The sequence below is a fragment of the Pezoporus flaviventris genome, unplaced genomic scaffold, assembly GCF_033815535.1.
Source record: "Pezoporus flaviventris isolate CSIRO_AGI_PZ_B2104156 unplaced genomic scaffold, CSIRO_AGI_Pfla_v1 ptg000013l, whole genome shotgun sequence".
Classification (NCBI taxonomy): domain Eukaryota; kingdom Metazoa; phylum Chordata; class Aves; order Psittaciformes; family Psittacidae; genus Pezoporus; species Pezoporus flaviventris.
This window is the reverse complement of record NW_026892561.1, coordinates 22,997,548-23,574,263: the sequence shown is the minus strand read 5'-3', so window position 1 is coordinate 23,574,263 and position 576,716 is coordinate 22,997,548. Positions and strand designations below refer to the sequence as shown.

The 576,716-nt window shown below is 43.9% G+C and overlaps 1 protein-coding gene and 5 long non-coding RNA genes across 20 annotated transcripts; 4 read left to right on the top strand and 2 right to left on the bottom strand.

Annotated features, from left to right (window-relative positions):
- Window positions 1-117,990: 117,990 nt before the first annotated feature.
- Window positions 117,991-129,818, top strand: LOC133268194 (uncharacterized). Its single transcript, XR_009742985.1, has 3 exons — window positions 117,991-118,184; window positions 126,513-126,674; window positions 129,565-129,818. It is a non-coding gene; the product is annotated as an uncharacterized LOC133268194 (long non-coding RNA).
- Window positions 129,819-130,887: 1,069 nt separating this feature from the next.
- On the top strand, window positions 130,888-469,456 carry LPP (LIM domain containing preferred translocation partner in lipoma). 14 transcript variants are annotated; one of them, XM_061452168.1, is made up of 14 exons: window positions 130,888-131,022; window positions 156,377-156,484; window positions 202,226-202,323; window positions 230,149-230,254; window positions 234,541-234,604; window positions 260,323-260,524; window positions 289,997-290,109; window positions 309,665-309,787; window positions 349,154-349,828; window positions 395,737-395,860; window positions 423,583-423,752; window positions 464,509-464,687; window positions 467,296-467,416; window positions 469,214-469,456. In XM_061452168.1, the coding sequence occupies exons 6-14, from the start codon at window positions 260,332-260,334 to the stop codon at window positions 469,340-469,342; spliced, it is 1,827 nt and encodes a 608-aa protein (XP_061308152.1). In that variant the 5' UTR covers window positions 130,888-131,022; window positions 156,377-156,484; window positions 202,226-202,323; window positions 230,149-230,254; window positions 234,541-234,604; window positions 260,323-260,331; the 3' UTR covers window positions 469,343-469,456. The 14 variants fall into 14 exon arrangements, with proteins under 14 accessions (XP_061308152.1, XP_061308159.1, XP_061308162.1 ...); XM_061452178.1 differs by lacking the exons at window positions 130,888-131,022; window positions 156,377-156,484 and adding an exon at window positions 157,768-160,302 and having other exon boundaries at window positions 202,224-202,323; window positions 349,154-349,396; window positions 349,613-349,828; XM_061452174.1 differs by lacking the exons at window positions 130,888-131,022; window positions 156,377-156,484 and adding exons at window positions 157,768-160,302; window positions 252,078-252,746 and having other exon boundaries at window positions 202,224-202,323.
- LOC133268696 (uncharacterized) lies at window positions 267,006-272,470 on the bottom strand. The gene is made up of 3 exons (XR_009743143.1): window positions 272,377-272,470; window positions 271,661-271,807; window positions 267,006-267,136 (listed from the first exon to the last, which is right to left on the bottom strand). It is a non-coding gene; the product is annotated as an uncharacterized LOC133268696 (long non-coding RNA).
- Window positions 340,373-349,805, bottom strand: LOC133268697 (uncharacterized). 2 transcript variants are annotated; one of them, XR_009743145.1, is made up of 3 exons: window positions 349,676-349,805; window positions 341,550-341,718; window positions 340,373-340,575 (listed from the first exon to the last, which is right to left on the bottom strand). It is a non-coding gene; the product is annotated as an uncharacterized LOC133268697 (long non-coding RNA). The 2 variants fall into 2 exon arrangements; XR_009743144.1 differs by lacking the exon at window positions 349,676-349,805 and adding an exon at window positions 345,986-346,112.
- A 55,627-nt stretch (window positions 469,457-525,083) lies between the features above and the next one.
- On the top strand, window positions 525,084-528,506 carry LOC133268193 (uncharacterized). The gene is made up of 3 exons (XR_009742984.1): window positions 525,084-525,217; window positions 525,478-525,640; window positions 526,329-528,506. It is a non-coding gene; the product is annotated as an uncharacterized LOC133268193 (long non-coding RNA).
- Window positions 528,507-543,287: 14,781 nt separating this feature from the next.
- Window positions 543,288-575,591, top strand: LOC133268192 (uncharacterized). The gene is made up of 3 exons (XR_009742983.1): window positions 543,288-543,387; window positions 564,519-564,723; window positions 575,377-575,591. It is a non-coding gene; the product is annotated as an uncharacterized LOC133268192 (long non-coding RNA).
- The last annotated feature ends 1,125 nt before the right edge of the window (window positions 575,592-576,716 follow it).

The window sequence follows — 576,716 nt, the reverse complement described above, 5'->3', positions numbered from 1 at the left end:
GATACCCACCATGTCCATGTGCTTTACAACTGTTTCCCAGGGGCCTGGGTCTGTTCTGGAAAAGTGCACATTTTCTCAGTGCTTGGGTTTGACCTGAAGTTTGTTTCTACAGTGTCCCTTCAGAAAATTTCCATCTGGAGACCGCACAGTGACTGGAAGACAACCTTGTCTTTGTGCACTGTGGGATATCACTGAATGGTGCAGCTACACCTAGGCTCCAGGCAAGATGGGGCATATTCCTGGTTGTATTGGCCTTTGCAGCAGTTGCACCAGCACTTTGCTTCAGCTCCAGCCACCTGCACGTGGCAATGAGAGCAGCTCCATTCACTTGAATAAACACACCACGCCTGTGCAACACTACCAAACAGCTGCCTTGTGCATGGCAGGAGTGTGACATAAATCATGGTGCAAAGCAGCTTTGTCCAGTGTTCCCTGTGATGGATCTCTTACGACGTTGCCCCTCCCTGATACTGATCAAAAAAGAAAAGCTATCCAGGAAGCTCAGAGATTGAATAGTGAGACCCATGGGGGATGTGTCCATGTTATGAGCAAGTCTGGGAACAGCTGCCTGTGCACCATGCTCCATCTACATGGGGCTGTCATGAGCTTAACTCTAGCAGCTCAAAACTGCAGCTTAGCCACATGAGAGGCATCCTCTGCTTAGGAAAGGCTGGCTATGGGTTGCCCACCTGTGGATGGAGTTGTATCATGCTCCAGTATGCATGTCCCTCCATAAACAAGAGCTTGGCTAACATTATGAACCCAAATAGGTTCAAGTTGTTTAAGAAATAGAGCTCCCAGACTTGAGTGGAGCCAGTGTCCTGCTTGGGTCCTGCAAGGATTTACTATGCGAACTGTACAGTGAGCAGAGTCTGTGATTGTGTAATGGACAAGGCATACACATCTGGAGAGGCTGTTTGGGGCAGCGCTCAATAAGGGACAGAGATCTTCTAATTGCACCTGTGAACCCTCCGACACAGAGGTGTGAGCTTGTAGAGCTGGACTATGGACATGGACTGCAATGGGGTTTATTTACCCATACATGGATGTCACTTTCAGGTGTGTCTGCTGTGTGCTCCTGCGAACGACTGAGACTCAATGGGCAACCTCATGTGGACAGATCCCCTTTGAGCACCGGAGGAGAGCAGGACAGCTCTTGGCAATGGGAGGCGAAAGACCTCAGTTCAAAGGCTTGAAATCCTCAGTTCAAACACATCTTAACACTTCATAGTTACTTTTTCCATGCTGTGCTCTCTGCCCCTTAGCTTTCATACAATTGTCCCACTACATCCATATTAAACCTACTGTATAGAATATAACTTTCTATTTGTTACTTACTGAATGTATCAATAGTCAGCTTTGTCCTAAAGTGTAAGACAGTCCCAGCAAATGATTGCCTGCCTAAGCTAATACAAAATGTTGAGTAACTGTTCAATTTGCAATTCACTAAGCATTCCTGAAATACTGAGGCAACAATAATAATAAACTTTTTGCTTTCATTTCTTCTCTTATTGAAGATCTCAAAGTGTGTTACAGAAGGTAATCAATAAGGTTTCACAGCAAGAGGGCATTGGTTTGATAAAAGCATTATTTGTTTGAAAAAAATTGGAAAACAGATTTGGAAAAGCTTTGAAAACTTCCCTAGATATCTTTGCAGGATCTGCTTCCTTACAGAAGTTGTCTCTCCACAAAATATTACTGTCCCCTTCCCACAAAGCCCCATTAGGATTTTGAGGGATGTCCAGGGGCCTGGACGCCACTGTGCTGACCCAGCAGGCCTGGCTGTAACTGTTCCTGTGAGACACAGATGAGCTCTGTCCCACTCCATCCTGAGGTTTTGTTGGGCTTATCAGCCCTGCAGAATGCCCCTCTTCGTTTGCACTCAGCACTGAGGTCCATACCAGGAGCGAGAACAGATGGTCTTCAGATAGACAGAAGGATGCTGCAAGGGAAAATGGGGGAGACATGTTCTCCACATTTACTAAGACTCAGCTGCAAGCTATGGGCTTTCATTCCAGCAGGGCAGGAGCTAATTCAGAGACAAAGAAGCAGCCAGGTGAGAAGTGTCCTGCAAGTCATTGCCTGGGAGAGGTAACAAATCTGTGTCAGGAGGTATCCAAGGAAAAGTTAGACAGTGCCTTCTCCAATGGGCTCAGGTAAGGTCCTTCTCAAGATGGCCATGGGATGCTCTGATTTGGCAACCCGGGCTGTTTGCTGCCCAGCTTTGCATGCAGGAGCACTGCTCATCCAGTGTTATTTATGGTGAATGGCTGAGGGCCCAACCATCTGGAGCACAGCCCCAATAATCATGTCCTCTGCCAAAATAAATTGAACCTAATTGGTTGGAAAAGGAGGAGGGGGAGAAGCAACAACAGCAGAATCAACAACAACAACAAATACCCAACTCACCCCAACCCAATATTGAAAACAAATCATTAAGTATCATTTAAAGTCAAAGTGTACCAACTGTCTGACTGAGGCTTGTCCAAGTTTGGCCTAATCAGCATTCAGCACTGCTGCCCTGGGATGCATGAGAAAACACAGAACACCGCTAAACAGTGAGCCAGCGAGAGAGGGCACATGGACTTGTTCACTCCAAGGCCCTTTATAGTTATGGCTCTTATCTTCTGGAAGATAGAAAAATATATATCTATCTTAGAAACAGGTCTATTGATTATTCTTTGCTTCTCTGGCTAGAATATGTCTCTCTCATTTCTGCTTTTCGCAGGTAGCACAGGAGCTAACACCTCCTGGCATTGGGGCAGGCGTAGTGCTCAAGGCTGCCTGGCTGCAGGTTGGCTCTTGTGTTTGCTGCAGCTCTCTGAGAAAAAGCCACCCTGCAGTCCTCCTTCTGACCCACCCCTTCCTCCATGGAGAAGGTCAGGGCTATCACTTAGAGTCCACCTTGACATCAGGAGATCCACAGGCACTTCCCCACCTTGGAGTGATGCCAAGGGAGATGTGCCTGCACTTTGGGGACCTCTCTGCCTTGGTGGTCTTCTTCTGCCTCAGAGGTCTCCAGCTGCCTCTTGCTCTGGTGGGTTCTCACAGAACCTTATCACCATGGGATCCGATCTTCCTCCAGCGTTAGGCGTGGTGACACGGTTCACATCTGCTGCTTGTTTTTTCTTTCAACCTTTTCCCAGGGGAGGATGGTGCGCAATGCACTGTTCTGTTTTGTTTTCTCTCTCTCTCTGTGTATACATATTTTTATATATGCATATGTGGAAACACAGATATAGTTAGAGGCATGGATCTCCTGGCTTTTTCCTTCCCTCCCACTCATAGATTAATACCTGTAGTCAAGCAGCTTTCTCCCAAGGAATAAGAGGGAGATTGTTTTGCTGCATAGTCTCCCATCCCCAGTGTATCCTGGTCTGCTTTTTTAAAGAATGGAAGCATGGAAAAATATGTCAATGTGTCTTACACCTACTAGGTGGGGGACTTGGTCTGGGATAGGACACACGAACTCTTTCCCTTCCTAGACAGAATATGGTTTCCAAAATGTTATGGTTTACCCTAGAAAATTTTTCCACCAGGGGACCTCCTCTAAGCCACGAAGGAGATGGTACCATTAAGCCAAAGGAGACGTGCTGCCACCTATGACCCCTCTCCTGTATGTGGTGCATTTCCTGAAGCAGAAGTTTTTATTTCCCATTTCTGAGCTATGGCTCAGTTGTTATAATAAGGTTGGGTGCAGAGGGGTGTGTGCCCACACTTGTCTGTCTCCCACTGGAAAGTCTTTCTGCTCCCCCATGCACAAGACTCTCCCTGATCCATGGGTTTATTCTCTGCAGTTTTTTATGCTTGTAACTACTTGGGTACAGAGAGGAAAGTCCCAGCTGAAAGCCATCAGACATTATTTTCCCCTAATCTTCCAGCAGTGTCTCAGAGGTATTAGAAATCCTCTGGACTCACCTAGGTGGAACATCTCTTGGGATCTATCTAGATGTTTCAAACTGTATAATGAGAAAACAGAAATATTTTGGATGTTGTGATTTTTACTTTTTTTCCTGCCTACAAGCCAGCACTGCCTTCCTGGCAGGTGGTGCATGGGTAAAGACAGGCTGCCTAACCAGAGAAGCAACTCCCCAGACATGGTTGACAAGGTGAGAGATGTTTCACACATGCTTCCAAATGCTTTTGTCCTCTTTTTTCCCTTTTTACTGGGGCTTTTTCATTTCCCACATGGAAATGCTTTCTCTTCTGCTCTCTGTGAGCCTCCTTCACAGAGCTCAGTTCCAGTTTTGCTTTTCTATTTTCTCCGCCATTTTCTTTGTCCTTATTCCAACTATAAAGGACTTCCCTGTCCCCTGCTCATCCAATGTTTTATGTTCCCCCCCAAAAAATGACTCAAGCTTCATTCTCAAACTGGTGCTGTCCCTTGGAGCCCTGGCTCCTTACAGGTAGCTGTTGCCATACTCCATACTGGTTATGAGCCTCTTTCTAATTTTTATCCCTAAGGCTTTCGTAAGTAATTGATCTCATATTTGTTCTCATGCCAACAGGATCTTTTAGCTTGGATAGCTCTTCTCCCACTCCAATGTTCATGCCTCTGGTGTATTTACAGACAGCAAAGCTATGCTCTCTCCTCCTTAGTTTTGCTAGACTAAACAAGCCAAACTCTCTTGAATGTGGGTGAGAAAAACATTCCAGAGACCTGCTGAACCTGGGACACTGACAGGAACAGCTGCTGGGGTTTCCCTTGGGGCCCTGCAATGCTGTTACTCTAAGTTGCTGGGAGCAGGGTGCCTGTTTGACTGCCAGAACAGTTTAAATTCCTCCCTCCCCATCCCTGGACAATTTCTCTGCTGTCTCCTGCTGGACAGTTCCCCCACTCCTGCCGTGCTTGTCCTCCTCCAGCTCTGGGCTTACTCTCGGACTTCTGCCTGCTGAGAATGTTGCATCGGCTTAACCTCCTGCACTGCATTTTTGTACGGCAAAGCTGTTCATGGGCATAGAAGCTGAATTTCTGTCTAGTTCAGTATCACATGGGCATGCAGGCTGCAGAGCTGCCTCACCTTCCTTCCTCCCTCCTTTCCTTCCTTACTCTTCCCATCTTCCAGTTGCTGTGGCGTTGGTAAAGCCTGGCGCAGTTTGTGTTTCATCCTTTTGGCTCTCTGAAGGAAAAGAGCTCCATCATCAGTGGTGCTGGCCATTCCCTTGCACTTAGGAATTTATTTAACCAGCAGAGAGCAAACGCTTGTTGTCTGGGGAATGGTTGCGCTGCTCTCACATTTGATAAGGGCATATTGAGCTGTGGCTGAGTTTATCTCAATTCAATCCCTTCCAGAGTTGAAAGAGTTTTTATTTAAGCATTTTGAAAGGATAAAGTCAAGGGCAAGAGAAGAAAACAGATGTACACTATAGGTGTCTTTTCCTGGGCTCAGAATAGCAGGGCAGATGAAAGGTCTAATTTTCCTTTTGCTCAGCCTGGTCAAGTCACTTGCCTAGCGGGTTTTGCTTTTCAAAAGGCACTTTCCAGCTCTCACAAAGGAGCATGGATCTGGCTGTCTGGGTTTGCAGCAGGGTGAGTGTGTGGTGAACGTTTCAGTGCATTGGGGTTTTAACCAGTGAAAGGATTGCCATCAGATTTTGAGCTGAAATACACCTCACTTGGGGGACCCCTGGACTCTGAGTAAAGACAAGGTTTTGGTCAGCTGCAGCTGCAGTGCTGTGGGCTGGGGTGCAGAGACCTGCCCAGGCGATGGCTGTCAGGACCACAGAGGAGCAGCTGTGGTCAGCTTTCTCTTTTTGTGATTTCCATTTTCTCGTTATGACTTCTTGCCCAGGCTGCATCCCAGACCTGCAAGGCTCCTGCAGCAGCCTGCGGGCAGCAGCACACAGAGCAACACATTCATATCACGAAACCATACGGAGTGCTGCAATGTAACAGCCTTCCTGAGGGCTCTGAGTGTGTGTGTGTGTGTCTCTGTGCATATACATATGCTGGTGTTTCAAAAAGCGATTTAAGAGCAGAATGAGAAGGGTTCGGTGGGGAATAGAGAACGGGAAAGTAACAGTACAAATATAATGAATTTCAAATCTAGGACCACCTTAAGTCATTTAAAGAAAGCCTTGTGATCAGTGTATTCCAGCTGCAGCTTCATATATATTTGCCGAAGAGTTATACTTAATTTCATATACCGCATTGTTCCTACAGAGCACCAAAAGCACTCTACAGAAAGACAGCAGGCTATTGAATCAGATTTGAAGTCTGCAGCCGTATCCTTGAGACACTCTTTTTGGAGACAATCTTGGCCTAGGCTATTTTAAAGTAGCATGAAACTGGGATTGGTAATTTCTCTTCCCTAGCACAAAAGAGCTCTCTACAATAAAAGTTGATCTGTACCTGAGAGAGACAAAGCTCTGCCAGGCAGCTGTTTAACAGCTGTAGGATCCCTCAGACTGTGATCCTTCCCCTGAAATCAAGAACTGGACAATGAGTCTAAGGCTGCCCCAAGCGAGTTCTTTCCCACAGCCCAGGAGTAATGAATACAAAGCCATAAATGACTGATATTTGTTGCCCAAGTGAAAAGCACAGGAATAACATGATGAACAGGCTGGTGTGAGAGCCCAGGAGAGAATTTGACTCCCTACACTTTTACACATGGTGGGGACTGGCATCCCTGTTGGTCATCCAGCAGCTGGAATCCAGGTTTCATTTGTGAATCAGGCAGCTTTTAGCAGATTATGAAGAAGACTGTTTTGCTCACAAGATCTTCAGAGCTGGAAGCCAGAGTCCTTTGCTGCAATGGATTCTTCAATGTAAACTCAATGGGTTTCTGACACTTACATCGTGCAAAACATGGCAGTTTCAGTTCACAGTGGCTTGGGCAATCACTTTCCATTGCCTTGCCTTTATGCCTTCTTTGAGTTTTGCTTTCAGTTTAGGGTTCAGGCTCACCCAAATCTTTGAGGTGAAATGAGCTCAATAGAAAGTAGCGTGAAAGAGGACACTACCCGGATTTCCTCCAGCCTGGGCCTAGGTTCTCTAGAAATGCACATGAAACTTTGAAATTGGAGGTTGGTTCATGTTTTTATAACATTGTAAACAAAAATATGAATCAAAATATTTGCTACCTTCCAACCCATGATACAGGAACTGGTTGAATGCATCCCTGCAAATCTTTAAAGCATTTTGTCTCCTTCACTCTAAAGCTCCCTCTGAATACTCTGCATGGGCAGTATTACTGCTGTAACTTTTCCTCCTGAGCTGGAGTTGTTTCCCAATTTCTGCTTTCAGTTTTCAGTGTACCAGCAAATCATCTCTTCCAGTTGGAACCAGATATCACTCTAATAGCCTGGGGGGTGAAGTCTAAATTGAAGTCATAATTCAGCTGCTGTGTGATTTCCTTTTCTTCAGTTAGTTTTGAGTAGTCCTGCAAACTTCAGATTTTCTTGCAGGCTTTCCACCTGTTATCTGCTGCAGAAAACTTTGGAGATCTAGCTTGGTAAATTTATATCCTTGCCCTTCACATTTTTTCCCCAGCCTCCCAGCCGCTTCTGACCTGCTGTTGCCTGTATGCTTCTTCATGGAGTCCAGGCTGGAGTTCCAGGCAGGAACTCATGTGACCCAACAATGTTGTGTACCCAGCTTTAGCAATACTGCTTCTTGACACATTCTGCTTTCTAGAAGCATGTTCATACCCTGCGATTGTTACATATATCCCTGTATCACAACAATGGGTGCCTAGAGTGATACAGTGGATGGGTGACCTGCTGTGCTGACTCTACGATTTTAAATGGTCTTTAGTAACTTTCAAGATAATTAAAATCCCTTCTGTGCAACCTTTCCATGTTCTGGGTCATAGAGATTAAAACAGAAGCCCACGCACACCCGGGGCAGATTTCTTGTTTTAATACCTTCTCAGCCCAGTGAGACAGTTCTGTACTGACTCAGAAGGAAAAGCACACTCTATTGAATCAGCACCACCACTTCCTTCCTTTGCAGTTCTACCATTCACACACTTACCCTGCTCTTCGTGAGAGAACCAGCGAGAGAGGAAGAAAGGCTAAAGGAGAGGTGCAGTGAAAATGTAACAAAAGAGATAAAGGGTAAAACACACTGGAGGGGGAAGGCAACCTTAATCCTCTGCAGCTGGTATCTGATTACCACGCTCTTTATTAAACAATGTAGCTTGGCTGGAATGGGTGTCGCTGAGCTTAGCATCCTCCCAGGAGCTGATGAAATGCACCATGTCACATTGCCAGGGCATGAACAGCGGCTGTGGGGGCTGCTGTGGAGGAAGGGTCTTCAACCCAAGTGAAGGGGAGCAGCTGCTCTTACCAGGCTATGCCATCTGATGACTCTTGCACCAAACACAGCCACTTCAGGATGTTTGTCATGGCTGGTCACAACACCACTATCATGAATAACTGATTTCCCTTCCATGTTGCAAGACCCCTGGGCAGCAAGACCCATCCACCAGCTCAGGTCTGCTCCCAGGATAACTGAAAAGTTCCTTTTTTTTAAGGCCCACCATATTGTGACACTCATAGGATCATTCATGTTTGGCTCTGCTGGCTGAGGGAGAAGTACAATCCCACATGCCAAGGTAGCGTACAGGAGTGACAGCAGGGCTGATCTCCCCACCACAGAATGGTTGTGCATTTTGGTGGTCAAGGGTCCAACTCTGTTGCCTCCCACTGCTTGCAGCTGGGAAAAGTGCATGGCCTCAGCTGCGCTGGGAAATGGGGATCTGTAGTTCCAGATGTTCTTAGCCATGGTTGGTACAGGTCATGACTCCATGTCCCGGGTGCAGTCATTCAATGCTGGATTTCATGCAGCCCAGTGGAGAATGGACAAGAAAACATCAGATATGTCTCCAAAGTTTCACAAGTCCTTGTTGGGATGTTGCACCTTTCCAGGGACTGTTACGGAAGAAGATGGGTTCACAGCTGTAGGAATGACTCGAGCAAATATCACCTGACTGTCTTCACTCAGCCACAAACTGATGGTGCAGGCACACATGCAGAGTGTCTGTTATTAACATCACTGGCCAGGAAATATGTCAAAGGAGACATGGAAAGAAATCATCTACCCATTTCCCAGGCTAATATCAGTGGTTGGGATTAAGAGTGGTTGCCACAGCTGGATTTCAAGCAGTCACTGTGGGCCAGTCCTCGAGCAAGTCAGCTCTCTGCTCACTGAAGGGTCATGCTGTTTTGAGTCCATGCATGACATGAATGCAAAAGTAGACGTGAGGAGGAATGTTTCCTTTCAAGCTAGAGGCATGGTAACAGGATTTGATTTTTAGTTTCCTAATTATTTACTATTTTGGCACCATTATGATTTTGTTTTTATTTTTCCCCCCTTTTTGACAAGACTTCACAGGATCGTGTGAACCAGGGAGCACAAAAGCTGAGTGAAATTTTTGCCGCGGGCTCTCAACATGTAAGATGTGTTCTTGTGTGTGAGTATACATGTCTTCATATGCACAGATGAGTCATTCTTACACTTGCTCGTGCTGTTTCCGGGAGGGGGAAGCGAGGTGGCTTAATCCAAGGTAGGGGAATGCAACACACAGACCTCCTGGCATGGAGGAGTGGCATTCATGTAGGGGTTTCTGGCTCGGAGGAGGTGGCTGGAGGAGGAACCTCATGCTGTTTTCCTAGTGGAAGGGTGGGCAAAGCAGGCCTGTGCCCCCAGTGCCTCAGCTGGTCACAAAGCGGCAGGCATATCTCATCTCTGTTCCTTCACTTTCTGTATGTCACTGTGGGCAGAGGCAAGACTCAGAGAGGAAACCACAAGAGGTCTGGGCTGCTGGGTCTCAGCAACAGCAGAATGGGCTCCAGGTGCAGCCTGTTTTCTTTCCAAAGAACCTGCTGCATTGCTATCTGTCCCTCTCCTGGGAAAACATTGCCTCTTGCATGTTTGCTGGGACATGCTGCCTTCCTCCCCTTCTCCTTCCACCACCTTCTTGAGTAGAGACTGACCTTTTTATGTCTCCTTGTTGTCCCTTTGTATTAAACTTATTCAATGGCTGGCAGTTTTAGGGCTGACAAAAAGGTGCATGCCCAATAAAAACTGACCCAGATTGTCACCCATGATTTGTACTGAACTCAAATGGGACCATTCCCGAGGCTCTCAGTTGTTTAATTCAGCATAAGATGAATTATTTTTAATCATCTCGCTCCTCCTGGATCCTGGCTAGAGAGAGTACTGTCTATATTATCATATATTAAAATGGGACTGGGGTTGAAAATATACATCAGCAAAGCAAACTGTTCCCGGGATAATTTATGGCTTAACCTATAGCAGAGAACAGTGAAAATCCTCCCAGAAGGTGTATCCTGCGGAGAAGGTGAGCCTGAGTCTGAAAGATCAGAGTGCAGATAGGATTTGGATAAACTTTTTAGGACAAGATCCATTGGTGCAAGCACTGTGGGAATCAGAGGGGGGAAATCAGGCCAGGATCTGGCTCAGACCTTTGGTTGTCATCCACCTCCCATGGCTGGAAGGCAGAAGAGTGGTCCTGCCAGCAGAGCTGGAGGTGGTGTGCCCCACTTCCAGGCACCCACGTTGCACCCCTGGTTTTGTCACACAAGCTCTCTCTGTGTGATGGGTGCCTCTGTGCTTTCTGCCTGCACATAGGTTTTATGTCCCCATGTTAAGTGTCACCAGTGGAGGCTACCCTGGCTCCCCGGCTGCACTCCTCTTGCCCCAGAGCATCACCATCGTTACGACACAAGTTGCATTCGGAAATGTTTGCTCAGTGTTCAGGGTGGATGTACATCTTCTGTGGCATCTTTTGGGATTTCTGCCTTCTGTGATGCCTTCCACAAGAAGACAACGCACAGGTCCCCTTGGCCCTTCACACTGCCCTCCTTGCTCCTGTGGTTCAGGATTTTGCAAAAGCCATTGGCAGTTGAATTTTCCTGCATGTTGCTGGGTGTCTGTTCAGAAATATAGCAAGCAGAGACATTTCCAAACAGCTTTCAGGCATCAGGAAGAAAGCAAAGTCAGTAAACAGCTGTACTGGACTCTGAATGATATTTAGTGCAACCTTCCTTCTTCCCTCTCCAGGAAGATGAGATTTTTTTTTTGTAGGCAGCTAGTGTTTGTTTCCACCTGCTGGGAAGAGGGAGCAGGCTGAAGCTTCCTCTGGGCATCATTATAAGAAGCATCAATCAGGTGTGTAGTACAAAACTCATTTGTTGAGGTTGTAGCAGGCACCTCAGTCTGAGGACAGACACCCCGGTTGCATCCCCTGCTGCAGTAGTGGGAAGCACTGGGAACCTAATGGTGAAACCTAGGAGTGCCCAGTGCTGCTTCAGTCAGGTGGGGACTCTGCAGGCCTATGACTAAGAGACCAAACACAGTCTGGGGCATCCCTCCTACATCCTTTTCCAGAGCCAGTGTATCTCTGGAGCACTGTCTGGATGCCTTACCAGTAGCACTGGGAGCTGCAGCCTGGGGTAACTAGCTGTGGTGGGACTTGTGGAGAGGTACCCAAAATGTAGGAAAGCCATTGCTGTGCCAGATTTGCTGCATGCTATGGTGTGCTTGCCAGAGAGGGTGATGTTTAACCTGAGTTGTAGAGGCTTGGCAGATCACAGGGGGAGGTGCAGAAGCTTTGGTGCAGGATGAGCTGGGAAGGCACATAAGGTCAGAACTTCTAAGTAGTTCTGGATTTTTATTTTTTTTCCAGTGACACACTGAAGATTTTCTTTAGTGTGCATGTGGACATTAATGGCTTTGCAGTTTTTTCTGTCATTCTGGAAAGTCCAGTTTACTTTCCCTTAACTAGTGGAGGCTTTTCCAGGCACACAACACTGATAGGACAAAGGAATTATTTTCACTGAGTTATTTCCACAAAGCATTGGAATGTGCCTTCAGAAGATAGAGGAGATGGAGGACCTCGACATGGTTGCTTGATGGTGATCAGAGATGTCTTGCTAATGTAGTAAGCCATGGCTGTGACTTTTCTGGTCTTTGTGAGGGTTAAAGGGAGGTTAATGCACATGCATGTGATAAGGACACTTGTGGTAGATGTTCTGAACAGCCTGAGAGCTTGGGCTGATGCAACTGCACAAAAGCAGGTAGTTGTGGATGCATAGTGTTCCTGCTCTGAGCCTAGGGCCATGGTAAGAAATGCATATGCCTGTGCATAAAGCCTTTATTAAAATGACCTCACCCATATGTATACATTTTAATCATGTTAGTGAATGCTGATGTGTTTATTTTTAATACAGCTCTTGTTTTGATGTTACAATTGTGATGATGTGGATCTAATAGTGGTGACTCTTCATCTTAGGCCTCAAATCCAGAGCTGAAAGTGAAAAGACACTTTGCATTACTTTAAAATACAAAAGAGAATGTCCCTGGGCAAATTAGTCCTTCATTTCCATTCTAGACTGTAGTCAGCTGTCTGATGCCTGGAGTCCACAGTGCACAGGTTGTTCGGGAGGTCACTTGGGGTCCCTTCTCCTGCTGCCTCCTGCAGCCGACCGATAGGTGACGGAAAGGCAAACAGACCTTTGGGGGAAGGTTCACTTATACCCTGAACTTCAGTTTCACCTCGAGGTAAAACACAGTCTTTGCCAGCTCTGACTTTCATCTGAGGTACTATTAATTCTCTCTTTCTTGCATTAAATAGCTCAAAAAAATCCCCAAGAGGAAGGTATATACCCTAATACCCAGGTACAGCAGGGTTTTCTATCAGAAGTCGGTGTTCTCTATTACGGTATCAGTACCCACCAGCTTTTCATGGAGGAAAGGTGTAAAGAAAAAAGGTGTAAACTGAAAAAAGATTAGCAGAGTCATTGGCAGCCAGTTTGTGTGATGGAGTCTTAGGGAGACCAGGGATGTCTGACTTCAGCCTTGCCTTCTCTCCTTAAATTGCAGCATTGTTGCTGGGGCTGCAGAGATCTTGCAGTTTTGCAATGCATGACATGTGCTGGTGGTAGACAGGCAAGCCAACGAGCAGAAGGCAAACTGCCAGCCTTCACTTCACTTTGAACGCCCTTGGCCGTCCCCAGACTCGTTCCAAAACATTTAAATTGCTTAAGTGTGCAACGATGTGTTTTAATTAATGCAGAAGAAGGGGCAGTAAAATACAGGTCCCTTCAGTGCTAATTTGGCCTTGTGGTTGAAGCACAGGTGCTAGAAAGCCAGGAGTGCCTGGATCTGCCTCTGCCTCATTGCAGCATGAGCAGTGCCACAGTTTCCCCAGCCTCAGTGAGGCTGACAGTGCTGACCTACCCTCACCAGGTGCCTGGGACACAGGGTACAGCAGGAAAGGTGAGTGTAGCACACAGGTATTCGTGATATCTTGGTGCTCTGTCTAGGAAATGAGCTCCACAAAGTAAACAGCAGGTTTATCATTAAACAGCAGGACCTGGAGACTGGAGCCTTCCTGTGGCATGCTTTGTGGAAAGTTTAATGAATGGCAGTTTCCTCCAAAGTCCTCTCTCCAGTTCAGGGCAAGCGATAGCATCCTACGAAGAGGCTGCTGCTTCCATTGTGCAGGTGGGGAGCACAACTGTCACACAGCTTTGTGACTTGCCCAGGAAATGTGGCACAGAATTAGGGCTTCACACGCACTGCCTGGAGGCTCACACTTGTGATTTACCCCAAGACCATCTTTCACCAAAAAACCTCCCCCCAAAACAAACTTCCCCCCTATACCTAGTCCTGGAGAAGGGATATTTCTGGTTCATTTTTTTCCCTGTGAGCACAATTTGGAAAAGCAAAGTGAAAATCTTTCTGGTTCATAATTAATGTAAAAGAGATCAGATTTTTTTTTTTAAATTTTCAATGACACCTGGATTATTTGGGATTATGTGTTCATTTAAGTGTTCCAGCTTCAAGATCTACATCCTAACCATGACTCTTCAACAGAGGGGGGATATCTTGTCTTGACCATGTGAATATACTGTCCACTGCAATGCCAGTGACTCTTCCTTCTGAGAGACACTGATATTTTAAACAACGGATGAGCCTGCAAACTGGTCAGAAGATCTCATATTCAGTGATCTGGCCAGACTGTGGTTGGAAATAGAAGGTCAAATTTTCAGACAGGCTCTGGGGGACTAGGACATTTTCGTCAGAGATTTTCCTTTAGAAAGCCACCCTAACTGGATTTTCTAAGTTCCTCAGATACCCAGAATTTGAATGACAGCTATGAATGTCTTTGATTTTGTAGAAGTTTTATTGGGGAAATTTAACCAACACCTGCAATTAGTCAGCATGAGTCTTACCAGAATGGTCAGTTCCTTAATTTAATGAGCATTAGAAAAGTGATTCATTTCAAAGTGGAACTTCATTATATTGCTGCTGAAAGAAGAAATGACAGAGAGGAGCAAAGAGAATGAGGAAATAGTTGTTTTAGGCTGCAAACAGAGCAATATGTTCCTGGAAGTACACTTTCAGCCCCTATGCAGGCTCCTGTCAAGCCGAGGGAGGAATCTCTGCAAACAGTTGGCTGGTCTTTTCTTAATGAGGTTGGCTTGGCCTCATCATTCTGGGCCAAAGCTCTGCAAGGCTGCAGGTACTGCATAACACCACATGCCAAGCTGCTCTGTACTCGAGAGCCACGCAAGGAGCATTTTCTATGCATTTCCTTGTTCCGTGAAAGCACTAACAGGTTAAATGCTAGCATAGAAATGTAATAATAATGATTAATGCATTCCTGCCTAGGTTCTGGACATTCTTCTGGCCTAATCCGTCCTTCTTCAAGACTGTGTATCCTTTGCTCATGCTGATGGGTGTTCAGTCCTGCAATATGAATGAAGACAGCAGGAGATGAAAGTATTGCACCTCTTGCAAGATGAAATTGCATTCTTGACCAAGAATATGCCTTCCAGAGTAATAAAAGCAGTGTAACAACTAAGCCTGTACAAGGAGATGAAGCAGAGAAATGAGAAAGCATTCATTGCCTGGGAAAAAGACCTGGCAAAGCTTATGGTGGTGAAACCAAATGGAAATGTTGCAAACTTTCACCTAGAATAAACAATCCGAATCAGCTGGAAGTGCTTTCCATTGCACTGGTTCCCAGGAAAGTCATTGCATCATTTTCTTAACGTAAGGCTGCCAAAATCTGTAGCGACATACTAGAATCCTGCTGATTAGCCAAGCTCTTGGCACACTTTTATGGCCAGAGATTCTTATTTATTGTTGTTTTCTGGTAAGAACTGCTGGTAGATTAAAAATGGGAGGCAGGCAACACAAATACATATTTATTTGGGTGGAGGAGACTTTGGCTTTAGGGTAGAATAATGTGTTGTGTTACGTGGCAGCTTTCTGTCAGAGGACCTCAGACATGAAATACCATTATTAACCTCCCAGCATTGTCTGTGGCAAATGAGACATGCTCCATTTCTCAGATGGTCAAAAGCTGGCCAGAGATATTAGGCGCCGAATGCTCTCAGATCCCCTTGAGTCAAGCCTGACTTGCTTCTCCATGGTTCTGAGGACCCCACTCCATGTTTTAATATTAGCTTTTGAAAGCTGCCTGTGGCAGGTGCGATTAGTAGCACTCTGGTCGAGGAGTTAGTGCCACACTAGGGTCAGAGCTCAGGAGCTCTGGCTTCCTTGCTTTGCTACTTATCAGGTTATGTTTGGAAGCAGGCACACCATCCTTTGGTGTTTGCACTTCAGAATTATCCTACTGTAAGAAAGTCCTCTTTTTCTTTTCTTCACAAATGTCATCTTTTATTTCACGTCTGTTCTTCAAGCACTGCCTAACCCATCTGTTTTGATGTCTGTCTAGCTCTTGCTGCTTGCTGCTCTTGGTGCACACAAACCAGGCGCTGGTGCACCTCTTTCGCCCACCTCATCTTTACTAGTTCTCCCACAGTGCCTACTTCTTCTTTTCACCCTTCGCTGCCTGAGCCAGCATCCTCCTCTTTTTCAAGGCAGCCTTTGTACACACTTCCTTTTTCTCCGAAATTCTAGCAACAAAAGAAGAATGAGCCTAGAAAAAATTAAATAGCAATGGCAAGGTTTTTGTCTCTCTCAGCCATTTCTTCAGTGTGGCTTCCTTTGGGAATCCTGTTCATGATTTCTTGCCATTTGTGACAGTATCCCAGGAACCAAGCTGCAACGCAGTACATCTGGGACTAAGTTTGAACAGAAAGCCAGATGCAAACAGACATACTGGAGTGGAGGGGAAGGAAACTGGGAAAGTTCAGACATAACTGGACATCCAGCAAGGCCTTGCAAGGCCAACTGGCAGCCCTGTCTTCCAGTGGGCTGTCTGAAAGCAGAGATTTGTCTGAATCAGAAACTTCCATCCAAACACAATGAACTTTGAGAAGGGTCAGTTCCAGATTGGTTCCAGCTGGACTCCAGACCCTGATAAGAGAGTTCCTCCCCTGGGCCTTGAGAGCATCTGTATACCCGGGTGGCTCATAGACTGACCTCTCCCTTCCAGGGTCTCCACGATTTTTTACCCAGTTACTAGGTCATGAGCTTGCAGGAGGAGACCAACCCACTTGGGATTGTTTGTTTTGCTGTCCAGGGACATTTTTCTTTCTTCAGGGAGCTCTGCAAAGCAATTTTTCAGGAGGGGAGGAGATTCAGCATGACTCAATGGTGTTTAAGGAACAAGGGAGACAAGTGAGGAGATCCTAGAGGTACTTCCTTTCTAAATAGCTCAGAGATTAGTAATGCTTTGCCATACCTGTAAATAGTTCACGCACAGACATGAATGCCAACAAATGCTCTGGAAAGCTGCACCTCACTACCCCTTGTTTTCAAAGTGCGTTTATGATTTTTCAGCAACCACCTACTGAAGCCAAGAGAAAATAAAAAGATCCCTGACCTTTCACTGCTCTGATTTCCTAATAATTTAGACACCTTTAATCCTTGCCTCAATCTGCAGGGCATGGTTGTGTAACACAGCCACAGTCCAGGAAGGGTCTGGCACCACAGAAATGCTGGACCTGGAACATCCTCCATGTGCAAAAAAAGCAGGAGGGGTGCGAAGAGGAAAGTATGTGCTGGTGCTCACACCAGCATTCACTGTACTTCTATGGTGTTGGGGAATCAGAATGCGCGGAGGGTTTTTGCTTGTCGCCAAAATGGCCACGCAGAGTGGTCAGACAAGTTGGGCAGTGAACGCATGCACATTAATATTTGCTGTCACTGAGGTTGCAAAACAAAAGCAGACAGATCATTTCAGGACTTGGCCTCCTTATCTCCACCTACCACAGCCTATAAAGTTGCATAAGAAAACAGGACTTAATAGGAAGAAATCTGAGGTGGAAATCTGAAGATAAATGAAGCAGATGCAACAACATTGAATGGCAAAGCTCCTCCAGAATGGGATTTTGTGGTAATAGCAAAATAGTTCTGAACTTGTCTCAAACCCTGACTGCAGGTCCTACCCAACTTAGGCCAAAAGAAGTTAAAATTAAGGAAGCTTCTTTTGTGGTTTGTTGTATACTCTGTGATTATGGACATTCAAAAAGCTCATTCTACCAAAAGACTCAAGGATGTGCACCCTCCTGGAAAACTTCCTTGTTTAACGCATGTAATTCCAGTATGCAAAAACTTAATGACTGAGAAAAAGAGGAAGATGTTCCTGTTGTGGTTTAGTGGTGACAAAAGGGTTAATCATCTCCCAACGCTCCTGACAGAGTCTCACTAAAGGCCATGTAAGTCCCAGTCTTCTCCTAGGCTGCAAGAGCAGTGGGGACAATCCCTGCAGAAACAGGATTGCTGTAGAAACCCAGTGTGCAGCAGCAGGGACTAAGTGGCTCCAAAGTGGTTTTGATCTTTTTGAAACCCTGACATAATTAAAAAAAGAAAGAAAGAAAAAAAAAAGATTTTATTTTTGTTTGGGACACATGAGCACCTGTTTAGTGACTTCTTGGTGCAGGGGACAAGCAACTCACTGGTGTCTTGCCAGATAAGCAGCAAACAACATTAGGTCGTTGCAAACAGTTCTCCTTGGGCTCCATCTGTAGATAAGGACTGGATCACTGGCAAGATGTTTGTAGTGACAAACTCTCCTTTAGTTAATAAAAGCCAATGCGAAGCTTGCTAAGGAGAAAACCTGAGATACTCTCTCTAGACCAGCAGCAGCTGATTTGCTGCCATCAGTTAATCTCTCATTAGCTCAGGTCAAAATGAGCTGCGTGAAGAAGAAATGTCTCTGTCACAACATGTCAGACCCATGGAGCCAACTGCGTCCCAAATGCAGAATCTGCTGGGGCCACAGGGGTGGTTCTAGCTCTGAATTACCCACAGCTGATTATGTGTGAGTGACTGCATGCTGTCCAGGCGTGCTCTGCAGCCTTCTCTGGGCTCAGCCTGCAGGAGACAAGCATGTGTGACAGTCTCACCTTCACCGGCTTTGGAGCAGGCCCTACTTAGTGGCCATTCAAATACGGTGCTGTCAAGGAAGAAGTGCTGCACCTAATGGTGGTGTAGATTAAGATGAGATTAAAAGAAAAGCTGTGGTTCAGAGGAATGACGCCATGGAAAACATCAAGGAAGATGAGATGGAATGTGCAGCCATTAGCAAATTGCTTTATGGCTATTGAACACTGTTGTTTTGCCAAATCTTGAATGTATTGGGTGCTGTGCATTTCTTCATTAAAATAATATTACTGAATTGTTATTTGTTGCACTTTTCAGTGCCTGTCTCCTTAGCTATTTTTACTTTAGCTCTGTGTATGATCCTGTAAAAACAGACCAGTCTGTGGGGGGAAAGCATGTTTCTACTCATGCTATTCAAATAACACAGCTGATTTTCTCTGAGTTCATCCTCTTCTCCATTTTGCTTTTGTGCCTCACCTTGCAGGCTGCACAGCAGTGGCTATAAACCCTTTCCATCCCAGTTATTAATGTTAAGCTGACAAGCTTTAAGCAAGGATTTTCAGGTATCTTTACAAAGCTCGTGTTGGCTGCTAGGTGTTCCCAGGAGGCTGCAGATCCTGGAATCTTCCACCCTGGCAATGTGCCCAGCCCATTGCAACTGTGACCTAACCAAAATCTCAGTACTGGGATTTTGCAGCTGTTCAGAGGTTTCCAGACATCACAGCAAATGGTTTCTGCTCTCCAAGTCAGCCAGTTGCTACTCTAGATGACATACACCCCAACCCTTTCAAGGTTTTCCCACTGTTGCTTAACAGAGCCACCTTCAGAGTTGGTATCCTTGAAATGGAGATGGAGCAATGAGTGGAGGTTGGCAACTGAGTCACTTTATAGTTTGCTAAATCTAAGGTTTTTGGCAGCTTGTCTTCAAGGAAGGCACATGGAGATGGCAGGATAGGGGAGAACTGAGATCTCCAGAGCTGATGATCAGATCAGCAACCAGGTCTGCACATTGGCTGTATTATACAGAGATCACATCAGCCCTCTTCTCTCACAGTAATGAAACCAGTTATGGGATGCTGTGTGGATCCTAATCGTATTCAAGTAGTTCTATGCTTCACAGGCTGCTGGATCCCTGTGACAGCTGTGCAAAGCTGACAGTGGCTACAGAAGGACAGAAGAAGCACACCCCTGAGCCCTGCTCCCTCAAACACTGCTCCCCTCTGATGCACTTTTGTGTGCTGGAGCACTCTAGAGCAACCCTAGAACTCAAACTCTAGCTTCTCCAGTTGTATCAAGTCATCAAGATTTACAGGGTTTCTCTCTCTCCTGACCAGACATGATCATAGTAAGAACACCAGTCCTCCCTAAAGCAAGGGAGGACATTGCTTTTCAGTGACATGTCCATCATCAATCCCTACAGGAAGATTTTTCAGCTTTGAAGCTCACAAGTACATCACATAAGGTACAAGTCTGTGTTGCTGTTTTGCATAACACTTGCCAGCCTGTTTGAATGTAGCCCTGGGCTCTTTCAGTTCTCCTTCAGGTCTCTTTGGCCTGGGGACAAATCTCTTCTGAGAACTGCAGTATCAGCCTCCTGTGTTGCTCAGTTAAAGCAAGCAACAGCAGGCTGGCTACAGTGAGGTTCATTAGTGGGTTTCACATATTGCATAAAGCAAGACCAAGAGGTTTGCATTTGCTTGCTTTTCTTCCCCCCCCTGCATTGTCCTCCCCTGTGATTTAGAGCACTCAGGGAGTAATGTGGCTGTCAAAGCAAGCTGGAACAGGCAGCACTTGGGACAATCAGGGCAGGGGGGAGTGCTGCTAAACCTCAGCAGTTATGACATTGCCCTGACACCATCCCACATGCATCCATTTGTAGTCCTTTCTTTTGCTCCAGGACCTCATGAAATGAAAAGCACAAGGGTAGAGAAGGCTCTGTGGTGAAACCTCCCTTGTGCTCACCTCTCCTGCAGGGTTTAGTGGCTGTGTGGGGGCAGCAGATTGTGTGGAGGCACTGGATGAGCACTCACCATGAGTGAGTGGCAACTCACAGCTGCTGAGGTCCAGGGTGGAGGATGCTGAAAGGCCCGTCCTTTGTATTTTGATGCGCCCTTCCTTCATCTTTCTCTGAGCAAAGGACTCTTACCAGGAGCTGCTCCCCACAGTAGTGGAATCTAAATAATCCCTCTAATTATCTTTCTGACTAAATCAGGTTAGTGGCTTCCCTCCCAACACACACACACACCCTGGAGGGTTGGGTGCAGAGGTTTCAGGGGAAGATAAGATGCTGCTCTGTCAATCACAAACACTGTGAATAGCTTTCACTCTGCTTTTGTGGGGCTGTTCTATGTCCCTTCCCGTGACTCTTCACCAGACCTTTCTAAGGATGGAAGGCACCTGGCTGATGGCTCTCTAGACTGCCATCCACAGACCAGGAGAAGCATATGCACACACCTGCCTTCAGCCCGATGAAAATTAGGCAGGTCCTCTACTGCCAAGAAGGTTTCTTCAGTACCACAATAACTAATATTTCCTTAAGATATGCAGGAGTGCTTCCAGATTGCAAAATGAAAATTACTGCCTGGAATCACTGCATTCAAATTAGGGAAATATCCCTTTAAAAAAAACTACTGGCAATATAACTAAAGGCCCTAAGGCCAAGCTGATCTTCAACATAACTTTACTGAGTCAAGAGAAATACACCATGGATTAAGTTGGGCCTGACAGCGAAAACCACAGGCAAGTGAGAAAGATTCACAGGATCAAGCTGACCTGAAAAATGTAGTAGGATTTTGCCCATAAAGGAATAATTTTCTTTATAATAACAGATACAATGAAATGCTTGTCTGAATTATTACAAGCATATGGATGAGACAATCAACATTGTATGAATTATTTCCTTACACAGCTATATTTTTGTCTCCTTCTTTAGCTGTTCTTTAATTCCAAAGCTTGTAATCTTCCTGCTAGCTTTTCTAGATTTACTACCTGTCCTTGGCTTGCTAGATCCATGTTTTTGGTGCTAATCCCAGGTTTGCCACTGAGTTTCTTTGGGATTTTGATGAGGTTTTTCAGCCCAGTATCATCCAACTCCATCTCTGCCAGTACATCAATACATGAACTGACCACCAGGCAATGTTAAGGGTAAAATACCTGTTGTTATCTTTCTGGATTGAACCCTTGGTCTTCAGCTTAATGGCTTGCAAGCATTAGCAAACAAGGATGACAGTTAGCATGAAGAAAAGACTTTCTCAGAAGCAGTGCCTGCATATGGGCTTGCTTCCCGAGAGAGGAGAATGAATGACCAGAGAATTAATCTCTTAAAAAGGCTCTGTCTAAAACTCATTTGTTGTGTTTAACTTGTTCTCAGCAAGTCCTAAACACACACTTGGAAACAAAGAGTGGAAAACCCAACTGTAGTTGTTCACAAAAAACAAACAAAACCAAAACAGGATCAACTTGCCGGTGTGCTACAAAGATCACTACCAACAAACCTCTATAAAATAATCAAGTAATTTCACTCATAGTATCAAGATGACAAAGAAGAGAAAGGATAGAGGCTTTTCTTTTTGGTTGTTTATCAGTTTGGGAGTGGTTACCAAGAGCTACCAGAGTTTTTCATTTGCTTTCTCACCCTGTCGCACCTTCCAAGAGACAACAGGCCTTTTAAATTATGTTTTTATTCCTCAGCTTTGTAGTTTGAGAATTCATGGCTGCAAGGGAGGGTTGGAGAATCCCTCCTGAGCCCCAGCACTTCAGGGATCCCCGATTATCACTCCCTCACCTCTGTATTTAACTTGTGTTTGGCAAAGCACAACTTGATCTCAATCAGACCTCCTAGGAGCCAGGCTGGATTTGACAGCATCAGGAAATGTGGATCCAATCCTGCCCCTGGAATTCATCCCAAAGGCTAAGCATCTGCACTGATAAAATACATACTACTTTCTTACTTGAAATTACGGGCTGTAGTGTGCTTATTGTGGGCCTTTCCTGGGGTTAAAGACTTCTTTCCATCACCATTTCTTCCTGAAGGTGCTTACACATTATAATGACACCATTCCTTGGTTAATTTCTGGATGAATTTAGCAGGTTAAATTCTTCAGGTCTCTCAACTGCTTTCTTAAAATTCAGAGACCAGCACAGGGGAAAATACTTGTCTGGTTAGGACAATCTGTGGAATGAGAACTGGTCCATAATTCATTCTACATGTTATCTCTTCATCCATCCAGAGCCCCTATGAGGCCCTTTAGCTACAATATTACACTGCAATATTACACTGCCCGACACACTCAGGTCAGGCTGCTTGTCTGTTCTGACCTCAGCGCCCATTCCTGACTCCCTTCTTTGCTTTCTAGGACAGGGGTTCTCCCTTTGTACCAGTATACTTCAGCCCTGGATCCTGAGCCTGCATGAGCCCAGTGACCTGGATCTCTCCACACCGCTGCCCCAACCTCTTCATCAGCAACTTTCTACCTGCCTGGTGTCATCTGCAGGTTTGGCAGCAGTTGTTGTGCATCACCTTCCAGATGGTTGATAAAAGCATTGAAAAACAGTGGATGTCCTGTCTGTCCCTGTCCCTGAGACTCTCCTCTGGCAACATGCCTGAGTGACACCTCAGAGACTGCTCATGTGGAAGAGCTTTAATCTCACTGTTCCCTAAGACACGTACAAAGCCTGCTATTGATATCATATATTCTTATTTATTCTTATTTGATTAGAGAATGTGCTAGGTCAACCACCTCGGCAAAATCTATACCATCCACAGAGCTTTTCCCAACCAAACTTTTAACCTCTCCAAAGAACATAATAAGATTCATCTGAAAGGTCTGGTTTTCATTTGAAGAGGCTGAGCTGACTGCTGCAAATAATAGTTGCAGCTTTTAACTCCACATAGTTCAGTTCCCCAAGAGCCTTTCCATTATGCTGTTCACAACTGGTTTCACCCTACTGTTTTTCATTAAAACCTTGTCATACCTTTGTGATTTTGAAGATGCTGTACCGTGCTGGGATGTCTAGCATGGGATGTGCAGTGTCTTCAGGAGACAAGAGCTTCTTCAGAAGGTCTCATGGTAGAGTCTGCTCTCTGATCATCTGTAAGTGGGTCATGTATTGGTCTGAAACTGGTAGAAGGGCTCTAGCACAATGCAGCTACTGTTTACATGCAGAGGTGGGGGAGTCTGTGCTAGGAATAGCATGGGAATTTTTCTTACCCCTCCTCAAGTGCTTTCAGGCCTAGCCTCAACCTTGATTTATTTTTTAATGTCCATTTTTAGCCACTGTCCCTTAAAGGAACAAAAAGAAAAAAAAGAGTCTACTGAGCTTATTTTTAAAGAAGAAACCACACACTTGAGCACCCTGTCACAGGTTTTCGCTTCTCGATATCCCACAGGATCCTCCCCACGTTGATACCTCTCACCTACAGTTGTATAACAGCACAAGGATGGTGGCTCTTCTGCTTTCTAGGCTGGAGCACAAAGAGTGAAAATCTCACAAAATGACCAGAGTCAGGAGCAGACCACTCTGGAGTAACCCACCTGAACCTGCAAGCTGTTGCACTGTTTGGTTATCTGGTTTTTGTGTTCACAGTGAGTGTAATGAAGGCTAGAGAAAAGTATTTTAAGCAGGTATTTGTCAGTGTTCAAACAGACAGACTTTCCCCCTGGCTCTGAATTGATTCTTGCTGCTAATTTTCTTTTCCAGCTGTCCCAACAATGACAGACTTGGAACTACCAGCCCCTCTTGAATTTCTAAGCATTTACTGAGCAGGGTTTAGTTAAGGGACCAGATAGAAACGTACATCAAAGATGTTGGGATATGGTGAGTCTGTGGCTCTGAATCAGGAAATGATCAGAGTCAACTTTGTGAGATAGGTCCAACCCACAAAGCTTGGTTCTGCATGTGGTCCTGCACTGAGCTCTAACTGCCCTGAAGTTAGGCTGAAGTCTGCGGCTGCTGTGTAGTGATCACCTTGTCTTTCCTTGGATTTCCACAAAACAAGTGCATATCAGAAGCATTACCAGGTGTGTCAGATTGCAAAGTGGGTTCAATGTAAAATTAACCAGCCAAATAGCTTCCCGACAGTGAAACAGTTTGGACCTCACAGACATCACCTGGCTTGAACGTGTGATGAGAACTTCCTCAGCTTGTCTCCTGAGAGGTGCTGTGCACACCTAGCCTTAGGTTTTCCCTGAGCTGGAAGGCAGTGGCCACAGAGCTGATGGTATCCCTCTTCCCTGAACTACCCACGTGCATCAAACCAGAACTATCCATGAGGAACAATAACAAATTCTGTCTCCATTGAACAGCACCACAAAAGATGTGCAGTATCTGATTCCCAAGTGGCAATGTTAAAAACAGAAGGCAACACGTCTGGGAAAGTACCTGAGGCATACCTGAACAATAGAAATAATAGAGATGTAAGAAGAAGATAGATCATTTCTTTTTATTTCTGACGTATGCGTGCCTTGTGATCACTCAACAAACAAACAAACACCTTTTTTTTTAGTCAGGCAGGAAACAGCCTGGCACAGTCAGAGTGCTAGAGTGAAGTAGCTGAAATAGGTGAAGGGTTGGTAGCCCAAGCATTGTGCCAGGCTTGTCTGCTCCTGATGTCTGTGCTGTGCGTCACGTGAGCTTGTAAATCCTTGGAATCCCTCAACATTTATTCGGATACCAGCAGACTGAGTGCATATTTACCTTGCCAGTTACTTGGAGGATTATTCTTAAGGGCCAGGGTCCCCTACATATTCTGCTTGCAGGCACAGGAACATGAGGCTTGGGATAGGTTTTTATGCATGCATTTTATTTTAGGCCCTCTTAGGACAAGGTTTAAAAGGCCAACATGAGGAAGAAGTAGTTGCTTTGTCTCACATGTTCCAGGAGCTAAACATGCTACAGAAACCACAGGCGGGGAATGTTTTCTGAGATACCTGTCTGAACATCAGTGAGATGGAGATACCACCCTGATGAGCAGCAGGCAGCTTCTTGCAAGCACACTGGCTTCTGTCTCTTCAGTCTTGCCCCACCTGCATTTGTTCCTTCTTTGCCTGATGGCACATCTCCCCCACACAATGGCATGTAAAATCTAATCTCTACTGAAAGCTCTGCAGGGCAGGAACTCACACATTCAGATCCAAATAGGCTACTCATGCCTTTTTAATTTCACTGGATCAGAATAACAACAGCAAGGAAATAAAGTAACTGCCAAAGAATCAAAACAGCGCAGTGAAACAGGTCCCTTCCCTGTTTTACAAGTTACATCTACACCACCCTAATGGTAGGGGGAAGTCTTCTAGTCACAATTGGCAAATCTTTTCTAGTTAGGCAGCCGAAAAAGCTCTTAACGACCAAGAAGTGCCTGGTGATGTCTGCTATGCCTACAGCCATGTGGACTAGACCATCCCTGTGAAGCATCGCAGGGCTCAGATGTGGCCAAACACCCCTCTGTGCCAGCTGAGGGTCTGGGAAGGGCAAGCACTCCTGCATGCATCTGCACCGCAGGCTGGCACTGTGCTGATCTCTGCAGCCATCAATCTTGCTGCCATCTGGATGACAGCTCTTGCACAAGACCCATGCCATTACACAAGGCTGAGGCTGTTTACAACTTCCCGACCAGCGCACACCCGCCGTGTGTTGATCAGGATGGTTCACAGTCAGTTCTGTAGTAAACAAATGCAACTTCACCAGAAAATATGGGAGCCACACCTCTTTATTCCAGGTGTGAATTTTGGCCCACTACCTGTTTCTCCATAGTGATTAGTGACTGGTATTTAAGACAATTTCTTAACAAGAGATGGGATCAGTGGTTTATCTCCTCATTAGCTTGGTAATATCATTAATTAAGGTTATGTCAACGGACATGATGCTACCGAAGATGAGTGTTATCAGTGGCAACAACCTTCCAGGGTTTGGGCTTACAGTCTACCTGCTGCGATGCACCAATTAGTGTCCTGCCCAAAGTGGGGACCTGCCTTTTCCCCTCTCTGCTGACAGCCAGGCCCACAGCAAATGCGTTTTGAGGCAGGCTCCAGAAATCCCCTCAAAAGTCCCTGTTCTCTCACAGATCCCTGTATCCCAGCTGATGAACCAGTTCAGAGTGAGGAACGAGGAACAAACGTGGAGAGGACAAAGAAGGAGCATGAGGGCTGTATCCTCTGCTATGCCCACCCTAAGAGCAGTGGTCACTATGATGTATGTTAGATCCCCACCTAGCACTGCTCTCATTCAGCTGACTCTGCATTTTTATCTCAGAAAATTATCATGTTACTGAGAGATGTGGTGGATGCTGTGCCATGGCATTAACAGCAGGATGGATAGTTGAGACCAAACAGGCTGGCAGGGTTAGAAAGAATTGAATGATCATGATGCTCTCCCTGAATTTAAACCATGCACACCACTGAGATCCATAAGCCTGTGAATTTTGAGGCTTCAGAAGAGAAGAGCCAGTACTTTTAGCCTGTCTCACTCACATGATGCACTTTGATGTAGTAGAAAAGTGTGAAGACCTTTTAAAAACTTTCTTCTTTCTCCCCTTCTCCTCCAGGAGATGTACAGTTAAGTCGAACATACCCTTGGGTCAAGTCCTTCCCTGGCTCTGTGCAGAAGTCCCAATATATCCCAAAGACCCAGTGCACTTTAAATATATGTCAACAGTAGCATGTGTTGGCCAGAAAAGATTTTAAAAGCGGTCCTTCAAATGAATACAGTTTTAGTTGTTTTCCTCGGTTGTTTGAGGTCACTGTTCCCCTCCCTTGTTAACAGAGATGGGATTAATGACTTTTGGCAAAGCTGCTGCCTGAAAGAGCCAATGCTTTAGGAAAAGCAAAACCAGTTTGCAGGTATTTTCTTTAAGGTTCATCTCAGAAACACACAAATACATTTCAAAGCATTTACAAAACATACCGACACCCTCTTTTCCAGTCTCCACCCGCTGCAGACACATCATCATTCATAGACTGCATAATTATGTTCCATCTACCTGGAAGAAAGTTCTCGCTGTGCTTTCAGCTGGAAAGGTACCCCTTCTGCACCATATATGGCGTGTGAAGCACGGGTGCCAGTGCAGAGCACTTATCACGGGACTTCCCAGCGTGGCTGTGTTGCAGTAATGGCTTCATGATTACTCTCCGCAGACTGAGCAGTACCCAAAAGTGAGGCTCCCGAGTTCCTCTTTAAATAAATTACAGTGATAGGGGAAAAAATAAAAATAAAAATAAAATATATAAAAGAACATAAATTGTTTTTTCTGGCAGTGCTGGGCTCATGTTCTGCAGGGAAACTTGGAAATCCTGGTGGTTAAAAGCAAGGTGGCAGAAGCTGAGATTCTCACAGCCAGGCGCAGGGTGACACAGCAGGGCTTTGGGGAAAAGCATCAAAAATCAGGGTGTTTATGAGAGTGCAGTAGCAAATATATACTTAAGCAGCGCTGCCTCTGCTGAGAGCCCGCTTCTCCCAGGCAGGCCCTGTTTTTCACAACAACTTGATGTGGCTCAGCTTTCTGAATCAGAAGTTTTAAGTCTTCATGTTGTTGGGCTTAGCCCACACCATGGGGGCTTGCACTGCTTTTGAGTGCGCCAGGAATTATGTCTGACAGAGGGTAAATCTTGCCTGGGGATGGGGTAACGATAGGGATAGACATGGGGATAGGGATTCTAATACCTATGCAGATGCTGATACTGAAGCAGATGCAGATGCAAGTGCACTGAGCCAGCAATACTGCCTGAAGGTTCATATCTGGGGTACCAAATCCACACTGAAGACCAAAGCAGAGGTGTTCATGTCTCAGCCCAGTAGTCATCCATGCTGACCCTCATCATGCTGGTGCTGAGCTCTTAGGCTGGGCCAGATTTTGCTCTCAGCCTCAATGGCAGCTGGATGGAGAGCTGGGAATGGCTTTTAGGAGCTTCAGTCCAGGGACAGGCACATCATGTGCCTCACACTGTGCTCCATGGGGCTGCTTTTGCAAGGGGACAGTTGTGAAGCTTTGCATGGGGAAGAGGTGTCCACGTTGTGAAATGTGCTGCTCCCCTGGCACACAGTACTTGGCAGATTTGGTGTTTTTCCAGCTGCAGGAGACTGTACTGGGGAGATCCAGCTTGGATGAACCTCTGACATTTTATAATCCAGTGGAAAGAAAGGAGTGAGGGCTCCAGTGTGAGCTTGTCTCCAAAGCTGAAGCAAATCCCTTAAATTAGGAAGGCTAAGAGCTCATAAAGAAATTCCCACGACTGTGTGCTTTCCCTGCAGGCATCAAGGTGGCTTAAAGCACCACTAAAACTCCAGGCAAGCAAGAGATGTTTTCTGTGTGTGCCTGCCACTGGGTTTCTAGACTGGCCCACTCCAAGCAGACAGTGAATTAGCAGCACATAAAATAAGATTCCAGTCCAAGTGCTGAAGTTTCCCCCAAATTACTGTGGGTGTCTAATTATAACCTGTGTCCTGCCTCCTCCCTGTTCTGCGAGTAAGAAGGAGCTGAGCTTTCTTGTTACTCTAGCTGCCTGCCCCGTTACCAGGTCAAGATTGCTGGTGGGATAAAGCCTTTCCATTTGTTTGTAGTACTGATGTCCTACTTGGCAGCACGTGCCTCATTCCTTTAACCCTACAAATGGAAGAGCCCCGAGCAAAGCAGGTTTGCAGCTGGCTTAGCAACAAGGCTGCTCTGCATTCCTGTAAATTTCCAAGTTCAAGTGCAGTTTGCTTTTCTTTGTTGCCAAGCCAAGTGGACATCTTGGTCCCCCTCATCCCACTGCTGAGCCTCTGGGAAGGCTGATGAGACCTGAGAGAAGCAGTAGCTCTGGAGGCAGGCATGGGGCCACAGCAAGACAAGTGGTTCAGTGATGCAGATGAAGGCAACCAAGAGCTGCACCATCCACCCACCTCCAGGCTTCCAAAGCAAAAGGAAAGCTAGTTCTTGAGGTCTGAGGTGAAGAGCTAAGTATAAGTATAGTTCCAAGTCCCCGGGGCTAGTCGAATTTATTTGGCAGTCCAGCAGTCGATACTTTCAACCTTGGATGTGACAACTCCTTTCTTTTTAGCATGTGGCTCATTCTTGGGTTCCCATTACTTTATTCCATGTGGGGTTGATGTTTCTTCATTGTTTTCTCCTGTGCACGACTGACATGAGCAGGAAGGAAATGTGGAAACTATAGAAACTGTTCTCTCTGCTGAGGGAAGGTGCCTCATATTCTTCTGAACCTGACCCATTGTTTGCTGCTGCACCCGCAGGCACGTTCTCTGCTGTGCACTGGAAGGACCAGGGCATCCTCACCCAGATTCAGCAACAGTCACCAAGCTAGAGTAAAGGGCTGGTCCCATTCCCTCTTGAGTCTGTAAGAGTTTCACCCATGATTTAGCTGGGGAAGGAATCAGGCCCCAAGTTACATTATGTAAGTTGAAGGATTTGATTTCAGGCAGGTGGATATCAAGTTGTTCTGATTTTTTCCCCGGATTTCATTAGTGAGGTGATTTGTGTTACAAGGAAAACTTGTTCTGAAGCTGTCATTATTTACCTGAAATGCATCTGCACTTTGAAGTATTCTCTGGAAACACAAGCAGAATGAAATTGCCTGTAAAGCAGAGGTGGAGTGGCTTTTTCTGAGGTTTGAAACCGTTGAGTTCCCTCTACACTAGAATGCAAAATTAATGCCCTAAATTTAAACACTCACTAGGTTTTTTTTTTTTTTTGCATTCATGACTTGAGAATGAATTCAGTCGTAAAAAGAAATGCAACTGACACATCTGGCATGCAAAACAGCCATTGTTTTTGCCAGGGGGGTTCATGTGCATGTGTGTATGTGTTTATCTGTCAAACAACTTAAGAGCCTTTATCAAAGACTTGCATGGTGGAAACATTGACTTTAGCTGCCCAGGAGAAGTTACCATCTACTTGTTGTCCTCAGCCCTGTTATGGATTATCATGCCCTAAAGATCCACCTGATTGTATCTGGTTACAAAGACTTAACAACATACAAGAAAATCGCAGTCCCAAAACATTAAAAGAAATAAGTTAACAGCTAAATAATTTTCAGTCTGGTAACATGTGAGCTCAGACACAATGAGCAGTTTTGTGCATGCACCTTGTTTTGCTCCACTGCTTTCTTCCCAAATGAATGGTGTGATAAAAGTAGCAGCAGCAGCTTAGTGCAGAGTGCCTAAAAAAAGGTGTTTGTTTCCATCATAGCTCTTACCTCATTGTTCCTGCTACTCGTCCTGTTGACTGCCTGCTCAGGAAGGCCAAGTTCCTGGAAGCCAGGAGCTCCTGCCTGCTCCCTGCTGCTCTGCCACCAGGTTCCTAAATTCACACTTTTTATGTCCAGTTCCCCCTTCTCCCGCTTTGTTGAAAGAGGTGGTATTTCACTTCTTTCACTGGGATGTCGTGGGGACTCTTAAAACCTTTGAAAGCTGCTGGTAGTTCCTCAGATGGCAACAGAGAAATGCACACTGGTATAACTGGCAGGAGAAACAGGGATGCTGACTTGCCAGCTCTCACAAATAGGTTTTCTTGAGCTATGCAACAAATTACACCACCCTACATCTTCTGACCAGTGGAGGGTTAACTGAAATTCCCTTGTATGCTGTACTTGAATGAAAATGCCAGCAAGCTCTGGTATGATAATATTTATATCTGAATGGCTTGGGACAGTCTTGGGATGAATGGGATGTCGCAGAGATGGATGTTTGCTTACAACTTCACTATTTTTCCTTTGTGCTGCTCTTTTCCCCAGAGAAGCAACATACTGGAGGAAACCTCTCCGAGCCCTGGGTGCTGCCAGCTCTCCCAGCAGGGTCCCTCTATACCTCTTCTGTCTGCTGTGGTCGGAGGGCATGGGCTCATAGCAAAGGGCAAGAGATGAGTCAGCCTCCATGCTTGGCTTCTGTTCTGTGTGGCTTCATGCAAGCAAGCACTGAATTGCACAGCCTAATTTATTTATTTATTCATTTTTAATTTTACCCACCAGGTCTGGAACTGAAACCATCAATTCCTTTCACTGAAGACCTCGTTCTCTACTGAAATCAGTAATAACTCCTTAGCACCAGGTTTCTACCCACTTAATCAGCTGTCCTGGCTCCTGTGGGAATGAAGGTACTTGTTTTGCGTTGTGGGAGAGCTTTTTTCTTAATTCAGAAAACAAAGTGAGAAGCTTTCACTACACATCTTTATAGCTCTTCTCGGAGACACATTAACTGCGCAATCATGTACTGAGGTGGAAAAGGGGAGGACCGACAGTGGGAAACATGGGGAAATCCACCCAAACTTGAGATTTCCCATGCTGAGCGAGAACATCTGATCAGCAAATGACTCCCATAGTCTCCAACCACCAACTCAACCTCTGGAAGTGCAAGAAAACCCTTAGGCAAAAATAAGTTGTTGAATATAGATTAATCCCAGCCACATTAAGAGCTCACTTGCTCACATACCTGCAAAGCTCTTAAAAAGAGCAGTTCTGATGGATATTCCTTTTCTATCCACAAGGATGTTCCCTCTGATATTTTTTCAATTTTGGGATGATTTTTTCTCTCCCTGATTTAAATTGCAACCCACTTGGAACAAGGAATCTTGCCTCTTTTCCCTAAATGCACTAAATGTACCCGGGCTCTGTAAAAATCATAGTGTCATAGAGCCATGAATTTGTTTATCTTTTCCTTGCAGGGGACAGCTGAAGGGTAGCTGTTGAAGTTGTCTTTGGTCACTCCATGCTGGATATCACCGAGGTTTTATCAAAAAGCCAGGGTTTCAGTCTGTCTGTACAGGAGGACCATCCAAAGTCCATCCACAAGTTCTTCATGCCAGCTGTAAGCAACTACACACTTGGTACTGATCTCAGGCAATTTCCCATGCCTTTATGAGGAGAGAAGTCCAAACTCTCCCTGCTGATGGGGCAGTGTAGGGTGATGGCTCACTCCTTTACAGCCCAGTTTACCAGGAGCTCCAGGAGCTTTTCTGGGTGCTTTTAGCCACATCTAACTCCCAGTGGCGTGGATAAAATGTGGAGCATGGGAGGAACCATAAGCTCCAGCCTCATCTCTGCCTGGCTTTGCAGGGGTACCTTGAGGGGCTGTACTCAGAGGGAGGTTGTAAAAAGCCGAGTGCATCAGCTGGGACCAAACAAGGCTGGGTGCAAAACGAAGGGAGACCACAGTTTGCTTTCTCCTAGCAGAAGGAGGGCTCTGTTTCACTTTCCCACAGGCCTCACAGTTTCACCGCCTACATGGCTGTTTCACGACAGCCTCCCCAACCTATCTGAGTCTCAGAAAGGGCAATTAAAATGAAGCTCTTGTTTCCCACTGCAGCAGCTCCAGGCTTAGGACAACACTGAGCTCATTGCTGCTGAAAGGCTTCTCTATTGCTAGCACATATAGACTGGTAAAATCAACCTCCCTGTGTTTCCTTAGCTTGAGCATGCATTTATGGCTGGCTTCAGACATGAGGTATCTGGTACATGGTTAAAGTTAGGTGCGTGCTCCAGTTCCCAATCAAGAAACAGATATTCACCATGTGAGCCGTGGTGCTAATCAGTTGAAACACCTCAAAATAAAACTGCTGTCTACTAACAGTGAGAGGGATTAGGTTGATATAAATTACTTGGCAAATAATCCCACACCTCAGGTACATTTTAGAAAATCGTGACCTATTTCTGGATGACTTATCACTCCCACATGTGGCAGGATTCCTCCAATAAATCGTGATGAATGATTTCAATGTTGCTATTATTATTATTTATTATTATTATTATTATGACAACCTGCTTTTGCCACCTTAAGTGTTCTGAGACAAGATGAAAGTACTGAAACTTCTAATGCCTCTCTGCAGAGTTGCTATTGTAGGAATGAAAAAGAGAAGAATGGATCAGTTTTTAGTAAAACCCATGGTTTATGTAAAGTGTCTGATTCAAAATCTATTTTCTATGTAGCCTTTTCTTGTGGACTGAAATAGTAGGCTGCATTCAAACTAGACTTTGAGCTCAGTGAAAAGGAAACGCTGATGAAAATCATGACTCAAACACCCTTGCATCATTTAATTCTATTTGTTTTATTGGTGAGATACAACCCCTGCCCCATTCCACCACTGTAGAGAGAAATATGGTAGAGGGCAGAAGGCCAGCCTTAGGCTGAGACAGTCACTGGACCCCAGTCCAGCTCAATGGGTGGAATCTGGACCAGACCGAAGTCCATGAGGACTTTCCATTAGTGTACACAGGGCCAGATCTTACCTTAATGTCCACTTCAAGTGCAGCCCTGCAGAAGGAAATTAATTTCTATTCCTAAAACAGGCATCTGTTGCAGATTTCAAGTTGTCCCAAGGAGAGCCCCTGTTTCCTCATTGTATCTACCCCAAGTGATGGAAAGAAGACATGCACTAGGTTTTGGGCAAAATCCATGCCCACTTCTCTGCACATGGATGGTGGGGTTCCCCTCTCTTCAAACCCCCTATGCAGAATTCATGACAGCTTTCCTGGCTGCTCCAGGGGTTTGTGTTTCACTAACCTGACTTTTGGGTCTTGGTATCTCTGCAGCAACTGCAGTTTCTGAAAAACGTTTCAAACATTCCTGCCCAGGAGGCTTTTGTTTAACAGGCCATCATCCTTTGGGAGAAATGAAGCTACGAGGCAAACTCTACGTGCAGCAACTGCATATGTGTGCTTGTGCGCACAGAGCTGCAGTGGCACAAGCAGACATCGCTGCAGAAATCACTGTCCCGCTCTCATTTTTACGATCTCTAAATAGCTTCCCATTTTCTATATATGAAAAATTATTTATAGGTATTGGAGAAGTGGTGACACAAACTCAACCTAAAATACCTTGCAGAAGAAAAGAGACAAGGTTCCTTGTTGCAGCTGCTGGACCAACCCCATTATTTGATCTGGCTCTGTTCCTCGCATGAGCAGTGTCATGGTACTGGAGTCACTCAGTTAAACGGAAGGCTGTCACCATGCTACACCATGGAGCAGTGGCATTGAGATATTGCATCTTAGGAGAAAGAAGCCTGGCACTAAGCATTCACAGCAAAAAGATATCTCTGAAAAAAAACTGAAGCCAACACCTGAGAAGCTACACAATAGTCATAAAAGATGCTCAGCCTTTTAATGCCTGATGAAATATGGATCTATGTAATTGTTTCTTTGCTGCTGAAGTATATAAAAAAAGCAACGCAGAGACTCTATGCATTGTATTACCACTGCACACTTCAGTGGCTACAGCTAACAGATTATCTTTATTTCCATTCTGACAGCACCAAGCAAGCTGATGTATTTTCTATGCCGTCTTAAATATCAGAGAAGATATGCATAACCTAGAGTCTGTGGCATGGGATACAGCAGATGAGCTAAATGCACGCTTAACCAAAGCCTTCTATTGATTCACTTTGACTTACCTGAGTGTTTGCTAAATGAAGCTCTTCAGAGCATTTGTGTGCCAGCATCCACCAAGGGTCTTTGCATGTGGTGGCAGTGATTTGTTGATGTGGCTAATATAAGCCACAACTGCACTGATCTTTTCCTACTCCCTTTTCTTGAACTCTTTTGTCATACACTTAACAAATACTGCTCCCAATCAAGAAATGTGTGTGATTAGCAGATTTAGATAGAAGATTGGTTTCATATTATTTGCCTTTTGGTTCCAAAGCTCTGTGGAGGACATGTTTTCGAGCTTTCTCTTTAAACGCAAGATTTAAATTATATTTTTTTTTAATTAAAAAGAAAAAATATAATGCAATCACCTGCTTCCAGCAGCTGGGGCTTAAAATACAGGGCCAAATATGGTGTGAAGTAGAAACAATGAATGATCAGCTTTTCCCACATGAGTAGTCCCTTTGAAGGCTAAATGCCTATACTCATGAGCAAAGCTACATGTGTATTTGAGATTTTCAGAACCAGTACATGAAAAAAATATATGAAACTTGACTTACTCTTGAATTACAAACCCTGTATAACTTCTTATTTCATAGCTGGGGGAAATACCCCTTTTTGCTAAACTAAACTTATTTTGAATCTTCTCCTTTCCTTTGTAAAAATGCCTACTTGGATAGAGATGTCCTGTAAGCCCTACTGTTTTAAGACTTTCCTTAAATATTTCTGTAAATATTAAGAAAGCTTAGGCAATAACAGAGGTTTATGACTTTTTAAAAGAGCTTGTTCCTTTTCCTCCCACATTATATTGTTTTTTCTTTTTAAAAAAGTCACATAACCTACATCTTTATCTGCTCCAGTCTGAAGGTTTCTATTTATAGTTTTTGGTTATGAATGTTTTTTCCTACGAAAAGGTCAGACCTCGCACATATACAATGGCGGAAAGCCCTGCTTATTAAAAAGCAGGCAGATGGATTTGTTAAAGAGAAGTCGTTTCATAATGCAGCTGCTGTGAAAGGCAGCTGCTTTATGAGAAAAACAGGTAAAGGAGATCTGTTTTGTGGCTAAGTAATTTTTCCTTTCCCAGCCTTCATCCTCACATACAAGGCACGTTCTTTACCTGTATTTGCGTGCTTTGTCCTACACCCACACAGACACACACATATGCACCACCATACGCATACACACTCACACTCATTTGCCCCAATTTTCCCATCACTGTTGCCCTGGAGAGGCTGAAGGAGATGACAGTACAATTTCAGCATATCCTGCATGGACCGGCTGCCTCCAGACTGCTACCCAGGGCTCACCAGACACCAGTCACTCTCAGCTTCTCCTGACCAAAGTGGATTGCAAGTACCTTAGGTCACTGGAGATTTGGGGTAGCTTGGGATGTGGATGCTGGCCCTGGTGCTGGGGTCTTCAGGCCGGGACCCCACTTGGCTGAGGCAGCTTCTGCTTAGGGTGACCTGGGAAGGAATGGGTGTTGACTGACAGATGTCTTTCACGAGAACCCAGAGGAGGTGCATTGCCCAGCACAGGGTGCTGCTCTGGAGGATGGGGTCAGCCAGGGTGTCAGACCTTGACAACAGGAAAACAGTTACCCGCAAACTCCTGCATGACAAATAACCAACAGAGACCTCTTATTTGATGATGGTAAAAGGATATCTTAGCTGCTTTCTTCTAGCCCTGAGTGAGGAGCTTTGATTAGCTGAACGAAGACCACTTCATCCCAAAAGCTTTTTTCTCCCTCCTTCCTTTCTGAAGCATCCTAAGCACACTCCACACCTGCAACACCCTGGGGTTCTGGAAACTGTGCACATAGAGTCACATTTCCTAAACACCTGTGTTATGGAAGCCCTGTCCTGTGTTTTATGAAATCATATGCAAACTCCCCAACTCTTTAAAATTAAATTTTGAAAGTAGCCACTTATCTCTAATTTCTGGCTACTTTGTACAAAATAAACCTCAGGCTCTGACCAGTCTCTTCTGCTTTGAAGGAGCAGCCTGTGCAGGAGGGGATGGGGTCACTGCTGAATGCATAGCATGTTCTCCTCCAGCCTCCAAGGGCACATCCCACTCAGGCTTTAATTTCCAGGGGACCACTGCAGCATGTTCACCCTGAAAGCCTTTGTCCGCACAGCTCCTGCTCAGCAGCATCCCCAGATAAGTTGTCCCTGGGGTTTTAAACTCAGGGGTTCACCTGTGCAAAAAATAATTTGCCCTGTTAGCATTTCCACCGCTGCTACTGTCATGTCACTCCTGTGAGGAAAAAAGAGGATGGATTCACTGAAAACCTTCTCTATAGTGGGCTTGTCGCGGCACCTCTGGACTTACTTATCAGTTGCTTCTGCTACCATGAAGTAATGCTCTGGGTGCCTCCTCCACAATGCCCTCCCATGGGATGCCAGCCCTGCTCTCAGTCTCACTAGCTGCAAGTGAATTACAGTGTCAGATTGGCCAGGACTTCCCTGACAGGACCAGCCAGGTAGTCAATTGGTCTCATCAGCCCTGGTCAGCACCACTGAACTCCCTGGGGATGGTCACATGTGGAGGCAGCCCCATCCACCCTTCACTTCACATCTGTTCCTGAATTAATCTCTGAGAATGGTTCCATACTCCAGGTTTAGATGTTCCTCCATACGCTCATCCCAGATACCTTGGTGGGGGGAATGGGCCACAGCAGAGCTGATCTCCAGGGCTTGCATACTAAATTCAGCAAAGCTCTTATTGTTACATGAAAGCAGAGCTAAGCAAACCTACTGGTTGAATGCCATCCCACCTAAGCTTTCAGAAGCAGAACCCAACAATCTTACCCAATGCCAGTCAAGTTCTTGATGGAGAGATATGGCAGCTTCCACTTACCTGAAGCACAGTATTAATATCAGCAGATTATCACCTGCCAGCTTGCCATCTGCTTGCACCAACAGGGAGAAAACACAAATCTTCTGTAGCAACAAAACTCATGGGATTCAGAGCTTAGGTGGTGGTGGATGTTTTGCCCCAGGTTAATCTCACCCATTTTGAAATCTTATCCAACACGAGATGGGATCCAGTAACAATCATCAGTATAGCTGTTCAGAATGTCACTGGAGATTGACAGAATATGCACAAGGAAAGTTGATCTAGTTCAAGAGTCAAAGTGAACCTGGAATTTGGAAATATGGAATGAAGCACGGGCGTTCGTGACAGACCATGTAGGTGTTCTGTTCATTTCTTTATCTGCAGTGAAATCAAAAAAAAGGTTAAGTAAGACACGAGTGGAAAAACAAGAAGAAACAGTCTTTCCAGCTGACCTGCTGTGCCACTCTCTTGACAGTTGTTTCAGAGATGAGGTTCTGATAGCAAATTCAACCCAGTGCAGCCTGGCTTTATCTTACCTCACATGCCCTGTCCCACTCCCAACTCCCAGGCTACTGCGGAAATATTAATTACTGTCTTTGCAAAAGAGAGCATCTAATTGCACCACAGGGCTTGATGCACGTGAAAGGGGATACATCAAATTACAAGCCACTCTTCCGCTAAGCTGCAATGTCTGTATGTGCACTAGGCTACAAGTTACTCTGGCAAGAAAAGTCGTGTTACAGATTTGTAAAGTACTGGGCACAGCAGTCAACATGGCGATTAAAACCAATATTACAGTTGTGGAGGCAGACATTAAAATGTTCATATCTTTTACAGTAACCATATTAATCTGTGAGGAAGTCAATTTACGATGAACATGATAGTGGCCAGGACTGAGATTGTCAAACTCTCCCTCTCTGCAACACCAAATAAGGCAGTTTTGGAGCCCAGCTCTGCTGTGCCTGGCAAGAAGGGTTCCAAATCTTCCCTTGCTCTGAGCATCCCTGGGGACCTGATCCTCACCTGATGTCCTTCACCATCATTCACATTACCCTGGTGTGGTGTTCCCAGATCTCTCTGAGGATTAAGATGCTGTGACCCACTGAGATGCTGGGGAAAAGTGCCCAGGTCTGTTGGAGAAAGGACCATGCACTGGGGAGGCTGGGAGATGCCAGAAGGTGTGCAGTCCGGCAGTGCCATACATCTGCCTGCCCAGCTGAGAGTTTGCAAGCCAGGGGAAAGTGAAATAGCTGTGCCCACACTGCTGTGCCACAGGGGGCTGGGGAGCGAGGAGGGCTTAGTAATACCGAGAACAAAGAAGTCTGCCTTAGTCATATATTTTTAATGATCGCTCCCCACACAGCGCAGGAAGTGAAACCAAGGTCCCAGTCAAGCTTCCCCCCGCCACTCCCCTTTGGCAGGTCCCACTGTGCCAGTGCGTGGCAGCAGGCAAGATGTTGTGCTTTCAGTTGGCAAGGTTGGGATGTTGTGAGCTGGGCGTCCTGGCACCCTGGCACCCACCATCCAGACACCCTGACACCCTGGCATCCTGGCACCCTGGCACCTGCCATCCTTCTTAGCCCCGCATGGCCCCTTCTGCTCCCATCCACTTGTGCTGCCTCTGATGGGGCTGTCTCGGTAAGGCCATTATGGTTATGGGACAAGGACCAAGATTATATTTTTGACCTGCCATCATATAATCCAAGATGATCCATTCCTGACCCTGTTTCCAGCCCAAATGTCCAGATCCTTAAGGGACTGTGTGGCCAAGCTGGTCCTTGGCAATTGCAGTTCCTTGAGAATCTAGGGTGGCACTGGTTTTATTGCTGCCATACTGAGGTCTGTCCCTCCTTTGTTGTTCTAATACTGAATAGCATGTGGAAAGCAGGTTAGAGGGTCATCATCCAACCCCTGTGTGAATGCAATCCTTTCTAAAGCAGAGTACAGGTGCAGTGTGATGTTGCGCTGCAAGGACCCCAAGCAGCTCGGAGCAGATACTGAAAGGAAAGGAGGGTGGAAAACAGGAAATATTTGCTGCCTGCCAAGGCTCCTCCGTGGCAAAGCAGTCCCAGTGCTCAAGCTTTTCCCAGAAGAATTCCAGATCTGCAGTTTCTTTGAGAAAAAACTGTTGTTCTGACCACTGGGATAGAGCACCGGCTTCATCCAGCCCTGTTCTGTGATTCAGCTTGCAGTTGCTCAGGGTTGGTGTCCCAGAAGCTGCATAAAGAGGTTGTGGCTTTGTCACATTGCGTGCTCTGGAGGGGAGGTTTCTGCAAGAAACCTGTGAGTAGTGACATCCCAGTGTGGGAAAGCCCAACTTATGTGACTGAGATGAGCCAAAAAGAAAGATGTGAAAATACGGACGCTTTGAGTATCTATGAGTGAAGACTATGGGACAGATCCTGACCTTGGATTCCCAGGAAGCCCCTGAAAAAGTGAAATCACTAGAGTGTGACTAGGGCAAGGAGGATGTTCCATTGCAAGCTCTTCTCCAGCTGCTTCTTTTTCCCATGGCAATTGTAGGAAGGGAACGTCTTCACCTCCCATCCCTGTGCTGGGCCCTCAGACAGATGTCCCCAGCCTCCCAGGTGAGGCTGTGCAGGATGCCACTGCCACTTTTTTTTTCAAGGCACCCTCGGCAAATGGTTCAGTGCTGCTGTTCCTGGGTGGTTTTGGGTGGTCAGAGTACACTTCTACTGTGTACAAAGTGCCTGGGCAGAAGAGAGAGCTGGCAAGCAGATTAGGACCTTGGGTAAGTTCCCTCTAACAAGGACAACTCAAGGGAAGTGACCGAACAGCAGTGCAGTCCTTCCTCCTGTTAGCCTGATCTGCATGGCTTGGTCAAAGGTCTTTTCATTATTGTTCTCTACTCCAAAACATCCTACTCATTGTGCTTGGCAGACTCCCAACAGCATCCAGAACTAGAGCCTGTTAACAGGATACAATTGCCTAGGTTTAGGGCTTGAAGTAAGCCAGAAAGATCGGGAGCATTTGCCAGCTGCAGTGTGCTAAGTCAAGTCCTATGGTCTGCCCTTTTTAATTTTGGCTGTTAATTGCTCTGCAGAAGCACCCACAGGTCCCAGGTAAGAACTAGAAGCCAGTGGTCAAAAATGCACATGCCTGGAGCAATGGGAAGTCAAGCTTCAGAGAGCTTCATTGTCCACTTGCACTTGGAGTGTCCCCAGGACCAAGGAAGGGTGGCAGAGGCAGGGTGGTGGCCTGTGCCAGTGGACTTCTGTCAAGCCAGCATGGTGGGCTAAAGGACATAGTGCCCTCCTACCAGACAAACCTTGCTCAGTGTTACCTAAAGCCTGCTGGGTATTTCACGCACTCTGGCAGGATTGTTTGGGATGACTGGGAATTCAGTCCTTGCAGGAGCTGTTTGTGATACATCAGCTATTTTCCAAAGATAACCCCATCCCTTACCTGCCTCGGAGAGCAGTGCTTTGCAGAAGGACTTTCACCAGCAGCAAAGCAACTGAGCAACATTTCTCTGGGGTGCAAAGGAGGAATTAGAAATAAACAAAGGATGCAGTTGTCTCATACACTAAGGAACTGCGTCTGAAGTGATGGAAAGAGATCTGTGTTCATGAGTCCCTAAATGACAATTCAAGCTCAATAATATCCAGAAAAGAGATGTTTCAGAGCCTCTATGGAAGGGGAGAAGGAGAGGGGTCACAGTCCGATTCCCACATTAACTGGCTTATGGGGAAAGCATTCACCATAGGGTCAAGGACCCCTTTGTCAGGTCTTGGGCAGGATCATGACCCATTTGCTAAGTGAAGTCCTGGCTAAGGAGATGGAGGCGGGCTGCAATATGTTGCTGGAAATGTGAGCAGTGCCGTGGGAGAATAAGAGATCGGGTGAGCAAGGGGTGCTCTACAAAGCTCTGCTCCTGATGGATCAGCACTGGCTTGCAGCAATGCAAGGGATGGAGAGCAAAAGAAACAAGCAGAGTGAAATGACCAGCCTGATTTCCTTACGCAAGCTGAAAGAAATACAAAGAGTGAACCAGCCCATGATGAAAATGAAGAATGATCCATGTCAGTCTGGAGGCTGTGGGATCCAGCAATTTTTATTTCCAGCTCAGCTGTAATGGCAAGCAAGTTTGACTTTTACAACCCATTCACTTTTAATGACCTATGGCTGTCATTAACGACTGAGCTAAGGACACATCTTTTAGGTAGAAAATCTTTATGTTGACAGGGGGTCTTTGTAATTGCTTCCTGGTACTGTTTGTTTTTGGATACGTTTATTTCATTTCCGAACATACACATTTTCCCTACTGTTTCTGACACCTGTCAGCAAAAAGCACAGCCTTGTGTGTCTCCTGCCATCCCTGACCAATGTACAGGGAAATGGCCCTACGTGCCATGTGGGAACTGTGCCAGCAATTCCAAAGATCAAGCAGGGAAAATAGATAATGCAAATAAATCATAGGCACAATGGAGGACTCTCCCTTCAGGGACTGGTGGCCTTAACCTCATCCAGACCAACAAGAGTCAAAGGTTAACACAGGTGTCACTTGAAAGGTAATTTTCTATTGATCTGCAAGTAGGTCCCTGACCTACTGACCTTTGTACTACAGGAAACAGGAGTTCCCCTGGAGCAACATGTATGCAGGTGAACATATTGTTTACTTTGGTAGTCCCTCTAGAATTTATAGGCCCATTCAGGACCAATATAGATAACCTAAAGAATGTGGTAGCCCTTCTAAAGATTTGCCTCAAGCTTAAATATTTGGGCAGCAAAATAGCAACCTTGATCATAATTTGACAGAAGAAAACCACAAGGGAGCCGTCCAATTTCTACATCCTCTTACAGACAGTAAAAACCACCTATAAATAATTTTCACACAGTGCCTCAGGAGCTTCTTGCAAGGGTCAGCTCAAGACTCACTGGACGTGATTCATGTTGTGCAGGGGTGTAAATAGTCACTTTTGCAGAGGTGTTTTTGGTGTGCACAGCAGGAGGGGCTGGGTGAACTGGATTCAGGAGCATGAAGCAGCATGGTGCTGCTGGTGGGGGCCACATTTTAGGATAGCCTCATGAAGCACCTCCAGAAGCTCAGCTGTGAGGACCAGACCCTGGCTAGACAGGTTCTTGAGTCTTTGCCAGGAAGCAACAGAAAATCTTCTGTGGCTTGGCCACGGATTGGGAACTGTGTGTTTGGAAACTTTCCTCTTGTTTCTTCAGTAGGAAATTAAGGATTTTTTTAATGAACAACTGAAAACCTCAAAAGGCTGAGCACAGAGAGGTGGATGCAGTGCTCCCCGGGGATTGTAATTACATCTCACTCTCCCTCTGCTTGTGCATCATGTATATGTCCATGATTTGCAGCTGACCAGAGAGGAGATAGCATACACATGGAGCCCCGCTCCCAGGAAGCGTGAAAGGCTGTAGGGCTTTCAATCTATACAAGAAAAGAGCTGGCAGCAGATTTCCCAACTCAGAGAAATTTACAATTACAAATAAAAAGTGAGCGTTTTACGTGGCTGGAAGGACAAGAAGGAAAGTGATGGAGAAACAAGGAATGCACCATTCTTTTGGCCACATGCAGCAAAAACACAAGTATCATCTGCACATCCTGAGCTCACCTCTCTTACCTCCAGCCAGGCAAGGCAATTAAGCATGTTGGGGTCTACTACACTTCTCAGAGCTATGCTCAGCACCCCTTCCACTCCAAACCCTGGTGCACCCACATTGCCATGGGTACTCCATGTGCTTGTCTAGGCTGTCCCTTCCCCTAGTGCCCCATGCAATGGAAGGGGCCACCATACAGGAACTGGATTTGGGGTTGTACGTGGTGAATGGTAATAGAAGTGGGGCTTCTCTTCTACAGGTTTTCATAGCAGCCAGGAGGTGTCGAAGCTTGCAGAGCTATTGCTGTCATTCCTCAGCTCCTCTGGGTGCTGCTGAGAGCAAGGCTCAGGGGTGGGGATGCTGCAGAAGCCTCCATGGCCCGCCGGGATGCATCTGGATCAGGGCTCAATGGGTCTGCCAGGTCCAGAAGAATCCAGTTCTCATCCTCCCACAGGAAGACTCTCAGACATTTCGTTTCGGCTCTGCTTCCCACACCCCACCCCAGCCCAATTCTCATTCATTCTTCTCCTTTTCCTTCCCACTCCCAGGGCCTTGATCTCCCTGCCAAACCAGGTCTCCTCCAGCAGGCTGCTAGTTGTCATCTTCTACCCAACACAGCCTCCTGCCAGTGATGCATCCAGGCCTGCCTGCCTCAAAATTTGGGGCACAGAACCTGGCAATTGCACCTTGACCCACCCAAGATGGGAGTCTATTGCAGCCTGGGGACACCTTGCCCAGGTATGACTCAAGCTGTTCCTTGCCTGCCAGGGCTGCCAGGCAGGCAGGGCATTATATACCTTGTGTTCTGGGCTGGCTTCCCAGGAGACCCAATTTCACACAAGGATTTTGGGGACGGTCTTGGCACATCCTGGTGGTGGTTGCAGCTTCAATCCAGCCAGGCCTTTCCCTACCCACTGGGAAAGCCAAACATAGCAGCCTGGTGTTCCCGTCTCCCTTTTGCAATATACTGCTTTCCTCCCACCACCGCGCACACCTCTGCTCTGCAGAGCAAGTCTTCTTTTGATCTTCCTTTTGGTAGAAAGCAGGCCACAGCTGAAGGCACCTTCGTGCTCACTTGCATTGCAATGGTGTCATCCCAAAGACGTCAAGCTATGTCGATGGTGCTAGAAGATGGATCTCCAGTGGAGCAAGAGAGACAGGCTTTCAGTGGCTGTGTGACCCAGCAAAACTGGTTTTGATGGGTTCCCCCTTTTTGCCTCCCATCCAGGGACGTGGGTTATGCAGCAGCCCACCTGCCAGCCACTGCTGCTCACCTGGCACAAAACCCAGCTTTAAACAGCCTGTGAACCACAGGCAGCCCACAAGCCACAAATTGCCCAGCCTTGGAGGTGTTATCCAATCTGCAATCCTGAAATGCTACAGCACTAGATCTGAGGAGCCAGGGAACCTGCAAGAACGCTGTTGAGGGAATGCTGTGCTCCCTGACACCTTCCCCATTCCCATTCCAACTGTGGCTGCCAGGATCCTTTCTCCACTTGTTCAGAAGCTCCTATGACTTGCCTATTTCTCTGACTCATAGGTCATGAGGGAAACTGCTCAGTATTCAGTCCTTGGTCATCCTCGTGTCAGCAGGAATAGCGGAGCCAGTTGTTGGGGGAGAAAAGGGACAATGAAACTCCTGTGTGGGGCTGAGGCAGCCAGGACCAAGGACCACAGCCAGGCTGCAATGTTGTCTGCAACCCTGTGGTAGGATTCCCCACCCTTCTGCCAAGAAGTACAGGTATAGCACAAACTTGATTTTGCAGAGTAAGAAACAGAGATGGGGGATTTAGCTATACCCTGCTTTTCCAGAGCTGCCCAGCCCCTGCAGACAACCAAAGTGAATCCAGGTGTGAGCAGCTTTGGTCTCTGTTGAGCTTTTCTCCTCTAGATGTTCAGCACCTGATCCATATGCTGCTGCTGTTCCTTGGTTGGAAATGATATTTGCTCCCTGAAAGAAATCTCTGGTTAAAGCTGTTTTTGGATTACAAGGCAGGAAAAGAAAGCCTACAGAATAAGCAAGTTTAAACAAAGCTGTCACCAAAGGTGCCTCTGCCTCTGTCAGCCACAGCTGGTCAGTGCCACTGCAGAGAGAGTGGCACGGCTAAAGCCAATGGTTGAAAGAAGTGCAAAAATGCATTGGGAAGGCAGTGGTCATTGCCACCAGCAGTCTTGCTGGTCTGCTACAGCCGGACCCTGCCACACTCTGCATCAGGGGAAGGTATTGACTGGTCTCAAACTGTGGTCTCCACTTGTATTTACAGGGCCAGTCTTCCCAGACTTCCTTTTGCAATGCTGTCACCTTTCCACTGATACAGAGGGCACTTGTGTCTGCTTCTCTACAAAGGGCAAATGAGGTTTCAAGTGCAAAACCAGGGCATCAACAGATGGGTAAGGTAGGAGAAAATTCACAGTATAGCCCTCCCTGAGATAAACCCTTTAAAAAAAAATTAGCTAGCAGCCTTTGACCCCTTTTATATGCACAAACCCAGGATATGAATGAGAGGGATGTTGCTGGGTGGTGTTTGAGATTGATGGCTGCTTCTCCCTATACAAACTCCCCAAGATGCTGCCGAGGAATGGAGAAGCAGTTGGTTATTATTTTTAGGCCCCCGTTCATGTGGTCTTAGGCTCAGATGCACATTCCCAGATGCTCATTCCACAAATGCCGAGATTCCTCCAGCCCTCACTGCGTGGATGCACAGAGTTGGCACACCACATTGTAGTCCTGGGGGTAACAGCAGGGGCTGGCAATGCAGCTCCTGCCCATCCTGCAGACCCACATGTAGACGTGCATGTACACGCCACCTGCTTCATTCAGGAAGTCTCCAGTGAAAAAGGCTTTCTAGGAAGCTCTAATAAATAGGCAGGAAGAAGTCAAACTGAATCAATCCATCAGGGCACATGGGCTGCTGAGCAGCCTGCATCTGCTGAGGACACAGGCTCCCTGGTAAGGTGAAGGGCTGTGTTTCCAGGGGAGAAGCCAGGCAGAGGCAGGGAGAGCAGGAGGCAGCGCTTGCCTGCAGGAGGAGCAGGGTGTTAGGACGGGGATGCAGGACAGCAGGAGCTCCCCTCACTGCCTGGCATCCAAAATGTCAAACAAAAGTCTGAAGCCCTCACCTTCCACTCAGACAACATTCTGGGTAGAGGAAAAAGATGCCCAGGTCTGCGGAAGTCCTGCTGGTAGGTGATGTGGTACAGGAGCTGAATAATACCAGTCCTGCCAAGCTATGGGAGGTAAAACAAGATCCAGCGGCCACAGTCTGAAGACAGACAAGTGCAGATTAGGCATAAGGTGTGTTTCTATCAGGAGGCTTAATTAAACACTGGCACAGCCTTGGAGGGCTGTGATGGATTCTCTGTTACTGGCAAGGGTCCTGTTTGCTTTTGGATGCCTCTATAAGCACATGGTTCTTGCTCAAGCGCAGATATCGATCTAGCGGCAGAACTGATAGGGGAAGGGCCTGAGGCCCGGGCTCCCCAGGAAATCACTACCAGTGGAGCATTCACCAAAACCAGTGTCAGTTTTGACAGAGGTAAAGATTTGGGCTGGCACCAAAACCAAGAAGAGACAAAGCCTTGCAGAGAAGACCCAGGATACCAAAACACGTCTGGCCTCAGTGGTGGACGTCAAGTGAAAGTCATGCTGAGGTGCAAGACCCATGGGGACTTGATGAAGACAGGTCCCTGCTCTGCTGCAGGGCTGCTCCTGTAAAGCCTCTGCTCATTTGCTCATGGTGGCACTGTGGACAGCAAGGGATGTCTTGGGTGTCCAAGGCCAGGGGCAAGCATGCCTTCCCCTGCTTGAGAACTGCAAGCAGTCTCCAAACCATCCCATCCACCTCTTCTCTTTTGCAGGAAGATTGCACAGCCATGCCCTCTGGGAGAGGCTTGGGGTGCGTGTGGGCTCAGGAGGACTGAGCAAGCTACTGGGGTTGCCCCTGGCTTGGATGCCCGAAGAAAGCTGGTTACCTAGCTTAGGGAAAACTGTTTTATTTCAAGGACTTTTTTCCTGGCTTCTGTCCCTCAGATGTATTTATGACTGGTAGAGAGCTATGGAATGAGACACTTTTCTTCATGCCTCAGTTTCCCTAACTGCAAACTAGCTGACAGGCTGAGTCTGTTCACATTCATTCAGTCATAGTGCCCGTGAGGGAGGAGGAGAGGAGCTCTCAGAAGCAAACCCAGAGCTCTAATGCCCACAACTTCTGAGTGTTAAAGCCTCACATCTCTTGATACCACACTTAAAACCAGCACAGTTACCTTGAGAGAGTTGTTGTGATACCCAGAGAGGCTTCTAGCCCATGGTCACCCAGCAGCTGTGACCACAGCATGCTACTTCATGCTGTACATCTGCCTCAAGCTCTGCTTCTTCCCAGGGTGCTCCATGCATCTGACCCCCAGTGCTCACTGGAGCAATCGCCTTTGGGGCACAGTCCCAGGAGTGCTGAGCATACTTCAGCAGCTCTGCATATCCATGCTTGAAGAGAAAGGGGAAGAAAGGAAAAAGAGCTGACCTTCAAGTTTCTGGCACCCCAGATTGTCTCTGGGAAGCAGGCAAACCTCTCCAGATGCAGCAGGATCTCTGCATGTATAGGTGATCCTGTAATAACCCTCTTCAGGGCATGGCAGTCTTCCAATATCAAAAATTGAGCATACTCAGATCAGTAAGCAGAGGAAATATTTGCTGCTTTTATGAATAATCTTAAGAGATCTGTGCCTTCTGTTCTTTAGCAGTAAACTGTCAGCCCCACATGGAGAATTTGTTAATGATCCCTCCACTTTCCACAAGGCCCGTTTAAAATATGCAGAATCATTTGTATTCCCTTTTCTGTTCTGCTTAAGATCAGTGATTTGTGAATTACTGCAGCACTCCAGCCATGGGCTCTCCCCATCTGCAGGTCTGGAGCACTGTCCTCTGCTAAAAAGGATGAAGAGGGGATCAGGACTTTCTGACTAATGTCCTGCACAGCAAACAAAACCTACAAATATTGTGAAATAATCTCAGGAAAAAAAATCCGGTTACTGTTCCAGCCCTTACAAAGCATTTTCCTGTGTCCACTTCTGCCCTTTAAACTCCAACCAGCTGAAGCAGGACCTCCTTTCCTAGCTGACCATACAATTGATTTCTTCTTTGTTTGTTATTGTGTCTGGTATCCCTCTGTCTGTAAAACCTGTGTAACCACAGACAAATGCACAAACACATACCCATACATAGAGATCTGTCCATGTCAGATCCCTTTCTCTTCTAGGGGAAGCATGGTCAGTGACTGTTATGTTAGCCTGCGGATGGGACGGCTGGCTTTGAGCCTGGACTCTGTCCCAGAACTGTGGCTTGCATCTCTTCAATACTCTATGCCTCAGTTTCTGTGACTTGAACTGAGAAGGAGTGATTCTGAGATCCTGAGAAGGAGTGCCTTTACAAGGCGCTTTCAGATCTAGAGACAAGAAGAGCTGCGTTGTGACCGTGATATCAGAGCCTCCCAGTCCCGTCATTATTTCGTATTACTTTGATGCCCTTGAAATCAAAATATCACACAGTGATTTCATTAGTTTTCAGAGAGGGTATCAGCAATCTTTCTCAAGTGTGCGCATACGTCAGGTGAGGGGCTGAGGGTGGTGGTTACCTGAGATGAGTATTAATGACTAACAGCTTCAGGCTCCAACACCAGAAGGGAGAGCATCTAAATCTAGATTGGGCACTTCATTAAACCTTTGTTAAACTTCCTTCAACACATGGGCAAAATTCTCCCTTCCTTTGTGAAGCCATGAATACAAAAGAAAAAAAAAGTGTTGCCCTTTCACACTTAGGAGCATGTTACTTCTACTTTACGCCGGCACGAGTTAGTGTTAAAGGAGCAAGAGTAGGCAGTGTCCAGCTCCTTCTGGCCCCATTTCATTGCTCATGGCAGCAAAATTTAAGCACACAAACAGCGGTGTTTTGGTGTATGAAAGTCCTGATACAATCAGTGCCTTTGCAGGACTAGTGTAGACTGGCCATTGTTGGCTAATCGTTTTAAGGAGATCAGTTTGCTTTGCATTAGTATCAGAACTCCTTCCAGCTCTGATCAAGAAAGGCTGGTCCCTGCTGCCAGCCAAGGTTGAACCCGGCCCAGCCAGGACTTATGTTCCCCAGCATTTTGTCACTGTTACTTTCGTAATAGATATATAAACCTTCATTTGGCATGGCCCAGGCAGCTGGTCCTCTTGTCTTCCTGTTGCCATGGCCCCGTTGCAGGTAACTCACAAAAATAACAATGTTAAAAATCCCTAGCATCATTAAGCAGCTATAATAATTAATCCTTAGTACTTAGCCCTACCTTTTACACTTCCAAGTTACAAGATGACATTCCCTGACTGTGTTCACTCACCCTGCTTCTCCTTGGAGAAAACCATACATCATATGTTCTGTTACAGAGGGAAAAAAGGATAACATGTCCTTGGGCATCCATGCATTTCAGTGCACCAGATGGGAATATGGTATTATGGTTTAAACGGTTTGCTGTCCTTGAGTGACAGTCACAGTGCTCTCTGTTTAACAGGGCTCTGGAAAGCCACCAGAACAGCAGCAAGATTGCAACCAGGTCTTGCCTTTGGGCAGATCAGCCCAAAGGACTCCTCTGGAGATCTAACCATGCTTGGTGTGATTTCTCTATTTATTTTTGTTTTTAATTGTGCTAGGGGTGTAAGACTAGAATATTCTGGACCTGTGGTAGGACAGTGCTCAAACTGTGATGTCTAGACTGTGCTTGGTGCTTCAGGAGAGAACAAACCTCTTCAGAGGCAGGCAGCAGAGCTGGTTGCAATGCTACCAGTCACACTGCTGGGCAGAAACAGAGCTGGGATAAACCTGCAGGACCTAGTCCTGCACCCTGGTGCTGTGTTCACAGCAGTCTGAAATACATGCCTAAAACATCACATGTAAGTCTTTAAGTGTGTGCTCAGCTGTAAGCACAGGAGCAACCTACTGCAAAACAATGGTGACTTCAGGACTCTTATCTTTGCTTAAAGGTCAGAACATGCCTCAGTAGCTCAAGATCTTAGCACTCTCACGGTGGCAAATTGAGAGCAGTTGTCCTTTTTAGCTAAGCAAACCCTGGAGAACTGGATTCTCCTTTCAGTTCTGGCCAGTCCCTTTGCTGATTTAAACAGGACATGGTCTGAATTTATGCTGGGGCAAGTGGAACAGGACCCAAGTGCTTTTCTTCAGACCAGAGGAATAGTTGGGCAAATGGGGCTTGGCCCAACTGGAATACTGCCTGCACCCCCAGCAGGGTCGCTATACCACCCTTGGCCAAGAGATACTGGCAGCATCTTATGCACTCTGATGCTGCAGGGGAGGCACAAAACAATTCTCATCTCCCAAGAGACCACAGCCCCTAGAGACCTGTAGGTCAAAAGCTGGGGAGGCAGGCAGCATGCAGAGGCAACCAGGGGATGGCCAACACTTGCCTGCCACCGCCACCCACAATATGTCCCTTGGCTGCGTCATGTCCACCTCAGACACCCTGTCCTCCTCCCTCCCTGCCCCCAAGAGATATTTTGAGAGCCTGTTTTGATCTCCTTTGCATGTCAGTTATGCTATTTCTGAGCATATTTATTTTTATTGTTTTCCGGTGGTGAGCTTGTCGCCTTGTACTCTCGCCTTGATCTTTTCCACTTCCTCTCACTTTCATGCCTCTTTCTTTCCCTGATGGGCTGACGGGTTGGGTGCTTTTGTCATAGCTGGTGGATGGGTTGCATCCCACCACGATGCAAGATCTGGCCACCCCCAGCTGAGACTGCTCAGGGCAATGGGAATGCAGAGTCAGCCCATGGAACTGGAGGCGTCTGTGTGGGTGCCCTCCTCCCTAGCTGGACGCCTTACCTGTTTCCAACCACAGCCAGCCAGTCGCTGTCACATGGAGAAAGAAGTGTTGACTCATTAATTATCACGATGTAGGTTATGGTTAGGCAGATGAGTAAAACATCTTCCAAATGGTGTGACACCATGGAAACAAAGGGTTTGCCCTTTAATCACCCAGTTCCAGAAATGGTAAAACAATCTGGGCACTGCTGGAAGAGGCCTTTGGGTAATAATGTCAGCTCCCTGCTGAGGAAACCTAGCTTCCACCTGGGAAGCTTAATTCTGTTTAGTTTTGGCTACTCAAAATAGACATTCTTCATCCAAAAATGGGTGGGATTTGGGGGAAACAACAATATTTGGCAGCTGAGAGGAGGGAAAGAGAAGGATGTCTCTTGAACTTTTTCAGAAAAACCTTCCACTCTGCAGCATCGTTTTTGTTTTATTCAAAGTATAATTTCCCTCCACAAATCATAGAATCACAGAATGGTTTAGTTTGGAAGGGATTTTAAATATCATCCAGTTCCAACCCCCCTGCCACAGGCAGGGACACTTCCACTAGATCAGGTTGCTTAAAGCCCCATCCAACCTGGCCTTGAACATTTCCAGTGATGGGCTTCCACAGCTTCTCTGGGCAACCTGTTCCAGTCTCTTTCTGGGCTGTAAGTACACACTGCCAGGTCATTTTGAGCTTTTTATCAACACCTCCAAATCCTTCTTCTCAGGGCTGCTGTCAATCCATTCTCCTCTCATTTGTGTTTGCATTCCTCAGCACCTCACCTGATCCAAGTGCAGGACCTTGCACTTGGCCTTGTTGAACTTCATAAGGTTTACATGGGCCCACCTCCAGCCTGTCGAGGTCACTCTGGCTCCCATCCCTTCCCTCCAGCGTGTCAACTGCACCACACAACTTGGTGTTGCCATCAAACTTGCTGAGGGCGCACTCAATCCCACTGTCCATGTCACAGACAAATACACTAAACAGTGCCTGTCCCAGTGATTTCCTCAGGGACCTGGGGAAACCGCTCCTCCATTTGGACATCGAGCTGTTGACTGTAACTCTCTGCGTGCAGCCATTCAGCCAATTCTTTATCCACCGAGTGGGCCATCCATTGTATCTGTGCCTCTCCAGTTTAGAGACAAGGATATCATGCAGGACAGCATTGAATACTTTGCACAAGTCCCTGTAGATGATGTCAGTCACTTTTCACTTTTCTACCAATGTTGAGGCTCTTTCATAGAAGGCCACTATATTTGTCAGGCTTGATTTGACCCTTAGTGAAGCCATGCTGGCTGTCACCAGTGACTTCCTTATTTTTCATGTGCTTTAGCATAGTTTCGAGGGGAATCTGATCCATAATCTTGTTGGACACCAAGGTGAGGCTGACCTGCCTGTATTTTCCCAGGTCTTCCTTTTTCCCCTTATCAAAAAGAGGGTTATGTTTCCCCTTTTCCAGTGAGTGGAAACTTCACTGGCCTTCCACGACTTTTCAAATCTGTTGGTCAGTGGCTTAGCCACTTCATTCACCAGTTCCCTTGGGACCTGCAGATGCATCTCATCAGGTCACAAGGACTTGTGCATCCTCAGCTTCGTTAGATGTCCTCAAACCTGATCTTCTCTTACAGCTTGCCTTCAACAAGACTTTTTATTTCTTAAACCTGATTTTTAAATACAAAAGACCCTGAATCTAAACAGGTACTGATGTCAGACCTGTTGTAATCTGAGTCTATGTTCAACATTTGTAGAAGAAATAGACAGCTGTAAATCATCACAGCGAGTGGAGCTCTGCTTTAGCAGGGTTTTATTGAAGCAATTCCTGTGGTGAGATATAGGAGAGAATCTGACACATGGACAGGATCAGCATTTGTATTTCTACAGAGATGGGGTAAAAAAACAAGTGAAAAAACCCAAGTGGCATGATTCCAGGGCAAAAAGCCCTGGCCAGCTGAAGTTCAGCAATCAAGCTGTGACCCAGGTGAATGCTGCACACCTCTGGCAGAGCCAGCTTGGATGCATGATAATGAAAGCCTTTGGATTCAGTGCAGCAGAGAGAGTTGCAGTAACAATGATTCATTTATCATTAATATTGTACTATCAGGTGGTTGGTGAGGGTGTTCTCTCCAGATAGGCTCTTGCCTTCCCATGAAGCAGCTGGGATCAGCCATCTGGGGAGATGAACAAGTGGCATGCGTGCCTTGAGTATCTGAGTCAGCCTGTCCAACCTTGGGCTCCTCTGAATAGCCAGCCGCTCCCCACAGGACAGCATTAACACCACCCTTGTATGATCATCCTTGCACTCTCGCTAGCTCAATGCTCTATCTTTCTTCTCTCCTTTTGCATCCTTCCTTCCTCCCTCCCTTCCTCCTGACCTGTATGCACTTAGTGGGCTTGATCACCAGCTGATCTAAGTCAGTGTATGACCAGCAAAATCCCCCTGGGCACATGCTGGGCTGGCCACTCGTCTTTGGCTCTAGCCCAAACACAGGGCAGCTGGCCAGTGAATAGTCAGGTGACAAAGTCCCCAGTCAGTTCAGTTAGGGTCAGTAATCTAAAGGGTCAATTGGGGATCAGCTGTTTATCCTTCCCAAGGCTCAGTTTCTTATTTATAGATGCATGGAAAAGCAAAGACCTGCAGCAGGGAAAAACAATGATAAAAACACAGAAGCATCCCGTGGTGCTTAGACACAATGATAGCGGTAGTCTTTTGAATGCTGATGTTAGACAGCAGTAGGTAAGGGAGTTTTGGATTTACTCAGGAGTAGTTTGGACTGTCTGACCAGCAAATCTCTTACCTTCTTTAAAAAGACTATTAGCTTTAAAAAGAGTATCAGATTATCAGGCTTTCTGGGGACCACTTTTCTCACAGTCTCCTGGGACAGCCTTCTCCCCTACTATCCACGTGCTAATCACCCCCATTCCCTTACTCAGCCTGTGCTAGCTCTGCAGAGTTCATCAGGCTTGAAGCCATATGCCAGGAAGAGCCCATAAGAGGTTTTTTAAAAAAGAAGATGACAATATCTGCTGCAAAGGCAAATCTTGCTCTGTTTCTCAGAGAGCCCGCTCCCCAGGGCTGGGTTTGGCTGTCAGTTTGCAAGTGTGATAAAACAGACAGGAAATTCAGGGTCTGGCTTCAGTGCACAGGCACTGCCCTTCAGAGATACCTAAGATTGCTTCAGCACTGCTGACACACAGCCTGGGAGCAGGACAGCCCCACTCATCTTCTGCATGGCCTGAGTTAACAGTGCTGTGGGGAAACAAGGTCTGTCGCCTAGCAAGGATTGTGCTGTCACAGATGCTCCTCTGCAGGTACCTGAGACAGAGTGCACAGGGTAGATCTGGACAGCATGGTGCAGACTTGCCCATTGGTGGCAAAACAAAGCAATTTCCTTCTCCTCCTCTCACCTGCCTCTATCACCTTTGTTTCACAGCTTGCTCTAGCTTTTCATGTCCAGCTTATGTCCGAAGTTTAGTGATTCATGCCTGGTACAGCCTTTCCGTGATTCCTTCAAACCTCATTACTGTATCAGATAGAAATACCTCCTGTCCCAGGCCCCTTTCTGCTTTTGCCTCCACATCCCTGGCAGCCACTGGCTCAAGAAGAAAGCCTGAGGCCAGGTTTGTGCTCCCTTGCCCAAGCCGGTGCACTATCCAGCCCTGTGGTTTTGGTGCTGTGATTTCTGCTGAATGCAGAAATCCTTCCCACTCACAGACTGTTTGTCCCTTGACCACCTCGTTCTTCTTGATTTTGCTGCTAAAATCCCCCATAATTTCGATAGCTTTACTCCTCTTCCACTGGTGCAACTGCACAGCACAAATTCACTTTTCAGCCCTGACAGCCCTCTTCTCACTATTTTTCCCTCTATGTGCGCTGTCCAGTGCTGCCTCTTCTCCTGAACAGAGCCAGGTACAAACCCTAAACCATGTTCCACCCAGTGTGGTTCCCTGTAGCTCATCCCAACCATGGGCAGGGGAAAGTGTAGAGAGCCCAGGAGTGGTGGGGAAGTGGGGACACACTCCAGAGGGGCTGAGCAGGGGAGCTCATCGCGTTCCCTCCACCCCACGCAAGCTAATCAGCCTCTTGCTTTTTCCAAGTGTGATATTCCCACACGGAGTGAGAGAGGTTTCAGGAAATTTCTGCTCCTCTCAAAATCACTTCTGATTTTTCTAGTAAAAGCGTCTGCCAGCCTCCTGCAGCCAAGTTCCTTTCTCTTTTTTTTAATACATATACGATTCAAGCTGCGTTGGCTCCACTCCTGAAGTCTGGCAGGTGCTCAGTGACATATGTTCTGTGATAAATGTTTATTACATAAGTTCATTCAAGCTAACATGGATTTTGAGATATAGTCAGCTCTCATTATACAGCTTGTCTTCAAAGCTCAGTGTCCAGATTATGCTTTTTCTTGTAGGGATGTCTCCCAGGGTTTGTTTGCTCCATCCCTGATTTAGCCAACTCTTGATTGGTTCATCAAGGTAGTTAACGAAGCGCTCAAACCAACTCAGGGGAGAGGAGGAAAAGGAGCAATTATAACTTCATCTTGTTCCAGTTCATTATTTTAATCACTGTGTATCATATTTGGTGAAAACATCTCTCTACAAACATTAAAACTTTGGAGCTGTCATTGCTCAGAAACAAAGGGTCTGATTTCACTGATCCCCAGGCATTGGTCTTGCCTTAGAGGTGAATTGCATTGGGTTGTTACCACTGTGTCTCACTGAGGAGTTGCTCCTGATTCCTGCAGTTTCAGGAGTACACGTACAACTCACGCTGTCCAACATTTCCAAGTGTGTTCATTTTTATCCAGGCTGTTCTAAAAAACTTCTTATTACTATCTAATCTTGTTTTAATAAATTCCAGTCACTTTCTGGGCTTTTCTTTGATGGATGAAATTACAAGTGCTGCAACATGAAATCCTGAGGGTCCTGTGCAAGTCCAGCAAAACACTGCTATCAAATTCCTCCTTTTAAAGCATCAGGATAAATGCTTCATTGTTTTGGACCAGGGGTTTGGGCATGGCAGAAGCCAGGGCTGCCTTTGGACTACCTCCCATGTCCCCAAGCCTGAGCCTTTCTCTGGGCTTCACAAAGGCGCAAGCTCATTTTCCTCACCAGATTTTGGCAAGGTTCACAGGATACATGCATACATGTGTCCAGGAGCAGCATGATGTGCCATTCTGGGGGGAAAACCTTAGCCCTGGCTGTAAAAAATTTGTGTGGGGCACAGATTTCCATGTTTGCTCTTAGGGATTGGGCTGATCCTGCATGTTATCACTCTCAATGTGACAAATGCTTGTGCAAAGTGGATGATTCACATACATACATTTTGCAAAGGTCTCGTGACTCTGGGCTCTCTGGTGAATCCAACCTTGCTGAGGCAGGGCTGGGTTTTGGAGGCTACAGCAGCAGTGAATGTGAGATTTTCTCATAGGATTCCCTTACTCCCATGAATCGGGGGGCAAAAATGTTGGGACTATCTATATGAAGGTAAAAGAGCAGCGCAATGCAGGATGGATCCTTTACAGGGCTTTCAGAGCTCAGCGAAAGGGAAAGCAGACTATGTGTTTTACACTTGATCAGTTAGGGCCAGCAGTAACAATAATCATTTCCTAGTCAACACATGTGTCTTTTCTGGCAAATTCTGAAGCAAACACACAGCAAGCTGGCTGTTGCTAGTGCCGGCACCTCTCTGGGAATGCAATTCATGCGTTAGCCTCCTATCTTACGTTTGCTGTTTGTTAATCAGAAACAAACCAAACTCTGAAGATGCAGCAGATTTGCAGATGGGAGTGTTTACAGTTAAGGGACATCACTGTGCATAAGATGTGGTTAGAGTTAAAATGTATGCCTGGGTTATCATGGTTGAAGTGGCATGTTTTTTTTAATACAGCTGCATAGATAGCATGTCAAGCCTTCACTGAATGCACCGGTTTAAGCAAGACGTGTGCACATTATTCAAAGAATCTAAGGTTAAACTTGTTGAGCTGTAAATCTCAGTGACTGGTGGTACTGCAATTCCAGGGTGTCCTGAAGCATGCCTGGTAAAAGGAAAAATGTGGAGGATGTCATCCTTAGAGTGCTTGGGATCAGAAATGCAGACTGGCAAAAATCATCTGTGTCTGCTCAAGCTTTGCCTTGGACTGATTGTAATCAGCCCCATGTTTTGGAGGTGTCGAAAGCATAAAATCTGGTAGACAGAAGAAAGAGGATGCAAGAAAGTAAAAAAGGAGCACTTATGGGGAAAGCACTGTCACCAAAGTCCCCACACTGGTCTTAGTTTCCTCTCAAAGCTTGGGGAACGAATTGGGTGTCCTTGCTGCTAAATAATGCATAGTGGAGAGCACACAGGAAACATCTTCTTCACAAAGAGGAGGAACACAACCAGAACAGCAATCAACATGCTTTTTTAATGGGCATAGGTCAAAACTTCCCCTCCGTGTCTCTTGGAGAGAGCATGGCTGCAATGGCCAGTCATCTCAAACAGACATGCTCAAAGCAAGAGGGCAAGAGCTGTGCCCTGCACCCTCCCTTTTAGAGAATTCCCCCAGGAAAGGTTGTGGAAAACAGAATATTTGTCTGGGTTAAGTCCTATCTGGGAGAGACTGGCTGAGCTGTAGGGGCAACTTGGCACAGTCAGTCCCAGAGGCCCTATGGGGCCAGGGTTTCTCTGCTTGGTCTGGGACATTCTGGAAGCAGGGATGGAAGCAGCAGGCAGTGGTGAAGTGGGAAAGGACCCTCTTTGGAGACTGGATGGTTTTGCATAATCTGGGATCAAATAAGAGCACTGAAAGTAATAAATCAGCACCCCAGAAATGGCTGGGTGATGGACCTGTCTCTTCTATAAACTACTTCTGCCAGGTTGCAGCCCTCTTTGCTGTAACTTGTGTCCAGCACGTAGAGAAGTCAAGAAGCACCTGCAGTGGCATTTGCATACACTGCAAGGTTTTTGAGGCAGGGATTGTCCTTTGGTTGCTTCTGCTGGCAACCTTCATAGCCAAGGGTCCTGGCTGGGGCACACCTGCGAGGCAAACCTTGACAAATGGGTGCCCGTCTCAGCCACTTGGAGATGAAGCATCTTGTCTCTGGCTGGGCAGATGACTCAGAACCAGAGCAAATTAGACTTAGCTTGGGTGGAAGTGTGATGTGAGTGTCTAGCCATTAGTTGTGGGGAGGGTAAATCACATTGTTGTAGCTCTATTAAGAATGACGTAGGCATTCTCCACTGCAGAGAATTTGGCCCAGACCTTTATAGTCAGCTACTTTTAGTAATTTGGTTTCCCTCTGCACTAACTACATACATATTACAAGTGCCTTAGATGCCCATGTGACCCATATATAGATGGAGGTGGTGGGCTTGCATGCACTGATATCCAGTCCCTCTGAGCAACATCCCAGTCACCAAGCTTCTTTTGCAGCATCCTTACCTCAAAAAGAGCTGCCACTGTGCTGAAGTTAGAGCTAAGATCACTCTTTCAAGAATCATTTTGCCTGACAACCCTAATCTTCAGGGGGATGACATTAGCATGGTGACTATCATCAGTCAGTCTGTTGCTGAGAACTCCCTGATCTGCAGGTGTTTGACTACTCTCCACCCTGGGATGGGCCACTTAAATCATCTGGGATTCTGGGAAACCTAGTCTAAATTGTTTAGAAGGGACAGTGAAGAATAAGACTCAGAAAGATACCACTGGAGATGGGTGTGTCTTCAGGGATTGCAGAACCACTCACCTACAGAGTGCTTCAGTGCTTCGTGATCTTGGGTTAAGTCACAAACCTTCATGTACTGTAAACGAAACGGTTGGTTTGGTTTTCCAGAGGAGCCAAGGTTCAGGCTTTCTTGTTTAATGGACAGCTATGTTCTCTTTCAGGCATGCAGCAACCCCTTCTGTTGTTTGTCTTACAAACAAGTTCGGTAAATACCTGGTTGAGCTGCACAGCCTCAGGTTAAGCTTTCCAAAGGAACCAACTCTTCGTTGTGCAGCCTCCATTTCTGGGATGCTTGGACAGATCTCACAGGAGCAGCCTCTGCTTTAGGGAGCACTGAGCACCAGATCTCTGACTGCTACATCCTTCAAAGGTCCTTCCAGAAAGATGCCCCAGACACAGAGACTCTAAAAGGTCTGGTCACTCCTGAAAACCATAGGTCCCACCACTGCACTGATGCTGCCTATAAAAACTGCCTGGGGCTTGACCAAAGAAAAAACACCCACCTTGGGAAGATTTGATATGCAGGGAAGTGATTTTGTCAAGAGTTGCTTGCTTAAGCACGTGGAGACAACTGCTCAGGGTCAGCCACGGATAATGAGCCTTGAGATGACAAATGGCAGTCCTTGGCTGTACTATAAGGGGTGTATGTTCCCAGCATCCTCTCTGTGAATTATTGCAATGGCAGCACTCACTTCCCTTCTCTGGGAAAGAAACAAGAGCAAAGCAAGCAAGAACTAGCAGCAGATGGTCCCTCCTGTGCCCAGATTGTTCCAGCCAAAACAAATCTACATCCCCAGCTGAAGGGAAGGGTACAGGAATAGAACAGGAGTGTGACTCAGATCCAGTGACTCAGACAGCAAGGCGAGGGGAGAGAGGGAGGGGGAGAGGCAGAACCTGGCGCAAGAGCTTCTTATGGATGACAGTGATTATTGCTATTATTCCAGTGAGTGCTTGCGGGCACTGACAACTCTCACTCATGCTCCTGTTCCCTTTTTTTGGATTGTTTTTTTTCTTTTTTTTGCCATGTCTCTCTTTCTCCCTCTTTCCTCTCTTGGGGAAGCTATGAGCAATCCCCTCTGCATCCTTATCTGTTCATGAGCTGGTAAATAGCAGGCCAAACACTTGTGTGCCAGATATCAGATAGGCTCAGCTGTTTGCATGCCAGCGGAAAATGCCACATGCCCGTCCTCCCTCTGTTGGGGCAGCAGTGTGTGAGATTCCAGGCATGGCCCTCAGCTTGCCTCTCCCTTCCTATCCCCGTTCCATGGGTCTGTGGCTCTTTTGCCTCATGCTTCCCCACAGCACTTGTTGTGCTGAATGAGGATGATGCTTGCCCAACCTTAACAAGCCAGATTTTGACTAATGAGCTCAAGTGCTGAACTGTTGGTGTTATTCTGTCAGAGCTGTCAGGCAGGTCAAATTAGCTACTGCAACTTACTCATGCCCAAGATGTTTTTGTGGCCCTTTGGTTTGCCACAGGAGGATGGATTCACATCTTGATACCCCTTGGTTGCTATGAAAGGCTTTACAAAGCTCCTGAAAAGCACTATCACTGGAAAAACTAGGCCATTGGGTGAGATCATGCATTAAGCACTAGGGGCTGGCTGAACAATCTGTCCCAGAAACCAGATTAGTGCTGTGCTGTGCTCTGGCCCTTGGCACAAGCACAGGTGGGATGAAAGGCCCAGATCCTGCCTGACCATATCAGAGGAAAATTCTCCTGTGGAGAAAAACATCCTGTCTTGCTGGGTGCCTTGGTCCTGGGCACGGGGTGTCTGGGCAGAAGGCAGAAGATTGTATGGAAACCCAGACTCTGCTGTGCATCAGCAGCAATTCTGTTTCTCAATCTCCATCCCAGGTCATATTCTTAATGTCTTCCCCAACCACCACCACCAGGAAGAACTTGGAGGCTTTTGATTCATGTCAGACCCAAAACTGCTCCACACTAACCCCATCAAATGGCATTTAGCCCATGGCAGTATGCTTCATAAACACTGGCATCGTATGTTGATGACCCTTAGCCAAGGACGCTATTGAGGAACTATGGCTCCTGCATGCAGCTCATGTTGTGCAATCTTGTCAACTGGGACCTTTGGAAAAGCCTGAGTGGCTGGGAAGCATTGGTCTCATTGAATTAGCCAAAGAGGTGTCCTAAACTGGATAGATTGTGACTGTAACAAGTATCACATACGCAGTTTGTGTTTCATGGGTGACAAGCGCCAGAATACCACTATTTTTAGGATGTAGAAGTGTTCGAATATCCCAGTTGCTCTCCTGAAGTGGGTCCCATGACTAGCATAGTGCCTGTGGACCCACAATCGCTAGCTGGGGACTTACAGCTTACTCATCATGAATGCAGACACTAGCACCAGAGAGGTAAACCTAAGGCTCCTAAGGGACAGAGCCAAAGAACAGACATGAGCATGTGGCAGCCTACGCACCGCTTACCAGCCAGTGAGAGGTTCAAGAAAGCCCAATGGTCGCTGGCCCAACCAACACATCTGGGCTGGAGGGGACAAGACCCAAAATTGGAGGGCCCAGTGGGCTTGGAGGATTTTCTTTTTAGGGTAGCAGTAATGGAGGGCAAAGACTGTCAGAGCTTGGATTGTTTGCTGAGGGGCTTCAGACCAAGGTATTTGAAGGGAAGAGATAGGTTGAATTTATATATAAAAATACATAGATGTTGTTGTATAAATTGTATAGCTATCTTTAACTTTGATACCCACTTTGGGTTCAATTTAACTGAACAGGATACAGGAGGTAAAACATTCTTCATGGCTACGTGAACAACTTCCCCCTCTTTTGCATGTGTTGGTGCAGGCTTGCCCCATTATAGACTATAGCAGGGCTATATTTTCAGATGTATAATATGTTGGTTAAAAAAAAAAAAGAAAAGAAAAAGTGATTCAGCAGTAATGCAAACTGCATGCACGTGTGAGTAACTCAAGGGGAACTTTAACGTAAAGCCCCTTCTCCCCAGTTACTCCCCCAGCCCTTCTATGGGTATGAAAATACGGCATGTTTTCTTCCCTTTTAGTTCTTGACCACCCTGTGTAGTGCTGTGCAGAGCAAACTACCTAAATGAGGCAGGAGGAAGGACAGATCGTAGTCCTCAGGGTCAGCCTATCTATCTGCGGCTGTCCATGTTGGGAGAGGAGTGAACCTTCCTTTCCCAGCCCCAGCCGATGCCTCGGAGGCATAACATTTACACGTACATATACTAATGCATGATCTGATGCTGTATCTGCCGCACTGTTGTTATACCTAGAGGCTGTTTCTGAGGGAAAGTTTGCATGACTTAGATACAATCTTGTGGTTCTAGCAGGGAAGATAGTGTCTGAAGTCAAGACATCCAGGTGGGAATCAGGAGTTACTCCTGATTAATCAGGAGCTACTGGCCATGCTTCCTGTATGCATCCACTAAACAGGGGTACTAACTAGGGTGACATAGGACTCTGAGCAGATCAACAAGGCATTTCTACATGCAGAGTGGATTGGTACCAGAGACTGAGAGGATTTAGGTGAGGGGGAACCATTAGACAGTGTAATCTGACCCAGAGAATGCAGACAGATTGCCTTTACCTTGCTACCTCTTACCAGTACTCAGTGGCTTGCACTCACCTAAAGCATCTCTTCCAGAAAGAGATGCTTCTTACCTTCCACAAAGATGTCTAGTCAGGATCTGAAGATATCAAGAGAAGGAGAAGCCACCCCTCCCTTCGGTCATTTGTTCCAGTGGTTAATCACCTCTTTGTTAAACATGTGTGCCTTGCAGCTAATTTGAATTTGCCTGGTTTTAGCTTCTAGCCAGTGGTGGTTTGTGTTTATGCTGTTCTCTACTATATTAAAAAGCCTTGTCTCATTCACTATTTTCCTCTGATGAAATGACTTACATGCTGAACTCAGGACATGCTTTAATTTTCCCCTCTTTCCTTCTTTGGGTGCATGAAACTGATTGAACCATTTCAGTATCTTGCTGTAAGGCATTTTCTCTACTCCTTAATTCATTTCTGGGGCTCTTCCCTGCCTTCACTTTAACCACCTTTTGAATATTAAAATGTGAGCCCCAGGTCTGGTTGTGTTATCTTAATCCACTTTAGTCTCAATGTTTTATATGGAGGAAAATCAACCTCCCTGATCCTTCTTGCTACCTTCCCTGTGTGCTCATTCCCAGGCAGCCTTTGCCCCCATTTGTCAGCATGCCACAGAGGTGTTCACACTGAAACACTCACGTGCAATGACCTCCAGCCCTTGTTCAGAGCAGTGCTATATGAGGCCAGTCCTCCTCCTAAGGGACAGCCCACACCCCTCCTCCCTCCAAGTAGCTCAGAGCATTGGCTTCAGGAATAGTTATCAGATGAGCCCTGCTTACCCAGTGGTCACCACCCCTGGTGTAGCTGCTTCATTAACCACCTTGCCATCAAAGCTGGGTCATCCATGCCCTTCATCAGTGGCCATTTTACTTTATTTTCCAGATCACTGATGAAAAGCATAGGATAAAGCAGGGCTGAGTCCCAACCCTGCTTGGAATGTGTTGTTCTGTGATGAGTCCTCACTGACAACAACATTTTGAGATCTGTCAGTTATCCAGCTCTCAATCTGCCTTACATATCTTATGGTTCATACTATTCTGTGCTATTTTTTAAGCAGGATGTCATGATTTTAGCTCAATCCCCTTGTAGAAAATCTAAGTATAGCATATCTGCGTAGTTACCTTTATCAGGCAACTTTGTAATCTCCTCAAAGAACTAAATCAGGTTTGTTAAGTGCTATTTTCTCTACAACAACACTGAATCACATTCTCAGAAGAAGTGAATGCTAAGATACTATTAAATATATTAATTTATTATTATTGTTATTTTTATTGCCATTTTTGTGGTGGCTGTTACTATACATACAGTCATCTTTTGTCCTCTCCTAATTGGGAAGATTGATCCTATATTTCTGTTCTCTTAGATGTATCTTACCTTCCAGTAGGGTAACCTAGCAAGACCACAAAGTCCCCTAGCTTACCTGAAATGCATGGGATGGCAATGGTTTGAGGAATGCTGTGCACAGCAGTTAGTTAGTTATTTCATTGGAGAATGTGTTCCAAAGAGTTGGGTTGTTACGTAGTACAGGCTAGACTGTGGCTGCTCTTGCAGCGGTACATCCCTTTGGCCATCCTTTGGCCATGTACCACTAACCACGCCTGCCTGAAATACCAGATCCAACACAAAGGGGCAGGAAAGGGCTCTGTCTCTCTCTTCTCCTTTCCTCTTCCAGTCTTACAGTACCTGATAAGGGGGATACCATGACTCTGTTGTGACAAAGGTCTGGAGAAGCAAAGAAGGCATGTTCTCAGGTGTTGAACACTGTCTTTCCTGCAGAGCTGTCTGAGGATAGCTATGCTCAGGTCCCTTGCATCAGCTCAGTTTTGTCATGAAACTTTTGGGTCTATAGTCTCACTTATGGACAAAGCATCCTGCAGGTTTCTAACGTTGCTCCAAGCTGACCTGCTTGGCCAGTTTTCCCCGATGAGTGTTGCAAAAGTTTATCTCTTTCCTGGCTACAAGGGTACATTGCAGGGAGGCACTGGAAGATTGTGCAACACCTGCATGGAGCTAGTCCACTTCTGTGTGGGATGTGGCCGTGTTAGCAGCTGAAGAGCTGAGCTCCTGCTTTTCTTTATGTGCTCTCCTGACTCAGCCAATCCACGTTAGAAGCGCAGCTGCACTCAAGAGAAGAAAATTTTATAAAAAGAGTTCAAACTGGCTTTTCTGCTGTGTTAAGGTTTCAGCTACCATCTCTGAAGCACATGCTTCCTTCCTGATGGCTATGTCAAATGGTTTTTCAAAAGACTTTTGCAAAGTCTTTTAAATGCACTGTGGACAGAAGGCCCAAGTACACGGTGTTTGATAGCCACTTCTTCAGAAATACAGTCCTCATCACTTCCTCTATCTTTGCATGATAATTAACAATAAAACATGTCTGAGGAATGGACAGAATTAATCAATTAGAAGAAAAACACCCCAGCCCATGCTTTCTGAACACCCCAGTATGTTACTGCCCTTGGGGTCATGGGGGACTGGGAAGTCAGGTTCTGGTTTACTTGACCTTTGAGTCTTGCCTCAGAAAGATGGGAGCTCTCATGATTTATGTCACAGTAACCAAGCTCTAAAAAATATGCCATGTTTCCACTGCAATTTTCTTTCTCAGATGTGCCAGCTGCTCTTTTTCACACTTTTGCTGCACATTTACAAGAGTGAGAAGGAATGCACAGACATAGACGCACATACACACAGCTGCAGCCCTAAGACCAGCGTGGCCTTAGCCCACACAGTGCTTTCAAGCCCAGGGATGTATTTAGTTACAGCAGGAGAAAGGAAAAAAAAAAATTAAAATTGTTGCTGTAACTACACCTGGGTTCCAAAACACCTGCACCAGGGTTTCCCAATATTTCTGCAGACATTTTCATCAGAGATAAAACTGCCACAGCACTCACATAGTACCTTAGCCTTCATTTGATCATGATTCTATTCTAATTTCATTTTCTCTAACTTGAAACAGAGTTAAAGTCTCATGTGCACCCAGAGCTGCAATGGTTGAAGTCCATGCTTGTGAAAAGTATCCAAGGCTACTTATACCAGGTTAACATCATTTAGACAAAGGGCTGCAAAAGGCTGTATGTGCTCTGTCAGTTTAGTTTCGTTAGAATACATGAAAAAGAGGCTTAAACCACCCTAGCTCTAATGGATTTTAAATAAGACTGAAAATTTGTGTGCAAAGAAAGCTTAATTTGATGATGATGTAGTTTTTGGAAAGGCAGACCTTCCTTGCTATTTTAAGGGATGAGACAAGTTAATTTGTGGTAGTTTTTATTCCCTTTGCAATATTTCTGTCTTGATGAGTACACTAATTTATCAGATGCTGGGGACTTCAGTAAGATAACCAGGGCCAAATTCCCACCTGATGAAAACAACAAAACAGGATTTTCTCTGGTGTGCTCTTCTGAAGTGTTCAGTCGTCTTCTACTGGCTTTCCTGGGGCATGATAATACACACTTCTGTGAGTATTTCCCTTACTGAAAACTGCCCAGCTATATCACAGATGCCTTAGACAAGTAGTGATGGGAGTGAGAAATGCAAGTCAGGCAGATAGCTCATTCATCTTTCTCAACTTAGAAAAAAGAGAATGGGGACTACCACGCGTTGTTTCTATGCAGTTTCACTCTCTGGTCCTCATAAGGTAGCAAATATCTTCAGATTCTTTAGAGGAAGTCAAGCAAACAATTTCAAGCAGATTTCTTAAAAAAAAAAACAAAATGAAGAAATCCCACAGCAAAACAAAACAACAACATTGAAATATTTCTCTTTATCTTAGAGATTTTGTAAAAGTCCTTTACTTAACTAAACCTGGATTTGGGACCTACACCAACCTGACCATTTCCTTTAATTAAAACCTCATCCACAGCTCAACTTAGAAAAAACCCCATGATGACAACAAAATCAAACTTCAGAAAACAAATGAGATGACATCTGTTCTTCAGGCAAGGCTCCTTTGTCCTGAATTCTAGAGAGCTGGTTATCTAAGGAGAGACTAATGTGAACAAATAAGATTAAACAGAAGCAGCAAAACACCCTGATGTAAGCATGAGGGTGTTGAAATTGCTCTGCTCTTGTCCCCAAAGACATTTCATATCCTATTTCTTGAACACTCTTTATGTCGAAAGCGCTCACATTCTTATTTCCTCTACAGCCAGTTCGCTGCTCTCTGCAGTCTCTAAAAGCATCATCAAGCATTTCCTCATTAGATAATATCATCACACACCCTAATGATTAGGCTCAATGAGTCACCTTCCTTTTTGGAGCACTGTATTCAATCCAAAATTGTGTATCCTCTCTCCCTTGAAGAGAACTCCCTCCACATACAGATGTCTCAGGAGACCAGGCCAGCTGCAGCAATAAGTTAATTAGCCAGCCCATTGTGGCAGCTACTAAAGCCCCTTTGTGTGATACAGGAGACAATAAGATTGGTGTTAGGGTTAGGGGTGTTGTATGCTGGGAGCAGTGAAGACACTTTAGAAAGGGGAGCCCTTGCCTCAGAGAGCTCTCCCCTTTAAAAAGCAAGAAGCCAGCTAAGCATTTAGAGAAAGGCTTCGGGGATCTAAAAGATGATGAGCAATCAGTGTAACTGTGGGGGCTTGGGATGGGTAGGGAGGAGGGACGAAATGCAACAAGCATACGGGGAAGGAGAAGAAAGAAGAAACTGAATGGAGACAATGAAAATTTTGCAGGCAATAAAGCAGAGGCTACTAGAAGAGGAAAAGGGATGGGTCCCTCCTGTTTGATTAAAAAGGCCTTTTCCTGTTATCTTGCTTGCAGAACAGGTTTTGTTATATATCTCCTTTTTTCATTCAGGTGGCATTAGCAGTAATTATAACAATAATGTCATTTCTATTGTCATATGCATTATTTGCATTCCCATAAAGCCTACAAACTGTAGGTGGGGGCCCTGGAGAGGGCCCTTCCCTGGAGGCTGTGGCTAACAGAGGGGACCAACAGGGCAGGGCAGCATCCCGTGGCCCCCTGCACAAGCAGCCAGCTTGGCTGGGACTACAGCCAGGCAGGGAAAACCTGTTGCTCTCATGAAAGTTTCCATCAAAGGGCTTTCCTTCCCATCCCCTCCAGCAGTGCTGCATGGTGGACTCTTCAGGACTTTTGCTGGTTTTGTTTATTTTTATAAACATTGCAAAAAGCAGATACTTCCCCTGGGAGATGGCTGTTTGCATCCCCTCGCTCACTGATATTGTGAGCGATATCCCCTCCCTGCAACATCTGAATGCCTTGTGTTTTTAACTGGATTTATCCTCATATTTATCGCTGCCATGCAGGGAGTTGTGTGCAGGCTCTCAGGGCTGAAAATGAGGCAACCAAGTCTAAAACTTAAATCTAGAAACAGCCTATTCGGGTGCCATTTAACCTTAGCCATGCCTCAGTCCAAAGTTTTTTGATAACTTCCAACTCTCAAGGCACCCACATTTCTGCTTATGCCCCTGCACCAAACACAGCAACTCACTCTTGGTAGCACAGACTACTCCTCCAACATCCAGAAACTAGGAGGAGAAATGCCTTAATTCCCAGCAGGACACTTTCTAGAAGATGTTTTCTGAGCACATGTAAGACTCACACCTAACAAGCTGCTCTACTTTTAGGGATGAGGTTTCCACGTTCCTTCTCACTCACCTAACCGACTTACAGGATGTGCCACCATGTGGGAACACATCCCCACTGCCAAGCTATAGGTTGTCTGGGCTTGACTCCCTGGCTGTCCTACTGAAATGGTGACTTACTTCAGCCTCCTGGTTAACGAACTCATGTGCATCACCTTCCAGTATCAACTAGGGTATTTCTTCTATGCATAGACAAGGATGGAGAAACATTTCCTATCAGTGGCAGTAAACTGTGTCCACTCCTGCTTTCTCCTTCTGTTCAACCACCGTTTGCTTATTCTTCAGGATGACTTATTCTTCAGGATGACATCTGTTTGGATCCCATTTCTGAGACTCCCATCTGTTTCCTAGAAAGTCCCAGCTGCATCCCTGAGCTCCAGGGCCCACTGAATAAGGTACCTCCTCTCCTTTCTACACCTAGTACCCAGAAACCCTCCACCAACAGGGAGTTTTACAGCAGAGGATGGAGATGTTGGACCAGCAGCCATATTCACAAACCAGCCCTCCTCTCTAGAAGCCTGGAGAACAAAGTGGGGTTGGAAAGGCCTCTAAATTGGAAGTCTGAGTGCTGGTCACAGAGAGAAGGGTTCTATACTCTCGATAACTGCTTTACCAGCCACTCAAAGTGTGGTTTGAATGAAGGGTTACTACAACCATTTATTGCAAGCTCTTTCTGAGGATAGCAGTTTGCTTATACTCCTTCTCTGCCTTTCTGCCCCTGTGGCAAAGGGACCTTCTTGAGCTGCCTTCCTCATGCTGCTGAGGACTTCTGGTCCACCTGGCTCTTTGGACCCAAGCTATTTCTCCCTAACAAGGAGATTTCTCTTCCACTCCCCCCTTTCTTAAGCACTGCTTAGGTTTCACTTCTCTCATCATCAAAGAAGGACCTCTTAAATATTGTCCCAGTAAGTCCTGCTCAATAGAGGAGGTTTGGTGCCTCACAAACTGGGGAGAAAGCACAGGTTCTCTGTTTTCTGTCTGTTCTGCCTCAATAATTTGTTGTTCCCAGTCATCCACCTCCTAGGTCTTCTCTGGAGGAGGTACTCTTGTTTCCCTGTCATTGTTTCATAGACACACGCTTAGTGATTTCCCAATGGTAGTATGTGGCAACAATGAATTCCCAGTGCACGGAAATGCACATGAAATTGTATTAGTCACACACAATTAGGCAACGCGCAGTCACCATGCAATCAGGGGAAACCTAGCACAGATTAATGAGGCACAGAGGTTTTTGATGAACCATGTTGTCACCCCAAAAAGCTAATATATGAGAAATTAAGCATTTTCCCTGAATGGGGTTGTACTGGGCAAATTTTTTAATTTGAATTGTATTTTAAAGGTTGGAAATTGTCTTTTTATTATTTCTGAAATGAAAAATTAATTCAAAATTACTTTTGATTTCACAATTTAAGCTAATGAGGTTTTTTCTTACATGGCTGAACACAAAACACCTGAAAGTTATCAAAATGAAGCTTTGTTGATTGCCCCCATTGAGCTTTTTTTCCACACTTTGTAAAAAAGCTCATCATCACCTATATTCGCATTTAAGGAAAACATTTAAACATTGAAAACATTCGCAGGACAGTGCAATGATGAGTTGCTCAGCTTTAACGCAACAGCAATTTCACCACCCCCTTGTTGCAGGATTGTGATAAGCAGTCTTGTCTTCCTGACATCTTCCAGAGGACTATTTCTTTCCATAGGAGAGGTCCCTGGCTATGCAAGTATTTACAAGCTGAAAATCCACACCAGACCTTTCAGAGCACTTGCTAGACCATGAAGGTCTGATGAGATGAAGGGAATTAATGTGGTTTGATTTGGCTGACATGGATGTGGTCTCAGTGGGGCTCAAATGGTATTGACCATGGAAAGGGAGACCTTTGCACGGTTTACAGTCTCCAGCTGAGATTTCCAGCATTGATCTGAGGCTGCAATCAGTATATTACCCATCATTATAATTCCATTATAATTAACTGGAGACATGTTCAGCAGCTCAACATGTTTCCCACATGTGGAATGTTTGCACACACTGTAGGTGCTGCTGGCCAGGATGCTCCCTGAGACATGGGACCTCTCCCATGGGGTGCTGGGAATGCAGCCATACATGCCTGGGAGAGAGCACCCAGATGAATGGCATCTTGCTAACCTCCATCAAGCCCTCTCTTTGGAAAAATTATGGTCAAGGTGCACTCAAACAACTGATTATCACACAAACCAATGTCACCTCCGCGTTCTCTGGACTAGCCCCTTTATCTGCACCCCTTGCCCTTTGTACTGTGGCTACAGTAAGCTCTGGGACATGCAGTCTTTCTGTCCTGTGTTACAGCATCTCACATAGCAAAGATCCTGGCCCAGAAGAGGCATCCTCAGTGCTACAGTAATATAAACACTTTAGTACAAGACATTTCTCTCAAAATACCTACAGCACTGAGAGTTCTACTGGTCAAGAAACATCTGAAATTCTGACTGGTGCCTTATGAAGTGGACTTACAGCGTTCAGCAGCCAGGGAAGCCCCTGCTGCCTGCGTGAATTCTACAAGATTTAACAGGCTGTGTGTTACCCAGCATGTCTGGCTACTGTAGCAAGGCCACCCTGCAGCAGAGCCTGTGACATCTCCTTGGGCACTGCTAGGGGGTCCAGCACCATTGCATTTTGCAGTCCATGGATGTGCTGTGCACTTTCAGGAGCTGTTTTAGTTGGGAGCAGCAGCATTAATTAGAGAGCAGCAAAGGGTAGTAGCTGGGATCACCCTTGTAGGTCTTGCTTGCTTTTGAGCTTCAGCCGGTGAAGAGTACTTTAGAAGACTCAAGGGCTTTGCTGACGGGATGTGTTGGAAACACTGGTGGGTAAACTTTGGTAGAATGTGCCTTTCAGTTACCACAAAACAATGGGCTGTCGAGGGGTGTCTGACCTTCATGTAAGTGGTCAGTGCAAGGCACCAACACAGAACAACTTCTTCAGTCTGGGAACAGATGCCACAGATTCTGGATCCTGGCCTTTGTCCTATTTAATCTGTCAGGTTTTCTCCTTCATTGTACAGAACAATTTATAATCTACCAAGAGATGTTGCGTATGATGCTAACCAGGAGTGTCTATTCAAAAAATCTTGCATGCTACAGGTGAAACCAAACCTACTGTGTTTCCAAACTAAGGTAATCCCAAGTGCAGTGAAGGACTGAAAGACTGTGATTTCCTTAAGACAAATCTTATGTGCCCGGGCTTCACAGGATGGGGGTGATGACCACAAAAGGAGTCTGCAATGTCATAACAGCTATTGAGAATATGACAATAAAAAATTTGGTTTTAATTATCTCACATTCAGTATTTTACAGTAGGAACAACAGAGATCATGAAACAGGAAATGCAGAGTAAAAGCCCACTAACCACAAGCTTTTCCCATCAAGAATAAAAAAAAATTAAAAACCCAACATCATTGAGCTCCAAAATATCCCATACATGTTCTCTTTCAAAATACTCTTGTTCTAAACTCAAGAGGCAGGGCTGCTCACATGCCCAGCTGGCAGCAGCTCTCCTCTGCTGAAGCAAGAGTCGTATCAGTCATCTGATTCCTACCTTAGATGATATACAGCTTTGTGTGGCCATGCCATGACCAGACAGGAAAAAACTTTACCGGAGCTTTGCTGAATGCACTTGTCACACTAATGCCATAATGTTGGTTCACTGCCGTGTCTCCAAAAGGTAAACTTAGTGAAGAGACATGCACACATGCAGAGATACTTGAGCATGGGTGCACGTTTTGGAGAGACCACTCCTTGTACCTTGGCTCAGAGAGATCTCTAGATGGGGCCCAGCTGCTACTGGCATGAAGAACAACCCCCCTAGACAGTCTGGGCAGCTACCATGCCCCAATATCCTTGGTCCTCAGAGGCTGAAGGGCAGGGTCAAGATTCATTCTTGCTATAGATGAAAAGCACAAAAAATGATTGTGGTTTTGGTGTTCCCCAGAGACCTGTACCCTTGCTCAGACAGTCTCCCACGCCACTGCCAAGCCCACAGATTGGTTGGGTTACAGTCTGGTTAACCATAATTCTCCAAGCATTATGGTTAACAAAGCTGACCTTATCAAGATGAAATGAAGGATGAAATGAAGCTGGTCTTTTCTTTTTTCTTTTCTTTTCTTTTCTTTTCTTTTCTTTTCTTTTCTTTTCTTTTCTTTTCTTTTCTTTTCTTTTCTTTTCTTTTCTTTTCTTTTCTTTTCTTTTCTTTTCTTTTCTTTTCTTTTCTCTTTTCTTTTCTTTTCCTTTTCTTTTCCTTTTCTTTTCTTCTTTTCTCTTGTCTTTTCTTTGGTTTTTTTTTCTTTTTCTTTTTCTTTTGTGTAATCATGCATCTATCTTTCTTGTTCTGCCACCACAAAGAAGATGTAGTTGCTGGGTCCTGTGGTTGCCTCCCACCACCCTCTGAAGCAGCTGTAGAGAAACATGCTTAGATAGCATGGAGGAACATGAAGAGTTAAAGCCCAGCCACCATGTGGTCTCACAGGCTTCAGATGCTGGCTCCTCAGCAGTCCTTAAGAACCCTTAAAGTAGGTGTAAGTTTGTGAACCTGCTCTGTTTCCATGTTTGTAAGAGTCCTTGTTTGTCTCTCTTTCAGTGGTTTGCAGTGCACAGCATGAGTGCTAAAGGGAAGAACCATAAGCTCTTTCTAGTGATTTGAAGTTTACTTGTGAAAAAGAAGCAGCTTGCTATTTTGTAGACTCTGCATAGGAGTATCCCACCTCACTCTAGAGATGGTTATTAAATAGGAAAACATTCCTCAAGAGTAAAGAGAAACAGTATTTTCCTACTCCCATTGGCATCAAGAGCTCAAGAAAATCTTTCTCCCAAGAAAAGAGTAAAAGTTGTTTTTTTTTTCCTAAAGCTACCTGTGATGTGCCATCTCTTTTTCTCTCACATATAGACATAAACAGCAGCATCTGTACATGTTCATGTAACCTCAACAAACATATGAGACTCAGGCCAGCATACTTACCTTTCTACCCTAACTCTCAGATGCCTGTCCATATGACAGGAACTAAGCACTTCCCAGGTCCATCAGCCCTGCACAGGCAGAAGGCAGATACTGCTTAACTTCAGGAGTTCTTCTCCTCTCCTTTTTCAAGTGGAGGAGTTTTTACTTTGGAAGGATTTGTATAGGGAAGGTTTGCATGTGAAGGGTTTACATCTCAAGGTTTTTTCTCTCCCTGTGAGCTTTCACTTCTCTTTAAATATGACAAGGAAGCTCTGTAAATTGTCATAGTATGGATAAACCCACTCTCCTGAAAAACTTGTTTTTCCATTGACCTTTTCAATTCATTGAGCTTTTATGTGACTTGGATGCTTTCTTTAGCTAAATATTTATATAGTAAACATTCAGTGGATGGATTGTTGTTAAGACCACAAGCTCTGCAGGAAAGAGGGTGGTTCCCTATTGTGCGCCTTGCACGGCCATAGTTGACACAATGCACAGCTATAGCAGCAACATTCCTATGGGTTTTGAAGGCACAGACTGTGACTGATTTTCCCAGGCACAATGGAGCTGTTATCATCAGTTGTTCTGGGAAAGAAGTTTCTAAATTCACCTTTTCTGCAAAGTCTGAGGAGAATGGAGGGGGTGTTGAATTCTATCATGACAATATTAGAAAGAAGATGAGTCAAATGTGCCACAGGGGTGTCCATCAAAGAGCAGAGATAAAAATAATGAATTCCAGCAGCAAATTGTGCCTGGCAGACATGATGAAATAATGATGCTTGAAGGGAGTGAGGGGAAGTGTCACTGTGCTCAGGGTGGTACAAGTGCTTCTGTGAGCACCACGAGAGTGAAGTTGTCTTCACCGCCACGCTGCAGACTTTCTGTCTGACACTGGGTGAGTCACTGGCGTGTGGCTCATTGCAGAAGTGCGAGTGCCTGACTGCTGTGGAAATCGATGCAGGTCCAGTGCTCAGAAACGTTTAAGGATCTGAGCAACTTCGTTCCTGTGACGTAGAGATGATATTCCCTCTGTTCCTTTTTACGGTAAGGTCTTTGAGGAATGAAGTGGTTTGTGCTCAAGACTGCAGCTTCAAGTACTGAGCTCTGGGGAGACTTTTCACTGTTATTTTGTCACCACAATAACTGGGGCAGGCCAAAATTTGGTCTGCTGTTTATAGGCAAGGGACAGCCTTTTGACATTGCAGCCCCAGCACAAACTCCTCTTGCTTGAGCAGAGCAGCAGGTAAAAGCCCTCATGGGTCTGGACGATGCACAGCAGAATGCAACTTGGCACACTGATGTAGCCCTACTTCTGCATTAGCACTGATGGAAGGGGGCTGTGATACACTTCACTGTATTAAAACTGCAATGCCAAACTCTTAGTGGGGCAGCATTTGGGTTCCCCTGTTGCAGACTGACAGGCAGAACCACACCATCTGGGAAATCCTACCACTGGTGCATTGTCAGTGTCTCCTGGCATGCTATGTGGCCAAGGACTCACCTGCCACCCTGGAAGAAGCTGTCTACGCTGTGAAATGATTTCTTTAACCAAGAAATAAAGCTTCCTTTCCTGTGACCCCAGATTTACGAGGCAGCACTTCACACATCAATAATTTACAGTAAAATACAAGAAAATTTTGTGGGATGGAGGGAAAGCAAAGAGAAGACATTGCCCACAACACTAAGTTAAATGTGTTCCCTTTCTCTGCTTTCCAGGGCTCCAAGAATTTTTCTTTGTTTTGGTACAGTCTTTTGTGTGTAGCAACTCCAGGCCTAGAAATTTATGTTTAACCTCAAGGTCAATGCAAAGCAAACATATTTTACAGCTAGGGAAACTAGGCACAAATAGCTGAAATAACTTGGCTATGTCTTTAATTCCCCATACCAGCTATATCATGATCCTACCCAAAAGCAGCGTGTATGCACTCTCTCCTTAGGAGATGCAGGAATTCAAGTAAGGGTACAAATCCCGTTTGTGCAATAAGCTTAAGGGCTTTCATTTACGCACCCTTTGGTAATGCATGCTCAGCTCTAGACTGTAAATGAAAATTGCTTTGAGTCACAAGGAAAATCCATGCAGCCCACAACCTCAGTGTCTAACAGTGCTGGTGAGTACTGGCTGAAGTCATGGAGGCTAATGTGGCTTTTTCTAAGTGACAAAGTGATTGCTAGATACCTAATGTCTTTTCCAGCCTCATGAGCCATTTGGCTTCTGCAATGATGTTGTGAGGCGGTGACAAAGGATGCAGGAAGTTCTTATAAGGAGGATACTGTGACGAGGAAGCAGACAAAACGAGCTGTTAATGAAAGACAAAAAAAACACTGAAATCACTCAGAATACATGGGGAGTTTTCTGGTGAGTAATACCAGCATTTAAGGAGCAGAAAAATGAGTCATTCCTACTCCACATAAACTCCTCTCATCCTGCTGTGATTTACAAACTAGCAAAGTCCTGTGGAGTCACTTACTGAGGGTTGGATTAGATGTCACTTCTCCTGTAGGGAAGACAAAGTTCCAGCATTTTCCCCAGACACCTGTATCCTAAGACCTCCCAAGGAAGGCCGTGCTGATGGGAAAAGTCATTAGGGTCCTAAGGAAGAATATGAAACACTTGCAGGCGATGCCCAGTGAGAAGACCCGCTATCCTGTGCTTTCACCACCCAGCTGGCATCAATCTGCATTCAAATACACTAGCAGCTAAAAACTATATATGAAGGATTAGGTTGCAAGCGCCTTCTCTTCTCCCTCCAGCCATTAGTTGTACAGGCAGCATTGGGTGCTGTGGGGTAGATAGGAAACCTGCCTGCTTTATCTTGCTTGGAGTGATGTGGCCAGTTAAAGTAAGTAGGGCAGGTGAAAGTCTTTGTTATGATGAGCTGGCCAGTGGCTCTTGCACACACTACCTCACTGGAGGGATGTGAGTGATATCTGTAAACACATTTCATGCAAACATCGTTATCCTTGGCAGCTGCAGTAAAAAAGCTGCAGCTTAAATGAGCGTCTGGTTCCTCAGTCTTTCCTGTACTATGATCTCATGTTACAAAGTGAGCAAACTTCCTATCTGTGAAGAAGGGAAGCAGAGAAGCCTCTGGGGAGCTGAGGTGGATTTTCCCTTCTTCCCATCAGGTGCTACTTTTAGCACAGGATTGTGATATATTGAGGAGCCTGGATTGGGGCTAACTGGGGGCTCTCTGCAGCACTGCTGGTGCGATGCTTCCCAGCTCTTGCTGCATTACCATTGTCTCTCTAGGGTCCTGCTGCCCAATGTGAGACCCTATCCTGCTCCAGCATGGCTGGATGCCCTTGGAGAGCAAGGCATGGGAAGATCCATGGAGCTCCAACCTGGTCTCCAAGAAGCAGGTGGCCATAAATAACAGGGAGCTGGTGCTGCTATGGAGGGGTCATGTCAGGCAAACTGCTTTATTCTTGTTTTCTCCTCCAAGATCTGGGACTTCTATTGTGCTTAGCGACACCCTTACAGCAGTCTGGCTATTCAGGGAGAACAGGGGGATCTTGTGTGGTTCCACACAGCAAGGATCCTGGGGTACCCATGGCATGCCCAATTGGGCATGACAAATGTGTAAGTTTAATACCATTCTGGGTGCAGTGCCAGCCATCTACAGCAAGAGCCACAGGAACTTGTGCAGGTACCTTTGAGATCCAGGTGCTTGTTTTGATAGTGTGGCTGTGTTTGGATTTGTGCTTGTTTTTTAATCTTTTTGGAGGTATAGTGGATTAGTCCTGGCTTGTGCAGTTGCTGCACCATGTTCTGGTTTTCTTGTATGTGCTCAGCAATGGTGTCAGGAGATGTGTTCCTTAAGTGCTCTTACTATTTATCTTCATTGTACAAGTTGCACCAATGAAGTACCAGGCATTTCCAGAAATGTCTATTGATTGGGCAACTGTATTTACAAACCTAATCAATAATGTCCCCCCACTGTATATTTATTTGTGATACAACTGCTCTCTTTATGTGCCTTGTGTGCTTTCCAGAGCTTGTAATTTGTCCAGTGTAAATAGCTGATTTCATTCTTTTCCTGGGGAAAAAATAGCCTTGCTATTATAACACCATGCCTCTTCTGGTTAGGGAGGTGTGTGTGTCTTCCTGCCTTTAGGGTGTGTAATCTCACCCTTCACAGGAAGAAGATGAAGGGATGGGAAAGAGCCTTGTTGTTTCCTGAACACCAGAGTTACTGAAGTCTCCTGTGGATTTTTGTCCTTTGGCCTTTTCATCCTACTTCTATTTCTACCATAATAACCCCAGCTCTTTTCACACTGCTCTTCCTGTGACATTACAGCACAGAAGATAACATAATGCTGTAGCTGGGACAGAACTGTGCAAGCAGTAGTTGGCCAGCCAGGACACACGTGCTGTTTGGCCAGGCGGCTGTTTCCTAAGGGTGGTGTACGATGTGCCTTTCCACAGTGGCGATCTCATCTGGATCTCCATCTCCACTCCTCCATAGGTTCCCCTAAACCCTGTGGGTATTTCTTGCTGCTGAAATTTCTACTGCTCTTTGAAATGCGACCAAATTGAACCAAAAGGTTCAGAAGTTCTTTGAGAAGGATGGCTGGCTGGAGGATCACCTGGGTGTCAGTCCAAAAATAATCATATCTGTCAATGGCTGAATTGCCAAAATATTTAGAGTTCTACTTAGGTTTCAAATTAAGATGACTTGGGATACCTTCTTCTGTCCTCAAATGACTTTTTTTTTTTTAATTATTTCTTTAAATTATTTTTGCTGCCCCTGCAGTCCTGGTTTGTCAATGATGAGAATGAGAAAGCGCACAAAGCTCTTCTTCCAAAGGATTTCCCCACAGACTGGAAGCACCAGAATTTTCCAAGAGCTTCTTCTGTAGCATGGGACTATGACTAAAGAAATGTTGTCTTTTCTTCCTGCACTACAGATGAGAGAGCCCTGTGTGAACTTGGATATGTGAATGCCCCCACCTCTGTTCTCCCTTAAGGAGAAATAGACCCTCACTTAAGTTTCTAAACCAAATGGACCTGATGCTCCTCTCTGGAATTTCCCACTTTGATCTGTACAGTCACCACAATTGGCCCTGTTTTGGGTACGTTTAACTTCTTCCTCGCATTCAGATTTTCTACTAGATCCAGGATGGGCTTAAATCAAGAAGGTTACAGGTTGGCAATATTTTTCTGAGATTTTAAGAGACTTTCTTAGGAACTACTTCTCTGACCACAGTTCTAAACAAGGCCAAAAATGAAGTGGTGCAGAATGTGGTGTGTAAAAATGTTGATCGTTGCCAAAATAGTAATACTGATATCTGTATTGTATTCCTTCAGAAATTTCAGAACCCGTTGACTACTTTTAGCTAATCTAAGCAGAAACCTGAGTATTTTGTTACTGAAAGCTTCTTGAAAAGCAAGGGTCAGGTAAGTGGGTAAAGTATGCAAGACTCTGAATTTTCAAAATTTATAGGTACTGTCTGACCAGCTGGATGACTGTCCAGTTGGAGCACGACTAGCCTGAAACAAGCCACAGAAAATGCTGCTTCCTTCCCAGTTGATAGTTACCAGACATGGGAAGAAGCTGAGTGTATTGGAAAGGGGGATAGTTTTTAGGATGCCATTAGTATTGCACTGGGAAAGGTGTAGGTCATGGTGACTGTAGAGGGGACCTCAGAGCCTTATATGAAGGGAAATGTGGGGGACACCAGGGCAGATGTGCTGGAGGAGTGAAAGGATAAATGGTACAAATTCTGAGATCATGAAAAGAGAAGTGGTGAGGGCTGGAACAGCTTGCATGATAAAATATAGATGTGTGATGGTTTCTCATTCTAAAAGAACTCATATTGCCCATTTTCATCAAGTTTTTAAACAACATAAGGTGGCTTTCTGTGACATTAGGTTCAGTATAATGGTATCTCCTGAAAATGTCAAATTGACCTGCATATAATTAATGCTTCTGCTTAATATACATGAAGGCTAAAGCCAGTGGACCTGAGGTCCTAAAACCTGAACCTCTGTCTTCTGACTTTGCTTGAGATTACTTCAGTTCAAGGCTCTAAACAACTGCAATTAGCTCCTGTTCCTTCCTTCTGCTCTGTATGTTCAGTTGCTTGCCCACACCCTCAGCTTCTTGGATCATTGACTCAGATGTTTAATGGAAAAATACTCAGCACAAGTTTACTGCAGTGAGCACAAGCAAAGAGGGTCTCTGAAAGTATCTTGGTTTTTTTTGTATGCAGCTAGGTTCCTCTTTGTTAACTTGACTTCCCCAGTTACTTTCAAGCCACTAAGGTCATTGCTAGTTAATAGTTGGCTAGAAATCAATAGACAGAGAGATGGTTAAAGATAAGCTTTAATAATGGGTGCAATCAAATTCTAGCAACTTTTATCTCTGCTGCTGCCAGTGGTGGGTGGGTTTTGTGCAGTGGCTCCATTCATCTTTCAGCTGTGCAAACTCCTGGGAGGGTTTTTATCTTTGTAAAATAAAAAGTAAAAGCTATCATAGCTCACCCTGGTTCCTAATGGCTAGTGCGCTGTTGTTGGAGAGCTGAGCCTGAATGCGCTCAATGCCTTCCATCAGTTCCAACAAGGCTTTCATCCCATGTTCACCAGTGCCCTGAGAAAACAAAGCCCCAAGACATGGAGTCAGCCAGAGATGGAGCATTGTCATTTCTTGACTGCTCTCTGAACAGGTGGAACATCTCTAAATCTCAAGGACCATTGTTAGTAAGTTCAGTTAAGTGTCTTCTGCACCTTTAACTGAGTATTATGTTGAAGTATGATGTTGATCTAAGCTACATCATCTTGGAAAAGAAAACACTGTGCTATGATTTATGCCTTAAAGCTTTGGGTTTGTTTGATTTGGAGTGTGTGTAGGGCACTCAAAAACCTAATAGTTATCTCTTGCCAGCTGGACATTACCATACGCAAAAGAAGATCGCTTGCAAATACATCTTGTGTTGAGTGATTGCTTGAACAAGCATGCTCAAGATGTGCTGGAGACAACGGCTGCTGTTGGGCTTTGGATCAGGTGCTGCATGATACTGCTTGTGCTAGAGGTTCCTTGGCTGCCCAGTTTGCCTGGTGATCCCGTGCCTGGCATCAGGCTCTCTTCCTGAGGGTTTTACAGAATGTTATTGGGCTGTGATGCAATGGCATCCCATCCTGCTGCAGGAGATTCACCCAAATAAGTATGGCTGGTGCTTCCACATGTCCTCAAGCAAGTGAAAGTCTTAGACACTCTGCTTAAAGCCCTACCATATGCTTTCACAAAGGCAACTGGCTCAGACCTGGGATGGTCTGAGCTTGGAATTCCTGCCAGGAATTTGATGGATCTGTTCTCAATTCCTTGTTTTGCCCCAGACTTCATCTTCTGCTTCAGGCAAGTTACATCAGTGCTGTGACTCAGTTCGCTAGCGGTACAATGGAAATAGTAACACTGCCCTAACTTGTGGAATTATTGTGATGGTAAACACCTCTAAGACTGCAGGATACTGTGTTCCTATAGTCAGGACAGCCACATCGGCAACTACTGTATAAAAACTGACTTAAGTTCTTGCATCTGCTGAATGCTTCAGGGAATGGTTTGACTTGAGAAAAAGTCTTCAAGAGTGCTGAACCTGTCCCAAGGTGTGAGAAGGGACTATGTAACCATCTGAGTCCTCAGGACCTCCTCCTGTGAAAACATTGGCAAATCCTGAGGTCTTGCTGAACTGGCATGTCACCTGAAAACTTGGACCAGAAGCACCAGATGCCTCTGTCTCCCCTGTTGTAAGAGCTCTGTCCAGGATATGAATCAGGGCTATGAATTCATTCTGTGAGTGAATAAGCTGCAGGGCATAATTAACTAGCCAAAACTACCTGCTTAGGGATTACCTAGAGACTGCAAATGTTTGCAATTTCTTCAGGACACAGACACCTAAACAAAATTAGTGCAAGGGTTACTAGAACTTGAATAAGCTATCACTGGCTTCACTGCCCTCTGAAAGCTTGCAATGCTTTCCTTAAATGCACCACATCTCTGGAGGAGCTTCCCCAACATCTTCAACCTAGCTTCCTTTCTGCAAGAGTTGGTCTGCTAGAAGTAAGAGGTGGCCCCTTGGCCAATGGCACCACTTTTCAATCCACTACAGGCAAAGAATGGTTAGGCTACTTTAGCCAACCAAAGGAACACCTGTTTGGGCAATTGAAGAACAGTAGGACATGTTTTCTAATGATTCAATGGTGGAAGACATGGGGAGTCTTCATTAGAAATCCTGCTTGATATGCATGCTCTGAATGATCCTAGTAGTAACCTCATGAGTTATTAGGTGAAAATGGCACAGGAAAGAATGGTAGAAGGTCTTCGGAGTGGGGGGCAGGGAGGGTTGTTGAGCATCCAGACAGCATATGGAGTCCATTTTCATTATGAGACATAAATGAAAGCAGTTCAGATGTAGAGTATTTTACATTTCTATGTAAATACAGTATACGGTTTCCAAATTAATAGGTGAAAGCTGAGCTACCAGGTTGCTTTAATACAGGTGTGCAGTAACAGAACACCTCAGTGGATTCAAGGTGGTAATGTTTTTATGGGTAGCCTAGAATGCAGCTTGTCTCTGCAGTGGCATTATCTAGCACACCAGCTCATCACCCTGTATAGGAACTATTTCCTTGTTGGTCCTTCCCTTGTAAATAATTTCCAACCCACTTCAGGAGGAAAAATCTCTGCATTAATGCTCTTAATAATATAACAGAAGAAGCAAATATCTTGCCCCAGTTCTAGCTACACCTTTTCTCTATGGATTTTGGCTATAGAGCAGTGAAATCAAAATACAGCTGATATTCTATTCCTGCTTCAGTTGGAAAATCACATATCTTTCAATCAACCTGGTAAACATAAATTAATTCCTCCTAAGCCATCTTCTGGGTCTAGGGGCTGTTTGCTTGTCTGTGAGGATCAGCTGGTGAGAACATGGTTTCCTGGTGCTTGCGATAAAGAAAAGTCTGTAAGCCTATATATGCTTTGTACCTCTTCCTCTGTGCTGTGTGAATGGTGAGTGGCCTGTCATACCTGGCACAGAGCCACACCTGAAACACAAACCTTTGCTGGGCTGATAAGACAAGCCATGTAATTAGAAAGGAACACTACTTTGCTTTTGAACACACTCAAGGACGCACACAGTATCACTCTGTCAAAAGACAGGAAGGATTTGTTTGAGAAGGGGGGGGTGGGAGTGGGGAATAAAAAAGAAAAACCCTTTTTTTTTTTTAATACTGAGCAAACAAAATGAGGTTTTTGGATGTTTGGGGATTAGGACTTGGAACCTGTAAGCATTAGGTGCTCATTTGTTTTGAATAAGGCCAAGGTCACAAATGACCTGAAGTTGTAGTTGCGTTGCTTTGCATGAAGATCTGGCTAGAGTCTGTGAATGAACAGTAAATTAGCCCTGTAACTGCTTCTGTAAGGCCCAGCCTATTTGCTCCTTAATGTCAAATGTGGTTTGAGTTTTCGTCAAGGGATTAATAGTGATGTTGACATCAAATATTCTCCTACAGCTTGCAGACAGCATTTTGACTCCTGTTTCAAAAGGGTATTTTCTATGTGCAGAACTCTGTTTGAAAGTGTGAACAGGAGGAGGGCAAAGTTAAGTAACTCCAACATCAGAATTTTGCTTGTTAAATTAAATGTTTTGAACAGACCCTGAAGTGCATTTCTCGATTATCTTTGTTTTTCTAAAATTGCATGTTTTCCACCTGGTTGTCAAGGGAGTGGAAGAAAGGAAAATCTTCCTTGTAGTCTCAGTTTAAATCAGAGTATCAGATAGGAGATCACATAAAGGTTCTGGGCTCATTACTTTGGGTGCAGCACAGGCAAGCAGCAAAAACAATCTTCCTGATGAACGCCTGAACAGGAATTAGACAGGATGCAACAAGTGGACAAAACGTAAATGGGAGTGTTTGAAGGAGGATAAAATGAGGAGGAAGCTGTGTCTTGCCATGGGAGAGTCTGCTGCCAGCTGGGTGTGAGGGGTAGGCTTGTGGCACAGAGGTGTTTTAAGGAACTATGTGAAAGATGCTGCTCTGCTTGTTGATGTGGATTTTGAAGCCCGCATAGGGGAAAAAAATAAAATAAAATAAATCTGCTGGTTTTGGCATTAATGACTAGCAGTTTCATCAACAAGACCTGAATGTGAATGCTGTCATGGGAGTTTCTGCTTTCTTCACTGTCTCAGATAGGGCTGTAAGTCATGCTCAAAGCTTGTTGACATTGTCTGGGCCCACTGCCAAGGCCCATGCAGGAGCTGTCTGAGGGGCAGGGGGCTTTCTCTCCTGGGCAGTCAACCCAAAGGCTTTTCATCTTCAGGAAATGTCAGCTAACAGATCGAAGATGCTCAAAAATGTCGACTGCTCTTGGTTCCTGTTGTCTGCAAATTGGAGCTGTGGGTGCTTGGGTCATGACTTGAATAAACATCAGAGTAGGATTCCTAGCAGCAGCCAAATGTTCAAGCACTTTGCAACTCAGCGACTCTCAGACACTCACAAAGATATTCTTGTTGATCCTTCAGCAGGTCCTGAACTGGAGACATAGATCTGAAATTCTAACCGGAATACTCGAAGCAGCTCCAGGGAGCTACATGAAAAGTTGACTCCTTCAGAAATGTTCACCCGTGTCTAGCTGAGGCAGAGAACAAGGATGAGACAGGAGGCAGTGCAGCTGCCCCACTGGGCCAACTCAGCTCACGGTTGCTTGAGCAGTTAGGCCATGAGACCTGTGAAGCCTACTCTGTCTTGGCACTAAATCCTGTTCCTGCTCTGAACAGTAGTGGGACCCCTGTAACAAGTGAAACCCCTACCCCCCTCCCCCATAGCCTACTGCATGTAGGTTTTCCAGGTCACTCTGGAAACTACAGCAGAAAGAGCTGCTCTGGGCAGCTGGACATCAAGTAATCGTTCAGAACTTTTTAGGGTAGCCGACAGCTGATCGATAGGTATCAACTAAAACAGCGTAGTCGTGATGCAGCAATTTTACATCTGCCTCTCAAGACTAGAACAAATATAATTTGCTTCTTGTTGCCACACAGGTCTGGAACCTCTTGGAGGGTTACTCTTAAGGAGAGGAGAATAGCTACTGCAGCTAGAAATAAATGTGTTTTGCTAACCATACAGTCTTGGACTGCTAATTAGGAGAAAGTCTCTGACCCTCAGATTTTGAAATTGATTCCCAGTGGGAGCAATGAATGCAAGAAAGTCCTGTCTAAGGATGTAGCTTGACAAACTTCAAAATCGTCACGAGAAGGTTTGCGATAGCATGAGGTTAAGTGTAATAATCTGTGAGTCTTTCCAAGCTCCTGTTCCGTTCCAGTTGTGATCTTGCTGTGACACTAGATTTTGTTTCAAAGCAAACTGGACTAAAACTTCAACTCCTTGGTATCATCTCTAGTCTATTCCCATCCCTAACCAAGCTATTAACTTGCAGAATCAGTTATTAAAGTCACCTGCGACCCCCTACAAACCTCTAGAGACAAATGACTTTCTACTTCTCCTTTCTGATCTGATTTGAGGTCAAGATCTGAATATGCTTCCTCACTCCAGTCCAATTAAAAAATTAATTTTGTGTTAAAAATTTGTTTGGGGGTCTTCAATTCCCTGGCATGGATTCCTCCCCTCCTTGTGAAGTTGCAGTGTTATTGAATGACTTGCCAAAGTAGCCTAGTGGCTTAGCAGGCTTATGTGAAGCTTACTGTACGCAGTAGAGCATGGTGGGACACTCAGCACTGTCTGCCAGGTCAGGAGTTGAATCAGTGCTGTCTTGAGTGATATTATCCAGGATGCCTGGGGACAGAGGAAATTAAAAGTCACTAGCACTTACTGCCCTGAGCCAAGACTCAATTGCAGAAGCACCTGCAGGGTTGGAGGGTTGGCCTGCGCACCTACTCCTTCTCTTTTTCTTCCCTTGGTTGACACTTTAATGTGCTTTTATTTTAAAGACAGGGGATGGCATAAGGCTGGCTCTGGATGTCTGGATGAGGTGGAACAGGATTCTACTGATGTGCAAAAAGGTCTTGGAGACACTGTTGGGAGTGAAGGAGAAAAGAGATGGAAAATGAATAGCTCTTTCCCTTTTGACTTGTGATCTCTAGGGCTATGAAATATAGGTGTGGGTGATGGCCTTAGCAGCATGACTGGATGGGGGGAAGGAAGGCAGAAGGCAGGCTGAGGCTTTTCCAAAATTTTCATAAAAGGGCTTTGTCCAAGGAAAATCTGGGGTTTCAACTGACCACAGTTTCCTCTTTATGGTGAGAAATATCTGCCACTGAATCACAGTAGCTGGAAGCTAAACTTATAGAAGTAATTCTGGATCAACTGAAGCATTCCCTTTTCTTGCAGTTTTTTAAAGAGAATGAAAAGTTTCTTTTAAAGAGATTGGAGAAGAAATGTGAAATATCAAGGTGAGCTGAAAGGTCTGAAAGAATTCTTCAGTTTGACTCAAAATAAAACCTTCAGATTATTCTGAACTGCCAGTGAACCGAAAAATCAGTCATTTGCACTGATGATAAGCAACTGGCAGGTTGTTTTGCCTGTCAAATTCTGTGTCTTGTGGAGTGAGCACATTGTTGTCTGCCGACATGATCTACTGAGCTGTTAAAAAATACAGCTCCTCTCTGCTGGCAATAAGGCTCGTTGACAGGTGCAAGGGGCTTCTTTTCTCCTCCAGTTTGGACCATGTGGATGAGGAACCCCAAACCTGCTTTTTGTTCTCAGAAACTGCCATGGCCTAATAAACATCCACACCTTCCTCTGGGTAGTGATGTTCAGAGACAGTCACAGCTGAGTCTCTGAACACCCCTGAACAGATAATCACTGATTATGGCACTGGCAACTTCAGGCAGCTACTCGTGCCAGGGGCAGGGCATGATATAGTATCACCCTTCCCAACAGGGAAAGCAGAAGATAAGATGTTGGGGGCATAAGGTAGCAACTGTGCTTTCCTCAACCCTCTACTAACGGTCGGTGGTACCCAACACCACAAAGTGTCAATGACAGAAATCATCTGGGCCCTTCATTAAGGTAAAGAAAAATGAGGCAGAAAAAGAATTACACCTGGGTGTCTCCCAGCTCCTCCTCCTATTGAGAGATGGGTGTGTGCATTTGGGAAGCAAACTATGTTCTTCTACAAAGGATATGTTATGTACCCCATATGTCTTGGCACTTGCTTCTTGATGCTTGTACTTAGCCTTCAGTTCTTTTCTGATAACACTGCCAAAACAGAGGGGAATGGGCTACCTAGCAGGTGGGGACCTCTGTTTACTGAGACATGGGCTAAGACTGGTAAGAGAATAAAGACTGCTAGAGAACAAAATCCTACAAAGCTACAGTCACATTGTGGTAAAAGGGAGGACAGGGCTGAAGCAAGTGCTTGCAATTCCTTTGTTTAGAAGCTGTGTTGCACACAGCAGTCTTATTTTTTTATCCTGAATTTAAAAAATTCCAGGTAACAAATGCCTCAAGCCCTTGCTGCCTGTTTGCCCAGACCAGTGAGGTACAAAATCACAGTGCAAATAACACTACCAGTAAATGTCTGATTTCCTTTTTTTACCATCCTGGAAAGAGTAATGAAAGCTGCAGGAGTGGTCCTGCTTCCTGCAAAACCCATATGAAGGGTCGGGAGCTAAATTCAACAGGCAGTGCTGACTGCCAACTCCTGCCTTTGTGTGCTGGTTGCAAACAGCATTTCCTTATTGGGTGGTGGCTCCTGGTGCCAAGTCCTGGCTGCCTTCTTGCACTCTTTCTGCTCTCCTGTCCTTCTCAGCAGCCTTTGCCATGAATGTGACCCATGTCATGTGTTTCTTCTCAGTTCTGACCCTCATCACGGGGAGAAAAGACAGCAAAGTGTTAGCTCTCCATCTTCAGACGTGCTTGGTGTTCAGATCCTCGGTTCTATGCCATGCATGGTAGTTCCCCTGCCCTCTTTACTCCTATCTCAAGAGAGGCCGATTGCTCTTTCCTTTGCTGTGCTTCTATACCATTTGTCCCCATTCCATTTTCTGTTAGAAGGAGTAGTTTCTGGTTTCCAGGTCACACAGGTCATCACAGAACAAAAAAATACATATTTTATGCTTATTTTCTGTTAGTCTCCTAATAAGATCTCATCTCCAAATAACTTTCTAGGCCTGAAGGATCTTACTTGTCTTTCCTACCCCCTACCCTCTCCAAACACAGTCTTCCTGCCAAAACTGGGACTGATGGGACTCTTACTTTCCTTGTGGGGGATTAGAGCTACAGCCAAGTTACAGTAGAAAGTGCCTGCTGTGCTTTGCTGGTCTCTTGGAAATGAAGCTGGAGCAATTTCTCTACCATATTTCTATCTAAAATCAATGCAAAGATCCAGTGTTTAGATGAGGGGTGCATATTAGGTTGTCGTAAATCCCTACCCCAAGTTGAGGTCAAAGCCGTCAAAGGTTTCTGTGAGTTTCCTTAGTTACGTTGAACAGGATAAACACCCATAGAAAATGGGTGCTCCAGGACTGAAATCAGCTACCCCTGACCAGTGTCAGCTGTGGGTACTGTGCGCATCTGAGTGCTTAACACAGGCAGCTTGCACTATCTTAAGAAGCAGCATCTACTGACCATGCAGGACTTGGGCAGCAATATCCAGGAGGGAAAGGAATAAACTATCTGCAGCAGCTAATTAATTCATGACACCCAGGGCAATGTATGTGTTGGGTCAGAAAAACTTGTAGCATCTGTTCTGTGTCTAGTCTCTTCAAATAACAGGCTCTGCCCTGGAAGACAGATTATAGGATGTAATTCAGCATCACCAGGCAGAGGATAAGGCAGGATTACTGGGTCTTTTTCACTTCTTGTAACCTGTGCTCTATTTCTCCAGAAAGAAGGTGAATAGGTCAGTCTGGATGGGGAGATAGCTTTTTCCATAAACCTTACTGAACTTAGAAGAAATTGCCTACACAGCAATGGGAAGGAGTTAAACCCTAGCAGAAAGATGCACAACATCTCTACTGGACCAAAAAAAGAACTCACACACTTTCTTTTTTAGCTTTCCTTTACAGAAAGTCACAGGACTTTGTTTACACTGAAAAATACAAAGACAAACCAAGATCAACATGTCCTTGATTTTGCTTTGCATGTTAAGCACTGCATATTTACCCCTTGCCACCTAATTTGTGAATTTGCCAGGAATAAAACCATCCATTTAAAGTAGCCAAGATGACAGCAAAATATGAGTACAGCAAGATCATTATCTAATGCATGGTTATGATGTACCGAGGGGTGGCTTTGTGAAGTCTGATGAAGTATAAAAATGCAGCTAGACAGAGTAGGTTGAAAAAAAAAATCATCTGCTCCAAAAGCTGATTGTTGGTAGCATTTAAACTGGAACATTTCAGATGAAAAATATTTTCCCTGTGGAAAAGCAGTAGAGGTTTTCAGGGGATCCAAGGCTGGGTGCTGCAGCCTCCTTTGAGGCAGGATCATGGGTGAATCCCAGTCTTTCCTGAAACCCTCTGGCCTCTTCTTTAGGGAAGCAAGGTGCTGCAATGCAACCCTGGGCTGGCTGCACTGTATAGTGGGAAATACAGTCCAGCTGGAAACTGGGGGGAAAAAAAAACAAACAAATTCTTCAAGGTCCATGTAAGCCAAAGGTTTTTCAGGGACAGAGGAGTGAGTGGTCAGCAGGAGTGAATCACAGTTGCAATGATTCATGAGCTATTGTGTGCAGGCTTCAAGGGCTTTTTGATGGATATGGTTGGTCTGATTTGCTTGAGTTGTCTGTCTCAGAGGTAGCACAGCCATATATGAAAGAGGATAGTCTTTCTTGCTCAAGTTGTTCTTTGTTTCACCCCTAGAAACAATTTAGTAACCCATAGCAGTTTCTGAAGTTAAACCCAAGTCCTTATGAGAAATGCTGCAAAAAGTGTTTTTTATACAACTTTAAGTTTTAATGATCTACAGGAGGAAATCCATTGTTCTTTCCATACTTGCACCTTACTGTTGCTAAAAGCATTATGTTCAACATGGAAAAAAAAACATAGAAGGCAGTCTCTTTGCAGATCTCAGACTGTCAGAATTTTGTTCCGTTTTTCCCTTATATCAAACAATGTGCCTACCGGTACATCAGAACACCAAACTCGGAAAAAAATTCGGGTGCCCCTGGTGATCTGTGTGAGTACTGGGATATCTCATAACCATTTGATGCCTTAGTTTCCTCATTTGTAGAACAGAAATTGTTGTGGTTTTCTTGTCTTCCAAACATCTTTGAAAGCTGGAGAGTGATGCCCATGTAATGTTTTACTAAGCAACCAATGAAAATGCATATAAATGAAATAAAATAATACAAAAATGAAGTAAAGGACACTTTTACTTTCTACTTGGTTTTGCAACCTGTCCTCTGAAGGAAGGGGAAATCCTACTACAGCTAAGGTTGCAAATTGAGCTTAGCTGCACTATTAGACACCAGAAAATCCAGCCTAGCAGGAGCTAGTGGAAGCCAGCCTTCCTACATATCACTGTCAGGGAGCTATTGCATTCACTCATGTGTAGTGTTAATGAATTAACTCTCATGCTGTTGGGATTTTTATTTCTGTAGTTTCTCAGAAAAGGGAAGTGCACAGGATTTTCAGGGTTGTTAAGAAAGCAGTGATTGATGTCAATCTGATTCTTGTATTGTTGTCTACTTAATGCAGAATGGAAGTCAATGAGGTTAACTAGAAATATTAATTGTCCTACACTGCTTGAAGTCTGTGTTTGCTCTGGCTCTGGAAAATTCATGCATAGCAGCAGCTGAAATGAAAACTCAGCAAAAAGTGCTTTAACGTAGAGAACAGACAACATTTGGCTGAGTAATATCATAATGCAGGTGGCTGAGAAATCACTCAATTATATGCATGAGGGGGACTCCATTTAAGAGCAACATTTGGAGCTTTATGGGCAACATAAAAGGAGAGAGAATGAGGTTTTTATATCGTTGTACTCAGTTGTAGAAGAAGAGGGAGGTTATTTCCCACCCCTTTGCATATGCTTGGACTGTGCAGGGAAAATGTAAATGTCTGCTCAGATTTGGCATGACACCTAGGAAGGATGGGCTTGGACTTATTCCAGATACCCCCCTGCACACCCCCTGCTACATCCCCTATTATAGAGGTGATTTCATGCGTTCAGGACTGGGCAATGTCAAAACAAAAGCCATACTCTAAAAATAAACACGATCTCCTTTACTAACAATGAACTCTCAAAGTAAAAAGTAGTTTTCAAAAATATGATTATAATTAATTGTTGCTTTTCTTGTCCCTTGGCAGTTGCTAGAGCAAGCGAAATAAGATTATCTCCTTGTACACGCAGCTCCTGACATTTTTATCATGTCTCTTCTGTCTCCTGTAGGGACCCTGCCCCTGAAATACAGGGAGTAAATCCGTTATTAAGGCTTCTTTCTAGTGCTTATGGTGGTTGAGGGAAACAACACAGCTAAGATTACAACACCGTTGATGGGGCAAAGTATTTGCCTTTTATTTTGAATTCTTGTAGTACCTTAACCCATTATTTTTGTGAGGCTAGGGCTGGCAGTACTCTGTCTCTTTCACTGAAGTAGGTATGTCTATCCTTCCCTCCATATATGCCAGCACCTGAGCTCTCTCCATTCCTCCTTTCGACTACCAATTAGAAGAACCAAAACATTTCTTTTCAGCTGGTATGGATAGTCTTTTTAATCTATTTAGAGAGGATCCATCCACTGGTTCAGTGCTCTCTCTGCATTTCTAACAGAAATGCCTATTTTATTTTAGTATCAAACGAAAAACAAACCTACTACAAATACCTTAACTCTTTTTTCTTTTTTTCTTTTCTTGCTGTAAAGCTTGACATCTGGGCCTGTAACAGCTCATCAGTGGATTTGTGAGATGAAGCGAATGACATTTCTATAGAGAACACTGGCTGCTGTAGAAATCAGATGGTGAAATGGGACTGCAAAGAATTTGGTATTGAGTGATGATCTCCATCCAAGGATCTTGCACAACAATCTCCACTTTGCTGACACAGATGATGGGTGACTTACTCCAGCCTGCACTGCAAAACTGGCCTCACAGCAGATTATCTCTGGAGACCTGTAGATAGAGCACAAGAACTCTGTAGCAGGCATCCCATCTTTGAATTTTATACAGCTCTTTGTTATAATAAGTCTTTGATTCTGGTATGAACAAAAGTGCTTCATGAACTAGTTATACATGAAACATTCATCACATCCTTGCTATGCATTCAACCCGCTCAGATGTTTTCTTGCTCCATTCTCTTGGCAGATCTGCTGCTGATTTTCACCTTGCCTGCCTTCACACATGCAGTTGGAGCTGCGTTCTGTATAAACATTGTTTCCGTGTGTTGAAATACAGTGTGGGATTAAGTCAGAATTCTGTTCTGTTCTGACCTCAGCAGCACTGCTCACAAAAAAGGCTGGAGTGCAGTTCCTAGCAGAACTACTGAGACTACAAAGTCAAACCAAACCCCAACAACTAGAGTAGTCCAAGATGAACCTAGCAAACTCCTAGCGTGTGTTCACTTTCTGCAGCAAAAGTGAACTGCGGGCCTCAGCAGCCTGAGTTTCCAGTCCTCTATTTGTCCTGCTGAGAGATGATGGCTGGGTCTCTGCCCCTAGACATGCCTGGTGGAAACCAGGCTGCTTCCTTGCAGCTGCTTCCAGGCTGTGCTTTCCCCTTCCCACTGGTGCTGAATACCTGGCTCTCGCATGGCTTGACTGTTATACCAGCATAGCTCCTTGGCTGGATCAGACAGAATCATCCCTGTGTTAAAAGGGAGTTTTATCCCTGACTGCAATGCCTTTTTCTGCAGGAGGACGGGAAGAAGCTAGGAACCACAGTTCACCTCCTTGTGCTTGTAAGCAAAGATCTCAAAGAGTAATGGCATGCGGCTGTGTTTTTTTCAGCATTCTTCTGTTTAAATTGTTTAGTTCCTCCTCAAGTGCTCAGCAGTGACATTACGCTCTTGCTATTGCCTTTCCCAAAGGATTCACAATGGTAATTTATGGTGTGCCCTTAAGAGTCTGCCCAAGCTCTTTTCCAGTGCACTACTGTGGGGATGTCAGGAAGGTTTGGAGGGATGGGACACACAAGAGTGCATACTCCTTTGCAATGCTAGTGATCATCATATTAAGACACATGAAGATGTTCTGATTATCACCATTTCCAGCACCTGTGTGGTTCTACTGTTCCTGAATGATGCCTGAATCTCAGCCTTCTCCTTACAGTCTTTGGAGTAGCTGGGCACTGTCAGGCAAATTCTGTCCATGATGATGTGGCAGGTAATTACTGTGTTTCAGTGAAGGCTGGCAATCTAGTTGTGTGTTCCGGCTAGCATATTCAATAGCAAAGAAATTCAAACCCAGCTGCACCATCTCAAGCCACATCTGATCAAATTTCTAGAGTCAGCAGCAACAACTTGCTGATTCCTAGAAATCCCATGTCTTATAGAAAGAGGGAGCGGTGGTTGTCTGTTAGCCGTCAGCACTGTGCTGTAGACCCTGGCAGGACATAAGCATGATAAACTAGTGGCCTAAGGGGAGCCTCGGACTCTCATGGCTGTCATGAGCTCTGTGGTATACTCTTTGCTGAAGAAGGAGCATTTGTATCTTCTCTCCTGCTGCCTCATGTTCTGGGGAGTCATACTAGCTTTTTGCACTTCCAGATGAGCCTTTTGTTGGAAAGGACTGAAAAGCTATAAAAATCATATTGTTACTCATTGAGATCTCAGCTTTGCTATTATAGAGGAAAAGGTTCTCCCAACATTCAGGTATCATTATTTTTAATGAAACCTTTCAACTTTGATTGCAACAGCGTGACCTAAAAACGTATGCGTAAATACACATATGTACATATATATACATATATATGTGAGTTATGTTTAGGAATTAAACATAGATGGTTGGAATTTTCTTTCTGGAGGATATCTAGATGTTATTCTTTTCTGATTGGTAATGATATCATTCTGTAGCACTTAAAAGTCTCCCATGGAAGTGAACGTGCCTCTTATACCTACCATAAAGCTCACCTGTGTGTTAAAGAGCTGGACGGGGCTGAAACAGGTTTCTGACTTGAAAAATTACTTTGGAAACTGTTAGGAGCTATGTGTTCATGGAAGCTACCTCAATAGCTGTGACGGTGTTTGCTCACTGTTGGACCCTACTCTGTTCTGTTGAACTGAAAGGGTTTATCTGTATCTCAAGCAGAACACTTGGTGCAAACACAAAGTGGAGTCTGCTTCACCTCAAGCACAGCCACTTGGAAGCAGAAAAAGTAATCTCTGCTCCTGTTCTTGTTGTGTACTTTCCAGTGACTATTGCTTGCTATTTTCTTCCATAAGAGAATCTGCAGGTGAAGACATGTTCAAAGTTTGGTGCTACAGGATCTTTGCAGCAATAAGAGCAAAACCATGATGAACCCAGAAGAAACCAGCGAACATCCACAAGGAGGAGTGAAATGAAGCTGCTCTGAAGAACTTGGGAAGGACAGGAAAAGGCATGTCAACTTTAGTCTATCTGGAGTGGAGCAGAATGATCTGTCAGTAAAAATCTATCTTTATAGAGCTTTCTGTTGAGAGATGTTGTGAGGTGCCCCTGCAATCCAGCATCCAGGCACTCCATGCCTGACAATACCTCATCACTTCCCCAAGAACAAGGGAGATAAGGGAATAAAAGAACGCCAGAAATAGTTTTATCAATTGGAACTCTACGCAGGTTTTTGTTAAAACAGTGGAGAGTGAGGCCAGCAGTTTGTAGCTTTGCTTGATAAAGAGATTTCTACACATACCAAAAGTATTCTCACAAACCCATTACCTTTTATCTCTGTTGTACAATAGCACTAAGTGGATGGTGTTAGTCACTTCTGGAAGAGGGAAAGGAATTTTACATCTTGTTTCTCTTTTTCCAAGATTTTGTCCATCTGTTCCCTTTTCTGAAAACAAACAAACTATTAATACAGTGCTTTGATGGAGCCTTCTGTTCAAGGTTCTTAAAATGCTGTACAGATATTCATCATTTGATTTGCCAAGAAAGATTCTTTAAGAGCTAAAGATTAAATTCCTTGCTTCCTGCAGGGCAGATGCCAGGGGGACTGTGTGTATTTGTGTGTGTACATGTGTGTAGGGCAGACACCACAACTGGTGCCTGACTTTGGACCCTGGAGAACTTGCTTGATTCCTCATTCTATCTCAGCATTCCCATCAGACTGGCCACTAACTGCCTATTTTATGTCTTAGTTCCCCTATTTGTAAACCACAGGTATTTGTTTTCTTCTGCTCTGCCTAGCCCATCTGTGTTCTGTGACCTGACTTCAGCTGATGCACAGGCGTACCATGATCCGCCCTTAGCTGGGGATTTGTGCTGCGTGGCTGTTTCTGCAGCATGGCATAACCGAAGCTTTTAGCAACAAAATGCTTGATGCTGGACTGTCTGGGTTGAGTACAATTATTAGAGTAGCCCCGTAAGCAGGACTTAATTCCAGCTACCCTAATGCTTGCTTAGATTCCTAGGGAGGTTTTCCACCTGCACCAAGGACTTTGCTGTTGCTATTGCGGTGCTGTTGGTCCTGAAGGTAGCTCATAATGGCCTACCAGAGCTGCTGTTGCTCCTCCATCTGCATCACCAGTGAAATCACGTAAATCTAAATCCCCTTGGATGTGAGGTGGTGCAACAACATGGAGCAGCTTGTTGGTATAGCTTGTGAAACAAGGGCCTCTGATCCCAAATCTTACAACTTCTGCAAAGGCTCTAGTGGCACCTGTAAAGCACTGGATTGAGGATCTCCCCTTGAAATTGCTTCCTGAAATCCATCTTATTGACTGAAACAACAAAGCTGGGGGCTGCCAGGCTGGGATAGTAGCCCAGTCATGATGTTCTTTTAGGGGTTTTTGGGGTTGGTTTTTTTTTGGTCCCTTTTGTTGGTGGCTGAGACAAAAGGATAAATTGGATAAAATGCCCCAGGTGGAAAGCTTTTGTTATCAGGGAAGAAGCAAAGGTGTCCAAGAAAGGAAGGAATCAAATGTATCCAGCACTGAAATCTCTTCAGGAACATCCCAGTTGCCTGTTATCATAAGTCAGAACCTCAGAGCCACAAAAAAACCATCTTAAATCCCTTAATAAGAGATCAGCTAATATAAAGCTTAGGCTTTTTAAAATAAAAGCCCTTCTCATTCTGTTTTGAAATAGAGCTCATGACAGTTTTCAAAACATACTCTGCAAGTCTGAGTTGTCTTGAGAGACATTTCTCCTAAAAAACAGACTCACAAATTTGACTTGACCTGAATATAAATGGCTTTCTGGCTTTTTCAGCCTGGAGAAGAGGAGGCTCCAGGGAGATCTTAGAGTAGCCTACTGGTACCTAAAGAGTACCTACAAGAAATCTGGAGAGGGAATTTTTACAAGGGCATTTAGTGACAGTACAAGGCTTTAAGCTGGAAAAGGGGAGATTTAGATTAGATATTAGGAAGAAATTCTTCATTACAAGGGTCGTGAAATATTGGAACAGGTTACCCAGAGAAGCTGCGGCTGCCCCATCCCTGGCAGTGTTCAAGGCCAGGTTGGATGGGGTTTAGAGCAACCAGGTCTAATGGAAGGTGTCCCTGCCCATAGCAGGGGGGATGGAAGTAGAGGATCTTTAAGGTCCCTCCCAACCCAAACCATTCTACAACTCAGCAATGCCAGACAGTCCCTGGGTTCTTCTGTGTTGCAATTATGTTACACCTGGGCATAGGTGACAGCTTTTGCTCAGGAGCTCAGAATGATATTAACAACATGAGTAGGGTTTAGGAGTGTGGTGGGATTGTAGGATGTGGTAAGTGCAACAGACAGGGCTTGGGTCATAAAGAAGAAATAGGCAGGCATTGCATGTAGGCATAAGGAAGAGGCTGCTTGGATGAGCTGAGTAGCCATGGAGAAAAGCTGGATAATCTAGAAGAGGGTTGATATCAAGGTTTCCCCACCAAGGAGCACTACAAGCAGTGGTGAAAGTGCTTATTGTGTGTTTAAATCACAAGGTGCTAACAGCAAAACCTCCTGGACAAAAGGACACTTGTCTGATAGGATCAACTCATCCTTTCATTGTCACAGCAAGAAAATCCTTTGGTTAGTCTTGGGGGAAAGTGCAGTTTCATTGTGTGGTAAATGGGGGCAGCCAAGGCTTCCTACCTCCAGAGGAAATCTCAGCCTGGAGGGCTGGGTTGCCTGCATTGACATTCAGAAGGCTGGGATCTACCTTGGGCTTGGGGTTTTTGGCTCATGAATATGCCATGCATGTAGGCGAAGAGGACTGAGCTGCCTTAAAGAGGGATTATGGGTCTTTTTAAGAGTCTAATATAATTCCAGATTAAAAAGATTCACTGTTGGAGAGTAATGTGAAGGAACTTCTTGGCAGTGTGTCCAAGCCTCTGGAAGGGTTGGAGGAAAGTGAGACCTCAGAGCTCAGCTGTGTTCCTACCTATCTGTTCTCTTACCATCTCCCACCATAGAGCTGTGAAAGCCACTGAGCCTTTGGGCAGAGAAAGTCTCTAAGTTCTCAGGGCTACTTGGTGGCAAGTGACATGGCAAAACAAGATATTTCAGGAGCACAGGTGGGGAACAATAAGAGTTCAGTACAGTGTGTACTGGAGAAATTAGACTGGATATTGTGCAATTTCTAGTCATGACTTGGCATGACCTCCATTATACCCATGAGATCACCTCCAGCAAGTATCAATAGCCTCTTCCCCTATGCCTTAATGTATTTTTAATACCATGTAACTGCCAGAAAATAATATTGTTTCTGGAAGCTTTCATTGCAACATTTAGTTATACATTTATTTTATTGTCTGTGAATTCAGGATCCTTAGTTACCCTGAGCCCAACACCTGCAAAAGGAAAAAGGAGGTTAGAAATATATATATACAATAGTTTTAAAATAACGTTGAAAGCCATTGTCACCTAGCCCGATAGAGTCTGATACAAATTCTGAAAAGCAATTCCTAGCACCTGGAATGGAATATTCTGAATTATTTGAATTTACTGATGAATTAGTCAATTATAAAACTATAAACTATGCATACAAACTTTCACACAGCTTTAGCTCCAGCTTTTTACTGTATTTACCAAATATCACACCTTTTCACAGCACACAGATTCAGTAGGATGTGAGTTATATGCTCTCCATCAGATGCAAGTTCTCTTAGTTAGCTTTGCTAGATCTTAGGTTAGAGAATAGCTTAGGACATAAGGTTGCCCATCTTGAAGCAAAATTGGGTAGGATTTATGAGGCTGTATAAGGGTCTAAAATGTTCCAAGCAGTGAATATGGATTGGTGAGAAAAGCATCCGTGAAATGAATGATGATAAGGATTGTGTCATAAATATGACTAATCATACAACTATTGCCTCTACTTCAGTCAACTACATGACAATAACACTTAATGGTCTTGATCAGAGGATCTCTGATCATTCTGTAAGGACTTCTTGTTCACACTATCCTGGCAGTGAAAATTAGAACCTGGGAGATGTAGTGAACATCTGAGACTTGAACAAGCCATTACATATGACAGAGGAATACACACCTCATTTTCCTACATATCTAGTGCGGTCTACTCATTGGACCATGCTCCTTCCACATTTACATGGCTGGGTGTGGTTATACACACTTGTAAAGCTTCAAAGCAGCACAGAAAAAAAAACACTTCAAAGCTTCAAAGCAGCACAGAAACACATCGGGTACCATGGCCAGTGCCAGATCTTTCTAGCTGTATGACACGTGAGAGGACTAATGGAGAGGAAAGGGGCTCCTTTGAATGGCTTTTTTGGGAAGGGAATGATCTAGCAGATAAATTTGTTAGCTCTCTCTGAGCTAAAATCTTACGAACTTTGGTGTTCTGATCCTATCCTCTCTGCTGGAACAAGAGATAGCAATGTGATATTAGCAGTGGAGCTATGATTTGGGATTCACTTCTGCTTGGGCCTCCTGTGTCCTTCCTTAGTCTTTCCCTGTCTTAGCTCTCTGGGAAAGGACTGATTCCTGATCCCTCCGTACAATTGCTGTGTAACTTGCACCTTATAACTAGCTCAGCTTATCAGTGAGCAGATGCTGAAGAGATGAAAAATTCCCTGCACCAAGCCCTGAAGTGGTTGGCAAAAATAGGTTGATAGTCTGATTCAGCGGTGACAGCACTCCACCCTTCTTCTGTAAATGCCTCATATCTCCTGCTGCCAGTCATGACAGAAATACAGATGTAGCTTTTCTTAGGAAGATCTAAATGTTCTGGTTGCTATTTTGTAAGGGGGTTTTCTCCAATTAATTATTAAGTGGAACTCTGGCTGGAGGAAGGGGCTGCAGAGACAGGGAGTGTTTTAACCTTTATGAAGGTCTCCCACCTTCAGCAGCAGGTTTGCATTGTGGGTCCTGGCCAGTTATTGTTCTATAGTACATTGTCAAGTGTGGCCAGAAGAGAATGGCCTCACGGGGATTCTGCCAACTTCCATGGCTCATGGGCCTGTCTTTTCTCTCTCTCCTTGGCAGCAGAAATATGCTGTAAGAAAACTGGTACCTACTACTCATGGCTTTATCCTGCTCTTATTCTCTTGAGCTGGATGAAGGGTCCTGGCTTCATAGCTGTAGGCACAGGGGAAAGCATACTTGGAAGAGCAGTTGCAGGGAAAGGAAGAGGATTAATCAGCTGAGAAGGATCAATGGCAGGAGTAGCATGGTCTATTGGATATAGCATTAGACTGGAACTCTGGAGACCTGGGCTTTCACTGTCCTAGATTACATGGGCAAAAGAGACTGTACTGATCACCTCATCTCATGCACTGCCCTCATTCCTTGGTGGCTCCATGACAAAGCTGTGGAGCCTCCAGCAAATCACTACATCAACTTATGCTTGCTTCCTCCCATAACTCCTTGACTTGGTCTTCAACAACACACCTCCTGCAGAAGGGATAACTGTTAGCCCCAGCTTCACAGAGAAGTGTCAGGCACTCTCTGCAGCCTGGGACCTGTAGAGCTGCATCTACTGTCAGAAGGCCTGAAGCTCCTTTTCTGGGGCTGAAGTGGGAGAGGTTCATTGTGCTGTCTTTTCCAGGTAGAATTGCTGAGACAGACCCTCCTCTGATATGAACCAGCACAGTCTGTAGAGTGTGAAATATTTACTGTCAGACCAAATGTACAGAAGGATCTTGCCTAGATCCTATGCTCTTCTCTTCAAGTGCCTTAATTGCTCTTGCAAAAAGTACAGAGCAAAATATGTGAGACATCTCATCTCCATTAAAAGCTAGATATCTTCTCAAGCTTGAGAAGAGCTAACACTGCAGGTCCACCAAAGCGCTCACCCAGCACTGTCCACCACTGGGGACCCTGCTATAGTTCAGGTGTGATAAACTTAAAAGTTGTCTAATGTTGTGTGAAGCTGTGCTCTTCTACTCAATAATGCTGCAATCAATAGATATCTTGAAGCTTTTCTGATTTCTGTCTCAGCAGCTGCAAAACAAGAATATACAGTTGCAGTGGTTTGGTTCTGATGTTCTCTGGCACGACGATGAAGATGGTGTGAGAGTTTTCTCACAAGCACAGGGCTAAACTCAACAATCACAAGTCTTAAGTAAAGGAACAAGTAAACCAGGAATGATCTCTAATGCTTCAGAAAAGAGCCTTTCCCAAGGTCCTCTTCAGCTTGCTTTACTGTTACTATTACCAAGTAGAGCCTTTACAAGTGCTGCCAGCCCTGGAAGGTGCAGCTCCTCTCCTTGCTGCGGTCAGTCATCTCACAGCTTAAGCACACAGTCCAGGGGCCAACTACATGTTATGCTTTGGAAGAGCACAGGACAAAAGGACAGTCCTTTCTCCACAAGACTTGCTTGGACTATAAGCGCATGTCGGCCTCTGCTCCTGTTCCACCCTCTCCCTCTTTTTTCATTTCCACATGCAATGCATGATTTCAGGTCCCAGATGCTTTCTGCAGTCTGGTCCCCTGGACTTTGCTCACGACCGCAGTCATCCCACTGGTCTGGCCTGCCCTGTTTCAGGAGATTACTCAAAACACATGAATCAAGCTGTGTCACCAAAGCACATTCATCCACCTTCCTCTTGTCCTTAGACAGTTGCCTGCAGTCAGCTTAAAAGCCAGGGTCTTCAGGGTAAGACTGCTGGCAGCACACTGCAGTGTCTGAGTGAGGAACAGGAGGCTTACGCCTAAGTCAGGCCCTGCCACGCTGCTCATCCTGTCTAACTCGTGTGACTGATTTTTTTTTTCCTTTAGCCTGTCTCTCTGCTCTTTTCTGTGTGATTGCCACAAAAAGTCCCAGGACTGCTTCTGATCCTACACACCCCGGTTTCAGGCTGCAGCCCCATTTACAGGGAAGGCTACCCCAGCACCGTCAGGCTCAGTGTAGCTCTAAGTCCTATTCCTGGACTGTGTCACAGATTTTGGGGATGAGTCCTTTGTGTTTGTGTCCCTTGTTGCTCCACTCTGTGCAGGCTGATGACATCTCCAGTTTCTCAGCAGCATCAGCAGAGACACAGTTTGTTGGGGGTTTCAGAGGATGAAAATCAGCTTGGGGTAGGAAAACGTCCAACCTGACTTTTACCTCTAAGCTGTCAGCAGGATGTGCTGAGGTGTTTAAATATTGATGCAAACATAGAAGAAATAGTTGCCTTCTTCCGGACCAGGCAAGGGATTTACAGTGTAAACCAAACCAGAGCTCTTTGCTAACACTGCAGAGGTCACAGCTGTTCCTCCCTGGTACTAGCACATGGGAACTGTGGTGGTGAAAAACGCTCATCTTCTGCCCACCAAGACCCAGAAAGCTGAAAACAAAGTAAGGCAATACTTTGAGTAGCACAGAGAGATGGCTCACAGAGGAAAAGGCTTTCCTGTGCCTGAGGAGGAATCCTTAGCTTGTAGGTAAAAATCCAACGAAAATGTTGAGAGCTGGAAACTGAAACCCTCCTTTGGATCTGGATGGGAAGGGCTCTCCTGGGAGAGGGGACAGAAAGCTGCTGAGCCAGCACTTCGCTCTCCAGGAGACGAAGTTTCGTTATTCTAGCCTCCCCAACAAAGTCAAGTATTTGCAAATGGAGGGAAACTTTACTCCTGTGGATGTTTGCAGTGGGCTTCCTGCTGAGCTTTCTGACAGCAGCTTGTAAGTCTGAGCCAGAATCACATGGATTAATATTTTGGTCATTTTGTACACCTAAATGTTCAGTCTACCCCACCTGTGCCCAAGAGAGGTGCCGAGGAAGCTTTGACTTGCCTCTCACCATGTTTCCAGAGTTAAATCCAGGCATGTCTGAGCTTCTTCCTCCTGCTGTTTCTCCTAAAACAGATGGGAAAGGGGAACATAGAGGTACTGAAGGGGGTTGAACGTGGGGTGAAGGATGGGTATGAGCAGAGCCAGGAGGATTAAAACCCTTCACCATTTTCCTGGCAGTTTGGACAAAACATCAAACTTCTTTGACAGGACGGAAATGGGAGTCAGGGATTTTTTGCAAACTCCTGGTTAAACCTCTACAGCTCCTGGAGCCAGTACCTGGTTTTGTCACATGTGAGAGTGAGTGCTAACAGCCCTGGCCTGTCTCAGGGACAGACCCCACAAAAGCCTCTCGCGCACCATCACCCACACCCAGCTCAAGGCTTTTCCTAGGCTCAGCTCCCAGCTGGCAGCACTGTGCCACTCTCCAGCTGCAGCTGCTGTACCACATCTGCACAGATAGGGCTCACCACTGGCTTGTCTTTATTTTTCTAATGCCAATTTTTCTAATTATAGACCTTTGGCTACCAGCCAATCAGGTCCATTTCTGAGGCTCATTATTGGACTTCAGATGTCAGGCTGAATTTTTCCTAACTGTCCATAATAACAGTAATAGCTTGACTTCCACCATGAGACAATTAACCTTCTTAAAGTTTAGTGCCTCAGGCTGTGCCTCAGAAAGATTCCCTCTACAAAACAGACAATTACCTTTACTTAATAACCTTTTCTTTTCTAATCTGATATTAGTGCCAAAGTAAATGTAAAGGGCAGTGCTCTATGTCCCCTCTTAAGTACTTTAAATGCCTGTCCATGAGGGCTAATGAGCTGCCATTTTGCTTAATCTAGATTTGCTGTGGATCTAATGATGCTCTGCAGCATCTTCCTTTAAAAAGAATCCTGAATCCAAGGATATAGCTCTGTTCTAATTTGTATTGATACTTTGTATGTGAAAAAATGAAAACTCATCATGCAAAAAGAAACATACTGATATCCAAACTAAGAAAAAAGACAAATCATATTCAGCATTGGTCTGATGCTGGTTTATGGCTGGTTTCAGTGTGAAGTGGTGTCAGTATCTGTAAAGCAGGAATTTGTTGCTGGAGCTTTGTAGGGTTTAGGGCCAGCCTCTCTTATTAACTCCTGAGCAGATATGGGATGGGGAGACAAGGCTGGGCAGTTTTATAGTTTCCTATGCATCTGTATGTCCAGTGCACACATGGTCTGTTGGTCCCTGCCAGCTGGGAGCCCTGATCGCTCCAGTAACGGCTGCAGCAGACCTACAGCAGAAGCACAACTGCTCTGCAGATGTACTTCCTTCATGGACTGCTGCTCACAGTAATTAATATGTACAACATTAGTAACTGTTGAGACATGAAATGCTTTCTCAGCAAAGAAGTTATTGCTCCGCTGACCCTGTAGTTTGTACTTTCAGTGAGAGTTCTCTAATAATATTGAATTTAACCTTTGGGAAAACCACACAAAAAATTCAGAGATAAATGTAAACCTGTAAGCACTTCTCTATCATGTGAGCAAACCGTGTTTCCAATAACGCTAGCTAAAAACAGCAACAAAAGCAGGCTTAAAACCCAGCAAAAGCAGGGCTATGGCTGCTCTTAGTGAAGATGGCCAAGTTCTTTGTGATTCTCAGATCTATATCTTTGGATGCACAGTATTTCTGCACACTGCAGAATGTCATTTTCATTTGTTTTATGACATTTAGAAGTGCCTCTTCTAAGTCCATTGCCTGCTATGGAGCCAACATTTAGTCTCTTCTTGTAAGAGTGCTCTGGTTTCACCATCTCAATATAATGAGGTTTATATCATTTTTTTATTATAATAGAAGCAGCCTCAGGTCCCAATCAAGATATTGGGCTAATTGCTATGGAAACCTAATTAGGCAGACCATGTCTCAAACTCTGTAAATATTTATACATGCACTTAACCATCTGCGTGCAAACCAACCCACTCCAGCCATGGGAATGAAGCTTAGCACATGCTTAACTGTTGATAGGAGTGGGAGTCACCTTTAAGGCAAAGTTTAGCTGTGCCACAACAAGTAGAGAGGCGCATATAGTGGTAATCAGATTGGGATTGTGTATGCTCAGATGAGGATCAGATCAGATAGAGACTGGTTATGGGTCTGAGTTAAGGGCTGAATAGAACTTTTGAGCTGATGCATTTTTTAAATTATCTTATAGAATAATAATTAAAAATATGTGAGTCACTGCACTAGATGCTAACATGAATATAGACATACAAGGACATATGAAGTCTCCCCGACCAGAATAATCTAACAGGTGTCCTGTGCCATTTCTTAGAATAGCATTTTAAACATTATTTAAAAAAGTTTTGTAACTGAATTTTAGAACTTGCTTTGCATGCATGAATCAGTTCAGATTTACGTGTTTATTGCAGCTGAGAGTAAATTCAGTGTTAGCTTCAGTATAAACACTTAAAAGCGAAAAAGGTATTAACTTTTGACTTTAAAGGTATTAACTTTAGAAGCTGAAGATATGGAACTAATCACAAGCCTTTCATAAACAGATTAATGAGGAAACAAAAATGCAAAAGTCCTAGCTGCTAGGCTTTGAACAGTTGCATCTACAGCACCTTTATTTATTTATTTACTTTAACAAGTATTTTAATTGGTTTTGTTACATGTCAGTTGTGGGAACAGTGAGGTGGGGTGAATTTGCCAAGAGCAAAATGCTGTTGGCAGATAGAAATATAAAAATGTAGCCAGAGCTCTCTGCATGAAACCCTCAGGTCCTGGTACTGAGCTCTTATTTCTGTTTTTCTCTCTGTCCTCTGTGTTTGCTGCACCCTCTTGTCTGACCCCTGCTCCCTCATATGCAGCCCTACAATTTTCCATGCAATATTTAGCCTCCAAGGTGGGAACAGAGGTATAAAACAAAGGCATTTAATTTAGCATAACCAGTATGGCAGCATCCAGCCTAGAATAGTACATTCTGTGCCACAAAGGCTGAAGACTTTCTACTTTCTGCCCAAGCTTTCTGCCTAGGTCCATTTAATACCATTGATTGCTAGTAAATAGCCCTGTACACAGAAAGTAGTGAAACAGTCCAAGAAAAAGAATAAAAAAATAAAACTAAAAAAGGCAAAATTGAAATAAAATGAAATCTCATGGCTTGTTTTTAAACCCCATGCTTGAAGCAGAGGAGGGCAGACAGGAGATGGGGCTGCTCAGAACAAACGCTTCCTGTGCTGTCTGAGTCACTGCAAAGTTCAGCAGCACAGTCCTTGCAGACCTGGCAGACCTTGCTCACCATTCAAAACTGTAAATTTCCTTCCTGAGTTTGTTAGCAGCAAACAATGTGTATTAAAAAAAAAAAAACAAAAAAAACAAAAACCAAAACACAAAACCATACACACACAAAAAAAAAACAACCAAAAAAACCCCAAAAACCAACACAACCCCACAACAAAAAAAAAAACCCACCCAAAATCCAACACAAAACCACCAAACCCAACAAACCCACTATAGCTGCTGGTATAAGCATAAACAATCTGCTGTCTTTGGAGGAGCCACCACGGAAAGCAGAACAGCAGCTTTTTCAAACTTGGAGATAAAGAGGGGATCTTAGTGGGCTAGTTGAAAAATTTTCCATTAAACACTTTTAACCCGGCTCTTGAGTAACCTTTATTTTTCCCCCCACCAAAGTTACATCATTTCTGTGCAAAACGTCCACTTCTTACTAAACCAACCAAACGAGAATCTCCTCTCTCTTTGCTAATCTAAATAACTTTGACCCTGGGAAAATGTCACAGGATGTGCCTCAGCAAAATTTTAGCTCAAAGACGTCAGGTCCTCATCAGCCTCCAAGGAACAGGTTTTCCACCTGCTGTCCTGACCCCAGGAAGTGCTCCCAAAAGAAATGGGAATAATGAGCAGGAGCAACCAAGCCTGAGCAGGGCTCTGGGAGAGAATGGGATCAAGCTCCCTGGTGCTCCCACTCCACAGACAGCAACCTTCAATTTCCATTTCCCATCTTTCAGTTTTTCACTGAGATGCCAGTTTTTTTCTTATAGGAAAATTACATTCCAGTCACTGCTGAAGTTAAGCCTTAACCTAAGAAAGTTCCAACTTTTTTTTCTAGCTGAGATGTCTCTCCTAAATTTTGCCCAATGCTTCAAGGAGGAAGAAAGAAGCCATGTGATTTAGAGAAACTTGATATTTCTCATGTTTAAAAGGTGAGCTTGTCTTTATAAAATGAGCTTCTCTTTATACGTCAGAAAGGAGAGTAGCAGAAGTGACAACAAAGCATGCAGCTATTTTTTGATTTGCGGTTCACTGTGAAGGGTTGTTTTCACCCTCTCCCCCTTCTCCCTTTAGCAAGAAGTGTTAAATTAGCAATGAAAACAGAACATTAGCTGACAGGTACTGCAAATAATCTAATCATGAGACAGCATTAAAAAAACCCAATTCAGCATGTTGTAGATGTTGGGTTATTTTCTTAAGCAATTAGACCTTAAGAAAGCTCTCCTTAGATACTTAACGGGTTGCATATAAAGAATTTTTAAAGCACATTTCAGGAGTTGCTGGTAATTGAAAAGGATCAAGTACTTCATACTCGCCACTAAGATTATGGCACATCCCAAGTTAAGGTACTTCAGTAGGGAGCTGGCAGTGCCTAACACCGAATACTGCAAAGGGGAGGTTGTCTAGGCATAAAAGGAGAAGAGATGTTGGAACTAGATGATCTCAAGGTCCTTTCCAACCCTAACTATTCTGTGATTCTATGATGGAATGCAATGTTGTGCATCTTGAGAGAAAAGGCTTATTCAACCAGGGTCCAAAAGTGACTTTTTTTAATGCTTATTTTTAACTAACTGTGAACTTCTGCAATAAGTACAGAGTGCTCCTTGGCTCCTTAAATAGCTGCGATGACGAGCTGATGCTCACTTCTGTTACTGTGTGAATTTATGGAGCTGTTGTCACACGCTTTGTTAGAGGAAATATATGGTGGTTCTGTCATAGCGACTGGACACCTATAATTCTCATTTTCTTTGCCTGCTCATAAATCCCTGCTGCTCAGCTGCACCATTATTACACTTGAGTTGCTGCTATAATCCCGTCGCTGGAGCAAGACTATCACAGCGCCTTGTAGGGGAAATGCTGAGTCACCAGTATCGATCCAGTGGAGGTGAAATGCTGCACAGGGCTGGTGACTGCCTGCGTTGCAAAGGAGATTCATGTGCCTACATCTGCTTCAGGGGCACACTGACAACCAGCTCACTGATGGATGCTGAAAGGCACTGGGTGCCTTGGAAAGGCTACTTCTTTCTGTGGGGTTTGTCATGATAGAAAATGTTTCGTGGTTTTTGGTGCCTGACTGGCACTAAAGCAAAGGGACAAGCTTTGCCTTTTGAGTTCTTATCTAAGTCCCTGCCTTTTCTTCCCATCTCCCTGCTTTTTGCTCAGGTCAATGCACCAGCTAAACAGGACTTGGTTGTACTTCATTTGTGTGCTTAAAGCTTTGTCTTACCCTGCAGGCCTCTGAAGGCCAGCACTTGAGAAGCGTGAAGTCTTCTGTTGCCCAGATGTCTTCAGTGTAGCTGGGCTCAGGACTGGTTTGATTATGTCGGACGCCCTCCTGGACCCTGTTCCTTTGCTGTGGCTCTGCTGTGCTTAGCGCTGAAGCTGCTCTGTGCATGGTGGCTGCTGCTGCTCTTGTTCACCAGCTTTGCTTTCATAGTCTGTCCCTTTTCTCCTCTCCTCCAGCCTCCAAACCCTTTTCATCTCACTCTGCCACGTGCTGCAATTGGCCTTCTTCTCCTCTCCACTTGTGGAAATGCCCTTTGGAAACTTGCAGTCAGCCTCATCTCAGTCACTCTTTGAGGACTCCCTTTGCAGCAGGGCATGTTGCTGCTGCATCTCATGTGGCAGCGAGCACCTTCTCTCACCCCTTGCTGATCACTGCTCTGCTGCTTGACCTCCGGCAAATTACTGTTCTCCTTCCCTGTGCCACTGTTTCTCTTTATGGCTTTAAACTGTCTTTTTTGCTCAGGCTGGAGGCTGCTGTGTGTGTGACAAGCTTGATGGTACCGCGACAGCCTGGTCTCAGCTGGGAACGCTGCTGTAATGCAGATAATAACCACAGTGTTGTAAGCCGTGTCCCTGCTCTGCTGCTTGTCTGCACAAGCCACAATCTGGCCTGTCTCTCATGTCCACTGTTTGGAGACAAATGAGCTCCCCTAGGGAGAAGGTTTGGTTGGTGTGGCCTCTCCCACACCTCCAAGGAACTAAAAAGTGACTAAAATGTGGCTGTGTTTATTCTGACATTGGGTTGACTGCACTGGGGGTTTTCCCCCCACACTGGTGGCAAGAGAGTAAGCTGTGGCTAGATCCACCCATGACCCTGCTGGAGTAGCAACCGGGTGTTGGGACAGCACTGGTCCTGGGTGTCCTCCTGCTCCTCCAGGCACCCTCCAGGTACCCAAGGAACTACCGAGCATCTATGACAAATCCCAACACCTTGCATGATGCCTGCCTCAAGGGAAGGCATAGCCAAGAGGAAGGGAAAGGCCTAAAGACAGAGGACCGCTACAGTGATTGTCTCATGAAGCTCACAGCTTTCAGGAATGATGCTACTATATTCCCTTGAGTGGCTCCTGCAGGGACTTTATCCATGGCCTGTTCACCACTACAAAGTCTTCTAGGACCAAACCCCTGCAGCGGCTGTGTGCTGAGATGCCACACCACTTTGTCAGGCGTTGAGTAACCCCTCACCCTGCTAAGGGACTCAGGGATGTCTCCAATCTGTGCTGTATGCAGACCATTGTGAGAGGCGATGGAGACATGGGGTCTCCCTCCTCTTCCCCCACCACTGTGTGTGAGCCAGCCTCTCTGGAATGCAATCTATTGATCAGGATCCATTGTCAGTTATTTCCCGGAGAAGCAAAGGATTGAAGCAAAGTTTGTGCCTGACACATAACTTCCTCCCTGGGGCGGTGCACTTATCAGCTGCTCCACCACCAGAACAAGAGGAGAGGGCATAAGCCAGCTCAAGGCAATCATTGCTTTCTAAAAGACAGAGTGACAGAGATGGCCAATGATGGGCACTGACTGGAGGATCTTAATCCCTGCTTGTCCCATTTTGACAATAAAATTTCATGTTTTGCTAATGAAAGCTTTCACCTGAAGATCTCAATGGAAAGCACGCGGATGTATTGGTTCCGGGCAGGAATTAGTTATACAATTCTGCTCCTCTGGCGCTTTCATAAGTAGGTTTCTTTGCTACCACAACAGAAAGAACACCTCTTTCATAATGAATTGCCTTCAACTACCATGAGCCAAGATTAGGGGATTTTTTTGTTTTTTGTTTTTTAAATGTGGGAACATAGAAAATTAAATCTGTCGGATTTTTTTCATGCAAGTATTTTAAGCACTGTGAATAAACAAGGAGTGCCTGACAAACACCTGTTATTTTTCCCATCGTGAGTTTGGCTGCTGCTGAACAGTCAGAAATGCTGCTCTTTATCGGATCAAGTGTGTTTATCTGGCAGAGAAGAATAAGGTTTGTTTTCACTGTGGAATAATGCATTGGCGGCTGTATGAAGTGCAGCACCAACTCTTACTGAATGGGAGGTATGTGTTCCCTGGCTTCCTCCTGTTTGCTGACAGATTGGTGAGACTCAGTTGCTTCCATACCAGAACGGGCACCTTAGACCTGGGCAGAAGAAACTGGGACTATTTCACAAGCCACTTCTTAAAACTTCTGGGTTTGCTGGGAATATGGACCTGCAGCACAAGAATTGATTCAGACCTGGCTCTGTGCCTTCTTTTGAAGAAATGAGGGGGTGCCAAGTCTGGGCTTCTGAACTTCAGTAGAAGTAACCTGTATCTCAAAGTCCATATTCCCAACAATCACTGAAAAAGGGAGGGTTAAAAACAGTTCTGCGAGGTTCTTACGATCAACTGCTTCCTCCTTGCCCCTTTTCTCCATCTCCTGGCTGGATGCTGCAGGCTGACAGAAGGAACAGTGTGCTGCTCGTGCAGTAGCATTCAGTGCACAAGCAGAACAGTGCAGGGGCCTGGGCCAGACGGATTACGGAAGCAGTTGGCTAGCTGCACTGACCTGATTGAGCTGACACTTCCTTCTTTTCCAGCCTTAACCTTTGCTGAAGGTTGTCGCCTGCCCTTGTCTGTCCTTTCTCTGGGTGGGGGGATACTACAGAGCAGCTGAGCATGAGAGACCCATAAGCAGGGCACAACCTCAGAGAAGGGAAAGAAGAGGTCAGAGGTGGCTGGGTCTCAGTGGTAGATGAGACAAGGCATAAGGGCTGACAGCAATGGATTCGCAGCATGTACTTGGTATTGCAGGTCAGGCTTGAGGTGACCTGACCAGTGACTCTTCCACAGAGACAGCTGCGAGCCTTTGTCCTCCTTCCCTCAGGTAGCAAGCAACAACCAGTGTTATTTTTCAAATGCATGTCTCAAGAGAGCAAGAGTCACTAACAAGTGAAGACAAGCATCACGTAACCCCTAGCAGGGATGATTTTAGCAGGGACACTTGCAAAGCTAGATTATAGCCAGCCAGCAAGTGCTCTGCTGCCTGGATTTTTCTAGTTGTTGGTATGGGAGGAAGTTTTTTTTTCTATATTTGCTTGCTTCTCAAGAATTTCCAATAGACCAGAGCACATTTCGAAGTTCAGTTAAAGCCCAGAAAGAGTGCTGGAGAGAGGTGAATGAGCACTGGGATTAACTCACTTCTGTTGGTGCTTGTGTTTTTGAGTTCAGATATCTATGTGGCTGGTTTTCTCTCTTTTGCTGTTGTTACTGGTTCTGCACGTGACCTGTCCTCTGCCAGTTGAGGTGCCCAGTGGTGTGGGGACAGGGGTGAAGGAGGAGGCCAAGTGCAAGGCAGAACAGAGGTTTGCACACCAGACTCGATGGTTTAGCAAAGCACTGCAAGTCAAGCAAAGTTGCCTGGGATCTGAAGATCTGCAAAGGAAGTAATGAAATTGCACCAGTTTTACTCCTGCTGTTGCTCTTTAGAAGTCTCTAGCTGTTAGCACGTAGGCAGCCAGTCTGTATTGCTCATTCCGAGCTCCTGCATGGTGAATGGGGATACACAAGAACCTTTGCCAACTGTTGGCTAGTAGCAGAAAGGATGTTTTTAGAGGTTAAGGTGTAAGACAGGTAGCAGAGACCAGGCTTCCATTCTGGGCATTGTTACCAGTAAACTGTGTATGAACAAATCCCTCAGGCCAAAATTTTCATTGCCCTGCCCTTCTGAAAAACAGGCCATGAGTTGCGTAAAAATGGGTGTAGGTAGCTAGCAGTAGGCAGCCAGGTTGGAACATTTTGGCTTTCATCCCTGTGCCTAAGTTACCTCATTTATAAAATGGGGATAATTCTCTGCTACCTCGAGGGATGCTCTGAAGCACAACTCTATTGATGCTGGTAAGGCATGTCCCAGCTTGCTGGATAGCTATTATTCTACACGTGACAGAAATTGGATATGGCAGAACTGATTAAGAGCTCTTGGTGTAGTTTTCTCTGTTGCCACTGGACAGCCTTTGAGCCACAATTCCCACCCCCCCACCCCCCCCCCCCCCCGCTACAGTGAGATAGAGAGCACTAGGTACACTTAGCATTGCCACAGCTCCATGTTGCAGCTTAAAAAAACCTGAGTGCCCCAATAGCTCTGCCCCTGCCTGTCACTGCTCCAAGGTACTGGGGCTGGCAAAAGGACATGCATCTTTTACCCTGGGAAGGGAAGAGTTGCCAGGACACTCTGTAGGGTTACTTTGGAAGCTCCTCCTATTAGGAACAAATTGTATTTATATCTTCTTAAGTTTTTGTAGTTTGCTTTCTTATATCATAAACTCAGCATGTTTGCTGTGGGGCCAGCTGCACGTAGAAGCCAATTAAAAGAGCAAATTGATTCAGATTAGCTCTGGACTCGGACACTCTTCTTCTGGGATAAAAGGGTCTCTTCCTCTACTTAGCCTGAGCTGTTGATAACAGAAAGTATTCTCATCTATTTTCCATGTAGACAAATCCTGAATTTATCCCATGATTTCCACGTCATTTTTGTAGTCAGCAGCAAGACACTTTTTCCAACAGAACTGTGCTCCATCTTCTTTACCCCAGCAACCTGCCTCAGATGCTCCTAGGAGAAACATGCATCATTTTATGCTAAGAAACATACGTTTATATTTAAAAAAAATAATCTTTAATGCAACAAGATTTTTATTTGCACAGTGCTGGCAATACAAATACCTCAAAGTCTTGCGCTTAGAGTCACTTCCAATTTAAACCATATGATGCAGACAATAAGACTTTTTAATTGAAAATGAACTGTCTGCTTGGTTTTTATCTTCTGCCCTGTTGAGAAACGAAAGTGTAGAGAAAATCTTGAGAGAAGTATGTTATCCCAGGATTCCTTCTTTGGCCTCATCCTCAGGGTGAGGTGATTTTAGTTTGGGTGCCTATCTTCAATTACAGCTGCTCTATCATCTTCTGAGTTTCAGCCCTCACCATACTGACAAATGAACCTCCATGCCCACCTTTGCACCCAACTGGTTTCATATCAGGTAGTTTCACTGCCCACACATCGGTTAGATAAAAGAGGAGTCTTCGGCTCTTTTGCAATTCTCTTACCTCCTCAGAAACCTTCTGCAATCTGCATTGTCTTGAACAAAGGGTGAGCTAAAAGATGAGTGGGATACTTCATTATAACCTCTGGCTGTGCAGTGAGTCACACCTGTGATTTTGAAATGCAAAATAATAAATTAAGAGGGCAGTAGTGAGATTGAGCTGACAACCTGATAATAAAAATACTGGGCAACTTGTCAACTTCAGCTGAGTAACTAAAGAACGACATTTTCTGCCAAGCACAGGCAAATGAAAGGATCTCTTTGCTTCACTCTTGTCGTGTTGTGGCCAGCAGCAATGTCTAGTGGTTCAATAAAATGTAAACACTGACTATAATTTCTAGAGCCAACTTCTCTTTTTGTCCTCACAGAGAAGAAAAGTTGGCATCTAGAAGTCTGAAGTAAGGAATGAGGGTTGGGACTCTTGCCTTTGTCTTATGTTTATGCCAACAGAAAAATCTTTTTTACTCACTTTGCCTAAATATAAATTACTTTACAAATGGGGTTTAGAAAAGTTAAATTACTGTTAGCCTGATTATCAGAGGGAAGACACTTATAAATATTCTTGAAGTTTATTTACATATCATCATATACAATCATTTCACTGCAGCTGCCAAACTGTCAAACTCTTTTCTTAATTTACTTCATTCGCCCAGTGGTGCAAGACTGTGAGGTATGGGGCAGGCTGGCTACACTGAGCCAACACAGTGTACACAATGTCACAAAGCCAAGCACTATGTATTGCCAACAACTTAGGATGCAACTTCATGAACTATCTTTGCAGAAGAAGGAAAAGCAAATGCCATCCTCCCACCATTGTCTGGGTTCAGTAGCAGTTTAATGCCTTTACATGGTGATGCCTTTTCATAACAGAAAAAACTGAAAAAAAAAAAAACCATACAAAAAAAAAACCCACCCTAGAATCAGAATTCAGGTAGGAAACAATGCCCTTCCCAATGGAAAGAACAAAAAAAAAGGAAAAGACTTGTCACCAACATGTCTTCTCCTATGGGTGATTATATGAATAGGTATTTGCTACTGGCAAAGCCAAGCTCCTCTGTTGTTCTGGGCAAAGAACTTGCTTTCTTTGTCTGTTAGGGGGAGGAATGCTCTTGGTGTTTCCTCAGAGAAAGGTGGGGCTGCAGCTGGGTAACTGAGATGTTCACATGGAGGTTTGGCATGACCCAAAATCATCATCAGGACAAAAACATCCCCAAACAAAACAGGAAACTTCTCAAGAAAAATCCCTACTGAAAGCATGTACAGAAAGCAACTCTAGGTAGTAAGGTGGGAAAGTTCCTACCACAATCACAAAATTTCTGGCCTTAAGAATCAAAGATGAAGTTAAACAAGCAAAAAAAAACCAAACTAAATCCCAACCTCCAGATTTTTTTCTCATTTCCTATCATTCCAATAAATATGGTATTGAGGAATGGACATTCTGGTATGAGGCAGAGCCACTGTTGCTTTAACTGGGCAAAGTACAGGGTATTTACTTCTTGCAGGAACTCTTGGCTTTTGAGCATTGCTGATACAAAACAAAGCACTGGAGTTTACGCCTATCGTGACAATTGCACGTTTAGTTTCACGATGTGACATTTTGGCTGAGCCTGTGTATACTATAATGCCTGAAATAACGACATTTCCAGCTGATGGGACAACAGTGACTGAATTGCCAAGGACATACCAATTCAGACAAGCTGTGAGCTGGGGGATGCTTCATGGGAGTGGATGGGTGATTTTCTTGCATGTAAATGCACCTCTGACCCAACCAGCACTATTCCACTGGTCATTTTTCTGTCTTCATTTTCAGAGTTTGTTAGCATTTGCCTTGCTGGGCAGCCGATACTGCAGTGATAGAGACAGATCAAGGTTGCACCTTGGTGGCAAGTGGAACTTGCCATTTTTAGGAGGTAGTCTATCTTTTTATAATTGATGTACATTAGATCAACACTGACTTGAGGGATTTAGGGCCATGGGACAGGTTGCCGCCCAGTGTCATTCACAACCTCATGTTCATATTACATTCTGCAACAGTACATGCCTATGTCTGTATTTCACAAAATCAGCTCAAGGTCAGGATGTCAAATTGTTCTTGAAGTAAGTGTATCTATCTGGCACTCAGCAAGGAAAGAGCTTGGGCCATCTTCTTGGCCGTACAGATGGAAAGGTGAACAGGAGAGATAGCAGCTGCTATATCAGAGACATGGCACTGTTAAACCTTGACTCTGTTTGTCATTTTACCAGTGAAAGTCTTAAGAGTAGTTTTGAACCCTGCCTGGGTGACCAGCCCTGCTTCCCCAGGCATGGACACAGATTCAATCCAGTGGAACCTAGAAAAGCCTTTCAGACACATACGCCTAGTGAACCCCTCAGAAGGTGTCATGACCACTATTGCAACCTGCTACCTTTAACTTCTTGAATTGCACGACCCCATACTTGTTTACAACCAGGGGCATCCACCAGCATGCGATCAAGTCAGAGAGAGACTTGAATGCATAATCTTACCTATGCAGTGAGATATGTCTGTTACTCCACTGCTTCCTATGCTGGAGAAGGCATAGGCAAGGCAAGATGCTACCTTCTGTCACCAAGGACAATGTGCTGTTATTAGTCAACAGCTGCTGGCAAGCCCTGGAGGCTGGACATGATTCTCATTTCAGCAATCTGGAGTGAACATGAAAAGCACCTGGCTACTGTGGCAACAAGGGCTGTAAACAAATAGAGACTTGATTGGGAGTTGCCGCTGCAATCCTGCACATAGCACTTCAGTTTAAATGAGATACAAAGCAAGGCACCTCCTATTACTAAGGAAAACTCAAGCCACTGCTTCTCCCTACACAGTTCTGTTTCCAGTGCCAACACACCCAGTTTAAGACAGTTTGGGACAGAGGATTCACTGGGCCTGGTGCAATGCTCTCATCCTGGGATCAGATTAGTCCTAACCCAGGATCTTATGCAAATCCAAGGCTGAAGAAAGCTAGAGAATGAAATAGAAAAACCCCATGATCAAGTTTGCTGATAAAAGAAACCGCCTCCAGCCAGTGAGCAGCACCGCCCACAGCCTGGCTTCTGGCATGCCAGGCTGGGCAGAGGCTCAGGTGGCTAATGACAGTCCAGCACAGTGAGTGCACCCATCAGGTACGAGCATAACAGGATGTTGTCCCATCCCACACACAGAGCAGCTCTATCTGAGCAAGCAGGAGACCATGCCAAAAACGTGGTCAGATGCAAACGCATCTCACACACCATATGCGGAGAGTCCTGGCACAGCCATGATAATCTCAGCTGTAATGGCTGTGTGTAGGCACCATGCAACCCTCCACTTTCTTGGGCTTGCTAGATGTCCCCTCTTCAGTGGGATTCGGGAGTTAAGATTTGGGAGTTAAGAGCCATGTCTCCTACCTGCTTACAGACAGTGCTCACAGGGTGTTTGTTGTGGTGTCCTTGTAGTAAGAAGGGTTCTACTCTAGATATCTCAATTATTAAGAAGGGAATAAGGTCCCACAATTTGTTCCACCTGAGCTGAATAAAAGCCATCCAAATGGCAGCATCTTCTCTCCCCTGCACAGGCTACACACTGCAGAGGGTGCACATAAAAGCACTGCAATTGCAGAAACAACTCCTACTAGACATTGCGATTCCTGATAATTACTCTTCCTAACCTCACCCTGCGCCCTACAGATGTTTGATGGCTGCTCAGCAAAGCTAAGTCCTAGCTGTGCAGAACTCTTGGTATGAACGTGACTAAGATCAGCTTGTAGGTTCTGTCACTTACCATTCCCAAGATGCTTTCTCCTGAAGGGTGTCAAGATACAGGGTTGCAATGGCACGTATTTTGCCTAATTAAGCAAGTGAACAGTGCTATGTTGCTGGTTGACATTTAGAGCAGAGCAGAGAAAGACAGATTGGAGGAAGATGGTGCAACCTTGTTTATGTTGGCAGTGGATGGGGTTGCGAAAAAGCCCTAAGAGAAAGTAACAAACAAAGGGTGTGTCTTGAAAGGAGGCTGAGTTCAGAAACCTTTGCACAATGTGTACACAACACGTGCAAGAGCCAGGTGATTCAAAGCTGCCTTTCCTATGCTCTTGTGACCTAAATCCCCAACAAAGGGACTAGTATGTGCAAATATGACAAGAGCCTCCTGGCCTCTGGACCTGGTTTTCCAGGAAGAGCTCTTCCTTCTGGCCCTGTTGTATGGAATTACCCACTTACGTGCAGCATGGTACGTTTTTAGTGCTCTGTTTCAAGCCCCAGGGACTCTTTAAAGACCAGACTCAGGGGTAGTGGCCCAGTATTTTAATCTTTGTGTGGCTGTGTTTCTTCTAACATAAAGCTGATTTTTACGTTGCCTCTTGTAAATTGACCCCTGTATGAATACTTTAGATTCTTTCCATTTGTTTTTTTTTTTGCCAAAATAGGAAATAGCTTTTGTTTGCTTGGGGGAGCAGAGGGTTAGTACTCCATGCTAAGTGTGATGCTTTAAGAAGTCTTCTCTCGGCTCCAGGCTGCTAAAACAGAACAGCAAGCAGACTCAGCAGTACCTGTTGTTTACAGGGAAAAAGTACTTTGCAGCTTCTTTTGGAACTCCAGGAACTAAGTGCAGGTGTTCCTCAGTCCTACATTTCAACCCACAATATTAGTTACTCTTCCACCTGCTGTGGGAGCTCCTCCATAGCACAGTGCTGTCACTTTACAGAAAAAGTTTCTGAGCTCATGATATTTCCTGGGGCGAGTGTTTATGAAATGGCCATGAGTGTTTTAATCCCTTTGGGGACCTCTGCAGAGGTCAGTCACAGCTTTCTACCATTATGGACAGCCTTTCTCCCCATCTTGGTTGGCCAGACAAGATCGCACAGTGATACTGACTCAGCACTACAAAGAGGAGTTGTATCATGAGGCACTGATGAGGTGAGATGATGCAGTGATGTCATGAGGGTGGAATCTGCATATCCTGCTGGGATAAACAAATGCCAAGCTGAGCTCCTCCATTGTCTCCTGCATTCTTAGATCTTTTCACTGTCTTGTTTGTGATTCAGCCTTTTGAGGCACCTGGTATTTGTCTGTTTTTCCCCACCACTGAATCATGTTCTCATTTGCATATTATTCCTTGCCTGAATTTCCCCAATCAGTGTCTGGACAGGTATCATTGCTTTGGAAGGAAGACAGGTGAAAAAGCACATTTTTACTCAGGAGGATCTCAGAAGCTTTTCTAAGAGGCAGAAAGTATGCTCTCTTCTTTGAATAACATACAGATTATCTAAAATCACACCATGGCATGGGCAGAAATAGGAACACAGTGTGTAGGAAACACAATATTCAGGTAGGGCAGCCAACGCAGTGCTTGACTCTGTCTTAGTGTCTATAAATCAGCTGTCTTTCAGGCAGAACAGCACAAATAAGGTCTCCAGAAAACACTCAAATACAGTGAAAGAATAAACTTTATGAATCAGCTCAGTGTGCACTGAAGACAGTGAGGAGGAAGACAGAAGGACATTAACATGGGAAGAGTAATTTATTAAAATGCAGCAATCGTGAGAAAGAGTAGGAACTATTGATTTTGGACATCATGTGCAACAACTGCTAGACAGGGGACTTTTCTTCTCTCCTGGAGAATGACCTCCGCTCCTACTTTAGCTGTTCTGGTTTATATCTATATGTTGTAGCTCCAAACCCTCAGAGCTGTATTCTTCTGCAATATTTTTAAGTAACGCATTTCTTTTAACAGCTTGCCTACATGGACTGTGTGCAGTTCTTTGGGGACAAGACCATTTTTCAAAGTTAGTACTGCAGAGACAATAAAAAAGAGTTAAAACAGATTAGAGTTTTGACTCTTACTATATATCAGGGAAATCATACTGGAAACCTCAGACAGATGCACAGTAAAAAGGCTAAGCATGCTGCTTCTGTGATGTATTTGCCTGAAATTGCTAGAAGACTCATATAACTTTTCGCTGTTTGCACTTCAGAAACAGATTGCTTCACTTCTTGATCCAAAGTTTGAGCTGTTCATGCTTGAAAAACTGCAAAGCAAGGGGCATTGGCTGATAAAAATGTAATTGTGCTTTTTGTGTGTGTGTGTGCTGCTGCTTTTTTTTTTTTTTTTTAATGTATTTTGACAGCACGTAAATCATCATAGCTTTCCAGGTAGTTATAGTGGTAGAGCTCTGCTCCCAAGATTTTAAGGCAAAGTCTTGCAATATGAGGACTGAACATCAACTGAGCCATGGTAACTATCACTGTCAGCTTAGCTGACAATAAAAGGAGGAACTAGATGATCTTAAGGTCCTTTCCAACCCTAACTGTTCTATGATTCTACGATTCTGTAAGGTTAAACTTAATTGCATAGACTGCAGGCCTATGTACCTCAAAGTCACACTGGTTTTGTTTATTGCAGGCTAAGAGGGAACACACGGAGAATTACCACAGCTCAGCTGATATATGGTAAATTATTAAGCTTGTAAGTCTTGAGTCCCTATTTTCTGATTTAGATCTGACACAGGAAATGGAAGACAATAATTAATGAGTGGAAGAGGAGTTATGGCTTTACAATAGAGAGAGATGGTAAGATAACCTTATTACATATTTCACTCGATCTTTTACCAAACAGATGATAGACTCATTATAAAGGGTGCACAGAACAAAAGGAACATTGACATTTAAAGAGATCCTGCTCCGGAAAGCAGCCACAGGATTGGCATGATGGGTTTCCGTGACTTTTGTGTTTGGTTTTGGGATGAAGGAATAGCTTTGTGCCTATTACACCTGCAAACTGTTGCAATGTGGGAGTTACACTCATTTTGAGTCTGATGAGATTTTGGACTTGAAGTACATTTCAGTTTCTTTCCTCCCTCTCTTCCCCTCTTCCCCCTTTTATTTTAAACATTTTATCCATGAAGGCCAGGTAGCAGCCAGCTTTTCCTCCTTTGTTTTCCTTGTTTTGTTTTTCTCATTTGTTCACAGGGTAGGGCTGCTTTTCCTGCTATATTGTTGCTGCTTCAGAGCTGCCTACACACTTGTATCAGCTTGTATCAGCTTAGTTCATCCATTGTGAACTTTTGTATTTGATACTCTTTATCAGCTATAGAATGTCTCATTCTTGTTCATTTAAAACACTTCTAACCAAACAGAACTAACAAGACAGCTCTATTGATACTTAAGTAAAAAAGTCTGCATAGCCTTGTGGCCTGATTTAGTTAAAACTTCTTAAAGCTGCACTGTTTTATATTACTGCATTCAGTGTGTTGGAAATACCATGCCGGGCTTCTACAACCTGTTGTCGCTATCCTTAGTGAGATATAGTAAGAGCCTTTGCTTTCAGTGAGGCTAGAAAATAAGAATTTAAATGCTTGCAAGCTTGAAATATGTAATTGCACTGGTGAAATCAAAGCAGCAACAATAATGAGTAAGTACCTTGGGCGAGATGACCACATCTTGGTCAGCATCACATCTCTGAACATGTTTCCTCACATCTCCCTGGTAGAACATCCTTGGCAGTGTCCACAGCTCCCAAGATGTCTTTTGCAACAGTGGGTGCTGCCTGGGTGCATTTGGGATCGCTTGGAACTTGATGAATTTAAAGCTAGCTTAATTCTCCTATAAAAAGCTGTAGGTAACACCCAAACAAAAGGCTGCTCTTCCTGAAATTACGTTTCTCAGAATTTGGGTTCTGAAAGGAAATTGCAACTTTCCGGTTTGATTCAGGAAAACATGAAATGTCAGATCTTTCTGGGGAACAGAGATTTCAGCACTCATTCAGCTCAGCCAGCAGGTGAGGAGAAGCTTAACAGTAGCACATGGAGTTAGTGACCACCGCAGTAATCCCTTGAGCAAAGAGTGCATGAGGCTGGAAAGCTCTGGAAGGGAAGTCAGAATGACCCTAGCAGAAAACCTTTCCTAAAGGAAACGACATCTGTTCGATCTGGCATGCAGGACTGTTCTCAGGAGGAGCGAGATGCAAAGTTCAAGGGAACTGCCTGCAAAGACACACCGTGGCTGCACTGGGCTTATATAACGCGCCTTAGCGCAAGGAAGCTCTTTGTTCTATTTACAAATCCCTGTATTACTGACAAGGAAACTTCAGTGGCTGCCTTCCAAAGGCAACAATGAAGAAAGAAGGAAAGGAAGACAGGAGGAAAGAGGAAAGAAAGAAAGAAAGAAAGAAAGGTTTTCCTTTGTCTTGCAGCTTCCATAAATCCCCTCCTATTCTGAAACGTGATTTTTTAAAATCCCACCCCCCTACCCCCCCCATGTGTAATCCCATTGCAGGTTTTACAAGTATAATTACAGAGCAATCAAACGTGTGAGCAATTGCTAAGAGCGTGCCAAGGAAGGCTGAGCCTCTTTGGAAACTCCACAGGTGCTGGTTACAACTTTGAAAGACCAAGGTTACTGTGTCTGAAGAACATTGTTTCAGCCACCAAGAGGTCAAATACCGGAGAACATTCTTGGATATTAGGAACAAGTCCAGAGAAGGGCCATGAGGATGATCAGGGGACTGGAGCACCTCCCATATGAAGACAGGCTGAGAAAGTTGGGGCTGTTCAGCCTGGAGAAGAGAAGGCTGCGTGGAGACCTCATAGCAGCCTCCCAGTATCTGAAGGGGGCCTATAGGGATGCTGGGGAGGGACTCTTCATTAGAGACTGTAGTGATAGGACAAGGGGTAAAGGGTTAAAACTTAAACAGGGGAAGTTTAGATTGGATATAAGGAGAAATTCTTTACTGTGAGGGTGGTGAGGCAGTGGAATAGGTTGCCCAGGGAGGTTGTGAATGCTCCATCCCTGGCAGTGTTCAAGGCCAGGTTGGACGAGGCCTTGGGTCATATGATTTATCGTAAGGTGTCCCTGCCCACAGCAGGGGGGTTGGAACTTGATGATCTTAAAGTCCTTTCCAACCCTAACTATTCTATGATTCTATGATTAACGTGAGATTTAAGTCAGACTTGTTCCTCAAAAGCAACCTTATGAACCAGTTTTTTCCAATACAAAGGCCCCAAACCCTGAGAAAGCTCAGGGTGAGATTGGAACACCAAGGGAGATGTTAGGTCATAAAATCATTAATAATGCAGAGAAAATGAATAGGGAATGATTAATCGTTGTTTGCTATAGCATGAGAACACTGATTTTAATTAAAAAAAAAAATCTCAATCATTTTTCTGAAACAAGCTCTTATTAAAGAGATCTGAGTAAGCCAGTTTCTGGGACTCTACCACTCAGTTTTCTCTGCTCCTTAGTAAATATTTAGAGTGAATGGTGCAGAGCTGTAATGTCCTCCGGCAATTAACCCTTGGTACCTGTTACTAAATCCATTCTGTATATTTACTGGCGAATGATTTGAACGTAGACTAAAGTCAAGCAGCAGTTCTTATGCTGTTCTTCCTACTCCATGAAAAATTTATTCCGTGGGATCCGCTTCTTCATCTTTAGCTATTAACAATTCCCATTTAATTTCCTAGGTATCTTGGGGGAAAAGGCATTCATTGGGTAAAAGGGCATCACAAAGAACTACAAGGTAGGGATAGCCCTTCTGAGTCTTGTTCAAGCTCCATTTCAGACACGAGGAGTCCTTTATCTCGGCGCTCTATCTAGGAAAATATTTACTCATTATAACGATCTAATCACAGGAAGGGGTCAGGGCCCTATTTTTCTCTTTAGCTTGCCTGTCTCATCATGGGGTGAGGCTTGATGCAGGGTGTGTACCAGTCCCAGATCCTTGTGCAGAGCTTGCAGTTGGTGTTCATCACCAACAGTGCCAACTGGTGCAATACTCTGGTTGGCCATGGCAGAGTTATGGTACTCTCAAACGGTTCCTTTTGATATTTATTTCCTCTGTCAGTGTCTTGCTACCCTGGATGCCGAATGGCCACCTCATCTAAGCATCTCTGTCTGAGTAGCTTGTTGTTCCTACTTGAAGGCAAAGAATGCATAAAAGGTCTTACTTGGAAGGCACTAGAACCAGTCTGTTTAGGACAGAGGCAGAGCACGAGAGTGCCTATGTAAGTTTTGGACATTCAGAAAGTTGAGCTGGCTGGTTCTGCTATGTTCCCACAAGTGAAGGTGCAAGCTGATCTCCGATTGTAATAAGATAGGGTGGGAATGGTTATATTCTTAGGTTGCTTGTTGCCTTAAACCCTTCTTCTCTGTAATGCTAAATAAAACAAATTCTTTAAGGATATAGGTCATTATCTCTGGTCAGCTGCCCAAAGGGAGGGAGCAGAGGGTGGCAAACAGCTGACGCATGGGTGTAGTCAGCTTTTGATTGAACAGTGGAGAAAAGTGACATTTTTTCAGCCTGTGCTTGGGAAGGGTAAGATGTTGAAGCTGTGAGATGGGCCTCCAGAAGTTCTGCAAATGCTGAAGCTGCGGCTGAAACATAGGCTATTTAATGCAAATAACAACTGAAATTATTTTCTTTTTAACCCTGTGGTAGGTGTGGGCCTGGAAAATACAGGTGACACCAAACTGTCACCTTCCCTGAAGTTTTGAAGCCAGTAGAACTTTTCTAAAAGCTCTGTGAAGAACAGGTATTTCTAAGCATATTGCTTCATGCTCACAAGCCTAGTCCAGGCTGCCAGCCCTTGTTTGGCACTCCTGCAGCTGCAGTGGCTGAGGTGGGTGTACAGCATCAAATTGTAGTAGACATGACCTGCAAGAGGGAAAAGGATACATGTAGATGACTCTGACATCTTATGCACTTGCCAAGGCACCAATGAGATCCTAAGGATTTTCCAGTGCATCCATCTCGTAACAGCTGTGCACAAACTCAATGTTCTTGGGTTATTATGCTGAAGAGAGGGGAAATGGTACTCCCAGTGCACATTTACTCTCAAGTTGCCCGCTAGATTAGAGGCAAGCAATTTGGAAGAGATCTATGAGCAATCTGGTTTAGCTCTCTTCAGACATTCCTCTCCAGCCGCAAGCAGCTCATGAGCAGTTTGAGCCTAGCGACAGTGCCAGAGATCTGTCACCTCACTGACAGCAGGGCTGGGCTGGCTCCTTGGTGATCCAAATTCTTGATGGTGTGAGGAAATGTACATGTGGGGATGGCTGAGCCCAGGGCTGCTGGGATGCCCCGCATTGCCTCTGCTTCCCTCAGAGGAATGGAACAGATGGAACAGCCCACGGACAGAGGTTGTTCAGCCTGAGAAGAGAAGGCTCTGGGGACACCTTAGAACAGCCTTCCAATACCTTAAGGGGGCCTGCAAGAAATCTGGAGAAGTTTTTACAAGGGCATGTAGTGATAGAATAAGGGGACCTTAAGCTTAAGGTCTTTCAGCCTTAAGCTTAAAGACAGTAAATTTAGATTAGATATTAGGAAAAAATTCTTTACTATGATGGGGGTGAGACGCTGGCACAGGCTGCCCTGAGAAGTTGTGGCTGCCCCATCCCTGGCAGTGTTCAAGGCCAGGTTGGACTGAGCTTGGAGCAACCTGGTCTAGTGGAAGGTGTCCCTGCACATGGCAGAGGGGATGGAACTGGATGATCATTAAGGTGCCTTCCAACCCAAACCATTCTATGATTATATGAAACACATGGGTTATAATGGGCCTATAAAAATTCTTGACTCAGTCTATACTTACATGCTATAAGATATACAGAGCTGTTAGGGTAAGCTAATGGAGGTAGCTTTATCCAAGTGTTTTCTTCCAGAGGCTGGGATGGAATGTTGTCTCTTTTTATAAATGGTGTATGGAGGCACAAAGCTCCAGAGTCACTGGGGAGGAACATGTTGGGTAAATGTTTCTCATTAGAAAATGTTTATTTGTCAGACATGATTCCTTTCATGTTGTGTGTGTGGGAGTGTATCCACTTCAGCAAGACACTCTAGGAAATATTTTCTTGGAATCAGCATGGAATTTCTGGCAAAAATGGTTTGCTACCATGGCATGGTCATTCCTGGAGTGGCTGGGAGACTGCAGGTCAGGTCTTGAAGCTGAGGCTAGCAAGATGGGGAATTAAAGAAGGCAGAATGGTGCCCTGATCCTCAGTCGGTTCTGGCACTGTGATTTGTTTTTCATTGTGTGCTTTCTGTCCTTTATTACAAGGCAGAAAAATGCTCAAAAAATGTTGAGAAGTCCTGTTTTTGTCACAATAGAGGTGGGAAAGATTCCAGGCTCTCCAAGATATTGGCAAATGGTGGAAGCTGTTTCCAGCTTAGCTCAATCTGCAACTTTCCCAAGGTCCCACATCTGCTCTGTTGCAGAGCAGCAGACTTAACCCTGGTTTCCTACAAAGAAAATGATGATACACAGACAGCCTAATCACATGGTAGAGAATGGGCAAAGCTGGCAGCCAAGAGCTGGACACACAGCAGCCATGTCCTCTCCTTTTGTCTGTATTGTCCTCTCTTTACAAGCTGGTCTGTCAGATTGGTCATAACCATCAATTATTGCTCCTGTACAATCTTAAACTCCTGCTTCTTTAAGGCTTTCAACTTTTTAGGACCTCTGTAGGAGATGGCTAGGGATTTTGAAGCACTGCATGGAGGACACCTCCTGAGCCAGCAAATCCAGACCTTTGCTCTTGCATAGGGCACTATAACATGGTATGGGATTTGGGTCTACCTAGCTCTCCTAGAACATCCACCTCAAGTTGTGTTTGATTTTGTTGGCTCTTCTCTCAAGTCTGTTCTGTAGCTCTTCCCTCAAGTCTACTCAGGGAAATAGAGCTCAATTTTGTTCAGATGAAAGCTATCAAGAGAAAGAGTGCAATACCTCTGAGCAGGGAGGCCAGGTCACTGGCTTATTTCACAACTAACCCTTGGTCTTTTTTTTCACTGCAGCTAAGATCGTTTTTCATCCAGAACAGCTCCTCAAATTTTAATCTTAGCTTCTTTTGCCCCCTCCCCTTCCCCCATGTCCCCTCTTTGTGGTTTTGGGGGGTTTTTGGTTTTGTTTTTGTGGGGGGTTTTTTGGTTTGTTTGTTTGTTGTTTTTTTTTTGTTTGTTTGCTTGTTTATTTGTGTGGGTTTTGCTTGGGTTTTTGTTTGGTTCGGTTTATTGTTTGTTTGTTTTTATTTTTTTTCCTCTGGTGTGTGAATTATTTCTCTCATATTTTGCCAGGGGGAATCTAAATTTCTCTTCTTCTCCCTTCCTAATATTTTGGATTTCTGTAGGTGTCTCTGTACTACACCCATCTTCCCTGATTGAAGGAGTTACGTGCGAAATTCACAGTTGGCATTTCTAGCTTGTAGAGACTATATTTATGTGGCTTTACACATTTTTACGTGCTGTAACTCTATTTACTTGAGAAGAAGAGCCCACAAGATTGATGAGTGAAGCAACATATTTAAAATACACATCTTGTAAATGTGTTAATGACTATATAGGCTATAGGTCCCTGTGGAAATAAGAAAAGGCATTAATTTAATAAACAATGGAGCACATCCAGTTTTTCTTCCTACCTAAGTTATTTCCAGCACATTCACTAAAATGCTACCAGATTCAATAATATTTATCTCTTTCTTGGCTTCTTACATACATAGCTTTCTTCCTTGACAACAAGTCCAAGATTTTTTGGAGCCAAAGCAGGAATGATGATGTGTTTTTGTTGTTGTTGTTCTTCTAACCAGCTGTCTCTGCTCATCTTGCTGTCACTAGGAGAAGACATCTGCTTAGTACATTCAATATTTTTGCTTTGATTCTCAACAGGGAGGTCAGAGCCTATGCAAAAATATCCCCCAAAATATTTGTTACCACAAATCTTTCTTTTAATACTGGGGTACTTCTTCATTTATTCAGTGTAAACTCTGTGAAGAATTTGACCAATTCCCTTCCTGTAAAACAGGGCAGTCATAATTTCAGTGCTAAAATCTGGACAGGAGACATTTACTATTAGAGAGATACCATACAAGATACCAGATGGTGTAAAATACAAAGTCTGGTGACTTCTGCTTTCATTATATCACATCATTTTGATGAGATACTATAAACCCTACTTTTTTCCCTACTAAGCTAAGACACAGAAAGTGAAGATTCTGAACAAAATTATCAACTTCTTTACCAATTCCATGTGCTAATTTCATCAAAATTGACTAGAAAAACGGACTAGTGCTAGTTATGGCTTGCCTGTGGCCACAGAGCTCTAGGCAGTTCCTTCTTCTAGACACTAGCAACCGTTCTTCCTCATTAACCAAAAATCCAGTCTAGCGAAACACTTCAATCCTTAATTCCACCCCTGTTCAACAGAACACTTAAACCTAAGCTAAAATCTCTCTGGGCTCAAACTGGATTTAAAATTAAACTGGACTCAAAATTAAGTAAGCTACACTGGCACATTGCTCAACTGCACTTCTTAGCATTGGGATTTAGTAGTTTTACAGAGCTTTGCCGTTCCTTCTAAGTGTAGCACAGGCAGCTACAGCATGGATGGTGGACCAAGCAGAACAGGGAGCAGAGCCTGAAATGGGTGCAAGGAGGTTTATACTTCCCTGAGCTACCCAAAGTGTACCCTGTCGAACAGTGAAATGATACAGAATTAGATAGGACTGATCACCAGGTAAAACTGAGCATCTGGTGAACCACATGCAACTTCAAGATGTGCGCAGAGAAACAGGGTTTGATGGCAGTCACTATCTCCAATATACTTGTAGAAAGTTGGGGAGTTGTTGGAAATTGTATTTCTTAACAGTGAAGCCTCTCTCGGGATTCTGGCCCAGACTCCATCACTGTCAGTGATGTGGATTTAGTAATGCCTGGCCAGTATGTGCCTTGCATTCCTGTCTGGATGCAAACATACCTGCAAAATGGGGAATGACAAAGCTTGGCCCACTGCTGTTCCTAGATTCCTTCCACCAGGCAGCAAGCACGTTTGTATCTCTAAATCAGAAACATGCACTCAGATTGGAAATGAATTCAGACTTGCAGGTTGAGTCTTTTCTCTCCTGTCTGCCTAGTATCCATGCTGGTGTTTCCTCATTCCTTCCCCAGTGCCACAGGAATGCTACTGCTCTGAGCTCAGACTTTCTTGTGCTTCCAAGAATACCCTCTGGAGACTTAAGGGTCAAGTGTGCCACTGCAGCATGTGTCTTGATGGAAATGTGTGTCTTTATGGCAAGGTGGGTGAAAAGTGCTGTTTTGGGGCAGAGGATTCTCCAGCCAATTTAAGGCTAATTCCAGCCGATCTTTGTCTGAAAATTAGGTGGCAACTGTTCCAGGAACACGTGCTTAGTGTGTTTTCCAGCTTCTCTGGCTTTTACCCACAGAAGGATTAGTTCACCAGGTGGGCGACTTTCCTGTTGTTCTGGAATTGAGGGAATACGTCAGATCCCCACAACTTCATCTGATTAAGAGTTGAATTTCAGCAAAAATGACTTGGGTTTAGAGATAAAGTTTTTCTAACTGTGAAGCTCTGGAATGGATTCTCTAGATATCCTTATGAGAAGGGTAAGTTAAACTCTGTCAGGTATGGTTTAGGCAATGCTGTTCCTGCTTTACAACCTGAGGGATGGATTTCCATAGTTTACCAAGGCCTTTTCCCATTCTGGTTTTATTTTAGTGACTTTTGCATCTGAAATCTCACTGAAAAGCAAGGTTTCACCTGCTGACTTCTGGAAACTTTTTAAGAACTGAGTTGCATACAGTCTGATGGGAGGTCATGATGTGTCATTCCCCATGCCAGACCTTGCACTGTGGGTTTACAGGGACTCCTCCACATGCAAGGAGGTGAGCTGACCAGTCTAAAGTCGTACAACAGAGGAAAAGTAGGAACAGAAGCCAGGTTTCCAGGGTTCTAGTCATGCACTTTAACCACTAAAAAACTTAATTTCCTTGAATTAATATTGGCCCAGGCTGACTCTTGTGTTACTGCCTCCTGAGTGGCCTATGCAATGTCAGGCATTCCAGTCTTTTGCTGTTTAATTCATTTTGCTGCTATGGTGCAGGGTGCGGTAGGTATTATTGAAGGAATGATTGCACGTTGCCAGTATTTTTGATTCTTTCCAGGCAAAGAACAGATTTTCACAGCCAGCCTCAACACTTTGACTTTCTACTTCCATTTCCAAAGTGTATGATATTGGTCATGATAGGAAACTGAAAAAAGCCCCTAGAAAATTCACACTGGGTTTGACAAGGCAGTGACGATTCTGGGCAGCACGTTACAAGGGTAATGGGCTGCAAATCAAACTTCTTCTGCTGTGCTGCAGAGGATTAGTCACAGTTCATCCACCTGTAAAATGGAGGTAGCAGTAGTTACTATCTCACACTCTGGAGGCTCAAAGCTTGAAACTTTTGGGATCATTTGAAGGAGGCTGTTGTAGATGTCAGAGCATTCTCTCTTCTGCTAACATGACTGGAAAATTGCACAAGCTTGATGGATAAAGAAGCAATAATTGTTGGCCATGGGACAAGGAAAATATTTGACCACCGGTTTTCTCTGAAATACTAAATGGAGAAAACTTGTCTCTCATCTTGGGCCAAGCAGTTTCTTTCAGTTTTAGATTCTTCCCCTAGATACCAGTTGACACACACAGGGGCTGTTGCAGATTTGAAAGAAAGACTGAACAGAGAAGAAGAAATCCCAGGCAACAATCCCTCTGTAAATCTGCTTCTCCAGAGCATTACACATCTGGGCTCTTTGGAGTGCTCCCCACACTGAGGATGACAGACATGAGTACCAGGAAGTCCCTCATGATGACCACCTGCCTCCTGTGGCTGAAAATACCATCCTGAGCTGTCTGTCCTTTAAGCAGATGAACAAGGAACCCAACTTTGCAGCCTGGTGGTCGAAATGCTGAGCTCCTCAGGGAGGAAATACATGAACTGTAGGCTCTCCGGGGAGGGAACTGAACCCAGGTTTACAGGGCCTCAGGCAAAGGCTTTGGCTGCTCAGCTGCTGCTACAGTTTCATCCACCAGTGCTTTAGAAAGCAGTCATGCCCGTGTCTTTCACAACAGGCCATGTTCACAGAATGCTATTGGCACTCTAGGTACACCTACGGTATGGGGCCCTGGTGACTCATGCACTATTCTGCTTCGGTTTTGGATCTCAGCAGGGTTTAAACACAGGGTAGGCGGCTATGACAAGGCTAGGGTATTTCTAGTCATAGTCATAATGCTTAGAAAACGTCTGTGGCTGTGACTGACAGGCTCATGCAGATTCAGCTGCGGTGCTTCTATGATAGCATCTGGCCCCAGCAGCCCTCTCCATCCCTCAGGAGGGGTGAATTTAGCACCCCCGGTACAAAGGCCCAATGCAGGACACCAAATCAACCACAAACGGGGGACTTACACTGGGGACTGAATTTGGGATATGTCACGCCTCCCCTGCTGTGGGGCCTCCTGGGGAAGGAGTGGCATCTCCTAGGGTCTCCAGTTAACCAGAGCTCCCGGGAAAATGTGTGAGTGCACTTGCTTGTTTTAGACACTTTGGCAGCCAGGCAAAAGGGTAGGGAGGCAAGATCACAACTCCGTACTCCAGATTCTAGTCTTTTAGGCACTTAATGTCCTTTTTTTGGTCCTTACGGGCAAACTTTCCCTCCTGAGGCTGTCAAGCAGTGATCAGGGACATTAAAGCTGGTAATGGGATCAGATCGTAAATATCTCCTGAAAGTACACAGCAAAGTCCTTTATTGTCAAAATGAAATAGATTTGAAGTGCCTAAAATCTCATCCAAAAATCTCTTTCCAAATGAGTAAGGCTTGGCAGCTCTCCCCTGTGCCTGAATGCAACATAACCCTCCTGTCTTCCCCTTCAGGGCAAACGCAGATACCCAGCAGTTACTTGAAGGGTGATATTCAATTAGAAAAACAATACACTCAAACCCCAAATTATTTTAATAGCAGTCCTTATAAATGGCCACAAGGCAATCAAACAGAAAGGGATCAGAAAAGAGTTCCCTTCCCCCCCCCCCCCCCCCCCTTTAGTATGCTCGACAGGTTTAGCTTTGAATTTCTGAGTAGGCAACTGCTTTGTAACTCCGAGCACCTTTTACCTGTTCCCACATTTTAAGGCACCTCGGCTGGGGACGGACAGAGAATAAAGCTGCTTGGAAGAGAACCCAAAACGCCATAAGGAGCCCTGGACAAATCTTGTGTGAAAAGCCCAATACTGCAAGGCATGGTGCGGATTTCTGGGCCCAACACCCCCCGAAGTCCCCGGGTTTCAGGGCAGGAGGGTGATGCTTAAAGAGTCAGGGCTGCCTCCAGCACCGTCGCGTTCCCCCGAGGTACCGATAGCTACCGCCCCGCGCTGCGCGCACAGCGCAGCCCCCTCCCGTCTCGCGCCCCCCCCTGCCGTGGCCCCGGCCCCAACCCTTACATGGACAAATCTGCCTGCAGGGAAAGGCAGGAATTTGGGCCCTTGACGTCAGCCCCGGGCAGAGCGCGGCAGCCCGGCGGAGCGGCCGCTTTTTGTTTCGCGGCCGCCCAGCAGACCCCGGGGCTGCCGGCCCCCTCTTCCTCCACCCGACGGGCGGTAGGGGTCGAACGGGGCGCGGAGGGGCCGGAGGGAGGGACGAAGGAGGCGGGAGTGTTGCAGCCGGGGCGATGCGGAGGGGTACGGGAGGGGCTTCCTGGGGACCCGAGGGAGAGATGCGAGAAGGCGGAGCGCGGGAGGGGCCGGCCGGGGGGATGCCGGGTGTGCGGCAGGACGCTGGATGGGGGGACACGCGCATGGAGAGCAGGAGGGCCTCACGAGAGACGCAGCGGGGCAGCGCCGCACGGCGCGGAAGGGGCCGGCGGGCGGAAGGGGCCGGCGGCGGGGCCGAGGGGCGGGCGCGGCAGAGCTGTCCCAGGCTCGGCCGTGGCACCGCCCCCGGCCCCACCTCCCCCCGCCGCCTCCTCCCGCCGCCGCCGCCGCGCTCGCCTCCGCTGCCTCCTCCCCCCGAGGTATTGTTGCAGATAATAACTTGCCCCCTTCCTCTCTCCCCCCGGTTCCCCCCCCTCCCCCCGCTGAGGCAGCTGTGCAACAGCTGGAGCCCCCGGCCGGGACGGGAAGCTCTGCCGGCCGTCGGGGGGGGGGGGGGGGGGGATGCGCCTGGCTCCTCCCTCCGCCTGGAGCGCCGCGGCTTTGGGGGCCCGGCCCGATGCGAGCCCGGCCGCGGGGCGGGGACAGCTCCCGGGTGCGGGGCAGAGGGAAACTTCCCCCGAACTTCAGCGGCTGCGCTGCCCGCCTTCCCGCTCCTCGCCGGGTGGCGGCTGCCCGCGGGCCGGGGTTCTGTAGGGCTCGGCGGTGCGGTGCGGGGCGGTGCGGTGCGGTGCTGTGCTGCCAGCCGCAGGTGCACCTGGCCTGGGGCTGCTTCCAACCATCTATCCATCCCTCGCTCCCACCCTCCCGCGGCGGCTGCAGCGCTACCGCGCCGCAACTAACGCCCTCCGGCCCCTCGCCCGGGGCTCCGTAGTAAATAACAAGTAGAGTAAACCCCTGGCAGCTTTTTATACGCCAGGGGAGGTCCACCCTCCCCCAGCAGGTAAGGACGTAAAAGTTTTCTACACCCTTACGTCACCCAGGGCTTTTTTTTTTTTAATTTTAATTTAAATATATATATATATTTTTCCTCCCCCTTCTCTTGCCCTCCACTTTTGAACAGGCAAATCTTATTCCTGCCATTGTTCGGGAGCACTCTCCACGCCCTGAGGCTGCACTGGGGAGAAGGCAGTGCTCCGGAGTAAGGAGGTGTTGATGGAGAAACTCCTGCCATAATTGCTCTGGCTACTGTACCTCGAGGTGCAGTTTGGCCCCGCCGGTGAAACAGACGAACGTGGGATTCTCCTGCTTCGTTTTGATTATTTTTCGTGTTTGTTTCTCTGTTTGTTTTCTGTGCCTCTACCAGTTGGTTCTGTGGCCCAGTTGTTTGTTAGTGTTGGGTTGGTTTCCTGTGTGGTGTTTTATTGTTTTGCTAGGTGACTGATACATGAAAACTTTAAGAGCTTGCAGGAGCTGTGTCTTCCTGCACATCCACAACACCTTGGCCCCATGTGTATAAAGTGGGTTTGACCCATCTGAAATGGAGGGTCTCATATGGAAGTGTTCCATTTTTTGAAACGCTCTGGATTTGTTCAGTATCTCTATTTCCTCATTTACCTCTTGAGTGTGTTCTTATACATTCCAGGAGTGATTTTTTCAGGGCAAGATGTGAGAGCAGGTGGGGAGTCCCTGGGTATGTGGAGCTGGGTGATGTAGCAGGTGCTGGCTCACCAAGTAATTACAGATATGGGATATTAAGAAGGCAGGTAACTATGTGGAGCTGGGGAACAGGACACTGCATGTCAGCTTTATATTAACAGTGCAGCTGTGTTCACGTAGGAAAATGATGGTCACTGTCCTGTCTGTAAGCCAGGCTGCTGTGCAGCAGCACAGCTTGGGAGTGCGAGGGACTTTCTGGTTATCCCCATCCTTGCTGCAGCAGGACTGGTGCAGCAAGGCTTAATAATGTTCTGGAATATGTGATTGCCTTTGGGAAATATTTCAGTCTACGGATAAAGATTACTGTTGAAAACTTCTCTCTGCCCATTGGCCTGCTCCATTTTCCCTGTGCCCACTCTACGACCTTTCATCCTACCGCTCCTCAATTTATAAACTATGTTATTCCCCTCTTTCAGTTGTTTAGCCTTTGCTGGAGGCTGTTTCTGGGAAGGGCTGGCAGCACGTGACCGTGAGTGGTGGCCACAGAGCCACCTGGCAGTGATCCTCTACCCTCAGTGTCAAATCCTGCCTGCAGCTGCATTTGAGATGCTGGTGCTGCTAATAAGGGCTTCAGGCCTGTTGCCCTCTCATTGTTGAGTTTCATACATGGTTTTCCTTTAATTGTTTTCTTCAGGTTTTCTTTTTTCTGTCTGAATCAGCTTATGTTGGTTGTTTTTGGGAAAAGTTGCCAGGTCAGGGACATCTGACCTGGTGTCCAGGATAGTGGCAGCACTATGTCCCCATCAGTAATGGTGCCAGGGGCTTTCTTGCTGTTGGATGTCCTCTGGACTGTACGGGCTCTTTTCCTAGCCCTGCAGTTGGAGCATATTATAGGTTGCTGAAGGTTATAGGCTTTTTGGGGGTCTCTTGGCTGAAGAAAGGTGTCTTGTAGTGGATAAGCCCTTTTTCCAGAAGTAAGTCCCACCATGTGCGTGCTGTGTGGAGGCCATGAGCATGTTGGTTGTGCATGTGTCCCATGTTGCCAGCAGTCCCAGTCAGAGGTGTGCAGCCCTTGTATGCTGCTGGGTAAACACCTGGGTGGAAATGAAGGACACATCCAGGAGAATAAAGCTAAAACTGTGTCTCATTGAAGCTCTTGTAGGTACAGTTCCAAACTGCTATGAATTGCTGTTCTGCAGTCTCCATGGTGCCTGAGTCGGTGGGCATTACTGCTTTTGTCATTGTGCAGATGCTTTTGTCATTGTGCAGATGTCTGCTTCATGCCCTGATTGCCCATTGTAGTTGGTGCTGGCTGGGCAGAGAGGCTGGTACCAAGCTGGGAGAGAAGCTCCAATTCCTGTTGCACCAAAGTGAGATTTTTCACCTTTGGAAGCATGTTTGAAGATCAGCCTGGATGTTGGGCAGGATGCTGGTGAGCATGCTTGTCTTGGTGCAGGCTCTAGCTGTGTGAGTCCAGTCCCCTTCTGCAGACACTGCACAAGCAGTTGCTGAACTTTATGGGGTAAAAGTACTGAATGATGTTTGTGATGTGCTGTAGTGAAACCAGGGCAAATCGGCAAAAACGTATCTCTAGACTGGTGGGCCAGGAGTGGTTTTCGGATCCTGTATCTGGACAGTCATGGTTAGGGTACAGAAAATCCCAGGTTCCCATGCAGTTTAGGTGCCCTGTCTCATGGAAACTTACAGAGCACATCAAATCTCAGAGTTGCATTGCTCTAATACTGTCTTCAGCTGTGCTATGTTAGTGAGAGGTAGTGGGCTTTGTTTTACAGAATGAGGAACTGGTGCAGTGTAATTCGTAGAATCATAGAATCGTTAGGGTTGGAAAGGACCTTAAGATCATCTAGTTCCAACCCCCCTGCCATGGGCACGGACACCTCACACTAAACCATGTTACCCAAGGCTCTGTCCAACCTGGCCTTGAACACTGCCAGGGATGGAGCATTCACAGCTTCCCTGGGCAACCCATTCCAGTGCCTCACCACCCTTACAGTAAAGAACTTCCTCCTTATATCCAACCTAAACTTCCCCTGTTTAAGTTTTAACCCATTACCCCTTGTCCTATCACTAAAGTCCCTAATGAAGAGTCCCTCCCCAGCATCTCTGTAGCCCCCCTTCAGATACTGGAAGGCTGCTCTGAGGTCTTGACACAGCCTTCTCTTCTCCAGGCTGAACAGCCCCAACTTCCTCAGCCTGTCTTCATATGGGAGGTGCTCCAGTCCCCTGATCATCCTCGTGGCCCTTCTCTGGACTTGTTCCAACAGTTCCATGTCCTTTTTATGTTGAGGACACCAGAATTCCACACAATACTCCAGGTGAGGTCTCATGAGAGCAGAGTAAAGGGGCAGGATCACCTCCTTTGACCTGCTGGTCACTCTCTTTTTGATGCAGCCCAGGATACGTTTGGCTTTCTGGGCTGTGAGCGCATGCTGCAGCTCCCTCATGTTCATTTTCTCATCAACCAGCACCCCCAAGTCCTTCTCTGCAGGGCTGCTCTGAATCTCTTCTCTGCCCAACCTGTAGCTGTGCCTGGGATTGCTGCGACCCAGGTGTAGGACCTTGCACCTGACATGGTTAAACTTCATAAGGATGGCATCAGCCCACCTCATTCAAGTTTTTAAATAACTCATTCAAGCTTTTAAATAACATAAGGGCAGATTCAGATATGTATCCCTTGCCAAAGCAGTTGAGTTGTTTTTTTAGAGTGTTCAGAGCTGAAGCTCTAGAGCTGGACTAGTGAGTTTTGCAGGACACCCAATGGTGTCATCTACAGTATCAATGGATCTGTAGAGCTTTTAAATATATATTATGATCATCAGTATGTATTTTTAATTATGAATTGTAGTATAAATTATGGTGTGGGGATTCATGGTCAGAGTGGAGACACCACTCACTTAATTTCAAAGGCAGTATACTGTTAAAATCCCTGCTTGTGTTCATTGGTATAATGTCTAACTATAAAACTTGAGTGAACTCCATAATGATCAATAAAGCCTGGTGTATACAGTTTTGGAGAAGGGCAGTAAAAATGGTGGGAAGCTGAAAAACCTGGGCGAGTTTGACCAGTAGGATAGTTCCTACACGAAGGACACATGTTAGAAGGGTATCACAGAAACAGTGAGTACTGTGGAAAAGGGTTCTCTGTTCCTTTGTACCAATGCAAGCCAAGATGAAAGAGGCTGATTCAAAATTAAGTGCTTTTTCATGTAACTAAATGGTGGCATTTATCATGCAGAATGTTTCTGAGGGCAAGAATTTAGCCAAGTCTGCAAAGGAGATGGCATGGTTGTGTGAGTGTCAGGTACATTCAGAGTTATATCAGCTAATGGTGATGCCTCTTGTCTTGTAAACATCTAATTGGAAAGAAGAGACTCTTTTTGTGCAGGTTTCTCTGAAACATCTCTTGCTGACTCTAGCTAGAGGAAAGCACTACCTTGGGTGGATGACAAATTGTTTGCAAGAAGACAGTTTCCCCGTGTCTGTGGAAACATAGACCCTCAGGGTGCCCGCAGTGGCTTCTCTATTCCTTTGCCCATCACGGTTGTGTGAACAGTGCATCCTCAGTGGCATTTTGTTGCCTGTCAAGCTTCTGAAAGCCTGGCCCACACATCTCTGCCTTTCTCTGAATAAACTCTTCCAGCCCTGATGTGGCTCTGGGCAGCAGGCAGCAGCCCCATGCTCTACTCCAGCTGGCCCTGGACCATGCTGGGTTTTGCCTCTGGCTGGTTGTCCGTGGTCTTCCTGGTGCAGTCTGTGGCAGCCCTGGTGATTCCTTCAGGTGGAAGGAAGTCCACGTGGATGGATGGAAAGGCTTCGAAGATGACATTTGGATGATGAAGAAATGTTTGTTTCCTTTATGTACATTATACTTTTTTAGGTATGTTACTGTTTTGATGAAGAGAAGCCTTCAGGGAAGCAAGATGAATACCAAGTCTGTGTGGCCAGCCAGAAGTCAGAGATTCAGCATCTGTTTGCTATGTGCTCATGTGAGCAATAAAGAGATGCTTTCTTTGTCCTCTGCAGCCTGCTTTCCTATCCTGGTAGCTTCATCATCTGCCCTTGCTCTTGCTCTCATAGCAGGGTAATTCTGCCTAAAGCTAGAGAGCTTACTGGAACTGCAGCCATGCTTCGAAAGGGGGCAAAAGTGGAGGAAACGGAAACCATAGCTTATCTGAGGATGTGGGTTATCTGAGGGATGGTTTCGCAAGGAACAATACCTTTAAAGTCTGTGGGTTATAAGCAGGAAAATACAGGATTTCAAATAACTTTATGAACAATGGTTCCAGTGGAGAGATTGGAGGGAAGGTGTAGAGATTGGCTTACACATGTGCATTGGGGTGCTGGAGGGAGAGCATTAGTAAAGCCTGAAGAGCTCAGTGTTTTCCTCTCTTTAATTTAGGGAGCTTTTTGTTTTGTAAAATAGAAACAAGCAGAGAAAAGAAAACAACAAATCAAACCGAAAACCACAGAGCAGAAAAACCCCACAAAGTTTAAAAGCTTTTGGAGAGCTTGTGCCTGCCTGAGAATTAGGGGTTAGGAGGGTGCAGGGCTTGGCTCTTTCCATTCCTCCTGCTTCTGGGCAGGTCAGGTAGGGCTCCTGATGTTTCCAATCCAAATATGAAAAAAACCTTCAAACCTGCTACCCACACTTAATTGTTGTGATTAAGGTTACCAGTAGAGACACCTCAGTGGAGATTCTGCTTTTATCTCAAAGAGCTGGTTTCGATCACGTTCTGAGCAAGTGTAAGAGCTGGTGTAAAAAGTATAATTTTTAAGTCGCTGTCAGCGAGTCTCTGTGGTTTTAGACTGTCAGTATCTGTTGTTGGGATCTGTGGGTGACAGTGACACAGGTGTGAGTCGCTCAGAAGCACTCCCAAACTATCGCAATATGCTCAGGAAAGGACAGCAAACACCAGTGGAGTTGTGGGTTCCTGATAACTTTTTCTTGGAAAAAGTTCCAGGTGTTTGAGTGTTGCAGGCTGATAGGGAGCATGTTTTCTGTTGCCCTTCATCCTGTAAGGGAGCATTGTAACACAGTGTTTCTTCAGTAACCCCATGAATTGTTTCATTTAGTTTGGGGGGGGCGGGATGCTGATAGAAAAGCTGACTTCTACCATCTTCGTTTCTGTTTGATAGCCTATCAGCCCTCTTTGGGGTTTCCAGACCTGGCTGGGAGGGATTCTTTTTTGTGCCTAAGTGGGATATGCACTTGAGCATCCTCTAAGTAGGTGCCATTCAGAACTTGGCTGCTTTCCTCCTCTTGCTACCGCTGCCCAGTGATGCTTCAAAGCAGGCAAACTTCTGCCAAGTCTCAGATGATTGTGCCACCAGTGGAATAGTTAGTTGAGATTTAATATGGCCATTATCTTTAGGTAATAAAGTATCAACTAACGTGCCATAACTGTCTTGTTTAATGTCTATTAAAAAACCCACATACTTCATGCACTGGGTGAAATTTAATAGAAGTTCATGTAAGCATTTATTGCTTATGTAGTTTAAACATAAGTTGATCTCCACAGTTGGTAACAGGCACTGAAGATTTAATTAACATTTAGTAAACTACCCTGTTAGCTCTGAGTTACACAGCTAGGTTTTGTTTATGCATGAATTTGTAACTTGCCCCCCTGCTCCCCTTTTAGGCCAGTGGATTTATGATAGGGAGCTGCAGTCATCTCCTCTTCTCCCTGTGCTCATGCTCCTGATCTCTCCTCCTCTGGAGAGCCTTTGCCAAGGCTGTGCAACTGTGTGCTGTAATGCTGCTGAGGCACCAGGACCCAGCTGTTTTACTGTGGGACCAGCCTGGCCAGCTGGATGAAAGCAGGCAGGATGGAGGAGTCTGTCAGATCATGATGCAGACCTTGAAGAGGGGGCTGTGGAACACACTGGGGTGGGTAGGGATGCACTGCATGATGGGGTAAGAGAGGTCCAGCTCCTAATCTTAGTTAAATATAGCACAGCAAATTTGAAATATCTCCTCTAGGGCTTTTTTTTAGCAATGTGGCTGGCTGTGAGAAGCTCAGGTTGGTGAGGGTTTTCTGTGTGTTTTTGTTCTGTTTTGTTTTTTTTTTTTTTTTAAGAGAAACCTGTGGCAATTTACAGGTGACATGCAAGCAGTCCCGCAGCAGCTGCTGTGTTCATTGTATCCCAACTGTAGTAGTTGATGTCTCAGTAACATGCACGAGTGTTCATCTTCACTGTGCTCTATGCACATACCCGACGGAGCTCTGTCTCTTTCAGCAGTTTATTACCTCACCTTAACAGACTTGAATTACTCCATTTAATGAGGCAAGCCTGAATGAAAGTGAGGAGTCTCCCAGACAGTGTGTAGCTTGCAGCGTCTGAATTGGGAGAGTGATTGGATTAGCAGCCGATAAGTGGTTGTAACTCCACCTGCTGCATCTCCCCTGCCTCGCTTGCCTGGATCTCCCTGGTGTTCCTGTCTCAGCTCGGCACGAAGGAGATCAGGTGGCTTGAATTTAGCATACCTCATCTCTTGAAGTAGAGACTTTATTTGCTGTTCGTGGGTTTGGGCAAATCTTAAGAGATACTTCAAGCTATTACTGTGGCCAAGTCAGGCCTTTAGTCTGGATTTCCCGAGAGAACCAGGTAGTGATTGCAACAGCCATGTGGCAGTCCTGTAGTTAATTACAAGCGGTGAACTTGGTTAAAAGAATGGTGTTAGGGTTGCAAAGTCCAAGTGCTTCAAAGCTATGAAATGCCAGCATGAAGGTCATTGATGAAACCTTAATTTGGCTTCCTCTACAAGCAGGTATTATGATGTAGCCACTTAATTGCTGGAGTACCTAACTCTTTTTGGCCAGAATGGAAGGCGGTACTTAATAAGCTTAGCTCAGTTTCTTTTCTTTTTATAGAATCATAGAATAGTTAGGGTTAGAAAGGACCTTAAGATCATCAAGTTCCAACCCCCCTGCCATGGGCAGGGACACCTCACACTAAACCAAGGCTCTGTCCAACCTGGCCTTGAACACCGCCAGGGATGGAGCATTCACAGCTTCCCTGGGCAACCCATTCCAGTGCCTCACCACCCTAACAGGAAAGAATTTCCTTCTTATATCCAACCTAAACTTCCCCTGTTTAAGTTTTAACCCATTACCCCTTGTCCTATCACTAAAATCCCTAATGAAGAGTCCCTCCCCAGCATCCCTATAGGCCCCCTTCAGACACTGGAAGGCTGCTATGAGGTCTCCACGCAGCCTTCTCTTCTCAGGCTGAACAGCCCCAACTTCCTCAGCCTATCTTCATACGGGAGGTGCTCCAGTCCCCTGATCATCCTCGTGGCCCTTCTCTGGACTTGTTCCAACAGTTCCATGTCCTTTTTACGTTAAGGACACCAGAACTGCACACAATACTGCAGGTGAGGTCTCATGAGGGCAGAGTAGAGCGGCAGGATCACCTCCTTTGACCTGCTGGTCACGCTCCTTTTGATGCAGCCCAGGATACGTTTGGCATTCTGGGCTGCAAGCGCACACTGCAACTCCCTCATATTCATTTTCTCATCAACCACCACCCCCAAGTCCTTCTCTGCAGGGCTGCTCTGAATCTTTTCTCTGCCCACCCTGTAGCTGCCCTGGGATTGCTGCCCAGGTGTAGGACCTTGCATTTGGCATGGTTAAACTTCATGAGGTTGGCATCAGCCCACCTCATGGGCATGTCAGGGTCCCTCTGGATGGCATTCCTTCCCTCCAGTGTATCATCCAAACCACACAGGTTGGTGTCATCGGCAAAGTTGCTGAGGGCGCACTCAATCCCACTGTCCATGTCAGCAACAAAGGTGTTGAACGAGACTGGTCCAACACCGATCCCTGAGGGGCACCACTCAGTATTACAATGTGTGGCCCCAAGCCTTATTTACTATCTACTATTCAGACTTGGGACTGAAGGTGGAATCATTTATTTCCTTTTGTGCTGTTTTTGAGTGCAATCTTGGAGGGACTGTGCTTTGCCAAGGTGAAGGAAAATTATTCTTGCCTACTTACTGATGGGATTGGAGAGGAGTGAGGCTGGGAGTCTTGTGTTGTCATTGACACTGAAATCTAGGAAAAAAAAGCTAGTTATATGAAGGTTATTCTCTTTAGTTTGCAGTCATAATCAGAGAAATTGTAGAACCATTGAATGGTTAAGGATGGAAGGCACCTTAATGATCATCCGGTTCCATCCCCTCTGCCATGTGCAGGGACACCTTCCACTAGACCAGGTTGCTCCAAGCTCAGTCCAACCTGGCCTTGAACACTGCCAGGGATGGGGCAGCCACAGCTTCTCTGGGCAACCTGTTCAGTGTCTCACCACTCTCACAGTAAAGAATCCAGTACCTCCAGTACTTGGACTCAAGTGTTTGTTATCTTCCACTTACATCTCCAGCTCCCCCTATTATGTGTATATATATTCCTCTCCTTTAATGAAAAAATGGAATCTTGGGCTGCAAATACTAAGACAAACAGTATTTCGGCACCAGATAGTCTTATGTTACTCCCTTTGATCTGTAAAGATGAAATATTCTCAATTTCTTATGAGTGGAATTTGCTTTCCATATCTTTCATTTAGTTATAAATAATTATGTTTTCAGTTATTTTAAAAAACTTTCCGGGGTTTTGAGATTATATGCGTGCTTCTGAAAAGAAAAACAACAAGAAAAAACATTTTAAGCACCTAAATTCTTTGCTGATGCACTCAGTAACCAAAGCAACATGTCAGAACAAGTTGAAATAAAACAAGGAGGCCAACAGAACACTGAAGTCTTCTTGCGATCCCAGCAGAAATCACAAGTTCAGTCTTCAAGACCTTTAAAGCCTTTAGCCTCTTACACAACTTTTAGCCAGGGTATGACTTGTTCAAATGGCAATAATGACATTGATTTCAACCAATTTATGGCTATTTATATGTAGCTATATAAACTGAGGATTTGCAGTCTTTACAGTCTTGTTGGCCTCATTGTTCTTCCACATGAAGCCTCTAGAGCTTCACAGTGTGCTTGCTTACCACTATGGCACATGCATGCTCTGTCCATTAACCTGGGAGCATGTTTTACACCACCTTGGTTTATACCAGAGATGCTTGAGAAGAATTGTTTATAATTAGACTGAATTTAGCATGTTTTCCACCCACCTCTGGAGATTACTCTGAACTGTTTATTGTAGTTATGCCAGTCTGTCAATCCATCTCCCCCATCTTTTCTGCTTTTACCTGCTTCTTAAGCATTATCACTATCATCCTTGACTGCGGGGCAAGGCCTGTACTTATCTTGCATGGGTATTGAAATGCCTAGCTTAGTACAGAAGCTGGTCTTTACCTCTGACATTTAGAAACCAGGGCAGCTTAATGCTGTTGAAACTGAAAAGTGGTAGTGGGGAGGTCCAGGAATGAGCCACAAAAAGTTGAGGTTAAGTTCTGGGTGGTATTTCTGTATAAAAACATATTTCAGTGAGTAGAATAAAGGGTAAATGGGTATTTCATATTGTCAGCTGGATAATTCCTAAGTGGCTTGTTTTCCAGTGTACAATAAGACTGCCATTTTTAGGGTAGTTTAAGCTTCCTTTAAAGTTGTGGTGGCTTTCTGTCATTTCTGATCCTGCAGGCTATTTTTTGGGAGAATGAAAATTATGCTTTCCTTAGCACAGTTCCACTTTGATGCTTTTTCAGATAATCCATTTCCTTCTTAGGTTCCTTGGGATGCACAGAGCCGAGCTTGGAAAACACAGCACTGCATCTTTGCCATTTAAGGAGGGCTTGGTGAACCTTCTGCATAAGCGTATGAGTAATCCAGCTGAACTGTCTGCAGCTCCTTGTGCCCTAAAGATAAGCAAGTATTTTAAGTGCTGTCCTGTACCTAAATCCTGATTTGCTCCCAAGGTAGACAGATGGGGAAAAAATTATAGGCAAAAATGTTAAAGTTACCTGGGAAGATGTCTGGCTTTTTTTCTTCTGGAACAGTGCTGTAGCATGCACAGTGACTGCTGCAGTGAAGAGTCAGCCTCATACAGTGCAGAAGATCATACTGTGGGTGAAGCAGACAAGTTGCAAGCCTTTAACAGGTCCATTAATTGATGAACTATGGGGCAGAAGCATATTTAAATGTTAGGAATAATGCCTTGGACCTTTATGTTGCTGTGGGATGAATGCAGTGTTCCTGGCATGTAGTGCCTCTTCGAGTGTCTCCCTCTGCATATGAGATTTGGGAATGAGGCCAGAGCAGCAGGTGAACTTAAAACAATATAAATGAATATGGCTTTCCAAGGCACTCCAGCCACCCAGGTACTCAAAGAGTCTGGGTGAAAGGATGGTAGCTTACAGAGTGCCTGTGCTTCTCCTTCCATAGCTTGGCATAGTGTGTTTTGCTCTGCTGTGTGGGAGAGCTGTGAAATCGAGGTGTGCGGAGGCTGGGGAATTCAGCGGAGAAGTTTTTAAGGATTGCATCGTAGAGAGGGAGGAGAAAGGGCTACAAGAGCAGAGCTGTTTCCCTTACTACACACAGTTATCCCTGAAGGGTAGGTTCATTTGTAAGTTATTTTGCATGAAGTTAGCTCCCATCCCCTCATTGCATACATGACCGAAGGGGAGTGTTTTGTGGTTACTGGTTTTACAGGTGGGTATCAGATCTTTCTGAGGACGCAGGGCAAATGGGTTGGCACCTTTGCACCTCCTGGTGTATTGCCCTGCTGTGATGTACCATGGAGTGAAAAAGAGAGGATTCATGCTATGTAAATGAATGATTATCTGTGCTGGTAGAGCAGCACTCTGTCTAGGGTCAGGGCCCTCACTGGGCTGTCATACACATATTCGTAATACCCTGGTTCCCTGGATGCCATAGTCCAGGCCTCCATTCTGCATGCATTTGTGTGCATGAGGTGATGTTTTAGGTCTTGTGTCACATGGTCATTTGCAAGAAGTCCTGGTGAAAGCTCCAGGTTTGTTGTGTTCAGGGCAGCTATCTGCCTGTGAAGGTGCAGTGAGGTACAAGCAACCTTATGGTTTTTTTGCAGTGGCTCTTGATAAATTTCTCATGTCTCATATGATTTGATTCATACCTGATTAAGGGTGTGCCCAGTTTCACAGGTGGAGCTGGATGTACAAAGATAGCTGTGTGTTACCAGAAAGTCCAACACTGGTTCATGTGGTTTAGTTCCAGGTGTCTTGGTAGATGTTTTAGTTACACACATTCTACCTGATGTGTAGTGGAATTGGTTTTGGATGCTTTTGATCTCTAGAACAAGATGAGGCCTATCTATCTAAGGAAGTCTGGGTATGGTATTGGTATGCTCCTGGGCTCCTACTTGTCTTTCTCTTTTTGTTTTTGCTTCCATATCCCATGGACGTTTTCTTGTGTTGTCCATATCTCTATATTTGACCTGTAGCATCATGGGCTGAGCCTGCCACTTGTTCCGCTACCCAAAGGAGAGCAGTGAGTATGCCATACCATGTATGTTGAAGTCCTGTGAACCTGAGCAGAGAGTGGAGGCTGCACCTGTGAAGCAGCATCTGAGTATGAGTTGCTCCTGCCTCAGGAGATGAAGATAAAGCAGAGAATGGCAAAAGAAGAGCAGAGCAATTGACTTGGGGACATAGAGGCTGATTATAAGGGAAGATGAAAAGGATGTAAAGTGTGTGTGTCAGCAGAATGTGACTAAGGTGAAGACCTGATAAGTATTGGAATGTGCCTGCAGAGGAAAGGGGAGCTTCTAGCAGAGCAAAACTCTATGTCTAGGACTTGCAACTTGGTGCAAAGCAGTTCTGAGTCATGGGAACATACGGTTCCTGTGGCCCTGCCATCACAAGCCATTTCCACCTATAATCCCTTTAGCAAAGGTGCTTGGTTCCATCTGAAACCTACTTGGGCTCTTCCCTGTCTTTCCTGGGGAGTTTCACTTGTTTCTGAGCTGTGCATGTTCACAGTCTCATTCCTCAGCCCTTACTCACAGGAGGCCTGTGTGGGAGGGAGGGACACCCAAGAGAAATGTGAAACTTGATGCAAAGTCCCTTGCCACAAAGAATTTGGGTGGCTGATCTGCTGCAGCTTGTCATCTGGGAGCCTGCCTAAGATCTGTGGGTTGAGAGTCTGTGACCTGCAGCCCTGGTGGGGCTCCAGGGAGTAGGATGGAGGCTTGAGAGATGGTGGGTTTCTCCCACAAATCAGCCCATGTGGCATATGGGGGCTCCCAGCACAGTCAAAGTAGCACAGCTTGTTAACAAGGCTCAGTTGTGCGGTTGAATGGGGTAAAGCGAAGGAGGGGAGAGGTATGACTCACTTAAATTAACAGTGACCAGAAGTGGGCTGTAAGCTATAGGTGACACCTTGTTCTTCTGTCCTAGCTTCACACAGTAAAATCTGGCGGGGGAGATACAGCCATATGTGCAAATACAGTATGTGGGTTTGGGTCTTAGTCCAGCATTCACATCCATAAATAGGTCAGCCCCTTCCTTATGATAGCATTTATGTGGACTTCACAAACATGAACCGGCTAATCCCAGCAGATGTTTGGCAGCCTCCTGTGCCCACAAGGAAGTTAAATATCATTGCCCTTTGCTAGGGAGATGCCCAGGATTTGGATAACACCTGCTGAAAGAGCCCATCTGTGCTGGTGGATGTTCATGGCTGTGTGGGCCCAGTTCTGAGGAGCACTCGCTGCCACTACACTGGGCTGGTCTGACAAGAGTGGCTCATGCTGCCTTCAGCTATGCAAGGGCCAGGCTGTGTTTTTATTGAAATCAGAGACACAATTTCCTTTAGTTTTTGAGGGGAAAAGGGATTTAGCTGTGTTTGCATGCTCACACTTTATTAAAATTCAATTGAAAGGAGGGAGCTGTGGATTTTGCTTGCTGCTTGCCTTTGTCCGCATGCTGACGTGCTCACATCTTTGTTGAGGAAAGGCATGATACTCCTGCCTGGCCTGAATCCTTTGCTTGCCTCCTTCATTCTCTTTCCCTAAACTGAACATTTAGTTGCAAGCTCCATGATAACATCTGAGGTCAAGCAAGTTACTTGGATGTGTGTTGCTGAAGTAGCACTTTAACTTGGAGTTGTCTTTAGACTCTGCATTTTGCAGTTCCTGTCCTGGCTGTTCCTGCTGCATCCCACCATGGAGTGTAGCCCCAGCCAGCTGCCAAAGAAAACACTGAGGACCAAGGAAATGGAAATAACTTTGCCTGTACAGAGTATTCAGAGATCTTGGGTAATGAGTATGTTGCAGCCTTTTTTACTGGGAGAAGTTTTCTCAGTGCTGCACGGGTCAAAGCTTTGCTATTTGGCTAACTTTCCATAGAGAAATTGAAGCTGATGCGCATCAAAGAAGAGTGAAGAGGAAGAAAGGCCTATCTATGTCACTGTACCCTTTAAGGTCTGTATTAATCCTTTCGATGAAATTCAACTGTGCAATGTGGGGAAAAACCTGGGAACCAGTTCTCTTCATATGTATCATTAGTGTCTAGACACCTGGTTTGCAAAGAGCAACTGTGACCAAAACCAAGCTCCTGCTGCATCTATATATTTTTTTTTTTCTTTCCTTTGGTGGCTTTCTTGTTCCAGAAGGGCTGAGGATTGTGCTTGTTTCTCCTGGCATCTATTTTGTGCTCTGGCTTGATGGCTGTTCTGATTTTTCAGGTAGAGTTTATAAGGCTCCTGAGTGGAAGGAGAGGCAGCAGCAGATTAGTTCTGGGTTACTAATAAATCAAGGACTTTTCTAGGTGTTTCCTCACTCAGATCTTTGTCAGCTTTCATAAAATATGGATGACAGTTACAGGTACCGGGGGGTGCTTCGGCCTTCTCAGTTAAAGCTTCTTGAAGTCTCCACAGGGCACAGATCCCACCATTGTTTTGCCATTCAGCATGTCAAGCAATGATGCAGGCTGTGGACCACTTCTCCTCTCCCTCATCACTTTGAACCTGCTGTGGTCGCCCTGCGTGCACCTACTGCGTGCATCTGACTTTGCCTGTGCTGCTGGCTGGCCTTTTTGTCTGTGCTAGTTTAATTGAGTGAGAAGCTTGCAGGAGAAGCTATTCATTCCCCTGGTAATGGTGCTTGACAATCAGAAGTTATTCTGGGGGTGAAGGACTGGTACAGATTTGTTTTCCTTGGCTGCAGATCTGTAGCCTGTAGTAGTTTCTCACTCATATGAGCTGAGGTTGACTTGCTTTGCCACTAATTAAAAGGCAAAAGAATACGCAGTCCTCTCCAAAATAATTACCATCTTCAATGAATGGAAGAAAACTCTACTTGTTTCCCGTTTGTTTCCAAACCCCTCTGTTTTGCTGTACTACCCTTGACCTGGGCACAGTGTACAGGAGGGCCTCAGCAGTGCCAGCAGCTCCATCCTGGTGCATGGGTAGTTTGTGCTGAAATCCCTTCTCTGCTTTTGTACCAAAAGGGAAATATAAGAAAAGCATGGAGTAATGAAAAATTTTATGAAACCTAATAGTTGCATTTGGGGGGAGGATGTGTTTTCTCAGTGGGAAGACACTTAAAGGTGACTGAAGTGGGCGTGGGCACCCCACATGCAGGAGCATGTTTTCATCTTGACTTTCTATGGGCTAAAAACCACCACCAACAAAAAAAGGTTTTGGCTACACTGCTGGGAACCCTGAATGCAGCAGCTGGAGTTCTTGGATATCTTGGTGTCTATCAGTAATTGGTTTCAGATACACATTTACTTTGATTTGTGTGCTGTTCTGACAGTGGAAGGTGTCTTCTCCCTGTTTGCTTGACATCTGCGTTTGGCACATTTCTGTCACTATTGGGGCTGGGCATGGAGCTAGAGGAGAACAAAGGGTTTCCTCCTTTCTGCTGGTCCTAAGTGACTCCTGCCTTGCTCCTTATCTCTAGCATGACCTAGTATGGTGGGGTTTTGGCCTCTGAGTACCAGCTAGTGTAGTGGCAGTGGTCACAGGCTGACCATGCCTCTTATCAAAGAAATGAGAAGGATAGACAGGGATAGACAGAAGACTTCCAGGACCAGGTTCAGAGGCTGGGGCAGGATCAGTTCCATCCAGGGATGAGCCTAGCCTGCAACTGGAGGGAGGTCATGGCAGCTGTGCCTGCTCACCTGTAATCTCTTCCTTTGCTTTGCTATCATGGGTGTGAAAGCAGGTTGAGTTTGCTTTGCACAGGGAGCATTCCCACAGTTGCTGTGCTCTGCTGCAGGTCTTGCAAGGAGCAGCAAAAGGGCTGTATTTTCTTAATCTGCCTCTTTCATGAGCCAGTATCAGGTTATGCCCTTAGTAACAGGTTTTTTTTTTAATGCACATCAAGTCCCGTTTTTAATTGACTAAGAAAAAAGAACTTGAAGAGGTTATGAACCCATGACCTTGAGATAAACAGTTCCTTATTGAGTCCCTGAGCCCCTAAGCTGCCTCCTCTTCTGAGAGTAGCGTGGTTTAATCAGAGGTCAAGGTTTTGTCATCTTTGACAGCCTCAGAAAAAGAGGGCGATGCAAGCAAGCTCTCCTCTGTCCTCCATGACTGCAGTCATTCTTGGCCTGTCAAGTTCTCCTTGAGCTCACTGTGCTTGTCCTCAGTTCCTGGGTGATGGCTCTCTTGATCTTCTCTGGTCTGTGAATGTTGGTGAAGGCCTGGTGATCAAGTCAGCTGTGTAGTAACTAGATACCTGCGTGGCTACAGGCGAATGGCTTATGTGAGGCTGCTGTGAGCCTCTGTGTGCAATGTGCAGATTTGCAGGCTTGACAGGACATAGTCTTCACTTGCCAGCTTTTCCCACGCAGCCTCCCATGCAAGTCTCCTGTTTCTAGACTGAAGGCCAAGTGCGGTATCTCACGCAGCACTGCCTGCTCAGTCTTGGCCAGCGCTGACTTCCACCTGGCCACTGCTGTCTGCGATGTTGCGTTTGCTCACAGAGGTCCCTTCTCATTTTGTTGTCTGTTTTCTTCTCGGGTGGTGACCAGGCATGTGGCTGTACCTCTTGTGATAGCTGTGGTACTAGTCTGGCTTCTGTCTCCTCCTCTCCCTTTCATCTTCCTGACTGCAGTCACTAACTCTCCTTGAGCCTGGCTGATGGCTGGCTTTGGAGCTGGTCTTGCCTGCTTGTATGTTGGATGCTGGCTTCCTTGTTACTGTGCCAAATCAGTCTTTGAAAATATCAGCTGGCAAGTCCCGAAGAGATCTTTGTCTCTGAAAGCTTTTGCAGTTCCTTTTTGTTTTCCCCATCACTAAGTGAAAAAATAAAAACACTTGACTTGGTAACATAAATGCTGGCTTCAGCGCTGGTGGCAAAATTCCTGCTGACAAGCTTAGTATGGTGGGGTAGGAGTAGGTGAGGACAGGTATGATGATGGTGTTATGCTGTTAGGTACTTGTGTGAATCACACCAGAAAGATGGAAGAAGGTTGAAGAGGCCTTTCTTGGCCACATGTGTTTTGTAGCCTTGGTGTGGTGTTGCACAAACACATTGTAGCTAAAGTTTCAAATGAATAGGTATGTACCATTCCAAAATACAGCACTTGGGTGCAGCAGGTTGGAGGATATCATGTGGCAAACTCTTGGAAGAGCAGCCAAGTAAACCTTGTGCTGAGACACCATCAAGTACATGGGAAGAAGCGTGATCTCTCCCTGTGAGTACTGATGAGATCCAGTGAGGGCGCCGAGAGATGTGTCATTGACAACTTTGCCATTCTGCAGACCAAAAGCCTCTTTCTTTCCACTGAGAAATGGGAGCGCAGTCAAAGTGAACCAAATCATACAGGTCCAGGGGTGCAATTTTAGAGTCATCGTTGGTGCTGTAGGCAAATAATAAAGGAAACGTAGTGCACGTCTAGCATAAGTATTTATCCAGGTCAAGATAAAATGGCATGGAGGGGTTAAAGCCTTTTTATCCTTAATTTTTAAGGAGAGGTTTGCCTTTTCTTCCCATTGTCATGTACACTGGAGACCCTTGCTGTCCCCTTTTCTCTAGCTATTAGTGCCAGGCTGAGGCTTACACACCCCAGGGGTGGTGATGGTGATGTTAAGGTGTCCTCTGGGGGAGAAGAAGGGCAGTGGCTTTGTCTGCAGTGAAGGTCTAGTGGCTTCGTGTAATGGTGCAGCATGTGTGCGTTATCTCACAGCGGAGCAAGGGCAGCACAGAGCACCCTCGCTGTCATTCCTGCCCAGGATCGGGGGTTCCATGGTGGTGAGCCAGTTTTCCCAGCATAGGGAGGAGAAGTGTAAAGTGTGACCTGAAACACTGCCTCTGCTGTGTTGTTTGGTTTGTTTTTTTTGTATGTGTTTATTTTTTGTGTGTTTGGTTTGTTTGTTTTTTAATTATTCCCTTGGTGATAAGACTCAGATTCAATGAGGAGCCTGGCTTCCAGCTGAAGTTGGGTAATTTAGGAACTAAACCAGCTTTTTAATGTATTTTCTGTATGTTTTGGTATCTGTCTATGATGGCAGTAATGGTACTTTCTTGTTCAAAAGACAGCCACATCCACAGGCATCTGTGGTTCTCCTTGTTTTGAAATGTAGCAAGAGCAGTTATTAAGGCTTGTCGTAATTGCTCCAGATTTTTTTCTATATTTGGTACAAATGTTGGGGGGGGAGGAGGGTGTTGTTTGTTTTTTGTGGTGTTTTTGGTTTGTTTTTTAATGGATATGTTTCCTCAGGCTCTGTTTGGAAGCTGTTTCCAGCTGTTTGGAAAGAGGAGCACTGAGAAACTTTACTTTTTTTAATAAATGCTCATCCCACCTGAAGGTATTTGTTCCAAGGCTGAAACTGGGGCAGTTTGCTGTTAATGTATAAAAATGAAGAAGATCGTTAATGCTTGGTCATCCTTGGAGGTGATGGGGAGGTAGGGGACAGACATTTTTAAACCAGAGAGATATACTGGTCCTGGCCAGTTGTGCTGTTTTAAATATCATGATGGATTACAATGCTTTCAAAAATACCAAACTTGACAGAGTGGGCACGGGAGTGGGGAATCTGGTTGACTACCAGTTATTTGTTGCTACTTTCAAATGATCTGGCCAAACCTGGATAAAATGATCTGGCCAAACCTGGATAAAACAGAAGCCTTGAACACAGAGATTGTCTGGTTATGTAGGCTCGAAGTTCTAAAGGTTTCATTTACATCTGGTTTTAAGAAGAGTGGTAAGAGAGCCTGCCATGGTGCCAAGTATTTCATTGTGGTGACACCCAAGCAAGCCTGGGGGAAGGAGTCCTTTGCGTTCAAGTTTTGGCCATTTAAGACCAAAATAGTTATAAGAACATCGTCCTTTTACAATAGAACTTTAGAAAACAACAGAAGCACACAGAAAAAATGCTTTCTCTGCCCTAGGAGATTTCATGTGCTTCATTGTGCTCTTGGTCACTGTTGGTCTGTTTTTCTTGCCCAAGCACCTGAAGACATGGGAGGTGTGTTCAGGCAGCATTCTGCTGGAGCTGCCTGGTGAGGATGGTTCCCTGGGAGGTGACGAGGAGCTGGGGTGGTGTAGTGGTAGCTTGGTTTTGGATTACAAAACATTATTCTTTGTTTGAAACCCGGGCTCCGATTCTGGGTGAGAACTTGATAATGAAATCAGTTATCCTTCTTTGATCAAGAAGCTGGGGTGCATTCGAGTGAGAAAGTGAAACTGCCCCCTTCTTGCTCAAGGTCTGTCTCCAGCCAGGCTCAGTGAAACACAGACAGCAACCGGTGGGGGGAAGTTAAAAATTAAAATCAGTGAGGCTATTGTGAAAATCTTCCATTTCCAGTAAACTGAGGGAGTGTGAATAGTGTGAGGCTGGTAATCTGTGCTTGAAAATACAGGGTCCAATCCTGGTGTCAGTTTCAAGCACATAAATCACAGGCAGCGCTGCTGGCAGCAATGGGGAGCTGCTGAAAAGTTGCTCCAGCAGGGGACCCGTGGGCTTTCTGGCATAGATGTGCTGATTCTTCTCATTCCATTAGCCACCTTTCTTATCTAGCTGTTTTTGTGCATTTAAAGTTAACAGGGGTGTGACATGACTGGTCCTGCTTATGGGTTGGTCTTCAGCCATTGCCCAGTGGCTCTAGCTGGCAGTCAGTGGGGTGGCTGCTGGGATGCTGTAGGTAGGACTGTGTCACAGCTTCCTCTGCCACTGCTTAAATCTTTCCTGCCCCAAATAATTTTTTCGTTTGTTATGTTATAGCAGTCTCCATCTGGGAAAGCTAGATCCCATCCCTTTGGTGCTCCTGTGCCCATGGAGTGGTCTCTCCTCCTTTCTTCCCCCTGCTGTCCTGCTGTGTTACCTTCCGTCTTATTTTAGTCTCATTTTATGAACCCCAGGACAAACCTGAAAATCGAGTGTGACAGCAAAGATAAAAATTAGAGCTGTGGCCCTCACACCAGATGTGCCAGTGCTGCAGGACCCTGGGGCTCACGTATGGCAATGCTTTAATGCCAGGCTCTGCTCCCTGCAGTGTGCAGGGGCTGCCAGTGAGTTTGCTCTTTTATGGGAGCTGATTTTCCCTGTTGGAGTTGACAGTCCATGCCACAGCCAGCATCAGCCTTTGTCCGATGTGAGCGCTGGACCAGGAGTTCGGAAGTGATAAGTCCCATTACAGCTAATTTTGACACATGGGGTTGTGGCGGATTTGGAAGTGGCTCCATGCTGAGTACGATACAGGAGGGGTGTGTGCTTCTTTGCAGATCAGAACTCGGCATTTGCATAGTTGCTGATTTACCCCAAAAGGCAGTATAGACGTGTGTATTAGCTGTTGCTGTGTATTGATGGCTTTCTGAGCAGGTGCTGCTGCTGGCAGCAAAGTGGAGGAAATGCGTCTCCAGCTTTTGTTATCTAGTGTGATCTTTTTATTGAATAACTTCAGTGGCATACTTTTGAATTGAGTAGTTTAATTTCAATAAATAAAACCTGAGAAGCACAGAAGCAAACACAGAAAGCTGTTAGTCAGGGCCAGATCCTGCATGTATCAGTGCTGTGGGATAGGAAGATGCAAACATGTGTCTGGGTGGCTGTGTTCAAGTGTAAAGCTATCCATGCATATAACCTGAACTCTAAGTCAGAGTTGGCCTCTGAGCTGTGGTTTGCATATAAAACATCTGATTTTTCCAATGTGTAAGGATGTTGAAATCTCAGAAGCTCCCACAGTTCTGGTGGTGGCCAGAACTGCTGAGGATCAGGGCTCTTGAAGCGGAGGAGATAATGTGAAATTTCTGAGTTGGGGACTTTGACCAGCAAAAAACAGATTTTCGTAGAATCATAGAGTCAGCTAGGTTGGAAAAGACCTTTAAGATCATCCAAGGCCATCACTACACCATGTCGCGAAGGGCCTCATCTACGTGGCTTTTGAACAATACCAGGAATGGTGATTCCATTGTTTCCCTCGGTAGCCTGTTCCAATGCCTGACTACCCTTTCGATGAAGAAATTTTTCCTGATATCCAATGTAAACTTCCCCTTGCACAGCTTGGGGCCGTTTCCTCTTGTCCTATCACTTGTTGCTTGGGGAAAGAGATCAGCCACCTCCTCGCTCATTGGCATAGTGTGGGAAAGACACAAAAATGCATGTCAGAACAGGGCAGGCTTTTAAGTGTTTTTCATTTAAAATGAAAAGGTCAGATTGAATGGGGTTGTCATCTGGGGACCTGTATGTGCACCTGCCAATCATATGGGGGGGGACCTGTGTCAGTTCATGCTGATAGCTGACTTGCTGGGAGCTTGTCTGCGCTTAAAAATTGGTGACTGGAACAGTTAAAATGACAAGTTTCCTTGTGGCAGTCAGGCTAGGCCATCTGCTCCACAAAGGAATGGGTATGAAGAATCCCAGTGTGAGGCTGCTTTATCCCTGTTTAACTGGTATTCACGCTTGGGTTTCTACAAGTAAAGCCATACTAATTAAAAAAGAAGTTAAAAAAGTTAAGCTCTGAGTACTGGTAACACTTTTGAGTGTAAAGGAGATTTCAAAGTGAATGCAACTTTCGAGTAGTCAGAAAAGCAGATGCCTTTCAGCCAGGCTGTTATGTGAGAAGTGTAATTAGCACTTGACAATATTATTTTCATAGGTAAGATTTTCTTTTAAAGGGACTGGGGAGTCTGGCTGTTTCAATTTCTAAGTGACCGCTGTAAAGTTATGCTAGGGCTGCCTGTTTTAATAAAAGTGCTGACTGTGCTTCTTTGAAACTTGGAGCTCTTGCAGAGGTTTTAAACTGTCCATTTCTGAAAAATCTGAGCAATATAAGAAAGCTTAAACCATAACGGAGCACTGATGTTTAAATTCAGGTATGTTAAACTACTGCGTTTAGATTTAAATCTGTAAGCAGGAAACTTTGTTTTCCATACTCTAGTTGTTTGTTAAATACTGTTGGTAATACAGGGTCAGTATTATCAGCCAATGAATAAACAGATTGTTTCTGATTGCCATGTCTTTAAGGATTTTAGAGTTTGTAGCTCTCAGTCTCTCATCTTATATACCTTTCAGCTTGGGATGGCATTTTTAACTTCTGATCACTTTCTCAGCTTTTTGTGATCTGTGTATTAAATTAAACTAGTTGGAGGAAATAAATGTAGAAAATCTTCTGTGAAAGATGTACTCTTTCAGTAAATTCTGGTTCTGGTACTTTGTTCTGAGAATTTACTTAATGCTTTGACTGTGATAGCTGATTCCTGCTGTTTGGACACTTGCTTTAAATTACTTGTAAATGATAAATTGCCTGTTGAAATGGTGCATTAAAATAAGTGGTCTGTATTGTGCTAGGCATAAAAATGAAGATGCAGATGTCTACACATAGGTGTGTATACGGGCTCAGAAGTCTTGGCTGCTGTAGCTGGTGATTGGAAGGCACAAGAGTCATATTGAGTTATGCCAGACAGGAGCTTGGCAGTGTAAAGCTGTGTTACCAAAGAGACTTTCCTGCAATTCTCCTGCAGGACTGTGATAGAAAGCTGGGATTTCTTGTTGCAAGATGAAGATCAGAATTAGCTGTGCACAGACTACTAAGCATCTGTTGTGGTGGCTCTAAACTAGGAGGACCTCAGTTCTGTAGAGCTAAAAACATGCCTGCTGTTACTATTTCTGTTGTAAAAGCACCTGAATATTCCCCATAAGGGTTCTTGGGGGATGTATGAAACCCAGAGGTGTGACTGCTTAGGGACAGTCTGCGTGTATTTCTCTGGGGACTCCAGTGGGGGAAAGACTTAACGCTGGAGTTGATGGCAGTGATTTGGGTATACCTGTACTGTGCACTCGTGTATCTTTCCCTACCTGAGCCAGAGCAGGAATGAACATGACTCTGAGGGACAGACCCTTTTCTGGGACTTGCTGTTGTCTCTCAAGATCTGTATCTTTTGCCTGCTTGCTCAGCAGAGCTGGTGCGGTTCAAGTATCACTGTTCTAATCCTCTGTGTAGCTCTCTGGTGTGAGGCTCTCAGGTGCTGCTTGTTGAGGGATGTGTACAGGCAACTGAGATGAGTGACTTTTGAGAGAGGAGCTCTGCTGATCTTGAGGTTTGGGGGGTCTAAATCTCAAGAAATGTTCTCCAATGGGAAATGCTTGTTGAGATTATGTCTTGAAGAAGTCTGATTTGGTGGTGGCATCATGGCTTGATGGCTTATGATGAGCAGCAGCTCATCATAATGAGCTTATGAAGAGCAGCTCTTCTGGTACCTTGGGTCTGTCCTCTACATGTGTCTTCTGGGGATTTCTGCTCTTAAAGACACAGACTGACTTTTGCAGCCTTCTGAAAAAGATACAGGGTTGTAAATAGAGTGGTTTGATAGACCAGTTGAGGTGGATATTGCTGTGACCAGACAGGCTGTCCCTGTCCTGCCCAGCTGTGAATGTGTGGCTGGGAAGGAGTGCATTGCTTGGGCATCAGGGGGTTGCTGCCCATCTGGGACCATGCTGGGCACCGCTTGCTGCTGAGGTGGGTGGTTTCACAGCAGGCTAAAGCTGAGTGCTCAAGGAGGACATGTGGGGTCCTGGTTGACTTGCTGCAGAAACCCCAGTCACAAGGTGATGGGGACAGGGATGTGGAAAGTGAAGCCAGGAAGATGCGGTTCAACTAGCCAAGTCTGCCAGGTCCTGTAACTGATCTTGTAAACGTTCTGTGAGTTGAACCTGGTGAAAGACAAGCCTAAGCCAAGATCTTGTAAACACGGTTTGAGTCCCAAGAATTGCTGTCTTACCTGGAGGTCCTGGCGTTGATGTTGTGAGTTGAATTGAAATGGTGTTGGAACCAGAGGGGAATGTTTTTGTCTTCTGCCTTTGCAGATAAGACTGAAGGGCATTTTGCCAGGAGCCTTAAGGATCTAAATTGTATATAACTCTACATCAATTTAAAATGAAAAGTAAACATGCACAACCATAATATTTGCTTGTACTTGTCTCCTCTTTGACGAATGGAGAGAAATTGTTCTTTGGCTGAGTTCACCAGCAATAAAACCCCACAGTTACTCATCTTTATCCCAAGCTTGCAGTGAACAGGAGAGGCCATTGTAATCTCTGGTTGAATTTGTCCTTATCACACCTGAGGGAAGCATTGATGTGTGGGAACTTTTATACCTGCCCAGCCCTGTGAGGAATCAGGGCTAGGTGCTATCACAGGAACCATGGGACTGAGCTGGGAAAGTGCTGCCTGGGTCAGGGTGGACCTCATTCTGCTCATACAGTGTTGGTGCAAAGGAGATCTACCACTGCTTGGGAGAGGTGAGAGCCCTCCTTCTGTCCTGGCTACTGTAGCATCAGGCATGGTGTGGGGGGCAAGTGATGCTGGCAGGGGCAGGAAGCCGCCACCTCAGGGTGTGACAAAGAGGAGGGATCTGGACTGTGAGCTGAGCCACCAGCATTCTGCATTTTGCTGCATGTTGGTTCTGTGGGCTCACATACATGCTCATGAGCAGCCCAGGCGCAGTATACACAAGTTTGAACTGACCCATTTCCATCATTACAGCAGCAAACAGCAGTTACTTTCTCTGCTTAGTGGTGATGACAAGGCAAGCCTGTGCCTGTCATGAGCAGAGATAGGGCTGTCAGAGTGACCAGGAAGTGGCTGGGACGGAATGCTAGCCGTGGGCCAGCAGGGGCAGGAAGGAGTGTGTGATTCAGATGCTGCCTATCTCGGTAGCATGCCATGCGCAAAGACAGCAGTTGCATGGCGTGACTGTCCCCTCTGCTCTACCTTCATCTTCTGCAGAGGGGAAAAACAACACCAAGTCAGTCACTTCAGGAAAGGGTCATGCCTGCTTTGCAGCTACAGGAAAGAGTGTGACAGTCCCCAATGGAAATAGGGCAGAGTTCCTCAGAGAAAAGGCTATGCTGAAGTGTAGTGCTGGTGAACTGGATTGTGGTGTAGTGGTAAACCCGCAAAATGAATTAAACGATGCCTCCTAGCTCCCTCTCTGTGCCCAAGGTCAGAGATGAGCAATGGATTCACCGTGCTCTCTTGTTTTAAGCCTCATTTTACATTTCCTTTTATTTCTTCATTCTCAGGGGCTTTAAGATCAGTAAAGGAGGGATGGGCTTGATGAAATGCAAGTTGTTGGCTGGGCTGTGATATCTGGTGCTGGTTGTTGGCCCAGATTGAGGTGGTGATGCTTGCTTTTGGTGAGTGCAAGGACTTCAGGAGTATGGAGGCTTCTGTATAAGAAAGTTGGAGAGGAAAATGCTGCAATGCCCAGAAGCTGTGTGGGTTAAACTGCAAGTTCTGGAGACAAGCCGTCAGGAGGCCCATCCAGTGTGCATCACATGGGTATCTCTCTCTTTGCAGGGCTGGGAAAGAAACCCATCGTCGTGACTCCTGTGGAGCCCTGCATGTCTCCAAAAGCCCTGCTCTGAGTTCATCCCACCAGCAAGGCGTGAGAACCGGTACGTAAATGTGTTTCACAGGTGTGAGGGGCAACTTCCCAGAAGGATCTGTGGCTTTTCTGGTGGTGGCACCTTGTTCATGGTTCTCTGCCAAAATGAAAAGTCCTCTCCTAAGTGAGGGTGGAGGGGTCTGGGTGGATTGGGATCACTGGAAAATACAAGACAAACTGGTGGTTCTTGGGTGATGCTTGCACCTACAGGCTTTGTTGGGGGATAGCTGAGCAGCGAGAAGCTGCAAGTCTTCAGAAGTCACCCCAGACTGTGGTGCTGAGGCTTTAGACATGCTCTGTCGAGTGACGTGTGGTACCACACATGGGTAGGTGATCTGGGGAGTAATCACATGCACGTACATACATTTTATATATATATATACACACACACGCTGTACAAATCTAGGCACATGGAAACAAAGATGTGCATATACAGTATATATTATATGGTGGCATATGAGAGCTTGGGGGTGTATGTACCAAATGTCTGTATATACTATATATGGCGATAAAAGAATGCATATGCATTCATTTTCTCTTTTTTTCTTTTTCTTTTTTTTTTCTTTTTCTGTCTCTTCTGTATTGCTGAGGAGCTGTTGCAAAACTACCAGATTCAACCTCCTGGGGAGCCTTTCTGGCCAAGATTTTGCAAGCCAGCACCTGCTTTGCCTGCCTGACTTCTTTCTATATTTATTTCTCTGCACCCGGTTTTTGTCTTTGCCTGCAAATTGGAACTGTCACAAACATTTGTGTTAACTTTTGGCTGCATAGGACTTCAGCTTGCAAGTCCCAAGTCTGCTCCTGTGTACACCGGGGGAGGAGGCATATGTGTGTGTAGTTGTGCATGCGTGCATATGAGCATCCCTGGTCCTCACTGTCTGCATTACATGGTCTGTGTTCCTGTGATACTGCAGCGGTCTCTCTATTCTGTATGCCATGCAGGTAGTGCTTTCTGCCCCTTCAAGACATTTTTATGAATCAAATATTCTCAGTCACCCTGCTTATATAATGTCATTTAAGTGGAATTAGCCAAGCCTGAGCTGGTGCCTGATTGATAACAATCTGTAGTGCTCTGCAGGAGGCTTGACTAGGATTCCTAGGCCCCCAGGTTTTTACATTCCCAGGTGAGGACTGTGGCAAGGACAGGGACTTGTCATGCCATGTAGCAGGGAGCTCCTGATTAGGCTGCATGTGGCTGGACACGGATGTGTCTATCCCTCTGGTTTCTTTCCTCTGTGTCATTTGGGGTAGAAGGTGCTTTAAACGAGAGGCATTGAATGCCAGGTCATGCTTAGCCGTATAATGGCATTTCAGCTTGGAAACTGAGGGGAGATCTTAATGCTTTCTTGGGGAACATGAAGCTGGGGAAATAGCTGTGTTAAGGGTCTCCCATCACCAAATGCTGCTCAGAGGAGACACATGCTTCCCTGCCTGATGGGTACAACGTGCACTTATTCAAAAGCAGTGCTGGGCTGTCTGCCAGGAGCTGAGAAATGGCTTGTCCTCATGTGCTCAGGCCCCTGAGCTCCCAGCCGCTCTAGCAACTACATTAGTTTCTGGCACAGGAGTCCCTCTAAGGTTACAAAGACATTATTCCCAGGTTTCAACCCCAAGAGCTGTAAAACGTATCCTGCCTGACCCCTGTGCAAAGGCAGAAGCATTGAGATCCGCACACGTTCCGCTGGGTTTAGTTTTCACATCCCCACTGCATATGCCACTGCAGCCTGCATTCCTCTCCTGTTTGGTAAGCCCTTTGCCTCTCAAGCTGACACAGCTAATATTTCCCATGCTGGCAGGGCAGGCAAGGTAGTGGCATTTAACTGTTAAGGAGAAGCTTGATCTGTTCATACTGCAGAACCTCAGAGTAGTAAGGGCTGGTGCATGCCTAGGATTGGGTTTCTGCTGTTCTAGGTGTTTGTCCTCCATGTTTTAGTTCCCTCTCTTGACTTGCATTATTCCCTGTTTCATCCCGCTGTTTGTCCTTGCAAATTACCAAGCAATACCTTGGTAATTTTTTTCTGCAAGGGGCTGGAAAGCTGAGTCGGAGTTTGTAAAACCTGCACCTACCTGACCCTTCTTACCTTGGTGTTGGAGCATCTTCTACCAGGGTGACTACAGTGCTTAGAATATCTCCCATTTCTGACCACAGAGAATGCATCTGGTAGCCCTGCAGGCAGTTTGGGGTACATGGCTCCAAGGGAGGTTTTAGTGGGTTTTTAGAAAAATAACTGATTAACTGCCCACTGAGAGCTGGTCCCAGCCTCCATTGCATTGATGTTGTCCTGGTGTACCACTTAGTGCCACCTGGGCTGTTTGCTCTTTAAAGCTTTTATAACCACCTTTTTAACTGTCAGTGCAATGGACATGTGCTGGTGCTTCCTGGCAAGGTTTGTTTTTTACAGTGATAATGATGGATCACAAAGTTAAATGTGGTTCTTATTCTAAAAAGCATAAAAGTGTGGGGGTTTTGTTTGTTTATATTTGGTGGGTTATTTTCTTCTTCTAAAGCAAGCATTTACATGTTTGTCTATCACCTGTGATACTGGGTGCTAAACTGATGCTGCCATGGGCCGCTGACCTCTGCGTAGTCACTGGATGTAATTGTACAGCCTCTATCACTGGAGGATTTTGGCTCCTCCCAAAGCCTGTGCTTCAGTACCAGCGAAAGCCAGATGTACTATAATGTTGCTTTTTTACAGTTTGTTTTGGCCATACATGGGCAGAGTCAGCTCTGGAATTCCTTCCCTATAAATTCAATAGCATCTTGTGGGTGGTGCTGGGGAATCACTCTGGTCTGGTTGGATCGCCTCAGCAGCCTGTTCCCCTTGAAAATGTCCTGATTTGCACATTCCTGAGAGGCTGCCTGCTCCTGGAGCCATGGCTTCAGCTACGAGGAGGCTGTCATCTCATGCTGGCAGGCATAGCAGTCACCTTCCTGCTGCCTGCAGGTCGGGAGTGGTGGCATAGATATATTGCTTCTGTGCGCAGGCAGGCTCTGCAGGGACAGTTGTGCCCTCTGAGCTTAACTGTTCTGCCTCCTAAATTTCCCGTATGGGCTTAAGCATTGACCATCAAGCCCCTCTCCTAGGGATGGGGAGGCTGAGTGCTCTCCTGTTCCTGCCTGCCATGGGATGCTGTGTTGTGTGTCCCAGCAGAGATCGAGGACCTCTCCAGTGGCACTGACGGCTGAGCCTTGCCCTCTCTGCTGCCAAGCTGGTATCATGATAAACACAGCCTGAATGTGCCTGTGTGCCTTCAAAGGGTACTCCAAAAAATAGTTCTAGGAGGTTTTCTGTGGATGAGTGAGGGATGAAAGGATGGTTTGTGGTGGGCAAGGGGTGATATCTCCTGGAGCTGCCCCTGTTGCATGTCACCGGGCATCCCATGGATGAGACAGAGATGCAGTGTCACCCATAGATCCAGGAGCCTCCAACGCACAGGTGAAGAAGGTGACATGTAGTCCCATGTCCAGGCTGTGTGTAGGTCAGTAACAGCGATGTGCTCAGCTCAGGCTCCAGAGGGGCAAGTCCTCCCTGTGCCAAAGCCAGGGAGAGAAGGATGATTTTTTTTGACATCCTTTGGAGTTTTGATCTCCATATTTGGAAATGTTTACCCATTGCTCTGATCTATTGCAAGGGAGGGGAGGTGACTCAGGGTCTGGTGGAAGCAGGATTTGAATTCCTGTAGTAAGGTTCTCCCCCCCCATACCCCCCCGCCCTTTCTTGTTTTGGAAGCTTGTTGTGGTCAGTTCTTAGTTCTCTCCTGCTCCTGGACCTTGTTCCAAATTTGATCTGCTCAGGAGGGAAGTGTGTTAGCGAAGGAGCTTGCCTGGATGCTGGTAAGTGCATCATTGCTGCTTTAGCAAGCAGCTTGGGATTTTTTGTTTTGTTTAGCCAGATGGATTGCATTGAAGTGTGTGCATTGAGGGTGGAGGTAGGCATGTGAATCTCCAGTCAACATCAAGGGACCCTATGAAACCTTCTGTAGCAGGGAAAGTTGGTTTAGTGGATTGATCTCAAAGGCAAAATGTTTCTTCAGGCCTAGGTGTAAAGATAATTTAAGCCAGCTCTCATTCAGTCATGCTCTTTCTTTTATTTTCAGTGGTTTATGCAGCAAGGCAGCAGAGCAGTGTAGAGTTAAATGAGTATATATGCGTATGGTCAGCAAGTGAAATATAGGTTAAATATGGCTTCTGTCTCTTAAGCCAGAGTGTGTGTTGAAAAGGCTGCATAATGCATAGATATATTTCTCTCAAATGTTAATATTTAACTGTTTTGTTAGGGACCTGAAGCAGTTTAGCTGCTGTAACTGGATGAAGGTTCAGGGTCTTTTTTCCTGTTACTCGTTATTTTTCCTTAGTGTGAAGTTTTTAATCTCTCTAGTATTGCAGCTGGCTGCTTCTCTTATTTCCCCCCCCCCTCCTTTCCTTTCTTTTTCCTGAAAGGAAACTGCAGCTTATCCAGGCAGTCAGGGGTGTCGGGGGAACCTGGAAGATTCTCTGCTTCCTGTTTTATTCATGGCAGCTAAAACCAGACTGGGGAATCTGGAGTGGAGATCCACCATCCCACATTCCTCTTGTCATTTGGAGCATGTAACATGTAGAGTGCTTTTAACACTGCTCAAGGGGGTGCACAGCAGCCAGTCCTGTGGCTCGGACAGAAAGTACTGCACTTTGTCCTTTTACTTGGGAAGGGGTGTTGATGAAAAATGCTTTATAGTTCCTATTGCTGGTTATACTTGTATCTTCTCAACTAACTTGTATTTTTAGTCTGATTCAAACCTGTTATCATACTCTCCTTGTTTTAAATTTAAGACCTTTGTTAGTTAAATCTTTTGTTGTTTTTCTTTTGCCCTTTTAAACAGGGATTAATACTTGGTTTGAGGTTTGATTTTCCAGAGATGTGAATTTGCAGCAGCTCCTTGAGGAGCAAAACTGGCTTAATTGTTCTGGGCAGGGATAGATACTTGTCTTAGTTTGCACAAGGATGGGGTGTGAGCTGAAAAGTACTGGGCCCCAAAAGATGATGAAGGGACTGCTGGAGCCTGTTCCTGCAGGTGGGACATGTTGGGAGCTTGTAGGCTTTAGCTGCGTTTTAATCCTTGCCGTTTCAACAAGCTACTCAGATTACTGCAGCTTTTGGGATCAGGGCCCCACTGGAATGGGCTTGATACTGGCGCAAAGGAAAGAGCTGCTGTCCTAAAGAGTATATGGCCTGAACAGACAGTGAAGGTGATGGGCTGGAAAACAGGATGCTGGGGAGACATACGGAGATGTTGCAACACCTGAAGCCTCAGCCCAGCGACTTGCCAGGGAGCAGCCCATTCTGTGTCATGTGTGGTGGTGCCAAGCTGTAACAGGCAGTGAGCTGGCAATCTGTGTCACTCCTTGTGTGCTGAGCTTTGCTTTTGTGTGTGTACACATGGCCCCACAGGACGGCGATACCTTGTCCTTGCGCAGCACTTCCCGTGCTTGGTTGAGCCCTGGATCAGCCCCTGCTTCTGGTGGTGCATGGATGTGGTGCATCCAGGCTTCGCCAGCTGCTTGTGGCTGAGCTTGGTGTTTCGGAGGCAGCATGGTGGGACTGGAAATGGTGATGTTCTGTTCCCCTTTCAGTTTTCCCTCTTTCCTGCCTGCCAGGACAGACTGTTGGAAGACAAGGATGAGCAGTGCCTGAGTGCTGTAACACAGGGCTCTGGGCAGTGCTCATCTGGCATGCCCGGGGAAGCACACTGGGGCCATTAATCTTCACGTGCCGGTCTTTCTCTGTGCAACATCTCATTGCTGCAAGGACGTGACTTGAGAGCTGAATGGACTGTGAAGGATGAGCTCCCACGTGCTGCCTATGTGTCCCCTCAATGGGTGCAGGCAGGGCTGGGAGGGCTGTTGGAGGATGGAGGATGTCCACGGCTGGGACTGCAGGCTGCCAAGGCTTTCCATCTGGTATTTCTCGAGGACCTGGGCAGATCCAGTGATGATCACTGATGCTAACCAGGGTTCACAGTGTATTTTCTTCTGCTCCAGGAACACAGCCATTAAGGGCTGACCTGTAAATTAATACAGCTATCTAAAGATTTTTCCCTCCTGCAGCCTGGCACCTGGTAAATGCTCAAGTCTGAGAAACCTTCCATGGCACTGGACCTCAGGTGTGCTCCATGCCTTCCTTTTTTAAGCTACTCTCAATTACTTCTAATGATGTATTAAATACAGAGGATTTGCTTTAGCTTCCATGTAAGGAGGATTGGTTCTCAGCCCATCCTTCATCCCAGCTGTTGCACCAATTGATCCAAGGCTGGCACTGTACGGGATGTGGCAAATTGGTGGCACTGTCACTGTGTGTCTCTGGTGCTTTCAGGAATTCACTTGAGGGCTGGGTGTACATGCCCTGCAGCCTGTAAGAGAAGCTGATGCAGTTATGTGCAGCGCACAGAGGCATGGAAGGGATGAAGGCGAGACAAGGTTGTGAGCTTAGATGGCTCTAGACATCTGATACTTCCTATTTCTGTAGGCAAAGCTTTCAGACCCTTTAAACGCTAAACCGTGCCCACAGGCTGGGGAAAGCTTTATTATCCTGGTGTGCAGGCGTGGAAACTGAGGCACCATGTGGCAAACTTGGGAAAAGTGCAAATCTTTTGGTTCCATACGACTGTTCATGCTCAGCTCCCACAGACAGGTGCGCACTTCACAGCCTCAAGCCAAGTGGTGCTGTTAAACCCATCTCTCTTACTCTAATAAAGTCATACTTCTCTGAACACAAAATATTTCTGAGTCTGTTGCTTAAAGGAAAACAAAGTTGTATTGGGTATTTCATAAAGTTGATAGATGTTGCTAGTGTGTGACATGATCCCAACATGTATCACCATCCTTTCCAGATGGTACCTCACCTAATTGTACTGCTGCTTCTTCCTCGGATCTGAATAGAGTGTAGGCTTTTAAGACAGGTCTGTTGTTATTAGCTTTATAATACACATTCTCCTGTACCAGCTGTTGCAAGCAGCAGGAGGTCTCACTTGCAGACTAATTCTTCAGTCAACTTACGGGGGAGTTTGCCCCTGAGAACTAGGTATTTGCATTTGGGATGAGATCTCCCAAATGAGAGAAACTTGTTTGTCTCCAGTGAGTGTGTCGGTTCAAGGACTAGCGTGCCCAGGAGGAGGAAAGAAGTTGCTCTTGTTTCTTTACTGCTGTCTTCTAATAGTTAACTGTGCTTATTGCTTGACTTCGTTTTAAAGAAACATCAGCTTTTGAAAGCCGGGCTGCCTGTGGTGGGGAGGAAAGAGTCCTTGTGCTGTGCTGTCTCACACCCCTGCTGTGAAAAATATCACAAGGACAAGTTCCAGTGAAGCTGCCTGATTTTGGCAGTCACTTCCCTCCTACATCCTTGTTCTTCAGGTAAATCCCTCTCCAACTCCATTAGTTGTTCCCCTTTCCTCCCCAAAAAGTCATTACCATCCCTTGAAATTAAGGAAAAGACAGGAGGAGAGAATAAATGGATGTTAAGAAGTAGAAAACAATCAATTAAATAGTACATAGCATGTAATTTTCCTTGGAAACTTACCATGAAATTGAGGGGCACTTTAGCAACTAGTAATTTAAATTGCATTTGAACACTGCTAATGGGTTGTTTGCATGGGAATTTTGGTCATTTCACAGCAGGTCGTTGTCTTTAGTACCCCTTCATTCAGTTAAAAAATAAAAAAAGGTCTCGTAATGAGGAAGATGCTGCAGACAATTGGTCCAACTGTTGCTGGTAAAAGGTGGTACTGTGGAAAATTTGCAAGGTCCTGTTACAATCTAAGCCATTTACATCCTTAGCATTATCTCTTCCAGTGCTAAATTCTTGGGAGTTGGGCTCTTTTTACCTAAAAAAGCTTGTTATTGCTAAAAGGCAGGAAAATAACATTATCCCTGTCATACTCATGAACACGATGGAGGCAGGGTGGTTGGAGAGGCTCCTCCAGGCTCATGTGGTTGGGGTTTGTAGCAGTGGGACTGACCTGGAACACAGCCTGTGGCTTGTGTCTCTGTCACCTCGAATGATTCATAACAATGCTTTGGGATCTCTGTCTCACTCCAGCTGAAGAGGAACAACGGAGAGATGTTGATCAGCTGAAGCTGCAGGGTATTTTTACTTGTTTTCCCAGTGTTTAATGCTCTCCTCCACCACTGTTTTTCTTAGAAAATGCCAATGATTTTCGGCAAAAGGCAGTATCAGCCTAATTGTGTGCTATTTTGCTGCCGGTTATGCTGGGAACAGACTCTATAGGAAGGCAGACGCAAGTTACTTGTTGCCTGTTGCTGAATGAACATCCCATTTTCAGAGCAAGGTTTTTGCAAATCCGTGGGCATGCTTAGCATATGGAAGGGGGTTCCAGTATCAAAACAAATCTGGCCTTCTGTTTCTGGATGTGTAGGTTGTTTCTTAGAAGATGGAACCTTTAAAATCTGTCCCTGCAAACATGGCTGTTACATCCTGCTATTTCTAGAGACATGAGGCAGCTGTCAGCACTGAGATAAGCTATAAAAAGGCACTATTTTCCAAAAATGGCTTTTTTAGCTATACCTGCCAGACAGCTTGGCCAGCAGGAGTTCACCAGGAGTGTCACCACTGCTGCCCTTTTATGCACAGGGTGCTAAGCAATGTAAAAACTTCTGGGCAACTCTCCAGGGGCAGCGTTAAGCAGCAGCTCTTCAATCTCTATCTTGTGAAATGCTGCTATGCAGAAAAGTGCATTCAGTGTGTAGGAGGGGATACTTGTTGGTTTGATTGGTCTTACCCGATCTCCTGTTGTTTTCTAGGCTATTGCTTTATCCTCAACTTTTGTTCTGGATTTTCATTGTGCCTGTCTTGTTTCTGACTGGGTGACTGTCTCTAGTCACAGCATGGTTGGAATGTTCCCCCCCACCCCCAATCATTTACTTAAAGGTATTCCTGTTTGCTGTGTAGTCTGAGGATAGCTGGTGAGTTCAGATGAAACCGGTAACAAAACCTACTTTTTCCTAAGGGTCTGGATAAGGTTTCTCATAGCGTCATGGTGTTCTCACTTATACTTTCTGATGTATGTGCTACCTGCAGTGCTTTGTTAGTTATCAGCTAATTCTCCACTGAGATGTATAAGTGTAAGAAAGCTACATCAGATAATCTCGTAGAGGTTGTTAAGACTTTAGGGGAGAAGGACGAAGCTTTTGAGCATGTTCCCAGGGAAGAATTCATGAAAGCTGAGAAAGCACTGGAGATGGGTGTTTCCAGGTGACAGAGGCAGTGTCTTCATGTAGGTGAGGGGCTGGTGTGTAGGGGGAGGTGGGGGGTGAAGTTCACATGGTGGAGGAATGCAGGGGGGCAGAGAGCAGCAACTTGAGCTGTTGGGAAACCCCAGACAACTCAGGTTCTCCTGAGATAAGAAACTAGCTGATAGGGTCAACTCTGTGAACTGTCTAGCAAGGACTCTTGCCCTCTTTGTTTGAATGAGCATTTTTAATCACATTGATCCCCGAGAACTGCTACTCCTGCTATGCAAATCCCCCCTTGCATATGGGCAACCAGCAGGTTTGATGCATTGGCTCAGCTCTGATATGGATGGTGGGGGGGTGGATTCCCTGTTGGTTTTTTTTGTCTTTGGAGCATGGGCTGCCTCTTAGTCACCTCTTGATGCTCTGTGTGTTGTGGGTGACTTTTTCTTACCCCGCTTTTCTATTTCAACAGCCCACTTGCCTTTTTTCCAACCTTCTTCCAATGGCAGATGCACACTCAGCTGGTGGAAGCTGTTGTAGATGCTCACCCAGCGAACAGCTGTGTGTGTTTGCTTGCCCAGAAACCCACTGAAAACTGAATAGAAATGAGGCATGCAGCATTTGAAATAATCCCAGTGAGTAATGTCTGTCCATGTTCTCCCCTTGTGGTGTTCTCACAAATTTCTCTACATCTTGGGGTTTCAGCTTATGGGAGACCAGGGTTGGGAAATGCCCTTGGTTTCCCCACCTCCTTTAACTGTTTTTGAACCAACGCTGATGAATATCCGTGATAACCTTGTAACTGAGAGAGAAGGAAGAAAAAGTTTTATGGGTAGATTAGTTTGCAGCAGAGGGAAGAGAAACACCAAGGGAGCTTGGTGGAGGGAGCCCACGCTGGTAACACAGAGACCGCTTATTTGTCATTTACCTGCCCTGTAAATGTATGTTGTGCTTTTCAAGTGGGGAAGAAGACAATCCTTTTCCTAACGAGTTTGCAATTCAAGGCAGACAGATATGCTCTTGAGGGCTGGGGGAGGAAGGGCATGGGTAATGGCTGGAGATTAAACTCCAGATAAAGCAGATTCCTAGAAGAAAAGGACTTCTGAGATGGGAGTTGCTGGTTATGAGAAGGGTTTTTAAGGAGCAGATAGACAGAGGAAGGTAATTGGGTATGGAAGAAGGTGAGAAGACCTGAAAGGAAGGGAGGTTGAAGAGGAGAGTAGAAATTGAGAAAAGAAGTAGGAGGGAAAAAAAGAGCAGCAAGTCATCTGTGGGAGGGGATACTGTGGGATGCTGTAGATGAGAGTAGAGATGACCTTAACGCTATGTTGTAACTCAGCTACTATGATGAGTCACCTCCCAGTGTATGAAGTACCAGTTTCTCCTCTGAATGGAGAATATTGATCCTAGCTGAAGTCCAGCACTGGAAGAGCTTTTGGAGGGGCTCAGATCTTCCGTGTGGCTGGTGGGGTGCTGGGTGGTTATGCTTTATGCAATCCTGTGTGTGCGCTATTGCTAAACTTTAATAGGCAAGTGCATAAGTAACTTGCCACTTTCCGCTTAATGCCATCAAAGTGGGTCTTCTAGAGACTTACACAGTAAATCAGGGATTGACTTGTGTGTGTATACACAGGTATATATTTAATATTGATATACATCACATGGGTAGGTTTTTGAGTGCAGCAGGTTGCGCTTCAGTGACATCTGATGGGATATGGGTGGAATCAGTTGTTTATGTTTTGCCATACCCATCCCCCAGTAAAAAAATCTTTACACTAACTTCCATGGAACTGAGCTGGAAAACTCACTGGTCATTTAGTTCCTATATATGCATCTTTCAGTTTCTTAAAGAGATACTTGGACTTCCACAGCTTCCTGAGAGGCTTTGTTTCATCCTCAAGGACTGAAGGAATGAAGGGAGAATTTACTGTTGCCAGCTATATTTCCCCTTCTCTGTATTGCTTTTTTTGTTTTGGTTTGGTTTTTCCCTCATCTCTTTGGAAGTATTTATCCTTGATGTTTGGTATTTATACGCTGGCAAGTGCCTGTAGACTGGAAAGTCCACAGAGTTCTCCTGAAGCAGCAGTGGTAGCTTCACCCAGACCTTTTCTCTCCCCAGTCTGATCCCCCTCCAGTTTGCTTATTTTTTATGGGGGCTCATATCTGATCCCAATCAGTTCTTCTGGGTCTCCTTTCACTGTTGATGCTTTCCAGATCTTTCTTCCGATTACTCATTTACTCTCCAAAGTAGTCCCTCATCCTTCTAGTCCTTTCCTAATTGTCTGTTAGTTAGACACAACTCTTTTGTAGCCAGTAAAAGGCATGTGAAAATGAAGGACATTTCCTGAGCTCAGTCCATCTACTGTCATGGCATACTGTTCCAGCAGGAGAAGAGCCTGAGTTTAGAACATCTGAAATTGCCCATTATCTCGGCTCATTTCTTGCAGTCTGTAATTTGAGGGTGGGGAAACAAGGGGAAGAGGAGGCGAGTCACTCTAAAAATGACTCATTCCACAATAGATCAATACAGAATGTTCCATTACATTTTCATTGCCAAAAATGACTCTCCTCTCCCACTCCCCCCTCCTTTGAGGTGTTGCAGATGCTTACTAGCCCTAGTGGTGATGTCTCTTTGTGTGTGCAGGTTGGTGGCATAGCCAGCCCAGCAAAAAGGTGTCTCAGTTTTGGTTCAGACCTTACATTCTGGGTGGACTGAAGTTGAACTTGGTGGAGATGACCTGTTTTCAGAGGGGGAAGAGATTCCTGGCTGCTGTCAGGTAACTTCATGTCACTGAAGAAGCAGACCTGTTTGATGATAGGAGTCACTCCCAGCCTTCCTCTTTGGGAGGAAGGCCAGTGGTTTGGGAGGAAGGCCAATGGATGTGCAAGGCATAAGGCAGTATAAAGGGATATAATAGAAAGTATCGTGGGATATTTGCCAGCAGTCCCTTTGGGATAGTGCCATTGATTGCTCCCTTGGGCTGACAAGACATTTCAGTGGTGTGTCCTGGATGAAGTTTTTTGCTATTTACAGTTATGGGTGGACATGGAGAAACTGGGCTTTTTCTTACCTGTGATGTTTACACAGTCCTTGGGTTTTAAACTATGGTTAGGGCAGTGATACTACCCTTCATTTACCAATCAGTAAGGAAGGGAGGCTAAGGGACTTGTCCAAAGCTACACTGATGGGCACAGATGTATATAAGCGTGTAGGTAGGCATGTGTATGTATGGAATTAGTCCAAGTTTCCTGACTTCCTTTATCCTGTCCTTCCTGCTATCTTCAGGGCCATCGTTTTAGGCAGCCCTATTGTAGCAGCTAGCCATAATTGTATCAGTGCACAGGAGAGTGCTCTCCTGGGGCTCTTTCCGTCAGGTGGTACCCATCTGCTGCTCTTGCATGGCATGGCAAGTGACGCGTGCCTGGGAATGGGGTGGGAGATACCACTGGGCTCATATCACTGAGCCGACGTCAGTGATATGCAGCCTTCAAAAGGCTGCAAAGTATTTGTGGTTATAGCACATCTTCCACCTGCTGCAGTTGAGACCTTGATCTGCCGGTAAACTTGCTATGCTGCTTTAATAAATAAACTCCACTGCTAATAGGTAGGGTTTTGGTGAGAGAAATTCAACTTGCAAGGGACGGGGCCGAGTTCATGGGCATGCACTCCTGGTAATGTCATCTGCTAGAACAGACGGCACCAACTACATCTTCCACTTCATCCTGCACTGGGAGAAGGTCTTGAAAGGAGCTGGACAATGTGGGGTTCTGCACTGTGGTGTGCCTTGATGGCAGGGGCAGGATCCAGGATGGTTTGCCATCCCCAGCGAGCTGTCTGAGTAGCTGCTGCTCTGCTTCAAAGCTGCTGTCACAAAACCCGAACATTATAGGTTCCAGGGTGCACACAAATGTGTTTACAGAGCAAATAAAGGAGGGAGAGAAAAAAGAAAAAGGCTCAAAGTGGCTTTGGGTGTTTTTTAAGCGATAAAACTGAGAAATTCCTGAGCATGTGCAATTAATATCTGTTTAAACAGAAACTTCTTTAATAGCTGAAATATCAGCTTCTACAGAAGAGCTTTCCTGGAGAGTCTTTTTCATCTCTAACTGCCTGCCCCATTTGGGTGTGGAGGGGGATGTCTCCAAAGGTGTGGGGCTTAGTGTTTCCAGTTAGTTCATTAGGTGTTTGCAGAGGGCGATGCCTGCCTTTGTTCCTGGCTTGCTTCCACGTCCCTGATTGTGTAGGGATAAAAGTGGTAAATTCATAGGAACATTTACCCATTTGGGTCACGAAGGTCCGATGCCTGATGTAATTTGTTTTGGTTGGGTATAATTTGGCATCACTGTGTATGTATATGGCTACATATGTTTACAAATGTAAAGCAGTTGAAAGGGACAGGTATAGACACTGGTATTTCTCAGATCTTTGGACGAGATATCAAGATGTTATTTACTCTAATCCCAGAGGAATAAGCTGCAGCATGGGCTGAAGGTCTGCTCTTCCATTTGTGCTGTACATGCTATGTCTGCAAGCAGGCTGCTGTCTCTGAGCAGCTATTCAGCTGAAAGCCAGTGAAGTTGTCGGAGGGAAAACTGCTGGAAAATGGGATACAGAGGTGGAGGCAGAACAGGTGGTGATAAAACCTTTGCTGGTATGACTTGCCTATTAAAACCTCACAGGGTCTTACTGGTATTGATATACCAGCAGCCTGCTGTGGGCACAATGCCTTTTGTGTATAATTAATTTGATTAAAAAAAGAGAGGCATAAGGGTGTTTCAGATCACTATGCTGAGCAGTGATAGCAGGCACCCGCTCAGAAACAGCATTGCTTTGTTTAGAAGAGCACAGCAAACACCTCCATTGCCCTCCTAGTTAGCTACACCAGTGACCTGTGGCTTTCTGCTTGTGCTGGAACTTGCAAACATACACTTTCCCCCCTTTCCCCTTTTTCAATTAATCTTTTTTTTTTTTTTTTAAACACAACTTAAGTGCCTCTGCGGTACTTCTGCAGCAGTTTTTTCACCCTGTACTGATTCCCACATGCTTGTCAGAAGCTTCTTTGTTATTTTGATAGTACTTTCACAAGAGGACTAGCTATAAAGAATGGCCTGCAGGACCTGCTTCAGTACAGCTACCCCATGTGTGGCTCAGTGGTGCATGGGGACGGATCCATAGCAGGTGTGAATGGCGAAGTGTGGTACCTCCAGCCTGCTTTGTCAAGGCCCTCCTCTGAATATAAAGGAACCATGTTGAACTCTTTGCAGTTGTAAGGCTTTGAAAGCTGACATGAGCTGTAGCTGCTGGATCACTCTGCGCAGGTCTTTTGTTGCTTCTGTATACTGGAATAAATGTGGAGCAAACTCTGAACTGTTTGAGCAAGCTGCACTCTCCTTGTATATCTTTTTGTCCCTAGAAAAACAGGTGGAAATGTTCAGCCCTCCCTTTCTTTCCTTCCTCCCTCCAGCCTTGAGACTATCCCGCTATTGTGGATTGCTTGTGTCGTGCACAAGTGTGTTCTGTTTGTCCCTCGAGAACCCACCAGTCACTTCTGATTTGTCTCCAAATCATTGTCCTTGCAGTCTTGAATAATGCCCACATTAAGCAGATGGAGCTAATACAATCACTTCCATTGCAGCTGACAGCAACTAGGTCAGACCCTTTCTCAGTGTTTCCTGTCAGAGGACAAAATAAAGCACATGTGAGAGCAAAATACAGGAGTTTTCCCCTTTGTCTCCCCTCCCTGGCCCCTGAATCATGGTTTCCTCAACAACAAAAAAGAAGTCTCAGCTAGTGCCATTCTGTTTCACAGAAAAGGCTGTGTTTCTTAAAGTCAACATTTCCATTTCCATGTCTGAAAAGGTTTAAAAAAACTAAAAGAAAAAAAAAAGGCAGAGAGGCTGCATGTGGTCTGGCAGACAGCCAGGCAAGGAGTGCTGTTTGGGATTATTATTACTAGGCAGATAACTGTATAAAGAGCTTTAGCATCAACCTGGTTCTGAAGGCTGTGGTCCTGTTTGAAATGCTGATGTATGTTTGATGCTAGTGAGAAAATGTATTGTACTATCTGAAGCCACTTTTTTGCAGAACAGTTTTATTCCTTCTTCCCCTACAGTAACTTGGGTGCCAGTAGAGTTCCTGGTAAGCAGTTACAGGTGCTCCACAGGGAAGTATTGCTAGTTTTGAGCTTGCAAGTCCTTTTCTGTACTTAGGAGCAGCTGTTTGTTCCTGCCTCCAGTAGGAATCATACCTAGAGTTTGCATGTGTCAGACGGAAGTGTCCCTGAGTAAATTAGACTGCCTTGAAGATCATCTCAGCCTTTCTTAGGACCTGTGTCAGCAAGGAGGGAGGAAGTTTTGGGGCCATGGTTCTGGTTCAGAAGGTGAGTACTCAGGGTGTGGGGAAACGCTATCACTGGCACTGCAGTGCCTTGTAACAGAGGAGACGCATGGGGCAGAATTCAATGATCCTTGTGAATTTAGATGCAGGACTTAAAATACTTGAGGAGCAAGAGCCGATGGAGAGATGCATGGGGCTGCTGGCTGGGAAATTTCTTCTCTGAAGTACTTTAAGGCCAGCAGCAGAATGTCTGTTGGTAATGCTGCTAGATACCATGTATCTGTCTACATTCCCATCTATAGACAGTATGTGCAAGGCTATATATAAATGCTATGGTGGCTGGTATTTTGGCTGATGCACTCACAGTTTTGTGCCACATTGGGAGATTTAAAAATATCTCCCTGTTCCATGAACATCTATACCATAGCAGATGTCATCCGGCATGGGGAGTGGCTTCCGAAAAGGGAGCACAATATTATTACTATGAGCCTTAGTAGTCTATTAGATTATTTATTTCTTCGCTGCCACCATAAGACATGTGAGGTGTGTTATTTCTGCCTGTCAGAGTTTTTCACACATGCAGGCAGGCAGCATCTGTCACTCCTCCCTGCGAGTCACTAGCTTTCATTCTCAATGAACTTTCTTTCCAGCTGGAAGGAAGGCAAAATAAAGGCTGCAGGACTACATGGAGCTGATGAGCAAGATGTTCATTAGCAATTACTGATCTTGGAGTTGTGCCTCTGAGGGCTGTCTTGAATTTGGGTGCTTCTTGGCCAAAACACAGTCACCTCATGTGCTGGTGTTTTATTTCAAGGCAAGTCAACCTGTTGTGTCATGCCCTGTGGAAACCTGTTATGAGTCAGACCAGTCTCGGTTGCACGAGACAGAGTAGGATAGGAAACAAATGAGAAATTACCTTCTTTTGGGAGTAGCTCTCAGGTTCCCTGGCTCTCAGTTCATCGGCTGAGGACCTGGCAGTGCTGCCTCATCACCAGGGCCTGTTGGAGTGTGGGCAGGTCCCATTTTTGCGCGTCCTTGCAGAACTGTGTTTTTTTTTGTTGTGGTTGTGAAGTACTGCCTGTGCCAGCCACATTATGGTGGAAGTGTTCAAAGGGTGAACTCTGGCATCACTAGCAAGCTCTGCTTGTACACGCAGGGCTAATTCTCCATTGCTCATACTTTGGGCTGGGTTCGGGTGGAGTCTTTCAGAAGGGCTGTAGAACATGTTGGGGGTTTTACCTCAGTTGCAGAGAGTTCTTGGGCTTATAAAGAAGGCAAGGCAGTGAAAACCGAAAAGGCAACAGAGATGGGAAAAGTCACACTGAAACCTTGACCTGGGTCTCTTGTTTCAGGTTATCCTGTGAGGTTATCAGTGCTATGTTCAAATCCTCTTCTTTGTGCTGGGGTGGGATGCTTGTCCTGTAACTGAAAGCAGGGTAGTCTAAACTGGGTGAGGATGTAGGCTTTGGATGTGAATCCATCACCCGTTTCACTGGTAAGGAGGGAAAAAAATGATCACTGGAGCAGCAAATATGTATAAAGTGGGATTAGAAGAAGTCACTTCTTAGAAAGATTGACCAGGTAGGAAGAGTGTCTTTGGGGCTTGTTACTTGTCTGAGCCTGGCAGGTTTGCCTGTGGCTTGGTAGGGTGTTGTCCACACTGCCCAGGTGTCCTTGTCTGCCAGCTCTTTGCAGAATTGTGGTGGTATTGGGGGAGGTTTTGCTGTAGGGACTGGAGGCAGCCTGTGGCATCACGGAATTGGCCCAGTGAGTGTCCAGTGCCATGACATTGCTGCCTGGGGAGGTGTTGAATGGGCAGAGGGTTTTTGCTTCCTGTTCAGGGGCAGTCCAGGAGCAGAAGAGTGTTGTGGGTTTATGCTCACAGAAGGTACCAGGGACTGTTGGATCTGTACCAAAGTAAAACCTCAAGTTTTTCTATCACTTTCAGTCCATTGTTAATGTCAGAAGCAGATGGATGTTTGCAGGGTTTTCATATAGGTCTCCCATTTCTGGCACCCTGCAGTTCTGGCCTGGACCCACTTACTGTTGCCAGGCAAGGGTATGCAAGTGATAATTCAAATGAGATTAAGCCTGTACCTTCCTCGAACCTGGAGATGGACCTTCAGTGTTTTACTGACAAGAGAGAAGTGGCAGGGACATGTGTTGGGGCTGTCTCCTCCCTGCTGTAGCTGGAAGTTGGGCTTATGGCAGGGACATCGGATCAGTTCAGACCACCTCCATCCAGCTCAGTGTCCACCTCTGCCTGTGGCTGGGCAGTTGATGCCAAGGGAAGGCTATCAGCTTTCCTGCATTGCTAGCAGAGAAGACTTGGCTGCAGTGAGACCTGACCTTGTACAACGCCCTTACTGCTATGACCGTGCAAAATTCCTGAGCATCCACAGCACGGCCCTGCCGGCAGATGAAAAACAACATACATAGAAAGCTTTGGCAGTGTGGGTGTGTGTTGGGAGAACAGACGGGGGTGGGGGGGTGGAAAACCAGCTCCGGTGTCACGTCACCGGGTGCCAGGAAGCAGCCCAGCATCAGTGTGAAAGATGAGCAGGGTCCAGCCGTGGTGAGATCGGTGGAGCTGGCGGCCCCAGCGTGGTGGCACATTCTGTACATTCTGCAGCTCCGCAGCACGTGGGGCCGACCAGCAGCCTTGGGTTGTGCTGCCAGGCATCCAGTTTAGCTAGTATTTCACTATCCTGATATCCACAGTCTCTCCTCCTGCTTCCCCCACCCTCCCCCTCTACTTTTAACTGAGGTGCACTTGTTTATCCATTGGGGCTCTACAGCCAGTAAACAGGATGTCTCTCTGTTTCCTTTCAGCCCAGTAACACTAAACCGCTTTGAGTGCAGATAACACTTTAGTAACCCTTCTTCTGGCTGAATAAGCCTTGTGTCGGTCATAGTTACCTCCAGCTGAGACAGCATGTGCCTCTATGTATACATATATATGCATATTTATCTAATACATGGATATGGTATGAGTTGGCCACTGTGAGCAAATTCACATTGCTGAAAAGGAAGTAAGTGCATGTTTTAGGGTGGCTGTAGCAAGAAGCCAATTTGCACTGGATCCTGAGTATACGGTTTTAAAAAACAAGCTATTATATAAAGCCTGCCTAAACCAAGCTATTATATAAAACCATTTTTTTTTTTTTTTAGGGAGAAATTTCTGCAGTTTATTTTGTTTAAATGTTGCTTCCTAAAGATTTTCCCACAGTGCTGAAGACCTGGATACTGAGAGCCTGACAGGGAAACAGGACATGCAGAAAGGCATTGCATTAACTAGTGATTGTAGTGCTAAGTGAAATTTTGAAGGAGAGGAGAAAAATACTAACACTATATTTCAACAAATAGCCTCCCTTCAGGAAGGCAGTTTTCAGCCTGCGTGAAGGCAGTGAGAGTAAAGGTCATTCTTCTGAAGTACTTCTTGATCTGGGACCTTGCAATCACAAGTAATAGTAACAAGCAAACGAGAGTTTTAATTTGAGATGTTCAATGTCTTACCTTCAGTGTTCAAGATGTTCAGTGATTTCTATTGATTTTGATCTTGTTGTAAGCTCTGCCCTTTATCAAGTCTTTTATAAACCCTACTCCCTTAAGTCTGTAATTTCTTTTAATATCTGATTTTTCATTTAAAATAAACTAAAGTTTCTAGGTCTCATGGTTGTGTAGGAAAGCTTTGGGAAAAGGGCTTTCTATCTAGAGTGCCAACAAAGGGAAAACTTTAAACACATTAATTTTTATTGTGTTAGTTTTTAAGCCAGACTTACCAACTTTGAGGCTGGACTGATGGTTTTTGAAGTTGGGAATCAGGTCTCTAGAAAAGAAGTGAATAATGTCTCATTTTTCCTGGGTCAGTGTGCCCTTAGTTCAAGGGAGTTGTCAGTGAGACCTTATACTTTTGTGAAGGCTTTAAGCTTCTACCCACCACTTTAACTGGGTTGTCAGATCAACACAGTGTCTCGTTTATGGAGACGTACTCTGGGTTTGTTACTGAGCTGTGGTTCAGAATAACTGTTGAAGAACAAGTTGTTCTGCCACAGCTCTTATGAGAGCTGTTCATATGCATGCTGTTTCATTCCAAAATGAACATGCCTTTTTTGACTCTTAGTTCAGGCTGTTTTGGAAGGTGGAGTAAGCTAAAACATGGAGGAAAAAAGCCCTGTTCTTCCTGAAATAAGGTGATCTGCACTGGGCATCTTTTCTGTAAGCTTTTTGTATTTTGAAGTCACTACATACGTGGATGGTGGTACCATGTGGCTGGCCCTAAATATTTTGCAATTAATTTTATGGTAACAGGGAGTCTTTAGGAGATCAGCTGTTTTCTATAAAAAGCTGGATGATGCTGATTTTAATAGAGGGGTCAGCATGCTTGCCTTCCATGCCCCAGCTTGGCACATTGTCCTTTTGTATGAGCAGGCTTGGTGAGTGACAGAGCATACTTGCACTCGGTTGCATAAGGGGTTGACACAAATGAATTGGGTGATAAAGCTGATGTTCCACCTGCCGTACAGATGCCATTTAAATAAAGATGTCTCTCTGATCGCGAAAGCATTTACCCATCACAAGGGCTGGCAACGCTGGGTAATATTTAAGCTGTTTCGCTTAGCTCATGGAAAACAGGAGTAGATTTCAGTGTTGCCTTTCTGGGTGGGCAGTGTGACATTGCGAGCGGTCATGGGCCTCTTGGGCAGTGAGGAAACCCTTGTGGAGTTGGTGGCCAGGGGAGCAGGTGGTGCTGGAGTCCTGGCTGGTGCTTTTCAGCAGAGCCTAGGCTTTTGAAATGGCCCATCCCTACAGGCTGCTGGGGCAGTGGGGGATGTTGAGATTGAGTTTTGCTTTCCCACAGTGCTGTGTAACCCCTCCAGCCTCACATTTAGTGAGGTGTTACCCAACTGCTACTGCTTCTTTGGTAACATGCTTGCATTCTCCCCATTTCACATTTCCCAGGAGAAAACGGAGCTGCATGGCATGAGGTCCCCAACTGGCAAAGCTTCCTGTTCCCTTCACCACACGTGGGTGCTGCGGCAGGGCTTGTCTCTCATCTTGCATAAGCATTGTGGCACCTTCAGTCCTTTAGTGTGCTCCACTCCCCCCTGCTTCTTTCTTTCTTTTTTTTTTCTTAAATGCCTTTTTTTTTTTTTGTTAAGGATGGAGCAGGGCTGAAGGGGAAAGGCAAAGATGAATTTCCGTGGTGCCCAATGTCAACTGCTTATCCGTTTCCTGTTCCTGGAAGCCCAGTGACCATAGTAGGGTCCACTGATGGAGATCTGGTGGCTTTCCTTGCCATCTCTCTCCTCCTTGTTCCTTTCCTTTATGAAAAAGCATTTGCTGGAACAGAAGTGACAGCAAATCCTTGCTTTTGGGGACTGGACCTTGCTCTAGAGGGCAAGGTGCTGGTTAAACAGTAACAGAAACATGGAGGTTGGGTTTCCACTCTAGATTGACCATCATGACAAATTGCTATGAGGCAAGGTAAGGTTTTACTTCCCTCTTTATGTAATTGACCTTGAATATTGTTTCCAGTTTTGGGCCTGTCCCTACAAGACAGGCATTGAGTGTGTCCAGTGAAGCTGTTGAAGGGTCTGGAGCACAAGCCTTATAAGTAATGGCTGAGGGAACATGGGTTCTTTAGACTGGAGGAGGCTCAAGGGAGACCTTATCAGTCCTTATAACTACCTGAAAGGAGGTTGTAGCGAGGTGGGGGTTTGTCTATTCTCTCGGGTAAGAAGCAATAGGACAAGAGGAAACAGCCTTGAGTTGTACCAGGGGAGATTTATATTGGATATTAGAAAAAATTTCTTCACCAAAATCGTTATCAAGCATTGGAGCAGGCTGCACAGGGACATGGTAGAGTCACCATCTGTGCAGGTATTTAAATTATGTGCAGATGTGGCACTGAGGGACATGGCAGTACTGGCTGGACTCTGGTCTTAAAGGTCTTTTCCAACCTAAATGATTCTATGATTCTATAGTGACCACAGGTCAGTATTTTGTAGACTTTGGACAGATCATATAGGGAGAAAATTTAGGCTGGATCCCAGGTTGATTTTTTGAGAGGGGGTGGAAGGGAGAGGAGGCAGCAGGAGGGGAGAAGATGAATGGAAAATTGTGTTGGGGAAGGATTTAGAGAAAAAGAAAGTTGGAGTGGAAACTGGTGAGGCTCTTGGTGAATGCTTGTGACTTCTTGTGGTCTAATCCTACCATGTTCTTTTCCTATTCTAAGTAAGTCTCACATTTTAGACTTGAGCTAAATGTAATCACAAAGAACAGCTTTGAAACTGGGGGTGTGGGAGGATCTACCCTTGTTCTCCTGAGGTTGTTCTGACAGCTTCAGCCAATAATCTCCAAGTGCTGCTACCCTTTTGGATTTGTGGCTGACTTTTGTTGACAAGTGGGACTTTAGAAGTTAAAAACTTTAGTCCTAAACCTTGCACTCCTGATTCCTGTGTATTAGCCTGGAGTGGATTTAGAGGGTTTGTGTGGCGTGTGTTCTTGATGCCTGAGCTGCTCTGCACCTTGTAGCATTTAAAAGCAGGAGGGACATTGTATATGAACTGAAGGAGCTTGGTGAAAGACACAACAAAACAGCTATTTCTAATGCATTCATCAATGCTGATTGAAAAGTGATAGGAAAGAGAGAATGTATAGGCCAGTCATCTTAGTAGATAATTTCTCAGAAACATTTAAACATTCTGGTGAAAGAAATATATTTGAAAAGTGCTGCTACTACATGAGAGAGAAAGGCCAGTGTTGCATCAAACTAGAAGAGAAAGATGAACTGGTTAGTTTCTTACCATTTCCCCCCCCACACTCTCTTGTTAACATTTGAAGTGGAAAAAGTTATCTGGGTTGAAAAATGTCACTTGGTTAACGAAAAAAACAAAACCAAACCAACCAACCAAAAAGTCTAAGCAAGCAGTTAATACATTGTCTAGTGGGTGTGTTTGTAGGACCTTCACAAAAACAGTGCTTGGGAGCTGGATTGTTCCAGGAGGATGTGGAGGAGAGCATCCTGCTGGGCTGGGTATGGCACAGTCAGTGGTTCTGGTGTGAAAGTAAGGTGGTTTAAATGGTTGTTCCTCCCAAAATTGAGGTATGTTGATTCAGACTGCTAGTTAGTAATATATAAAGAGGAGGAGAAATGGTTAATTTGATGGAGAAAAAAATATTGTTCACATGAAAAGGGGATTTAATTTAGAGTTTGGAAGGAGGGCATTGCAGATGCTGGGATAGTGCAGGCCTGCCAGGGTGCTCCCCCTATCAGTGGTGGAATCAGAATCATAGAATAGTTAGTGTTGGAAAGGACCTTAAACATCATCTAGTTCCAACCCCCCTGCCATGGGCAGGGACACCTCACACTAAACCATGTCACCGAAGGCTCTGTCCAACCTGGACACTGCCAGGGATGGAACATTCACAACCTCCCTGGGCAACCCATTCCAGTGCCTCACCACCCTCACAGTAAAGAATTTCTTCCTTATATCCAATCTAAACTTCCCCTGTTTAAGTTTGAACCCATTACCCCTTGTCCTATTGCTACAGTCCCTAATGAAGAGTCCCTCCCCAGCATCCTTATAGGCCCCCTTCAGATACTGGAAGGCTTCTGGAACAGAGATTACTGCTGTGGAGGTTTCAAAACTAGTGCTTGGGTGGAAAATGGGAAGTGTGTTTGCATGTGTGTCTGTGTAAATTAGAAAGAAACAGGAAAAAGCACATCCTGTTTTTGACAAAAAATAACTCTTAAACACCTTCCCCCGATAAAACCCACAGTCCTCTCCCGAATCTCTTTTTCAAGCTTTGTAGTTCCTCTTTGGTTTAAGAAAAACAGTATGACACAAAGCTCCCTCTCCTCCAAAACACTAAAATTGAGTAAAAATCATGCATAACTGTTTTTACTTGATGGTGGGAGATAAGCACAATTCTTCTGGTGAATAAATTGATGGGAGACCTTTACGTGCTGCTCAGAGCTCTGCTGCAGCATGGCACTGTGGATTTGCTGGGAAGAGGTAGATAAAGCTTCTGAGGATTTTTTTTTTATGCTGGTGGATGTTCTAAAAACCGTGTTTAATGTAATGCCCTTGGTCCATTGTTCCTGTTGTCTGTGCTCTCTGTATTTTGGAACCTAGGAGTGTTCATCCTTCCTTGGGATATTCACCCTCCTCCTCCTCTTAGCTACGTAACTGGGGAATTCTCTCTGGTTGATAATCCCTGGCCTCAAATTCTTAATTCTTTCCTGCTGATTTGAGGTATCTCCTCCACTTCTTCCTCCCTGATTTCCTCACTGCCAGCACCCTGTGGACGTGCTCTTGAGATGCTGGGCGTGGATTACAAGTTCCTGAGAAAACCTGTGGGTAAATAATTAATGTGTCATAACACTGAGCGCCTGTATCCTCCCCTCTCCTCTCCTCCCCCTCCCTTGGATTTACTGGTGACAGTGAATATTCCCCTTTTAAGCTTGTCCCAAAGAGCAGATCTTCTTCACTGGGTTTTCTCTCTTTCATTTTCTTTTGCCTCTTCTTTGTGAGAGTAAATAATGCAGAAACTGCAAATGAGAGGTGGAATTGTAGATGAGGAGCTGATTTAGAAGTTGATCTGGTTACGTCCCTGCTCAGCAAACAGCTTCTTGCTTAAAAACAAAGGTATACCATGGGCTCGACAAACAGCTCTACCAGTGCTCTGATTTTAGGCATTCTGTCAGTCTGTGAAGTGATGTGCACAGGTCAGAGTCTGTATGTAGGGACCCTGGGGAAGTGAGGAGATGTGATGCTGCTGCAGCAGCATTGCTGGGATCCTGTGTGGTCTCAGGATGGGAGCTGGACATGGAGCATGGTCTGTACAGGGCTTGGTCTATCCTGCCCAGGAGCTCTCCTACCCAGAGGCCTGCTGTTTTCGTACAAAGCTGGGCCCCTTTCTTGCTATCTTTCCTGCTCTTTTTTGAGGTTGAGGGATAGGAGAAGAGATGAAAATTTGTAAGTTTTACTAGGACTGAACTTTGTACCCTGTGCTGTCTCTCCTGGGGCACCAAACCATTAGTACCTGTACTTGGCTTCAGCCAAGGGCTTTTGTTTTTTTGTTTTTTTGTTTGACCTGGGTGCCACTTTCTAAAATCCTGGGAATCCTACAAAACAGATGCCCTTGAGAGATGGAGAAATATTTTATAGGTTGGGTTGTGAGCCCACAAAATCCAGTATTGCTATTTTCAGCTCTGTCACAGATTCCTTCTGTAATTTTGAGCCCCTTCACTGATTCCTAGAAGGCCTGTTGTGTTCTGGTGAGGTCCACGTGGAAATTGGTAAGTTAAACAGGCCAGGCTCAAGGTTAGTATGAGAATCAGTAGTCTCAAGTGAATTGATTCTTGAATTTTGGAACAGCGCCTCTCCTGCTTCTCCATGCATCAGTTTCCCCTTTTGGTAAGTGGTGCTGTGGAAACCTCCTCCTCAGTGTTATACAACAGTAGCTCAGCCTCAGACAGACATATACTGTGGCAATGATGGCTGTGGAAAGACCAGCTGCCCATGAGACCAAGAGGAAGAAAATTGGAAATACCGCATGTGTCTGCAAAGAAAAGGAGCACAAAGAGTCCTTTGATCTCAAGCTTTTGTGGGTTTCCTCTTTATTTTGCTTGCTCACAGATTTCTGGAGGAGTTCCAGAATTCAACCTTGGGGAAAGCCACCTTCAGACCTCTGGGCCACTTCCCCAGTGGGGCTGAGTGTTTGTGGAGAGAACTCTGGCCATGGGGTAGGCAGTCCTGTTTATCTGACTGCCTGTACCAGTTCCCAAAGTGAAGTACTCAAAGCACAGCCAGGCAGATTAAGTGTTTCCCCTACCCAGTGGTATTTGTTGTGATGTAAAGCTGGAATGGTTCCTAGAAAGCATTAAAACACAAATAATATTAACCAGAACCAAGAGAGAGCAGCCAGTCACTCGGAAATGAGAAATATGTTATGGTGAGAATGGCTCAGGAGGAATGAGGCCACCTGGTTTCCACTAGTAAATCCCTCGAGATCCTCAGTGAAGTCTGGTCCAGAAGAGCAGGGCATGAGCAGGGCACTTGTCTGCACTGGGGTGGGACTGTGAGGCTTTGATTGTGGATGATATGAGCTGGAGCATACTGGTCAAGGCTGGTCCTGTCTGAGGACCCTGAGATGATGGGCTGGGGAGTTGGGCTCTTTGACTCAATATATCTGTCTGTCAGCTGGGACTGATCCAGCCCACCCAGCCAAGATGTAAGGCATTCTGGCATCCTGGGAACTGTCATGATAATCACATGCAAAGTGGTATTCATTGTATGCACCATTTGTTTATTGTTGTATTTACCTGGATGATAATATCTCCTCCCCTTCTCTCCAATATAAAACGTGCTTGATAACTCACGAGCCCTCATAAGGCCAAAGGGACAGTCAGCCCTTTTAATGTGTGGTGTCATGGAATAAATAACCCACAGGGCTAATTCCCTGCAGGCATGTCCTAATCTCACCTCATCCTCATCTCTGTTCACACACGCAAATGAATGCTGTCAGCAGTATGTAATGCGCTTCCCTCTCTTGCAGCTTAAACAAGTAAATCCTACAAGACCAAAGCTTTAGAGATGGAAATTGCATCATGTTGGTGGTCTTGGGCATGTGATTCAGGCAACTGAAGCACAGTTTGAAAAGATGGTGCTGTCTTCAAAGAAAATACATTCCCTTCTATTGAAATTTCACACTATAATTTGGAGAAAACCATGGTTTTTTGGTTTTGCTTCATGTTTGCATCTCAGAGTAGCTTCTGCCATGGTTTGTGCAAGACTTTCCCACAGCAACCAGGAGAGAAAGAAACTATTCAAAACCACTTCTTTTTTAATTTTGATTTGTTTTTTAACATACCAAAAGGTGGGCAAGGGACTCTGCAGAAGCGTAGGTCCTGAAACTACCTGCATTTTTCTGAAGTCTTACCCTTTATTGGTACTCAATTAAACTTGGTAGTAGAAAGAGTGTTTCTTTGAAATGCAAAGTTGCAGCACCCTGCTACTCCCCTTCTCCTGCCATTTTGTCACTCCTGATCTTATTTGCTCTGTTGGCACCTTTGAAGGAAGATGTGTTTCTGTGCAGGGGAAGAGGGAGGTAGGCAGGCGCCTTATGTGTTTCTGTAGAGAAATCTGTATTTAAATGACACAGGTAGTAAACTTTTCTATTTTCTTTTCACTTTTGGATGGTGCTTGGTTTTATTCTTATGTGAGGCATGTTGGGATGCTGCACTTCCCTGGGGCAGGCTAGCAGCAATAGCCATCCTTCCTCCTGCAGTCACTATATGGTCTCTAATAGCTTCTGTAATTTGTCTTATCAGCAGATATTTTGGCATCTGTGTGTTTTGAAGGGAAGTCAGGCATTTAGCCTTCAGTTGGAACAAGGCTTGACATCACTGTACATTTCGTATTCAATACAAACTTGCACAGTGACCCTGCAGTTCAAATTCACTTGCCCCTCTGTGTGGGAGTGCAGGTTGAGACTTCACTCAGGCTCTGCAAGCCCCATTGCTACAGGAGATGCAGGATCCCATTGCACAGGGTGAAGGACAGGGTGGGGAGAAAAGGCCCTGAAATTTGTGTTGCAGCAGGGAATGATGTTGCTTGGTGCCCTCCACGGAGCAGCCCTGACAACCAGCACTTTTGGTCTTGCCTTTGGGCACAGAGCTGATGGATCAGGCATTGCTCCTGGAGCCTTTTTTGCCTTGTGGAGACAAGCAGTTTAAAACAGCCAGTGTGGGTTTAAATCTGACACCAATCCCAGGCACAGTGAAGTTGTAGGTCCACTGGGAGTGCGTGCTTTGCTGTCCTGATGCTTTCCTGCTGCCTGGCAAAGGACTCAGTCTTAAGACCTTGAGATCTTGAATCCACAGAGATTTCTTATAATATTTTCACTGGGTGGCATCCAAATGAAAGAGAGGGATTTCAAGAGGTAAAACGAAGTCATCTTGCACTACTGAATAGAGTGTTGAAGTAGAGTTGTTTTTTTTTTTTTCAGCTGGGGCTTCCCAAAATGGAGGGCTGTGGGGAGCCTTTGAGTCAATGGAATACAAAACCTTGATGCAGCATTTGATGTCTTACTGTGAAGTGTTACTTCTCCCATGCCAGCTTCAGCTCTGAAGGGTTTATCACCCTTATCCATGTGCTTTGGGAGTGATGATTAATGCAGGGGAAGGGCCAGGGCTTGGAAAGGATACTGTGTATCACTCTTCTGGGTGAGTAACCTGAGGGGTGGGTGGAAGTGGGAGCAAGTAGACTGTAAGGTGGGTCATTGAGGAATGGGAAAGGGCGAGGCCCTCTAACCTAGAGGGGTTTGGACTCTGCCCCCAGCTGGCAAAATTATCAAATTATCATCAATGTCAACATCTGGCCCATCAATTTTTCCATTAGAAACTCATTTCTTTGTGGGATTTTAATATCTTGGCTATTTCGGATCACACTGAGAAACAGCATGCCTCTGCGCAGGCACTCAGCATGGGTGCTTTAGTTGTCTGCAAAGCCAACATATATAATAATAATTTATTGCACTGCCTTGAGAATGGGCAAAATGGGAAAAACCAAGCTCCTACTTAGTAGGATTTCTTTTCTATCAGATAAGTTGTAGGAACAATGTGCTTGCAATTGACTGTAATAGCAATAGTTTATCTGGTGAGGGGAGGGGTTGGGCAAAGGGGCTTTTTTTGGCTGAGGTTCTATTTTGAAACATGAGAGCTCCTTGATGATAAGGCTGGTTCAGATGCCTTTTGATTATTCCTGTAATCCATCAGCTCACCTTGCTGGGCAAGACTAAAGAGTGCTTTCTGTCATTGTTGCATCCTTCCTTGCTCTTGGCTCTGTGGTTGCACGCATGAGACAGTGCTGCAGTAGCAGCACTAGGAGATATATTGGGTTGCATGGTGGTGGCTGCAAACGTAATGTGGGCCGGTAACCGTGGTCCTTTGTGAGCAGTTGGCTGCAGCACCACACCATAACCCTTCTACTCTGTGGCTCAGTGAATTGGGAACATCTGGCCTGGGAATCCTAGAGCTTGCTGGGTTTGGCATGGAGCATCCTGGAAGGAAAGGGATGCCAGCGGGGTCCTTGTATAGTGTTTTTCTGTGGTGGAAGACTGGGAGGAAATGGTTTCCTTCCTCATGAATAACATGGAGAGGTGTTGAAATGTGGTGTCCCTTTTGAAGCCGAGAGCTTTTTGGCTGTGGGCTTGTACAAAACCCTGTGGTGTTGTGAGCTGTAGCCCATACCCCTCCAGGCAAAATGGTGGCTCAGAAGGCACCAGTGGAGAGTCCTTCTGGTACCTGCTGTGTGCACAGCCCAGGGCTGGTCCACAGTGAGTTCCAGAGCAGATGCAACTGAGCCCAGGGAGCTGTTCTCTTCTTGGGCATATCTGCAACTCAGTTGTGTTGTAGTGTCTCTCATCAGCCTTTGCATCACTTACCAAGTCTAAAACCTAGAGCTGACCCTTCATAAAGTCTCTGTTCCAGTTTAAGCAATTCCAAAACTCAGGTGGTTATTTAAAGCTCTGAGTGAAACACTGTGCCCACCTATGGACCAAAAAGTTAAGGCAGCCTAGTTTACAGCTAGGCTGGGGAGCCAGGGCTTTCCTGAGGGCATGAGCTGCATGTGTGTGTATGCAGCTTGCCTACAAAACAGGATCTGGTTTAAGAGAGTATTTCTGTACAGGAAAGCACGTAAGCATAGGCTTAAGTCCTGCAGAAGTCAAAGCAACTTAAGCGCATATTAAAGTTAATCAGGTACTTAAGTGATTTTCTGAGTTGGCCTGGATCTGGAATGGAACGTAAGGCTCCCTTGAGTTGGGATTCACAGCCCTGTTCTGTAGTTCCTTCCCAAGGCAGGTGATGATTTATTTATTTTGAATTCCTTCCTTAAAGATGGCCTGTTTTGGCCTTGCTGCTTTGCAAGTTATTGGAAAAGATGATGTGAAAAGTTAAAGTGCTATGAGCAACACAGTCCTTTTGAAATGACTATGAGAATTTGTACCATTCATTTCTAAAGGGCTCAACATAGAAAGAATAATGCTGTAAAAAGGATGTTTCACTGAAGGATACTGTTGGAGTCAAAATGCCATCTGATGTGATCAGAATGACAGCCTGCTTGAAATTGGTCTGGTGCAATGTGCGACTATAGATGACTTTCCTTTAATGTTTTTTGTTGTTCGGTTGGGTTGTTGTTTTTAATCCCCTTCCTGAAGTCTTTTTGCAGTGAGTGGGATGCTTACAGCATGGATGTAAATGTGATATTGTGTAATAAGAATAATAAGCAGGTGCATTGTATAGTATTTAAGTGGAAAGCTGCTGCCTTGAAGGTAAAGGTAATGTGGCTGCTGCTGCATCTTTTCCCCATGTGAACATTTTTCCTCAAGCACTTACGGGGTTTCCCTGTGTGTGAGGTTTATTTAAGGTAAATTTCTATTCAGGTGGATGGTACACTGCTTCTGAATTGATTTTTCGGTAGAACTTGTTACATTTATAACAATAGACGGTGCTAATATATAGGTTCTTCATAAGAAGACTAACGTTTTGCCTGGAAATAGCGGGATCATTTGATGAATGCTTGAGTGTTGCTAATGAAAAGGGGTGGGAGAGGAAATTACCCTTAATAATGAGTTTAAGTGACATTTTTCTTATAGAATGCCACCGTATTTGATTTTCACAGAAACAAGAAACCAAAGGTATTCACGAGGCAGGTGCAGTGCAGCTGAGTGCCTGAAGACTTGCCTTGGCTACTTTTCTCTGTGCCTCAGTACTTCTCCTTGTTCTACTGTGGGTTGGTGCTTCCTGGAGCCTGGCAGCCCTGGCCAGCAGCATCCCTTGCTGTCCGAGGACAGCCCAGCAGATGCAGTCCTCCTGGTGCTTCAGCCTATGTTTGCAAAGTGTGTCTGTTCTTGTGTTTCATGTCCCTGCTTGGCCTGACCGGGAATGAACCCTTGTCTTGACCTGCCACATCCTCTGGTAGGAAGGCTGCCAAGCAACTTCTAGCTGAAAACACAGTTTGTTAGGAAAGGGAATGAGTTACTTTTTGGCTTGCCTTTTGGACCTCTGGCCTCCAGACTAGGCAGATCCTCTTTCCTAGTCCTTGCTGTAGTAAATCCAACCTTGCAAGACCAGCAAAGATGTTGGGTGCTTTTCTGATCAGGTACTCTCTTCAGTGTTGAAGACATGCTAAAATGGGAGCAAAACCCAAAGATTGAGGTGTTACCCCAGAAGGGTGGTTGATTCCTCAGTTAGTAAGGAAAGACTTGGGTTCTTGGGAGCATGTGTCTGTGATAGGCTGTAAAATGGGGCAAGCCAGAGTTGTTTTTATTTGAATGTAGTATGTTGGTTCTCTGATAATTTTCTGCTGCTATACGTGCCTTGATTTCCTTCTCTGAAAATTCAGTAATAATTTATTTTACATGTGTTGTGACATTTGCAGCGAACATATTCTTGCACTGTATAGGTACAAAGTTTCAGTCCTTGGTGGGTTGGATATCTTACCATGTCTAACCCTATAAATTCCAATAACACTAAGGGAAATTCTAGTGCTATTGTAGTTCATGAGAGCTACTGGTCCTGGTGTTGATTTCTACCCTGAGCTGCAGCTGGTTATTTCACTGAGACTTTGAAGCTCTGGAAGGAGATACACTCTGAGAGGAGAACACCCTCCTTCACAGGGTGTCAATAGCACCTCAGCTATTAATGGAGAAATATCGACTTATGTCAGAGGAGATCAGGGAGGAGCAGGTTTGAACCAAATACATTTTTGGACGATTATATGAAGGTGGCCCATCGTTATTTCCCTAAGATGTGTGTTGGTGGAGCCTCTAAGGAAGGCAGTACTTGGCACTTGCCTGATTTTTGCCATTTGGGGTGTCTGAGCTCATGGAGGTTCTTCTACTAGAGTTGGAAACAGTTTTATAAGAGAAGGGTCAGCCCAGCTTGATACCAGCCGTAGCATTCATCCCCATCTGCCTGTGCAGGGATGGACATTACTTGCATCCAAAAAACTGTGACATAGACAGTCACAAATTCTGGGGCAAGAGGGGCAGTCTTTCTCGGTGCAGTTGTCTTATGTAGGATAAAGACTGTAGCATCTCTTTGTAATTACAGAATCTGAATTGTCCAATTTTTTGCCCTTTTTTTTTGTCTTATGTCTCCAGCATCTTCCTTGCTGGCTGGCGTTTGCTAAGCTCCTCTTGGTTCCACGTGCTTTCCCTAAGCCCCAGCCCGTTTACCTCCTGCCAGGTTGTACCTGGTGCTGCCATCATCTCTCATCCTTCAAACATCCCCTTTTCCTACCCAGGAGTGTAATGGGGCAGCACAGCTCCGAATTGCCTCTCTCTGGTTGGGTGGTTTTGGGTTTTTGTGTGTGTGTGGTTTGTTCTTGAGCTTCCATTTGTCCTGTCTGCAAAATGGGGATAATGCTTCACTTGATGGGCTGTGAGGCTGCAGGGAGGTGGTTTGTCATCACAGCTGAATGTTGGCCAAGTTGTGGTGACCGTGTGTGCTCCTTGTCTGCTGCAAATGTGAGGCAAAGCCCTTTAGCTGAAACCACTGAGAAGTCACTTCACCCAAATTTCTTAAGCTATGGTGACTTTTGGTCACAGTCACCTTGGTATTTAGAAAGTGCTCTGGTGTCTGAGAAAGAAAGTGTATTGTGGGGTTTATTAGTTTTAATTTAAATGTTTTTGAAATACCAGAGGCTTGTGCTGGGAAAAAATAAGGAGGTTTTGGTTTTCTTATACTATCAAGCCAGCCCTGGACATGGTGCAGACAGCTGTGTGGTTGCTGGGGATTTGCCACCTTAGCTGTGATATTTTTGCAGACACGGCTTCAAGTACAATTCTATTGAAGCCCTTCATAGCCCTACAGTGAAGGGATTTATAAAGGGCTTGCACAGCCTGGCTTGGAGTTTCTGAGCTTACGAAAACGAGCAGTGTGAAATGTTTTTGGCAGGCTTTCGAGAGCAGCTGTCTAGACACATGCATCGTCATATAACGATGGATCTTCTTCATTTGGGTCGGGCATTATCATCCTTCATTAAAGCAGCAAGAATTTACCTGAATCCACTGTTCTGTCTCCAGAAATGGCAAAGACTTTTTCTGTCAACTAACAGTTACATCCCTATTAAAGGCACTTTGATCCCTTATGGAAAATGATTCTGCATCCCTCCCAGAACAAGAAAGGGGCTCAGATATGTTGGGTGATCCCAGTGTTGCTTTTGCTGCTGAGGAGCTGCAGCCGTGAGGACCAAATTTGTCCTGTGTGTCCTCATGGGAAACACTGGAGCAGTCTGGGTCTCTTTTCTTGGGTGCAGATGACCACTGTTGTCTCTGGAGGTTGTCTCGGGAGCATTGCAGCTCTGGGATAGCTGCAGGAATGTGTTGCTCAGCCTGTCTCTACTGATGTGTTCTGGTCCTTGTGTTTATATCCATATAGTGCAAAGAAGGTGGTTTTGGTTGATGGCCCAGGTTTGGGTTGATTTTGAAGGTCAAGCCTTCTGCAGTGGTTGAAATGCTGTAGGTGTGGCTGTTTGGCTGAGAGGAAACTCCTGCCTTCCAGCAGTGCTGTGGCTGCTCTTGCTTTCTTTTGTTGTTTGAAGACAAAAGCAACTGAAATAAAAGAAATCCCAAACTCCAAAGTTTCTGGGCTACAAATCTTTGAGGGCAGAACAGAAAAACACTGTTGAGAAAATGCAAGGGCTAGCCTCATGTGTAATATTTTTGGCCCTTTAGGGACTTGTGGTCCTCAGTGGCTTTGCAGTGAACATAGGAGATTTCCCTGGAAACATCACCTTTAGTTGTTTTTCCCATCTAGATGGAGATGAAAGGTGTCGGGCTTAAAACCATGGCAATTTCCATGGCAGTCATGGTAAGCAGAGTGAAAGATCATCACTTTCTTGCTGAATATGGACTTCCTGCCTCTGTGGTCCCAAAACCAGAGGGGAGCAGCGAGTCCTGCTGTGTGTGCTGAGACGGTGGGAGGTCCTGCATGGACATCAGGGTGGGCTGCTCCTCATGGCCCCACCTGGGAGCTGCTTCCTCTCAGGAATATTGAGCTTGAAGAATCCCTCATCCTTGAAGGCTTGAGAATGATCTTCAAGTGTCTACTTTGCCTGCTCATTCCATTTCTCGACTCATGTGTGTGCATAGAGGTGGTTCTTTGCTTTTAATTTCGTTTTCTCTCCTGCTCACACAGAAATTTTGCAAACTGCTTCCCAGGGCTTTTGAGGTCCCTGCATAGCCCCTGGTCCTCGTGTTCCCTGTGGAGGTCTGAGGGTTGCTCCCTTTGGGAAGGACTGGGCTTACAGCCCAGCTGATTGCCAAACCTGACCCTAGTCAGTGGTTTGGCTGCAGAGATTTGTCCCTGTTGGTGAGCTGCGAGTGCTTCAAAGAAAAGAAAGAGGGACATGTTCTGTTTCAGGAAGGAGGGAAAAAGAAGGGAGACAGTTTTCTTCTTTCTTATGAATTTATTGCTTTTAATTCTCACAAGGAGGAGAAAGTGGTTTCAAATCTTGGTATTACTGACCAAGCCCTCAAAAGGCAATGACTTTTGTATAGCGACACTACAAACCAAGGCTTCCCATTAGCTCATCATCTTGTCCTCATCCTGACTGAGAGCACCTCTGGGCAGGTGCTGGGGCCACACAAGGTAGATTTGCTTTTTGGGAGCTGATGGGTAACCAGCTCACCTCCAAGAAATGCAGGCATGCTTTTGCTCTGTTCTTGTGAGCAGCCACATGGGCCTGCTGATCCCTCCCACCTCTCACCTCTCTACCTCCTCTGGCTGCTTGGCAAGGACTGGTGCCTCCTGAGAAGTTCCAGGCATATTAGTTATTTATTGCAGGACTGTTTTCCTTTTTTTCCCCCCTCCTTATTGCTGTAGCATTCAGGCAGTGGGAGTGAGGAAAGTTTCCAATCCATCTATTTGGAGCAAGGTAGTTGCAGAGCACCTACCCTGGGGCAGGAGGTGACATCCCATGAGTGACTGATGTTGGCTGGTGCTGAGCTGCTGGGCACAAGGTGGCTTCCTGCGGGTAGGGGACACTTGGCAGGGGGCATACATGGCCCTGTTGGCAGTAGGAAAGGAAGCATTCACTCTTGCTCCTCATGCCACACAACTCTTTTTTTTTCCTAATCATTCCAGCCCGCAGGAATTTTTTATTTTACTAATTTTTGTTGCTATTGGTTCATTCTTTTTTTTTTTCTTCCTTTTCTCCTTAATTGTTGGAGCTGTTTTTAATCCCTGACCATAATAAAGCCACACTGTTAACACAAGCAGCGGGGTAGCTGGAATTGCAGCTGTACTATAAGCTCTGCTTTTAATTTCAGGCTGTTATTAATGAGGCTAGAAATCTTCCCCTCTCCCAGCTGAGTTTCAACTGTGTTTCTCCATGTCACTTCACTGGGTGCTTCAGAACATCCCTGACTCCATCTGAATACAACAGGTGAAGGCTGAAGACTATTTGGATGTTGTGAAGAGATTTTTGGCCACTATCCTTCCTGTTTTCTGATGCAGAGAACTCTGCACAGGGAGCAGGCAGTGGCAGGAGGTGGAACTGGACCTCCAGGAAGAAAGCAGCATTGGGGAACTGCAGCCCAGAGGTGCTGGGGTGGTGATGGAACTTGACATCTTGGCAGAGTTGGGAGGACAGGGCAGTGTGGTTGCTCATGAGATGCTGCCCGCTGCTGTGGTCCTGGAGCTAAGCATGAGGGGTTCTGATGGCTGGTAATTCAGAGAATGGGGCTTCTTACTAGAGGGGACTCTTGAGGCCAGTGACCTAAGATCCAAGGCAGACTGGATGCTTCTGTGTGTGTGAAGAATTATTTAAGTGCCAACAACTACTGGCAAAAGAACAAAGTAAAATTTGGAGCAAGACTAAACCTTCAGGATCAAGTAAATCTTTATATTTTAGACATGGGAATGAGATGGTATCTGGGGCAGAAGACTGCAGACCTGCCTGTTACGGAGGATTTCCATCATCCTTCAGGGCATTGAGAACCAGCCTGGGTCAAAGGCAGCACCCTTGGGGAAGTGGGCCAAGTTGCTGCTTTCTCTAAGTTTCCCCATCTTCCTGGCCAGCTCTATCATGGCCTTGCTTGGGACTCTGATGCCTGGCTGAGGAAAGCAGACAAGCAGCACATTTCTCTAATGTAATTGAGGGTTAGGAACACCATAGATGTGCAGATCTTTTCATGTCTTCTCTATGGGAGGAAAAGCCAGGACTGAACTGGAGACAGTCTGGACATTGGCAGTGTGTCTATGGGCTTCCTTCTTTCCTGGGGCTGTTTGCGGTGCTCTGATGGTGTTTCATCTCACTATCGTTGTTTCCCTGTCCCTGTAGCTGTTGTCCAGCTCTCCACCACTTTCCTGTGAGATGAAATGAGAACTGCTTTACTGATGCCAAACAGGGCTGAAAAGGGGGAGTTGATGTAGAATCTTCCTGGGTATTGATGATCCAGAATTTCCAGCCTTTGGTAAAAGTGTGTGTCTTTCTCTTTTCCTTTTTGCTCCTGAAAAGTCCTGGGTACCTGCAGGAATAGTCTTTTGTTTAGAGAAGAAGCAGCAATAGCAAAAATGTTTGATTTTTTAGATTGTAATATTTTAATTGCATTGGGAGGTATGGAAATCCCAGTCTGTTGAAATGGCTGCAGTACACTTGAACTTGACGATTGTGAGGACTTTAGGAAAAATTTCCAATGACAGGCTTCTCTGAAGCGTAGTCCCACATTGTTTGTAACCTGTGCATGTTAGAGAGGATGTATTTCTCTGCGGCTGAGGGGACATAATCCTCCTGGCCCTAAGTGAATTCAGTGAAGGTCATGTTGCCTTTTATTTCCTGTGAAGATATGACTTGAGTGCTGCTAACCTGCGAAACAACCCTTTGGGGCTGTAGGTGCAATAGCCTCAAGCTTTTAGGTTAGCACCCCCCTTTTCTCCAATGTAACTAAGAAAACTATTGCCTCTTCATATGTGCTTGTATCTCACGTGCTTGCATCTCTGCAGGAGCACTTGCTGGGCTGGTCTAGTTCAGCTTGCTCCTCTTTTTGTCCTGCATCTCAGGAGCGTGATGTCTGAGCCTGATGCTCTGTGCTGTATGCAGTAGCCTTTTTCCTAGGTGCATTGATTGGATTTCCAGTAAAGACAAACAAAGAAGTCTGACGGTGCTGAGCATGCAGCACTGCCCTCCCCAGCCTGGCCTGCTGTGCTCAGCTCCTTATATGGCCAAAAGAAGGAAGAGGAAGAGAGGGCACAGTGTGAATACCAGACATACGATGCATTCCTCCCAGCTGTGAGCTCAGAATCTGCTTTTTCCCCAGAAAATGGACCCTCTGCACATCCATTAATTCAGGCTCTGTTTGAGAGAGAGAGGGAAGCCAACATTGAGCTGGCTCTGGGCAGCACTTAATTGCCTTGTGTAAAGCATTTCTTTTCTGTGAGGGTTTTTTCTTTCTTTGTTTAGTGGGGACAGAGGAGGAAAAGGGGCTGGGATGTGGAAGGGGAGACAGGCCAGGTTGTCCTGAACCTTGCTATGACTTGACAAGCTGCAAGCAGGTAGACTGGCATTACATCTATTTTCTTGTCCTAAAAATCAATCTGCTGCATCATTAGCCTCTGCCTTTAAATTCTGTTTTCCCTGAATAGCATCTGCCAGTTAGTGGGAGGTGGAGGGTAGATAAGGGAATTGATCCTAGTTCTTCATTCATAATCTGGCTCCAGCCTTCCCTCTGTGTGCAGCCTTCGTTGGTTGAATAACTACGGGCATGAATGGTTGGCTGTGCTCAGAGCTGCTCTAACTGTAGGTACAAAGTATAGGACTTGTATTTGTTAGATATGGGCCCTGATATCTCCAGGTGTGCCAGGGTTTCCGAAGCACTGACTTGTTAGCTTTGGTTTAGCATCCTTTATTAGAGAGTTTGAATGAGGAAGGTCAAACCAGTCCATCACAATCTCCTGGTTTGCCACTGACTCATGGTGTGAAAAGGCACCTCCTTCAATGACATAGGAACTGAACCACCATGGCAGGTGTTGTGGGTTCCTAGACTGTTTGGAAGCCAAATTATGGACTGGAAGCCATGGTGCTGCCCACACATGGGCATCCTGCCTGCCAGCGTGGCTGTGCTAACAGGGACACCTCCCATTGTTTGCGCTCACTCCTTAATTGAGAGCTTTAGACCACAGATGTGACCTGTGCTTCCTGGAGCATCTTTCCATGATGATCTCTGTGTTTTGTGGGGGCCAAACAGGTGGGAGATTTTGGACAATTGTCACTCAGCCAAAAGGCAAATAGGGAAAAAAACAACCTAACAACTTTGAGTCATGTTTTATTGCCCTGGGATCAGAGTGCCTGGAAAGCAGTTCTCTATTGTCTCTTCACAGGCCTTATGGAGGTGATGATGCTACTTAATTTCACAAGCTCCTTTCATCTACCTCCTGCACCGTGCTTTCCCATCTCAAGGATAGGCTGTGACAGCACTTGACTAAGGCAATCTGTGTAGCTTTGTGAGGATCCCATCTGTTTCTCTACTTGACAGCTGGGTTGTTCCGTGTTACTTGCCGTCTTGCTTTCCTGTAAAACCAAGTACGTTATTAGGACCCGAAATAGTAGCTCCTCTAGGCCATGTTGTAATAGGAGGTTGTTTCATGATGACAAGTTCCAGTACTGCATGAAGGCAAAGCCCTTTTAAACATGTGAGGAAATAGCAACAATCTGCTTACAGGTCATGCGTGGCTCAGCTCTTTGAACTTCTGCATTATCAAGTGTGTGCTGTCTCTGTTCTTGGAGACTGTACTTTACAACAAGCGCTGTAAATTATCCATTGAGGATAATAGAGGAGTTTGAAGGTGGAAGAGAGAGAAATGAATGGCAAATCTATGCTAATGAAAACATCTGTTGAGTATTCTTGTTACCCTCCATCATCCATCCCCACACATATCCAGAGGATGTTTAAGGCTAGGTGGAGTAGACATTTTTCCCTGTGAGTGGACCTTATAATCTTGTGAATAGATAGGTATGGATGCTAGGCAAAATATTTGGGATAGAACTGGCAGGTGTTGGATTTTTTGGCACCAGTTTGTGTGTGTTCTTTTAACACTTTGCAATAAATAAGACTTAATGGTTCTCCTTGCACATTAGCCAGAGCTCCCTGAGAAGTTGGACAGTGGGATTGGGAAGCATTGGATTTAGGGTGCGTTGATGTTTTGACTGAGCTCTTTATGATGGCATTGATGTGGGGGATGGCTGCCAGTTGAGAGCAGGATACTGGTAAATGGAAGGATTATGTATGCTCATAGCATCCTGTGGAAGGTGAGGATAGTGAGTGCTTGAGGTACTGGACTTGCAGTTGGGTTACTGAAAGCATCCCAACCACCCCAGCTCCATAGCTAGTGCTGGATGGAATGCTGGAGGGCAGCTACACTCAGCTGGCCACAAAGCCCTGGCTGCAGGTTGGGTGTTGTGGCTGCTTATCATTGGAAACCAGTGAGCCTTGTGGAAGAAATGAGTCTCAGGACTCCACTCCTGTCTCCAGTGCGTGTATTACTTCCAGAGGGTTTTTGGACGCTGCATATACCTGATCTGTGCGCATGGTTAAGGGCCATCATGAATTTCAAGCCTTCCTCTTTTGCTTCCATTTCTGCTAGGTTTAAATGGCGGTAAATCTCTCCTGATAGCAACAAAACACTCTTAACTGGTGAACAAGGAGAAAGAGACAAGTGACTGGTAAATATTTTTGTAAATGTTGTGGTGTTTCTGTTTCCAGAATTATTGCTTAGGGTGGAGGGGCAGATAATTCAGTAAACACAAAACAGGTGTCATGTTTGCACCCTCTAAGTGCAGGGGAATGCTGTGCTTCTGTTGTTTTTTTCCTTATTTTCTTTTTTGTGGTACTGCCTTAAGGTGCCTTACCAGAAGTAGGGGCCATCATTAGTAGAGAATCCTGTAAAACGGCTGTAATAATTGCACAATGTTCTCTATTGCTATCAGTTTTATAATTATTCATAGATTTTTTTTTTTTAAAGCCATGAGGGACTGTCTCTGCGCACATCATTGATTCTGCTAATAAAATCTTACATTTTAATGGTACATTTCATTGGAAAAACATCAACTGCTCCATAAAATTAAGACTTACATGATCGTGGGATGGTAATGTTTCCTGTTGTCTTCATGAAGAGATTGATCTAGATGGATTTATTTGATTGCTTAACAGCTATTGGAGAATGGTATAGAGTCAGGTGCCTCATCTCCTCTTCTCCAGAGGTTTGGAGTTCAGCATGCAGCTCTTACCATTTGTTTTCTCAGTGGGCTGCCATGATGTCTGTCACCTGGGTCCACCCATAGTGCAGAAGGATGCTGCATGGCTGGTGCTGAGCTAAATGTGATGATAGGATCATAACTAACTGTGCAGCTCCAGCCCAGTATCATGCCGGAGGCCGTGCCACAGAGAGTGCTAGCACACAGGGAGCACAGTCATCCCTTGCCTGATTTCTGTATTGCATGGGGGATCAGCTTCTCCTAGCCTTGATTTCATTTTCTTATTTCCAACCTGTGAAAAGCCTGATGCAGCTCCTGGCCAGTGGCTGTGATCTTTGCCAAATGGTAGTTCTGCTTTCTTAAATGTCTCTCCTAAGATCCCAGTTCCTCTGGCTCCTGAGGACTACAGGGATTAACATGCCCAGGACAGAGAAGTGGTGAGGCTCCCAGGGCTGCCATTGCTCCCTGCTCTTCTCACTCTGGGGAGTCTGAGAACTGAGGGATTTCTGTTTTGCTGAGGGGATCTCTGCTCAAGGCTACTGATGAAGGGTGTGCTGGAGGAGAACATCCCACAGGTGTGTGGAAGTGATGCAGCTCTGTGCCCGTACGTCTTTACTTGCTGCAGAAAGTGGAGATAGTGCTTAAAATCTGTTAGAAATTATTCCAGTGGTGAGGTATGGGGAGAGGACAGCTGTTGAACCATGGCCACTGTGTTGTCCCCAGTGTCTATATAAGGTTCCTGCTTGGCTGCTGTGACTACAGGTCAGCTGCTCAGCTGGAGGATGTTGTTTCTATTCAGACTATTCAAGGACGAGACAGGTTGCACTGCCTGCATCCATTATCATAGAATCACAGAAAGGTTTGGGTTGGAGGGGACCTTAAAGATCATCCAGCTCCAACCCCTCTGCCATGAACCGGGACACCTTCCACTAGACCAGGTTGCTCAAGGCCCTGTCCAACCTGGCCTTGAACACTGCTAGACACAGGGCAACCACAGCTTCTCTGGGCAACCTGTGACAGTGCCTCATCACCCTCACGGTGAAGGACTATCTACAACATACTTGACAAAGCTAGGACAGGATGTGCTTGAAATCCCTAGGCCCTTGCTAGCTTTCTCTGGCCCTTGCTAACTGAGCCTGGATCAGCAGAACAATTTTTAGGTCCTGCAGCAAGCCTAGAGCACATGAAAGGGCCCAGAGCGAAGTGAATCTGGGCACTGCTCTGGTTCCTTTTGCCAAATGCCACCCTGCCATTAAATATCTTTTCCCTGAAAGGCAGTAGTCAGTGTTGAACTGACAGAATGCCACTGCTGAGCCAAAACTCTAGTCCTGTATTTTGCAATAATTTGCAGGTTTGATCACGTCCTTAGATCAGCAAAAAAGCTGGAACATGACACAAGTCTGTATTTTATGGTATTCATTTATTTGGAGAGTGTGTGTGTTGTATTTCAGGAAATGTTTAGCATTCAGGTTCATAGAAGTGAATCTGATTTAGTTTACAGGAGACAGCCTAGTAGTCCGTAGCAACCTGAAATTGATTTCCCCCCCTTGCCTACCGAAAGCTGTTCCCTCTTGAGCCATCTCTTTAGTTTAATACAGTGAACAGGATGTCCCTGCATATGGAAACTTCCTTTTTCTTTTTTTTTTTTTTTTGTCCTAACAAGTAGCCTAGGTGAAAAAACCTTCTTACTTGAGCAACAGCCCTGACTCCCTCTTATTATTGCTTGGCGTTAGTCCTTTCCATGCCATTTCCTTGTGCTCCGTTTCAAGCACTACATGCCATTATTAGTAATAGTTAATCACTGCTGCCACTGCAGGGAGACCTCCCCCTGTACAGTCTGGCTACCTTGGCTGCCTTTTTTCTTAGCAGTGGGTCCCTCTGTGACATGAAACCCTTTAGGCTGTCCTGCTCTCCCCAGCCTCTGCTGGGTTGGCCTAGTGTGGGTGGGCATGCTGAAAAATATATTCTTTGTGGTCTCCGTAGCATCAGTCCTGTACCTTTCTCCTTACTTGCAACAGTGCTCGCATGAGGTACAGTGATGGTGTGCATTGAGGAGCCAGGAGAGTGCTTCTGGCCCTGGTGATACACTGCACAGCTTTTCATCCTAATGCCACTGTTAAGGGCATTGACATTGCTGTTTAAGCACCCTCTCTACCTTTTGCTAATTAGGGTGCTTGGGGCTGGCAGTGCTGGTGGCTCTGCCGGAGAGTCCCAGCACAGGTGAGGTGGCTGCCTTTGGCATGATGCTGTTGATGAGTCGTTTGCAGGCCTGGAGATAAGTGTGTTGACCTTGCTGAATATTTTAAACTCAAAAAACATTATAATACTGCTACTTATGGTGTTCTCTGACTTGTACCGGTTTGGCTCTGTTTTCCCATGGCTAGGTCTCTGCTTCCATCAAAACCTCTTTTTGCAGGTCTTTCCGGTTAAAGCAGTGGACCTGCTTCAGAGGAGGCTTGGTTAGAAGGTGTTTGGAAAGAATGGGAAGAACTGCAGTACCATTTTGCTTCTGTTCATAAAAGAAGTCTTTGTCCTTGCTGTCTCTGTGGTGCCTGAGGACTCTAAGGAAGTGACTCGCCATGTCAGAGGAGTGCCAGGGATGAAGGATTTAGGGTGTTTGTAGTTTTGCTGTCTGGAAGAGCATTTGACTCCATTTTGGAAGAGCAATAGCTTGTGTATCGTCAGCAGAGAACATAACCTTTTCCCGTAGTTACTTGCCCCTGGTTTTTGCACATCATTGAATGACAGCGCAGGCTTTCTGCTATGCTCTTAGTTCTTGCCCATTCATTACAGAGCCACTGAGGGAGATGTTGCTGGGCGGGGGCAAGGTGTGCCATGGTAGCAGTTGTCCCACCAGAACTTGTCCCCCTTGACTGTTCCACATGAAGAGAAACAAGCTGCTGCTTGCATCTACACTTAGGCCATTAGCACAAATTGCACCAGTCTGTGCTGTGAGATGTCTGCCTTTCCCTGGCTTGTTTTCTGAAAAGGAAAAAAAAAAGTGCATTAAGTCAATATGGCAGAGGCTTCAGTGTGTGTTCACCTGCTGTTGCGCTGAGAGGAAACCACATCACGCAGTGTGCTTGATGGGTTTCTGGGTTTTGTTGTGTTTTTGTTTTTGTTTTTTTTGGGGGGGGGGTGTTTTGTTTTTTTTTTGTTGGTTGGTTTTTTGTTTGTTTTTTTTTTCCACATCAGTCAAAAATTGATTTAAGGTGCATTAAATAAACCATCATCTGAACATCTGGCTGGTACCCAAAAAGTTTAATCTCCAATTCAGTACTGCTTTTATTGTTGCATCCAACTGCTTCAAAGACAGTAATGAGTGCACCTCTAATGATGATTTTCAGATGCAGATGTAGCAAAGGCATCTACTACTTTCAGGTGCCAAAACTGAGACTTACAAGGCCTATGTTTTCATAACAGTTTGTGTTTTGTAGTGCTATACGTGGTTATAGTACAAGTTGCAATTAGAGATTGAACGGAGAATCTCAGTTCATTACAGCTAGTTCTTTTCTCTTCTGGACATGGTCTTTCTGTGTTTTTAGTTAGCCAGAAAAGGCACAGCAATAAATATATTGAAAAAATTGATGTATGTGACTTTCCTCTTATTGCTCAGGCGGTTTATGGCAGAAGCATGAACAGGACCTAATCTTTAATCAGAGTGACAGCTACTAGACCATGAAGCATCCTTTCTGGCCTCCTTGCCATTGCCTGCCTTTCATGCTCCCCATCTTCTGAAAACTGAATGAAGCTGAGGAGGACATGGACCCATATGGTTGCAAGGTCCTTTTCTGCATGACCTGGCTTTCATAAATCAGTAGCAAGTAGAGTAGGTACTGCTCTAGGTCGCAGTGAGCTTCCATGTGTCCTTGTTTGCATTCCTTCCTTTAGCAGGAGCTCTGCCTGCTTGAGAGCTGGGTTTAGAGCTAGGTACAACCTGGCTGGGAGATGTAGAAGTTCTTTGACTGTTGGCTGTAACTTCTGACAGTGGGATATTTGTAAATTTAAATGCTTCCTCCCAGAAGTATCAAAGGGACTAAGGCCATTTTTCAGCATGAACATGAAAGGCTTTCACGCACTAGTGCAGTGAGGATTGCCATGGAGAACAAAGGCTTTTGCTAATCGCTTCTAATGCCTTTCAAGTTTATGCCTCATTTTTTCCCCTTTTTCAGGCAGCCTCCCAGAATGCTGAGACTTCAGTGACTGACTCACCAAATAATTAACAGGAGGAGGACTCCATCTCTGAAACTTTTGAACACCTCTTTTAATTTTCTTAAACCAACCAGTACCCTGGCCAGGTTCCAGTTTGTGTAATTACTGTTGACCTAACTTAATCCCTTGGCAGTTTCAGTTGCATGTGGTAGTTGTCCTGGCTCCCTGTTCTGGGCTGCCATTCAATGCTACTCCATGGTTTTCAACAGCTGTCTTAATTCAGATAGAAAAAACGGGTGTGTTTTCTTGGTGGAAGCACTCCTTATATCTCTATCCCTTGCTAAACATCCTTATCTCTCTAGTATTTTAAGAGGTAGCATGTCTGATGCTGCAAATAATCTTGCAGAAGTCCTTGGAGCTACTTTCACTCTCCAAGATGGGCATACATTTGAACTTTTTTATTAGTTAGCCATCATACATTTTGAGATTACTTTTAAGTTCTTAATCTTCAGTAACAGGCATTTATTGCTCAGTCTCCTCAGCTATTGTGTGCTGCTGTAGGGACATTATTGGTGCAGGTATTCCTCGTTAGCCTTGAAACAGCACTTCTGTTATCAAGTCTGTTGTAAATAGGAGCATGTCACCTTCCTGTGCTGACAGCAGCTGGGCTGGCTGTGTTAGCATTGGTAAAAGTGAAAAAGACCAAGGAAAGCAAAAGCCCAGGGCACGTGAGGATTGCAAAGTTTAAAAAACAGCAGAAGAGAAGACCCTGAGTTGTTGCATTGGCGTAGCCTTAGATGTGCAACATGCGTCTTGTTTTCATAGCAAGGGGCAAGTTGAGTGTTTCTTGGCTTCAATCCTTGGAAAAGGCATATTTGTAACAAAGCCACTTGATGCTTTGGGGCTAGCAGCAGCCTCTGCCAAGGAGAGATAGGAATTTAGAGGATATGGTGATGCAAAAGGTGATCCACTGGTGAAAGATGCTGTTGTGGCAAAATGCCTGTTACCATCTAGTTCTGTTTTTCTGAGAGCCTCCAAAAGTAGGATGGCAAATGTGTTATTGCTTTTCTTCCGTGTTGCTTGTTCTCTCTCATGAAATTTGGGTATGTTTGTTGCTTAGAGCTCTTCTCTGTGTTTCCAAACACTGTTCATGTAAATCCTTTCTTTATTCTTTCCCCACTATCACCAAACCCTTGGTGATCCCCTTGGTTTTGGGAGAAAGAGTTCTTTTTGATGGATAAAACATCCTGAAGACCAGGAGGTAAAGGCCTGTGTTGTGAACACAAAGGTTACTCAGTCTTTCATCAGACTGACATTTCTCCTCTGGGTCTATCCTATAATTACACACACACAAATTTCACAGTAGACTAGAAGTCTTGCCTCTGTTAGTTTCAGTGACACTGTAAATGAAGTCATCAGTAGTAACATTAAGATTTGTCCTCTGTCTCAGTCAATAAGCTTTGGAGCCAGGGCCATCTGATTTTGATATGCGCTGGGTATTTCTTATAACTTGGCAGAACATTCTTTGAAGTTAGTGAGCACCTTGATTCATAAACCACAGATTTATCAAACCCTTATGGTGGTTGTCAAAGAGATTGTGGCCAAGTTTGAGTGGTGGTGCGTAATGTGTCTTACAGTCATTCATGTTACTTTTGAAGATCTGTTTAAATGTTAAATAATGGTGTGGAAGAAATTGCACTTCAGTGTTGTTGGGGTTTCTTTACTACTGGATCCTCTGCTTACCATCCTAAAGACAAATCTTCTTCTTGTTTCAGAGTACTTTATTACTGGGTGTGCCTGAATGCATCAGCCTTTGGATGTGAACGTCTTTTCTTGAAACAGCCTTGTGATATCCTAACTGCCTGTTCTGTCAGGGTAAGAAAAGAAATACACATGCAGAGAGACAAGATTAAGAACATGCTTTGAGCAGAAGCAGCATGGCATAGAGAGAGGAAACCACACTGGTGCCTCAGCTTGTAAATTTTGGAAATAGTGAGCTTGTCATGGAGAGAGGGAATAAACTGTAAATGTGCCCACTCTAAATAAGACAAATTATGAGCTTAAGTTTGAGGAAGAAAAACTTAGAAGAGACATTAGTAAATTAAATTCTGCATTAAAAATAGCTGAGCATTATTAAAAATAGTGGATTGCCTGAAGATCTTAGGCAGTTTCAGTCATTGGAAAGGTTTATAAACAAGATGGAAAAACTCCAGCAGACATGCTTTTAGGAGAACCAATCCCTCAGTGTGGCAAAGGACTCGATGACTTCTGGAGAGTCCTCCTTAACTCATCAATGGTTAGAAATGGGAGCACATGAAATTCTTATCTCAACCTTCTTCAAAACTGATAAGGTAAAAGGTAAAGCTCAGTGTGTTTGTGCAGAAGGAGCTGCCTGGTCTGATGATGGCCTGATGCAACAGCAGTTAATGTTGGGGTTTAGTGTCTTTATTACCTGAAAGGTGATGCTCTCTGGAGGGAAGTGTAAGCTCATAGAAGAGGAGGTTAATTCACAGCTGCTGGCATGTAACTGTATTGGGTTTACATGGCAAGGTTTTGGTAGCAGGGGCACTACAGGGCCTCTTCTCACGAGCACTACAGGGCCTCTTCTCACAGCTTGTGTGAGAAGCTGCTGGAAGTTTCCTCTGTGTCTGATGGATCCAATGTCAGCTTGCTCCAAGATGGCCCTGCTGCTGGCCAAGACTGAGCCCATCAGTGATGGTGGTAGTGCCTCTGGAATAATATCTTTAAGAAGGGGGAAAAAGTTACAGTGTGGGAGTAATTACAGCTGGAGGGATAAGAGAAACCAAGGTGAGGGAAGGAGGAAGGGATGTACTCCAAGTGCCAGAGCAGAGATTCCTCTGAAGCCCATTGTGAGGCAGGCTGTGCCCCTGCAGCCCATGAAGGTCCACAGGGGAGCAGATATCCACCTGCAGATGATGGAGGACCCCAAGATGGTGCAGGGGGATGCCTGAAGGAGGCTGTGACCCTGTGGGAAACCTGTGCTGGACCAGGGTCCTGGCAGGACCTGTGGCCTCATTGAGAGAGGAGCCCACACTGGAGCAGGTTGTAAAGAACTACAGCCCATGGGAAGGACTCATATTGGAGAAGCTTGTAAAGAGCTGTCTGCTATGGGAGAGGCCCCCCTCTGTGTAGGGGAAGAGTGTGAGGAGTCCAACCCTGAGGAGGAAGGAGCGGCAGTGACAATATGCGATGAGCTGATTGCAACCATCATTCCCTGTCCTCCTGTACTTCTGATGGGGAGGAGGCAGAGAACATCAGGTGTAAAGCTGAGCCTTGGAAGAAGGGATGGTTGGATGGATGAAAGGTGTTTTTCAGATTTGGTTTTATTTCTCATTATCCTACTCTGATTTGATTGGTAATAAACTGATTTGCCCAAGTTGAGTCTGTTTTGCCCATGACAGTAATTGCTGAGTGATCTCTCCCTGTCCTTATGTCAACCTATGAGCCTTTTGTTATATTTTCTCTCCCCTATCTAGCTGAGGAGGGGAGTGATAGAGCAACTTTGGTGAGCACCTGGTGTTTAGCCGGGGTCAGCCCACCACAGTAATGTAAACTTGTGATAAAAGCAGGAGGTTGTATCAGTTCTGGATCCTTTGTAACAAGTTCCTGGGAGTTTTTGTCTTTTCTGTGGTTCATGTAAGGGCTTTACTGTTACTCTCAGGTGGGTAACTCCATCTACTTTATTATGACATGAGAACATAGTGCTACTGATACAGGTATCCTGACCAAAATGCAGATAACATGGAACACAGAAAAGAAGCAAATGATTATTTTTCCTCTCTGTTTCCTGGGGGCAGTAAAATGGAAGTTCTGTTTTTCTTTTTTCTTTTCTTTTTCTTTTTTTCTGTTCCTGCTCTCCATTGTGTTTCTTTGTCCTGTCTTGACAGCAAACACAGCAGGATTTTTCTGTGTTCAAAAATGCTGTCTCACCAGATGGGTCTTGAAATTATGTCCTGAAGATGTCTGCTCATTTATTTCCCTTGCTTCTCCCTCACTCTCCTGGGTGCTGCAGATGACAAACCTATCTTGGGCTCAGGCAGCTTCTGAGCCGTCATCATGAGAGAAACAGGGTTCAGATGCTTCATCTTCTGTGGTCCAACTAAGAAGGATAGTGAGACACCTGCAATTCAATGGGAAGTTCTTCAACCTCCTGTTGGACTTTGAGATTCGTTTGGTTTCCCTAATATTTACCTTTCATCCTTAATGTCAGCAGATATTGGTGTCTCCCCTGGAGTTATGCTAGTGTCTTCTTGTTCACGGTCATCTTCTGTTTAGCAGAGATAAACTGTTGTGTCCCAGGGGTACAAGAACATGGAAGAAACTTTCAAATAGCTTTAGGAAATGCAGATGGTGTCAAGAGAGAATTAAGGGGATGCCTTTTTGAAGTCACTTTTGTACGTGTTTATGTGTGGTTTTCTTTCCTGCAAGTATCTGCTCAAATCTTGAAAGCAGAATATGTTCATGGAAAGATACAATTTACTGTGTGCCCCCGATCTTTTGATCTCAATCAATCAAATAAACCCAAAACCTTGCAGTTCACCTCGTTGCAAGGACGGTTAATAAGTCGAGGTATAGTGCCAATGGCAGTGATGGTTTTCCAGCCTTGTGCTTTTTTTACTGTTATTTTTCATGATTCTGACCTTTTGGACTGGTCAGGGTAAGATTGTTTCCAAAGAATACCCATAAATAACTTGTCGGTATAAACATTCAAGCATTGCTATTTAGCAAAAGAAAACCATATGCCAAAGGTCAATTTAGATTTCCCTGCAGGATTGAAAATAATGACAAGAATTACTTAACATGGTAGAGATGAGTCCTGCCACCTTCATGAGAGTTGCTGGCTGCACCTGAAGGTTTGGCATCTGGCATCTTGTGCTGGAACTAGCTTGGAGTCCCTGGTGCATCTGCTGGCTCTCTGAGGTGCAAGCTCAGCCAATTGGCAGTATTCTTTGTGTCCTGCAAAGCAGTCCTGTTTCCATCCTTGCACTCTGAGAGTAAGCCAGCATGCATTGGGACACATTACTTAAGAAAGTCCTACTGCATCATGGTTCATTGTGAGCAGTACCCTTGGGTTGCTTTTTGTGATCTTATAGGTGCTTTGAGAATCCCACATTTATGGCTCAGTTTTCCGTGCTGTGATTGTTCATCGGAACAGTTCCTAGATGTCTCCCACCTAATGTTTGCCACCAAGGAAGCTTGCAGCATCCAATGTGGCAAGAATCTTCCTTGTCTGTGAAAGTATAATGCTGATTATCGATGTTTCTACCATCCTGTCAGCAGAATTGACTTCTGTGGGTGAGGGCAGCATGAGGAGTGAAGCTGGGTGCCAGTAGCTGCTCTTTAAGCATTAATCTACAATGTTTTAAACCCACATCAGTCTTGTTTAGTAATTATACAATTGGTAGAATTGTAGAATTTCTACAAATTGGTAAAAATGTGTAGAATAACACATCTTGTGTAGAAATGGTCTTTCTGCAGTGCCTGGTCATGGATGTAAATGTAGTTTGTCACGAGCATGTGGCTCTTCTGAGTTTTGGGGCTTTTTTTTTCCTCCTTTCATAGATGACAAAGTAAAGGTGTTGAAGACCACTTGCTTTACCCACAGGAAAGTGCATAGCAGTGGAACCCTGAGGTTAGGTCTGAGACCCATAGGTTTGGCAAAAAAAATCCCTAAAACCTAAATGTGGTGAAAGGTGGATTGTTTCCTGGAAAAAAAAAAAAAAAAAAAAAATTATCAATTGAGAAAGCAGAGTGGGACTGGGTGGTGGAATAACAGTGCAAAATGCAATGTGACTTGTGGAAAGTTGTGCAGCACCTCAGTGACTGATCCACTGCAACAGCCCAGCGGCTCCGAATCCAACCCTGCAGTGCTGTAACTTGCAGTGAAACAGATGGATCTGGTTATTTGTTAGCATCAGCCAAAAACTTTCAAAGTAAAATAAATTAGTGTTTGGTCCCATCTTGAAGTCTAAAAGCCATTTCTCCAGCACCTGTGAATAACTTAAGTCTATGCTGGTTGTACTGGCTTGCATGTAAAAAAGAAAAAAGATGGCTGAGGGTGGCACAGCAGTGCCTTCACTGTGTGCTGTTGCACCCTGTCACGCCTAGTGGCCCTGCCATGGGTTGGGGAGAGGTGTCCTCATCTCTATGAATAGCTGCCATCCTTTAGATGCCAAGGGGAAAAGCCCTCCAACATGCAGGAATTTTTGCATGGCCCAGATGCTGATGTTCGTTTTTCTTATTCCAAAAGGGAATGGCAATTAGCAGCAGGGGTAATCGCCACCTTGAATTAAATTGTATGGAGGCATGAAAAATAGCAGGGTATATTTCGAAATATCTATTGCATATATATATTCCTCTTAAGAAACATGTTGGAGATGCCATATCCATAAATACTAATAAGGCTGTTAGATTCCAATTTTCAGGTAAGATTAACATTTTATTGAGTATTATATCTGTCACATTCAATGCTTTAGTGTACCATCCTCTCAGGCTTATTAGCATAATTGCAGTGCTTAAGCAACAATAAAAAATTCAACAGTAAAATAGCAGTTAGCGCAGGCAATTTGTTATCAAAAGCTTTTACTTAAGGACAGCTTTTGAGCATATTTATTAGCAAGTTAGGACTATACATTATTTTTATTTAGAAAAACAAGACTGAAATGTTGTAGCTTTTTTTTTTTTTTTTTGTCTTGTTTTAATGGCTAAAGCAGAAGGCCTGAAAATTGGTCACAGCCTTTTGCTGTTTCTTAAAATCACTCAGCAAATTCACTCGGAGTGGGAAGATGAGATAATGAAACATCTCCGGTCTGGAGCAGGGTTGTGATCATAATAACTCAGCAGAGCAATTTTGATAAGTCCTGATGCTGTCTTGAGCACCCTTTTAAAATCCCCTCATTGCATTACAGGCTCCAAAGACACTGTCCTCCTCCTAAGCAATGGCACTGTCATCCACCAGTGCAAAGGTAGGAGTGGCCCAGCCTTGTGTCCCAGTGGTGGCTCCAGCCCAGCAGGTGATGCAGCTCTATGTGCCTTGGGGATGGTGTGCCCACAGACAAGGAGAGGGGCCGGATGGGATCTGCAGGACTTTTGTGTTGTTGCTGGTTGTTTCTGAGGTTATAGAAGAAGAGCGTGGCGTGCCTGTGTGATAGTGCTGCATGCTCTGTTTCTGCTCTTCCTTTGGGGACACTTAGGGGAACAGTCATTTTCCAGAAAAGTTGTAGTGTAGACATGAATGCAGGTGTGTTTGTGCACATGCACCTGCTTGTGCACATACATGCATGTGTGCACACACAACTGAAAGTTCCTGTTGCCAGCATGGCAAGATTTCAGGTGTGTGTATTACTTTTCAGCAAACTGCATTCTGAAGGCAATTTCTTAATGTGCATTTAAAATACGAAGTTGTACTTTGTAAATGAAGAATTAAATGAGTTTTAAACAACATAAGAAGTCCTCAGACTAAGAGGTCCATCGGGAAAAGCACAAGCATTTAGTGAGAGGAAGACCTGTTGCTGTGACTGCTTGTGATTCCTTTGCTGGTGGAGGCTTTTTTCAGACCTCTCACCTCCACCTGAGTTTGCTCCTCCAAACCCTTCCACTTCTGCTTATGTTCTTCAGATTGTTACCTTTGGTTATTCTTGTTCCTCAGACCTGTGCTCACCTCCAGCATCCCTATTCATCTCCACATCACCGGAAATCTCTCCTCTTACATGTTTTCCTTGTCCTTCATTGTTCTAGGAGACCTTCTCTGCCTTGTGCTGCTTTTTTAGAGGTCACTCTCCCATCTTCTTGATGGATGACTCATGGTGGACCTATCGCTCTGCCATTTTGGTGGTACCAAGTACCCATGGTGAGGAGCTGCCACAGTCCTGAAAATACCTTGTTTGGGATCAAGCCTGAATGAGCAAGAGGGGTAAACTTGTCTGGTTGTTTTGCTCCCATTTTGATTGTTATCTAAGCTCACCCCATGAGGAGAAGTGAAGCTTGTGTTCATAGTGAAACAGGATGTGCAAGCAGGTTGTAGGAATTGGGAAGGGAGGCATGGAAACAGGTGAAACTAAACTGGGCATGTATTAGAGAAGTGATGTGATTGTGGGGTCCTTCTCACAAACACCCTCTTCTGTGAATATATGAAATTTGAAATTAGCTGGTTGTTTCAGATCCTATTTTTGGGGGATAAAAAACCCTATGTTATTCTTCAGAGATAAACTCGATGTTTCAGATTCTTGGGTAGTTGTGATTATTGCATTAATGCACAGCTCACTCATGAAATTGCCTAGTATTGCACAGTATTTATACTTTGTCAACCAGAGAGTTTGGTGATACTTCTGTGGAGATGAATACACAGAAAATGGCTGTGGAGAGCTAAACTTCCCAGAAACTTTGCTCAGTGGAAATATGGCTATGATTTGAATTGCAGTTGAAATATGTGCTCTCTCCCTCTGTAGTTACCTCCAGGAATGGGGACTGGTTGCTGCTCTTCCAAGAGCAAGCAGGTTCCTTTGCAGTCCTGCAGGTCCCCACTATTGGTCCTCATGGCACTGTTTGTCTGGCTTTAGTAGTGTTCAATGCATTAGCTACCTGAGCATCTTCTGCTTACATCTGGCCTTATAGCTAGGTAGTCAGGAGCGTCTTCTCCTGCCAGGGAAATACCATTCTAGGTCCAGTGCGCAGGCAGATGGTTCCCAAATCCATAGGAGGAGCTGGGAGACCAGGGAAGGTGCCTTATTGGGTGTTGATGTGATTGAGGGCATTTCCATATGGCTCCCACCTGAGATTTATCATTCTCCAACAGTTTAGGTAGAAAGGACCTTGCAGGTGTCTTATGCAATCCCCACTCAAAGCAGGGTTGGGGGATGTTGCTCAGGGTTTGCCATGGCAATGGTGGGTTGGTGTGATCTAGAGGGATGGTGATGGTGTGTGCCTTGGTCAAGAAGAAGAAACCTTATAGAAGGCTTTGGAGGGTGTAGTCTCGTGTCAAAGCAGGCACGAGCTAGTAGAGCTAAAATGAGGTTTCTGGGAAAGGTTCTGTATGAACAGTCAGCTGAGAGCGAGTGTCTGACTACTACATGACGCAGGAGGTCCTACACTGAATTCTTCATGTGAAGTGGGGAGCACCATGTCCAGCTCTGCAGGACCGGCACTGCTTGGGGCTGGCTGCCACTACAGCTGCTGGGGAAACCACACAGCTCTTGTTCATGGTGGATGGGGAGGCATGATGGGAGGAGAGGGTCAGTGGCTGGAGCTGAGTCCATGTGCGAACACATCTTCGTCAAGGAGGAAAGTGCCTGCATGCTTCTTGCATGGAAAAAAAATTGATTGAAAGAATTTAGCAGTGATAAATGTCATAAAAATACTTATGCTGGAATTTGTAAAGGCTGCAACATCTGTTCTCAACAGTGCTTTGATCATGTTGTGAGGCTTTTAAAATGATACTTCCATGAAATAAGTGAGATCCTTATGGCTGCAGGATTCCTTTCAGTGCCCTTTTTTTCATGGAGCAAAAAGGCAAATTTCACAGGGAACATTACATGAGTTGAAACGCATATTTTAGTGGTTAGTATCAACCAAACAATGTTTTATTAGGTGCTAGAAAAATGTTCCAGTAACATACCCCAGGAAGCAAAGTGCTCCCATTTACTTTTAAGCTTATGGGAGCTGTACTTTAAAAAAAAAAAACAAACAAAACCAAGAATTCATTGCTTGTGTATTACTGTGTTCAAAACCAAAACAAAAAATGAGCTTTAGACATTTTGAGGTTGTCAGAAAAAGGCCATTTTGGATTTTGTTTCCAGGCAGAGGTGCAGACGAGCCAGGATCTGTATGTTTTCTGAGGAGCATCCAGTGAACAATTGCAAGATGCTGACAATTTGCTTTACTTGGTGCCCGGCTTTGGATTGAATAACCTTTTAGTCATCCACTTTTCTCCGAGGACTCATCCTTTCCTCTTTCCTCGTCATTTTAGCAGGCTTCTGCTTGTTGCCCTTCAAGCAGCTGCATGTTTGTGGCTAAGATGTTGTGATGCCAAGTATCTCTGGTGTTTCAAGGAGCATGGTGAGCTTCGATCGCAGGGCTGGCTTCCTGGCAGTGTGATGCCTGGCAGGAGGATTTCTGCTCCTCTGCCTTCTCTGCTACTTTTGTATGTTCATACTGAAGAAATCCTTTTCTGCTGCTGCAGGCAGGGAGTCCAGCAGCTCTCAGCAGGATGCTGGGACAAGGCTTTTCACTTACATGTCCCTTCCCTCCACTGGGTGCATGAATCTGCCCCATGCATTGCCCTGGGGCTCTACCCAGCAAGCAGGAGTCTGGGGCAATTTGTGGTTACTTCGTTTAAAGAATGCCCAAGGTGTGCAAGGAGGAAAACTCATGGTCATAAGTAACAGAGAAGGAATACAGCTGTGCTTTCTAGTTAGGTTCTGGGTGTCAGGGGTTAATTTAGGAAAACTAAATTGTTTAATTAATTTCTACAGCGCCCAACAGGTGAACAGGCGGCTTATTACCATGACGTATCCATTTATAGCAGTTTTCCTTTGCTAACACCTGCGACTCTGTTCTGTTACATGCTTATGCTGTCTGTTAATTATTTACAAATGATTTACAAGTACAGACTACAAATGTGTTTATGCTGAAGACTGCATTGCACACCTCAGATTCCTGGGAATTCTGCTGCTATGCTACCAGGTGCTGTCCCATCATCATTCCTGGGCTGCTGATAGAGGACTCCACCGGAGCTCATAGGCAGAGGGGCTGTGATGTTAGTGAAGGGCTTGCTACACACACAACTGTGGTCTGTGAGGGGATCTGTGTCCTTTCTTTCCTTACAGATTGATTTGAAGGGGGCCTACAAGGATGCCGGAGAGGGACTCTTCATCAGGGACTGTAGCAATAGGACAAGGGCTAATGGGTTAGAAAGAGGAAGTTCAGATTAGCTATAAGGAAGAAGTTCTGTACTGTGAGGGTGATGAGGCACGGGAACAGGCTGCCCAAGGAAGTAGGAAATGCTGGATCCCTAGCAGTGTTCAAGGCCGGGTTGGACAGGGCTTTGAGCAACCTGGTCTAGTGGAAGGTGTCCCTTCCCATGGCAGGGGGTTGGAACTAGGTGATCTTAAGGTCCTTTCCAACCCAAATGATTCTATGATTCTATGAATTTTGCCATTTTGAGTGACTTTTTTGCCCCCTGCAAAGGCTCATTTGTCTTCATAAGTGATGACAGAAGCAAACCCAGTGTGATGTGTGGTTGACTTTTTTTTTTTTCTTGGTAAAGAGTAAAATTGCATAAAATTCATGTAGCAGATCGAGTTCTGACTCAACTGGTAACTTATGATCCTATGCTATTTCTGTTACATTTTTAGCTGATGACCAAATTTTTCTAATATTAGGACATTGCCATAGAAAGTGTGTCAGAGCCCCAGGCTGTCAGAACATATCACTGTACAGAATATATGCGTTTCTGAGCAAGTGTGCAGGAGCAGTCCATTAAGTTCTTTGTTGTGGTTTTAAATTGCTGCAGTTTTTTAATTTCTTTTTTTGTTTGTTTGTTTCACTTAGCGAACAGTGAGTGCTGTGCAGAACAACATAGCTGCTTTTTGTTTCTCACGCAGCTATGCACCAAGCTCCCATTCCCAGCTGTGCCTCTTGCAGATTGGAGTTGCTCTACTGGTAGATTTTTCAGCCGGTGTAAACTGCTAGAAGTTGTTTCAAGCTGTTTCAAGCTAACTGTAGGGGTTTTATGGAAGCTGAGAATCCAGTCACACACCTCTCAGTTGTACTAAGGAAGGAGTTCTGGAGATGGTTGTCCTGTTCTAAGGCAGGCAAGAAAGTACATGCAAAGTTTCTCTAAGCTCAAGGAAAGTGCGTGTGAACAAATAAGCGTCTGTGTTGCAGTACAAGAGAAGGCTATTACTGAGGAAATCCAAGTTTACAAGTGGGATTTATTTTTTTTATAGGTTCAAATCTGCTGTGGTTTCAGAGTACCTAAGGACACTTAAAATAGCGAAACTCCAGACAGTCCAGCCCAAACATGCATGACACACAGCAGCAAAGCAATCGTATTTAGCGCTACCAATCAGCTAGCTAATGCAACAGCTACTCTGGGATTTTGCATATAATATTTGTCTGGATAATAATGAGGAATGCAGGGTTAATGATCTGTGTCCGTTTTCCCTCCAAAGTGCTTGCTTTATTTGCACTTTGTGGCTGCTCTTCGTGGTTCTTTGCAGCAACCCCATAATGTCAACTGACCTGAAGAAATTGACAATGGATGCTTAAAAAATCCAAAAGCAAACTAGAAAGGATGTTGCTTTCTAGCTTTTTATGTGAACACCTTGTATTTGGATTCCATTTGATTAAGTAACCAGCAAAACCTATTCACATGTAGTCCAGTTAAAGTTTAATGAAGCAAGAGGATGTATTCATATGTGCTGACTAATGCAGGAGTAATAGATTCCAGTAACTCAGCTCTGCAAGTGCTTTGCTTTGCAATCAGGGCTTGGTTTACTAGAAAGCTCCTCAGTGGCTGTGGGCCTCCTCTGGCATGAGCCACCCTCACAAGTCTGGGCTCTTACAGTTATAGCGAGAGGTGGTGATGGCTTGTACATGAAATAACGTGGTTCTTTTGTATGGCAAAGCCTTACTGATGAATCCTTGTTTGGCCAATTGTAAGAGGTGTGGCAGGACTTCTGCCCTAATGTGCTCCATTGGAAGAGGACAGGGAGTTGCTGGATGTGTGTGTTACATATGTCCTTGTATCAAAACTCTCATCAAGCAGCAGTTGGATGAGTGGAACAACGTGTAGGAAGATGGAAAGCCCTGTTACCCTTCATTTTTAAGTAGGGAAATTGGTGCTTAAGTGAAGGTTGTGTGACAGCTAAGCTGGTGTCAGAAAATAGCCAGGCTTTTAGTGCCTTTGCCTCAGGTTCACTGGGTGATTGTTTTGGTACTTGTGTTCCCAAAGGGGTACAGACCTGCTTTGCAGAGCATTTTCCTTCTAAAATGTTGCTCCCACCACCAGGGACCACAAGCACATGTGCATGGACAGTGAAATGATCTACCAGGAGTGGTGCAGAGACTTGCTTACTGTCACTCTGTATCTTCCTGAGCATTTCCACCTCCTGGGCTGCTGCAGAGCTCCTACATCATCTCATTCCTAAAATGGGGGAAAATGATGTAAAAACAGCTCATCTGCCCTGTTGCTTGAGCTCTGTGTGGGGATTGATATCCCACCTCTAGAGTGGAATGTGGCAACGGGGTGATGCTGCAGAGCTATATTAAATGGCATTTTTGGATAAGCGATGAAAAATCCTGCTGTATCCAGTCTTGGCAATGGGTTGGGCGACAGAACGGAAATGCCATGGTGGAATTTGCCTTTGCTGCTGACCCCTGCATGATACACAAGAGCTCCTCATCACCAGACCTTTGTTTTGCCCCATCCAGAATACAAAGCAGTGCTTTATCGGCATGGCTGGCAGTTTTCCTTTGGGTTTGACTCGTGGTAGAACTGCAGCAAACTTTCCTGAGGTATACTGGGTTTTCCAGCTGTCTGCTTCAGTCCGCCTTCTGTCCTGCAAAGCCTCTCAGTAGCTCTTTTGCAAGAAAGTGCTGAAGAAGCCTTCAAAGGGAGGTGCGACTCTGGAGCTGAGGTCTTGTGCTTCATTTCTGGCCTGGAAAGCTGCTCTTGGAACAGTAAGCATGAAATTTCTCTTGAAACCTTCTTTGTGTGCCTTTCTGAAGAAATAGCTGGAAGGAGAAGACCTGTCAGTTGAGCTCTAGAAGAGAAACCTATTGGCTCTGAATATACTGGGGACATTATTTAAGGTCAGTTGATCTGTGAGAAGGCATGGTTTATCTAACACAGCCTAAGGTTAGTTATGCAACAGACAGGCTGTTCTTTGTTGTGAAGAACAACTTCAGTGTGTGCCTGTGAAAATCAAAGTTCTTGCTGAAGGCGAGTTGTGTTCTGCCTGGAAGCTATTGGGTGTCCTTCTCTAGTGATTTTCCTTCTATAGTAGATGATCATTGCAGAAAGGTTTCCAGTGGGAAAGGTATTCGGCAGTTGCAGGCTACAGAAGCTGAGCTGTTAGTAGATGTACACTTTGGTGTGGGTGGTGGTGCAGAACCATGTGCATATGGTATTGTTTCAGACCACACTTTACTCCTTCCTTCATTATATATCTCTCTGTCATATACCAGATTGTCTAGATGCCTACATAGGGCAGTATTTTTAAGTTAATCTCCGAAGAGGGGTGGTTCTTGGCTTCTAGAAAGAGAGATGTAACAATTTTCCATTCATATTGATTTGAAATACGAGGTATGCAATCATGCTGGCTGCATGGCACTGACATTTCCTTTCTTGGAGAACCTTTCTTCCCTCTGTCATCTCATTAAAACACTCTGCCAGGCCAAAGTGCTGTTATTCCTCCAGAGAGACTCAGGAAATCAAAGAAAGGAGATTTTTCATTAAAACTAAGATTGGTCTCATGTGCCTTGTGGGGTGGGTATGAGTGAGCAGTTCTGGGTAGACATTTTTGGTCTTAGCCTTTATGTACGGTGAAAAATGCCTTTTTGCTGTGCAAAGCTAAGGGTAATATTCAGCAAGAATATCTGCTGTTCCTGTGGACTATAGTCTTTCTGTGCCTTTTATTTGTGTGATGTGTGTTGGGAGGTTTATTGTGTGCAGAATGAGGATATTTTAACTACCTTTGCACAAGTACTGGTCTTGCATGGTTTTTCAGCTGTGCACCCATGGGCAGAACTGTGGGATGATGAAAATAATCAAATAACTTGAGCTGATTTTGGAGGGCTGTATGTAAGATGTGGAAAAAATAAACCTTAAAAGGAAATAACCAACAAGTACAGTAATAAAATTGCTTTTTTTTTTCCCCTAGAATTTCAACTTTATATAAAGATGGCTTGATGAAATCCTAATTGTCTGTGGTGGAAGGGTGATGACTGTGATAGGGTATGACAGTGGCCGAGCTGGGGAGCAAGCCTGTCTGGCTACAGTGATCCCTGGCCTGTGCGCCTCAGCAATGCAGATGTTCTGAGCTCAGAGAAGGTGTTCACATCTCCTTCAGCGTGGCTTGGGATTGAAACATTTTTCCCTAGTTGCCTCTTGCGCTGGAAGTCTTCTGACTGTCCAGTTCTGTGTTCCTGTAAGCTCTCTTTGAAGTACACTGAGGTGTTACGGTTAATAAGAGATTTCCTCTGCTTTCTAAAATCAGACTCTGCTTTCCCCTTTCTCAGCATCCAAAATGATTAGCAGTTTCTGTAAATCCAGGCCTATGGATTTTACGAAGACCCCTGATAGTCAGGGGTGATTGTGTTCTCCCCAAGTGTTTCCTAAGTAGGAAGAAATCAATGGATCGGGGGGGACTGTGCCTGACATCTATTAATTACACTGTCCCCTTACATCTAACGTACCAGAAAAGGGTCTGAAAGGCAACCCCCTTTGCCCTGACTAATTGATACAGAAGCAAATTGGCATGAATGAATATCAACTTGTTCCTAAAAAAAAAGAGAGCATTTTGTTTGGTAGTTGGAATTGGAAGGAACAGTTGCAAACTAGAATAAAACATATGGTAGCGTGAGATACTTGGCTGCAACAGACCCCTTAAACGGTCCCACCAGCCCCACAGTGCCCCATGCTAAATGCTTGGAAATAAAACACATCCTGCTGTTAATGCTGCATCAAATGATGGCATTGTGGTACATGCCCGGGGCGATGGGCTGGGGGATAATTACTGTTTTCTTCCCATATACCATAGATGAGATGATTTTGAAGCTTTAGCATCTAGACTTCTGCAGCACACATTAAGCTGAATATGACATCAGTGTTAAGAGTTGTGGCACTTGTGGTTATGCCTTTGGATTCCATATATTTACTTTCTAGGGAACTAAAATTTAAAGCAGCTTTTATGGTTGTCACGAGAATACTGTCAGTTTCGAAAGAGGTGGGTAAATATGCATTGACCTTTAACTAATATGGCCATATCCTATTTTCTGTGTGTTTCCAATTAGAAGTATGTTAGATTATGTATATATTTTTAATTGTTAAAATAAGAGATTTATTTAACTGCAAAACTTCTGCTTTTTCCCAAAATATAGTGAGTTGTTGTCCAAGTGCAGAAGTTTTCATACAATTACTATTATAAGCTGAAAATCAAGATTTAATAATAGCACGCACCATCTGCCACCAGTGGTGGAAGAACAACACTGAACCCTGGTCTGCTGTAAGCAGTTTAATTTGCAACTTGCAGCAATGCCAAAGGGCTTCACATCCTTTTGTGGAAGAGAGGATGGGATTCTTGGTTGCCACTGCTGGACCTTAACCTGAGCTTTTGGGCTTTTAGCACTGTAAATCCCATATGCAACATTTTGTTGTTGCTGAGTGTGATGACTTGTGCTTTTAGAGTAAAATAAAGGAGAGCATTGACTGTGCCAGGCTTGACGCAGGTCCATCTAAAGCCAGCTGCAAAGTCATGGTTGTCACTAATGAGAGCTGGACCTGCTCTTTGGGAAGACTGGCAATTTTTTTTCACATGTTTAGATGATGGTTGGAGGTGATGGGCACGTCTGCCTGAGATGGAGTGTCTGTCCCTGTGCTGCTTCTTAAAGGGCACATCCCTCCTCCTTAGTTTCTTACATGTGCATTGCAAAATTATTTTATACCTTTGTCCCTCGGACTTGGGATCCGTTTCATGAGCTGTGGTGGATCTTTTGCTACCTTAGAAGAAAGAAAACATATTTTTCCACTTTTTAAAATGTACTTTGCTAAGCAGGTATTTTTGTCAAATTGCAGTTTCCTGCAAAACGTTTTTCTTTATATAGAAAATGGGATTCCACCTCTCCTAGACCTTTGCTAACAGCTGTTCTGCTAGCTAAATGTTACTGAATTAAAAAGAAACAAAAATAAGAATATTAAGGTTTTAGATAAAGATTCTAGTTGACTGTTTTGATTCCAGGTAGAAGAAATCCTCCTCTCTTCTGAATGTTGAGCTATTCTGGGAATTGCTACCCTGCTGTTCTACCTTGCAGAACATTGTAATGCTGCAGCATTTCTGGAAAACTGTTATGATGTGAACAAACATGCTTATGTTCCGTGCTGGCTTTTGCCTTGCTCCTATGCAAAAGGAAGCACTGGGCACCTCTGTAGGACCCTTGGTAACTGAGTGCACTGCTGGTTTTGGCAACTCAGCCTTTGGAACTGCCCTATAACAAAGCTGATGCAATGGGATAGTTTCAGGTCAGGGTACGTAGGAAAAGGGGAGCAGTGCCAGCCTTTTGAAGGTTGCTTTGATTTATTGCTGGGCACATTGAGGACTCCTGGGGTATTATCTGAGGATTAAGTGCAGCATTAAACATCGGAGCTGGCTTGTCAAAGAAAGGGCAGTTTATCAAAATATAATTTATAACCAACAGTTTACCACTAGCTACAGTAATTAATATGGAACATGACGAGGCCCATCATTAATGTGCTTTGTTGTCTCAGCTTGCATTACTGCCTCTGGCAAGGCCAGCTTCTGAGGCTAATGAAGGACAGGGAAGAAAGAAATTTGTGCTGTTGGTAGCCGATGGTAATATTTCTCCAGGTCACACACTGTACCTTGCATTGCATCTGGTCACATATCTCAGCCAGACATACCTGTCCAGTAAAATCTGGTTTTCCAAATTCTTGCTAAGAGAGATGAGAGTTATTGTTCCCTCCAAGGCCACTTGGAGCTGATGACAAACTCTGTTAACATTGGGATGAGGAGAGGCTGTGCAAGCTCGTCTGGAGGATGGGGAGAAAAGTTTTCAACTCATGTAGAGTAGTCCAAATCCTGCTTAGGTTACTGGTGAGGGAAGGCAGTTGGCATCCAGTGGTGGTGGTTAGTGAGCTTCTCTGAGGGAGGAGCAAAAACGAAGAGGCTTTTGCAACATTTTCTAATGGCTAGGTGCCCAGATGAGGGCAATGGCTACTGCTGTGCTGCTGCTGGGAATCTCTGTTGCCGGGGAGCTTGTGGTTGGTTTCAGATGTGGCCCACTTCCTGATAGCCCATCTTGGGTTGCTTCAGAACCATATGACTTCAGCAGAAGTTTTATTATCATGCTAGTTTCCAAAGAGATATCTGGAGCCATTCCCAGCATTCCCAGCGTGAGCTCCTTTGTGGTGTTTTGGTGAAGGATAAGCCAGCCAGTGGCTCTCCTAAGGTGTGTAAGAAGTTTATGTTAAAATAAACAGAGCTGTTCCCATGGCCTGTTTGTTGTAGCAAGTATGTTTTTGCCTCTATTGCAAAGGAAGATCTCACAGTGTCATCAAACTTTGAGAAGTAAATGGTCCTGGAGGGGCTTAGACGCAGAGGGTGGTCAGGTCTCCTGCATGGAGATAGCAGCAGGAAAACCAACTGCCATTGAAATTTGGCACACTTGAGCTCCATGGTCACTGTGATCTACTGTGATGTTGATTTAGAAGAGTATTTTCAGTTTAGCACCCACCCTTAATTTAAACATTTTGTTAAACAGCACTTTCTGACCTACAGCTGCCCTCAGTGGCAGCACCTAAATCTCGTGCTTCTATAGCAGAGTGTGTTATATGCCAGTTTCATTGAGCACTGCCCAAATGGTTGAGAGGATGCTTTAAAGCCTTGCGTTAGTCTAGATTTAGCTTTTGCCATCTCCTGATGGCATAAGGGCTATCTGCAGGGAATCCAGGGGAATGAAACCAGAAAGTTTCAGCAGTTCTTCTCCAGCTAGAACCCAGGAAGCAATGTTCTCACAGTTCTGTCTGTGCATCTCTTCCAAACATGTCCTTTTTGGCATGTTTGATGCTAAAATCAGATAAATTCACTTCATGTTAAGATGACAAGGTAAATGGTACATTTGTCAATTTCATTTCTGTGGCCTCGGTTATCATGTTTTTTGCTGTGTGCCCTTAGTCATCCTTGTTGTTGGCTGTAAAAGGTGGAGGGATGTGCCTTGTGGGGGATTATGTACTCCCGTCATGTCCTTTTTATAGATCGCAGCGCTTGACCTCCTTACTTATCCCATAAAGGATAATCCCACCAGGGTTTATGTAGAGTGACTGAAAGCCACATCCTCCCTGGGTGGGTGCAAGATACATCAAGGGGTTTGAACATTTGTGTCCTGACTTGCCTGAATTAATATTAGTCAAAGCAGCTGGATGACTAGGCAATGCAGTGTTATGCCATAGCTGTTAAATTAGTGTGAGATAACAGGCATAAAACTGCCATGCCCTTAGACTATTTGTGCTGGTCCAGAGATGTGCAGGACAGAGGAATCACTGAGAAGTAGAGAGTCCTTAATGTGCACACCGAGTAGGTTCAGATTCCAGAGCTAACTAGATGACTCGCCAGGGAATTGAAAACCTTGCTGTTGGTGATTGTCTTCTTCAGAAATATTTAGTATTCTGGTTGTTCTGCGATTTTTATTGTTGGATTGATGTTTGTGTTGTAGCAGCAGGTGAATTCTCACTTTGGGGCCTTCAGCATATTTGACAAAGATGAATTCCTCTGAAGGTCACTGAGATAGCATAGTCAGCATAGTCAAGAATTCTGGAGTAGGGCGCATGGACACATTTCTGGCTAAAATGTCAGTGCTCTTGTTGGTTGTGGAGAGGGTCACAGTGCTATAAATGCCATGGTTTGGTTTGATGCTCAGGATACTGGAGCACCTCTCCTATGAAGACAGTCTGAGAGAGTTGGGTTTATTCAGCCTGGAGAAGATAAGGCACCAGAGGGATCTTAGAGCAGCTTCCAGTGCCTAAAGGGGGCCTACAAAACGAAAATTTGGAGAGAAACTTTTTTCAAGGGCATGTAGTGATAGGACAAGGAGTAACAGCTTTAAACTGAAAAAAAGGGTAGATTTAGTTCAGATATTTGGAAGATGTTCTTCACTGTGAGGGTGAGAAGACACTGGCACAGGTTGCCCAGGGAAGCTGTAGCTGTCCCATCCGTGGGAGTTCAAGGCCAGGTTGGACAGGGCTTAGGGCAACCTCATCTAGTGAAAGGTGTCCCTACCTGTGGCAGGAAGGTTGGAATGAGATTGTCTTTAAGGTCCCTTCCAACCCAAACCATTCTATGATTCTATGCTGCAGCCAGCAGATTACCCATCCGCAGTAGTTTCACTGTGTGCTTCCTGTTTGGAGGGTTCTGAAGAGATTTTTGCTAGAATTAGATTCATGCTCCGCAGTAGGGAGGTGGGGGGAAGAGTTCTAAATATTTTGAATGCTTTTGTAAATAATAATAATCTAATCGCAATGAATAGCACGATAGTGATGTGTAAACAGTGGTTCAAATGTTGCTCAGTAGCCCCTGGGGACCCTCAGATTGCCATTGAATTCTAGTTGCTTTTCCAAACACAAAACTGGTTCTTTTCCCTAAAGAAAAGCTTGTGTCTGCTGCTTCATGCGTCTGTATACACAGACGCATGTATAGGTAGATTTGGTAACACTAATACAGTCTTACGTGATTTCATGTTGCATTAGTGAGGAGGATGTCATCAGCAAGGTTTCCAGTATTTGTAAAACACTGGGGGGGGGTGGGGGGGCTGGGGGGTGTGGAGGGCAGGGGAGAGAAAAGGGGGTCATAAAATCTTGTTGTTGGGAAAATTGGTCTAATTTTGAGATTGAGAGGTGTGAGAATACAAAAGTGCTTTACTGTAAATTGTAGGTAGGTAACAACAGAAACTCAAATATTAGAAGAAACTGGGTATCACACAAACCACACACTTTCACATCACTAAAACGAGAGCTGTACTCACACAGAAACATGAACCTCTTTGCAAACCACAGAAAGTAAAAGGGAGCACTCCTGTTTCATTATTGATCTAATTGCTCTTTTCTTGATATGAGAATAAATATGAAACGCTTTTGAATATTCCAGCATGCGTAAAAAAGAGACCATTACTTTTGGAAACTTTTAAAGGCACAGCACATACTGATAAATAGCAAGGCTATTTAATTCTGAGAGTTATGACTACCTGTCTAATGTCACCTAATTGTTCTTCTGGAACAGAATATATTATAGCTTTGATGAGAACTTTCCACTCGGGAGTGATATTGAATGCGGAGAGCCTAGCCCATATTGTCCTGTGACTAATCAGTTTTGGAAGATCAGTCAGTGCTATCTTTTAAGTAAGTCATGCTTTAAGAAAAAGGTCCTGAAGATAGGGTGTTTTGGGGAACCTGTGTGTTGGGTTCCTCTAAAGCTCACTTCCAATCCAAATTGCTCTGCAGTTCTTTGTGGCCATTGCCTTTATCTGTAATCTCTTTCCTTTGGTTTACAATCCTGTTTTAGACCAAGTTTCCTGAGTAACCTATAAGTTTGGGCCTGTGGGACATGTACAAAATGTGTGCGGTTAAAACCTTGCCATGTTTGCGTGTGAGAACAAACATGCATACAAATGAGGTTCCTGGATTGAAGCAGCAAAGGCTGGATGTGTTTCAACGACTTGAGAGTCTAGTGAGGCATGCTTTTCTGTGGGGGAACTGTGAAGGTGAGTGTCAGTCTGTGCTCACCTCCATGTTTTACAACACTCTTCCATTTATGATCTCCACCAGTTTTGCTGCTCTGCCTGCTTCTGCCAGCAATTGCACCTCCTACTCTTCTGCCAGGCTGAGAAGATTCTGGAGTTAGGCATGCTGTCTGTGCTGGCTGCAGGCAATGTCAGCTCCCTGCCTAAGCACTTCCCAAGGCTGCAGGTAGAGCTGAGGGATGGGGCTCCTTGGTTTCTCCTTAGGTTTTGCTACTGGCTTGTTCTAGTGGCATCAAGCACCTTCTCTCTCCCTTGGTTTCAGTAAATTTCCTCTCTGTTGGCTTCTATAACTTCACAAGCAGCTGTATCACCGAATTTGGGACTCTCAGGTAGAACTGCACAGTGGATGTTTTCTTGTAGTAGGTAGTTCATCCTAAATGTCTAAAGGTGAGAGAGAAGCAAGATGCAACCTTTAATAAAATGCTTTTGAAGCGGTTTAGTTCATTTTGAGAAATAATTTTCACTTCATAATGGTGTTCACTTCAAAATGGTCTTAGAGATTTGCAGAAAAGGTCACTTCCAGCAGTAACTAATAATAAGAGACTGAGAAGAAGAGTGACTTCTCTTGATAGCTTCTTCTTTAGGCATTTCAATGACTTGTGTGATGAATCAACAATGATTTTTTGCCTGAATCCCCTGGCACTTTACCTGTAAATCGTGTTCAGTTCTTTGTAACTTTCCTTTCTTGTTTATTGATTTGTTAATTACTCCCACGGGAAAACCAAATTAATTAGCTCTGTTCAAACCAGGATGAGGGTGAGTGTCCAACTGGCAAGAGCATGGCTGCATGGTTGGAGAGAGGTCACTTCTTCAGAGAAATGGCTTGGTAGTAGTTGTCCAAACCCATGTTTTACCCTCCATATTCCTTCTAAGGGCATTTTCCCTTGAAATGTCACACAGACCCAAGGCACTGAAGACAAACTCACACAAACCCATCCAAGAGTCAGCCTCTCAGAAATGCTAGGAACTTACTGGCTTTGGATCTCTGTTGCTGAGCCAAGAAGAGAGGAAGTTGGCTTTTGATTTAGGCAGATGAGGCCAAACACTGATTTGTTTGCATTTGTACACCAAGTTTTGTTTTACTTTGTCTCTGGAATTGCAGCTGTATATAGAATATAATGTGGGAAAAGATTAAGTAAGCTCCTTTCAGAAAGCTTTACCAGACATTTGCCAAAAAAATAAGAAAAATATGATGATTTTGCTCATTGTTTCCTCAGAGCTCAGAAAACCATTCTTTGAGTCAAGGTGAATTGTTGATGTCTTTGGAGAATTAAGTAGCTGTTTCCAAGGTGCAAGTAAATGGTTTGCAAGCTTCCAGATGCTGCCAGGAGGAAGAGTAAACATTTAGTTCTGGAAATTGCAGATCACTTGCTCAGAGCCTCTTCCTTGAGGGGTTTCTGTATTTACTGTTTGTTGGTATTTCGGTAGCATGTGAAATGACTGAGTTTGTATGGTCTCCGTTGACCAACACTGTAACAACGGGTGATGAATATTTCCAGTGAGGTGACAGGAGGCACAACAGATGTGTGGGAAGAGTGAAGGGGCAAAGAGAGAGGAGGAAAATGGTGCTTCTGTCAATGTTGCATAAAAGCTGCTGATAGGCAAGACTCGCTTTCAGTAGCATTGTCGAGTAATAATGCTTTGCTTTCTTCCAGACTATTCCTAATAGTGTATTCCTAATAATATCACTGTGACTTCTGGATGGCAGCTGGGCGTAGGAGAAGTGATTTACCTTAAACTCCATATGGAGATGGCAGCAGAACCAGGGGCAGGAAATCCTGATCCCTCAGTCCTGTGCATGATAAGAAATTCATTTGTAATCCCAGGCAGGTTCAGAAACTTTAATCCTTGCCACCATTTTCTGTAGCCTTTGGAACTAGAAGCCTTTGGAGAGCATGTGTGAGTTTGATTTCCATCCGTTTTACAGCAGGTCACATTTAAGTACAACATCGTGTGCACCTGCTGTTCAGGTGCTCACCTCACATAATGACATTTTGAATCATATGAGTAAAAATTAAACTTCCACTTTCCAGGAGAGTGACCGAGCTCCCACTAAAGGGATAATGCCTTCCTAAACTCTCACAGTTTCTAATGTTCTTCCTTCATCATGAATTGCGGCATGGTGCTGAGCTGAGTACCCAGAGATTGACCGTGTTTCAGTAGCAGATGAAATTATTTCTGCCTGTCTGAGTTTGTAAAGCACTTCAGGATCCTCTAGGATGGAAAGTATTGTTGTTTGTTTGTCTGAGCCAGTATTTTCACCGTGCTTTACTTCCATTGCTCCTGTTAGATGTGTTGTTTTTCATTATATCTTCAGATAAGGCTCATAAGAAATTGGCTTCTGTTTTGTTTTCTCACCAGAGGAGTGATTCATATTCAGATTGAAATGCTGTATTGCTCTAAGCCAACTTTCTCCCTGTGTGCTAATGGGAGGAGAGGGAGATGCAGGCATGGACGGAGCAGGGTTATTTATCTCCTACTGCATTTAGAAACTTTCCAAATGGCTTTTTAGGAAGGCACATGAATTTAACTGTCTGGCATGGGAAAATCCTGGTCTTGCATGTTTTAAGAGCATGAGATGAGACTGTATCTCATAATTTGTCTGTTTAGGCTGCAGACCCATACGCTACTAGCAGTGTTGTCCAAAAAAAAGAGAAATTGCAATTTACAGTCCCTTTTAAGTTGTTGGGGATCTTTGTTGATGATGTGTTTCTTTTTTGTTATTTCTTTTTTCTTTTTTATCTTTTTTAATGTGGTCCTATATTTTCTTCTTATTCATAACACTGTTTTTCAAGAAAGTTTCTTGCACTTGACTCGAGGCAGTGACTCTGTAGGCACTTTCTACAGCACAGTTAAGTTCATCAGCTGCTGCCTGATACTTTATACAGAGGAGCTGGTTGTCATCTGCAGAAGAGGAGAGCTGCTCAGTCTGATCTTGTTGGAAGTGGATGCTGGCTAGTCCAGCCCAAACTTGCTCAAGAAACTTTATCACAGGTACTCTGAACTAGAGAGAACAGATGCTGAGATTCCAGCTGGGGTTTTGTATTCAGAGCTGGGTTGCTCTGTCACATGCAGCTCAAACTGATTGTCACTGTAGATCTTGTGGAGCCTACTACCTGTCCCGTAAACAGCCAGACTGAGATAATAGTGTATTTCATGGAAATCTATAAAATTTGTGTATCCCCACCTTAATTAAAGTGACCTTAACTGATTGAGCCTATTCAAGAGGAGATTTGCCATGTTGTAAATTTACAGCTCAGTCTGTTTGCTTCCTTGTTCCTTCCAAATTTGACTTGGCTATCTGAAATGATCTTTCACCACTTGCCCTTTTTGTTCCCACAGACTCTGTGAAACTGATTGAATTATTTTTAAGGTGCCTTGAGTGTTTCAGGTAAATGTGATACATGAAGAGACATTGACACTTTCAACGTAGCACCTGAGGAGCCACTAAGCCTTGGAGGATCTGTTGACTTTAATGGAATATCAGTGGCCATATCCTTTGTGTTGCTTTGACAGTTCAATTACACCAACAAGCTGAGGGCACTGGCGTGGATCAAAAAAGTTATGTATTTTTGCTGGCATAAAATTAGAATTTATATGAAAGTTTTTCCAAGGAGGAATAAAGAAAAGAGACATGGACAGGTCTTTATAGTTGATTGTAGGTTACTTCACTACTAGAGAGCTGGTGAGACAAATGTGAGATTTTGGTTTCATGTCACCTAAACACTTTCTGACTTAAGAGCATTTGAGCTGGAATCACTTGTAATTAGCATGGGCTTGGCAGAAACTGGCACTGCTGCTGTTTTCATAGAAACTATCTGCATAGTCCAGTTGTGCCATGGGGAAAACTGCTATTAGCAAGTAGCACAAGTATAGTCTTGAGTGTGTCTGTGGAGTTACTGCTTTTACAGTAGCTGATGTCCTTGATGGCACTGTAGCAACTCTGAAAGCAAGAACATAGCTGTCTGTCTCCTGTACCTTGTATGTCTCACCTAAATGTTATGGTCTTTAACATATTTATCATCGCAGCCACATATTTTTTTAGGCAGCTGTTGGTGTCTGGGAGCTTTTAATTGCATTGCTTACGAGAACCTGGCATGTACATGGTCCAGAGAGATGTAGCCATTGCTCTACTTTTCACAGTCTTCTCGGATGAGGCTGTTTTCACTGCAGCTGACTGTGGTCAGGCTGATGCAGAGTGCAACCTGTCCTAGACTCAAATGATCCATCTGGGATCTATTGCCCAATTGACACAATCTAAGAACTTACTAAATTAAGTAAATGATGAGGACCAGAGAGCACCTGCTGTTCCCCATAACCTGTGTTGCTGCTCAGAGGTTGGGCAAGGTGTCTCCTGCCTCCTTGGTGGAGCCTGGGAGCTTGTGAGTGGGTGGCGTGGGAACTGGGGACAATTGAGAATTTGTACTGGGATGCAGAGTTGCTCCTTGGGGCAGAAAAATAAATCTATGATTCTTGGCCCTATAACGAAGAAAACAAGACACTGTGGACTTGTTGCAGCCTGTGCAGTCTGTGAATGTTTTCTCCTTGTCAAGATGCTACTGTCACATAAGTAATTTTATTGCCAAAGGGCAGGGAATGAACTAGTGAAGTGGGAGAGGGGACTGTGTTTGTGAAAATCAGTGTACCAAGTGTACAGCCCTTCACTTTTTGCTCTTGTAGTGTTTATTTATCTATATGATTTGCAGGGAGGAGAAGGGGATGGTAGTGTAGGAGGTACATCTGTCTCGTCCAGGAGAGAGTGACTGTTCAGATGAGAAGGCATTGTGCATGCAGTGCTTGAAATTAGCCCTTAAAATAGCACACTCCACATCTTAGTAATGTATTGAATATACCTGAATAAGAAACAGTCTGATTGAAGTATTAAGCTTGTTGTAGTGGGTCTGCTGTGACTCATCAGGAAATCGAAAGTCTTGAGATGAAACTCACCCTCTCTTATGTCTTTTTGGAAGAGACAGGAATTAGTTGTAGACGGGAAGTAATTAATTGTTCTATGATTGTCATAAATAGGTACCAAACAACAAGCTCATGCTGAAGTATTTATATCCTAAGCCCTGTCTTGTGAGCCCAGCTATCAAGAGCCTCCATCAGACAGTGAAAAATAAAGTTCTCTGGAATGAGCAGCACTTCCACCTACATGCATTTAAGTGAGACAGGATGGAGGTGAGCTGGTAGGCTGCATGCTGTAATAAGCCATTTACTAGGATATAATGGCTGCAGGGTACAAATGATGTTTCTACTTATTCAATGCAAATATTAAAAAAGAAAAAAGCCCCCCCCCCCCGTAAAGTCTATAACACTCTTAATCTCCAGTTTGCTTCATGAATATTAGCTTGGCCAATGTTGCAACACCCCACGGAGGCAGACAACATGTATGCACAGCCTTCTTCATCTGCCTGAGAAACTGAGGCAATGGAAAGGCTTTTAATTTATGTTTCTGGCTCTATACTAGGGCAAATTCCTGGGCAACAGCCTGGTTTCACAGTGGGCAGGATGGAGAAGTCCTTTCGTTCTTGGCAGGAGCATGGGAATTCTGACTTTCAGGGACTAATTCCATGAATTTAGGGTTTCCTTTGGAGAGATTTGCTGATTTGCTTCTGTTGCAAGTAGAACTGTCCTGTGTATTGGAGTCACAGAAGGTGCATTGGCATAGCTGGCAGAGGTAGATAATGAGGGGATGAATATGCACAGAAATATCTCTCTAATTTAGAGAGTAGCTATAGCTATTACGTATCTGTCTGACTGTGGGATAATGCTGGAAATGCAGATGCTGGGAAAAGAAGCAAGACAATCAAGACGAGCAAATACCTGTTTAAAAAAAAGCAACAATCCCCAAGGAAAAGGAGCTTGATGGCTTTGTGTTTGTCTGCAGTGAAGTCATGGCAACAGAACATTCATTTAGCAAAATTAACTGTTTCTCTATCTTACAAAAAAAAAAAATCAAATAATAATGATGCAAGGGAGCATCCTTTTATCTCAACCAAATGAGTCCGTTTGTGCCAAAGCAATGGAGTCATCCTGGGGAGTTTGCTTCAGAGAGCACGTGCTTTATTAGAACAAAATGTAATAGTTGTCCCACAGCCATAACTGTAAGAGCCTGGTGCCCTAGGCGAGCACTTTCAGTAACAGGAAAACCAAAGTTAGGTTCCTGTACCTGTATGATGTTGAAATACACACTTTGGAGCCTGATTTTAAGCTTTCACTTGTTTGGGATTTCAGCTCAGTTAAGTTCTGGATACAGCTTTCAGAAGGGGTGTAATCTTTTTAAAGTTCCTCATGGGTAATGCTTAGTTTTAAAATTAATTAGGTATCTAGGGACAAAATGTTGATGATGCTTCACTTTGGGTGTACCCAAATACTTGTAAAAAAAAACAGTTGTCTTTAAGTCCCTTTGACTTTGAGACATAGGCTTCTTTGTGCCCAAGACTCCGTTTTAGCTCCTGACCATAGCAGTATCTGAAATAATTGTCACACAAATACCAAAAATAACACTTGTATGCTACTTCTGTTTTGGTGTTTGCTCCCTATCTCCATGCACAGACCGTTCTGTGAAGCAGTATGCAAGGGTGGACCACACAGTGACTGTGTTGGTAGGCATGAAAGCTCTTTTTACATCACTGAGAATCTCATATTTGGAATTCAGAAATTGTTCATCTTGGTGATAAGCAGGGGCAAGCTCCAGGGAAAATATCATGAACTCAAACGTGTTGCTTGAGGTGCCTGGAAGGTGGTGTTTCTCTTAAGTAGTGTTTTCCAACCAGATCGAATTTTACTTTGTGGCTCTCGTGGAGATGGTCTTAGGCAATGCCTTATGGTTTCCATGAAAGCATATGACAGCAGAAAGAGAAAGCTTTTATCTTTATGAAGGAGTGAAACAGCTCCAGGGAGATTTCTAAGGGTGATTTGACTTTGATTTGGTTTCTGTCAGAAACATTGGGAAGCTTCAGACTAATTGGAAACTTGACCATTTATTGACATCAGTGCTCACCAGGTGAACATGAGTTGTCTTCCACTGCTTTTTCATACCTGGAGGAAACTTGTGGCTTTCTCCTGCAACTTAAATTTTGGTTTAATGAAAGAGAAGTGAGAACTGAGCATAGGTGGATGAGTTCTGGTCAGTGAAGGAGAGCCACAATTGTTTTATACAGAGATAGGTATCTCAGATATTGTTGTGGACGTCTTCTATGTAAAAAGCCAATGTTTTGGCTTTTTTTTGGAAAGCGTCTCTTTCGGGAGGGACCTCATATGAATAGCAGAGCTCTTCATGTCACTTGTCAAACAAGGTGCAGAGGCTGGCTGGGGGTGCATGGTGTTTCCCATTTCAGCCTTAGGCTGGTATATTTGCAGAAGTGGCTGGCTGTTTCTTTCCACTTGTTTCTGTTCTCCGAGGCTGGACATAGCCCTTGCTGTAGCTCTTAACAATATGAGAGCAGAAGGGCCAGGCCATAGCATCCTCCTGCTGAAGCAATGCCCATGGGCTGCCTAGAGGGAGGAGAACCAGTGAGCTAGAGTGGGAGTGCAAATCCAAGATGGTTACACATTAGATTCCGTCAGAGGCTTTTAAGGAATAACAACTCACATCTCAGGCTATTTTGGGTGAGGGGTGAGATCCCCAAACAGGAATACTTGCAAGTTAGGAAGCTCCAGCCCCATGGGTTGTCCCAGCACACATAGGGCGAATGAGCACTGTGGAAAAGCCTGAGCGGCTGCTGCCAAATGACTGGGATGATGCAGCCCACGATGTCTGTTGTGTCTGAGATCTCTGTAAAGTCTCTCGCGTCCTTCCTCAAGTTTAGTTTTCCCGTGGAGGCTGTCGCAGTAATGAGAATGTCTCCCATCTGCTCATCACATGGCTTGGCACATTTAGCTAGAATATATATATATTTTTTTATTATGGGGTTAGCCAGTGGTAACCATGACGATTAGACTTACCACACGGCATTTTTTTCCCTCCTCGAGTCGGTTTGAAATGCTGACAATTAAATAGATACAGTACACTTTAGAGATCTATCAGTCTCTTTGTTGTCTTGACAACCAGAGTATATTTAGAAATGTAACAAGTACATGAAGTTCAATTGCACTTTTGCTAAAACATAGTTTTGTAGCTTGAGAATTTAATCTGTTTTTTTGTAGATCCAGGTGCTTATTTGAGCTGTGCCTGACTTTTGCTTTGGTCTCTTTGGGAAGCTCCTACATAGCAGTGGGAAGACTCAGCTGGTGGAAAGAAGGCCCTTGTCAGGTAGGGAGCAAACCTGCCCCCTGTTTATTGGAGATACTTTGCATGGCAGGGGCTTGGGTGAAGGCCTGGTAGCCCCTGCATACCTGGGCACCAAGAGTCCTGTACCTCTGGGTACTTATGGTGCCCTGTACACCTGGGTGCTTGTGGTTTGGCTGCTGATTCGCAGTGTGAGAGGAATGTGTGTGATCATTGTCTCACATCTGCTGTTCCTGCAGATCCACCTCTGGTGCTGGGGAGCAGTGAGCAGTGTGTCTGAGCATCCTCTCCTAGATGAGCTGCTCTCGCAGTTCTGTAGTGCTTTGGTATGGGAAGACAGTACCATGGAGCATGACACTGGTAGACTGTGACATCTTTCTTCCTGCACCTGAGTTACCTTTGGCTGCAACTAGCAATATCTCTCTTCCACTGAAGCAGTAACAGAGACTTCTTCTCTGTATCCCTTCCCCTGTTTTGCCTTTGATTTCCTGGGGACATTTTTGTTGGATTTTAACAAAAATACTACTACTACTAACAAAAAACTACTACCACCACTACTACTGTTTCTTTTGTCCCCTCCCATTTGACTGGAAGAATTGAGCTCATCCTCTCCTCATTGAGCTGGGATAGCAACATGTGGGCTAGTTTGGATTTTTAGGGTTGCATCCAGGGCTGGAAGAGCAGAAGTGAATTAAAATAGAGTGCATCTTGTGGGAGCTGTAAATGTCCCTGTCCCCCATCACCCACAGTGATGGTTGGTATGTGTTGTGTGGCTGTGCTGCTCTCTGCCCTTTTCCTTTTGAGCCAGCAGAGAGCTGTGGTCAGTGTAGGCACCTTTGTGGTATCCCAGCCATACCTCTAAGTGTAGTGATGTGCCAGCCCTAAGGAACAGCTGGGATGTATTGCTCCCATCTACTGCAATCCTACAGCCTGAAGGCTAAGAGATACAGGCTGGCACCACAGTGCCTTCATTATGCTCCTAGCAGAGGATCTGTCAGTGCTAGCCCCTTGCTTAATGCGATGGCTTGCAAAGTTGCTTCTGAAGCAAGAGACACCCAAGCACAAGGATCTTGGAGTATTTCCCTGGCTTGAGTGACCAATGAATGAAATGGAAATCAGGCGAGGAAACAGAACAGTTCACTACCATTCCTCCATCTGCCTGACCAAGGTTGTGATGCTGGTCGGGGCAGCCCCTTTGGAAGGCTCACAGGTTGAGGAGCTGCTAAAAAAGCCTTCTTTGTGGAGGGGTGTTAGTGGCCCTTCCTAATCAGCACCTGAACCCCGTGGCAGGCCCTGGGATGCTTGTGGATTTTCTGCAAAATGTCAAGCAGCTCTTCCACCATTCCTTGTCCAAGGTTTGACTTATAATTGATGCTTGGCAGTATGATTTGGGCAGGACAGCTGTGAAAAAAACAAATAAACCAAGATTCTCTTTTATCAACAAAGCTGTGGCAACACAACAATCTGAACAGGAGCTTGGTTATAGCAAAAGGCCTCCCCATCTGCTATTTGCCTAAGGGAACCACTTCATTTGGTGAGATAGTTTAAAGATGACAGCCATGATTCTGTGGTATGGATGTTGTGATGGTCAGTAGCATCCATCCCTGGGTAGCAAGCTGTAAAACTAGTCAATAGCATTGCTCTGCTGCTGGGGAGCATAGTCAGCACAAACTTGTCTCTGGGATGCTCTATTACAGGAGAGTGAGGAAGGCTCAAGGGAGAGGAGCCCTACCTGACATCAGCTGTTTTGGCAAGTGATGTCTGATGAAGTGTATTTCCTGAAGTCATCTTGTCTATCTGCTGTACCTGAAATATAATTTAGTAAGGCTCAAAAAGAGGGGAGGATTGTTTTTTTCTAGCATGATTTTGCTTCCCTTATCTCTGTATTTCTTTTTAATTCATTATCTGTCAAATAATGTGGGTGATTTTTCAGTGTGTGTGCAGAGCTCAGTTTCATTTTTCTGTTTTCTTTGCTCCTTCTATTTTACCAATTTCAAAATGAAAATTGAAAACCATAGTTATATCTCTACTTGAGCTTTGTTTGTAAATTGTTAACATGTCTTTTTCAAGTGTTTAATAGCTACTGGGATTTATTCTTAAAATACAACCACCAAAACCCAATGATGCTAATGAGTCTTCAAGAGTACTTTAAACAAGTTATCCCAATCAATCTGACAAAGATAATGGTCTTGTATTAGAAGATATTTAGCTGGAGGTTGGATGAGCTGTAATGTTTATGGGTCTGTAGATCTGTAACCAGACAAAATCAGAATAATGCTTTTGATTTCAGTGGAGCTGTATCTGTTTATTATAACTGAGGCTTAGGCAGCACTTTAGATGCAAATTACAACCTCTCTGAAGTTAAGTGGGGTTTTGACTTAATTTCTGGAAGCAGTAATGTTAGCAAAATAGTGAAGACCAGGGACCCACATACCCTGTAGTCTGTAACTTTGAGTTGCTCTCTTTCACTTGCTGTCAAAATCAGATTCCCTCGATTTGGGCTAGTAATTAAAATGCAGCTTCTCTTAAGCATCTCCCAAAGGCAGGCAGAGAGGATGGAAGTGCAGCCTATGCAGATTATATATATATATATATATATATATATATATACACACACACATATTTTGCAAAAGATGCCAGTAGCTACATTGTCCTCTCTGACTGCTTGTGGCTGGGCTGTTGGCCTGAAGATTGTGCTTTCCAGAATTATCAGGCTGTGATGCAGAGAGAGCTGGAATCTCCTTTCCCCCAGTGTACTTGTGTTCACACAGCAACTGGGAGACATGGGCCACCGCTCATCACCCCCACTGTGTGTGGCATAAGTGATTCACCATGCATTCATTCCTGGTCACATAAGGGGCATTAGTTTAAACCAGGCTTGAGGTTAGTGTTAGCTATTTGAAGTCTTAAGTCTGAAAGCAACATCAAACAGGGAGCAGAAAATGTATCATGCACACAAAAAATCTCTGGGATTTGTTTCCCCTTTAAAAATTAACAATAATAATAAATTCCAAACTGTTAGCATATGCTGTCTCCTCTGGTCAGGACACCTGTCTGCCTTTTTGCTGTTACTTGATAACGGCTTCCAGTGCTTGCAAAAATGTTAACGTGACTTTTTTGTCACGGCAGATATGAAAGGAATACCCAGTGTGTGTGGGCAGGTCCTCAACAAATTTCTCTGTGCTTCTTGGGCTTTGGTGCGGATCTGAAGCAACTGCTGCAGTTCTCTCTGCTCCCCTTCCTCCGCTGTGGACCGGGAGGGTGAAGATGCTGCCCTGCCAGACCCGGTTCTCCTGAGCAAAGACTGTTGATGGTTGGGCTAGTCGGTTTCAGCCTGGTTTCCTTAAAAACTGATGTATGTGACTGGCTAGATATGTTTCTCCTCCTCTTCAGTGATGTTTAACTCCTTGGCTAATCTGAGCCATGCTTGTTAAGAGATAATTAGACTTTAGGAAAATACGGTTGCATGTGCAGTTAGGAGGAGCTTGTGGGCCTGGGATAGCCAGAAACATGGTGGGCTGGAAGAACTGGAGCAGGTGGGGGTGAACTGGACTTTCCACTAATTATTGCTAGTATTTTTTAAGCTTGTTTATTTCTTCTTCAGGACTGAGATGAAGGGAAACAGATAACACCAGGGTAGGCTAGATATCAATAAGCTGGAAGTAAGAAAGGCTGCTGGTTGAAAGCAGCATGTGGTAACAGAAAAATGTGTTTTTGTTTTTAGCTGGGCATCCTTGGAGGCACCCAAAAGGAAGCAAGGGCTGAAGCTGTCTTACCCTACTGCTTTTTCCACAGTTGCTGCATGTTTAATGCATCCCTTCTCAGCTTCAGTTTTTCTTGGTGCTCGTGTGGCAAAGCCAGCACTGTGGGCATGACTCACCATTGGCCTGAGCAGTGGAGGAGGCCTCTTCTTAGAGGCCCTTTAAGCATGAGAAGCAGAAAGGGTGTTTGGTCAGGCTTTGAAAGAGACTTTGTTACCTGCAGCCCTTAGGTCAGAACCTTTCACAAGCTCTACAGTGATTTGAAACAAGTAGCTTCTCTCCCAAATAAACTTCAGTTTCTCTGCTTGTTCTGATATAAACTGCAAATGAGTGAAAAACACTTACATGGGTCAAAAAAGGGACAGACTGACACATGGGTTGTATCAGAGGGGGGAAAAAAGCTATGCTCTGCTCTATACAGGAGGGTAACTGGCATTAAGGGCCATTTTGGGGCTCTTTTCTTGGTGAGGTGTTACAGCCAGCTTGATTCACTTTCTGCTTTTACAATGAACAAAACATTGATTCTGATCTTTCTGTTTGCACCCACAGAGGTCCCTTGGAAAAGCTTGTCGTACTTCTGCCTGAGTGCCTGACAAGGCCACCTTGCTTCCAGGTGCGGAATGGATCAGGTCATGGGGCTTTTGCCAACTGCTGAATGTAGAGGGAGTGGAAAGATCCTGAGACCGTGTTCGGTCATTCAGCAAGTGATAGTCATTTCACCAAAGCTCAGGGTGGTGGGAGGCCAGCCTAAACAGGAGGCTTGAGGTGATTTTACTATTTCTGGGTCCAGGTCTGGAAGCAGCAAACATGCAGGCCCTCTTGGGAATGGGCATGTTGCATGGGAATGATTGCATGGTCCTGTGAACTGTATTATTTTGACTACTTTTTGAATGAGACTTTCCTACTTGTGGACCTGAATTCACATTGCATCCATGGATGCTCTGCATCCTGGATATGCTCCCAGCTGGTGATGGAGAGTTGGCTGTATTACAAGCTTTAATCTAACCATGCTTCAGTGGACAAAAGCAAGAAAGGATATAAGCCTATTAAGAATAACCTGAATAGCAAATTATGCGAGGAGCAAATTAATTCATTCTTTAGAATTGCCAGTTCCATCAAATTCACTTGGAGATATTTAACTGTGACTGTAAGGATCATCCTGATAAACTACCCCAAACTCTTGTAGGAGTCCCTTGCCATATTATGTTTATGACATGCATTGTGCTTTGTGCCTATCCCATGATAGGATGATTCAGTTGCAGAAAGGGTGAGGCTGCAAAAAGGGAGCAGTGTCAGAGCAGTATGTTTGTCGTCAAGCCTCTCTCAGGTGTGCCATCCCAGGAGGCAAAAGAGATGCTACAAAGTCAACTGGGGGAAGAAAGCAGTGAGCTTGTTGGGAAGTGTAGAACAAATGAACAGGGATTGCTGGTAGCTGGTTTAGAACAGCTCAGTGGCTGTGATGACGGTCTGTAGGAGATGTGCTTTGGTAGGGTGTGGTGGATCTGGGAAGTCTTTGCTGTGGTGATGGTTCCTTGCACCAAGTGGCAGCACCAGAAGGCCATGTGTGGTACAAGTGCTGGAGGCCACATAAGTTTATAATTTTTTGGGGGGGAGTGGGGGGGTGGGGTGGGTGTGTTTTGCTTTAGTTGTTTGGGGTTTGTTTTTTTTTTTTTTTTTGGTTGTTGGTGTGTTTTGTTGTTTTTTTTTAATGTGTAGTATATGGCTAGATGAGGTTTCAGCCCACTGTTCACTGCAAACAGGTGGGAACATTAATAAATGTTGAAGGACAAAGACAGACAAGGGATTAATGAACAGAGGACAGGAGATTAATAGCGAGAGGGGACAATTTGGTTCAAGGCCTGGTCTTCCCAGTTGCTGGGTTATGGAAGATTAATAGCAGCTTTTCTGTTAGTCTCACTCTTTCTGCAGCAGCTTTTCTGGCTAAGTCTAATAAACTGTTTCAGTGGGTTGCTGTAAATATGAAATCTAGGAAGGAGCCCATCCTTACAGACTGTTAACTAGGTGGGACAGTGTTAATTTTGCGTTCTATTCAAAACTTAAGCAATAACATCAATATATTTGTGAGTTGTGAAGTCAGACGTTCAGGTGCTTACAACTCTTCTCAGGACAAAAATGTGTCATAAAATGTTATCTTCTCAAGCAAGCTGTCTCTGACAAATTGTTTCATACTCAGGGTCCTGTGCAAGAGGTTGATTTCTCGTCTCTTGACTGAGTTCTCAGCTTTGTTTCTGTGGAAAACTGGCCTCTAGACCTGTTACATCTGGCCTCTCATTACACTTGTGTGAGATTAGATCACTGTAACAGAACACTAACTTTACAAAATTTAAATTCCACATTAAATTTGTGGAAGAACAGTGGAACAGAGAAAATCTATATTCTGGTAGTAGGGCACATGCTGTTCTGGTAGTAGGACGCATGCTGTTCTGACATAGACAGTCAGCCTCAAACACCTACCTTAAGGCTGTACCTTCCAAGTCAAGCACTGCAGTAGTCCTTGGCATATGCCCTCAGTGTATTTTTGGTAGTCTTCACAAAGATGACCCCAAGTCCTTCATGCATAGGGTTATAGCAATATGCAGGTACATGTATGACCATTTTGGGAAGGAAGCAACTGTGTGCCCGTAACAGTGAGCATGATGAAGACAGGGCTGATATCAGAACTTCACGTAGCAGTAGCTGAATATCTTTTCCACAGAAGAAAGGCTACACACAGTTTCAAGTGTCCTGTAACAAAGCTCTGCCCCTCTCAACTGTTCTTGCATGCAGTGCCCTTGGCTTTTCAAAAGTTAATTGATTCGTCTATATTATGATTCCCTCTTTAATTTTATTTGTGGAAAGAAGAACATGGACAAATCTTTCTCCAGAGAAATATTTTACACTTCTCCTCTTTGAACGCTGGCCTCGGGTCTGTCGCATTTCTTAATGAGTCTCTAACTGAACAGCTATGGTTCCTACATGCTCCAGCCTTGACACATGCATACTTGTACACCCACGTGCCTGCTCCATTGAACTGAGCAGCCTGCCTGCTCCCCTTGCATGCTCACTGCTTTGGGATTTGCATTAGCAAGGTAGTATCTTCCTGGGAAGCCCTATACACGAGTGGGGGCTTTATAACTCCAAGCATAGATAGATATGGCATCAAGTGAGCTGTCTTGTGAATCGGAAATGCTGTAACCTCTTTATTACACTGTCCGCCCCACCGCAGGCTTGTTTAACGTGCTCCTCCAGGAGCCCGAATTCCTGTGGGCTGCCCTACCCATGGTGAGGACTCGAGCTAGTGCTGAGCACAGAGTTAAACACCCAACACTGAATTACTGTCTGGTATGCCAGTGGCTGCCAGCTCTTTGATAGCCTGTTTTTAATGAAGATTCCTCCTGTAATTCCTAGAATATCTTTCAGTGCAAAAAATGAGCTCTGTGTGTATTTTGCTGTGGGCTGAATTTTTTTCCTGCTCTTCACAGCTCCCTCCATGAACAGAGAGGAAAGGGAGGGGGAAGCAGCTGACTGCTTTTTTTGTTGTTGTTCTTCTACTTGACTTCTGTGAAATATGTGGCGATCAATTGCTCACAACTAACAAAATGTTTTTGTTTCTCTTTGCAAAAGCATATGGGAACTGCAGGAAAAGCATATGGGTGTTTTTAGGAAAACATATTGGTGAATGGACAGATTATAGTGGTGCCAATATGTTTTGGGTGTCTGGCTAGACCACTACTACTGCCACACTTGCTGGCATGCAGACACATCCACAAGATTTCCAGCATGTGAGTGGTGTGTAGCTGCTTCTGGGGAACTGCTGGCTGTGCTGGATCAGACCCCTGTTAAAACAGTGTTGTGATCCATCTTTGTTGTGTGTGACTGCTTCGCCATGTCCCGGACTAGGCTCCAGGCTTGTGTTTATGGCAGCATATCCATTCTTTCAGTAGACTGAGCCCAGAGCTTCACTTGCAGCTGACTGCAAATAATGATAATGGTAACCATTTTTCTTTCTAAAGCCCTGGACTGAAGTCCTAATAACACCTGAGCATCTTGAAAACAGGCTAGGCAGCCTCTGTTTTACCTCTGCTGCTCCGTCAAGGTTTTTTTTTTGTGTCAGCTGGAGCTATTATATTTAATTTCTCTGTTTTGCGGCTGCTTTTGAGAAGATGCAAAACATTTTCATTACTACTTATGGGCGTAGTCCTGTTTGCTTTGATACTGGTGATCCAGAGAAAGGGATCCACAAGCTGGTAAGAGCTTGGGAATGGTAAGGGGATTAAGTGGCCTTGGTTGGTACGTCTGTTTTGGTGGCTGTCAGCATCCCTACAGTTTGAGTTGCGCTGCTGTGGACACCTGTGCAAGAAGAAGTCTTTGACAACTCCATCTAGACATCCCTTACTGGTTGCCCTCGCGGTGAGGGAGTGCTGCCTGCCCTATCTCTGCCTGCAATGGGCACGGCTGTGGTGGGTTGCAGGGGTTTGTAGCAGCTCTCTGCCCATGTTTAGGTTTGGAAGGTCTTAGGGGACTGGCTAAGGTCTCGTTGCACAGACATGCACATTACCTCCTGTCAATAAGAGCTCATGGTCTAAATAGACAAAACAGAGCTGTGCTGAGAAAGATGTTACGGTCTCCGAGTGTCAGGAAAGACAGGCAACAACTGAACTCAGGAATGATTTCATGAGCGGGTTCAATCAGTCAGAGTTTGTACCATTGCTAGAAGAGGTGGTCCCGCTGCCTGTGTGTACCCAACCCTTGTTTTGGCCATAAAGTCAATTTTATCCTTTATAGACATAAGCATGAGTTGTGAGGCAGCGGAGGGGGCAAAACACGTGGCTAAAGACTGAAGAGATAAGCAAGATGTACATTTGGGCAGTCATTTGGACGTCGCATTGTTTATCTTGGTTATGAACCTGGACTCTCAGATACTCTGAGTGGTAATTCAGCACCTTTTAGTGTTCTTCCTCTTATGCCAACTCAGGATGATTTGGTAGTGAGTAATTTTACATTATTTAATGTAGCCACTTTCCTTATAGCTCTTTTGTTCCATGAGACAGTTCCCTATTTTATTATGCAAACAGTACATTAAGATCCTTGTGGGCCTAAGTTCCCAGCAGTGCTTGAGATGATGGCAGGGAAGTAGGTTATTTCAGAAATAATGATTCTCTCCTCTAGAAGCTTTCTTGGAGTTCTGCTTTAGCTGCTTTTGATATTATACATGCTTTAAAAAAAAAATAAAAAAAACCCCAGTACTTCCTAAATGTTATAGAGCTCAAAAAATACACTGTATGCCTTGTCACAATATTTAATACAGAGTGCTATTTACAGTAATGAATCAAAATGTCAGTTTTTAAAATATGAACTGTCAGAGTGTTCCTACTTTGCAGAAAACTTTGATATGACAGTTTTTTAATCATATGACTATTACATCAAATGTGTCTCGGTACTTTCGCTCAACAAAGTCTTTTTTTATTCTTTCCCCCTCCCTTTTCACTGTAGAGTCTGGTAGGGTTGTTTGACTGAATGCACTTTGATTAGAGGTTGGAAGGATGCAGAGCTGAATGCTTTTGTATATTGACAGATGGGATGTATCACTACCTGTGTTTGTGCTGACTGTGGTCACCTGGTCTTAGGTATAGCCTGGTTTGGATCACCTTTACCTTGTGTTCCCAGTGTTTGCCCCAAGTCTGCTGTGTGCTGGGGCTCAGGCAGCAGCACTGGTGGATATGAGCCCTGACTAAGCAGCACTGATGCCTCTAGGTATAACTCCACATTTAGGGCAGCTGGGGTAAAACTGTCTCTTTAGTAATAAAAGCTGGCTTGTACAGTAACATTGCTAATCCCTGTAGCTTTACCATGAAGGGACAAGTAAAATAAAGAACTCCAGGCAAAGGACGCTTGTGCATCCTTAGTGAGCTGAAGGGGTTGCTGTGCACGACAGGGTTGGTGTTGCTCCTGGAGGAGGAAGCAAGGGGCTGGGGATGTCAAGTGGCTTCCCCAGTGGCTTGGCTTACCCTGGACCCAGGTCAATGAGTGTGCTTGTTCTCTGAACCCCCTCTGTGAATTTAGACCAGAATATTCCCCCCCTTTTTTTTTATTCTTTTGTTGGCTTATCTGCAAAATGGAAGTAATTAATTGATATTAGTAAAACTCTCAAGTCTCCCTAAAGCCGATTACTCAAACAACTGCTCTTCATGATGAAGACAAGGGAGAGCTTATGTAGGTTTAGAAAACCTCTAGGCTTCAGAAAACACCTCTGGAAGGAAAGGGTTTGGTGTGCTCACATGAAGACTTGGAGGCCAGAAGGGAATCTAAGGTGTAGCAGAGCCATGTACCTCTGCCCGTAACATCTTTGTGCTACCTTGCTTGGGCCTTCAGATGGGTTCTGCTTATTAAAACTTGCAGAGTTACTGTTTTGTAGGTCTTACAAGTGCAGTATTTCTGATTTGGAGTTGGCCCAGCACAGCTATGGGAATGGGAAGAGTCTAAAAAGGCAAAAGGTGTGTATCAGCAGTCCAAAAAAGAAGAGTATGGGCAATGCAAGACACAAAATCTTAGAATCATAAAATCAGAGAATGGTTTCGGTTGGAAGGGACTTTAAAGATCATCTAGTCCAACCCCTCTGCCATAGGAAGGGACATCTTTCACTAGAGGAGGTTGCTCAAAGCCCCGTCCAGCCTGGCTTTGAACACTTCCAGTAATGGGGCATCCGCAGCTTCTCTGGACAACCTGTTCTGGTGTGTCATCTTAAAAACTTTCTTCCTTAAGTCAAATCAGATGGTCTTCTTGATTGTGCGTGTTTCTTGGAGCCTGATTAACTTGGTGTTTCAGATGGGCATGTCTATTAAATAATAGCCTCAACCCTTCTGCTAACATTATTGAAGGGATCAGAACTTGATTTCAGGGGTGTAATCACATATTTAAGTGCACTTTTGAGTAGCTGTTTAGTTCGAAACTCTTGTATGTGGAAGGCACAGACAAGGGAGCTGAATGTGTTTGAAATTTGGTACACTGAGGCCCACAGGGTCTCACCAGTGGTAAAAGATTTGGGAAGGCAGAGTCATTGCTGTCGCATCTCTCACAAGTAATATCCTGATGATAGAGGAGGAGATGAAAAAATAAAGAGGGGAAGCGAAGGGGGAAGGATGTGGCTGGTGGGTAGGGCAATGGTGGCATGAGAGACTCTGCTGGTGGTGGGGCCTGGTGTGGACCACCAGGAAGCATGAGAGATGCCATCTGGTGAAGCCAATCCCAAAAAGTCTCTTATACCAACAGGACTGATGACAGAGGGGCTGCCAGCAGCAAGGGCCAGTGGCAAGACAGAGTGAAGTTGTCACTTTTAAAACCATGTGGTTGTCACCTCCATCGAGTGAGTGTTGCTGCTTGCTGCATTCCCTCGTGCTGCAGAGGACAATTGATTATTATTCAATTTTCATTTTAGACAAACCACATTGTTAGTGCGTTGATTTTTCTTTTGTTATTGTTACTGCAGCGGATAGAAAAGGAGCTCTAACAGATGTATGATTAGCAGGGCATGAAATTAGAAATGTTTGCGTACAAGGGAAAGGTTGTTTATTATCAAATTCCTCATTTGAAAATTAAGCGATACTAAGATTGGCCACGCGAGTCTGCAGCAGGCGTGCAGCCCCCTTCCCTCCCTCTGTCCCAGCAGCATTGGGTGAAAAGTAACAGTATTTTAAATGTTACCTTTATTAAAAAAAGGTCAGTACCTGCCTTTGGAGACAGATTATCTAAAGAGCTTGTTCTCCCACTCTGGTACTGAAGGTTTCAGTTCAAGAAAATATTTTGACTGATGCTTAAGCCCCATTGATTAGGGCAAATGCAACATTTTCTATCAAAACTCTCTTGGATGGAAAATAAGGTTCTGATTGAATAATTCTGAGTGTGGGTGTCTCCCTGGGTGAAAAGTATTTGTTGTCAAAATGCTGAAAAAATTTCTATTTGGAGTCACTGCTGCCACATAAGTAGAGTGGTGGGGTTTGGTATGCAGTACCCAGTCCTTTCCCCCTCTTGGGTCAGTCTTACAGCCAAACCACATCTCCAGTCTATACAGCTTGGGAGTCCCTAGTGCACTGGGATGGTGGTGCCTCTTAGGTGTGGTCTGCATGGGCACTCCAGGAAACAGAAACCAGCTTTTCACACCTCAAATGCTGTCAGTGCTGGGGTGGTAATTTTGCATGGGAATGCTGTCAGGCTCTGGTAGAAAGCCATTGGCATTTAGATTTTTCTCTTAAAAATGGAGTGGTGTTGTTTTTTTTTCTCCTGTAGAAAGTATCTGTGCTTTTTCCTACACCACCCCTCCTCCCCAGTAATGGAATTTTTAGTTTGAGAAAATGATCTGTTGTTTTATGAGCTCTACCTGTGATGCACAATTCTCAGGTACAGCTGCTGTTTCCTAATCTCCTTGAAAAATCTGGAAATGAATTTTGAAAGAGCTAGGTTAAGAAATGTGCATCAGAAACACTGTTTATCTGTGTTATGCTGTTGAGAGAAGCCTGGTCCTACCTAGGACTGAACATTTCCCAGGTACTTTGACTTTGTCACCTACTTTGTTCTGATCCGGTTTTGTCCTCTAAAACTTTGTGGCCAAGTGCAAGTCTAACAATATTTGAAGTTAGTAGGGCTACTCGTGTAAAGTTTCACGTGGGTGTTTCCAGGACCCAGACCAAGGTGTTGTTGTGATGGATTCTGCCCACTGAGCCTGGATGGTATTGAGCAGAAAATAGGAAGAGGGCTAAAAGATTGTTCCTGTGCTCTGGGAACAATTGAGACAGAAAATTGCTTCCAGGATTTCTTCATTTTTCCTCAGAGGGTAACCAGCCTGTGTAATTCTCTGCCACAGGAAATACTGCCTGAATCTGTTACCCAGAGGCAGCCAACAAAGTTTAGGTAGCAGCCTGAATACCAAACGATCTGCAGAACAGGGATTGTCCCTTACTTGGGTTGTGTCTTTGTGTATTGACTGTTATGTATGTCATAGAATGCCACAGTGGTGCCACCACCATGACAAGTAATTGACTATTGGCCTAGATACTTAGTGTGTTTCTGGTACACAGTTAGACTTTCACGCCCTAAACAAGGACACAAGTTTTTATGCTGAGATTGTAAATGGAGATTTGCTTAGTGTTGTGCTCAATTTATAAGCCTGGAATTGCTCTCCATCTTACTGGAGAGCAGTTCCAGTAAGATGATGGGTGCCCAGTAACTTCAGCTATATTCTTGACACATCTTTAGTCTTTGCAAATCACTGTTTCTGCACCTTTTTTTGCTCATCTGGAGGACAAGATAGCAGTTGGGCTACTTGCAGCGGTTTGTATCAAGTTTCAGATAAGGTCTTTCAGCCACATAATTTATTGCAACTTTTAGGGGAAATTATTTAGATTTTTTTACTTGAGTGAGAATAGTTGTGGCCAAATCACTGTGTAAGCTTTGTACCTGCTGGGCATTGAAATTTGATTCCTTGATTTCCATTAGCAGGTCATCCTGGGCCAAAGGATCTTGAGCTGCTAGAATAGAAAAGAATGTAACGTAACAAAATGAAGTTGGTGTTTGGTTATGGGCTCTGGATGTCATTGTTCCTGGCTGTTCATCTAGCTAATGTTTGCTTTTGTGTAGTATTTGTCTGTGTCTGTGCTTCTGTGCACATGGGGAAAAGGAGGACAAATATCACAGGAGTGGATTAGCATTAAAAAATAGTTAACTAATCAAAGCCATAAAGCTTGTCCAAATGAATTCTTTAGAGTAATAGCTTTGAATTTCCCAAGCAGCCGCAGGCCATAAAAGCGAGTCACTATCATTCAGAGATGCAAAAAATCCCCTTCTGTTGGAGTGTTGGACCTATTTGTTCCTTTTTAGGAGGGCATTCAAAATGTTTGCTTAATTTTCTACTGAACAGCTCACTGCCATCCGTCATGAGCATTTGCCAACTGAGACAGCTCCAACTACCCCTCAGTTTTAGCCCTCCACTGAAATCCATATATCTGTACTTTGCATTTTGGATGTCTTTCAGCCCTGTGCACTGTGCAGTGGGATAGCCCTGACAGAGCACTTTTTGTCCCTGAGCTCAAAGTATTGTAAAGAAGGGCCTTAATGTTGTCCCCAGAACCTGGATGGAGGCGACATGGAAGGGAGGATGCAGATGGAGAGTGATACCTGGAAAGATCTCCTACATAACCCAGAGATACGGCAGGGGAGCCCTGTTCTTTGATCCTGTGTTCTGTTTAGTCCTGCCCCAGCAGACGCACCAACCCCACCAGGTTTGCAGAGCAGGTAGGATGAAGTGGGAAGGAATTTCATTTTACTTACATGAATGAAAGCAAGCACATTGTTTGGCTGCTGGGAGAAAGTTACTGAAGGCTGACACCGAAGGTTAGGCATCCAGCATTTGGGAATTGGGCATGTAAATTCACTTTATGCTTATGAAAGTCTCTCTTTCACAGTGATTTGCTTTGCTGCTTCTTAAGATGTACAAAAAAGTGAAGTTCTGGTGTGTGGTCTATACACAGATATTTGGATAGCATGGTCATTAATAGGAATTAAAATTACATTGTGGTAGCTCAGAGCTTATCAAGAAAAAAAGAAAGAAAAAACTCTTAGAAGACACGAGGTGCTTTGTAGCTGGAAGTGCCTGTCACCCTGCAAGAACTCATCTGTCCTTTTCAGTCCCACTTATTATTCTATTCTTATTTTATTCTGTTAGGCAGTAAAAAAAAAACCTGCCTAATGCCTACTGGCTTTTTAATATTACTTAATTGTATGCACATATGCCCAAAAGAAAGCCACACATTTTTTAGCATTTCACCTTTAGGGTCCTTAGGGAGAGATGTTAATGGCCATGTCCCGGGGTGCCTTTTAAGCAGAGAATTCTACTTTTGCTTCCCTTCTGAAACTTGGAGTCTCATTCTCCAGATAACCAGATTTTAATGTAACCACATTTAAAGTGTTTGTGTACATATGTAACTTTTCTTTTCCTGGTCAGTTAATGAAAGTCCTGAGTAGATTATCCTAAAAACTGAGGTCATTTTTATAACAGGTGGGCAATGCGTAGAGGGTGAAGCTGTGACTGAGGGGCTGCATTTTTTCGTAAGGGATTAGATCCTTGCACAGGAGTGGGCATGACATTCATGTGCACCATGTACACATATCCTGTGCATGGTTTCTGTGGTAAAGCAGAGATGATTTACTCACATAGCAGGGCCATTTGCTGGGATGAAGTCATCAGTGTTCAGTTATAAAAGCAATATAGAGGTACCTCCATATACAGGATAGTGCAAAGTAAGCGTGAAGCTCATCTTTCTTCTCACAGATTGTACTTTGGCCTTTTGTATAGGCCCTACCCTCAGATGAGAGCAGTGCTCAGCTATTGATAATATGGGCAGAAATTGAATCTGAAGCCTAGGGCCTTTCTGCACAGGGAGAGTATTGTGAAACAAAGTCAGGGTGTGAATTTGAAGTGCAATAGTTGTTCTGAGCATACTTCTCATGTGGGCAGTCTTATTCTGCTCTGAGAGGGCCTTTGTGCAGTTCTGCTTCATCCATTGCCAAAGGCACTCTCAGTGCAAAAAGAAGAATGCCCACACAGGGAGCAAATAGCTTTTCCAGGCTATTTCATCATGCTGAGGAGTCCCTGGAGATGCACATAGTTTCATGTCCCCATGACTGTTGCAGGAGCTTGCCCTTCTGCTCGCTCTTCCATAGTTCTTGTGTGAGGAAGCGTGCTTTGTGATGGGCAGTTGGTGAAGTTGTATCTTCTATACCCTGCTAGGTGCAGCATGCATCTCTCATTTGCCTGAAGTTATGGGTCTGGCCTCAGGAATCCTAGAGGTCTTGAGCTTCTTTCAGTGCTGCTGGTGTTGCAGTTTGGCATTCTCCATCAGTACAATCACCTCTCATGGTGTGTCCTAGCTGCTGAAGAGCTCCTGTGAGATCATGCCTGCATTCATGTGTTGTTCTTTTTCATATGAAATCATCAGGCAAACCTATGTGCTGAGTACGATTGTTATCTGAATATTGTTGAGCAGGAAAACAAGAAAAACCCATCTGTTCTACAAAGAGGCAGTGTAAAGAGCAGGCTCTGTAACTAAATAAATTCACATCTGTTTAGCAGAACCATCAAATGGTGGGCAGAGGGGCCTAATGTGAATCACATGTTGAAACCACAAGTATGAGTGAGATGAGCTGCAAAAGAGAGAGCCTGGAAGTGTTGATTCATGTGAGCAGCTGTTGGTTCCTCTCCTTATTCTTTCCCTCCACCAGTTTCCTGAGCAAATTATGTAGAATTGAAAAAGCAGGGATGTGCACATGTGTACGCATACATATGTGTATATGTTTGTATTCCTTGCATGATTAAATAGCCTTTCTGCATCATTATAAGCCGTTAGATCATAGCTTCAGTTGGAAAGGCAATGGATTGTAGAGGGGGTTGCATAGCAGGGAGGGCACAGCTGGCATGAAGAGAGCAGGTGAAGCTGTTCCCTTGTGGTGTTGCTTCACAAAAAATGGCCCTGATGTAGCTTGCATTAAAAAGGGACTTGCCTTGGAACTGATTCTCAGGATGACGTCTCCAGCAGTGTCATCTCAAGGAACCTGATGGGAGCAACCTAGAAACTTCAAAGGGTAGGTTGTGCCTTCATGTGTGCAAGCTAGTTTCAAAACAGGTATTTGCATACTAGTCCTAACAGACTCCATTTTTCCATGGATCAGTTTAATTTGTTGCTTAGATTTTCCCTTTAGTCTTTTAAGTCCTGCAGAAACAAAGGGCAGCTCAAGTTTCTGTATTGGTTGCATTTGCAATTTTTTTTTTTTTTCTGTGCCAAGAACATAATACAATTTCAAAACATAGTATTTTTATGACTTAAGGCAGCAGTTTCTAACTTAAAAACAAGAAAGCTTTGGGGATGTACACACAACTCAGGTGCCTCAGTTAATGTTATTTGGCTGGTCTCCATAGCCCCTTAGAGAGTCCATGCAGAGGAGCAAGCATCTTCTCTCCCACAGGATCTCATGAAAAGAAACATGCAATAATTTCAGTCTCAAAGGTGGTTTCTTGTTGCCGTCTTGCCTTTTGTCCTAGATATTTTGCAATAAATGAGGCTAAACTTGTGGGAACGAAGAGTTATGGTAAATAGACCTGGTTTGCACAGGTTCTGATCTCCTGCAGTTCAGTCTGCCTTCTTTAGCTGACAGAGAGCTGTGCTCACACAGCTTACCTGGGATGTGAGCTCTGCAGGAGTGCACTGGAGGTAATGAAGCACTTAAGGGGATGAGGGACTGAAGGCCCCCATTGAATGATTAAGGTGCTGGCAGCTGTGTTACTTTGAAAGAAAAATATGTGCACTGCATAGCAAAGGCATGCTGAAATGCCTATCAGAGGCTTAGTTCTGTGTGGGGACATGCTTTGCCTTAGAGTTGTGAAATAGTGGTAGCAACTATTAGAGGGGATTTGATAAACAGAGCTGCTTGTGCAGTTACCAGCTCTATGGCCCAGCTGCCCTAGTGTAGTTCAAAAGCAGAATGCAAGTGTTTGCCAGCAGTGGCTAAAATGCATCAGTGTCACTGTCTCTAGATACATTAAGAATTTGGTTCTTCCTTCACTCCAAAAATTCCCTCTGCTGATGATTTGTTTCCTCTCTTCCACGTCCCCACATATTCTTTTGAGAAGGTGCAGTGAAGATAGATGAGCACTGTAATGTCTTCCTGGATACTGTCAGATTTGAGCCGTTTCACATCTAGGGAACTGATGTGGCCAGTCTAGTATGGAAACTTTTGTCATAACAAAACTTCATACTGATTTCTGGGAAGGGGAATAAAGGATTAACTTGGGTAGTCAGAAACAGAAGACACCAGTGTGATAGTGGTGGAGCAACTGGAGTTAGCTTTTTAATATAATGAGCAAAATTGCAAGACCTGAATGGATGCCTGACTGGGTTAATTTCATTGCTGGCATTGTGGTTTGTGCCAGCTGAGGAATTTTCTCCCAGAGCTTTGAGTACCACTGTTCCTGAATGAATGGACACTGGTAGAAGGGAAGCACAACAGTTTCCTAGCTGGTGCGTGGTGGTTTTAGGAGTTTCAAAGAAGAATTGAAAATCAAATCTCAAGCACTTGTCTTCAGTCACACGTTTCTATTTGGAGCAGAACTAATGCCCAACAGTTACTAAATGGAGCTTTATCTTGATATGCTCCAGAGTGTCATGTCATGCTTGCCTTTGCTCTTAATAATTCTTCTTCACCCATTTCTCTATGCTTCCAGAACACCCCTCTTTTAACAGTTGTCTTCTCAATGAGCTATAAGTTGTCTTGTTGAGTCCATGTGGCCATGGACATTCTGGAGCATTCCCAACTTAGACACCGTCTCAAAATATGTCTTCTGTTCTTATTTATTGCTTGAGGGAAGGACCTGGAGTAGGCAGTAAACACTAGGTCACATATGAATCAAGTGTGTGCTGTCATTGCCAACAAAGCAAGCTAGATATGGGGTTGCTTCAGGAGATGCCTGGACAGTAGACTGAAATTAGTTATTTTTCATATTTACTTTGTGCCGGAGAGGCTGTTATTCAATCCTGAGTTCTCCAGCTGAACTAGGATATGGAAGAGCTGGAGAGGGTCCAGAAGATGGGCAATCAAGAACCTTAGAACACATGGCCTACAAGAAGAGGCTGGAGGAGCTTTGCTTCCTGTATCTAATGGAGAGGAGACAAAGGAGTGATAAGTGGCAGCCTGTGACTACTGCCAGGGGTAGCTGATGACAGAGCCAAATGCTTCTCTACAGGTAGCAAAATAAAGTGCCATGGACATACATAGTGGATTGGGAGGTTCAGCTGGAGCACTGGAAAATTGTTTTCATTGGGAAATAGTGCAGCACTTAAACAAGTCACTGGATAGCAGGGGGTTCTCCATTTTGGATGTTTTCAAGGACAAAAGCACAGCAAGCCTTACCCAGTGCTGATGATAGTCCAGTCTCCTGCTAAAAGCAGGATTTGGTAATCTACAGAGATCCTCTTCTCTTTCTTGACAGTACTGAAGGCTTTTAGCTTCTTTAAGGAGGAAGCACTCTAAAGATTTATTTTTGCTTTGTTTTGCAAAAGCGAAACAAGAATACATTGGGGTGCTCATGTCTTGATGATGTCAAATCACCTGTTGTTGTGAAACTCAAGTGTTCCTGACTGTTTATAGTTAGGGGTCTGTGTACTTCCTTTTGTACAGTTTTAATACACTCAAATATCTTGCTTCCATTAGCAGTCTCTCTGCAGCATCAGTTCCCAGCCATCTGGCAGCAATATCACTCTTCTGTGTGTTAGGATATAGGTTTTATCATAGGAAAAAGGCTGTTTCCCCTGATTATTTGCAAGGTGCCATGGGCTGAGCTGCCACAAAAAGCACCAGTTGGTGCAGTGCTCAGGAAGGAGAAGAAATCATCTAGGGATTTGTCATACTTGAGACTCTGATTTCTAGGATGGCTTGGGATCTGAGGGAGAAAAAGTTAAGTAGATCAGGTTGGAGGAAAAGAATCAGGGATTAATGATTTTGATCCTAGACACAGTTCCTTCCCATTAATTGCTGGCCTTTTAGTTATCACAGTTTCAAAGTCTGGTTCATACTGCCAGCCCCTTGAGGTGTCACAAGACCATGCTCATGTCCTTGAGTGGGGCCCATGCTATGCCTGTATTCTGGGCTGCAGCTTGCTTTTCTATTCACAGAAACCCTCTCAATAGCTTGGGGTTCAGACTGCCAGTAGCAGGTATGTTTTCTTCCAGGGGTGATGGCAGCTGGCTCTTCCTGCAACCACAGGTATTTTAGAAGAGAAGTGGAATGCAGGGAACCCATTGTAAATAAACCCACCTACACCCATCCTAGCCTCACTGAGTACGACCTCAAGCTCTGCACTGTTTCCTTGTTCACTCTGTATCAGTTTCCCACTGAGCTCAGATCCCTGCTGTTTCTCCCCAGGCTGAAACATACACACACAACACTCTGCAAAGCTAATACAATTATCCATGTGTCAATATGCTGCCATGGTCCCATTTGGTCTCACTAGGGTCTTGTTGATACCTAACTGCTGAGCTGAACGTTAGTTCTGCATGGTTCCTTCTTGTTTACAGCCAGCATCAGCATCCAAACAGCCTGTTCTTGCTTTAACACCTGTACCCTTCTAATCCCTTGTTGTCTTGATTTCCTTTGTCATATGTGGAACTGTCTTGATCAGCCTGATTCCGGTATGTCTCCAGCAGCTGAGAACTCCAGTCCCTTAATCATTTTATTTGATGGGTAAGCTCTGTGTTGCTTGGCAGTGCCTTACTGAAGTAGGAAGCCAAGTACTGAGCTGTGGCACAGGCAAGACAGTGAATATAGACACAAAAGAATAAAGGCAGCTTTTTTTTTTTTTTTTTGCAGAGGGACCTTGAAAATAAATTGTGTGCAGGAAAACAGTGTTTGTGTAATGGAGCTTTAGGTCTGAGAATCCTAAAATAAGATTTCTGCATCATTCTGCCTGTTCTTTTGCTGTCCTTATTATTATATTTCCTCTCTCATTTTATACACAAAATTCTGAAACATCCTTCTCAAACTTTTCTTTGTGGTGCAACATCACCCTCAAAAACTTGTATGTCAAGTTATCAGGAGAAGAAGCTTTAAGAATTGGAAGAGCTTCGTCTGGCTCAGAGCTGCCTGCTGGCTCAGCTCTCAAGGTTCAACCGCAGACTTTGCTGTATTTGAGTAAGCATTTTGGGCTGGCCACCAGGTCTACCTGCTCTGTTGCCCTAGAGTTTGTTGTAACCACGAGTAGTTGAAGCCTTGGATTAATGTTTTATCCCATATGATCATATTTGGAGTGGCTGAGGATTGTCTCTTATCACAGAAGTCAAGAATTGGGCTGCTCTCTGGTAAAATTGTAATGTGGTCATTAGAGTTTTATTAGATTAGATAGATCCATCCATCTCCAGGAAGCCAGTATTACGTCTTTATTTCAATGCACATGGGCCAGTCAAGTTCAACTTATTGGGATTTTAAAGCCTAGTTTGTCATCCAACACCAGGATGTGATATGGCTGTAAAAAGAAGATTTTGTTTGCCAGCTTTTATGCAGCAGCAGTCAAATTCAAGTAGCCTGCATCTAATCCCAAAACTACTAATGCAATTATACTGGGAGAGAAAAGAAGTTTTATGTTTAGTTTGCCCTTCTACCTTTTCACTGTCGAAGCTGATGCAAGAGAAATAAGCTAAGAATGAAACTTAAGAAAGGGTAATTTTTTTGGTTGATACCAACGTTGTCCCAGCAGCAGAGTTTTGGTATAAGAATTAATGTGATATGGGGTTGGTATCTGGTGAACAATATTCATGGTGACATTAACCTGTGAAGCATCTTTGTAGCAGAGAGAAGATGGTTCTTTATGATCATGTCGTTAGAATCTCCACTATGGACTTCATGTTTTCCTGTTGTGCCTGAGTAATACTGTACTCAAACTGTACATTAAAAAAAAGTCCCATTCCAAACTGGTGTGGATCTGCTAGCAAAATAATGAAGTGTGGGTGCAGCCATGCCAGGGGTGGGGAGGGGACGATTTTCCAGTTATTGGTTATTTAGTTAAAAGAATGAGAACATGCTGCGTTCATTTGAGAAACATTGCAACTAGAGAATAAGGAATATAATGTTGTATTGCCAGTAGATGCCGGCATATATTGAGCGGGATATAGTTGTATTGCTGCAAACGTTTTTGAGTGCAGATAAAGTCACAGCTGGAAGTCTGGGTTTAAGAGTCATGAAATAATTGATTTTTGGAAGGGATGTCTAGAGGTCATCTGGGCCAGCCCTGTTTTCAGGGCAAACTTTGAATTTAAATCAGGTCTTCCGGAGGATCCCATGGAAATTTGAAACTGTTAAAGTCAGAGAGGGATGATACTAGATTATATGCTTTGAGTAATAATTCAGCACAAGCAGTACTCTAACTAGGTTTCTTTCTCCTTTAATTCCTGTAATTACACTGGTGATGTCCCACAGCAGGAAACTGGTGAATGCTTTTGGCCCTGTTAAACTGAAGAAATGACTTAGATTGTATTTATTTATTTTATTTTGAGGGAATTGAGCTGAAGATACAAAATTCTGCCTTATCCAGGCAACTGGAAGAAACCTTAGGGGAGAGAGAGAGTTAAACTTGCTCCAGCTGGTATCTGCTGTGGAAGACTAAAGCAAAGCATCAAGAAATGTCCATAAACAGCATAAAATGGGTGCAAGCAAAGAAACCTGGTCTGAGGGAGAGATATGCCACAAGGAGCTGGAGACCATGTGCAACAATTTTGCATATGTTCATGAAAGCAGTCACTGGAGGGTGACAACATGTTGTGTTCTTCTTCATCATGTCTCAGAGTCATGTGGCAGCTCAGTTGATCCTTGCTAGCTCTCCTCGCTCTGGTGATGATGGTCACACAGCCTCACACACAGGATTCCCAGTGCTTAGAATTGTCCCTGAAGCTTTTTGGTTCTCCTGGTTGCTGATGTGAAGTTTGAAGAGCATGAAGAGCCAGAATCAATTTGCTGGTGGGAGGGTCTGTGGGAGGAGCTTCTTTGGACTGGTTAATATTACAGGACTTAAATTTGGGGAGATGTTGTGCAGATCAGCAACGATTAAGGGAGTTCAAAAGGAATCCCAATTACCCAAATCACATAATTTCACATATGATGTAAAACTGATGAGGGTAAGTACTACCATATGGGAAAGACATCCCAGGAGAGCTTGGGCTAAGTTTGTAAATACCTATGGCACTTCTTATGTTTGGTTAAAGACCTCTAATGAGACCAGAATTTTGACATTATATCCTCTTTTGGAGGCCACAAGAAGCAGGAAAGCTTCATGGCTAAAGATCATCAGCCATAAATGGAGAAATAAATTCATTTAACTTTCAAAGGGGAACAGTGCCAAAAGAAACAAGCAGCTTTGGGAGTTTGTAAAAAGCAGATCTCTCTGGTCAGCCTCAGTTACTGCTTTTGGCTAATTAGTGGAGTGGAGATGATGCAAAGAACTACATTTTAGCAGGGCATTGGGGTTTGTGCTTTTGGGAATTTCAAGCAAAAAAAAAAAAAACAACAAATAAGCTTAGAGTACAAACATCCAGTCTTTCGTATATTGCACCTCTAGCTGAAAGGGGCAATGTGTGGTATGATTTTGCATCGTGAAGGGTGTCCCCTTGGTTCAGTGCTAGAGCTGATCTTTAAAACACAGTTGGAAGGTGAAGTAATGTCAAAAGTTTTCTCTTTTGAGTTTTCTACATGGATGGAAGAGAAGGAAGAGTGGGGAGCATGCAGTCTGCCTTTCTACATATGGCTCATGTAAGACTTTGTTATCCAGGAAAGGGGCGTCTCGATCGTGTTCCTGAATAGCATCAGAGAGAAGCCACAAAAGGGCTTCCAGTTGCATTACTGTGAGCAAACAAGGTCCTGATTCGCTGTATCTGGTCAGTCACTTGGCCTTAGCAGTGATGGTTAACTGTGCATGGGTGGTGCTAAGATAGAACATCATGGACCTACATCAAGCCAGTGGATTTAGGAAGGAGTGGGATGGAAGACAGAGCAGACTGTCTGGAAGCATAGACTGTTGTTGCTCGTTTTTTGTTGAACACTGTTGCTACCCTCTGTGAAGCATTAGCTTAATTAACTCAGGGACAAATTCTTCTGTCTTGGCAAAGTCCATCAACATCCAAGGAGTATTTGCTCCATGTTATAAATATGAAAATGAAATGAAGATTTATTTGGGTACAGTCTAATCACAGAAGAGCCAGCTTGTCTCAGAGATGAATGTACTAACAATTTCAAGAGTAGACAAATTGGTACTCTACTCTTCCATTGCTTATCTGATGTGAGGCTAAATTGGCTTGGAACCCTCCTTGTTTTACCTTTGCTTCTCAAAGGTGAATGACATCCTGTAATTAAAAGAAAAAAACAAAACACTTATTGCCACACATTTAAAAAAAAAAAAAGGAAGAAAAAAAAAAAGCAACAAAAAAAAAAAAACCCTTGTCAAGCTTTTGTTACTGCCTGGTGTTATCTTCTATCGATATTCCTGGTCTGACAGTTTTAGATAGTGCAGTCTCATCTTGGGATTCGTGGATTCCAGTTCCTCTGCTGAGGTGTATTCTTTCATGGTTAGAATTTTCTGAACTTGCAGCATTAAGATTGTCCTAATGATAGAACCAGAGCACATTGTTTTCCTTATTTATGCAGTGGGATTTCAGTCTTTGCTCTTAATGTTATTTATCATGGTTAGTCTGGTCTTATCCTCTGCCTCCAAAAGTAGGTGATGACTAATGCTTCCAAGGAAGGAAGGATAACAGAACCTCGGGCAGCCACAGCTGATTTCAGTCTTTTTTTTGGCTTTCATATTATTCATCATTTTACCTCTTCCATTTTAAGTTAGTGTTCTTGAAAAAAATGATCTTATGCTAGCTTAGCATCCACCATTTCATAAAAGGTAGCTGAAAAATTGAATAGAGTTCAGAGTAAATATACATGAATGAATTGAGAGAACTCTGCTCTTCACGGTGAGTTTAATTGATACTTAATTTAAATGCTTTGATTTAATTTAACCAATGGCCTGGCTTTGTTCTGAAAGGATCTGCGTAAGGAAGAGAGGCAGGTCTATAATGCAGATGACAGAGCATAACAGAATCCAGTGGTTAGAAGGAGAGCTAGATAATTTAAAGCCAGACACAAAGGAGAAGCTGTAATTATGGTGCTTAATTGCTTGCTCAAACAATTTACCTAGTGTTGTGGTGGATTCTCCAATACTTACATTCTTTCAGTTGAGGCTACATGTACTTCATAAGAAATATTCTTTAGCGCAACATAAGCTTTGTGGTATATTAGTTGGGTAGATTTCCGTGCCTTGCACAGTGCAGAAGGGCTAGATGAGATGGTCAATGAGAAGAGCTTTCAAAGCAACGACATAAGGAAGATTTACGATAGTTTTATTTGGGGTGGGGCATTATATTTGGGAAAAGGGATATTGCCAGAATGGTCAGTGAGTAAAGAGTCACAGGAGAAAATTGTAACAGCCAGATCAGGAATGGAGCTGTTGAGTTACTGGTGACCAAGGAGGATGGCTGTGTAAGAGTAGCAGAAAGAAATGCAGGTGGCTTCAGCCAAGACACAGAGGGAGATGCAGCACTGAGTGAGAAGCAAGAGGTTGCTGTCCCTCTGGGAGGGTTCCTAGGGACACACGTTCTGATGACAAAGGTTGTTCCAGCCTGGCTGTGTTAAATGTTGGGTGGCTAGATTTATTCATGTTTGCTAGGAAGGGCTCACTGTATGCAAAGCGTGCCTGGTGAATTATTTGCTTGGAGCAGAAATGTGGGAGCCACTGTAGATTCCACCTACAGTTTAACTTCTCAGTGAGAGCTCTGTGGTCTAGCCATTGGGTTGAGCAGCAGAGGGATCAGGCCCTATGAATTTGGCATCCAAGGAGCAGTGAGCTACTTTTGCTGGACAAGTGGCTTGTCCAGTAAAAAGTGGGTGAAACTCACTATTCCTCAATGGAGGGGGATTGCTTTTGAAGACCAAAGTGATCAAATTGGGTTTGATGGTTTTCACTCCATCTGCTATTACCCTTCAAGGAGGAGCTTGCTATAGTCACCCTTAGAAGTGGATAATGCAGCTATTCTAACAGCTCCATCCCTAACAGCCAAGGCGAGCAGATGCACTTCACCATATTGCCCCTGCCAGTGTGCAGGCTCCTGGGGTGTTTTTTTTTGTCCTGCTTCTTGTGTTCCCCCAGCACATCCATCTTGATGCTCCTTTTGTTGTGTTTTACCCATTCCTTGGTTCGCTAAAGCCTGCATCATCCAATACAGTTTGTTCTTTTTCTCCTCTCAGTTTCCCAGTGACTTTATCCTTATGACCACTGACTTCTGCAATCTCGCATCCCACATGTACTTAGAAACTTCTGAAAAACATTACTGTTTGCTGTATAACCAGCAGAAATAAGGTTTTTTTTTGGAAGGAAACACCTCAAAGACAGAAGTGAAACATGCATTTGATGATCATGTTTCCTGGCTAGCCAGAAAAGGACAGCCTTTACCTATTGAAGTTTCTCATCCAAATGCAGGAACCACAATGATGCAGAGGCGGTGCCATATGTAAGAGTAATTTTAGAGTAAGAGGATTGGTTATAAGCCCAAGTTTCCCTGTGCTGTTTTGATTACTTGTTCGCATCACAAAATGTTCATCTGTTTTTCTCCAAAGGAGCTTCTGATTGAAAACCAGGCAATATTGCAAAGAGTGATGAGGGACCACAAATGGCTTTCTCTGAATTAGCCAGGGTGCTCCACCATAGACAGGTTTGCAGAGAGTGGGGCACTGTGCCCATCTACAAGCCACTGCCCTTTATATTTTGCCTTACTCTTAGCCTTTTGACAGGTTAAAAAAATGGGGGTGGGAAAGAAAGGAGGAAATAACAGCAAACCCAGAAGTTTAGCTTCAGCTGTTAAAAAGAGATTAATTTTCTTTTTTTTTTATGATCTCACAAAGGAGTTAGGCTAAATTTAATTGAGGCTAGAGAGATAGGGCTGGAACAGATGAGGAAAAGGGAACTTGCTGAAAACATTGTCAAGGCACAGATAGCAAAAACGAGTGGCAGCAAATGCGTAACAGAAAACGAGAGGAGGAGAATGAGAAAGAGAAAAGGCTAATGGGGAAACAATTAGAAAATACTACCACCATGAAAACAAATGCATTAGAGGGTAGCTGAGAAGGACCTATGTGCCAGATTATAGTGAGCAATTAAGCAATTGAGCTATGGTAGTGTGGTCTTCATGCTCCCAAACTGCCCATAAGAAGAGTCTGCTTTTTAAACTTATTCCTTGAGATTCACATCATCTTCAGCTGTCACCAGCACTGGGCAACGTGGCTACTGAAGCAGATATTCTTGGTTTGTGTGTCACTCAGTCCATCCTTGCCATAAACCTGACAGACCATGAGAGCTGAGTGGGACCAAGGCATGTTACCTGGGAGCTTAAGCAACAACTAGGGAGCTTCCAGGACAGGAATGATAATAATCTGGTCCATACCAGGTTTTTTATTTTGCTTTGAATTAATATGGAGGTGATGTCCAGGGTCTGATGGTGTTTCATGCAGCAGGATGCTCTTTCATATGAGATGTCAAGCCAGCGGCTAAAAAACATGTCAGAATAAAGCTCCAGGATGCTTTTAGCAATGGGTAAGGTATAGTCATCTTTGAATGTAATAACTCTGCAGAGTGCAGAGTTGTCATATTTAGCTCTTAAGGCTCAGTGCCCTCATTGCTTTCTGCTCCTAAAACCTAGATAGCTGCCTAAGTTTTATTGCTGTGTTTTACATTTCTGAAGGACATGGGAGGAGGAGGCAGCAGTGTAGGTGAATCTTGCTGCTCGAGTGGCAGTGTTTTCTAGGTCCATCAGGGCTGGTGTGGGTGAGGGAAGCACAAGGTGGTGGGAGCATGGTTTGCGTACCTTTTGCCCTCACCCGTTGTGGCTGGTTTCCTCTCCAGCCCTGTGGAGAAGACCTGCATTTCACTTCTTGCTTTCAGAATGACGCTCAGCAGTGTTAATGTAAGGTCAGGCGTCAGTCATATAGGGGAAGAAAGTCGTGTCATTGCAGCTCAGTCCTGGATGCTTGTCCATCTTCAGGGTGCTTCTGCCATGCTCCCATTTGCCTCATTAAAAGCCAGTCATGATAGCTTTCACTGGTATCAGCTGTCTAGCGCAACAGGCTCACCTTCCAGTGGTAGGAATCGCTAAAGTGCTGTGTGCACACTGAGTGATCAGACTGCACAGTGAGGAAGAGCCACAAGTGTTAGAACCAATGTTTGGCACTTACTGGTTCCTCTCCCACACAAGAAGTGATGGAGGTATAAGATGACCGCAGGTTGTCTATCTGCTAGTTTTGGGTCAGACATTGGGACTTTAAGTAGAAATGACTCAAGTAGGAAATCTGTTACCTGAAGTGAACTTACTGGGCTGGAATAAGCAGACATACATATACATCAGTTTTAACAGTCATTGCTGTTAGCTGGAGGTACTGTCCGCACATTCCATGTGGAGACCTTGCTCCTTTCCCCAAGACTGACTCAGCATTGCTAACAGCAAATAGCTAGGACAAGGTTATAAATGCAGGAACCCACAGGACTACTTTTTCTGGTTTATACCCAAGAGATTTCATTTGCTTCTTTGATAAAGGACTTACTGAATTTGCTCCACCATGAAGCATGTAAGATGCAGATGTTTTGCCAGTCAGGATGAGCTGGCAAAACAGCTCTGCTCCTAAGTCCCAACAGCTTACTCTTGTAAGCTTTTCTGGTGATCTGTGAGCCCAACTTAGGAGAAAAGGGAAATGAAGTGTGATTTCTGTTTTGTTTTCTCTAGACAGACAGTCTAGACTATCAGGTAGGTAGGCTATCAGATATGCTGCCTTCTTGCCTAAGTGTTCCATATAATCCTGGGGTCTGGTTGAAGAGCTCGTTGTTTGTTTCTCTGAGAAGCATGTGTACACAGAAGTCTTAGCTGTGCGGCACCAAGAATATGCCCAGGTAGACTAGGAGTGAGCCTGTGGCTGCGTTCCTGCCTCGTTCAATGAACTGTATGTGGCTGCACTTCTCAGCTTTGGAAGCAATTCAAATAGAAGGTTGCATGCGTGACCACAGAGATGTGTCAGAATAGTTAGAGTGTTGTAGGATTGTGGACTTTGGTAATGATTTCACTCCAAGGTGGTCTTCACCTTTCTTCTGTCCCCTTTCCTCTTCCCCCTCTTCTCAGAAAATTGTTCACACAAGCTAATACAGCCCTTAGCTGCCATGCTCAGCAGAGCTACAGCTCTCTCTTGCATCTCATCCCTGGTATATTGCACTTGCTGCAGTTACAGACCACCTCTTTGCAAATCCAGTTGCCTCTCTGCATTGTCCCGTTGTTCCCAGATGGAAGGGCTTTTCTGCAATGGCACTCTGCTACATGACCTGGTTCTGTCGCTTGCACTGATCCTTTTCCATGATCAAAACAAATCTTTCCTGATTGGGTCATAGGTGCCTGCTGTTTTCGATGGCCTTGAGGAGTCCTAACACCAAAGCAGAGCATGGACAAAACTGACAGGACAAGGGGCAATGGCTTTAAGCTCAAAGAGGGGAGATTTAGATTAGATACTAGGAAGAAGTTCCTCACTATGAGGGTGGTGAGACACTGGAACAGGTTGTCCAGAGCAGTTGTGGCTGCCCCATCCCTTGCAGTGTTCAAGGCTGGACGGGGCTTTGAGCAACCTGGTCTAGTAGAAGCTGTCCCTGTCTGTGGCAGGGGTTTGGAACTAGGTAAGCTTTAAGGTCCCTTCCAACACAAACCATTCTGGGACAGAGGGCTCAAAAGCATTGGCTTTTGCCTGTGTGGTGTCTTCATTTCTTCATCGCATCTCAAATCCAGCTCTGTAGGACCATCTTGATAGTACTGTAGGACCATCATCACTGCTACCCAGCAAGTGTGGTTTGTGTGCAGAGAAAAGCACATGTTTATTGCAATGAACAGGGTGGTTTGTTTTTTTATGAGTTACATTTTCAGTGGCATCTGAGTCCAGTTCTCAAAAGTGATGTAGGCTTTTAAGAGACCAAAGCCAAGATTTTCATAAATAAGTAATGATTTGGGCTGCCTCCCTTTTCTGTTACACAAGTTGAGATGTCTAAAAGGAGCCTGGTTGTCAGCAGTTGTGGAATTCTGGCATTTTTTCAGAATTGACATGCTTTTAAAATATCTTAAGCTGGGCATTCAGAAATGGAGGCATCAAGAATGATTAGCTGCTTTTGAAAACCTGTTTCTTAAAAGTTTGAATGAAAATCGCTATGATTTTCATTCTAAATTACATGTTAAAAAGTACTAAAGGTGTATTTTGGAAGTGCCTATCTGTGACTACACTTGTCCCCAGAGCATCTGCACTATTATATATTAATGTACTCACAAAAGCTGAACAGTGAAAGGGAAATGTATCACTACTGTTCTGAATGGATGGTAGGATTGATGGGCTTCTCCAGGGTATCAGCCTGTATCCATTTTGGTTTGAGGATGAAAATAGCAATGGTTTTGCAGGTATCACCAATAACCTGATCAGGAATTCTGACCTACTGGGGAAGAAAATACAAGTTTATATTTTAATTTCTATACATTAGGACCAATATGTTTAAAGAGAAGTGCGTGCAAGTTAAATATGTTAAAGGGTTTTATAGATTTGATTTTATAAACCTGCAAAGTAGTAGGTTTGCAACTGTATTTCCCCATCCTAAATTTCTAATATACTTGTGACTCTCATCATCTCTTCTCTCAGATCTGAACCATGTCCCACCCGTCCTGGCTGCCACCCAAGAGTACCAACGAGCCTGTTGGTCACATTACTGCAAGGATGGAGACCACACACACCTTTGGGACTCCCAGCATCTCGGTGTCTACCCAGCAGACACCAAAGAAGTTTGCTCCTGTCGTTGCCCCCAAGCCAAAGTACAATCCATACAAGCAACCAGGAGGTGATGGTATGTATTTATTATTTTTAGGAAGGAACCACAGCAGTTTGATTCTGACTGCTAACATAGGCTGTTCTTGACGTGTTCTTTGTTGATCTGTTTGTGGGAGCCTACTGGTTTGATTCAGGTTTTTTTTTAACCTTTTCCCTCTACTATGGAACACTCTTGAATATGAAATAATGCTGAGGATGTTTATGTAGCCATCACAAAAGCCTTTGGAGTGGTTAGGTCAAGAGAACAACCACCATGTCTCAGCTTTCCTTGACCCCCTGCTATAGAAGTCCTCCTCTCTTCACATAAGCAACAAGTGTGGGTGTTGGGTTCTTGGCTTATGTACATATGGAGGGAGGGAGCACAGCTGGGGATGCCTCTGGGGTTTGCAGCTCGAAACCTGACAGTTGAATGCCCCTAGCTGAATGTGGAGAGTGTGTGATGGGACCTTCCTGCAGCAAAACGGTGAAAGACAAGGGTTTTAGGATAGTAGTATCTGTCTTAGCAGAGTGGCCGCTTTCCTTTTCTTGGTCATTTACTGTGGTTAGAAATCGGTGGAAAACTTTCTCTCTTCTGCTCTCCCTCCACAAATGAAATCTTGGTTGTATTCAAGAAAACAGGCAAACCTTTTGATTTTTGGTTTTGGATGCTCTGCTTCATTCCATCACCACTTTTCCCTATTTAGTGTAGAGTGCAGTAAGATAATCTGTTTTTTTGTGGTTTTGTTTTTTTTTTTCCCCCTTTTAAAGCATATGCATTTTCAGGAAGATTACAGAGTTATGAAAAGGAGAAAGAACAATAAACGAGCATATTAAATCTCAAACTTGAGCAATTTTCTAATGTTAAGGACATTTTGTAGGAAAGTTGGAAAAGTCTGACGAGTTCTTTCCTCTGCAGCTCTAACTTTGGAGAATTCAGAACGAAAAAAGAAAATGTGTTGGAGGGAAAAGCGAAGTCGTATGCACCTGTTCTGTTGCCTTCAGTAACAAACTTAGCGAGTAAGAGGAAGAGAAAGACATTTGGAATTAAAAAAGTAGAAAATCCATTTCTGAAGTGCAGTGAAAATGTCACCATCAAGTTAATTAGAATTTCTTATTCTTCTAATTCTCTTAAAATTTAAAATAATAATGAAAAATGACATTAGGGTTGGTTTGTTGTCCTAGGAAAACCGTTGTTGATCAGCCGCTTTTTTTTTTTGATGAAAGATGTCAGTATGCGTTAGTTGTCACTGCTTTGATGATTGTAGATCTGATTATATGTGACTTAGGAACATTATCACCATCTAAAAAATTCTTAGTTTCTTGGCATTTGGGGAAGGAGGCTGTCCTTAAGAACAGAGCAGGGACTGCAGGCTGAGAAGGGGAGATGTGGCACACATATATTTCTCATGCAACCCTGACTACCTGGTCCTGCAAGCAGCAGAGCATTGCCAGGTCTTTTATAAAACAGAAGACATTAGAAGCTCGCAGGGAGACTTTTTCAGTGCTAATCCCTTGCCTTGTCTGATGCTGGGCTTTTGGAGATTCCATCGTTATCTGACAGGACTGGAAGAGCTAAGGGTTGGCCAAGACCTGGTCAGGGACTGGCTTAGTGATGCGACAGCCTGCCTGCAGCTTAAGCTAATCCACTTTCACAAGGTGACACGCTGCTGGTAGGTGTCAGCAGCTGGTGCAAAGCCATTAGCCCAGCCATATATAACCCTGAGAATATGAAGCTTCTGGGATCTGGCAGGCAAGAAGGGGACAGTGAGAAAATATTTAGTCCACCATGCTTCATTCACTTTCTAAGGCTCCCTTCTCTCCTCCAGGCTCCCTAATTGTTTGGGTTTTTTGTCCCATTACCTCCATTGTTTTTGCAGTAATAATTCAGCCTAAGAGACAGCTCCATGCCCCACTGGTTCCCTGCATAAAGGGGCACTGTGAGTCATTTTACCTAAATTTGTTCTCTGTTGGTCACAGGTCTTTCCCATCTGGTTATCTGTGAGTCTGTAGGTGGAAGAGCTGCAGCATCCCCTTCTGCCTCGGTGTGTTTTCATCCCTCCTGTCCCACCAGAGCTGCTTCACTGGAGGCATGTGGGCTTTCCGCCCAGCATGTGGGTAGCACACAGTGCAGCATCCTTCTGCCAGAGATGAGTGCAAGCAGCAGCACTGCTCCTGGGAAGTGCTGTCCCAGGGCTGCAATGGGGCAGAAAGCATCTGTGCATATCAGAGCCTGGCACAGCCTTGCCTGCCCCAGCCATGTCGCTGGAGTTGGTTCATTGCTACCAGAGGCTGCAGGAATGGTGTTTGGTATCTCTCTGGGAGGTCAGCAAATTCCTTTCCCGTTAATTTCTTCAGCTCATTGCTTTTAATGTTTGGGAAAATGCATCCTCTGGCCTTGCATTTCTGTTCTTCTTCTTCTTTTTGTTATTATTATTTTTATTTTTTTTTTTTTTGTAGGTATGTTGCTAGCACGTAGCAGATCTGCCCAGCTGATCACATTTTGTGGTTTTATTTCTTGATCACATTGAAAGCACACTGGAGTTACAGGCTGTGGAGCAGACTCTGTGTACAGTGGAGAATTGGCTGCACACCCCTCTCCTCCTGCCTCCCACCAAAGGCATTTCTTTGGTCTCACCTTGACTTTGATTTTATTATTTTTTTTCCTCTAACATCTGCACAGAAATCAGCCAGAAGGTGTTGATTAAAAGGTACTCAATGGAACTTTAAAAGAAATGGTTAAATGAATGAAAAAAGGTGAAATTGCAGCAGCCAACAGTTTATAAACCAGCAGCATTTTATTATGACTGGAAGCACTCAAGGCATGCATGGTTTAGACCAGCTAAATGAGCAATTTTCATAGTGCTGTGAGCCCCTCTCTTTGCTATTTGCCATGGTGACTTGCTGCAACTTGTTTCAAACTAGATTTCTCAACTTATCAAAGCAGAGATTCCGTCTTGCTGTTGCAAGGCTCTGTTTGGAGGGCCCCAGGTATGACTGCAGTAGTAGTAGTAATGATAATAATAATAATAATAATGATCAGTAAGACCACAGCTCTGATTAACATTCTGCACAGGTCTCTGCCATTCAGCTAGCTGAAGAGGCAGGCACAGCTGTGTTTTTATAGGTCCTACAAACACTGGACCAGACGTCCACGTGCTGTTGTCTGGGCTGGGTTTCTGGAGGATTTACAGTTAGCATTCCCCACTGTGACAGTTTCTGGGGGATTAACCTTGCCTGATCCCAGGAGGCATGAACACTGCAGTCCCCAGGACATGCTGGTTTCTGACATCTTACACAGCTCTGTATTCATCACACAGAGGGAGGAGAGCTGTTTATGCTTGGGGAAGATGGTTTTCTACAAGACAAACAAGTGTGCATGGGAAGGAAGTGTAGCTGCTAGTGAATTAGGCTGGAAATCAAAATTAGATGTCCAGACATTTGAGCAGTGGCTCTGGAAGTGTAGAACTGGGGCCAGGGATGATCCTCGGTTGGAGCTGGATGTATTTGGAGTTTGAGAGCATCTTCTCTTTGTGCTGGAAGGAGAAGGGTCCTGATATATATGTTACATCATCCAGCCATGGGTCCTGACAGTCTATTTCTTATAGTTGGCTTCTTTCTCTATGTTCACGTGTTTGGTGCTACCTGCCTCCTCCCTCTGTTCCTCAGCAGACTCTCTCTGAAAGTGTGGTCTTGTTCTCTGTACTCACTGAGCAGAAAATCTTTTAAGCAAATTAATACCTTTTTCTGGGGAGACAGTATTAATTTCATTTTCTTTAAAATCATGGGATGCCCCAAAGGTCAGGGTAGACAGGCTTTGATCAACCTGATCTAGCGACAGATGTCCCTGACAATGGCATGGGCATTGGATTAGGTGATCTTTGAAAGTCCCTTCCAAATTTTTTGTGATTCTATGGATGCCCTACCTCCTTTCCCTGCCACATATTCCTCTCTGGCTCTCTAGCTTTGACATTTAAATTGGTCTTTCAACATCTTCAACAGAACTGGGGCCTTGGGAAAGTGTTGCCACACGGCTGTTCCCATCTCTGCTGGCCTCAGGAAGGTGGAGAGGATTTACGGCTTACAGATGAAGCAGATTTCCTTTTCTTCTTTTCCCCTAGTCCTGGAAAACAGGGTCTCACCCTCCAGGGCAGACTAAGGAGGCATCTGGTACAGAATGAGATTGGTGATGGTTGATCCACTGACTTTGTGCATGCTGCCATGGGTCTGGTGGTGATGGGGCTGGTGTGAGTTTGCAGGCTCTGTGTCACTCGGAGGACAACTGGCAGCTGTGAAACAAATGCTGCTGGGGCAGGGCAGCTGGGATGGAGTGCGGGGTATATGCACTGGGATGGTGCCGGGGGTGATGCCCTGCCTGAGCTGCTTAGAAAAGCCTGAGTTAGGGCCCTTTAGACCATCAGATGGCTTGAGCATAGTGAGTGGCAAGCTTTGCAGTGTTTGGATACTTTTAATTTTGAGCTAGTTTTCAGAGCTTCAAAACCTCTTTTCCCCTTGCCTTTCCCCTTCCCCTCCAAATGGAATTCCTCAGATACGAAGCAGTGCAAGTCCAGGAGAAAACACACTGTGCTGATGCAGGTGGAGCCCAACTAGTGAGCCCTGGGAGGCTGCTGCCCAAAGTCCCCTGAGTTGCAGGATTGGGCTTTCCAGTCCAGCATTCACGGGCTCTGCCGCAGCTCCCTGCAGGTTGAATATGCCTCCTCTGCCATCATGTGTGATCATTTGAAGGGTGGCAGGGTGAGGAGCAAGTCTATCCTCACTTACTGAGAAATGCCAGACATTGCTTGATGACCATAATACCTGCAGCAGCAGTTAATATGGATTTAATAATGGAAACTAAATGAAAGGACAGGAATCAAAGCAAGTTCTTGCTTTCTCCTTCCTTTCCTTTGGTGGCTTTCAGATACGGTGAACAACAAGGCTCATGTGAAGGCCTTTGAGGTTTTCACAATGTTGTTTTTTTGTTGTTTGGATTCTTTTTAAACCCATCTCTTTCCATTTACTTTGGTTGGAGGACAAAGCAAGTGACTCACGAGACAAGGCATAACAGCAGGACCAGCTCCAGGGTGAGGCTACATGGTTGACATCAATGTGAATGCTTGAACCCACCTGATCCAGGTTTCCCAGGGCTTGGCTATCCCTATGTGCTCCTCCTCTTCCTGTGTGTGGAGGCTCTTGAGCACTAATGAATTATATTCTGCTATGTCTGTAGGGGACTAGGATTGTGAACGGTCGGGCTGTTTGTTGTTCTCTTTATAGGCAGATATACCTAGTGGGTTTTGTTTACAGCAGCTGCTATCAGTAGCTCAGTCTAATTTTCAAAACCTGGGTATGGATTTATTGGACTAGACACTCTGTGTTTTAGCTCTGCTGTTCCCTGCTCTACAGTCTTTGACAGTTCAGAGAAGCTAACCAGGTCCAGAGTCTATTCATTACTTGGACGAGAGCCCTGAAAGAATAAATTCAGGCTGACTTGGGAGATTCTGCGGGTTTGTATTTTTCTGACTGGTTGATTGGTTTGGGGATTTTTTTTGTCTTTTTTGTTTTGATTTGTTTTGGGGTTTTGTTTGTTTGTTTTTGTTTTTTGTGGTTGTCTGTGCTGGGTCTGCACCAAAGCAAAAGGAATCCTTGCTGATGGGAGGTGTGTTGATTGAGAGGCAGAGAGTTGGCATACCTGCTCCTTGGGGCTTCTTGTGAGCTTCTGCAGTGTTGTGCTCATTGTTGGAAGGTGGCTGCAGGAGCAGCGAGCTGTCTCAGCCACACTCCAGTGGTGGTTTGTGTGCACCTTGTTCAATGTTAACATGAGATAATGCGTTTTAGTCTTTTATCGTGGCTCACTCTCTTGCATGTGCTGTGAGTTATACACGTAAACTGTTGCTGTAGCCTAGATGAGGCATGGGAATATCTTGTTATTCAGTCATTTTGATGCTGAATTGAGTCCTGGGAGTACCGAAGTATTTCCAATGGGATCTGCTGGTCTCTGCCTCCTGCCTTGCTCCACCAGCTGAAGAAAATCATTGATGCTCTGCAGAAGAGGCATCAGTGTGTAAGTGATGGGGCAAAAAAAAAAAAAAAAAAAAGGCTGAGTCCTCTGAGACTTTTCTAATCCCATCATTGCCATGGATGCTGTGGTCCCATCCCTCTAAGGATTGAGCTTGTGGAGATCAGAAATGTAGTGGGAAGAAGGAGATAACTTTACTGTTGCAAATAATCCTGACTTGCCTCAGCACAGTCCCCATGTTAGTGATGTTTTTTAGAGAAAGCTTTTTTAAAGCACACATTATAAACTTTTAAAGTCTTCTTAATCCTTGTTCCCATTCTTCATGCGTTTCTTGCACTGAATGGAGCACAAGAAATTGAGCAGTTGAAGCAATACTTTATTCATTAGTGTCAGAACTGCATCATCCACAGGCTCTTACAAACTACAGCCAGTGAAAATGAACTTGAAGCTCCAGGCCTCTTTGTGGTGGCTTTGCTACCTTCTACACAAGAGCATTTAAAGCACAAACAAAGCCCCCAAATGCTGCAGAACAAACGGGAAGGCAGGGGTCCCTCATTAAGGGGTAGCTGCAAACCAGTTTGGAGCAGCCTTTCGGAAGTCTCCATTGATTTCTCTCTAATGACATCCTCTTCTCTGTTGGTTAAGAACCAAATGAAACCAGTTGGAAATTAGTGGTGGTTCTCATTTTTATAATAGCAGATTTAAACTGCCCCAAGCAAGCCGAGCTGTATTGAAGAAGCATGAGACCAAACTGGTGCTTTTATGCCTGGGCAGCATCCCTCTACTTGATAGTTTATCAGTCATGTGGACATGGAGTTTTGCCCAGTTGTCCACAGACCAGTGGCCAGTATCAGCACTTGTCATTCTCACCAGTGTAAATAAACTGGCTCTGGGCAGGTCCTTCTGTTTTGAATGCAGTCATCGCAAAAGTTCTTACTGCTTGTCCTGGATAATAGTGTCCGCATCTTCTTTTCTTGATAGAAATAAATATGTAGGACTCTGCTCTTGGCTTTGCTCTCAGAATGAACATTTTCTTTTTTGAAATACCACCTGAGATAATGGCACCAGGAAAAATGCACATAAAACAGGTGCCTAAAAATTATTGTTGAACCAGTATACTTATCTGTAGTTCGCAAAATGTCAAGTCAGGCCACTAAGTTTTATTAGCGATTCTGACCATGTTTTGTTAGAATTACAAATATTAAACTTTCATAGGCTCTGGAACACATTGTCTCTTATTTGGGAACTACTTGAAGTAGTGCTTAGCCTTGTTTTTCATTTCGATGAGCGAGCTCCTATTTTCTCTGTTATTTGGTATGATAAAGCAAACGTTGCACTTCCCAGCAGGTGGGGGCTTTTGGTTTGGTTTTCTGCCATGCTATTTTTTCTCATTTTCTTTTCCTCCTCTCTGCCTGCTCTTCCGAGATACTATATTTAATTTTTCCACTTCATTATTTCAGACATTGAATAGTGATTCATCTTTGCACTGGCCTGTGCTGTGAACCACAACAGTTTGGGTAGAATAAAGAAAAAGGGCAAAAAGAAAAAAAAAAAAGGTGAAGGGCAAAAGAGAAAAAAGAAAAAAGACGGTTCTGACATACACTTGCTTGGAAAGAATCCATCTTTTTATAACTCGAATTTCAAATATCTGTCATCGACTAGATCAAAACTACTTTCAAAAAAACATTGTTTGTCCTCTATATAGTTTTAAAAGTCTGTGGTACCCAGTCAAAGCGAGAGAGCAATGTTCATGCAGAAATAGCTTGAATTCAAGCAGGCAGCACTTGTCCCTTTTATTTTAATCTGAAATGTTAACATCCTCCAGATGCTAGTTTGTTAAATAATAACAATTGTTATATGACAGTTAACAGTCGAGTAATATTTTTTTTTGCCCATGTTCAAACAATGTGGCTCTTCTACACCCTGAAAACTAACTGTTATAATAAAGGATTATAAGTGTATTTTTCCTTTTCTCTGCCTAAAGCTTTTTCACTCTGCCAGAGTGTTGCTAAGTCAGAGCAACCAATAAATGTCTTTTGAATTCTATTACAGGTTGGTCTAATAAAAGGCTAGAAGAATGAATGAGCAATTCTTGAAGCCATAGAAACTGTACTTGTGGCCAAAGAGAAGGCATTTCTGGCAGCGAACACTACACAATTACAAATTGGACTAAACACACAAGGCCCAAAATACTTGTTGCTAAGCAAAGTGTCTTGGGATGGACTGAGTGCATGAGCTGAGGGTCTGTGAGTAGGACTGACAGTCATGTGATTCTGGCTGTCCTGGGGAGGGTGCTTATGCAGAAGGGGATGAGCAGGGATCAGGTCTAATTCCTAATAAGCAGACATCATTATCTAAAAATTCCCCTTCTGTCATCTTCTTTAACTAGCACGCACACTGAAAAGTCATAGCCATGGCAGAACATGCAAGCATGCTCTAGGAGCTTCACTGGGGATTTACCCAAACTGTCTGAGGACCTATGAAGTGCAAAAGACTTAGAAGTCTCTTCCAACTCTTAATTCCTGTGATGACAATGACTAAGGAAAGATTTTGGTTTAGTCTAGATATGACCAAACCATTAAGCTTGACATAAAGGGCTGGCTGGTAGAAATCACACTGACATGAGAACTGGCATTTGTTTTGCAAAGCACTGAGTTTATGGGAAATGCCATGGAGGTGAGGAATAAGATGAAGGACCCGTGCATCTGGGTCACCTCTGTTACAAGATCCATTTGAAAAGGTTTAGCAACTGGCTTTTCTAGATATTCTGCAATGGCATTGGGCTTTGTGTAGTCTGAGCACCTGTCATGTGATGGTCTGCCTGGGGTTCCTGCCATCGGAGATGCCCCTGAGCAAGCTGATGGGAGGAGAGGGAGCCCTCAAGAGTAGGAAAACAGTACTAAAACAGTATTAGTAAGCACAATCTTTTAAAAGTAGGCTTAATATTGGAAATTATAGAAGTTTGAAATTTATGTTTTAAAGAGTGAACGTGTAATAAGGGTTCAATTCTTATGAAGTGGAAGCTGATGGTCTCTGTGACTGGTGACTCACCCCATCCTGAGCTATACCAGCTGGCAGGAGACCTGCTTTTTGGTAACAGCATCAACAAAATAAAGTTACATTAACTTTTTGCCCTGGGTACTCCTCAGTGCAGGCTTACAATCTGAGCTCAAAGTTTCCCGACTTCCCTACTGGCCCCATCACCTAGAGCTCTTCTGCCAGGGACCCAGTACATTGGGCATTCCAGTGGCTTCCTTGAGACCACCATGCTCTGCAGCTGGGTGCATTTCCATCCACTTCCCTCATCCAGAGCAGTCCAGCTCAGGTCTTCACAGGATCAGGTTACCTCTCAGCCCCTGAATTGTCAAGATCACCTTTACAATGTGTTACTATACTCTTCAAGGGAATGTGCTAACCTGAAGCATGTTATATATTTGCAAAGTTTTTTGCAGGAGTGTGAAAAGGGATAGTCATAGTTCCTGGGCCACTTCTCGGGAAGGGTAAGGAAAAGAGGTTTTCTCGATGAGGATCCATTAACATTGCTCCGGCTGGCAGGCAGTGAAACACAGGAGGTAAAAGTCCATTCTTCTCCTTTCCCAGTCCTACGATTTAAAATGTTTGAGCGTGCACTTCAGAAGCTGGGGAAGTAAAAGCCCCCAGTTGTGCCAGGAGACTCTGCAAAGGCCACAGCGAGTGAATGGGCTGTGGAGTGTTAATACAGTCCATCATTTTGTAACGAGCCCGATGTTCTTGTATGAGCCGTGTCAGGCTGTTGTCTGCACGCTGTCTTTGCTGATCACAGTAATCGGGTCATAAGAGAGGGAGAAGTAATAGCGCGTCTCTTAGCAACCAGCCCCAGGAGAAAGAGAGAATTACTCAAACAGACTATCCAGTCAGGGAAGTAGAAAGATGAAATTTTCTGAAAGTCTGTTGGAAAGTGCTCAGGGACATAACTCTTTTATGTGCGAGATCCTTATAGGCTGCATCCAGTGATATCAGACACTTTTTATTTTCTTGATGTCTTCCTGGTAAACTTTTATTTTTTAATTGGCCTCAGAAAAGTGGAGGGGGGGGGGAGAGGAGGAATCCTCTGAAACAGAGACATTTTAAAAAATAAGGGGCAGATTTTTGTATTACCTTTAACAATGCTAGCAAGAAGGGAGGGAGCGAAGGTCAGCATGTCACAGGCAAGAGATGAGGAGAGCCTCTTATCTCTGCACGAGTGCTTTGAATGCTTCCCATGTCAGTACTAGCCAAAGCACGTTGCTGTATCAGCCGATGCTGCAGTGGCATGTACAAAACAAACTTGTTGGGTCTCCACTGCATTGCACGGGGTGTCACGTCCCATGAGTGTCATGGAACTTGTGCCATGCTGATTGACAGCTTGACAGAGAGCTGGACCTGATGTGCCCTCCTAGCAGCCGTGCCGGGCCAGCCCAGCTAAGAGGTCATATGGGGCAGGTACTGGTCAAGTCTGTGCCAGCAGCCTTTCTCTCATTGCCTCCGTTTTGTGTCCTCTTCCAAGCTTCTGGTTTGTGTAAGACATGTAGGGGGACATCTCTGAGGCCTTCTCAAAGACTTTGGCCAACACTGGCCCCAGGGCTCGGGGGGTGGGGTGGGGGCAGTCTGGAAGCTGTTCATTTGCACTTTGTATGCGAGATGGGGACAAGCTTGTGCTGTCCTGTCTTGTGCTTCTTAAAGATTTTTATTTTTTTTTTATTCCGGTAAGATGCACTTCTGTGGTCAGCAGGTCTACATCCTTCCCGATGCTGCTTAGGGGAAGGGGACCATGTCTGGAATAGTCTGCCCACCCTCCCTAAGCAAGAAAGAAATGTGTGTTTAGTGGAAAGGCACATACTCCAGAATGCTTGAGCCACCCCCAGATTTGTGCTTGCATCCTTAGAACTATTGCAGGGACGAAATGTTTCTGAAAGCCTGGTTTGGTCCCTGGCTCTGAGGAGACAAAAAGAAAGTGTTGCAACTGTTGCAAAAGGAAACTGTGGAGGGGAGCAGATGCTTTTAATGGATGATCCAGCTACTAATTTGTGCCCTTCATCTGCATTTGTCTGCTCTGTGATGCCAGGGCATGTCCAGGTTGTGCAGAGGGACTAGGCTCACCTCTGCATGGGATAGCTTGACTTCCAGTAATAAACTTACTTGCAGATTCATGTGGTTTAATGAAGGCTGCAATCATTCTCCCAAATCAGGATACTGGACAGTTGGGTAAAGGGGTTCAGGCTGAGCTCTGGGCTGCTGTGGTTGAGCTGTTGTTTGTACCTGGGTTAGTTTGCTTGTACCTGGAATCTCTGTGAGCATGAGCTTGGGTTCAACCTGTGTTAAAACCAAAATTTTTCAGAGATAAGGCTAACTTCAGCGTCTTATCCTGGAAATAATCAGTAGAAGACAGTTGAGAGAAAAAAAAAACAAAACAACAAAAACCAAACTTAGCCTTGCAGCTGTACAGAATTAAAAGCTTAGGAGCAACATCTACCACTGTCAGGGAAAAGTGAGATAAAGAACAGTATTAATTGTGACTACTTCCAAGCAAATCATAGAGACTGCTGCTTTATTGTCCTCTCAGAAAGAAGAAAGACTTTCTTCCTTAAAAGTTTAGTAATTGAAGAGTTTCCTTGGTATTTTTGTGAGTGCCAGTAAGTGATGTTTCCTGGAAATTTTCCCCAAACTCTACAAATATCACCCCAGGGCTTACAAAAGTGATTCAGTTTGGGAAGTCAACACCATGCACTTCCTCAACACTGTCAGGCAGGCCCCCGGGTGGAGCATGCAGCTTCTGCAAAACCATTAATTGGTTGTTAAATTACAGTACAATTAGGCGCCTTCTTGAAAACTGAATTCCTGTTGTTCAGTCTTACCTTCCTGTCATGTTAGAAATGAAGGCGCAGGGGCAGGGGAGGCTGATGCATAGTTCGGGTCTGGAAAGTTGTCATTGGTCTTTCAAGGTGTTACCTTTCTTCTCAGCAGCATGCTCCTCGAATGACCCCAGCTGACAGATAGATGAGATGTTCCTTATTGCCAGCCTTCATTGTCCTGGGACCAAGATTATCTCACACGTCTTGCTTTTGTAATTGGCTCCTTTCCTCCTTCCTGTTACATTTTTGACATCACTTTTTGTATCAACTGGGTACAAACAGAGCCATTTGTAACCTCGTGTGATAACCAAGCATAAAAGGGACCTAGCTGACTGAATTCATTCTGCAAGTGTAGAAGGAAGATTGCACTGGGAGCTCAGGTCTGACACAGCTGTCTTAAGTAAAAATGAATTTATAAAGATGAGGCAACACATGAAAGAAGTGTTAGCTGGGTAAAATCACAGCTGGCCTGCATTTCCTCTGGTATCAGCATGGACTTGAGACCACACAGTCGTAACCAGTAATATATGAAGTGTTGCAGTATAATCCTCATCTTCTGCTTAGTCCATTCAATGCCTTAGATTTGGATTAAACTCCGAATGGAAGTTTTGTTATTAACCTGTCCCTGCCAGCAGTGGTCCTTCAGAATTTGAGCCTGTAACCCTTTACCTACAGCAGAAAAGGCAGTTGGGTTTGTAACATGAGAATACTTGACCAACTTCTCTTGGTGCACCAAGTGTTCAGCCTGTGTGCAGAAAAAAATGGGACATAGGCCCTCAGGAAGGAGAGGTGACCTTGTGGCAGTCAGAGGGAATTGGGCTGTTGGATCTCCAGCTGCCAGATCTCTGTGTTTTGTTCAATCGTTCACTTCCCTCAGTAGGGACAAGAGTCTTTGAGAGGGCTGCAGGAATGATTGGTTTGACTGAGCCTGAAGACTCTTGATATTTAAACATTTCTCCATGCCAGTAAATTGCTCTTGTTGGCCAGACAGAAAATACTTCAAATTTAGCAAGTCAATTTAAATTTAGCAAGACAAGAGAGGTGATGCATCATCACAGCTGAGCTCTTTCTCTACAATCATACTTGGACTTTTTAAACAAATTATTGCTGAACCACCCTGTTTCCATTCTGAGTATATGGTGCTTTCCTGAGATATTACTGAGACAAGCTAATGGAGGATCCATTTGCCTTGTTATGCCTTCTTATGTGGGAAGACTATTAATCTTCCTGTTTCTGGTGCACATTTAGCACTGCCTGTTTGTGTGTGTCCAGAAGTGCTTTTGCTAATGATCCCTTTTGCCCCAGCAAGAATGTGTTGTGTAACTGCGGTAGGGAAACAAATAAAAGAGAAATAAGGTAGCAGGGTAACTATTTTGAGAGATGAGCTTTCGCTTGGCATGTTAATTTTCCCAAGAGATATGGCACGTCCAGTACCTTGTGTAAGTTGACCATCAAGCATGGCATGGGTCTCTGGAGGGGGAATATTCCATTTTAAGAATCTGTTGGGTACGACATGGGCTCATGTTTGATGGATGTCGCCAAGTATTTAAAACTCAAAGCGCTATGAATTCCACCTGTGAAACTGGAGGCAGAGGTAACACAAGTTGGGAAATCTGGGCCTAAATGTCAGGGCCTAAAGGTCACTTTTCATCAGTGGAAAGTGCAGTTGTCACTACAAATGTGAGGCTGCAGGAAAGGAGTTGTGAGGCTCCCTATCTGTTTGATCTCCTGACCAAATACACTTAGTTTACACAAAGTCCAGAGTTTGTTTTTTTCTAACAAACCTATCCAGCAAATGTGGTTGTGATCTTAAGATTCAAACTCATTTTTTCTTGTTTATTCTTTTTCCCTGTGATCTAAGAGTGATAAAGAAGTTTCTAAGCATTTGGTCGGTGACTGGGATGGAGCTGAAATGGGAGCTTTCTCTTGTAGCTGTTCTGGCTCTGTCATGCCCAGAGTAATGAAAGCTTTGTATGAGAGGAGCCGGAAAATTCATGAGGCATCAGAAGGAGCATGAAGATGTGACTTACTTCTATAAGCATTTAATTGTGAAATCTTTTTTTGCAATTAAAAAAATTGATTAGAAAAACGATTAGTCAAGTCTGTTGGAAGGAAGCAAATGTCTTATTTGTGGGGACTAAAAAAGGTTTGACTGTCTCAAATATCTTACCTTCTTGGTTTTTCTTCTTTTTTATTGCAAATGATAAATTATTAAAATAAGGGTGTGTTTTGAAAGGAAGATTTCTAAAGAATGCTTGGAAGATTCTGTCCTTGTTTGTTAATTATTTCATGTGGAATAATCACCATCTGCAAGTGGCCAAGAAACAAAAAAGCATTTGTTTGTTGATCCCAGTGTTTTAGCATTCTGTTTGAGAGTGAAATCTTGATTTTGTTTGGTTGTCCCTCATTGAGCGGTGCTGCAGGTCACGTTTCCCTCTGACACTTGTGCAACCCATTGCCGCTAAATTAAGTCAGCGATGGTTCCTCTGAGCAGATTTACATAAATACAGCTGTCTGGACCTTGCAAATATGTTTGTTATTTATGCACAAGGAAGACCTGAAGCCAGATATTTCTTGTAAGGACTGGCCTAGTTGAGCTGACAAAAGGCACAGCCTGCAAGGAAAAAAACACTTTCAGCTTCAGCCAGTAGCTCCAGTTCTTATTGGGAATAATCTCTAACTGGATGCAGATGTGTTTACTGTGAAAATGCCAATTTTATATCGTCATATCTGTGTGCCTTTTTTACATTTGTTGGAAAATAAGAGAATGGAGATTTCTGTCTTTGATTAAATATTTTCCTGTTAGGGTTTGTAGGTTGTTTCCCATCAGGCTTATTCACTTACTGTAGTTCAGATGTGGGCTTACCTTAAAGGGGAGGGGGCTTCCTGGCACATGGAGACTAGGGGCTTGTGAAATCTCAGTTGAAGCTGTGTGTTTATAGCTCTTGTGAGTTAGCAAGTGGAGTGAAGCTGTAAACACTGTGTTATCTTGGGGTACTCTAATAACTGGTGAAAATCACTGGTCAATTTTGCTGCCTCCTAGCCATCATATGTGAGCTACTAGAGTTAAGAAGGCATATTTAGCCCCTGGGAGGCTCTTACTGAGTGAGCTTCCTAAATCTTACAACCAGTTGTATGGTAGTGCAAATGGGTTGGTGGATTTGTACCAATCAGCTGGCATATGGTCTTCACTGGGGGTTTGGGACATTGCTTGGAACACAGTAGGGATGCCTGATGCATTTCTCATCAGCTTGACGTGTTCTTCATCGACATCAGTACCTGATAAGTGAAGCATTGCTTCTCAGACTTCATTGACACATTGTCTGTTGCCTGTTGTCTCATAAATCTCCCTATAAAGCTCTAAGTAAACACCCCTGGGTGGAATCAACAGATCATTTTTGTGGCATTTCTTGTCATCTAAGCAATAATTCATTAAAAATTTAATGACTCTTTTGCTCTGGAGAGGAAGAAGAGAGCTGGCGCCTGCCTTTAAAGTTTCTGTCTTGTATTGTTGGTGACTTTTGTTTTGTTTTGGAGGTTTTTTTTTATTTTATTTTGGAGGAAGTCAAGTTGATAAACTGAAAGAAAACCATCTTATTACAAAAAGCTTGAGTGCTTCTGAGAACATTTAAAACAAGCATGACTAGAAATGACCTTTCCATCCTGGAGCGAACTTTGAGTGTATTCTCCCTTTGGCATTTCTAATGATAGACTTTCCATCTGGTCTTTGCTTAAAAGCTAAGATGCAACTTCGGGTTTGGTGAGATTTTTTTTCACATTAAAACTGTATAGTCTAAAATTAATCCTCTTGATCATATCACTTCAGGGATAGGAGTGCAGAAACACTAGGAATATTTTCTTATTTTCAGTAACTCCATTCAGTCCTCCTGGCAGCAGATTCCTTTTGTCCCAAATCAAGTAGTTTCTAATCTGGGGGAACCCTGGATTTCCCTCTGCTTGAATTTGGGGAGGTTGTGCCCCTTAGAGGAGATTTTAAGAGATTGAAGTGATGCTAGTGGCCATGGTGGTGTGTGTGAGATCTGAATCAGTAGGAGGGATCTGTGGTTACATTAGCTACCTCTGGTAATACTGTCATTTCTAGTGTTGCACATTCTCTGGTCCCAGTTTCCCATACTGATTCCCCAAAGCTGAATGTGCAAGAGTGAAATCCTGGTAAATGAATGCTTCGGGGAAGAATTGGGGACCTCCTGGGAGGTACCACTGCAACCATTAGCCTCATTTCAGCAGAGTATTTGGGAAAAGTACATAAACTGATCCTTTTGCTTAGCAAAGCATTTCAACAAATGCCTAATTTGATACATGCTTTCCGAAGGCCCGTGGGATGTAGTATTTAAGCATGCACTTGAACTTAAGCGTGTAACTGAGTCTGGGCTACACGCAAGCATGTGTATGCACGTGGAGAACATTTCTCGGGATCACGTGTAGGAACATCAGTCACCAGATTTTTTTTAAATACTTTTTTTTCCTCCCTGTAATGCTGATCGCTACTGAATGTGTATTCTCTTCCTTTTCCTCCTTCATCCTTGTATTCAGTGAAGTTATACAAAAATATGTAGGTGGAAGATTACTGGTGAGCCATTCCTCAAATGTTGTTATGGTGGGAACAGCAGAAAGTAAATCTATTAGTAAAGTCATGTTTCTGTCTGAACTCCATATGGGGCATGCGCAGAAAACATGTTTTCCTGACATCGAGAAGGCTCTGCAGAAGAGCAGATGTTGTTTGGGGCTCTTGGCCGGTAGATGATCTGCTGAGGGTATCGGTATTTTTGCTACAGGTTCTTCTGGTGACCAGCTCTATTAAAACAATGGGAGGGAGAAAGGATGTTGCCAGTAATGGAAGAGAACAATTCTGGCACACATAGCTTCCTCTTCATAAAGCTGCTTTTCCCTTGAGGCAATATATCTTGCATCTTATGGGAAGGAAATCTTACAGCATAAAAGGAAGTCTGAACTGCTTAGCAATGAATTTAGAAGTCTAGAAGTTGGATTCCTTTTATGAAGAAATAATATAGGTCCCATTCCAGTATATTAGGGAAGCTTTTCTAAGATGTGTCTCCAAAAATAGGAGAACTATTGGAATCACTTCTTTAGAATAATATTTGTGTGTGGATTATGTTAATGTTCCTGAAACCTTAGGAGATGTATGCTCAGCACAATGAAGGTGTTCAGAGAACAAAAGCAGAGAACAGTATCTTTAGGCTGAGCTGCTCGGCAGGACAGAATGTAGGAGGATGGCTTTATGTTCCTGGGGATGCCTGTGATGTGGATTAGAGTGGTCTGAGGGCTGTCCTAGCTTCACTCTCCTGCAATAGCTCCTGAGAGGCTTTTCTGCCTCCGAGAATAGCTGGCACATTGTTGTGCTCTAATTATGCTTGTTTTCCGGTTGTATCTCCTGCACTGGGAACTGGCCTTCTGCAGGCTTTACTACTTCACGGCTGCTCGCCTAGTGGGTTTGCTCCATGGCAGCCCTGCTGCTGGAGATTAACATCTCTCTATTATGTATCAGGGTGAAAAGCAGGGTATGTCCAAAAGTTTTCAACCTTTTAGCTCCTCCCCAGTGCTATTGTCTCTTCCCATTCTCCTCAATTAAAATAAAGACATTGAGAGAAAGAGGGGGAAAAAGTGGAGCTGATTTTCTATGAGTAGCCCAAGCAGTGAAGTCCAGATAACTTTGGTGGGCATATCCAAGTAAGGGTAATTTATGGAGACCCTAGCAAACTGAAAAACAACAAACAAAAGAGGGGGAAAATGTGGCTGGAATCCTTCTGACGAATTTCTGCATTTTCTGCAGAGTACATAATTAAAGGGGATTTTTTTGGATAAAGGCAAAATTGTGTATGGGCATGAAAAATTCAGCAGGGAATTTAAGCCATTTCCAAACCACATGAAACATTAAACATTTTGCTCAAGAATAGTTTGAGATGGTGTGCATCATCCCAGGTTTTAAGCAGTCAACTGATTTTTCACTTCCAAATGTTATATAGTCAAGGAGAGCCAAAGTGGGTTTTTATCTTCTTTCCCATGATGAGTGCAGAGCCATTGCCTTGAAAGATTTTGCTGGCTGACCTGACACACACCCTTGTTTACCTATTTTGGCTAGATGATTTAGCTGCAACATGCTGAAGAATGAGGGGAGCAGATACAAGTGCTGCAACTGCACCATGCTGTTCTGTGCTTGTGATCAGCTCTAGCCTTGGGCTCTTGTCTGAGTGGCTCTCAAGTTACCCTTTTAAATCTAGTGGAATTAAAGATTTTAATCAAGCAAGATGCTAATCACCATGACATGATATGATATGTATGCCCTGATAAGGATATAGAGTAAATCTCCCAGTCTCTTGAAAGCAGAGAATCCCATTCTTTAAATGATGTTCAACATCCATACTGAGGTTTTCCCTGGGTGTGGTACTGGATTTTAAAGCTAGGTTATGTCTGTATTTTTAGATTTAAAATTCTCCCTTTTTGTAGAAAGATAAACAGTGGCTAATTTCAGATCATTTTCATGTGTCTTCTTGATTACTTCTTGTTTTGTTGACAGCTCAGGTACTCAAACATGCCATGTTTTCTCTTTAAATAAGGTTGTTATTCAGTTGAGTGTCTTTCATCCAGGAAATCTGTGATTGTTTAAATCCTCTAGGAATGAGCTTTGCTTTTGCATAAAGCAATCCCCTTGCATGACTGCATGCAGCAAGTCGTGCACTGCAAAATTGAAGTGAGTTTTCAAGCCCTGCTGTTGTTTGGTTTCATTTAGGAAAAGCTGGTCAGTTATCTCCAAAGAAGGATGGTTCTCTTCTTCTCTAGGCATGACTCTCAAGTTTGTCTCGGTGTGCCAGAGATGGTTCTCTAAAAAACCTGCATCCTTAAATATCAATATGTACACATGTACCAGGGCAGATAGCGTTTTGTCAGCCAACAGCCCCACGTCTTTCTCCTCAGGGCTGCTCTCAAGCCAGTCTCTGCCCAGCCTGCAGTTGTGCTTGGGATTGCCTCAGCCCAGGTGTAGGACCTTGCACTTGGCCATGTTGAATTTCACGGGGTTCACATGGGACCACCTCTCCAGCCTGTTAGGATACCTCTGGATCCCATCCTTTCCCTCCAGTGTGTCAACCTCACCACACAGTTTGGTGTTGTCACCAAACTTGCTTAGGGTGCTCTATCCCACTCTCCATGTCACTGACAAAGATGTTGAACAGCACCAGTCCTGATACTGACCCCTGAGGAACTCCACTTGTCACTGGTCTCCATTTACAACTTCTTTACTTGCCATAATTCATGAAGAAAGTAGAGACATTGGCTGCAAAATTCTCAGGGAGACTGACTGGGTACATAAGCAATTCTGAATGATGTGGCTTCATGATTCATCATAAAGCCTCAGCACATCAGGCACCTCTGTGCATTAAAAATAGTTTCTGAGCAGAAAACCTGCCTGGGGTCTCTCTGCCTGTTTGCACTTGCTGGTAATGTCAAGCTAGAAATTGTTCTCCTTCCTGCAGGATCTTCTATCTAATTGACGAAAAGGTCCCCTCTCTCAGTGATGGAAGGATTTTTGTTCGAAGGTGAGATGGACTATCCACTCTCCCTCTGTGCTGCTAAGCCCTATCTCCTTCCCATTCACTGCTCCAGTCATATGCTTGTGCAAGCATGGGGAGATGCATATGTTACTGTGGAGGGCCTTTGTATGTTACTGCAGGCATCAGCAGGCCTCAAAGTATGATAGAGTTGGGGTTTTTTTTGTGCTCATAGAAGATTTATCCTGTTCTCTTTCTCCCTGAGCACACACTCAAACAATATATCAATTTTAATTGTTTTCTGAGAGGTTATTAATATTGAAGTGGAGATTTAGGATGAGGATCAATCATTAATCTGAGAAGAATGGATTTGCAGTTTCCAGCAGCTAAGGCTGGAAAGGAAGTGAGGATGAAAGAAAATCAAGAGAGATTCCCCACCTAACCAGCTGGGTTTTTTTGGGGTTTTTCTTTCTTTTTTTTTTTTTTTTTTCTTGGCCTAAAATTGTCCAAGTGACAGCTCTGAGGAAAAACCAAACCTCTGAGTGAGGATTTCAGCAGTCCAGCCTAGAAACTGTAGCTGTATGTACTACAATTTGTTACCTTTTTTGTTTCTCCATGACATTTTATTTCAAGAATTAAGTCTCCAGCTTTTCAAACAAAACCACAATCTTCGCAGAAGATTTTTATTTTCTTCCGCATTTTTCCTTTTAACAATATCCACAAATATTTCAGTAATTAATTTTCTATTTTTAAATAGAAAAGTTTTAATTCAGTCTATAAGAGATCGCACCCAGGTTTTCCTACACCAAATAATTGACCCTGCTTTTGATGTGTCATGTTTTACTGCAAGGGCACCCTCTCAGTTATCCTGGAATGGTGCCAGACCCTTAGACTTCTTTTCTGGAAGGGCAGCACCATATGCTGAGCAGGGTTACAGCAAAACTGTTAATTTGTTGGACTGCTTTCTCAGAATGGTCAAAAGCTGGAAATATGTGCTTGGATAACTACAATCATAGAATCATAGACTAGTTAGGGTTGGAAAGGACCTTAAGATCATCTCATTCCAGCCCCCCTGCCATGAGCACGGACACCTCACACTAAACCATGGCACCCAAGGCTCTGTCCAACCTGGACTTGAACACCACCAGGGATGGAGCATTCACAGCTTCCCTGGGCAACCCATTCCAGTGCCTCACCACCCTTACAGTAAAGGGTGGATTGTATTGAGCTTCTGTCTTGCTCTTTCCTTTTATGAGTGCAAAATGAGAGCCACATGTCCCTAAAAACAGCACAGGTACCACGCAGCCACCATTTATTGCTGTTTCTATGCTGAGAATAGGCAGTCTGCCTGGGTCAGTTTAGGGAACAAATTTTCATATCATCAGTGTCATGAATGGGCATATTATTCCCATCCTTGGGAAGTCCTTTTCATGCCTCTGTCATTCACCTCTTCTTTGCCTATTTTAGGATGCTTCTGATGGGAAGTGCTCTCTCTCATCTTGTTTTTCCCATCATGGTGCTCTGGGCTCTGACCAGCAAGGAGAAGGATGGGGCATTCTTGGTAGGGGATTTTGTGGAATATGGAAAACATAAATACAGATATTTATCTAAAATAATCAGTTTAGCTTGTTGTTTCCTAACCAGTTATATTGTTGAATTATGCAAAAGTGTAATTTTTAAAGCATTTCTGCTCAAAATATGACAATAACATGTAAGTGTGCATAGTAACTTTGAGGTGTTGGGCAGTGATTGTTGGTACAAAAAGCATTGGTGTTCTAGGGTAAAATTAATTTCAGAAAGAGAAAGTTTGCATAATTTATTTCTTTTTTTTTCTCCTCTGCTTTCTGCATTATCTAGAAGCACCTCCAGGTAGAATCTACCCAGGGAAGATATCCTTCCCTCCCTTTTTTTACCCCCTTTAGATTATAATCCTGTTTCTCTTCCATGGTCTAGCCAGATCATGTGTGACATTTCTAATAGGTACCAGTGTAAGCAGCCAAACTCTGTTCACAAAACCACCCACCACCACTCCATATATATTTATGTAAATTTATACATGGAGATAGAATTAAAGTTGTTTAGGTTGGAAAAGAACTTTAAGGTCATTGAGTCCAACTGCCGGGTCCACCACTAAACTGCTCCCTACAACAGGGATATGGAGCATTAGTTATTTATTTTGAAAGAAGATAGAGGTAAATTCGATTTATCCAAAATTTAATTTGATCTTAAATTATGTTCAGGGGCTAAGGATGTAATTTATTATTAAACTGTTACACTAGTGAATAATAAAGTGATTAATCTTATAGCATGAATAAAATGTAGCTGATTTCTGTGCTCCCCAGTAGTAGCACTGACTATTGCAATAAAAGGAAGAAAGCCAGTGCTGCTTGTATTGGTGAAAACAGTGAACTAAGACATATCTGATAAAGACACACATTTTGCTTTAATCTTTCCAAGTTTGAATGTTCATAAGTGGTACATAGGGAGGTGTGAGGAAGAGGATGGGAGGGAAAAAATGAGCCATTTTGAAAATCAGTTTATGGGGCTTTGCTTGATGCATCTGAGAGCGCTGCATCATAGAATAACAGAATGGTTTGGGCTGGAAGGGGCCTTAAAGCTCATCCAGTTCCAACCCCCCTGCCAAAGGCAGGGATACCTCTCACTACACGACGTTGCTCAAAGCCCCATCCAACCTGGTCTTGAACACTACCAGGGATGGGGAAGCCACAACTTGTCTGGGCAACCTGTCCCAGTGTCTCACCACCATCATAATGAAGACTTTTTTACTAATACCTAATCTAAATCTACCCTCTTTGACCTTAAAGCCATCCTCTCTTGTCCCATCCCTTCTTGCCCTTGTAAATAGTACATCTTCAGATTTCTTGTAGGTCCCCTTTGTTACTGGAAGGTTGCTATTTCCCATGCATTTCCCACTTAGTATTTTTGCTCCAGTCTCTCCAGCCGAAAGCAAAAGACTTTGTGAAGAGGGCACCATGCAGGAAGGTTGAGCCCATCATGCAGGGAAGTGATCTAGTTATGGCAATTGTTTTTGTTGTTCATCTCCTTTGCATGCTGGGCAAGCAGAATGGATCCAGTGCTTCCAGATGTTCTGCAGCACATCGTGTTTCCTCTGACTGCTCAGATTGCAATTCACCCCGAAAGTGGGAAAACAACACAAAACCAGTTATGGGCCAAGTTAAGTCCGAGATTGCTTAAAAACTGTTGGCTGCAGCTTCTAAAACTTGACGAAGTCCCTTGATAGTGAAGAGCTCTGGGAGATGGTTTTTTTGTGATCTGTGCAGTGTTTTATATTTCATCACTAGACACAAAGAGGGTTTGGTTGGAGATAAGAAAGGATGTATCCAAAGGACATGATCCCCATAATCCCTGGCTGCCTCTTCGGGGGTGAAAGCTGAAAAACCAGATTAATTTTGATTGTGCTACACAACAGTAGACACAGAGAATGAAGTCTTAATCCAGTGGCGTAGCTCATTTTTTTCGACTCCTTCAGAACCGTCCTATTTAGTAAATTAATGCATGTGTCAACTCTTGTCAGGAGCTCTTAGCAATGAACAGAGTTGAACACCATAGTCTAATAAACAAATAGATAACCTGTTTCGGTTTTGTTCCAGGTGAGGCAGTGTTTCCCTCAGTGAGTTATTTCATGGACCTTTTGCTCTGCAGAGGAGAGGGATGGTGTGTGGGAATGCAGCCCATGTTTCCCCTTTGAGGATGAGGTTTACTCTTCTGACTTAAGATGTCCTGATTTCCAGCATATTTCCATATGTTTGTGTTGAAATCTTTCCATCTCAGCAGGCTGTTTTCTGTCGTCTTTTTTTTTTTTTTAACCATCACTTGGAACTACTTTTGTCCTCATTACTGGACCTGAGCAGCCATAACTGAAAGTGAGATTTCATCCTACTAGTTGCTGCACAGACCAAGTAAGATGGGCTCTGTCTTACATCTACATCTCACATCTACCTCTCTGCTTACATCTACAAATGAACACAGGAGAGAAGGCAAAGGAAGGCTTTCTGTGCCCATGGACTGAGGCACAGTAGGGCTAGGTGACATCTCCAGAGTCCTAAAAGAAGTCTGTGACAAGGAATGGTATTTAGAGCTTTTCTGTTAATCTGCTAATCTGTAAATCCTTACAGATTTTAATGGAAGTTTTACAGGGCTGTTTCTTAGATTGGCTTAAGTTTAGCCCTTCACTAAGTTTTAGTAAAGAACTGATTTATTTTCCATAGAGCTGAGTTCTGATACTAGCAGACCTCTCCTCTAAGCAAGTATCATGGTTATGGAAATAATCGTTATGTGAGCAGGAGCGGAACTGTCTTATTTGCATCATGTTGACAAAACATGTTGAGGTGAGCGAAATAAGTCTTCGCTATTGCATAGAGGAGGGTGTGGGACATTAGCTTTACCATACAGTCATATGGAAAAGTAAGTTGAAGAGTCAAAAATGAAGTCTTGTATTGATTCCTTTGTACTTAGCGGCGTGTATCGTAAACTTATGATGTATAGGACGTTCAGCTGATGTGCATAGGGGGAAGCAAGCCTTCCCCTACCTTGCTGCTACTGGGGCTGCAGGAACATTGGTTATGTTTTGCTGGGAAGGATGGCATGGCTAGGTGCCTACAGACACCAGCTGAATAAACCCACAGTCTCATAAAAAAAATAAAAGCACTGTTTGCACAATGAGGTGCATCCACTGTGACGAAGCAGCTGAGATTTTGCATAATTTAGGGGACTGAGCCCTTGTTTCCTACTCTTGTGCTAATTACTGCCTTGGGGTTGTTTTGAGAGGGAGGTCAGTGAGTTCTGACGTGAACCAGAGGTGGGTGGGATTTTCCATCCTAGTGACAAGAGCTAGAGTGAAAGGTCTGTCTATGGAACACTAAAGATAGCATCTCTGCTAAATCAAGTTGCTCAATAAAAGCTGCATCACTTGAAATGAGCCTTGGCTTGGTGTGCCAATGCCTCTCCTTTTAACAGTCACAAGCATGTAGGCAATGCAAGGGGTCCAGCTCCAGTTCCACTGAAGCACCTGGCTATGCCTACATGGTGGTAAAACTCAGTTACCTCGTGAGACATGGGAAAAAAATGGCTTTTGAGCTGCTGCCTCAGCTCAGACCCAAATGTCAAAGCAACTAGTTTTGGATCTCCTCATTGGCACTCCCCCACGCAGCTCCTCTGTCCCCATCAGAGTCTCATCTGCTACTCCTGAAAGCTTTAGTACCTTATTCTGGCTCTAGTAACACTGGAAGAGATCCAGAACGATTCCAGTAGAGCTATTTTGGATTTGCGTTTGCAGGAGGAATTGTACCTAGAGGTTTTAAATTAATCGCACAGTCATTTTTCCTCTGTATATTTAACCACCAAAATTAATTCACATTTGAAAGTTTCACAAGCTGCTTCTTTCATTATCTCAGCTAGCTGTGGTTAAAGGCGGCATGGCAGGAGGGTGGCAGTCTGGCTGAAGTTGTACTGATAGGAAAAATGATGGGAATTCTTTCCAATGAATCCCAGGGGTTTGGGTGGTTGGATGGTGGGATGAAGGTGGAGGTAAGGATGCATAAGCTGCTATGGTATGTGTTGGCTATTGACTTTCCATGTAGTAAACAAAATTACCAGATGATTGTTAGCATGTGTTTTCTTCTGTTTGAAGAGAATATTTTACGCAGGACTGCGATTCATAGTACTGAACTGTAGGGGACTAATGTTCCTGTTCTCCAGCTGGGAGAAACTAATTCAACATCTTGTGTTGTAAACACTCACTCATTTTAACTGATTACACCTCCAATGTTCCTCAAATCACTAAAATTACTAATTGCTATTCCTTACACATCAGAGAGTGAATCCTGAATAATTAACCCCAAATAAAATTAGATGAATTGGCCCTTTTAATTAGAATCCCTGCTGCTGTTTGTTCTGAGCTTCCTTTTCTTACTGTTAAGAGACTTTTAGAATGATTAAAACTATTTAAGACTTAAACAGCCAGTGACCTTTTAATACAATATAAATCCATAAAAGCAATATTCCAGCTAGCAGGTGGTGAAGTAAATTTTCAGTGCAACTACCTGACAGACTCAGTATTCCTTTTTTAAATACTGAGTATGAAATTAGCCATTGTGGGGTTTTGTTTTGGTGGTTTGTTTTTTTCTCCCTCCTGCTTATTAATACAGTAGCTGATTAGCAAAAGTAGTTCAAATGGCAGGATTAGTGATTGGTAAGAGAGTAGTAATTTAAACAGTGCCTTGGGTTGGTGGAGCTGCTTCATTTTAGGAATCACAGGCCAACGCGGTATATTTAGGTAGATTGTGGAGCTGGTGTGTAGTCGTGTGATGGTTTGCCCCACGCTGGCATGGTGCCAGTGACCCCTCATGGCATGGTTTTGACCAGCGATGCACTGATATAAAACATGATTTTAATCATATGCTTTCGTTGTCCGGTGATGTGTGTTAAATACAGGAAAATACTCACTTTGGGAAACTTAGTAGGATGTGTGTTCACACCTAAGAGTCACCAAGTCTTCTCTAGCGGAAGGTTTCTATAAAAATTCTGTGGTGTCACTTTGGCAGTATGAAGTTTTCCAGACCACTTAGTAACATTGCAATATTTTGCAGCTTTTTGCAGTGGTTATTGAAGTATCCAGGCTCAGTCAAAAGGGTTTTAGCCTAGTGCTAAACAAATTAAGGTAAATCTTAGTTGTTTCAGTGTAGATCGCCCTCAAATTGCAAACTTTGACTTTCTGCAGTAGAAGGTAAATACTTGACTGGGCAATGGGAAATGTCTATATTGGCACAGTACTTTGCCAGACGAAGTCTGTTTGGACCAGAACGGAAACACATCAGGTGCTCCATCACTGTCCTTAGTCTAGTCTCTGAGCCCAGGGAGAGCTGTAATTTTCAGTTGATTCAAACTGATTCTGACCCATTTTCAGAGCTAGAAATTATCAAGATGATGATGAGAAAGGGTTATTTTTGTTTGGAAGGAGAAAAATTAAAACCATCTGGGCATATAGTCTTCAGATGTCTGCCAGTAATTTGGAAAGACCAGTGTGAACCCTGTTTTGTTGGTTGTTAGATTTCATTAAGTTATTGTTTCAGGGAAAAATATGGTGGTTTGCTTTTTTGTGTTTCCGAGGGCTTTTCCCCCAAACAGTCTTTTCTTACTGAACATGTGAGATTTTCTTCATGTCTAGAAGTTTCAAAGCTGCAAATCTTCATGTCTAAACAACTGTGTCAGTCAAGGGGGGAGGCAATTACTGTGCTGCAATTCATTTGTTGACTGGCAGATATATCTTCTTCAAAACAAAGGCTTGAGACACCAGCCTGATCCTGCAAAAAAACTGAAGTGCACTTAAAAATTTAAAGATTAGACTGTGAGAAACGTGCTTGTTGCATGAGACAGGATGTTTTTCTCAGCTTGTGCTTGTACCCAGAAGGCATCACGCAGCCAATAGCAAAAATATTATGAGTTTCTGTTCAGCCTGACAAGCTCATGCTGATGTAGATGTCTGCTAAGGCTTTGAAAAAAAATTTATTTGTACATTTGAAAAATGTAATAATTAAATTCCTAAATCTCTTTGGAAAGAGTAAGAGGGGGTAATTTGGGGAGGAGAGGGGTAAAACCTTGCAAATGCATCTGCATGGCACAGATGCGGTTGGAGCTAAAAATTGGGTTGGGGCTTGGGGGCACTGCTTCTGCTTACTGTTCTGCTGTAGTTTTCTGACATAGCCATGATAAAGTGGCTAAATTTCTATCTACTTGTATGTAAAATATGGGGGAAAACGTTACTGGGGTCATGGTGTCATCTCTCGTGGTTGCACTGACTGATGCTCCAGGACAGCAGTGGGCATGAGTGCTGAGAGATGAGTTCAGGGCTATGGTTTCCCAGCAAGTTGTGCCATCCTATCTAAAGTAACTCAGCTGGTGCATGTGTCGCACTGCGCAGTCCCTTTGAAGGTTGAGTCATGGTCTTCACAGCTGTAAGAAGAAAAAATGACTAGCTGGTGCAATGAGGAGATATTTAGCTCCTTTAAACGTATGGTTATGGGTAGTGATTTCTCATTGCAAGAGCTGAAGGCAGACTGTGCTGCGGTATGAGAAGGGGCACGATGCAGTTTCCTGCCTGTGAATGTGCCTGCTTGAGGCTGCCTCTGTGGGGATACTTGCTGTTGGAAGGTGATTTCACCTGCTTTGAGGTATAAATTGCCTTCTGGAGGTGCCTGATGTCTTTCTGTTGGTGGAGCTGAGTGTAGTCACTCTCATAACTTAAGTATCTCCAAGCGTTCGCCCTAATGCCAGATGAGTATCAACCAAAATGTCAGTCTTGGTGCTGATTAGAGATCAATACTAATAGGCCTTTTGCCCATCTTATCACTTATTCATGGAAGGCAGCAGAGTTAAATCAGTCAGGAGACTGTGAGCACTTAGGGTGTGGTGTGTCTTCCACCAACCCATGGTTAACTCTGGTAACCCCAGAGACCCATTTTCCTCATGGCCACTGGTGCATTCATGCAGACCAAAGGATGGTCCCTTCCCCAGATGCTTCCCCATGTAGCTGGCTGGCACTGGAGATGCTCAGCAGTGGATGGTATTGATACACTCCACCTTCACGAGGACTTTCCTGCCTCCTCCCACGGCTTGCCCAGCTCTAAGCAAGTGAAATCTGTCTGGCTTGCAAAGCTTTGGGGGTGAGTGAAGGTCCCTGAGGTGCATTTTAGGGAGATCCTGCTTGCTTTCAGCTTTTTATCCTCCTTTGCTCTCTCAAATGTCGATCTAAACCTGTACACTGCTCAGGACACAGATTTTACAGTCTTTGCCTGCTTTCCTCTCTGCTGGAAGAAGACTTCCAGCAATGCCAATAATAATAATCGAGTAACAGCTTTCCGTCCTGCATCCGAGGGAATAATCTCCCGTGAGTGCAGTGGGAACAGCATCAGGTCCTGTGGCTGTGTGTGGGAAAGAGGAAAGTGCAGTGGCAGAATAAATAACTAAAGCTGTGAAGGAGGAAAGTCCATCTGTTTGCAGAGGACCAGGAAAAGGCCAAACATCTGCAGGGTCCCCCCAGTTCATCAGGCATCTGCTCTCCGCTTCCCGATCTAAAAGCCTTCCCATTTGTGGGGAGAGTGGAGCCAACAGCTTATCTGACACAGAGGACAGAGTTAGCAGAGCTGGGCTGGGATGTGGTAAAGCCAGCTGTCTCCTACTGCAAAGAAAAGTATTTTCTTCCAAACACCAGAAAATGGCTCTTCTCTTTTTCTGTCCTTTGCTTCTTTCCTGAAAAATCTTGGCCAATGTTTTTTTTTCTTTTGGGAGGAACGGATCTTCCAGAGAGGCAAAGCGGTGTTTGTTTTGTTTGTTCTAGCAATCCTTGTTTTCCCCTTCTGTTACAGCAATTGCAACTTTTCCCCTCTGTTTATGTACAAGCCCTGTCCCTTTCCCTGTCTCATCCCCTTCAACACGTTTCTGTACCTTGATTTTGCTAAGGTATTCTGAAGGGTTGTAATAAAGCAGTAGTGCCTGACTAATGTGGTGTGCAGGGAGATGCATCACCTGTTTATTCTTTGGGAAGTATGTCTGCTGGAGTTGAATTCATTGCAAAATTGTGTTGGTTGGTTGGAGGGTCATTTTCACAGCAAAGGAGAAAAGTTTATGTTGCACTCAAACATCCTAGTATTTTTAGAACTAAACACCAAAGTATTTATTTCAGAAAATTTATTTTCTTTGTACTCTGTATTGTATTTCATCTGATTTGGATTCTAACAGGAAAGCTTTCCAGGGCTTCATACCCAACTGCTTCCCACAGCAAATAGCATGAAGGTGCCTTGTTGGCAGTAGGCACCATGTAGGTGTCTAGCTGGCACCTGTGCCTGGGCTGGGCTGAGCCAGGGGCTTTGAACCTGGGCACGGGTGGTCCAGAGGACTGCAGGTCACTGGGGTTTGGCTCAGCACTTCTCTGAACATGGTGGTGTTTGGGGACAGTGCTCAGGGCCTGTACGTGGAAGGCAGTGTGGCACTGCATGGAGATGTTCATCATGATGTGAGTTAAAACTGGTGAGTTGACATTCTCTCATTCTCTCTCTTAGGGGACTTCCTTCCTCCACCCCCACCTCCTGTGGATGACCTCGGGAACATCACATCATCACAAGGTGCCTTCCCTCCCCCACCCCCTCTGGATGATGTTACTTTCAATGTGCAGGTAAAAGAGCAAGAATTTTATTGTTTGTGCAGAACTGATCCAAAAATTGTGGAAATGAATGGATGATAATAAAATGAGGTGGCAAAGTGCTGTGGTTAGAAATCATGTGTCAGGAACAACCAAGTCAGCTTTAGCAAGCTGTGTTTCCCAACTAAGGAATATTTCCATTCAAAATTTACTGAGCTATTAAAGGATCTTTCCCATCCGGCTTGAATTAGAAGACTAATTGCCTTATGTCCTTGTGATGGTGGATGGGAGTGAAACCTTCCCAGAATGAATTATTTTCTGGAAGGGCCATCTCCTTCCATGGACTGTGGAGAGACTTTAGGGCAGTAATCTGATCCTAAAAGTGCTTTGTTTAGCTGCCTAAAATTAAGTGAAGCAAATAAGCCCTGGCCCAGGCTCTAGTGATGTCACCAAGACCCTTTTCACTCCCTTTTTGCTGGCTTGGATCCTCTAGATTTGCCATCTGAATGAAAGTGCAACTTTTAAGATGCATCAGGTGATGATGGCATGTTCTGTGTGGATAGGGACATACCTTGAACACCTTTAAAAGTTATGAACATCTTTATGCAGACGTCACTGGCTTGCCTGTAGTGCTGGGTACTGTTGAGTTAGTTCAGGCACATTCAGGAGAGATGTATTCAGACTGCAGGGACAGGCTGTCAAGGTGATCAAGGAGTGAGGAGCTTATTTTGCCAGTGGAGACCAGAAGAGTTTAGCTTGTTAGCTGAGCAAAAGGAAGGCTGAGAAGGGGACATGGATGCAAATTTGAAATACATCTGGGGAGTAAGTACCAGAGAAGAACAATTATCTCAGCTCTGTGTGAGTGTTGGTGCAGCAGCAGGAGAGTTTAAGCTTGCCAGGAGTACCTTCATACTGGTGTTTAGAAAGTTTCTAAGCACTGAGATTGCAAAGGTCTGTAAGAGTCTTCTGGGAGGAGTAGTGAGAGCAAAGCAAGTTTGATCTACTGTTGAGGCTGGTGAGAGTTGTTGTGTAACCACATACCCACAGCCATACGGCTGCCCTTGGTGACCCTGCAAGGCTGTGGCAGTCCTGTGTCCCTGGATGGATTTGAACCTGAGAATAGGCTAGTGAACAGACATTAAACAGGATTCAAGAGACCTGGCTTAGTTCTTGGCCCCATCATAAGGTCTAGAGTCAATTCATCAACATTGTGCCTCTATAGAATGAAAACATTTCCCTCCTTCATGGGCTTCTTGTGATCTCTTGCCTGTGGCAAGATGTTCAGATGCTGTCACAAAGTCTCAGCTGTTCCTGCAGTGGGCTCAGTGCTATAAGCAGCCTTTGAGAGGGAAGGGGTTAATGAGGATCATTCTCCCTTGCCAGGAAAGGCTGCAGCCGTCAGGGACATCAGCCAAGTGTGGAGCATGGCTTTTCCCAGCCTTGGGGAAATGAAGTAATTCTTCAGCAAGTGTTGTTCTGTCTTTTATCTCTCTGAGAAGAGTGGACCCTTTGGGAGCAAGGGAGCTTCAAGACTGCCCTGGGAAGCAGTGGAGCAGCAGGCTTCTGGCAAGGGCAGGGCGCAGCCTGCATGGCTCCCTGTGCAGAAGCCTGGGCAGCGGGAAGGGGTCATGGCACTTCACGGACTTCTCCCGGGTCAGGCTTCCCCCTTGCTGGATTGCCCAAGGAAGGGACCTCGCGGTGTTTATTGGAAGGGGCTCGTGTCTTCAGCTCCTCATGCCTCCCTCCTGCAGTGGGTCCAAAGATGTGCCTGAGACACTTGGGGCTGTCATTGGGATGTGCCTCATGGTAGAACCACTGTATAGGATGGCTCTTCGCCGTTGAGCTCATGAAATTGCTTTTTGTCACACCCTTTTTCTCTGGCTTTGGGAAGCTGGGGCTGGAGCTGTGTTCGCAGCATGGAGCTTTGGCAGGAGTTTGGGTAGAGAGAGATTCCTTCACATGGCAATGCTGTTCAGACGAAAGTGAGCCTGCCAGTTGTACCCCAGCACTCCTGCCTGTCACTATGCCCAGATGTACTCCCTGCAGCAAACACATTCCCTCCTTTAAGCTGTGCTCTCTTGTCACCTTTTTCCCTTTTCTTTTCCCTTCCATCCTCTGAAGGAGATCAGGAGTAGACAACAGCCAGGGCTAAGTCAGGAGTCAGCTGGGTCTCATGTTGCAAAATCAGCTCCTTATCTTGCAGGAGCAACAAAAGTCACAAAATAAAGGGCCCAAGACATAAGGGGAAAAGGCAGGTGGTGGTGGGGAAAGCTGCTTGATGTCTTTGTGCATCGAACACATCATTTTCACAACTCCAGACAGAGGTTCCCATGCTGAAGGAGCAGAATGAATGGTGGCTGTGTTTCTTCTGCTGTAAATCCTTTCCCAGCCCTTGGTTGCCTTGAAGGCAGAGATCTCATGAGCATGTGTTGGATCTGACTCCAACAAACTAAAGCCTTGCCTGATTCTGCTTTCCAATGCCAGGCCATTTAATTTACATGCCTCAGTTTCTCTGTTGCTAAATCTAAGTGCTAGAGGAGATGACCCCTCTCCTTGGCACGGACTGGATCTGAGGCTGCTGCCTGGAGCAGTTCTCCCCCTGCAGACCTGGGGCAAGTCCTCCAGATTTACTCCAGAGTTTGAAATTCATCTGCTCCAGAAAATCAGCCCTTTACAACAGAAATTTGTCTCTGTCTGGCAGAGTCCTAATGATACCTTATGCAATACCTGTGCTGTGGTTCCATGTAAAGCTTTTTATACTAGGTGTTGAGTTGGTAAGGGAAGCAGAATATATATGTTTAGTTTATTATCATTTTGTGCATTACTGTTAGCAGACAGCTAAAAACTGCACAGATTATTACAGTTTAAGTTGTAGCTTAAGAGCAGCAGTTAAAGTAATAATACCTAGTTTTCATAGACCTGTTTATTTCTTTAAATCTATTTGGACAGTGGAACTGGCCACTTAGGATCAGATCCAAAAAAGTACTTCGGTATCTGACTTCCCTTGAGGTGTTTATGCTCTGATGGAAATCAGAAGACTAGGTCGTGAAATACCTTTGCAGCAGATCTGGCAGTTTCTTGTGATTTCTGTTTTCCCATCAAGATCCATCATATTCTGATTCACTGCAGGGCTTGGGAGGAAAACAGAAGGAAATTTAAGCTCTTTTCTTATCAACTGCTTTAAAAAGAAAGAGAAAAGGAAATGTTTATTTTAAAAAAGAGTCCACTAGGTTTGGGGTAGAGTTGTGTTGGGAAGTTCTCTTCGGCTGAAGTCAGCAGGCGAAGGCAAGGGCTTGTTCCCAGAATGGTGGTGAGGGTGCGGTGATGGCGTGTTTGACAAATAAGGACATGAGCAAAGAGCCTTTTGCCACGTTGGCTTGGGCTCAGTTTAAAAGAGGAAAAAAAAAAAAAAGTCCTGGACGGGAAGAAAAATGAAATCACTGTTTGTCAAAGGGAAATAGACAGATCTGGGAGGGGGGCAGGGTTTATTATGTTTTTTTTTTTTACCTTCTAGTTTCAAAACAGGCATTCTGCCCAGGCCAGGAAAGGAAAAGTGAAAAATCTCTCATAAACAACCTCTTGAGTGCCCTGTTTGCTCGCAGAGAGGGACCCTTGCTCATGGCACTGGCAATTTCTTCCTTCCTTGCCAAGCAGGGTTGCTCAGGGATGAAGACTGTGCACAGTGGTGTGGAAAGCTGGTCCCTACCTCTCATCCCATCCCTGGGAAGGCTGCCTCTGGAGCCACGCCTCCTATGGGAGCATCTCAATAAGCCTTATCACCAGGGATTAGATGTCCCCTGGCTTTGAAACAACCAGTTCTCCTTAAAGGAGTGGTTCAGAGCCCAGGCTTTTATGTTGGTGCAGGACCTGGGTGGCTTGGAGCAGATGTAGCCAGCAGATATGATCCTCAGCTGCAGACCTGCCAAGGGCCACCTGGCAAAAATATGCATTTACTAATCACCTGTAACTATTGCTTCATCAGCAATAGGGGTCTGATTTTCATTTGGGACCCTAGATACTGCTGCAACACGGAAGGGAGAGGATTGTATTCAGCGAGGGGATCACTTCTTTCCCAGCAACCCCTGGCTGTTATCAGTGTGTTTTTTATTGACAGGCCACAAAACCCTTTACAAAAGAATTACCAGTCTCTCCTTGATAAGGAAGCTGAAGCAGAGAAAGCGCTTTGCCTAGGTCACCAGGCTGACAAGTGGTAGGTTAAAAATAGGACCTACATCTCCTGTGTCCCAGAGCAATTCTGTCTGCTACATTAAGAACTGTAAATGAATGAGAAAGAATTTGGGATATACCAAAGAGTATGTGCAGAAGTAGTTTAGGATGGGGGTTAGAGTGAAGAGACAATGGAAATTTTGAACATTTGCATGAAACGAAATATAAAAAAGTTCAGGATAACAGTTCTTGTTAGAGCCACCTATGCATAGAGGGGCTGCAGTACTGTGGGCAGGGTACTATTCCCGTGTTGAGACCTACTGGATTCACTGGTTGTATTGTCCTCTTGCAATATGCAGAAAATCAGCTGAAGGGCTCAAATTCCTGTTGCCAAGGAATTTTGGAAGTTGAAATGCTGAAACATGGCCTGAAGAAGTAATGCACCATTCTCTGCAAGGCTGTTCAAAGGAGACCTGGCTCACTTCTACCCAGTGTTCATGCCTGGGAGAAGGTGGGGACGTGTTGATAGATGCAAGCAGTGAGTGCCTCATCCTTGTTATGGAGGAGGTTGCCAGGCTCCCTCCTGGCGAGTGGCAGCGGTCGTGCCTCTCTGTGGGCTGTGACTCACCGCCTAAGGAAACAGCCAGAATGGAGGAGTTTAATTTCTTTTTATTTCTTTTTATTTTAAATTTTGGGTGTGCATATTGACAAATAGTTGGGGAGGAAAGAGATTGATTTTTGTCTACAGGGGTGCTGCCTTAAATAACACATCTGCTTCTCAACAGTATGGCAACTGGGGTCTGCCTTGGGTGCTAGGTTTCCTTTAAATTGCCTGCCTTTTCATGTTTGGAGAAGAAGAAAAGGCCAAAGAGAGCAGAACATGTGTTCAGCCTCCCTCTAGTGCTAGATTTTGTTAATCATCAGGATTATTGGCCTGGGTGTACATGCTTGCTGAGGAGGAACATCGGTAAAAGAGCGCAGCTCTAGCTGCCAGCAGGGCTGCCTGGCTCCAGGCAAGCAGCAGTAGCTCCCAGTGACTCTGTAAATAAAGCCATAGTCTGTGTGCATCGCTTGCGATTCGAGATCCAGCTTTTGCAGATTTCTGGGACTCCTAACCTAGTTTATTAACATCCATGTGATAAGCAACTGCCTTTTATCTGAATTGAAGCCGTGTCCAACAGTTTAAATAAATTACCTGGTAATGTTAACCCTTTTATTCAAACCTTGACTTTGCAGGAATGCTTTTGATCTGTCTCCCTTCTTCTGCCTTCCTTATGTATTTGAGAAACAGGAATGTGCTGCTTTCTGAATTAGACTCGAGCAATAACATGTATGCTCTCTGCATGTTTAAATGCTCACTGGGTGTCTACAGGTCAATATCTGTTTATTATAGGGCTTTCTAGGTTCTAATGAGCAAAATCAGTAATACAATGTCTGTATATGTTGATGAATATCTAGATGCATAATAGACTAAATGCATGTTTTTCTTGTACACACATATAAATGAACACTATATGTATCTATGAGAAATGCATAATGAGTGGGGATATAGAGCAGACTTCTTTCCTCCCTACTGCTTTTTTATCTCTTTCTGTGGATAGCATGACCAGTAGATCCAGGATCACACGAGAAAAGGAACACTGAGCACTTCTTTCAGGCAGCTCTTGATGCAACCCATCTTATACGCGTGTTTGTTTTACAATGCCAAACCACATTCTATTTTAAATCTTTAATGAATCTCTGTTCCCATCTATGTAACTTTCCAGTCCTTACTCTCTTCAGAATAGACAAAGATGCTTATTATAAACCACAAATTTTACTGAAAGGGTAAACTGGAAAAGTTTTAATTGTACGATGCAAGCCTGCCATTCATCTCGCTGCCTGGCTATTAATATCTTGGCAGCGTTATAATGCAGTGCAGCCTTTAATAGCTAAACTCTCGGCAAGCACTACAAAGGAAGCAAGGATCCAAACAGTTAACTGTGCTCATTATTTTCATCATGCTTATTACTGTGTTATTTAATGTATTTGTTATGTTATTGTTTAATATAGTAACACAGCACACAGGATGTGCCAGGACCTGCAGTGGTGCACACTTGTGCCTTCTTTGGGAGGAAGGTTGTGACTGAGGCTGGGATGTGCTTTCAGAGACGGAACAGCATGGCTTTTGATAATCTACCATGCAGCTGGTGATGAGGTGAGGGAGCAGAAGAAAGCAAAAAGCCTAATACAGATCATATGTAAATAAGGGTAACTATCTAAAAAGTTATGAGAGGAAACAAAAAGGTCAAAGATGTTGCTGATTGTGATGTTGAAAGATCATGAAGCTAAAACCATCTCCGGTTAAGACACAGGGAAGTATTATGCACATGCATGGGCTTGGGTCCAAACAGTGGGCTGTGGTCCCGCAATGCTGTGCCTGAGGTTACAAGCCCTGGTGGGCACCTCCTGGCTCATGTGGTTACATCTCTGTGGGACACTCACACTGCCAGTGCTGGAGTTGGGTTCACTGCTGGCACCTGAAGAGAGGTTAATCTGTAACCTGGATTATCCATCTATGGATAACAGACATGAATGTGGGAAGTAATAATGAATGGGAGTCATGGAAAGCAAGCAGAAGCAGCAGGCAATTTTATTCTATCAGAGCTAGTATCAGCCTGTGACAGAAAGGATGCAAAACCATCATTGTATCTAAGATAGAATTATTTAAGCAGAGGGAAAATAAAAAGATAATGAAGATGTAGGAATTCTCCCGTCAAAGCAGATGAGCTGAGTGATGGAAGAATGTGAGATAACATGATCAGTACTGAAGAAATTCTACTCTTGTAATTTCTGAGTGCTATTGAAATCTTCTGTTGGATTAGCAGGTCCTAGGAAAGATCTCTTGCAGGATCAGTTGTTCTTGTGTCAAATCCTGGGTAGCCTGTGTTGCATTAAGGAACTGTAATGCAGTGGTGAGATGAAGGCAGACTGTCAGTAGCAAGAAGGAATTCTAAAAGTTACAGCAGACAAATTATTACGCTTTTGCCATGAACCTGGCCGGAATTGGTAGATGGTGATATAGAAAGTCAGAGTCTTTCCATGCAGCTTGGGCACGGTGGTAGGCTGGAACATGACAGAGCAAATGAGTTAGATTCCCACCTTGGTTTTGGTGCTTCAAGTACTGTGATGCTGTGTGGGGCAGAAATAAGCTTTGGTCAAGCAAGATGAAAGCAAACACAGCTATAGAGATGGGAGAATCCAGCTGTCTGGGTAAATTAAGTTTTACAGCCCTCGAGTAGTTCAAAGAATAGGGCAAACTTCATCCTATTTTTGATGCAAATTTTGCTTGGTGGTAAAAGGACATGGATATGGAGAAGTTGCGAGAGCGTCTGATTTCCAAGAATGGAAGTGGCTGAAATGCAGGTTCCTGTATCTGTTTTTTAGTTTCCATCACTGGTGAAAAACAGATTCACCTGCCATGATGGTGGTTTTGTTGTTAGAAAATGTCATCTCTGTAAAAAGCATGTGGCACAGTGACCGAGCAAGCTGGAAAGGTGGTAGAAATACAAATGAAAAATGTTTTTATAGCCAGAAGAATTTTTTCCAGGACATCAGTGCAGGAATGATTTTAAGTATGTGCTGCCATTGAACTCTTATCTTTGCAGGACCATTCCCACAATTGTATTTTTTAGTTTTGATTTGCTGATGCAAATGCAGGACACACACAAAGATTAACACACAAAGAACAGGTAAGAAAGAGTAACTGGAAAACATCATATGACATTTTTAGTGTTGGTTTTAGTGGTGTGAGAAGTAAAATAGAAATGTTTGGGAAAGCTGAAGCAATTCCAACTGTTGGTGAAGCCAGTGACATCTCTGCCTGAGGTGCTGTACAAGCTCCTCTCATTCAACAAGCTGCAGCTCCTTTCCTCTCCACCCCCTCATTTCCGCATCTCTTTTGCCATGGAAACAGCCTCTTGTCTTGTCACGTCCCAGGTCTAGCCTTCCTCTTCAGCTCTGTTACTACACTCACTCCTCAGTCACTCTCCCCATCCTCCCCCTGTTTCTGTTTCTGTAAATTCCCATGGTTCTGCCCTGCAATGCCCCTTTATGTGTTCCCCAAAAATGCCACTGCTGAGGTCTGTGCAGGCATTTGGGCATCAGCATCTCCCACAGGGAGCAGTAGGGCTACCCTCTGCAAACAGTGTTTGGTCTGCATGAAGGTCAGGTGAGCATTTTAAAGACATTTAGGTAAGGAATATACTTTCTGTGCAGAAGTAAATGCCATTTGGCTTCTGTGGCTATGCTGACCCCAAGCAAAAATACAATTAAAAGATATTTCCCTGAGTTCTGTTGTGTACTGGGACGCTACATCTTCTGATGTGTGAATTCTTACTGAAAAACAACTACTTACATTCATTTATCTGCATATACTCGGTATAAAAATAAACCTTGGAGCCCACCCAGGAGGGATCTGTATGCTGGGGATTCTCTCTGCAAGGTTTTGCAGCAGTCTCTGGCTAGCACAAGTTATTTGTTGTTCAGCTTTCTGTGTAATTCAGGTCCTTTTTCTTCAGCTGAGGTTCTCATTTAGGAAACATGTAGAAGGTAAGATATCCAAATGAGGAGGTGGTTGTTAAAAAAGGAAGAAAACCCATGATCATCCAACCAAATCAAGTACCAGACACACATCTGGCAGCCTTGAAGGGAAGGTAAAAGTGGGCCTAATGGTTTGGAAAATGAGATTGCAAACTTCTTGAAGGCAAAGACCTTCCTCGGTGAATCAGAACTGCATGGTCTGCCCAGCTGTCTTGCAGCCTGTGGACTGCAGCCATCAACCACCCCAAGAATGTGTGGACTGAAGCAGAGTCCAGATTTTCATCAGCTTTGAGAGACATATAGTAGATTTTTAACGTGACTCATTTCTACAGGAGCCAAACCCAAGCTGTTGACTTTCATGTAGTTTTATACATTCATTTTGCTGACATTTTGCCAGGCTCCCTTGAAGATTCTTGAATCCTTGCAAATGTTTTGGCGGGCACCCCTTCCTGTTACAGCAAAACAAGCAAACAAATTCAGAAGTATGTTATATGTTTAACTTCTGGACTTGGAGCTTATTCAGGCTGTGAAGATCAACTGGCCAATCTTAATTCTACTTTTCTTTTTCGGTGGTGGTTTCCTAATAGCTTCACGACCCATGTTCAGGAATGCTTTCTCAGATTCAGAGAAGCTTGACTGTATGCTTAAACTTCATTAAAGTTGGTAGAACTTAAGTGCACGTGTAAAATTAAGCATATGCTTATGTTTTATAGAGCCGTTTTGCAGGTGACACAAGCAGCTGCATATGGGTTTCCAACATGTGATTAAATTCCAAAAGGAGTTTTTAAAAACAGTTTTAGTCAACCTTAATTTTCTGAAATTGGTAGCTTTAACAAAACCTATCTTTTTTGATTAAAATTGCCTGAGACATGTCCCTTTTAAAAAGCTCTTCATTTAGCTGTCACAATATACAGTCTTGTGTGGGAAAGAGTTTGTTCATGCAAATTTAATTTCCAGTTAAAGTGGTACAAACATGAAGTGATTTCAGTACATCTTTATGAATGCAGCAGTGCTGTTGCTTTCTCACCTCTGTCAATGTGGGGACCAGGCAGAGCCATTAAATTGTCAGCTGTGCCCTTCTGGGTATTGCAGGTCATAAAGTTTTACCTGATCACCCAGAGAGACCAAACGCATCCAGCCTTGATCCACAGACATGAAGTGATGGAGAAATCTCGGAAGTTTGTTCTAGCATGTAATTACTTGCAGTATGACACATAAGTGAATATCTCTGCTATTTTAAAATAGAATTTCCCTGCCTTTGGCTTCCCAGCTGCTGCATGCTTTTTTATTTTGCTGGATTGGACAGTCTTGTGGTATTTGACGTTTTTATTCTGTGAAGCTGTTTAGTTATTGCTATCAAGCTACTCAATCTCCTTCATAAGTGAAACCAAGTGAGCTCTCGACATGTCTCCCCTGTCAGCTGTTTCTGCTTTTCTGGGTCGTCTCTCAAGTTTTAGAACTCTGCCTTCCATACTGGGCATGGTATTTCAGTGCCAGACTCATCAGAGTTGTTGAAAGGAGTAAAATCACCTTCACCTCTGTGCTTTCCATGCTCCAGGATGGCGCAGCACTGGGCAGGAGCTGGTGTTTGGTGTGGTTTTCCCATATAGAATATAAATCCAGGGTCCGGGGGGGCTGGGTATGACAGCATACCCTCTGTGTAGGCGTGTATAATTCATGTCTTGTCAGACACTTCCTATGCCGTTGGAGCCATCCTCCTCTTCCCTTTTCCCTTATGCCAGAAAAGGAAAGAGGAAGATCATAATTTGGCCAGGATGTGGAGATGAAGGGAGTCTTTGGTCTCGGACATCACCATGAGATCTTTTAGAAGTGTAACGTCCATGTTGTGTGAGTCAGTGGGAAGGTCTTCCTTTAATACAGTGGACACTTAATGAGCTATTTAGTTTCTATATTGATTAAACTTTGCAACTCTATTGGAGTAATTGGTTACTCTTCAGTTATGGTTCCCCTTGGAGGCAGATGATGAAATATCCAATATCTCCTCTTAGTTCTTGCTTTTTTCTGCAAACAGCAATACTCTGTGGGGAACATCAGCTCTGCTTGATGGCTAATTAAGCATTAATTTGTGACGATATTGGAGCAGATTTTAAGTTGGTGGGGAGTGGGCAAAAAAAGGGGAAACTTTTAACAGTCACCATAATTATCAATAAGGACTCCTAATGTAATTGCATTAATTAAAAGAAAAAGGATATATTCCCTGCTGCTGTAAAGTTAGTTAAAGTCAGTGAAAGGCTGGGTCAGAATGATTTAATGGCCAGCTCTTCCTGCCCCATGAATAGAGAGGTAGTGTTGTCTTGTAGAAGGCATATAGAAAAAAAATTGATATAATCCACTTTATATTGTATGTTCTGCTGATGAACAAGAATGTTTCACTAATTCATTTTAATTCCCAAAGATGAGTGATTGTAACTCCACCTGGAGAATATTAAACTGCCTTAATGGAAAAATAAGCTGGTTTTATTCTCCCCCTTCTTTCCCCATCTTCCCCATTCAGATTTCAAATAACTTTATGTGCCTCCTTAGTTTATTATTACACTTCTCATCTTGCTGCAGATTTTGCATCTGGTAGCACTTAACACAGACAAGACTCCCAAAGCTTTTGATCAGACATGTTAAGTAAACTATCAGGACCATCAGGTCTGCTGCTCTAGCAGATGTCAGCTCATGGGACTCCTCCTCTTTCTTCATATCCTGACTGTTCCTTATCAAATCCATTCTTTTGCTTTCATGTGCTTGAGGATCATGGTGCCTCTTCCCCGTGTACTAGCTGTTCCACACTGTGAAGATCCTCCAGTCAACTAAATGGCATTTGTCAGTTTGCTCATTTTCAACAGTTTCAAAAGCTCCACTTAGCCAACCTGGACTTCCCTCCATGAGCAAAATGCAGCAGTCAGAAGCATGAAAAAGATGCATGCAGGTTTGAATGTCCAAGGTAAATGTGTCAGTCTGTGATGTGGAGAGCAGGGACCTGGATAAAACACCATCCTGAGGTAGAGCAGATGGGGTTAAGGGGACGAGACAACACAGGCCCTCTGTGTTGGCATGTCCAAGGTAAATGTGTCAGTCTGTGATGTGGGGAGCAGGGACCTGGATAAAATACCATCCTGAGGTAGAGCAGATGGGGTTAAGGGGATGAGACAACACAGGCCCTCTGTGTTGGCATCTCCAATTTCAGGGCACCCCTGAAAGTGGACCCCTGGGCTGAAAATTAATTAATGAGTGCATTAATTATTTTCTGCATCCTCTTTACTCCTGTCACATAATTGCCTTCTGTTGTCCTCAAGTGTGGCAATGGGACAGGGATTGTTGCAAATCTCTTTTGGGCTATTGTTCATGTCCCATCACAGCCACTGAGGTCATCTGCTGCTGACCTTGTACCCAGTGCTTCAGCATAGCATGCCTCGGGCCACGGAGCCTGTTGGCTAAACTTCTGTGACGCAGCTTCATTCTTGTTTCTGCTCACTCAGCTAATATTCAGGGACAAACCCTCTTCTGTGGTCTTGAGAAGACTGAAGAAACCATGGGTGTTCGTGGCAAAAGCTTCTCTCCAGTGTTAGGGGCAGGAGATGTTTGGAAGGGAACACAGTCCTAGGCTCTGCCCTGGCATTATCGCTGCCCATCTACACTGGTGGCATTCAGGCCCCTGAACAGAGCCAAGGTGCTGGTTTTGGGTTTGGGGCTCCTCTCTGGATGTGCAGAGGGCAATGGCTTATTAAACAGAGATGGAACAAGGGCCACTGTTCCACAGGCCAGTGGTCAGCATGGCCATGGCTTGGATCCAAGCCTCTAATTATGTGAAATTGGGGCCATCCTGCAGTGAAATTGCAGCTGGAGCTTGGATGGCTTGGACAGCAGTTTGCTGTCTTCTGGCATGTTTTGTCAGGGCTGTGACAGCACATGCAAAGAATGAAATGTCCGTTAAGGAGCTGAGTTGGTCTGGTGGGTTGCTGTCTTCATCTGGTGGCCAGGAGGAGCTTGGTTGTGTCCCTGAGTCGCAGCACTTCACTCTTACCCTTCTACCTGCTTTCTCTTCCTGGGGCTGGTATCCAATTGACAATGAGCTCCTTGGGATGAGGATCTTTCCAAACCACTGTATGTGAGCAGTGCCTGTCACACTGATCTCTAGGGAAATATAAATCCTTATTGTTATACAGATTCATAACTACAACAAAGTCTTTGCTGTCTTTTATATGTGTCCCAGGAGGCTGAGTGCAATTCAATGTAATTTCTGTTGACTCAGCTAGAAGGAGAGAAGTGGGTTTCCAGTGTTGGTCCAAGCTCTGGCACTAAGGCAACTTGCAGTTACTAACCTGGATAGACTGACATGTACCCACTAGCAGAAGTGACTCCTGAATGGTGCCAGCTGGCAAATAGAAAGCACAAGTGGAGGCTTCATGTAAATGTTTATGGAAAGCCAAATCAGATCACAAATGGTCAGTAGTGAGCTTCCAGAGGAAAATGTAAAAGGAGAAGCACAGGACATTTTTTATTTATTAAGTATCTTGGTGGAGTTTTATTCCACATGTTTCTCCAGATGCTTTTGAAATCCATGTGAATTCATAGCAACCACAGTGTCATGTAGCAGAAGTAGCTCTGCAGCTTTAATAGCATGTTGTGTGATGAAAAACACACCCTTTTTTTATTGTTCTGAGACCGATGCCTTCTAGTTGCATGGTTGGTTGGGTCCTTTTTTGGGGGGAGGAGGGGAGGCTAAGTATTTCTATTATTTGTCCTTTTTATAAGCCTCCTATGCCACAGTGAGTTTATAAATTCGTTATTAAGGTTTTGCAAGATGTCTCCTAGCAGTGCTTAGCAAATAACTTTTCTTCAGCTGCTTGTTCATCTGCCCCAGCTGTCAGCCTATGCAGGTCTTTGCAACACCAGTTGCTTCAGAGATAAGATCAGTTAATCTTTAGGATTCCCAGTGCTATTTTCATTTTCTGTGAGTGGAGAAACTGAATATGGGACTGTGGCTACCCCAGACCTATGCCATGGGTCTATGACCAGGTTGAGCTTGGACCTCAGAAGCACAGTCCCCTTTACCCTGCTGTGTTTCTTGTGGTTTGAAGTGGCACAGCTGCTGGTGTGAACTTCTCTGAGAGAATGTATTTGGCACATTTATTGGCCCTTTTGGGAGCAGTAAGGTAGGCTGGTGTTTAGTAGATTGCTTTCCACCCAATTTAAGTCCTGTTCCAGGTAGGCTCACCTGCTTCCTTACCAGGAGATCTTCAAAAGTGTCCAGAGTTGTAGAAATGTTGCTCAGTTAAATGACAGTGGTGTTTCAGAGACACCAAATGATGCCTTTGAACACTTAAAACTTTTGAAGTGTTTTCCTTTGGTCCTGTTAATATTCAGCAACACAAACCAGGTAAAGCTATTCCGTGCCTGAAAACAGGAAAGGGCAGGGGAAAAAAATAAATCAAAACCTAACTTCCCTTTGGCTTTTATCCTTGATGTCATCAAAAGACTGAAAAGGATATTTCAGGCCTGGCTTCAGCCTGATGGAACAGCAGGGAAGTTCTTTTCTATTAGATCCTTGATACAATAATGTCTGGTGAAATCACTGTGGTTACATCTGCTGAAATCTTCCATCATTTCGGATTTGTTTCAAAAGACTCAATCTTTCTGTTTTTAAAGGGCACAGCTAGTTTTCCAGTCCCTCCTTGGTGCCTGGAACAGTGGTTAGGAATCGGTCAACTTTAGACCCCCCTTGCCCTGAATGCTTCAGTCAGCTCTTGCCTCCATGTGCATGCTTGGTGGGGTAGCCTCTTGGGACTGTTTTAATTTACATTAGGGGATTTGAAAGAAAATGTTTGCACTTGTCTTTAGGCTCAGGGGAGAAATAGACAGAGCAGCTCATCTTCAGGGTGCCTCATTTTCCTGATAGGGGATGCATCTTTTTGCCGCTGTAGTGCCTTTTGGGGTTTTAGACAGCTTTTGTGACCCTGGAAATAATTCATTGGGAAATTTACAGGAAGAGAGATGGGGTGGCAAAGGTGTGTGTCCGAGAAGGATCTTGCCTCTGGCAGTGGCGTTGTTGGAAAAAGGGCAGAGAAAGTGTGTGTGTGTGTGGGGATTAAACACAAACTCCAGCCTGAAGTATATCAAGAGTGAATCACTTCTTTTCTTCTTCCTGGTTAACATTTCTCACAATCTCTTGTTGTATGTACAGTGGATACCATAAAAATCAAACATCTTTCCCTCCTCTTCCCAGCCCACCCCTAGCTAAAACAGAAAATAAGAGCCCCATCCTTCTTTGTCTGTGGCTCTGGCTAAGCCCAGCACCTGAGGCCATGCAGTAGAAAGAGATGCTAACTCACCGTTTGGAAAGCTGTTTCATTTACTCTTCCTGCCTCCTCAGTGCCTACTCGAGGATTTTGACAGCCTGCAGAGCATGGCAGGTGGCTACTGTGGGTGCATCTTTGTCTGTAGTTCAGTCAAATTTACTGGAGGAAAAGACAATAAATTCTTTCAAGGCAAAAGTCCTTATTTACTATATATCTGTTCACAACCCCTGATTTTGCCTAAATTTCCTCTTCCTTGCTTCTGTTACTTTCACCCTTCCTTTCCATGACTGCCTTTGCTGCTTTTCCTCCTTGGATGTAAAAATGCAGACTGTGTTGACTTGTCACAACCCATAGAGAGCTCCCCAAGCACCTCAGGCTCCTAGTAAAAACAATGTACCAGGATCAGAGGGCACTGGAGGCCCCCAGCCCATTTGTTTTGAGTGATTAGCTATGACCTTTCTTAATATCCATGGTGTTCATCTCCATTCTTCCACTTGTGAGTTAGGAGGTTATCAGTGACTTGTGATAGCAGGATGGGCAGAGCAAGCTGATGCTACAAGGAAGGTTGTGTGTCTAGCTGTAGCTCTGCTGTCTTGAACGTGTCTGTACATATCTAACAGCACTGCATTTCCCAGTAATGACAGCTCACGTTCCTGGGAGCTGTCAGAGGATGAGCTGGCCACAATGCTAATGAAATGCGCTCAGCTCAACCTACTTTAGAGAAGACATGAGCAAGGCTAAGGTGGATGGGGAGAAGGTGGATTTTGGTGCTGGAAAGTTGCAGTGTAGTGAGCAAAGTCCTGATTCCCTGAAAGCGTTCAGGAGTTTGGTCATTGTCTTGTGTTAGCAGAAAATATACGCTGGGACTATGGAGTTACTTTTACTCTGCTGTCCATGTAAGTCAGGCAGTTGCTGCTGAAAAGCCACCCTTCATCTTTTCCTGGCACAGCAACGTGATGGGTATCAATACGATTTCCTGTAAAGGCTGAGAGCCAGCCTGGCAGCCCACCTCTCATCTCTCATCCCAGAGGCTAATGACTGTCCCAAGCTGCAGCACTGTATGGCAACAAACAGGGAATGGAGAGAGGGGAAAATGGAGGATAAAAGAGAGGCAGCTGGGTGTGGGTAGGGAAAGGAATTTGGAGCAGGAGCTAGAAAGGACATCTGGGAGCCAGATTCTTCTCTTTGAGCACATTGCAAGGAGCTGGCTTAGGCAAAAGAGAAGCATTTTTATTTCCTCGCTGTGACCTGCAAAATGTGATAAGAGTAGGTGATCTAGGTTGTAGAAAAAGGTGGCATCTAGGGAAATTATTGTGCTTTTCATGACTTCTAGCTTGGTGAGCAATCTTACGTCCTTTCCTAGCCCAGTGAGGCAAACTTTGAGGCCATGCATTGCCGTCTACGCTGCATGTTCTGTAATGATGCCCCTTGAGGTTTTGTGGGGGGACCTGTGGCAATGACTAGTATTGGGTGGCAGGACTAGCAAAATTAAAGCCAGTTTTCATCAGAACAGAGTGGATTGACAGGGCTCAGGAGTGGATTACCATCACAGCTGCTCTGACTGCACACCAGGAATTCAGGAGTGGGCAAACAAGCCAAGCAGTGAAGCTCTCTGCTGTTTTTCTCTCTTTTGTCTCACAGCAGGAACTGAGCCAAGGGATAGGAGTGTAGGTGTTGCAGAAGTTCACGTGTGTGGATAGTCTCTGGCATGTGTAATTTGTTGGACTGGGTTGGCTTATGTTTGCTTTTTGTTGAACTTGCATTGGCCAGGCCAAGGATAGCATCCTTTTTCTTTTTAAACCAGTTTTTCCATATTCTGCTCACTGAAAGGGAGGGAGCACAAGCAACATGTCTGCAACAATGCCATAAATCCAGAGAGAAGTAGAATTAGGAGTTCTTTCTGGTTCTGATGTTTGTATCTGTGAGGTCATGAGCTTAACCAGTCTGTGTTCTTCAGAGCAGAGCCATGCCTGTGCGAACCTGTTGTGCCTTGGGACCTGGTGCTTGGGGTTTGTTCCAGAGCAATATCATAAAATTTTTATAGCAATGTCATGATGAAGAGCATGAGAAGAGAAGTAGCTTCACCCTCTTGCTAAAGTTAGCTTTGCAAATTTTACTCTTGTTTCTATGTGCAACAAATCCCTTGGTTAGATCTGGAGCAATGTGGGGAGAAAAAGATTTGTGGAGATGAGGAAGAGAGAGCAAGCAGAAACCTGTCTTTGTGAGGATTACCTTTTATTAAATGTACTTAAAGTCCAGTCAAAAAAGCCCTTACACACATTAGTAGTGTTATTCGTTGGACTGTCATACTGCCTTGTGCTCCAGCATTTGTAGAACTGGACTCTTAATCTATGTTGATTATGTTTTAATTGAATAACTAAATCTTTTACAGAATGCAGAAGCAATAGAGATGTTTCCATGCTATTTTATTTTTCCAGGCTTCCAAAGGACATTTAACTTTTACAATCTTACAACTTGTTCTGCAGCATTTGCTAGTCAGCTGTTGCATAATTGTTCTGGGGAATGAGAACCAGGGAATAATATGGCCCAGAAATGCTAAGAGGCAGAAATGAAATTGGCTGATCTTCTCATCTGCCACTATCCCTACTCTCCAGGATCAGAATGCTGAACAGGCCATGTGCGGACTCTGGTTCTATTTGTGGGCCTGCCTTTGACTTGATGTATCACCTCAAATGTTAGGGCCTTGGGTGCCCTTCGCATCTCCCACCCTTCTCCAGGCTGGCTTTTGGCTGCTTGTCTTAAAAATTCTCTGAAGTGGAGCAATCTTAGGTTTTGTGTCTTGGAAGCCTGTGGCTGCTGTGTAATTATAGGCCGGAAACTGGAAGGTGAAGAAGAACCAAGAAAGAGCCATGAACTGCACTAATAGTGGAAAGGAAACTGTAATCTTGCAGATTAAAAAATCCAGGTGACTACAGCTATCCAGGAATAATGGTCTGGGATAATTCCTGTGAAAAGTATTTCTTTTTTTGAGCAACAGCTTGGATGGAAAATCTTGGCTCTATAATAAAAATAGGCAAGAAGTTGAGTTTGTAAGTAGTTTCTAACCTGACTCTCAGCCTTTTAAGTGATGTGTTCTTGCATAAAGCACATTGGAGCTTCCACTTTCTTGTTAGTCAAGACAAATTTATTGTAATGCAATAAGATTTAGTAATCATTAGGAACTAATGAATGCCTCAGCACGTATAAGCTTGGCAGATCAGAGCCTGCTTGCTTTGCATAGTCGGTCTCTCTTTGACCAGCCTGCCATTTATGTGTTGGATTGATGACTGGGGAGTTCGTAAAACAGATAATGATTGAATGGTTCTGAAATGAAATTTAAATAAAAACTATGTGTGAACTAGTGAGACAAAGGAGAAGGTAAATTTTTGGCTTGGAAAATAGAAGTAACTTGGTTGAGAGTGAAGGCAAACAGAGCTGGGTTGTTTCTGTGGAGGTGCTATTATGGTCTGAACAGGCTTTCCAGCTGAAGTTAGGTGAGCTGTTAGGTAAATCTTTAGTGTTTTTGCTATTGTAGCAGTCAAGCTGTGAATGAGATCTTCTGCACTAAACTCTGTGGTTGCATGTATACCAGAGAGACTCTGTCTAGGGAATTTGCAGGTAAGTCAGAAATGGAAGGACAAAAGAAAAATTACTCAGGATTAGAAAAGACTTCCAGTGTGTAGTATTTCACTTGTCTCAAGAACTTTGGTTTTCCCTTCCAAGAGAGCATCCCTATCTTGAGCACAAGTGGGGCTGTGCTGTTTTGAAAACAGAAAGAAAGCAAGATGTTTTGAATCAGAAAGGGTCCTGCCTGTATGTTCATACTTGTTCTGGGCATGGGCTTTCCTGACTAATAGCCTTTTTCACAAGGACCTTATTTATGTTACTTTGTGATTGCTTATCACAAATCATGCCACTCACCTTGAATCTGCTAGAAATGAATTGAACTTTTTCATTCCTCCTTGGAGGAGCTCATTTTTTAGATGAAAATTGTGAAGAAGTTTTGAATCATGCAGGTACAGCCACCACAAATTGATATGAAATAATAATAGGTGCAGTTGGCCAGGTGCTGGCCACTGTGGCTTGCAGCTCTGCTGTTTTTGCTTTGCCTGGGATGGCGACATGGCAGAAGAGAGGCTCTCAGAATCCTGGTGCTTCAGGTCTGTCCCCATCTTTGGCTGCCCAGCCAGGCATCTTTCTAAAATACATCTTCTCCATCTGTGGGAGTGGAGACTGTCCTGCCTCTTCACCTTGGCAGCAGATTGCACACTGAGTTGCATAATCCTCCAAGTCAATTTAACACAATAGGACCATTGTGGGAATAACATTAAGAAAAAACCCAAAGTAGCCTAAATCCTTGTTAGATTGAGGCTAGCTGCTGGTTCTGGGGGACAGCTACAACATTTCAGCATGTTTCTCCCTGCAACCCAAGAGTTATTGCTGGGCATGGTAGAAGCTCTATTAGGACAATACGAAACCAAGTGGCAGGCCAAGCTGTTTAAAATAACTGGAACTCTGCTTTCTTCTTTCAGGTGAATCCTGGTGGCAAGACACTTGAGGAGAGGCGGTCCAGTTTAGATGCAGAAATCGACTCTCTAACGAGCATCCTGGCTGACCTAGAGAGCAGCTCTCCTTACAAACCTCGGACTCAACAGGTTAGTGGCACATTGCATAAACAGAGAGTGGGAAAGTGGCCAGCATTGACTGCTGGAGTCAATTTGTTAACCGCTTGGTATTTGCTGCAAACAGGCATGCCAGTTCCTCGTGATAGCATCCAGATGTGGCTGTCAATGGAGAGAAGGGCGCAGTCACTCTGAAGGGGGCACTGGCTCAAAAGCTGCCATACCTCTGAGTGAAGGGCCTCTGATCCTGATTGCTAGATTGCCAAAATACTTGCAAAAAATGGTATTTCATTTGCCTTGACTTTCCACCAACAATAGCTTGTGAATTAAAACCTGCTCTGTTCACAAGTACTGTTCGGCTTTTTTTCCCTTGTTGTTTTTCTGTTTTGTTAACTTTTTATGTGTCACACTGCCAGAAAGACCCAGATATCCATGTCTCAAGCTGTTTTCTTTTGTTTTTGTCATCTAATCAGTGGCGATGAAGTGGCTTGGATTGTAGCTCAGCTGTCAGGGTGGCTGTAGCCCAGCAAGGCAGACTGGAATTCGCACTTACTCTGCTGTGTCTAGACAAGGACTGCAGGGGTGACAGCAGCTCAGCTAGTTTTTGTCACTCATCTAGGTAGTGCTTAAGTGGAGCTATTTAAGTTCTGGTGAGATGTGATCTATTTATCAGAGGAAGTATGACACCCCAGTGGCACTTTAAAAAGGGCGGTTCTTGAGATCTTGTAAAATCATCCCAGATGTACTTGTGCCCAGTTGTACCCTGCCTTTGCTTCCTAATCTCAGGACTGGCCTAATTTCTTACTTGTGTATGGGTATGTAGGTATGTGTGCAGCTATATGTTATGTTGTGTTTGTCTTACCGATGTCAGCCCTGAATAAAATCTCAGAAATCAAAAGTACCAAAGGGTAGCTGAGTGATGCGGTCACACCCATTACCAAAACAGGCCTTCTCTTTGGTTAGTGGTTTTTTTTGGTTCTTTTTGTTGTTGCATTTCTTTTAAGCACTTGAGAACCAGTACCTTTGGAACAGAACTAAAGTAGCTTTTAGTTTGTTTAGATTTGCTCTGTTTAAGCGTGTGAGCTTAGCAAAAGCAGAGTTAAATCATATTTGTGCACTTTTGAAAGCATCCATCTGCACACAGAGGCTCTGGCATGGTGACCTGTGTGGTTTCCATCCCTTCTGCGGGGACCTCCTGATAAACTCTTCTTTTATCCTAGCAGCATGTGCACAGTTCTTGCATAAACTTACAGACTTGTCCTTGAAGAACAGTCTGATCTGGGTCAGCCAGTCAAAAAGAGCAACAGTGTAAACCAGATACAATTTAGTCCTTTTCCCAGTGGGTTTTTGTTGTGATAAATGAGACAGTTGTAACAGTGATAGTGCTCAGGCACAATGTCAAATAACCCATGTTCATTCTGTTTGCGTGGGCCAGACACATAAGAATGCATACTGTTACTGAGAAAGACTTTATTGTGTCAAAACACTGGAAGAGATTTTTACTTACCGTTCTCCTTGTCAATGCCGGAGGTCAGCTCCAGCATGTAACTTCTGTAACCTTCTGTAACCACTTTGCTGAGCGTTTGCAGTTTGAGGACAGTACTGCTGACAGTCTCCTGGTGCTTCTTCCTTTGGGATCAGATATTCTGTGAATAGGTTGTTTTTCTTAACTTTTATTCTGTACCTGTAACATTAAAAAAAAAAAAAATCATAGCGTTCAAATAGTTCTGCAGGTGTGCTTCATTTTCTGGAGGATTGGAAGGCATATACCGAGTTTTGGACTTGATCTGACTGTTTAAGTTCATCAGCCTTGAAGATGATGTGTGCTGCTCAGCGCACATGCTTGTTCCCATGGCTTCTTGCCCACAGTTTAGGTGGGGGTACTGAAGACTTGTCCTCCTACCCAGGAGTGATGCTGCTGCTCCTTGGTGCATCACAATCACTGTGTGCGATCCAGTGGGCAGAAGAAGCTGAATTTCATTTCTGAGATTTTCTACTAAAATCCCTACTTTCTTTGTTCAGTTTATCAGACTTTTCAGGATTTATGGGTTAATGTAATGATGTCCTGTGAGAAGTACAGCTACAGCAACTTCTAAGTATAGCTGTTAGAGAAAGAAAATGCTGGAGTTGAATGTATCATCTGCTGTAATTAAAGACTACTCAAGTCCTTGAAAGGTTGAACTAGAATGTAAAGCTTTGATATTTTCCTTTGTTTGATATGTACTAAGTATTAAAACTGGTGAGTCATTTGATAGTCTTATAGTAGGCTAATAGATTAGGCTGCAAATTGTGAGGTACTTACTCAGAACATCAGCATGTTTATTGGATTACACCTTAGATGACCTTCCCAAATTTATCAGGATAATGGCTGCAGGTAGGAAAATAGAGTTATGAGTTGTTTTCAGAGAAGATGTTTCCAGTTGTGCTTATGCAGTTAAAGCATTATAATAATTTTATAGGTATACCTTGCCCTTGGGGGTACTCCTATTCTGCAATAAGAAAAATTTTATGTTAGGTTTCTTTTTTGTATATTATCTTCACGATACTTTTAAAGCAATATAAACTAAACTGTAACATAGTCCTCTTTCACTGAAGTAGGAGTGATAGCAGGATAATGGCAAGCAGTTTATCTAACATACCCTACACACTGGCATAAACTCACAGGGAAGAAAGCTCTTTTGATCCTTGGTATGAGTTCAGGATTGCAATGAGACACACTGCACCACGAGGTGCCTCTGAAGCACAGAGATTTGTACCCTCTGCAGAAGGTTTGAAAAGAATAATTCTCAGACTGGGTGTGCCAGTGTCAACCCCAGACAATTCTCCTTGGCCAGCAGACCTGCTGTTGAGGACATGGATGAGTATGAATCTCTGCACCATCCATGCATTGCTTACCCTGGCATCACTCTGGTAATATATTTTTATGTGCCAGGCAGGTGACAAGGACATTGTAATGAAGTAAAAATGACTGCCATTAATAGAGGGAAAGGAGAGAGAGTTTTGACACCTGTGGTCAGCAGCACCCTCCTTGCACTCAGTGGTTCTGCCTAATTCAAGTCAGCTGAGCTGGAAAATGAAGGTAGAGATAGCATCAAAGTCCTGCTGGCTGCTTCCCATTGCCTGGGCAGAGGTGGTAGGAAGCTGTCCTGCAGAGCTGTTTCCCTCTCCTCTAAAGTGATGAGTTTGAAAAGCATTTTTGCAGCATAGATCCTTTATGAAGGAGAACAGATCTTTTCTCCTCATAGCGGCAGGTTTGATGGGAGGAGGTCCTTCTGGGAATGTGGTACCCCAATATGAGTCAACCACAGTGTTGCTGAACCTCAAAGTGAAAATTCTCTCGGGCTTCATTCCTGGTTAGTTTTTGTCTCTGTCTTGGGGCAGTTGTTGAGAGTACCCTGAGCAGACATTTTCTAGGCATTGGTAGTTTACTTCATATTCACTATCAGCAATATGTGGGTCAGAAGCAGCTTTCAATCACCATCACCTCAACCCTGGGCTGAGCCCATGACTTGCAAGTGAAAGTCTCTTTGACTAAATCATAGGAGAAGTCACAAGTGATTAAGATGCTAGGTGTTTTTCTTTCAAAATTGCACCGATCAGAAAGAGCAGAAAATTACAAAACTAAGTCATCTTTTACTGCAACACAACAGCATCTAAGGGTGCTTTCTGTCATGTGAGGTGATGTAGGGGAGACTGAATTAAAGAAATTCAGCAGTAGCTGAAGGTTTAGAAAATACCAAACATTACCTGATCTTGAACTCATTGGAAAGTTCAGAGGAAGAGAACCCACTATGCCTTTCACTAATAAAAGGAGACCGTATAGACAAGGCATTTAGATGCATAATTTCCATGGATGGGAGCAGGGTGAACTCCGACTAGGGGAGCTGGTGAATGCTGTGGTCATCTGGCTCCTCTGTTAAGGGGTATTTTCCTAAATTTGTACCCATTCTGCTTAAATCCTTGCTTAAGAAATGTGTGCAGCAAGGCCTTAAGCCCATGAGATAAATGTTTGCACCTTTTTGAAAAACAAGAAAACTTTGTGACTCTGGAGAGGGGGCTTCCAGCAGAGGCTGTGAAAATGAAATACTGGAAATAGCAGCATACAAAAACTCAGGTTTTTTTTTTTCACTGCAGATTGTCTGTTCAGTAAAAGAGGACTTTGTGGGAGGTGTACCAGGACTTTGTGGGAAGTGTACAAGATACACCTGGTCCAAGGGTAATTGGTCTTTTTTTTAAAAGCAAATAGTGGGTGGCCCAAATTTATGGAGTATTTAAGAAGCAAAAAGCCCATGATTTGATGGTCAAGATCAAATCTGCTTGGGTACAGCTCTCAGAGGCAGCTTGATCCAGAGGGGACTGGCTGGGCTGGGCTGGCACACGGGAGACCTGTTTCATTCCCAGCTACCACCACTTTGCTAAACGACCTTGAATGTAGCATTTCTACTCTGCTTCCTCTCAAAATCTCTTCTGTCCTTGTAGCTTGGCAACCTCTTCAGTGTGATTTGCCACTTACTACCCATGTATGGCATCTAGGAACTTGGAATCTTGGTCTGGATTGAAGGCCTTTAGGTAACGTGGTTGTACAGATAATGAAAAAGAGAAATAAATTTTATCTTTTATCTAACAGGTGGGGAAAATGAAGGCAAAGTTAGGTGAGGTATCTAGGGATTCACACTTATGTTCCTGCCTCTGTATCATTACCCCCAGTACTAGACATCTGCTACTATGCAACACTCTCAGCCTAAGTCAGCAATATTTTCAAGGAAAAGAAGCTCATTCTCACTGTGAGCTGCAGAACAATAAAGGAGTAAAGAAAATTAAATTTTAAAAAGTGATACATTTTCATTAAATTCCAAACATACTGGGAAGTAATGTCTTCTAGTGACTGGAATTTAAAAAGGATTTAAATGTTTGACAGTGTTGGTTGTTATTCCATCACTTCTTTTGACAACCATTTGGGGATAACAAAAGCAGTGAAAAGGCAATGGACAAATTTTCTTGCGAAGCGATGGGACAGGATTGAACAGTTTCAGCTGTGGGATGGCAAATAAGAAACAAGGCGAAATATTGAGTGCTGAAGACCCCTAGGAGTGCTCTTCCATGTGCATTTCTAATTATAGTGCCCCACTTATAGATGCACCAGGAATGCATGACTAAGAGTTCAGGTGTTTTATCTTTGTTTACACATAGCTGTATCTCCAACCATGAATAAGGCCTTCTGCTCAGCAAAGAGCAGTGCATTCCTCTAACACTGAAAAAGAGCTTTATGATTGCTTTTGGTCTGAGCTGTGGAACTGACATACGGGCGCTGCAAAAAGCGGACTGCTGAATCTGTGTTCAAAACAATCCATGCAAATTTGCTAGTCCAGGCTCAGAGTATGGTTTCCTTGTTCCTTTTATTCCTGAGCCTGGTTTCTTAGGTTGGTATGCACCAAAAGGATTTTTCAAGCACAGTCCCTGGAGTATTTGCTAGCATCCTGTTTTTTTGTCGGGAATGTTTTTCTTTCTTTTAAGAAAGAATGTTTAGGGGTACAAGCAAATTAAGATCAGTGGGTTCTGAATTAATTCCTCACTCCTGTAGTGTTTAAGAGTTTGCGGTGCCTTAGTTATGGGACTCAGTGGAATTTGGCTGTTTCAGGTGTTCAGAATGGTGCTGAGTCTTTTTTAATGAAATTTGGGCTGAAATTGATAGCTTAGCTTCTGCTGTCTTCAGAGATGATATTTGAAGTAAATAAAAATGCCCAGGCCTCTTTCTGATGGTCTGAGCACATTTAAACTGTGGACATCTGTGCAGCTTTGCCAAAGAGGCTTCTGAGTCCAGCAGCACAGCACGGTAGCCAGGCAGCACTTTCCCAATGGCAAGGGGCTCTCTGTATTTGTTCACTTGATGTCTTAGCATTTTGGGTTTTGTGCACTTTTTAATTCCTTTGGTTGTGGGGCGGAAAGGCTCATTGAGAGTAAGTCTATCTGCTGAAACCAGAAAGCATCCCCTGTCCATCATAAAGTGGTGATGACCTTTTAGTAGGACTGTCCTGCTACTCCAGAGCTACATGCCCTACACATGTAGCTACACAGTGCTTTTCATGCAGGCTGTGAGTTGCCACCATACCCTCACTGACTTGAATGGCTCACATGGACACAGAGGGTCAACAGTATCTCAGAGGTGTGCCCAAGCCGATGAGCTCCAACACTTGTAGCAGCACAGGAGGGCGCCTGCAGGCTCACCACAAGGCTGATGGTGAGGGCTGTTCTCAGCAGGCCGTGACAGTTTTGCCGTAGTCACAGATATCAGCAATTGCACAGGCTGTTTTAAAGTCGAGGTTACCTCTGAGAGCTGTGCTCCCACGTCTGGCTGCAGTATGCTGGCTTTATGCTGTTTGGAAAATCCAGGTGAATTACTTAAAGTAGAAAAGGAAGCATCCCATCTGGAGGAATTTCAGTGGGTTACTCCCAGCACTCAAGAAGCAAAGCCTCAATGTCCAGGAAACTCTTACTCCTGTGGTTCCCCTCTCCAAAGGCAGAGTGACATACCCACCCTGTGGGGGTGGTGGTTGAGATGGTTGCAAGGTTGAAGCTTTCTAGGAGTGCCACTGCGGGCATGCTGGCTGCGAGCAGCACACATCTGTCACGCCATCCCTGGCACTCCTGCTGGCTGAGGAGCGTGCACAGGGCAGAGATGTTCAGCCACATACATGTGAATTGGGAGGCACAGCCAACATGATTTCATGTATGTGTGGATTTCTCTACAAGGGGAAACTTTCTTGCACTCATCAGCCCCAGCTGGTGTGTGTGGCAAACTGACACTGATTAGCAGATGCTTGAATTGGTTGCATCTGCTAGTATGTATTAAATCTTAATCCTTTTGATAAGAGCGTGTCCATGCAGATTTTTAAAGAAAGTTTTCTGCGATCCCAGATTATCAGCTTGTCACAGATGAACAAGATAAGAGTGACCTTTGCAGGGTATTATTTCTTCCTCTTGTATTATCATCAGAGTGAAAATAAAGCAGCACTACTCCTGCTGTCTCTTTTTTCTGATATATAATCAAGTTCACAGAAATCTCAGGAAGGTTTACTTTTCCCCATTCTCCTTACTCATTTTTGCATTCATTTGGGTTTTCTGCCTACGTGCTTGGCTACAGTCTGAGATGACGACTAGTGCAGGATATATTGGACTTTAAAATCTCTGCAGGCATCTCAAATTTGTGTATGGATAAAGATAAACATTTACTTTGGGAACAGTGATAAAAAGCAAATAGTACCTCACAATTTGGTCTTTTTTTCATTCTGCGCTTGTAATTGTTTTGTTGTGACTGGTTGAGAGTAGGGCTCTTTCTCGCTAAAGCTGTTCAAGGCCTTCTACCTATTGTTATGTTTTGTTTTCCATCTTTTTCCCTGCAATGGGACCAAACTGCTATATACCGTTATTTCAGGAAGCCTGTCATCATTTCCCCATCCTTGGTTTTTGGCACTCTCTGTGGTTTGGCACTCATCTCAATGGGACCCAGCGCACTTCACGAACTATCCATGTGTCCAGCCAGCAAAAAGCAGCCACCTCTAGGGCAGAGACTTGTGTTTCATTGAGATGCAGACTCTACTTGCATCCTTGCACGGGTCGATGCATCTGAGTGCTTCAGCAGCATTAGCTTTACCACCGTGACAGCAACCCTGTGAAATACGGAAGTATGCTTGCTATTTCATGGGCGAGAGAAGAACTGAGGCACTGGGAGATTAGGTGACTTGAGATGTGTATGGGTCACCAGCAAAGCTGAGGCCAGAACGTGGGAACCCTGTCATGGATTTATGCTCCTCCAGTAGCACATGTGAATGGATGAGCAGAATGTACATGAGAACGTCCACTATCAAAAGGATTTGGAGAGGTCTCAGGTGTGGGGAGATGCATCCCCTTCTATCTTGGAGTGTGTGATCCAAGAAGAGGAAATAAGAGAACTTACTTTTCTTCTGTGGGAAGGTGTTGCTTGATACTCAGATACAGTTTGGTGATTTACAGCCAGCAGATTTTTTGATGCCTTGACAGTAAACCCTGGAGGATTCAAACCCTCAGGCCCAGAAAGTTGTGGTGTTCTGGACCTGTATCATTGCTCTGGTCTACCCAGCAGTCTGGAACTGGGAAGTTGTTTTACCACCTGCATATGGCTGGAAATTGAACTTAGTCCTCTGGCACAAAGTGGTGATTTTCCCATGTTATGGCAGCCACTCCCCTGCACAGTGCTCACCAAGGAAATAGCTGGTTTATTTTTAAATGAGAGCCTACTTGATTCCTTCTTCTCACCCAGCACCCAGTGGTGTCCAGCAGTTAGCTGCTCTCCACATGTTTTTTCAGTGGCTGCTTTTAAGTGATTCTAGGAAAGGGGTATATGTGTCCAAAACTCAGTGGCTGGGGAGGAGGGACCCAGACCCATGTCTCTCAGGGAGCTGCAACATGATGCTGGCAGTACACGCCATGGCCCGTGGGCTGACTCATCTGCACATGTACACAGAAAGCTCCAAGCCTGCTGTGTGTCTTGCAGGCAACCTGAACTTTTGCTCTTCCAGACTGTGCTGTAACCGGGATCTCTGACCTGAAACATGGATTGTTTGGCTGACATACACAGACAAATGCCAAGGCTAATACAAGGGGAGAAGGGAAGCAGGAGCGGCGGTCAGGAGAGGTAATGGCAGAGAACAGGAAGGGTCAGAGTCTGCTCAAGATGCAAGATACAAGTCCGCAGGAAATCAGGCTTCCTTTACTCTGCTCTTTATGCTTTCTCGTTCCTTTTGTGTTGAGCATTTTTCTTCTGTACGCGCTAGGAACCAGCTGTGTTTCCCTCCCTGTTAGAGAAAGGAAATAGTTCAGAGCCAAGGGAACAGCACAGCAGCTTAGAGAAACACCTGCACGGCAGTGCATCACTTGGCACTTTGTTCCCACTGTGGCCTGTGCTGGACATCTTCCCCAAGCCTTTCCATCAAAGTAGGAATGATGACTTTGTTATTTGTGCATTACACTCACAGCAAGGAGAGTGTTGCCTTGATATGCTTTTGAATTGCCTCTAATCTATCCAGAGACCATTGAAGTGCAGGCATAGATCCTGCTGACATGAGCTGCTGTTGAGTTGTGCTCTTTAAAAGAGGAGGGCAACTAACTTCTTCAGTTACAGTTTCTAAATACATTTGAAAGATGAAGGCTAAAACATGCTAGGAAGCCCCATCATTTAAAAATTTCTTGTGGTTACTTACTTGATGACTGTTTGGTTGAAGCTTCTAGCTTTTCATGTGTTTATACTTGTAATGCCCTGAGGAAGGAGGAGTTTTATTCTTTTGTTTTGCAGATGGAGAGCTGAGAGACAGAGAAACTGTGTAGCTTGCTCTGAAACAGGGCTTTGGACCCACAGTGGGGATGTTCTGGGATGGTGTTGTCGTTCCCTGGTGTGTCCTGTCTTTCATGGTCAGTTTTTACAAGGATCTGTCCTACCAGGAAGAGGGGACCCCTCCCTAGAGGCCTTTGTGGACAGCAGAAAGGCAGAGCAGATCTGTTCCCAGCCCCATTTCAGGTAGGGTTGCCTGGAAGAATCTAGTGCCCTACAGAAAAATGAGAGCTGGCCGTGCAGTTTCTGCATTACACCCTGCTAGCACTGCATAAATAAACGTGATACATTTATAGCCTGAGCATATCCTGGGATTGTTGCAAGATGTTCCTAGTTCAAAACTGCTAACCATTAAAGTAAGATTAAATTGATTGCCTTTTGCCTTCCTGTCTGGAGTCTTTTGAGAGATGACTGTGATGCTGAGATGCGTTGTCTCTTTCTGTATGTTAAAGCTGCCTAGGCTAAAAAAAACCCCAGCCCACACCCAGCCCATATTTCAAAGCTATGAATTGATAGATACTTGCTACAGCTCTTCAAATAACTGTAAATTACTCCAGGCTGTTACAGTTTCATTGTAAGGAAGTTCCTTCCTTTACTCAGACTTCTTTGCATCACAGTGAAATGCAATTAGGTGACGTACATATTGTGGCTTGGAAGCACTTGCAATTCTCTCAGCCTTATGTTGTCAACTTTTGCTCAATAGCAGGCTTGTGGACTGTGTCACTGTGCCTGTGTTAGCATATATTATCGCCATATGGTGTTTCAATAATGAATAGGAAACTTCTATGAGTAACTAAAAGAGGATGAAATGGAAAAAATATTACAGCAAGATAAACGTAACATGTTGCTTCACAGCTGAAAGTGAGCACTCTAATGAACTGCTCTTTCTCTGGGAAATCAATAATGTGTCGGTCCAATTAGTATTACTGTCTTCTCCTACAGATTTAAAAACAAACAATCAAACAAAACGAAAAAAAAAAAAAAAAAAATGGACCTGGCCAGAAAAATGCAATTTTGGTGCCATTGTTATAACTTATTTCTCCCAATGTATGCAGCCTGAGACTGATTCCTCCCTGCCCAAGCAAAATATTCTAAGCCTTACAATGAATCCTTTGCCTCAAAAGAAGTATTTCCATGTGCATAAGTATAGCGAGCGGAAGGGCAGGCTGTACAGTTTTTTTGGCATTATGTGTAGAGACAGATAAAATTGTTGCAATCATTTCACCTGGTTATTAGCATAACCCAGGTCAGAGACTTCAATATCTTGTCATACTGTACTGTACTGCTGTTTATCTCAGGGTTGATGAGAGACTAGAGTGATTGGTAAGAAGCTGATGAGAGCCTGCTGCTGTCCCAAGAAGCCATGAGGCATCACCAGCTTTCATACCAGAAATTGTTCCAGTTGTCTTGGGGGCTCAGGCAATTTTGATTCCCTCTTTGAAAACCATTAACTCATGATGCAAGGAAAGTTCAAGAAGGATGGGAGGTACAGTTCTGTTTCCGTCCAGCACAAAGCCAAGGAGGCACATGCAGTTTCAAGCTGTGATTGTCAAGGGGAAAGATAAGGTTTTGGGGTTGATTACTGTGCTGGTTTGCAGAAAGATCAGCTGTGCATTACATGAGAGATGTGTGCAGTTAGGACTGTTTTTGTAGTCTTAAAAAGTGGTGGATAAACCCCTGTTATTCAGCTGGGATTTTTTGAGCATTGTGTGGTCCAGGAGGGAGATAGTACAAATACTATATTGAACTCTGTTTAATCTTTTTCTGGAAACATTTTGACTGAAGTCCACATCAGCGGCTAATGTCCAAAGTACAAAGATGGGGTATCTGGCTGTTGAACGGGGTGGCCGTGAAGGTCACAGTGTTTTATGAGGCCCCAGTGACAAAGAGCTGCTACTGTGCTCAAGAGCACTCTGTACTTTGCAGCTGTGGAGATACCATACAGAGGATGCAATCATTAAATGCTTCTTTAGGGTAAATGTAGATCACTGTTAGGTCTTGGAGGTATCTGCAAGAGCTAGCACCCCAAAGCAGAGCTGTATACTACTGGAAATCATCAGGCTTTTTAGCTTTTTGGCAAGACTTGCCTTTGACAAAACTTGGCTTTGACACTGTTGAGTAACGTGGTCATTTCTAACTAATGGCAATAAAACTTTAGGGAACACCTGCTGTTTCTATATTGAACATGTGTGTATGTGCTCATGTAAAAATCACAAATGTATGCGGTCTAGAGAATACAATTTATATTTGGCATCTTTCCTACAAATTGTGTTTTGGAAGACCTCAAATTCTTCCTGTAAATAACATCATTTGAGCTTATTAATGAAGAGGAGGAGATGAGGTAAGGTACAAAAGCAAAGGAGGAAAAAGGGGGTTGGGTTTGGGTTTTTTTTTCTTCTTTGTTTTGTGGGGTTTTTAAAGGCAAAACAACCATTTGATGAATTCGATCATTTGCTGGGTGTACTCAGTGATTTGTCAGGAGAATATACGGACAATCTCAGGAGACTGGCTGTATGATAGGAACTGTGTGGAGCCAAAAATGAAATATTGGGCTGATTGCTTAGAAAATATAAATGGAAGAAACATTTTAGGATCTCTGGCTCTTTAGCTTATGAGCCAGTGCTGGATTATCCCCTATAATCAAGTGTTTTCACCAGTCCAGTTTCAGATAAATTAAATGTAAATATCTCATTGCTTTCTTTGGGTGGTTATTCCATACTGAAACGTATACAGCTGCTAAGAGCTATTTGACTTGAGCATTTCCTTGCTTAATTTAATCTCCTTGTTCTCAGTGACCCTTCATATATGTGCCTGTGCATGTGTGCTACTACTGTGTGGATGCATACCACGTCTTCACATGTAAAGTACAAAGCAGTTGAAATTTCCTGGTACAAAGCTGTAATAAAAGGACTGACAGACTGGGTCTGTAATATGCCTGACTTGACAATTAAGCAAACTTATTACTGTGTCAGCCTGCCAGATGGATCATCTACTCATGGTGTAACGTGTATTGCTTTTGAATGTATTGGAGTGCAGTTTCCCATTTGATGTTTGTTGAGCTGAGAAAGGGAGAGGGAAGAGACAGTTTTATTTGAACTAAACCCACTTGTTTCGAGTGTGTTTAATGATAGCAATATGTGACAGATAAAATCCTAGGCCCTTGTCCATGTTTATTTTAATTTCAAGCAACTTGGAAAGATGGAAGAGATAAAATTATAGGCTAAAAATGTCTCTTGTAAAACAGCAGCTTGAACCCTGAAGGGGCTTTCCTTGCTGCACTTTATGGGACTCTCAGATGCATACATCAGAGCTTTGCCAGGTAGGAATTCATGGCTTTGGCCCTGAGAAAGGTCAGGTTTGACTGTGTGGCATTAGCTTTTGTAATTGTGCCTCTAAGCTTACTAAAGATAGTAAGGCTATACTGAAAGAGGGGGAAGGAAATAAATACTCACTCTGAAGCATCTATCACTGATCTGGTCTTTCTTTTAATGTAGTTCCGCCCTGAACCTGAGGTGGGTTCTCGTACCTGTGTTGTAAATGTGTCCCTGAGACTCCCAGCCCTCTCGCCTGCTGTTTTGTAGTCTTGGCTGAGCCATCTGGTTTCTCTGGGCTGCACCACTTTTGTTGAATAGGGTTAAACCCATTTCTTTGCTCGCCTGCCCAATGTAAGGTGTTTGGATGAGTATTCAGTACCTGGTGTAGTGAGGATGTGTAGGTCATGTTGTGCTATTTGTGACCTGTAGTATTTGCTACTGGACCCCTGTGGCTTTCTTCCACTCTTCTGTGGCTGCAGCCTGGGTGGATTGGGATAAATTGCCTCTCTTCAAGGCTTATGTTGAACACTACAAATTTGTTCAGCTGTTTGACTTTTCTGTGTGGCTAAGCTAGCACAGCCAACACCAAAGCAGGTGTCTGCTTGTCTTTGAATTACTTGCCAAGGTACTGTTTGCCATTTTCAAGTTAGTTTTTTGCTTGAGCAGCTAAAAAATGCCATATACATCCGGATCAGATCCCTCAATCAGCTAATGCACCTCCGAGGAGTGGTAAGCTCATAACTCAAGGAAATGTGAAGGAGATCCTCTTGTTCTGTAAAAATGCTTGAGCTGGCTTTCCAAGTGGGACGTTGTGCCCAATAACAGCTGAGAACTTTTCCTGTGGATAGATGCAGTATGGTATAAGGGAAGCAGTAAGACTTCATGCTCAGATTGCCATCTCCCTTGCATACACACTGTGCCAGTGTATCCAGCACTAGCTCCATCACATGCTGTTGGCTGGTCTTCCAGTAATAGGTCTTCTCACATGAAGAAGAAGCAGCACTTTCACTCTGTTGGAAGGCTATCCCCTGGGGAATTTTTAATATCTTATTTATCTGCCAAGTTTTCTTGAGTATCTTAAATGCTGGCTGTTGTAAAGCCAGCTCTAGCTTGGCTTGTTTGATGAAAGCATTGGTATCCTGCTTCCTAGACTCAGATAAATGCTTTTTTAATGTTGTAGGACCTTGTAGTCCTGCAGTTGAGCTTGGAGGGAAGTCACGTCTTGTACTCAGTCAAGTACCTTTTGTCCCAGCTCCTATCATTATAGTGTTGGTCTACTCCTGTTTGTTTTTTTTTATAGGCAGAAGTAGAATAAGCCTGGTTTCTAGGAAGAAAAAACAAAATAACACAAAAAAAAACCAACAAAAAAAAAAACAACCCAACAACAACAAAAAAACCACCCCAACCAAAAAAAAACCCAAACAACCACTACCAAACAAAACAAAACCAAAAAACAACCCAACCACCAAACCAAACAAAACAACAAAAACCTGCTTGGATCAGGAACTGGCATGTAAGCCTTGCCTTTTCAGTATCTTGCTAGCAAGTGTTGGTGAAGATAGGCCTGAAATTAAGAACCTAAGGTTGTCCATCCTTCCTCAGATGGTCACTCCACCTCAGTGTGCTTCCCAGTAAATACCAAAGGAAGAAGACAAGAGTACTGCAAATTCATATAAATAGTCCCCCAGAATATTTCCCTTTATCTAAGAATTTGGTGTTCACAGGGATTGGCTTGATAAAAATGATGTCTTCCATAACAGTCAGGGATTTTTCCTCCATCAGATCATCCAGTTGCTTTACGAACTCAAATGGATCTCTGGAATGTAAAGCATCCTGTGGCAAAGGAGTGCAATACAGTGCAGTATCCATTTGTTTCTGATCAGGTATTTCTGTCTCATTGCAAGCTGGTGAGTTTCAATGCCAAAAAATGGAAGTTGCTCCTGGACCCGTCTTAGTTTCTTTGTTATTTGCTGATGACTTACTCTGAAGTAATGGATTTTACTGATTAGAAGTGAAGCTTGTGATTTGGCTGTGGGACTTTCTTTTCAGAGTAACTTCCCTAGTGCCCTATTTTTTCAGTTGTTGCAGAATTGAACAATTTAACTAGTTTTTGACCTCTTGGCCAAGGTTTTTGTATGATAGTTTCCAAAGACAGAATCCATAGTCACTTCGATGCAAATACAAAGTGATAGGAGATACACAAGATGACTGATTTGGAAGAGGTCTGATGCAGTCACAGTGCTTTGGAACCAAATGGGATCTAATGTTTTCCCTTTCCTCTCCCCGACATGTCCGTGTATTTTCAGTAACATTTTGAAGTGTTCTAGCATTAAGTTATCTTAATAACTTATCTGTAAAACAGAGTTGGTAATAATCACATATCCCACCTGGCTATCTGACTTCAGAAAGGATTTTCAGACCTTCAGCTGAAAATTCTTCTGCAAGCACAAAATACTATGGTTTTGCTGGCTTATGTAAAAAAATTGTTTCTTCCAGTGAAAAATCAGTATCTTAAATACTTTTATTTTCTGTAAGGGAATTCAACACATTTCCAAATGTGTTAGATAATGTTTCTCATTATAGACTGTGTGCTGTTAATTTAATCCCAAATTCTATGCAGAGAAGAAAATGTAGAGTTTACTTTAGTGTTTTATACTGTGATTTGATCAGTGTTAGTAGTGTTTCTAATCTTAAATGTCTAAGAGTCCAATACATTATAGATGAATAAGATATGTACGTGTGTGCTTTTACTGCTAAAGCTAAATTAAAACTTGGGCCCTTTTGGGCTGAAATAACTAGCATTTCTCCAGCTTTTTGTGTCTTCCAAAACTCCTCTGCACAACCAGTATGAATTTAATGTGCTCTGCATTTTTTTGCTGCTTTAACATGGGGACCTGTAGAGACAGTGAAAGCTCTGTATAGAAAGTATTGTAAAGTGAGGGAGGAGCCCAACAAAGCTTAATTATACAGACACTCCCACTCTATTACCCTTTAGAGAAATTGAGCCTAACATTCTGCTCTGAAGCTCGTTAAACTGTTCTTTTTGGGTGCAAGGATCTTATTGAAGGAATGAAATAGCTACACTGTGTAATCAGAATGGGAACTGGAGCAGATCACTATATTTACTCATTTGATTAGCCATAAAATAGCTACAGAAGTCCCCATTTTAAATCTGCATAGCAATTGTGCAGCAGGGCAAACTGGGTGTTTTAATTAGGAAAGAAAAGAGATTGTGAATTTCTTTTTGTAACTAATAAATACATAAACACGCACATATTGTGATCCTGTTTATGTAAATAAGCTTTTCCCCATGGGTTTTCTTGCCTCCTAATTGTTCAGGGTCTGTCTACCTCCAGTTGCAAAGAAAAGGGGAATGAATGGTTCTGCACATCTGTTTTAGAAAGTGCAATGTCTGGGACTTAAAATCCAGCTGAAGAGATTTAGATTAGCCATTAGGGTAAAATTGCTATAGGAGGGATAGGTAACCCCAGAAAAAGATGTCACTAAGAAATGGTAGGTCCTTGATTTTACTGGAGGGGCTTTGGGCCAGGTTGTGCAAACATCTGTCAAGAACAGTTTAGGCAGGGTCGGTCCTAGCTTAAGGAAGAGGACTGTGCTGAAAAAACTCCTGAGGTCTTTTTCAACCTGTAAGATTTGCCTAAATAAAGTGAGGCCATACTACATCATCAGAGGGGTGCCTTTGATCAGCTCCCATTCCCTGAGGGAGTTGAAGTCTCAGGTGTGCTCAGGCAGGGGCAGCGTGTGGTCTCCCCCAGCATGTCTGGGACCTGCAAGTCTCCAGCTGCCTTACAATCACTGACTTCCTTTGTGCACAGGGAACAACTAAGGATGCCCTGCTTTCTCTCCAAGAATAATTCTGTGTGCTGCCACTGATCTGTCCGTAAAGGCTTGGAAATGAGCCATTACCAAAGGTTTCATTTTCTGACTTCTTTGCAATCCAAGGGACTTGCAAATCAGCACAGATATTCCAAAGCAGTGAGTTCTGTAGCCCCTGGATTCTCTGTTCAGGATGGTCACTGTCTTAATGTTTCTTAAGCATGTAATATGAATTTAGGAAGCTCAACAGTGGTGAAAATATATTACATTTATTTATTTGGTTTTGAGACAACTTGAAACATTGAAAAGTGTGCAGAGAGCAGAGAGCAGACTTGTTTTGTAAAGGCATTAGACTACATGTTGAGTGATGACCATTGGCAAGTGTGTATTGTGTTGCTCTACCTTTGTAGGTCACTGAAAAAGTCATGTTACTAATGACAACAACAAAATCATGCTTGTGATGTTGCCTGTGGATGACAAGGCCTTTGGGCAGCAGGAAGAGGAACACAGTACTGCTTTAGCATTAGTTATAAGGGATTAAATAAATATTTGGCTTATTGACTCTTTTTTCATGGACAAATTCTCCAGTATTTCCTTTTTGGTTGTTGATTTAACTGGCACTCAGATTAGCACCCACTTGCAAATGGCCAGAAATCTTACTATGTTAGAATCACAGAATCATAAAATAGTTACGGTTGGAAAGGACCTTAAGATCATCTAGCTCCAACCCCCCCAGGATGGGCAGGGACACCCCACAATAAACCATCTCACCCAAGGCTTCGTCCAACCTGGCCTTGAACACTGCCAGGGATGGAGCACTCACAACCTCCCTGGGCAACCCATTCCAGGGCCTCACCACCCTCACAGTAAAGAACTTCCTCCTTATATACAGTCTAAACATCCCCTGTTTAAGTTTTAACCCATTATCCCTTGTCCTGTCATTACAGTCCCTAATGAAGAGTCCCTCCTCAGCATCCTTATAGGTGCCCTTCAGATACTGGAAGGCTGCTATGAGGTTTCCATGCAGCCTTCTCTTCTCCAGGCTGAACAGCCCCAACTTTCTCAGCCTCTCTTCATATGGGAGGTGCTCCAGGCCCCTGATCATCCTCGTGGCCCTCCTCTGGACTTGTTCCAACAGTTCCATGTCCTTTTTATGTTGAGGACATCAGAACTGCACACAATACTCCAGGTGAGGTCTCACGAGAGCAGAGCAGAGGGGCAGGATCACCTCCTTCGACCTGCTGGTCACGCTCCTTTTGATGTAGCCCAGGATACAGTTGGCTTTCTGGGCTACAAGCGCACACTGCAGGCTCATGTTCATTTTCTCATCAACCACCACCCCCAAGTCCTTCTCTGCAGGGCTGCTCTGAATCTCTTCTCTGCCCAACCTGCAGCTGTGCCTGGGATTGCTGCGACCCAGGTGTAGGACCTTGCACTTGTCATGGTTAAACTTCATGAAGTTGGCATCAGCCCACCTCACAAGCGTGTCAAGGTCCCTCTGGATGGCATTCCTTCCATCCAGAGTATCAACCGAACCACACAGCTTGGTGTCATTGGCAAACTTGCTGAGGGCGTGCTCAATCCCACTGTCCATGTCAGTGACAAAGATGTTGAACAAGACTGGTCCCAACACCGATCCCTGAGGGGCACCACTCGTTACTGGTCTTCAGCCGGACATTGAGCCACTGACCACAACTCTTTGTGTGAGGCCATCCAGCCAGTTCTTTATCCACCGAGTGGTCCATCCATCAAATTGATGTCTCTCCAATTTAGAGACAAGGATGTCGTGCAGGACAGTGTCGAACGCTTTGCACAAGTCCGGGTAGATAACATCAACTGCTCTACCCCTGTCCATCAGTTCTGTAGCCCCATCATAGAAGGCCACCAAATTGGTCAGGCAGGATTTCCCCTCAGTGAAGCCATGCTGGCTGTCACCAAGCACCTTGTTGTTTTTCATGTTCCTTAGCATGCCTTCCAAGGGAATCTGCTCCAAGATTTTGCTAGGCACGGAGGTGAGACTGACCAGAGAGGCTCAGAGCATGCCTCACAGATGTGCTGTAGGGACCTAAACTTAGCCACCTTAGGGAAAGAAATGCCAGCAGTGGCTGCTCTGTGTCTGCTGAGGACGACAATGGTTCCTTGGGTTGTTACTGTGGCATTGTTCCACAGCTCTAAATTGTGGGAGCAGGAAATCGGGCAGGCAAAAAAAAAAACTCCCCAAAATGAGCCATTATTAGGCCCAGCATACCATTAGGTATAACTTCATGGCCCAGAGAACAAGCACGTAACTATAAGGAGGTTAGAAGCGTACTATAAATTTTAATAAACACCTAATTATCTTTTTAATGTGGCTGGTACACATGCAGTTGGATGGGGCTGTTGAGCACTGCTGTGCGTTTCTGTATGGACCTCAAGGCCCACCTGCCTGGCAGGAGGACCAAGTTCTAAAGGTAAAAACGGAGGCGGCATGGCTCAGTTTTTGTTTGATTGTGGCAGTGAAGATACTTAAGGGCTTTCTCTGAAGTGCTGTACACCTGTAGCTCCCCTTGAAATTAATGGAACACTCAACATTGATGCCATTTCTTCTCCTTTTCTTTCCGTCCATTGGTCTTTGCTCAGGCCCTTTGCCACAAGGATGGGGAGAGGTCCAGTCCATTCTCACAAGCAGAGTATATGCAGAATAACCAGCTGAGTGGCCACCCTGGAGGAATATTTCTAATGTTACATCTCTCCTGCTATGTGCCTTTCCTAAGCAAGAAGCAGCTTTGCACCCGGAGAAGCAGGGTTTGTGTTTAAAGCACGTCTGTGAATTGTGATTGTTGGACTGGATCAAGCTGTCACTGTGTCACTTAAATGTTACAATCTCTCAAGCTGTCATGATGACTTTTAAATTGAAGCAAAGGTGATGGCTTCCTTTTCACATCAACAGTCGCGCCATTTCCAGAGCTGTATGTTCTGGCGCTCTGCCGTCTGCCTTTTAGTTTGAGGATTGATTTTTATCACCCCACCTCCTTTCCTGGGGTTATTTGCGGCTCACCTGCCTGGCTGCCATGAGGACATGGTTAGATCAGGACACACAACTCTACTTTCAGCCGGTTGGGTGTTTCCAACCAAGAGCGTAACTTTTCATAATTGGTGTCATTTGCATAGGATTCTCTCCCTTCCAGGGAAGAGTGTACTCCTGTAATCTGATCTAAAAGGGCTCCTAAAGGAGCTATTTAACTATTTTTCTAGAAGTATGTAATAAATTTCCCAGGAGGACTGGTGCTTTTCTGTGTGGTGGAGGAGTGAGAAAGTGCTTAGTGAGATTTCTCAAGAGATGAGCCTGAATGTGTCTAGTCTACAGACAAATCTGCTATTATTGCTCATTGCAGGGGCATGCAAAAGTGCATAGAAGCAGCTTTGGCTTTGCTGGTGTTCTGCCACTTCAGAAAGGATTTTCTTTTCTGGAGCGGCTGGTCTCACTAATGCTTGTTTTGGGTCCAAACACTTGAGTACCTCTGCTCAGTGAAAAAGTGCTGGGTTGCCTTGCTGATATGGTCTCCGTAAGTGGAACAAGCTGCCCTCAGGCAATCCCACCAAAAACATACAAATGTTGTGAAAGGAAAGGTAGAGCTGTTTCTGTACATGTCCGGTTGTAAACATTGGGAAGTCTCTGTGGATTTTTTCCAAAGGCTGTGTGAGCTATGTTTTGGCATTTGCAAAGCAACAAGATTGATGCCTGTGTTTATGTGACACGCAATGCAGAATTCATTGCACTCCTGGTGAATCCATCAAAAGTTATTGGTCTCATGCTAATCCCTTACAATCAAGCAATACCCACCAGGAGCCTGATGAGCCTGAGGTTACGGTATGAATTCCTGCTCCTGATCCGGTTGTAGTGTTTGGTGTTTTCAGATGAAGCATTGGTAGGTGAGGAGATGGTGACTTGCAGTAAGGGCAGGTGAAATGCCTGAGCTGCTCTGGCAGCTGGGAGATTAGATGTTTGTGTTTGAGCTCATAATTGCCTACATTTTGGGAAGGAGGAAAAGAAAATTAAATCTTAAAATGTATGCGAAATTTTGTCTTTGGCATCCAAGTAAGGAAATTGTGTGGCATTCAGTATCCATATGGAGCTCTGCTCTCAATTGGGCATAGTTAGAGGAGCTGAAGAGTATCATCTTCTGTCCATTTTAAGGCAGGGATATCGCTGCCTTTTAGCCCATTGAGGCTATTGCTTTGCAGGCTGTTTGCTTTCCCAGGCTAAGCTGGGAGGTGAGTAGGCTGCTGTTTTTGAATGCTGTCTGAATGCAGGAAAGCCCAGAGCCCCATTTCAGCCCTCCCTGCAAAGGACCAAGTCACCTCCACATCTGGATTGCTGACCTTGCAGTTGAGTTGCTCCCTGGCCTTTGGGCTGCCCACTCTTAAGTCACCTCCAGTTTCAAATGAGCAGGAGATCATATGGAAATGCCCCCCTCCTGGCAGGGGTAGGCAGTGACTAAACTCACTACTGCAGTCAGCTCTTGGGCCAAGCAATCAGCTGGTAAAATTATGCTACGTGGTGGTGAGCAACTACTTGTCTGAAGCCCTTTGCAGGCTCTTTGGCGTGTGCCCGTGTGGCATTTCTGTCTATGTGTCCCTCTCCCATTCAGGGTTGGTGGAATGACTAAGTAGTGCTGACGGCATTAGTTGTTGGCCTGTATTAATTATTTCCGCGGGTTCTATTTACTTGCATGTTCCCTATGGGAATGCTGTGCATACAGATCACAGCAGCACTTAATTTTATTGCAGTAAGCGGCTGAGGTTGGGAAAGGGAGGGGGAAGAGGAGAGAAAGGGTCGTGTATGCGTCAGCCCTGTCAGGCTTTTCCTTCTGTTTCATTTGTGCTGAGGTTTTTATTATCATTAAGCCGATTGTATCTGTGGCACAAAGGGCTGAGTTACCTCGGTAACCACACTAGCTGGAATGGTAATCCATTTATAGCATCACTGCTCAGGTCTGATTAAATTAGTATGCTGATGACGTAAATGCTTGGCTGGGTGATGCTGACGAGGCTGCTCCTAATAAGAACTCTCGCCCTTACATTTATTCTCATTTATTTCATGAGACCCCTGCAGGAAATGTACAGAAATAAGGCTACAGATGATTGACTCTTGTTTTCAGAACAACTTGTGCTGCTAGCAACAGACAGTGCTTTATCTGAATGCAGACAGCAGCCTGCACATTTTGCCTTGTTTCCTCCTGCAGCAGAATTCCCCACGCAGCCCGGCCGAAGCAAAGCCCCGGCCTTGAGTTCTGCTTGCCATCTGCCACAGCAACAGCAGGAGCAGCTCTTCTGTCTGATAGTTTATTTCCAGACACAGCTACAAAAGAAATAAAAAGGGGAATAATGAAAGAAAAGGAGCACCCTGGTTCTTTACTCCCTCTTGTGAGTTTCCTGCAAACACAGACATCCTTTTACTTATTTGAAACAAGCCAGTTATTTATGTCTGAATTTTCATCATTGAACAATAATGTTCAGTGCTAGCATTTAATACCATGTAGATCAAATGCTTTCAGCATCTTCTGTCCAGCTCCCTTGAGGGAAAACACTGACAACTGCATGATCACATAGCTGTGCCTGTTATTTGATGAAGTGGTGAGAACAAGAGGACTGAGAGTTGCTGAAACTCCTGGCTTCCCTTCCCAGCCCTTCATCTGATTTACTGGATAAGCAGTCTTTGGAGCAAACAGCTTCCTAGTGGGCTGTTCTGGGCTCTCAGGACTTAAGTTTTTATCTGTGAAAAAAATAATTAAAAAGGATGTTTCTTTTTGTTTCCTTTTTGGAAGGGGTATGGGAATAATTAAGTGCATTTAAGTTCCAAAACTATTTGGAGATCCTCAGGTGGAAACTCTGAGGTTCTGAACAATTTACCATTTTAATTGTCAAATTTGATTTATCCAGTCAGCATAGAAGGATTTAAAAGGAATTTTTGAACAAAAATGGGTTTGGGATGGAGAACTAAAAAAGCAATAAATTTTAAGTCGCAATAAATAGTTTGGCGTTTGCCCTGGCATGTGAGCAGATGTAGCTGCACAGAAACCACTGGAGGTACACCTGCTTTTAGTCAGATTTAGGCATGGAAATCTGTTATTTGTGAAATAAAGAGCATAGTTTTGAGACACAAATGCAAATGGGCCAGTAGTATCATTATCTGGGCCTGTAAATTCTCGTCTAGAGCTTGCAGGGCTTTTCCTTGGGAAAAGGGATGGTGTCTGGGTGCATGGGAGCCCTTTCCCAGCTCTGGTCACTCTCTTTTGGAAGTATTCAGCACACAGGGGTCCCTGCCCAAAATGTCAAGACATTGCTCTATAAAGGTGAGTGGTACCGAATTCACCTGGCAGCCAGCTGAGTTGGAGCATCTGGACACTGCTGTTTGCTCAGTGCTCCCTATGCAGTGATGGGGAGCAGCTGGGATGGGGCTGCTCCTGCCTGCTCCTTGGTCTGTGCAGGATGCACATGTGCTCCAGCCGGGGCCTTGTCAGCACCGTGCTGAGACACGGGTTCTGCTCACCAGCCTCCAGCCAGAGCACGTGCACTTTATTAGTGAAGGCATTTTGAAGGGTTTGATTCTACCTCTGACTCAGTCCAAAGCATCCCCCCAACAAGAAGTCCCTCACCCATGACCAGGGACACCTTACCCTGAGGCTTTCCTTTAAATTTAAAATGCAATACCTAATTCCATTGATTTACAATTTCCAGTGTAAAAAAAAATGTAAAAGCCACCAGCAGCAGCCTATTCAGGAGTGGATGTGGTACTCCTTGGCTGGACTCTGCTTCTTGCAGAGGTGACGTGCACAAGCAGCATTCTGTTGCTTTATTTACCTAGATAATTTTCAGCTTCTGGTAGAGTAAGCTGCCTCTGAGGGACATGGACTCTGGTGACCCACCCATGAGGTGATGGAAGCTCTTAGCAGAAGTGTCCATCAGTTGGCAAGGGGGACCCTGGGGCTTGGGAAATCACCACTTTCCTCCTCAGGTCCATGGCATGTCTACTTAAGTAAATAATCGGCCATCTTATAGTTACCATCCTTTGGTTACTTTAATCTGCATGCTGGAGCTCGCAAGAGCGTATGGACAGGAGGTGGCTGTCTTCTGTTCCATCAGCATTTACAAGCAGACTAGTGATGTTTCTGTATCAGGACTGTGCCTGTTCATTTCAGGGCCATCATAAGAGCTTAGCTGTGGTCTGAGTCCCTCCTTTTCAGCTTTATTTTTTTTTTGGTTTCTGGGTGGTTTTATTTTTATTTTTTTTTAATATTTGTCAAAAATTAGAGTTAGATTCTGGTCTGAAGGGTCTGTCACTGACCTGGTTTGCTGAAGGAGAAGTTAGTCTGGCTCTAATGAGCTCAAGTCAGATAACAACCACAGTGCAGGAGGGAAAGTCCCACTGAAATTCCCTTCCCTTCCTCACAAGTTTCTGTGATTTTTTGCCTTGAGTGTGTTGCCTTAGAGTGTCTGGAAATTTTCATTATAGGTGAGCAAAATTTCAACTCATTTGTCTACCAAATTAGAGCAAGGCAGGGGATGAACAGTAATAAAATCCCTCTTTGTTGAAACAGACCCGTTCTTGCTCATTTGGAGAAAAAGTAAAGCCTCCTGTGTTTGCATGTGTTTTGATTTTGATGCTGCTTGAGCTTGGCCCCTCTCCTCTTTGAAGTCCTTGGGATATTTGTATCTTATTCCAGTGGCAGGGGGAATCCATTGGCAGAATTTGGTTTAGCACCATAGGGATTTATTTTTATTTTTTTGTGGGGGAAACAAGGGTTGTTTTTTTAACCATTTTTATTACTATTTTTATTGTTCTAAAGGAAAGTTGCTTATTATCTCGCAAACTTTTATCTGGTGCTGAGTCATAGAAGTGAGAGAATGTGTAGGCGTCTTAGCATAAGAGAGAGTAATTCTGTCACTTACATTTACAGACAGTTATGCTTTCCAGAAAAGTTTTTTTTTGTGGGTTGCAAAAGTGATTAATCTGCTGCTGAAACTGTCAAAGGAGGCTTTCTGTTTAAGAATTTTTGAAAGAAAGAGAAATCTGTTTCTACTTATAGGAAATAATAAGGTAGAAATTGAAATTTTAAAAAAAAAGTGCACTGAAAGAGCAGACAAGAAAATGTTCCCTTTCATAATGATATTTTTCATTTTTCTTTTTATGTACCTATCCATCTGTCTATCAGCCTATATATCTATCTGTATGTCTCATGGAAATGTCGTGTGGACTTTGATAGATACAAAACTAAATACAGTAGAATTATGGCTGAGTTCAGCATTATCGATTCCAGCTGTTAAAAATATCATGGGATCAGTTTAAAATAGTTTGTATTTCATCTTTTAAAAAAACCTTATTTCAGTTGCTTCTTAGTTTTTCATCAGGCTGTTTAGCTTTTATCATGTTTTGTGCTTTTTCTACAGTCTTCAAACCTACTCTTTTTTAAAATTGAAGTCCAAAATCCTTAATTAAATACTTCTCTGCAGCACTAGTAGGATAAGTTATTTCTTTTTTCTTTATTTCTTCCCTTTTCCTTCTTTAGTTTTTTTTAACTTTTCCTTTAAAAAAAAAAGGTAGTTTTTTCTTTTATTATTAAAAATAGAATCTATTACAGCTGAAGCAAAACCTTTACTACTTAGTTTTATATACCCAGTGGTGAAAACTGTAGCGCTGTTGGAAGGTTAAAGAGAGTTTACTTGGTTCAACCAAATTTGTATAGACCATCAATATCAACAGCACGATCCGCTGTGATTTTTGTTTGTTGTACCCATTCCTAAAGTCAAACTGGACATGAAATATTTAGCCTGGAAATTTAGGTTTTTTTCCTAAGAAACTAGGCAGTAGTGTGTTCAAATGATCTTACAGCAGTGTATGGGTGGGAGTACAAAAACTTGAGCTACTTTCTGCATAGTGGTTCCCTTTATGAAGATTATGATATTCTGTGTCTGCCCAGCAAACGCTTTTTGGGGAGCTTACAGTGTAGCTGATACTGTGTGGTTAGTTAGAGGCAAGGTAGCTAAAGCAGGATGCTGTGCTGCAAGCTGTAGTTGTTGCAAGTACCCTTGGATTGAGAAAATGAGTGCTCATCATCTCACCTTCCAAGGAGAGCATGCAGGGCAGAAGGGATGTCCTCTCGAGTTGAAACCTTCAGCCCAACCCCAAATGTCATGTCTGCTTGCTTGCTTTGGTTAGAAGGGTGGTTTTGGCATCTCCCTTGTCCCTGCTCTAGTCAAAATGTCTGCTCTCCTCATCTCCCATTTTTTGCAGCTGCCCTTTTGCCTCTCCCAGCTATAGTCGCTTCAACTATGGTCCTTTGGCCTTCAGCAGAGAGTGATTTGTACCATGTAAGACGAATATTGATTTTTATATCACATGGCCCATGAGGCTTTGGAAACCACATTTTTTTTTCCCGTTAGTGTGGTTTATCTCTAGCTTTTAGGAAAAAATGAGCTTTGGGTCCCGTGAGATTTCCTGTTTGGGGTGAATGGGCTCTGCATTTAGATCTTTTCGCTGGAAAGCCACGTGCTGCAGCTGGACTTCTAAATTAAAGGGGGAAGGGAATTAACCTGGCTTAACCTAAGTTTAGATAATTCTGTTGAGAGGCCAGTGACTCATTTAGAGAATTCAGCAAGTCCACAAGGGCTAGAATGATACTTCTGAAAGCTTATAGAATGTCATTGCTTTGTGTTTTAACAATTGGGTCCTGCAGTGAATTCTTGTGGGTTGTTGTGGAAAAGAGATTTATTGATGACTTGTGATGCCAGAACGTTTGCTCTGTGAATGTTTGTTTTTGTCTTAAAATATGAATACGTCATGAACCACAAGGGGAAAAAAAAGAAAAAAAAAAAAGATGCATTGCAGGCTACAAATGAAATACGATTTAATCCTGCCATAAATTCATACCCAGACCTGAATTCTCCCCACTCCCCTCAAGTTCAGGTCTGAAACTTAATTTGACCTGTGACAAACAAGAATGAAAGCCACGACACTCTGTTTTGGATCCAAAATTCCTTGCAGTTTTTTGGGCGTCCACTGCTGAGTTTTGGAGAGCGCTGAGCTCTTGTTAGAATGTTGTTGAATCCAAGCTGCTCAGAAGGACTAAATTAATACTCCCTAGTCCAAGGGTTTTTAGCATTTAGCACTCCTGCCCCAGGGTTAGAAAGTCACTGTTTCAAATTCTGAAGTTAAAAATGTCAAAATCAGTTAGGCTATAAATCCCAGTAGCCATCAGTATGCATTTATACATCCACCACAAGGAAGGAAGTGAAGAGAGAGGGAGGATACCTCTGTTTGTTTTCAATTAGCATGCTTGTTTTTAATTCCTAATGCAAAAGTGTTTGTGGACGGGTGCACAGGTCAAGATGCATGGCTGGCTTAAGAGCTGGGCTGGTCGATGCTGTTGCTGTTATGTGCCGAGCTGAGTGCCTCGAGGCGCTAAGGTTTAGTCCAATGCAAGTTATATTAAGCCTCGATTATAAATTTCATTTGCTTTTGTTCAGGTTGCAGCAGTATGAATTGCCAAGATCTTAGATGTTGAGTTTTTTGCAAAGCAAATGATTATTGCCTGGAGCAGGTTAGATCTGCAGGATTTGTTACAGTTTGCATAGAAACCCTCTGCTGTATTCCCAGTGGGGAGAAAACCCCTCCAAATTCAGAGACAGTTGTAGGCCAAATCCTGATCTGCAATAGCTAGAGTGTTTGGAGTAAATCTGCTGGAGTTAACAGATGTGCTGAAGCTGGCACCAGTATCACTGAGATCAGAATCTGGCTTGATATAAGGCACTTTTTAAAAAATGTAATTCAGGCAGCAAGAAGTATTAAAGCATATTCTGTGACTGTGATAACCTCAACCTAATCAGGTAAATGTTTGGTCTAAGAACAGCGTAAATGAGGAAAATTATAAATCATAAGGTAATCAGACTCATTAGGTAGTACTTGATGACCTATTCAGCAGTATCAGTCATTAAAAACACAGTCTTGTGTTCTGGTTAAGAATGAAGAGAAGATATTTTTGTTCTTTGGTGTTTGTTTTTTTTTTGTGGTTTTTATATTTAAACTTAAAATGGCTATTTGTGGGTTTGTTTCCTCAAGGCATATTTATGAAAACTGGATTAATTTATGATGCCATTTGCAACAGAACAAGCCTGGGGAGGCCATACATTTGGCATTGCTTTACACAGTCTTTTTAGGGCAATACTGTTAATGATTATAAATTTTTATCAGTGTGTCTTTTGAGTAAATACTTTATTAACCATACATTTAATATAATGATATGTTCTCTATGAAGAGAGGAAAATAGTGATGAAACTGATTATTCTGAATTAATACTTTAATTTAAAAATACTCTTTCTGTATTGTTTTATACTTGAGTATTTCTGTGGTACAGATGGCATTTTTTCTTGTGCTATAAATTAATGTGCATTCTTTCCCTTTCATGACTTGTTACAGTACTGCCTTGGTGTTTTGACAAGACATGTTGCAGTGGGTATGTTCTGTGTATCTTTATGTATGTGTTTATATACCTATATAATAATATTTAAAAGCCACAGCAGGTGAAAGAAAACTTTTCCAATCAGGTTTCTCAACATCATACTTGGAGTCTGCAATATTGTGGAAAGACTAAGGTATTTCAGTCAGCAGTGATAACCCAGGCAGACGGGTAAATGAGGGAATGTTCCACTCCATTTCCCAGAAGGAGTCGTCTGGGAAAACAGTTAAATTTGACCTGTTGTTGGAGCTTGTCAGCCTTTTGGAAAGGTGTACATCGGACCTAATAGGAAAATAACCTCTCTGTCACATCTGCCTGTCTTTTGTGGGTTTTTTTGGTTGAGCTGTAATCTTTTTTGGTGAGGCTGTATAGTTTTTCTCTGCTGCTAACCACTCAAGTTACTAACTTGAATCATTTTGGAGCCCACTAAAAATATTGGCAGATGACGGTGGGTTCTGGACCTCAAGTGAACCGTAAGAAAGCAGATGTTGTATGAACACAGAATTGTTCGCTGATGCTTCTGCTCTTCTGTATGACTGTTTGCAGAAGCTTTAAAATGTGGGGAAAAAAAGAATAAAAACACATGGCTTTCACAGGAAATAGAGACAATACTAACATTTGAAAATGTTAATGCCCTCTGGAAGAAGAATTTTTTAAATTGGGTTTGATAGAGTTTTGGAATTTGGAAAGATAAATAGGTTATAAATGCAAGCAATGCAGCAAATAATTGTAATTGTAAACAAATTACAAGTAACAGAAACTAAACCAAGTCGTGTCTGAGTGCATATGTATTTCATATTATTTTATTTGTGCATATGCACACTTTTTATGTTCTCTAGAATTAATAAAGGAAGAAAGCTTGCATACTCTGTAAACACTCTAAAACTCCTTTGCAATTTAGTAGGAAATGAGAAGCTTTTATAGAGTTTTTGGACTGTTCTTTAAATCCGTTGTTCAGCACACAATAGAAAATGATAACTTTTCCTTGTAGGTAGCAAAAGACTTATCCAGAGGACTCCATGAATACATGTTCTTTGTCCTGTCACTCGCAGGTGCACATCCCTTCCCCTCACACGTCTTCCATTATACCTTTTAAATCCATTTTTTTATAATCATGATGTACATGCATGGATAGCGGCACAATCTACATAACCCTCTAACCTGCCCATATTTATTATGCATGTGAGCTTCTTTTTCATTACAAATAGCAATTTATAAAGGGAAGGAAAAAATGTTTTTAAGTCTGTGGACAGTGTAATTATGATACTTCAAGCTTCACTAGCTTAGTAATAGCAAAAGTCATAAAAATACTTGGCTTACCCAATGTTCTTATTTATAGGTGTAGTGGGGGCTTCCCCATTGTCAGACAGGGCAACATTTTGCCTAAATTAAGCAAGGAGACTTGTTCAGGCTGTTAGAAGGCCCAGTTTGCTGAATGGAAATGCTTTGGACATTCCTGTGAAGCTAAGCCTTAGAGAAGATGATCATTAAGGAGCTCAGTTTCCCTGCTCCATGCACATAGTGACTTGTCTTCACATGGTTCTGCTCTACCCTTTTTGTGGTCTTCTGTTCCAGGACCGTATTCAGTAGTTCTGCGTTTTGATGTAACCAAATGGCTGTGGCACACAGCTCCTCACGTAATTTATTGCTAGAGTTGATGTGCCACTGATTCAGCTAGTGCAAGGGGCTGCCATTGCATGTTCCTGAGGTCCAGACTGGTGCAAATTTGTTATTTTAGTGATGAGAGTGGGAAATTACAGAAATATCCCAAGATGAATTGGGTTTAAATGTCAGAAAACATTTAACTTCTCATGACTGGCATCTTCTGGAATTTTTGACAGCTATTTCTTGTGCTGATAGCCGATATTCTTGTAGATGAAGTTGCTATGGCATTTGAACTGGTCAAGTGGAATTGCTTAAATAGGAGAATTTTAATCATAGCTAGCCCTTTCAATGAACTAAGCTAAAATGGTGGCCTTTGACTGTCCAACAGAGCTTGAAGTATTCAGGTAAATTGTTTGCACGTCTTTTAAAACCGGTCTCTCACATAATCCTCCTCATAAATACGATGATCACTCAGCAGAAAGGGAAAAACGCATAAAAAAGTTCATAGCGGTCATCGTAGTGATAGTATTGGGGTAAACAAATAAAACATTAAATATAAAACTGGAAAGGAAAAGCAAAATTCTTCCCTGGCATAACACTGTTGTGTTTTGGAGACCAAACTTTTCAGATGTGTTCAGGCTCTTTGGAATTAATGGAGTGTTGGAAAGTGGAAACCCAGATTGCCTAAAACACTTGACACCCATACTGAATGCTGAACCAAGGTGTGTGTCTATAACTGCACACATCACTTCTAAAAGGAAAAGTTTTCCCGAAGAAAATATTAGAGGGCAAGTTTTTATCACCTTTTCTTTTGTGCACCACCTTCTCCCTTATGTTTCAAGCTGGGCCATCACAAGGAGTACAGAAGAGGTTGTGAACAGAAATGTTAACAACTCTGTTGACTCCTTTTCCACCTGCGGTAGCAGCTGAAAAACAGATCAAAGCTCAGAAGCAGTTGTGTTCTTGTAATGCTTTATGGCATCTGTAAGGTATTCTCTTCATCTGAGAGCCAGAGATGAACACTTTATTAGATTTCTTCTCTTCTTTTGGTATAATGCTTAGGAGCAATCCATTTGAATACCTTGATAGCTTCTGGTGATCAAGCCAGCAAGCTGAATGCCATATAAACACGTCTGGGAAGTATGAGTATGACTGCTGATCCATGCGTAGCCCATGCCTCTGTGACGTACATTTGTCAGCTGTAAGCTAGAAAAGAGAAAATTATGAAACTATAAAGAAAAGCTTCACCTGATTATAAGCATGTTTTAACTGAGGGTTGTAAGGCTTTGGAGCTGACTTCAAGATTTTGGACCAGCTTCTAAGGGCATTTTGACACCTAAAGAAATCTGTGTTTGTAACTGAGCTGTGTGCCCTGCTTCGCAGCAAGTGCAAAGTGGACTGACGTGTCCTCAGTGTGTTTTGCCTACTATCTGGACATTATAATAAAGGCCAGAAAATCCTGAATATTGAAAATGCATCAGGTATGCTGAACAGGAGAAGTGCATCTGTCCAGAATCTCTGGACATTCAGCAACCCAGCTGGAGCTCTGCAAGGACTCCAGACGTCTGCAAGTCCCAAATGAAAAGCCAGATTTCTCTTTTTCACCTAGATATTAATTCAGACTGAAAAAGAGGATATGTTCAGGGGAACCTGGCCATACATTATCACTAGCAAGGCAGCTTGTTCAAATACAGAATTTGAAGTCAGCAGGAGTTAGATGTGTCTGCGCATCAAGAAACTCCATAAAATGCCTGTTTACATTTGCAGGTACCTAAAGGCCCAAGTTTCAAAGCACAGTATTTGATTCTTCTCTGAGGTTATCCTTCCCAAATTGAGGGGGAGCTGGGATCTCAGGCAGGAAGGAGGATCAGCCCAGCTGCTACTCCTGGCAAGGCAGCAGCTTCAGTTCCAGCAGGAGTCACTGTTCAGCACAGAGGCGGAAAAGGAGGTGTGGAAGGGCAGCCCACCCATGTCACCCCCCCTTCATACGTGAGAAGTGCATTTGCAGCCTAGCTTCTGGGTCGTGCATCGGCTGCATGGTGTGGCAGGGTCCTGACTGATCATCTGAGCTACTGGCACTCAGGAGTCTCCTTGGTGCATATCACTAGCTGAGCTTGAGTGGCAGTGCACTTAATGCACGGAAAAGATATCTGTGCTTCTTACAGTCACATCAAAATTACCTGCTTATTGTGGAATTTGTCTCCACTAACTTGTGCTGTCTAAATATTCAATGACTTCTCTTGGCTGTTTTTATGCTTCTTTTACAGTCAGTGGAGTGAAGTAGATTCCTCCAGTGGATGATTCATCTTCCCTATTTTAGGTTTCAATATTAGAATGGGATAAATGACCCTGTAGAGAAATATTTCACAGAGAGAGCTTTAAGCACCTCCAGCTAGTCAAGGTGAGTGCCAATCCGCTGTGTTAGGAGAAGCCAAGTTAATTTTCCACCTTTCAAAGCCACCCAGGCTTCCAACCACCACCAGCACTGATACTTAAAAGTTTTCAGCTGGCACACGCCTGAGCTCCCCTGTGTTTTAGTCAGGCTTGTGTCTGTGGACCATGAAGAAGAGTGGCCAAGTTGTGAAGAGAGGTGCTGCACTGGCACTGTGAAGTGGCAGCCCCCTGAGAATGCTGCACCCTGCGTTCCATCTGCCAGTAGTTGCTAGCTTTCTGCCTTTCGAGGAAGAAGGGTTGTTTCACTCCTATCCTGAGGTAAATAGTGACTGAAATGCTTGAAAAAGGCAGCTGTAGATAGAGCCATGGTTCTAAACCTCTGCTCTGCAAACCCTGACAGTCCATGATCACTCCTAAGGTAACAAAGAAGAATTCTGTGAAAGGTAACTTAAAAACCCGTGTTTATTGTCAGTAGATTAACACTCTCTGTAAAGGAGTTTGTCTCTCCTGAAAAACAGTTGGGGGCTGCCGAGCATAAAGGTTGAAAACCACTGAGTTGGAGTAATGTGTCTTTATATGTGGTAATTTGACAGCTAAAGGGCTAAAGCTATTCAGCTGTACCTTTATGAAAAATGCCTGGAGAATTGAATAGAATGTGATAAACTTCATGTTGGCATTTTTGATCCAGTCTGTGAAACTGAGTAACTGAAGGGATTCTATAGAAAATACTCTACAAATGCACAAAATAAAAGGAGAATGAAGTAATTTTCATAAGAGTTCCAGCTGATCTTATAGAATCATGCTTATGCTGTAGATTATAGTTATTGTGTGCTTTTTTTTCCTTAAGATTTAACTCTGACAAAAGGTAGAATCATAGAACAGTTAGGTTTGGAAAGGACCTTAAGATCATCTAGTTCCAACCCCCCTGCCATGGGCAGTGACACCTCACACTAAACCGTGTCACCCAAGGCTTTGTCCAACCTGGCCTTGAACACCGCCAGGGATGGAGCATTCACAGCTTCCCTGGGCAACCCATTCCAGTGCCTCACCATCCTCACAGGAAAGAATTTCTTCCTTATACCCAGTCTAAACATCCCCTGTTCAAGTTTTAACCCGTTACCCCTTGTCCTGTCACTGCAGTCCCTAATGAAGAGTCCCTCCCCAGCATCCTTATAGGCCCCTCTTCAGATACTGGAAGGCTGCTATGAGGTCTCCACGCAGCCTTCTCTTCTCCAGGCTGAACAGCCCCAACTTTCTCAGTGTGTCTTCATACCGGAGGTGCTCCAGTCCCCTGATCATCCTCGTGGCCCTCCTCTGGACTTGTTCCAACAGTTCCACGTCCTTTTTATGTTCAGGATGCCAGAACTGCACACAATACTCCAGGTGAGGTCTCACAAGAGCAGAGTAAAGGGGCAGGATCACCTCCTTCGACCTGCTGGTCACACTCCTTTTGATGCAGCCCAGGATACTGCTGGCTTTCTGGGCTGCAAGCGCACACTGCCTGCTTGTGTTCATTTTCTCATCAACCAACATCCCCAAGTCCTTCTCCACAGGGCTGCTCTGAATCTCTTCTCTGCCCAACCTGTAGCTGTGCCTGGGATTGCTCCGACCCAGGTGCAGGACCTTGCACTTGTCATGGTTAAACTTCATGAGGTAGGCATCAGCCCACCTCACAAGCGTGTCAAGGTCCCTCTGGATGGCATTTCTTCCCTCCAGTGTATCAGCTGAGCCACACAGCTTGGTGTCATTGGCAAACTTGCTGAGGGCGCGCTCAATCCCACTGTCCATGTCAGCGACAAAGATGTTGAACAAGACCGGTCCCAACACCGATCCCTGAGGGACACCACTCGTTACTGGTCTCCAGCCGGACATTGAGCCACTGACCACAACTCTGTGTGCGGCCATCCAGCCAGTTCTTTATCCACCGAGTGGTCCATCCATCAAATTGATGTCTCTCCAATTTAGAGACAAGGATGTTGTGTGGGACAGTGTCGAGCTCTTTGCACAAGTCCAGGTAGATGACATCAACTGCTCTACCCCTGTCCATCAGTTCCGTAGCCCCATCATAGAAGGCCACCAAATTGGTCAGGCAGGATTTCCCCTTAGTGAAGCCATGCTGGCTGTCACCAAGCACCTTGTTGTTTTTCATGTGCCTTAGCATGCCTTCCAAGAGAATCTGCTCCAAGATTTTGCCAGGCACAGAGGTGAGACTGACTGGTGTGCAATTCCCTGGGTCATCCATTTTCCCCTTCTTGAAAATGGGGGTTATATTTCCCTTCTTCCAGTCGTTGGGAACTTCACCTCAGTGCCATGACTTTTCAAATATGATGGACAGTGGCTTAGCAATTTCATTCACCAGCTCCTTCATGCCATGAGGATGGATTTCATCAGGTCCCATGGACTTGTGTGCTTTCAGGTTCTTAAGATGGTCTCGAACCATATCCTCTCCTACAGTGGGCCTAGGATCACCATTCTCACCGTCCCTAGTTTTTTTATTCACTACATACCTATAGAATCCCTTCCTGTTATTTTTCACATCCCTAGCCAAGTTTAATTCTAACTGGGCCTTAGCTTTCCTAACCTGGTCCCTAGCTTCCTGGACAACATCCCTGTATTCTTCCCAGGCCGCCTGTCCTTGCTTCCACCTTTTATAAGCCTCTTTTTTCCTTTGAATTTTCCTCAGCGGCTCCTTATCCATCCAAGGAGGTCTCCTAGCCCTCCTGCTGCACTTCCTTCTAGTTGGGACACAATGCTCCTGAGCTTGCAGTAGGTGATCCTTGAATATTAACCAACAACTAAAATTACAGGTGAATTTCTGTAGAAGAACAGCTTTAATCCATAGTATGTATGTGATGACTTTTTAGTCGTATACACTGCATTTAATTTAAGATCTTATAAATAATTTCTACAGAGTGCAGAATCACACAGTCAGGATTTTGGGTTTTCCCACCCAGGGTAACTCTGAATCCAGACACTCAGCTTTGACAGTCAGATCCCTAGGATAGCACAGGTTTATCACAAAACCCTGGATTTCTCATACAAGAAACTCATGCAAATGTTTATAATCTTCCAGTGCAAGTAAGAAGGCAGGGCAGGAGTTACCAAGCAAAATGATTCCCCTGATGGTTACACATGGTAACTTTTTTAAGGAGAATTCTTTTGGTTTTTTTTAACTCCCACATTGATTGAGTTTTACTTGATTTTGTCAGTATTAGTTCACCTTTATTTGAACTGCTGGGTAATTCATTTGTAGAAGAGGCAGTACGTTTAGGTACTTCCATCGGTGTTTAAACAAGGCTCTTGTGCTTTCCCCATTTAAAAAAAAAAATAAAAATAAATTTGTATTACAATGCTTGTGGTAGATCAGGTTCTGAATTTAACTCCTTCCTACTCTAGTTTCTCTTAACAACTCTGCATTATCAGCACCTGGGGTTTCTAGTTTACTCTCTTTGCAAATATTAATTTGCAAGAAGGGGTTGATGGTAAGTAGCGTGGTTCTAATTTACACTTGTGAAGTGTGTCAGACAGTTTCCTGTAGTGCATGGTGAGCAGAGGAAAGCCAGTCTTCCTCTGAAAACAGCCCTTAGAGTGTGTCAGAGAGTGTGTTTGGCTGCAATAGTCACTTGCAAATGCAATAGTTTTGAAATGAGCTGTCCAGGAGCTGCTGGAGTAATGGTTGCCTGTACTCCTATGAATCCACTCCTCTTCTTTCTTTCGCCTATTTCTACTTGTTTTCATACTTCTGGGCTATCACTTTGAAGTGCTTTTGGATGCGTCTACTTCACTACGCTAGTACAAGTTCTGTGGACTCATTCGGATGAAACATCTGTGACAGTCATCTATTTTGCTAGGACTGCACACAGTGATACAGGTAGCCCTTCCCAGCTTTATCTTCATTACTCCCTCTCTATCTACCAGGCATCTTTATAGCCTCAACTGTCCCTCCTATCCTCCTAGTGCCTTCCAGACATCTGTTGAAATCACTCTTCCCTGTGGTATCTAAGTACCCTTTTCTCAACCTTCCACACATGCTTGTCCTCAGAGGAGGAATCTTGTCCATAGTTCATGTGCGTTTATAAAGTCTTTCCTTAATCCATTAATAATCTAGAGGTTTAAGCCTGGGGTGATACTTGAGTGCATGGCTGGACCTACAGAAGGCTGGACTGTGGCCATCCTTCTCTCTTGCAGGCAATAGGGCAGCGGATTTATGGTGATACTTCACCTGTGCCCTTGGTCAGGAGCTGCAGCCAGGTTGTGTCCCCATAAATCATAAGTGCTCCAGTAGTGTCAAATTCCCTCTGACCTGTCCCATTTCTCTGCTACACCACGTTAACTAGCCTTGCATGGTCTTCCTCCCCCTGAAGCCCAGATTTCATCACACTCTTGCCCAGCACCCTCAGAGGAATTGAGAATGAGTCACAAAGGGTGCCTCTGGGGACTCCTACCGATGCAAACTTCCTCCTCCTCAAGGCAGCCTGTGGTTTGAATGCCACAATGCAGCCGGTACTTGTTAGCTTGAGCCTTTTCTGTAAAGTTGATGGCAAAGCTTGGTCTCTGGCCCAGGCACCTGCAGCTTGTTCTTCCTTCACTGGTGCAGGAGAGGAGACTCTCAGCTCATTCTCTTTGTAGCGTCAAACATAGGAGCTGCTCAGAGCCTTTCAGAGTGCCAGTCAATAGGCAGGCAGGTTTTTGAGAAAGCAGTTATCATTCATTCTTAAGGTGTGTTCCAGTCCAGGCAGGAGACTGGCATCAACACATTAGGTGAAGTGACTTCCATTACAAGAGCTTTACTAGTGGTCTGTCACCTGCTTCCACGGTCTGTGTTCAGAAACATAATATGTGATAAATAGGGCTCATTTATGTTGTTTTGGTTTGGATTTTCCTCCCTCATCCCTGATAGCCCATTGTCTTTAAAACATTATCTACCTTCTCCCTCTTCACATGGAAAAGAAAAATGCTTTTCTGGTGGTAATTACACAGTGCCGCATTGTGGACCTTTCATCCCATTACAATAAGTGGACAAACTACTCTCATTTACAGGAATGAAATAGGTGAGGAAATGGGAAAGTTTCTCGCACTCCCAGGCATAAATGCTAAACTGATACGTGAGAATAATTCTGACAGAAAGCAAATTCTCTTGCTAGCAATGAGTGCTGCTGCAGTTGTGCACGGACAGAGGAATAGACAATTTCTTGTTCCTTACCAGGTGTTTCAGAAATAGAAGAATCAGACAGTATTAATGGAGGGCTACAGACCTTTAACTTGTCTCTGTCTGTGCAGTTCAACTGAGACACGCTTCAGCTCTTCCTTGTTCTCAGTTTCAAAATCTCTTCAGTCTGTCCATGTACTGTTCTGTACTACTGGATCTGTTGGCAAGGTCAGGATTTTAACACATTGAGATGTTTTATTCTCCAGCAAAAGTTTGCTGCCTTATTGTTCCCCACCTCTGTGTACACACCTTGTTCATCTCTCAAAACAGACTGATGCTCTTACTTGCCTAGGGTTCGGTTTGTTTTGGTTTTTTTTTTCTCATTTATAGTGACTCTTTGTGGAAGGTTTACTCTCACGGAAGGTTTGCCCTGAAGGTGTAATTGCAGGGGTAAGGTCTCTAACAATGCATCAGCTAAAATGTATTTGGACATTAGTGGGAAGAGCTACCAAATGGGTAACAGAGCTTTGCTATTCCTTTGCTAGACTTGCTTGTGGGCTGTGGATTAGAAGTTGAGTGACTTGCACTTACCTCCCTTTTCTTCATATGTGGTGATTGCCAAATGGGTGGGGGCGTCTGCCTTTATCCCACCTTCGGTGGAAGGTGAATTTGGTACCCTTGGAGGCCCAGAGAAATGGGTGGTTGAAGTCCCTTTCCAGCCACTGGCACGGGTTGGTTTGGCAGCAATTTATTGCCGCCACCTGCTGACCAGGCAAAGGATTTCTCTGGTGCTGGTAGAGCTTGTGCTTGAGGGTGTCCCAATGAGCCTCTATCTCTCCCCTGTCCAGCGATCCCAGCAAGAGGGTGATGGGGATGTAGGGAGAGGTCAGGGTACTTGCGTAAAGCAGGAACGCTTGGGAGCAAATGCAAGATCAGTCATCTAGGTAAATGTGACAACCACTGGTGGGGGCTGAGCTGGTCTGACTTTGGGCTGCTTATAGATTATCAAACTTTGGGTGCTATGGATTATCATGGGTGAGATCAAGCCCAGGAATTTTCAATGATAGATAACCTCGTATAACTATGTCACTAAGTAAAACAGCAAAGAAATACTGTCAAACTGTCTTCACTTTAATGGATCTCTGGATAGGAAGGCAGGAAATTCAGGTACTCTTTCAGAATAAAGGAAAGTAGAGAAGCAATAAATTTTATCTAATCCTGAACTTCAAAAATTTGAATTTGCTCTTCTTTGATTTACTGAATAGACTTAAATGTCATCTTCAGTGTTCTTCAGGAACTATTTCACATTGTTAGCTCTTTAACAAAGGTGTCCTTTCATGCTGGTGTTTTTGGAGGTGGATTTTAGGTAAGGGGCAAGACAGACAAACAAGTACATTACACAGAAGTATGTACAATACCTATTAGGACAGTGTCACTGCGCTAAATCTTTATTTGGTGGCCAAATCACAGGAAGTGGTGGCACTTGTTGTTAGCCTCTTCTCTGGCTGATGTGCCTGGTGTGCTGGTACAGGGTTGTGTAGCTGCTGTGGTGGGAGCTGACTTCTGAAGCTCTCAGGAATCCTTACCCACTTTTTTCCCTTTAAGGAGCTGTGTGAAACATTTGCCTTCTCTGGGGTCACTCCAGGCTTTCAACCAGCAGTGCTTAGAGCAGGGACAGGGACATCTCCATATTTTGCTTTGATCTGTGTTAATTCTTAAGTTTTGGAATCTGGTTTTAGGCCATCCCAGTCTGCTGCCTCCTGCATTGTTAAAGAAGCTCTGGTATTGAGGGCCATACCCTACAAGTGCTCTAGAGAGGCAGTGATTTTCATGTCCCTGTAGAGACCGTAATCTCATTTTCTGTCTTGTTCAAAATACTCTCATTTTCGCAGGAATGGATGGGTTTTCCCCTAGTTGTTCTCCAGTGAGTCTCCCTTTTTCTTGCATGTGTTGGGATTTAGTTTGCTTGTTTGGAGGCAGAGGAGAAAACTCCAAGGAGAAACGAAACGCTGTGCACGGCAGTTCTGCTGGGCTGCCATGGCGCCGTCCCTGTTTTATCAGAGAAGGAAAAGGTTCCTATTACCATTTTATAATGTGTGGTCGCAGGTGCATTCCTGCTTTCCTAAGCAGTTTGAGTCACTGCACAGATGTTACTGTAAAACCCCATTTCCACTTAACTCCTCACTGCTTGACCTGACGCCCCTCCTGCTGACGCTGTGGCTCTCTTTTCTTGCTCCCTAGGGCTCTGGCACCTCGAGCAGCTCCGCTGCCACCCCTCCATCTGTGTCCACCCCTGTCACTGGCCACAAGCGGATGATCATCCCCAACCAGCCTCCCCTCACGGCCACCAAGAAATCCACCGCCAAGGGCCCGGGGCAGCCAGCACCCATCCCGGTCACTCCTGTTGGCACCCTGAAACCACAACCAGTGCCGGCCCCCTATGCCACAGCCTCTACCCCCAGCCGCCCGGCCTTCAATGTCCAGGTGAGGACAGCGCAGCCCAGCCCGCACTACCAACCACCTGCCCCGCAGCCTGTGCACTATGGCAGCCTGGGGCCCAGCCAGTCCTACACTCCCCCGCCGGCCCGCCTGCCCAGCACCCCGCAGTATGGCGCTCCACAGCCCCACGGGCCTGACTATGGCTATGCCCCACCGCCTGCCCGGCCCTCGGAGCCTCCCTATGGCTATGCACCTCCACAGGGCCGCTACCAAGACCCCTACTATGGGGGGTATGGGGGGAGGAACGGCTCCGAAGCACCCTACATGCCACAGAGCTCCTGGAAGGCTGAGCCAGCGTATCCTGCTAGTAACACCGTGGGTCAGGGTCCTCCTGGGCTCTACCAGCCAACCGGCACGAAGAAGACCTACATCACCGACCCTGTGCTGGCCCCACAGCCACCTGCGCTGCAGCAAAAGGTAGGAGATGTGAGTGTTCACCAGACTTCCTGGAGGAGTGGAGAGCCACAGGGCTGAACATGCCCTGGGACCCTCCCTGAAAGGCAGCCTGGCGGGGTTCAGGGGCCCCTGCAAAGGCTTGGGTAGGTCTCCCTCTGCATGGCTTCTTAAAAGCTGGAAACAGGGAACTCTTGTCTGCTTTGAAATGAGGCTTTTGTGGGGACATGGAAACACTGCCAGCCTTGTGCAGGGCATCACGTGCGGGGGTGTGGCATCACCTGGCGGGCAGAAGCGAGGTTTCATCCCTCTGACATGCTGTTACCATCAGAGTTCACTGGCCATACCTCCGTATGGCATTGTTACACTTGGGTCCTTCCTTCCAGTCATACCCAAGATCAGATGAGAGACTGGGAACTCCATGTGCTTGTGGACAGCTCTGTTCACCAGACAAATCCTTCCTTTTCTTAGGCAGATAGGAGGTATGCAGAGGCTGGTTTTGATTGTGGTTCAGAGCGATTGCAGAGGTTGACCTCTAGTGTGTTGCTGTTCAAAAATCACTTATCGCTGAAACCACATGGAAATAAGTTCCCACAGAGCTCAGCTCTGATTTTCCTCTCAAGTGATGGTACGCTGAGGTGGCCTCTATCCACTTGAACCGGTACCTGATCCTTATAAAGAGAAGCCAACTGAAATAGAAAGCTAAACTGGTCAGCCTGGTTTCTCTGCCCAAACTGATGCTGGCTGGCTTTTGTCACTTTTGTTGGTGGCTGTCCCCGTCATGGCCCTGGGGACACACAGTGCTTTAGCTTTGTGGGAACCTCACAGTGTATGATGAGCTTGGGCTCCACCAAAGGGTGAGGACAGCCAAGCCCAGGCAGGAAGGCAGTGAACCCATCACTGCTCAGGCCCACCCTGGCTCATCTCAGCGGCTCATCAGATTGTGGGTGCTCACAGGGGAGGGCGGAAAAGCTTCTGACACATAGCAAAATGTGTGTCCTTTTGGCATTTTCTTCACTAGCAGCACACAGACTGTTTTCCCTAAATTTGAGATTTCCTGACAGTGGGAACTTTTGAAGGCAAAGACGTTTCTTCAAGCAGTTTAGAGAGGGCAGTACGTTACGGAAGTCTTTGAAATATTATCTACTAGCAGCTAAGAAACTGCTTTTTATCTTTTCTTCCCCTTCCTTACCAAGGAGCTAGGAGTGGGAAGAGAAGTAATAAACTCTCGGCTGTGCAGGTATTTGGTATAGATCTTAGATTGGGAAGTAGTGAAAGGTAAGAAATCTGCACATAGCCTTAACTGGTGTAATTGCTGTGGTTCCAGTGGAGTCACTCAGGAAATGCTGAGGTACAGCAGACCCATATTTAGGCTTTTATAGATACAAGTAGGCTTATATATAAAAAAAATTGAAAAACTTTAGTTCACTCAGCATCTCTATGGAAACACAAATCATCTCGAACCACAAACAGCGCAAGCCTGTTAGTCTCATTTGCATTACAAAGTTGGAAGGACAATTTAATTTAGCTCAAGTTTGGGGTTTCATGTGTGCATATATATATTTATATCTATATGTATATATAGATATATCTGTTTGTATGTGTGCACGTGGCATTTGGAAATACCATGCAGAAGTACTTCTTACGTATCTCTATAAAAATAATTTCATTTTTTCTGCAAACCAGACTCCCTTTCATTCCCTACCAGCTTGCTAAATATCTGCATTATTACCTATTTCGCTTTTGAACTTACAGCTCTTCTCTAACATACTGGTGGCAGACTCTGCTTAATCTCTGCTTTGTAACATATGTAGTGTAACTGGTGAAGAATTGAAGTTGATCTTAACAGGAGATGCTCGATAATAAAACACTGTATATTTTGCTAGTGAAGCAGTGTTGTCCATTTTTACCACATGCTCTTTTTTTTTGCAGAGTAACTCATTCATAAAATCAACTTTTTGGAAATACTTTATTTAAAGGAGAAAAAGAAGGAAGTTTATGTTAGAACAGATACCTGATAGGGAGAATTGTCAGTATAATTTGACTTGTTGGCTACAATGTGGACTTTAACGTGTTTCCTACATACTGGCTTCTGCATTTCATTGTGTTTTGCCTTTTCAAGGTTGGTTTGAGGCCTTTCAGTTAAGGAAATTGACTTGAGAGCCAGGGTGAGAAGTGGGCATTAATGCATATCACGTAAAATGCAAGAAGACCTTTAGGAATCTTTCTTTTTGCAAGGGAATGGTCTCGAAATATAAAACAATTTCTAATTGTGTTCAGAAAAGTGCATTCTTACTTTTGAATGTATTCTGTGTGCAAAATACTAAGGATGTTGTAACAAATCCATCTCAGATTAGAAGTTCGTGGTCCTTAATTCTAATGCATGATCCATCACTGTGAGAGGTAAAATTTTTCATTAAATTTATTTAGGGCTTTTAAAGGGTAAAAAAAAATAAAAAAAAAGGAAAAAAGGAAATAGTCTATATTTTGCATTTTTGGCTAGGAATTGGTTCATGGTACTGTGGCTCTGTGTTTTTTGCTTCTTACTAATCATGTTGAAGTCGCTGCTGATCCAAAATAAATCTGGATTGGTATGGGAACAGCAAATAATCTGTACTGGTTCTTAAAGCTCGCTGAGAACAATGAGTTTTACTCATACATAGTGCTGTGTTGTATTCTGGTCTTGAGCCAGTTATGGATGTGAGAGTCATGCATGTGAAATCTCTGTGCATTTTAGCCTTTTGTATCACCCTGTCTAGCATTAATTCCCAAGTCCCACTTAGGAAATTAACTGGTGGAATGCATGTCCTTATTTAAACCTTCATGTGCCTCAAGGGCATTCCTGACCAAAAACCTCAGGAGCTGTCTCCTCTGGGTGGTAGGTGGTGGGGATTTCTGTAGGAGCAGCAGCAGATTTGTCATGAGACCATCACAGAAACATGTGGCGTGACTGGGTGCTCTCATACTTTTTGCCAGCGATGCTGTGCCAGTTCAGACCAAGTCAAAATCTGAAGCCCCTCCCAAAGGCCAGAGGGCATAAGACCATGGTGACTCATTAGGTACACTGATTTCTGGCACCAGGATGTCCACAGCAGGAAAAACAAAATGGCAAAGCCAGTTTCTGACATGGAGAATGCCTGCAAGTTTGCCCTGTGGCTAAAATAGAGTTGACAAAATTCCCACCACTGACCAGCTCAGCTATCATCAAGTCTTTCTGTGCTGGACTGCTTAAGATGCCAAACATCCTTGTCAAACTCTCATATCTCTAAAGAGGTCTAGGTACTTTCACTGTTCTTGGTCATGTTTGAGTGTTTTTGAGACACTATTGTGTGTACCCCAGGTGGCTTTGTGGACCTTTCAGGGAACTCATGTGTCTCCTGGTATATTTGAGGGGTGGCCACTGTAGACAGCTGGGAGGTCTCTTCTTCCTAGATCTCAGATCCTCTGTATTCTCCTTCCTCTTTCTGAATGTACTAAAAGGCCTGGGGAACCACATTCCTTTGTAAAGGGACCTGCACATTTTCAGCATCCAGACTGGATGCCATTGAAATCACTTGAGATAGCTTGTGGGTTTGGTCCAGAATGGTGGAAATCTTAATGAAACCACTCATCTCTTGAGAGCAATCTGCAGATTTGGGAAGAGCAAAAATTTCTTGTAGCTCTGATTTACTGCAGCATCCAAATCCATGCTCCTTTGCTGCGGATTTGCTGGAAGGAACAAGGGAGCAGTGTCCCTTTGGTAGCTGTGTCTGTTCTTACTGACATGGTACAAGTCACATTCCCTGTCCCTCTTAGTTCACACCAGCCATGAGTCACATTGTTGCCATTTACACATACACAAGTATTGGTGCATATGGAGCATGAGCCCTTCAGTGTTGTGTACTGTTAAGGGCTGAGGCAATAAAGTAGGAAGACAGCTGGAAATTAGGAGGTAAAATTAACAAGACAGCTTATGCATTTGGCATGATTTAGGTGGTGGTGGCCACTCATGATTAGCAGACCTCAACCACTGCTGGAGGTGGTGTTTCTTTGCAGCCTGCTGCCACCAGCATTAGCATGGTCTCGTGAAACTTGCAGTGTCCAAGAGGGGACTGTGACAACTTACTTTTTTCTCATTTTACACAGCTTTTGTCAGCTTTTCCACTGATTTAATACCTGTGATGGAGGCATTCGCTTGGAAGTTTCATTTTTGCCTCACCAACATCTGCTCACCAGTGTCCTTTGCTATGACTGATGCACTTCTCTTGTACTGGTTTAATAATTTTTACAGCCTACCATCTCTCACATAAAGTAGATACCTTTGGCACTTGCGTTTGAACTGAGACTAATGCTCTTGCTGTTTGCTGTTAATCTAGCGACTGTTCTCTGCAGATGAATAAATGCAATATGCCAGATTCCCTCCTGCTGTCACAGGGATATATTTTTTCTTAGCATTGCTTTTTGCTTGTGGGGAAAGGCAGGCAACTTGCTGTGCACTGTCTCCCTTTGTGTGTATTCTCCCCAAAAATCTCATATCTCCACCCAAGTGTCCTCTTCCCAAAAGTCACTTATTGAAAATTTCCACTGTATGGGATTCAGAGACTTTGTAAAATGATGGTTGAAGTTGGTTTTCTATCACTGTGAGACAGTAGCTTCCCCTACTTTTAAAATACGAAAATAAAGCAAACCCAAATAAAATGAAAAAGAGTTACCTGAAATATTCTACTTTGGCATTTAATGAATTAAAAAATACATAAAGCCAATGTAAAATGAAATAAAAGGTGAAATTCCAAGATTCAGAGTTGAATTTGCGATTTCAACATGACATTTCAAAATTTCCAGATGAATATGCAGTTCCTTTCTACTCTGAGAATAGCAACAAATGTCAGAATGTTGACATTCTTCACAAAACAGTAATTCCAAGTTCTAACCAGCACTAGCTGCATATCAGCCGCTGACTCTGTCATTGCTTCTGGGTGGATTAAATTAAATACCGTTGCTTCTGTTAAAACAAGGAGAAGGGAAAGAAGACAAGTAGTAGTGTGTAACAATGAGATGAGAAGCTCAGAGTTAGGACTTGGTAACACTGCGTTGTATTGAGAATCATGTTTTCCTTCTCAAGGTATTACAAAACTTTGCATCAAAATCTTTAGATTTCTTCAGGACTTTCAGGTGAAAAGATGCTGCCAAGAGGCGCAAAGAAGTTTTCAGAACAGCGTGCTTATCCCGGCAGCAGGAATTTGACACAATCTGGTTTATACCCTAAACTTTTGAAAAAGCCCAATTTCTGGCTTGTAGCATGTTTAACATTTTCATTTCAAAACTTTACTGTTTGTTCTTTGTATTATATTTTTATTATTTCAGTACTCCATATACTAGCAGGAACCAGCTGAAGACAGAACAATTTATCAGATTTGTCTCTTAGGAGTCATACATTTGAGTTGCTTTCCTGAAATAGAGAAACAGCAAGTTGCCAAACAATTACCTGGAAGTTAAAGATAATAGGGAGCCTGTAGTTGCAGGAGTAAGTCAGGTCAGCATATACTGAGAAACCAACTTAAATACATGGCTTCAGCTTTTGCAGCTTTTGCAGCTTTAGCCTTTAGTCAGCTACAATGGGTTAGTAATATAACAGGAATAATTGAGAAAGAGGCTTTTGGCATAATACCTGGATGTTCTTTCTTGCTCCTTCTTAAAATAAGCTGAGGACAATGTCTGCATACATGGTAAGGCATGGGGCAGCCTTTAAGTTAATTAAGGGCTCTGTTTCTGTGCTGTTAACTCTTGATAACCAAGTGTCTACCTTGGCAGATACTTCCAGATCATGTTACAAATGAGGACTTGGTATCTGAGGCCATAAAATGTAGGCAGCATATATTTACCTATAGGTGGGAAGGAATACCTGATGGGGAGGCTGTCTGGATTTTGAGCAATGGTGCTTGCCTGAGCCCTGGGGCCAGCTAAGCTCAAGTCTCTAATGGACAGCCTCATCTGTAGCACAGTGAGGCAAGGATGGTTGGCCTTACTACTGTTTTACAGCTTTCAGTTCAAAAAGCAGCACCCATAAAAGTCAGTGACACCTAATTCACAGGCATACCCTAGCTGTTGTGTGTGATGGTGCTGCTTATTGCTGGAGGAACTGTTTCTTCCCTTTTAAAATACAGCAGAGTCCAACCACATCATAATTCTTCCAAAGCCAAGGCACCAGAGCATGTGGTGAAGCTGTTCTTTTACCAGATAACCTCTATGTTATTGTCAAGTTTATTGCAATGAGGGTAGGACATAAATAGGTAGGGAAACTTGCCCAAGCTTAGGCAAGTTTGATTAGGAGAGCTGGGGAGAATGAGGAGACATGGAGCATCTTGGTGTCACTGGATGGCTTCTCTGTTTAAGGTGAGAAGGGCTCTGGCTGCCCAGTTGGTGTGAAACTCTTTGGGCTTATGACCCAGTGGTAGTGCCAGTGTTGATAAGAAACTCCGCACATCATAGCGATGCTTTAAGTGATGTGATATTTTGTTCATGTAATTTGGAGTGGATCATCCTATGTTTGGGGAATTTTCCCGCTGACCTCTGTAAAACATATTTGTGGTCCTAATCTGGTTCTTAATGGCACATGTGCACATATTATAGTAATAGTTCGTTACTAAAGCACCACTTTGTGTAGGAAGCTGTGCACAGTTCACAAGATGACTCATTTCTCCATTGGTAGGTATGGTTGTCTACAACTAGACTCCTGAGCCTAGTACTTCATTGAGCAGGCAAGTTAGAAAATTATGATGGTGTATAGTGAGCAGTGCAAGCCGTGCAGGATCCCACCTAAAATGAATATTCAGTTATAAAGAGTCAAAAGTAGTCTATAACGGCTGCTGATACTTTTTTCCTGCAAGAGTAGTGGTAAGAAATAGTTAGCAATATATGGTTACATTTACTGATCATAAATGTTCTGGTACTAAACTAACTTAGGCTACCACATAATGGTCTTCCTGATAAGATTTACTTCTGAATAACTATAAAGAAACACAATATAGGAAATTAAATAGTAGCCTTTGGGACAGGGAGGGAAAATTTTAAAAACAAGGAACTTTCCTATCACAAGCTGAAAGAACTCCTGCAAGGCAAAGAGAATCTACAATTATACTGACAGTTTTGTTCTTAAATGAAAATAATAGTGAATTATAAAGCTATAAAATTGTTTTCACAACAATATTTTGTTTTTACAGCTCATACTATTTCACTTAGCTGCCTGGCTCCAGAGCAAGTTACATAATGTGGTATTATGAATATGGTGCCTCAACTTTTTGTCTGGGGAATTAATTTAAGGGCTCTAAACTTTCCAATCACATTTTCTTCTTTGTTCCAGATGCAGTGTATTCTCTTTGCTGGAAAATATATCAGATGAACTGTGTGTTTCTTGTAGCAGAGTAGTATTCATATGCTCTTCATCCACACTAAAAGGGCAGTGACTTAGTTTTATATGTATCCTCAAAATAGTCCAGGTTGAAATGTGCTGCCTAAAGTCAGCTACATAAAACAAATTAGAATAGCGGAGCTGCTATGTGTTAGCTGATCAATCTAGCATTAGCAAGGATTTTCCATGGTGTGGTTTTGCAGGAGGACAGACAGATGCATTATTATTGCTGACAGATTCACTCATCCTCCCCAATTAAATCTTTTTCTAAACAAACAAACAGAATTTCCTCAAATGAATTGGCAGTAATTTAAACTGACATGTTAGGATTACTTTAGTCATCAGTAAAATGGAGCCACACCTGAGCAACAGGTTATCTATAATAATTTTCACCTAGTTATTGCCTAGTTAGACTCTATTTTACTAATACCTGAGGGATATTTTTTCCTGGAGGTTCCTCCAGCTTTTTGAGAGCTGATCACTGGTTAAATCACTCACCTTCTTTTCTGTTGTTGCTGTAAGAGAGCTTGAAGTGAAAATTCATTACTTTTCTGGGAAAATAAAAAAAAAATGGCAAAGTGGCCAAGGAAGCTCCTGCTGGGTATATGCCACTGTTGGATTCCTTCTAGGCTGTCACCAAGAAGCCCAGTGTATTTTATTTTTCAGCCTAAGTTGGAGGACAGAAGAAATCTATGTGAAGTGTCCTGCAACATTTGTAAACCTCAGTTTCATGAGTATCTTGCAGAGCTAAAGTTCCAGGTGACTACAGTGTTACCCTGGTCTGATGAACAGCATCAGAGAGGTGCCCTGCACTGCCTTCCCCAGCTTGTGTTAGAAGAGGGCTCTTCTTTTATCTTTGTCCCATCAAAGTCTTTTCTCCCTCCTGTTAAAGAATGCTTAATTTGTGACCTCTCTTCCGCCAGGCTGCATCCCAAGAACCTGCTTTAGAAATACATCAACTCTTCCATGGCCTCACTTGAATATTTCAGTTAAAACTTTCTCCTGAACCCATGTCATTAACTGCATTTCCCATAATCTAGATTTTTCACAATTTCACATGTTTCCACATCATTTTCCCTGAAGGTGCTTGTCCCATCTTAAGCATAAAGTTGGGGGGTTTGCTACTGTTGAATTTCCAGATAACTGAGCAAGTGGTGGGTGTATCTTTCTAATAGATTTTAAGTACAAAGAAGTATCGCAGCTGTATTGCCGGCAAATTTGGCCCTGTAGATAACAGAGCATGCTGGAAATGCATGTGCTTGTGTTTGTTTCTCTGTGAGATTGCACACTAATAATTATGTCCAAATATAGTTTTCAAATCTGAATTGAGCTTCCCACCCACCTTTCTTTACCCTTTCACCATCAGGTCACCTTCGTGTGAATAAATACAGTACAGCAATTAAAACCATATGTGTAATTAAAAGACATTCAGTATAAATTTAAACAGCATGAAGATAAGAAAGGTAAAAGGATAAAGAAAACTGGAAGCTCATTTCTGTGTGACCTGCTTTTGAATAAACAGCATTATATTCCACAGTCAATTATCCAAAAAGTACAATGTGTTCTGTTGCCAAAAAAAGGTTGTCAGACAGAAGTGGTTAGTCAAAAGGACACATGCACTGGAGTGAACATTAGTCTATTGTACTCAGTATAATATTGTACAAACAGGGCTGGTTTGTTGCTGGCTTTTCATTTTTCACTTTTTTTTTTTTTTTAGATTTTGACCACAGACGAGATTATGCAGCGTTTTATTATTATTTCATGAACATCTAATTGCAGGCTTCAGCAAGAGGTGCAGGCATTGCTAGGGAAATCAAATAAGGTATGCTCTGTGCAGCCCAATAATAAGGCTTCCAATACAAAAGTGGAAAAACAAGTCATTAGTTACTACCATTGAACGGAAGAGGTCTAATGGGAGCCACAGGATAAACATTCCATTTTATTATGTCTTCGTTATATGTTTTGCAAGACTCTGTGGTTATAAATTAAAATTGCTTTTTTGCACAGTGGCTGTAAAAAGTTCCGAATCTGTGAATGTACCTATTATTTTTATTTATATCACAGCAGGCTGCTAGCAAAAATAACTTTTTTTTTCCCTCCTGTGTGTTAGTTAAAAGATGAAAAATGCATACAAATGCGTATCTGCAGGCAGCGCTCAAAAATCCCTCCCTCCCCTTGTTTTAAAAAAATCAAGATGACATCAGTTTAAAGTAGGAGAGGACACAAATATCTCAGATAAAATTAACTTCTTCACCATTACACAAATTGTTAGGGTCTGGTGTTTGTTTAGAAATATAAATTAATGCTAGCTGAAGCATTTAGACTATGTACTTTGACAGATGAGACAGAGTTTATACTTGAGACTATGTCACAGAAAAAGATGTCTCCTGCAGACGAAGCAGAAGACTTTCCAGGGCTCTTCTCCAGTTGAACTGGCAGTCTTGAAGACCCTGCTTACTAGCAGAAAATGTAGTGTTAGAACAGGATTTTCCCATGCTGTCTCTTGCTGTCTGAGCCGGCAGGAGACATGCTGCTGTGTGAAGGAACATGTTCAACCTCTGGCTCTTTTCTGAACCTTCCAGCAGAACAATTAATTTGTTCGTTTTTTCATTCAGCTTTTGGAAGTCACTGCCCCAAGGTAACAGCCAGAGCAAGAGACTTGTGGAAATGGAGATTTGTGGTGGTTGGAAACATCTGTTTCTCCCTTTAAAAAGAATGCAAAGACATACAGTCATAAACCCTCATCAACTATTCTGCTTCCATTTAGGAGTTAATAATTATCTGGGACTGTGAGCAGTTGCTTCTCTTGAGGACAGGCTATCCTGCACAGTAGATTGGTGGCTTTCACCTTGGATTGGTGGCTTTCACCTTGCAAATCCCAAGCATCAGCAAATTACTACTGAGCTGTACTTCCCTCTGATCTATGAAAGCCTGTTGTTAAAAGCTTAAGTTCATTATGTGGGGGCCTGCAGGTCCAAGGGAGGGGGGAAAAAAATATGGTATGCAAATTAAAGAGACAGGAAACCACTGTCCTAGGGACTTTCCTACTCTTTCACATTAGTATTCTCCATGGCCCACTGAGGAGATAAGTCAAGGTGGTCTCACGTGAGGGGCTGGGAATTCCTGCTGTAGGTGGGGACAAGGTTCATGAGCATCTTTCTCCTGGGACTGGGCAGAAATCCTCCAGGCAGGGAGTCATGGCACATCACTGGGATTGAACTGATCAAAGCAAAAAATGACACATGCTTCTGAGTCTGCACAATGCTGCTGCTGCTGCTGCTCCCTGGTTGTCACTGTTATAATTTTGCTAGTGCTACTTAATAATTGTTCTAAATATAAGATAATGCAAAGAACTCAATACCTTGGGACCTAATTGTTTTTCTGTCATTGGGAAATTAGAAAAAAAGAAAGCGTATTTAGTGCTGAGGGACCTGTTTCAAGAGTAGGAACCTGAATTTTTCTACACAAGCTGACTTCCTGCAGACTTTGCCTCCCACTGTACTGACAGTTGCTGAGAAATTATTTTATTTCCCATTTTAGATGTTGGACAGTGACTCAGTATGCCCTGGAAATGTTATCATTCTAGCATTTTTCTCATGTGGTAGCTCAGCTTAATGTCAAAGAAATGGGTAGTTATGAGTCCAGACACTGTAACGTCAGACTTAGGTTCTAAAAATAAATGTTTGGTTAACTTTTAGTTGTCAACAACTTTTCTATTGCCCCACATGCTAGAAAATGGAATAAGTGGCCTCATGAAATTCCAGGCACTGTCTGTGGTCAACAGAAGCATCTACAGAAGATTGAATATGCTGGTAATACAGATAAAATCTATGGCCACACCAAGTATTATATACACCCTGCTGTATAGAAGTTTGGGAGCAGAAGAGTTAACTGTTTATTAGGAAGAGCAAGTGAGCAAGTGTGGGTCTAGATAGGCCTTGCTAGCATGCCTGATTTCTCAAATGTCTCCTTTCTGGCTCTCAGCTAGGTAGTTTAACCTTTTTCCCTCTTAGTTTCCTCTGTAAAACAGGTATAATGTTTGCCTCCTGTATCACAGTGGGGGTTTTGAGACTTGATTGTCTGCAAAGTAGTTTTAAAGTCTGTAAATGCAAAGTATTATTCCTATTTTCTATGTGTAAGGCAATTGAAATCATGTGCAGAGCCTCTCACAGCAGGCACAGTGGTTGTTTGCAATGAAGAATGTTTCTGCACCTTTGCATGGAAATGAAGAAAAGACCTCTTAAATCTGTGGCTATTAAAAATGGTTAACTTTTAGCATTTACATAGTGGTTTATATTTTCAGAGGCCTCTGATGAATCTTAACTGAATTCTTCATAAAGCCTCTTAAAGGTGCATGGCAATATCCTGCTTTTATGGTCATTTCCCCCTATTCACAAATGGTGAAAGTAACTGAGCCGGAATCACATGGATAGCAGCCACGTGGCTTTCTCCTCCATCAGTCTGTGTCTTGATGCAGTGACAAAGGGATAGCTAGGCATCTGTGCTGAAGAGATAAAAATGTTGCCTCAGAGGTGAAGAATGAATTAATTAACTAAGTCATATGGTTTTAAGGATGAGTTAGCTTTAGGACAGTGAGGTATATACCTCCTAGCCTGAGGAACAAAGCAGCATTCTGACCTTGTCTGGATCTGAGGACTTTGGTGGGATTTAGGATGAACAGGGCCCACTCTCTCATCTGTGGAGTGTGTGCTTAGAGCAGGAATACACAGTGTCTTGCCGTGGTGTAAGTAACCTTTATTTTGTTGCCAAGTATGGGGAAAGGCCAGCGAGATCAGGCATGACTACTAGCATCCTGGGTTTTTCTGTTACTGAAGCATCTGCATGTTTTATGGTGAACCAGATGCAAAGAATGTGGGAAATGAGGAAGAAGATAAATGTTGTTGTTCAGTGTTCAGGATTGTTCAACCAGTTTCCTTTGGTGTTCAAATCTGGGATGGCTCATCAGACATTTGGTGGCCACGTTATGCTCCATTTGGCCTTAGAAGGCTGTAAAACAAATTTATGAAAGGGAGCTGTTTTGCAGCTGGAGCCAGGCTATCTCTGTACAGTAATTCCAGCTGTTGCAAGTTTATGAGACAAGAAGCCAGGAATGGAAACACGCAAACATCCCAAAAAGCTGCAACAGATACGACACCACATACATGAAGGCCATATACAGAATAGGCATAGAATCATATTTTAGCAGTGTGTTTGATCTATGCTATGAAGACACTTAAATTGTGGCGTACATGTCACCGCTTTGTGGTATGTATATTGGACCAAAGTCATGTTGGTGTAACTATATTAACTTTGGAGCAACTATGTTGACTTAATAACAGCTTGGAGTATAGATCAGAGACTTAACAGTGTTTATCATCTGGGGTTCTCAAGCTACAGCTAGAAGGCTGAGTAAATTACAGAGTAGCCTCTTCTGTTCTGTTACTCCCTGTGTGCCTAAAACAATTACATATTGAACCTAACTCTAGTGTTACAGTGACTTTATAGTTAGCTCTATGGGAATGAACACATTGTACTTGCTGATGGGTAGGTGAGCTTGGGGTAGGGTATACTAGCCTTAATGTTTTTTGATACTTTCTTTCATGAGACATCGATTCTGAGCAAACAGAATTTGCTTCCCATATGACAAGGTATCCATATGTGAGTTCTTGTAAAGAAGCAGGAAGAGCAATGTAGTAACAGAACAGTTCAAGTGAGTGACACCCAGCAGTGGATACCTATCCATTTGTGGGAAGATTTGCTGTAGCTTTTAGAGTGGAATGTGACTGATTGGGGTTGTTTGTGTGCAGACACCACCAGTGATGTGGGTCTGGTGAGAAACGACTGTTGGCAATATAGGTAGAGAGCAAAGGTAGGTGTCAGGGTGGCTTGGTTGTGAACGTGCATCCTCACAAGGTGCAAAGCAGAAATAATATTGAGAACTTGGGCCACTTTTATAGATAATGTGTTTCTTCCTAAGCTTTCTTTCTAAGCTCCCTACTCCTGATTTTTCCCAGAAGGATTTCTTTGTATCTCACATCCTGTTTTTCTTGAAGTTTTTACCTGCTTCTCTTAACACTCTGCACAGGAGGCGGCTGTTTACTCCTCCTCAGTGATGAATATATACAAGTTCTGCATGCAAAGTTCAATATACAAGGTCCAGAGCACTATGATGACAGTAAGCAAGGCAGCTACACTGAGCTTTTGCTGATGAGAGTTTATTGCTGATGGTTTCATACCAGCTCATATCTGTCTCAGCTGTTCTGCAGATGCCTTTCTTCCCCAGCACTGATTTTTCACTTGAATTACAGGAGACTGATTCCTCAGCAAAGGTGTGCAGCTTTCCTCAGACCCGTGTGATCACCACTGGATAGATTTATATTGGCACAATCCCAAGAGATTTGAGTGCTGGGAAAACCATGAGGACTCATCAATTAGGAAACTACAAGAATTAATATAAAAGCCTACCTGACAAAAGGAAGCAACCTGGCAAACTGCCTGACATATGTTGAGTCTGGGGTTTGCTGTGGGATGTTAACACCCACATGCATGCACGTGTATGCAGGCAAGTATTAGCAGGGTAACTGCACTTGCAGAGCTCTACCCATGTTCTTGGTTTTGGCTGTTTTTCTGCTCTTCTCATGCCTTCTATCCAGAAAGTTCAAAGTATTAATCCTGAGGACTGCAACTTACAGCCTTCAGCTGAACGTGGGCAATGACATGCTGTCAACCAAAATGTAGTTTAGTTTAAATGACCTAATGTCAGCCCTTAGCACACTCTGATCAAAGAATTTGCCAGCTTGGTTTGATGGCTTGGGCTCTGTATTATCTTCCTTTCCCCTGGGGATTATAGTGGATGAGCTGTTCCACGCTGGTTTCCTGCATAACCCTGCTTGCCCAAGGCATGTGCTGTTCAGGTGGCCCATTCTTTTTACTGGTGGGATCTCTAAATCTGCCTGCAAGGGAAGAAGCATGGGACTTGTGTATGCAACCAGTGAAGTATCATAAGGATGCCTCTGAAGACCTGGCACTCATCACGAAGGTGGGGAAACCAAACCTTGCTTGGGTTTATTAACTTGCCCAAGTCCAAGTTGGTGCTGAAGTGGGGAAGTGAACCCAGAGGTTTTGACATGCAGTGGCCTGTGCTTCCTCCTAAAAGGAGAAGTTGTGATGGCACCTGCCAGGTCTGAGGGTTGTTGTATGAGGCCATCCAAACTGCCAAATCCAAGTTTCAGTGAGTCTTTCAGGTTTTCCTTTGTTCCTGCTGCAGTGGGTTGTTAGAGAAGCACCGAGGGAACGAGTCATGTCTGAATGTCCTCCTGGCAGCTGCTGAGCACCACCGGTGAGGCTAGCGAGGAGCTGGAGTTGTGATGTTTTTCAAGTGATGCTAAAGAATGACATTGCTTCACTGGCTGGGGTGCACAAGAGTGGGGCAGTGAGAAAAGCAAACACGGATGGGTTTGTGTGTGCGTGCACATCAGAGTGCACTGTCTTGTCTGCTTGTTTCAGTGCATGAGGGAAAGGGGACAGGCAGCAGTTACCAGCTGCCTTTAGTAAAACCTCTATTGATAGCTTGCTAGTGTTGTTTATTAGGGGATAGCAAAGCATGTAAATTTATCAGTTACCTTGTCTTAATACAAAGAGTAGGGCAGTGTGACGATGGAGCAAGCCCAGAATTCCTCCTGTGGATGACACTGAAAGAGCAAACCTCAAGAAGGGCTTTGAATGTAGCTTAAGGCATAGTCAGCCATGCTTGTTTGGTCTCTCCCTGTTCTCACTCTTTTGCCACCACAACACACATTAGTACCTGCTGATTCATAGAAGTATTTCCTTCTCCCCATTCTCTCTCTCTCTGTCTCTAGACTCTTCTAACATATGAGAAGGAATTTGTGCAGCTGGCTAGCTTCCGTTGAAAGCATCGGGCACTTTGCTGTTCTTGTTTTAATGTGAACATTTTAACCTAGAGGCGACACGTCAAGACCATGGCCAGATTTCCATAGTGTTTGATGCTCTGTTGACCCAGCAGTGTTTGCCCTGCTTATTTCTTGGAGCAGTGAGTTCCAGCAGTTCATTGCTATGTCCTTTCCTGCTTCCTCAGCAGCATGATCTGTAATAGCAGTAGTCCATTCTTTTTTCACAGCTTTTTCCCTAACCCAAGAAGTTTTTAGACTCCTCATTTCCTGCAGTCCTATGTTGTGGAAGGCCATTGTGTGCATCCGTTGCTGTCTTTATCTGGGTCAGTTGCGAATCTGCTGGTGCCACATATACACGTGTATAATTAGCAGCTTGGAAGACCTGTTAATTTTCCCATCAGTGTGTGAGCTGTTTTGGTCCTGGTCTTTGCTTAGGAGTTTCCCGCTGTCATTTAGTATCTAGGGAGCTGCTGGCTTTTCTTGCGCACCTTTGTTCTGGTGGGACACTGACACTTGCACAGCTAGGGCTGTGCTTATTTGCCATATTGTTTGCTCTTGTCGTGCCATGTGTCCTCTAATTACACTGTCCTGGATGGGTGCCAGGAGGAGGACACGATATACAGTACAGTGCGAGATGGCATGGAGAGGCTTTACTCATGCAAGAGAAGACCTCATCCTGCCCATTTAGCAAATGTTTAAAATTCACAGAATGTCCAAAGTGCTATTGTTCTCCGTGAGCTAGGGCCTGGCTCTGAGCAGTTGCAAATAGCCACTCACAACCTTGCACATGAGGCTCTGTGTGATGTGAACATATGGCTGTTTTCACATAGGTCTCCCTCCATACAAGTGGTGTCCTTGATGCCCAAATCACCTTTAAGCCACGAAGTACTTATGATTGCACCTGCAGCTCTCTGACCAACTGAGACAAATCCACCTTTGAAAATTGAACTAATGCAAAATGATGACTCAGAAACATCAAGGAGGTTTTTTTTGTTTGTTTGGTTTGAACCACAAATGGTTCTGTTTAAAGTTTACCTAGGGTCAAGCTACAAGCTATAGAGCCAGATTTTGACTCTGCTGATATTTGGGGCTTAGCTCATTATAAGGAGGCCAGTCTTTAACTGTGATACATAATCAGATTAAAGTTTCAACTGAGAGCCAAGAACTGATCTGTAACATCCACAGTTGTGCATTTTGTGTAGAGTGTGTATTTAGAGTCAGTGTAACACTGCCATGACTGATAAACATAGGAAAGCTTTATTTACATCATCAAAGTTTCCCTACATATTTTCAATTATTATCATTTGTCTAATGTTGTCATCATCTTGTTTGTTCATTGATTTATTGTTTTTCTTAATTAACTGTACAGATTTCTTTTAATGTGAGCTGCATACCATGCTTTACTGGTATTATGTATCAGGGAGAAATGTGCCTATGATTTGGAAGGAAATCCTGTTCAGGCATGAAAATAAAACAAGGTTTGTGTAGTAGGTGCAAATAAAGTTTGGTTTCAGCCTTTGTCTTAGTATGAGTATGTGGGGATAGGTGATGCTGGTTTCTAGTGCAAAAGCAGTTGTTGATCCTCCTTAACTGAGTGATAGTAGCTGAAAATCCCAAGGAAAAGTAAAGAAGGATTTCTGGGGGGCATGTTCCGTCTCAGGCTAGGGAATATTACTTTGCTTTTTTTATCTTCACATGTGATCCTGCCAAAGTTTCTAGCATGCTTGTAGCTCTCTCTCTTCATTGCTGTTTTGGTTTTTTTGACTTGTGATCATCTCAGCTTCATTAATAACAGCTAACCCCTTTCATCACTCTGTCTCTGTTTATTTAGGGATTGACCTTTCGAGTGTTTGCACTAACAGTTTCTCTTTGTGAAACGTTCAACCACCCAAAATAAGTTCCCAAGAAAGGGAATGTTATTTTTCTCTTACATACTTGCAGCACTCAGAAGACGTGCCTGTGCACCTGCTTTTCAGAAGAAGAGCACCCAGCTGCTCTTACCGGTTTTGGGATGCCCAGTGCTTAGGAGATAGCACCTTCTGCTTGAATGCTAACAATTGTGATTTGGTGCAGAGGGTAATATTAGGACGTATTGGCGGCAGTAATCACAAAGGGATCAAGTACTTTGTTTTGCATCTTCTGTGAAAAATCTGCTCTCAGAGATGCATTGCTAAACACAGTTTCTCCAGAGCTAGCTGCATATATGAACAGCATTTTCTGCCATCTGTGGGGCTGGCTATGAGACAGATCTTGCAAAACCTGCAGCATTTAGAAGAACAAAAGAAATACTGTCTTCCTTATTTCCTTACAGCACCTAAAATGCAAATAAAAGGCAGAGGGATCTTGCTTATAGAAGAGTCTGCACATTTCCAGTTTTCTGTTAGCCTGAGCCAGAGTCAGAAATGTAGGTATGTTAACAGGGCAGCAAGATCTTGGTTTGACAGTCATTCTAGAGCTGAATATGTTGCCCTCTGAACCATTGATAACATTTCCTATATAAAGAAGAAAAGGCAGAAAGTTTTAGCAGGAAAACGCAGAAACTCTGACCAAAGGGGAGGAACAAGCACTGAAAAAACATAGAAGCCCTGTTCCCCCCAAAGGAAACCAAAACTGAACAATGGAAGACCCAGAGAATGCAGGACAGTAAGGATTCATGTCTACCACAAACAGCTGTTGCATAGGATAACAGATAGGTGCCCCATTGCTTGAAATTAGGCTAGACTGACTGAAGGGTTTTGACAGAGCTCTAGCTTGTGACTCCTCTGCTAAGTGTGAGAGACCCAAGAAACCCCAGAGAAATGACTGCAAACCCCCTTGTCAAAAGCTTTGAAAAATCTTCCCATCTTTGTCTTTTCCAAGTTTATCGTGTCAGCCTGAGCCATTGCTATTCCTAAATCTGTTACACTACAAAACACAGCACAACGTGCAAGGTGCTGAGTTGCTGTTTAATGAAGCATAATTTCCTATTGCCTGTGGAACAGTTTTTACAGACATGAGGTTTGCACTTTGGTTTGGTTACTAGAGCCCAGCCCTGAGCTCAAGAGACTGCAGCATTTTCAAGTGAGAGACCATCCTTTTGTTATTTCTGCATCTCGTTTAGCAACCCTGTTGAATTTACTAAGACTGATCAGATGAAAGCCATGGTCAGATTCCACCTCTTCAGCCCCAAAAAGAGCTATGAGAAATTAGTCTTTGTGGTATGTGGTTGTCACCGTTGAGCTGCACTGTCACCTGCACTGTTGTAACCACACAGTCCAGGAAACAGTAATGCATTAAACAGAGAAAACATGCTACTCCCATTACAGTCATTTCAAGCTCAAAGCCTCATCTGGCCATGTCCTGGTCTGGGCATGTCCTCTGGTGCATAACAACTTTCACTGGCTGTGGGTTCTGGCACTCGCCTCACACTCAGGTTTCTCAATATTCAATCTGTTAATTAAGAGCCACATTTTGTCCTGCAGGATTTGCAGCTGGCCAGGTTGCTCAAGCTGAAATATGTGAGTGCTGTGGAGAATCATTTCCTACATGCCACATCATGCAGCAATGGGGAGCATGGAACAAATGGGTGACCAACACTTATAAGGGAAGTAGGGGGCACCTAGTGACTGTGTGGAAAGAGACAGGGAGAAGGAGCAGGGAAGCACCCCAGTGACAGTGGAATGTAACTAATAGGTCCCTGTAGCACTCTTCCCTTTCCGGCTACACTTTTTCTCTTGATTTGCAGCATGGAGAGCAACAGGGAATGCCAAAAATCTTTCCTGCTGATGGAGAGGAACAATTTGGACATCTCTCTGTCAAAAATGTACATTCTTGAGGAAAGAGCCAGATGCTTTGGTGTCACCCAAGGTGCATCATTTCATTGACTCCCAGAAATGTAAAGGCTGGAGGGATGGAGACTGTGTCATCTTATACCCATCAGCAAAACAAGATTAAGTATATCCCAGGAAGTAACTCCCAGACGCTTCTCTTGGCAAAGGCTACATCTGGTTGGGAATTCCGCTGTTTTTACCAAATATACACTGGGTTCCTGACCTGAGTTCCTCCTGGTGTGAGTGCCACCCAGGCCCTCCTAACATACATTTGTCAAGCCCACCCTGTCAAGATGTTTCCTCTCTGCAAGACCGATATCAGTATAGATGTGGGCCTGCCATGGGGGTGGTGAGCTGTGGTGCTTTTAGGACTAGATTTAGGAGGGTTTGAAACCAGTGCTGCCCTGTCTCTGTTCTTAAAAAGAAGGACATCTGTAGTTCTGTTTCCAAATGTTGTTTTTTTCCGATAATGTAAAATCAAGGCCTAGTTTTGCAAACACAAGTTAGAAGCTGATCTTTTTCATTACAGATAACTGTGCAATGCGTGAGTGATACTGCAGCTGTAACACATTGCAATCTCTCTTCTCTTTTTCTTTAAGGCCATTTTTTTCTCTCTGGCACCCAGCATTAGACAAATACATCTATATTTGGCTATGAAAGAAGCAGCCCGAGGTATGATTTTTCATAGCACAATGCATTTGACTTCGGTAGAGGCTGCAGGGATGCAGCAGTTCAGAAAAGCTGACCTCTGATTTAGTGTTTACAGATGCATTTCAAAGCTTAACTTAAGGCATGTGAATTTGAAAATGTTTGACCTAAAATACGTTTCCCTTTGCAGTTTATTGCCAGCTCTTATCTGGCCGTTATTATAGCAGGTCACCACATTACCCCTTAGCAGCCATCAGTGTCAATTCCCAGCAAATGAATTCAGCAACTTGCCAATTTTCTATTTTTCTAAAAATGGCTACTTAAAGATGACAAACATCATAAATCTTCCAGGCTTGTCATTGAGAGTTTATATGGAGTTTGTTGATGAAACAACTTTACAGATCAGCTGAAGAGGAACTGCAGGGTTTGAAGAAGCAAAAGGCTTTTGATAGTGTGCAGTAGTCCAAGAAATTGAAGATAAAAAAACAACTTGCTGGCATTTTATCCATATTCATCCTTCCTACTCAGAGCGAGAGCTTCTCTTCAAACCACTGAGAGAATCTGAGCATTTCCAGCCCTATAGAGGCCAACCAGCACATACAGCAAGGGAATGTTTGTAACCCTGGAGGTTAGAGAAGGGAAATTAAGGCCCAGAGGGTGGCAGTGGCGGGAGGCATGACCTCCCTGAGCACAGCAGTGTTTCTTTCTCTCCCTTTTTACATCCTGCAGTGGGAAGTTGCATTGCAATGTTGTTGTTTTACAATTGCAAATTTTATTTGCTGAGGAAAGTTTGAATCTTGTGGATGTTTTGATAACAGCCAATAAACTCTCTTCCATAAATCTGTTTGGTGAATCCCTTGGTTGCCATTTATATCCTCATTCTTTGTGCAGGCCAATGGCTCTCATTGGCACTTACTTATTTTGCAGTCAATGAACTGACTAGCAGAGTTTATGGAGTAATTGCAGTATTATGCAACAAGTGGGAAAGTTTATGGCTTTGGAAGGAAGATATAATTGTAACAACTAGTCTAACTGCTCTAGCAACCACCATAACACCAGGTTGGTCCATAAAACTCCAAATTAGATTGCAAATAAAGTGTCTAAAAAGTGCATTTCAGGAATAAACCTCTATTTAACAGAGACGAATGGATTTTAGCTGGGTTTAGCTGTTAATTTAGGTATCATTCCTTTTTTCTTGAAAAGCAAGGACTTGCTCATCCTCCAAGCTTCAGCTGTCTGATGTTTCTGAAAAGTGTGGCACAGTGGTTCTGTGATAGTATATTTAAACAATAGTTATCTTATGTATGTTGTATATTCATGCAGTGGAATGGTCACTTTTGTGTTTCTCCCAGAAAAAGCCCCATTCTCCAGAGGTAAAATCAGACTGTGAGAATAAATGCAATACTAGATTGTGCTAACCTCTGAAGAGAAATTACACTTTGAGAACCTGGCCTTTGGCTAAACTGGCTGAGCCAAACTTTCACCTATGATATAGTAAGCACCAATTTTTTTCCCTTAAGTGAAATTGAGTCACATGAAAGACCCTTTAAGTGTCCTTGTATTTTTCAATCTTACTGTAAATTGCATTCTCATACTTGACCAGAGCCACTATAAAACATGCATGCAGTACATCAAGCAAGTAGCAGCACAAGGGTGTCCTGTGTCTTGGTGTAGAGTGCGGAGCCATGCTTTCTCTTTTGCCTTGCTGTATCAGAGGATCACAGCTTCAGTGGCTGGATGCTGTTGTCTTCTGAGATGAGTTTAGAAACACGGACCCAAAGGTGAAATTTCCTTCGTCTGTATCAGGAACAAAGACAAGTGACTCGATGTTCTAAATGCTGTTCTGGTAGCACTTCTGCTTGCTTCACTGAGCTGCCCATATTCATTATTTAGATGCTTTATAGATGACTGTGTGCTTATATAACTATACTGTTGGCTATGTGTATATATTGTATGTATTATACACATTTATACTATATACTTGGGATTATATTCTTGAAAAATCTTGCTCTTGTTTTCCCAGCAACTCTTTTCTGCTGGTACCCAAAGCAGAGCATGGAAAGGGTATGTTAAAAAGACTGAGGCTGAGGGAGTGGAAATGGGATGTCAAAGCATGCCTAAGTGAAAGAAGTAAAAACAATGTAGGTTTAATGCAGAGGATTTCAAAACATTGATCTCTTGTGCAACCTAGCCTGTACTAGGTTTTGCAAGTGGTTTTGGTATTGCCAGTTCCTCAGTTGGGTTTATTTTAATCTACCAAGTGAAACTACAAGGCTTTTTCTGTGTAATTGCTAGAGGGTCTCAGAAAATTAATTTCCACAGCAGAGTGTGTTCAACTATGACACTTGGCCTAAGAGAGCATCAATAGGTTGCTGCCCCGTATGTGAAACAGAACAGAGTAGCACAGTGCAGACTACTTGCCTGTGCTGGCTATCAGCCATGCTAACAATGTGTTCTGCAAATATCTCTCTAGTCATGCATATTTTAAAATGCCATTTTAATAACTGAAGGCTTAATGCTAAACTTCCAAACTTTTAATGTTGTTTGCACAACATACAAATTAGACCACTTTTGACAAGCTCTGAACCTTTGTCAGGTGCAGTTATGAGTTTGTTCCGTAACAGTGTCGGACTTTCAGGAATTGTAATAAATGCATTCATGAAATTAAAAGCCCTGTGGTGAACTCCAACCAGGGCAGTGGATCAACTGGAGCCTGTCTGCCTGATGCAGAACACTACTCCATCTTCACTGATGAATAACTGAGTTGTGCATGGCATTAATAAACATGAGACAGAGGGCAAAAAGGGTGTTATCTAGATGTAATGAACCTCTGAACTGACTTGGAGAACGTGGCGTGCTGACAAGGTATCATCAACTATGAAGCGAGGCAGGCCTCCTCACCTCTGAAACCCAGTGATAGGTATCAGAATGCTATTGTTATCTGAACCATTATCTGTGAAGCCAGCCGTGCATGGTTGCCCCATTAACATTTCATGTGCTAAGAAATGAGGCTGAGAATGCTTAGAAGTCTCCCAGTGCTAAACTGCAAAGCTTTTATATTCTCTTTAATTGAAGACTTAGCACAAAGGTGTGTGTGTGCACATATAATCTTCAGCCTGAAGATTTCAAGCTGTTAGGTAAATGAAATATTTCAAGGAGAACTTTTTGGGTTTGTCACTGGATACTGTTAGCCTAAGTAAATTAGGAATAAATACTTGCAAAGAGAGGTTCATTTTTCTTTAGCACTGTTTTCTGATGTCAGCTGGACAGATAATGCAACCATGAAGTAGAATTCCTTTATAAAGAAGTACAAGTACAAGCTCTTCTGAGGCTTGCAGGCAAACTGCTGCAGCTTCACAGAAGTATCAGTATTTCAAACAGTGAGAAGACAATGGTCACTCTGAAAGGTAAGAAATGGATTTGAATAGTGGGATTTCAAAACCAAGCACCATTCCAACAACTGTGACCACATCTGGCTGCAACAGTCATACTGAAGGGAGGCCTGATTCACAGTTGCACTTGAAGACTTCGTGAATCCCTCTGATTGTTAAAAGATTTAGTTGGGGGTTAACTGATCGCTATCTGCCCTCTGCAGGAGTTGCTAAAAAGGTGTAGGGCAGATGTGAACCAGGAATCTTGCAGGCAGAAGAATCTTTCAGTTTATGGGCACTTACAGAACTTTTCCCTCTTGCAATTAAGTGAATGTGGTTGTGTCCAGTATTCTACTGCCTGCCTTGGAAACAGAGTGCTGCTCTGGTTGTCTAAGGGCGTTCAGTAGTTTTTTAAAAAGCACAGTTCTTTTGAGATGTCAGGCAGCCACATGTGTCAGTGTCTTCAGCAAATGTTGGTTTAGGTTTTTGTATGTGATTTAAGGTACTGTGAGCTGGTAATTATTTTTTAGTCTGTCCTGCCTTCTTGTGAACCCCAGTGTTCTGCGTAAAGGCCTGGGGGGGGGGAAGTGAACCTGACCAGTGTGTCTGTAGGCAAGAGACTTGCAAAAACAATAGTGCAAACTGCAAAAATGGAGAAGTGTCTGCTGTGTCTTTGGTCTTTCTCATGCATTATTTCAACATGGACAAGTCTTTAAATGCATGTCTTTTCTGATATGCCCCATTTCCCTTCCCCCCCCCGTAAAGGTTCCTGCTAGCCACCTCTGTCCATTCAGCCTCTGAGTTGAGCTCCAGCTGTTTAGATCCTTTCTGCTTTGTGAGTTAGTAACAGGGACAAAACCTGCTGAAGGAAGAAAGACGAGGGGGTGCAGTCCAAGGAGCCCTGTGGCTCTCACACCACCACTGCTGAGGCTGTTTCAGCATTGGACAGAGCTCTGCGGTGCAGCAAGGGAAAGCAAACGTGCCAGGCTGCTGTAGGCAGAAGCAGGACTTCTGGAGGCATGCAGTGTTGGGCCATCCTTGCTGAAGTCTGAGAGGGTTTTGCTGCAGGTGCTAGTAGGACCAGTGAAAGGCAATAAGAAGAATTCTCAGTAGCTTTCTTGAGTAAAAACTTTCATGAAGCTTGGTTTTGGCTGGATGGCAACTACAGGAGCATACTCCTTTGATGGTAATTCAGATAACCTAGTGGAAACTTAAATATTCACTTATAAACCAGCATAAAAATAATACTCCCCATCTGTTTAACTAGTCTTGGTCGTCTTGTAACAGTTCACTGACCAACTGTTACCATGGCATAGAGATAGTCATTATAAATCTACTTGACTGTGTACATTTCAGACTTCAGTTTATTTTTGGTTGCTAGTACATATGGACTATGTTCTGTTACTCTCCATGTGTTTGTTCACAAGGACTTCTCAGCACAAATTTCCCTGGGAGGGGTGTTTCAGAATGGGGGGAGAAGGGGAAGAAAAGCAAATTAATTTTCATAAATAGTTTCTAATTTGGATCCTATCTCTCTCTCTTTTCCTCCTCCAAGCTGTGTGGATGGATGAAGCAGCCAGGGGAGGGTTGCTACCCAGATGTAAACTATCTGATTAATAAGTCACTGTCAGGCATGCATAGTAAAACTCGGACAAAATGAATCATTTCAGAGTTCTCTTATCAGTGTTTCTCCTCTCCATGCTCTTTCACATGATGGAAGGTTGGGCAGGGTGCTCAGGCACACAGCCACTACCTCAGTGCTGCTTAGTCTCCATACCCAGCAGGTGCTCTAAATTAGAATTGTATTTAACTAGTTGGATGCATTTGAGGACCTGCTTGTGAGACACGCTCTTGGGTTTAGCAGCAGAGCTCTTAGTAGCCCAAGTTAGAGTAGTATCTGCACCAGACAAAGACCAGGGGGAAATGGCTCTTTTTCAGGAGCAAGCAATGGTACAAAAAGAAGTTGATATTTGGCTGGGCTTCTTCATGCTGCACCTTACCATTTGTTGTTGCATCTGTGGTGTGTGGCTGTTTTATTGACCCTTACTAAGTTCAGTCTTGGTGAAATGCATTGGAAGCAAATTTTTCCCAAGACCATGATGTTGTTCCTTGTGGACAGCTTCCAGGCAGGGGTTTGTAGTCCAGCAGAGCTGGAAGGGGTGCTATATGCCAGAGACAGCTTTTCTTTCTGCTTCTGTTTTACAACAGGGAAACTTAAGTCTGTAGTACTCCTGCCTTTGGGTGGCATGAAGTAGAAGTGAAACTTCTACAGCCTAACTAGGTGTGAGCCAGGCAGCCATGCAGCTGCTAGGTGATTAAGCTAAATGTTGACATACTCTTCATTCCTTTGATGGAAGTATTTTAGAAAGGCTGTGCAGGTGGTACAGGAATGTCATAGGAGTTAGTCTGTACTTGTTCATGTTGCTTATAAAATGTTTTGTGCTTCTAAGTTAGTTTATTTAGATAAGCAACAGCATCCATTCGGGCATCACCTAGCACTTGAAAGGAATCAGCTATAAGCCATCAGCTATCAGCTATAAGCCATCATGACTCCTTCTGTCAGGAAACCCTTCTAGCGTGCACAAATGCTAGGGGGAAAGATACAGACACAGTAAGTGTTGAACTGGGAGGAGTGACATAAATATCTAGCTCAAACAGTGCCTCAGTGAACTGCTGTTTCCAGACTGGGGAAGCGTTTCAGGATCTACCAGGACCCGCCGTATTACTGACTGTTGGGCAAAAGGAGCGGGTTCCTATGTAGTATGAACCAACTGAATACCTCTCATTAGGAACTGAGAGCACTTCTGTATGTATAACTATAGCAGGCATGTAGACCAAACAGGATTATGGTTCTGCATTAACTATCAGCTAATTAGCCCCTTGTTTTTTGGACAAGGCCTACTTCATAAAAATCAGGTGAAAGGATTTCTTGCATGTATTACTTACCAAAGGTTTGTTAACACCTCATCACCTTTAATCTCTCACAATTCTTATTTGTATTTAGTAATCCCTCTGAATTAGCAGTGGTGTGACCCATTCTCTGCTGAAGGCCAGACTGCCAGTTTATAGAAATTACTGAAACGAGGCACCGAAGTAACGTAAGGACAAATGCCTCTCTGTACAGATTGGCATGAACACTGGAGGCAGCATTTGAGCGTAATATTGACTAATTATTTAACCATGAGTGGCAGCTTTGAACATTGTGTTCTTTTTGCTTCACTTCCCGCATTTACTGTGAATCTAATTATGAAGGGAACAAGTATTTCTTCTCAGGTCGCTGAAAATGCAGCAGCTAGCTTTGGGAAGTGCATGGGATGCAAAGTGAAGGCAGCCTGGAACTGTGCATCAGCTAGTTCTTATACTAGAGTTAGTACTAGCATGCTAGCACTAGTACTCACTGAGCAGAGAGAGCAGGTGTTGGCAGGGATCTAGCCTGAAAACCCAAAGGCTGCTGATAAGAGAAAAGTCGATCTTGGTCTGAAAATACAGTTTGAAATGAGGTGCTTGGATTATTAGCAATATGATTTTTCTTCCCCCTCCCCTTACCTCCCCTCTTTCTTTCCCCCTTCTGGAGAGCTTGGCTTTTTAATGACAATTCTTTCCATGATGTTACCAAGAAGTGTCCCCAGTTGGATGCTTTTCAGTAGGGGTGGTGTATCAAGAGACATGACCCCTGAAAGAGGAATGTAAGCTACTGGCATTTACTTTGGGTGCAAAATCTCTCTGCTGTAGAAAGAAACTTTTCTGGATTTAAAAGAATATATTTGTACAGTAAACAGCTGGATCCCCTGAATGCTAAATCCCTGGCAGTGTTCAAGGCCAGGTTGGGCAGTCATGTGTGACATGATCTAGTGTGTGGTGTCTCTGCCCATGGCAGAGGGATTGGAACTAGATGATCTTAAGGTCCTTTCCAACCCTAACTGTTCTATGATTCTGTGAATGATAGGAGACAATTTTCAGTTGTTTGAGAAGGTAAATGTCTGTCTTATTCTTTCCCTTGCCACTTTTGGTCTCTTTACCCATGAGGTGAAAAATAATAGACTCTTAAAGAGCTGAACTAATAAACATGGCAGTAAGGTGGGAGTTTCTGTTTAGGTGCTGCACTGAATGCTGTGACACCTTGAACAATTAGACATGTAAGTAATATGAAATTTGAGTTTCATCCTATTTATTATGCACTCCTTAGAGAAAAGGACTGTCTCTTCAAGTGGGTTTGTATACAGTCAGTTTAGACACATGACATGGCCCTCACTGAAGACTTGCAGTCCCAGAGTTACCCTAGACTAAGCTCTCTCTTAATGCAGAGTGTAAGCTTGACGTCTCAGCTTTTACATGAAAAGTGTGTCATTGAGATGGCCTTGTGCCTCACCTCAGACCATTGGAGTAAGCCTTTCTTCACTGTTGGACTTGTTGAAATCAGAGAACACGGTTTTAGCTCAGCTTGGGGGTAAGCTGTGAAACTTGAGTCTGCATCGTCTCTGGCTATGTCCATATTGCTGGAATCTCCAAGGGCAACTATCTGCTGCAGCTCATTGTGCAGCTGCCAGCTCAGCCTTTCTATGGCTTGTTGGGTTTCTCTTCCATAAGCAAAAAGTCACCTTGAAGATTTTGCTTGGCCCTCAGGCTCATTCAGACTTGTGGAAGGCAGCTGAAAGATAAGTGAGCTTCTCAATGGAACAAAGCTTCCTGGACTGCTAACCATACTCCAACCTCCCCTCAGCAAGCCTGGCTGCATACACCTATGCTTTTGTGGCAGATCAGCACAGTAGTGTCGGGCTAAGAACACCACATAAATACCACATTGCTGCTGCCTTGAGGTGCATTCTTGGAGGCTAGAGTCATGTGCAGTATAAATATATCCTCTTAACTTTTTCGTCTGAGTCAGATGATGCCAGGCTATTATATTAAACACGGTGTTGCAATATGTATGTATTCTATGGATGACTTTGTGAATGATACTTTTTTTTCATAATAAATTAGGTGGAAGTACCCTAGCTCTAGACCAGGGTGTTAATACCAGTCATAGCCCTTGTTTCCTTTCCATTAAGCTTTCTTGAATTATCTATGTTGCTACTTGCTGATTTTCCTCTGTGAGAAATCTACTGGTTGTCTTTCCTGGAAGTGCCCAGTGCATGATTTTAACTACAAAGGTTATTGAGACATGCCAAGACCAAGATGTCAAGGTTGGCCTTGAACATTTAGCTCCATACTACAGGAAGATTTATTTCTGAAGTAAAATGATTGCCAAAAACCCATTAGATAACTTGATGTCTTCTGTTCCTGGTTATGTCCAAAGTCTGCTACAGGGCTCTGATCCCAAATGCACTTTCAGTAAATTTCCAAGTGCTTTGTTTTAATTTGAAGTACCATTTCTGTAAACTATAGTTGTACTGCTTTTTCTTTGCCCTTGATGCTGAGTTGGTTGTGCATATTAATTAAGGGCCATTTGCAGAGGAAGTACACAGTGGTGCAAAATGTGACTGAGCACATGTGCTTTGCTGCAGTCTGCAGTGTTCTGTGTTGCACCACTTTTTGATGGGATTTGAAAAATTGCAGGTGAAAACATACTCTTCCTTTATTAGTCACTATTATTAGAACCATATGGCTTGAACTGAGGAATAAAGTGGGCCTGGCCTGTATCAACCCAGCATGTCTCTGTAGATGAATATAATCTTTAAAATGGAGATTAAAGGGCAAATGAAGGTGGGCTAGTGCTGTCCACACAATTGCTCTAGGAGATGCTGCCACTATTTCTCAGTTTTAAGGTCATGCCACAGGGTTACTGGAGGATGACACAGTGGTGGAGGGCAAGTTCTGTATAGGAATACTGATGTACTGGTGTACACTTGCATTCAACATTCTGTATTCTGTTCTAAAATAAGAATCACCCTTTTTTGTGTAGAGGTTAATATATGATACATAACACAAATCCATGGAAGGTATTTGCATATTGGTGTGCTGCTGCTGAGTGAAGTTCCAGATGAGACCTTGACCACCCTTGCCTGGCTTGTCATGAGATAAGAATGCATGTTGTCACACTGTGTAAGAGTCTCTGTTTTTGAGAAGAAATCATCTTACCTCAAAGCAGTCTAATTACGAATTACTTGGAGTTAAGGAGGGATTAGTCTTTTGACATACTATTTAAGCGTTTTATTGGTTAGTGCTTCTTGTATGCGTTACCACTTCAGGTAATGTTTTTTCTTGAAGACAGGACCCTGCAGTGGGTAGAAACTGCAGATCTGGTCTGCCCTGGAGATTACATGAGTTTCCCCTTGTCTAGAGAGCATTGTGACTACAGGCACTTTGGACACCCCAGATTTGTGTTGTGCTATGACTAAGACAATGAAATGCTCTCCTGAGCTATTGTGTCTAGTAGGTCCTCAAGCACATACTTTATTTTCCTCCTTCGTGAGATAAGGATGTTTATTAAGTGAACTCTGAAAATCACTTCCAAATCTGTTTTCCCATGTTATTTCTTAGAGTTATGCGGGCCTGTTAGGTGTCTCCTTTCTACCATTTTTAGAGTTTGGTTAAGGCCTTGTTGGTTCTGAAGGACATTTGACCAGGCCCAAAGTCTCAGTGTGTGATTACAGATCTGGAGAATCAGCCACTACTCCACTTTTACACTGTCTCATTATGCTGCAAGGGGCTCCAGCAATAGGCAACATTCTGGAGTATATGAGATACTACTTCCGATTGCCATTTCTCACTCAGCTGCCATCATGGGAGAGCCTTATTGATCTGACAGCAGCTACCACGAGCCTAGCATCAACTAGCTAAAAATAACATAGCGTGTAAAAAAATACTCAACATCTAAATATAAGTTTCTGATACCTCAGTAGGGAGAATTGCATTTCCTAATCATTCAGTCAAATTGTTTAGCGATTGATTAATACTGGAAAGCCTCTTGTTTTCACCTTGGTCACTGGTCTCTCCTTACCCCAGCTCTTTCTTGAGAAGGCAGAAGTTTTCTTTTCCTTCCCTAGCAGTTCTTCAGCACCCCTTCCCTTGCTTGTGTGCCCTGCTGCCCACTGGAGTGGTGGGAACACCATGCAGTGCCCATCATGTTTGCAAAGCCGTGCTGGCTCGTGCAACAACCTCCCAAAGAAAAGCACGTCAGGGCAAGAGGAGGGCTCCAGAGGGCACAGCATGACATTCAGGGCACTGTGTCTTGCCATCTTCAAGCCAGCACAGCACCCACAAAGTGAACCTGTTGAGCTGTATCACCTGGTCTTGCCACCCACCCTGAATTGTAGCACAGGTTGAATGAAGTAACACACAGACATGGAGAAAATTGCAGGAGTGTTTTTTTTTTCCCCAACCCATTAGCTGGCTGCGTTTAAAAATCAAAGGCTAGGGAGAGTTCTTTCCTTGGGAACACATGCCAAGCAATCGTGCTCCATTGTTGCTGGCAGATTTGTTTTTGCACACTTCAGACAGGAAGAACAGCACTCTTGGGGCAAGAAGCTGGCACAGCGCGAGCGAGGTGGGAAGAGAGGAAAGAGCTGGCAAGGAGCAGCAAAATCTGCGGTGGCTTCACCACGTTCCCTAGCAACCTGCACCCTGGAGAGCCGCTTGCAATGTCTCCTCTTTATCAGTGCAGCTGCATGTGATGTACTAGCCTTGCCGTGGTCTGGCTCACACTATTTTAGGTTTAAAAACCAAACTGTGTGATTGCAGTACTGTCACCGGCATAAGGACTTTGGATTGCTCTCTTGCACAGATGGGAGCAATTTACAAGGAGGGTTGGGAAAGTAACTTTCTGTTCTTGCTTGAATGTTGTCTGGTACCAGCTAGTAAATACCGTCTTGTGGCTCAAAGACTTTGTGATGAGTAGATTAGATAGCTCCCCTACCATTTGTTTTCCCCATAAGGTGGTATTGCATGAAGGACTTGCGTCAGTGTTTCTGGAGTAAATTCTTTCCTTCCATCCACTGCAAACACACGTGGGTCTTTGTACAGCAGACATGTGAAGCATTTTACTGTCTGGAGCACCTATGCTGATTGTCTGAATGCTTCCTTGCCTGCCATTTACCTGCTCTGGCCAGACTCACTGCATCCTGTCTCGCTTCTGGGAGGTTTTAGTGAGTGCTGGATGGACATTCCTGTAGACCAGGACAGGAGAAGCCCTCTATTTGTCTAACACAGATATTTACAGCCCATACAGTGGGTTCTCTGAGTGTGAGCTACCTCATGCACCTGAAGCCTAAGCTGGAGATACAGCATCTTGGACACAGTAAAGGGACAGCCGCTGTGCCTGGTTTAGGACCTGGCTTCTTTGTCATACCATTTCTGAGCAAAGTTTCTTTGATTTAACATTTGGAACAAAACCGTAAAGTAACTTAATACTGTACAGGAGCTTCCTTTTCTGTAAGCAGCTTCAGCCGTGAAGTTGATCCATAGAGCCTTCAGCTGGCTTTGCTCAACTCTGTGGCAGAATATGTCACAACTGCTACAACAATCACAGAAGCATAAACAAGAAGTCTGGAACAGACTTGAGGATCTGTCTGCTGCTCAGAGAGAGGATCAACTCTGCCTAAGCCATTCTTCACAAATATTTGTTTGTTCCTACTCTGAAAAGCCTCAGTGATGGAAATCACAGTCACTTCCTCAGGCAATCTCTTCCAGCACTTTGATGGCCTCCTCCATGTAGCAAACCCTCTAAAGTGTGTGAGTGATTGAGATGTATGCCCTACACATGGAGGGGGCCTGAGCCCCCTATTTTGCAGTGTAAAACTAATGCAGAGGGGCAGAAAGGAAGCATGGAGAGCAGAAGTCTTCAGGAAAAGAAGAGGAAGGGGTCTGTAAAGTGTTTGATGCTCACAACCTTTTTCTAGGTGTGCTTTTGAAATTTGCTTGGCTCTTAGGAGCAAGGGTAGATGAGAAGGGTGGTGGAGGAGGCATGTTTACTCTGAGTTCCCCTCCAAAAGGAAGTCAGCTCCACAAAAGGAGCAAGGAGAAAGGAGGCCCTGGGAAACAGGTTAGTTTGAGCTGAGAGGTAGTAGCAGGAGTCCATGAAAGTCAGACTGAGAGAGGCCCCATAGTTAGGGACAGTGATTTTAATCAAGTAAGCTATCTAGGGCTTACTTAAAGTGTCACCTGCAAGGAAGCAGGATGCAATCACCTGTATCCCGAGAGAGTGGGGTCTCTGTCTGCAGTGTTCACTCTTGGTCTGGCAGCCTGGTAGTTGGTTTTCTCTCTGTGTCATATATTCCTGTGGAAGGCAAATGCAGCTGAGGGCTCAAGGGGCTGCAGTTAGTCTGGCCAAGCTTGAACAGCTTTGTTGACTCAACTAGTGCCTCTCAACCAGCCGATGTACACCTGAGTACATAGCTCACTTTGGGACACTGAGCTAGATCCTCTGCTGCTGTGTAAATCAGTGAGTTCCCTGGAGCGACTCTGATTTGCACCATCTGAATGTCTAGCCCATCCTTTTCAAGTAAATTCTGCAAGCAGAATTATATATATCTCTCTGTTTTTCCCCGTCAGCCTTTGCTCAGTCAACCTGTGAGATGCTTAATCATTAAAAAACAGAAGGGAGCTGCTGCTGTTGTGATTGAAGAGGACACAAAAATGTTTCATGGACAAAGCAATCGTTTTAATACATCAAAGTGGTCCAGGTGCATTGTTATGTCCTGCCATAGCCCCCAGCCTCCTCAGTAATAATTGCACATGCCACTGCCTCTTTCAGTTTGCTCCATTCTCCACAAAGCACCGCTTGACCAATTAGCGAGATAAGTTCGTCTCTAGCCCAGGAGATATGTGGACAGCCTTCTTTGCTGTGTCTCTGTACATAGAGGAATGTTTTGACAGCTAAACATGGATCTTGTTGAGCTGCCAGTTCTGCTAACTCTCCCAAGTGTCTCTTATTTATTGAGCCATCAGACTCTTCCTGACCTCCCCAAAGTCAATCCTAGCCTCATACAAAAGACAACGCAGAAATTCAGCTTGAATGTGGCCTTCTGAGCAGGGTGAGTTTCTTCAAGCATTTAATTCCTTGAACAGCACAAATCATTAGGTCTGTATGTCAGTGCAGCGCCTGTGCCCCCATGCTGGGAGGCATGCTCCCCAGGAGGCTGCAGCTGGGGAAATTCAGATTCCCTTTCTTAGTGCACAGTGTGGTTTGGTTGCCAAGATCTTGGGGCTTTTTAAGAGGCTAGTGGCAAAGCAGAGGACAAGGAAACGCAGTAGAATGGCTCTGAATCCAGGCAGCCCTTCATCCCCTTCTGGCTTCAGTGCCAAACAGGGAATTTCTTCTTGCTCTTTATTCCTAACCTGATCTGGCTTGGAGACCATAGGAAGTTCTGCAGTACAAAGCACAGTCTCCACAGAACAAGCACCTATGTGCTTACCACCTGGAGCATCGTGACAACAAAGTAGTTTTCTGTTTGGCTGGAAAGCATCCCAGACAGATGTGGGACTATGCCCTAAATGCAGCAAGGGAAGTAGAGAGGAGGAGCATGTGATGTTTGAGCCCTATATAATGCTTCTATGTGGGAATCAAGTGAGACTGAGGGCGTTAGTGCTGTGATCTGGATGCCCACCCTCCCTGATGCCCCAGTAAAAACACAGATGCAAATGTGTCTCGAAGCATCTGACTAATCTCATAGTCTGAAATTAGTGGGGTTTGGATAACGTTGGATAGTTCTTATACAAGGAAACTGATTCAGTAAAATCAGCTGATGCTGATACCTCTCATTTGCTTTTGCTTTCCTGCTTTCTTCCTGCTCTGAGGATGCTGTTAGTCCATCCTTCCATTTCATCCAACTCCTTTGCACATTTGTCTCTCCTATGCTGGCACTTCTCTCTTGCCTTTGTAGTTCTGCCTTTTTTTAATTGTTATATTTGTGTTGCAAAAGGCTAATTTGCTCTTTCCCTTGGTTCTTTCCCTATGTTGCCAGAGCTCTCATTCCAGATCTGACCTTGACCTCTCTTCTCCTGTGGCTCTTCCCCTCCAAGGGCTACCTCCTGCCCTCTCCGCAAGCAGGATGAGTAGCATCCGTAACAGCCATGATTAGCACAGCAAGCTTACTTAGATCTTCACTCCTGTTCCAGCAGATTGCAAGAATAAGGTCGAGGCCCTTTGAATATTGAATAGCCATGGTGAAACTTCCTGTAGCAGTTTTCAGTAGCCCATAGTCCCTGCTTCTTTGCATCCTTGCCATGACATCTCCACCAGGTGAGACCTTCTGGGTCCTCAGCCTGTGGTTCTCTATGAGGGAAAATCATTCCTCATTTCTTCCTGCCCTTTTCTCAGCTCTCACCTCCCTGATTGTGGGAAATTCCTGAGCAGAAACAGTGTTTCAAGGGAGACTTGGAGCTTTTATCTGGCTAATACTTAACTGCCCTGGACTGTATTACAGGAGAATTATGACTTTGTTGAGAAATTTCTATTGCTCTAAGCCAAATGAGAGATCATTTTCGTAAGTACATTGGGTGAAATAAATGATAATCTAGATGACAGGTGTTTTCCCTGGCATTTTTCCCCCAAGTGCAGTATAGAATTTGGCAGTGCTTTGTTCTGAAAATATTATTTCCGATTATCCAGAGGTAATGGATAGTGAAACACGTGCAAGTTTCTTCTAAAGCAGCAGTGCTTAGGCTATCAAGATGACGTTCACTGGTGGCTGCAGCCCTTCACTCTCTCCTCCTTCTTCTCTTGTGTATTATACCCTCTGGTCCTGATGGCACTGCTTAATTTCACCACCTTTTTCCTTACTGCCAGTGTGTCTTATACTCTGCCTGATAGTGCTCAGCATCACAGAAGCACCAAGTGCAGGTAATGCCTTGTGGATGCTGGCTGCACTGTGAGCTTGCTGCAAAACATTTTCCCAGACTCTAATACGGGCAAGTAGAATTAGGTCTGCAAAGCAAACTGCCCGCTTTTGGTGGACAGTTTCACTTGACAAAATGTGAGAGGGATCTCTGTGTTTTTAATCATGAGTTGTTACAATCAACTCCAGTCCAGTAATTTTGTGAGGAGGCAATTGTTCTCGCTTGGGATGGAGAGCAGAGATGCAGAGCTTGCTGCTATGAGTGGTATATGTGAGCTGCTGTGAGGCTCAACACTGATGGTCTGGAAGAGTGCTCCTCAGGAATGAAATAACATGTCTTGGCAAATGGTACTTGACATGATGTTAGATGGCTGAGCAGAAATTCAGGTGACCTAGGGATACCTGCAGAGGACTTTTCATGAGGAGAATTAGTTGTTTTAAATGCAGTAAAGCTTCAGTCTCTTAAAGGTGAATAAAGCGATTCGTCAACAAAACCACCCACATAGATAGAATCATAGAATTGTTAGGGTTGGAAAGGACCTTAAGATCATCTAGTTCCAACCCCCCTGCCATGGGCAGGGACACCTCACACTAAACCATGTCACCCAAGGCTATGTCCAGCCTGGCCTTGAACACAGCCAGGGATGGAGCATTCACAGCTTCCCTGGGCAACCCATTCCAGTGCCTCACCACCCTTACAGTAAAGAAATTCTTCCTTATATCCAGTCTAAACTTCCCCTGTTTAAGTTTTAACCCATTACCCCTTGTCCTGTCACTACAGTCCCTAATGAAGAGTCCCTCCCCACCATCCTTATAGGCCCCCTTCAGATACTGGAAGGCTGTTATGAGGTCTCCACTCAGCCTTCTCTTCTCCAGGCTGAACAGGAGGTGCTCCAGTCCCCTGATCATCCTCGTGGCCCTTCTCTGGACTTGTTCCAACAGTTCCACGTCCTTCTTATGTTGAGGACACCAGAACTGCACACAATACTCCAGGTGAGGTCTCACGAGAGCAGAGTAGAGGGGCAGGATCACCTCCTTCGACCTGCTGGTCACGCTCCTTTTGATGCAGCCCAGGATACAGCTGGCTTTCTTGGCTGTGAGCGCACACTGCCAACCCATGTTCATTTTCTCATCAACCACCACCCCCAAGTCCTTCTCTGCAGGGCTGCTCTGAATCTCTTCTCTGCCCAACCTGTAGCTGTGCCTGGGATTGCTGCGACCCAGGTGTAGGACCTTGCACTTGGCATGGTTAAACTTCATGAGGTTAGCACCTGCTCACCTCACAAGCATGTCAAGGTCCCTCTGGATGGCATTCCTTCCCTCCAGGGTATCAGCTGAACCACACAGCTTGGTGTCATTGGCAAGCTTGCTGAGGGCACGCTCAATCCCACTGTCCATGTCAGCGACAAAGATGTTGAACAAGAGCGGTCCCAACACCGATCCCTGAGGGACACCACTCGTTACTGGTCTCCAGCTGGACATTAAGCCACTGACCACAACTCTTTGTGTGAGGCCATCCAGCCAGTTCTTTATCCACCGAGTGGTCCATCTGTCAAATTGATGTCTTTCCAATTTAGAGACAAGGATGTCGTGTGGGACAGTGTCAAAACGCTTTGCACAAGTCCAGGTTGCTGACTTCAACTGCTCTACAATCTGCATCTATATAGATGGTATAAAATGGAGAGATGCTGTAATTGAGGCAGAAATTAGAGGATGAACTTTGATCTTTACTGCTTACATGTTGTCTTGAGCTGTGTAAGTACCCTTTTAATAGTTTTCTCTGCAATCTTTCGCAAGTCCTTCACGTGCAAGCAAATGAGCTCTCCCTCTGAAGAGTAGCAATCTTCTCATTATTATTTGCAAATTCTCTTTTCTTTTGCATCACTAGAGAAAGTGTCATTTTGAATAGTTTTTGTCAGACTTGAAGCATACGTTGGCTAAGGGGTGAGCACAGTAGATGGCCTGGGCAGAATACAGGTATCTGGATTGTTTGTTAAGTTTCTGCCTCCTTTCCCCTGACTCAGCCACCTGAGACACTGAAAGTCAAGTGAAGGACCGTACTCAGCATTTATACTCTCTGATGTGTTCGGAGCTCCCCATCCACTTTCCAAAGGAACTTGTACTCATTATGTTAAAAGGGGTTGGGACCCTCCAGTAACCACTTCAAGAAACATGGCTTGTGCAAAGCGAAAAGAAAAACAGCAAAGCTCTTACAGTGAAAGCAGCTACACATGAAAAATAGAGAAAGGTGATTCTGGGATCAGAACATGAGTAAAATGGAGAAATCTTCCAGTCCTGAGATAAGGAAAAAAATTCTGAGTCCAGCAGGAATATAATTTCCTTTTGCAGCACTACTGTTCTTGCATATATTATTCTTAATCACTTTTAGTTATACAACAAGACCTTAAAGGGGCATGTGTTTGTTTTGAAGATTTTATAATCTTAGAAGACAAAATGTAGGCACAAGTGAGTGGAAGGAGGCAGACTTCTGGCTACTAAAGATAATTAATAATAGTCATAATTTGTACTCATTCAGCATCTTTGATGCCAGGATCTCAAAGCATTTTGTAATCAAGAGTTCATTGAGACTCTCAAACTCTCTTGAGACAGACAAGCATTATGAACACCATTTATAACAGCAGGGTGCAGGATCAGACTGGCTAAGAATACTGCTTAGAATAAAACTCAGGAATCCTGCCCTCCAATGCTATGGATGTTGAAGCAAGCACCCACTCCAGCCTAAGAAGCTTTTCCTTCAGTAAATTATTTATATAATCTTTTAGTGCTAAGCAAAATATGTAGTCTTCATTTAAGTCACTGGTGTCCTGGGAAGTGTAATGGCCCATGTCACAGCTGACTAAAAGTGAAACTATTGATAGTGGGTTAAACACATTTGGTTAACCATTTGTTTGCTGTTACAATTTTCACATGAAAAAGCTTAGATTGAAACCTGTATTGGTGATGGAAAGTGATATGATTTTAAGTTTCTTTGTGTATTAAAACAGAAACCAAATTTGCATGTTTTAAGTATCTTTTTTAGCATATTCAGGCATCTGGCAAGAAAGCTGCATTTAAACTGTTAATAAGTATGAATGCAAGTTTCAGATGCAAAATTAGTGCCATTAAAATTGTGAGGTTTATTTTGCTTTTGAAACAAGTGATGCCCCAGCACTTCTGTTTTTGTTACCTGACAAGGGGCTGCAGCTGGGACAGCCTATTTTTTCAACAGGCGATAAACCTGAACCACAGGGCAGGTGGTGCACGTTGCACAAACACCCAGTCAAACCCGCAGCACCGCATGGTGAATGGCAGTGAGCTCCCTCATCGCTGTGGTCCACAGAGAAAGCACTACACCAGAGATGTGTATAAGCCCATTGTGTAGTGTCATTTTTCATTGTCTAAAAAGAACGGTTGCATTCTGCCTTTATGAAGTGCTTTGCAAATGAAGACCTTAAGGAAGGACAAAGCTCAATTATTTGCTTGTGGTTTGGGGCTACTTCTGGAAGGGCAGGTTTTGGAAGTAGGGTACATTTTTTAGATCATTTCATTGTGGCAAAGAATCTTCTGGGCTAATTGTGTACTGTGTCAGCAAAAACACCTCTTTTCATCAATATGAATGCCGGAGCATTCCCATTTTTATTAGGTGTGCCTGTGTGCTTGTCCTGTAAGATGGGGGTATGGCTTGGTCGGTGGGGCAATGGAGTCCCGCTTTGGAATGCTACTTGCTGTGACCAGAGTCCCCTGTGGCTCAATGTCATTCAGAAGTGCTACCTTGGATTTACACAAGGGAGCTCTGTACAGGTCTTGAGGCTCATTGTCTCCCCAGGCAAGAAGCCCTAGATGGCACTATGTACCCCAGGATGCAGAGCCAAGGTGACAAGAAGCAAATTCAAAACCTTCTGCAGCATTTCCCTGTGAAACTTGCGACTAAACTTTGAGACTCTGGTGTCCTATAGATGCTTATGGCTCGTACTCTGAAATGCAGATTTTGACCTGCTGATAGCAGTAAATATACTTCTTAATTAATTAACGCTTTGAAGGGAGTCCTGGAAGCCTGCTGTTTTACGACATAAAGAGGAGGGGTGTTGATAAGGGTTTATAGGGCTTTTACTGCTGTTGATGATACATGGGAGTAAGAGAGTGCTTGACTCTAAGCCCAGAAAGATGTGGCAAGGCAAGCAGCTTTAAACAGAATAAAGCCTTCAATCCTGAAATAAACAGACAAATGAGCATAGGACCTCCTGATGTTATTTTATGAAGCAGACCAAGCTCTTCCATCCAAAATCATAGCTCTAAAATGATCCAATCTCTTCATCCATATATTGATATAATGGTGATACCTCATTCTCCCTTCAGTAGTACCATCCAGCCTGTGCATTGCATTCCTGACTTTTTTAAATAGTGCCTAAAATACCTGTTACCAAAGTAAGTGGGGTTAATAGGAAAATATAAAACAAAACAGACTGGTCCCCTTTTCATATGAGATAAGCCTAGTCAAGTAAAGCGTTTTTGTGTAACGACAAGGCCAAGAGGCCCCAGGCAGGATCAGACACTGCTGCAGTTGTTTCTGTATATACATTTAAGACCAATGGGACATTAAAATGTAGTATTTTATAGGTGTTCTTATCTGAAATACAGTTTGAATCTACTGCTTCCTGAGATAACATGTAAGCGATTTATTACTTGGAGATCTGTTTGAGAAATGGCCAGTGTTGCTCCATAAAAATCTAGCTCATCTCCTCTTAACTCTGAATATATAAACAAACCACAGTCTGCAGCAAAAACGTCAGCTCTCCATATTAGAAGTGGAAGCTGTCATTTAACCCAGCTGGGTTCAATGCAGAAGCAAGCAGCAGATAGCAGTGTTTACAGATTATCCAACTTCTGTAATACCTAGCAAAAATAATCAGCCCTTCCAGATTCGAAACATTAGTGAGAACGTGAAGAATAGCAAGAAAAGCTGCTTAGTCTGTTTGCATATAATAGCATACAAACAATCCAAGGACAAAACAGTCATGCTCATTTGTTACTGTGCTTGATGATTAATAAAACAGTCTCTGTAGTCACTTGCATTGCAGAAGCTTGGGTAGATTTGCAGGTTCTGATTAATAAAGAGAGAAATATTGTTAAACCCATTTTAGAGAGTAATTAAGAGTGCATGTATGGTGATCGTATTGAATTCGCTGTCAATACACAGAGACTAAGATTTTGGTTTCATGACTATAAGCTAAAAGCTGTGCTCTGTAGAGTCAAAATAAACATCTCTATGATATGGAAGTTCCCAACTATTTAATGATCTTGCATTCTGGCTCTATTGCCTTGGTTTTTAAACTATCAACAAAATACCTCCCCTTCCACCTGTCTGCATCCCAGTTTCACAGTGTAAGAAAAAGAGACGTTTGGGCAAAGTTTCAGGCTGTGAAGTTAAAACAAAGAAAAATAATTTTATTGTTATTATTCAGGTTCCATGAAACTTAATGACACAAGAGATTGTTGAAACTAAGAGCTTAGCAGGATTAGAATAGGACAGGGAATGTGCATGGATAGCTAAGTAAGGATACGGTTGCAATAATGAAGTCTAAAAATAAAGAAAAATATCCTCTAGAGCTTTGAAGTCGTTACAGAGCTGTCCTATTTCAAAGCAAGCCAGTGTTTAACAAATGAAGGCTCTGCTGCCAGAACTGACTATTCTGGATTGCTGGTTTGCTGCAGGAAGTGGTGGGAGGGCAGCTACGTAGCAAGGGAACCAGTGTCTTGTCCCCCTCTGCCGTGTCCCAGAGGAGATCTCACTCCTGCCTACCCAAAATTTTGTGATTTTGAACTGCTGGCATGGGCAAGAAGTCACTGGCTGTCAGTGAGTATCTCCTCATGCAGGGCAGCTTTTTCAAAGGATCTCAATGAATTATTCTCTAACCAGGAGTAAACCCAGGAATGTGTGTGTCACATGGAATCCATGCAGAATCGTCTTTTCAGGAATCTGTATGTACTCTGGCAGCTGTAGTTTTTCGCAGGCAGAAATAAATCAAGAAATAATTTTTTTTTTCCGGTGCCTCTCCTCTGTAAGAGAGATCAGTTGGCCTTAATTATAAACTGAATTACAGCTACAGGCAATCTTGGTATTTCTTGGGAGAGTGACTTATGAGAGGTGTCTGGACTTGATGATCTTAAAGGTCTTTTCCAACCTAGTTGATGCTATGATCCTATGTGGCACCGCACTGGATTTTTTGGTCTGAAAGTTTGTGATGTTTTTGGACAGTCAATAACTTGAATGAAAAAGTATGGTCCTTGTGAGGCTTTTGAATAAGAAATGTGCTGTACTGCTATTTAACTGATGATCAGTTTTGGTGAGTGAAGTGAAAGGAATGTGCTAACTTTCTGGAGATGAACAAGAAATAAAAAATGAAAGGGAAAGTAAGTATCAGTGAAAGATGTTTCTGGCTGCTTTTCAATTTCAAATTGGGCTAATTCTACCTTCTGAAAAGAAGATAATTTCCACCTTTCTGTAATAGGGAACATGTAATTGAAGTTGTTTTCTCTCAGAGAGAAGCATTTTCTTCTACAACATTTGCAAATGGGCAAGAAAAATGACCACATGCAGTGCACTCTGAATCACAGCGCATTCATCACAGCATCATTTTAGATGTCACTGTAGATTTTGGGCTGAGGTTTTTAGCCATTTGGGTAAATATTTATATGTGGATGGGGAAGATTCATGTTGGTGAATGCACTGCATCAACTGCAGATCTCCCTTTTCTGGGCAGCCATTACATCTGAGACAGCTGACTACCAGTGAGGTCCAGAGTAGAAAACATGTGCCATAGAAGCCCTGAAACAAGTATCAACTTCATGTACCAAAATAGTTATGCAGTGATTCCACAAGACTACTTCTTTTGACCTGGCTTTTTAGGAACTGAACTTTAATGAGGAAGACGGCCAGATGTTGTTGCAGTGCTTTGAGATTGTCACAAACAATTAACATACTTCCTTTCATTTGTAGCATGAAGATATTTTCTATCACAGGGTTTAACCCTGGGAATACCTGTATTTTCTTAAACATCCTATTAATTAAGCATGCAGGACGGTGTTTTTTCATGAATGCATTTGCATCTGCATATGTGAGTGCAGTCATGCTCTTCCCTTGGTTTTTGCTCGGTTTTTGTTGATAGTAGCCAAGGTTGGATTCATGTGCTCATGCTCCCAAAGCATGGTCCTTCCTGCTGGGTTTTTGGTGACCAAGGCTTTTTTCTATTTTCATGAGTTAGTTTCTCATCCCTGGTGTTGCTGTGGTTAGCCAGACAGAGTGGTGCTCAGGGAATTTGGGAGGCCATGTTACAATTTGGCACAGACCCAGCTTTTGGGCTACGTCTAGATAAGGGAGTATATGTTTGTGTACATTGAGGCATCATGGAGAAAAGAGAATGCATGAAGATAACTGTGATAGATTAGACAGCAGATTGGATTTCTAGACAGCCTTGATCATTGTAGAGATCAGGAAAAAAATAGAGGAAGTTTAATAAACAGTAACAACACAATTCTGTTTTGTGAGAAAAGCCAGAGTTATATTTTTACCCTGACCTAACAAAGGAGGAGGAAGGAAACTGGTTTGCTGAAACAAGCATTTTAGATTGAACTAAGGATACACTTTTCTCTCTGTTTGTGTGTGTGCATGTCCCAGCAAACTCAACAGCATGTTCATATGCATGAAGTGCATTTTCCTGGAGGCACATAGTCATCGTGTGTCATGTGAAGAGGAAGAAGATGTGCCTAGCACTGCTGAAATGTTGGTCAAAAAGGCACAGCATTTTAGTCAAAATAGTTAAAATGTCTCATAATGTTGTGGTTGGCATTTGTTATTTTTGCTAACTTTGAGTACTGGATAAGAAATCTGCCTGGTTTGGAAAAAGTGCAATGTAGATAAAATATGAAAGCTGACTGTTTATTGTGTGTATGAGGCAATGTGGCCTCCAAAACAAAAGAGAGTCAGACAGAACTTAAAACCTGCAGATTTTGGTCTTTCATTTTAAGTGTCACAGCCCAAGCCCTTGCTGAAGCAGGCATGAGCAGGCCTCCCAGTCAGGAGGTGTGGGAAGCTGGCATGAAAGAAAGGGAGAGGCTTCCCACACCATCTCCCCAGGGTGTCCTGCCAAAGCCTGGCTGGTGGTAGTCTGCAGGTGTGATGGCTTTGTGTCAGAGAGTTGCCAGTGTAGGTCTGTAATGCTGAGTCCAGACCTGGTGGATGGTGTGCCAGGCTGAGGACATGGGTAGGGTTAGCAGCCTGCATGCAGGTTTTGTCTTTGCCTTAGAGCCCATGTGTGATGATGGGCAAATTGCTTCAGTTCCATGTATCTTGCTTCCCTTTTCTGTGACCATAGAGCAGCTCATGCCTTCAGTTTTGGTTCATTAATATTATAAGGCCCAACAGTAAAAGCAGTGTTTCAGATTATGTGTTGAGAGAGCCTCACAGAACAGGCTAGATCATGGCATATCCATGCATTTGTACCACACTGGTGATTGCTAATGGGGGGAAATACGGGCATGGGGACCATCAGCAGCTTCACACCATACTATTTTCTCAGTACAAAGTCTAGGAAAGTCGATGAGGTGGCAATGGTCATTCCTTTCTGCATGGAAACTGAAATAAGTACAATAGATGGAATAATATTTTAAGAGGCTCAGTTGCCATATTGATTTCTCAAGCTAATAAATCCTTGACTGCACTTGCTGCGTTAAAATATACATTCAGGCAAGATTCATGATTGGCTCTTAGGAACAAGTGAGCAAAGGGAAAAATAGGTTGTTCCAAGATTAAATGCCTTACATTTGGCACCTTTAATTAGCTTATTAATAAACCTTTTTTCAGGGTTCTGGTATTTATTATTTCTAATGAAATAGTAGTCAACTAGCCTTCTAAAAAGAGCCACTAAGCACTTGCCAAGGGTGTCTGGGTGTGCTGGGTCAAGTACCTGGCTCTGAAACTCCTAGTCATACGAATGGCCTTATCCTCACCAAAATGATATATCCTACACAGATGGCACTTACATGACATAGAAAGCAAATGCAAGTTCTGTGCACCATGCAGGCTTGTTTTCCCACATGAAAAACTAAGTTGTGGTAACCCAAACACATCAACATGGTTGCATTTGTACAGTAGAGTTTACTGAGCTGTGTATTGACATTCAGGATTTCCAGATGTTCAACAGCTTCCTCAGAACAACTACTAGGCATTTAGAAATCCTGGACAAATGCACAAAATCCTTGACTATTGCTGAGGAGAAAAAAAAGAAACTGAGCAGAAAAAGAAAACAGCTCTGGGGAAACCTGAATGTACGGTAGGTCCAATCTGTATTCTCAATCAGGAAGGTTGAATCTACTGCAAATAGACCTCGCATGGCCCTCCAGGGAAATTCATCCAGCCCACAGCTTCTTTCAGGTGCCTTTTCTTCCAGGGACTGGGCCACCCATTTCCCTTGTGCACTGCTGCTACTCTTAGAGAGCAGTTGGTGGGCAGGCAGCAGGTGAAATTTCTGTATTGTGTGTGCATGGCAAATCCAGCACTTCCAAGGGATATAGTAATCTGCTGCACTCACGGGTGCAATGCCTGTGAGATAGAGCAGGTCAGCAAGTGCAGAGGTGATGGTGTACAGTTTAGAATAGGCCCTAGAAAAAAAAATATGACAAGATCAGGAACATCCAAGTGTTTGGTTTCTGGGAGTAGATGATTGAAGTATTATTGCTAAGCACCATTCTGAGACCTTCTCTACACTGATTGATGTCTTATTTGAAATCTCCTTGCCTGAAAGAAGAAAGCATAAAAGCATTTAGCTAATTCTCTTTCAGTGCTTTAAAAATGCCATTCTCTGTTGAACATAAATGTCTCAATAAAAATTCATCATGTCAGATGTAGTCCCTATAAGCCAGATAGAAGTGGCCAGTGTATTGTTTCCTCGGGAACTTTACATTTTCTTCCCATTTAAGTAGGTATGGAGCATGGGAAAATGTTTCCTTGTAGACTAAGGCTTATAAGTTTCATACCTAAGGTCCAGTCATTGCTGAAGGCAGCAATTAATCAATGAAATCACTTGCTTTACTGAAATGTTGCATTTCATAAGTTAATTTTCAGGAAAGCAGTGCACACATGGAAAGCTGATGTCAGCATGTTTTGATCTCTAAATGACTGATTTTCTAATTCTGGACACCAAACTTAGCTTCATTTAAGAAACTTCTAGGCATGAGACTATTTCTGTGCTTCTCAAAATATGCCCATACTTCTGCTGTTTTCCAGGGAGGAGGCTTACTGTGACAGACTGTAAACACTGTATGCCAGCTGTTAGCATATGAAGGCCAAGAGGTCTCAGTTTCTAAGCGCATATTAAAACCTTTGTATCCCTAGTACTAAAAATCTGTGGACCAGCTCCCACTCTCACTAATGTTAACAGCAGGATTTGTATTGGATGATATGATTTAGCATAAGGTGTCCCTGCCCACAGCAGGGGGGTTGGAACTAGATGATCTTAAGGTCCTTTCCAACCCTAACTATTCTATGATTCTATGATTCTATGAAACAAGAAGAGAACAGAACTAGCAGATTGGGATTATCTGTCTTTGTCCATATACTCCAACACTGTAGTGATGATTGTTCTAGAATTTTTTATATTACGTTGTTAAGTGATGGAAGCTTTTGCCAAATCCAAACTGGAATGCTTCCAAAGCCTTTTTCAGTGTTGGAAAATGTTTGTATCAGGTTATCCTTGGAATAATTTTCTCCTTTGTTTATTACTATGTGCTACCTAGTAGACATCTAATTATGAGTCACAGAATGCTTCTTATTCTAGGAGGACATATAGCACTTCACTGGATGTTTTTAGAAGTCAGTTGTCATTACATTAAACAAGATGTTTACTTGCATGAATTGCTTGAGTTTAAAAAAAAAAAAAGCAAAAGTAAGACAAAGAATGAAGTTCAGTATTGAACAGCCAATAGATCCTGGTACCATGCTTTTATACCACATCTCAGACTGTACTTTTTTTTTTCAGAGTGGGTACCCAAGCTCTGGACCTGCATCAAGCACTCCTGTCTTCAGGCCTGAAGATGAGCTGGAGCATCTGACCAAGAAAATGCTGTATGACATGGAGAATCCTCCTTCTGATGACTACTTTGGTGAGCAGTGCCATAGCCCCTTTCTGAATTTACCAGGTTTGGTAGCAAAGAGGCCTGACAGCTGCACTGTTAATGTAGTGGCATTCATATTGATGGATTTGCTTTCCATGCCTGGCCTGGAAGTGTAATCGTCTATGGGAATTCCTCTGTAATTCCAGCATAAATCCCATGCTCACTTGCTGTATGTTTATAGTTTTTCTGGTTATGAAGTGAATCTTTCAGTGTCTGGTTCAGTTTCACACCATCTGTCCCCAGGTTACCAGGCTGAATTCAGGTGTAGTATCCTGTCTTGCCCACCTGCCCTATCCCTTCTCATTGCAGCTGCAAAAAATCTGGCAGTATAAATATGTTCTGCTCCTAAGGCATCAATTTTCACTTTCTGTATGCTGTCATAGATTAAAAGGAAATCCATTTTGAGTCAAGCAGGCTGGTTTTACATGAGGACCTGTTAGCCCAGAACTGGGTCTAACAAGTACAAGGAAGACAAATCTGAAATGATTGGCTTATAACCATGTTATCTTATTTGCCTGGAAAAAAAGATAAGCAAATTTTCTTCTTAAGTGGTATACAACAGAATTAGGCATCTATAGGTCTAAGTATGTATTTTTCCTTTATATAAAACACAGGTGATATGGCCTGTGAACTCTACATTAAAGTCAAGGGGCCATGGGCACACGTGATTCATCTTGTGTGTATGCTTATTTTCCTACAGGCTTGAGTGATAGTGTGGTTAGGAAACAAAGGAAACAAACTACTACAGTTTGCAGAGTTAAAGACTGGGGTAGGCAATTCATTTGTGTTCTTTGTCTTCCTTTACTTCATAATTTCCAGGGAAAAATAAAATAAAATAAAATATTGTCCCCTAGGTCTGTTAGCAATAGATTTTGGTTATACCAAAACTTTTCTGGCTTAAAGAAACTTTTGTGGTTTCATTTAATTGGAAAGTGGGTGGGACCAAGATTTCATTAATAAACACGCATCTGATTACATGAGAAGTTCAAGATATTCTCATCAAACAAACATTGCCCTTGTAGATGGGGTTGATATCAGTCCTCATTCTCCATCAGTACCTTACCTTCTACCATCTCCACCCTAACAGATGAAACGTCTTGTCTATAAATGTTGATGGTCTTCAGAGTTGATGACTAGCACAGATCTGAGGTGTGAGCAAGAATGACTGAAGAGAGGCTAACCAGAGAGCATTTTCTGTGCTGCTGCATTTGACTTCATCTCTGCCTGTGTCCATTTGTGTTAACACTTCAGTGTTTTAAAAGCAAAGTAACAGCCAGACAAATGTGACAGGTATTTAGCCATTAGTGTGGGCGGACAAGAGGGAGGAACTTTTTCCCCATTCCTTTCAGACAAATGGCTGAAGCCCTGAAGCATGAGGTTTGTTTACAGTCATTTTCTTAATGCAGAGCTCTGAGTGGCAGGAGCTGCTTGATGAACCAAAACCCACCCAGTTCTCCTCATAGCCTGAGAAAGTAGGCAGGTGAACAAAGAACTTGGAGATTCACAGGCTCCAAGGTCAGAAAGGACCTTGCCATTATACTGCCTAATGTCCTACTCTCAGTTTCTGCTAGAAACATGATTGAATCATGACTAAAAAAAAAAATACTAATCTCATTTTAAAGACTTCAAGCAATGGTGAGTCAACCACCTACCCTGATAAGATGTTCTAGTGATTAATTTTCCTCACAGCTCAGAAATTGCTTCCTGCAGTGAAGCTTTAGTTCTGTTTAGCACTTGTATTTGTGGAGCTGAAATCTTCAGGTTTTACAAAATAATACTGTATCACTAAGATGGTTCTGCTCCGTTTTAGAGTGTGGTAGATCAAAGTTTTTCATCCAAAGGGATGCATAGCTTAAAGGGTTGGGACATAAAGTCTATCAGCGTTAGGTCATCAATGTGGCTATCTGATGGAAGGTCAGAGCAGTGCCATGCCAGTAGTTCTTAATTTAGTAGGAGACAAGAAAATGGAAATGAGGCTCCAGAGCATTCAAAAATTTTGCCAGTTTTGTGTATATAAGTGGTACCATGATCAAAGATAGAATAATCATGCATGATGCAAGCTGAAAGATGAAAACCAAACAGCAAGCCTAGTCCTACCTTGGGCAGGTAATATTTAATTACAAGCTGCACCTGATTGATCTTCTAATTGCATTGAGTCTGTGTCACTGCAGGTCATCTCTGAAGAGGTGTTCAGCCTTGGCATTCTTGATGTGCTGAAGAAACATTTTGGGCTGAACTCCTCCTCAGCAATCTAAGCATGCTGTGCCCCGTGCTGCCATTTGGGAGACATGGCCACAACTAATTATATACCTACCAAAGAAAACATAAACCCAGCAGTTCTGGAGCACAACTGCTTTTTATGGTTGGATAAAATCAAAGAGGTGGGCTGCCCTCACCCTCCTAGGTCTGCTCTAGCCCAAGCTACTCCCAGGGGAAGATGGTCTCTGGAGTCACAGTGGATGCAGTTTTTTGATATGGCAGTGCCGGCCAGGAATTTTGTCCTAATTCTGCCTATGTCAGAGCTAAATACCCATCCAGTTGAGCTGTCAGCTAGTACCTTTCAGTAACTTCATGCTCATAGGGAAAGAACAAATTAAGTGTGGAAGGAAAAAAAGTGTCTTTCAACTTTGGTTAACTGTCTCAATCAATATCTCTGCCTTTGTTCTTTATTTGTTTAGCATGGTAGCATGGATTGTACAAGATTCATATGGCACATTGATCAAAAAAATCAGAAAAAGAACAAATGGGCAGAGACATTGACTCAGATTTGCTTTAAGTATCTTCTGCCTGAGGTCTAAATGCCATTGTAATTGTACTACACCAGATAGCTGTCAGCTAATCATTTTTATTACTTTGAATTTAGAAAACTGGATTTCAGCATATTAAAAGCTGGTTAAGAGCAGATAGGTTTTGAATTGAGGAATCTAATTAACCTTGCTAGAAAGCTGCAAGGCGCTATATGAAGTCATGAAAATAATTTGTTGGAATAATTACATTTGCACTGTCAGGCTGGAGAAAGGTCATTTTACATGGCCCACCAGCACTCTGGGGTCTTTCCTGTAACCATCTTCCTTGTGTAATTTCACTTGCCGTATCTCTGGTTTTCAGTCAAACCATCTTGATTCTGGAGTCAGTGTGGGCACAGCTGAGGTTCCTAGGGAAGGAAGAGGAGTAGGAACCACTGAAGTTGTCTCTTTGCCCTGTAAATGCCAGCTGGTACTGCTGGCAGACCAAGTGTAGTGAGGTTAAAACATGACGCCAAGTGAACTGAGTTCAGGAGCAGGTCAGCCAGCACTTCCATCAAGTGCTCACTGCACCCCCCTCCGGCTTCCCTGGGTGGAAATTACTGATGGTGGTTTCAGAGTCCGGGAACTCTTCTAGCCAGTGATAGCCCATGCAAGCACACAGAGCTGGCAGCATGGCATGGTTCATACTGTGTTCCTGGGAAGCCTGGATGCATGGTAAGAGCAAGGAGCAGCATCCTGGAGATACACTTTGGAGCAGCAAGATCACGGTTTGCAGATGTTTGTTGCTTGGACTTGCCACAGCAGCGTGATCCAGTCACTGGGAAATCCTCTAGGGGCCTTTGGCAAGGCAGTGCTTAAGCATGGAAATATCAATAAATATAATAATAGTGATAATAATTATGATAACAAAAAACAAAGAAAAACCAAAAAACCCACTGTGAATGTTTAGAAGTTAAACATACCTGTTGGGTATTCTGCCTGACTAGAGTTTTGTGGTAAGGCCACATTACCAAACTAAGTCTACGCACCCTGATTTTTGGTGTATGTCCCTTCCTACCCTCCTGTAGGGCATGGAGTGACTTATGGAGTAGCTTCTCCTGAAAAGTGCCTGGTAGCTCAGCAAATTGAAGTCTCTTAAGTCTAAGCTACTCTTCCTTCTTTACTGCTGGTTCAGTTGCTGATCTGTGGTACTTGGCCGGTCTTAATCAAATCCCCTTTTATTAGAAAGGATTCCCAAATGTGTTATGCACTGTGCAGTAGGGATGGTTTCTCTCTGTCATGACCCTCCCTGTTGATAAATGTGCTATTGTAGATAGGCGTAGAATCATAAAATCATAAAATAGTTAGGGTTGGAAAGGATCTCAAGATTATGCAGTTCCAACCCCCCAGACATGGGCAAGGACACCTCACACTAAACCATGTCACCCAAGGCTCTGTCCAGCCTGGCCTTGAGCACAGCCAGGGATGGAGCATTCACAGCTTCCCTGGGCAACCCATTCCAGTGCCTCACCACCCTTACAGTAAAGAACTTCTTCCTTATATCCAATCTAAACTTCCCCTGTTTAAGTTTTAACCCATTACCCCTTGTCCTGTCACTACAGTCCCTGAGGAAGAGTCCATCCCCAGCATCATTGTAGGCCCCCTTCAGATGCTAGAAGGCTGTTATGAGGTCTCCACGCAGCCTTCTCTTCTCCAGGCTGAACAGCCCCAACTTTCTCAGTGTGTCTTCGTACGGGAGTTGCTCCAGTCCCCTGATCATCCTCGTGGCCCTTCTCTGGACTTGTTCCAACAGTTCCATGTCCTTTTTATGTTGAGGATGCCAGAACTGCATACAATACTCCAGGTGAGGTCTCACAAGAGCAGAGTAGAGGGGCAGGATCACCTCCTTCGACCTGCTGGTCATGCTCCTTTTGATGCAGCCCAGGATACTTTTGGCTTTCTGGGCTGTGAGCACACACTGCCAACCCATGTTCATTTTCTCATCGACCAGCACCCCCAAGTCCTTCTCTGCAGGGCTGCTCTGAATCTCTTCTCTGCCCAACCTGTAGCTCTGCCTGGGATTTCTCCCACCCAGGTGTAGGACCTTGCACTTGTCATGGTTAAACTTCATGAGGTTGGCATCAGCCCACCTCGCAAGTGTGTCAAGGTCCCTCTGGATGGCATTCCTTCCCTGCAGCATATCAACCGAACCACACAGATTGGTGTCATCGACAAACTTGCTGAGCGCGCACTCAATCCCACTGTCCGTGTCAGCGACAAAGATGTTGAACAAGACCGGTCCCAACACCGATCCCTGAGGGACACCACTCGTTACTGGTCTCCAGCTGGACATTGAGCCATTGACCACAACTTTGCATGTGGCCATCAAGCTAGCTCTTTATCCACCAAGTGGTCCATCTGTCAATTGATGTCACTCCAATTTAGAGACAAGGATGTCGTGTGAGACAGTGTCAAACGCTTTGCACGAGTCCAGGTAGCTGACTTCAACTGCTCTACCCCTGTCCATCAGTTCTGTAGCCCCATCATAGAAGGCCACCAAATTGGTCAGGCAGGATTTCCCCTTAGTGAAGCCATGCTGGCTGTCACCAAGCACCTTGTTGGTTTTTCTTGTGCCTTAGCATGCCTTCCAGGAGAATCTGCTCCAAGATTTTGCCAGGCACAGAGGTGAGACTGACTGGTCTGTAGTTCCCTGAGTCATCCATTTTCCCCTTCTTGAAAATGGGTGTTATATTTCCCTTTTTCCAGTCGTTGGGAACTTCACCTGACTGCCATGATTTTTCAAATATGACGGACAGTGGCTTAGCAACTTTGTTCACCAGCTCCTTCAGGACATGAGGATGGATTTCATCAGGACCCATGGACTTGTGCTTGTTCAAGTTCTTAAGATGGTCTTGAACCATATCCTCCCCTGCAGTGGGCCTAAGGTCTTAATTCTCACAGTCACTGCATCTGCCTTACAAGACTTGGGTGGTGTGGTCAGAGCATTTGCCAGTGAAGGCTGAGGCAAAGAAGTCATTAAGAACCTCAGCCTTCTCCAAATCCAGGGTAACCAGTTCTCCTGGTAGCTTCTGGAGAGGGCCCATGTTATCCCTAGTCTGTCTTTTATTTGCAATGTACCTACAGAATACCTTCCTGTTATTTTTCACATCCCTAGCCAAGTTTAATTCTAACAGGGCCTTAGCATGTCTGATTTGTTGGGAAAAAAACAACCAATATATGAATACTTTGTGGAGTGGAAATTGGATAAGGATGGGAGAGGAGAAATTAGTATTTACAGGAGATTAGGATGAAACTATCAAAATTGTTGGCCACGATGGGAAACTAAAGCCCTTGATTTTTCACTAAAAAAAAATAACCAAAATAAAAAACCAAAACCAAGAAAAAGAAAACCCACACCAAAATCCCCAGCAAAATACACACACAAAGATCACAACAGTTCTTTGTGGACCACTGTTTCAAGACCCATAGAAAGAAGTTACTTCTGGCAGCTTATCAGTCTCTATCACCATGCAGACAGTGCTGATTAAGATTGGAAAAGTGCCTTCAGGGCCTCTCATCTCCTGTTGCCTTCTGGACTATGTCCCAGCTGAGTCACTCTCCACAGCACAGGAGTTTCCCTGACTGGTGAGAAGAAACTTTTGCTGCTATTTTACCATAAGTACTGAAGGCTACCAAAGGAATCACCAGTTTCTTTCACAGCTATTTGTTAGCTTAGAGGTCTCCTTTTGTAGTTCTAGTACACTGTAGCAGGATGCATATGGGGAGAATAGAGGTACTAAAATGATCTTGTTGAAAATACTCAGCTTGTGTGATAAAGAGACATTGATTTGTCTCAGAGCTGATAATTCAGGAAATACAGTTTTCTTATGTGCATTTGCTGTATGCCCTAACTTGGGCAATGGGAAAAGCAGTGCAGAATTATGCTGAGGAGCAAGACCAACAAGCAGGATGCTTGACTTCCTTTTCTGCTTCTCATCCTGACCTCTTGTGAGACCTGTGGCAGATAATTTTACCTTTCCAAACTTCCTTTTTCCTCTTTTCACCCTATTTGCAGGCTACTTAATCTGTATAGTCCTTCAGACAGGAGCTGATTAACAATAAGAGTTGCATGAGTGCTCCCCACAGAGAAACCTTCTGCAACAGTTCTTTGAGATGCTGTGTCACAGTTTAAAGAACGGTAAGTGGCACCAGTATTGAATCTGTCAAGGTTCTGTCAACCCTTCCACTCACTGGTTTTGTGTCTGCGTTCGGCTTCCATTTGTAAGCTAAAGATCCTTCACTAGGTGCAGAGACCTGGTGTCCAAACAGTGTCGAAGGCGTTCCCTAATTTTACTTCTTGAGAGGCAGGACATGAGTTAGCAGATAGCAGTCCACGTAAGATATGGGAGACAGTGTTGTAGAGTCACAGAAGCTTCAGATAAGGAGGCACACTAGATTGTCCAGGTACAGCTTCCTTCAGCTCATGTTGCCTTTGTTTCCTTTGACGTGGGTCTGTGCACTGAACAGTTCTGCTGTCTCTAAACTGAGTACGGTCTGCATTGTGTTTCAGTCTTCATCAGGCATTTTTTGCAGCCTCTAAGTGGCTCAAGTAGTCTTTTAGTTTCATCTAAATTATCAACAGAAAAAGGAAGCTGTCATATCTTGCCTGTATTCCTAGGTCTCTTCTGAAAAGGTTATCATTAAAAGATGCTTATTATTATTATTATTATTATTATTATTATTGCAAAAGCATAATTGCATCATAATTTTCCCATATGATGTGTCATCATGCCTTTTGTTTAAAGGCAAGTTTTTTTGGTGCAAGATAGTGTACATCCTCATCTGAACAACATCTAGGTCAGAAAATAGTAGGTTAGATTTTCAGCGACAGATGTGCCGACCGTCATTTTTTGTTATGTAATTGCTTACAAAAGCAGGAAGAACAGGCATATAATAGGGACCCTTTTCTCCGTTGTACTTCAAGTTATAATTTTTTATGTTCAAGGTATATTCCGGCATTCGTGCACAGGCTACAAAGGCTGGGAGCAGCCTGCATTCAGAGAGGTCATAGTGCAGTACCATCAACATCCATCTGCCCTCTTGTGGCCTGCCGCAAGGGGAGTCATCCTCCCTCTGCTCCCCAGGGGCTTCAATTACCCTGGTAAATGGCTTTCAGAGCCTGTTTCTTCAGTCTCACTTCTGTCAGTGCTTGCCACCCCCTTCTAGCTTTCTTTCACGGAGTCTGTGGCTGCCATTATCCTTTTGCAGCAAGTGCAGGTAGAGCTTGGAGAGCAGATTTATATAGTCCCAATGCAACATACGGGGTGAATTTTGGCCTACAGTTCTAAAGTGGGAAAAGAAAATGGAGAGGCCAGTGATTAGTTGGAGAGCAAAATATACCATGTGTACATGCATTTATCTCCAGCCATCAGAAAGGCAAGAGAAAACAGGGATGCAGAGGCTGTGAGCTGGTTTAAGTTGCTTTTCAACATTTCAAAGACTGTAAAGGCATGCAAAAATTCAATTCTTCCTGCTATTGATGTGACCCACATTCTATTCTGCAGTAATTGTGGGAAAGATATTTAGTGAAGCTAAGCTCCTATATCTTATTATGACAGGAGTCTTAGTCTTATAAAGTCTTGAGTGTACATGTCTTAATGAAGATCAAGCAGACAGAGCAGTTAGGACTGAGGGGAGGTTGCACTCCTATAAGCCCTGAGTACCTGGTACCCACATGTGCCAGGAAGCAGGAGACTCACATTCCCTTTTGCCTGTTCTTATCCATACAGGAGTGGAGGAGATGTTGGGTCACGAGTGTTTGTGAAGCACAGTCTCTTGAGAGACCTATACTGCTTCACAGATATGATCTAACTCTTGCAGCAAACCTAAAATAACCCTTTGCTTTTGTAGACGATAAAATGCCAGCTGGAACAGATAGCAAGCAACACGACTTCCTAGGTGGTTTTAAGTCCCTGGTTTAGCTTGAATTGCTGGCAGTCAACCTAGACGTCTTTTTACTTTTAGACAGAACTGATTTGATGCAGAAGTCATTTAACAGAGAATAAGTGCAGAATACCAAGGTAGCATTTTAGCAAAGGGATTTCTATCTGTGCTGTGAAAGAAAGGTAGGTTTCAGACCATTAGCGGAATTAGGTTTGTCCCACAGTCGGTAAATGAAAGCTGACAATTTCCTGCTGTCTTCTAAGGGAAGTTAAATGTGATAATGAAGTATCTAGGATGTGTCTTTCTAAAGTACAGCTGTATTCTACAGAATTCTTCAGCATGTTTAAAAATTAACATATCCACAGAAAACAAAAATGCATGAATGTGGACAATGATGAGGCTACTATCCAACCCCCACACCCCAGTCCTACATGGAAACAAAGTAAGTCTTTCTACCTTTACTTCAGAAGCAGCTCAAAGAGAATCCAGTTTGCTTATGTGCCCAAAGTAAACTGTGGACTGAAATGGCAAAAGAATTGCTAAAGAGCCATGAAGTCTTTGGCTGCAGGTCATTAGGAGGTGAACGTGTGACCTACCTTATGGCTGGTTCCTGCCCCACATGAAATGAGTTGGCTGGTGTCAGGGGAGTTCTCTGTGGTACATCATCACCTTGTTAAAAAACATCAGTTGTGGTACCCAAAGGACCCCTGGTTGGGAATCAACTCGAGGAGGCCAGGAACTCAAAACAGACTGTTAGTCTGGTTAGGGGCATGTGGGATGGGGAAGGCTTGTTCTCCCTCTCCCCCTTTTGATCTTTTTTTTATGGAGACAAGTGAAACCAGGAGTTTCCATCCAGGATTTCATAAGCACTAAGTTCTCATGCACAGGTATTTTAAGATAGGATATATGTATGTGTGTCTATGAATGAGTGAGACTCTTTTTCTGGATTGTAGATTTAAAGAAATAATTTTCACTTCAGATAGAGCTTTGGAATGTTTTAAGCCTCAAGACATTCTTTCTTGGTCATAACTTATAGCTAAGCTGTGGAGAGATGCAGGCAGTCAGTTTTGGAGCTGGAGTTAGAAACCACACTTCCAGCGGTGCAGTCCTGGACAAATCTTTGTCTCAGTGACATGAAAAGAGATTAATTTCTCTTTGTTTTGAGTTAGTTATGCACATGACCTGGCATAAATGAGCCCCTTTTTTGCTCTTTAAAACTGAAAACAGCTGATCTATTGTTTGAAGCTAGTTTCATTAAATTTGCCATAGCTTCCGTGTTACATTATGGCTTATTTGTACTGCAGTAACATCTAAGGCCTGCTAGCAAGACTGTGGTCACACTGCACTATGTGCAAATTAAACAAGAAGTAGGAAACAGTATGCATCCCTCAGAGCTCCCAAGCTGAAAATACAGAATAATAGATCCAGCTAGGTTCTATATGGCAAGGACCAGGAAAATATTATTGTCCTTAATTTACAAACAAGGGGCTGACTGGCAGAGTTTAGATGACTCACCCAGAGACATGTAGAGAAACAGTAGCAAGTGGGAATTGAGCCTAGAATTCCTTCAAGTCCCGTGCCTTACCCACAGCCGTGGCCACACTCTATTTTATGTGAAAGTCAACAAAATGGACTTGTGAGCCTTGTCTGATGGGAAAGCCACAACCAGTCTGAAGGCTCTTCCCAGCATTTAGATCACAAGTCCTATTTTCCAGGGTTAATAACATGGCTGTGAAACTAAGAAAGGAGGAAAAAAGCACTCCAAGATCACACTTAGTAATTTTAACTGCTGTTAATATAATGTACCCACTAATGCTACACCACTTTGGCATTTAGATAGTTCAAGTCTATTAAGAAAATTGATAATTCACGATAGTAATCTGTTACTTTCCAGTCTATCAATCTCAGTTCCATGGGAGTGGGGGCATGGTGTGACATTTGTTATTTCTTCTAGTGTCATTTGTCTGTCTCATGCTGTCTTTTTTGGTAAAATGATTTGTCTCTTGCCAGTAAGTTTTGGGGGTATTTTGAGTGTTATTTGAAGTTTAGTTGGGGGGAAAGGCCATATTTTATCTGAGAGTGAAATATGGTAAAAAAAGAATTAAACAGGCTGTCTCATTTGCTGAGTGATCTCCAGGCTGTTCTCTTCTGATGGAAACACATCAAAACTGTTTGGTTTTTTTCTTTTCTTTTTCTTTTTTTTTTCCTCTTTTTTTAAGGGATCACTTTGACTCAGAATGTGTGAGATGAATCATAACCCACTTCCTCATCTGAGATGTGAAAAAAAAACAAAAAATCCAGCTCTGCTGTCAGTGTCAGCATAAGCAATACAGAGTGTTTCTCGGCGGTGCAGAGAGGTAGGGGAAGATTGAAAGAATGAAAAGAATCAAAAGTAGCCAGATTTTCCTGGTGCTTTTAGTGAGCTGCACTGTTTTCATGTCTGCAAATGCACCTCGCTGTTCATCATGTCCTCTTGGACATATACACAGTTTTCACGTCTCTGGCTGCAACCCGAGGTCACAACTGGTGCTCAAAAGTCAGGAGACTGTCATCCCAAACTAGCAGAGAGATCACGAGAAGCCAACCCTGCCAGACATTTGGGATGCTACCAGCAGCTGAGACTAAACCTGTTTCAACTTGTGAAACTTGCTGTTAAGATGTCGCCTGCCTGAACTGTGCCAGCACAGATTTTGTCAGCTGATTAGGAGAGAGTGCCAAAAGCATCATGCCTGTCCTGTGGCCCTGCCTGGGCCAGCCCCATTGTGGGAAATGGAAAACTTCAAGAGCAATAGGATCGATGTGGGTACAAACCGGAGACAAGGGACCACATCTGATACCTGGTCACCAGCTTTCATTTATGAACGTCTCATTTTCTGTTTTGGGTTTGTTTTTTTTCTTGTGTGTCTGCTGAAGCATACACAGAGATGTAGAAATACTTACGTCTGGTACTGTGAACCAAGAGTGAGGGCCTAAAAACTATGTTCACAGCACCAGGGTCTAAAGGGGACAGCACAAGTAGGTGTGTGGGTTTTAGCAGTTGATAAAATTAATCTCCACATTGAGCACAGTGGTTCAGTAAACACCCTAGCAATATTAGGCCCGTTTGTAGACAGCTTAGAGTGTGGGTGCCTGTCCACTGGTAAAGACAGGCAGCTGGACTTGAGATGTGAATTATTTTGTCTTGTAGAACCTTCAAATTACTGCCCCAGTCATACTGAACTATTTCTTAAAAGCTGTAAATCAGGCTGTATTCACTTAGCAGAAGTGTTCACCTTTAATATACAAATTCCTCAACAAATTCTGGTTCCAGACAGTATCTTGAGAGGTTAATAATTACTAAGTGCATGCTTTGATTTTGTCTGTGCTGTCAGGGGCAGACCAGGCAGATGTGCATTATTTTGTGTGAGGGCAGGTTTGAAGAAGGGGAAGTTTCTGGAGGGGGTGTTTAGTGAGTTTTGTTGTCACTTTAAATTGCACTCTCAAAAAAACCCTAAGCTTTTAAAATCTGTTAGCACTGAAAGGCAAGTGAGCTTCCAGAAAATCTGCAGAAAGCCTGAGGTCTTTTACCTTGACTTTTCTCATGAGTGGATGATTGGCTGAGACATGACAATACTGACTTTACACCTCTTTTCAATGCAAGGATTGTTCGTGGTCACATGAACTAAAGAACTGCGTCTGACTGAGCTTTCCTGGAGGGAGACATTTGGAAGGGACTCTAATGTGGGTCACTTACACTCTGCAGAAGACTGTCATGTGCAGTCAGCTCTTTAGGACAGGAAAGTCCTAGCGATCGTCACTGCCAATGTGGAGTTATTTCTGGTCATGTGTACTTGTTGTCATCTCCGCAAGCTGGGCAGCTGCTTCTCATTTCTGTCCCATAGCTGAAATTAGTATATATACGTGTGTGAATGTGTCAGTGTGCAAATAAATACACAGTGCAGGATGTTACATGGATCCTGGATTCTGAAGCGTTCTGTTCTTTCCTAGTCTCCATCTAAACGTCTTGCATGAGCTGATCCAGCTCACAATGCCTACATGGTCTTGTGAAGTGTGACTGTCTCCAGCATTCGCAAATCTGATGTGTATGTTCAGAGCAGGAAGGAAGGTGTAGAGGGAGGACAGGACTGTTGTGGGTATGGCTACAGTAAGAGGGGATGTTTGAGTAGGAAATTTTTAAATCTACCATCATCTATCTTTATATATATAAAAACACTGGCTTCTGTAAATGTCAAAGCACAGGCTTCAGTGTGTTCCATTAGACCAATACTCATGCTGAAACAACCATAACCTCTTTTTTGTATGTATACTCAATTTCTATGCAAGGCAACAGAAAGAGGAGGGAAGAAGGGAGGTTGCTTACGGTCAAAATGATTTCCACTGTTTTTTCACAGGTATAATTCAAAAGGTGAAGAAAGTGGAGCATGTGCACTGCAGATGTGCACAGCTGGTGCATTGCCATCTCTATGGCATCCATCCTTCAGAAGAGCAGCTGAGGAGAGTAAGAAGGGCCAGCTCCAAGTGAAAGCTTGTCATTTAATCTCTTTCAGTCTCTTTCTGCACTTCTGTGTCTATGCGGAGTGAAGAGTGGAAACTGCTCTGTTTGCTCACACAAGAGAGTGACAGATACTTTCGAGTCTGGAGCGCTTAGGTGAAAAACTGTGCAGGTAACACAAGTTTCAGGAGCCTCAGCAGGAGAATCAGAGTCAGGCATCTAAAAAGAGGCCACCTCCAAGCTTAGGGCAGATGGACATTGCCATTCTGGGGTTACAGATCTGTGCCTTGAGCTAGTCCCGGTCATACTATGTTCATGAGTAAAGGGCTTTGATCTAAGTGTGGCTTGGTCATTTAAACAAAACCAATACTTCATAGACAGCCAATTAGTCTTGGGATCTTGGTGGGTTTTCTGTTATATCTTTGCTCTGATTATAGCAGACCATTGGGTGAGGACTCATAACTAAGCTGTTTCAGGTCTGCCAGACTCTGTTTCCTTCTGTTTTGCTCAATTGCAAGGTGTTCACACAGTCTTACTGCCTATTGCCCTTTTCAGAGCAACTTTCTTTCATCTAGGAGGGAAGATGGCTGACCTGTGGCCTTGAGTCTCATATAAAGTAATGAAGTCCTGGGATTATGAAGTCCTGCTGTTCAGCAGCAAGTAGGAATGGTATGCATCCAGCAAATGTCTGATTACCACAGCTTTTCTGGCCTAGGAAAATTGCAGCTCTTTGGAAGAATAAGTAGCGTTTTACAGGGTTGTGTTTTAGAGCATGGTCTAATCGTGATGCATGGTGGGTCTAATCGTGACGCATGGTGGGTCTCATCTCAGTAGGTGTGTGTTGACCGGAAGATGCAAGACATCAGCTTGGCTAGGTGGTCTGGCTGACTAAATATAGACTAACTTCTCAGGTGATCAGTGTGTGCAGTGGCTTCATGCTTGGGCTCTGGGGACAGGGGAGAACAAAATATGTAGCAGAAGTAACACCATGAAATTAGATATTCATATTATTTCCCCAAGATTTTTGTTATTAAATTATTAAACTAAATTTATTAAACTAAATAATTAGTTTTACTAATTTTATGTCCCTCTTACCTGGGAGGTGACCAGTCATACCTCATATGTGGATCATCTGCGAAAAAGAAGTTCTTAGGTCTTTAGTCTGTGGTTTCCAAAATGCCAGTCTATCTCTTACTTGTTACAGAGGAGTCGCTTTGACTTTCTTGTGAAGCAGTACTGGAATTCAGACTTTTTACAGGTGTTCTAATATTTGGACATGGATCAGAAGCTTAACTCAAACGTTTCTGGATCCATCTGGTCTAGAACATGGCCTGGATACTTCCCAGGAGCTGCATAATTGCATGTTATTTCACAGGTCCTCATCTGCGCAGAGGCTGCAAAGAGGATGCTCAGAGAACTGCAAAACAATGAAAGATATTTCCAAAATTCTTGAAGACTCAAACACTTTTGCAAAAGTAAGCATCCAAAACAGAGAAGTGTGGCAACGTGAGACCCAATGCAGATGTTTGAGTCTTCAAACATTTCACTGTCCCTTTCACTGGGACAAAAATCTTCCACACGGTTTCCTATGCTACAGCATGAATAATAGCTTCCCCATTCTATCCATCATATCTGACTTTGTCAACATAACAAAGTTGCATCATTTTAGGTGCAGATGGAAGCCAACTGCCTTAAACTAGCGTTGGCTTTCTGGGAGTGGTCATATAAATTCAAAAGCTCCTGAAGCTGACTAAGGTTACATCAGTTAAATCAGGCTTGGGATAAACTGAAATGAGTGTCTCTACACATACCTCAGGTCTAAATTTGGAGGTCTAGTGGATTTCAAATGATTCTGTTACTGCATGTAAACAAGTCCATCAGTTTTCCCTACTGTCATACCAAAGTGCTTAATGAGGATTAAATATATTTACCGTCTTTACAATGAACTCCCATGCATGTAGGAAACCAGTTAAGAGCACTCTGAAAATTCAGAGCCCAACGATTTGCCAACTTTCTTCATACGGAGGTTGCCGTCACAGGTTCGGGATGTTCTAGATGTTTTTCAACACTGAGTTTTTGGCAAACACTTATAATCCTTGCTGATGATAGCTTTTTCTAATGACTGCTCAAGGACATTGGACTGGCAGTACTCATCATGACCTCTGGATATCAAATCGGTCTTTTCCAATTGGTTCAGCCCTGTCACGAAGGCAGAAGGTTTTTGGGGTTTCAGTTTCCATCAGTGCAAAATTCTCAGGTCAAGAATTGTGTGAATAATTAAGGAGACAGGGTTTGGTGCCCTTTGTATGGAAGCCAATTTAGAAAGAACCTTCCATCTTAGAAATGTAATACTTTGAACGCGCCTTTGTAGGCGCTGATCAACATCAGAGCCTCCTCATGGAGGGCTTCAGGTTAAATGTCAGAACAATCTATCATGATAAATATGGATCAGAACCCACATTTCCTATTTCTCCTACTGTCAGTCAGCAGGGCCTAGAGTCCTTAACCACAGTAAACAGAGCTGCCCGAGAGCCACTGAAGAGCTTGGCTTTATGGCATTAGTGGGTTTTTTAACTTATTATTTTCTAAACCTTGCTAATTATGAATCAAAAGTGTAGGACGTGTGAGAGTGACACATGCAATTGTGCAGATGGGTTTTCCACATACTTTAAATAAAATAATAATTTTTATAAATATGTCTCATATTTTACACTAATTTGCTTCTAATGGAGGTGAAGCAAGAAAACTTTTGTCTCCTTTTCCATCAAGCTCTGAGAATGTGACAATGGATACTTGATATCATCCTGCTCCATCATGAACTCCAGATATGCAGCACAGGGAGTTAATTTTGAAAATAGTTTAGAAAAGTTGCCAGTAAAGCAGGTCCATTCACCCAGAGGATGAGCAGAATTGTAATTATTACATAATTGCATTAATATAATTAATATGCTATCGCCAACATCAAATATAATTTTAAAAGGACTTTTGTTCTCAATACCCATGTCACATTTTAAGGTTATGACATGTGTGGTCGTCCTGAGTAGAAACAAATGTTTCACATCCCCTCAGAATGGGAGTGCCTCTCCATTCTAGGTTGTAAAGCTCTTGTTATTTGTCCAAGAGAGTAAACAAATATTGGACCTTACACCTGGTTGGAAAGGTCCCAGATTCTGGGGCAAGGAAGGAAACCTCTGTCCAGTAGGTCGCTTTAATGAATAAAACCAGTTAGTTGATTCCATCTGCTGAGACAGTTGGAGTGCTGGAATTCAGTGCAAGGGACAGTGGATGATCAGCATACAGGTGAGGCAGTTTCCAGCGCCTGATGGAGGTGATTTATGTGAGGGTTGCTGTAAACACACAGACAGCACATGTTTCAGAACAGCAAGGAAGCTTTGGGCTGGTGGGCTGGTGCTTGATTGTGAAAGGCCAAGTTTTTCAAAGACCTTAAATAAATGAGGTGCTGTTTGAAATTTGGTGGGATATCTTCTAATGCAGTGAGACAGCTTTGAAAGCCCAAAACCTCAAAGCTGTTGGGGACTCTACTCTTTGTGGGATCTAGCTTTTCTCCACCTTTTTTTTTTTCTTGTTTTCATTTTTAACAGGAGGAGGAGGACAGGTTCTCTCCTTGTTTCTTGGTTTTTGTCAGACGTTTTTCACCAGGCAGGCATGCAGGAGGCAAGCCAGGTTGGTAGGCTAGAGCCATTGGCACAGGAAACATCTCTGACTCAAAAGTTCACCATTACTCAGGTGTTTTCAACTTCTCCACTGAACAGGGCCTTTGGTAAAAATCATGTTATGCCACTACCCTCCCAGTGATGCAGTGAGGCAGACAAGCTGCCGAATACCAGCTGGACTACAGCCAGGCTATGGAAGAGTGAATTGAGTCATTCATGCCCAGCGACGGATGTGATTTTTGGCTGGTGCCTGTGCTGGGCTTATGAAATGGGTTGGCTGGGCTAGGGGACAGAAGTGCCCAACATGGAAGCAGTTGGAGGTGAAAGTCATTGGGAAGGGGGGCATTGTTTGCTCTGTCTTTGTTCAGCACCTAACACCGAAGGGCCTTGACCCATTGCTTGGGTTCCTTGGGAATGCTTTCATGCTGAAAGTGGCAAACTTAACTGTAGTACTTTGGGAATGCATTAAGAGACAAGTAATTTTCTGACCTGCTGTCTATCAGTATGAATCTTAGCTGGTCCCTTCTGACTGTACCCTCAGTTCAGCTCTTCAGAAAGCAAGAGCTAAGGAGAGTTTGAGTCTTGCACTGAGCATCAGCATGAGCCTGTGGGCAGCTGGTTGCTGGTCTTCCCCACCTGGAGGAGTGGGTGGGATAAGATGCACAAACCGTGGCATAATGAACACCAAGCATCTGAAGAGACCAGCTTGTCTGGCCTCCAGATCTGCTTTGTTTTGCAGCCACTGCTTATGTACAGGGTCGGGTGCAGCAGCCCCTGAAACTACCCTCCACCTCTCTAGCAGAAAGTCTAATCTCCTGGGTCATGCAGAGCGGGCTGGAACAGCATACTCAGAGAGGCAGCTGTGAGGGGACCCAGACAGGCCCAGGAGAGGTGCCACCACATAGCTGCTCACTGGGGCTTCCACCACTGGCTCTCAGAGTAATTGCAAGTTCTTTTTTTTTGTGGCTTTCCAAAAGAGGATTCTGACATCTGGTGCAGCATTACAGAGCAAGCCCAGTGGGCCAGGGGATGGCCCAGGAAATTCCCCTCCACCTATCACCCTGATGAGGGTGGGAGGAGTGATTTGTGCCTCTTACCTTGCCTTCCTTTCCTTGCAAGAGATTCAGACAAGGATGGTTGCTCACCTGGTACTTCCACTGTCCAGGGTTTATCATGTAAGATGTCTTTGCAAGTCTAAGCACAAAGAGGCCTGCCTTAGTGATTGTTGCTGTTGGGATGACCAGAACTGCCAAAATTTGTCTGACGCACAGCTCTGCTAGCAACAGTTTCCCTCACTAAAGTCTTTCTCAGGAGGGGCAAAACGCCTCTATAAGCTTTGGGATAAGTTGCCAAAGAGAGATTTCCTCCCTGCTTCACTAGGACTTAGCCGATAACCTTACTTTCACTGGGGTTTTAGTGAAGAGCTGTTGAGGTTGTTCCATGGGTGCCATGTAGTGGTTACGTGTCACTAAATGTAAGATTTCAACATTAGTGATGTTTTCCAAGGAGAAGGGTCATCTTTGTTTTAAAAACTCTCATGTTCCTATAAAAGAAAGGAAGACATTTCTCAGCTTTTGAAAGCATGGGAAAGCCTCACTTTCTCACAGATTTAAAAATTTTTCCCCATATATATTTTGGAAAAAAAAAAAAAAACAAACCAAAAAAGGTTTTAATGTGTTGTGCTTTTTTAACTTCCTATATGTGATGATTTTCCCCTGAAGGAGAGGAGTGATGGCACAGGAAGGTAGGGGACTTTTGTGAAAGTAGGAATTTTTTTAAACATTTTTTTTTCTATCAAATGAAATTATTGTATTCCTTATTTAGTTAAATGTTTGTTGGCTGGGATTTTTGGTGCAGATCAGTACTTTGAAAGTCTTGCCTCCAAGCACAAATATATTTTTAATCAGGAAAAAGAAAAAAAGTGACTTCTTTCCATCCAACACTATATTGCAACTTAAAACTACTTTGTCATATCCATGCCTAGCGCTAAGCTCAGACTAGAAGCAGTAGTGAAGAGAAGCAGGTAGCAATGGGTGCCCAGGAGGCAGCAGGGGACGTGGCACTCTGTCTGCAGTGTTGGAGAGCCAGGGAGAGGCAGGGGCTGGAGGAGGAATTGCTGTTGCTTCTAGAGACAAGATCCCGTGCCACAGCTAAAAGCTCCTGGCAAAGCCATGCAAACAATTCATTTCTCTGTTTCTCGAGGTGGGGCTCTTCAGTGGATATACAACTGTGGTCTCTGTCATCTGGCAACTTTCATCAGCATTAAATGAAAATTTATAAAGGAAATACAGTGAATTTTACTCTCTCCCTTGCATTTCCTTGATCGATCAGCAAAAGGAGGAATGTTTCCTCTCTCACACTCTTTTTTTTCACCCTCTTTCTGTTGTCTCCAGATCTTATTGAGGCTGTATTTCAACTACTTTGCACATGGTAAAACATGTGCCAAAAGTTGACACGGTGCAACAACAACAACAACAACAAAAACCACAACAGCATGCTGCAAAAAAGTACCTGGGACCTTAAATATTGTAGAGCATCACTGACCCCCACCGGGCTGGGACACTCACTGCAGATCACTCAAGTTGGGGACTGGCACTTCATCGATGTGTTGGACACATGGTCAGATCATGTGCCTATCTTGCAAGGTGCCTTGCCTGAGGAAGGATCAGGGACAACTTTGCCTTAGGCGCCATGCAAGTGGTGTAGATCAAACAAAGCTTAAATGTGTTCTTTATGTCCATCATGAGTAGAGTAAAAGGATTTAGATTACTGCGCAGGACATTTTGGTTGGATGGAAAGAAAAGCTTACTAGTGGTAAGGTTAGGTACTCACTGAATTTTTTTGCCTAAATTGTTGGTGAAACCTCCATTGCTGGAGGTTCTTAGGAACAAGTTAAACAAGTATCTGTCAAGAATGTTGTAGAGATAGTTGATCCTGCCTTCAAGGCAGTAAGATAGTTTCCATGACCTCTCGGGATCCTGTTCAACTTCAGTTTTTATAGCTTTGTGGGAAAATAGGAGTGCCCCTCTCTGAACTCTTGTTTTATGGCAGTGATGCATTATGGTTGCAATATTTTAGGATGGTACCTCTACCATGTTGGTAAGCACTCACCATAATCTGCTTTATATCAGAAACAAGCTAAATTGTCTCTTGTGTTCCAGGGAGTTGAGGAAAGGGTGATGTAGATGTGATCATCACCACATGGATGTTGAAAGAAACATAGGCCTTTCTTCCTCTCTCATTAAACAGAGGATAGTAGCAGAGGCACAAAACTCTTCATATTCAGTGGCTACATAGCTCAGCCAGGCTGCCAGAGAGTGATGGCATGGCCTGCACAGGGAGCCTATTCCTTCTGGGGAGGGGATTACAGCGGAGCCTGTCTCACCATCAGGCGTTTTCAGAGATGGTCTTGTGGTTAAGGAGACTAGTCTGGGATTGGGAAGATGCGGTTTCAGTTCCTGGATCTGTCACAAACTCCTTGTGTGACCCTTGGAAAGTTATTTAATGTGTGTGTGTCTCAAGTCCCCCACCTGCATGTTGGGTGCCCTAAGAGTCCTCTACCTTGCTGGGGTGTTGGAAGCATTCACCATGAGGTCTAGTAACTGGCTGGGATAGTAGTCTTGTGGTGAGCAACACAGAGAAGTGTTTGAAAAGGTACAGTAAACTGTTAGCAGCGTGAGCCCGCACAGTTGCAGTGCATTTGCTGTCTGGAGTGGAATGGGACCTCTGGGGCATACTGAGAATGTGTCAGGTTTGCAGCCAAGTGAAGTGCAAATACGAAGTTGTATTGTGGTCGGAGGAAAGGTATGCAACAACATGAGACTGCAGCTACTGCTGGACAAGCACAGTACAAATGACAAGGAGATCACTGCAGGGACATGTACATCTGGAGTACAAGTGCAACACAGCTAAAGCAGAATATCCAGGACACAGTCATTAAATCAGGGCCTGGGATTTAATTTATGAAGTGTTACAGGCACATATTGCAGCATGAATCTCTGTTTACTGTGAAAGACTCTGTTTTCTGAAGGCTGTTGAAGAAGGAGGAATTAAGATTCATCTGTCTCATGTCTAAAGGCAGTGTAAGACAACTGATGCGTATAGCCTGCTACTGTCAAATGGTGGAACTTCAAGCTTGGCTCCTGGCACAATAAGTCACTGACAAGATCTTCCTACTCAGTGAGAAGTCTGAGTTCAAAAACAAAAAAAAAAGGGTCGGTAAGGAAGGCAAGGATAAGATGAGAAAAATAACAGTTTCCTACAAAATGCACAGACTACCTTTGGGCTTCCCTTCGTACCATTATTGCAGTGCTCTAAGTGCCAAACTGTTGGAATAACTCCAACACAAGTATGATGAATGCATCTTTTCCTAACATAATCGCAGTCAGATACACACCCTCCCATGCTTCACAGAAAGGGAATAAACCCTCTCTTGTGAATTAGAGATCCTGTTTTATTCTTTTTTCAGACAAATGAAGGAACCCAGGACCTGTTTGGTTCTTGTGAGTTGCAGGATCTCTACCATTGAAACTTAACTCGATTAAAGTATACTGGCAGTTAAGGTCTGCTGTTATGCTGTTAACTTCCTAATGTGTTAACTTCTGCTTCTGTATCCCTTCAAAATGGAATAGTTGTGCCTGTCTGATATAGGTGCCCTGAGGAATCCCACATGGTTGGGAAATGTTTGAAAACTGTTGGATAAAAGTCACTAGGAAAGAGGAGGGAGAGAGGGAAAAATCTTGTTGCATTGTTGACTTATGGTCAACATTGTCCTCGAAATGCTGTTTTGTCATCAATATTTCTTCATTAGGAATAATGATTTTTCCACATTTACTGCCAGCTGATTCAAAGCCATCCAAAAGCAGAGTGTGTCATGAATCTCTAAAATGCATTCACTGGCAAACTCTAAACAGAGATGATTAGAAAAATAACGCAGCGGAAATACTGGGTGTCTTGAGGCTGCCAGGAGAACTTTTAGTGAGATACCATGTTCAATGTATTTATGTATTTTGAAAATGCTCTTAGTACAGTTTTGTAAAGGCAGTTTGCTGTGTTTCTTTACTTCTTTCTTTCGTAGTATATCAGGGCTGCAGTGAGAACCAGGAAAATTGTGAGCTGAGCTGATCCAGGGAAATTGTGTAATTGATAGGCACTGAGGATATGACCTTGTGGTATATTCTCACAGTAGTTAGGTGGAAAACATTTTTTTCCATCCTGCAGAAGTTTTTGAGATATCAGTGTGGGCTTTTTTCCCACATTTCAGCAAATGCAGAACCTTCCTACTTTGATGCTTTTATCAGAAAATTATCCCCTATCTCCTCTTTACATAGAATGCATGCTTTGAATTCATTAATTTAAACCTTTTGTAGAGAGGTTTGCACATTTTCTCTCTGCTTTCTTTGCTCTTAGTATCTCTAGTTGTTGACTGAATTGTTTGTGTTAGGCACTATAGGTCACATAGCAAAGATGGTTGGTACCCCGATGGCTTAGTGTCTAAGTAGGTATGACAGACAAATAATGTTGTAGCCTAAAAAAGTCTAATGCAGACCTTGGATGTACAAACAGGAGCACCTCAAGCCAGCTGGATAGAGTTACATTATGTCTGTATTGGACTCCACTGTGATTGCTATCAGAATATTATGCTATAAGCATTAGTATGGATGTTTGTCTGATTGGCTCACTTTCTTAATCTGACATTTAAAAGTGACTCATGTCCCACATAAATTTGGACACCCTGTATCTAATTCCTCATCTCCAGATCACACCCAGACTCTGGCTAAGTCTTAAGAATCTTGCTGTGTAACAGATCAGATTATGGCCTTTCCTATTCATCTTCACAGATAAAACCTGCATCCAAGCTCCAGTAACCTTGAATCTCTGCAACATCCTTTTGTAAAAATGCAGTTTCTCGCTGTTCATGCTCAGCTAGACTGCAGCTGCAGAAATCACTCTCTTGCTTGTAACTAAGGTCAGATCATTCCTGTCTCTTAATCTCTCTTCTGGTTTCATTTCTGCATCATACCAAACAGAAGCGTCTTTCTTTACTTGCATGGCCAGTAATGACCTGTTCCCATCCTTTTTTCCTCTAGTATTCTCTAGTGACATAACAACTCATCCTTCCTGTCTGCAGGTGTCTATGTTCAATCTTCAAGCACTTGCATTCCCATTTGTACTGTCTTTGTGCTTTCATGAGAAGCATCCCGTTAAACTTCCCTCAAACTCCCTCTGGATCCTCTTTCAAATTCTTCCTTAACTGTTTCCTTTGCTGGACTGTCTAGAGCCTTGTTGTCAATAATAAAACATTTAGAGTGCTGAGACCACAATTTTCCTTGTTGACTGGTTTTGTTTGATTGCTTCTTTGTATTTTCTATCTATACCCAGTTATTGCTTGTATTAGATTGTGAGCTCCTGCAGTCAGGCCCTTCTTTGAATTCTGTGTGAATTCCAGTACCCAGCACAACAGGGCTGTTGTGCAATCTGAGCAGCCAGGATCTGTGATGGTATAAGCAAATACCATGTAATAATAATAATAAAATAATGAAAAATTAGAATGTGGCATCATGTGCAATATGAGCTTCTCCCCTTCCTTCCCCCTCTTCCTTCAGATTTGCAATATTTCAATTTTTTTATACAACAGAAGACAGTAAATGAGGTTTCAGAATAAAGTATAGTAGCTGATGTTTCCTTTTGGCTGCTGAAGTGTTTCCTTGTGATCCACTCAGTAATGATGACATTTCCAGCAGTTTTAGCAGGGAAGCCTCTGTGGGCACCCCTGTATGTCCCCCCAAGGTAAGACCAACATGTGTCAGACAGGCTAGGCTGAAGGAAGGTCACAGCCAAGGTTATGAACCTCTTCCATGCAAAAATAGAGGACTCAATCTCCCAGGCTTCCTGCCAGTGTATCACCTTCTAGTTTTGCTGAAGTGATCTTGGAAAAGGACCTAAAAAGGGCTGAAGGGGCAAAAGAAGAATGTTGAAATGAGTTTCATCTTCTTGCATTTTAGTACTAATTTTGTCTTTTGTCTTTAAGCTGCCTTTTAAGTGCTATTTGTCTCTGTGGGAAGCAAATGGGTCATGTTGTTCTATGTTTCTACTGTAATACGCTGCCTATTTTTCTCTTAGATTATTTGTGTAATCTTTTTTGTGCAATCTGTTTGTTCTTGAGTCTTGCAAGCTTCGCCTTTGCTACTTCTTTCCCAATAAGCAGTGCAACTTGTTCTGTATTCACTCATGGGTATTCTGCACACAACAAACTGGGTTATTTCAACTAGTGTGAAAATATTAAAATGGGGAACATGTGTGGGCACTTAACTGTGATGAGACCAGCCACAAATACCTTCGCCATTGGTAACTGGCACACAGGAAAAGCAAACCTTTGTTCTGTTTTTATCAGATATAATGATAGATACATTGTTTTTAGTGGGGTTTTTTTCTGGTTTTCTAAGGAAATGAGGCTTCTGCAATTGCACTGCTTTGTGCATGTGTCTGTCTGCTTGTCAGTTCCTTCCTCGCCAACAACTCTTGAAACTAATTGCCTATTTCAACCAAATTTGAGTTACGTGCTGGGAGAATTGACCAGCTTTCACAGTTTTGTGAGTTCCCAGGTTGCACCAAGATCTGCAGAAGGTGGAGCCTTTAAGGGCTGCATCATTGTAAGTCAGATCAGTTGTCTATTTGCCCACATGCCTTTGCATGCATCAAGCCATCTACAGTGGCTTACAGTTGTAAGCTCCCAAATTTCCATATTTTGGCTTACTTGCTTTTACCCTTCAGGTGAATGAGTCAGTTGGGGGTGTTGCTGGCAGAGAGTATGTGTTTCAATCCTCACTGGAATGGCCATGTCTCATGAAAAACACGGTTTGCTGAAAGCCACAGTGTTATAATTTGCATATAAATATACAAAAGGAAACTTTCTTTAATCTTTCCTGTGCAAGAGTTTATAGGAGCATTTCTGTCAGTGTACATAATAGCAGAATTTGGACTTCTCATAAATATACAGAGGTTAAGTCTATTGCTGCCTAAATGGGAACCTTCTGTGGAAAAACCCAGAAAGAGGAAGGGAAGCCTAAGGAAACACCACCTTCAAGGGGAGAAGTTGGCCAGGACTTCTGTTGTGATGCTTTTTGGTTTGTACCTGGCCACCAGCAGTGAAGTTGACCTCAAGGCCATGCAGGAATGTAGCCTAAGGGCATCTTTGGAAGGCAGAGAAGTCTTTGCTCAAAGGGAGGGTGGAGTTACAAAGGTCCTAAGTGATTTGCCAGAGATTACAAGAGTATGTATTTGAGTTCAGAAACAGACCCAGGTCTCCTGATGCAAGTACAACCAGAAATACAGTCTACATATAGATAGCTTCTCCAGAAAAATTGAGAGATGCCTTGGTCAAAGAGGAGGATAAATGTTGAAGTATACAAAAGCTGGCTAAATTATGAATGTGAGAAGAGCAGGAGGGGAAGAAAAGATTCCCACATGTTCTTCTCACATGTTAACAAAGAAAGCTGAGAAGTGTTTGCATAGACACTACATTATTCTGTGTCCAAATGCCTCATAAAAATAATACCGGATGATCACAGAATAGCACACCAGGGAAAATAAATTCTTCAGTGGAATATTCCCTCTGGAAAAACACTGTGTAAAGTAATACACTAATGGCTTTCAATTTCATGTTTTATATATAGAGATATTAACTGCTCCCCAGACATCTCTTCATATTACAGCCCAGCTACAAGAGCAGTTTGAAGAAGGCCCTGGAGCACACTCTGTCTTGTCCACACACAGGGCTGATCAGTACTCTCCTGTTGTACATGCAGTATACAGTCTACAGTAGGTTTCCTCTCACTCCTTCCCGAAGCAGTACTGCTCTCTTACTGGTTCTCTCCAGTGGGTTGGTTGTTTTCTTCCTAATCCTCATGGTTTTTCCATTCTTCCCCCATGCTCTGTAGCCTCACCACCATCCTGGGAACCCTGCATTCCTTCTCGACTCATAAAAAAGAGTCCTCACAAGAAGCGTTTCAGTCAAGTTATTAAAGAGCAACATTGTCAATCACAATGCTAATAACAAATGCTAAAGAAAGTTGAGTTTAAATACAACATTATTCATTCCTCTGGGAGGGGTTCCAGGCTCGTGTGGATTTATCTGGTGATTTCTCCCTTCACATTGCTCAGACTGGGAACTGTTTGAGTCAGGAACTGTCTGTCCTGTATAATGCCAACTACGGTTATGCCGTTCTAGCAAATCATAATGATCTGGGTACTTTTCCAAGCTTTCCTAATATATCTCAAATGCGTATATATATCATCCTGCCACATCCTGAGGGATCCAAAAGTAGCTTATATGCTTTGTTCCCTGGATATAGCCTATTGGAGTCTGGGACAGGCAGGGAAGAAGTCGTGAGTGGAGGGACATCAATGGTACACTGCTCAAGGACAGCAGCCCTGCTGTTGAGATGATGAGACATATCCAAGTCCTTTTAGGAAGTTTTGCAGTATTTGACAAAACCAGTAAACACCATGATATTGAGAGAGCCTCATATTGTTGCTGGATTATTTAATTATTATGTGTATATCTGTTTATAAGTAATTCTTACTTTGAACTCAGTCTGCCTTCCTGCTTGCAGGAAGGAAGCTCTCACTTCCGTTCCTCTCCTTCCCACCCTTAGTGACCACACCACTCCACTCACAGAACCTGGAAAAAGAAGTGCCAGGTCCCAAGACTTTGGGCAGCACAATTATTCTCAAACTGCAGAATACCAGTTTGAGTGGGACAAAGACCCAGACTGTGGTTGCTCTATTGCCTTTGGTAGGGCTCTCCTGCATAGAGTGGCTGAGGTTGGCCTACATACCTCCCATGACTCTGCGCATGAATTATTTTCAACACTGATTGCTGGGTATGGGCTATCTCCATTTTCTAGAACTCAGATGAATGGCATGGGAAAATGGCAAAGGTGTGCCTTCCACCCACAGTCTTCCATCATGTCTGCACCACAGTCTTCCCTGAGAAAATGCTTTTCCATGATCTAAGAAACCATCTTTCTCTGAAACTCTGTCTTCACTTTAAATCTGTCTGCCATATAACATCTTCAACAACAATCTGAACAAGGCAGCAAGCCTTTTGTATGTCTTGTGTGCATGCAGATTTTTTTGTGTCTTAAATATTTGTGTGCAACATTAAGGACCTTTTCCAAAAACAGGCAGAGATCTTGTGGCTTGTCTTTACTTAGAGTCCTTACTAGTATTTTCTGATACACCTTTCTTGAAGGATGATAAGAATAAAGTAGCCACAAATCAGTTAAATTGGTTTCTTGAGAAATAGCTTCTGTGCTTTAAATAGGCAAAATATCTTAATCCATATTAATCTTCAAACAGAAAAAAAAAGTAATTAGCTCCATTGAGAGAATTGGTTTAAGCTGTACAAGCAAAAACTACTATTTAAATGGTAACAATTGCACTGCCACCAGGCAGCTTTATGAGGCATCCTACCACAAAATCCTTTCATGTGGGGGCAAGGCTTTAGGCACAGGTTTATCCCATCTGAGGAGCTGAGGACAACTAGATAGCCTGGTTAGATGATAGCTGAATGGTTTGCATTTGGGGCTCAGACTTCATATGATAATCACTGGCTAGCAGCAGCAGTAGAACTGGTATCAATGCAGGCTTGGGAGCCAGTTTCAAGCCTTTCTAGATCTTTTCATGTGGTCCAGCACCAGAGTGACCTTCAGTAGCACTGGATCTTTGCCAGCAGTGGTACAAATTGCTCTTCTGTTGACTGAGCTTCTGTGTCCCACTTACCAATTGGGTGGCACAGGCATGTGGGAGTACCTTTTCTGCAGCTGAGACCAGGAGCTTGTTTTGACTTATGTCCTTTTCCTTTGGTGGCAGGCCGCTGTGCCCGCTGTGGGGAGAATGTTGTTGGAGAAGGGACTGGCTGTACAGCCATGGACCAGGTCTTCCACGTGGAGTGCTTCACCTGCATGAAGTGCAACAGCAAGCTGAGAGGTCAGCCTTTCTATGCAGTGGAGAAGAAAGCCTACTGTGAACCCTGCTATATTGTAAGTATCCATTCTTGTTTGCACCATGATTTTAACACAGAGACATTGGAAACATTGATTTCTTTTACTGCCATACAGTTGCCTTACCATTAAAAACTGACAATCCCATGGCAGTACCGTTGGCATCAGTTTTTCCATGCTCTTCAGAAGAACACTGATCTTTTCAGTTCCCTGGGTGAATTTTGTTTCCTGGTCTAACCTATCTCAGGAATGAAGTGTCCAAAGCAGGGGAAAAAGGTGCTTTTTGTAATTCTTTGAGCTCTGTAATAAGGAACAGACTACATAGTGATCTTAGGCATAAGTGTTGTTTTCAGAAGCTTTCTGTATTGGGAAACCTGAAACCAAAATGCTTACAGACTATGGTGCCCACTAATATTAAGGAGGTGAGATGCAAGGTAGCATTGAAACTTCTAAAAATCAAGACTTTCGCATTGTTTGATGGAAGTCTTTCTACTGAACTAAGGGTCTTTGGATTTGCTATGTTTTCACGCTTACCTTACCCTCAAATTTCATTTCATGCCTATGACAATCTTTTAAAGTGAACAATTAACAGTTGCTCTGAGGAGCTGCACCTTTTAAGAGGCTCCCGTAAGAGCTAGTTGGAACCAGTCACAGAGTTGCAAATTAAAGAAACATCACATAAGGTGCCTGAGGCCTTACCTTGGTGTGACCTTAGCATACAGTATATAGGGATAATAGTTGTAACTTAGAATAAGAAAAGCACTGAAACATTCTTAAAGTGTTGATATCTCTCTCTCGAAATCTCCAATTCACAGTTCTTTTTATAAACACTGGGCCTGAGACAGTTCCAGAATTGGATTTGCACTTCTGAAAATAAAAATTGCTGCCTTTCTTGACTTTTCTGTCATTCTGATAGTAGCTAAAGCAATAATAGGTATGTCTGAAAATGCCACCAATATCCCATTATTCCTTCTGTTTCTGCAGAGCCTTTGATGAAATATGTACAATGGCAGTGATACATGGGCTTTGTTAATTGGCTTTTAAAAACTAAATGATCTTTTGATGGAATATGTACCTTTTAAACCAGTTCCATTTTTGTTTGCACTAAAATAATTGCACTATAAAAAATTTAAGGTTAATTTCGTAGCAAGTTGGACCATGTGCAAAGCACTGCAGGCTTCAGGAAGGTTCATTTATAGTATGATTGGAGCAACTGTATATAACTGGAATTAAACATTTCACTGACTTGAGGCTGGAATTGAGTTTGTCTGCTTGCAGATTGATAGTGTCTTTTCCTCTTTTTCTAAATCAAGCACGCATTCTTCACCACTCATCTGCTTTAGTTTCAGAAAACATCTGCATTAGCCACTATACTAATGGTTTAAGATTATTTAATCCCATTACTTATACACTTCATTAGCCTGAGTGAATTGTTGGCAAGGGTTCAGTAAACTTCCTACACTGAAAGATAAAAGGATACAAAAAGGAAAGGGAGAAGGATTCTGTTCCTTGTTTTCTTTCAAATTTATCTTCTACCTATTTAAGGGATAAAGGAATGGTAATTGCCTGGTTGCATACACGTTTGTACATTCTGTGATACGGCTTTGCAGCTCTAAGTACAGAGGAAAGAGTAAATGTTTAATAGCTTTCTTTTTACATAACCAGAAGGGGCCTTTAAATGTTTATCCATGCAGTCCACAAAAAAAACTTACGGTTATGGACTTAACTCAAAACACATCTGGATCCATCTGCTGCTGCACATGCAGGGGAAAGGATGGCAATGCTGATGGGGCTATGCATGTGTAGCTGGACAGCTGGTACTGTGAAGGGGATATAGAGAGCAGGAATCTGGCAGTCTCATGCAGCAAAGGGAAGAAAAAAAAAAAAAACAATAAAAAAACAAAACCACCACCCAAGCATACATTAAACTCTTAAATGTGGAAGAAACAAGCACTGGGATCCTAAGTCTCAATACCCTTCAGAAAGCTCAGGATCTCTGCTGTGCCGAAAGCCAGCTCTACAAGGGATCTAGGCATCTGCCATGCTATTGGCTTTAGGCCTGAGGAATTTGTGTCATAGAGCATATGTCTCATTGATTTTTCGAAGAAATGAGGTCTGCATTAGCTTCAGTAGGATGATAAGAGCCGAAGTACGCTGAGGGCCTGAACTAGGCTTGCAAGTGGATTGGGGGCCCTTAAATTGCTGAGGCACAATAAGAATGCTTTTGCCTTTAGATGTGTGATGCTGTCATACTGAAGTCAATGAGAGTTAATGACCTGCTTAAAATCAAGCCTGTGCTTAAGGATTTTGCTGAATTGTGGCCTCTGAATTTTATTTCTTTTTTTTGAGCTTCCTCAAATCCCGTTATCAGAAAGTGACTTGTACACTTGAAGCCCTAGTTCTGTAGGAGATCAATGGGGCTGAAGAAACCAGACATAGATTCCTGTGGACCTGAATTCCCATGAAAGGTGGAGCCTGTGTTACTAGACCAAGATTGCACAGCTAATCCATGGCTGTGGCCAGCTGAGAAAACAGAATTGTCAGCTGGTATAAGTCTGAGTAATTTAATGAAGCTTGTTTACTGGTCTACCTAATTCACACTGATTTCTAGCACACATCCCCATTTCCCCAAGTCCCAAATGCTTGACCTATTATGCAAGCCATTAGGCCAAGCTGCTTCCTTTATGTAAGGAAAATGAACTATAGTATTTGCCTGGTCATGACATAAATTCATACATAAATTCATGAATACTTTGATTTTATTTTTTTTTATGATTCCTTTGTGAGACTTGTGTTCTTATGCACAGAAAAACTATGCACAAAAATAAAAGTACACATTTTTCAACAGTTAGAATTGGCTAATCTTCTCAGTTTATTATGTGGCTCTTCTTAGCTGTGGTGGAGTGAAGCCATAATTAAGATTACTGCAAAGAGCTGTATTTAATTACTGGTTAGTCAATACCAAGGCTAAATAGCCTGCAGAAGGGTTTTTTGGTTGTGGTTTGTTTTTGTTTTTTTTTTTGGGGGGGGGGGGGGGGGGGCTTTTTTGGTTGTTTCTGGTTTATCAGTTACCCAGCTAAGATGAAATTCTCCAGAGTCTGAATTAACATTTAAGGAGATCAATCACTGGTTAAATATGCATATATATTTCATATATATTTTCATATATATATATATATATACGCACACATATTTCCTAATGGGAATTTGAGTACCAGAGTTAATTTCTTTCACACAAAATTCCCCTCACCCAAAAGCTAGTCACTGTCATTTCCTGTTACAACTTACGAATCCAGTGAGTTCTTTTGCCAGTGTGTTTGCTGTTTTTTCTCTGCATCCAAGGATTCTTTCATTATTGATGTTATTTCTAAAAGAGTACCAGTCTTCTCTATTAAGACACTTCTGCTGAACTAAAAGCAACTGTAAAAAATAAAGTGTTAATAGGATACAGATGTCTCTTAGTCATTACGACAGTCAAGTAACATCTGAAATAAATATGATAGGGTTTCCAGTGTAACCAGTGTACTGCTGTACACGTGATGAATGCTGTGTCTGCAGTATGTTAGCAGTATACTTTTCCCCACCCTTACAGGGCAAGTTACTGACAAAAAAAACATTTGATTTGCTTCCTCTAAGTAGTCAAAGAGATTTTAGTGCTGAACTCGGTGCAGAGAAAAGGTTAAGAGTAATATCTGTAGAACTGTTGTTATGAAAGATTGAAGAGCAAGATGTTAAAGCAGTGCCAGCTGTCTGCTTTCCAAATACTGTATTATCATAAGGACTGAACACAAGGCTAACCAGACACACCAGTCTGGCAAGAGTGATGCTGCTGTTTTGTGAATGGGATGTTCTTTGATGTCCAGATGACTTTCTCTGGGACATGGAAATTTTCCTCCATTCTTTATCCCCTTTCCTGGCAGGCTGGTGGTTGGAGATAAACTCCCTGAGCTGAGGGCTGATAGGTGCCGAGTATCACCAGTTAGTGCAGAAAGCAAGATCCTGGCCTCTGAGGGTTTCTTCTGTCCTGTCCAAATTGATGTGATCCACCTCTGGGCCTGAGGGTAGGACCATGGTGTGACGGGGAAGGGGATGAGAAAGCAGAAATAACTAACCAAGCAAAGCAGAAATAGCCAGGGACAGATGAAAGGCAAGCTGGGAGAAGTGGTGGGCTAGAAATGATGAGCAATTGAAAGAAAGGAAAGAAACACTCTAGCTAAAGTGGGGGAAGATAGTGGGTATACTCTGCAGTGCCCTATGGAGACCCAGGGATCGAGGTTTCCTTTTTCTGCTGCACACTGCAAGATACAGAGAACATGAACCCAAAGATTACTCACAAAGACTTTGAAGGATAAGGTTCATCTTTCCGTAGTAATAAAGCTGTGGAAGTGCTTCAAGGGGGAAGAACTGTGCCGTGATCACTGCTGTTCCCCAGATTTAAATTTGGGGTCATAGTGCTCCATATTTTTCCCTCTTATGATTTGTTTTGTGAGAAAAAAAAAAAAACAAAGCAAACAGATCTTCAAGATTTCTCTCTTTGACTAGCTTCTAACTTTCTGGCCTATCAGAGTCTGTAGTTCTATAGGAGAAGATAGACCAGAATGCAAGAGAAAGGCTGGTGTTTTAAGAGATGGTGCACCCTCAGAAAGCTTAAATTTCCTATCATTCTGAAATGTTGGTGTTAACTCAATTTGTTCTCATTGAAATCTCTGGTAAAACTGCTATCAGCTTCATTGCAACTGGTACTGTAAACCTCACCCCGTGTGCACACAGGAGCATGGTTGTTTGAAAGCTGTGCAAGAGCAGCTACCTCCAGCACATATGGTTTGAAGTGTAAGGTTGATCCCTGCAGTAAAATTACTTCTATTTTTAAAAATAATTCTGCAATTTGTAAGCAGAGATTACAGCACTAATTTAGCAACCATGTAACAACTTAAATTGGCCCAGAAAAGAGAAACTGTAATTTAAAGATTTTTTTTTTATGATACAAGTTTTCTTCTTTTTAAAGTAAAAAGCCCTTTATTCTTGTTTTTGTCAAGCAACGTATTGAATTTGAGAGTAATTTATGGAAAGTGCTGCCAGCATGGTATTGTGAGTGTTCCACAATTTGAATTTAAACTGCTCAATGGGATCATTAAGACTATTATGCCTCCTTTCCAAAGAGTTTGAATTCAAAATGACAACTGGAACAAAAATATAAAATAAACTAAAGAGAAGTCACGCACTCTTTACGTGGTGGAATTTTTCTGCCCTCGAAATATTTCATTGAGATCAATGTTCTTCCTCAGTGCTCTCCTAGAAAAAAGCTGGTGTTGCTAGTTTTAGTTTGGTGCTCCTGCATGAGTCATCAGCAGCAGGGAGCTGAACCTGTGTGACCCATGGATCTAAAAGCACTAAGTCTCCACTGCTGTAGTGGAGAGATGCAGCAGCAGGCTTCTACCCTGAATATTTCTTACCTACAACAGAAGATGTCTGTGGGCATAGCAGACACAAAACAGGTCCAGAATTTTGGTTTGATAAACGCATGTTTTAATCCTATTCATTATTAGCTGTGATAATTTTGCTAGTCTAGGAAACTTCAGGGAAAAAAAAATCATGGCAAAAAGCCTGTCATTCCTGGTAAAACTTATGAAAAAAATGAATAAATCCCTTAAGAGTGTAACAGCCCTTTCTATTAATACCACCCAGCAACCGCTGATACAAAAAATACAGATGCAAGCTGGAAGAGGAGTGGTAGCCATAAGCTCAGCATTACTGCTTTGAGTGATAAATGGTCTTGTGCAATCAGGGGATAAAACAGAGGAGGATGGGGTGCTGTTGCATAAGCTGCACCTGGAACTTCCAGGAGTCCAAGTCTAGGACGTACAAAAACGTGTGTGTGTGTGAGAGAATATGTCAATGAAGCAGCTTCTGTCAGAACTGGGATGAATGCTGAACTCAGCTGACCCTCTTGAAGCCTGCATCTTTTTTCTTCAGTGGCCTACCAGCTGTTACAGGGGATGGGTCATGCCTCCGATTTTGTCACTAGACAGGAGGAAAAGGTTCCTTTGCAGGGGGACTGGGGTCAATAACCTCCTTTCTATATACTGGAATTATAAAGAAAGGGGAGAAAGCATACCATGAGATGATCAACTATGCTATGTTGGAACTCCTCTTTGGCTACTCAGAGGCTTATATTAAAAGAGGACAAGGCCAATTCATCTTGCTGTCCAATGAGGACAGGTCAAGAAGTCTACAAACCAAAGAGCTGGATTTTTTTTCTCTTACAGCTTTGAAGACATGAAAGCGTGAGCCCTGCCAAGAGTTGCACTGGACTCACCTTGACAGAGGATTCTTTGAGGCCACACACACACATCTGCTGAGGATGAAATTATGCTTTCCTCAGGACAGCAGCATGTGCTTGGTTAACTGGCACAAGTCACTTGATGGAATTAAAGTGTAGGGCACCCTATTTTCAATCTACAGTAGCTGTTGGCCTTCATGGTGTTGACTGTTGTGAATGCAGCTGATTGATGTTGAAGTAGATAGGCAGAGCATTAAGCCACAGTGTAACTGATTTTCTGGAAGGCTGAGCAGAGTGTTGCTTCACAGGAAGACCAGCTATGGACTGTGGAAGTAAAGCATCTTGATGCTGCAATGATAGTGTTATGAGGGAGATGTTTTTGGAAAGGTTGTTATAGTGTGGGCAGCATCTAAATAGGTATTTCTGTGTTGGAAAATTGGGCATGAATTGCTGATTGATCAGTTCAGGGATGTCTTGGTAGCTTGCAAATTTTGCTTGGGATGAATGGATGGATCATTTCCCACTTCTCTCTATTGTCCATCTCTAAGAATGTGTCCTTATTAAATGAAGACTCCTCCTCCACACCTGGATATACACAAGGCTTTTGTGATGGCTTGCTAGAATCCAGATTTTTCATCCTGCATGTGTTGGCAGCCATAACAAGTTGAATTGTCTTGTCTCTGCCTTGCACTTTTATAATTAGATGCATTTTTCATATTTGATTATATGAAGCATTGATTTGACATGTATAATCTAGAAAAACTGTACAATGGGAAACTTTGTGGGGGGGAATTCTTTGTGTAACTCAAATAAGATGATATTGTGAAGGATCAGCTGAATTTCTTGCCTCAGATGGTGAATGCCACTGACCAACTGTATATTCTTGGGTAGAAAATAGTCTCCCTTTCTGCAGAACCAGTGGGATTTTAGCTTGGATTTTATGGGCCCTGGCTATATATCTGCTTATGCATCACACCACAGTAGAGGGGATGATGAAGTCATTTAGCAATTACATCAATCTGTGCATTGAGATTTTCCTTTAGAAGGTAGCCCAGCTCTTGTCTGCCTCTTAAAAACTAGCAGAAATAGCTTGCAAGGAAAGAAAGAAGTTTTATGCACCAGCATCTTTGTAGCAGCTGGAAAATCTTCATAATTTGTGGTCAAGTATAGATGAGTATTAGATGCTAAGCCACATCTAGTGTTTGTAGCCATTCATTTCTGCTCTTCTTTCAATTGTACTTCACCACCTTCTCAGCAAACCATTTGCTGCTTTCAGCCTTTGCTACCTGAGTAGGATCTAGAGATCCTACTGTAATAAATTCTTATTGTGGTGTGTCAGTGAATGACAGGCAATAGCCTCTGCCTCTAAAACTTTCCTGGTGGATGGCAGCAAGTAGAGGAGAAAGGCAGTGGCATTGCCTCCATATATTGCAGATAGAGAACTGACCCCAATATGATTAAATGCAGTTTTAGGGCATGGATTTCCATTGCTGGAAGCCTTCAAGGACAGGTGGAGCAAACATCTGTGAAGAACAGTAAAGATCTAGTCAAGCCTTCTGTAAGCAAGGGCAGAGCATTTATAGGGATCTTTTCCAGTCCTGCTTCCTCCTCTTCTGAGCTCAAGTGACCTGCCCAGGATCACGAACAGCCTGCAGTGTACAGCTCAGATTTTCCATGTCCCAGTATTCTGCCTAGTTGCAGCTTATCCTGCAAAGATCTTCAGTGAAGGGGCTACCTTACTTTTCTTTCCTTCCTTGAACCACTGCTGTTTAGGGACTGGGTATGAACGTGAAGAGCACCTGACAGCTGAGGACTTTTGGATATCCTGGGAAGCTGGGAGGTACCATGACAGTGTTCCCTTCCATGAAGTCCTATTGTTTGCTTGTTAACCCTGCATAGTTATTTGTCAATTCAGACTGCTGAAGACCATTATTTTAGGAAGGCTTTGATTTATTTGAAACAGGGCCTGTAATTTAGGTGTGTGTTTCTGCCAGATCCATATATTATTGAGTTTTCTCTGTCCTTTGTAATGCAATGATATTAAAGTGCTGCGTAGTGTCCAGAGGTGCAAAAATCAGATCTCCCTGAAGTAAATATGGGGTTAATACTCTTAGCAAATCCGTTTGATTACTTTGCACCGCTGTTCCTATGCTAGCAGAACTGCTGGTAAAGGATAGGCCTTGCAGCCAAGCTATGAGACAGGTCAGTAACAGAGTTGAATCTGTCCTGGAAGGGGTGTGTTTGAATTTAGCATTTGCCCTTAGCAGCCTTTCAGAGAACAGAAAATCTTGTCTCACTCGCCCTGTGATTCCAGATGCCCTCTTACTTTCGTCCAAACAGCAATTTGCAAGCCCAAGTGCCAGGGAGCTTTTGCAGCACGCCGGTTCAGCTGTCTCCTTGGTGAAACCATACTCCGAGGAATTCGATCTGGCAAAAGCTGTCTGTGAGTCGATCCTCCCTCTAGCGTCCTGTCTCTGTTTCTTCATTCCAGGACAGCCGTTTGCTTGCAGCACTTGTTTGCAGTAGAGGAAACTGTTTAACTTGCCACCACACACACGCACAAACCTCACTGGGCTTGGTAGATTTCTGATCAGAGAAAAAACAAAATCATGCCAGTTTAGGGAAAGTGCAACAAGCATGAATGATGACAGGAGAAAACGTTTACTGATTCTAAGAGTATGGTGAGTGTTTGGTGCTCATGGAGGGTCAAAGCAAATTGCAAGTATGTTGTTTTTTCTCAGCTGTGTTGATTATAAAGCTGTGAGCCAAGTAAAATATTGACAGAAAATGTAAATCATTCACTGGGGTATTCTGGGCAGAAGGAAAACCAGATTATAGCTCAACTCTGGTACTGTAGCATTTGCCGGGAACAAGAAATTATTGTGCTCCGGTAGCTAGCAGCTTTCACAGGAGCAGAGAGCGTGTTGGTTAATGTTGCCAGCAAGACCTGTGGTCCCTGTGTTTGCTCCCATCCCTGAGGACCATCCGTATCAGTTGAGGCAGCGATGGCACCATGCACACTGGCGAGCTTAGAGATGGAGGGATGTCTGGGTGGTTTAAAATAAGTGATGAGATTCGCACAGCATCCGGCTTTTCCCTGGCTGCTGTTTCCTGGCAATTGTTTGATGTAGAAGCACCATGTAAGTTTCTCACAGCAACCTGATGCTATAACTCTCAAAGCAGATTTACCATGCAACTCTCTGAGGCAGTGCACTAAGTGCAGGGAATCAGAAACTGCTGGCAATCTTTGTGCTGCATGCCCATATTTCCAAAGGCTTTTGTCATTGTAAAAAATGGAGCTTTAGGGGGAGGGAGGGTTGGGGAACAAACCAAGAACCTTCGTGACATCTTTGATTTCAGGTATAAAGCAGGAATTCAATAGGCTTCTTCAGGCACTGTAGGAATCTGCTTCTGCAGATGCTGAGGACTGGAAAAGATCTTTATATAGCTTTGATTTTTATTGTCTTGCTGAAGTTAATCTGCTAACATGTGACAGTTAAATGCTGTGGCTCATTGTATTTACATCGTTGCTTTTGAGTCTAGCGCTAAGTGGCCTTCTGTTGTTTTCAGAGGCTCATGTTACCCAATGCTCTTCATTTAGGTATTTTTTCAGACTACTCTGAAAATCTAAACAAATAACGGATATGGTGCCCAAAAACCTAAAAGTTGCTACTGTCCAAACCTGGATATTTTCCCTTGCTTGTGAAGGGTAATGTAGATAGGGGAAGGGGGGAAGGAAACAGTGTTGAAATGTAAATTAACTTCCAGATATTATCAGGGATTGGGATTTTAAGTATGAATATTCCATTAGTTCCTGACAACGTAGTTTTTTGTTTAAGGACGTATTTGAACCAATACACCATCTTGGCATTTCACCAAGTGAGGTATCTGTGTAAATGCAGTCTGTGTTAAAGCCAGACAACACTTTTAGAAATTTATTTAATATTTCCTACAGCAAGCCATCTGTGACTGGTCATATTTTAGGAAGCAAATGAGCATTATAGCAATGTTCTCCACTCTATTTGAGTAACTTCTAGACTTTTTAAATTAAATGTGCTGCCAAATATTTATGTTCTGTTGTGAAAAGAAAAATATTTGTTTGACATGCTAGTCTCCCTGGCAATTCGCAGTTGGTTGCTCCTCTTAGGAGCTGTGCTTTTCTCATGGGTTGCGTAAGGCAAAAGAGGGATATGGGCATCCCTGCAGCTGCCTTTTGGGCTCCCTTCTTAGCAGCAAGTAGTGGCAGCTGTAATACGTGATGGGGCTTCGTGCGGAGGGAGAGAGGCTGAGCCCTGGGTCCTTGCATGGAGGATGTAGTGTGTGAGGGGGGCAGTTGGGGGCCAGGTTGTCCCTGCTGTTGGCATTGGTGGGTTGGAGGATCGTGGAGTAGCTACTGTGGCAACTGCAACAGTCCTGCCAATGCGCAAACGGCTCAAGAGTTCCCAGAAAAGCCAAACCACTTTGCAAGATGTCTTCCAGTGCATCTGCCACAGGCACTGCAGCCATCACCAAGGCAACCAAGTTGCCAGCATTTAGCGGCAGCGAGGCAGAAGGAAAAATTAGTGATGGCCTAAGTCATGGCTGGCAAATGCTACTGAGCCTAAACTGCCCTGATGGAGCTGAGCTCTGCTCTAAGTAATATATGCTCTGCTTTTAGCAATAGATTTCACAGAAGTATTTCATCCTCTTCCACAGATTATGGCTGTCTTAGTCACTCTAAGGTAGTGAAATGCGTTTGTTCAAGGGCTCAGAAATTGTTGTAATCCTCTTATTACAGAAAGGTATTAATAAACAACTAAAATATCTGAAACGGTCCTGAAATAGTTAATTCCATTTTGGAAAGGTTGAAATGTTTTCGAGTGCCTGGTGGCGTAGCACCAGTTTTGGCTCAGTACTCATTTGGAACAGTCCGTGTAACTTGCCTGTATTTACAGCCTTGGTGTTATCACAACCAGCAGAAGTCCAGGTGAATCACCAGCACATAACCTGTACACATGTGTCTGTTATCTGTAGTATCAAAACCATACACAGAAGGTACATATTGTCAGTTCTATGCTGGAAAGAGCCCCTTGCAACATAGAAAGAAGAGAAAGCAGTCCTGATTTCCTCTAGTGCTTCTGACAAGTTTACTTTCACTTTGGCATGGCAGTAAGATTAAAGTTTTATAGCAATATCACCTCCATCCAGACAATAAAAAAAAATAAAAAATCATAAAACCTCTTCTTTGTGCTACTTAGATTTCAAACTCTTTTATAGAACTTCTGCATCTCTTAATAAAATCCTTAATTCATTTTGGACATTTTATTGTCACTTTGGATAAAAGTTTAATCAGATAGAATTATTGCCCTTCTAATATTCCCTTAACCTTTGCATTTTAGACTTAGACCATATCAGTTAAATTTTAAAATCACTTTTTTTATGGACTTGAATGCCCCCATCTCTGGTTTAGAGGGTAGTTTTGTACAGAAATGCTGTAGTCTGTCTTGAGGTCATATGAAAACTTAAAAGGCTCTAATGTGAGCACTGCTCACTTTCCACTGAAATCTTGCATGCCCTATTAATTACTTTAATGGTGACATGCTGCTTTAAGGGAGTTCTTTATTAATACCACTAAATCTTTTTTTATTGTTGTTTAAACACTTTTTCTTTCCTTTATGTAGATGTATTTAATCCCTTCTGTCTTTAAAATAAATGAGTGCATAACTCCACATGAGGTGTTTGACATTTCCAGTTTGCCTTCTCAAGAGGGCTAGAGGAGTATTTTACTCCCTTGCCTGTAATGTCCATATCCCAGCTGAGAAGTGCACATCTGTACTTGTGTCTGTAATCATGTGTTAAATTACTGGGAGGGAAGCAGTTTTTGAAACCTGGTATCTATCTTTCCAGGAATAATATACAGTGAACTTGCTTTTACTCTTTTAGAATGTTGAGATTTTAGAGGTCAGTTTAGCTTTCTTACTGGAAAGTGAAGCCCTCCCAGTTCAAGAGAGGACTTGCTTATGTTTGAGCCTTTTCCTAGCAAGTAGAACACATTGATTTTCTCTCCTCAATCTGAACTCTTTAAGTAGTAGTATTCTGATGTATAGCATTCACTGTACCAGTTCGTTTATGTAATAGCCCTTTTACTGCACTAGCTACCTGGTAAAGTATTGACAGCCATGCCTGCAGCTGGATTTTAGTATAGCAAATTTTGGGTTGGGTTTGGGTTTGGTTTTTTTTTGTGATTTTACAAAATATTTTTGTAAAATATCTTTGATCCATATTAATTGCAGATTTTCTTAATCTGGAGAAGGGAAACAAGATATATATTATATACCTTGTTTATATAACAAGGTGTGTATATATATATGCACACATACACCTTGTTTATATAACATATTGAATATGGACCTGAATAAACGTTTTCGAAAGCGCATGACTGAGAAACTTGATGATTTTTGGGTTGCTAACCTACTCTTGACAATGAGACTTGAACTCCTATTACTAAGTAATCTTATTCTTTAGTCACTCTTGAAAGTTGCCTTTCCAGTAGCCATTGATGTTGCTTTCTCCATGGGCCTCTCACACGTTTGATATCTATAAATAAATTTCACTTTCTCTTAAAGAAAATCACCATGGATTGTTGAAAAGCTAACTGTGAAGAGGTTTTACTAATAACGACTAGTCTTTTCTTTGGTAAAGGGACTGTGGTTTTGGGCTGGTTTTTTTTTTCTTTTGTATGGGAGAAGTATGAAAATGTGTGTTATGCTGTGGGACCTGTTTCTTGACCTCTCCTCTCCCAGATGGCTTCTGGCTCCTAAAAGCATCTGTGCCCAATTGGCTAAAGGTAACGGGTTTTGTGCAGCCTTCCATGCCCAATATATATCTGTACATACACACAGACTTCCACTGGAAGAATCTGGAAGCCTGAGTTTGGTCTGAAATGATTTGGCATTTGCCTGGAAAAGGTATTTCTTCCTTTCATGGACCTTTCCTCTGGTTTGTCCAAATTGCTCTGGAGTTACTAGTACCACACTTTGCAGTTAAGTGGGCAAAGCCTTTCGCTCGCAATTACTGTTTTGATTTTGGGAGCAGGCAATATACTCATGCACTTACATGGTACTGAATGCTGCATTTTTCATTTTCAGTTTTTGCTAAATGGCACCCTTTGTGTTTTAGAATAAGTAGCTAATTAAATGGCAAGGCTAAGTGCTATTTGGTGGGCCACAGGTGTAGAGTCCCCTCTAGATTAGCCAAGGAATCTGATCCTGTAAATCAAATTAATTTAACGTATGGGGCTGCTCTCACTGATCCTGATTTGAATGTTTTCTGTGATACTAATGGGAGCTCAATCAGACTTCTGGTACCCAAGACAATGTGGCTAATGAAAGTATAAGAGGTATAGACTCCGTCTTATAAAATGATCCTCTTGATTGTGTGAGGAATCCAGGCTTGCTTCACTAAAAGAGTCTTCATGTATTTTAAAGCAGAAGATAAGCAAGGAGGATTCAAGTGAATTTGAGTGGAAATTCTGTAAGATAAACTGAAAAGCTAAACCCATGCTTTTTTTCTACCCTTTAAGCTTGTGCTTCCTTCACTTTTCCCTTGTGGCTACCTTGTTTATTTTTTAAATAAATAATCATATTTTAAAGCAGTGTAAATAAATTGCAAAGTGTGCTCCAATGGGGTGGATAAATATATTCCATCTGCTGGGGAGTGATTATTGAATAATTCACCAGTGGCAATCCTAGGAGTGGTTATCCATTTTCCCCTCATTCATGGGGAATTTTTTCTACTTCCCGTAGGAGCTCATTATGTTTTCTCTGTACATAATGTTTAATAATTTTTTAAATCTGGCACTAACCCTTCCACCTATGGATTCTTCAGTTTTTCCAAAATATTTGTGCATGTGGATGCTTGTATGTGGTGGCAGAGGAAGGTATTTGTTTCCTTTCTTCCTTCTTTTTTTTTTTTCCTTTGTGCTGAGGGAAGGTGAGCATCGGTGTATAAAGTGAGGCAGGGAGTTGGGAAACAAATATCCTTGTGTGCAAGGGAGTTTGTTCCTGCACAAATGGTGGATGGGTCATATTCCTGCTCTCACCCTCGTACTGGAATCAGCATGACTTCAGGACTGTGACAGCAGTCAAGGTTTAGCTCATACTACAACGTTTATAAACAAAGGAGTGAGAAGCAAGGAGGAAGAGTAGGGTATGCATTTGAAGAGCCCTGTCTTCTTTTTCTCAATGTTAGGAAGATTTTCTTATCTTCTAAGGGACCAGGAGTAAGCCCAATGAGCCTAGCTTGTGGAGAAGCAGCAAGAAGTTACCTGATAAAAGCTAGAGCCATATCCCATCACTGGAAAAATTGCCACAGATGTGTGGATTGGTGGGTTTTGAGTCTGACTCTAAGGGAAAATCTCAGTTTCTCCTGGTAGCTAGCAGACCCAAAGGCCTCCCATGTAGGCTTTAAGTGGGCAGGGAGAGTGGCTGGGAGGAGGACTGGATGGGGCTGGCACATAGCAGAAAGCTGCGTATTCATCAGCTGGCACCTCCTGATGAATCCCATTTCAGCAATGTTCACGTTCCTTAACTGCATCTGCATCACAGGGTAGGAGGTGAGGGACCACCATCCTGTCCAATCACCATTGCCTGATGCCAGTGCCCGAGGTCCCCTGATCAGAGCTGGGCTCTACCCCAAGGCTGGAGGCAACTGTTTCCCGTTAGAGGACAATCTCTGCCTTGGTGTTAAAATGTGTAATTAGCCACAGGAAATTCTTTCTTCAGCTGATGAAGATGGGAAGGTAAAAGTGTACCTTAATGCTTTCACTGTTTTTCTGGGGAGTTGAGCAAATCTGGCTGCCCTCACAGCAGGGAACAGCATTTCTGTTCCCAATCAGGTAATGCTCTCTGCTGTTCTCTTGCACATGTCCAAAGGGCCATGCTGTTAGCCAGAGAGAAACAAAACTGTCACTGAGAGGCAGGGAGCTGTTTTTCTTCTCTCTCCCTCTTTTTCACATTCCCTGTAGGCATGTGCAGACTGGATTTCTGCATAAGAGGCTCTGTACTAAGCAGCAGCAAGCAGCATTTCCCCGGGATAAAGAGCAGCCCCTAACAGTTTGGTTTTGGCTGTAATTTCTGAATGATTCTTGACTGGGAAACTCTTCCTTTTGTAACTCTGTTTTGTTGATTTTTTGAGGTTTGTTTTTTTGGGAGGGGAGTGGGGGAATAATAATTGGATGTGAATTAGCAGAACCTTGAATATGTTGCTGGTTTGTGAAGAAGGGCTCTTCTTTCTTTTGCAAGACACTTCTCAAGCTCATATGCTGCGTAGCTCCATCATAGTCAAAACTATGGTCAGAAAAATGCTTCTTCTGACTGGTTCCTGCCAAAATGAGTTTTGCTGCTCTCAGTCTAGGATTGAAGACTTACGACACTGAGGCTGGTGCTGACTCTGGGCTCCTTTCTTCATTTCATTTCCTGCTCCAGATTGTTGGTAATTTTTACTCCTAGTAATGATCCTCCAGGGTGGAAGAGGGCAGGGAACCTAATATTCAGATGAAAAACCTGTGGCAAGTGACCAGATTGAATATGAAGTCCTAGAGCAAATGAGCAGTGTGTTCAGCACTACAGACGTACAAAACAGGAGGTTATACCTTGCAGAGCAAGGGCTGTGAAGGTAAGGTGAGGTGTGCTGGACAGCACGCCAGCTGCAGGAAAGGTTGTGCGAGCTCAGGATTTGCTGGCCTGCTCTAACTTAAATTTCAAGAAACTGGGAAAAAAAAAAATGGCTGAGGACTGGAAGGGTGTTTGAAGGATACTGGCTGGAGCTGGAGAGTACAAAAAATTACTGCCATGCTGACCCTTCCATGCCCAAGGTTCATCTTTACATTAGCAGTTCTCCAGTCATACATGATGGGGGTTACCTATGTTCTGCTTGCAAACCTCGACTGCTGCCAGTTGGGGATGCCATTTAATTCTGTGCTCATTGATGTCCTTGGGCAGTCCTCAGTCCAGGACTGAATATTGTCGCTTGAAAGTAGCAGGGACAGCAAGCTTAGTTCTCTAGAAACCTGAGCTCAGGATGTAGATAGAAGTATTTCCATCACATCTGTTTCTCTTCTTATCCAAATGTGTTGTCTCTCCCCCTGGACCTTGCTGTCTTCAGGTCTCTGGGTCCTTCTTTTTGTGTGCATTTCCTATTACTGTGATCCAATTGCTGTGTTTGCCGTCTCTGTCAAGCACATTCAGAGTGAGAGGAAAAGTGGCTGGGTCAAATGACAGGTTAAGTCCAAGGGCAGAGCTGGGAAGATGGCTAGGCTTCCCTGTACCCTATACCACACAACCTAAGAACCATTTAATGCTGCTTTTTCTGTAGCAGCACCGCTGGCAGAATCTCTGCCTAAATGCACAGTCAAAGCCTTGCACAGAAGACTCCCACCGCAGGACACATGCTCTCGGTACCAACACAAAGTCTGTCTGCTGAGCCGTAATGCAGTGTAGCATGTATTACAATGTGCATTTAAGAAACTGTAGTTGCCAAATGTTTCTGTTTTTACATGAAGCTATTCCGCAGAGATTGTTATCTGATTTTTTCCTCTGGTACTAAGAAGAGTGGTTGAATCAGACAAGAGACCTTGTGGGTGGAATACATTATGTCCAAAAATCAATCACAAGGTAAGGTAGGAATAGAATTGAGTTTATTTACAGTCCGTTGGCTTTTATAGTTAGCACCATTTATTAGAGAAGATGAAAAAGAAGAAGAAAATTAAGCAGAGGGCAGGGAAATGTTTCTTTGTGATATTTTTGTGCCTGGCAATGAAAAGAGATGTGTGTACGAGCTGACAATTTATCTTCTGCCCTGAAGAGAAATTACTTGTTCTCAAATGGGCATGAAATGGAATAGTGCAGAACACGATAGGAACTTTTCTGAGTAAATGGGTCAATTTCCTGTCATTCTCTCAATAATTGTACGTAGAGCACACTACGCTCCAAACACTGGCAAATGTGTTGTGGGTTTCTCTTTTTCTTTTTTTTTTTTCCTCCTGTTATTTTACTCCTCTTGTAGATGGGTGGAAAACATATTCCAGTGCTGGCACTATTATAATCAGCTTTTGCCGGTGGCTAATAGCAGTCCATTTTCAGTGAATACTTATTACCTCCAAGCAGTCCAAGACAGTACATAATAACCCAGCACTGTGTAGACTAGTACCGCTAGGAACAAGATGTAGTTATAGACTCTATTGCAAATGCCCCATCACAGCAGGAAATTCACTTGTCCCTTATCTTCTCTTTCCTAATTGCAAAAGAAGCCCTGGTGCTGTAGCTGGAGGAGTCTTGTTTGCCTTCTGAAACTTTCTGGTATAGTTAGGGGCTTTCTGACTTGCTATCCCTTAGCAGATTGATGCATTTTCCTCTGCTTATAGCAGACCTCACTGTTACTGAGAGGGCATGGATTCAAGTCAGACTCACTGAGGACTGAGCTGGTAATTTTACTTTGGCTGTTAATTAAAAAGAAAAGCAGTGCTGTAACAAGGGTTCAGTGGGTGATGATTAGGGCCTCTGTGGCAGACCAGGTAAATCTCATTGCTACAAGTTAGTAGTGAGGGAGCTTCATGGGTGCTTTTGAACCTCAGCCTTAGGAAAAGAGGGAAAATGTTACAGGGTTGGCTCCAAGGAGCTGGATTATGTCTGTGGGAACATCTGTGTAAATCCCAAACACTTGATTTTAGTAACTGTCGTCCCTCATAACTCCAAGCTAAGCAAGACCTAGACTTGTCCAGCCCACCACATCATACATAGCATTATGCTTTTACTTTGGAGGTTGTAGGAAAGATAAAAACACAATCACAGCCTGATGAAGACTGCAGATACCTGAGCTGTGATGCGTTGTATGATGGGACAACACAGTCCTGTGAGAGCTAAAACCCATCACTACCTCTCCAATGACTTAGAGATATGTACTCGATATTACAAGAAATGAATTTCAGCTGAAGATGGTTGGAAATTTCTGTTTTCATCCCAGTTATCTCCCAAAAGGAGAATCTTAATCACATTTTGAACGATGGAAACTAAAAGCCTTGAAAGGAAATCCCAAGAACAGATTTTTCTTTTTTTTTCCTCACTAATAGAAAGCTGCTTCTCAAGAGTGTGTGAGGATCAGACATTTCCCATGGAAACTTTCCTTTAGGAAGGGAAGTCAGGGGCATTTCTGAAATTTTAAACAAAATATTTTTTTACCAGTCCTAACTACAGCTTTTCAGAGAATCATAGAATCATAGAATAATTAGGGTTGGAAAGGACTTTAAGACCATCTAGTTCCAACCCCCCTGCCGTGGGCAGGGACACCTTACACTAAATCATATCACCCAAGGCCTTGTCCAACCTGCTCTTGAACACTGCCAGGGATGATGCATTCACAACCTCCCTGGGCAACCCATTCCAGTGCCTCACCACCCTAACAGGAAAGAATTTCCTTATTATATCCAATCTAAACTTCCCCTGTTTAAGTTTTAGCCCATTACCCCTTGTCCTATCACTACAGTCCCTAATGAAGAGTCCCTCTCCAGCATCCCTATAGGCCCCCTTCAGATACTGGAAGGCTGTTATGAGGTCTCCACGCAGCCTTCTCCTCTCCAGGCTGAACAGCCCCAACTTTCTCAGCCTGTCTTCATATGGGAGGTGCTCCAGTCCCCTGATCATCCTCGTGGCCCTTCTCTGGACTTGTTCCAACAGTTCCATGTCCTTTTTATGTTGAGGACACCAGAACTGCACACAGTACTCCAGGTGAGGTCTCAGAAGAGCAGGGTAGAGGGGCAGGATCACCTCCTTCGACCTGCTGGTCACACTCCTTTTGATGCAGCCCAGGATACAGTTGGCTTTCTGGGTTGCGAGCGCACACTGCTGGCCCATGTTCATTTTCTCATTGACCAACACCCCCAAGTCCTTCTCCGCAGGGCTGCTCTGAATCTCTTCTCTGCCCAACCTGTAGCTGTGCCTGGCATTGCTCTGACCCAGGTGTAGAACCTTGCACTTGTCATGGTTAAACTTCATGAGATTGGCATCAGCCCACCTCACAAGCGTGTCAAGGTCCCTCTGGATGGCATTCCTTCCCTGCAGCATATCAACTGAACCACACAGCTTGGTGTCATTGGCGAACTTGCTGAGGGCGCACTCAATCCCACTGTCCATGTCAGCAGCAAAGATGTTGAACAAGAGTGGTCCCAACACCGATCCCTGAGGGACACCACTCGTTACTGGTCTCCAGCTGGACATTGAGCCATTGACCACAACTCTTTGTGTGAGGCCATCCAGCCAGAGTTAGTGTCACCTTCATTCTGTGTATGTAGGACAGGTTTCACTCCAATGCAGGTTGATTTGAGTCACAGCTTGAGAAAGCCTATTGAAAGTCCCCTCCCCCGACACTAGAGTAGGAAAATGGCAGCTTCTAGTAGGTGTCTAGGAACGAAGAGATCTACTTGTCTTTTATGTATACTCTTGATGCAAACGAACTGGAAATAAGGATACCCACAGAACAGATCTTCAATAACTTCTGCTATGAGGAGAAGAGGGGAATTCATGTAGCAAGCCCACTCCATGAATGAGCAGTTGCTAAAGTATGTTTGCAACTGCAGGATAGCATTGGCCCTGCTTGGCTTATGTGGAAGGCTTCAGACTCCACAAGTCATGAGGAACTGGAAGTAAATGATTTCTGACCTCTGTCAGCAAGGAGCATGGAGGAATGTGTGCTGTTTATTCCACCTGTCTTTGGAAATGTGCAGTTCTGAAGGACTGATTCAGAAGACAGTTATGCTCAGTAAATCTGGAATAACTCAGCCGCAGGAGATAGGGTCAGCCCACTGTAAAAGCCACTGGAAGAATCGGGTCAGAATTCGGACATGCTGCTGCTTCCACCAGAGAATAAGATCTAGTGACTCCTTCTTGGACCAAAATATGAAAAGATCAAGGGCGGGCAGAATTGGTAATTTTCCCCATGTTACATAACAATATTTTAGCAAACATTCTCTCCCTGAATGTTTAAATGCATTGCTTGAATAATCACAGAAGACAATGTGATAATAATATGTTCCTTATGTGTTGGAAGCAAAGAACTTATTCTGGTTTTACTTTTGCAAAATGTATTAAACTACTTAGTTTTTGTTGATGCTTACACACAGGGTATTGGGGGGGGGGGGTGGTTTGTTTTTCACTGCTGTTTCTTTAAGGGAGCACTGTGGGGTTTTTTTGTCTGATTTGGAGACAACTGGATTTCTGTTAAGAGTGTCTGATGCTTGTGGTGGAATCCATCCCAGATAACTTTATCTAGCTACATGCCATGTTCTTGGTCTGATGCGCATGTCTCTTGGGAGTGATGGTGGAGACTTGGTGGTACCTCTCAGGAAAGAATATTTTAACCAGCCCTACCTACCACTCTCTTGGAATCACCTTAGTGTCGGTGTCACTTTTGCTCAATATATTTAAGGCAAGCCACATCTGAGTACCTAGAAAGTAGGTTTTCCTCCACCTATGGCTCCCTCATGGCTTGTTTGTTTAGTCATGCTCTAATTCACTCTCGTTCAGGGATGGCTTCACCAGAAAAGGTGGTTCTGACTGTTTACTTTGACACAGCCGGGAAAAGAAAGTGGAGGTGTAGTATGCCCAGACTGTTTTATGAAACGTATGTGGTTAGGAAATGGGCCCTGAAGACAAGTGACCCTGGGCTCTGAAACCTCTTCAACTGGAGGGCAAAACTGCCCTCTTCTTGAGGTGTAGGGGAGACGTGAGTGGAGAGGCTGCTTTGCAAGAGGTCTTGTTGCACCTCCAATTAAGACCAGCATGCAGAAAATACCCTGGGATGTGCAGAGAGAAGGGCATGAAGTGCTCATTAGGAAAGTGTGGGTAAGGCCTGTGCCTGTCCTTTCACCATGGGCTCCCCAACCTGCTCCAACTCCCCACTTGGAAAAGCACAGGGTTAATATTGCTGACTGCAAAAAGGGGGTGGAAAAGGGTCTTGCTCCATGGGGGATGTGTGGTGGGCACCACAAGGGGCATGGCAATGCTGTAGGGGTGTAGCTGCATGGGCTGCAATACTACCTGAGGGGAAAAAGTGGGTGGAGGTGTGGCATGATTTGTCTGGCTGGCCAGGAGAGGTTCTTATTGTCAGAAATGGATTTTACTGGGCTTGAAACTTGGATTAAAAAAATAAGAGCCCATGTTAACTCCAGACAGAGATGCATCCTGGAATCTTGGCAACTGTTCCACTGCTGGCTTTGGGAGGAAATTTTGGCTTTCTAAGTTAACAACATGACTGATATGTTCTGTTTGTTTTTTGAGATTTTTTTTTTTCATACTCCCATGACTCAAATCCATTTGAATTTTTCCCTTTGAACCATGTGTTTGTAAGCTCTGGCTTGCATAGCATTACATTTGATATTCTGGGATTGGGCAGTGGAGGACAGAGGAGTGTTTTTCCACTGCTACCACAGCAGTCTTTAGCTCAGTGTTGCAAAGCACAACTTTTAGCACAATTCACCACACTCAGGTTCTGACACTTCCCAGGAGGAGCAGGCACAGGGGTTTTGATACACCAAGACCAGCATTACTGAATAGAAATACTGCAAATTGAGGTATAGGCCTTGCCTCTTGTACTGTGACATCTGTTTCTGGCCTAAAAAGTACCACCTGCATGAATTTTGCTCCTCTTCTGTGCTTAACCAGGGTCTGTCCTTTAATAACATACAGGGGGAAGTCTTCTTCACCCACCTTCAGGCCCTTCACACAGTCCCACTGATCAGAGCACTGGCCTGAGATGTAGGATATTTAGGGCTGATTTTGAAGTGAGAGTTGGAAGGCAGCTCCTAGTCTTCCCCCCCCTGCACTGCAGGGTGCAGATGTTTGGTGTAGGCATCCCTTGCTTTCTCCTAGGCAAGCATTTCTTCTTTGCGTAGGTAAATATTTGCTGGGCAAGAGGAAAACAGGTGAAGGAATTGATGCTATCACTGTAAGGTCAAGCTGTTTGCTGGAGAGAGGGCACCAGCTCCAGGCACACTCTAAAACACACTGCAGATCCAGCTCTGCAAACAAGATGTACAAGGGCATGTCTCATTTGTGACTTGCCACCAGCCCTGATTCTCCAGCCAGCATTGAACAATGACTGCATAAATGGCTGTGTGAATGCCTGGTGATGAAAAATGGAGGCGCCTCAGGGACTTTATTTGAAAACCTGCATGTTTTCCCTTCCTGCAGTCTGCACCAGCTCCCCATGGGCTCCAAGAGCTGAGTCTGCAAGATTATTCGCTCCCTTACATGCTGTTAGGGCAATTGGGCAGGCCTAGTGAAGCTCCCCAGTACATCCTCCCAACATGAGGATCCTCCCCACCAGGGTGCTGCCATGGTGCTGATGCCTGACGGGAACACAGCCAACACATCTCCTGATGCCCCAGAAAAAGTTGGTGTCCACCTTGCTTTCTGGGAGCTGGGTTGTTGAAAGTCTAAAAGGGGTAAAAAATTATTTTTGGTTGTTGCTGTCAGCTGACCTGGCTCTGCTGCACTCACATAAGTGGGCAGCACTTCCTCATCCATGCTGTTTCTTTAACATATCAAACAGCTGATATTTTTGCAAGGTTTCCCTAGCTCTTCCCTCCCTCCCCTTTTCTTCTGTCTCCAGAAAATAATACTGCTATAATCCAGTTTGACTCAGCAGGATCCCTTTCACGCTGGCTAATCCCCATATATAGGCATCAGTCCAGGGAGGTGCACCAGAATGCTGCAATGTTTTCCCTAACATTTTGTTTAACCAGGATGACATTATTCAGACAAATTAATTCCTCCAAGACGTAAACTTGTTCTGACTGAGTGCTGCAGCAGGCTCCCTGAGAGCAGCAAACCATGATCTGACATCTTAACGGCTCTCCACACAGTCAGGGGGAGTCTTACATAAAAGATCTTCAGCTGTGCTTATCTTCAAGGTGTAACTGCCCCTTTCTGTTGATAGATTTCTTTTCCAGCAGGTTTTGGTAAAAAATACCAGGTTTTTTTTAAGAATTGAATAGGATCTAAAGCACAAGCCATTTTGGAAAATATACTGGCATATGAAAACAGGGGCTAGAGACTGTCCTGTCCTCTGGAATCCTTGCCAAAGATTTAAAAAATGGGGGTCTACATGTGTCACTGTTCTTCAGTTATTCAGTGGGTTCATCTTGCATGTCTGAGCTAGCATGTACCTACACAGGATTTACAAAGTTCAGATGCACATGTAGCTGATATGTCAGCTGTATGTGCCAAATGCAGTGCCTGTCAGAAGGGGAGAGGAAAATCTAACCAACCATTCACCTATCTGCCAGAAAGACGGAACTTCTGATGTTTCACAGAGAGGAGGTCCCATCATGGGGAAGTAGCCTTGTGCTGCTTTTGCCCCTTATAGGGTATGTAGGGGCACGTATGCCCCTCTGTGACACCACCTATTTGGGGTGGCATGGTTAGGCTGCTAAGAGCTGCATTCAACCCTAAGGTTTTCTGTCTACATGCTCCCAAGATGTTTTCCTGGTGTTACTTGTATTCTGTAATTCCTGGGCTCTGGGACCCAGCTGGGAAGTGACTTTTTCCTCCTTTTACCCAGAGCACTGTTATGTCTGTGTGGGTGCCTTCCTTCCGCTTGGTGCTTTCCTTAGCTCCTAGATCCATAATCCAGTAGGTCTGTGTGCTGGCCTCAAATGTGTCAAAATTGCTGAGAATGCCTTAAGGCAGGAGGAAGAAAACGAGAAACCTGGTTAACTTAAAGTAGCTGGGGCTAACTTATCTGAACACTGTCATGGGTCCACTTCTCACAGCCCTTCCTCCTATTCTGAATTCTTCTGCTGCCTTATGTCTATTTTTGTTTTGCTCAGCCTGAGTTGCTTCACTATGCCCCTGTGCCCTCAGAAGTGAGTTGATAATTGTTCATTGAGACTTCCATGACGTGACTTCAGAGGGCTTAGCTGACTGGATGGCCACAGTCCTGGGGTGCTGGGAGCTTATCCTAGCTGGATTTCTCTTCTACACCTTACCATTCCCTAGACTAGCCAGAGCAGCTTGGGGAAAACGCGTTTTCTTCTCTACAGATGTGTACTGTTGCCAGAGTGAATCATTAGAGGCTCTTGGTATTCCACTTTACCTTAATGTAGTATCTTCACCATTGATTGAAACTGAGTTAATGTTACAGCAAGTAAGTGTAACATCCAAAAGACACTGAATAATTAAGAAGTTTTATAAAGTCACAGCATACAGAAATTGAGTTAGATGCATAAAACTCCCTTAAATTAATTTCAGAGGTTCCCCTCACTCTGTATCAGCTGTTCCAGTTGCTCCCCAGTTTCTTCTTATGTCTCTTTCTCCTGGTTCTGTTTGTGAAAGGTCTGGCATTGGGAATGTACTTTCTTTTATACTGCAGTTTTCTCTTCTGGGGGATTGTCAGTCTCCAAGCTCTCTCTATGCTTCCAGTCCTAGCATCATCTCTGGTAATTTTTGTGCTCTTTCCTTGTTGCAGAAGTTGGCTTGACCAGTAGCTTTGAAAATGTTGTCAGTCAGACATGCCTAAATGCAACTATTGTCTACACAATAGTAACCGGAGTCAGGTTGTTGCTTTCCAGGGGCTTGTCAGAGTGGTTAGCAATTTTATTTTTTTTCTGCATGTAGAAAGATAAAATACTTTTTCCTCCTGTTGAAGCAATTTTTCAGTCTTTCTGGAAAACCTTTTATACACTGAAGTGTTTATTTCCTATAGATATATGGGGTAACTACCACATATTATACAAACCCTGAAATGCCATTAAATCAAACATCTTGTTAATGGCGCTTGCTTAAGGCTCTCTGTGATGGTAACCAGGCAGCCTGGGATAGGCCATCTGTCCCTCAACCACATCTTTGGGACTAGTGAAACTGTCCCTACAAGAGAAACCATGTCAAATGGCATGGCTGGAATAGAGTTCTAGTGTGGTACTGCAGAGCTGTTACGTACAAGAGTATTTGATTCTTATCTGTAATGTGTTATTAGCAACAAAGGAAAAAATAACTGCTGATAAACTTAGTGGATTGGTAAGATGAACATGCTGGACTCATTTGAACAAAAAATGGCTTAATACACCCAACTGTGAGGCCATCTATCTGTCCAGGAGCAAGGCCATCATCTTCTGGAACACCCGCTCTACAGCTGGAGGCTCACCCTGCAAAGTGACATCCTTAGGAAGGAGCAGAGCTTTCAGCACAGCCAACTAAGTAAGCCTTCCAGTATTGTGGTAAAAAGGGTTAATCCTAGATCTCCTTGTAAAGACTGGGGAAGACTTAAGTTGAAGACTTACCAGTCCAGTGTTGGTGAGAGAGTAGAATCCCCTGTCTAGTCTCCTAGTCTTCATCTATTCTCCATTCCTACAAGGACGCTGGAAGATGGAGGAAAGAGCCAAAGGTGAGAGAAAAATACTTTAAAATGAGTTTGGACAGTTCAGCTTCTCGAAGATGGTGTAATGTGATGTATAAGGTGATATACTGGCTAATAACAAACTTACATAGTGGCGAAAGGCAGAACAATGGTGGAAACAGTAGCCAAACACTCACAATAGAAATGAGACAAACAGTTTGACAGTATGACTGGTTACTACTGGAACAAAAGACTAGTAAGCGTAAAGTCTGCATCTCTTGATGCCTTCAGATGATGGCTGGACACTGTCATGGAAGTCTTGATGTAGTCAAACCTGTAAAGCACTAAAAATTGTAAGTGAATCAGTTGCCAGGGATTCTGCACAGAAACAATGCTGTGATAGTGCCAAGGACCTCACAAACTGGATTTGGGGTAGAAGGAGTGGTGCCTTGTTTTGTTTTTTGTCACGTTCCTAAAAGAGAGTGAGAGTCCAAGCATGGGAGGAAGATGGGAAACATGCATATCATATCATATGCTGGCAAGATCCCTGTGTCCCATGCATGACACTGGCTAACATGTTCCTCCTGTTAGGCCTCTGCCATGGTAGGTCCAGATGTCAGTAAACCTAGTTGATACCACTGAAGAATGATGATTTAGGGCTGCTGGAGATCTGTCTGCCTTTGTTCGGGGAGCACAAGAAAAACATTTAGTAGTGGTGCATAGGATGGTCAGCCATCTAGGTCAGAAGAGGTAAAGGCTTGTGTTTTCAAAACTTGGCCTCCTTTCTAGCCATCTTGTGGTTTGTCCTCTCTGTGAGAGACTATGGGCTGCTTTGTTTCTGTTTTTCCAAGATGCTGAACTTACCCCAACTCAAGCTGCAGGCATGGAGTGTCTTTAAGAAAAGGCGGTTTGAATTAACCACCCTAAAATATAGAACACCCCATCCCTGAGGACACTTTGCACTATGTCTGTAAGCAGCTCGTAGTTTAAAGGAGGGTTGTACCCAAAGTGAATTAATTCACACACGAGGCCCTCAAAAGATCAGCTCTACATGCAGCTCTCGTCTGAGGAATGCCAGACAAACAGTGGAGTTTAAAGTGCATAGAAGCAGGACAATTAAATTGGAAAGACAGGTCTTTGGTATCCAGGCAGTATTTTCTCACCAGCAGATCTCAAAGCGTTTTCCAAATCCTGGTAAGAGCAAGGATATGTGGGGTCAGATGAACCCTGGGGTGAGTGCCTGGTTTTCAGTCACGCATTCCAGATCTCAGCTCAAATATTTTTGTGTTGGGTTTCTTTCAGAAAAGTACAGAAAGACCCTGGAGCCAAAAATACTGTATAAAACACACAGGATAATTAGTAACCTTTTGGAAACATGTGCAACTTTAATAAAATTTAAACTCAAGTTCCTTCCCACAGGTGGAGTCCAGCAGTACTGTAGGCAATATACACAATTAAGCTATTTTTATGCCTCTTCATCTAAAAATGTGAGTGTTAAAACATATGTAGGTAAAGCAAATGGAGCACTTAAACTTGCCTGTGTGCTATGCTCATTTGAGCTTGCTGCATTAGCTCTGCAAAAAGCCTGAATTGCTGCCGAACAGTGTACTCCAGCAAAGATTTTGCAAAGAGAAATGTGTTCACCTACAAACCTGACTTCTTAAAAAGCTCTATGTCTTTGCATCTCCAGAAGATACTGACTTTCCCTGCCAACCACAAAGGGGAATAAATGACTCGGGAAGGGCTCAAGTAATTATACAAAGTGCCTGGATCAACTTTTCCATGGGGATCCTGTAGCTACTGGTCTGATGGCTTAATAATGTGCTTCTGAAATGGCTGCTTTCCACTGCTGTTTCTCTCTGGGGCCAGATTTCCAGCAAGACTCCTTAGCTGTCCTTGCAGAACTGGCAGGAGGATGCTTGCTGGACTTGCTCTGCATGTGAAAGAGCCAACATTAACTTTTCCATAGGAAAACTTACAGGTAGGGCAGAGTCGGACTGTGCTGCCCCAGCAGCAAACCCGGAAAAAAAGACTCAGAAAGCCCTAGATTTTTTTCCTCATTTCCCACCCTTCATTGCCCCTCCCTATCCCTCTGTCCTTCTCCCTTGTCTCTTTGGAAGCTGGTATAGCAGCGTGTGTGGGGAAGGATCACTTTGCACAGTGGGGTAGTATGGTGCCAGCAACAAAATCTGTTTCTTCCATTAGGAGACCACCAGCATTTGTCCATATTGCCTGCATTAGCTTGATCATCAGGTACATGAGCCATGTGTTACTGCCATACTGTCTTGTCCTTTTGTACCCTGGACCTAGACCATAGAGCCTGATGAAGAATGGTCCTTCCTTCTGTTGTTCCTAGTAGGTCCATTAAGTCAGCTTGGAAAGATGTGGCTCAGTTACTTTGTGTGAGCTGCTTGGCAAAAGGTGGGGGTCAGATTGCTTTGGGTGTTCAGATGTCTTGCTGGGGAAATGGCAATTTCTGGCCTTCAGAAAGGAAAGTTGGAAGTGACTTGTATTAGGATGGAGATGAGCAATTCAGCAGTTACATTAATGAGAAACAAGCATTGGTACAGGTGATCTCAGACCTTTTAAAATACTGTATGAAGCACCAGAGCATGGTCTTTTCCACTGTTACAGAAAGAAAATCCCCTTAACAGAATGGAACAGTTACAGAACAGACTGGTCCTGGAATAATGTTATTTTTTCCTCTGTATTCCATAACCACTATGATGTCAGTCTGAGAGTCCATACACTTACAGGATGTTATTCTCCAGCGGAGAATGGACATGTTATTTAATACCTATTATACATTCAGTGTGTTTATATAAATGCACATTTTATATGTATCTTTGTTACTAGGAAAACAAGTTAAACAAGTGAGGTTGGACGAGCTGGTTTCTCCTTCTGTTGCTACTCCACTTTGCTTGTTGAATCTCAAGTGCTGTCACAAGACTGGAGTTTGTGTTACTGCTGTGTGTGCCCAAGTGAATCTCTTCTTTTCAAAAGCCCCATTCACGTTTGGGATTTGCTGTTTTTTCTCAACTGTTCTTTCTTTTTTTAAATGTAATATTTGGCTGAAAGCCTTTGGTGTTGCTTTCACAAAATCTGGAGTAATCTGGTTACTATATGTTAGGGACTGACAGTTGACTAGCAGAGTGTTCAGTGCCTGTGCTTTTCATCTTTTAATAACATCTAGGGCAGCCTCCTCAAGTGATGTAAAAGACCTGGTAAAGAAATGCCAACTGTCAGCTTGATTTTCAGTCTGCTCTGCTCTGACATAAACCTTCCCGACAGCTCAGGCCAGTGTCCTTCATATTCCAAATTAATCCAAAATTTCTTGTGGTGATGAAAGGGAAAGAAATGACTTTAGAGTGCAGGTTTACTGCTCGGAACATCCTTGACTAATCCTGCTGACACCAAAGAATTACCACCTACTCGGACATGCCCATTTTCATTTGCATTCCCATGGTTTTGCCATCAAGATCTCTATATCCAAGTCTCCGTGTTGTCTGTCCAAAATATTTTTTTTTTTTTTACAAGGACCCTTAATTTTTTCTATTTTGAGAGCAAAAGAACAGTGCCAAGAAGTTTAGATTAACTAGATAAGCAATTGTGTTACAAGGAGCCTCCAGCCCAACAGTCCCACCCCAGTGTCTTCAACAGAAGAGCAGGCCGAAGCTTCTGATTTACCTTCACACATCATTCCAGGAAAGATCTGATCTATTGTGTGGGTATCAGTTTGTAAGGTTAGAAGGAAGTATGCATCATCCTTTTTTTCCCAGCTCTGTTGAGCTGAGTTGTAGCAGAAGCACCTTCGGAGATGGGCTGGAGGTGCAGAGGGGCTGATGTAAATCATTTTCTCTGTCTTTTCTGTGGATGAGATCATCTCACTGTGAAGGAAGGGAGGCAATGGATTGGTTTGCAGGCTGGAACATTAGTCTTCAGCTAAAAAGCAGATGGATTTTCACTTTTCTTATATCTCACTTGACTTCCCAAAGAAGTTCCTTATCTGTGCCATGCCTTGTCTGGTTTCTACTTCTATAGCTGTCTCCATTTTCCCTTTTTGTATTGCTTCCTTCTTTGTCACTCTTATCTCAGCAGGTGGCTCAGACTTACTTCTGCAGACCAGGGACTGAAGCAAACATGCAGGTCATCTGAATGAAAAGAATAGGGATGTCATTACATCTAAAAATAATCCCAATACCTGCTAGGTATGATATAGCTGGCCTGGATTTACTCACCAGCCTGCATTTATTTCCAATTAGAGTCTGACTCTAGATAGGAATATGGATGTTGCTCGAGGGGATAACTCAGTTCAAGTCTCTGAAGAAATCCTGCCTCCAAAAAAATAAAATTCCGGGTCTTAGTGCAGAGGGGAAAGAGTATAGAAACACAGTTCTTGCCTTACACTGATGTGATAAATCCTGCTTTCTGTTATTGTTGAAAGTGGCCAGTGCTAGTTGCCTGTGGTGCCTGCTTGGTACTCTTCCAAAGTCTTTAAAAATACGCGTTTCACTCATGAGGGTTTCTTTGGGAAATAAGAAACTACCTTTTTCCTTCCCTTGGGAAGGACCTTAGAGCATCCATGAACTGTTGATCCCTTGTATTCCAGGCACAGATAAGTCTCCCATTGCCCTAAAGGCTCCAACATATTCTCTTCGAATCAGGGACTTACATACATTTGGCAACTCTTTAACAAACACATCAGGGATTTGGGAGAATCTTATTTTCACTGTCAGTTCATTTTTTTTCCAAAGCATTCTACTGGATTATGTTTTCTATTAAAAGCAGCTATTTTTATGCTGAACTGTTGCCATGACCTGTATTTCACCACTTACCCATATACATTGGAAAATTATTATCTTGCACTGAAAAGGTGTTTCAATGAAAGCTCTATGAAATTCTGTGCATTCTGTCTCATTACCTTCTTGGGTTTTGCTTTGGTTTGATTTGGGGAGTTGCTTATTTGTTGCTAATGCCAACTTTGGTGTTCGTAATAGGGACATGACTTCTCTCAGAGCATCACAGGCCTCCCAATAGTTTGCTAAACTGACTCCACAGATAATCTGAAGCACGGAAGTGGAAAATAATGAAATGAGACTCTCAGAGGCACTGGTGAACCCAAGGACAGAAGCCAAGCACCCTTAGTTTCCAGTGCTGTGTCCCTGCCACTAGAAAACACAACTTTCTCTAGAACTTGTGAGAGAGATTCAGGAGAAGCTTTGCATTCTCTTTGCTTGAGCAATTTCCATGGAAAGGAGAGCTATTAAACTGATATTCATCTGAAATGTTTAACCTTTGGTAGCTATTAGAAGCAACTTAGAGATGCCCTTAACTATGACTTGAAATAACCAGGGGAAAACTGATATTGTGCTCTTCCTTGTGACTTATAGAGGTGCATGGTTTTATTCTGAAGGAGCGAAGGCAAAGGATGCTGCCTTTGTTGTACAGACTTCAGAAGTACCTGGGCTCTCAACTAGTAGCCCTGTCTTTCCCCTTAGTTTCTCCAGGATAACTCTCTTGGGGAGCACAGGAAACATACAAGCCAGCTTTAAACAGGTTGTAGTTAAAAGGCTGGTGGTGTTCAATCTGTAACCAAAAAAAAAAGCTCAGCTTTGCTGAATGCTGGTTTACTGACAAAGTTCACAACTAAAAGTTGGTTTCCATGTTAACAACAAGGTACCATTTTCTTGCTGGTTTTTGTCACAAATTATTGCACTGCTCAGACAGTCCTTCAGGAAAAAGTGAGAATTCATTTCTAACGTAAAAATACCAAGAAAGCGGAGGGTGAGGGGAACTATAAATAACCACCAAGATGTCACAGAGTCAGTAATTTTTTCCTCCACAAGTCAGCTTTAGCAGTTAAGGTCAAGATAACATTTCCATGTCAATAGTCAGTTGCATCAAAATTCTAAAACAGGAAGATTGAATGGAATTTTGGATTTTTTTAGTTTTTTTTTTTCTTGCATTGTGCCCAGATTTCACCAATTTATAGTCTCTCTGGTCTGTCAGCTATGAGTTCCAGTGTTATTTTGGTTAAACTCTTTGCCAGAGTGGCAAGCTTGGATTGGAGCATCAGGTTTATTAAAGGCTATGAAATTAAATTCTCTACCAAAGAAAAGAAAGCAAGGCCACTTCTTGCCGATAGTCACTTCTTTGTATTTCCTTTGATGCAGTTCAGTTTGACTTGAATTGTAGCCTAATGATTTGCTACACAATTTTGTTTTGTTTTCATAAAGTTCTAATCAGTTTAGACTGCAAGCAGTTTGAAATGTCTCTCCAACAGCTTCCTCAGCGTTGCTAATTAAGCTTGAAATCTCTGTGTTGTCCACAATTGTATCTAAACAAGGAGCAGGGTGTATCTGCTCGCCGTTTGCCACATCTCCCAGCTGCATGTTAATTCTGCTGCCTGCGCAGAAAGTAATTGCAACAGGACAAATTCTTCTTCGGTCTTTATTTAGGCAAAACTCCCAGTGTGGCATACAAGGTCAGGCACATCATGTTTGGAGGAAAAAGAGATGGATTTAATGGAGAGAACATATAAGGCAAGCAGTGCTACATCTGTAGCAGAAAGACTGGAAGTGCTTGGGCATAGGGAACAGCTTTGTTTTATTCTGCAAAGCACTTTGTATCACAGAACCCTGAGTTATGATGATGGTTTGTAGGTACTCTTACCTGATGTGTGGGTGTTAATAATAGGTAAAAGCACAGGCTATCAAAACCTGCAATGTGTTCCCCCTGCCACTCAGGAGCAAAGCTAATAGAATATCATACATTTTAAATCTACCAAAGTTCACTCCAGTGGAAAAAAGAGTCCTAACAAATCCTTGAACCCATTGGCCAGCATGTTATTGCTCTCTAGGTAATGACCCCAGTGGTATGAAGCAATGCTAATATCATGAGATATGGCTGCTGTTGTGTGACAGGGTCCAGGGTTTTCAGTGGCAGCTGTGTGCCAGTTTGCCTGAGCTGCAGAAGCCTTGAACAAACTGTTTACCTTTGGCATTCTAGGAGGGATTTTGAGGGATTTCCTTCAAATTACAAATCTTTGAAAATCAGCATCTTGCGCCAGGCACTGTATTATGCAACGGTTTGGAATGAGGGCCAAAGGTCTGGTTGTGAGCTCAGGATCAACTTGGATTGAAGAAATCAGGGATGGAAACTGCCTTACCAGATCATCCCTCCCTGCCAAGGCAGGCTTGTCTCCTGTGCTCTGCTAGTGCTGCTGTGCTTTATCTATGCTCATCTCTCCAGGCTCCAAAATCCTGCCCCAGCTTAGTGGTTAAATGTTTTGTGGTCCATATGCAGTCCTGGTATAATGACTAACTTCATGTCATTACACTAGGGTTCATACCCCTAACCCTAGTCAGCAGTGCTAGCAGCAAGCATGAGCTGTGCTCACCAACATGCACAATTCCCTGTTTCAGTTTTGTGAGGAATGTGCAGCTTTTCTGGTGGCAGTAGACAAGATGGGAGAAGGTTTGGAAATGCACCCGACTGAAAATTGCTGAAGGAACAGGAGCTGATTACCAAGATATGTAACAATGTTCTTTTACATTATAGTTGCTAAGGATGCTTTCAGTTGCTTGTCTTACTACATTGCATGCAGCTATAATTATTGTTGTTGAAAAATTTCATAAGGCTTTTTATTCTCCATGGTTGTTTTTTTAGGTCAACTCTGAGTTAGAAACATGTCCTCAGTATTAAAATACTTTACTCTCACAAATTGCTGTAGTCACATTGGAGTACTCTGAGTAACATTTCAGATGCTGTTCCGCAGTTCTATGCCTCCCCAGGTCAGCCCTGGTTGACTTTTGAGGTATGTGCAATCATTACAGATAAAAAAAAGAAAAAAAAAGAAAGGTTTTGCTGTTAAGAATACTTTGTTTCCATGAATAACCATTTTGGCTCACAAACTACTTGACAGGTATTTATTGAACATAGCAGCATCCAGTTTCTCACCAGAATATGTGATGTCTACAGCCATTTTATTTACAGGCCAGCTGAGGCACAGAGCATGGGAGTGCTTTGCCTTTGATAGTTATTTGGTTGAAAAGTCAGACGCAAAATACAGGCATTTTATCTTCCAGCCCACCGGTTTAGAGAACTATTCCCTCATTTGTTACATTCGTAAGCATTGCTGTTCTAAAGTGACAAAGATCTCTGTGTTGTCAGAGCAAGGAATGTACAGAAGATGGGTAGCTTTGAGTGCCAGAAAGTAGTTAAGTAATTTCCAACATCAGGCTTCTTGTGGATTTTTAGCTGGAAGGAGTCAATGTGATTGTGGTTGGATGTTGAGCCTAATGCAGAGCAGATCATTTAACCCTTATGCTCCTTCATCACTCTCAACTAGGTGGTACTAAGGACATATATGGGTCTTGTCTAAACTGGCACTGAGCAACAGAGAAGTCACCCTGCCACTGCCTGTGCTGTTCCAAACATTACTTATGTTAAGCACTAAAAATATGTACCTTTGTCCAGGTAGCATGGCCAGCTTGTGTGCCTGCCAGATCCAGCAGCCTTCTCCGAGTTTCCTCTCAGGCTCTGGTATGCTCAGACAATGGCAAAGCCATTCCTTTTATTGATAAGATAGCTATCTTGAGGAGGAAGTGGAGCTCCTTCCTCTTCTCACTGTAGAGCATATTTTGACATCTGCGCATCATTTGAGAAGCATTTCTCAAGCCCTGTTCCATTTTCATCATGGCCCTTATGTTACTGCACACTTGTGGACTCAATTGTATGTCATTGTCATTTTTGCTACTATAAGCAATAAAATACATCTAGTTTTTCCCTAATAGTTACAGGGCAAGGGGAAGGGATTCCTTCACCCTGTATGCTGAGAGGACTTTCTGCCAGATTCACCTCCAGCTGCTCTGAGTCCAGAAATACAAAGCTGAATTCAGTCTTCCTGACAAGAAATGCAAATTCCAGCAGAGGGGAAGCATGCCAGCTATGGTGTTGCTACTGTGCTGGGAAAGCCAGTAAAAGCTGAGCCGAATGGAAGAACTATTTGAAGGCCGTTGAATACAGAAACCTCTAGGGCCTGAGTCTACACTATGTAACTGGTAACTGTATGTGCAGCTCAGACCCGTATCATGCTGGTAAAGTTGCAGGGTTGCCAATGTAATTTATTCCAGTATCTGCTTGCTTCTTTCCCAGCAAAACAAGCTATACCAGCTAAAGTGCATCCTCACTGTTTACTGCTGTGTCTGAATTAGGAGATTTTGCCAGGGCGTTTTGGGCTGTCAGGGGTCACATCTCTTGCCCCCAACACACTGGTGCAACTATGGCAATGTGGTCTAAACAACAGAGAATCAGCCAAGATATTACACAGGGCTCTCCCTTGCTGGACCTAGCCCACTGGGAGCAGCAGGAAGGGGAGTGTCACCCACTGTTAATAATGTGTCCAGCTGGTCAAGCTAAGTGAGGAAGATTAACTCACACATGCCCAAATTCTCTTTTCAAATATGGAGGAAGGAATTTTATGCTGGCCATTAGTGAATTAAATGTTGTGTTTTCCAAGATTTATCCATCTATGGAGATAGCAGTTGGGGCTGGCTGAAGATTTTGGGGGGAAATCAGGTCTTGCATTTTCTTTTGCTAGAAATAATGGCAAACAAAAAAAAAAAAAAAAGGTTTTAGAAGTCTTGAAATTACATCTTGACACTTAAACCCTCCACCAATGTCTGCTTCAATTTATAATCCAACTATATTTGCAGACCCAAAACTTAAATGAAACCATTTGAAATTATTTGAAGTGCAGTGTTTCAATTGACCTGATCAAATTTGGGATTTATAAATTCACCAGACTTCTTGAGATTAAAGTGTTGTGTCTTAAGTATGGAAACATTTTCAAGCCTCAAAAATTATCCCACAATGGGGAAAATGTCTGCTGCACTGCTCTCCTCAGTTTGAGGAAATGAACGACGGAGTCACAAGATTTAAAGCAATTCACTTACCACACTTTACTAAGTTACAGTTCAGCTACAGTAGTTGACCATGTGCCTGGTTTTAGCACAACAGTCACTTTTGATTCCGCAGCTAATACCATCTCCTCTGTGCAGTTACTCCAAAAAATTTCTTCTGCGGTGGTCGCAGAAAGTGAGTTCATGTCCCTGTGTATGAGTTGCCAGTGTAATTTCTTCCTTTGTTGATAGAATCATAGAATCATTAGGGTTGGAAAGGACCTCAAGATCATCTAGTTCCAACCCCCCTGCCATGGGCAAGGACACCTCACACTAAACCATGGCACCCAAGGCTCTGTCCAACCTGGCCTTGAACACCGCCAGGGATGGAGCATTCACAGCTTCCTTGAGCAACCCATTCCAGTGCCTCACCACCCTAACAGGAAAGAACTTCTTCCTTATATCCAATCTAAACTCCCCCTGTTTAAGTTTTAACCCATTACCCCTTGTCCTATCACCACAGTCCCTGATGAAGAGTCCCTCCCCAGCATCCTTGTAGGCCCACTTCAGATACTGGAAGTCTCCAAGCTATGAAGTCTCCATGCAGCCTTCTCTTCTCCAGGCTGAACAGGAGGTGCTCCAGTCCCCTGATCATCCTCGTGGCCCTTCTCTGGACTTGTTCCAACAGTTCCGTGTCCTTTTTCTGTTGAGGACACCAGAACTGCACACAATACTCCAGGTGAGGTCTCACGAGAGCAGAGTAGAGGGGCAGGATCACCTCCTTCGACCTGCTGGTCACGCAGCTTCCCTCCCCTCTCCCAGCAAAATAAGCAATGCCATGCTCATGTCCTCATGCATGAGCTTGGTCTGCTCAGAGTGCAGGAGAGGTTATTTATGTTCATTAGATCTCTGGATGAATTGTCAGGACAGAAGAAGCAATGACTAATCTCTGTGTGGCTTTTCTTCTGCATTAATCATAGAATCATAGAATCAACTTGGCTGGAAAAGGCCTTTAAGATCATCAAATCCAGCCATTACCCCAGGACTGCCAAGTCTACCACTTTAGTTGTTTTATTGTGTAAACTGCGTATCAGATGCCACCATTTTTCTTTCACCCATTTTGCACAGTGCAGAGACTATTGCTAGGTCATTGTGGGAGGGTCCTTGTGCTGCACCGTATTGTGAGTTACTGCTGTCACCTAAAATCTGGTTATGAGGAGTTACGATCCGCAGCATTAGGGAGGCAGGATGAGATGCAGCCTGCAGGCTGTCACTGCAGCTTTGCTCCTCAGAGCCATTTGCCAGCTTTCCATCTGCGTTGTGAAGTTACAGAAGAGGATTCAGAGACTTCCCACTTCCAGTCTTCAATTGCTCTTGCATCCCAGAAGTCTTTCCCAGCAGTTTGGATTTTCACTTTGTGGCCTGTATTTAAACCTAACATCTGCGGAGCAGCTCCCTTTGGCTTTCTGTGGTTTCTGAAGGGACAAGTATTGCTGTAGGGAGGTCCTCAAAAACTCCCACCACCAAATTGGTGCCAGATACTTGTTCTCAAGCAGCTAGTTCCCACTTTGCTGCTGATAGTGCTGTACACATTTGTGTTTCTTAGTTCTCCTTTGCAAGCTGATGCTTGATGTCCTAGTCATTTCAGTTATTTGCTTGTGTTTTAGTGTGTCTTTGCTTGGGGTTATTTTTCTTACTGGTATTAGGGTGTATTTTTCTGCCTAGGCTAGATTCTTTTTCTTTGCCATGGATAATCAGTTTTGCCCTCAAGAGAAAGGGGCTCAGACAGCCTTTATCATTGGGCCTACCTTCCATTTAGAAATGGATGGTTTCTTCCCCATTCTTTTCAAACCTCAAAAAGTAGTTGGATTTGGAGATACAAGTGTGTCCAAAAGAGAAGGGCGTTCCCTGCCTCTTAGCCAAAACTAAGAGAAAGGGATGGTGAACTTTCTCCTGTGCCCATGCTGGATTTGTGGTCCATATTCTTATGACATGAATTTGACCATAGCCCCTTAGTCTGATGTTTTCTAGCTGGTTCTTATTTTTCTTCTCTGTGCCTTGCTTTGGTCCTCTAAGTAACTCATCAGATGCACTCAGCTCTACCTGTTGATTACAGAGAGGGCTGGCAGTGGCACTTAGGAGAACAGAATTAAAATAGGGCTGTTCGGGTTTTTTTCCTTCATCTTGTTCAGCTTTGTGGAGGTCTGAAAGATCCAGGAGGTGCTAGGAGAGTTAGCTAAACGTGAAAGAGAGCAAAATCAAGAAGCCAAACTTATAATCCTACAGGGATGCTATTCCCATAATGTGTAGAAATACCTTTGTGCAGATTGTTAGCTGCTGGGGCAGCACTTAGGCATGTGGGATAACCTGATTAGAGTATCAAAGAAAACCCTGTTAGCTCCACAGGCCAAATCCTGCCTTAGAGCAACCTGAGGTCAAATGGGTGTGAATCAAGGAAGCTTTCCCTTTGGCATCTTCTGGTAACACCTTGAAGGGTCTGAGCCAGGGCTCTAGCAGGGGAAGAGGCTTAAGCAAATATGCTCCCAGACAGGGAGTGAACTGAAGTCTGAAGCTAATGACTTTGTTTTTCTTCACTGGTACAGTCTTAGAAGGATGAAAAGAATACATTTCTTAGGTCTGATTTTCTGGTTGTATGGAAGGCTTAATCAGTAGTTGGTTAATTTAAAATGCTTGTCTCAGTTGCAGGAATGTCAAACAGTACAGCTGAGCTGAGATTTGGGAGCAGAAGACATATGTTTTCTGAAGGCATAATCCAGAAGCATGATTACCTGCTCTCCTGGTCATGGCAAAACTCCCACCAAAGTCAGCGTTAACACAAGATATCAGACAAGATGATTGTCATGATTCCTTGTGGTCCTAAACTGTGTGTCTGAAATGTGTGAGTAGGAGTTGTATCAAATCCTTTGCAGGGTAGATTACAGCTGCAGGTCTCTGCTGTGTTCATGACACCAGGTAGGCTGTACTCAGCATTACTGTCTGCAGCGCTGTTATACATGGGCTGCAGTAGGAGGGGGTACCTGCTTAGCAGATCACCCCCAACATGCAGGTAAGCCATGAAACTCATGGCCATGTTGAGGGTGCTCAATGTTTATTAGAATTCAAAAAGCAATTGAGAAAGTTCATGGGAGAAACATTAACTTGAGGCTAAGTATGGAGAAGCCAAGTTCTGGCTCAGGAAGTCCCTAAGCCAGAAATTGCTGGAGGCTGGAAGCATATCCTCAGGAATTGCTGTGTTTTGCTTATCCTGTTCTCATAGTTTGGCCTCTGTTGTTGGCAGCTGTTGGAAATGAAGCAAGTGGTGACTTGGTGAGGCAAATGCTCCATACCTACACATATTCAGAAGATGTCAATAGCAAATGCCTCACACCATCTTCTGTCAGTATCTGCCAGTATGCTGCGTTTCTTCCTTGGCTATATAGAAAACAGCATGGATGCAGACTGAGGTGATGTGATCTGCTTATGCAAAGCAAAATGGTAAATTTGCTAGGTTATTTCTCCAAGGAGAAAATTATTGACCTTGCTTTTCCTGGCATACCAGCTACTGTTATAATGATGATGATGGTGACGGCAACCAGACAGAAAGGCCAGCAATAATTCTTTCCTGCCCATTATTACAAGGCATAAAGCAAAATCCAGTCTGAAACCAGTGCTAGTCTATCTGTGCTCTCTTTCCAAATCTGTGAGGCAGTTCTTAAATGGGTTGATTTTAGGACTTTTCATACTGACCTTTCCAAAACCAGTCCTTTTGATCTTCTGATATGAACCTATGTATTTTATGTTTGTATCTTACTAGTGAGTTGCAGCCTAGAGATAATGTCCGATAGCAAATATGCGAGTGTAGAAGTAACCTCTCCGACCTCCTGGTGACTCACCTCCTGACAATACATTCTGGCTGCACATGTAAGGTCTGGATCTTGCCCCTGAGAATATTGGCTCAAAGAAGCAGTAACAATGCGGTCAGTCAAAGCACTACTTTCCCTGGGAATTTTGTTGCATGAGGAAGCAGAAGAACTTTAGCCTCCTGTGTTTGTCAACATGAGCTGCCTTCCAGCAGCTTTTTATATTTCTGGCCCATTAGATTTTTTTTCCTTTCCTTCCCTCCACCCTCCTTATTTCTGTCTATCTTAATCAATATTGTAATCATGGACTTTCTATCTCACCAAAGATTCAAGCACTGGTTGATAACATTATTTGATAACTTCAGATGCATCAAGCAGGAGTAGCAGGTGGAGTTTGCTTTCCTAAAGTCCAGGGAAATGGCTGAAATCATGGCCACAGATTTATTGTTTGCATCTATGTGGGTTGCACCCTCCATTCATTTAATGTGGCTTTAAGGTGCTTTGTTTGAAAGGGTAGATTGCACAGCTGGTGTCAGAAGGGCTGGCGTGGCTCACAGACAACCATCTGAAGCAAAATTATCTTGGAGTTTCTGTAATTAACTGCAAGGGTGAGTGAGGCTTGGAATTGTATGAATCGTTCAGTGGATCCCACTTGAAAGGTGTGGAGTTTTTTGGCTTCAGCACTCTAGGAGCAGGCCAGTGTGTAAAACCTGTGCAGCAAGTATCATGGCCTTAGAGCTGGCATTTCACAGCCATTATCTGAAACATAGTGGCCCAGAGATAAATGAACAGTTTAGGTCATCCTGGACTCCTGTCCTTGTGATGCTTTCATTGCAGACACTGCTTTATTCTCTCCTCAGACTCAACGGTAGTCTCCGTGGTGGGAGAGGAAGATCAAGATTTTCTTACAAGGCAGATAAGGATCCTTTATGGGAGCTGGATTGGCAGAGCAGTTAGGGGGTCTCCACATAGCCCCAGGAGTTTGGCAGCTTTGCACTGTGGAGGTTGTCTCTAGTCAACTCAGCTGCAAAAGGTCATTCAGACTGCGCAGTCCTGAGGCAAAAACCCAGGAGTGCATGCTGCATAACTCCTTCAGGTTCTTGGCTACAGAAGCTGTAATGGCTTACATACACATACCTGATGGGCCATCTCTGCTCAGTTATTAGAGCTGCTGAGAGAAGGTTCTGATTTCTGTTCTCACAATATTCTTAAGGTTTGACCCAGGCACCATGGTGTTACCGTACTCTTTGTCGACTATACTGCACTTATTTAAAAATGAAAACAAAGTACGTAAAGCTTCCAGGTAGACCAGCAGCAACCTCCAGCTGACCTTTGTAAATGTCGTGCTTAGGTGGTGTTCACGTCTGCTGTGTACATTTTGTTTGCAGAACACACTGGAGCGATGCAGCGTCTGCGCAAAGCCCATCATGGAAAGGATTCTGCGAGCCACTGGGAAGGCCTATCATCCCCACTGCTTCACCTGTGTGATGTGCCATCGCAGCCTGGATGGGATTCCCTTCACCGTGGATGCCGGTGGGAACATCCACTGCATCGAGGATTTCCATAAGTATGGCTTATTGTCTTTCTCTCCCTAAAAATCCTCCTTTTTTTAGTCCAAGTGTCCAAAAAGATCTAAACCCTCTGCCACTTCATCCCAAGGCTCTTAAAGAGTAGGCAGAGCTTTGTTCCAAGCAGGCACACCCCATTGGCATAAAAGATTAATTGGTTAGGGATGCTGCTTGATCTCTGTTTTGCTAAGGTCTAAATTTCTGGATAACTTCTGTGTGCCTCCATTTCAACTGCTCTGCATTCCCCCTGCCATCTCATGCCCTTAGCATGTGCACATTTCTCCTCACTGCCTGTACCTGCATTTCCACACTGGTGTCTTCCTGCCTCTTCCACCAAGCAACTAAGAGAGGTCCTGTGCTGTTGCACTCTGCAGGTGTTTGCTTACTGGCCAGAGGGATCTAGGTGGCCACAGGATGCTCACAGCTCCTTTTCTTTCTAGTTGATAATTAGCTTTTTTAAGCTGCTAAAAATACAGCCCTGGCAATAATTTATGGTGAAACTGTTATTTAAAGTAAGTTGAACAGTATAGTTGCAAGTAGTTTCTGTCACTGCCATGCTACCACCCCCATCATCACGACTAATCTAGAGAAGACAGGTAGATATAATCAGCACAAATGTTTCCCCTGTATGGAAAAGACAGACACATTACACCCCTCAATTAAAAAAGGAAATCAATACTGACAAATGTGAGTTTACATCGCAACCATTTATCTCTTAATTTCTAAGGGGGTAGATTTAATTAGAGCCTTATGACATCAATGTGGGGGCCTGAAAGCTCAAAGAAGCAGGCTGACTTGACAGAAAGGGAAGCAGCCACAATCAACTGGCATGTTAAAATCCAACATGAGGATATTCCCCGTAGCTCACAGAGGCTGGGTTAATTGGCAGTTGCTGTGTTGCCTTCTTTTCTGTTCCAGCAGTTGTGTATAAGGTAAAATTTGATCCTGAGCACAGGCCCAACAGAAGGTTTACATGCCACTCAGGCTCCTGAAAGATTTCCCTCACACCCTCTTAAAACTGGGAGACTGCTCCTTCCCCAAGTCCCACAGGCCGAGGGCTTACATGCAGGTTGGAAGCAGTTGAAGTCTTCTGGCAGTGACTGGATGTGGACCTCAGAGCTCTGAGAATGGGAAGTAGGAGGCTGTCAATCCAAGGAAAGAGCACAAAATCATTGAGTGAAAGACTGAGGGAAGGTACGGGAATAGCACAAGACCTAATCTGACACTCAGAATGTCTTTGGCCAGCCACGTGTTTAGTGGTACTTCATCCAGCCCAGTTTCAATTAAGAATGACACATCCTCCTGGTCTGGAGGTTGGGTGCTGTACATCTTGTACATCCTCTTGATAACAAAACTATAGCTGAAGCGTACACTGTCACTTAGCTGAGCTAAGGCCCCACAGTAGCACATCCACATCTCCTGATATCTGCAGGAGTCATCTCTGGGTCCTGGGAATTTGGCTCATCATTACCCGCAGTGGCCTGGACAAAGAAATGTTGAAGCATTTTTAAGCACCGTATTTGAGCTAAATGGCAGAAGGAAGCACCTGCATGAAGCAGCATATAATTAACTGCTATTACAGCTCCAGTCATATATCCATTTAAGTTATTTTTCAGAGTGCTCGCTATAGCCACTGTTTAATTCATTTTTTCGTTAGATCGCAGCTACCCAGACATCTTTCATCTGCTGCCAGGGAAATTAATATTTTTCTTTATTCCTAGTACAGATAGATTTTTTTTTTCTTTTTCTTTTCTAAGCTAGTTAATTCTGAGGTGGTTCATGTGACAGGCTGGGTGGCAGTGTCAATCTTGCCTAGGCATTTCAAAAGAGAAGAGCCTTTGATCTCCTTGTGTTCTGATGTTTGCCATAAGCACTACCCTCTGTTGCTCCATAGCCCATGACCCCAGCACTCATTACATGGCAGCAGATTCTGTAGGTGATGAGAGCAGAATTTGCAGTCAGGGGTTGGTACCCTTAGGTCTTCAGCAAGATAATAATTCGCCACAGGCTAAATGTTCCCAAGCATCCCCACCTGCCTAGGAGCAGAGATGACCACTTCTCATGGGCAACCGAGGGGAGAGCGAAACCACAGCTAATACAGAACATATGTGAATTGCACAGAAGGTCAAATGGTGGGCAGTATAAGGGGGAAAAGTCTGTGCTCCCATTGATCTCTGAGTTGACCCCAATTCAAGGTAGTCCCTTCACACTGTGAGTGTCACTATACAACTCTGACTCACGCTGACTGTGGAAGAGAGAGTGTTGGTGTCTCTGCACCCAGACCTGCTCTCTTTAAAGCCTGGGCAACCCACTAATGGATATCTGAGAGTTGGTTTTATCTAGAAAACGCACCTAGTCAGAATTGCCCTGGTGCTTCTTGTTTGAGGGTGAGCACAGCTAGGAGTGTGCTGCTGGATGCATAAGTGGCTAAGAAGAGTCCTTACTATCTTCTTTCCAAATAGGCGGCTGTGCAAAGCTACAAACTGACGTATGTTTATACACGTGTGTGTGTTTCTACAAATGCACATGTTTCTGGCTTGCTGGTGCAGTTAAGAAAAACTTCTGCTCTGAGTCTGAGGATGACTGTGACTTACCTTCTTTCTTCAGGAAATTTGCACCGAGGTGTTCAGTGTGTAAGGAGCCCATCATGCCAGCCCCAGGACAAGAGGAGACTGTACGCATTGTTGCCTTGGATCATGACTTCCATGTCCAGTGCTACCGATGTGAGGTTAGTATTCTAATCACGTGAAGGACAGAAAGCAAAGGTTGGCTTAATTTCATCACTGCCTCATATTATACACACAACAGGCATACCCTATTGTAACACTGGCTCTACAATCAAATTACTTCATTGACTTCAGCATGCAAGGAATTTTTCGTCATTTATATCAGCACAAATGAGAAGAAAATCAGGTCCCTTGTTTATAGCAGGTTCATTAGGAGAGCAAGAGAATGTGACTCAGGTAATTAGGGCTTAATATTGGAGAACTTCATAAATTATAGCTTGGACACAAAAGTTGCTCTTGTTTAAGTTCTTAAAATGAAAGCTAATGCATGTTAGAATTTGATCAAGATTGTACAGGAAACTCAACATATGGCTCTGGCTTGAAGAATTTTAATGGACACATAAACATGATCATTCTTGTTTTGTGCAGTGCTTTTCGTGCTACTTTCCTGTTCAGTTTCATTACACACTTCATATAATTTTGATGGTAAGAATCTGAAGACTGAGAATAAAAATCACCTTCAAGCAATTAACATGTGGGAACAGCTGTGTTAGGGAACCTTCAAGAATTCTTCAATGCAAGTATTATTTGTTGGATAATACATCAGCCAGATGGCAGGCTGAGAAAATGAGACCAAATGTATTTCTTATGACAGTTGCAGGTTTTAATAACTAACTAGAAAGAATGATGGACCAAGGCTTAAAAGTCCAGGGTGAAACTTAAGGCATCTGGTTCACTTCTTAGTCTGACCTTGGCTATGTGACAGCCCATTATTTAGGCCCAGTTTTTTAATGGTGCTAGGGCATTCCTACACTGAGTTTTGTAGAGCCTCATTCATGGTACACCATGTGCCTATGCTGGGTGCTGAGATACCTAGGCTTCGTGCAAATGAATGTCAGAAGTAAATGCACTGGAGAGCACAGGATACACTCACTTGGTCTTGATCTCCACATGCCTCAGCTATCTCAAAAGGAATAATAATGCTGTTCCTCTTTCTACCACTTGCTTGCCAGGTAAATTTACAAACACAGGTTTATGATGAAAAAGTATGGCCTCTAAGCAAACCATAATCCTGTCACCACAGCACTGTCAGCAGTCTTGGGTCAAGTGGTTGCCTGATCACACAGTGAGGGATAATTCCCAGCTTTCCTTCCAGCTATACTTAGCCTTATGTACTTAGGGGCTGAGGTCTCTGGAGCAGGTTTTAGGCCTTTTAGTGGGGTTTCCATGTCCCTGTCTCAGTGACATCCTTCTTTCAGCCACAACTTTTTGGGACAATTGCGATACAAACACAGGTGACACTTCTGGCAGGGAAGACAGGCAGGGAGCTTGCTTAGCTGTCACACCTGGAATAGAAGCTATAGCTTTATGGCATTAACTCTTCCAGGGGAGATTACCTGCAGTCAGGTGTTGGTACTGAACTTCGTTCCCAGTGATGCTTCTTTTTATCCTTTTTTGCATTAATAAACATGTGCTTAAGTTTTATGTTTTCTCCAATGCTAAAGACTTTTCCTCCCTCAGCAATGTGAAGGGAATAATCTCCTTTTATTTTCAATGGTATTAAATTCAGAAGAGACCTTGGGAACCCATCTTCTCTGCAGCATTTTTTCTTATCACAAAGTGATTTAATCATGAAAGACATCACGTACCTCAGCTTCGTGCTTTACGCTGACGCAGGCTAGATCTCTTACAAGGTAGAGAGTGAGGAGAGACTTCCTTTGACTAATAGATTCCTTGCTTAATGTTGTTCTTCTTACTTATTTACTTTGCTTATTTTACTTTGTTTGCCTATGTCCTAGGACTGTGGTGGCCTTCTGTCTGAAGGGGACAATCAGGGCTGTTATCCTCTGGATGGGCACATCCTTTGCAAGACCTGCAACTCTGCTCGGATCCAGGCTCTGACGGCCAAGGCCAGCACTGATCTCTGAGTATCAACTGTGACCCTCCCCCAGGATGCCTGTTAGGGGATATTGCACAAGCTTTGCATGATTTCTTTCCAGCCTAGGGTCTGAATCTCTGTTTTAAAAAAAAAAAAAGTAAAACTGGAAGGCCTTGGAACAAGAGGGCAGTTTGTGAGGCCATGTTCAGACTGCCCATGGCAGGCACCTAACTTAGACATGACTTTTCAGGAGTGAGTCAGAGCACCTGCTGTCTCTGCAGCTGGTGGAGATAGGTGGTCATAGCACCTAAGTTATCTGCCTGAAGGAGGCCTGAACATGGTTCTAACTTTATTTCTGTATTTGATTCCTGTCTCCTAAGTACGTGAAGGTAGGTGAAAAATGGCTGAGCTAGTTCTTTCTTCCAAGTTATTTGAGAACCTGACTAGTTGTCATTGAATTCACAGGTTGACTTTAATAGGATCTGGGTCACCAGTGAAGTAGCTCCTGTGCCCTAGAAGATGCGAGAGCAAACTTGGCACTCCTCTCATCACAACACAAACAATGGAACTTCAGTGTACTGCACCTAAGAGTGCAGGTGTGACCTTGTATTCTTTGAACACAGATTTGTTACCTATATCTGTTTTCTTAGGCCCTTACTTGTCTCCATTCCCTTCCAGTTTCATAGGATTTTTTCTTTTTCTTATGAAATTATATTTTACTATTGCATAAATTTATCCAGTAATGATGCTTCCAATTCATTATGAATGAGCAATCACAGAAAGAAGTGAGCTTGCACACACTACACACCACACACACACACCACACACATACACCCCCCCCATGTGCTTTTAATTTACCAGAGGTGGAAGCCAATCATGTCTGTTAAGAAAGTGTTTTAAGGATGTGGAGTGTAAACACATTTTTAAATTCCCAGTGGTTTAAAAAAAAAAACAACACAAACCCCAAAAAAGACTACATAGAATTGCAGTGCAAAGCCTTGCTCAAAAAAATCTTCAGCCACTCTCACACCCCATTCTAGTGGGGCCACTGGTGGTGTTGGTTTCTAGGTAGACATTTAAGCAACAGAGTCTTGTTCCATCTCCTGTTTATTGCAATGGGAAGATTTTCCTTCAACTGTAACAGGTATTGAATCAGGCCTTGGAATATACATTTCTCTGATGTTAACACAGATGATCTAGAGTTCTTATAAAAAAAATAAGAATCTTACTTCAACAACAACAAAAAGATTCTCCTAAATACATGCTGTTGTTTAGTTTTTATGTTACAAAGGCTCAAGAAGGTATTAAAACCTTCTCTATGCCATTCCGAAAAGCAAGCTTTTTTTTTATCCTCTTTCATTTTCCTCCCAGCCACTTGTAACTTCTCTCTGGTGAGATGTCATTGCATTAGCGTGCTGGGCCAGCAGCAGCATTTTCATCTTCAGAATTAATACATAAGTCAAGGTAAAGCTGGGCGCACATGATCTTTTTTTCTCATGTTGGGTTGGTGGTGGTTTTGGGGTGGTTGTTTTTTTGGAGGGGTTGTTTTTTTAATTAAAAAAAATTAGAAATCCACGGCACTCTGAGCAGCTGTAATATTCTTGTTCATGAAACCCATAATAACTAAGGTGCAAATTACATAGTGAGGGAGTAATTTTCATATCACTGAATTGACATTAAAATCTTATTTGCAGATGTAATCAAAGAAAATACCTTTCTTTGCACTTAACAAATCAAGAAGCAGAACTGAAACAGTTTCAGGCTGATTGACCATATAGGTGACAAACTGGCACTTTTCAAGAGTAAGTTATAAGTTTTTTCATGCATCCACTGAAAATAAGAATGTGGTGCTTTTATCTTTGCTGTCTATAACAGAAGCCTTATGCGATTATACTCACCAATGCTGAAAAGTTAGATGAGCCAGACCGATTGGAAACAAAGGGAAAAATTCAGGTACTCACTGCAGCTCATGCAAATGGTGCATTTCCTTTCAGTTTAGTACTAACCTTTATGTTAGAGCACTGTGAAATTTAATAGTAAATTCAAATACAGAAATACCAGCCTGAATCCTCTGCTTCTTACATGGTTTATATGTTGGCAGACTCCACCAGTGTCAGGGAAGTTTCCCAAAATTCCCAGCTCAGAATGAATCCTTCTTTGTAGAAGGGTGGCATCATTAAGAAAAAGAAATCGTTTTCCAACACAGTGGCTGTGCTGAAGCAGTTTTGCCTTTTTATACTACATTTCTACGTGGCCTTCAACAGTTTTACTGCTTCAGACGTAAACAAATTTTTTTGCACCATGACTCCTGCCAGGTTCCATCTGGGTTCCTGCTCCCTGAACCATGGCACGTAAGGGACTTCTGAGCTCACTTCTTTCTTTATGTGCAGTCTGCACCAACACCCATCAAAAAAACCTCACAACTATTGAGCAAACCCAGTGTTAACTAACCATACAAAACCATGGGAGGTCATATATCCCTGGGGAGGATTTTTCATCTCTGCAAGCACAGGGTATGACGTGATGCTCTTTGGTGCAGAATAAGTTATTCATCAGGCAGCAAATGTAGATCTGATCTTCCTTACTCTTGTTAGTGTTAAATCAAGTGGCTGATGAGACTCTCCTGAATAACACTGGAGTAGCTGACGGAAACAAGCTATTGTGCCTTTCTGCAGAATGTGGTTGAGACTAAGGAAGACCAAAGTCCAGAGCCTCAGGGCTTTTTATGGCCCTGCCTTAGGAGGAGCAAGCCATATGGCTTCTTGTCTTCTGCCCTCTGCATGAGAGGGCTTCTTTCCAACTTCCCAGGGATGTTATGGGAATTAATCACAGATTGGCCCAAACTACTGATTTTTTGGAGTTCTGTCTTGTCTTTCCAGAGAACTTTGCTGGTATGTAGGTTTGGGATTCCAGCCCATTTCAAAGCTAAGGGCTAGCCAGGAGATCTAGATCTGAATCCTCTATTATTAGGGTGCTGAGGTGAGTTGGGCTGGCATGCAGGGAGGTGAGAGCCAGATTTTTCAAGCATTAAATACTTCATGGATGGAAGATGCTTGACGAAGATTGAGCAGTGTTGATATTTGAGGTACTGCGGCTAATTTCTAGACCTGACGGATCTGGGCAAAGGTATAATCGTGCTTTTGTTTTCACCCCTGAAACACCAAAGCCATCTGCCTGTTGGATGGAGGGAGTGTCCAAAACACTCCTCTTTATTTTCTGTAGTGCATGTGGTTTTGGCTTCTAAAATTGTTATAAATATATTCGGAAGATATTGCATAAATGTATGTACATCGCAGAGGCTCTCACCACCCACATGTGTGTGGAAAACTCCCCTCTGATGCTTCAGGATTTAATTAGGAAAATGTTGGTGGACTTATCTCAATTGCACTGCAATTAAGAACCACTGGGATATTTCTTGATCACAATAATTGTCATGTATTTATAATATATCCTCTTTTATCTTTTCCAAAGAAGGAGTCCTTTTGCCAAAGAGACCTTACTTCACTAAGGTGAACTTCTTAGCCATGATAAAAATTCTCATCATCTGTGGCTGTAGTAATGTCTGAAGTGTTCCTTTCAGAAAGAATTGGAAGATCACACAGACATTTCTGTTCAAGTCTGCAGTTTTTGCTCATGCTGCTTTAACTTTGTCTAGCATTTATGGGCAAGTAGAGCCTGATCCCGTGATTTGTGTGGCCAAACGGGCCAGGTTCTAATTTAGCAAAATATTTAAGTCCCTGGCGTTTGTTTAAGCACAGGCTTAAAGCCATTGCATGGTGTGACATAAGCCATGGGTCTACAGCCATTAATACCAGACTGATTCTGTATCACCCAGTCAGACATATTTGACCTTGGTAGGATGTAGGCACAGTCAAATTTCTGTCAAATTACCCAAAATGCATGAAATGGCTTCTGTGTCACTCTTATGCCAACTTCAGGAGGGCGCATGGTAGCTGATCCGATGTAACATCTGGACAACAGGAATTATTACAAGATCAGTGCTTTGTGTTCGGTGGCTGTGGCACTTTCCAGTTGTCGCAAGTAGCCCTACAGCCAGATTTACTGGATCTTTGAACCATGGCTTTAAAACTGTCTACTTAAACTTTCTCCAGAAGATTGGGTTGCCTTGGTTACCACCCAATCCTTAAGCATATCCCCAAGGCTAATAATATTTTGTGAATATGATGGTTTTATTGTCACTTAGTTTAATCACAGCCTGAACATTGCTTTTAAAAACAGAAAGCCACACTCATTGCCTTAGTCTATCAGATAATGCACCCTTAATTCTGTTTTGGTGGAGTTTTTTTAATATTTTAATTCTTAGATTTTTGTCACGGCTGCGAAACACTTGGGTAATGACTCAATCATAGAGGTGTGGGAGTACCAAAGTGTTTATCATAGTGAACTCTACATAATACAGTTCATCCTGACAGCAGGAGCAAGACTTTCATGAGACACAGGCCTTAAATTCATTTTCTGCCTATCAGCAAAATGTGCCTGATAAGAATGAGAAAAAAAGTGTCTTTTAGAGAAATGGTGATTGTTGAAGAGAATATGCAACAAGCCATACTGAAAGCTCTTTGGGCCTGCTGCGGTTGCTGCCTGGCGTGGTCATCCAAGCCTACTATAGGTTTGATAAATGCTAGTTCCTTTTGATTTTGAGAAAACCCAGCAAACAAGCGATAACAGGACCCAAGAGATGGTCCTTGAGAGAAATCCTATCTTTGCTTTCCTTCAGCATCAGAGATAAATGCTAGACACCTGGTGCTTTAGCTGAATGGCTCAGAAAGGATTTGAGTTTATAATTGTTTCCTTTTGATATCTAGTTCCTGCAGTTGATTCATCATGTTGATTCGCTATTTGTTCATTGAGTTAGGTTGACTACACCTTGTATAAACTTCAGTACTGTAAGTCAGGGCTGTCAGAGAGAGATGTGCTGAAGAGACTCACTGTGCTGCAATTCCCATGAGAAAACACTAGTGATGGTAATTGAGGGCTTGTTGTCAAAAGATAGCAGGAATACTTAGTACTGTCTACAGGTTAGTACAGTACAAACTAAGAGTGAGCTGCGAGAACACTATTTCCAGGTAGAGCTGGTTACAATTTTTACACTAAATTTTGTGATGTCAGAAGGGCTATTTTTTTAATAAGAAATTCTCTCATTTTGCAATGTTATTCAAAACAAGTTTTGGTTTGGCTTGGGGGAAGGAAGGGGTTACTATTACAATTAAAACCATATTGATTTTTTATCTAAAAAAATTCAGAATTGTTAACAAATTATTTTCATTTCTCAGAAAAAACATGTCTTCTTTCTCATGTCTTATTTTGTAGTTCTTGGGTTTCTTCTGCTGGTAAATGAAAGTTCCTGTGACAATTTTGAAAATTTCTTTGGATAAAAATTCTATTTAAAAACAACCACATGTATTCTTGGGAAATGGTTCAATATTGCACCTAGAGAAATAAAAAAAAAAAACAACACAACAACCTTGAAGCTTTTAACAAAATCTTTTTCCCTATTTTTAATGAGTTTTGCTAATTTTGAAGGCAGTGGGCTTTTTGTTAGAAAAATCTGAATAATATGACTCTTCTGAAAATAACAGTGTTATTTCGATTGGGTTCATTTTTCTTCCCCACCTGAAAGCCATAGATTGGCTGGCTATGGGGTGTGCCAGGGTCATTTTCTGTGGCAATTGCAATTTCTGCCTTCACGTTTCTCCCCTCTGAAATTACTGAAGAATATAAGCACATTATGGCAACTGCTGTGAGGATCAAGAGATACTGATTGACCTTCCTCTCCACATACCCTTCTGGACTTGACACATTTCTAGAAATACTACCTGGCTTCCTCAGCATTTCACGTTTGAATTTTCAACAGTCAATTGCCCAGCTGGCATTTGAGCAATGAGAGAGTGTAGACTTGTGAAATTACAACATTCACCCAGCACCTAAAAATCTAAGAGAAAACCCGCAACTTTGATAGGTTTCCTGGTGGATACTGTGGAACAGCTCTCATTTCAGCCTGAAATTCTCTGATCTGAAAAAAAGCTCAAACACTTGCAGACCACTGTGGCACATACACTCACATGCACACACAAGGTGCTTGTGAGATTACAACTGTGTGGAAATACAGGCTGTGATACTGAGCACTGCTGTGTATACCCCACTGGGCTTCATTCCTGCTCCCTTTGGCTTCATGATACATGTGGAAGCAGTGGGGTTGATCACTGGTATCAAGAGTATTCAGTTCACACTTGTGTTTTAATTTTGCTGTTTGTCCACATTTCTCATCACATTGAGATATTTTAGAAAATGAGGAAGGAAACAGAAGCCCCAGGTGGTGGCATTACCTTTACTTTTCCAGGGGTTAGAGTCCCCCATAGAGAACATGGCAGTTGGAGTGTCTCTACTTTATTGCCTCTGCCTCCTTTTGTCCGCAACTAGCTCTTGTTCCCCCTTTTTCCATTTGCTCAACATGCAGTCAGTTGTCTTTGCACTGAAGATGGTATGTTCCTTACTTAACAGCGGTCTTGTGAATCTCAGCCAGGAGTTGGAAAAACTTTTCCAGATCTTTAATCAAGTAGTTTTGTACATCCATAGTATCAGTGGCCTGCCACATGGATAGCAAAGAAAATGATTATAATTATTGCTTTTAAAACAATTATGAAATTGTGCCTTACTTTTTCAGTCATATTTAACCATGTAATTTAGAACCACATGATTGCAGGGATTTATCATGAAGAAATTGGTTTGAAGGATAGTTTGTTTGGTTTTAATTTTTTTTTTTCTCCAAAACCGAATTTATTAGTTTTACCCCTTTTATTTTTTTTCCTCCAGTTTTATTCCTTTAATATGTTTGTGTAAAAGGGCAGCCAGAATTTGCATTCGTGAGAGACAGAAGATCTTATTTGGTCTTGTATGTGGAGCTTTCATTTTCTTTTATGTTCCTTCAGGAAAATTCCTCTCTGCCCATACTTAGATGTCTTTAAATGCAGGCTGACCAGTAAAGGTTTTTTGTTGTTTAATTTAGTGTGTTTTTTGCTTTAGTGGTTGTTGTTTTGCTGGGGTTTTTTAATTAACCAGATATTGGGTACTGTGGCGGCATTTCACATTAATTCAGAATGTTAATGCTAATTTTCATAGAAAAGACAAAATTAGAGTCTTTCCCTGTCTCCAGTGCAGTTTTGTTACTGTTCTGTGTACAACACTAATATTAAGCCAAACTGAAAAGGCAAAATACTCAGTGACCTACTTCCATTCACCAGCAAGAATCCTTTGTCAGCTGACTCCTGTTTGTTTGTTCGTTTTTAAATGTCGGATTAGAGAACAAGCATCTCCTGAAGATGAAAGAAAACAGTGTTTTCATGTGCAGGAAATTTGGGGTTGCAGTAACAGAATATTTTCTTTGTGAATTTGGATGTCATGGTGTTTTAAGCTCCTGCCTGGAGCCTAAATCAATTTGGCCTCTCATCCAGTTCATCTCACTGGTACTCCTAAAAGGCTGCAACCCTGCAAAAGCTCATGCAGCATTTTTGGCTGCTTTCCCTTGCTCCCATTTGGTACATATTTGCACAGTTTAACTGAGCTTTTATTTCTGCTGAAGGTCAGATGCAAGCGATACGAAACACTAAACTTTATAAACAAGCAAAGCCATTTCAACCACAGCATTTTGGACTAGAATGGATTTTTAGGTGGCGCACTGTCTGCTGGCCTTTGGAGAGGGGATCCTGAGACTACATTGGGCTGGAACAGGATGCAAAGCCGCAAGCCTTGGGTTTTTTTAATAAACTACTTACTGTAATCCAGCTACACAGTTTCAGCCTCACACTTCAGAAGCTTCCAGCAGCAATGCATGTACAGGCACTTTCTCTCTTACAGAAAGTGAAACTTTCCCGACCAGAGTAAATTTAACCTATTGCATAAGATGCTGGAAGTTTTTTTTTCCTTGGGGTTCTCACCGTAACCTCTATGTGTACAGGATGAGTAGGTTTTCTCCCCTCCCGTCCTCCCGTTTTCCTTTTTTTTTTGCACAAGATTAGATGTTGCATATTGATGAGCTAGCATTTCAAAGGTCCGTGGGGCTTTGGAACACATTAAGAATCTCTGAAGTTTAATATTCACCATGCTTTAAATATTCAGAAGGAAAAATCTGCATAAAATGGCTTTTGATAAATACATTCTAAGGATTCTTTCTTTATATCTTATGCAACCGTTGTGGGGATTGTGGCTGTGCCAGTTTTGTTCCAAAGTGTCCTTTGTTTCTGCATTTCAGGACCATTTTGATCCCATTTGTATGCCCAGTGCTTGTCCTGCAGTCTTTTATATCTTCTACTGGAACTGTATAGCAAGCAGATGGTTGTGACCAAGGCAGAGGCACAGCTGAGCATCATTAACTCCTGAATGTCTGCTTGATTGCTCCCCCTTTTATGGCAGCTGGGTATGTCCAGCTTCCCTCTGTGATGCAGTTTGGGATCACCCCAGTGGTGAGGCCTGGCTGAGATCTTCCTGCAAAGGTTCTCCACACTAGTGGGGATGTAAGAATGGAGAGGACAAGCTCCTGGGTGCAGGAGCAAAGCAATGTGACCTTTAGTGCATCTCAGGTCTCAGAGGGCAATTTTCCCTTCCATGGATGTCCCTTTTTGGTAAGAGTCTGAGCAGTAAGAGAAGTGTTATTAGGAAAGCCCTTGTTTGAGTGTGTCCTGTTACCCATGCTGTTGAAAATCTGACAAGGGCTTTAGATAAAGAGGATCAGTTATGGGCTGCAAACACATAGCTATTTTACTGTAACATTAGCTCTCTCGTTTGCCTTACCCTTGATTTCCCATGGTACACACCATGGTGGGCAGGACAGCTTCTTTGTTCCTGCTCACACACAGCCTTGACTTTGCCATGCCAGTCCCTGTTGAATCGGCACCTGGTGCTTGTTCTCAGGACTCCTCTGGCTTGGGCCAAGGGCATCCCATGCTCCTGTGCAAAAGGTGGTACTTTCAGGTTTTGGCTTACAAATAATGCAGCCCTTTCAAACCCACCTTTCCCCTCTCATGGATTCCTGACAGAAGTAGGATTTTAAATATTTCATAGCATTCTTCTTTCTTCTTCCTTTTTGCCAGATGCCTTGAAAACATTGTCAGATTACGATCTGAGTGGGAGTTTTCGGGATCAATTTCCTCTCCTTCTTGATTGCATGGTGTAGGTTTGCAATGAGGGTTTTATCCTTTTTTTTTCTTCTTCTTTTTTTTTTTTTTCCAGTCTTACAGAACAGATGCCTTCAGTTTATGCAGAGAAAGATTGTCTGTGATTAGTGCTAATCCAGGATGGCAGGATTGGACCCCCACAGTGAAAGCTAGAAAAGTGATTGCAAAAGTATTCTGTTTCTCCTTTATTAATTACACAGGAAGTTTCCACTGAAGGCTCATGTGGCCCAACTAGCCTATGTAATAAGTAGCAGGGCCTGTAATTACAGTCTGTCTTCTGATCCTATCTGTGCTCTGACTTTCTAGGCACCACAGTTCTGTTTACATCTGTGTCTTTGTCATCTTTTAAATTTTTGATCAGTCACTAAGGGAAGTAGAGCACAAGGCATGAGCCCTGCGGAGGTACAGGGAGTCTAAACGAGGGAGTCCTTCTCAGGTATCCACCTGATTTAGGACATGGAACAGAGCACAAGGAACATGGGGGGCGTTTACCAGCTGTGCAGTGGAGGGAGCAGGCTGCATGCCAGCTGGGTATCTTTCAAGATCTTGGAGTCTTTGTAGGACTGGAAATTTGAACCTTTTACAGGTCTTAACTAATGTACTATCCTGTGAGGGAGTTTATGTATCAGCATTTCTTTGTTCACAGCAGTTTCTGGAGGATTTGATTTTTCTTTTCTGTAAGATTCAGCAGTTTATGGTTGCAAAGAGATCCTTCCACATATGGCATGAGGAGGGAGATGGCTTTTGGCATCATGCAGAAAAGCTGGGCTAGAAATCCTAGTACTGGTGTGTAAAGCAAGGGTAACTTGAGTGGAAAGGAGAAGGCAGTGATTTACATGTGGTTCAGTACCAGGTTCACCAGTTCTGCACACCAGCAAGCACAGCCTTAAGCAGATCGTCTCACCAGGGTGTCAATCTTGAGACCTGGTAATAAGTAAATGGGCACCTTGTGAAAGTGTTTGGTGCTGGTCACCTTGACAGTAATCTCGTCTCTTCGGAAGTTAGGGTGAAAGTACAGAATGGTGCCCCACGGTCTTTTTCTTCAAGGCATACTCTCAGTGCTATGTTTGATCAAGAGAAACAAAAGCCATTGTGCAAATACTATACTCTATGCAATGAAATACTAACAATCCATTATGTATACTTCTAATATCCATTAAACTGTCATGCAAATTGTCCCTTTTCTGCATCTTGCACTGTTATTTAATTATTTTTGGTCTGACTTCTCAAAAAAAAAAACACCTCAATTATTTTTGATTTTTTTTCTAACTATACTTCTAAGAAAGTTGATTCTTTAAAGGAAGAAAACCCTTAGTTTCAAGGATGTTTTTTTCAGGCTTCGAAATTAATAATTTCTACACCTGACCCAGTTCCTGCAGCTGCCAAAAAAGAAAAGAGAAAGCTATTTAAATTTCTCATAGAACCATTTATCTCTTAAAATATGCCAAGGCAATTTGAGGTGGGGGTGGAGACTCAGCTATTTATCTCAGCAGCTTGATTTTTCTCTTTATGTTTCTAACTGTCAGGGGGAAAAAAAAATGGTAGGAAGCTATTCTTGGGCTATTATTGATGTATTGTGTACCATTATGCAGGATGTCTGCTTTGCTATATACGGAAGGACATTAATAATAGCCATCTCCCCTGCCCCCACCCTCAGTTCCTCTTTGGGAAGATATGGCTTAAACTGGAGCATCTGCCGTGTTCAAATTGCTGCTCCCTCCTTCCCTTCCCCCAGTTCATCCCCAAACTAGTTTTGGGAACAGGGCTAAGGGAATAAGGAGACAGGTTGTATATGCCTGCTACTGTGGTTGCTCCAGGCAAGTCATTTCCATGCCATGTACATGTCTACCCTCTTCCTTCCCGTGTATTGCCCCTCCTTTCGTTTTAAGTTAATCAGTGCAAGGAAAAGCCAGCAACCCCTTTCTCACTTTTTCTCACAGGGGCTGGCTGGCAGAACGGGCTCAGCAACAGACCTCTCATTTGCTATTACCCAGCATTTCATATCCAGAAACATGGGTTTCATTATTTACCATAAGCAGGAAAATGTATTCATGTTCCCATCCCTCCTACCCCAGGTTTAAAACATTGTTATGAAACTTTAAAGGGTCTGTCCGCTTGTTTAAAGACTCAGATGCTTTTTTTTTATCTTTGGAAGCAGAATGTACAGTGAACAGGAATAGTTTGATGTTTAAAAAATAGCCCCACTTCAGCATTCCCCTGAAGTGCGGGAAGTCCTGTCTCCACAGGTCTGTGCCAGGAGTGTGACAGCCCAGAGAGCAAAGCCTACTTGAACAGGAAAAAAAACTGGCCTGCCCCACTTCATCTGTGAGAACAGAGAGGTGAAAATAGTAAAGGGCAAAAAATAAAGGACATAATTGCTCTGATTTTTATTTTTTTTTTTAATTACTGTTCCTATGTCTTGTGCTTATTTAGTTCCATAGAACCTTTGCTTATTCAGCATTTCTGATAGTCAGGACCATGTGCTTTCTATGGTGTCATTATTTTTGCTCATCTTTTGTTGTGTCCTAGTCTTGTTTTGGTCCCTATATGGTATGGAACCATTTAGGTATGGAGCACTGAATTAAAAGAGTATTAGGAGCCCTGTCTAGGAAAGATAACCTAGAGTTTAGAACCAGCAAATGCAATCAGAATATTTTCTAGTTCTGGTATAGAGAGGTTTTCCAAATACAAATTCTAGATGGGAGGAATGCCTTTGTTTGAGAAAGTGCTCAAATTTCCAACCAAATTCTGAAATCTTTGAATTTGAAATTTGAATTTTTGAATGGCCATTCAGTATATTTTCTTGTTGCTTTTATTGTCTTCCTTGGTGGTGGCCAAGGAGACAAAATGCCACCCTCTGAAGTGTTGCCAGAGACCAGCACCTCCTCTGCAAATGTTTGCTCCATCTGCAGCTTGCCACACTGCTGTGACATGGGAGCAAGGAAGGCCTGCTAATGAAGCAAGGTCCAATTCATCCTCTCTGTAGTGAGAGCTGTTCCCTGTGGTGAGTTTCTGTCCAGACTAGGGTTTGATCCTGTCTTCCTAGTTCAAGTATTTTGCCAGAAACGAGTGTTTTCTTTCTGCCATTAGCTACGGGATTGTGTGCAATGATTAGGATTTGCAGGGAGGGAGGAGAAGATCCAATTAGGCTACCTTTGTGCTAATGTTTCATTCAAGGCTGTATGATATAAGAGCAGTTCACACTGAAATGCACAGCTGGAGGTTGTGGTTTTCGTTTCAACTATGTTGAGATGGTACCCATTGAAAACACAGAACTGGGGCACTTTCCTTACATCTGCCAGTGCTTTACTGACAGTTCAGTATGGGTTGGAAACCCATTTTGGTTTGGCAAATGGACATTTTTTGCCTTGTTACCTGAACCTGATTTGTTCTTTGCTTTATCCACCTAAAAAGTAGTGTTTCCAGTGTGCCTAATGCCTAAGTAGCTAAGCACCTGACAAGCATCTCAGAGCAGCCAGCAAGGTGAAGAGTAGGCTATTAACAGAACTGCCTTTATAGAAGTGGTATTCCACTTTCTTCACTATGTGCCTTTTCAGAGACCTGTGGTGCTCCTTTATGGGCAGCAAAGAAATAGTGTTAGTGCCAAGCAGTGGTAGGAACTATGAGAATGTTGTAGAAGAGAAGCAAGAGGTTAATTTTAAGCATCTGTTCTCCACTGAGATAAGCAAAGCAATGGCTTATCCCATCAGCACTGCTTGTCATCTTGCTTAAACCATCTCGTTGTCTGGTAGTCAACTGCTCAGTAGTGGAGGTACTTGGGCATGTCCCCTCAAGTGTCTATCTTACCAGAAGTACAAAGTCATTCATATATGAAGACTTTATTCACTTAATATTATTTCTTATAAGTTCTGTTACTCATTTTTTATATAAAGTTAGAGGAGAAAATCTGAAGGTTAACCAAAGCCTGGATGTTTCATTGGTGCTACTCTATTAAAAAGGCTAATGTGCTCTCACTTTCAATCCTCAAAAATCATGTTTTAGGAAACTTTTTCCTGCTGTGGTCAGAGAGGAAATGCAAGATTTATTGGAAATGCAGCAAACGTAGAGGTTTGATGTTTTAATGCTCAGTACTGCACCACTGTGATCTCTGCTGTTACCTCTGGAGAGTAAGGACTGAGTATTGTCAGAGGTATGGGCAAAGCAAAGGTATGCTTGGACTTTCTCATGATCTTGCTAGACAGGATCTGCCTTGGTGAGACTTCAGCTTCCTTCAGGGTCCTAGTTTCCTACGCCATGGCTTGTGTTTTGAACTGTCAGAGAGACTGGAGGGCTTCCTCCAGTGCCTTCCCTCCGGTTAGTCAAATGATTGAGTAGGAGTTCTTATTCTGCAGTTTCGGTAAGGGCGCTTTCCCACTCAGAACAAAGAGCAGAAGTTTGTTGTACTTTAGAGCTTAATCTCTAACACTAGCTTCACTTGTGGGCTGATGTAATTAATGGGGTCTGAATCACACACGGGTCATTCCATAACAATTCCTATTGGCTAAATGCCAGTGGTGAACCCCCCTAGGACTGGGAGATTGGCTTAGCTCTTTGAAACTGCAAGGAGGGAGTGCCCCCAAGAATGTATTTGTCCTATGTAGCTGCTATGCTTTGGCCTGTCCCTGCCAGCTGTAGATCTGTCTGCTCTGGGTTCACCGGTGATTGTTTATTGGATGTGCAGTAATTCACTGCACATGACTAGGCCAGGTTTGAGGTGGTATTTCAGTTTTATGGTAGCTGTTGGTTTAGCCCTTGAGATAAGAGAAGGTTTCCATTGTTGCCTTTGTTGCGGTTGGGAGGGAGTGTGACTGTCCACGCTTCTCCTTGCCCTGCACCAGCAGACAGAGGCTCTCGGTGACATGGGAAGCCTCTTCCTTTTAAATGTGAATCACTTGCCTCGGTATCTGGGCAAGAAAGGGGCACAAGGAGGCATTCCTTACACGAGGCATGCCTCCTGCTGCACAATCCATGCTCTCAGATCCTAATGAAGTAACATTACTTGAGCTTTTAGTACTGGTCTCCTATCTGTCAGAGCTTGGGGATACCAGAGTTTTACCCCTTGCTGAGCACAAGAACTACCCAAGTCTGTGAGGGGCCCAATCCTGCTGCCAATGGAGTTTTCCCAAATCCTGCGAGTTGCTGAATGCACCTCTGGTGAGCTGCTGAATAGCCTGGCTTGTCACTGAGCCCATCAGGCCGCTTGTCTCCGTACTGACTACTTCTGTCGGGCTTTGAGGGCACTCAGGAAATGCAATCAGCACCTTATGGGATCAGTCCGCTGAGTAAAATATGAAGTTTTTTTTTTCTCTGGTAACTTGTGTGCATGAGTTGAAAACCATTTATTCCACTTTATTCTGAGGACAGATGCAGCATATACACATTTTCTATATTTATAAATATATATAGAGATATATATTTTGTTCTCAGCTAGTTACCTCTTCTAAACTACAATTTTCAGAGCAACCGGCATATATTTTTTATTCAACACATAAAATGACTTTTTACAGTAAGAGAATGAAAGCTGTTTTAAGCATGTGTTTTCTGTATTTTTATTACGCATTATCCAATTATATTGAGATGTATTTTCCTCTTTGCTCTACTCTTTCAGCTGTTATCCTTTTTCAGTTATGCTTTTCTAATGTTTTGTAAGGGAAAATAAATATGCAAAATCGCCAGATGCCTTTTTTCTTTGCAGAAGAAGTATCACAAATGCTTTTTTATTACATTTTACCAATCCAATAAACTCCATATAAATTTCATTTTTGTTTGCTAGCGTGTGAAATTATTTTTTTTAGTTGAATGGTATTTACTTTCTCCCAACCTCCACCTGCAACTGTACTTCATATCCTCCATCTCTCTCTCCCAGGTTCAAAATTTCACTATGTGGCTCCTCAACATACGTAATTCAAGAACCTCCTTCACTGTTGGGTGAAGCAAGGATGGTAGAAATATGGCACAGGAGAGAGGATATGCCTGCTTGTACTGGCCATCTCTTCATGAATTTTGTGCTGTTCTTAAAAATGTGCGCCTTTGCAGGAGAGAGACCTCCATCCTTAAAACCATGAGGTAATGTGCAGAGGTGGGTTATACCTGGAGGTTGCCCGCAAGTATTCTCAAATTTGAGTTGTGACCACGTGACAGCAGAGCCAAGCACCTTGCTTTGCAGCTGAAAGGAGGAACATTATTCAGACTATTACGGGGAGAGTACAGAGAAGTGTGGTTTGCAAAGCCCATCTCTTCTAGGAAGTTGTTTTTAGGCTGTCATTGCAGTAAATAATCAGGATTGTTTCTGTCAGTCCAATCTGCTTCAAAAATACCACTGACCACCACACAGCCTGACCTTCACCTCTCCAGTCAGAGAAGCTGGCACAGCACCGAACCCTCACCAAACACCTTCTCTGACTGAAAAGCTTCAAGTGGTGGGGAATCCAGTGTATCCTGGTAATCTTTTACAGTTACCATTTCTTACCTGCTAAATATCTGACCCTGCTTAATAGCCTCTGTTTTTCTACCCTCTCTATCCTTAGACCTTTCTATTAAAAGTCCTTTGCTATCAGAAATGTGTGCAGAGCTGCACAGGTTGTCTTCAAGATGGGATTCATCTCAATGAACTGAACAGCCTGGAAGACAGCTTTGTTGTCCAAGGTGGCCCTCTAGTTCTGTCATATTTAGGTGAGCATCTGAGAGAGGCTTGTTTTGTTTGATTTGCCGAGGTAAGTAGCTCCAGAGAGGATGTCTTCAACACTAGAGCATTAATCCAGGAAGCTGGGGGCTAGTAACAAAAAAAAGAAAAAAAAAAAAAAAAGGAGGAAGAGGACAATTAAAAGCAAGGGGCTTCTTCCAAAATCTGACATCCCCACCCAGAACCGCTTTGCAGCTTTTTCAGGGGGCTAACGAGGAAACACAAACCTTGCCAAATGAACATCCTGCTGATGCGCCAGTAAAGAGGATCACTGCTAGTGCTTCAGGAGAAAGCGGCAGGTCAAAGTGGTAGGTGATTCTACTTTGGAAGGCGCAGAGGCACCCACCTGTCGGCCTGACCCAGTCTCGAGGGAGGTGTTTTGCCTACTGGGGGCTCGGATCAGGTATGTTGTTGAGAGGCTGCCTGGCCTAGTAAGTTCCGCTAACTATTATGCACTTCTTGTGGTCCATGTGGGTGCTAGCAATATTCCCTGGCAGTGTCCAAGGCCACGTTGGACGGAGTCTTGGGTGACATGGTGTAGTGGAAGGTGTCCCTGCCCATACCAGGGATGTTGGAACTAGATGATCATAAGGTCCTTTCCAACTCTTAACTGTTCTATGATTCTGTGTATCTTTAAGGGTTAAATGAGATGAACACTGTCCTCCATATCACCAAAAGTAGTTTTCTTAAAACTGTTTTACACAGAGTTGTAGAAAGATTCAAAGGCATGCAGTACAGCTAAATCCATCCCTTATTTGTCACTACCAATGGAATTTGATATAATGTCCCCTTGAAGACATCCTCAGAAGGAGATCCCACAACCTCCCTAGGCAGCATTGTTTTTACCCTTGGACAGTCTTTCCTACTGTCCAGACTAAATATTCTTGGCTGCAAACTGAATCTCGTGCTTCTTTTCCCACCTCCAGTAAACCTGAGGGACTTCTTTAGTAGGTTATGTATTGTCAGGGGATGCTTTGATAGCCATGGAAAGAGGCATAAGCAACAGGTGCAATCCCAGCTCTTCCCCCCTTTTCCCATGGAATTTTAGAAAGGGCCTGTGTTCTCCCTCAGGAAAGAATGAACTCTGCAGCTTTTTCCTACAGGACACAGGAGTCTGACAGGTTTTGTCTTGGCAGTAAAGGGAGTGTGATGATGTAGGCTTTCAAGTCCATTCAAGCTGCTATATTGTTTTCCAGACTTGATATTACTTCCTTTATAGCATAAGGTATTTTTTCCTAAACTTGTTACAATGGAAAAGTTCCAAGGATATGTTGTCCACCTGCACATCAAAACACATTAGCAGGCCAGGGGCCAGAGGCAAGGGCCAAGGGTGGGGGAGCTATTAATTCGATAGTTTGGCGCTCCTTTCCTTGCAATTACAGGCAATGAGAATCCTTTGAAGACAATGAAATCTTTGGGAGTGAAGTGTATCTAAACCCCAGGTGCCAAGGCTCTCTGTACTGGTGGTTTAGGGCAGGATGGAGGCTGTGGAGGCTATTTGGCAGCCCCTCAGGTTGCTCTGTTGGTGGTGTTCTGGTCAAATGAAGAAGCAGTTGTACAGCTGTGTTCTGATGCAATGGCTATCTCCAACTGCAGCTACTGTAGATTTAACCACATGGCTTTTAACAAAGCTGGGGTTTATGTGTTTATCTTGAATGTACCTAGGCTAAGTTGCTGTATGACTATCTCTGCGTCACAAATGGAGTTTTATTACAGAGCAAGGATGACTTCCTTTCAAGTCAATTTTGAGAAGATTTTGGGGGCTTTGTAAACTTACTCTGGGGTTTTCAAAGCTGGAAAGAATCTTGGAAAGCTGGAGAATCTGTCCCCAGTGCCTGTCATAGCAGGCAGCATTGGTTTTCTGGGCAGGGTTCATCACTTCTGTTTCTAATAGTTTGGGAGAAAATAATCCAATGTAAGCAAGCTGCAGGGCTCCCTCTGTGAAAGATGGATATGTCCAAAGGGTCATTCCTCCGATGTCTTTTAGACAACTTTTTATGTGAGGATGAGCTGTTTTCTGGAGATTCCTCTCTACCTCCATTATCTGTCAAGGGTCTCTGAAAGACAAGCATAGATCAGACCTCTTGCTTTCAGATGGCTGAAATTGGAGAAAATAAATGGACACAATGAGCAGGCTCTTTCACAACTCTATTCCCCCCAAAATGGCAAGTGGCTGCATAACACAGCACCACCTCTGCTTCAAAAACAAGCAGGGAAAGGGGGGAAGAGGAGTTTGAATGGGGCTGTCAGGAGAATTGCTTCTGATGTCAGTGTCACCTGTCACAACCTACCACAGTCATGGAAGACAAAGTATGATTCCTCCAGTGACACAGAAGAGCTCTTCCCCATGGCGCTTTTGGGATGAAGGCTGGGACCTCTCTAGTCCGCTGTACCAGCTCCAGGCACTCGTAAAAGTGAGTCACAGTGAGGGAAGCCTACATCTACCTTACTGCTGAGAGGTTTTGGGGATGGTGTTTTATTGATACTGAATACACTTAAAATACAGGTCAGTTCTGGAAAGGAGCAGAGACAAAGCAACTGCTTTCAGAGTGCTAACTGCACCTCCACTGAGGTGTCACTGGGAGATGACACTGTTTTCCACAAGGTAAGGAAAAATAAGTATGTCCAAATCACTGCATAGCAGAATGGGCAGCTTTTTTATCTTGCAATATTGTTGATGTTGGACTGAATCTGCTGCCTTAAAGTATAAATATAAAGATGCTGCTAAATCATCACTATTTCAGCAACTAATTAAGGGGTAATGCTCATGGTGCAGCAGCATATGAGGCAATAAACGGCTTTGGCAGCTGATTAAACGCTGGCACTGAAGCATTTAATTACAGCAAAAGCCAATTACCATGCACATATTCTGACACCATGGACATTACTCCTGTTCTATGACAGAACAAGGAAAGGCAATAAACTATGCTATAGAGGCATATAGTACAAGACTCTCTAGCTTTGCCAGAGCCAGAACCCTTCCTTTCTACTGGCTCTGAGATGGGGGCTCAGTCTCCACATGGAAAGCTCAAAACACAGTCCCAGCATAAGAATTGTTTGTAATTTATAGGACTTATTTTAGATCTAGAAACAGAGCCAAGTACTGCAGATCCTCCCTGTACTAAGGTGCTTTTAACCAGTTGTAGAAAATAATATTCCCACACTCAGGTTACAGGTGCATTTAAAGCCTCACCTTAACACATTTAACATCAATGGGCAAGTCAGTGGCACTTACGCATAGCCTTTTTTTTTTCCCTTTTAGTTATTGCATTGCAGAAAGCATAATCAGTTACAAAACACCACATGCCATTCTTCAGCTAATTGATTTAAAAGCTGAAGTCTGATTTTCACAAGCTTTCAGCTCTTGCGCCATCCATTTGACTTAACCAGCTCCACACCTCTTCAAATTAAGCCCTCACTCTCTTTAACCAGAAGTGAATTTTTCCTTTTGAAGGAGTTTCCTAGAGAAATTCTCTCTTAGAAAATCCTTGGCACGAAACCTTAGCCAGCCTTGGCATGCAAACCTGCCTCACGCTGGCATTAACAAGCCTCTTATTTAAATGTTGATGAGCTCTTTGCTGCCAGTTAGCAACGGGAAATGCAGTCTGTGTGTTAAACGAGAGCTGGGAATGACTTCCAAATACCAAAATGTTTGTTAAACTCTCGGCCCACCTCTTCCCTCCGTGGGGGTGGGAAGCTTCCCAGCAAATTGGCCCCATTTTGCACAGAAACTGCCAGGCAGGATCAGACTAAGGATCCCTCTCATTCCACGGCCCGCCTGGTACTGATGCCAGAAGGGTAACCCACCATACTGCTGGTGTGGCAGTCTGCCCCAGGGGACCTCACCTTGACCCCCATTCATTGGAGATGGTCTCACAATTTGAAGGCAGGCTTACCCCACCATAGTGCGCTTTTGGATGTACTTGTTTGATTTTAACCTTTATTGTTATACAGTGGGTATGGTGGCTGTTACCTGTACCGAGAGCTGATGAATTGCACCCCTCAACCTTTTTGGAGTCACTTGGTTCTCCACAGTGCTCTATAGAAATGTATCCCACAAGCTGATTTTGATGACACCCACTAAAATTCCACCTGAGGCTATGGGAACAATTTCTACTTGCTTGCCATCCCATGGAGATCAAATGCCTTGTTACCTCTAAACCAGAAATATCATATATAGGAGAGCTCTTCTGTCCTTCTGGGACTGCTCTTTCACAGTGAGTCTGAGGTGAGTAAAATGATGAGATTCAAATACTAAATACCAGGCAAGGGAGTCTCCATGTATCCTTGTGTTACCTTTGCTGCTTTCTGAAATCAACACATTCCTCAGCCAAGGAACGTGTAAATTCTTTTGGCTATCACTCAGTTTTGGATGAATCCCATCTGCGCATATACACAATAGTTGGTTTCCTCAGTGTTTGAATGAACCAGAAAGGCTTTGTCTGCTAAAGATGGGAGCTTTCAATCCCATTTATGGTACATTATATCGGTCTGAAATAGCATCTGTGAGGTCCTTAAACTGAACCACCCCCAGATTTACAGCCACTGCAGAGGAGTTAGCAGGCTGGGTCCAAACGGCTATAAGCAGTAACCATATTCTCTTGAAATAAATGCTTTCTCGGCAAAGTTGACCTGAGGAAGAATGTGTTGCTCATCTGAAGATCTCAGCTTGTTCATTTATTCAGAGAATGTCTTCACTTCAGAACTTAAAAGAGATGAGCTTCAGAGCTGAAAGCCAAAGACATGCTTCTTGTCATTGCAGAGCTGGTGACAGCTCCTCAGGCAGGGAGTTTCCCGTGTTATGTCCACACATTCGCAAGGTAAAATGCAGGGGATTTGAGTTGTTCAGAATCATGGAATGGGCAAGGCAGTTCAACTATACAAAATCTTTCACTCAAACCTCTGCCCAGAGGATGATCAGGACCTCAATGGAAACTCAGCAGAGAGAACAGCAAAAAACATGCATGTCCTCAGTTTTTAACTTCTCTGCTGCCTTGAAGAGCACTTGAAACATCTTGGCAAAGCTGTAACTGCAGGGCCAAAATAGGATGCACAAAAGGTCTTCCCGGGGAGCCTATTCTCAGATCACTTCCAGTCTGTTGGTCACCTGTGCTCTCTAATGCCGGGCAAACTCAGGGGAGTTATCACGCTTACCATCCTCATTGGAAACAGCTGGGGGAGTGGCTGTTTGTTTTCAGTTGTCCTGGGGAAGTGCAGGAAGCCAACTGAGATGGGGAAGGTTTTGCTTGATGCTGTGCAGACATGGCCAGTGACAGCCCGGTCTAAGTAGGCAGGACACATGAAGAGCGGGCAGTGCTGCCAACTCAAGCTGCCAGAGCCCTGTGTTTATGTGAAATTCTTGGCTTTCATTTAAAATAATAATAATCATAATAAAAAAAATCTGACCCGCTCAATTGGAAATATGATCCCCGAAGAGTCAGAAACCACAAGGCCATTCAAAAAGGCCCATAATTCATATGTGTATGCTTATAGCTCTTGATTTTTAAGCCAAAATCATGGTGTTTGGAGGCCTAGCTCAAGACTCATGAATTCCTAGAGGCTGACAGTACCAAGTGGGGAAAGGGCAAAATTAGCACATGGGAAAAAGGAGAGTTGCCAAAGGTATGACGGCAGGTCAGTGGGAGAGCCAGGCCTCCTGCCTCCTTACCCCATGTACTAGCCACATTGCCTGGCCTCCTTCCCCAAAGGAAATTAAGAGTCCTTAAAGCAATCCTGGCTATTTTAGTCTTGTGTTTCCATTTCCTTTTGATGTTCTTTATTTTCAGCAACACACAGATATTGCAGCATCCTGCTGCTCCCTATGGGGTATTATTCCATCTATGGGGCTCATGGCCATGGTACTGTGTGCTGATGACAGCTGTGGGGGTTTGCAAGTAACTTAACATTTGCATACCATGAATATGTGGCTGTGAGCATGGCCCAGTTCTCTGTGCAGCCAGCCTGTGCATGTTTGCCAGGGACAGCAGCATCCTGCATGAGTCTAGATCCCAGGAGACAGCAGTTCCTGGTGCCTTGGGTGACGTTTTTGTATATGACTGGCTGTTCATAATCACAAACACCTGGATAACCAGCTTTCTGTTCATCACCCTGGGAAAACTGGGCTTACTTTTAATCACAGCAAAAATCAGGGTCTTCCTGGTTGAGTAGCAATCATCCCTACCTGAGCCATTTCCAGGATCTGATATCTGCCCACAAGCAGAGCATGGAAACCTCCTGGCACAACGTGCAGTACTGGCCAAGGGCAGAGCCTGCCAGCAGCTCCTCTCCCTGTCATACTGACTTCTAATTTCTGTTTACACCAGCACAATGTCAAACCTTGCAGCAGCAGCTCTGGTGGAAGGTGAGTCTTTTAGAATGGAGATGCTGCTTCCTCTGCTGAGGCCTCTCTAATAATGCCAAGATGCTTTTCTAACTAATTAATTACAGGGCTTTGGCTGAGTCTCTTTAATGATTCCCATCTTCCTGCTGCTGCTGTGCAATCAGCACTACTTGCAGTGCTGTTCAGAGCAACACTGATGCCATCAGAGCAGACGGATGAACAATATGGGGGGGGGGGGGGGGAATTGGTTTTTATTTTAAGCCAGTTGTACTGTGATCTTCTTGACTTTCTGTTTTCTGATGTACTTTCCTGGAGAAGAGGATAAAGGTATGGGAGACAGGTAGCTCTAGCAGTTCTTTAGCCCTGACCAGGATTACTGTCTCAAGGGAAAAGCTTATGCAAAGTATAAGTAGTTCTTATCTTCTCATTAAAAAGCCATAAGGTCTTCAAGGTCCAGCTTGTGTGTGCATCCAGTTGACTTGGTGGATCAGAAAAAAAATTGAGGCTGCAGTCTGGAAACTTTGTTCCTGTACCCTCATTATTGAGACTGGCTCTAGGTGGAAGGGTCTGGTCAGAGTCAGTGCTCCAGAGCCCAACTCTTATTTATGCTGTGATAGAACATAGTTGTAGTGCATAGCCTCTTATGCTTGTCCAAAGAAAAAATACTTCTCCAAATACTTGTAGACTCAGTAGACAAAGACTACTGCACGACTTGACTAGGCTAGACCAGATTACATCTATTCTACTTATTATATTATAGCATAATGTTGTGAAAGGGTGATTTTCAGCTGTCAAGCCATAGTAGTTGCTATTGCTACGTACTGACCACTTCATTAACTACCTTTTCATGTTGCAGTATAAGCCACCTGCCCCAGTCTTGCCTAGTGCTTTACTGTAATGGCAACCACAACTCCTCACCTAAAAAAATTATAAGCGGAGTAGAAAATGAAAGGCAGCAAGAGCAGGCAGCTGGGAGAGCAGCAAGTAAGCACAAAAACAGCAGCCTCAGGAAACCAGCTCTTGAATGGCTGTGGGTTATTGTAGAGCAAGATATCAGGAAGAAATCAAAGGCAGATGCTGGTGTCCTGTTAGGTCTGTTCCAGGAGATGCACAAAGAAATATTATGGTATTTTTCGGAGATAGATATGTGGGATGGAATAGGTACATTAAAATAAACTTTGAGGGGTTTTTCTGTAAGTTTCTGGGTTTGGGTTTGAGTTTGGGTTTTTTTACTTTTTGGTACTTCTGAACGTCTGTACAGGTACTCCCATTTCAACCCCTGTGGCATGAGCCAAACAAAGGAGATGCGATGAAGTTTTTTGAGCTCTATAATTAACAACTGGTCCCCTGAGCAGCAGAAGTGATTGAGCTGCTTTTCTATGGATCTGTGCCATATGTAGATTCTTTGCTAAGAAGGAGCAAATTTAGTCTCCAGTACTTTACTTACAAAAAGCCTTACTGAGGTATTTCTCTCTGACAAAACCAGGATGGAATCTAGTATCTTTAAGACCTATCCACCTCATTCCTTTCCCTCTAGTTCAAGGGAGTGAAATTGGTGAGGGAATCCTGAAGTTATCAGAGGGTGGGAAAGATGGCTGGTAGGGAAAAGCTGGCAAACAGATGAAAGCAGATAATGCCATTAATAATAAGAAACTCTTTGGAGTGGGATGTATGTCTAAAAGGACACAAATTAAGGTCAGAGATCCATTTTCCATTATTCCTTCCTGGGGTACCTGTAACACCAAATAGATGTCACAGTGGCCTCCAGCCCACCAACTCACCAGCTGAAACTCCTGCTCCTGGTACAGCTCTTCCAAATACATTCCTGCTGCCAAGCATCCCAAAAGCCACCCCATTACTATAGCCTCTATCATAAGAACATCTAGAACAAAGCAAAAGTTCAACCACAAAGTGCTGTGACCTCCCCTCAGTGTAATCGAAAAATATTAGCAGTGCCTTTGTACTCACTTGAAGATGTGCTGAATTTGCATTTAATAAGAAGAGGCCTTTTAAGGAGCAAATAAATAAATAAATGGAGGAAACCTTCTCTTTGAGCTAATTTTAGGCACATCCATGCTGACAGCTGCTCTTCCCTGATATACCTCAGCCACATCCTGGAGAGGCCAGGGGGACTAAGCTCCGTTCATGCCACTACAGCTGAGAAAAGGCCTTTGTTTGTTTTGCTTTTAAGGGACTGATGGTAGCTGGCTCTCCAGAGCCTCCATTCATCCTGGTTTCCATTACAGTGCAGGTGGGATCAGGGGAAAGGAGTCATGGTGTTGTACTTGTGTCCAAGATGTACACAGGCCAGCAAGGGGTTGCAGTTGCCCATAATGGGGTATCAGGCTGAGGTTTGCACTCAGTGGCCTCTTCCCGTGTTTCTAGCTGGAGAAGAAATCCCAGAGTGCTCAGATGTGAACTCTGGGGATATCCCAAACATTCAGCAAACAAGTCTGGCATGCAGGGTCACCCTGGGGGAGAGAAGCCCTGATGGACTACAGATGTGCAAGAAACAACTCCAAAGAGGGGAGCAAGGCAGGACTTGCTTGTGTGAACCTCATGTTCAGCTGTCAGTGACTTGACAGATCTGGCTATACTTTCTGGTGAGGCAGAGAGCTGTAGGGAAGGCTTCTTCCTCCTCTAAGCAAGAAGTAAGCCAAAACCTGCTCGCAGCATTGCTTTAGTCCCTGGACTAACCCTTTCATCTCTTCACACTCAGTCTCACAAGGCACTGTGTAGATGCATAAAGCCAAGACAGGAAGAGTTGCAGCCCATATCTGCTTGGAGAGTGAGAGACAGCATGGCATAGATACTGCTCTCCGGTCTTTGCATGTACGGTTGTTTTTTTTCCCCTGCTCAAATTAGAAATCCAGGACTTGTCTATTCTGGATGATTGTTTCATTTCCTCGTTGAAAAGGTGATTACCCCTTTAGTTCTCATAATTACCTAATCAGCAAAAATCAAATCAATCAATGTTAATTTCAACTCTAATAAATATTCTCTGGTATTCTATACATTTATGTATATCTCAAAACTCATACAAATTTAAACGAAAAAATGATTTCACAAGTCAGACCAATTTGCTCAGCATCAAGTTCAGCAGAGTGCCATGCATCCTCTGAGCACACAGGGAAGGGATTGCATGTGACACAGGGAAGCTGAACAAACATGCCTTGAAACCAGGATGGGAATGGCAGATGCATAGCAAGAGGTCACCTGCTTCATACCCTGCCACAGGATGGGCCCAGCTGGACCCAAACTAGCCCAGACAGATGTTTGCCTCTGTCCTGTTGTTGAAAGCATTTGAAGATACAGACATCCCAGTTTCCCTAGGCAATCTTTTCAGTGCTTAACAGTGCTTTTTAGTTGAGACATTTAGAAATCCTGACAGAGTTAAACCTTCCTTAATGCATTTTAAGCTTATTCTCTCCTGCCCTGCCCACACTGGACAAATAAACAGTACTTGACCTGCATGACTTCTTCCTCTGGCGGGTGGATCTGGGGATGATGTTGAACAGTGAGAAACTGAGTCTGGACTGGCTGTAGTCATTGCACAAAAACTGCCTGACAGTCTCTGTGTGTTGATAAATTCAGGAGACAGCTGTAATGCGAGCGAGGCCTTCACTATCCCCCTAAAACCACAAAAACTCTCAGCTTTTGGAATGAGGTTCCTCACTAAGGACAAGTCACACAAGGGACCCAGCTGGTGCTTGCCTGGTTGGACCTGCTCCATAAATAGGGTTAGAACATTTCTCTGTCTTTATATGTGTTGGCCTTGATGCTTGTTCACGGCTGTGGTTTCTACTCCAGCACAGATCTATGGGGAAAGAGAAGGTAGAAGGAACTTAGCAGTCACCCACCTGCTATTATTTATCTTCATAAGTGCTCAAATGCTTGTACCGGCATTGGTAATAGGAGCAATACGTAAATTGTAATTGTCCCAACTTAAGTATTCCAGATGCTGAGATGCCTCTGGCGATTTCTTCCCCATTTGCACGCCATCGTCATCTGTGCCCTCCCTGCTGACTGAAAGTTGCTCCACTTGCAAAAAGCTCTGCTGGGCAGCAAAATGGCAGGCGTGTTGGGCCAGGGCTCCCGTTTCATGCTGGGTCATGCAACATCTAACACAGTGCGCTGTGACGTGGATTCATCTCCATAGCAAGGCACCTGCTGTGGGAGGATCTGAGCTAGACAACGAGTGTAAGGCTAACTTTGTTGGAAAACTGAAACTTCACATATGCCTCCACACAGCTCCTCTTGTGAGGTACTCCTGTGGAGGAGCTGCTCCTTCCTTCCTGCAACCTGTGCCCTCCTCCCAGGTGTCCTATATTGCAGGACTGTGTCTGGACCTTCTCATCCTTTGGAGGAGGCTGATGTGTGGCTTAGATGCTGGTAGGGTTGCATGTTTGTGGTTTGCCTAGGCTTATGTTTTAGAGGATGCTTTGGCCCCTGATGACTCTCTCTGTGGGGCTGGCCTTGAGGACAGATGCTTAGCAGTGAAGTAGCACAGTGCCAGATTTTTAGATGCCGGCATTTACTGTGGTTTTTGAGGAAGTTCCTCTCCACAGAAACACACTTGGTTTTTTTCAGGACTTCCCTGAGCAACTCCTGATTGCAGGTAAACCCAACTCATCTCTTTCTCAGGCTGCAGCTGGTAACGGATCCTCCTAATGCTATGTCTGGCAAACACAGTGAGCAATCGTGGCCTCCCGGCACCCAGCCCCTGCATGGCAGATGGAGCTGAGCAAGAGGCAGTTTTGTGCTGTTTCATGTCTTTCAAGGAAATAATTCCTGAAGAGGAGGGAGGGCTCTGCTCCCAAGAGATAAACAGTCCCATTGACCAGCCACAAGTGTGGTGGCAGCAGGAGAAGAGAGCTCCCCATCTTGGTGCCCTACAACAGCAGGCTGTGCCCTGGAGAAGCCAGGCTGGAGCAGGAGAGGCAACATGGGAGCAGGCAGATAGGGCACAAGTAGGACAAGAAAGGGAAGGAGCTGAGATTGGGAATATGATGCAGAAGCATGGCTATATCTGAGACCAGCAGCAGAGGAGGAATGGCCCTGGGTGAGCTGCTATAGCAGTGTGGGGCTGGGGAAGAAGAGTCCAAGGCTGGGAGGTCTGTGAGGAATATGCTGGGACCAAGTGGAGCTGACAGATATAGGAGGGAAGGAAGGAAGGAAGCCCAGGCCTTGCAAGGATTGAGGCTGATAAATGGCATGACCATGTGCCAAAGACTGTGCCCCAAGCGGAGGAAGGCTGTGGCAGATCTTCAGGGCAGTGCAAGCAGCCCAGGGAGCTGCAGGTCTGGCTTGAAGCAGAGCAGCTGTGAGCAAGGTCCACAGCTGAACTAGCAGGAGATACTGCACATAGGTAGGATGGAAAAGCTGTAATGGAGATGCCAGCCTGGGAGAGGAGAAGTTGCAAAGGTTCCTCTCAGGTCAGGACTCCAAGCTTCCAACATGTGAGGGTCTCTGGTTCAATGAACCACCTCAAAAGCAATGTGATTTTTATCAGCACCATGGCACAGAATGCCTGGGAGGGAAGGTTTGCAACAGCCAAGGGCATCTCAGTGCATGTCATGGACAAAGGATCTCAGCAGAGCTGCAAAGGAAGACCCCCATGGCTCAGGAGAGGACACCAAACTGTTCAGTGAGCAAGGGCTTTTGGACACATGTGGAATGTATGATCCTGTTGGCCCGTAGCAATGGCAGTCACCTGCTACTAATAGCTTTCGTAGCCCAGCCACTCTGTGAGCTCCATGTTAACCCCTGTTGACAGAGCCTTTCCTATGGTCTGACATTCCTCCCTTTACTGTGCAAGTGATCAGATCTGGAGTAGTCAAGCTCGCCAAGCACAGTGCATCTAAGCAGCATCTTTTGCCCTGTGTGCAAAAAGATAAATAAAAGACCAGGCAAGAACTTCATCCTCTTCTCTCCCCTCACTCCCCATTTTCCTGTCTTAGTTCCTGTTCTTCTTGGGATAATGGACTCTCATTCAGAAAAGCTGTCCCAGTTCCCTAGCAGTATTTGTCCTGGGCAGAAGGACATCAGAAGCAGGAGCTTGACTGTTAGCAGATCCGGGAAGCGCAGGCCTGCACAGTCCCTAGGGGTGAATTATTTGCTGATTGCATCTGTTTCCCAGAAGCATCACTCCAATTTATCCTGGGATTCACTTTTTTATCCAGCAAATAAGCACCTTGGGAGCTTTATTTCCATCTCTAGTGTTAAATTTAGAAATGGTGCTTCCCCTTCTCCCACCCTCTCCCTGCCCCCTTCCCAACGGCTTCTGTATCTCCCCTCCAGCCCCCTCCCTCACCTCCAGCTCTCCCTCTTTGTCGCATTACATAGTAATCTGAGATGCATTGGCTGAGCTCCAGGGAACAGAATGTACTTGGCAGGGAGAAGGGTCTTGATGTCTGCAAAATGTCGGGAAATGCAGCCAAGAGCTGCTAACTGGGTCATTAACCTCTAGAAGAAGAGCAAGTTGTGGAGCTGTGCTTTGTCTCCCTTCAACTCACCAATAAAAACGTCCCGGCAATGAGCAAGGGAAGAAGAGGTTTACAGCTTGAAGTCCTAAGCAGTCAATGCAACCACCCCTCCCTGACCCCCCTTCTCCTTACCCTCTCCCTCAGCACGGTATTAAAGCTTATAAGTGGCCTTTTAAAAACCCAGGTCCCTGAGCAGCTGTCCCTTGGTGCTTGTAAAGAGGCTACTGGAGCAAACCAGTCACTTCCAGCAGTATGCTGCTCCTGTCATTCATGTTGAGAGGCTCAAAGGAAGCTCCTTTTTGCAGCGTTGCAGCCCCCTGCAACCTTTGCACAAGTTGGAACTAGGTGCTGCTATTGCTCCATGGACCTATGTACCCCCCTTTGCCATTTCCAGCATAGCTGTAGATGATGTTCCTTGCCATCCCATCTCCCATGGGTTGCCTTCCTGTGTTTGAAGCACTGGAAACAGGCAGAGCTTGCTGGTTCTCCTCCATGGGAAGGGATGCAGTGCTACAAAACAGCAACTGAGAGGCCAAGGAGGGTCCTGAGCTAAACGGTGCAGCCCACGTAACTTGGTGCAACTTGAAATAAAGCAAATCTGTTTGCCAGTGGCCGTGAAGGCTCTGCAGGCTGGGAGGGGCTAGGTCCTCCCAAAATAGGGGTCCTGGCCAAAGGCAGCCAAGGGGCAGGCGGAGTGTGCTGCATCTCCAAAAATCCCTGTCTCCCACAACCCTTGGTGGCTGTTCAGTGACCAGATCACAGAGTGGGGGCTAGTGGAGGTAATGGGAGAGGGGAAGAAAGGCATCACATTGTCAGAGGTACTTTGTTTCCATCCCTCGCCTCCTCTGGAGGAGATCCATCCTTAGAAGCCATATAATTTGGCTGGCCAAGGACCCCACTGCTTACTTCTGTGCCTGGTGGCTTTATGTTGGGACCCCCATGAGATTTTTTTACCAAACACACATTTCCTTTGCTCTTAATCCATTCCCCACTTTAAAAGAAGCAGTAGCACTTCTGGGATAGGGAGAAACAGGGGAGAGCATTGCTTTCAGAAGCTGGGTCTCTCCAGGTGAGCCTTGTTGGCCAAAGTGGAAACGAGCTGCATCCCAGGAGCATACTGGTCAAAGGACAGTACCCTGCCCTGGTGTTTAGGACGTTTGGTGCAATTCCCTCCTCTATCATGGCAAATCCATGTGACACCAAAGTCCTGGTAGCAATGTCCTGGAAAGGGGAGCCTGGAGAAAGAGTGGGGTGATTCCAGGATGATGCGGGGCTCCAGCAGCCTACCTCTGGTTGATGGCAGCACCTTGCGTCTTACCTGCACGGCAGAAGCCGCAACCTTACCCCTTCACAGACCGGGTATCTCGGCTGCCTGCACTGCTGCTGGGCCCCAGAGAGCACGGCCCCGTATCTGCAGGACGGCTCCGCGCCGCCCCGCAGCGCCCGGGCCCCGGCAGGCCGCCCCTTCTCACAGCAATCCTTCTCCCCGAGTGCCCTCTGCTGACCAGCCCGGGCTGGCGCAGGCCGGCGGAGGGGAGCGGGCTGGGCCCGGGGCGGCCGCAGCATCGACCTGCCTGGGAGCGACGCCTCTGGGGAGCCGGAAACGTGGCGGGGAGCAATGGAGCGGGGGACACGCTAGGCTGGGGTCGGGCGTGAAGGGGTGGCGGCAGCGTTCTGGGGGATCGCCACTCTCCTCAGGACATGATGGAGTGCTGTGCAGGTCTGTTTGGGGAGGTATCAGTCATTGAGGATCCCTACCTCTAGGAAATCTTCTGTATGTGGTTCAGTTTGGTTTGGTTTAACTTAAAAGTTCTTTTAAGGTCAGGGAATATTAATTTCTTCCCTAGCAAGTGTGCAGATTAACACCTTCTCCTTTACCCAGCAGGGATAACTTTGTTGCCTGCCAAAAAAACTTCTAAATTAATGCAACCTCCCCTTCTCCAATACAGAAAGTTCCCCTAGCCCCTCAGTGTCAAAGGCAGCAGCAGTAAAGCTATACCCTACATCAAGCTACATTCATTCCATCCTCCCTTTCCCACCCCATGCCATAAATGCCAAAGCAATTATGTTCCTCCCGACTTCCTCAAATGCTTCCTTAGGTTTGCTAGGTGCCTCGAAAACTGCAGATCAAATGCCAAAAATCAAGAAGCTCTTGCTAGGCTTTGTCTTGCCTGCACAATCTCTGGAATGTCCAGCACCTCTACTGGGGTTTGCTTAAGAGTAAGGCCAGGCAAAGCCAACTGCTTCTAAGGTAGAGTGATCTCAGGTCTCTACTGACTGCCTGTGTAAGCCTCTTTAGAAGAAATACTGTCTTGAAGGGAGGACCTGTGTGAAGGCCCCTTTGAAATCACTGACCCAGCTGTAAGAAGCAGCTAGTGACATCCAAGCCTCCATGCCTATGCAGCAGCCACAGTGACACTGTCCTCCTTTCAGCAGCATTTCACTCAGAGGAAATGAAAGCATTGGAAAAGGAAACGGGGCTGAAAAGGCTTAGATCCCCAGCAAGAGGGCCTTTGTTTTCCCATTGTGCTAGCCCAGCTGAGCCTGTGTTGGAGCAGAGCCCTCCTGCAGCTGGGCCCAAAAGCAGCAGCCAAAGAGAAACCCCGGCAACCATCTGTGGCAGGAGGAGGAGGGATGTGCAGAGGCTGGAGCACTCATATGTGCTGGGGAGAAGAGGTGAAGGGCTGGTGGCAACCACAGCCCACTTTGCAGTCCTGGCAGGGCAAGGCAGCTGCCCACCCTGGGGCAATGGGACAGTCTTGCCCGTTCTGAGCAGAAATCATAGAGAAGGAGACTGTGGGGATAGGAGAGGTCTTGGAGAGCAGGCTTTCAGTTGGCCTTGGAACACAGCGGCATTGGCCAAGGATCCTAAGAGGGCCACCACTGTGAGCTGATCTCCCAGGCCACATCACGGCTGTTTGCCATGACCAACAACTCCATCACCTGCCAGCCCAGAAACATCCTAGGCCATACTCGTGTTTTCTTGTCTGCAGTGAGAACCTGCTTCTAGGCAACCCAAGGGGTGCTGGGACCAAGAGTGGCTTTTGAAAAACACTGCAACACATTGATGATGCATGTGCTGAGTTCTACATGTGGGGCTGGTGGTAAATCTGACATGTCTGGCAAAATGCTTTCTCTAATGACATGCCCAAAACAACTGGGCATGAGCAAGTATCCTGCAGAGCACAGCCCTGCCAGTGACCTCGGCTGGCTTGGTATCAGAGATAGAGAGAGAGCACTGCCTTCTCTTTCAGTAAGCAAGGGGTTAAACCGAGCTGTTTCCCCTCTTTACCTTGTTGAGGAAATAGTCTGTGAATCAGCCATGGTCTCAGCTCCACAACAAGCTGCAAAGCTGTGCATGCTTTCCTAATCTCTCTCTGAGGAGACATCAGTGCAGACGTTTGTCTTACCATGATTTGCCCCAAAATGACCAGGTACCTCCTGAAGGGAGGTCATTGCTCAGTGGATGAAAAATCAGTGCTGTTCCTGGCGGAGTTGAACAAGAGGACAAGACCTGGGAGCAGCTGGGTTTAAATACATGATCCTTTCCCTCCGTCTGTGTCACTGATAAACATGTACCAAGCCGTTCTTTGGAGGTGGCAAGGATTCCTTGTGGCTTTTCAGGCCTTTCTTAGACAGAAGAGATCTGCAGGAACAATTAAGCAGCTCTGCTCAAGCTGAAGGTGGGGCTGTCCTCAACAGCCCCCAGAGCCTCCTCAGGTGTCCAAGCTGCCCGCTTCCAGCCAGCAAACCAGAGGTGGCAGAAACCTTTTCCTCTCGTTTAGATGAAGCTGGAGAATGATAACTTGAGAACTGTGCCTTGCAGCAACCCTGTTCAGTCTTTCTTGACCTAGCTCTGAAAAACATGGTATGACTTAAATAAAGCAGCTACAGACACAGATTTCATGGTGACTTCTTCCTTCCCAGACTGAGAATTTGTCTCTCCTGCATTCGTACTTTAAGGAAGCTGTAATGGAAGGACTCTGCTACTTAACACCACTGCAGCTGCTAGTGACTCTAAGAGCAGAATGATGTTACTGGTGTCATTGCACTGTCATGCAAACGCCTGGCTGAGTAAGGGTTCCTGAGGTTTCCACTTAACTTTTTCACTCTCATAACATTTGGTGGCTTTTTAAAGCCCTTCTTCCTGGATTTGTGCTATTGCATGAATGTTTTTATTTATTTTTGGAGAAAGGGCTTTTAGGCTGCATAATGAAAGGAGGGAAAAAAAAAAAATGCTTGATCCTTAAAGGCTCCCCAAAGTAAATAAATTAAAAGAACTAGCACTTGAAAATTTCTCTTTAAGCTAATGATAGGAGAGTCTGATGACTTGGGGCCTCTGAACTCCTGGAGTCAAAAAAACATTGCTTCTGCTTCCTGAAATATCTTTATCTTAAAGGACCTGCATGCTTTTACTTCAGCTGATTAAGGATCTACAATGTTTTATTCATGCACAACCCAGGATTATCAGCAGCGTTTTACATTTCAAACCAACTACTGCCAAGACTTCTCCAGCTCGAGGAAGCTGCACTTCCTGCAGCCTGAGGCTTTTCCTAGAGAAGGTGTCACAGCTATTAGTATTTGTTACCCTTATTTGTTAACCTCTGGGACAAGCTGTTAATGCTTTTTCTCTGGTGCTGCCTTTGCTGGCTCATTTGCCCTTTTTTCCTTTTTTTTTTTTATGCACCCAAAACACTATGGCAAGTGATCATCTTTGTATGAGTCAGTGCTGAACCAGTTGTTGCAGTGAAGTGTCAGATTTTATCCAAATAAGGAGCTACACTTCGGCACAGGGTAAAGCATTTCTTGGATATACATGAATATCTAGACAGCAATATTCGGACATCCCCCGCTAGTCAGGATGTCTAGCAGGTATCTCTGCCTGTCCAGGGACCACTTGGAGCTTCACAGTGACCACTTTCTTTTCCAAACCATTACCCCTTTTGTTGGAAATAGAATTCCCCTTTTGTTGTTAATCCTGCAGGGACTGAAACACACAACGATTTTTGATCACTAAAGAGAGGATGTGGTCCATTGCATTTGTAAATAACAAAGGCCTAACTGCTGAATCTTACTGAAGACAAAGTGGTTGCAACAGCAAATAATTCAGCCATCTGAAGGAAATACATGGGGAAAACCCTGTGTCTCCTGCTGTATGGTTACTGCACACCAAAGAGGGTTATATATTAAAATTGTGAGGCTGTTTAAGCACTCTGTAATTAACTGCTGTCTATTTAACCAGACAGCTAAAGCAAGTTAATTCAGTGTCAGTTAGGAGACTTATTAAGTGTCTGTATTTTTTTAACAATTTACTGGTCCATCATTAACTACCCCTAGATTATCTTGTCAAATTGATAATTAAATGCCTCAAAAATTCATTACAGACTCAATATATTAATAGGAATATAATTAAGTAATGTTTGCTTATGTGATCTGCAGTTTATTACCTGCATGCTTATTTATCTCCAAGGCATTTACTAAACCTTAGCTGTAGCCTATTCAGAATCAATACAGACCCAGGAGTCAATAAACGTCGTATTAGATCCGAATGAGCTATTTAACTGGGAGAATGCATTGAAGTTGTCTTCTGATCTCCAGTAAGTTTGATGAGGGGAGTGTGACCTTCCAAACACTGAGTGAAGAGCCTGCTATTACTGTTTCATGGCTGGGTGAGAATGCCCCCACCTGAAGCAAAGTTTTTTGCTCTAATTCTGTTGAGTATTTGGTTTGAGTTTTGTAGTCTTTTAGAAACTCCCTAAATTGGGCTTACTGTGCTAGTCAGTTGGTGCAGTGATGAATCAGAGGCTCTATTTTGTGTAAAAAGCCAGAGTTAACTCCTCCTGTCCTGCGTAAGGAAGATAGATAGTCTAATGATGTCCTTAAATTTGTAACCTTTGGACTTTGCATGTGATGTGGGTTTTCCAGAAAATTTGCAAGTTGCTTCATTAAGTTTGAATAATGGAAGACTTTCAATTTTTTTAATTATGAGGGAAAATAAAAGCATCTTCTGTTCTTAATAACTGTAAAGATGGAACAAAACAGCACCTGAAATTTGCTGTACTGCTGAAATTCAGAAAAGCCCTGCGCATAGCTGTGTTGAAAGACATCAGATTGCTATTAAGGTATGTTATCACTGTTTACTGTCTGTTAGTATTAACGAGTCTGCAGATAGGCTATTAATCTAGATGCATCTGTGGAGGGGCTACCACCAGCCTTCCTCTTGCATCTGCGTGTGTGAAGTGATGTTATGGTGTTGGTGACTTGATGGAAGGATGGTGGGCTGAGAACGTGTCTGGACCATGGGATAAGCTGTGGCTGTAGGTGCTGGGTTTGTAGGCCAGAGCTCCATGTACGGTTGTGTAGCTTTCTTGGTAATTTTAAAGACTAGGGAATTCTCATTAAGGTGGATTTTATTTCGTGCACGTACATGTATATGAAATGCATGGTTTAAAAATAAATAGTAGGCTGGCTGAATTACCGCAAATCACTGCGTCACAAACCCCATGAAGTAGACAGTTATATTTAAAAGAAAATTTAAAAGGTTAAAGTTAAAATAATACCATTGTAGCAGTACTCTCAGGGGCTTGAGCTTCCCTCTGCTGTTCAGCAATGTTACGAAAAGCCTGTGTTGTCATGAAGAAGATATTTCAGTGTTGTTTGGCCCAGATTAAGTTAAATTAATTTTTTACATGGCATATCAAATTTTTTGTCAGACTATTTTCCACTGTGGCATTATCACAAGCTTGGGGGGGGGGGGGGCGGGGTGTGACTGTGTTTTTGCTTTGCTCTCCTACTTTGAGCTATGGTACTTTTTCTGGGTACTTCCTGGGGCAGCAGGAGGGAAGAAGCTGATGATATATCTGATGGTTCCCTTTCCCCAGTGTCAAACTGATGTTAATCACAAACAACCTACAAAGGAGTGAGTGAATACAAATCCAAGATGGGCTTTGTCATAGAAGTATTTTGCGATCACTTCTGGGGTTTAACTTTTTTTTCTGACTTTAGGCAAATTTCGCTTTGTTTTTCACACTTAAGTATATTTAGAGTATTTTGTTTTCAGAACTGGTATTCTACTGTTTGATTTATATGAAAAGCTGGCTGGATCCAAGCTGAACATTCCTGGGGGAGAGTTCCCAGCAAGCATGCTTGTGTGCGTGCAGCCTTTGGTGTCTGCCAGACTCTTCCATGAAGTGATTATATTCCTTCAAAAACAACAACGAAAAAAAGGCTAAATTTTGCTCTGAAATACTTATGCAATTCCAGGGAAGTCTGTTGGCTGTGGGAATACTGCTGCGGGCAAAACCTGAGCTGGTACAGGGTGTTTTTCCATGTGTTCTGCATGTCCATTGTCCTTCCCATCGTCCATATGTGGAACCTCACAGGTCCTGACAAGGAATGCAAAACTGTTGTGTAATTTACACTTGCTTGTCTACTAAGATCCTTTGCATGGGGAATTTGGTTAGGAAATATTTTTCTTCTTCATCCTTCCCTGAGCTTTACTGGAATTAAAGCTGAACCAAACTTCTCTGAAAACTCTGAAATGCTTTAGTAACTTCTGTTTGTTTTCCTCATGCCTCTCTACTTGGCTTCTGGCAAGGACTGAAAGCAGCACTGAGACACTCAATAAAGAAGTCTATTTTGACAGCAAAACCCTGGCCTAAGCAGGAAGTTCTCAAAGTCTGTAGACTTTGAGAGTTCTGGATCTCACATGGTTAAAGCCCAGATGTGCCAACCCTAAGAGCTCTGGGGAGGTGTTGAAGCTTCTGGAGCTGCTTAGACCATGCAAAACTGGCAGTATGAAGAACATCATCTGTCACTAGAGTTAGCTGAAAAAGTGGCTACAGCAGAAATCCTTAATCATATAGTCATTTTGAGAAAGAGTAAAATTCTTTGAAGTTTTTCTACTCTCTGATTATTTTTATTTAAAAAAAAAAAAAAAAAGAAGGGTGTGTGTGGGGAGAAGATCCTCCATCTTACCAGATCTGCAGCTTCTCTGTATTCTGAGTCATAGCTGCTGGCTGCACTGACAATGGCAAGGGTTTTTAATTTGCTTTCTAGCCTCATTAGTACAGTAAGAGGGGGCACAGCAAAGACAGGGACAGAACAAGTGATTGTGCAGGCATCAACAAGATGATATGTTGGCCCATGGATTTCCTTGCTGGGGATAACACTCAGTGAGGAAGAGCCCAACTTTAGTCTCAAGCCCCAGTAGGAACTTTGCAAGGTAGAAACTGGGAATAGGAAATAAGGCTGAGGGGAAGAGGAGGCCAGTAGCTCTTCAATAAAAGAGATATCCGTTTATGAACATTTGATGTATCGACTAAAAGAAAGCTGTGTTCCTCTGTATGACATCATGTTAACATTGTGTCTGAACCCAGGACACATTGTTTTGCATAAAAAAGGCACTGAAACAGATTTCTTCTGATGCCAGACTTTAGATTTGGCAAATGGATGTTTTCCAGCAGTGCTGGTGTTTGTCACCTTACAAGGGAAGTCACTGAGGAGGTCACCCCATGTGAATTCAGCTACCTTCTTTCATCTTTTGAGATACAGAAGGAAAAAATAAAGATGCGAAAGGCAAAGAGTTAGGTCTCTTGATATTTGCTAGCTATATGCCTGCCATGAAAAAAATGAGTGCTTGTTAACACTTCCTACATGGTGGGATGTGGCACACCACATTCCTCACCCTGTACACAGAAGAGGAAATCACTGATAACTGTGATAGTTTGTTGTTGGGGCTACCTCCCTCTAGTTATCTAAACAGTTACAAAATATAACAAGGTGAAGATAGGCCCCTTTTCATTTCAGTTGCATGCTAAATACTGCTCTGTTTCCTGTACCCAAACTATCTGTTGGTACTCTGCGCTAGTAAGCTGCCTCTGAGTTCTCATCCTGAAGTAGCTATATTTTAGTACCGAGTACAGCACTTCATAACATGTGAACGGCCACATGCCCTATACTCCAACAGCCAAAAAGCTCCAATAGAGTTTATTTTAAAGCAGTTCCTATCTTTGTGTTTGTAGATGACTTTCAGTACCATCTGGGAAAAATTGTTCTTTTTAAATTCCCCTTTATTCCCCTTGGGATATGTATTTAAGGCAGGAGATGCTGAAAGATGTACTGAGGACTGTAAAAGCAGCTTGAAGTAAAGATGTAGGAGGAAAAGTACTCAAGCTGTTTTTCTGCTTTTGCAATTGAAAGGAAACTCATGATATAGCAAATTTTAAATGGCACAAGAAATTCTGCTGTCTACTTCAACATGGCACTATTAGGCCAGCAACAGGGGGAGCAGCTGCTCAGCCATTGTATAATTGACGTCGCTGATAATGACCTTGGATTCATAATTAGGGTTCATGAGGATCAGGGGGGGACAAAAAAGTCCTTAAAAAAGGTCACAAACAACTGTATGAGTGAGCACATCAGAAAGTAATGAAGGCGGAAGAAACTCTGCCTGTCCCAGGGCCCTGCAGCAGGTGAGATGTGGGTGCTTGAGCCGGGAGAGGTTCCAGCTCTCTCTTGGTGATACTGAGCAGTTGACCAGAAGTGCTGACATTCTAGGAGGAGGCTGGGGAAGATTAGAGCACACTGCTGTAAAATATATCTATTTTTTTCCCCGGGAGTGAAAGAGCTGGTTCATGCCGGTAACACCAAATCTACAGCAAGGCACATGTACCCTGATGCCTCCAGGTATAATCAGTGATTAAAAAGCCATGGTGGCAGACATTGCGTGTGGATACCTTCTTTATCATACATATTTGAGAGCTCAGATTTTGCCACCTGCAACTGGGCACTGTGGTTTTCTTTCCCCACTCAGTGGCTCATTTGGTTATGATCTTGCATATTTTCATGAAGCTCTTCAGGGCCCTGTGTAACCTTTATCCATTTCTCTTTCTAGCAAAAATATATTTCAGGAAGTTCCATAATTGCACATGTCTATATGGTGAGGTTTGGCACACAAAACCTGATGTGGGGTTGGCTTCTTTTTCTTCCCTTTAACTTACAATGTTGAAATTGGGTTCCTCCACAGATTCAAAAAAAAAAAACATTCTGCTGGGTCATGCTGGAGCTTTGAATCAATTAGGGAAGAAAAATACATTGAGCTTTCTGCTGCAAGCTGCCTTTACAGAAAACCCCATGGTATTCTTGCGTGTAGAGAACTGGCCATTCTGTTTGCACTGAACTTGTCTTAAGCTGCAAATAGCTACAAACCTGCAGGTGGATGTGGTAGTGCTTGGAGTCCACAGTACGTCCATGCTCTGGATTTCACTTGTGTTGTGCTCTATGTATACTGAGGACCCACTGGCTGTTCAGAGGGGGGACTCCAATTTCCTTTAATAAATAATGTTTGTGTGTTGGGAAATGCCAATCATGTTTTGGCAGCTACTGAAACCTAATGACTAAGAAATGTAAATTTGAATGAGCACAGTTTTCTTCCAGAACAGTTTGTGTTGTGTTCCTGGAGCCTTTTTTACTGTGGGGTAGGAGGTCTGAACCTATTCCTGTCAGCACTGTCTTGAAATCCCATTAAATGTTTGCTTTCATGAGGCTGGTTCTTAATGAGAAGGCCTCTGGTACCTTGTGGAAGATGGATTCTGTCAAGCTAAACTTGGGATTATTTGTGATGAAATTAAAAATAAGGTCAATAAAGATACTTGTGGTTTGAGACTCATGAAAAGTAATTGTCTTGGTACTTGTAACAAACTAGAATGAGTCAAAATCAATGTGGCAGAGTAAAAGGATTAAACACTGACTTGGAAGCACATCCCAAAACGTCATTGTAAACAGGAAATCAGAACTGAGGGGGAGTATTTCTCGTGGGGTCTCCAAGATTGCTTTAGGGCCTAGAATAACCAACTGTTAAAACAGTTGGAAGCCAAGCAGAAAACAGCGAGTTAGTGGTTGGCGCAGCACATGGCACAAAGTCTTGCTGGCAACATACAGTGGCCTGAGCTACTGCGAGCCGGGCAGGTGAAAGGCTGTGCTCTCCAGAGTCACCCAGCACCCAGACAGTAAAGGTTTGGCTACAGCCAGCTGCTTTCTGCTGCAGCCATTTGCACATAGCTGCCAGTGCTGTCCAAGAGCACATGCTCCTCCAGGGGAAGGAGGAGAAACAGCAGTAAAATATTTGAACTGCAGCTGTCCCTTATGAGAAGCATATTAATTAAACAGAAACCACTATCAGGGTGCTAGTGTTCCTGCCTGGCTTTCCAGTCTCTATTAGAGGGGCCACTGGTACAAGGATGGGCCTTAGCAGTTTTGGGTGTACGAGAGAAGAAGTTGAAATGCAGAAGAGAAGTTTCTCATGATGTGAAGAATCAGGCTGCTGTGGGCAGGATGCCTTAAGGTCCCTGACCTCCTAGTTTATGGAGAAAGGTCCCTTCCTTAGCTCCAGTGTATCCCTGGGTTCAGACAAAACTTCTAACACAAACCAAACTTCCAGCCATTCTCCCTGCAGCCTTTTCCCTGTGTCTTTTGAACTCAGGAAGGAGACTGCTGCTCTTAGAACGCTGCCTTTCCCTGCTGCTGAGTTTTCCTGTTTATCTTCTCTGCACATAGTGGACTGGTGGAGCTGAGACTGAGGCTTGGACAGAGGAGCAGAAGCTGAATGAGGCATCTGAAAGAATAAACAATCAGGATAAAATACTGCACAGGCTGTGAGGCTGAATTAATACCATTCAGTGCAAGAAAGTGGTATGCATTTCCAGACCTGGATATAAGTGCAGCTGGAAGTAAAGACAGGGCAGCAAGATCTCCTGCTCTAGATAGGATATAATGTTTTATTATCCAGAGCTCCCTGAAATACTCTTCCATCAAAATAAATAAATAGATGAACCCTGCAATCATTCTTTCTCCCTCCCAATGCAGAGGACCGGTTTAGCACTGGGATAGGTAATGCCATCAGTTAAAGCCTGGTCCAACTCTGTTGGAAGGTACACAGTGAGTCAGAGCAGAGGGACAGCTTGGGTTTGCTCAGTTTGAGACCTTGAGCATGACCAAACAGAGTTACTTTGGGGGAGATAATATGCTACATGATCATGTGTATCCGTATGTTGCTCATAAAACCACTGGTTGGGCCATCTTGACTATGATAGTGACATCCTGTGCACGCCTTCTGCCCACTGATGAAGCTTTCTCCTGCCTCACCTCCTGGCACTGGCTGGCTGGAATGGAGCTGTTATAGGTTCTGCAGGCAGCACCACCCTTTACCTATGAATGATGGGGATATTTCAGGAGCAAGGAGGCCAGGCTGGGTTTCTGGGCCCTGTGAGGCTTGTCTTTTTTGTTTGGTTTGTTTTGGTTTGTTTTTTAAGGACTTAGTTCTGTTTAGTTTTATTTTTAAAGGGTGAAGGGGGGAAAAAACAGCTTCCAGAAAAAAACAACAACTCAAGCTCCAGGAGCCAGATCTTACCATGAGAACCCGACCCAGCGTGGGGGAGGGCTGTGTCAGATCACTGCTTGCCCGAGGAGCAAGAATTTGCTGCCTGCTGAAAAGCCGCAGAGCTCAGACTCTGTTTGAAGGAGTAACATCTTTGCTATAAAAAAAAATAAAAACCAAGAAAAAAAAAACAACCCCAACAACCCAAAACCACCCGGCCAATAAAAAGCCTCAGACATACAGGATCCCATTCATGGTGGGAGGGATTTAGTGGAAGTATTTTCCTTCTTTAAGGTTTGGCAAAGCCTTAAAGGAGTCTCGCTAAAAGCTTCCAGAGCCGATTATATTTTGGATTGTGTTTCAAATCATTCTTCCCCCACCGTGTTTGGTGGGTCCTCAAACAGGTTCCCAGAATAAATTAGACATAACGGTAGCAGGATTTCCCCCCCCCCCCCCCCCCCCCCCCCCCTTTTTCTTGAGGAGGAGGAAGGAATAAATGACACCAAATTCTGTAATGGAAACTACTGCTGCTGAGTGACTCATGCTGCTGGACAAATGGAACCTCACTCATCACTCCATCTCTATCCTCCTCCTCTGCTGAGGGAAAAAGTCTTGGAAAAATATCAGCTCCCCCCGCACCCCGCTTCTTCTCCTGTGGCATCCGTACACAGGGAAGCAGTCCAAGCCACAGCGATGGCTTCATCCACTTCTTGAGGAAGGCATGTTGGTTTTTTTTTGGCTTTTGGCTATTGTTGTTTTAATAGCCAACTAGGAAAAGCCTCCGAGGTGACCTTGGAAAAATGTATGCACCAAAGGAAAAAGTTGTGGAAGGGAACTGGCGGGCAGCGTTGGAGTCCTTGTGTGCTTTATGTTTGGAGGCTTTTTCTTTCCTTTTTTCCTCATGATGTTTTTTCCAAATTTCCACTGAAATAAATTTTAAAGTTATTATTTATTTTTTTTTATGAGTGGGAAGAGAGGGGAGGATGAGCCGTGCGAAAGGCAGAATGAGCTGGGCACAATTCCGACTTAAATAAATGCTGCGTCATAAAAGTATAAAGGGTAGTACAGGGGGAAGGGTAGAATGAAAAAATTGCTCTGTTTCTGCTCCGGGAGAGTAATTAGCATTTTTATGAAGCATATAAACTGTATACAAATCAAATATGGTTTTATTACCATAAAAATGGGGGGGGGGGGGGAGTCTTTGTTTTTTTCTTCTCAAAACATCTTCTGCAAATGTTTGGCACTGCCTGCCAGAAAGCCACTTAAAATGCAGCTTTTAGACTGCCAGCTACAGCCAGCCCTGCTGTGGGCATAAGAGCTATTAGCCAGCAGCAGCCCCTTCCCAGCAAATGCCTTTTCAGCTGTAGGGCAGTGGGGTTGAGTGTGTAGATACAATGGCTGTGCTCCATCTCACAAAGAATCTTGCCTAAGGAGATGCCATGTTTTTCCAGGCTGTTGGTTCTTGGTTTTCATCAACAGGTTATTTCTGCCTCCACCCTGGCTTTTGAGTTGGACTGCGTATAGTGTGAAAATGGACATGAAGAGCTGTAATACTCTGTTCGCACTTTTTGTGACTGTGGTCAATCTCTTGTGGTGCAGTCCCTTTCAAAGCTTCCACTTTCCCCTCATATCTTCCCACTGTAACTCTTCCTTTCTTCCACTGCCATTCACTGTCTCCAGTCCATGTTTGCATATCACACTGTCTGCAGAGCTGAGGATCTCCCAGGATTCTGGATAAGAGTGGTGCCAAGAACAGAGGGTGGCCTGTGGCAGCAGTTTAGAGTGGCCAGAAGCCCTCTGAGGATGCAGGACAACAGCATTGGGCCACTTTCCCTAAGAAACTCATCACTGGGACATACAGACATAATAAAAGATGTTGCTGGTGGTAGCATCTGCAAGTCCCTGACCTAAGTCGATCCTGTGGCACCCAACCCTTGTGCTCTTTCCCTCACCCTCAACCCTTCCTTAGGCTTTACAGCCTGTAGCACCGCATTTGAGAGCTGGCGCTCACCCCATCCCCATACTGCCCTGCACAGGAAGCCAGGCCTGCTCCTGCACCAAAATACCTATGGGCAGACTGGGGAGAAGCACCCGGCTGTGTTTCCCAGCTGAGGCTTGTGAGCAATTGCCGGATGAGAAATGACTTTCATCTGGACTGCATTAGCCATGGGTGGTGCTGCCCGGGGAGATGGCTGCAGGGAGCAGCAGCTCTATTTAAGGTAGTCCCTGCCAGCTGCCTCTGGGCTATCAGCAGTGGGAACAGCTGTGTCAAGCTGGGAAGTTGGGTGCTCTCCTGGGGGCTGAGCTTCCCCAGGAGACCTGGGGCCATGCTGGAAAAGCCTTCCTGACTGTGAGTGCAAGGGTTCACCCACCTTCCCTCCCCCACATCTTCCCTTTCTTTCATTCCACAGGAAAGCAATCATAGTATCAAGTGTTTCCTAATAACTTCTTAGGTTGATGACTAAGTTTTCAGCCATGCTGAATGCATGGTAATAGTTGGATATTAAGACCCGCTATGAAATAGGTATCCAAGCAAGAAAACCATCAGAGAAGCTGTGCTGGAGAGGGAAGCTTCTGAAATGTCCCAGTTTTAGGAAAGCCTCCATTCAGGGCTTCTGTGCCTGGGAGGCTAAAACCAAACCATTGCCAGGTAGAAACCTGTAAGATGAGCTTTGGTGGAGTTAATATTTGTGGCCTTGTGTTGCTGGCTATGGGAGAGAGACCTAAGCAGTTTTCTCTTAAAACCCTCATCCTACTCTGGGGAATGATATTAGATTTCAATCTAGGCTTTGCAGATGGGCCCCAAATAAACTGGAGGGCTTGTGAAAAAAGCAAAGAAGTCAGATGTGGGTTTGGATCTCAAAGTCCTTGTTCCTAACAAGGAGCCATCTGAGTGCCGCTTCAGAGGCTTTCAGCCCTGAATTGCTAGATGCTCCCTGCAGCGTCCCTATTTGCGGCACAGTGCGGGCTCCAAGGCTCTTTATCAGGCATGGGAAGCTCTTTGCTTTGTGCTTATGGTCCCTGTTTGGAGATTGTAAACTGCAAGCAGACCTGTGCTGTGCCTTCCCTGCTCTCCAGCTGCAGTCACCCATGAAGATTTAGGATTGTGGTGGTGGGTGAGAGCACAAAAAGGATGAAATCAGCTTTTTGTGTAAATCAGCTGATATGCTGTATAAAATGCAGGTCTAGGGTTTGGACCTAAAATTTTCTTTAATAAAAAAATGAATGTAATGCCCATGTGGAGCCTTTTACTGTGTTAGTCATAGCTTGAATCCTTTATGTTCCCTCTTCTAATGGCAAGTATTATCCGGCATGTCTTGTTAACAGTGTGGTCTTTGGAGGGTGTGGAAGTTAGTAATGATGGTGCCTGAATGCTGTTCCAGAGATCGCTGCTACAATTCACAGCAGATAATAGGAGCCACAGCCAGACAGATAATAGAACTGACTGAGATCCATTTATTGCTAAGAGACTGTCTGAATATTTGTACATAGCCGGAGCCACTCCACCCTCCTTCATCACATTTCCCAGGAAAGAGGGGGAAAAAAGACAAAACAAAACACAAGCCTAGGGCAGAACGAGGAGGGAGAGATTCGCAGACTCTGATAGCTTTTTATAAATGGCTCTTGACATAACTGAGCCACAACAGTGTAGATTGCTAATGTACTTACTGCCTGCATATACAAGTGGAGGTGTGGGATGACCATGGGAAGCAAGTGGTGGACTGGGATGGGAGCTGAGCCCAGTCTGTCTGAAGTCTAAGCTAGCATCTGATCACAAAGACATCTTCCTTTGCAGGTAAATGAACTGCGTGATGGAAAGTTCCAGTGATAGGCTGCAGGCAAAGCCAAAGTCAGGGATAATGAAGGTAGCCAGGTTAGAAAAGCTTGACCTATTCAGAGCAGCATAGTTTATTGCCACTTGAAATTTTCTTGGTCTCCCTAAGCTTCGTAAGCTGCTTAGTCCTTGCAGAAGCTGTGTGGAGAAGCAACTTGTGTGCCCAAACGTGTGTCTGTCATTCAAGTTATTAGGGGGTTTTTGGTGTTTTACTAACCCTCCACTCTCCCTAACTGGGAAATGTTGGCCATTCTTATGGAGCGCAAAAAGCTGAGGACTTCTTTTCTCTTTTCAGAGAATTTTCGAGCATGGTGTTTTTGCGCGTGGAAAGTAAAATACCTATAGTTTCTATTGCTGATGGTTAAACACTGCCTTTCAAGAGGGCCCATGGCTGTGCTAGGCCCTCTCTTACTCAGGTCCTGGCTCTGTCTGTTCAGTCATCTGTTTCTAGGATGTTCTTGGTGAAGAGCAAGGAATAGGCAAAGGCAAAGTTCAACTTTGCAACAAAGGCAATACTGATGATGACACCTCCCCTACTTCTATCTGGCTGTCCTCTCCAACTGGCTTGGATCCCTGGCCTCCTCTGTCAGCCTGTGTTTGGATACTGCCAACAAGTAAATCCAGCCTTGCTCTACCTTGCGTTTTTCATTATGCTTTGTTCATAGTGTTGAGTGCATGTCTGGGAGACCGTGATCAGAGGCACTCATGGCTCCCAGATGTGAGAGCTCTCAACTGGCACAGAGTTCTTGCCAAGACGGTCTTCTGTGACCATTTATTTTTATGCTCCACACCTTTTCTCTCATTTTTTCTTCATCCCAGAGGTGCTAAGGCCTTTTCTTTACTGAAAAGAAAGCCCATTAGCAGGACTTCTCTTTTCCATGGTTCTTGGGGGTCATGGGTTTGTTCTGTTCAGTAGGGGTCTAGGTAAGAATTGTGCAAAGGAGGAAAAAGTTAACTCTGTTTTGATGTGCAAACCTGTTCAGATGCAAGTCCATTTTCACCCCCAGCTGGTGATAGCAAGTGTGAAGGGGATGAGGTCTTTGGTTGCAAACTAGGGATCCTGGGCTCTGTTCTTGGCTTTGAACTGGTGTGGGACACTGGGCAACTCGAGTTGCCTTTGTCTGTCATTGGGACTGTGAGCTGATTTGGGCAGGGCCCACCTCTGTGTGCTTGAGAATGACTGATTAGGGCTGGCAGATGCTGCCTGTGATGAATAGTGAGAGAGTAACAAGAACTTTTACCTTCACCATTCTGAATAGAGGAGATGTGTATGGACAGTGACAAACCCAGCAGCTGGATGCTCACTCATCCCTGGAGACAGTAGTTCTATAATGCTGGGGAGTCCCAAGCTCCTCTGTGCTACTCTAATTAACAGAGCCAAATGCAAGATCAGCAATTAGAAGTCTCCATTGCAGGCTTTTTCTCCCACCTATCTCTTCTTTCACATTTTCTTTGGAGACCAGAGATCTGTAATATGAGGTATTGCACAAATCTGTAGCAAAATTCCCAGTATTTTGAGTAGATTAATGAAGTTATGTTGTTTTCCAGCTGGTTAGAAGAGATCTTTGTCTTGGACAACCTTTTCTCTTGTATGACCTCCCCGGGAGGTTATGTGGAGTAAGGCTTCTGCTAGCAGCAAATACTGGTCTTGAAGCGTTTCCCAAAGTTTTTGTAGAAGGTAGAGGGATGGGACTTCTTTCCTTCCACTGAAATTAAATGCCAGCATTTTACAACCCCTCTTGGCCCTTTCAGCTGAAAGATCCCACCAATGCTCTGGGAAGAAAGTGTTTGCTTTTTTTCTTTTTGGCAGATAGTGTAGGAAAGGCCCCTTCAGGGCAACAGGGTACATGTTAAGAAAACTGGACTTGCTCCAATGTTAATATGTTCATCATAAAAGACACAGGTAACTTCTTAGGTAGTGGACATTCCCTGACTTCAAGATGAATTTATTATGTTCTTTCACATACAGTTCAGCTCATTTATCAAAAGTCCATCAGAGTTCTCACAGCTCTTAACTTTAGGTTGAGCAGGCATACATGTTAAGGGAAAAGGAATGTCTTGAACTGTGCTCAGAAACAATGACTATATGGTTTAAATATCACTTTGGGGAAAATAATTTATATCCCAGAGGAATGAGTTCTAGCAACTCCAGCATTGATGCTGTGCATGACAAAGTATTACTAAAATGTTTTTCAAAGGCCGTACTGAGGCTCTCTGGAGATTTGACCTTTCCTTACCATCTTTCAGAATGATGGTGGACAAAATTTTTCCATACTAGGAGTTGGTCAGTGGTCAGCCTTCACCACAGTGTCTGCATGAAATTACTGTGACTTGTGCTCCCAAATCACTGAGGCATTTTGGAAATGTTAGAGTTAGGCACTTAAATCTAGGCTCAAGAGGAGTTTTAGGGGAAGAAAAAAAGAACAACCCTATTTTCTTTAAAGTTTAGGAGCTGGCAGAAATTGAGGTTGCCTAACCCTCAAACAGATGGTTGGAGCTCTGACTGTGCTTTCCTAGTGGCCAGGAAGACCTGAATTCTAACTGCAGTTGTGGCTATAAATAAGTTGTGGACCACAGGCAAATTCTTGTTCCTTGCTTCCTCCCTTGCAGACTGGGTGAATTGGTTTGGAAATGCAGCTGGTCCATCCTGCATGGCAGGGGCTGTCAGGATGCGTGTGTCCTACTGGCTCCTCCTGTAGCAATCCTTTTCTCTCAGTTTCTGATTTCCTCAGAAACAGGGAAGAAGGGTGCTGGGGTAAGTGAAGGGCAACTTCTTATATTGTTTTTCAGTTCAACCCTGATACAGCATGAAACAACCACAGGTTTTGATGCAGATTAGGTTTCCTGGCAAAATAGTTTGTTTGGTGTTTTTTTTTTGTTGGGTTTTGTTTGTTTTTTTTTCAACACTGAAGGCATGTTTAAATCCTTCTTCATGCACAAGATCCTTTCTTGAACCAGAACCTAAGTTCACCCTTCATAGTCAGTGCATGCTTCTACAAGAGCAAAGTTAGAGCATATTGGTATCACCATCACAAAATCCTGTTTGAAATCCAAGATCATGAACTTGCCTGAAGAGATGATCCAAAATGTTGTGTAAAATATGGCTGCCTGGAGAGTTCGATGTGACCACCAGAAACTCCCTGGGGTTTTATGCCCAAGTTCCTAACTACAAAGCTTTTCACTTGCATTGTCTACCAAATGCATGTGTAGCTCAAAACTTAAGTATCTGAAAATCATCTCCACTAATTCTGTTGGCCTGAAAATAGGGATCTGTATTCCTTTTATTCTAGATCTGATATGTTTCAAACGTGAAGATTAAGCAGAAAGTCATAAGGTATATGTGATGAATTCTAAACATCGCTGTGTTCTGCCTTCTATAATAGCCGTAACTATGGCAAATTAATTGGAATTTGTACTTTCATGTGTCCACAATGACACAGAGTCAGTGCATCAGGAATCAAGGCATATGGCCACTCATTCACCCTCATGTTACAGGCTTAGTGGACAGCTGAGCAACACTTTAGAAGGTCTTTTATCTCTTCTGCCTGTCCATTGAGATCAAGCCGAAGAGAGCAGACTGAAAGCTGTCGTGTCCAGTGAGCTGGAGGGTGTGATAACTGAGGAGTAAACAGCAAGAAATATTGTCTCTGATCAAAGCCTGACTGAATGCTTCCATGGTGAAGCCCTCTTGTATACCAGTGCCCTGAGATTATGCAAGCTGTCTGTGCAACAAGGTCTAGGGTGACCCACTGAATTCCTTGTCCCCAGCTTCTGGTCTGGCTCTGGTTTGCTCCTCATTATGGTCTCTAGTTTTCAGCTCTGACTAGTTGGGCACTGATGCACTTTGCTGCTCAAATCCAACTGAATGTCTCTATACTGGAAGAGGCAACCATAATTCCCCTGAACCTACAGCACAGTAGGATAAAGGACAGATAACTTACTGTATCCTGACTTTGGCCTCTGCTTGAAATCTGGGCTAGGTGTTTTGGTTTGCTGTAGTATTGGATAGATCTCTCAGAGGTCTTACGATGAATCTTACTGATTACTGTGTACAGCTATGAGTAATGAGAACTATTGCCTGAACAGATTAAAAGGAAAGATCACAGCTTAGTGCCTAAAAAGCCAATCTACAGGAAGAGGCTTCACGACCCTGGGCAGAAGGTCTAAAACTTACTTTTCCTCTCTTCTGCTGCTTTTAGGGAGGGACATGTTTAAAAGATCATTGCTGTGACCTATTTGGCACTTCTGGCTTCCTAAGTCTCCACAGAGAGAGAATTGCAGGTTTGGTTCTCAGCTGAAAAACTAGTGAGGGTCTCTTTTTACAAACTTTAAGATTGGTCAGCTACTAAATATAAAGAAAGCCCAGGCCAAGGAAAATCAGAAGGCTGCTGGCCAGGAAATATCCCTGGATAGGAAAGGAACTTTCCAGAGCATAGTTTCAGATCCTCAACTTGTATTAATGGACCTGGTTCCATGTTTTGGAGAACTGTGCACTTGAAAATAAGCTCAAGTGTAAAGGAGAGAAAGAATTTAGTCATGGTAGCTTAAATTCTTTTCTTTTGAACCATGTGAATGTCAGAAGAACAGGAAGCTTTCCCGGGGGTAATCCCATCTGAGACTCAAGCTGCCTCTGAATTAACAAAGTCCCCAAGTTGTCTAATACCACAGGATGCAGATGTTCTAGTTCTGGCAAGTAACATGAAACTGCAGGCCAAGATTATGCTAAGATTTTCTTTTTTTTTTTTTTCTCATATGTGTTCCTCTTTAAAAAAAAAAAAAAGTTAAATGCTCACCCAGACTATAAGCCTTGTTTAGAATTGTTAATGGGTGTATGTTCTCCTGCTGGCTTGGTAATTTGGTAGATGTTAACACAATGTAAATACAGTACAAATACAGTTTGGCATGGTGTTCATAAGGACATATGGGAGTTATCATGTTTATGCAACCTAGTATTGGGTTTAGTGCTTCTGAAGGGCTCCTGCTTTGACTGTGCATGTGAGCTAGTCTGTAGTAGGAATTAATTATGAAAAGGAGAGAAATGAGCATGTCTTGTAACATGGCATTGTTGAAAGACCCAGATAGATGGGTAAGTGTAGCTCAAAGCTGATAAAAATAGAGCAAATCTAAGGTCAGATAGTAGGACTGAGTGTTTCTCCTCCTGTTCAAAGAAGGCTTGAGAGTACTGGCCTGTCATGCCATAGGGAGAATAATTATTGATACTGCTTGTCAGCCTAGACCTGTTCTGGCCCAGAAGAGAGGTGGTTTTCCAGCTACAGGTCCTAAAAAGAGCCTGCACGTTAACTGCTAATGATTTGCTTGTGCAGTGGAAGTGTTGGACATCTGTTGCCAGACAGAAAAAAACAAACTAGAAATGTGAGTATGAGATGCACTGCCTGAATCAATGAATCAAAGTTGCTGTAATCTTGATTTACTGCATATGGGATATTTAGACCAGCAGGGTCTTCCTGGCTTTTGCTAATATAAAATGTTGCAGAGCATCTCTCTGTATCCCATGACAAAAGATGAGTGTATGTATGCAGGGCAGAATGCCAGCAAAGGCTTCCCAGTGCTGCTGTGAGGGTATTTGCCAGGAGAGAATGGCTGGATGACACTGAGGATGTACCAGACCCCAGACTGCAGGGGGTAAAAGGAAAAAAAGACAAACAAGTCATTTACATAATGGTTGCTGCAATCTGAGTTAGGAGGAGATTCCTTCCTGCCCCCAAATCTGGCAATTCATCTAACTTTGCATGGGTGAGGAAAAACAAATCAACTGAGCACATGGAGGCTTCTCAGTGCTGGGAGGAATCCTGCCTTTCCTCCTGCCCCTGCTAGCTCATCTGCACTGGAGGTTGAAACTGTCCAAGGTGAAACGCTTTGGCTGCCCAAGCTCATAGGTCAGAAGGAGAAAAACATCTTCCTTCATGGCCCATACCACAACTGGAACAAGTCAGGGGGAAGTCCATTATTCCATCTTTTGCCTGCAAGGGACAAGAAAGCCTCATTAAGAAGGGTGACAACACAGGGTTTTCATTAGGCAAAAGGAAGGTTTCATGCAAGGCCAAGTTACTTTCATTGCTATGGAGGCTTCATGGCACTCTACTTCTCGGGTGTGGGCTCAGTTCCCCCCATTGAGACTTGTTTATTCCATAGCTCAGTAGGTTTCTGGGAAGTGCTGTAATAGCTGGGAGGGGATCCCATGAAAAGGGTGGATTCTCTTGGACACATGCTGTTTAACAATGCCACTGTCTGCAGAGGAACAGAAAATAAACAATGCAAAATCACTGTTGTAAACCATGCAGTGTGCACAAACACCAGAATATGAATAGCCCCTCAGAAGGTGGCTAGTGCCAAGCAGCTTTGCTGCTATTGTTTATTGTGGCAGAGGAGCTAGAACCACCTATTCAAAATAGGCCAATATTGCCCATTCATAATGGGTTAATGGTTTGTGCAACTGAGACTGGAGTATAATGGTTCCTGGTCAAATGGGGGAAACATCTGCAGCAAGCAAGTTTGGAAGCAGTAAAAACTGCAATGAATTAATTTCATTTTATTCAGACATTTCAGGCAGAGAGAGCTAAGGGCCCTATCTGAATAGCTGTTGCAACTGCATGCAATAAAAGCTAAGGGATTGTCTCTGAGGATGATCATCTAAGCACCAGGCAAAAGAAACAGGTGAAAGCTGTCAGATGGGTGGAAGCAAAGTGTAGCTGGAGTGGCACTGAGGGTGTCACTGAGGTGTGAACTGGAGGCACTCTGTGGAATAGGTCAGATGGGGGTGAGTATATAACATCAGTGCTATCTGCATTTCCAGTGGGGTTTCACTTTAGATTAGCTCTGCTTTGGAGGACCAGCATTTAGGATTGGATGTTGGTGATTGGAGTGCATTTGGTGTGCTCTGCCTCCTCCAGTCTAGTTGATCTTCAGGATCACTCTGTGATGTGAAACAAAATGCAGCAAATGGGAACAACTGGGAGATCTATTTCTAAAGCACTCTGTTTATCTGAATTTAGATGCTTGTGTAGATATGCTCTAGGCATGTTAACATATGTCTGAAGATGCAAGGAGCTCCTGGGGCATGCTGGCTGCATATCTTTAAAGCAAAGAGCACGTGTTTGGGCTGAGAGTGTGCAGAGTGCCTTGATCCTGCCGATTGTCTCTTGAGTGTTTATTCTTTACATGTAGGTCAGTTGACAGAAGATCGTTTTACATTTCCATCTACAGGTTTTGGGCAATCTCTGGGGAATCTGTGGCTTTTTTTGAAAGCATCTCCTTGAGCCTTTGACGTGGCCACTGAGACTTATATGTGGACTCTGGGGGAGGATTCCAGCTCTTTAGTGGTAAGCCTATGCATACTCAGTGCCTAGGTGGTAGTGATTCTCATTTATCCTGGACTCATCCATCCCAACCATGTTCAAGGTCACTTCATGCCAAGAGCAGAGAAGCAACTACTATGTCTTTCTGAGTGAATTGGAGACAAGGGCTTTTCCCAGATGAGCTAGGTCACTCTAAAATAGTATAAACAACACCTATGCTAATTGCAGTGGAAAACTGAGAGCAGCTTGTGCTGGGCTGCTGTGCCATGTCCCTGGCTAGGGGTTCAGCAGAGCAGCTGGGTTCCAGGAGGGGTCTGGAAGAAAAGATGTGCAGAAGAGAACAATGTCTTCTGTACTCAGGCAGTTTCATGTGGAGTTTTTTTTTGCGATGCATTTTTAGGAGCTGCTGGGAGCAGCAGTGACATTGTGCCCTGGAGCCTGTTTTCTATTCACAAATGCATCCTGTATTGACTTTCTAATTATTTTTTTTTCTCATGAGAGCCATTCAGGGTCATATATGAAAAAAACATGGATGTTATGTGATAAAGAGGGGCTACAGTCTGCAGCTGGGTCTCCAGGAGAGTCTGGGTACTCAAACACAACCAGCTGCAGCATGTGCTCCAGCCCTGTGTGTCAGTGCAGCTGAGCACAGCACAGGGTAAGTGGTGTGTCTGGGACATAGATGGATGAGGTCTTGGTGCTGTGTTGTACTGAAGTGAGGTGGGACATGTTGGACTTTCAGCATGTCTTGCCCCAGCTACTGGCATGTTCAGCAAGAATAGTCACTAGGGGGATACTTGGCTCTGAATGAAAAAAAGATGCTTTTTTTGCTGAATGGCAATGATGTAGCTCAGCCCTTCTGCAGCAGTGGAAGGTAAATACAGTGGCAGTGACTTTCAGAGTATACCCAGCTGGAGCAGGTCCTAAACTCTGGCTATAAGAGCTTAAACCTAGTGGTACACCTTGGAACTCTTCTGCTCCTCCCTACCAGCAGGCACGGTAATGACTAAAGTGCTGAGAGTGAAGATACAAAAGCCTGCAGCTGCTGCAGGTGGTGGGAGTTACTCCTTAGGTCAGACATTCACAACCTAGTGCAGGGTTGCACTTCTGCTACTGAGACCCAGTGAGCATTATCCCAATGCACATGAATGCTACCCAGTTGCTGCCAGGATTCATGCCATTCCCGCTGTCCTGGGTTCAGCAGTAGCAGTCGTGTTTCTCTTTCGTGGTAGCTGGTCCAGTGCTGTGTTTTGACCTCCAGCCTGGGAACAGTGCTGGTGATACCGATGTTTTCGGTTGTTGCTAAGTGATGTTTACCCTGACCAAGGACTTTGTGAGGCTCATGCTCTGCCAGGGAGGAGGGGAACCCGTGAGGAAGCAGAGACGGGGCGCCTGACCCAGCCTAGCCAAAGAGATATTCCATACCACAGCACGTCATGCCCAGGATGTAACTGGGAGTTAGCCGGATGGGCTGGTAGACTGCGGGGTTGGAGGAGGGATGGGTTGGTGCTTGGTCGGGCTGGGGGGGGTGACAAGTACAGTCACTACTCAAACTTTGGCTGCAATGAACAGCGCAGCTACCCCAGTGGCTAGTACAGCAGCTGCTCAAACTTCGACTGCAACAGACAGTGTGGTTACCCCAGCTCCAAGCACAGCAGCTACACCACCCCCACAATTTATCCGGAACGACACGGGCTTCTGGGTGAGACTCGTTTCTTGGCCGGTGGTATTGTATTCTCCAAAAAGAACTGTCATGGTTTAAACCCAGTCAGGTAACTTGTTCACTCACTCCCCCCCTTCTTTCCCTCCCCCTACTCCTGAAGGGATGGAGAGGAGAATCGAAAAGAATGCAACTCCCACGGGTTGAGATAAGAACAGTTAAGTAACTAAGGTATAACACAAATCACTACTGCTACCACCAATAATAATAATGATAAAGGAAATAACAAGGGAAGAGAATACATCACCCCACCACCAGCCAACCGATAACTCGCCCCCCAGCCTGACCAAGCACCAACCCATCCCTCCTCCAACCCCGCAGTCTACCAGCCCATCCGGCTAACTCCCAGTTACATCCTGGGCATGACGTGCTGTGGTATGGAATACCTCTTTGGCTAGCCTGGGTCAGGCGCCCCGTCTCTGCTTCCTCACGGGTTCCCCTCCTCCCTGGCAGAGCATGAGCCTCACAAAGTCCTTGGTCAGGGTAAACATCACTTAGCAACAACCGAAAACATCGGTACCACCAGCACTGTTCCCAGGCTGGAAGTCAAAACACAGCACCGCACCAGCTACCACGAAAGAGAAACAGGACTGCTACTGCTGAACCCAGGACACCTCAAACCATTGGTTCCATTACAAACCAGATCCTGAAATGAAAGGGCAAAAATCATGAGGACCCTTTTGGACCTGACCTGCAAGCAAGGGAATATACTCTGTTTGTCCTGCAAGCTCTCCAGCAATGAAGAAAGTAAATATCAGCCTAGAAATAGCTTGTCTTGACTTCAGTCTTGCTGGAGTACTGACAAATACTGCTTGCCTTGCTGCAGTTATGCTCTGAGCTTGCTATCAAGGATAACCATCTGTGTATTTCAAGAAAAGGCATGTTAAGTCAGAGTAATATACCTTTCAAACCATGTTAGACAAGCTTTTGAAAGCTCAAGAACTAAAAAGGTCTGGATGTCTGAGAGAATCAAAAATCCTTGAAGGATTATTTGGCCTCATAGAACATAGACATTTCCAATTTACTCTTTTAGGTACCCCTTTGCTAAGTTATTAGGCATGCCTAGCAGTCTGCTGCACAGAGTACCTTGCAGAATTAGAGAAATTATATCTCTTCTCAAACACCAGGGAGGTTAGACATATACAGACTAAAAACCACATCCTCAAGGAAAGTAGATTTGTAATTGACACTGGAAGCTGGTGGAGATAGTGGGATTTCCCTAAGGTTAGGGTTAAGCTGATTGACTTTTTCTGGTATATAGGCATGTAATTGATTATCTTGGAGGCTCTGAGTTTAAATATTTTCCTTAGATCATGTCTGCAGGGAAGGATGGAAAAGAGCTGGTGTCTCCTGAGCCACAGTCTTCCCTTGCCTGAGTCACTGCCACTGTTTTCTTACCCTTGTCCTAAATCAGCTGATTTAAGCTTTATGGGAGCCAGGTGGCAAATTGCTTCAGTTTTGGTAGAGTTATTTCAGGCACTCAAAACACAAGACCCTTCTCTTAGTTTTCCTGTTATCTTCTCCTTTTCAGCTGTGCAGTTTGGGGAGCCTGGGCTGGTCTTGCCTCTCTTTGCCTGACATCTCACAAACAGCCATGAATTTTTGAAAAGGGCTCTGGCTTGCTCTGCCAGTACTCCTTAATTTTGCTTTTCCTCCTTGCAAGCCACACTGAAGCAGTGATTTGCTATTCTCTGGGAGAAGAGGAAAAAGAAAAAAGTAGGTCATGGTGTCACGTAAGGCAGCCGGGTGTTAATATGGAGCCAGAAGAGCAGAGCAAAAAAAGCCCTGTCTGAGTGAAGATGAATGACCAGCTGTGTGGGATAAACAGGGACGAAGGAATCGATGAGGGAGCGCCCTGGGAAGCGCAGGTGGAGGCGCCCAGGGCCCCCCGTCCTTCCCGCTCCCAGCAGATGGGAGCTCGCAGGGCTGGGGGCTCCTGCTGCCGCTGCGGCTGGTCAATGCGCCCTCTCCTGGCGCAGGTGAATCTCATTCCTCCCGTTCTGAGCAGCTTTCCTTGCTCTTGAAAGCAGTGGTGTTTTGCTGTTGTTTTTTCATGTTTTTTCCCCATCTCCCCCTCGTTCAGCCCATACAGCCAATGCAGGAAGCATGAGACACGCATGGAAAATCACTCTCAGCAGTCCAAAAATCCTTGGTTACAAGTAATTTCTTTTTTACCCCCTGAATTTTATAGATTTACGAGTCCCATGGTTTATTTCATTTGTGTTTTAATTTTTTGCAGGATTAATATGAAAAAGGAGGGGATATTATGCCCTCCAGCTCTTTTGACTGTCACCCAGCGTTACTCACTGGCCTGGAATAGAGATGTTTGGAAGAGGGACCCGAGCCTGGCCTTATCTCTTGAGGCAGGATTACAAGCCATTCATGTTCAAGGACAGATTCAGGTCTGGAAGTATGGCTTATCCCTGTTAGCACACCTTCAATTTGGGGGATTGTTTACAATTTGTTGTGGATGGTGATCTCTGCTGTTGCCTAATTTAGAATTTAAACACATTAAAAAAATAAAAAGGTGGGGGGCAACCTCAAAAGACAAAAGCATTTCAAAGCAATGCCTGCTGAGAGAGTTTTGGGTGCTAATCTTCTTGCTGTATTCCTGTAGGCGCAGTAATTGTTTTGTTTTCACCAGCCTCCTTCTGGCATTGCTATTGTCACTCGAGACAAATTCACTTTGAATTTGTACTTGATCAACACATGTTGCATGGCTCTCAGTCCTTCAAAACTCATGCAGCAAGGACATAAGCACTTGCCTCTTCACCAGGTCAAAACTCCCAAACATAGAACTGGGGTGGGAGCACCCTGGGAGGAAGTGACTCTGGCTTAAGGAAGGCTGAAACTGTCAAAGCCTAGAAATGAGGGTCCTTCTTGAATTTGGAGGGCTTGATGGTTTTTGTAGTCCAGTTCACAGGAACCCAAAGTTTTCTCTGGAGATTTGACATCTAAATCCTGCTCATAGCTTCCATTCTCTGACTATAAAAGCCTCTTCAGCAACTTGGAGCCACCCTCCCCTTGTGCCTAGGGGCTGGGGGAGCTAGATAGTCAGTTTAGAAAGCTTGTTTTTTCCACTCTTTCCAGGTAACAAACAGGGCTGGTGGAACAGAATTGGGCAGCCTCCTAGTGTCAACATCTGCTGCCTGAGCTGCATGGAAACTAGTGCTAAAGTCACATTGTGTCTACAAGATTCTTTAAATCTCCATCTTTTCCTGTTTCTCTGCCAACTTAATTCTGTGAATGCTTGGAAATGCTGGTGAGTGGGGGAAGCAGCAGTCTCCAGTCTAACTGGGGTTTTCTCCTGCTGCTGGCTCTGTGGAAGAGATTTTAAGGTTAGTTTGAAAATAGCTTTGCCTAGAAAGAGCAGGGTTCAGGAGGATGGCATTAACTAATGTGCACAGGCCAGAGATTTGCAGCCAGATGCTCCTGCAGGCAGCTTGTATCTGGTGGTTCAGCTGAACCATGGCATGTAGAAAGATCTCCTGTTTGGAGTGAGAATCTCATACAATCAGCAGTGCCAAAGAGCAATTACCCTTTCCCTGTTAAAACTAAGTGTCCTGTTTACTGTTTGAACTGGCTGACTTGAAATTCTAACTTTAGTCTGTGCTTTTAAAAGGTCTTGAATACTGTGCAGGCTTTAACAAGTCTCGATGATGACCCTAGAATGCTGTTTGGTAAATAGGATTATTCTTGCTTCTGCAAAGAGGGCACAAGAGGTGAGGGGATGTGGCTGTCCATCTCCGTCCCTGTGTTGGCGTTCCTGGCTTCTGCTGCCATGCTTGAAGAATGTGAGAACTTTGTGCCTCTCCTCACAATGGCGCTGCTTGTCCTTGAGTTACCAGTCTGATTTATTAGAGGAAACTGAATCAGCACATGGTGCTCACCTATGTAGGCTACTGCTGCTTCTCCTACACAGTAGGTGTGAGCTTGGAAAATAGTTTGGAGGAGAAGCATAAAGTGGACTTTGTTGAAATGCACCAACTCACCTGGAGTTTCCAGAACCTGTGAGTGTATTTGGCAAGCAAAATATCCCAACTTTTAACTTGTAGTATTTGGAAGCACAGCATGGTTATGTGAGCATGCCCTCATGAGGCTGGGAGATGGAAATGGCATTTGGGGTAGTGTGTGGAGCGAGGGGAGTCTTTGGAACCAGCAATAGATGAAATTATATCAAAGCATAAGTGGTGGTCATACTGCTTGCGCAAAGGTTTTTAGGTTTTGTATTGGCTCTCCCTAATTATTTCCAAGGTTATAAATCCAATCAGGATACTGAAAGGGGCTCACCCAAGAGCAAGAACTGTGATTTAGTGTTCTTCCTAGTACCTTCAATTATTAATCAAACATGTTTAAAATATTGGCTGATGCCACTTTTTATTTCTAATCTTCTGTTCCCAGTGATCAGAAGGTATCTTGGTATGCAGGGTTTCAGCATTTCTGAGAGTTCTTATGCTAAATCAGCTCTTTACTCATTTATTTCTTCCCTTACTCTTTAAATGTTAGCAGTTGTGACAAAGCCTGCTGTTGACTGTTGGATTGGATTCTAAATACTGACTCACATCCAAATTTTGCAATTGGTTCCATTTGTTACAATGGGTGGAACTAATTCTCTGGATCCAAGTGCAATTAGATGAATCTAGATCATAATTCTGGCCATTGCAACCAAAAATTATGAAGTTTATTTTGCTTTATCTTGTTCTATTGAATAACAGTAGTCCAGTACTAGCCTTTTCTGTTCAAAATCTATTATGAGCCACCTCAAAGGTGATTGAAGCCTGTAAAGAAAGAGCACGACCACCTATGAGGCAACAGCATGTCTTCACAAGTTTGCGGAACCAAAGTGGTGGAGGAAGGTGGAAATAAATGCCTTGGAGAAGTTGCAAACAATCCTCTTTTATTTTTTTGCCTAATATCCTGTCTTTTGTATTTTAACCCACATCAGATTGTTTTGATTAGCAGCTTTGACTCTTGCCGTTGTGAAGTGCACAGCAATGGTCTAGAGGAAAAATGCACAAAACAGTTTCACCATTGCTTTGTCCTGCTAGTGTGATGCAGGACCTGTGTATAGTACCTCATCAGCATTGGAAAGACACTGGGACTAGTAATTCTATGCTGGTGTGGAGAGAACAAATGGCTTCTCATTCTCTGTAATGACTACTGAGAGATGCTCCTCTGTCAACAACTCCAGTACAAAGCAGAGAACAATGCTGCTGCCTCTGTAGTATGGAAGAGAACTCTGTTTCAGTAGCATCACTCTGTTCCAGTGTGAAGCTGAAATTTTGAGTATCTTAGAACTTTTAGGTTTGTTACTGTTGTGCTAAAATAAAAACCTGTGCTCAATGAGTGACCCTGTGGTGAGAGTGTTGAATGACTTGTTTGCTTTTTGGGACTGATTCATAAAATAGGCCCAGAGGAAACAGCCAGGAACACATGTTATTCATAATAGTGCCTCCAGAGAATAGCTCTTTTCTTTTTCTCTTCCAATGGTATTGTCAGGCTTCAGTGTACTTAAAAACAGACCTGACACAGAATACAGATAAGTTAATGAAAAGATGAAGCGTGGCTGGTTGGTTGTTCTGGGGGGTTTGTTTGTTTTTTGTTTTTGGTTTGTTTTCTTTTTTCTTTTCCTTAAAGGATAATCATGACTTGTAATTAAGCCCTTGTTTAAATTGTGATTCTTTTTAACATCCCTTACTGTAGTTTTGAAGAGCTTCATCCGCTTGCTCCAGATCTTGAAGAACAGAAGATAATATCTGGAGTTTCTATGTAGCTGCAGGAGAATAAACAAATATTAGATTTATGAACCAGGAGTACTCATGTAGTGTCAGGAGAGTCAGCTATAACTCCTTTACTCTACAAAGTCCTGGGGAAACAGCTGGAGCACAGTTTGCAATTGGGTACGTTTCAGGGAATATATGGACAATGAGGAGATGCCAAAGGAGAACAATTGTAGATCTCGAAAGCATAACCCCAAAACAAGGAGTGGAAAAAAGCTGACTACATTGGAAAGCAAGTACAACAGCATTTTAAAAGTATATAAGCAAGACTTATGCAGAAAGGGGGGAAAGATACTTTTCTCCATAGCAATGTAGATAGGATGAGAAATAAAGCACTTGAATTAAGAAGGAAGAGCCATGGTAGACACTTATGAAAACCTTCTAGTGGTAAAGATATTGATGTGGTGCCAGTATCTGGGAATGTCATAGAGTTCCTGGTCACTAGAGGCTTTTAAGGCTATTTTTAACAAGTTTGGCTAATCTAATATACTTCATGCTCAGCTACCAAAAGTGATCAAAATCTGCCTAGGACATTTTCTAATAGCTGTCTAATGCATCCTTCAAATTTATGAGTCATGGCAAACTTATCCATACTACCTTTGCTAATCTAAAACCTTAGAATAGAAAAAAAGATTTATTTTAAGTTAAACTACCTCTTCTGTTGACTTCGGTAACTTTTGGACTGTATTTGCAGATACAATGGAGAGACAGTAAGCCAGGTAAAGATGCGTGAGGAGCTGATGCCTGAGACCTCAGCTGAGATGGGTGCTTTGAAATCATGTAAAAGGAAACTGAATTACTCAGTCAAAATGCAATTCTCATGGTGTTTAGTCCAGATTAACCCCAGGGGGAAATATTAACTGGTTTTCCCAACACTAATGCTTAATAGACCACTAAATATTTTTCCCTCTGGGAAATATTTAGAAGTGAATTGGACAAATTGCTGGAAAATGTAAGGTTCTGTACACTTAGAAGACAAGAAGTCCCATGCAGTCAGGGCATCTGAACTGGGTTTAGTTTCTATTTTGTCACTGATTTATCATGTACTTGTGTTTGATTTTATTTTAAGATTTACAGTTGGGAAGAGAAATGCTGAGATACTCTTACTGGAGGATCTGAAGTGATGTAGGACCTAGTTCTATTCCTGCTTTCTGGTTTCAAGCCAGTGTTTCAGATATATTGTGCATGCAATTTAGCGACAGTGATACTAAAGTAATAGACTTAAGCACATAAATACCTGTGTTTGGAAGTTTAGTAGTTAAAGTCTATAACAAAACTGTGAGCTAGCAATTAGTCTCAGGTGCTCTGGCTATGTGCTTATAGCTCAGCTGACTCCCTGCTCTTTTGCTGTTAGAAGGCAGTATGACATGTCTAACACCTGCATATAGGGAGTTACTTCCATTACTCTGCCATATAAGAGGCAACAGTGTAATAAGAATGGTGCTTTTTCTTACATATTGGCTTATAGGTCTTCAAATCCTCTTTGCTTTAGAAGGTAGCAATGTCTATTCTTTTGCATTTCCTATAGAGATATCTCTTCAGGAACTTGCCCAGAGCCTTGCTCCCAAGAGTGGTTTTTTTTTAAGTGGTGCAGTAGGCATGCAGCCTGGTCTGATCTGGCTCCACTTTTAATATTTTTCTTTTTTTCCAGAGAATAGCTTAAAGTTGGCTGTAGTGTTTGGGTTTTGGTTGGTTTGGGGATTTTTGTTTTGTCCCCCCACTCCCCCAACCTTTTTATCCTGTAGAACACTACACTTGGAAGCACACTCTTTGGATTATTGGTATGGCAATACCACTGTGCTGTCAGTATGTCCTTTCCAGATTGCAACTAAGGAGCAGGACTGCAGGAGTGCCTTGACTTCTGAGCATGCACCCAAACAAACTCTAAAGAAGTTTAAACAAGGGTCTAGACACATGTATCAAAAAGATTGCTGTAAAACTCCAAATACTCCTGAATCAGTCACTCAAAATCAGAGGTCAGAACTTAGGCTGATGATGGCATTTTTTGTGCATATGGCTGGGGATAAAATGTAAATGGATCTGAAGGGACTCAAAAGCAGGAAAAAAAGGTAACCTCGTTTATTCTGATGTTCCCATTTGGGAAGGGCAAACTTGAAAGAAATTTTTCTGTTGATTCCTAGGCTTGCAGATCCAGTACTTCTGGGTACTTAATTTCTTTACCTGATTTGGCTATCTTATTTTTACATCCTAGCTTTTCACAGCTTCATTAGACTCTGGTTTGGACTCTAAGCTGTACATAGAGTCCTTCAACTTTTGGCTGTCTTTCTTACAAATCCGTGTAATGCAGGGACAGAATACTCTCCAGGAGGTTTTCTAGCTCAGCATGACACTATACAAATATTAACATCTGAATGTGTGACCTTGTTAGCTCAGTATACACAGGGTAGATATTTTTCTTCTGTCCAATGCATTACTTATTGTTAATGAGATGTGCTGTATAAAACAGTACCATTAAATTTCTCCCAGCTGGAAGCCTTACTGTGATGTTAACTTACACACCATAGGATTTGGGGAGAACTTCATCCAAGGCTTAAATGATCCTGGAGCTTGATGCTGATGTTGTGTGACACCCCATAGCCACTGTATGAACAGCTCATGAGCAAAATTCTGAATCTATGTAGTAAGTACAAGGATCCTTCTTAGTGTCATGGTTTATTTCTTGTGGAACTTGATAGAAGCCAAGCTAAGCCTGCTATTTCCAAAACCATCAGGCAAAAAAACCAAATGAATCAACCATGTAAATAACCCACTGCTTATTTCCTGAAACAAAGAGCACCTGTAACGTGGAAGGGGTAGCTGCCTGGCAGGAGGCTGGTGGTGCTTCTAGACATATAGGAATGTTGGGACTGGGTAAAGAGCTAGGGACAGGTAGATGCACAGAGCCAAGTGTAAGTGTGGTTTGGGCTATGAGAGTTTTTTTGTTGGCTAGTGGTGCTTCTTCAACACCTCTTTCGGTTCCTTGATAATAAGCCCATGTTCATGTGGGATCTGACCTCAGGGGAGGTTACACTTCTTTTACTGAAGAAAGCCAAGTCACACTCCTTTCGATCCTGGATGTTTGCTGTTGCTTGCAAGGCTGTTTCTATTTGTGTTGTCCTTTGGGTGTGATGCCTGCAAGGTGGGAATTGCCTTAAGCTTGGTTTGTTTGGATGAGAGAAGGGAGGCCTGTTTGTCAGGCATGTACTCGTATGAACTTATTCAGCTCTTGCCAACAGGGTCCCAACCCTCAGGCTGAAATGGCAAGTGTGAAATGAGGTGAGCTATTAAAAAAACCACCACAAACCAAGCCATCACCAAACAACTGACCAACCCTCCTCAAGATCCCCCCCCCAAAAACCAAACACACAACCCCCATCCTTCCCCTCTTCCCCCCAAATAAACAAAACCCCCCACCAAACCAAAACACGTGGCATAGGCTTATTAATGGGGGAACAGGAAGTTTATTGCTAAGCCTGGATGGTGTGGAAGGGAATGAGGGTCTGCACCTGTGTTCCTGAAACCCAGGGTACTGCTGAGGCCCTGCATGAGCCTCTTGGCAATTCTGTGGCAGGTGGCTGGAGGTCCAGGTGTCTCATGTAGAAGCCCGCTTTCTATGCTTGGGGTGGGAGAAACTGCTTTTCTACTTGTCTTTAGGGATTTAGTCTGCCTAGAGTGGAAGAAACGTGGGAGCTACATAAACGGCTGCCACGCAGGAGTCCTTCCTTTCTGAGCAGGCTGCCAAATTGGAGCTCTCTTGTTAAATGGACAGTAAGGTCAACTTTAACGTCCATCTCATGTTTGAACTGCAGCCCTGACATTTCCAAGACATTGCTGCTTTGCAGTATCTCAAGGAGCATCCATGAACATAGGTATCTTTAACGCTGACTTTGCACAGGGTTGGCATAAAAGATGTGCTTTCCCCTCTTGGTAGTAATACCAGGGCTCAGCCCATGTCAACCTCATGTGTTTGGGTGGATTTGAGAGGAAGGTTCTCTAAATGACAGTTCCTCTTTTGGGAAAGTGGAAGTTCCTTAAACAACTAATGACTCAGTTTCTCTGACTGTATGATGCGGATTAGAAACGTTGGCTTTACAGATTATGAATGGGATTCTTCAGTTTGGGACATACTTTGAAAAACATAGGGTGTTTAAAATCAGTGGTATAAAGGTCAATGGGCAAACTCATATCCAGTCTTTGACCCTTCATAAGATAGCATAGCCATGCAGTTGTGGTCAGTCTGATGATACAGAAGGTGCAACAAGTTTTAGCAGGAAGGATGAGCACAGAATTGCTTATTCCACAGAAGTTTTTCATATAACATATTATAAAGAGAAGCTCTGGGAGATTAGGAATACAGATAAGGTGCTCACAAATCTTCCAATGATGCCTTGGGAGTCACTGTAGCATGGCACAGGTATGTTTGCATGGTGAGAGCTGAATTACAGAGTGGGGAAGAGGGTTTTAATCTCTAGCAAAATATAGATTCTCTGCAGCAAGGTCTCTCCTCTACTGTTGTGTAATACTGACTCTTTCCTTTTTAACAATTTGCATCTGATGGCAGTCTTCAACAAAAGCCAAAGCAGAGGCAGCCCTCTGAATGGAAATTTGGTAAGATTGCAGAGCAATGAGCAGAGTCAATTCCAGTGAGTCCCTTTTCAACGCTGTGGCATGTAGTTGGGTTCAGTGGTAAATTCTCACAACAAATCAAGAAATACTCTGCAAGATGCCATACAGAGATGTTCCTTAAGTGACCTAGCTATGCTAGGTCACTGCTGCCCACTGCTGCCAAACCATGAGTGGGGTTTAGTGGGTGGGAGAGGGAGGTAATGTGGAAAAGGGATGTTTGCCCATTGGATCACTTTTGGCTGTGGAATGTTGCTGATGAGTGGCTACCAAAGTTACATGGGAAAGTATTTCATTTACCATTTAAGTAGATAAATTTTTGTTATGTCTTCCAAAAATGGTGCTTCGTTTTCACACTTTTTTCCTGAATAAAGCTGTCCTTGTTTCCTTCCAGGCTCTACATTGGCATGCAGAGGAACAGTGCCTGGCTAATGATGCTGGAGAAGCTATCAGCTATCCCAGAAGAGCAGGTAGGTACATGGGGATGGTCATCATAGTACTCTGTATTTGTAAGAGTGAACTTGTGCGAATCCATACATATACAGGCTAGCACCTCTTGACAAAAGGCTTATAAACCCTAGCAGTCATCTTGATGGCAAGAATTCATTTTGGTTGGTCTGCTGGCAGCACTGGCTGCCTTCAAAATTATGCATGTTTTCCCTTGTAAATATTTTCAGTAGGCTGTTTTGCCAGGGCCGTTTTGCTTACCATCACCTTCCATCTTTCCTGTCTACATAGTTCATTTTTAGACCATGAGAGGATGTTGTTTGTAGCAATCAGTGTTATAAACATGCCTTGTACATTAATTTTGGAGGATTAACATTTCTCCCCATCACTCTGTAGAGTAACTAGCTCCCCAGTTGTCTTCCTGATTTGTTCCCTGGAGCAGGACAGTCTTGTCTTTCACCCAGCTACTCTGCACAGCTGAAGAGAGAGAAAACAGAAGTTGGAGCAAGGATTCACTATGCTTCATGACTCCTTGCTTGCCAAACCTAGTTCATCCTAGAGCTGTCTGGAGGCTGCTTTGGCTTAACATTACCGGCAAAATTAGTCCTGCCACTTTTCTTCCTTGCCCTGGCTTGCCCTCTCTGTTAGGGAAGCCGCCAGGAATCCCCTGCTATGTATGCAACTGTGGGGTGATACAAGCACAGCTTTGTGTTAGACATGGAATTTAGAAGCTGTTTTCCCATTGCTGATGATCAGAGCAACATCTGCCTCCTTGTTTACAAGGATGCAATTGTAAGATGATCAGAAAAACTGGATTTCTGCGGCTGCCATTTATAACTACTGAAATTCATTCCTGCACCCACTGGAAGAATCTCATAATATATAGATAGACCTTCTAATCTGTTATGAATTAGCAAATGGTGGAGACAGTCCAAGCAGCATTAATGAAAGCTAGACTAATAGAAAACTGTCAAGATTCTTTTAGCTAGACCTTGGTGACTTAAGTTGGGCTGAATGCTGTCCTGCTTAGCTCTTAGGAACTGAGGTTTGACCTGGGTGTGGACTGCGGATCTCTGCATGCACCATTACTAGCCCTCTCTGGGCTAGTTGACAGGTGTGCTTGGCTGGGCTGTTCCAGCACTGCTTCTTTCAGTGTGATGCCAACCATAAAAGGTGGTATCATCAGCCTTCCTTTGTCCCAAATGTTGTACCTAGTACTAGTGTGAGATCCACTAGCTTTGAACTTGATTTGAGCACATGCATGCTCAGGGACATGCTGAACCATGTTCATATAGCTGTCACGGATGAGAATTGCTTGCCTCTAGGAGCCAGTTGTGATTGAGTCTCTGGAGCCACCTAGGTTTGCTGTATCGCTGAGGTCACTTTCATGTCCTGTTCTCTGTCTGCGTCTGGACATAATCCATGACTTCCATCGTTCTTTCTCAAAGAGGCACCTATTTTTTCTCACGTGTTCCCTGTGGGGATCCTTGTCCTGGTACTGACTGCCCAGTTTCTGTGCTACTCTTTTCAGGTCCTTAGCATTATGGACTCTCCCTTGTACAGACAGATAAGCGTTACACTAGTGGACTTCCTTGAGGAGCAGAGATAAAGTAGAAAACTTACCAGGCTTCTTGTCTATTACTGTGACTGGACAGAGTTCAGTGGCATGGCATCTGTAGGTCCACTTTGCATGGCTGTTTCTGTGGCCGTAGAACTCTTTACATGACTTTTTCAGTGTCATGTTCTGCAGCCTTATTGTTTGTGTCTTTATCAATTGCTTTCTGGTCTGTGAGAACAGTGCCCAGCTCTTCAAGAGCCCTACCCCACATCTAGCAGACAAAAAGGAGATATTGTGGGATGATGTCTCCAGGACTAGAGCAGTCAATACATAGCTGTCTTTTTTTCACCTGAGGAAGCAGATAAGCATGTCTGGGTAACCCTATAATATCTACAGAAAAAATTATCTGTAAAACAAAAAAGAAATAAAGCCTTTTCCTGCAGAAAGATAACTTCCCACTATATGATGGGGACAGCAAGCAGAGTTGGATTCTCCAGATGTTTTGCTGTCTTTCAAAGTATATGTGTATATGCTTAGGGTGTTGATTACAGAAAGCTCTGTTCTCTTGTCAGTGGAATAACTTACGTATCTGTGTCAGCTTTTCAGGAAGCATCCTGTCAGTAGGAGTATAGGGTTGCCTCATCTCTTTTTAACTCTTTGACCTTACTTAAATTCTCTGAGTTCTCAGCAAACTAAGATTAATTGAATGGCTTTAGACATTCAATAGGAGCTCATGGTGCAGTGACCTTACTGATTGCAACTGCCAAATTCAGGAAGAATAGTAATTTTGAGCTTCTACAGAAGTAGCTTTTCATCATTGTGTTGGAGACAGATCTTCTCCCACATGTAAGGAACATGTTGGTATGCAGAAGGAGGTGCTGTTATTTTCAGCACTTTCAGGGGTTTGACTTGTAGGTAGAGATATTTGGAGAAAAACCAGCAAATTAGTTAGCTGACAGTAGATGGGGAAACATAGCTTCTTTAATGGTGCTCGCTTTCAGTGCAAAACCTGTACTGTAGCTCAAAGTGTCTTCTCTGTAGCCTGCTTTAAGAGAAGGAAGTATTGGCTAGAGGAGGTGGCGTGTTTGGACAGATTGATAGACTGGAGCTTGAGATATCACCTGGATTTTTGAGTAGGCTACCAATGACACACATGACCACAGGCAACTCGTTAAACATGTCTCTGACCTTGTATTTATCTTTACTTGAAACTCAAGCTCTTTGGATCAGAGTCTGCCCTTGCTGAATGTTTGCAGGGTGTAGTGCAGTGGAGCTGTTTTCTGGGCCAAACCTTTGGACACTGCTGTTATACAAGCAGTAGATAGTATTTGCTCACTTTCTCTAATGTGCATGGCTAGTGCTAGCTTCCTTTTGCCACTGTCATAAGCAAAGCAGTCATTGCTCATCTAGGTAATGTGTTGTGTCCTGACAAAGTCCCTGGCACTGCATTTTGCCTTGGTGCCAGATCCCCTCTGCCATCTTGATGAGTTGTGGTGATGCCCAGTAGTAACATTTTCCACAATGCTGATTCTCTCCTGGTGCTGATTCCTTTAGGGTATGTCCTTGTAGGTCTTTACTGCTTGTCCCCAGCAGCTTACAGTATCAGCACACTTATACTGCATTTCTTTAAAACTGTTCCTGCAGAGTACTTTGTTCTGCCAATCTGTCTTTATTTCTGTGTCTCTTGCCTATGTAGACTGTAAGCCCTTTGAGAAAGAGGTTAGCTATGTTACTTCTACTATACTCAGTCACAGTTTATCACTTGGTGGAGAATAGCTCCAAAACTTTCACCCACAGGAGAGGTTTGATTGTATCAGACAAGTCTAATTATAGAGCAACTAAGATCAGGTGCAGCCTCTAAGCACAATAGTGATATACATAATAATTTGAGTAGCTGCATATGTTCTGAGACCTCATAATTACCAGAGGTGGTGCACATCATATTTTGGCTTTCCCCAAGTGTACATTTTCATAGATGCAATAGGGATGCCTGTAGTGTTCTTGCCCTATTAAAATTGCTTCTATTATGAGATTTCCCATTTTGAGAAGTGATTGTAGGTGAAATCCCATTTAATGCTAGTTTACACTCTCGTGTTCCTACAGCAGATATCCTGTTACAGGCCCAAGAGAGCTAAGACTTATTTCCACAGATTTTTGCTTTCCAGGCTCCTAAGTATAAAAGCAACACAAATAACTGCTACTCTGATGTTTACTCTGTGCAGAACAAAGCCAACATTAGCCTCTGGCTACTGTATTTACCTACACTGATTCTGGAGTGGCATACAGTCTGGCAAAATCCGAACTCACAGCATAAAAGTGGGATAAAGCAGGACAGCCTCTCTGTCCTCTCAACTGAGAGTTGAATTTAGGTGCACAGACTCTGATGACCCAAGCTAGAAGTTGGCTTAAGACACTACGGTTAACAATAGTCCTGCTTTTGAGTAAAGTGATGCAATAATTTTAATGACCAGAGGAACTTAGCTTTGTTTCTCTTAAACTGTTATAAACATGAGAATCTGTTCTTAGGTTTGCAAGGAGAGGCAAAGGGAGAGGACAGTCTTACTAAGTAGGAACTGCTGGGGAGTAGAAAGGAAGCACTTTCTCAGAACCTCAACGTGTGGCATAGTCCTGTTTTCCTCCACCCATTTCATGCTGGCAATATGGATGTTCCCTGCTGGGGTTTCCCTTTCCTTCATTGTCAGTTGACCCTGCGAAGTCTCATTTCACCCCTGTAGTTGCACTTTTTCTGCAGCTTCCCTGAGGCTTAATACTTAATCACTCTCTGCTACAGCCTGGCTGTGGAGAGAGGCCCTTCAGCACTGCGAGAGCTCCAGCAAGGGCTCAGCAGCTCTGCGCGCTCGCACCAGGTCTGTGGAGATCTCGGCTTCAGGCGGTGTTGATCCGATGAGAGAGGTTGGCTCATTACTTAAACAGATTTTAAATAATTCTGTTCAGGTTAGGGTTTATTCTCTGCCTACCTCCATGCTGAGTTTCTGAGTCAGGCTGGAGTATTGGATTCAGTTTCTGACAGTGGTGGCTTTTCTTGACAGGGCATGCTTCTGTGATCAAATACATCCTTCCCAGCTGTGCTCTGAGCAAGCAGGGCCTATGCCTGATCCAAGCAAGTTTCCTGCTGCTTTGCTCAAGGACTTTCTGAATGGGGATTGGGTTTTGCCTTGGATTTCTGTTTCATTGCGTTGACTGCAGCATGGACCTGTCCTAAATGGAAGCAAATCTGCCTCTTTTAAGAAGAATCCTTAAACAAAGTGCTTTAACAAAAACAAGAACAGGGATAGGATTTGCAGGATAGAGAAACATTTATGCCAGAAGCTAAACGCAAGATCATAGAAAACATGAAGTGATGAGTAAAAGCAGGCAACAAGTACTTCAGATACTATGCATAGGTAAAGCACATTTATTTTTGACCCTTGTCATGTTAAAAGAAAAACTGCCTCTCTGTCCATGCAAAACAGAATGCCATGAGGTTTTAAGTTTTCCATGTGACCAGCTGGGGTTTGCCGCAACAATAGGGTTTCTGCTTGGTTTTGGGAAGGACAGCAGTTTTGCTGGCATTACACAACGCTATGTGTGATAAAATAAGGAACCTTCTTTCTCCAACTCTTGGTTTACGAAACTGCTGGAAGTCAAGACTCCATTGCCATTTGTGTAATTTTTTTTATTCCTTAAACTGTACTGGATGTTCTTCACATATTAATTTGTGGATTACAGAATGTTCTAGGCAAAACATCAGTGGGACAGTAAAACGTTAATGCAAGATTTCAGCTAACATAAAACCACAGTGTTCTTCTATCCTGCTTAATAATGACTAGAGTGAAATGGGGACAGTTGTGTGGTCTAGTGGCTACTGATGGGTGTAGTCCTCTGGATTCCTGGAGCTGCTTCCCAGCTCTTCTTTCCCATGCTGGGTGACCTTAAACTAGTTTACCCCTTGTAAATTGGAGCCTGATGTCTGGCTAGGAAGCTTATGAGGAAACTTAATTTTTTGAGAGAGCCTTTTGGGAACTTGAAATGACAGGTGCTAAATAAAGACATTCTCTCTATTAAGTAGCTCTAAGAAAACGCACTGAGTTATGAATTTTTTGACACTGGTACTTAGAGAACTCATCTTTTGGCTTTTTATGAATTGAGCTCTCTTGATCTAGAGTTGTCAAGACATGACAAACGTGGACGCTCCTGACCATTTTGCTGGAATGATTGTTTCAATTGTCAGCACTTGGGTTTATTGGCATCAGAAGAGCAATGGTTTAATTTCCATGTCAGCAAATTACTCTGGATTTGCAGAATTGTGTGACAGTGGTCTTGAGCACAGCAAAAGGTGCCCCAGAGCCAGGAAGTTAAATTAATTATAAATGGGAGTAAAGCAGGTTGGCTGAGCTTTGCTCTTAAAGTTGAGTGTAAGGCATCAGTGGGGAAAAGCAAACAGAAGGAAAAAGTGTGTTGAAGCAAATGAAGACTGGACATGCAAGACGAAAGGGTTATCCTACAGAATGCCACTGTTAGGACACTTACGTTAATTCTGCAGAGATGTATCTGTCAAAAGGGCACTGCAAACATCTTCCTGTCTCAAAGAATACTTAGAAGGTGAGGTTGTAAAATGCTGACATGCTGTGATAGTGGTGATCATACGGGTAGAAAGAACAAATGGTGGACTGGATTCCTGACTCAAGTATCTTCATGAAAGTTTCATCCTAATTAATTTGGTTCTTTACTTTAAATATTCTTAAAACAAAGAAAACATTTTACACATCAGCCTATCTTTCCCCTCCTAATCCTCACCCCAAGAGAGCTCAGGTCCGAATGCCTAATCAGAACTTGCCCTAGAAAGGTGACAGAGAGAATCTGTTCACTTCTACACAGTGAAGTGTGAGCTGAAGTCTTCAAGAAGAAAGTCTGGCACTTTCAGTGTTGCGCACCAGAGTCTTGTCATTGGATTTTGCTGGAACTGGATCAAGCTGTTACTTTGAATGCACCCACGATCAATTAATTTCAAGCTGTGTCCTCATCTATGGCCAGAACAAATCAAGATTTTTCTCTTCCTCCCACATATGCATAAGTGACATCATATTGTTGGGTAAATGTTGCTTTCTTGTCCAGCCAGCAATTTGTTCTGGCTTGAATTTTGGTAGCAGTTTTCTGCACAGTGTGTGCTGTACAGGACACCTGGAGAATATGCTTTGCATTTGTAAGTAGTTGCTATATATTTAGGTAGAAGAGAAACAAGGATTGCTGATCTGTGTGTATTAGGCAGGCAAACGCAGGCTCATGGCTAGCAAAGTGCTTGAGCCTTCGAAGCATTGATGACTGCCACTTTTTCAGATACTTGTTCTCAACATTAACATTTAGGCACTACATAATTCCAAGCAATAATTTTCAAACAAATGCTGCACTTAGCCGGGTTCAGTTTGGTCTTAAGCTATTGCATACCAGTCCAGTCATCCTGTACAAACTTCTTGGCTACAAAAAGCTGGTGTGGATAAGAAGTCCCCCTAGAATACTGGGCAAAGGAATGCCGCGATGTTAACGCAGTGTGCCTGTTAATAAAGTCCTCCTGCCTAATATGACAGTACAGATCCTCAAGAGGTGAGGGTCTCATTTTCATTCAGGTTTCTTTCAACTCTTCTAGCACCTGTGTTGAAAATAGGGCCCCCCTGTCTTATCATACCAGTGAAAATGGAACTCATTTCTTTTAAAAGATTTTTTTGAGTTCTTTCCCCTTGAAGAGAGCAACCAGATTCCATGACTGCCAGGAGAAGGGAGAAGAGTGAAATAATTTACCTAAGGTCTTATTATTACAAATGACCATGACTTCCTCCTACATGACAATCCAGTTTATCTCATGGAGGAACTGGTACAGGTCTAATTATGTGATGTTCACTCAGCCCACTGTGCCTCAAGCTGGTCTTTCTTCCTCCTGTCCTGTCCTTCATCACTGAGCTAAGAGATGAGATCTTTTCATCTGGCTGTCTGTGGGAAGCAGAGGTACACCTAATAAACACAACTCTTCGTGATGCTCCCTGTCTTTAGTACCTATTCAGTGATGAGGCATTGACTTGGGTCCTGTAGCATTTTCACTAGGACAAAACAACAGAGTCCCCTAACCATCCAAATCTGGCCAAGGTTTTATGAAGCCCACAAGAGTTCCACCATGCAGACAGAGTTTGACTAGCTCACATGAATGCACCAGTTCATAACATCTCTCAGAAATACCCAGTAGCCTGGGACTCTGCCACAGAGAGATGTGTTACCATTTTGCAAATGTGGAGTTAACAATATCATAGAATTATTTAGAGAAGTGGTGATAAGATTATGACTTCAGAATGTCTGACTCTTCAATCTATGCTTTCCTATATCTATCCTCCCCAGACATTATTTAGAATAATTTCTTCTTCCAAACAAAAAATAATTTTGGGAAAGGCAGATTCCCAATTCAGCTATGAAATGTCATCTGTGTGATGATGATGATGATTATGAGATGCAGCAAATGCATACGCAATTATTCTCACTGCTCACAGAGCAGCAGATAAGCCCATTTGCTGCCTTCTGAAATGTATAACCAAACACTTTTCCTCATGTATCTGCTCTGTGCATTTTCATGAACTTACTCCCTAGGGCTCATTGTGAAATTATTCTAATTTTTTGAAGTAGGGAGAAATAAATGGAATAATTCTGTTGTAACTGGCATTGATTTGTGTATGAAGTCATTACAGCTGTTTCTTGAAGGCCCAAGAAGAGAAATTCCTTGTTTTGGTTTGTTGTTTTCTTTTTTTTTTTTTTAACGTGGGGATGTAGGGAGCAGTCTGACAGTACTAATACAGTGAATTTTGGAAGCAGTTCTGAAAATGGTTTCATGTTATGCATGTGAGAATGCAGAACAACAATAATAACAAAGTTAAGAATATTTTCTGACTTTCAGATGTGCAGCTTGGTCTGTAGCAATAGTTACAACTAGATCTTGGTGTAAGGTAATTTATTTGATGTAAAGGGTTTTGTTTGACAGCCTGAGCTTTCAACCTTGAGTTACATAAGGAAAGACCCAATGGAATATACAATGCAAATATTCAAATAATATAATGAAAAATACCCTTCTGAACTCTTTTCCATTAAATATGAGAATTAAAATGACTTAACAAAACACATTTCTGTCCCTGTCTTTTAACAACAAACAAAAGCTCCAATGTGGAGTCTGAAATTGCCCATCAAGGGAAGAGACCAGGCTAGGATTTACTAAATGGCTTCTTTTGAATAAAGCAATTAGTTCTGAAGGGAACATGTCATCTTCTGTACATTGCTAAGGTAGAACAGTCATTGTGCTTTCTGGCACTCCATCAGTCTGCTCCTTGTGCATAGTTATTGCAGAAAGTGCATTTACACGTACTGTTGACGTCCGATGCCGGGAAGAGGTTTCTTAAATAACAAGACGCAGGCTATTATGTGCATTAGCTTTATTATTTTTTTTTTTAAAGTGTCTTAGCCTTTGGGGACTGAAGGTACTTAATAATATGTTGCAATTACACTGTGCCAATGTGTTGTCGTCATATCTCAGGTGCTTGACAATCAAACAAGTGCAGATTAACTCTTTGTTGTACAATGAATTTCCAACTAGTTGCTTTTGTGTCTAGGGCTTGCAATAAATCCAACCTGCAGCAAAGGCCATAAACATTTGTTGTCTTGGTTTATTGCCAAAGACTGTCCCAGGAAGAATGTTCTCTGCCACTCCCAGGTAAGCTTAGAGCTCTTATCTCCTATGTGGGCTATGCTTTTTACTAGGATGGCATGTGACTTTCTGTACAGCGTGCTCTAGAGAGGGAGCGTTATCAGACAGCTTGCACCTTGCAAAGCATATGTTTGTGGGAGTCACTTGCCTTTCATATGAAAGGTTGGAAGGATGGAGAGCATTCCCAGTCCCATATTGCACAACTCTTGAACCTTAAACCAAGGTATTATATTCCTGCAAGTTTTCAAAGAAAGGGGTTGCCAGAGGAAAAGGAAACACTGAGGGGCTCCAAAGAGGGGAAAAGGCTGAAACATTTGCTTGCTTGTTATTAGACATTAGAGAAATAACAGGGGAGAACCTTCACCAGGAAATCACTCACAGAGCAACAGGAAATCTGTTTTCTGCAGGAAAATGGTTCCTGGTGCTCCCCAAAAGACAAGGTGGTACCTGGTAGTCTTCTCAGCCAGCAATAAGCTAAGACCAAAGCCCTAGGTCACAAACTCACCAAGGGAAGGTTGAACAGTGTGTGGCCTACTAGTCGCGTAGATGGGACCTGAACTAAAAATCTGAAAAATGGACTGAGCTTTTCAGTCTCTAAGTCAGGGCACGACAGAATGATTTCTGCATTGTGGGGCTTTTGTTTATTTTCCCCCCACAGCATCCTTGATACTGGAAAAAGCTCCCAGAATGGATGTCAAGTAGCTATCCCTTCAAAGCATGGCAGGCATATCACCCTCAAGTCATGGAAAAGATCCAGTTTGAATTGATCTCTGCTAGCTATCCAGGTACTATTTGTCCTTCCTCATTTGTGCTCTGCTTTTTGTAACTATGACCCACCAGTATGTCTGTGTGTAGAGGGCAGGAGGCCAAAGGAGAATCAGCTGCTGTCTGTAGGTACCACACAGCTAGAGCTCAAAGCAGACATTGTTTGTTTTTTAGATGATAGAAGAGCTTTGCACGTGGTGCCTAGTGTTTGGGTTTGGTTGCTGTGTTGGTTTTGTTTTTTTTCATTTTGAGTTTGAGTACAACTCAGAGGGAAAGTTTTGGTATCCAAGAATTTCAAAGACCAGGTGAAGAGGCCAAGCAAATGCTCAGGAGCAGCTGAGGCATGGCTCTTGCATGCTGTCCGGTCAGTAATGGGGTTACAGGGAGGTTATTTCTACAGTGGCAGCAACTACAGCATTTTAAAAAAAAGAATTTAAGCTGTCTCTTGCCAAAGAAGTTTGTCTGGCATTCAGACCTTTCATACTGTAATCTTTCGGGTGACTTTCTCCTGTGCAATGTGAAATGGGTGATGTGCCAGTGAAGTAGACCAGATGCAGTCCATACCCTGTCCAGGGCAGAAGCAGAATTGCTCTCATCTGAGTCAAATCTTGCATCTGCAGCCAACTGTGGGCCCAGGACTTTTCCTTTATGCAGTAGGAGTATGTAATTCTCCCCTGTTGTGCAGACCATTCGGCAGAAAGCAGTGCCAGTCTTTACAGCATACACATTACAGGTAGAGATGATAGGATCACCAATGAAGTTAATGCTTTTTCTTCAGAAGCCACTGTTCTCAGAAGCTCACATGCTACGCAGTTTATGCCTACTTATGCTTCAGCTTATGCCTACTGTGCAAAAGGTCGTTCTTCCCTCTGATTTTGGTCTTGGTTTTGTTTTCTTTCTTTGTGTTTTGGAAAGTTCCAGTTAAAGTGGTTCAGCTGTTCTGGAGAACAAGACTGGAAATTGTTTGCTAATAACAAAATAAGCTGAATTGTTCTCTTTGAGTTCCATATTTTAAAGCAGGATCTGGGGCTTTAGAGGACGAAGGGTTCATGGTGTCCCCATGGTGTCAAGGCAGTGCCTTGCATAACATGTCTATGGGAAGCCATGTATTGCCAATTTTTTTTTATTGCCATCTTTTCTCTATCAAAAAATGGAAAAGGGTGGTGGGGAACCCCAAGCATTTCAGTGTGCCCAGTTTTGCCAACAAATCCTCCTGATATTTCCTCTGTTGGCATGGGAATATGGGTGAAGCTGAGTGGGTTTGTCTTTGGTGTTGTTTCTCCCAGCTGAAGAGGTTTTTTTGCAAGGCCAGATTCTAGGAAATGGGAAGCGTCAATCAGATGAACATTGTTTGGACCAGGCAGACATTCTCAAGCATAGTGCTTGAGTTAGATTTTGGAGCCTTGTTCCAAAGTGTGGAAAATCCATATTTTAACATTTTCCTTGGAGAAACTGAATGTGGGCTACAGAGTTCTCATCTTTCTAGTACATGCATTACTAAAAAAATCACATATGATCATCTTAGATGCATCTTCCTTAAATCTAAGGAAAACCTTTCCATAGGCTCTCATTCTGACAGAACAAGAGTTATGCTGCTGGTATTGGTACAACCAGGGAAGTCTTCAGGGTGATGGCTCCTCTTCCTGGTTTGGCTGCTCAGACCAAACCTGTAAAAACTACAGGAACAATTGGAGGTCTTGTGCAGGAAAAGACTGAGGAAGACTGATAAAAATGTAAGAGTGATAAATAGGGCATGGAAGATACAGCATGGCTCAGTGCGGTAAGTCATTACGGATCCCATCACTAGGAGTGTCTCCACGATGGAGGTTAGAATTAGACTTCTTAGCTTCTTTATTCACCAATAATGTATGAGTTAAAGGAGGTATCCATACTGCAGGCAATACTAGTAGAGTCCTGGTTTTCTCTGCTTAAGTCATAACAGAACTGTTACTATGCACTCTTTCTGAGAGTTCATTGCAGATTCATGACTCTGCTTGGAGCAACAATTCTTTTATGTATTTCAGGAATCCACTTACCTTCCCCTCATGCCTCTGGAATTCAGGACAAGGGCTTACTCTTGGAAATGCTGGTATTCCTCAGAGTAATATTTCTGGGTGCCTTGTTGGAGCTCTGATAGCTGTGATTAAGATTGAACATTGAGTTGTGACTGGGGGTAAAAGTTGATGATGAGAGTTGACTGCTAAACTCAGTTTTCTGTGCTCTTAGCATCTGTATCATTCTAGTCCTTGGCTTGCTCAGCACACAAAATATGATGCGTCAACAGCACAACACAGCCATCATGTTGGGGTGCAATGTTCTCCATCATATTTGAAATGTCCATCATATTTGAAAAATCATGGCAGTCAGGTGAAGTTCCCAACAACTGGAAAAAGGGAAATATAACCCACATTTTCAAGAAGGGGAAAATGGATGACCTGGGAAATTACAGACCAGTCAGTCTCACCTCTGTGCCTGGCAAAATCTTGGAGCAGATTTGCCTGGAAGGCATGCTAAGACACCTGAAAAACAACAAGGTGCTTGGTGACAGCCAGCATGGCTTCACTAAGGGGAAATCCTGCCTGACCGATTTGGTGGCCTTCTATGATGGGGCTACAGAACTGATGGACAGGGGTAGAGCAGCTGATGTCATCTACCTGGACTTGTGTAAAGCGTTTGACTTTGTCCCACACGACATCCTTGTCTCTAAATTGGAGAGACATCAATTTGATGGATGGACCACTCGGTGGATAAAGAACTGGCTGGATGGCCGCACACAAAGAGTTGTGGTCAATGGCTCAGTGTCCAGATGGAGACCAGTAACGACGGGTGTCCCTCAGGGATCGGTGTTGGGACCGCTCTTGTTCAACATCTTTGTTGCTGACATGGACAGTGGGATTGAGTGCGCCCTCAGGAAGTTTGCTGATGACACCAAGCTGTGTAGTTTGGTTGATACGCTGCAGGGAAGGAATGCCATCCAGAGGGACCTTGACATGCTTGTGAGGTGGGCTGATGCCAACCTCATGAAGTTTAACCATGACAAGTGAAGGTCCTGCACCTGGGTTGGAGCAATCCCAGGCACAGCTGCAGGTTGGGCAGAGAAGAGATTCAGAGCAGCCCTGTGGAGAAGGGCTTGGGGTGGTGGTTGATGAGAAAATGAACATGAGCCAGCAGTGTGCGCTTGCAGCCCAGAAAGCCAACTGTATCCTGGGCTGCATCAAAAGGAGCATGACCAGCAGGTTGAAGGAGGTGATCCTGCCCCTCTACTCTGCTCTTGTGAGACCTCACCTGGAGTATTGTGTGCAGTTCTGGTGTCCTCAACATAAAAAGGACATGGAACTGTTTGAACAAGTCCAGAGAAGGGCCACGAGGATGATCAGGGGACTGGAGCACTTCCCGTATGAAGACAGGCTGAGAAAGTTGGGGCTGTTCAGCCTGGAGAGGAGAAGGCTGCATGGAGACCTCATAGCAGCCTTCCAGTATCTGAAGGGGGCCTATAGGGATGCTGGGGAGGGATTGTTCATTAAGGACTGTAGTGATAGGACAAGGGGTAATGGGTTCAAACGTAAACAGGGGAAGTTTAGATTGGATATAAGGAGGAAATTCTTTCCTGTTAGGGTGGTGAGGCACTGGAATGGGTTGCCCAGGGAGGTTGTGAATGCTCCATCCCTGGCGGTGTTCAAGACCAGGTTGGACGAGACCTTGGGTGAGATGGTTTAGTTTGAGGTGTCCCTGCCCATGGCAGGGGGGTTGGATCTAGATGATCTTAAAGTCCTTTCCAACCCTAACTATTCTATGATTCTATTATTCTAAAAAGGAGTCAGTTGCCTCACAAAGAACTCCAAGCAGTGGAAGAAAACCCTAAGTGGAAAATGAAATGCATAAAAGCACATGGATTTTCTTGTCTTCGTGGAATGAGGCACAGATGCCTGGAGCCACAGAATAAGTTTCATGGGAGCATCCAGCTCCAGCTGGGAAGCAGATCCCACTTTCACATCTACTTGCAGGTCTAAGTTGATTTGCTCAGCTGCATGGACACCCAAGAGGCAGCCATGACTTACTACTAGCCAACTTAGCAGCTACCTGCTCAAATGTGATTGCTTCTTATGTAAAGCTTCTTTCTGACTGTTCAAACAACTTGGGGCACTTGACTGTCTTCTCCCAGCAATATTTGTTGCTATATTTGGGTCTGCGATTGAGAGCTGAGTTCTTACTGGGAGCTTTATCATGGTCTCTTGAACATCCCTAGACAAGCGACTAATGCACTTTAGATGTTTTGGGGGCAGGAAAAGAGACCTTTCTTGGAGAAGCTTGATGTTTGGTAGCCCTGTGTAGACTATACTTGCTCCTCCTGAAAACCTCCTAGCTTCCTAGACACAGAGTTCTCTGCCAGCATATCTGTAGTACCCATTCCGCCTATGGTGCAAGCAGAACTGGAAAGTGCTCCTCTATTTCTGTCTGAAATCCCAAGCTCCTTTGTGATCTTTTGTTTTGGGCTTTACTAAGAGACCTTCTGGGAAACTGGATCTTCCCTTTCTTCATTTGGATGCTCATTCCTGGGAATTCTTTAGAGTCTGAAAAACTGCCTTTTGCCTAGCAGTGAAGTTGTTGCCTGGAAATTTAAAGCCAATGCCACAAGGGACTGTTGAGCCATAGCACATTCCTGAAACTGCATGAGGCAGCTTGCAGCACATCAGAGCTTTTGCCACCTTGCTGCTATGGGGCTTTAGGAGATTATTCAAAGGCTTTCATGTCTGAGCAACCTGGAGCCGTGGATTTTCTGGCTGGTGGTCACTCATCTGTGAAACTCCAAAAGCGTGGTACAGAGCATGCTCCTGTCTGCCCCTGTGGTTTCTGGTAACACATGGTAGGAGAGAGAGGGGAGAAATGAACCCCATTATGTCGCTGGTGGACAGTGCAATCCCTTATATGATACGTGTGCGTGTGAACAATTCCTTCCTGACCTTGGGGAAGATTGGCTCATGTTCTAAAGAGCAGGATTTAGATCACTCTTATCTTTATTCTCTGAGCTACAGGGATTATTAAGGCTATAAAATGACCCAGCTGCAGTGTTTGACTTGGTGACCTTCAGTAGCAGCGAATTGCGCAGGCTGGTGGTACAGTGGGGGTGGGGAAAGGTTTTCCTTATTCTTCAGGAATGTGGGAATACTTCAGAGATGTCAGGTTGGAAAAGGGGCCTTGAGGGATTGCTTCATTTACCAACACTGACCTAAGCAGCTGAACTGTGTGGTGCTATCCAATGAGAGAGCAGAGGAGGGAGGAAGAGATCTCACCCAACTGATGTGGAGCATTTATCCTGCAGCATAGGGGCTGTGTTTACATGCAGTACTACTGCACCCATGGCTCCATTTCTTATTTCAAAATGCTCAAGTTGTCTTTGCTTTGGTGCTGGACTTGGAGCTTTGGATAGTGAAACCCTCTGTACCACCCCCATCAAAACACTGCCAAGCATCTTTACATTCTCCTGGATCTGTGTTTGAATGGGTTAGGCAGGGAGTGAAAAGTCCTTAGAGTCCCTCTTCAGCCTGCTCATCAAAAGGCCCATTAGAATGAGCTGAGCTGAGTATTTTTGTGTCATCGGCCCTGGACAAGGGCCACCAAGTTGATTTGGTTGATCATGCACAAGAAAGCAGAGAAGACTTCTTGTTCTCTGTCAGCTATGAGTAGTTCCATGCACTGAGAGAAAAACCTGCCTGAGTAGTTTAGTGTCATTGAACCTTTAGTTGGGTGAAGTCTATTGTAAGAGCAAAGAGGTGCACTTTGCAGCTAGCCCAGGGAGACACAGCATACTCACTAGAAACCCATCTCATCTCACACTGACCTATTTTGAAAGAGTAAGCTCTTCTTCCCTGACTCGATTTACATGCTGGCTGTCAAGTTATAAGAGCATCATTTGACAGTGAAGATACTGCTGTTTGTATCGGCAATCACCAGCCTAGCAAGAGTTTGTAATTTGACTAACAGCTCATGACATTATTCTTATTATTTATTTTTGGCAGAACAAATGCAGCAACAACTTTCTTCCATGGCATCAGCTCCAAATGTCTGTGGCATCTGATCAGCCAAGGCTCTTTTTAAAAAATTCAGCCATACTCCTCATCTTGCTAACTTTACAGTCCCCCATGGCATCTGTGTGCAATGAACTGAGCTGTTGAGACTAAATGCAATTTGCAATCAGGCTTCTGTTAATGTGGAAATGTACCGGCTGCTCTCCTGCAGTATGGATTCTCATTCTGTCTAACATATGGTAGCATTAAATCCAGTCTGGAGTGCCTCTCATTACCACACTGTCAGTCTTTACAGAGTAAAGAATCCTGAAAAACAAGTGTGAGAGAAATACATTTCAGGAACTGGCTCTCCTCTAGCAGAGCTTGTTGGAACTATCAAAGGGAGACCGTACATCAAAAACTATCCCTGACAGCCATTGAAGCAAGTACAGAAAACTGATGTGAACACTGATGCAAAAGCCGTGTACTTCCCAAGGCAGGTATCGCATAGGGAGAAGAGGACAAGGAGAATCAAACAAGAGCAAGTTCATTATTAACATGTTAAAAAGAATCAGTCTGTTCTTCTGCTACCAGTATGGGAGAGATTTTGATTCAGGAAGATAGCCTTGGGTATGAAGCCGACAGTTATGTAAAGACTTGATACAAATGTAAGCAAAATAAGAAATATATCCATATACACAGAAAACAAACAGACAAACCTTTAGCCATGAAGTATTCCATTGCAGCTTTAGCCCATTGTACAGCACATAAGCACTGGAATTTCTTCAGTGTTAGCATATCTCCCATTGTCATGCAAGGTAATTTTAATTTTGCTGCTTGAGTGTTATGAATAATTCAGAGTGTTTTCTCACTGTCTGCTCTGATGGATGTCCTCAGATCATCTTCCCTGAGGCGCTCAGAGCTCTGGACTTAGTGAAAAGGATACAAGCTGTATCTGAAGAGAATTAAGAATTGCTGTGGCCCAACAGGGGCCTGGGCATCTGAGTCATGAGTTCGCAGTGCTGGCTTATTCTTAGCTTTCTTTGGTCAATCCCACCCTGAGGACCACAAGCATCTGCTCTACTCATGCACACTCATGTTATTTGTTACTTGCAAACCCAACAATTTGTGTTTGGTGCCATGAGCCTTTGAAGTGTGAAGAATCCCAGAGTTAAGATTGTGAGCTAATGTCAGAAGTAAAAGTTACTATTGCAGATGATCTTAACGCCTGCTTTTTCTTCCAGATGCTTCTCTGAGAATTCCTTATGAGTGGAAGGTCTTTTAATATAGGCCTGTATCTGGCTGTTGAAGAGCTCAAGACAAAGGTAGCGTCAGTTGCTCAGGAGTGTGATTACAAAAACCTTGAGTACTGAGATATAAGAGGGAAAGGTGGCAGCAGATCTAAGACTACTTTTCCATCCTGGAAGATTCAACCATATATGGTTGAAGATATGAGTGACACTAGCACCACAAAGTGCTTCCTGGCAGTATTGTTTAAGAATAATGTGCCTGTTGAATATAGCTCCTTCTTTCTTTATTACACTTCTCTATATCTCTTGGTAGAGCTAAGACCTAAGAAACTGTGTATTGCCTAGGTTGGACTCTGGCTCTACCATTGGTTCTCATATCTGCAATATCACTTTGTGAATATTTTAGTGTCCTGACCCATAATGCCATGGCAGTCTTAGAATGGCACAACTATGGGCAGATTTGTGAGAAAAATAGAAGCAAGTAGTTTGCTGGTTGAAGTTTATTCATCAGGAAATGGTTGTAGATAGGAAGAAGACCTGGACTAGAAAGAAGATGAGGTACTTTGGATCTTCCTCAGTTCCAGATGGCCAGAGTGTTTCATATGTGTTCACATAGAGGAAACTGTATTTTACATGGAGACAGAAATAGGTGTGCTCATCCCAGCTTCAACGCAACTTCATTTTTGTTGTCTTTACTTCAATTAAAAATGTGAGGATTGACCTAGCAGGATCTCATTTTTGAGCTTTAGGCTACTGCAGTTGTGGCTAGTGAAAACAAGGATAATATCCATTGTGAGAACTGAGTCGATCAAGAGACATCTCATCTCCCCCAGGAGGTTACTAATCCAAATTTAATCCAGGAAGATAAAATTGAAGGTCAAGAATGAATTTTAGTACATGTTTAAATTCTGAAAAATGGAATGGAATTTAAGAATAGAAATGTATGTTTATGTACTTATATGAATATGGGTAGAAAAGGGTGTATTTCCAAGTTGCTTGCTTAGTCAGATTCTTAAACCTCTTTCTGAGAAAACGTGGATGTCAGTTTTATCCTGACTGTGAGTAGTTAGTTTGTCCTCAGTAGCAGGAGGGCAACAAGCAGCTCTTGTCATGTTTATCCTAAATGTGACAACCGACAGTTCCTAACTCTGTAACTCTCTCTTTTCCTCCTCCACAAGGGATACTCACTTAGTTGTCTCAGTGATATCCAACTGGGCTGCATCCCAATTATTTGTTTTTCTGGTAATCATCCATATTTCCATGTAAAAAAAAATTAAAAAATACCATTGAAATAACTGTGGTTGTACAGAGTAAATAACTGAGCAGAAGCTCTCAGCATCTGGAATGGGAAGAGGGGAGGATACGTTTTTGAGAAAGTGTTTTCTTTGCTTTTAACCTATATCCTCAGGTTCCATCATCAGAGACCTTAAGCAAAGATGCACTGCACTCCCCTTTGCTCCTGTGCTTTGGTGCCCCATGACAAGGAGAGAGAAGGCGTGTGAGGTTCTGCACAATGTTTTCTTGGCACCAATACCACTGTATGCGGGGAAAGTACCTACAGCTCTCAGCCCTCAAAATGCTTGTGGATTCAGCCTGGCAGAGTTCATTTCAGATTACTTTGATCCTTGCCCTAAATGCTATCCCTGTCTTGAAAAGTGAGAGGTCTGGTTTGCAGAGGCATAGTGTCCTCACGGTGTCTGACAGAGACCTCGTTTGTCCTGACACTACTGTTCATCTTGGTGATTTTAGCACTTCTGATGAGCAAAAGTGCTTGGGCTTTGTGTGCCTTTGATGTGAGCAACTTCTGGTTATGTGGAAGCACTATTTGTGGCCATCTCTCCAAAAGGAGGTTGTCTAACAGGGATGCTGCGCATGTGGCTTGTGACTCAGATTTTGGTTGACTCAAGAGTTTCCTGCCAAGAGCCACCTTCATGATGGGTTGTGTTTTCTGCTTCTGCTTAGGCCTAGGTCATCTCTTGCTACCTGTTTCTCACTTGGTTTGTATTCTGACCAATTACTGCAGCTTTGACTGTCCTATCTCTAGTTCTGATTTCTGGGCAAGCTTTACAGGAAGAAAACTGCAGGGCAGGCAATAGAAATAGATGAAAATGCTTGTAGTATCTGCAAACTGTATTGAACTGTCAAAAAGTTGGTACAGAGGAAGCAGTATTAAGCACCAAGAGTAACGGGTGCTGCACCTTGGGCTTTTGGAAAGTGCTGGTGAAATAAAAAGGGGAAAGTTGAAGGCATATTTTAGAGATCCATAGATCAAAGATAATGGTGTTATGGTGTTTATTACAACTTCCTTGCAATGATCTAAAGCAAAAGATGTAGTAGTCATGACCTGAAAGCCATTTGGAATCAATGGATATTGCTATTGATACCAAATGTTTTATATTCTTCGTTCTCCTACCCTGACACTATGCAAATTCACAGTAATTCTCTAGAAACATGCTTGAGGACAAGGGGGCATGATTATTCAAGCTTGATGGGATTTGCCTATGTTATTTTGGGAACAGATATCAAAGTTTTTGTGAATTTAGCAGTACTTGAAGCCACTGGCTCTCTGATGGGACTTCAAAAGAAGAATTGTGAGGCTGGAAAATGTGTATCTTTGCTCATCATCCCTTGGTCGAGTTTCCCTTGGCCAAACTTGCAATAAAACAAACCAATTAACCAGAGATGTTTACTAGTTCATAGTATGTGAAAAGCTTCAATCACAGGCAGTTTTTGAATGGCCAATAATAAGAACTTCTCACTTCTGTGTAACAAGGTCTGTTTACAGAATAATGAAGGGAAGGATGTCTCCATAGTAACCTGTAAAGCAAGCAAGTCTGCATCTTCCACTCTGATACAGTCTTGGTAAACAGGTTGTACATATGCTTTAAAAAAAAAATCAAAAAACCAAAAAACAACCCCTCCAAAACCCAACCAAACCAAAACAAGCTTTTGGATTATGTAACTTCCATTACTACTAAAGAGCTGCTGGTTTCAAGATCTGCCTCTCCGCTTCCTCTTATTTGTTATATTTGAAATGTTCTAAGAAATTCAATAAATTTGAACCGATGTGAGTTGCTGTTAAATCAGGGGGTCTGTACCTGAAGGGCTCTTCTGCAGGTGAAGAGACAGGGAACTGTGAATAGTCTTCAAACATATAAACAGATACTGTGAGGAAGAAACGTTCACATTGCCTGTGGACAGGGCCAGAAGTCTTAGGCTTACCTTGAAACAGAAAATGTGGTCAAGCCTAGACATGAGACAGCATTTTCTAAGGGTGTGAGGAGTTAATCTTTAATGAATTCCTGACCAAGGTTATACAATTTTCCTTGCTGGAGATTTTAAAAAACCAAACCAAACACACAGCCCCTTCATCCACTCACTCCAAACAAACAAACGAAAACCCAGCAGCCCCCCAAAGCCCAGACCAGGAATTGTTTAAGTGGAGATTATTGTGTCTTAAGACACTGGGACAGTGTTGGTGACTTTTTGAGTTCCTGTTCAGTACTGCATTCTATGATCCATTTTATTTCCTATGGGTTTCTCCTAGGAAGCAGGTCTGGTTTTTTTTCTGGGAAAAAGATACGAAAACTGCTTGTTGGTTTCTGTCTGATGTCACTTTTGTGAACTGCCAATGTTGTGAACCTCTCCTGTTGGAAGGATGGATAGTATGTGAGAGAGGTGAGGTCCAGCACATGAAAATAGAAAAGGATGCTTGAATGTGCAACTTCAATCATCATGGCTGCTTTCCCTGAAAGAACAAATCTCACTCAGGGCTACAGGAGCAAACTAAGCTAGTGGTGCACTGCCTGGAGGATGACTATGTGATACAGCACCAGACTACGGAGATGGGATGAAAGGTAGGAGTTGGCCAACAAGGTGTCCCATTCCATTCCTTGTACTGGTGTCCATGCCCATTTGTGTCATTGTTTCAGTACACGATTACCAAACCCTCAAATTTCCTTTACAACTCTGGAGAACTGTCTTGTAGGAACTCTAAAATTCAGGATTTTTTTCAGGCTTTAGAAGTCTGAGGAAGGTAGCCATTGGGATCTGGAGGGAGCAGATTTCTGGGACTCCCTGTTTCAGCTGGGCTGGTCTCATTGCCCATTGGTATTTCCTAAGCTGGCAGATGGAAGTGGAAACTTCAAAATGTTGGAAAACAATTCCAGTTACTATTTAACACCCCTCCCCCCCCCAGAAAAAAAAAACAAAAAAACAAAAAAACGAAAAAAAACCCACACTTTGCAGAAAAAAAAATGTATTCTGGTGAATGCCGGTGAAGGGACAAACATTTGTAGATCATAATGTTATTTGAGCATGATTCCTGATTGTTGAGAACATGCTGAGACCTGGGCAGCATGCATCTCTCCTTCCTTATGATTTTTCTTCGTGTTGTTTTTTTTTCCTTCCCTTCTACTCGTAATGTCTGCGTTAATTTCTGCTGCCACCCAATATCTCCTATTGCCAATTTAATCCTGCATTAATCAATAATAATCAGAGTTTCCTCTTTGTTGCCGTCTGTTTTCTTGATAGGGCTGTTTTTAAGAATCTGTTTGTGGCAAAGCTCTTCCAAGGGTGTGGCAAGTGTGGAATTGGATGGGAGCTACAGAGCCAGCGGGGCAGGGATGGGAGAGGGCACACCCCGGGGAGGATGGGTGCTCTCAGGGAGCACCTCCTGCTATCTTTCCCCCGTCCCCTGGGGGCCGGCGAGGGCTTCCCCCCTGGGTACCAAGGTGCCCGCGGGAGATGCTCCGGGCCTGACTGGGCGTTATGGGCGGCCATCTGCTGCCACCTCCTGTCCAAGCAGGCGATGGCACCTGACCACAAGGGTCCGGAGCTGCCCGCTGCCTGCGGGAAGCCGGGGGGGGGCAACGCGAGCTGATGGGAAACCACCTCCAGCCTTCAGGGAGGAAACTGCCATCTCCTTGAAGCTTTGAGAGTGGTGCCTATGTGAGCAAGGGCAGCGAGGATGCCAGGTGTCTTGGGTGATACTGCTAGCCACTGACCTGTCTCATATTTTTCTTGTCTCTAGCATGCAATGGTCTCATTTCCTTTTGCAGTTTGCTCTTTCTGGGTACCTTGGCAGCTCAGAACCCCCAGCCAAAGAATGACCAACACCCCAATATGTTGGAGGCACCTGGCCAGCAGCAACTGCAGGAGGAGGCACACTGGTCGCTCCTCTCCATCCCCTGCGGCAGGGCTGCAGCAGGGAGCAGGGGTAGGACTGCCTCTTTTCCCTCGCTGCATTTCGCAGCCGCTCCCCGTCGGCTTCGGGCTCCTCATCTGGGGCTTGAACGCCGGAGGAGGGTGTGCCATGGTTACTGTGCCAGAGCTGCTTGCTGGCAGACAGGCTCTGGCTGGGGCGGCTGCCGTGCTGCTGGCCAGTTCAGTGACTTGCTAGTGCTGGTGACTAGTCCTTGCTTTTTAATTTGGATCCTGAAGCCTCATTTCTGCTTTCAGGAGAGGGCAAGGGCTACTCTTTGTCCTTGCTTGCTTTTACTTCTTTGGCTTGTTCTCTAATAGTTATTGCAGCTTCCCTGCTGCCTGCGGTGACTACAAATTTGAGCTGAATTAATCCCAGACAGAGGTTCAGTCCGAGGCAAACTTTCCTTCCCAAATGTTCAGTCTGAAAAGACATGAAAGCAAGACAGGTTGCCACCTACCTTCCTCATTCCTGCCTCATCCTGGGCAAAAGTTTGTTCTCAACCTTCAAGCAGGACAGGCTCTTGGTGCTATGCTGGGCACCGACCAGGCAGACATCGAAGGGCGAGTCTGTCTGCCAGACCTCAGCAAGCAAACAGCAGCAGTGTGGCTGGCACTGACAGGTTTTGCTTGCCACCCTGGAAGCAGCCCTTGGTTGCAGCAGAGGTGTTGCTGCTCCTTCCCCAGCTGGCCCAGGTTGCTGGCCCTGCTCAGACCCTCAGCCTGTCCTTGTGCAACCCTGTGCTGGCCATATTTCATCCTTTTCAGTTATGCCTCTCCACATCTCCTAGAAGCATCAAGATTTGAGCTTTGGTTTCTCCCTGTTTTCTTTCCCAAGGACTCTTATTTCATGGCGTCCTGCCCTTTTGTACTGAGGTTTGTTTTCGTGCTGCCTGGCTGAGGTCAGCATCTGTTCCCACAGTCCCTGCCCAAGGGGACTTTCTGATACTGGATAACACAGTTACAGGCCCCAGACCCTCTCTGGTAGGAGCTAGGTGTTAGATCCCAAAGCAGCCACTCTTTCTAAATCAAACACAAGGAAACCGACTGCCTTCCTCTTTATCTCTGGGTCTATGCATGCAGGTATTCCCCATAAAGAAAGTGGTACAGCTACCATATGGTGGGGACCACAGCAGGAGCCCACCTACCCTAAGAAGCCTCATGGTTGGTGTTCCTGGCAAGAGCTTTTATCTGAATTTGGATGCTGCTTCATCCTTGACCTGAAACTAACAGCATGGTCCCTCTAACCCCATGCCTGTGACAGGTAAAATTCCTTCTGAGCTGTTTTTCTGAGGGTTTTTTTTGTTTGTTTATTTGTCTGGGTTTGTTTTTGCTGTAGAGCTCCCTGTGCTGCCATATTGCAAAAGAGGCTGAAAAGCTACAGCAAAAAACACAGAGAGCCTCTGCATCCCCAGACACGGTGCTGTGCCATGCAACAAGCTGCTGCTTTGGAACTCATAGGTAATTGTTAGTCCTGTCAAGGGCCGGTCTTTTAGTAGTGTAAAAATCACTATGGTTTTATTTCAGGCTTGTTAGACTGGGCAAATTTTACCAAGCAAGTATGCAGGCTGTGGGCACATCTGGAGTTAAACAGAAAAAGCCTGATTCCCCAAATACTAGATTTTCTCTTACTTGGCTAGAAACAGGGAAACAAAGTAAATAAGAGAAGGGAGGGCTGGGGAAGTGGGGAGAAGGGAAGGGGAGAAAACTTTGTCCTTTCTGACAAAACTGTTTTCACCTCCTCCTTCTAAAGAGAGGTTTTATGCCATATGGAGTTTCAAATGTTTGTTTGCTCTGCCTACTTAGTTATTTACCACTCTGAGAGTCTGTGCTGCCTTTGCTGGCATGCTCAGTCTATCAGAGAGTATGACAGAGTGCAAGGCTGTTTGCCTATTTCTGCTAACACTTATTTAGCAGTGAAGTTGGTTTCTGATGCAGGTTTTGCCATGAATTCTTGTGCTTGGAAACTAGCAGGAGCATGGTCATAGTGGGGATCTTAAGGGAGAATTTCTTTATCTTCTTCTAGGCAATAGTAACTCCTGTTCTATGCTTCGCTCTCACTGTTGTATTTAACTCATGAAAGAGGAGAAAGTTCTTTTATTCCTGAGTTTTGCCAGGTAAAGAAACAAAGGATTTTGCAGAGGAGAGTATGGAGAAAGAAGGGAAGGTAGATGTTGTTTAGCAAAAGGCTACTCAGAGCATCTATAGAGAATCAAAGTCAGACAGAAATTTTCTGGATCCCTTGTGCTTGCTCGGTGAACATCCACCATCCTTGAATGTCAACTCCACCAGCTTTTCTTCTCCAACCTGTTTCAATAATCCTGATCTTCACCATCAGCTATGGGCTAGCCAGACTGGAAATTTGCATTCCTAGACAAGCTGATTACTGTTCTTCTCCATGTTCATTACCCTTATTAAGTTTCATGCTCCTTTTACCATGTTTCTGTAGGGCTGCAATCATCTCTCAAGGGCTATGAGGTGAATGCATCTTTTGCTTCAACCTCTTAAATTCAGTGTGGGGAAGGACGACCTTTGCTGCTGAAGCCTAATGTTGTACACCTGTAGACTAAAGAGCATTCTCTGGACCAGCTTCAGGCTGGTACACTGAACCAATATTAGCAAGTATCTGCAAGAGACCCCAAGTGCCCTGAGGGACCTGAGCTTGAAAGCTGCATAGTCCTGTTTCATAGTGTGGGTCTGCTTAACTACTTTTTGGAATTTCAGCAGCGCTTTGATATTGTTTAATTCTGGATCCTGCCCTTCTTTCAGAATGACCTGTCACCCGTAGTTGGTGTTTTGGTTTTGTTTTGTTTTTCCTCTGTTTTTACAGGATAGGGAGAATGAAAGCCACTTCATTTTATTAAAACCAGAAAGGATGCTGTTGGCTGTTTTGCCCAACATCTTGAACAGTACTGCCCGTGGGGCTCACTGCTTGTTCTCTGAACTGGGTCAATAATGTCTCTGACCCAGGACTTTTCCAGGCAGTAATCTGAGTGTTACTGATGCTTACTAAGCAATACTACCCTGCAATTATTCTTAAAAAAATAACAAAACAAACAAACAAATCTATGTATTTCTGCCTTATCATTTAAGGATCCTAAAACCCAGTTCTTTTTTTAACTGTCTTTCAAGGAGACAATAACTGCTTGCTATGTTCTGGAAAGGTCCTTTATATTTGATATTAACTAATGGGGATGAAATTGCTCTTGGCTTTTGATATTCCTAAGTGTTCCCCTTTGGGGGCTGGATTCCTTCCCAGCAAGTAGCAGCAGCCACCAGCAAAGGTGAGTTTGACATTGCTGCAAACTCTCCCTGTAGCAACCTGTGCTACTGTGCCAGCATTGACTCCCTTCGTTCAGATTATTTATTGAAGGTGAACTTCTTGAGCACACAGAGTACAGCATGTTTTCCTGAGCACAAGCAAGGATCACAGAGATATGCTGGAGGAAAAAGTCTCACCGTAAGACCAAGTCAGACACTGCATAGGTTTCAGGCTGCTACCTCCAGCTACTCTTGGATGCTTGATTCCAGGCAAGGGGCAGCTTCCCTTTTCCAGTAGAGCCTTTGGCTTAAGTAACCTGGGGAAAGATTATTGTTGTTGTTTATAGTTCAGAAAGAAAGGAGGGAGAACTGGGATACTTGGCTCTCTGTACCTCCCTTTTCCTGTCTGTGAAGTGTGGGCGACAATACATACCTTCTTCAGAGGGACATTTGCAAGCTAATGGGCAGAAAGTGCTCAGAAACTCCCCACCTCAGCAATTGGGACACATTGGCAATCTGCCCAATAGTTTTGCCTTACCTAAGCAACAGTGGGCGATAAATGATACAAACATGTTGTCTCTAATGTGCTGGCTGCTCTCTAGGTGGTGTGTGGTCTATGTATCTGCAGGGAGTGCTGCTATTTTGCTATGTGTTGGGAGCCTTCTCCTCCATTTCTTCTGGGTTCCACAGAATCTGCCTGCGACTTTCCTGGCAGAACTGCCTTTTTAGCCAGGAGACGGTTCCTGCATTCCAGCATTGCCATTAGCTCAAATAAAGTTTGGCTAATGGGCCACGGTGCCTGCAGGTTCTTGAAGGCCGGCATGCTTCTGCAAGCATCAGACTGGGACAGGGTCTGCTACCTCCAGCCTCTTGCTTAAATTATAAATGTTGACGCTTTTTATGGCATTGCAATTATGTTCTCTGCTGGCTCTGGACTAATCCTCTGTCATGACAGCAAGGCATTTCTCTGGATACTTATGCTGTGAGACTGGGAGCAGAATGCAACCCTGAAGGCTTTCAGGAGTAGTAACTTGCTTTCATTGCTAGTATATAAAAAACCTGCCACGCTGTCTCTTCTTTGATATCTTTCCTGGATTTGTGCTGCTGCAAGGCTTCTCTGATCTCTGTCACTAAATGACACAACATAGAAGGGCAATGTAGAAGTGAAATTAGCAGAAGGGGATCTCTCTACTTTAAAACCAGAGCGATCTTTGGGAAAAGAATTACTTAGATCTTTGATGCTGCAAAAGGCCAGGCAAGTGGGGCATGCAGGAGAAATCTAATTGTTCAAATAGTGGGAACACTGAGAGAAAAATGTTAGTGTCAATCTCAGGTTAATTGGAAAATATTCAAAGGACTTCGTTTTTGTTCAACTTTGAGGTTAGAAGTTCCCTGGGGTTCTATGGAAACAACGCAGTGCTGGCAGCAACTTTGAAATAAGCAGGAGTAAGCTGCAAAGCAAAGAAGTTGTTAGAGGGGATGCGACCTCCTTGTGGACGGATGCATGGGGCAGCAAGAAAGCAAAGATGAGAATGCTGTGCCAGCTGCTCTTGCTTCAGAAGAAGTCCGTGGTGTGGCATAAGTTGATAGGTATGAACATATCACTCCGAAGACAGATTCATCCTCTGTTCATCCTGACATCCAGCATCAAAGGCAAGGTCACCTAACTTCAAGCACTCCCTGGATTGTGTGCACAGCCTGTGGGAAGCACCAGACACACCAGCTGTGTTGTGACTCCACTGGTCTATTAGAAAGACCAACAGCAGCATCTGTGGTAAACCTTGTATTGCTCTGCAACAAAAGCCCAGGTTCTTGGATTAACCTTGTGCACTCATTAAGGCCACCCCTTTATTTTGTTATCTTTTGGGTTTTTTTTTCTGCTTAAACATCAAGCGTTTCAGGGTAGGAAGCATCTTGGCTTGCTTGCATTGATACAGTATCCTGCAGAACAGGAACCTGCCTGTGGTACTGAGGCCTCTTGGCAGTGCTGATTGTAACCCATGGGTATGGGAGGCTGAGGACACTTGCCCAGCAAGTGTGGAGCCCGCAGAGCCAGTTCAGCTTAGAGAGCCACACAGGGAGCCTTTGGGGCTCTGAGCAGTGAGGGGAGAGTGATACAGCAAGGTTGTTCTTCTCCCTTTGCCTCATGCCAGGGCCATTCCAGCTGAGAACCTTTCTACACCATCTGCAGCAGGGCAACACAAGGAGATGAAGACTTTCTGTCATAACAGCTAAGAGGAGGTTTGAGAGTAGCTCTTTAGCCAGGGAGTTAAAGAAGCCAATTCAGAAAGAAGGCAGATTTGCTTTCCTAACCTGCTTCTGGAGAAAAGGCAACTCTCCAGGATTGGGACTTAGCTTGTCTGTATTGCCTCAGAAGGACTTCAGGCTTTTGGAGAACATGAAGGTTGGTAACCATGTTCAGGGGTGCACAGTGTTTAACTACACACCTGGGTTTAAGGGAGAGATGGTGATGACATGGATCATCATGGTGCATAATAGCCAAGAGCATGGCCAAAGTAGCTGAGAACTGGGCACACTACCAGTCTCAAAGCATAACCTCCAACAGACCTCTTGGAAAAAGGAACCTGGCTGCAATTCTGAGGACAGTCCTCCAGGCTTCTTATGAAGAGCAGAAGTGTTTCCCACTTTTGGCCTGTGCATCAGTTTTGATGATTGAAAAATCACTTCTGTTGATTGAAGAATTCTCTCTTGCCTCTAGGAGTCTGAGTCAGAGAATAAGGAAATTGGGTTTCAGACTTCTTTTATGCTTGGTTTTTGTTCCCTCTCTCCCCACTGCACCCCACCCCCCCTCCCACACACACACTTTGAACCACTCTACGAAAGAATGAGACTGGCTGTTCTAGTTTGATCAACTTTGTAAGTTATGCCATCAAAATCTGCATGGTTACTCTTCCACAAAAGCTGGGACCTCTGTTGTACCTCCAGTCAGGTACCCAATCTTGAGCTGCAGAAATTCAGGGAAACAATTCATCATTTAACTTGCGTTGGACCTTCCTACCCAACCCCAAGTTAATGGTGCAGGTTTTGTTTTCCTGCTGAGTTTGGCTGGCTGGCTCAGCCTCCTAGCTCTCACTTTTTGCTCTGCATTTTACCTGCAGCCTTAAGTGCACGGTAGTAACAAGTAGTTTTCCTTGCTGAAGGAACTCAATGGTACCTGTGGGCTGTCATGAAGTTATCCACTGACCTTCTCTTTTTGCTCCTGTAGTGCTTCAAAGGCTCTGGTAATGCTCATTATCAGTGTTGTGTAATGGTCACAGTGCATTCCAAGAGTCAACAGTATGTTGTAAAAACGCCAAAAGCCAATACCTGTGTGGACTGCCCTTTGTATCCAACAATAAAGTAACCATTTGGTGAACCTTAACCTCATACTGACTGCTATTGCTGTTTTCTCCTGTGTCAACATCATTCAGCTTTTTCAGTTTAGGTTCAATGCAGATTGAAGACTGCATAAAATATCGGAGAGAAAATTCTCAGGGGAAAAGAACCCTAACACATCATCTATAATTATAGACTGGGCATAGTATTTATCATCTTAAACTTGGTACAATTTTATGTTAATATAGAGTAGTATCACTCCTTCAAGAAGATAATTTTAACTGATTCCCTAACAGAAATGAACTGTCATTTACAGGCAAGAAATGCATATTTTGAAACTTTGCTTTGTATTTCGATTTTGCAAAGTGCAGGTTCTGGGCTTCCACCCTTGGGAAACTTGTTTTTTGCGTAAGCCTGTAGTAGATGGGCTGCTTGGGAAGTGTGGGTGACCCAAAACAACATAAGGGGAAGGTGTTCCTATCCTCTGATGGAATCCGAGGGATCCAAAAGGCCCAGGGGGAACCACAATCAACATAAACTGCAGTCTTGGCGAGAGCTTGGAGTGATGTCCCATCTCAAGGTATGTTGAAAATTTCCATGAAATAAATGTCCACAACCAATTTTACAGAAGGTGCAAGACAGATGTGAGGGAAATCCAGGCATGTTTTCTATGCCTTGGAAATGAATTGCTTCCAATGAGTCCTCCTAGGAAGTTTAGTCTACTACTGTGTAGAAGTTACCATTACCTTATCTTTGTGTTAGTACATCAGTGGCTAGCAACTGGTCTAGCTGTACCAGTGCAGTTGTGCTAAACTGCTGTTTACCTGAAACCTAAGTGTTTTCTACTAATGTTCATCACAGATCTGTAACTGTGTGGTGTGTTACATTGCCTGAGTCTTTTACAGAACTCTTGAATAACCTTAGTTGGAGCATTCAACCTTTCTGAACTTGGAGAATAGCACTAACACCTATGAGCGGTGTGGCATGGGGAGAGATTCAGCTAATATTTGTGGAAGAATAGGAGTCTTTAGAGGCATAAGAGTCTTAGCTAATATTTGCAGAACACTTTGAGGTCTTGGGATGGATGCTGCTACCAAAGGGTAAAGTGGTATTCACATGTTCTGTCATGTCTGTGTTGTTTACAAATAGAATAGAATGATGTTTTGAAGGTCAGAGACCTTAAGAACAATAGTGGGTTTGAAGCACTCATTTATTTTTACCAAGTTCAGATGCCTGGCATAAACTAGCTGTTTCATTTATGTAGAAGATCTGATCAAACATTTTGGTTGTTTAAAAGAGTTGTTTTTCTTGGTTTTAGGCTGTTGAAATGTCAGATGGTAAAAGCAAGCAAGAGTTCCAGATGGGGCAAGTGGAAAAGAAACGTGACAAAGATGGTAATGGGAAAGCTTCAGATTCTCACTTGACTGGGAGTCCCATGACTTCACCTGTGACTTCCAAACCCACTCTCTGTGCAAGCTCTTGTACAAAGCAGCATCCCTTACATGAAGTTCTTCATTATCAGGGTAAGCGAAGGCAGTAAAGGTTTATTTTCACTGATCCCTAGTCCATCCGTGCTAGGAATTGTTTGGGAGCGGGAGTCTCATCTGGAATACTCAGCTGTTATATAGCCAAGTAAATCATAAGCGCTCTGTTTTAGTGACCCCGGATTTGAATTAGGGTTTCATGACTTACATTTACAGGTCAAGGAAGTGCCCAGTAGTTTGATTTTATTCACTAGCGTTCAAGCTGTGATTTGCACCAGCAGATGAATTTCTGTCTCTGTAACTTCTAGTGATGATACAGGCTAAATCTATACTTGAATAATGGTGGAAGACAAGAGATATAAATGCTGCAAAATTCCTGGTCACTGATGGAGAAATAAAAGCTGGTAAAAAGGGATCTATCTAATCAGACAACTCATTTAATACAAAAAAAAGTCTCAGTTCCTCTAGTCTATGGCCAGTTTTCTTGAAGACAAAGGGAGACATAATTTGTACTGGCAAAGCTAACCCTGACTTATAATCAGAGTAAACGGTGCAAATTGCAGCCTTTGTTTACACTAGCTGTGCTAACCACGGAGGGCTGGAGTTGCAGCAAATTCCTAATGTATGTTGCTGTCTAATTTGTTATATCGGTGGTGGTTTATTCCCTAATGCTTAAGAAGCAGAACACAGTAGAGGAGACTGAAATTACCTTGCAGTGACCAACTGCAACACCTTCTTTCATGGTGGTAAATGTTAATATGGGAATGTACAAAGATGGTGTCAGGGTGTGCATGGTCGATTGCTGCCATTTATTGTGTCAATCGTGTATTGCAAAGGCTCAATTATAAGTGCTTTAAACTCCAGAGAAGTTGCTTGACACCTTGCAAGGCTGTGTCCTTAGTTTATGTACCAGTCTAAGGGATGGGCAGAGAGCCACTAATCTGTCGCATGTGTGAATGTGGTCTCTAGTTCTGTCCTGGAGAATGCTGTTCCAAAATGCCACCTGTAGAGAGCCTTACTCATCAGCAGAGATATTTATTAACTGCCATCAGTGGCTGTCCATGAGCTATTGTACCCCAAAGAAAAAGGGAGCGGCACAAATAATTATTCCTAAATTCAACAGTTAAGAACATGTGATGTATAGAGGAAGGGAGCTAAACCCATGGGATTGTTACTGTCTAATTAATGGCTCTTTGTTGCTGTGCCATAGGCTGCACTGTGCTTTGAGCACTAGCACCCAAATAGGCAAGTTGCCTGTGCTTAGGTTTGGAACTTGCCAATTCAGGCTTCCTACATACTCCCAAAAACTAATCTGAAGACTTCAGTCATGTAAGACTCTGCCTGTATGAGTCAAATAACATGAATGTATGAAATCAAGCATGTAAGCACGCTCATAATAGCCTTCATTTTAGAGGTTAATATTCAAGTGGTTAAACCCCAAAGTACAATGATTATATGAGAAAGTAATTATTTACTGACTTTGAATCCAATTCTGGGAGGCAAATTTTGAATCCAATTCTGGGAGGCAAATCAGAAGTGCTTTGGGGGCTAAAGGTATAGACAGTAACTTGCAGAACTGAATCTTACTTTCTAGCAGACAAAATAATCTGGCTTTGTTAATTACAGTCATTTCTGTCTAATCCTTTTGCCCTGCATTTCTTTGTGGAAAATAGCTTTATGTCCTCTGAGCAAAGATGATCAGGGCAAGAGGGAGGTGGGGGAGGCTGAAACCATCTAAAATGCTCCTTGTTCTGCATTTTGCTACTGATGTAAAAAGCCACTCATGTTGAAGCTTGTGAGCTTTCTAGGCAAATGAATGCGTGAGGTATGGGGACTTCACACAACTCTTACTGTATCTCCTTACACATCTTCTCATATCTCAGGAGAGACTACCAGTAGCTCTATACTTTTTCCCCTCCAGCTCTGCCTTTTATGTCAGCTGTTGATACTAATGTGTCATACAGAATCAGCTAGATTTTTCTATTCTTTTTTTCCCTTTCCATGTTTAACGTTGCTCTAAGTTTAATGTACTTTCAGGAAAGCTGCTGAAATAACGCATGTACAACAAAGAATCCTCTTAAACATGTTAGAAACTTCTGTAAACCAACAGATGATTGCAGTAACCCATGAGGCTCCCTGTGCTTGTGCCTTGGGTTCTGTTGTAACAGCTTAAGATCTTTGAGATCACTTTGATAGTTTTCAGCATTTTGGTGACTGAGATATTTCTTGCTCAGATCTAGTAGGTCTTCCCTTGTGGTGAAACCTATGACAGACTGTCAGAATGTCATGGTGTCATGGCTGCCTTGTTGCCATCTGCATGAGAAATGTTGGGACATGAATGACTGTCTTTTTGGTTTTGTTTTGTTTGGGCTTTTTGCCATATAAAGAATAGGCAATGGACTAGATAAGTAATTTTGACTTGTCTACTATGGAGTAGAGGATCTAAAGCAAACTAATGTTAATGGTTTTCTATGGAGGCACCATCTACACATTTGACATGGATCTGATGATCTGAAAATGAAGCAGAAGTAGTTACATTTTAGTTGTGGTCTTTTATTGTCAGGTTTATTTTACTGTTCTTTCACAACATTTTCTTATTTTAGCCACGAGTGTTTGACCAAGCCATAGAAGGTCCATGTCACCAAAAGTACAGAGAAAACTTCTCAAGCTTCTGGATTTTGTCTGAGAGGTCATGAATGTAAATATGGGTTTTGGCTGTGGTGATGGTGTGGGTGATGTGTTGTTGGAAAGAAGATATGGGAGGGCTGGAAGAGCTGCAGCACAGCGGTGCATGTGAGGTGTGTGGATACAGGACAAATGCCCAAGCTAATTGGGTTGTGCTGGACTAGGTGCTAGTGTTGTTCAGCATGAAGTTGGTGTTTGGCCTAGCGCATCTACAGTTAGGTGTATATTTAGAATGCAGACCTATTTCTAGTCTATATTCTTTCTGAAGTGATTTCTAGATAAGTCATTTATCTCAGTCCTCTTAGAATGGGATCTATTAATTACATGAATTCTAAGCATAGAGCAAAGATGATCAAAGCAGATGGTGCAATGGGATATTGAGATGCACAGTGTGGTTTAACACTGATGATGTCTGTTCACTGTTTGTGAAATTCTTTGAAGATGAATGATATGTAATGTTTCTAATTGATTATATTACCTAGAGTATTATCTGGAAGGCATTTGATAGGGATTCAAGATATCTGGCTCCATTCCTTGGTATTTCATTGGCTAGCTGAGCAAGTTAATTCTTCCTGTGCCTTAGTTATTCCAGTATTAAAATGCAGATAGTCACCCATAAAACTGAGATAGTTACACTGTCCTTTTTGAAAAGTACTTGGAAACCTACTGATTACAAATTGTGGATGCATTTTTTTTTTTTTGAGTTGTTACTGTTTTCTTTGTTTAGACAAGATAATAATAACAGACATGTCAACATCAGTGAATCTTGATTTGCTCAGAGCAGGCAATGAGAGATGGGAACTTGAATCATTATTGATTTTGATTTAAAGGTCTCTGCTAGCTGTTTCTTTAAAGGAAACAATAATGGCTGATGCCAGAGCTTTTCTTTTTGCTGGAACTTGGTGCTTCTCTGCAGTGCCTATTTCTAGTTAAAAAAATCCTAGCAGTTGGCAAATGACAAGTCTTCATTCTAATAGGTGGCACATCACTCTTGCCTGAGAGTGTAAATGTTCTGTACTTAAGAATCTTTGCAGGTGGCATCCTAGATTTAGCGGAGACAAGAATAACAACTATTGCTGTTCTTGACAATTCCGAGGTCTCTTAAAGCCATTTGAAAAGTGCAGAAGTAGGTGCTGGCAGGATCAGGTTTAGGTGCTTTGGAAAGCCATTTTTCTGCTAAACGGCTGTATATCAGCCCAAGACATCACCCACAAAATGTCATCTTTTGAGAGAAGGCCTTTTTTTTTCCAAGTCTTAAATAGAGCTTCCCATCTTAATACTTTCCGAAAAACTTGTGTTTTAATTTGCTGTCCTGAAGAGGTGCATAAAAGAAGTCCCTACTTGATCTTGTGTTAGTGGAGGTTAATGTGGCTGGAAGGAAGGTGGGCATTTATACCAGTAAGAGAATGGATAGCTGCTGGAGGAGCCAGCATCACTGATGGAGAACTGGCATTGATATCCTCTCTCAATCCCATGCTATTGTTATTCAACGTGCCTGAAAAGACAGTGAAAAGGAGGAGATACCTTAGGTTAGAATTAGTGCAAGGCATCCACTTCCATGACAGTGTTGTGGTAGCGAACACTTCCCACTGTTCTCCAAGGCTGGATCTAAACTCTGGACCAACTCCTTTCATGGCTGATTTGCTGCTCAGGCCAAGCCCATAACCAAAACTCACTTTCTGCTTTTTGCAGGAAGTGACGCTTCACGCAAGAAGCAGTGTTAACCACTTCATCTTAGTGCAGGTGAAGACAGAAAAGAGCACAGAAGATTGAGTAAATGGCTTTCCCACTTGTAGAACTTGGTCTTGCTAAAACGGTATTAAGATCTTCCAACCTAGCAGACAGTGATCACTACGTGTGTTTTTTTTCCCAGATGTCACTGAAATACCTTCTTGTTGCTAAATCCCAGGTTGAAGGTGCCAAGTCTGCCTTTTATGTGGTCTTGGCCACAAGATGCAAAAACTGATGCTGCATTTCCTAGTGCTGGGTGATGTTCGAACACGCCCTGAACCTCAGCCATTCCCTTCTCCAAAGAATTTGTGACTGGAACAGACCAGACAAAATGGGGAGGAAAAAGCTCCTTTTCCAAAGCCAGTTTTAAGCTGGCGTAGGCACAGAGGAATCTGCTCCTTAAAACATTGCTATTATTCAATTGTTGTGGACAGCATAGGAAATATACCCAGATTCCTGCAACAACCGATTTGATCATTTGGCAGCAAGAAGATACGCTGCCAACAGGCTTCTTCCACCTTCTTTTGGGAATGCAGTATCCTCAATACAGGCATCTCTTAAATTGTCTGCTCCTCAGGATCTATGCCACTGTACCAGAGAGGCTCTGAAATGCAGGGAATTTCTTGCAGAAGATGGGAATACAGATCTGTGGAGTTCCCCATACACAGTGCCTAGCTTTCTGCTCTCTTGCTTGGCATTATATCCTTGCCATTGACTTTTTTCTCTTGCTTTCACTTCTTGTCCTTCTTTATAGGGGATCTGGGTGGGGGGGAGGTTAACTTTTTTAAGGATGTAATTAGGTGGTAACTCTGCACTGTCATAGTGATGTTTGGTCTGGCATGTGGAAGCCCTAGGGCTGTCATCCATACACTGAAGCCTCTAGAATCCTGGTAACCACATTGAAATTATTCTGTAATGGCTGGGTGCAGACTGCCATGGCAGTGTAATTACACATCAAACATTGCAGGCTGCTTAGCCTAATGATAAGCTAAGAGCCAGCTGGAAACAACAGTTAAGTGCAGGTCCCTTGAGGGTAGGGAATGGTGCTGTGATCCCGTGATGCTGTCAACCCATTCATATTCTCCCAGGACCACTGGAGGTAATACTTCCTTTTAGGAACAATATTCAAGTTAGCACTTGTCTGTCCTGGCAATCATGCATATTTGCTTTATTTTTTAAATAGCCCTAGCAAAGAAGGGTGGCAAAGGGCCACCAGTGTGACCTGCTCTTCCCTATGTGAAGGTTAGCTGTGTCACTGCGGATGTCAGGCTGGCTCCTATGGCAGTTTTCCCTTTGGGACGGCCTGCTGCCATGCTCCAGGTCCTGTGTTTTGTTGCATGTTGTGAAGATGTGTCAAAGTGGCTTTCAAGCTGGTTCAGATGAAGTGGTGGCTTGTGTAAGGTTTGAAAATGTTTGCTGGGCATCCCTTACGAAGAGCAGTTGTCATTTGTTAAATGTTGATGTCTTAATTTCTGCCTGCAGACAGAAGTTTTTAAAGATGCCTGTTTAGTAGCTACCAAATACAGGTAGTGCCCATGCAGCTTTCAGTGAGGTGCTCTGGGACCTAGGAGCTTTAAAGATTTCTCCGATAACAAATACTGGGATTGGGCTACCTAAAAATACCTGCTTGTAGCCCATTAGTCCAATGATAATTAAGTTCCTTTGAGCCTTCAACATTTTGCCTCTTTCCCCAGACATTAAAACTTAAAGTATTAATTTCTTCTTCAGAACATGAGCCCTGTTGTCATCAAGCGGAGTGTCTGAGAGTGACTTCACTAGAAGACAACACCCAAATAATCAACTCACAATAAAATCAAGCTAGCTTGACACTGCAACTTCTAAATTGCTTTGGGAAATAACTTCCAGAAGTTACTCCAGAATAACTTCCAGAAGTTTCCCAGATCTTGTGTAGAGCCTAGCATTTAGGTGCTGTAGCCTCAGATTTGGACATTTTTACTATTCAGGAGCAAAATTTTCAAAAAAGTCCATTAAGATAATTTAAAAAATTAAAATACTTTACTTTTGCAAATGTTAAGGCTATTACTTAAGGCTTCGAAGTCACAAAGCCCCTGTCATGGCTGTCCATTTAGTTGTTGCCTTGGAGCTCTTCACAATACAGTCCAGTTTAGTTAATAAGTGCAGTTCTGTATTATCGGTTACCTCAAATCAGCTGGAAGAGCTGATGGCTTTTATTTCTGAGATGGAATTGAATATGCTCAATCTCTACATGATGGGGATGAAGAACCATTCTGTCAATTCTGTTCCTGCCAGCTGATGCCAGGGTCAGAGAGTAGGTCACACCTTTTTGGTTTTGAGATAGAGCAATACTCATTTTAGACCAATTTGCTCTGAGCACGAAGCTCATCTGCTGGGTTGAACCAGGGCATTGTTGCTTTCTCTAGTGCATTGTTCTGCTCTCCCTCTAATTAGCTCCAAATGTTTCTTATGCCTGGAACACAGTGGTAGTGGGGAATAATGGGCTCTCTTCTCTTAACCCTTCAACCCCTAATTTGGCTGTGCACTCCCACCTAGATTCTTTCACTTTCCTACATCCACCAGCACTGTGTCAATCTGACTGCTGCCTGTATCAGACTTGCTGCCCCATAACCTCCTCTCTCCTGTTCTGCAAATTGAGCAGGAACATGTAGGAGCATGGTTTTGGCTCCAGCATTTACTTTTAAGGTCATGGTGCTTGCTTTGCTTGTATATATGTGAGTATACATAAAGGTGTACCCCATATGCTGTTGGCCCTGGAAATGGGGAGAGCCACAGTTACTCCAGGCTTTCTGCTTTGGAGTTGACCTGCCCAGAAAAGTAGTGTGACTTGTTGATTTGTAGAACCACTCTAGTTACACGTCACAAGAAAGGCGTTGCAGGCTGATCCTGAGATGGGTTTTGACCCAAGCTTATCACTTGGGCTAAACAGGAATCCCCCTCAGATGTGGTTTCTTTATCAGGAGCAGGCTGCAGACATTAGAGATCACATGTGAGCACACAAGTGATACAAAACAGTACAATGTTCAAACATGTTCTTGCCACCTTCTTTTTCACATCAAATCCTCTTGCCTTCATTTGGTGGGATTTTTACCTTTTTCCAATTCAGAAAACAGAGCAAATAGCCCAGCATGCTGAGCTCCCCCTCCCTGTGGCAGGTGTAGTCACCTGGGCCAGCACTCCCATTTCAACACAGGCCCATCATCCCCAGCCTGGTGCAGTGTGCCTCGTCCTTCGTGTCTGTGCTGTTTCCCAGTAAGCTTCCTTGCTTGCTGACAGAACTTTTCAGCCTTGACAAAACACTCAAAAGTCTCTGCAAGCCCTTCTTCTGAAGAGGAGCATGAGAACCAAGTGCTGTGTGCTTCTACTCTCTACCTGCTTTGTTCCTGTACCACCTCATGCTGCTTCTGCAGAGAAATACCCCTAAGTTATTGCAAGGGCCAGTGTGCTGTCATCACATTCTGTCTGTTTTATAACTGTCCAGCCTTGTTAAGCACTGACATTTGGTTAGGTTGGAAACAGTTTACAGCTGCTATAGCAGTAATCTGTGTCTCTGGTGGGAAAGACTGAGCTTTTGTTTATGTTGGTGTTGTCTGCTCTGCAGGGCACAAGGGCTGGGCTGAGGCTGGGGGTGTTTCAGTGGTATGATGCTTTTGGATGCTTGAGTCACAAGTCTGTGTTGTCTGTGCAACATGCAACTCCCAAGGAGCTGTATCCACTCCTTCTCCTTCATTAAAGATCTCCCTGTGGCCCATGACTGGGGAGGAAAAGGGCAGGCACTGCAGACATTACGTTCTGGGCTACGTGACCTCTGCATTACTAACAACTCTGGAGTCTCAAAACATTGAAAGTGTCCCACATCTTCATGGATCTCGCATATCAGTTCCTGCCCTGAGTGTCTTCTTAGCTGGTGCCACAGCCCAGGAACCAGTACCCTACCAGAGGTACAGAATGGCCCAACTGTTGGCCCTGGGCAGTCTGGGGTGTAGACAATAGTTTCTTCATGCTCATGGTCTTTTTGTTTGAAGAGACAGCTAATGACTGGACAATAGAAGGCACCCCATTAGCTGAAGGCCACCTCTGCTCTCTGTGTGACAGAGTCCTTGGGGCTGCTGTTACTGCTGCTTTGACACAGCCTGTGGAGTTTGCAAAGGTGGGAGTCATCCCCTACAGCTGAAAGACAATTCTCTATGACAAGAACCTTGGTATTTGTGGACTGTAATTACAAGAAGAGACCATTCTGCTAATCTAGTCTCACCTTCTGCCTCATTCAGACGAGACCTATACCCGTAATGTCTGCATCAAGGCTAATAATTCACTGTTAAGCTACAGCACATATTTTAGGAAGACAGCAAATCTTGTTTTAAGAGCTCAAAGGGTGGAGAATAAAACTCTCCCCTACGTGATTTGTTCAAGTGATTAATTACTGACATTATTGCAAGTTTTAATTTTTTAAGTGCTCATATTATTTCCAGTTTGATTTTATCCAGCTTTTACTTTGAGCTTCTGGATCTAGTTATAGTTTTGTTAGATTCTTGGAGTCCTTTAGCATCTCCCACAGTCCCCCACCGAGAAACGTTAATTTAGATCAAATCACCTCCAAACCTTCCCTGCAGTAAGCCAAATACATGAGGCTGCTAAAGTCTTTCCATCTCCCTTTCTCACTCTTTGCAACATCTGGAATTGAATGATGTGTTATGTTGGATCAATCATCTGTTCAGAGCGGCATCTGACCACCTATTTGATGATGCTGAAACGCATGCCGGTAAAAGTACTTCTTTTACTTGTGGCTGTTTTTCTAGACCAAAACCATCTGTGAATATTTTCCACTCGCTAACCCAGGGGAACCAAACCCCGGGGCTGACAGCAGGCGCTACCTGCCTGCCGCACGGGGTCGAGCGCGCCGACGGCAGGGCCAGGGGGCTGCCGGAGGAGAGCCGCTCCGCAGACCGCCACCAGAGCTCGGCGGGGAGCCGCGGCTGCCTCCGCGGGAAACGCAGCTTGGCCGTGTTCGACCAGCCCTTCGCTAACAGCTCCTCACCTCGAGAGGTTTTTGTCGCTTGATTGCTATTGCCCTCTAGTGGCAACAGGGCAGCCTGTGGCTTGGCACCCCAGGGTTTTTTTTCTGCTGGTTTTCCAGCGCTTATTACTCTGGGCCAATCGTCTTGTTGATACGATGGATCTCACTAGTATTGTTTACCTGGATTTTAACATTCAGCCTTATTATTTAGAACTTTATGCTGTGCAGGAAACAAAATTTGTTCCCTGCCGTTGATAACTAATCTCCTGCCATGTCTGGGAGTCGAATAGACTTTCTGCCCATCGAGATGTTTTGACAACAGAAACTGCAGAAAATATTGCCATTTCGGGCTCAAAATTATTCGGTCCCGCAGTGTCTGAACTCTAAGGTAAAAGCACCTGCTAGCACCTGCTAGCCTGATGCATGAAGTTACCTCCTCCTGAAGTAGAAATATTGCCTTCTTACTGTATGTATTTCTATCTGAAGTCTTTGGTTTTATTATAAAGAGTGAGCTATTTAAAGCACACTTCCTTCCAAACAATCATTTCTTTTTGTCAGACAAGACAAATCATTCATTGAACAATCTTGGCTAATCACAGTTTGTCTTCTTATGGAGATCCTAGAAGATGGTTTATTAATGAGACCTAGATTTTTTTTGCCTGGTTGTAATGCAGGGAGATCTTAATAAGCAATGAATTGCTGCGTCTGCAATCAGTTTTGAGAGTCTTAAAAAGAAAATAATAATACGACGACTAATACTCTCCCTACACTGCCATCCGGTGGATGCAAAATTCATTTCCTTTTGTAAACAGGAAGGGAAATTCTCCTACTGATATCACAGCTTGCAAACTTGCACCAAGCTGACTCCCACTTGTAATGCAATTTCCAGACTAGAGAGGAAAATGTTGGTTATTCTTTAATTTTAGTTATTTCGTCTTAGACAAGCTTTCCAGTCTCTCATCTGCAAAAAAAAAAACATCGTCTATCCTGGAATGGCAAGTAAACCTGTCTGAAATCTTGAAAATTGGTTCTGAAAATATCCCAGGCTCTCTGCTCTTAGTGCCTGGCATGGACAGCCTGAGTCACTGAGCACTGCTACTCCAGAGGATTTTGGAAAATGAAGGCTGAGCTCTCATTTTGACTTTCAGATAATCAGTGTGTGGGCTAGAAACAACAGAGCCTAGGGTCAGATGCAGCACTGCATTTTTGGTTTGCGGTGGAGAGACATGGGGCCAGGGATTAACCCTTTTTGTTTCCCCCAGGACTGATGATTGAAATAATTAGAAGGAGCAAGTCATGATGCTCACAGCCTCCCTATCTGCCGGTCTGCAAATGGAACTTCACCTCACTGAGCCACTTCCCAGTACAACAAACCTCACTGGCAACTATTGACTGTGTTGGCCACTTCACCATCCCAGAGAAATCTGGAAAAGTGAGTACCAGGCATGGATAGAAGCAGTGTGAGAGACAGAGGCCCTTGGCTTGAGTGCACAGCTCCTAGGGTTTTGTCACTGTCTGCATCTTTCTCTACTTCTGGACCCTATGTAAATTAATCCAGCAGCTGCAGCAATAGGATTTCCTAGCTGTGGAAGCAGAACAGAACAGCCAGCCCCAGGGAGCTGAGCTGGGAGGACCAGCTGTGGCATTGTGGCTGCTGCAGGTGGGCCAGGTAATCACCAGGAGGTGGCATCAATCCCCTGGAGACACCACGGCCCATGCTGGGCATGGTGCCAGTCCTTATCTGGGAGCTTTGCTTCTTCCTCTAGAGCGTGCTGGCTCTCCAAAGGGGCTCTGCAGTGGAGTATTTGGGGCCAGCAAGGTCCCACTCTGGAGGTGGGAAGTCCTGCTGCCCCACAGCACTACCAGCACGTTCCAGTTCTGAGTCATTCCCTTGCCTGTTTATTTTTGGTATTTATTTCTTTACCACTGAGGTGTCGGCCCAGAGCAGGCTGGCTGTGCCGGACTCCTCCGGTGGCCTGGTGGCTGTTGCCAGCTCTGTCAAAGTCCTGCAGCATTGGGCGTGTTTCCATCCTAAGCTGAGGGGGAGAGAGGCTGCGTTCCTTTGAGAGCAATGCCACCGCAATCTCTCATCAAAAGTGTGCTTGGCTGTAGGTAATGAGTGCAGTAACATAGGGTAAACTACTTTCACCCTCCCCACAGAGCCCCCGGCTCCCAGCTCTTTCCCTGAGCTGGCTGGGGGGGGTGTGTGGAAGGAGGTTAAGAAGCATATCCTTTGCTGTAATTATATCCTGTTGCTAGAGATATTGTGCTCTGCTTAAAGAAATCATCATAATACAGCCTCCCAGAGAAGGTAATTACTGTGCATCTTATGAATGGCTGCATGTGAATGTCTGCTCAAGCTGCTGTCAGCAGCAAGTTTCAACACATCTTACATACCAGGCATTTTACAGCCTTAGTTTTATTTGTTTTCATCACCCCTTGCCTTGTGCTTTATTTTTCATTAATGGAGCTGGGGTTTTTTTGTTTGTATTGGTTTTCTTTTTCTCCCCCCCCCCCCTTTTTTTTTAAGAGGCCAGAGTTTATGTCTTTGATGGAGCAGTTGGGTGGTGGCTACAGCTTTTATTTGCTGGATTTCTATTGC

Bases quoted from the DNA above. Each gene is read 5' to 3' on its own strand.
- LPP (XM_061452175.1), top strand. From the start codon at position 260,332: ATGTCCCACCCGTCCTGGCTGCCACCCAAGAGTACCAACGAGCCTGTT. The intron at 349,829-395,736 runs GTAGGAGATGTG...TTTTTTTTTCAG, and splicing joins CACCTGCGCTGCAGCAAAAG to AGTGGGTACCCAAGCTCTGG. The intron at 467,417-469,213 runs GTTAGTATTCTA...CCTATGTCCTAG, and splicing joins TCCAGTGCTACCGATGTGAG to GACTGTGGTGGCCTTCTGTC.